We start from the raw sequence: 576,716 nt of genomic DNA, 5'->3' as shown, positions 1-576,716 counted from the left end.
AACGGTTGAGGACCAGCAGTATCCATAAGTTTCCGGTACCCCTTAGTGAAACGGAGGTGGCCTGATTTATTGGAAAGTGTAATTTTTCTCACAAATTTGTGCAAAATTTTGTAGGCTGGCCACCCCTCTCAATCAGCTGAGAAAGAAAGGGGAGAAATTTCACTGGGGTAACAGCCAGTAGGCCACTTTTGAAGTTTTGAAGAGAACTGTTAGTAATGTTCTGGTATTGAGAATCCCCGATTTTAACATGCCATTTACTGTACAGACCAATGTGTCAAACGTGGGCATTGCAGCCATTCTGTTACAAGAGCAGGCAGGCAAATGATGACCATTGACGTTTGCTTCAAGCGCACTTTCCAGTCCTGAACTGAATTACTTTGTCTATGAACTAGAGGTATTAGCCGTACTATTTGCTCATGAAAAATTCAAGTTCTACCTTGAAAATTAGCAGTTTTGGCTTGAAACTGATAATTAAGCATTAAGTTAGGTATTGGCATGCCCATGGAAGACAGATAGGGTAGCCCACTGGGCGATTAGGATTTAGGCTTTCCAATTTGTGAGTGACAATGTGCCTGCATTTTCTTGCGTTGTGTTTTGCATATGGAATTAGGAACATAAAGACAATGCCATATTACCCACAACTGTCTTTTGCAGAGTGGATTAATCACAATTTAAAGTCAGCATTGATCATCTATCATGCTGGCTCCCCAAGGAAGTGGAACCAGACTTTAAATTGGTTAACAACGACGTCGGTTGATTGTTGTCAAGGAGGTGTAGGATGCTCTGGTGCTGGCAGCTGCTGTGGACGGTGGCGTGCAGAAGTAGCAAGATATGGCCACAAAGTGGGCACTGTGTTCAGTCTTGGTATATTTGGACTTTTGGATGAGACAAGGGTGTGTGCATCCTTGTCATCCAGCAGGGCATCATTGTGGATACAGACTACTGATAACTTGATGAGCTGTACTTGGGAACTGTGTGGGCTTATAGCGACATGCTAATTTTGTTAAACATATTCAGGATGTTGACTGCAGCAGTTAAAATTTTTACCATTAACTTCAAATAGTAATTGTGGGGTGTGCTGATGGGTCAGGAACCTTTAGCTTAACCGTCAAGTATTTGAGTTCAACAGGGGAGAAGCTGTTATTACAATATTGTGGCCTCAGAAATTTTTCTCAAAGACTGTTTTTCTGAATTATCCAATAGTGTGAGAGGAAGTTGTGTGTGTGTGTGTGTGTGTGTGTCAAGTTTATTAAACTAATGTCACATCTCCCTGTGTTCAAGAAGCCTGCTTATTTACCTTCTGTGTGACTGCCGGATTTTTTGTGACAGCAGGTAACCTGAGACAGGCTTGACCATGCTGCGTGCCCAAGGGTAAAGGGTGCACTCGAAAGAAGCCTGTACTGGATGTAAAAAAGGAAAACCATTGCTGTTTGTAAACTGGATATGTTGGTCTCTGTAATCTTTTCTATAAGTTTGTAATAACTGATTTAGTTTTATTTTGTCATGAATTGCGAATTGTTGTTGGCCATTTTAAGAATCTCCTGATATGTTCTAGTTAATGAAATTTTATTGGCAACCAGTGTTGGTGAAGTTATCTATGTTCAAGAGTAACTTGTGTTGAACATTCTCTTGGGATAACAGTTGTTCCCTTGAAATTTAGCCCACTGCCAGATTTTATTGAAAGTTTTTTTTAATTGTTAACTGAATGCCTGTTTTTTATATATTTGCTTAAAATGATTTTTTTAATAATGCAAAGTGAATCCTTCTTAATTATTGGAATGATGAATTCCTTTAGAGTGATTGAGGCTGATGTAAAATTTAAGTAGAAATTAGGTGCCTTTGTGTTTGTAGTGAGTAAGTACCAATGAATGAAAAAAACCTGTCATTAAGGAATTTTTAATAAATCTAATTTTTGAAATTTTTGGCCCAGCACCTTTTGCTCAATGGAACCATATTTCCTGACCTTTATAAAAGAGTACCCATTTCAGAACACTGCCTCTACCAGCTTGTACCTCCAATTCAGCCATTATCCCCCCCCCCCCCCCTCACCCACCCACTCACCTAACCACCTGCTGGTCACCTTCCAGAAATTCCTTATATCCAACTTAGCCTCACCACCCTTCCCCAGGTCCCTTCCTCAGAACAACAATCTTTCATTAGAAGAGAGAATAGCTATACACAACCTCAAAACAAATCCTGACCTAATCACCTTAGCTGCAGACAAAGGCTCCACCACTGTTGTTATGAATCACAGTGACTACCTGGCAGAAGGTCTTCATAAATTATCTGACTCCTCCACTTGTAAACTCTGCCAAAGTGATCCCATCCCAGAAGTCCAACACAACCTCCAGTCCTTGCTTAACACCCCAGGCCCTTCCCAAAACCTCTCCCCTGAATCCATTTCTCTTCTGACCCCATATGACACCCTACACATCCACCTTCTACATCCTCACCAAAATCCACAAACCCAACAACCCTGGACACACCATTATGGCTGGTTATTGTGCCACCACTGAAAGAATTTCAGCCCTCGTTGACCAACACATCCAGCCAATTGCCTGTAATCTACTCTTCCATGTCAAAGACACCAACTACTTCCTTCACCAACTCTCCACCATCTCCACCCCTTCTGGATACCTACTCATCACTGTTGATACCACCTCCCAATACACCATCATACCTTATGCCCGGAGTCTTACCGCTACTGAACACTACCTTTCCCAACATCCTTCAGACTCACTACATTTCCCAACGTCCTTTAGACTCCAGACTCACTAGCTCATTCCTCCATACTTCTTACTAATTTTATCCTAACATGCAGCTATTTCTCCTTTGAAGGGAAGACAGAAAAACAAATCAGCGGCACAGGCATGGGCACACACATGGCACCTTCCTATGTCAACCTTTTTATGGGCCATCTACAGAAGACCATCGTAGTCTCCCAAAACACCAAACCCCTGGTCTGGTTCAGGTTCACTGATGATACCTTCATGGTCTGGACTCAGGGTCTTTGTTCCCTCACAACCTCAACACCTTCTCTCCCATACACTTCACGTGGTCCTTCTCTAGCCAGTGTGCCACCTTCTTAGATATTGACCAACTCCTCTCTGATGGCTCCATCCGCACCTCTATCCACATGAAACACACCAACCACACCAGCATTTTGACAGCTGTCATCCTTTTCACACCAAAAAATCCTTCCTGTACAGCCTGGCCAGCCAGAAACAGATCTCCCATGTCATTTCCCCTCACACCTCCAATCCTCCCACCACCACTTAGAACGAGCCACAAAGGAGTGTTCCTTTCATCACCCAGTACCATCCTGGACTGGAACAAATGAGCCCTGCCACGGCTTTGGTTACCTATCATAATGCCCTGAAATGAGGACATCCTACCCAAGATACTTCTCACCCCTCCTAAAGCGATATTCTGTCACCCACCCAACCTCCACATCATCCTAGTACATCCCTATACCATTACCAATCCCAAACCCTTGCCACAACAGTCATATCCTTATGGAAGGCCCAAGTGCAAGACCTGCCCCGTCCATCCACCCAGCATTTCATATTCCAGTCCTGTCACAGGTTTATCCTACCAGATCAAGGGCCAAGCCACCTGTGAGGGCAATCATGTCATTTACCAGCTCTGCTGCAGTCATTGCACAGCTTTTTATATTGATATGACTACCAAACAGCTGTCCACCAGGAGAACAGCCACCACCAAACTGTGGCAAAATGCAGAGTACACCACACTGTGGCACAACATGCAGCTGCATATAACATACTTGACGAAAATGGCTGCTTCACTACATGAGCCATTTGGATCCTTCCATCCACCACCAGCACAGATGGAAATTATTCTTATAACACTTTCTCTACTCTCGTAATTTTCCTGCTGCTAACCTACGATAACATACTGTCTCCACACCCTCCACCCAAAAGTTTCCATCCTCTCTGTCCTGTCATCTCCTCCTGAGTCTCATCTCTCACAGTGTTTATTTGATCTCTCTCCCCACAAGTACACTATTATCCCTTCACCTTCCCCACCCCCTCCAGATTGCTGCTTGCATCCCACGTGATAGTTTTATTCCGGACCAAGATGCTGGAGTTGGCAGTCATGTGTGCATGAGGTTTCCTTGCTTGTGTGTATGAACGGTTTGTGTTTCTATTTTTCTGATCAAGGCTGTCACCGAAAGCTTTATGTAAGAGTCTTTTAATTGTGTGTGTCTGCAACTTAACATGTCTTCTTTACAGTAAGCAGCTATCTGTCTTTTTCTACACTGTTAAAACTTCAACAACCAATTGTCTACCATTTCCTGCACTACTGTACTCATTTGCTGATTTGGAATGGTAATCATTGCCACATACAGTGCAAAATGATAGATAATAGAATGTAGTGGTTACCCAGTGGTACCTGGCTAAACAGACCTAAGGTGTCCATCCCAGTGATCTCAAATGGTCTGGTTGCCTCCGGTAACCTCTGAAGCGATGCTGCTTGATACTCATGGTACATAATTTCTCACATACTGATCCACATACTGTTTCTGCATCCTGCACGAATAATGTCTGGCTACTCTACAATCTGATGTCCTGAGTCTTCTGCTTCCAAATAGCATGTGGTCAATGTGCTTCTTTTAATACTTCCCCTTGTAATGCAGCAGGCACCAGAATGTGCAGCTCAAGTTTTATTGTTCTACACAACAAGACATCGTGAATGGCAAAGTGTGGCTTTGTTTTGAATAGCTTTCAGTCTGCATCAGCAATTTGTGCCTTCTGCCATTCCACAAGACTACAACCAAGTGCTCGTATTATGCCAATCTTCTTGCTCAGCCCATCTGTGTTACCATATCTCCTACCCGGTTTCTGAATCACTTCGAAGTTAATTCACTTAATTTGCGGATATTGCAATAGCACTGATACAGTTTTTGAAGAAAGATGTGAAGTTCCAGTGGATGGCTGAATGTCAAGCCACATTTGAGAAGAAACTTTCTGCAGATCAAAACTATGTGCCGGATTGAGACTCGAACTCAGGACCTTTGCCTTTTTGGATAAGTGCTCTTCCCAAGAATGATTCATGATCTGTCGCCGCAGCTTTACTTCTGCCAGTACCTCATCTCCTACTTTTAAACCTAACAACAATTCTAACATTGCATGGTCTAATAATACTTTGAATTTCTTAGTGTATAGGTAACACCTGAAATATGACACCATATATCAAACTCTGCATTTCCTTTTCCATGGTTCAGTAATTCTTCTGTCTTATTCAATTGCCTTGATGCATAACCCACTGAGTGTTCTCCACCCTGTACTTCTTGGATTAGAACACACACTAGCAAATGGTTGGAAGCTTCATGCAACAAAATAAATAATTCGGGACTGCTTATACAGGGATGAGTTGTTAGAGCTGCTTACAACTTCGCAAATATGCCCAGAATGAATTTTTAACTCTGCACTGAAGTGTGTGCTGATATGAATCTTCCTGGCCGTCAAAAGATCAAGATTCAAAATCAGAAACTTTGCTTTCTGTGGGCAAATGCTCTACCAACTTAGCTACCCGAGCACAACTCATGAGCCGTTCTCACAGCTTTACTTCTGCCAATTCCTCATGTCCTACCTTCCAAATCTTTTGAAGGGTAGGAGATGAGATACTGGCAGAAGTAAAGCTATGGAGCAGATCATGAATCATTCTTGGGTAGAGTGCTTATCCAAAAAGGCAAAGGTCCTGAGTTCGAGTCTCAGTCCGGCACACAGTTTTGATCTGCAGAAAGTTTCTTCTCAAATATGGCTTGACATTCCGCCATCCACTGGAACTTCACACCTTTCTTCAAAAACTGTATCAGTGCTCTTGCAATATCCGCAAATCATATCACAAATGTTCTATAGCAATCACCCAATTCTAAAAATGACTTTAGCTCTTTACTTGTCGGCAGTGGCATGAAACTAAGCACTGCATGTACCAATCTTGGATTGGTTTTTACACCGTACTGGTTGATCACATGTCCTAAGTATTTACTTCTGTTAACAGAAAATGGCAGTTCTCAGTACACAGTATCAAGTGTGCTGAATGCAACCTCTTAAAAACTTCTTTCAATCATTGTCCATGTTCTTTCATATCCTTCAACTACACATTAATGTCAACCAAGTATGTACTGAAGCAGCTATAAACATATTTACACTCCATCCAGAAATTGTTGAAATGTGGCCTGATGCATTCCTTAAACCACATGGAATTTGCCGATATTGGTAATGGCTGAAGGGACTGTAAATACATTCTTCGGCTGGTCCTCTGACACTACTTCCAACTGATGGTAGCCACACTGTAGGTCCATTGTGGAAAAGTATTTGCACTGGCCCAAGTTGCCCTGGGTTTCTGTAATATTTCGTATCAGACATGCATCCGTAACCATTCTAGCATTCAAATAGCGAAAAATCACGACAGAACCTATACTTCCTTGTGTCATCTGACAACTTTTTGGTTACAATAACAACCACTGCTCCCCACAGACTATTACTTTTTTCTATTATGCCATCATTCAATTACTGATTAATAAACTCTTTTGCTATTGGCTGTAAATGAGGGATTCATCCATAATCAATACCCTGTGCTCTGTTATGAGTTTAGTTGACAATGGACAATGAGGACTGAATAAATCTACAAATTCTACTAATAGCTTTTCCATCGTTATCCTGCGTTCTTTCAAATGCTCAATTTTTGCATGTAATGCAACTGTACTGGTGGTTCAGTGATGGCTGAGGACCATACTTGACATGTCTAAATGATTCTGATTCAGAACTTCCAAATTGGCAAGTAACAATCCTTTTGCCAAAATCACTTCATCAGCATTGAAATTATCCACATTGGTAGGAATCATGTGTTCCTCATCCCCTTCCCATATGCGTCCAATGCACCGTCATATAAAACATCGTGATGTATCTAATTTGTCACTATCCACCAATAGCTCTACCAAACACAAGATATTAGTCAGTTGATCTGTATCGATGCTCACACAAAGTAATTTCTCTGTGCCTTGTCTTCATTATGGGAAATGAATCTTAACAAATTTGTAGGCAGTTTAATTGGGTATGCCCTCATGACAGGAGAAGTTTGCAACAGTATGTCGCTGGTAGCAGTAACCCCCAGTCAGAACAATGTCCCATTGAAAAATAGTTTTTGCATAAAGTCTGTTTAAGATATCAAACCCCAAGATTGCTCATTAGCCTTCACCTACACAGACAAAACTTACATATTCTCATGTTACCCTGAAAAACATATAAGGTGGAGGTTGCAATTTCCTCTTACCCAAGAGGTACAGATTCGCCACGGACACTTAAGTGTCTGTGTCCAACAATAACTTACACTCTTAACCAATTATTGTGGCCAGGCAGTGGCTTGAAGGACTGACTGATCTGGCCTTGTGACTTTGCTATGTCACCACTATGAATGGATATTTTTCCAGAAAACCTGCACTATACTGTATAGTATAATGATGACAAGATCCTTTTGGGTAAAATATTCCAGGAGTAAAACAGTCCCCCAGTTAGATCACCGAGCAGGGAGAATTCATGAGAATGTAGTTGCCAATTAATACAAATTTGGCAATCTGTACATCAGAGTGTAGGATGTCCAACCCCTTAATTGGATACATGGTTATGGAAATGAATAAACTGGAAAAAAAAAAGTTTGTCCTTTAAGAAAATTCACAATGGCTTGTACAGCAGATTTTATTGTCTTGCCTAAATATCTTTCATTTTTAAAATAACCATTTTTTGGACAATGAAAGGTTAAAGTCATATGTAATGGGAATTGGTGAAGCATTGTGACAGGAAGAACATGTTTTGTGGACAAGTGAGGCAAGAAACCAAATAGAGGTAATACAAGAAGTGAATTTTGAAGCACCTCCTGAAGCTATGTTCTCAGGCCACATACACATGACACAACTGTCATTGTTCCATATGTGGATACCAAAGCCTGAAATAGAACACAACTTCAGTATGTATATTGGTTGTTGGAAAAGCTTTCTGCAAAAATCAAATAAAGGTAATGTAGGAGTAGGATAATACTGGAAATTCCTGGGTGGAGCAATTTGTAAAATAAGGGAAAAACGACCACTCACCTATAGCAGATTGATGCATGGAACACAGATACATATAACAGAAAACAGCATTCACACGAGCTTTCAAGCACTTGCTCATTTTCCAGCAAAAGTACATATACTTACACACAAAACCACACAGACACCAAAACACACACACTCATGGCCACTGCAAGACTAATTATTGACACTCTACTATTGAAAGCAGTTGCGTGAGCAGATGGAGATGGGCAAGGGATAGTGCAAAAGAGGCAGGTTTTTGGACAGATGACTTAATGGCTGTACAACAAGATGCAAAGAGTACAGAGATTACAGCACAAAGAAATGCACGAAGAGGGATGAGGAGAAAAACTGGAGGGGGGCAGAAAGGTAAAGACAAACAGTGAGGAAGGGTGGGGAGAGGGGTTCAAAAGAAGAGTGTGTGTGTGGGGGGGGGGGGGGGGGGGTTGGTGAGTGGGTGGTTGGGCCCACATGCATGCACACAAGTGCACACATGGGGTAGTGGTGGGAGAAGACAGTACACAAATTGGACAGAGAAGGAGTGGTGTGGACAGAAGAGGGAAGGGGAAAGGTAAGGTGAGGCAGTGGGAACAGGGGGGTTGCAAGAGTCCAGGATATGTTGGAGAGACAATTCCTGTCTGTGTAATTCAGGGAAACTTGTGTTGGAAGGGAGTATCCAAATGGCCCATGTACTGAAGCAGCTAGTAGTTAATAAACAAAAGACTGATACTTCTTTGTGTCATTCACCTTGCCACTGACTCCGAAAACTATAAGCAGCCACGGCTTGAGATGGATGTAGGCAAATATCCAATGATATTATATCCTGTCATTTGGATATCCATGTGTCATACACCTTACATGTACCAGTATGAGGCATCTTCAAACTTATATTAAATTTTCTTGTGAATATCATTACGTATGTAATCATTTTCTAACGTTCCTGCGTTGTGAGACTTGTCACCAAGATAATCAGTGTAATTTGGCATTTCATGATGAATGTCAGATGTTTGTTTACTGCTTTACTTTTTTATGTATTATGTCTGATGCCTTCAAACTACTCCCTTCATTCTCATTTTTATAAAGTCAATGTATTTCAGCTACAGATTTCATGGAACATACATATTTCTGAATCCTTCTCTTGCTACTATAACGATTCTTGTACAAAGGAAATCATTTTATGCTATCAATGACTTCATTTTCTAAATTGATAAACTTTGACTTTTGTTTGCCATGTTTTCCTCTTTGATGAATATGACGAAAAGATTTGACACTTCATTTTCTAATGTTTCTGCGTTGTGAGACTTAGCACCAGCATAATCAGTGGCATTTGGCATTTTGTGATGAATGTCAGATGTTTGTGTACTTCATACTCCTTTGGCAATAGATAAATACTTCCTAGATATCACAAAATACTTTGGCACAAACCTTTGCTGGAACACCATTTGTATTATACAATATTTTCTTTTCTTTTTGTTGTCAAAGGCTGCACTGTTTTTGTAGACTCTGTTACATGCTTTACCATGCACAACACCGCATATAAAAATTTTGAGATGATAGCTTCCTAGTTTATAAAATTCAGTAAAGAGTATATTGTTATCATTCACTGTAAGTGTGTGTATCCACTCCATTTAAGGTTAGCTTCCATAGACCACAGTACCAATGGAAATGCTACCCTGTTTCCTGACTGGAATAGTTTTTTTAGCTTTTTCAGCCACATAGTCTAGTACTATGTTTCTTTGTACTTTTGCCTTTCTTTCCGTCCAGTGGTCTGCATTTCTTGCATTGTTTCCTAGTTTTTTCACTGCTACAGGGCACAGAAAAATCTTCACTATCAGCCATGATACCAACACTAAAACATACGACTGCAAGCAAAAGCACACGTGCTATTGGCTACCAATAGCTGACGTAACATTATAGATTGGTTTAGCTCTCTGTTGCAAAGTGACATTGCGATTCAGAGATACTAAAAAATCTTTCTTTCGTACAGCAAGAGAATAAAAGTGGATAATAATTATTCATATATTGTGGGATAAGAAGTATATGAGAGTAATTATCCAAAGATGTCCATAACTTAGTTTTAAATAATTTGCAGATTGCATCCCTCTCACACTCTCGCGTACGGCTGACACTGCAGGAAGTGCAAAGTGGTAAAGCAGGAACGGCTAGAGAAGAAATGTGACTGCTAGCTACCAGGTAGTACAAGGACTAACCTACGATCATGGGAGAGGTGATCAGCTTATCACCAGTCCTTCCAGGTGTTACTGCCAGTAGTCTGATGATGCTACTGCTCTTTTATTCAATCAGTTCGTCGTTTGGTCTCACATGGGTTGAGTAGACACCATACCTCAGCCTACCTCAGAAAAAATCTGAGGAGGTACCGGGTATTGAACCTGGTTTTTCCCACACTGAAGGCGGTGACGCTAAACATTTGGCTACACAGGTTGCACATCAAGAAGAATATAGTAAACCTGAAGCGGGAACATGTGGGTTTTGCTGCTTACATGTCTGTCACGCAGTTGTTCAGGATGAAGGCTATGGTATAATAATAATAATAATGTTGTGTGACTAGGGCCTCCTGTCGGGTAGACCGTTTGCTGGGTGCAAGTCTTTCGATTTGACGCCACTTCAGCGACTTGCGCGTCGATGGGGATGAAATGATGATGATTAGGACAACACAACACCCACACCCTGAGCAGAGAAAATCTCCGACCCAGCCGGGAATCAAACCTGGGCCCTTAGGATTGACATTCTGTCACGCTGACCACTCAGCTACCGGAGGCGGACAAGGCTATGGTGATGCTGTGGTAATAGGAATTGATAAGTACACCTGTCGAAAATGCATTTATTCTGCCAAATGAGTAAATGAACAAGTGACAAAAATGAAATCAGATTGCAACATCCATTAACTGGCAATTGCAACAACTTTGCTTGTATAACAGTTCCACTCAAACACCAATCCTGGAGGGTGTATAGTCATTGGTGATGAGATCGTCGTTGAATCACTTGAGCCTGGGAGAGCAGTGGATGCATGTCTGGAACAAAATGAACCTTTTTCTTGCAATTGTGGAGTGTCTTGTATTTTGTGGATGCGTTGAAGCGAAGGCGGAAATGAACGGAAAGCACTAAACAAACTTCCATATGCATCTTTGGGCAGCTTGGGTTAAGCTCGATCCACATGGCTCGTGGATTGAGACTCAACAAATGCATCTGTACTGCACAGTGGCTCAGTTCACACTGCCATTGCTTTTCCTGCTGACCCACATCTGTGCATGCCATACGTTGCCACAGATTTCCCTATTGGCAGGTATGCACGCTGACGGATATATGATGCAGCTAACTTGGGCCGACCATGAGCAGCTCTGGTCCATTCACGCATTTTTATGATGTGGCTGCCACAGTCCTAATTTCAAAGGAAGCAAGTGATGACAGGTGTGAATATTATCAAATCATCAGTTTAATGAGTTATAATGTAATTGGATAGATAAAAAAAGAAATCCACTCACCAAGTGGTGGCAGGAGAATATGCATTAAGAAAAGTTTTAATTTATGCAAGCTTTTGGAGCCAGTGGCTCCTTCTTCCAGCAGGACGGTTGAAGGGAAAGGAAGAGAGGTGAAAGAAAAGGGGTAGAGTTCAGAAGTCACCTGGAACCCCAGGTCGGGGAAGATTTACTGTCCGCTAAGTGTGTGCTCTGATGCTTAATAGATGTTTTTAAATCCAAACAGTCAAATTATACGGTCAAGATTTTAATGAGTTAAATTTCCAGAACACTAATACGTTGTTCACTAAAGAATGAACCTAGGGGAAGATCTTTTTGGTTTTGTAGAAATGAGTGAAGCTGTAAAGCAATACAAATACTGCCACTATCTTAGAAGACAGATGGAAAAAGGCAAATGTATATTTATAGCTCTTGTGGATTTAGGGAAAGCTTTTAATAATGTCAACTGGAATGCATTCTTTGAAATTCTGGTGGCAACAGGTTAAAATACAAAGAGCAAAATGTTTTCTAAAACTTCTACAGAAACCAGACTGGAGTTAGAAGAGTCGAAGGATGTAAAAGGAAGGGAAGCAGTTGTTAAGAAGGGAGTGGAACAGGCCTATAGCCTCTGTCTGATGTTATTCAGTCTGTACATTGGGCAAGTGATAAAAAAAAATAATAATTTAGGAACTCAAATTAAAGTGCATGGAGAAGAAATAAAAACTTTAAGGTTTTTCAGAGACATTGCAATCCTGGCAAAGGACTTGTAATTTCAGTCTGGAATGTTGTCAGATAAAGTCAGACAGTACTGAAGGAGATAGATTAGGAAATGAGACATTAAAATTTGTAGATCAGTTTTGGTATTTGGGTTGCAAAATAACTGATGAGGGTAAAAGCACAAGGATATAAAATGTAGAATTGCAACAGGAAGAGAATTTTTCCTCAAAAATAGAAATCTGCTAACAATTAATATAAATTTATGTGCTACGAAGTATTTTCTGGAAGTTATCTGGAGTGTAAGCTTATACAGAAGGTAAATGTGGATGGAAACAGTGCAGACAAGAAGATAATAGGAGCTTTTGAAATGTGATGCTATAGAAGAATGCTGTTGACAGATAATGAAGAGATGCTGGATCAAATTAAGGAGAAAATAAATTTATGGCATAATGTGACTAAAGGAAGAGATCTGTTGATGGGAAATATCCTGAGGCATCAAAGAATAGTCAGTTTGATGGTGGAGGAGAGTGTATATGGTAAAACTAGCAAGGGGAGATCAAGGCTTGATTATAGTAACAGTTTCAAAGAGGATATAGGTTGCAATTTTCATGCAGAAATCAAGAGGTTTCAATATGACAGACTTGCAGGGAGAGGTGCAACAAATCACTCTTTGGACCAAAGATCACAACAACACTCATTTGATATCTACTACTGGCTGAAGGTGTCCTACACACTCAGTCAAATGTTACAGAGTTTAGAGATACATATTCATACTGCTGTTGTATATTTTAATGTCATCCATCCAACTTCCATTACATCCTCCTCTCATTTTTATCTGGAAAAGAACTTTCTTGATGAATCTGCAATCGATTTGCTCAACCACATGTCCCGTCAATCTTCACGTCCTTTCCCTGGCAGTATTAACGTTTTCACTGCGGCTGACAGCTACGTCTGACAATGCCATGTCCTGGGTACGGCTTACTGCCACAGCAGTTCAGCGCTGCCGTGCCCCAGGTGTTGCCAACTGCTGTAGAAGTTCTGAGATGTTTTCTTGCCTATTGTTTACCTTCCCTACAGCCAAACTGATCATCATCTAATACATCCTCAATTTTCTTTTCCATTCTACTGTATATTATTTTTGTCAGCAACTTGGATGCATGGCCTGTTAAGCTGGCTGTCAATAATTCTCACACTTGTCAGTTCTTGCAGTCTTTGGAACTGTGTGGATGATATTTTTGCAAAAGTCAGACAGTATATTGCCAGACTCATACATTCTACACACCAACATGAACAGTTATTTTGTTGCCACTTCTTCCAATGATTTTAGAAATTCTGATGGAATGTTATCTATCACTTCTGCCTTATTTGATCTTAAGTTGTCCAAAGCTCTTTTAAATTCTGATTCTAATACATCCTTATCTCTTCTCAATCGACTCCTGTTTCTGCTTCTACCACATCAGACAACTCTTTCCCCTCATACAGGCCTTCAGTGGGTTCTTTCTACCTATCTGCTCTCTCCTCCGCATTAAACAGTGGAATTCCCACTGCATTCTTAATGTTACCACCCTTGCTTTTAATTTCACTGAAAGTTGTTTAGACTTTCTTACATGGGTCAGTCAGTCCTTCCGACAATCATTTCTTTTTTGATTTCTTCACATTTTTCATGCAGCCATTTCTTCTTAGCTTCCCTAAACTTCCAATGAACACTATGTGATCAAAAGTATCCGGACACACCCAAAAACATACATTTTTCATATCAGGTGCATTGTGCTGCCACCTACTGCCAGGTACTCTATATCAGCGATCTCAGTAGTCATTATACATTGTGAGAGAGTAGAATGGGTCACTCCGCGGAACTCACAGACTTTGAACGTGGTCAGCTGATTGAGTGTCACTTGTGTCATATGTCTGTATGCGAGATTTCAACACTCTTAAACATCCGTAGAGGTCCACTCTTTCCGATGTGATATTAAAGCGGAAACATGAAGGGACACATACAGCACAAAAGCATACAAGCCGACCTTGTCTGTTGACTGACAGAGACCGCCAACAGTTGAAGAGGGTCGAAATGTGTAACACGCAGACATCTATCCAGACCATCACACAGGAATTCCAAACTGCATCAGGATTCACTGCAAGTACAGTTAGGAGGGAGGTGAGAAAATTTGTATTTCGTGGTCAAATGGCTGCTCATAAACCACACATCACACCGGTAAATCCTAAATGATGCCTCTCTTCCTGTAAGGAGAATAAACATTGAATGACTGAACAGTGGAAAAGCGTTGTGTGGTGTGATGAATCACGGTATACAATATGGTGATCCAATGGCAGGGTGTGGGTAAGGTGAACGTCATCTGCCAGTGTGTGGCCAACAGTAAAATTTGGAGGCAGAGGTGTTATGATGTGGTCATGTTTTTCAGGTAGGGGGCTAGCACCCCTTGTTGTTGTGCATGGCACTATCCCAGCACAGGTCTACATTGATGTTTTAAGCACCTTCTTGCTTCCCACTGTTGAAGAGCAATTCGGGGATGGCGATTGCATCTTTCAACACAATTGAGCACCTGTTCATAATGCATGGCCTGTGGTGGAGTGGTTACATGACAATAACATTCCTGTAATGGACTGGCCTGCACAGAGTCCTGACGTGAATTCTATAGAACACCTTTGGAATGCTGACTTAGTGCCAGGGCTCACCGACCAACATCGATGATACCTCTCCTCATTGCAGCACTCCATCAAGAATAGGCTGCCATATCCCAAGAAACCTTCCGGCACTTGACTGGATGTATGCCTGCGAGAGTGGAAACTTCATCAGGGCTAAGGGTGGGCCAACACCATACTAAATTCCAGCATTACTGATGGAGAGCGCTACGAATGTGTAAGTCATTTTCAACCGAGTGTCCGGATACTTTTGATAACATAATGTATTCCATTCCTCAGTGATTTGTATTTCTGTATTCCTGAAAGTCCCTGAACATGTAGAATCTAGAATGTAGTTTATTCGTCTCATAATGTACAGTGACAAATCCAAGATTTTTGTACTAGAGACATGTCAAATCACTTTTTAAAAAATAAGGTTATAATAATTAACATATTCAGGCAGGCATTTCTGAATTTTTAGACATGAATGATTTACAAGAACATATATAACACTTATGGTCATTTTGCAGCTTTCAATACAATTTATACAATATACTTACAACTTATGGTACAATACATAATCTTTATTGTTTCTTTTCTTTTCAAAATGCCAAAGTGTCCTGCATGAATTCTTCAATTGAATAATAACATTTTTCCACTAGAGTATTAAATAACTATCTTTTTAGTGGGTCAAACTCCATATTTAACAGATTTGTGTTATTTAATTTACTGTAAATTTTTAATCCCATGTACAATGGCGTTTGAGCGTAAAGTTTTAAATTATGAGAGGGAAGTTTGAAACTGTGTCTGTGATGAGTACTGTATTTGTGGTTGAAATGAAAATTGTCAAATGAGTTTAGATTGTTATATATGAAAATAAAAATTTCGTAGATGTACAGAGAAGGAATGGTTAGTATTTTTAATAATTTTTTAAATACTGGGCGATATGATGTTCTTTTTTGGACTAAACACGTTTCTTATGTTTCTCTTTTGCAGAGTAAGTAATCCCGGGCTGTTCATTGAGTTTCCCTAGAAAAATATTCTGTATCGAATTACAGTCTCAAAGTAGCTGTGGTAAACTATCTTCCTGGTGTCCACAAGAGTGGAACCAGATAAAACATTCATCACATAAGCTAGGCTGTTTAGTTTGTTTGCTAAGTAGTCTACATGTGCCTTCCAATTTAAATTTTTGTCAAAATTTAGACCTAGAAATTTTACATAACTTGCTTCAGTCATTTCCTGATCGCAGTGCACTATTTTTATGGGAGATGCTGATGTTGTTTTAGCACTGAACTGCACTAATTGTGTTTTTGTGTCATTGAGTTTTAATCCTTTATGCTGAAACCGTAATTCTAGGTTTCCCATTATATTTTCCACAGTAGGTGTGCTAAATTGTCATTTTCAATTAAAACTGAGGTGTAATCTGCAAATAAAATGGAGTGAACATCAATGCTTAAATGTAAATCATTTATGTACAGCAGAAAATGATAAGGCCCTAAAAATGGGCCCTGTGGGACCCCTGTACAAATCTTTTTCCAGTCCGAGAATGATTTTTTTCCATTTGAATTTAGAATAACGCTGTTTCCTTTCTGACAAATAAGATTTGAACCACTACAGTGCCCTGTCCACAATCCCATATCTCTCTAACTTGTGTAGAAGTAGTAAGTGATTGACCAAGTCAAAAACTTTGGTCAAATCACAAAAAATACCTGTGACCTTTTCACTCTTATCTAAAGCAGAGTTTATCGTTTCATTGAATTCCCTGATAACATTTATTGTATTTTTACCTTTTGAAATCCAAATTGATTTTTAACTATAATATCGTTTTCTAGAAGAAAGTTTTCAAGATGTTTTGCAACAATCCTTTCTATCACCTTAGCAAAAACTGGCAGCAGGGAAACAGGGCAGTTATTTCCCAAGTCATCTGGTGGGCCTTTCTTGAACAATAGTCTTATTTCAGCATATTTTAACACATCCAGGAAATAGTCTTCCTCAAATGACTGATTTATAATTTTAGCTAATGGATGAGAAATGATGTTATAAACAGCCTTGAGTAGAGTGGTTTGAATTTCGTCCCATCCAGCTTTCTTGTTTTTTAAAGACACTATAGCATCTTCTACATTTTTTGGGATAATTCTTTTGAATGTTTTAAGGCTTGCATTTTGTTTTATATTTACAAAGTTGACATCTACCTTGTCCTGGTGGACTGTGATATCTACTTTGGATTTTGCCACACTTATGAAGAAATCATTGAAACAGTTTGACATTTGAAAAGGATCTATAATTATATCATTTTTAATTTTTATTTGGACAAAATCTTGGCACTTGTTCTTTACTCCCAACTCAGATTTAATGACACCACAAATTGCCTTTGATTTATTTTCTTGTTTACTAATATACTGGTTGTTAGCCAATTTTTTGCTGCCTGTACAACCTTTTTGAAAGTATTCTTATATCACTTTACATACCCCACAAAGTTAGTATTTTTGTTATGTTTTAACTCATTGTGAAGCTGACTTTTCCTGGCAGTAGAAATTTTTATTCCTGGTGTAATCCAATTTATTTTATTGGCCTCTCTTTGTCGCCAGGCTTGAGGGGGAAAAAGTTTCGTTGAAAACATCTAGGAAACAGTTTAGGAATGTTTTGAAATTTTTTTCACTCGACACTCTATGATCTAGAGCCCAGTTTGTAGTTCTTAGTTTGTTACAAAATATATTTACATCCGCTTTGCTAAAGTTCCTTATAAAACATGTTTTCACATATTTTGGTTTCCCTATTTTTGGAAGCTCTATGAGCAGTGCTGAATGATCTGATATGCCTAAATCTGAACAGAATTTACTTCCATCCTCAAACTGATAATTTGTCAGAATATTGTCAATACATGTTTCAGAGTGGCTATTTCCTCTAGTATATTCAGTGAAATTTAAAGTGAAAGCATATTTCTGAATTAAGTCACAAAAATGTATAGTGTCATTATTATTTTTTAATACATTTACATTAAAGTCTGCTGCAATTACATTTTTTTTTTTTATTTCTGTCTTTCTGAAGTCCTTCTAATAAACACTGCAATTCGGATAAAAAGAATTTTGTTACAGCACTTCCAGGAATTCTATACAGAGATACAATTACAGCATTTAAATCAATTAGCTCCACAGCACAACGTTCAAAATTACCTTCCTCATCCAAACAATTGAACTCAGTTCTCTCTTTAAAATTTATTGAGTCATTTGGGATGATGTAGCAGCCCCCATGAGATCTGTTACCTCTACAAAAACTTCTGGCAACTGTAAAATGTTCAATTTTTTGTTTAGAAGCCCTATACTTTCATTTGTCAGCCAATGTTCATTTAAACACAATTTTTAAATTTGAACATTCTGAAAGTAAAACTTGAAGTTCATCAATTTTAGAGTAACTTGGGTTACAAAAATCTGAGGCTATACTATTTATATTCCAATGCATTAGAAAATGTTTATGCTCTTTTGAATGCTTTTAAGTAAATAATTTGTTGGAATATAATTATATTTTTTATTTTCAGTTCATCCTTTTTTTAACATCCCTTCCCTGTGAAGTTTGAAAGGTAGGAGATGAGGTACTGGTGAAATTAAAGCTGTGAGGACAGGTCGTGAGTCGTGCTTGGATAGCTCAGTTGGTAGAGCACTTGCCCACGAAAGGCAAAGGTCCTGAGTTTGAGTCTCAGTCCGGCACACAGTTTTAATCTGCCAGGAAGTTTCATCCCTTCCATACTTTGTCAGTTTCCCTGATTACTGATGATTTTGCAAACGTCCAAAAACATTTAACTCAGTCACTGAGCATAGCCTATTGAAATATACACCATCTATACCCAGACATTTGTTACTTGTGAATTTGTTTGGGTTTATAAATACCACACCAAGCTTATCACACTGGTCCTTAACTCCATTGTTTATTTTATCTATGTAAGTCATTCACTGATCTCCTGTGCAAAATACCACTTATTACTAGTCTTGAGTTAATATACAAAGATTTGGCAGTACGAATCAAGTTTCGAGATTCACTAATGATTTCGGCCTCACTGCTGTGTCAAACAGAGTGTGTCCCGACATGCATGAATACGCTCTCGACATTTGATTGCACTTGGACACCGTTTTGGTTAGTAGCAGTGTTTTTTAAATGGTTGTTTAGTAGATCGATCAGCTGAAGTATTTCTTATGTTACCCATGGTTTCTTTGCAGTTACTTTCTTTGTATATATGTTTTTCTTTCCAACTTCTGTGATTGCCCTGTTTAGAGATATCCATTCCTCTTTAACTGTACTGCCCACTGAGCTATTCCTTACTGTGGTATCTATAGCATTAGTGAACTTCAAGCATATGTCATCATTCCTTAGTACTTCTGTATCCCATCTCTTTGGGTACTGATTCTTCTTGACTACTCTCTTAAACTTCAGCCTACTCTTCATCACTACTACATTGTGATCTGAGTCTATATCTGCCCCTGGCTATCTGATTTCAGAATCTCTGTCTGACTATGATGTAATATAACTCAAATCTTCCCATATCTCCAGGCCTTTTCCAAGTACACCTCCTCCTCTTGTGATTCTTGTCCAGAGTATTCACTATTACCAGGTGAAATTTATTACAGAACTCAATTAGACTTTCTCCTCTCTCCTTCCCAATACCAAGCCCATATTCTCCCGTAACCCTTTCTTTAACTCCTTCCCCTACAACCACATTCCAGTCCTCCATGACTATTACACTGTCATCTGCCTTTATGTACTCCATTAGCCATTTGATATTCTCATATACATTCTCTACCTCTTCATCTTCAGTTTAGGATGTCAGCTTGTATACCTGAACTATCATTGTTGATTCTGATAAGAACAACCCTATCACTGAACTGTTTACTGTGGTACACTCTCTGCTCTACTTTCCATTTCATAATGAATCCTAATCCTGTTATACCATTTTCTGCTGCTGTTGAAATTACCCTATAGTCATGTGACCAGATATCCTTGTTTTCTTTCAATTTCACTTCAAAAAGTCTGCTAAACATGTAAGTCTTTGGTCGGAAGGCCTTCTTCTGAAATAGACAACATACACACACGCATTCATGCAAACACAGCTCACACACACATGATCACTGTCTCTGGCTGCTGGGCCAGACTGTGAGCAACTGCACATGATGGGGGAAGTAATATGTGTGGTGGGGGTAAGGAGGAGTCTGGGATGGGGAGGGGGAGGGAGATGAGAGTTGGGCTGGAGATGGTAAAGTGATGTTTGTGGGAGCATACAAGGATGAAATGGAGAGAGGGTAGGGCAGCTAGGTGCTATCAGGAGGCTAGATGAAGGGGTGGGGCACAGAAAAGGGGAGAGAAGTAAATACAGTGTGAGTGCATTGGTGGGACAGAGGGCTGTTTAGTGTTGGAGAGGGAACAGGAAAGGGGGTACATGGGTGAAAGACAATGATTAATGATGTTAAAGCCACGACACTTACAGGACTGTAGGATATATTGCAGGGAGAGTTCCTGCCTATGCAATTTGGAAAAGCTGGTGTTGGTAGGAAGCATCCAATTGGCACAGGCTGTGAAGCAGTCATTAAAATGAAGAACACTGTTTTGGGCTGCGTACTCAGCAACTGGATGTCCAGTTTTTCCTTGGCCACAGTTTGTTAGTGGCCATTCATGCAGACAAACAGCTTGTTGGTTGTAATGTCTCTGTAGAATGAAGCACGGTGGTTGCAGTTTAATTTGTAGATGACATGACTGATTTCACATGTAGCCCTATCTTTGACGGGATAAATGATGCTTGCGACAGGAGTGGAGTAAATGGTTGTTATCTTTTATAGAGGAGGGTAGGTTGCAGGTAATAGGCTGACAATGTCGGTCTATGAGAACAAGGATACCCTCGTTAGCGCACAGTAAACAGCCACAATGGGGCATCTTGGGTGGTTGGGTTTATGGGCTTTAGGAAGACTGTAGAAGGCAGGAGAGCATGGAGTGCCAAGAGTAAGGAGAGAAAGATACTCTTAGTAGAGTTCTGGGATGGGTGTAAGGATTTGGGGAGTGACTGGAGATTATGCTGAATTTTTGGAATAGGGTCACTGTGGCAGGGTTTGTAGGTGGACGAATCTGACAGCTGGTGGAGTCCTCTTCCTGCATCACTCTTGCATATTTTCACATGTTATTTTCCCTACCTTCCCATGACACACGAACTCTTTTACCTCATTCTACCGATCTCTCTCCATCCCCCACTCTTTCTCTTCTCTTATTCCACTTTGCATGCATTAGTCTGGTCTAGACACATGTGCTGTTACCCTTCTCCATACATATCCACCCACAGAGCTGCAACCAACATTACAATCTTTTTTATTTATTTTCATCTTTGGTCCTGTTGTGTTTTCACCCTTCCATATTGGGGTTAATCTTGTTTCCACATACTTCATCTGTTCAGTGCTTTATGTGATTTTTCACACATGTTTTGGTGTATTTTTGTGGATATTTTTGCACATATTTCTATGCTATTTACGTATTTTATGCATTTTTATCCTTCACCATGGATCCTTGCATCTTCCAGCTGTGTCAGTTGAGAAAAGTTTTCTTATCCCTAGCCAGAACCTAGTACCACAAACTGTTCCTGAATTGTTGCTTGGCACATGGCACCGCCCACATGGCCTTATCATCAAATTACCCATTTCCAGCTGCAACCTCTCCTTAAAATGACCTCCATCTGTTCAGGTTCTGCCAGTTCTTAACCCTCACCAAGGTAGCCCTGCAAAACCATGTCAATCAGGCCCAAACCTCCTTGCACCACCTCCTCTCCACTTGTAAAATTCTTCTACTGCTCAGTCCCAACTTCCTGGATCCCAGAAACTCTTGCCCTCCAAGAACAAGAGCAGCATGCACAATGCTACCTCAAAAACTCTCCAACCTGTTCACTTCCTACACCTGCCTTGGAGTGCCACTTTCCACCACCTCTACAACAGCCTCCAAACCTTCTACACATCCCCTCTTAGATGACAAACCATAGCTTGCAGGCCTACTACATTTACCTAAACAGACCTGAAACAGTCATGAACCTTTCCCCCAAAAGTCTTAGCCCCACACAAGTATCATTCCTTTCCAAAGGTCTTATTTTGCCCCATTCCAAAATTCAGTCTTGCTGAACTTGTTAAAGACCTTTCCTCCATCTACCAGTCCCTACAGTGGAAACACTTTTTATCCAACCAAACCAATCAGACTCAACCTAACACCAACATTGAACTCTGCCTCACTCAGTTCAGTCCTCCTTCCAACTGTGATTCATACCTACCGCCCTCAAATCACCCCCTGTTGACTTTCCAGAATTTCTTAACTTCGAACATTACCTCACCATCATTCCCCAAATCCCTCAACATGCAAGCTAATGCTACATCTGGAGCGAGAACTGCAAACTACTACCTAAAATCTGATCCTGACCTTATTATCCTACATGCTGACAAAGGCTCCACCTCTTTTGTTTTGAACTGCAAGGATTACTTGGCAGAAGAATTTCACCAGCTTTCAGATTCATCCACCTACAAATCCAGCCACAGTGACCCCATTCCAAAAATCCAGCAGGACCTCCAGTCTCTCTTCAAATCCATAGGGCCATCCCAAAACATTTCCCTAGTCAGTCTCTCTCTCTCTCTCTCTCTCTCTCTCTCTCTCTCTCTCTCTCTCTCTCTCTCTCTCTCCCCTCACCCCTACCATTCCCCACATTCCTGCCTTCTACACGCTTGCTAAAGTCCATACACCCAACCACCCAGGATGGCCCATTGTGCCTGGTTACTGTCTCCCCACTGAGAGAATCTGTGCCTTCTTAGAAGAACACCTTGAGCCTATTACCCGCAACCTACCCTCCTATGTAAAAGATAACAACCATTTCCTCTATGGGCTCTCCACAATTCTTGTTCCTTTACCACATGGTGCCCTGGTCGTCACTACTGATGCCACCTCCCTGTGCACTAAAATAAATAATGCCCATGTCCTAGCCACTTTTGAACACTACCTTTCCCAATGCCTTACAGATTCCAAACCTATAATCTCATTCCTGGTGATGAGGACCAACTACTACTCATGCACAATTACCTCCCCTTTTAAGGCATCACCTACAAATAAATCGAGGTTATGGCAATGAGCACCTGCGTGGTACCATTCTATGTCAACCTATTCAATGCCCACCCAGAATCCCAAACCACTCACCTGATGCAGAATTGTTGATGCCTCCTTCGTGATTTGTATTGAGGGTTCCAACACCATATCCGCATTCCTCCAGAACCTCAACACCTTCTCCCCCACTCGCTTAACCTGGTCCATCTCAACCAAACAAGCCATCTTCTTCATTATAGACCTCCACCTCAAAGATGGCTATATCAGCACATCCGTCCATATCAAACCTATCAACCACCAGCAATACCTCCACTTTGACAGTTGCCAACAATTCAATACCAGGAAATTCCTTGCACACAGCCTAGCCACCTGTGGCCACCACCTCTGTAGTGATGAACTGTCCCTCTTGAAATATATCAAGAGTCTCACTGAGGCTTTCACAGACTGTAATTACCCTTCCAACGTTGTGCAGAAACATATCTCCCGTGCTTTATCCCTCGAGTCACTCACCACCTCCCAGTCTCACCATCTAGCCAGAGTGGAGCATTCCACCATGACTCAATACCACCCAGGACTGCAGCAACCGAAATCACATTCTGTGCCAGGGTTTTGAGTAACTCTTGTCATGCCCTGAAATGAGGAATTTCCTACCCATTATCCTTACCATCTATCCCACCCACTCAACCTACACAATACCCTTGTCCATCTCTACAGAACCTCTGCTCCCTACCCCTTGTCTTATGGCTCGTATCTCTGTAACAGACCTAGAGGCAAGACCTGTTCCATATCCTCTCACCACCACCTATTCCACTCCTGTCTCAAGCCTCACTTATCCCATCAAAGGCAGGACTACCTGTGAAATCAGTCATGTGATCCACAAGCTATGCTGCAACCTCTGTGCTTAGTTCTACATAGGCATGACAGCCAACAAGTTGTCTGTCCGCATGGATGGCCACTAACAATCTGTGGCCAAGAAACAGCTGGATACTCAGTTGCTGAGCACACTGCCCAATACAATGTTCTTCATTTTAATGACTGCTTCACTGCCTGTGCCATCTGGATCCTTGCCCCTAGCCTCCTCCTTACCCCCACCACCCAGCTTGCTTCTCCCATCATGCACAGTTGCTTTCAGTCTGGCCCTGGCAGACAGAGACAGTGATCATGTGTGTGAGCTGCATTTGTGTTAATGTGCATGTGTATGTTGTCTATTTCAGAAGAAGGCCTTCTGTACAAAAGTTTAAGTGTTTCGTAGTCTTTTTGTTGTGCCTGTCAGGAACTCAACATCTCCGCTATATGGCAAGTAGCAATCTATCCTTTTCGTAATACTACCATTATTATGTCCTGGATATTCCATTGTTCCTTCTTGAAGCAGAAGAGTGAAGGCAGCACCATCCTGGAAGAGTTCTTGAATGTAGCTAAGAGAAATGCTCATGTTATCAAACAGTTCAGGTGAGGTAGAGGGAAAAAATTTGGTAACAAGAAAGTACAAGAATTTTCATTCAGAGTTTGATGAGAAGACTGTGCTGGGCTATCTGGTTGGGTATGTGAAAGACAGACATGGATTTAGGGTCAGGATTTCATCTCCTAGGAAGGTTGTATTTAGTCATGAAGTAAAATCTGTGCTCCAATGTTACTGAATTTGAAGTTTCTCATGATGAAACCATTAATAGAGTCAACCTAATCAGGCATCTGTTGAGAAAAAGGAATCAGAAAATGTGAGCCACAACAAGAAGACAGAGATCCAAGCAAAGTAGTAGTGTGGATATGATACCAAATTTCAGAGCAAGTCAAGTATTAAGTGAGAAACAAAGAAACAAATGTGAAATAAAGAAACTGGAATGGATGACCAGTGGAGATTATGGGTACATGGCTAGAACTCCTTTTATCAAATACAATGATGCAATTTGTATACTGAAGGTTTGCAGTCTAGCAATAAAAATCAGTGACTGGAGGCCATTCATGAAGAATTGAAGAGCCTGAAAGAGACTAATGGCTATTAGTTGATGGTTCAAGTGATGGGGAAAAAAAGGAGAGAGAGAGAGAGAGAGAGAGAGAGAGAGAGAGAGAGAGAGAGAGAGAGAAGAAGAAGAAGAAGAAGAAGAAGAAGATCATGTGGCATTGTTGGCCAGGAGGCCCCATCGAGGGAAGTTTGGCCACTGGGTGCAAGTCTTATTTCAGGCTATACCACACTGGATGAATTGCATGTTGGTGATGATGAGATAATGATAAGGTAACACAACACCCAGCCCACTGATGGCGAAAATCTCCAACCAAGCCAGGAATTGAACCTGGGCCCAACATATGGTAGGCAAGCACGTTAACACTCAGCCAAGCAGGTGGACAGTGGTACAAAGATTTTGCAGAACTGATGGGTCTGACGTAAGAAAACTGTAGAAAATGAAAAAGTTCGCTTTAAGGATCAACTTGTGGCAATGGCCTGAGATGTTCAACAACAAGTGTTGTTTCAACTCTCACTCATGTAGCTGAATCATGGGCCAGTCAATTTCAAAAGACCGTGGCAGTTTCCAGTGTGGAAGCAGAAATAATACCAGCAAATGAAGGAGCAAAGGAGATGGTTTTGCTGAAAAGCACACTGTATAAAGTGACTGAAACAAGTGAAAATCCTACACTCATTGACAATAAAGTACAGTGAAGTTGTCTAAAAATCCAATGTATCATCAAAAATTGAATCACATAGATGTCTGTCACTTCTACATCATGGAAAGATTTTTGAATGGGGAACTTGGATTAGAACACACTGACAGGACTAACCAGTTAGCTGATCTACTGACCAAGCCATGGGAAAGGGTCTGACTCAAGATTTTTCACAAGGGAACTGGAGTACAGAAGATTAGATCCACATTTTTCTTTGGATCAACTGTTAACAAAGAAAAGGAAAATTACAAATGTATGTCATATCTGTGTTTATCTTTTTTATGCTAGTGCAATGGAATTTTTGAACTGATAAAGCTTAAAGCTTTAGAAAGATATAACCACCATTTGACTGTATAACTAGTTTTATTCCACAATCTAGATTGTAGTCTTAGGCCATTATAAGTGTTACAAGTATTAAAAAACATTAGACAAGAGTAGAACACAAGTTATCATCAAAATATGAATCTTTGGATATACAAACCAATTTTGTCAAAAGTAAATGTAAGAACATTTGCGTAATAGACTAATTTACTGGAAATTAGCGCAACTTCTTCACTTGATATGGTTGTGGAATAAAATAGATGACCAAATCACAGATTTTAAACTTTGCTACACTGTGTCTGAGCAGCCACTCAGTGTAATGAAGTTTAAAATTTGTGATTTGGTCGTCTATTTTATCCCAGAACCATATAAAGTGAAGAGGTCACGCTAATTGCCAGTAAATTAGCATATTACACAAATGTTCTTGCATTTACTTTGGACAAAATTGGTTTATGCAACCGAAGGTATATATTTTGACAGTGACTTGTGTTCTACTCAAGTCTCATGATTTTTATACTTTTAACAATTGATAATGGCCTAAAGCCAAAATCTAGATTGTGGAATAAAATCAGTTGTACAGTCAAATGTTGCTTATGTTTTTCAGGAAGTTTTCTATGACTGTGGCTTCACACAAAGTAAAATGATTAAGGCTGAAAGAGTTTGGTACTATGTTCTTGTGTGTGGATATCTGGGGAACCAAGCTTTGTAAATATTTTGTAGTCCATTTTAAACTTTTTTAACACTCTCTCTGAGAGCAACAATGGAAATAAGGAACATAACAAAACAATTACAGAGTACTGGCTAATTTCATATGGTTGTGTTTTCACAAACATCAAACTTGTATTCACTCTTAAAGAGTGGCAGTTTGGTGTTTTAACTATACAAAATCATTTAATAATTTGTAATCAGCCTGTATTTCTAGGTTTTTTTTGAGGACTGTATAGAATAACACAACAAAGCACTTCCATTGCTCATTTTTATATCATAAAATTTAATAAATAATTTTTTTACATATGTATAGATAGGTATTAACACAACAAAGCACTTCCATTGCTCATTTTTATTTCATAAAATGTTGTAAATAAAAGCTTTACGTATGTATGGACATGTGGAGCAGCAAGAAGAGGAGAAAGCCAGAAACAATAGTAGTTTTATTTTGTTGTCACTACAGTGAGGAACAGCTTTTAAGGTGAAACAAATGAAACTTAATTTTTTCAGTGTCTGATCAATATGGCCTTGGTCGGAGTGTTATGTTTTATTATTTCCACCAGAGAGCAATAATGTGCATTTGTAATTAGAACAATAAAATATTGTGGTGTCACCGCCAGACACCACACTTGCTAGGTGGTAGCCTTTAAATCGGCCGCGGTCCGTTAGTATACGTCGGACCCGCGTGTCGCCACTGTCAGTGATTGCAGACCGAGCGCTGCCACACGGCAGGTCTAGAGACACTTCCTAGCACTCAACCCCAGTTGTACAGCCAACTTTGCTAGCGATGGTTCACTGACAAATTACGCTCTCATTTGCCGAGACGATATTTAGCGTAGCCTTCAGCTCCGTCATTTGCTACGACCTAGCAAGGCGCCATTATCAATTGCTATTTATCTTGTGATGCATGTACCGTCAGACCGATGTTCACCAATTATGGATTAAAGTTAAGTATTCCAGAAGTTACGTACTATTTTTGCTACTATAAAGACCTTGTCATTTTCTGGACCTCACGCCATCCTGCATGAGCTTAAACACGTGCCTTTCGGCTACCTCCTAGTGGCTTGGCTGTCTTGCCAAGTCACAACAAATATTAAATGTTAATTGACACCACAGATATGTGGAAAGTTTTGCAATATTAAACAATGGAAAATCAGTATGAAATAATGACAATATTATGAAAAGGATAGTTGCTACTCACTATATGGCGGAGATGCTGAGTTGCAGATAGGCACAACAGAAAGACTGATAAACAAAACTTTTGCTCATACAGGCCTTCATCAAACTTAGACAACATACACACAGTCATACAAATGCACTCACACACACATGACCACAGTGTCTGGCTGCCAAGGCCAGCGTGTGTGTGTGTGTGTGTGTGTGTGTGTGTGTGTGTGTTTGTGTGTGTGTTTGTGTGTGTGTTGTTTGGTTCTGATGAAGGCCTGTTTGGCCAAAAGCTTTGTTCGACAGTCTTTTTGTTGTGTCTGCCTGTGACTCAACATATCCGCTTTTGTAATATTAGCGAGTAACAGGAAATAATATTTTTAAGTACATAATTTCTGCCCAGAGCTGTATGTGCTGTAAAGTCTATTTTAACTATCAAGATAATTGACTGTAATTGTGAAAGAATAAATATAATAATAATAATAATAATAATAATTTAATATTAATTAACACTATAGTTAGTGCCTATTTTGGACTTAGTATTACATATTCATTTGCTTCTAGTATCAAAACATTTTTGTTCTATGTAGTTGAGTGATCTAACAAAGCAAACAGCACATTCTTATTGTTAAATCATATGAACTTTTCCAGTGATCTTTATGACATACACAATCAAAGTCATTCAAAAACTGCATAAAATGCTCATTAAGCTTCATTCTAAAATTCAATTTTTTTAAAACTGAGTGTTCATTCCTGTTTGTAAAAGCATAAAAATAACATAAAACTAATGGAACATTAAGAGCTGTGATTGGTTACACAAATTACTGGACTTACTGGGTAACAACAATGAAATAGGTCTATGGTAGGATGACCAAGAAAAGGAGAAATAAAGCTAACAATCTATAGATCAGAGTATGAAATGTCTGAAAGTTTGCCTGTTGTAAGGGAACTGTAAAATCTGAAAAAGATTGATGGGTTGAAATTGGATTTGTTGGACATTAATAAGAATAAATGAAAATACAAGCCAAGATTACTTGTCACATGATTACAGTGTTATAATCATAGCATCAGTGTATTATGTAACAGATGTCGATATCATTATAAATAGTAAAATAGTAAGACACTAGAGTTTTGTAACAGGATTCATATGGTTGAGGTGAACAAAAAATCCCAAAATCATGGTCAGGCTAAGTTTTATCAGTGAAATAATGGACTGCAAAGCATATTCTGGCATGAATATAGACACAGATGATCAATAGTGATGAATAGCTGAATAGCTGTGTAAGATGGAGTCGAATACAGGAAGTTTAGGGCAACACAAGACAAAATGAAAACTATATGAGGCAGTGGCCAATGACTTAGGAGAAACATCAAGTACAATTCAACAGAAGGTAAATGGAACATAACAGAGAAGGAAGTAGTTAAGGCAGCACAGGACACCATAGGTACTATTATGGCAGAGGCGCAGAAGCAATGAATAACAAATTGTATAATTTAGTTGCCAATGACTTAGGACAAACATCAAGTACAATTCAACAGAAGGTAAGTGGAATGTAATACAGAAGGAAGTAGTTAAGGCAGCACAGGACACCATAGGTACTATTATGGCAGAGGCACAGAAGCCATGAATAACAAAATATATAATTTGAATATAATGGAGGGAAACATTCCATGTGGGAAAAATATATCTAAACACAAAGATGATGTAACTTACCAAACGGTGGTTCCAGATTGTGTTGATTAGAATTTTGAGGTTTTGGGGGGAGTGGAGCTGGAAGTGGTAAGTTACATCATCATTGTTTTTAGATATAAAATATATAATTTAGTTTAGCAACAAAAGATGAATATCAGAAAACTCAGAGAGAGATAGGAAGCCAGAAGTACATGTTGCTTAGGAATGGAATTTACAAGACATATAAACAGGCTACATCAGAATCAAGGGGGGGAGGGGGGGGGGGAGGAGAGAGAGAGAGAGAGAGAGAGAGAGAGAGAGAGAGAGAGAGAGATATGTATATAAACTGAAAAAGATATAAATTTATAAATGTAGTAAAAATCTATATAACATATAGAAACATTTACTGTAACCTTAGAAAAGGAGCAGAGAAGCAAGCAGGGAACCTCACTTGAGTGTACATGAAAGAACAGATAATATTATTGAAAGGATAGATTGCTGCTCACTGTAAAGATGACATGCTGAGTTGCAGACAGACACAAGAAAAGGACTGCTATACAATGAGTTTTCTGCCAAAGCCTTCTTCAGAAATGAAAACACACACATAGACATGTATTCACACAAGTAACCACATCTCATGCACACATGACTGCTATCTCTGGCTGGTCTCATCAGAATGCAATGGTATCACATCGAATGAAAGCAGCAGTCCAGGGGTTGGGGTAGCAGGGTATGGGTGGAGTATAGCAGTCTGCTATGCCTGGCAGAGCATGCAGCAGCTAGATTGTGGCTGGACAAGCCTACAAAATGCAGCATTGAGAGGCTATGGAGGAGGAAGGGGTGAGGAATAGTGAGCGAAAAAGAAGAGGAACAGAGAGGGAGAAAAGGCCAGGCTGGGAGGGGTGGAGAATACATTGGCAGAGAGTAGAGCACAATGAGGGTCAGGGAACATGAAGTGGGAGGATGTGATAGGACAGGGGGTGGAAACTCTTGGTTGGAGGTTGGAGGGACAGCATATTACCACAGGATGAGACTGTGTTGCAAGGATAACTCACATCTGCATAGATCAGAAAAGTTGGTGTTGGAGGGAGGATACAGGTGGCCTGGATTGTGAAACAGCCATTGAAATCGAGCAAGCATGTTATGGCCTGCTGCATGTTGTGCCACAGTGTGATCAACCCTGCTCTTGGCCACAGTTTGGCAGTGGCCATTCATCCTAGTGGACAAATAGTTGGTAATTATACCAATATAAAAAGCTGTGCAATGACTGTAGCAGAGCTGGTATATGACATGGCTGCTTTCACAGGCACATCTTCATAATCTAGTCTCAGGGCCAAAACACTCTATCCTCATTCCTTCACAACCTCATTACTTTTTCTCCCATCTGCTTCACCTGGTCCTCCTCAACCTAGTGTGCCACCTTCCTGGACGTTGACCTCCTCCTCTCTGATGGGCTCATCCACACCTCTGTCTGTATTCGATCCACCACCAATAGTACCTACGTTTCAGTAGCTGCCATCCCTTTCACACAATAAAATCCATTCTATAAAGCCTGGCCACCCATGGACATCATATTTACATTGACAATAACTCCCTTGCTGAAAGTCTCACAAAGGCCTTCACAGACCTACACTAGCTCTGAGACCTAACCCGCAAACACATTTCTCATATCATATCTCCCCCCCCCCCCCCACCCCCCACCCCCTCCCTCTGATGGAGTATGATAAGCCGTTGACAGAACTGAAATAAGAAGTGCTGAGTGGGCAGATTGAGCAGGTCTTGCGCCTGGGTCTTCCACAGGGATTTGATCCCTGTGGCAAGGATTTGGGATTGGGAGTGGCTTAGGAATAAACTAGGATTGTGTGAAGGTTGGGGGCAAAGGAACAATGTTTCAGGAGGGGTGGGAAGGATCTTGGGTAGGATGTCCCTTATTTCAGTGCACAATGATATATAATCAAAGCCCTGATGAAGGATGTGGTTCAGTTGCTCTAGTCCAGGATGGTACGGGGGGGTGTCAAAGGGGGTGCTCAATTATAAATGGCTCTTAGGAATGGGATGGGGGGGGGGGGGGGCGGAAAATTGGGGGTTTGTGTGCATATGGCACAATAAATCCATTTGCGGACTATGTCTCATGGCTAGTGCCTGTCTGCAAGGGCCTTTGTGAGATCAGTAGCATACTGGCCAAGAAAGTTTGTTTCACTGCAAATAATCTGGCCCCAGGTGGCCAGGTTGTATGGGATAAATGTTTTGGTATGGAAGATACATCAAGGATACCAACCACCACTTTCTTCACCAACTCTCCACCATCCCCACCCCATAACTCCTGGATCCCTAATCATCACTGTTGCCACCACTTCCACGTACATCAACATCCCTCATACCCATGGTCTTGCTGCTAGTGAACACGAACTCTCCCAGTGTCCTTCAGACTCCGAACCCACCACCTTGTTCCTAATACGTCTTGCTAATTTTATCCTACTGCACAACTACTTCTCTGAAATGAATGTATACAAACACATCCCTAGCACAGCCATGGGTATCCACATGGCACCCTCCCATGCCAACAAGTTTATGGGCCATCTAGAGGAAACCTTCATAGCCTCCCACAACCACAAACTCCTGGTCTGGTTAAGGTTCACTGATGATATCTTCATAATCTAGTCTCAGGGCCAAAACACTCTAGCCTCATTCCTTCACAACCTCACTACTTTTTCTCCCATCTGCTTCACCTGGTCCTCCTCAACCTAGTGTGCCACCTTCCTGGACGTTGACCTCCTCCTCTCTGATGGGTTCATCCACACCTCTGTACGTATTCGATCCACCACCAATAGTACCTATGTTTCAGTGGCTGCCATCCCTTTCACACAAAAAAATCCATTCTATGAAGCCTGGCCACCCATGGACATCATATTTACATTGACAATAACTCCCTTGCTGAAAGTCTCACAAAGGCCTTCACAGGCCTACACTAGCTCTGAGACCTAACCCGCAAACACATTTCTCATATCATATCTCCACCCCCCCCCCCCCCCACCACCACCCCTCTATCTTCCCAACACCCCCAAGAGCCAGTTACAAAAGAATGCCCCCTTCATCACCCAATAACACCCCAGGCAGCAGCAACTGAACCACATCCTTTGTCAGATCTTTGAGTAACTATTATGATGCCCTCAAATGAGAGAGATTCTACCCAGGATGCTTTCCATAACTCCTAAAGTAGTGTTCCATCACCCACAAACCCTCCATAACACCCTAGTCAATACCATTGCCAGTACTAATCCCAACTCCTTGCCACAGCAATCAAATCACTGTGGCGTATGTAGGTGCAAGACCCGCTCAATCCATCCACCCAGCACTACCTATTCCCGTCCTGTCACAAGCTTATACTACTCAATCAGAGGGTGGGCCACCTGTGATAGCAGCCATGTCACATAACAGCTCCACTTCAATCATTGCACAGCTTTTTATATTGGTATGACAACCAACCAGTTGTCCAATTGGATGAATGGCCATCACCAAACTGTGACCAAGAGCAAATTGGACCACCCTATGGCACAACATGCAGCTGAACATAGCATGCTTGATTTCATTGGCCTTCACAACTCGGGTCATCTGTATCCTCCCCTCCGCCACCAGCTTTTGTGAACTTCACAGATGGGAGTTATTTTTACAACACATTCTCCTCTTCCAGATTCATTCCAGCCTCAACCTGTAGTAACCTTCTGTCAACACACCCTCCACCCCAGAGTTTCCACCACTTCTGTCATGTCATCTCCTCCCAATTCATGTCCCCTAACACTCATTGTGGTGTGCTTTCTGTCAATGCAACCACCAGTCTTTTTGATCCTCTCCTTCCCCAGCCTACTGACACTGCACCTGGCAGCTTTGTCTGGCCACCATTTGGCCCAGGGATGGGCACAAGAGCTGCCCACATGGTTGCCCGTGAGCAACGTGAGCCGCGAGGGCAATGCTGAGCAGCTGCGAGGGCACGTAGTGTGGGTAGCACAGCTGTGCGATGTGACTGGCTGCTTGGGTATGCACACTGCACGGAGGGCAACTGTGCTGCTGTGAGAGCACTTTGTGCACACCGCTGAGTATGGACAAGCTAATGTACGTAGTGCAGGTGGAACACACATATGTCCGAGGGGGTTTCATGCTTAGTGCCAATGCATTACACAACAATGGCCGATGATATTTTTTCTTGCATAGAATATATAATAGAGAAATACGAGCTATGTTGGGAAAAACTTTCATTGATTGCAACAGATGGGGCTCCTACAATGACTGGTCATAAGTCTGGTGTTGTAACATAATCAGTGCTTTCATCCAATGCTAATGAAAAGAAAACCAAATCTTTGATCCCATTTCTCAATTGAGCTTCAACATTGTGTGTCATTTCTTCAATGCCCCTGCAAACTGTCCTCAGTGAAAGAGTAACGGTTTCAAAAACAGAAAAGACTTACTGGGCCCAAAATTGTTGCTGCAACAACAAAACAGTCTTTCACAAATTCTCCATTGCCGAAGGCCCATGCTGTTTTAACTATTTTAAGAGCTACACGATAGTTTACTGTCATTGCTGCATCGTTGTGGATGATGAGGTTTTCATCCTGTAAATACACACAGGAGAAGGTAAAAGTGATGGAAAATGCACATTACATATTACACTCCTGGAAATGGAAAAAAGAACACATTGACACCGGTGTGTCAGACCCACCATACTTGCTCCGGACACTGCGAGAGGGCTGTACAAGCAATGATCACACGCACGGCACAGCGGACACACCAGGAACCGCGGTGTTGGCCGTCGAATGGCGCTAGCTGCGCAGCATTTGTGCACCGCCGCCGTCAGTGTCAGCCAGTTTGCCGTGGCATACGGAGCTCCATCGCAGTCTTTAACACTGGTAGCATGCCGCGACAGCGTGGACGTGAACCGTATGTGCAGTTGACGGACTTTGAGCGAGGGCGTATAGTGGGCATGCGGGAGGCCGGGTGGACGTACCGCCGAATTGCTCAACACGTGGGGCGTGAGGTCTCCACAGTACATCGATATTGTCGCCAATGGTCGGCGGAAGGTGCACGTGACCGTCGACCTGGGACCGGACCGCAGCGACGCACGGATGCACGCCAAGACTGTAGTATCCTACGCAGTGCCGTAGGGGACCGCACCGCCACTTCCCAGCAAATTAGGGACACTGTTGCTCCTGGGGTATCGGCGAGGACCATTCGCAACCGTCTCCATGAAACTGGGCTACGGTGCCGCACACCGTTAGGCCGTCTTCCGCTCACACCCCAACATCGTGCAGCCCGCCTCCAGTGGTGTCGCGACAGGCGTGAATGGAGGGACGAATGGTGACGTGTCGTCTTCAGCGATGAGAGTCGCTTCTGCCTTGGTGCCAATGATGGTCGTATGCGTGTTTGGCGCCGTGCAGGTGAGCGCCACAATCAGGACTGCATACGACCGAGGCACACAGGGCCAACACCCGGCATCATGGTGTGGGCAGCGATCTCCTACACTGGCCGTACACCACTGGTGATCGTCGAGGGGACACTGAATAGTGCACGGTACATCCAAACGGTCATCGAACCCATCGTTCTACTATTCCTAGGCCGGCAAGGGAACTTGCTGTTCCAACAGGACAATGCACGTCCGCATGTATCCCGTGCCACCCAACGTGCTCTAGAAGGTGTAAGTCAACTATCCTGGCCAGCAAGATCGCCGGATCTGTCCCCCATTGAGCATGTTTGGGACTGGATGAAGCGTCGTCTCACGCGGTCTGCACGTCCAACACGAACGCTGGTCCAACTGAGGCGGCAGGTGGAAATGGCATGGCAAGCCATTCCACAGGACTACATCCAGCATCTCTACGATCGTCTCCATGGGAGAATAGCAGCCTGCATTGCTGCGAAAGGTGGATATACACTGTACTAGTGCCGACATTGTGCATGCTCTGTTGCCTGTGTCTATGTGCCTGTGGTTCTGTCAGTGTGATCATGTGATGTATCTGACCCCAGGAATGTGTCAATAAAGTTTCCCCTTCCTGGGGCAATGAATTCACGGTGTTCTTATTTCAATTTCCAGGAGTAGTTTTGTAACAGTAATAATGTGAATCAATGTCATAATTATCTACATGTATACATATGTCTTTCTTCTTTTTCTGCTTCAGTTTGGTAAGTTTGGCTTTTCTTTCTTGATTATTCAAATTGACTATATCCTTCTCGTGAAGCAGTTGATGATGTTGCTTCACATTGTACTTCTTCTGTGAAGACAATGCTGCATTGCAAATCAAACACTGAGCTCCGCTTTGTGTTCCAATAAAATGTACTCTTCTTCCCACTGTGGATTAATGAGTATAGGTTCAAAGGACTTTTGTTTCAATGATTTTAACTCCTCCTCAGCCATTTTCCAACCACTAGTTCTGTTTTATCATGAACACTGAACACAATGTCTACACAGACAGTAGAAAAGACAGGAAGTAAACAGACCAAGTGGCTCCGTGCCATGCAATAACACGTGTGGCTAGGTGTGGTGGGGTTACTGCTGGTTGGCAGAGTGAGGGAGAGCTGCAGGCAGGCCTTGAGGGCATCTGCAAGTGTTCGCGCTCACAAAACAGTATTTGCCCAGCCCTGATCAAGACCCTGCATACTCCGTCAGGTTGTGCTGACTCCTCTCCCCTCCCCCACACCCTTCTATTCCTTCCCCTTCTTCACCCCCATCCTGATTGCTGCTCCTGTTCGATATGACACCTTTGCATTCTGGCTGGAGCTGTTGGAGATAATGGTCATTTGTGTGAGAGATGTGCTTGCTTGTGTGAGTGTGTATGTTTTCCTTTCTAAAGAAAGCTCAATGTATAACAGTCTTGTTGTTGTATCTGTCCACAGCTCAGTGTGTCTTTCTTACAGTGATTGGGAATTTATCCTCTTCATTAAGTTGATATTTCAACCTGGATTTCAACTGTTTGAAAGAACACGTATGAAGAGGAGTACATCTCAGATCCGTATGACTGGAAGAACTGCCTTAAAGGGTAAGAGAGGTGGAGACAGGTGAAGTATGAGAAATAGGCATTCAAGTAATGAATTCAGAGTTTGATGGAGCACTGTAACATCTGACCTAAACTGGTCTTGCATTTGTGAGGATAAGGTTCAAATCCCCAACCAACCATCTAGAACAGGGTCTTTTCTTTTCTTGGGCATACTTTTGTGAAGAATACTGCTTATTTCGATTCTGGATATGTCCAGTCTGATGTTGTGCTCTATCTCTAATGACCTCATCAACAGGAAGTAGATACTCCTCCTATGGAGATTACTAAGCTGGTATAAAAAACTAATGAAATAAATCACTTACCACTAGATCTCCAAATAGCATTATCATTGTAGAAGGTAAGAGGAGATAAAAGTGAAAACCACTGATTGATCAGTCTGATATGCAATGCTTATAAACTGCCAGAATAATACACTCAAACACAAGAAGAAAAATCAGAGAGATACTGAATGAAGATCAGTTTCATTACAGAGAAGGGTACAATACTAAAGAAGAGATTCTGCTTTATAATGGAACAAATTGTAAAGAAAAATCAGTGTACAAATCTAATAGATTTATCTCCATCAGTTCTGTTTGCAGATGATTTACCTGCATTAACTGGAAATGATGATACAGAAAATATTCCAAACACTACTGTGAACTCCCGGAATACCCTAGATAGCTGACTCCAGTTAGTGAGTGGAAAATGAACATCACAAAAATTCAAAACTAAACATTTGAAATGCCAGGAGGTTAAAATCAGTTGCAGAAATCAACTTATGGAAGAGGATGACATGGACAAATACCTAAGGTTAAATCTGTATGAGAATTTAAGCTGCAGTACACATGTTGATTGATAAATTAAGCTATTTTACATTGATACCAAGATCAGTACATGAGAAACACCTTATAATAAAGATTTTTAATCTGTCATTAGTATGATATAACATTCTGAGGATGTTCACAAAAACTGCATAAGAATATTGTTAGACACAGTATGGGTTAAATTGCATATCTTAACAGTCCCTCCCTATATTTTAAGTAATTATAATTATTCTACATGGAAAACTAATATAATCTGAAGAAAATAATCTTAGCCACACTTACAACACAAGATATGAAAGGTAATTTTATGTTTCCCACCCAAACTGAAATTTTATGCACAAACTCCACAGTATATGGGAATAAAAATTTATAATACACTATCAAGCCAGACTGTTTAAAAATAAGGTGACAGGTCATGCTCTAACAGAAATTCTATCACTCAGCAGAAAGTCAAGGATGAAAAACAATAATATGGAAAGGACAGATTGCTACTCATCAATAGAGGAGGTGTAAAGTAGCAGACAGGCACAAAGAAAAGGTACTAGAAACTTTTCAACTTTCAGACAAATCCCTTCTTCAGAAGCAGAACTTCCACACATTCAAACAACAATTACTCCAACTCACACACACTTGGGCATTGTCTCCATGCCCAACTGCGACTGTGTCTGATGTGAGCTGCAAGCTAGCTGGCGTGCATAGTGGGGTAAGGAGAAGGCATGGGGAAAGAAAGGGAGGGATAGCAGGGTAAGGGTGGGGGAAAATGCTAATGCTGCTGGTGGAGAGAGTGCAGCAGGGAGATGGTAAGGATAGGAAAGGACTGCTAAGTGCAGTATCAGAAAGCTGTGGTCTGGGATGGGTTCGGGATGTGTAAGTACAAGGAGGAGGTAGGGTGGGGCTGCAGTTATACTGGCAGTGAGGTGGAAGGCATGTGTGTACTGGAATGGGAGCAGGGACGGGAAAAGGCAGGTGGAGGACAGGGGTTAGAGAAGGCTGATGCCGAGTTGGTTACAAGAACAAAGGGTATATATTGCAGGAAGAGTTCCAATATGTGCAACTGGGTAAAGCTGGTATTGATGGAAAGCATTCAGATGGCACAGGTTGTGAGCAGTCACTAAAGTGAAGCACATCCATGTTGGATGGCATGTTCAGCAAGTGAGTGGTCCAGCTGTCTCTTGGCCAAAGTCTGGAGATGGTAATTCAAGCTGCCAGACACCTACATCACTACCTCTGTCCACATCAAAACTACTAACCATCTTTCCTCCACTTCAACAGCTGCCATCCATTCTACGGCAAGAAGTCCCTCCCATACAGCCTGGTTACCCACAATTGCCACATATGTAGTGTCAAGCTCCAAATATGCCAAGGGTCTCATTGAGGCCTTCACAGGGTGTAATTATCCTCCCAACAGTGTCCAGAGATAGATCTCCTGTGCCTTGTCTCACCAGACACCTACCATCCCCACAGACCCACAGTCTGGGCACAACGGAGCACTCCTCTTCGTACTTAGTACCATGCAGAAGTGGAATAGCTGAATCACATTCTGCGTCAGGGTTTTCATTATCTCCCATTCTACACTGAAACTTGAAATTCCCTGTTATCCCTCCCCTTCTCCAGTCCATACCCCTCCTTGCCCCCTCTCTCCTCCTCAGCTAGATTGCTGCTTATGTCAGATGCAGAGTTGGGTCTCAGCGTTTGGAGACAGTGGTCGTGCTTTTTGTGTGTGTGTGTGTGTGTGTGTGTGTGTGTGTGTGTGTGTGTGTGTGTGTGTGATCTCTTGGTCTCCCTCTACGATTTTTACCCTTCACGCTGCCCTCCAATACTAAATTGGTGATCCCTCGATGTCTCAGAACATGTCCTACCAACCGATCCCTTCTTCTAGTCAAGTTGTGCCACAAGCTCCTCTTCTCCCCAATTCTATTCAATACCTCCTCATTAGTTATGTGGTCTACCCATCTAATCTTCAGCATTCTTCTGTAGCACCACATTTCAAAAGCTTCTATTCTTTTATTGTCTAAACTATTTATCATCCACGTTTCACTTCCATACATGGCTACACTCCATACAAATACTTTCAGAAACGTCTTCCTGACACTTAAATCTACACTCGATGTTAACAAATTTTTCTTCTTCAGAAACGCTTTCCTTGCCATTGCCAGTCTACTTTTTATATCCTCTCTACTTCGACCATCATCAGTTATTTTGCTCCCCAAATAGCAAAACTCCTTTACTACTTTACGTGTCTCATTTTCTAATCTGATTCCCTCAGTATCACCCGACTTAATTCGACTACATTCCATTATCTTAGTTTTGCTTTTGTTGATCTTCATCTTATATCCTCCTTTCAAGACACCGTCCATTCCGTTCAAATGCTCTTCCAAGTCCTTTGCTGTCTCTGACAGAATTACAATGTCATCAGCGAACCTCAAAGTTTTTATTTCTTCTCCATGGATTTTAATTCCTACTCCAAACTTTTCTTCTGTTTCCTTTATTGCTTGCTCAATATACAGATTGAATAACATCGGGGATAGGCTACAACCCTGTCTCACTCCCTTCCCAACCACTGCTTCCCTTTCATGTCCCTCGACTCTTATAACTGCCATCTGCTTTCTGTACAAATTGTAAATAGCCTTTCGGTCCCTGTATTTTACCCCTGCCACCTTCGGAATTTGAAAGAGAGTATTCCAATCAATATTGTCAAAAGCTTTCTCTAAGTCTACAAATGCTAGAAACGTAGGTTTGCCTTTCCTCAATCTTTCTTCGAAGATAAGTCGTAGGGTCAGAATTGCCCCACATGTTCCAACATTTCTACGGAATCCAAACTGATCTTCCCTGTGGTTGGCTTCTATCAGTTTTTCCATTCGTCTGTAAAGAATTCGAATTAGTATTTTGCAGCTGTGACTTATTAAACTGATAGTTCGGTAATCTTCACATCTGTCAACACCTGCTTTCTTTGGGATTGGAATTATTATATTCTTCTTGAAGTCTGCAGGTATTTCGCCTGTCTCATACATCTTGCTCACCAGATGGTAGAGTTTTGTCAGGAGTGGCTCTCCCAAGGCTGTCAGTAGTTCTAATGGAATGTTTTCTACTCCAGGGGCCTTGTTTCGACTCAGGTCTTTCAGTGCTCTGTCAAACTCTTCACACAGTATCATAGCTCCCATTTCATCTTCATCTACATCCTCTTCCATTTCCATAATATTGTCGAATATTGTCGTCAAGTACATCGCCCTTGTATAGACCCTCTATATACTCCTTCCACCTTTCTGCTTTCCCTTCTTTGCTTAGAACTGGGTTTCCATCAAAGCTCTTGATATTCATGCAAGTGGTTCTCCTTTCTCCAAAGGTCTCTTTAATTTTCCTATACACAGTATCTATCTTACCCCTAGTGAGATAAGCCTCTGCATCCTTACATTTGTCCTCTAGCCATGCCTGCTTAGCCATTTTGCACTTCCTGTCGATCTCATTTTTGAGACGTTTGTATTCCTTTTTGCCTGCTTCATTTACTGCATTTTTATATTTTCTCCTTTCATCAATTAAATTCAGTATTTCTTCTGTTACCCATAGTTTTTTAATAGCCCTCGTCATTTTACCTATTTGATCCTCTGCTGCCTTCACTATTTCATCCCTCAAAGTTACCCATTCTTCTTCTACTGTATTTCTTTCCCCCATTCCTGTCAGTTATTCCCTTATGCTGTCCCTGAAACTCTGTACAACCTCTGGTTTAGTCAGTTTATCCAGGACCCATCTCCTTAAATTCCCACCTTTTTGCAATTTCTTCAGTTTTAGTCTACAGTTCATAACCAATAGATTGTGGTCAGAGTCCACATCTGCCCCTGGAAATGTCTTACAATTTAAAACCTGGTTCCTAAATCTCTATCTTATCATTATATAATCTATCTGATACCTTTTAGTATCTCCAGGGTTCTTCTATGTATACAACCTTCTTTCATGATTCTTGAACCAAGTGTTAGCTATGATTAATTTATGCTCTGGGCAAAATTCTACCAGACGGCTTCCTCTTTCATTTCTTAGCCCCAATCCATATTCACCTACTATGTTTCCTTCTCTCCCTTTTCCTATGCTTGAATTCCAGTCACCCATGACTATTAAATTTTCGTCTCCCTTCACTATTTGAATAATTTCTTTTATCTCCTCATACATTTAATCAATTTCTTCATCATCTGCAGAGCTAGTTGGCATATAAACTTGTACTACTGTAGTAGGCGTGGGCTTCGTGTCTATCTTGGCCACAATAATGCGTTTACTATGCTGTTTGTAGTAGCTTACCCTTACTCCTATTTTTTTATTCATTATTAAACCTACTCCTGCATTACCCCTATTTGATTTTGTATTTATAGCCCTGTATTCACCTGACCAAAATTCTTGTTCCTCCTGCCACCGAACTTCACTAATTCCCACTATATCTAACTTTAACCTATCCATTTCCCTTTTTAAATTTTCTAACCTACCTGCCCGATTAAGGGATCTGACATTCCACGCTCCGATCCGTAGAATGCCAGTTTTCATTCTCATGCTTTGCATATTATTGTATTATTTGGTAGATGGACTGAAAGATGATGAACTGATTATTTGACAGAACCACTTTACTTTTAGTAACTTTTTCTGTAACAGAACTGCATTATGATGTCTATTTGTGCTGTAGTTTTATTACAAAGTTTTGAAGTGTCTTTTGTACCAGTATCAATAATTTAGATATGTGCATTATAAAACTATTAATTCACATTTGTGGACCCAACAGAATCTTTAAAGTGAGGCGAAATAAAGTTACACAACTGTGAGAAGAATGTACATAAAGTACAGGAATAGTTCAATCTACAATCTGTATACAAATCAATTAGGAGTCACAAAGGAGCTCTGCTTTTGAACTTCAGCACATTTTTTGAACTTTTTGTGGTCATATCTGTCCGCTGCTCAATATTTCTAATACGTGGGGAGTGTTTTTTACTACTCATTAAATACTTTACACTTCTGCTCTAATGAAACAAAATTCTGTAGATTATAATGAAATCACAAATCTTAGTGCTTTCTTAGCAGCATTAAAATAAAAGGAATGCTATACCTGCCAAAGGATGCACATTTATAGCATCGGATATGTGGAAAAGGGATCCAGACAGAAAAGTATCATCTTCAGCTGAAACAGAAATTAAATTATTGGATTGTAAAATTATCATACAACTTCTGAAATGGAATGTACACACAACATATGATAACTTATAAACATAAAGGATATTTGTAAGTAGAACATATAAAAGATCAGTGCAAAGTATCTGTATTTCTACTCTTACATTTGTTGGTTGACAGTAGTGCTCACTGCATGCAAATTTTAGATAAACTGCATATCTGCCATTACCTCTAACCCTTTTGTAGAATAACTGTGTCATATTTTGCTACGGTGCCATAGCCACACAAATGAGTGAAAGTACATGTCCTGGAAGATTATGTTATCAGATAATATTTTGTAAAAGTATGTTAACTAACTGATGTGCAATCAACTCAATGAAAAAGATTTATAAGTACATGGCAGGCAGAACTAGGTTTAATAAATTTATCAACTAGCACCTCATTTTATTACCCACGTTACTGCACAGGAATTTTACAGATGGATTTTCATTAACTGTATGCCCATTGTTATGTATACATGGTGGAACCACTACAAGCCATTTGACAAAATCTGAACATTATCTGATGTAAAAAATGGTGTTTATGCTTTCTTCACCCTGCCTTTTTCATGACCTCCTTTGGCAGGTGTATGGGAGGGTGCGACATTGACGTGCGTACAAAAAAAAAAATGGCAAAGTGTCCCATAAGGCTCCTAGTTTGGCAACACCCTTGGTGATGGCCATGTAGCTTTGTTTGGCATTTAAACATGTCTCTGGACAGACACACTCACTCCCAGTGGGACAAGCAACCCTTTCGAGAACCCTCAGCTATATGGCACTAACCTGTGGCTCCAGTACCTGCTGGCTACATGCCAGATACCTGAGAGGTGCCAAAAGGTTGCCTACCTCATCATCATCTAGGAATGTTGAATGCATATGGCTGTACAGAGACATTTTTAAGGTGACCATTAGGGACATGAGGGTGGCATTGTGAGTGTTGCCAAACTGTGCTTTTTTACAGGAACCCTTTGCATTTTTTTATTCACATGTGTGCCAACATGGAGGTATGAAAATGCATAAACACCCTTTTCTGCTTTGTTTCACATTCAAATTTCATCATATGGTTTTGAACAGTCCCTGTAGTGTTTCAGAGCAAAAATTGTGGCCAAGCTACACTCCTTTACTCCAAAGAGTGGGAGGGTATGAGTAGTGCCAAAAGTTGTCAAGAACAATGTCCTTTGCACATTGCACTGCAAACTGTTATTTTTGACTGCAAATTGTGTGAAAATGAACACCCCAAGGGAACGGGTGATTTCATTCATGCCCTTTATGACACCTCCAGATGCCTTCCGTGTCAATCTGAGCAGTGGTGTGTCCAAAATGTTTCCCTCAGCTCGCATAAGAAAACTACATGATTTCAAAGCTGGGCATCCTGGTTCTGACCACTATCACACGGTCAGCAAGAGAAGGGATCAGATGGTATGACACGTCCATGGTGGTGTTGGGTGGAATATGGTGCAAATTTCACTTAATTAACCCCCAGTAACTTCACACAAACTACTAAGCTCTAGTCTTTTTAGCACATGTCAATGCCTTGTTACTCAAGTCGTCACTGATCTCAAGTGTGAAATCATAGGATCCCACACTTCTGAACTATTTTAGATCAAGGTTATGTAGACACCTTCGCGCCACATTTTGAACTTCTGTGTCACAATGGGAGAAAACGATGGGGTTTCAAAAAAGTGACCCTGTGATTTTATTGTGCAAAAAAAATGGTTCAAATGGCTCTGAGCACTATGGGACTCAACTGCTGAGGTCAATAGTCCCCTAGAACTTAGAACTAGTTAAACCTAAGGACATCACAAACATCCATGCCCGAGGCAGGATTCGAACCTGCGACCGTAGCGGTCTTTCGGTTCCAGACTGCAGCGCCTTTAACCGCACGGCCACTTCGGCCGGCTTTTATTGTGCAGAATATGTCATTAGGTCATAATGTAATATCTCAGGGAGGACCCTATAACATTTAGGGCTGTAGAGAAAATGTAGAAGAACTGTGGCCGAAGGATAGTTGACCATACACTAGATAGATATGTCTCTAGCAGAACAGTTTATCATTGGAGGGACCTTCCATAGTACACATTCACCATAAATACATTTTTAAAGAAAAAGACTAGTGCACAATAAATGTAAAATGAAGCACAGGTCTTTATGTAGGGTGTCCCATGAGGAATAGCCAATATTTGGCGATAAGACAGGTACAATCATTTGAAGCCAAAAACTTAATATTGGCATATGCCCTATTCTGAATGGTTTCTGAGACAGAACACATTTAATGTACATTTTAATTTATTTCTGTATTATTCAATACACTGTCAGGTTTATGCGGTGGATTCAAAAAGAAACTGAACTTTTCAAATAGCACACCAACCAGAAGAGAGAGTGCACTGCAGCTCCAGAGCACATCTAGCAGCAGATTTCCCTCATGTTGCTCAAACAATTAGCAAGTGAACCACAACAACTGAAGTAAACGCGTGTACAACCTGCTTATTGGATTAGTGCAATGAAGGAGCTTGAAGAACAATGTGTGTGGAGTAATTCTGCTACAAACCTGGCAAAACTTTCACAGAGACATTTCAAATGCTTAGCCAAGCATACAGGGAAGACTGTATGAGTCTCATGTATTGGTATGAGTGGATTAAACATTTTCAACAGGGCAGAATGTTGGTCTGTAATGAGTCCAAGTCTGCACATCTTTCCACATCAACAGATGATAGCCATGTGGATAGTGTTCATGCTGTGATTTGCAGAAAACATTGTTTAACTGTTTGGGAAGATGCTGAGAAGGTGGACATCAGCATAGCATCATGCCATCAAATTTTGAGTGAAAAACTTGAGATGCATTGTTTCAGGGCAAAATTCATACCACGTTTTGTAGTGACTAGAGAATTTCGGTGTAAATTCTAGAGACAATCGGCCTTCCACCACCTTGAACACCCGATATTTTAAAAGTAGGTAAGAGAGCGGAAACATATCTACTGGGCCACTGGTTTCTGTGTGCAGGTTGTAAGGTTGTAATGAGAAGACGATAAGCGGGGCAGTCGAACGACGCCGACAAGTGTTTGCCACAAGAGCCACAGATACAGTGTGAGAGGACACGGAGTGATTAAATGCTATTCTTTGCTGTGTTAGTGAATATGATTGTTGAAAAAAAAAAAAAAAAAAAAAAAAAAAAAAAAAAAAAAAAAAAAAAAAAAAAGAAGAAGAGAAAGAAAGAAAGAAAGAAAAATGACCTTTTGACTATAGACTTTTAACTTACTTCATGTCTTATCTCTGAACGAAGCAAGACACATGGGACGTCTATGAATTATTTGGTTGTTTTTGAATTGCTGGTGGTTAAAAGCTCGAAATACGAGTGAAATACGAGAAGACAGAAATATTTACATCTGAAATGCGAGAATGTTATTCTGCATAATCCAATACATCATTAACTGGTGAAAACATAAAGTTTGTATATTTACTCCACACGTTCTATTGTCAGAAACCATTGGAACATGGTGACTGACGAGATCAGGACTCGAAGAAAGAGGAATTTTCAAACGAAATCAAGATAAAAAAATGTTGTGAGTTGCCATAGCAGCAAACGGTAACAAGACGGAAATTGTTTCGCAGAGTTGGATTCTGCATAAACGGTAAAAAGGCATGAAAATTAATAAATACTATACAAGAAAGGACACAAGGAAAATCTCAAACAGTTTAAACTAAGAAGAGTTACGACGAGATCTATTCGACAACGAAGATCCAGTGTGGAGAGTAAGCAGCCCTCACTCACATTGTGGGGGCATGGACCCCGTAACCAGCAGCCTATGCCAACGACGCCAGCTGCTGCTCACCGGTGCTGACTACAAATCCGTTCACCAACACCAACGCTGAAACCAACCTTTGATGCTGCCGGCACCTGTGCTGTTGACCGGTGCTAATTCCACACCTGCTTACCGATGCAGCCTAAAACTCTAAGCTGGGCAAGTGAAAGACAATTAATTCAGTGTGAAGTTTAGGATGCTGTTCAATAATAGACTGCTAGTATAGTTATTATACTCAGAGGTGAATTTTTTAAAATGATAAATGGATCTAAAAATAAGAAAAATATGGATAATACTCAAAAAACTGGGGAAACATCAGAACCAGCCATGGCCATGACAGTGACAAAAGAAATGCCAGACTGGACTGAGGTAGCAAATTTAATTAAAGCACTAAGTCTTAAATTAGAGTCAGTGAATACTCAACTAAATGCTAGATTAGATGACCAAAGTGCAGCTGCAAATGCTGAAATTGCAACTTTAAGTGAAAAATTAGATGCACAAAGTGCAAATTCAGCTACTTTAAGAAAGAACTAAGTCTTAAGTTAGATTCGGTAAATACACAGTTAAATGATAGATTAGATGAACAGAAGGCAGATTCAGCTGCTATAAGAAAGGAACTAAGTGCTTCTTTAAGTGAAAAACTAGAAGCACAGGGTGAGGTTTTAAATGCTAAGTTCAGTGCCTTAAATGATAAAGTGGAGAGTTTGCAATTAGATTTAAAGAATGAATTAAGTAATTCCCTGACCATCCACGTAAACCAACTGTTCGCTGACTTTAGTCAGACCCAGAGTAACCAATTTCAGGACTTAGCTAAAAAACTAGAATTTGATATTGAAGATAAATGTAATAATGTAGAATCTGAATTCAGTGAAAAATTAGCATCATTTCAAAGTATATGTGATGTTACATTTGATGCGGTAAAGCAGAGATTACAACATCACACACAATAAATATAAACAGTATGGAGAAACAAGTAGAAGAGATGATAGACAGAAAAGTTGCCATGAGAGTATCCTCTGACAACATGTCTCCAATTTTATCTTCTGAACTTAGTAATACTAAGGGAAATGTAGAAGAACTGTGGAAAGAATTCAAACTGATGCAGGACAAAATAGATAATAGAGTGACTTCTCCCAACATAGTATTAACTAGTAAAGTAATGACAGATTTACAATGGGGACAAAATTCAGGGTTATCTAGACAGTTCCCTAAGTTTAAGCCAGATGAGGAAGTACATCCTACTCATTTTTTGAAAAGGTTCAATCAAGCCTTGCCCAAGACTTCGGAAGACTCAAAAAAGATTGAATTTGCAGTGGGGTACCTTTTAGCAGAAGCTTCAGAGTGGGGCAGAGTGAACATAGAGAATTTTTCATCTAGGGCAGACTTCCAGAAAAAGCTTACGGAGAAGTATTGGTCAGCAAGTGCCCAGGAAAAACTAATATCCAACTTTTGGGACCCAAAATATTATAACACTTTGTGGGGTATGATGCAAAAGTATTTCGACTGGCATTTAATGAGAGTGCAGTACTTAGATAAGTCCATGGAGCAAGAAGGGTTGGTGCAAGTTTTAATAAGACATTTACCCATTTGCATAAGGAAGGATATATTATGTAGCGGGTGGAAAACTGTAGAAGAATTATTGTCCTTTGTAGACGCACTTGATGCCTTAAACAAACACCACAATGGGAACATACATCAAAATGAAAATCAGAATTTCAGAAGAGGTAGTAATAACAGTAATAGCAATTTTAAGAAACATGAGGCCAACTTTAGCTATATTATACCAGTATAACCGGAATAAGGGTAATGAAGATTATCAGAAGAAGCATCCACTTTCGAATTTAGATCCAGTTACTTCACAAGAAATTGTACCCGGTAGTAGGAGTACAAAATGATAACGTAATACCCCGATTTGGTAACCAACCAGTGATCACCAATAATGAGGAAAACATAGAGTGATCTGGATCCAGAGCCGGGACCCAGGTCATTAAAATACATTAGGAGGCCTGGTTTATAATAGGTATGTTAATTTCATGCATAAAATACCGACCAAAGAATGGTTGTTACTGGAAGAACCAAGCTTAACCACCATTAATCCACAGCCAATAATGACAGGAAAAGTGGAGGATTTTGAAGTTAACATATTTATAGATTCCAGGAGTGAAGTGTTACTTATTTCTAGCTCTTTCTTTAACACATTACGAATGAAATATCACTTACCGATATTACCAGTAATGGGTGTGTACATAGTTGGTATTACTGGAACAAAGAGCAAAGCTGTAAAACATGAAACCCAGGTGAAGTGCAACATTGGGAATATCCCATTTTGTCAGACACTTTTAGTAGTAGAAAATATCAATAGGGATGTGTTATTTGGCCTAGACTGGCTATCAGTATTTGATATCATATTAAATTTTGAGCAGAATTTTCTTTATTTTGGAAAAGATGGCTACAAATACTGTGTAAAGTTTGTGACATACAGCTGTATTGGTATTAAACAACTGAGAGTTGTTGTCTGAGATTAACTGCTACAGCAAGATTGTCACCAGCAATTAATAATGTAAGTCACGTATCACACCATGCTGACATACAAAACAAAGTAAACAAATCTCCAATATTAAACAATGACCAAAAAATAGATTTATCTATAATTCTACTGGAATATGAAATGGTATTTTCTGATTGTCCGGGTAGTATTAGTGACTATGTATGTAGATTTAAAATCAAAGATAGTACTCCATTTTTCTGTAAGCCTTATCCAATACCAGTAAGTTTAAAAGAATCAGTTAAGGAAGCAATTGACAAAATGATTGACAATAGCATAATAGAACGTAGCTCTAGCATCACAAATAACCCCTTGGTAATAGTAAAAAAGGCTACAGGAAGTGTGTGGTTAGTACTAGATGTGCGTACTTTAAATAAGCATATAGAGACGGAACGAGACAGATCCATTAACATTGATGAATTATTGTCCAAATTTGAGAAAGCAAAGTAGTTTAGCATGATGGACCTCACTGATGGATATTGGCAAATTCGGTTACATACGGAATCAAAGAAATATACAGCATTTCTATTTGATGAGAAATCGTATCATTTTAATGTGTTACCATTCAGACTAAATATCTCAGTATCCGTGTTTATACATGCACTGGATGAGGCGTTGGGAAAGGAATTCTTAAAGAATTTAATAATATATGTAGATGATATAATAGTAATCTCATCTACCTGGGAGGAGCATTGCCTGACCTTCAGTAAAACTCTGAAAAGGTTTAAAGAAAAAGTTATTATGGTAAAATTGTCTAAATCACACTTTGCGAGACAAGAGCTTAAGTTTTTAGGGCATATTGTAGGAGTGCAAGGAATTAGAACCAGATCCGGAACATATAAAGGCCATTAAGGAGTGTCCACCCCCAAAAAACATGAGACAGTTGAAGGGATTTATTGGAATGGTCGCATACTACAGATGATATATATGAAGTCATGAGCTGAACGACCCAGCGTTTGAAAATATAAACAGGTCACTGGTCGAATCACCCATATTACACCATCTGGTTATGGGCGAGCCATTCAAAATTTCAACGGATGCATCCGACTATGGTATAGCAGCAGAACTTTTCCAAGGAGAGTGGGGTCTGGAAAGTACAAATCACAGATTTATAGCTTTTGCTAGCAGAGTCTTGACATACATGAATTAAACTATACAGTCACAGAAAAGAACTATTAGCTATAGTATGGGGTATACAAAATTCCAAACACTAGTTGGGGGTCAGAAATACACATATATATGGATCACCAAGCTCTATCCTTTTTAATGAGTAGTTGGTTATTACATAGTAGATTAATGTGGTGGATGTTGTTCCTACAGGAATATGACATTAAAAAACAGTATATAGAAGGTTCTGAAAATATCGTACCTGGCACTTTGTCTAGGTTACCTGTAGGCCACAAAGAGTTAAAACGTACAGAAGGGCCCGGTGTAATTTTTGTGATTAACTTTTTGACAGTAGAACGTCCACATAACAGGGAACAAGAAATGGCTCGAAGAATAACCGAAAACATCCATCATGATGACTACTTTACAGAAATATTTGCTATGTGTATTAGAAAGTCTTTACTTCCTAATCAAGCAGAGAAATGGAAGGTTATAGGGAATAATTTGTTTTGGAGAGACAGTATAACATCGCAACGTTGGTGCTTATGCATCCTGAAGTTAATGGAGGATGAGATTTTGTGGTATGTTCATACTGGATATGGACATTTTGGGATAAAAAAATGTTTTGCCCATATGAATAAGTTCTACTATTTTAATAAACTAGGACATAAGGTAGCATCTTTAATTAGGACTTGTGAAATCTGTCAGAATGTGAAAGAGAGTAACACTCGTATTAAATACAAAATGTATCCAATCACTCCTAAGACATTACACGATCTTACAGCAGTGGATTTCTTTGGAGTACTTTCAAAAGGAAAGGGAGGAGTATCATACATTTTTGTACTCATAGAGTGTTGGTCGAAGTATGTTAAGTAGTAGCCCATTAAGAAAAACAAATACACCAACCATGATACACTGTCTGCAACAATACTTTCTCAAGGTAGACAAACCAAAACGCTTTCTATCCGACCATGGGCCACAATTTGTCAGTAACAAATTTAAAGAATTTCTAGCATGGGAGGATATTTGTCAAGTATTAATATCCAACTATAACCCATTGTCAAATCCATGTGAATGAGTAACGAAAGAGATTGGGAAATTATGCCGCACTTTCTGACATGAAAGACATACATTATGGGCAATGAAGATCAAAGACATTGAACTTATTTTAAGTGAACTACCACATTTATCAACTGGATTTACACCTTTAGTAGTAATAGGCAAACCTTTTATAGCAGAACATCTTATTGAATGTTTCATTTGGCCTGAACAACCTACTGACGATTACCAACTTAAACAGGAAATAGTCTCAAAGAATCTAGTTGACAAAGCACAACAACGAGTAAGTAGACATAATGAGAAGGCTATCAAACCTCAGTACAAGGTCGATGACATAGTTCTCATAAAACAGCATCCTCAAAGCTCTGCCCTGAAGAAGGAGACACATAAATTTTTCCAAAAGTATGAAGGACCTTACCGAGTACAAGCGGTAATACGTCCCAAGGCCTTATTTTTAGTAAATCCTATAACAGGATCAGAAAAAGGAAAATACAATGTTAAGGATATAAATTTGTGTATCTCCCAGGGATGTTAACATTCTGTGTTAATGAGCGGAGTGACAACCGTCGGATCCCTAGTTGTTTTTGATGTTTCTTCTGCAATAAAATTTTCCTGCATCGAATTCCCCCAACTTCTTAAACTATCCCCCTACTTCTTATGTGCCTGCTAAGTCATCTTCACACTCCGCTCTAGTCAGCAGTGGTCTTGATTGTAATGTCGACAGCAGCCGACTCTGGAGGAGTGTGTCCACTAAGTATTTGGAAGAAGTCGTCCTCAGTTGTTAGAGGATCGTGCCTGATATGTACTTAAGTTGCCTTCATGCTCCGCTCTAGTCAGCAGTCGTCTTGATTGTATTTCTGACAGCAGCTGATGCTCTCCATGTATAGTTAGGTCTTATTTTTGCCTAGCCAGCCAGTCCCTCCTGCCATCCACGTATAGTTAGGTCTTATTTTTGCCTAAGCTATTCTTTGAAAGTAATCCCTTATCCAGTTGCTCTATGCAAACCTGGGTGCAGATTAATAAACTGCAAAGAATATTAGATTAATAGAAAATATGATACATAATTTTGTATGTAATGCAGAATGTTCTCCTACCTTTTATGAGATGTGATGTATAGGGGAGGGTTTATATTAGTTTTTGGAGGGGTCGGTAGTGTAAGTACAAACATGGCTAACACAGAACACACACCACACCTTCCAAACGACCCTCGCAAACAAGTGTGACTGATTCTTCACCATTTGCCGTTCCATAGGTGTTACTAAGATTTTTCTTCAGCGACCTCAAGGGTGAAGGTGAGAATGTCCGTTCTGTAGAAGACGATTAACACCATACCTCCTCTGGCCTTTCTCTCAAGTACTGGCGAGGTAGGGATCCTGGGGAAGAGGGGTGGGAAGGGTTTCTTGTCTATGGGGCTATATTCTTTCTCTTCTTTGATCTTAGCAACCATTTCTACTTTTTCCTTTCTTACTTCTCATTTTAGTACCTGTCTATCTTTCCCTCTTTATATATTCATGTACTTCTACCACAGAAGTCCTTCTCATTTTCCATGGTTTCCAATCAATTCAACTTATTTTAATAAGTAGGCTGAAGACTCAGGCTACACAAACACACTTATGCATACACACAAAAAATACAATTACGCAAACAATGATCTTACACATCAAAAAGAGAGAACCGTAAAGGGTTGTAGGGGAAAGGAATGTGTACATTGAGAAAGGATGACATTGAGAAAGGATGCACACACTGTCGTTTACTGTGATGGTTCTAGATCACACACATGGTTACATGGGGACATTTTAGGGAAATATGCACACACTGTCATTCACTATAATGGCTCTACATTGCCTAGGTACGAGGAAGAAACTATCGTGTATATATACAGGGTGGTCCATTGATACTGACTGGGCCAAATATCTCATGAAATAAGCATCAAACGAAAAAACTACAAAGAACAAAACTCATCTAGCTTGAAGGGGGAAACCAGATGGCGCTATGGTTGGCCCGCTAGATGGCACTGCCCTGGGTCAAATGGATATCAGCTGCATTTTTTAAATAGGAACCCCCATGTTTTTATTACATATTCATGTAGTACATAAAGAAATATGAATGTTTTAGTTGGACCACTTTTTTCGCTTTGTGATAGATGGTGCTGTAATCAAACGTATAAGTACGTGGTATCATGTAACATTCTGCCAGTGTGGAAGGTATTTGCTTCGTGATACATTACCTGTGTTAAAATGGACCATTTACCAGTTGCGGAAAAGGTCAATATTGTGTTGATGTATGGCTATTGTGATCAAAATGCCTAACGGGCGTGTGGTATGTATGCTGCTCGGTATACTGGACGACATCATCCAAGTGTCCGGACTGTTCGCCAGATAGTCACGTTACGTAAGGAAACAGGAAGCGTTCAGCCACATGTGAAACATCAACCATGACCTCCAACAAATGATGATGCCCAAGTAGGTGTTTTAGCTGCTGTCACAGCTAATCCGCACTTCAGTAGCGGACAAATTGCGTGAGAATTGGGAATCTGAAAAACGTCGGTGTTGAGAATGCTACATCAACATCGATTGCACCCGTACCATATTTCTATGTACCAGGAATTGCATGGTGACGACTTTGAACATCATGTACAGTTCTGCCACTGGGTACAAGAGAAGTTATGGGATGATGACAGATTTTTTTGCACGTGTTCTATTTAGCGACGAAGCGTCATTCACCAACAGCAGTAATGTAAACCGATAATATGCACTATTGGGAAACAGAAAATCCATGATGGCAGTGACAAGTGGAACATCAGCCACCTTGGCGGGTTAATGTATGGTGCGGCAATATGGGAGGAAGGATAATTCGCCCCCATTTTATCGATGGCAATCTAAATAGTGCAATGTATGCTGATTTCCTACATAATGTTCTACCGATGTTACTACAAGATGTTTCACTGCTTGAAAGAATGGCAATGTACTTCCAACATGATGGATGTCCGGCACATAGCTCATGTGCAGTTGAATTGGTAAAATTTCTTTCTGTGGCGAAAGTTGAAGGATATTTTCTGTCATGATCCACCAACAATGCCTGACAACATGCATCAGTCATTGTCAATGCATGTGCGAACATTACGGAAGGCGAACTACTCGCTGTTGAGAGGAATGTCGTTACACGTATTGCCAAATGCATTGAGGTTGGCGGACATCATTTTGAGCATTTATTGCATTAATGTGGTATTTACAGGTAATCACACTGTAACAGCATGTGTTCTCAGAAACGATAAGTTCACAAAGATACATTGGAACAACTGAAATAAAATGTTCAAACGTACATATGTTCTGTATTTTAATTTAAAAAAGCCCACCTGTTACCAACTGTTCGTCTAAAATTGTGAACCGTATGTTTGTGACTATTACAGTGCCATCTATCACAAAGCGAAAAAAGTGGTCCAACTAAAACATTCACATTTCTTTACGTACTACACGAATATGTAATAAAAAAAAGGGGGTTCCTATTTAAAAAAACGCTGTTGATATCCGTTTGACGTATGGCAGTTCCATCTAGCTGGCCAACCATAGCGCCATCTGTTTTCCCCCTTCAAGCTAGACAAGTTTCGTTCTTTGTAGTTTTTTCGTTTGATGCTTATTTCGTGAGATATTTCGCCCGGTTACAATCAATGGACCACCGTGTATATATAAGAATAGAACGATGATGATTCTATATCACATATATATAAACCTATGATAATTCTACATCAGGGATGCATGTGAAGGAAGTGTGAGTAATTAAGGAGAGCATAAGCCAAGGAGGAATTAATGCGTATAAGCCAAGGAGGAACTAATTGTGATAGTTATTCAGGAATGTCAGTCAAACATTTGTTCTGTTGATTTGAAGGATAGTGGGACAAGTATAGCATAAGTAAAGGTATGATATATTGAGTAGTGTATATAAATGTTGTGTCTATGGGAAGCATAGTGGAATAGTAGTGGAGGACTCTAGGGGATTAAGTGAAGTATTAGGAAGTGAGTGTTAAAGTGTGAAATAGATTTTATTTTCCAGAGGATATTTAATTATAGAGTACATAAAGATGTATACTTGGGAAATGAAACATGAGTCCTACTCAGGAAGGATAAGGTGGGCGCACCCAGCATTTATTGGATATAAAGGGCAGATGGGCAGACCTAAGAAAGGCTGACTTATACTGTGCGGACAAGGGGACCAAGAAGGGGATTGACCTGTACCATAGGAAAAAAGGAATGAAGAGGGGCATACCTACTGAAACAGTAGGAGTAGGTGCACTCATAGGGTCAACCCGTATGTAAGGTATAGGTACTGTTCCTACAGGGAAAAGGACAATATTGTGGCAGAAGTCACACATTTTGTGGGAATTATTCTGGTAAATTTGAATTCTATATTCCACTAGCATTATGGTTTTATTTTTATGAGTGTCAGAAAGAACAATTTCATTTGCCCAGAGTTCCTCTAGACTACAAGCTACTGCAGGTAATGAAACTATTATGTACTAAAGAAAAAATAGTACAGAGAATTAGAATGAAGAAAGAAATAATTAAGTGTCTATGGCACCTGGAGTCTGTGACTGGAAATCAAGAATGTTGTCTGCACAGTTCCCAGATATCTACATCTACATCTACATTTATACTCTGCAAGCGGTGTGTGGCGGCGGGCACTTTACATGCCACTGTCATTACCTCCCTTTCCTGTTCCAGTCGCGTATGGTTTGCGGGAAGAACGGCTGCCGGAAAGCCTCCGTGTGCACTTGAATCTCTCTAATTTTACATTCGTGATCTCCTCGGGAGGTATAAGCAGAGGGAAGCAATATATTCGATACCTCATCCAGAAACGCACCCTCTCGAAACCTGGCGAGCAAGCTACACCGCGATGCAGAGCGACTCTCTTGCAGAATCTGTCACTTGAGTTTGCTAAACATCTCCGTAATGCTATCACGCTTACCAAATAACCCTGTGATGAAACGCTCCGCTCTTCTTTGGATCTTCTCTGTCTCCTTCATCAACCCGACCTGGTACGGATCCCACACTGATGAGAAATACTCAAGTATAGGTCGAACGAATGTTTTGTAAGCCACCTCCTTTGTTGATGGACTACATTTTCTAAGCACTCTCCCAATGAATCTCAACCTGGTACATGCCTTACCAACAATTAATTTTATATGATCATTCCACTTCAAATCGTTCCGCACGCATACTCCCAGATATTTTACAGAAGTAACTGCTACCAGTGTTTGTTCCGCTATCATATAATCATACAATAAAGGATCCTTCTTTCTATGTATTCGTAATACATTACATTTGTCTATGTTAAGGGACAGTTGCCACTCCCTGCACCAAGTGCCTATCCGCTGCAGATCTTCCTGCATTTCGCTACAATTTTCTAATGCTGCAACTTCTCTGTATACTACAGCATCATCCGCGAAAAGCCGCATGGAACTTATGACACTATCTACTAGGTCATTTATATATATTGTTAAAAGCAATGGTCCCATAACACTCCCCTGTGGAACGCCAGAGGTTACTTTAACGTCTGTAGACGTCTCTCCATTGATAACAACATGCTGTGTTCTGTTTGCTAAAAACTCTTCAATCCAGCCACACAGCCGGTCTGATATTCCGTAGGTTCTTACTTATGTTTATCAGGCGACAGTGCGGAACTGTATCGAACGCCTTCCGGAAGTCAAGAAAAATAGCATCTACCTGGGAGCCTGTATCTAATATTTTCTGGGTCTCATGAACAAATAAAGCGAGTTGGGTCTCACACGATCGCTGTTTCCGGAATCCATGTTGATTCCTACATAGTAGATTCTGGGTTTCCAAAAACGACATAATACTCGAGCAAAAAACATGTTCTAAAATTCTACAAGAGATCGACGTAAGAGATATAGGTCTATAGTTTTGCGCATCTGCTCGACGACCCTTCTTGAAGACTGGGACTACCTGTGCTCTTTTCCAATCATTTGGAACCCTCCGTTCCTCTAGAGACTTGCGGTACACGGCTGTTAGAAGGGGGGCAAGTTCTTTCGCGTACTCTGTGTAGAATCGAATTGGTATCCCATCAGGTCCAGTGGACTTTCCTCTATTGAGTGATTCCAGTTGCTTTTCTATTCCTTGGACACTTATTTCGATGTCAGCCATTTTTTCGTTTGTGCGAGGATTTAGAGAAGGAACTGCAGTGCGGTCTTCCTCTGTGAAACAGCTTTGGAAAAAGGTGTTTAGTATTTCAGCTTTATGCGTGTCATCCTCTGTTTCAATGCCATCATCATCCCGGAGTGTCTGTATATGCTGTTTCGAGCCACTTACTGATTTAACATAAGACCAGAACTTCCTAGGATTTTCTGTCAAGTCGGTACATAGAATTTTGCTTTTGAGTTCACTGAATGCTTCACGCATAGCCCTCCTTACGCTAACTTTGACATTGTTTAGCTTCTGTTTGTCTGAGAGGTTTTGGCTCCGTTTAAACTTGCAGTGAAGCTCTCTTTGTTTTCGCAGTAGTTTCCTAACTTTGTTGTTGAACCATGATGGGTTTTTCCCGTCCCTCACAGTTTTACTCAGCACGTACCTGTCTAAAATGCATTTTACGATTGCCTTGAACTTTTTCCATAAACACTCAACATTGTCAATGTCGGAACAGAAATTTTCGTTTTGATCTGTTAGGTAGTCTGAAATCTGCCTTCTATTGCTCTTGCTAAACAGATAAACCTTCCTCCCTTTTTTTATATTTCTATTTACTTCCATATTGAGGGATGCTGCAACGGCCTTATGATCACTGATTCCCTGTTCTGTGCTTACAAGTCGAAAAGTTTGGGTCTGTTTGTTATCAGTAGGTCCAAGATGTTATCTCCACGAGTCGGTTCTCTGTTTGATTGCTTGAGGTAATTTTCGGATAGTGCACTCAGTATAATGTCACTCGATGCTCTGTCCCTCCCACCCATCCTAACCATCTGAGTGTCCCAGTCTATATCTGGTAAATTGAAATCTCCACCTAAGACTATAACATGCTGAGGAAATTTATGTGAAAAGTATTCCAGATTTTCTCTCAGTTGTTCTGCCACTAATGCTGCTGAGTCGGGAGGTCGGTAAAAGGAGCCAATTATTAACCTAGCTTGGTTGTTGAATGTAACCTCCACCCATAATAATTCACAGGAACTATCCACTTCTACTTCACTACAGGATAAACTACTACTAACAGCGACAAACATGCCAACTCTGGTTGCATGCACTCTATCATTTCTAAACACTGTTTGTGCCTTTGTATAAAAGTACTAGCTCCAACATTAGGTGAAATGCTCAGGTAGTTATTATCCAAACGAAAAAAGAAGAGCTAGATATTAAGTACATGATTACTAAAAGAAATATAATGTATACTGATTAAAATGTAAATTAGTGTTATGTGGGATATTAAAGTACATAATGAATATGAATAACGTATCGTGCGTTCGAGCTAAGGGGAGGGATGTGTAGTAACTCCAGAATTTCGGCTTAAATTCTAGACACTCGGCCTTCCACCGTCTTCAACACCCAATGTTTTAAAAGTAAGTAAGAGAGTGGAAACGCATCTACTGTGAGGTTGGAAGTTTGTAATAAGAAGATGATAAGCGGGACAGGCGAACAACACCAACAAGTGTTTGCCGCAAGAGAAATTATTTGGTTGTTAAAACCAGGCAATTGTGATTACATTTAATTGTATCTAATGGGTATCAGTGTAATTGACTTGCAAGAGTTTGTATGCTTATATGAAACTTGTGGAAATGAAAATACACCTGATCTGAACTGAAACTATTAGAGTACTGAGTTATTTCAAATGAGAGAGATATATTTTGGTTCCTCTAACCAGCATTATTTCTTTGGAGAAGAAGTTATGTAGATCGACGCAGCCGCATATACAGAGAAGAGGATCAGCTAAATGTTTCAAGTAAGTCAACTGTAGTAAAAGAAGTGCGAAGTTCGCAATCCAGTTTTGCACCACTTCTCTTGTCGCTGAAACCATTAGTTTGTTGACTGAAGATCAGAAACAGACCAGTGTTGAAATGTGTGAGGAACTGCTTGCAGTTGTTAATGACAATGAAAACTTTCTTAAGAACATCATAACAGGCAATGAGGCGTGGGTATATGACTATGATACTGAAATGAAGATGCTGTCATCACAGTGGGTGGGCAATGGGTGGTCACATTGTCCAAAACAGCACTCATAAGTCGGTCAAAGATCAGTGTGATGTTGGTTGTGTTTTTTGACTACAAAGGCATTATCCATCATGAATTTTTGTCACATGGTCAGATGGTAAACAAGGAAATCTACCAGGGAATCCTAGTATGCATGAGGGATGTGGTGCACAGGAAGAGGCCTGAACTGTGGGAAGCCAGAGTTGGAAGTTGCGTCATGATGATGCACCAGCTCACGCATTGCTCCTTGTCTGCAGCTATCTAGCAAAATATCAAATTCCTGTTGTGTCCCATCCACCATATTCTCTGGACGTAGCCCCAGCAGACTTTTTCCTGTTTCCCAAACTAAAAACATATTGAAAGGATGTCATTTCCAAACCATAGAGAGCTACAGGACCGTGCAATGAGAAACCTGTGTGTCTTACAATAAAATGTGTTCCAGGAGACATTCCAAAACTGGAAGAAACAATGGGAATGGTGTATTGCCAGTAGGGGGGACTATTTTGAAGGGGACAGTGTTGTACAATAAGCAAGTTCATTTTCTTTTTGAACACACTTCATATACATGTACAACTGTTAGTAAACATTACAACATGCATTGTACAAAGTAACAATAGAAAAATATTTATTTGTAATACATTCACATCTAAGCATGACTATACATGTCACATTGAAGCTGTTGTTCAAATGGTTCAAATGGCTCTGAGCACTATGGGACTCAACTGCTGAGGTCATTAGTCCCCTAGAACTTAGAACTAGTTAAACCTAACTAACCTAAGGACATCACAAACATCCATGCCCGAGGCAGGATTCGAACCTGTGACCATAGCGGCCTTGCGGTTCCAGACTGCAGCGCCTTTAACCACACGGCCACTTCGGCTGGCAGCTGTTGTATAGTTTACAATAAATGTTCAAATATCCCACTGTCAATTTCAGTGCATTTGTGCACTCTTGAGAGAACACATTGTGTTGCTTGTCTGAGTGCCTCAGCATGTTCCATAGTGAAAGCAGCAGCATCCATGATATGACCAAGCAGTTCATCTCACTTATTCTCATTTTTGTTACACTTCAAGGCTTCATCCAACCCCGTAAACAAAAAATCAAATGGTGTAAAGCCTGGCAATCTTGGTGGCCAGTTAACTGTACTTCCACAAACAATCCAGAAACTAGGATAAGTGCAGTTGAGATAATCCGTAACATGTCTGGTAAAATGTCAAGGGGCTCTGTCATGCTGGAAGTACATTGCAGTCCACATGGCTACAGGGACATCCTCAAGGTGTTCAACAAACGAATTTTCAAAAAATGCAAGTAACTCAGCTCCATCATTCACTCATCTAAAATGACTGGAACTGTCAACAGGTTACCAATCATGACACACCAAACACTGATAAAAAAAAGAACTTGGAAACTGGCTTCCACTGTAGTGTGTGAATTTTCTTATGACCACTGATGACTATTGTGTGTTGTTGATTCCATTCCATGCAAACATGACTTAGTCAGCAAATAGTATTAATGGAAGCAAATGATGATTCTTATTTAACCCATGACAATGTTCAAGTTGTGTGACATTACTTCCAATGTGACCATTGCAGACAGACTGTATGTGAAATGGGTATACATTTTATATATGCTTGTAAGACATCAATATGCCCCAACTGTCACTGTGTGCTGGCATGGGCATTACACTTCACCGTTTCAGCAATGTCTTGCTGTTCTTGCAGAGTTGTTGAACTACACATTCATAAGAAAAATGGAAACTTGGAAGAATATGTATTTAATTTCTGGTAAACATTCTATGATCAGAAATTCAACATGTTCAAAAATGTCAATGGTATTCTTTGGCAGCAGCAGAACACTAACACTGCAAAAGCCACAAACAAACACCATATCTGCATATTCTTCATTAGCGTAGACTTGTGGCACTGGAGTATATACAAAGACAGTTAACCGATGCCTTTTTTCTGATTCACTCTCAATCTCTTGACCTACACGACTCACATCACACTATGGACAACTGCACATTCGAGTAGGTAAGTCACATATGTGCATGCCACTGACCCAAAAACAAATGTTTGTTAAATGTGTTCTATCTAATAAACAATGTGGAGTAGTGCATATGTCCATAGGAAGTGTTTTGCTTCATGTGATCATTCCTGTCATATCCCTGGATACTGACCTTTCTTACGGGGACATCCTGTACAAAGACAGAGATGCTAAATGAAACATGTTTCACTGTCATGAGGGCACCGAGTAAACCCTTCAATGACTACTATTTGTGAATCACAAAGGAACTGAAATTAAGGAAAAAGCAGATACGTTTAACTCTGTTTGAAATCTTGTTTGTTTATTTGTTTTTGTGCCTTGAATATTATGTTGTACAATGTACAATGTTTCACTATCATGAGGGTACCGAGTAAACCCTCCAGTGACTACTATTCATGAATCACACAGGTACTGAAATTAAGGAAAAAGCAGGTATGTTGAACTACATTTGCAATCTTGTTGTTGTTGTGGTCTTCAGTCCTGAGACTGGTTTGATGCAGCTCTCCATGCTACTCTATCCTGTGCAAGCTTTTTCATCTCCCAGTACCTACTGCAACCTACATCCTTCTGAATCTGCTTAGTGTATTCATCTCTTGGTCTCCCTCTACGATTTTTACCCTCCACGCTGCCCTCCAATACTAAATTGGTGATCCCTTGATGCCTCAGAACATGTCCTACCAACCGATCCCTTCTTCTGGTCAAGTTGCGCCACAAACTTCTCTTCTCCCCAATCTTATTCAATACTTCCTCATTAGTTATGTGATCTACCCATCTAATCTTCAGCATTCTTCTGTAGCACCACATTTCGAAAGCTTCTATTCTCTTCTTGTCCAAACTATTTATCGTCCATGTTTCACTTCCATACATGGCTACACTCCATACAAATACTTTCAGAAATGACTTCCTGACACTTAAATCAATACTGGATGTTAACAAATTTCTCTTCTTCAGAAACGCTTTCCTTGCCATTGCCAGCCTACATTTTATATCCTCTCTACTTCGACCATCATCAGTTATTTTGCTCCCCAAATAGCAAAACTCCTTTACTACTTTAAGTGCCTCATTTCCTAATCTAATTCCCTCAGCATCACCCGATTTAATTAGACTACATTCCATTATCCTTGTTTTGCTTTTGTTGATGTTCATCTTATATCCTCCTTTCAAGACACTGTCCATTCCATTCAACTGCTCTTCCAAGTCCTTTGCTGTCTCTGACAGAATTACAATGTCATCGGCAAACCTCAAAGTTTTTATTTCTTCTCCATGAATTTTAATACCTACTCCGAATTTTTCTTTTGTTTCCTTTACTGCTTGCTCAATATACAGATTGAACAACATCGGGGAGAGGCTACAACTCTGTCTTACTCCCTTCCCAACCACTGCTTCCCTTTAATGTCCCTCGACTCTTATAACTGCCATCTGGTTTCTGTACAAATTGTAAATAGCCTTTCGCTCCCTGTATTTTACCCCTGCCACCTTTAGAATTAGAAAGAGAGTATTCCAGTCAACATTGTCAAAAGCTTTCTCTAAGTCTACAAATGCTAGAAACGTAGGTTTGCCTTTCCTTAATCTTTCTTCTAAGATAAGTCGTAAGGTCAGTATTGCCTCACGTGTTCCAGTGTTTCTACGGAATCCAAACTGATCTTCCCCGAGGTTGGCTTCTACTATTTCTACTATTTCTACTACTTCTACTATTTGCAATCTTATCTGTTTATTTATTTTGGTGCCAAGAATATTATGTTGTACAAAATAAAAAAAGATATGCTGTGCAATCTATGAAAAACACATACACAGAAATATGAAAATATGTAGCACAGATATGTATGTTTAGTTACAATAATAAGATATAATAATACAATATAACAGTACATCTCAACATGCATTGTGTAAGTTATTTGTCAGATTTGCATGCTATAATTTAGTAACACAGCAAACATTCAAAATAATTAGAATTGTAAGATTAACAATAAGTGAAATTAAGGTTCAAGTAGAGTTGATATGAATTGACTGTTGGATACTCATCAACTGAATAAAATGAATGTTTAATTCTCCCACTGATGCAAAGAAGAGTGGATATGGATATATGTCACTGGTGCTGAGAAACAGCTGAAATGTGACAATATTCCAAAGCCTGATGGAACCCCTACCAGATCTGACACAGAATCTGTGGCTAAGTTAGCTCAGATTTCAACCATCCCATAGATTCTTTGAAGACAGAGCTGTGCCCCAATACTGGAAAAAAGCAAAGATTACACTTCTCCACAAAAGGGTAACAGAAGTGATCCACAAAACTACCATCCAATATCTTTGACATCCATCTGTTGCAAGGACTCCAATACCCAGCCACAAGGGCGGAATGGGGTGGCGGTTGGAGCGCAGCAATCCCTAGTTCTCAAAGAAAGGACAAAATTGGTATAGTCAGCTGTTTTTCTTTCAAGAAAATGATTTAAAAGTCAACATTATGCAACAATATTATCAAAAGGATAGTTGATACTCATGGTATAGTGGAGGTGCTGAGTCACAGATAGGCACAACAAAAAGACTGTCAGAAAATGTGTTGTGTGTGTGTATTTTGGCTATTTTTGACAAAGGCATTGTTGGTCAAAAACTCATTTTGTGACAGTCTTTTTGTTATGCCTATCCACGACTCAGCATCTCCATTATATGGTGAGCAGCAACTATCCTTTTCATGACACTGTTACATTCCATCCTGGATTTTTCAATATTATACAGGTTTTTAACATGGTTGGAACTAGAATTTCTTATGGCTATTTACAAGTTGCCATTTGTCTTCCAAATTATTAGAAATATTCCACATTCACAGGTCTAGTTACACATTATGAGCTCAAATGTAATGAGGTATTCAAATTGAATGACTATCTCAGTGCAACCAACATGGATTCTGAAAACATCACTCATGCAAATCCCAACTCATATGACAATGTGAGAGGCATGCATCAAGGCAATCAGGTAGATGAAGTATTTCTTGACTTCAGAAAAGCAACTCTCCAGTACCACACAAATGTTTATTAGAAAAGTATAATAGTATGGGGCAAAAAGTGATATCTAAGTCTGTATTATGATTTTATTTCTATATCTTGCAATAAACACTAAGATCAAATCCAAATCTGTCACTGATATCCATTTTGGATCGCAGCTAATACCTAGTATCATGGGAGCTCCACTGCTTTTTGGGAGTGCTTGGATAGAAAGTACAGATGTAGAAGTAATTCAGGTGTCCTCAAGGAAGAGTGTTGGCCCACTTGCTGTTCATATTCTATATTAATAATCTAGCAGACAATATTAATAATAACCTTAGACTTTTTGCAGATAGTGCAATTATTTATGATGTACTACTGTCTGAAGTACTTCTCAAATATTTAGTCAAATCTTGATAAGATTTAAAAGTGGTGCAAAGACTGACAACTTCTTGCAAATGTTCGGAAACATAAAACTACGCACTTTACAAAATGCACAAACACAATATCCAATGATGGCAATATCAATGAGTCACAACTGGGACACATTAATTCATATATATAAGTTGGTGTTGAATGTGGCAATGTGAAATTGTTTCATTTAAGGTCAGGCCATGCTTAATACTGTATTTTTCCCCCTTTTCTGCTCTCTGTGCCACATGCATTGTATCTGAATGATCCAAATCATTATCAAAGTAGTATTTTTCAAAAACTTATCACTGAGTGCATAGTTTACAGGCTGCTGATAACAATATAAGTAGTTCATGTAGATCATTTTATTTAAAGAAATATCAAAATTAACAATTTGTAAAAACCACTTGCCTTTGAAATTTTAACCTTGGTACTAGTTATTTGTTTCATAACAATAATGGAAATTCCTGGAGGGAGCAATATGTAAAATAAGGGAAAGTCAACCGCTCACCTATAACAGATTGATGCTTGGAACACAGAAACATGTAACATAGAACAGCATACACCCTAGCTTTCGAGCATTAGCTCATTTTAAGTACACACATTCACACACCGAACAACACTGACACCCAAATACACACTTCTGTAGACATGGCAAGAATAATTATTGACACTCAATTATTGAAAACAGTTGCCTGAGTTAATGGAGCTGGGGAGGGAAGGACTCAAGGTGGGGGCAGTGGGAGAGACTCTAAGGCTGCCCCTCCCATTCACCCTCTTCACCTTTCTCTCTTTCTTCCCCCTAAGTTTTGTCCCCTCTCCTTCTTCCTGCATATCTCTTGCTGTACCATCTGCATTCCTGCCTTCCTCTAGTGCAGCGCAGAGGCATCTACCTGAAGACCTGCCTTTTTCCTGCTACCCCCTTCTTGTGCCCTCTCCTATCCCTCCCCACCTCCATCAGCTCCTTTCACTGATTGTGTACCAATAATTAATCTTGCCATGGCTATGGGAGTGTTCATTTGGGTGTCTGTGTGTTTGAATGTTTGTACTTTTGCATGACAAAGAGGTAGTCCACATAAGATAGTGTGAATGCTGTATTCTGTTATGTGTTTCTGTGCTCCATGCATCAATCTTCTGTTGGTGAGTGGTTGCCTTTCCCTTATTTTATGTGTTGTTTATTTTATGAAACGTCTATCTTATCTGACAGGCCTCTTCTTCTCTGAAAACAGTGTAATTAAAAAGTTATCTTTATTCAAAAGTGTTCGTTTCCATAATCTAATATATACATAATCCTTTCAAAAACCTAGTGCCACAGTACTGTAGCTCTGTTCTTTTTGTTTTCAAACCACAGAATTTTAGTAGAATAACACATTGATAAATGAAATATTTCAATTACAAAAGGTAATTTTTCAGAAAATTCTACATTGACTTTTCTAAATCCCGTGGATAAAAACACAAACTCAAAATTCTACTAAGAAAAATAGGTCATATCATTTTTGTCATTTGAAGAGTACCCATCTCATAGTTCAACAAAATAACTTTTTGCTCTAATGTATGTATGTATTAACCATCATTGTTGTTGCTTATGAAAATATATTGATCCTATATTGTCTCATACTGTAAAAACTGTATTACAGGCATCTTTAAAAAGGCAGTATGCAAACAGCAAATGTCACCAAACATCGGTGGAAGCCTACTTACAAAATTTCAAGAAGCAACATTAATTGATGACTCTAGACACTTTCTTAAGCCCATTATGTGTTATTTTCATAGGTAACATAAAGACAGTATTAGGGTAATCATTGCACACATAAAGGCATTTAGACACTTTTTCCACATGAGTGACTGGACTGGGAAAAAAATCCTAAAATGTGGTTATGCTATGTACCTCCACCATGCACTTTACTGTAGTTTGTAGAGTATGTGTTGTGACTCGCCGATCATTCAAAGCACTGCCGCACAATTACGCGTGTCCTCTACGTGCGGCGCTGTTTGCAGCTGTGCCACCTAAGCGGCCAGCCGAGCAGCGGCCGCTAGACTGGAACTCAGTGCTCATTCGAATGCTAACGTGTACACATGTCTTGCTTGTCAACTTACTCTGTTACTTATATGTGTTGTGTCGTTCTGAAATATATTTGTTAAACTTGACATTATAACAATTGGTGACGAGGATGGGATTTTTCCTTTTCACCGTTGACCCACAGGGTTCCATGGCTACTGTCGAGCAACTATTCCAAAATCTCCTTGAACAGCAAACGCTTCTAACGGCGGCGATGCGCGATTTTGTCGCGGCGTCAAATGCGGGGAATTTCTCGTCGTTGGCTGTACCTCCTTTTCCTCCTTACGACGAGACGGCGGAAGACTGGTCTGATTATGAAAAACGTCTTTGACAGCACTTCTTGGCATTTCATGTCACGGACGAACAACCACGTAAGTCTCTGTTCCTTTCCTGGATTTCACCTCAAATGTATCGGTTGTTGTCGCAATTGGCTCCTTTGAAGGATCCTGCATCTTTGTGCTTTGCTGAAATGTGCTCACTTCTGTCTGTCTATTTTCAAAAGCAAACGCATGTGGTAGCCTCTCGTGTTGCCTTTTATCATTGTCAAAAACAGCCACATCAATCCTATCGTGCTTGGGCTGCTGAACTTCACGGCCTCAGTTGAAAGTGTCAATTTGTTACTGATGTTCACAAAGAATCCTATGCCGATTCCATGGTACGGGATGCTATTATCCGGTCGGCGCCCAACAAAGAAGTTCGGCAACGTTCCCTTCAGTTGGCGAATCCGACTCTACATGAAGTTCTCTCCATTGCGCAGTCTTTTGAAATTTCTCGCGCCGCTGGGGCACAAATAGATGCGTGGGGTGATGTTGGGGAAATACAACCTCTGTGCGCTGTTGACGACGCGTGCGGCGCATCCCTGCCGGCCGACGTGGCCACAGTGCGCTCCCACGGGCAGCCTCGGCCTAGCCGTAAATAACCCGCTAAGAAACTGCAGCAAAACCCCCGGCAACTTCCTTCATGTCCGCGGTGTTTTACGAAACATTCACGCGAGTATTATCCCCAATGTTGGGCTGTGTGTCACAATTGCAAAAAGAAAGGTCATGTGTCTTCTGTTTGCAAATCCGACCGCATACATGATGTTCATGAACATGTCTGATTCTGTGTTGTCTGTCAATTGCACTTCTTCCCTTTCAGGGAAGTTATTCCTCACTGTCCAAATCCTTGGCCGAGATGTTCGCATGCAAGTGGATACTGGTTCTGCTGCCACTATAATTAATTCTCAGACGTATCTTCAGTTGGGTTCTCCACTCCTGTCACCTGTCACTCAGCAATTACGGACGTACATTAAACAGAAGATTTCTCACTTGGGACAGTTTAATGCTGAGGTATCTTACAAATCCGTCAACCACACAGTTCCCATATTTGTGGTCGACCAGAGCAATGCAGAAAATCTTTTTGGTTTCGATGCCTTTTGTGTTTTTGGGTTCTCCATAGATGACTCTGTCAATATTGTCTCTGATGCTATTCCTTATACTCAACTGGATTCCTTGTCGACAACATTTTCGTCCCTTTTTTCTCCTGGGTTAGGCCGTGCAAACGACTTTGAAGCTCATATCACGCTCAAACCCCCTGCTCGGCCTAAGTTTTTTCGGGCTTGGCCCATTCCTGTGGCCCTTCGTGACCGGGTAAAACGGGAGTTGGATTGTTTCACTACTTCAGGGGTCTTGCTTCCTGTCACTTCCAGTGAGTGGTCCTCTCCTGTTGTTGTCACTGCTAACCCAAATGATGATATTCGTCTCTGTGGCGATTTCAAAGCCACTGTAAATGCTCAATGCCTCATCGACATTTACCCTATGCCCCGTCCTGAAGAACTGTTCACTAAACTTGCTGGAGGCCAGTATTTTTCTAAAATTGACCTGTCAGAAGCTTATCATCAACTTCCTCTTGACACTGCTTCCCGGCAGTTTCTGGTCCTTAACACGCCTTTTGGCCTCTATCAATACCAACACTTGCCTTGCCATTCGGGGTTGCTAGCGCCCCTGCTCTCTTTCAGCGATTCTTGGAACAATTATTGCTCCCTGTCCCTGGGTGAATCAATTACATGGACGACATTGTTGTCATTGGCTCCACCACTGAAGAACATCTGCAAAATCTCCGCACACTTTTTCATGTCTTACAGACTGCCGGTCTTAAGTGTAATCTTCAGAAATCACAATTTTTTCAGGCATCTATCACGTACTTGGGTTTTCAACTCTCTCGGGATGGTATTCGTCCGCTTCAGCAAACTGTCGCTGCGATCGATGCCCCTCCTCGCCCTACATCTGTTAAGGAACTGCAGGCCTTCTTGGGGAAAATAGCATACTAGCACAAGTTTTTACCATCTGCCGCTTCGGTGGCTCAGCCGTTGCATCGCCTGTTGCATAAAAATGTGCCTGTTCACTGGTCCGCATCATGCGATGCGGCTTTCCAGCTTTCCAGAAATTGAAGACTATGCTGAAACAGGCCCCGTGCCTGGCTACTTATCGACCTGGCCAACGTCTTGTTCTTGCCACAGACGCCTCTCAATATGAGGTCGGTGCAGTCCTTGCGCACCGTTTTTCTGACGGTTCGGAACAACCCATTGCTTATGCCTCCAAAACGCTCACCGATGCCCAACAAAAGTATTCTCAAATTGAAAAAGAAGCTTTGGCCATTATTTAAGCTCTTCATAAGTTTGGTGTTTTTCTCTATGGCTCAAAATTTCATTTTGTTACGGATCACAAACCACTTGTTTCCTTGTTTCATCCATCAACGTCACTTCCCGACAAGGCTGCACACCACCTCCAGCATTGGGCTCTTTACCGTATTTACTTGAATCTAAGCCGCACTTTTTTTCCGGTGTTTGTAGTCCAAAAAACCGCCTGCGGCTTAAAATCGAGTGCAAAGTAAGCGGAAGTTCTGAAAAATGTTGGTAGGTGCCGCCGCAACTAACTTCTGTCGTCGAATATATGTAGCGCTACGCAGGCATGCTTTGCAGGCACAAAGACAAATACTGGCACCAAAACCTCTGTGTCAGTAAATAAATAAAAAAAAGGTGGAAGACGAGCTTTTTTTTCTCCGCCCCGAGTTTCAACCACTGCATTTTCATACATTATCCAACGAAGTAAATACAAATTCCGTATTGTTCCTCTTCGAACGTAGCAGCATTTCAATGTACTACAAAAATCCGACTGGCAAGACTGTTTGGGATATTTGTCAATATGGCCAACTCTGCTTTCTGAATTTTTTCCCAACTGTGAGAAGAAATGGTTGCTAATAGGAACTTTTATGAATTGTGAATCACATGCAGTATTCTCTTCACCATAAGAATAATACGAATATAAACATTTTGCCATGTATTCTTTCGTGTTTGCTGCTATCTCATTTAAATCCTGTCCGCCTAAAAAACTACGAAACTAGAGTGAGACAACAGCAGACGCGGAAGAATATACATACCATGTCATGTTTATATTCGTATTATTCTTATGCCTAATAGTGATACAGTCAAAAATGAAGCACGGCAATTGACTAGATTTTTAAATCTAAGATGACTCTAATTTCTGTGCACAATGTAATGTACTAAAGAGGCGTCTGCAAAGATTTTCAAACGGAAAAAATTTTCGCTAAATTCTCGTTCAGAACATCTTCTATCATACGCAGTCTATTATTTGATTCTTGTTGATCATTATCAAAGAAAGCAGCAGTGTAAGTAGCAACGAATAGCAGTCTCATGCCATTGTTTCGCTAATGAGACGATTCCTCTCTTTGTTTTTTTTTTAATTGTAAGCGGCGGTAGCGTGCACAAAAGCAAGCCATGCCGCGAGCGGCGACAGGCCGTAAACCCTCATTTTCAGAATGCAACAAACAATGCATGACACAGTACAGTAATGCATTTTCAGCTTTGAGTGACGGAAACACCTATAACAAAGAGAACTGCACTTGTCAGATCAAAGAAAAATAAGCAATCAATTCAAACCAGACGAAGCACGTGAAAAAGGAAGAGTACCCGTATAAATATGGACGGAGCGCCTGACGCATAACAACGGCTACCTGGTAAAGCTTAACTGCTAAGCTTACGACTCGAACCAAACTACTACAGCTGTATCGTCATTCACTCAACCTAAATTGTGTCTCATATTACAATGGACCAAGTTTGTTTCGATTTGGAAGTGCGGCTTAAAACTTTTCTCTCCCCTTGAATTTCGAGTCTCAGATTTCAGGTGCGGCTTAGATTCATGAAAATTTTTTTTCCTCGAATTCGAGTCTCATTTTTCAGGTGCGGCTTAGATTCGAGTGCGGCTTAAATTCGAGTAAATACGGTACTTGTCTCGTTTCAATTATGAGATTCATTTCCGGCCAACGGCTCAACATGCAAATGCTGATGCTCTGGCTCGCCTTCCCATGGGTCCTGATGAGGCATTCGATAGGGACGAACTTTTGTGTTTCCACCTGGATGTTGCCAAGCAGCGGGTTGTGGACGGGTTCCCCATCACTGGGGACAGGCTGGCGGCTGGTACGAGTTCTGACCCTACCCTCTCCCGGGTTTTATGCTGTATTCAGAAGGGTTGGCCAGATCGCCCATCCGCTAAGACTTCTGATCCGTTACGGAACTACTACGCTTTGCGCTACCGCCTCACGGCTAGGGATGGTGTTATCCGCCTCTCCACTGACAATGCTTCGCCGCGGGTTGTGGTACCTGCATCTTTGCGTGCTTCGGTCTTGCGCCTCCTTCATCAAGGGCACTGGGGTGTGTCTCGCACAAAATCTCTGGCGCGCCGTCATGTGTACTGGCTTGGCATTGACTCTGAAATAGCACACATGGTCGCTGCCTGGGGCTCAGGCTGCTGCCCCGAAGTCATCTTTGTCACCGTGGCCTTCGCCTGAGAAGCCCTGGGAGCGCATTCATGCTGACTTTGCGGGACCCTTTTTAGGTACTTATTGGCTCCTCGTAATTGACGGCTACTCTAACTTTCCTTTCATTGTCCGTTGCACGTCGCCTACCACCGCGGCAACCACCAGTGCTCTCGCCCGCATTTTTTCTTTGGAAGGCCTCCCATCTACTCTTGTTACTGATAATGGTCCGCAATTTGCCTCTTCCGAATTTGCGGATTTTTGTGCTCGTCACGGCGTTATGCATGTCACGGCCCCGCTGTTCCATCCACAATCCAACGGTGAGGCTGAACGACTGGTCTGCACATTTATGGCTCAGATGCGGAAACTTCTGACTTCTTCTGCTGCTGATGATGCACTTCTCCAGTTTCTGGCGTCTTACCGTTTCACCCCCATGGGCAACCACAGCCCGCCTGAGCTCTTACATGGCCGACAGCCCCGCACGCTACTTCATCTTCTGCAGCCTCCCACCTCACGGCCGCGGGTGCCTTCCCTTGGCCGGTTCACCACCAACGACCTAGTCTGGGTATGGGGTATGGCAGGCGGCCAAAATGGAGCCCGGGCCACATCTTAAGACACCGTGGCAGACACCTGTATGAAATCCAAATGGACACAGGTGTTGCAGTGTGTCATTCGGACCAGCTTCGGCCTCGTGTGCCAGCAACGCCTGTTTCGAATGCTGCTACACCACTTTTGGCCCTACCTGACACTCGGGATCTTGGCATCTCTCAATACTCACAACATAGCCCTCTCACAGTCATCGCGATGCCAGCACAAGAACGGACTCCACCAGGAGACGTGCCCATGCACGAACCGGATGACCATACTCTGTCAGAGCAAATCTACTCGCCTCCTCCTCCAAAGGACGCCGACACATCGCCCATGTCTCCTGTCATATCAACTGGACTTGCCGCAATGGGCAGATTGGTGCAGGGGGCCCCAGCAGATTCGACCCCTACGTCTCCTGTCATCTCGACCTGTTATCATCGGGGACACTTCCGTCCGTTCGGGAAGCCTCCTCCTCGAGACTTTACGGCGAGTCAAACAACGCCTATGGACGTTAGCCATCTCCAGGACACCTCCATCAAGAACAGTGCAACAATTTCAAAGGAGGGAAAAGTGTTGTGACTCGCTGATCATTCAAAACGCCGCCGCGCAATTACGCGTGTCCTCTACGTGCGGCACTGTCTGCCAGCCATGCAGCAGCTGCGCCACCTACGCGGCCAGCTGAGCAGCGGCCGCTAGACTGGGACTCAGTGCTCATTCGAATGCTAACATGTACACATGTCTTGCTTGTCAACTTACTCTGTGACTTATATGTGTTGTGTCATTCTGAAATATATTTGTTAAACTTGACATTATAACAGTATGTATATAGATATAGGTGTAGAGTGGTCACTTGCTTCTTTCAGTCTTTTGGGTGATACTACTTAGTTTCATATGTTTCATCAACATAGGTGCCTCATTGTCAGCTTCTGCATTTACTGCCCTCAAAAACAATAGGTGTAAAATTTAAGAACCTTCAACATCGCAGCCCATCAGCAATTGTTGGTTAATATAGTAAAAAACTAAAAAGCCGCCTCGATTGCAAAAAAAGCACCTAGTGTTAAGTGTTAACCCAGGTTTCGGCGTAGATAACTACACCTTCTTCAGAACAACAATAAAATCCACAAGTGCCTAAGAAGACCTTTGTCAATGATTAAAAGAACACCATAGCTATTCATATGTAAAATTTGTGTATTCTCCAGGTTGAGTAGAGTTCAAAGAAAGAACTGGTAGCATGTCGAACAGCTTAAGAGTGTGACAACTCATTACACTAACCTATAAAATGTTTGTGAGATGCAATGTGAAAATCCACATAACAACATGTGTGGTATAACAAATGCAAGATATAAAACTCTATGATTAGAACCATCATATGGTGTTAATAATATTATAAACACAACAGTTTGTATGAATGAATCTAGCTTGAATTTATGGACTCAGTCATGGTTAACAATAAAGTAACTCAAGCTTCCACTTGCCCGATTTCTCTACCAGACTGAAAATTTACAATTTACTGAAACAATACTATCCATGTAATGTTAATAAAACAGCTATGAATAAAATAATACAACAACTTCACTTACTCTGTGTTTCTAACAACATACTTCGTACTTTTTCTTCAGATTGCATCTGAAACAAAATTTTTCTTAAGAAACTGCTTGATGCTGCATATTCAAATCATAAGACTCAGGTAAATAATTTATTGGTATTTAAGAAAAGAAAAAATGAGCCAACTGTAAATAAAATTGAGAGGTCTGTCAAAATAAAGACTGGAATAAATTTATATTGTAATTAATGTGCAATTTTCATGTAAAATTCAAAATTTACTTCAGTTAAGAAGCAATGAAGAGAGAAGAAGTTAACAACTGAAAATGTTTCAACACTTTTACTGGCCAATTTCTCTGTATTAATGAGTGAAATCTTACTTTTGCGCACTGTGTTCCTGTCATTAGAGGGAATCTTCGTGCATTTGCTGTTATCATCTTGTTTATGTATCCCAATTTGCCATACAATCCATATTTCTGTTCATCAATAGGTCGCAAAGTACCATTTTTCATCATTGCTTTGTAGATCTGTAATCAATAATACTCAAAGGATGTAATTACAAAATGACTGAAATGAAACTGAAAAGTAACAACTGTGAGAAACTGAGAATGACACACAAATGCAACAAGGAAGAAATTTAATCTTCATACTTACACGTTAGATAATATATAATTGCAATCTACTAAACATGGTTCGTGGTTGCTTCATGTTACATATTCACCAGTCCTTTCAAGATCTTCAGATCAGGACAAATCAGTCAAGCCTACTAACAGTAAAATTCTAAATGGAAACTCAAACAAGAATGAAAAAAACGGGAAGTGGGCAAGATGTGTGAGTTGTAGTGTAATTGTCCCATTGAGTTGTATTTTATAGTATTTTTACTGGTCCTGTTGTCTACAAAAGCAGCTTATGCAGAAGATATTGGACAAGGCAACTTAAATGTATACAGGTGGAAGTGATTTCTATGCACACATATTTAAAATTACAAATAATACACTCCATACATTCATAAAGATAATATATGTTTTTTTTCAATATTATGAAAAGGAAAGTTGCTACTCACCATATAGCGGATATGCTGAGTTGCAGACAGGCACAACAAAAAAACTGTCACAAATAAAGCTTTCAGCCATTAAGGCCTTTGTCAACAATAGCGACAGACACACACGCACACACACACACACACACTCATGCAAATGAAACTCACACACACGACTGCAGTCTCAGGAAACTGGTTTTAGTTGCCTGAGACTGTAGAGAGAGAGAGAGAGAGAGAGAGAGAGAGAGAGAGAGAGAGAGAGAGAGAGTGTGTGTGTGTGTGTGTGTGTGTGTGTGTGTGTGTGTGTGTGTGTCAACTGTTGCTGACAAAGGCCTTAATGGCTGAAAGCTTTATTTGTGACAGTCTTTTTGTTGTACCTATCTGCGACTCCGGATGTCTGCTATATGGTGAGAGAATACACAAATTTGTTACATTCCATCCTGGATTTTCCAATGGGTGGTTTTTAAATTTACGAGCTTTCAGGATGTGTCTTTACAGTGATCTCAGTAGTAGAATGATATGAACTTATGGACAACACAACACCCAGTCCATGAGCAAAGAAAATCTCCAGTCCAGCGAGGAATAATGGAAATTTTGGATGGAATATATGTAAAATGTATCTCTTATTCTCTGTTCCTCTTGTGATGCAGCTGCTGACACATGTGTATTCCTGCTCTTGCCTCACCTGACCCCTCCTTGCCTTGTGACTTCCGTGGCCCCTCCCCACATCCATCAGCCCGGGCAATGGCTCTCTAATAATCCGTGAAGCCGTGGCCGCAGTAGTGTGCATTTGATGGTCTGTGAGGTTTTGTGTGTGAATAGGTGTGCTTCCTCCCAAAAGAAGAGCCATAGCTAAAATTACGGTGTCCTGTTATATATGGCTATGCACCACACCTCAGCCTGCTGGAAGGGAGTGGCTGACTTAACTATGTACAGTACACTTCATACATTTATATAATTTAGGGGTAAACAACACCACTCACCAAATAATTGCATCACACAGTGGTAATGACAAGAAGGTATGAACTTGGAAGGGGTGACAGGAAAGAGGAGGGGGAAACTGTTGGGTGATGGTAGAGTGTAGTGAGTTAGCAGAGATTGAAACTCTAAGGATTACAGAAGCAAGGATGTATTGCAAGTATAACTCCCATCTTCTGTAGTTCAGAAAAGCTGGTGCTGGGGAAAACAATCCTGATGGCATGGGTTGTGAAGCAGCCACTGAACTTGGGCATTTTGTGCACAACTGCATCTTCCACCACTGGATCGTCAACTTTGTTTTTGGCCACAATTTGGCAGTGACCACTTATCAGTGACCATTTATTTGCTGGACAGTTGGTTAGCGATCATGTCCACATAAAATACAAAGCACAAATTTAAGCAGGAATGCTATATGACATGGCTGCTTTCACGGGTTTTCTGCTTCTGATGGGATAGAACAAGCCTGTGACTGGACTGAAATAGTATGTGCTGATTTTCTAGGTCTTGCACTTTGGTCTTCCAGAGGGATGTGACCCCTGTGGCAAGGGGTTGGAAGTGGGAGTGGCCTGGCAATGGACCAGGAATTTCTTTAGGGAGAGGTTTGGGGAAAGAAGTAGAATTTGGAAAAGTCACCCAAAACCCCATGTTAGGGGAGACTTACTGGATGGTATGAGAAGGAAAGACTTTTTCTCCTTTCTGGTAAGTCTTCCCTGACCTGGGATTCTGGGTGCTTTCCAAACTCTACCCCTCTTCCTAAACCTCACCATTCCTTTTTCTTCGCCCATCTTCTTTCCCCTTCAACCATTCTGCCAGAAGAAAGAGCCATTGGGTCTGAAAGCTGGCATATGTAATACCTTTTATACATATGTCCTCCTGCCACTGCTTGGTGAGTAGATTTTTTAGTGCATGGATAGATATTTGGGGATGTAGATAAGTCTGTTACTGGTACCTTTCTTTTGCTCTTCCTTACCTGCATGCTGTGAGGGTGCATTATTTTTCTCAACTGACCAATATTGTTTTTGTTTTATGCATACTTATTGATTTAGTTCCTAGTGCTGTAATGGCCGCAACTATTTCTTGGTGTTTCAGTGGAAGGCTAGTAGCAAAGCAATGTAGAAGCCAGAGGCAGCTGGTGGCCACAGTAGGCTGGCATGCTGTTTGCAGCAGCAAGGCTGTTTGTGTCAGCAATCCTGGGCATGTCACAACTGCAGACCAGGCAGCTGCTGTCAACACACACTGCAGCACCCGATCATGTGCCGACAGGTGGCACAGCTGCTGCACCATGGCATCCATCTGTATCTACATGAGTCATAATAAAGAACTCGCCTTGTCACTATTATTTCAGTGAAGCCTCCAGTGGCAAGCATCTTTGCCTTGACCATTAACTGCTGCCCATCCTGGTCCAGTAAGTAGCCCACAACTCCCATGTCTACTTCAATGTGGATTTACATCTGCATTTACAGGTGCTAGCTGGGCTTTCATCAACAATCACTGCCTGGATACCAACACTAGTCATTGATCCACACTGTTGCACATGATTTTACAAAAGTAGGTGGTTGCAGAGCCAATGCATTTTCATCTGAGAGTATGGGATATACTGGGTGACAATGCTTTCCAGTCCCATTCTCTCCTCTGCTCCATACTGAATGTTGTTTGGAGCAATTCACACACATGGATGGAGCCATACACGAAGAATTTTCTTTGTCGACAGCCAAACCACATCTGCACTTTAGATCCCATTTTAGTGTGCCCAAAACGTCGACATTTACATGACAACATGGTTAACGTGTATAAGGCCAGCTTTCAGGTGAACAAAACTTTCAGCAGTGTACAGTACTTGGATGGTTTATTTATTTATTCTTTTTATAATGCTCTTGATCTGTCACATCTTCACTTTTCCATTTATGTTGTAATTCCTTGAAACACGGATGCATTATGTCCCTGTAGCTTGAGATGTAACACATTATTTTAGGGCAAATGATTGGTTATGCACTCAATCCTTTTAAACGGTGAAAGATAATCCTGATATTTAATAAACATTTTTTATTAGTAGTTAAGTTTCAGACAGCATATTGTTGGAGAAATGGTTTATCGTTATGCGCAAATAAGGCTAGATACATGGGCACAACTTATCTGCAAGGCAGGGCAACAAGTTTATCTTGTCCACCTGCTGTGGGCTACTTGTTCTTAGATGTCACAGCTTGGAGGTGTGTTCTAGCCATGGAAGAATGGCACTCATGATAACAATGGTGACATAGTAGAAGCAAGCAGAAAAGAAGTTACATAAACTGTCATTCGGTCTTACATCCTTGGTTGTTTTGTTTGCCGAAACATATTCTCATTGTACAAGATATCTGTTCCCAAATGTTTGTGATATGGATGTAATATACATATTTGATGACAATTAACTCAATGTATAAAGATATATAAACGGATTGGTGTTGAAAGAAGAAATATTGTTGGTCAATACATAAAATGAGGAGGATTTCTTTCAGCCTCTAACACTGAAAACACTGCAAATGAGATGAAGTCCACTAGCAAGAGCAGAAGCATGGTTATCTGGATTTTATTAGCTGGTCTGGATACTAGTTAATTTTATGAAATAGGTGACCATGAAGAACATATTACACAGTAAATGGGGTAAATCCAAAATTGATAAACTAATACTCCATTTTGGCTCAGTGCCATAAATGGAGTAATGAAACACACGTGTCGTCCACGTAACGGAAAAAGCCACATGGTATGGATAAACTCCTTGACTTCCTTACACATCTAAACTCCATACACCCAAACATCAAATTCACTATGGAGACTGAAACGGAGGGTAAATTACCTTTCCTTGACATCTTGGTCAAGAGAAGGGCTGACGGCACCCTAGGTCATGGGGTGTATCGGAAGACAATGCACACTGATCTGTATTTGCACGCAGACAGCTGCCACCACCCTTAACAAAAGAATGGGGTACTTAAAACTCTAGTACATAGGGTGCGCACTATCTCTGACATAGAGAGTGTACCCCAGGAATTGGAACATCTGAGAACTGTATTTCGAAAAAATGGGTACTCAGAGTGGCAGATTCAACGTGCTCTCCGCCCAACCACTACAGCACAACCTGTGGAGATGGATTAAATCACGAGGGAGGAGGTAGGCACTGCGTTAATTCCATATACAGGTGCACTCTCAGGGAAAATCGCCCGCATTTTGAAGAAACACCGGGTCGGAACTGTGTTTTGTCCTCCGAATAAAACTTGTGCACTGGTGGGGAGCGCCAAAGATGACCTCAGTTTGAGGAAGGCCGGCGTGTACCAGATTCCGTGTCAATGTGGCAAGTCGTATATCGGTCAGACGATGCATACCGTCGAGGATCGATGCCGTGAACACCAGAGGCACACTCGACTGATGTATCCGAGCAAGTCGGCGGTCGCTGAACATTGTTTGTCGGAAAATCACGCTATGGAGTATGAACGCACGAGGATTCTGGTACAGACGTCGAGATACTGGGAAAGCGTTGTTAGAGAGGCCATCGAAATTCGCACCAATGACGACCTCATAAACCGTGACTGTGGTTATAATGTTACCAATGCTTGGGAACCAGCGATTGGGTTAATCAAGAGTAAATCGAGCAAACGTATAGTTGTGACGACCACGGTGGACAGAGCCATCACACTGACGTCATCTCAGACGCCGTCGCAATCTGTCCCACCGCGTGACCGTGGTGCGGGACGCGGATGGCGGAGGGAGTGCGCCGCGGGCGGAGGGTATTTAAATTGGCTGCCGCCATGACCGAAGCCAGTTCCCCCTGAGCAGCCATAGCGTATGGATCTCCATACCAGCACGTTCACAGCTCAGTCTGTCAGTTCACCTGATGATGGCGACACGTATGATTGCCGAAATATTGTGCCCGCTGGACACTGTAGACCGGCAGTACACCCGTAGATATTTGGTTAATTAATTAACAGTTATTTTTGATTAGAACAAAGGACTCCAACCTGGAAGAAGCTTGGTCAGTCCATAAATCGGAAGAGAAATGACTTCAGTTCATACAATCTCTAACAGTCATCACTTGGCGACACACTCGAGTCAGCCAATGAGGTGCAAACAGTAATACTTGAAAACAACAAGCCCCTACACAACTAAATGAGCTCTATCTGTGGCAAAGGATTTGTTTTTCTATTATTTGTAACTCAATTTTGAGCAATTTAGCGATGATTTCAGTCTTCTTATTAGAAGTATACTGCATAATGCACTGTATTCCTGTGGTTAGACATAGCATGGAGGAAAATTTACAGGAAATATTTAAAAAAGAGTGCAAGAACTAATTAGACAGTCTACCACAGAGTTAAAAATGAATTATAAAATGAGCTTAAAACCTCTAGTGATGAATTAAAAATGAATTGAACAGTAACATTCTGGTCTGACCTGCCAGAGATAGTGGTCATGTGCACATGAGGTATGCTTCTTTGTATGGACGTGCGTGTGTTTTCTTTTATGAAGAAGGCTTTGGCCAAAAGTTAAATGTGGCTGTCTGCAACTCAGTGAAATCTGAATTGTGTTTTATTCATCTCATGACGTACACTGCAATTCATTTGATTTGCATACAGGAGATATGTGAAAAATTTATAATACTGTTACAATGATTTTTACACTAATAAGTAAAAGTACTAAAGAAATAATAACATTATAAGGCTATTTCTTGGAATATGTAATACGCTGTATCCAGATCAAATTTCTAGTTTGTCCAACGCGAATTCATCCACTGATCAATAACATTTCAGTGTCAGTCCCTGATATAGCTTTCTTTTAAGTGGGCCTAAATTCGTCTGCATTAACATGTTTTCTTTTAATTTATTACAAATTTTCATTTCTGTGTACTGAGGTCCCTGGGCATACAGTCTGACGTGGTAGGTGGGGAGCATAGAATTTTCTTTGTTTCTAGTATCACATGTATGGACAAAAGGGTTTCCCTCAAATAATTCATGTCTGGTGTACAAAAACTATAATAATCTCATAAATGTATAGGATTGGCAGAGTTAATATTTTAAGTTTTCCAAATAATGGATGACATGGTTCTTTATGATTTGCAGTGCACATATTTTGAATGATTTTTTTCTGTATTTTTTTTACAATCCGCACTATGTTCATCAGTTAAGCCAAGAAACAATACCATACCTAATAATTGATTCAAAGTAGCTTGTATATGCTACTTTTCATGTGTCCATGTCAGTTGCAGTTGATAATATTTGCACTGCAAATGCAAAGTTGCTCTGTTTGTTTGCTAGGTATTCAATGTGTGCCTGCCAGCTCATATCTTTATCTACATTTAAACCTAAGAATTTGACTGAGTCAACTTCTTCTATATCTTGGCTGTTGTGAACAATCTTACTCACATTTTGAGTGTTTGGTTTTGAATTGCATCATGTGAATCTTAGATACGTTTAGATTCAATCCATTTAGCTGAAACCAAGTTTCTAAGCTACTGTGGGTACTGATCACAGATTTGGGAACTTTTTCCAACTCCTGATCTTCAACCAAGACAGAGGCATCAGTGTCATCTTTATGGTGAGTAGCAATTAATCCTTTTCCTAATAGTGTTGAACTGTGCAATAAGACAGATAATAGTAATACTAAGACTTTGGAGTTACAGACAGCTATAACTACTATAAAATGGGAGTTACATAATGTAATAAATTAATTTGAGTGCTATGCCAAAGATCCAGTTGTATTGTGTATAGAAGTCTGTTTAAAATCCTTGATGTATTTTTGTTATTCAATTTAAAAAATAACTTATTGGGGCACTTACAGCTTCCTGAATGTCATCTTTCTTCTTCTGCCCACCTTCATGTAAGGATGCATTTCCTTATTATTTATGCCTATATAATAAATAACAGTAGCAATCAGATGCATTTAAAGGTTTATTTTATGGTAGTTAAATAGAGATCCTGTTACTAACAATATGCCCAGAATTTATCTCTGTTGCAATTTTTAATTACCCTGGGAAGTGATTATTTTGGTGATGTTTTGATTTACATGCAATTATATGCAGATTCGCATTCTATACAAGCTGAACCTTGCAGTCTAAATTTATTGTCATGAAGTCTGATCAATCTTTTTTGTGTAATGCAAACCATTTTGTCTCATTACGCTTCATATTATCACAGTCCACCATTACCAAGCTTATCTGCTCCCCCACAATTACTCTGAACCTGACCATTGTAAACTCAGTTAATGGAAGAATTTTGTTTTCACCATCAGGCACAAATTGAACCAAAATTGAAATTTTGGTGCCACATCTTTCTTTGCTACACTCCTGCTGTGGTCCTTTTGATGTATCCCAGCTACAAACAATTTATTTCCAGAGGAATTAAATAAATCCATTACTTTTCAATCACATTTCTTCCTTGATTTTAAATAGGATATATTATGTTGGCTGCTTGGTGACAGGATGCTAGCAAACACCAAGGAAGAAATCAATTGGAGTGAATAAATAGGAAAATTGTACAATTAAAAATCAGATAATTATAAAATTATTTTATAGTTGCAGAGTACATCACACTGTAAGAGAACACGCAAGTATTACATTGTCTATTTTTTCCTTCCCTGAACATAAAGTGATTTCATATGTAATCTGTAATCATTCAAAACAGGTTCTGCTTGGTGGATTCAGTTTTGAAAAAAATTGCAATAGTAGATAACTTTAACAATAGTGAGTATTTTAGTTATGCAAAATGGCTGACTTCCTGTTGTGAGCATGTGTAATGGGGCTTTGTTGTTTTATCCTAGTACTGAAGAACACTCTTGTTTGGCAAATTTAATCATGTCTGTGCTGATACTGAACTTGATTAAGTGATTCCACATATGTGATTTTAGTCATTTTGCATGTTATGGTGAAGACTAGTAAGTTATCTAAAATGGAACCTGAAACTTTACATGGAATAAAATTTAGTGCCAATGAGAGTGAATATGCTCAAGCTACTGTACATGATGCAGCCAATTCAGTTTGTGAAACTGAATCAGTGGATGAGAGCAAAGCAATTAATTCTACGGATAGGCCAACAAACACACATATACCAGATACAATTTTCTGCTCTAGATCACAGTTTAGCAGATATGATTGAAACTGTTTTTAAATGGTTGTCCTTAAAACAGGATGAAAAGTTTAATTGAAGGTCAGACCATGTGACATCTCAAATATCAACTCTGTGTAATGAAATGTCTACTAAAAGTGACATGTGAAGTTCGAGTAATGATATGTCAGCCGTAGATAATCAGTTATCAACAGAAATTTGTAATGACATTTCGACTAAACATGAAGAGTTGCGGAATGAAATTTCTTGTCAAATAATGAGCTTAAGAGCACAGTCTCAAGTTTAACTTAACAGCAAAATGCTATGAAGGCCGATATGACAAATTTGTCTTTACAATGCAGATTATTAATTACAGAAGTCATTGCACTGAAGGTCCTCCCCGACACAATGAAATCATTGTTTGATGAAAAATTATGGATCGTGGAGTATGTTCACAAGCTAGATTTAAAGGTAGAGAATTTCACTGCAGAGCATGTGCCTAAGATTAAACTCCAATTTGACACACAAGGAGAATGTTTTGAGAAAGACTATACTGAGTGGAATAGAAAGATTGAAGTCAGCATTGTTGCATTGTGTACAACAGATGGTTAATGAGATGTTATTGTAGGGAGAAACTTCAGGAGAACCATTAATATGGAGTTAAATCAAATTAACACTTACAGCACGGTGCCCGTACGCCATACGGGCGCGGACGCCCTGACGTTGGCGACGGCGTCCGTATACCGTACGGGCGAGCCTTTACTTGGCTCCATAAGTGCGTTTAGCGCGTCTCCGAAGCAGTTTCATCAACTAATGTGCATGTATTTCATTCTTCATCCGCAAGAGGCAAGCACTTATCAGCTATCTCATCCTGGGAGCGGCTGGGAGCACTGCAAAGGCGAAGTTACCTGCAGTTCATGAAAATATCGCGCAGCGAGTTGACGGAGTCAGAGATCTTAGATATTCTTTATGAAGATGCAGGATCTGAATTTGACGATTCTGACAAGGAGGATTCGTATTCTCCAGACGAAAGTACAAGTGATGATTCAGTTATGTATATGTCTCAATTGTGCCGACCGGAGTGGCCAAGCAGTTAAAGGCGCTACAGTCTGGAACCGCACGACCGCTACGGTCGCAGGTTCGAATCCTGCCTTGGGCATGGATGTGTGTGATGTCCTTAGGTTAGTTAGGTTTAAGTAGTTCTAAGATCTAGGGGACTTATGACAACAGCAGTTGAGTCCCATAGTGCTCAGAGCCATTTGAACCATTTTTTTTTGTCTCAATTGTTCATAAAGTGAAGATTCATTACCGCATTTTGTATTGTGAGTAATGTTCATTACTTCACTTGCATCTAGTACCTTTTAGTACCAATCTTAGCATTATTTTTTTTCTATGCAGACAGTGGTACAGACCATCAGTCACCATCTGTGGTACCTGATCGTGTGTGGCTCACTGAGCACAAAGAACAAGATTGGTCGGAACTAGACGATCAGCCAGTACTGCCGGATTTCCAGGAAGTAGTCGGCTTAATGTCGCATTTTTCAGATGCCACTGAGGAACTTTGATATTTAGTTATTTATTTGATGACGACATTATTCGGCTCATCAAAAGCGAAACGAATCGGTATGCTGGTAACGTTATTACGACAATGAAACGCAAAGGTAGACTGAAAATAAACTCTGTTTGGCATAAGTGGTCTGCAGTAAAATTGTAAGAGATTTACTTGTCTCTCAGTATTATTCTGCATATGTGCGTCGTCAAATTGCCAAAAATCAGTGATTATTGGTCAACAGACCCGTTTCCGCAGACAGGATTTGCGAGTAAATTGTTGAGTCGTGTTCGATTTTGTGCTTCATTGTCGATGTTACACTTGAATGACAATGGGACGTTCATTAGCAGAGGCGAAGAAAAGCACGACCCACTCCACAAAGAGAGGCTTTTGTTTGATTTCCTTGTGAATAAAATAAAATTAGTTTTCGTTCAGGCATGAATCTGACAATAGATGAGGCAATGTGACCCTTTCTTTGTAGAACAAGCTTCACAGTATACATGAAAAACAAACCTAATAAATATGGAATAAAATTGTATGCTCTCTGCGATTCACCAACTGGTTATATGCTAAACTGTGATGTATATACGGGTTCTGCAGGCAGTGTTGATAATAGTATCCAGGCCTTGTAAAAAGGTTGTGTTCACAGTACTTTGGCAAAGGACATTGCATATATATGTATAGGTACTACACCAGTCCATCTCTTTTGGACATGTTGTGAAAAAAAAACAAGCTCTTGGAGTGGGAACTATAATGAAAAACAGGAAAGATTTGCAACGAATATTCAGAACACTAAAATTAAAAAAAGATAGTTTTTCAAAGGAAACACCATCTCTTGACAGTGAAGTGGAAGTCAAAACGAGATGTTTTTTGTCTTTCCACAAAGCATAAGTCTACCAGCACTAGTATTCAAGTGAGGGCCAAAGGTGGAATAGCAGAAATTGTAAAGCCAGACGTTATTATTGATTACAATAAGAATAAAGCTGGAGTTGACACAGCAGATCAGTTCTCCAGCTATTACCCGTTTGCCTGAAAAACTTTGAAGTGGTGATAAAAGCTGTTTTTCCACTTGTTTATCGTGTCAACTGTCAACAGTTTTATTTTATATAAAGAGAACACTAGGAAGAATTTATCCCTAGTAGACATTATTCACAGAGTGGGGAAGAAATTGGCTGATAAGGGCGGAAATATTTTTCAGCAACAAGCCGCTTCGCCCTCACAAATTGAGAGGACATTTGCAAGGCGCTTTCCAGAGAAGGTCCCACCCACTGCAAACAAGGTGAATACCACTAGGTATTGCAAAGTATGTTCAGACAGGGGGAAGAAAGATATGGGTAAGCGCATCAGGAAGGAAAGCAGATGGTGGTGCAAGGACTGTGGCTTTGACCTTTGCGTCCCACAGTGTTTCCAGGATTTTCACACAAAGGCTAACTACATCTGAAGTATTAAAATACTCTAGTTTGCAGGTACCTGCACTTAGACAGTCCAGTAATATTTTGTTTTAAATTTAGATACAGTAATAATGGCATTACTCAAAAGAGAGATCATGTAAAACTTTTTTATCCACCATATTTTTGTGTTTTCTTTTTTTAGATTATAACACCCATTTGTATTTTATATTGTAAAATAAACTCACATTCTTGTAAAGCTCTTACTTTTTCCTTTTAAATGATGCAAGAACCATATTCCTATCATTTTTCTGTTCTTTGCAATCTAATTTCAAACATCCATTAAACATGCCAGTTCACAGCCAAGTGTCGGGTGTAAAGAGGGCAGTGATGAATGTGTTAAAACAACACTGGAAGTGACAATAAAACACTGCTTCACAAGTCATTGACATCCAACAAGAACTAATATCAGTTGAATAGGAAGTAACTACCTCCAACTGTCCCCCCACCCCTGTTGTTACAGTAGAAGATGATGATAATAGTCCTGGGGTATATGAGAGAAGATATGGCAATGATTTAACCCTCTATGGACGAGCTCAATGTATGTGTAATGCTTACAATACATTGCTGTATCTGCATATCAAGAAGCATTTTCTTGCAGTCACCTTGCAAAGCAGATTCATAACATTTCAGAGTAAAAGTATAGGAAGCTGTACTGTAATTCAAGAATTTCTTCAACTACTTGAACAGTGGAATCTTTGGAGTACTGTGTAGCATGGATATGTGTATTTCAGCTGTTGATTCTTATTATTACTGATCTTGAAACACTTAAGTTATCAACTTTAAATAAATATTACATGATGGAGATAATTTTAGTTATATCTCAATAAAAAAAAAATGATTATCATAACCATTAATCCTAGAATTTGTGAGCCTATTTTTTAAACATTACAAATTTGTCAATTAAGGAATTTGCAAGAAAACTGTTCTTTTTCTAGATAATGAATCCTGCAATATTTTATGGAAGGAATTGTGCGGCTCCAGAAGAGAATGACGACTCTTGCATGAGTGCCTCCTCTAGTGAAACCACTAAGTATGGTGAACATATTGGATAAGAAGGCCAAAGAAATGCTTGAAGTTGACTGTCCATCAATTATTCTTTTCTCCAACGCATTTATGGTAGTAATGGATCTTTTAGATTCACTAATTGTGTTATACAGAATCAACATCAGATCAAATAAGGACTACCATTAGCTATTTTTTTCACTTCCTTGATATGATGGTAGTAAATGCATGGCAACTGCACATTGGTGTACCCAAAAATTAGGTGAGGCCACTTTGTCAGTTTCAAGGTGAAATGGCTGATGGCCGGTGCAAAATGGACAAGGGCATAAGTGGGGGAAAGAGGAAAGACCTTCTTCAAGTGTAGATACTAAATATGCAAAGAAGAAGAAAATATGGCATGCATCAAAGCCAATTCCCCAAATCTTTGTTTATCAGGACAATGTTGGACATAGATCAGTTGTGTCTGAGGAGAGAAGTAGGTGCAAGATGCCAAACTGCAAAGGAAGTCCATCAGTTAGCAACCAGAAGTATAATGCTAATTTGTGCATTGACAACAAATTGAACTGTTTTCTGGACTTTCATGAATAACAAGAACTATGAAGGTCAACCCTCCCATGAACCATGGACCTTGCCGTTGGTGGGCAGGCTTGCGTGCCTCAGCGATACAGATAGCCGTACCGTAGGTGCAACCACAACGGAGGGGTATCTGTTGAGAGGCCAGACATATTTGTGGTTCCTGAAGAGGGGCAGCAGCCTTTTCAGTAGTTGCAGGGGCAACAGTCTGGATGATTGACTGATCTGGCTTTGTAACACTAACCAAAACGGCCTTGCTGTGCTGGTACTGCGAACGGTTGAAAGCAAGGGGAAACTACAGCCGTTATTTTTCCCGAGGGCATGCAGCTCTACTGTATGGTTAATGATGATGGCATCCTCTTGGGTAAAATATTCCGGAGGTAAAATAGTCCCCCATTCAGATCTCCGGGCGGGGACTACTCAAGAGGACGTCGTTATCATGAGAAAGAAAACTGGCGTTCTAGGGATCGGAGCGTGGAATGTCAGATCCCTTAATCGGGCAGGTAGGTTAGAAAATTTAAAAAGGGAAATGGATAGGTTAAAGTTAGATATAGTGGGAATTAGTGACGTTTGGTGGCAGGAGGAACAAGACTTTTGGTCAGGCGAATACAGGGTTATAAATACAAAGACAAATAGGGGTAATGCAGGAGTAGGTTTAATAATGAATAAAAAAATAGGAGTGCGGGTAAGCTACTACAAACAGCATAGTGAATGCATTCTTGTGGCCAAGATAGACGCGAAGCCCATGCCTACTACAGTAGTACAAGTTTATATGCCAACTAGCTCTGCAGATGATGAAGAAATTGAAGAAATGTATGATGAAATAAAAGAAATTATTCAGATAGTGAAGGGAGATGAAAATTTAATAGTGATGGGTGACTGGAATTCGGTAGTAGGAAAAGGGAGAGAAGGAAACGTAGTTGGTGAATATGGATTGCGGGTAAGAAATGAAAGAGGAAGCCGCCTGGTAGAATTTTGCACGGAGCACAACTAAATCATAGCTAACACTTGGTTCAAGAATCATAAAGAAGGTTGTCTACATGGAAGAAGCCGGGAGATACTGACAGGTTTCAGATAGATTATACAATGGTAAGACAGAGATTTAGGAACCAGGTTTTAAATTGTAAGACATTTCCAGGGGCAGATGTCGACTCTGACCACAATCTATTGGTTATGAACTGTGGATTAAAACTGAAGAAACTGCAAAAAGGTGGAATTTAAGGAGATGGGACCTGGATAAATTGAAAGAACCAGAGGTTGTACAGAGTTTCAGGGAGAGCATAAGGGAACAATTGACAGGAATGGGGGAAAGAAATACAGTAGAAGATGGATGGGTAGCTTTGAGGGATGAAGTAGTGAAGGCAGCAGAGGATCAAGTAGGTAAAAAGACAAGTGCTAGTAGAAATCCTTGGGTAACAGAAGAAATACTGAATTTAATTTACGAAAGGAGAAAATATAAAAATGCAGTAAATGAAGCAGGGAAAAAGGAATACAAACGTCTCAAAAATGAGATCGACAGGAAGTGCAAAATGGCTAAGCAGGGATGGTTAGAGGACAAATGTAAGGACGTAGAGGCTAATCTCACTAGGGGTAAGATAGATACTGCCTACAGGAAAATTAAAGAGACCTCTGGAGAAAAGAGAAGCACTTGTATGAATATCAAGAGCTCAGATGGAAACCCAGTTCTAAGCAAAGAAGGGAAAGCAGAAAGGTGGAAGGAGTATGTAGAGGGTCTATACAAGGGCGATGTATTTGAGGACAATATTATGGAAATGGAAGAGGATGTAGATGAAGATGAAATGGGAGATAAGATACTGCGTGAAGAGTGACAGAGCACTGAAAGACCTGGGTCGAAACAAGGCCCCGGGAGTAGATAACATTCCACTAGAACTACGGACAGCCTTGGGAGAGCCAGTCCTGACAAAACTCTACCATCTGGTGAGCAAGATGTATGAGACAGGCGAAATACCGTCAGACTTCAAGAAGAATATAATAATTCCAATCCCAAAGAAAGCAGGTGTTGAAAGATGTTAAAATTACCGAACTATCAGTTTAATAAGTCACGGCTGCAAAATACTAACACGAATTCTTTACAGACGAATGGAAAAACTAGTAGAAGCCGACCTCGGGGAAGATCAGTTTGGATTCTGTAGAAATATTGGAACACGTGAGGCAATACTGACCCTACGACTTATCTTGGAAGCTAGATTAAGGAAAGGCAAACCTACGTTTCTAGCATTTGTAGACTTAGAGAAAGCTTTTGACAATGTTGACTGGAATACTCTCTTTCAGATTCTGAAGGCGGCAGGGGTAAAATACAGGGAACGAAAGGCTATTTACAATTTGTACAGAAACCAAATGGCAGTTATAAGAGTTGAGGGGCATGAAAGCGAAGCAGTGGTTGGGAAGGGAGTGAGACAGGGTTGTAGCCTCTCCCCGATGTTACTCAATCTGTATATTGAGCAAGCAGTGAAGGAAACAAAAGAAAAATTCGGAGTAGATAATAAAATCCATGGAGAAGAAATAAAAACCTTGAGGTTCGCCGATGACATTGTAATTCTGTCAGAGACAGCAAAGGACTTGGAAGAGCAGTTGAACGGAATGGATAGTGTCTTGAAAGGGGGATATAAGATGACCATCAACAAAAGCAAAACAAGGATAATGGAATGTAGTTGGATTAAGTCGGGAGATGCTGAGGGTATTAGATTAGGAAATGAGACACTTAAAGTAGTAAAGGAGTTTTGCTATTTGGGGAGAAAAATAACTGATGATGGTCGAAGTAGAGAGGATATAAAATGTAGACTGGCAATGGCAAGGAAAGCGTTTCTGAAGAAGAGAAATTTGTTAACATAGAGTATTGATTTAAGTGTCAGGAAGTCATTTCTGAAAGTATTTGTATGGAGTGTAGCCATGTATGGAAGTGAAACATGGACAATAAATAGTTTGGACAAGAAGAGACTAGAAGCTTTCGAAATGTGGTGCTACAGAAGAATGCTCAAGATTAGATGGGTAGATCACATAACTAATGAGGAGGTATTGAATAGAACTGGGGAGAAGAGAAGTTTGTGGCACAACTTGACTAGAAGAAGGGATCGATTGGTAGGACATGTTCTGAGGCATCAAGGGATCACAAATTTAGCATTGGAGGGCAGCGTGGAGGGTAAAAATCGTAGACGGAGACCAAGAGATGAATACACCAAGCAGATTCAGAAGGATGTAGGTTGCAGTAGGTACTGGGAGATGAAGAAGTTTGCACAGGATAGAGTAGCATGGAGAGCTGCATCAAACCAGTCTCAGGACTGAAGACCACAACAACAACATGAAGGTCAAAAGCTTCAAATTCTTAAATATATACGAGGGTTGGAACTTAAATAGTGGCAACTATTTATTCACAACTGATACAAAAGAGTTACATGTTTGCACCTGTTACTATCCTTGAAAGTAGTCACCAGTGTTGTGTAGAACCCATTTTCATATTATTGTTACATTTCATCCTGGATTTTCCATTGTTTGACTTTTGGTGCACACACACACACACACACACACACACACACACACACACACACACACACACATGACCATAGTCTCTGGCTGCCAAAGCAGCACTGCCAACGATGGGGAATGCGTGGAATGCCATTGGCATTGCCATCAATCTGCGCCACCAGTTTTCAAAATGCTGTGAGGACATCCACCCTGTTAGCAAAGTGCCTCTTATGCACTGTTTTCTTCAGTTGTGCAGTGAGGTTGAACTCATGTGAATTGAGGTCTGGTGAGTGGGTGGGTGGGGAGGGATTTCCCGCCCCCACCACTGTACACAATTCTTGATGACATTTGCAGTGCGGGCTCTAGAGTCAGCATAGAGTATTACTGCATTATCCAGTAGTGCCAGACTTTTTCACTGAAGTGCATGTCACAGATGGTACAGAAGGAAGTTGTGGTAGTATTGATAGTTGATTGTCCCTAACAGGGTGTCACTCCAGAATACCATGGCTGCGTACATCAACTTCAACATGATCTTCATGGGTGATGGATTCTGTTGCATCTTGTGTCATTGTAGGGAACCCCAATAACACTATTCTGCTGTTTAGGTCTTCAATTCAGGTTTATACACTTGTGCTCAGGTTTCACCAGTCACAATAATGCAACTGAGAATGTCATTTCCTTCCCACCTAAACCACTCCAGATTAGAATGAAATTTTCACTCTAAAGGGGAGTGTGCGCTGATATGAAACTTCCTGGCAGATTAAAACTATGTACTGGACCAAGACTTGAAATCGGGACCTTTGCCTTTCGCGGGCAAGTGCTCTACTGACTGAACTACCCAAGCACGACTCACACCCTGTCCTCACAGCTTTAATTCCACCAGTACCTCATCTCCTACCTTCCAAATTTCACAGAAGCTCTTCTGCAAACCTTGCAGAACTAGCACTCCTGGAAGAAAGGATAATGCAGAGACATGGCTTAGCCACAGCCTGGGGGTTGTTTCTAGAATGAAATTTTCACTCTACAGTGGAGTGTGCACTGATATGAAACTTCCTGGCAGATTAAAACTACCTGCCGGACTGAGACTCAAACTCGGGACCTTTGCCTTTCGCGGGAAAGTGCTCAACTGACTGAGCTACCCAAGCACAGCTCACACCCCGTCCTCAAAGCTTTAATTCCACCAGTACCTCGTCTCCTACCTTCCAAACTTCACAGAAGCTCTTCTGCGAACCTTGCAGAACTAGCACTCCTGGAAGAAAGGATATTGTGGAGACATGGCTTAGCCACAGCCTGGGGGTTGTTTCTAGAATGAAATTTTCACTCTACAGCGGAGTGTGCACTGATATGAAACTTCCTGGCAGATTAAAACTATGTGCCGGACCGAGACTCGAACTCGGGACCTTGAATGAAAACTATAGAGAATGCATTTCTTTTCCTGTATTTTAGTGAACTTTGTATACTTACAATTCTGTCGATTGATAGATGGTGACGACAATGAAGTTTACCTCCTTTTCCAAAAACAAGAAAGTTCTATTCTTCACTTCCAGAAAATTTGTATACATAAATGTTTGGCAACTCTTAAACATACTTTACTCGGTTTTATCACTAAAATATCAGTTTTAATTAAATATAACAATACGTTCTGAGCGATGGCCTAGCAACACGTCCTCTTTCCACAAGATACAGATTAACAGTTCTATCTCTCTCTCTCTCTCTCTCTTTTTTTTTTAATAAAATCAATTTATATATATATATATATATATATATATATATATATAGAAAAATGTCTGCTTGTGTCTGTGTATGTGCGGATGGATATGTGTGTGTGTGCGAGTGTATACCCCTTCTTTCCCCCTAAGGTAAGTCTTTCCGCTCCCGGGATTGGAATGACTCCTTACCCTCTCCCTTAAAACCCACATCCTTTCGTCTTTCCCTCTCCTTCCCTCTTTCCTGATGAGGCAACAGTTTGTTGTGAAAGCTTGAATTTCATGTGTTTGTTTGTGTTTGTGTGTCTATCGACCTGCCAGCACTTTCGTTCGGTAAGTCACATCATCTGTGTTTATATATATATATATATATATATATATATATATATATATATATATATATATATATATATATATATATATAAGGAAACATTCCACGTGGGAAAAATTATATATAAAAACAGAGATGAGGTGACTTACCGAACAAAAGCGCTGGCAGGTCGATAGACACACAAACAAACACAAACACACACACAAAATTCAAGCTTTCGCAACAAACTGTTGCCTCATCAGGAAAGAGGGAAGGAGAGGGGAAGACGAAAGGAAGTGGGTTTTAAGGGAGAGGGTAAGGAGTCATTCCAATCCCGGGAGCGGAAAGACTTACCTTAGGGGGAAAAAAGGACAGGTATACACTCGCACACACGCACATATCCATCCACACATACAGACACAAGCAGACATATTTAAAGACAAAGAGTTTGGGCAGAGATGTCAGTAGAGGCAGAAGTGTAGAGGCAAAGAAGTTGTTGAAAGACAGGTGAGGTATGAGTGGCGGCAACTTGAAATTAGCGGAGATTGAGGCCTGGCGGATGACGAGAAGAGAGGATATACTGAAGGGCAAGTTCCCATCTCCGGAGTTCGGATAGGTTGGTGTTGGTGGGAAGTATCCAGATAACCCGGACGGTGTAACACTGTGCCAAGATGTGCTGGCTGTGCACCAAGGCATGTTTAGCCACAGGGTGATCCTCATTACCAACAAACACTGTCTGCCTGTGTCCATTCATGCGAATGGACAGTTTGTTGCTGGTCATTCCCACATAGAATGCATCACAGTGTAGGCAGGTCAGTTGGTAAATCACGTGGGTGCTTTCACACGTGGCTCTGCCTCTGATCGTGTACACCTTCTGGGTTACAGGACTGGAGTAGGTGGTGGTGGGAGGGTGCATGGGACAGGTTTTGCTTCGGGGGCGGTTACAAGGATAGGAGCCAGAGGGTAGGGAAGGTGGTTTGGGGATTTCATAGGGATGAACTAACAGGTTACGAAGGTTAGGTGGACGGCGGAAAGACACTCTTGGCGGAGTGGGGAGGATTTCATGAAGGATGGATCTCATTTCAGGGCAGGATTTGAGGAAGTCGTATCCCTGCTGGAGAGCCACATTCAGAGTCTGGTCCAGTCCCGGAAAGTATCCTGTCACAAGTGGGGCACTTTTGTGGTTCTTCTGTGGGGGATTCTGGGTTTGAGGGGACGAGGAAGTGGCTCTGGTTATTTGCTTCTGTACCAGGTCGGGAGGGTAGTTGCGGGATGCGAAAGCTGTTTTCAGGTTGTTGGTGTAATGATTCAGGGATTCCGGACTGGAGCAGATTCGTTTGCCACGAAGACCTAGGCTGTAGGGAAGGGACCGTTTGATGTGGAATGGGTGGCAGCTGTCATAATGGAGGTACTGTTGCTTGTTGGTGGGTTTGATGTGGACGGACGTGTGAAGTTGGCCATTGGACAGGTGGAGGTCAACGTCAAGGAAAGTGGCATGGGATTTGGAGTAGGACCAGGTGAAACTGATGGAACCAAAGGAGTTGAGGTTGGAGAGGAAATTCTGGAGTTCTTCTTCACTGTGAGTCCAGATCATGAAGATGTCATCAATAAATATGTACCAAACTTTGGGTTGGCAGGCTTGGGTAACCAAGAAGGCTTCCTCTAAGCGACCCATGAATAGGTTGGCGTACGAGGGGGCCATCCTGGTGCCCATGGCTGTTCCCTTTAATTGTTGGTATGTCTGGCCCTCAAAAGTGAAGAAGTTGTGGGTCAGGATGAAGCTGGCTAAGGTGATGAGGAAAGAGGTTTTAGGTAGGGTGGCAGGTGATCGGCGTGAAAGGAAATGCTCCATCGCAGCGAGGCCCTGGACGTGCGGAATATTTGTGTATAAGGACGTGGCATCAATGGTTACAAGGATGGTTTCCGGGGGTAACAGATTGGGTAAGGATTCCAGGCGTTCAAGGAAGTGGTTGGTGTCCTTGATGAAGGATGGGAGACTGCATGTAATGGGTTGAAGGTGTTGATCTACGTAGGCAGAGATACGTTCTGTGGGGGCTTGGTAACCAGCTACAATGGGGCGGCCGGGATGATTGGGTTTGTGGATTTTAGGAAGAAGGTAGAAGGTAGGGGTGCGGGGTGTCGGTGGGGTCAGGAGGTTGATGGAGTCAGGTGAAAGGTTTTGCAGGGGGCCTAAGGTTCTGAGGATTCCTTGAAGCTCCGCCTGGACATCGGGAATGGGGTTACCTTGGCAAACTTTGTATGTGGTGTTGTCTGAAAGCTGACGCAGTCCCTCAGCCACATACTCCCGACGATCAAGTACCACGGTCGTGGAACTCTTGTCTGCCGGAAGAATGACGATGGATCGGTCAGCCTTCAGATCACGGATAGCCTGGGCTTCAGCAGTGGTGATGTTGGGTGTAGGATTAAGGTTTTTTAAGAAGGATTGAGATGCAAGGCTGGAAGTCAGAAATTCCTGGAAGGTTTGGAGAGGGTGATTTTGAGGAAGAGGAGGTGGGTCCCGCTGTGACGGAGGACGGAACTGTTCCAGGCAGGGTTCAATTTGGATGGTGTCTTGAGGAGTCGGATCATTAGGAGTAGGATTAGGATCATTTTTCTTCGTGGCAAAGTGATACTTCCAGCAGAGAGTACGAGTGTAGGACAGTAAATCTTTGACGAGGGCTGTTTGGTTGAATCTGGGATTGGGGCTGAAGGTGAGGCCTTTGGATAGGACAGAGGTTTCGGATTGGGAGAGAGGTTTGGAGGAAAGGTTAACTACTGAATTAGGGTGTTGTGGTTCCAGATTGTGTTGATCGGAATTTTGAGGTTTTGGAGGGAGTGGAGCTGGAAGTGGGAGATTGGTAGATGGGAGAGATTGGGTTTGTGGATTTTAGGAAGAAGGTAGAAGGTAGGGGTGCGGGGTGTCGGTGGGGTCAGGAGGTTGATGGAGTCAGGTGAAAGGTTTTGCAGGGGGCCTAAGGTTCTGAGGATTCCTTGAAGCTCCGCCTGGACATCGGGAATGGGGTTACCTTGGCAAACTTTGTATGTGGTGTTGTCTGAAAGCTGACGCAGTCCCTCAGCCACATACTCCCGACGATCAAGTACCACGGTCGTGGAACCCTTGTCCGCCGGAAGAATGACGATGGATCGGTCAGCCTTCAGATCACGGATAGCCTGGGCTTCAGCAGTGGTGATGTTGGGTGTAGGATTAAGGTTTTTTAAGAAGGATTGAGATGCAAGGCTGGAAGTCAGAAATTCCTGGAAGGTTTGGAGAGGGTGATTTTGAGGAAGAGGAGGTGGGTCCCGCTGTGACGGAGGACGGAACTGTTCCAGGCAGGGTTCAATTTGGATGGTGTCTTGAGGAGTCGGATCATTAGGAGTAGGATTAGGATCATTTTTCTTCGTGGCAAAGTGATACTTCCAGCAGAGAGTACGAGTGTAGGACAGTAAATCTTTGACGAGGGCTGTTTGGTTGAATCTGGGAGTGGGGCTGAAGGTGAGGCCTTTGGATAGGACAGAGGTTTCGGATTGGGAGAGAGGTTTGGAGGAAAGGTTAACTACTGAATTAGGGTGTTGTGGTTCCAGATTGTGTTGATCGGAATTTTGAGGTTTTTTCGAAATTTTCCCGAATTTCTCTGTCCTTTAACGTGTTTTGGCGGCAACACAACCACCTAACCTTTATGCACATCGTTGTCTACCAACCCAAGTCCAACATAGCCCAGCTGTAACCAACACCTTTTCGCCTTTTTTCATTCCAGATCTCCAGTTTCTTTCCGGTTCACCTTTATCTCTCCCCATATATTTTCATTTCACCTCATGTTACACTTTCCACCTTCTAATACCATGTCACCCTCACAACACCCCCACAATGACCCCATTAAGTTTTATTTACATTCCCTCCGCAAACATGCCTTCGCCCTAGCCAGATTATGCTCGCATATTTTATTTTCTCAGGCTTGTCTGACATTTGGCATTACCCCCAAAGGCCTCACACTCAAAGTTCCCATCTCTGGCTGCAACCCTTCCTTCCATCAGTCCCTATACCAGTTCCAAACTGAACAATCCATTGCCCCACCCACCTAATCCTTCACCTACACATCAACTCAGCCAATGAACACACCCGTCAACTCCTATCCTTAATAAAAGTCCTTAATCTTTCCTCTCCCACATCCAGACCAGCTGTTCAGAGCATCCTCCTACAGGCCAACCGTAAATTAGAACAGCATGCCACCCTCCACCTCAAAAAACTATCCAATCTCCTGGTTTCCCACCTCCGGAAAGGCAACTCACTCACCCTTCACAACCTTTCCAGCAAACCTCAACCTCCTCTCATTGCACACAAACCCAGTCTCTCCCATCTACACAATCTCCCACTTCCAGCTGACGAAGAAATTTCTTCGTCAGACAATTGTTAGCCTCATTTTCATAATCTGCCACCACAATACCACTCCTTTTAATATACTACACGCAGTTTTTTCGAAATTTTCCCGAATTTCTCCGTCCTTTAACGTGTTTTGGCGGCAACACAACCACCTAACCTTTATGCACATCGTTGTCTACCAACCCAAGTCCAACATAGCCCAGCTGTAACCAACACCTTTTCGCCTTTTTTCATTCCAGATCTCCAGTTTCTTTCCAGTTCACCGTTATCTCTCCCCATATATTTTCATTTCACCTCATGTTACACTTTCCACCTTCTAATACCATGTCACCCTCACAACACCCCCACAATGACCCCATTAAGTTTTATTTACATTCCCTCCGCAAACATGCCTTCGCCCTAGCCAGATTACGCTGGCATATTTTATTTTCTCAGGCTTGTCTGACATTTGGCATTACCCCCAAAGGCTTCACACTCAAAGTTCCCATCTCTGGCTGCAACCCTTCCTTCCATCAGTCCCTATACCAGTTCCAAACTGAACAATCCATTGCCCCACCCACCTAATCCTTCACCTACACATCAACTCAGCCAATGAACACACCCGTCAACTCCTATCCTTAATAAAAGTCCTTAATCTTTCCTCTCCCACATCCAGACCGGCTGTTCAGAGCATCCTCCTACAGGCCAACCGTAAATTAGAACAGCATGCCACCCTCCACCTCAAAAAACTATCCTATCTCCTGGTTTCCCACCTCCGGAAAGTCAACTCACTCACCCTTCACAACCTTTCCAGCAAACCTCAACCTCCTCTCATTGCACACAAACCCAGTCTCTCCCATCTACCAATCTCCCACTTCCAGCTCCACTCCCTCCAAAACCTCAAAATTCCGATCAACACAATCTGGAACCACAACACCCTAATTCAGTAGTTAACCTTTCCTCCAAACCTCTCTCCCAATCCGAAACCTCTGTCCTATCCAAAGGCCTCACCTTCAGCCCCACTCCCAGATTCAACCAAACAGCCCTCGTCAAAGATTTACTGTCCTACACTCGTACTCTCTGCTGGAAGTATCACTTTGCCACGAAGAAAAATGATCCTAATCCTACTCCTAATGATCCGACTCCTCAAGACACCATCCAAATTGAACCCTGCCTGGAACAGTTCCGTCCTCCGTCACAGCGGGACCCACCTCCTCTTCCTCAAAATCACCCTCTCCAAACCTTCCAGGAATTTCTGACTTCCAGCCTTGCATCTCAATCCTTCTTAAAAAACCTTAATCCTACACCCAACATCACCACTGCTGAAGCCCAGGCTATCCGTGATCTGAAGGCTGACCGATCCATCGTCATTCTTCCGGCGGACAAGGGTTCCACGACCGTGGTACTTGATCGTCGGGAGTATGTGGCTGAGGGACTGCGTCAGCTTTCAGACAACACCACATACAAAGTTTGCCAAGGTAACCCCATTCCCGATGTCCAGGCGGAGCTTCAAGGAATCCTCAGAACCTTAGGCCCCCTGCAAAACCTTTCACCTGACTCCATCAACCTCCTGACCCCACCGACACCCCGCACCCCTACCTTCTACCTTCTTCCTAAAATCCACAAACCCAATCATCCCGGCCGCCCCATTGTAGCTGGTTACCAAGCCCCCACAGAACGTATCTCTGCCTACATAGATCAACACCTTCAACCCATTACATGCAGTCTCCCATCCTTCATCAAGGACACCAACCACTTCCTTGAACACCTGGAATCCTTACCCAATCTGTTACCCCCGGAAACCATCCTTGTAACCATTGATGCCACGTCCTTATACACAAATATTCCGCACGTCCAGGGCCTCGCTGCGATGGAGCATTTCCTTTCACGCCGATCACCTGCCACCCTACCTAAAACCTCTTTCCTCATCACCTTAGCCAGCTTCATCCCGACCCACAACTTCTTCACTTTTGAGGGCCAGACATACCAACAATTAAAGGGAACAGCCATGGGCACCAGGATGGCCCCCTCGTACGCCAACCTATTCATGGGTCGCTTAGAGGAAGCCTTCTTGGTTACCCAAGCCTGCCAACCCAAAGTTTGGTACATATTTATTGATGACATCTTCATGATCTGGACTCACAGTGAAGAAGAACTCCAGAATTTCCTCTCCAACCTCAACTCCTTTGGTTCCATCAGTTTCACCTGGTCCTACTCCAAATCCCATGCCACTTTCCTTGACGTTGACCTCCACCTGTCCAATGGCCAACTTCACACGTCCGTCCACATCAAACCCACCAACAAGCAACAGTACCTCCATTATGACAGCTGCCACCCATTCCACATCAAACGGTCCCTTCCCTACAGCCTAGGTCTTCGTGGCAAACGAATCTGCTCCAGTCCGGAATCCCTGAATCATTACACCAACAACCTGAAAACAGCTTTCGCATCCCGCAACTACCCTCCCGACCTGGTACAGAAGCAAATAACCAGAGCCACTTCCTCGTCCCCTCAAACCCAGAATCCCCCACAGAAGAACCACAAAAGTGCCCCACTTGTGACAGGATACTTTCCGGGACTGGACCAGACTCTGAATGTGGCTCTCCAGCAGGGATACGACTTCCTCAAATCCTGCCCTGAAATGAGATCCATCCTTCATGAAATCCTCCCCACTCCGCCAAGAGTGTCTTTCCGCCGTCCACCTAACCTTCGTAACCTGTTAGTTCATCCCTATGAAATCCCCAAACCACCTTCCCTACCCTCTGGCTCCTATCCTTGTAACCGCCCCCGAAGCAAAACCTGTCCCATGCACCCTCCCACCACCACCTACTCCAGTCCTGTAACCCGGAAGGTGTACACGATCAGAGGCAGAGCCACGTGTGAAAGCACCCATGTGATTTACCAACTGACCTGCCTACACTGTGATGCATTCTATGTGGGAATGACCAGCAACAAACTGTCCATTCGCATGAATGGACACAGGCAGACAGTGTTTGTTGGTAATGAGGATCACCCTGTGGCTAAACATGCCTTGGTGCACAGCCAGCACATCTTGGCACAGTGTTACACCGTCCGGGTTATCTGGATACTTCCCACCAACACCAACCTATCCGAACTCCGGAGATGGGAACTTGCCCTTCAGTATATCCTCTCTTCTCGTCATCCGCCAGGCCTCAATCTCCGCTAATTTCAAGTTGCCGCCACTCATACCTCACCTGTCTTTCAACAACTTCTTTGCCTCTACACTTCTGCCTCTACTGACATCTCTGCCCAAACTCTTTGTCTTTAAATATGTCTGCTTGTGTCTGTATGTGTGGATGGATATGTGCGTGTGTGCGAGTGTATACCTGTCCTTTTTTCCCCCTAAGGTAAGTCTTTCCGCTCCCGGGATTGGAATGACTCCTTACCCTCTCCCTTAAAACCCACTTCCTTTCGTCTTCCCCTCTCCTTCCCTCTTTCCTGATGAGGCAACAGTTTGTTGCGAAAGCTTGAATTTTGTGTGTGTGTTTGTGTTTGTTTGTGTGTCTATCGACCTGCCAGCGCTTTTGTTCAGTAAGTCACCTCATCTCTGTTTTTATATATATATATATATATATATATATATATATATATATATATATATATATATATATATATATATATATAAGCAGAAATATGTCTGCTTGTGTCTGTATGTGTGGATGGATATGTGCGTGTGTGCGAGTGTATACCTGTCCTTTTTTCCCCCTAAGGTAAGTCTTTCCGCTCCCGGGATTGGAATGACTCCTTACCCTCTCCTTTAAAACCCACTTCCTTTCGTCTTCCCCTCTCCTTCCCTCTTTCCTGATGAGGCAACAGTTTGTTGCGAAAGCTTGAATTTTGTGTGTTTGTTTGTGTGTCTATCAACCTGCCAGCGCTTTTGTTTTGTTCGGTAAGTCACCTCATCTTTGTTTTTATATATATATATATATATATATATATATATATATATATATATATAAGTCCATACTCAAAGAGTCACAACTACTATTGTTGCGGGGACTGTCCAGCTGTGCTTCACTTCACTTCAAGTACTTCTCGCATCAAATTTACATTTACAGTATTTACATACATTACTGAGCTTCACAGAATAAAATCAGACACAAATTAGTTAAAAAAAGGGGGCAGTGAGGCTCACATAACATTACATACTTTCTGTTAGTGCTTGAATCCCTGGTACTTTCCCAACAAAGCTATGATAATTTAAAGCTATTATGACACTATTTCCTACATCTACGTTCTTCCTGTGTTTGACCTGCACCCTTTGAGACTGAAGAACTTTTTGTATTTCCCCAAGATCGTTTAACCTAAAAAAACTCCCCAGTCCATGCCATGCAGCCCTCATTACCCATGTAGCTGCCTCCTGTGTGTAATGGACACCTGAGCTACTTAGCAGAACCCAAAACCCTACCACACTATGGCTCAAGTCAAGGAATCTGCAGCCTATACAGTCACAGAAACAAGAAAATGAAAATAACACCAATGCACATGGGGAATGACATAGTAATTGAGAAACAAATCAACAAACTAAACAAGATAGCTGGAGGCATTGGACTGGATCATCTACGAAAACAAAACCCACTAAGTATCACCCAGGACTGGAAAACAACAGAAGACATTATGCACAAGGCCAGAAAAATTTAAATACCTTGGAAAATATATTACAGGAAGGCACAGGAGCGGTGCACCTACCTGCCTAATATCGTGCAGGGCCCCCGTGAGCATGCAGAAGTGCCACAACATGACGTGGCATGGACTTGACTAATGTCTGAAGTAGTGCTGGAGGGAAATTTGACACCATGAATCCTGCAAGGTTGTCCATAAATCCATAAGAGTACAAGGGGTGGAGATATCTTCTGAACAGCACGTTGCAAGGCATCCCAGATGTGCTTAATAACATTCATGTCTGGGGAGTTTGGTGGCCAGCGGAATTGTTTAAACTCAGAAGGGTGTTCCTGGAGCCACTCTGTAGCAATTCTGGAAATTCTGGATGTGTGGGGTGGCGCTTTGTCCTGCTGGAACTGCCCAAGTCTCTTGGAATGCACAATGGACATGAATGGATGCATGTGATCAGACAGGATGCTTATGTACGTGTCACTTGTCAGAGTCATATCTAGATAAATAAATTAGAAGCAGTCTTCATTGCTTAACTTTTTTAATGGTGACCAGTTTCGATCTTTTTATCAGATCATCTTCGAACCATGAACGCTTGCTGGAGGCGGTGGCGCGTGGCAATCCTCTTGTTTATGGCTGGTGGTGTACTGCACCAGTAGGCAGTGCACCACCAGCCACAAACAAGAGAATTACCATGCGCCACCGCCTCCAGCAGACATTCATGCTCTGAAGATGATCTGATAAAAAGATGAAAACTGGTCACCACTAAAAAAGTTAAGCGATCAAGACTGCTTCTAATTTATTTATAATAATTACAGATCGCTGTTTTCCTATATAAGAACTATGTTGTTTCAAATGTCATATCTAGATGTATCAGGGGTCCCATACCACTCCAACTGCACACGTATCCTCCACCAGCTTGAACAATCTCCTGCTGACATGCACGGTCCATAGATTCATGAGGTTGTCTCCATACCCGTACACATCCATCAGCTCAATACAATTTGAAACAAGACTCGTCTGACCAGGCAACATGTTTCCAGTCATCAACAGTCCAATATTGGTGTTGACAGGCCCAGGCGAGACATAAAGCTTTGTGTCACGCAGTAATCAAGGGTACACAAGCGATCCTTTGGCCCTGAAAGCCCATATTGATGATGTTTCATTGAATGGTTCGCACACAGACACTTGGTGATGACCCAGCGTTGAAATCGGCAGTAATTTGCACTTCTGTCATGTTGAACGATTCTCTTTAGTCATCATTGGTCCCATTCTTGCAAGATCTTTTTCTTACTGCAGTGATGTTGGAGACTTTATGTTTTACCAGATTCTTAATATTCGCAGTACATTCATGAAATGGTTGTACAGGAAAATCCCCACTTCATTGCTATCTTGGAGATCCTGTGTCCCATTACTCATGCACCAACTATAACACAACATTCAAACTCACATAAATCTTGATAACCTGCCATTGTAGAAGTAGTAACTGATCTAACAACTGCACCAAACATGTTGCCGACTGCAGTGCCGTATTTATGCATCTACAAGATGCAAAGATTAGACACTACAGGGTAATGATGAAATATACTGTACTACATGCAACTGAGACAATAACACTAGGAAGAGAGTGTGCTGAACAACTAGGGAAAGAAGAAAAAAAATACAGAGGAAAATATTGGACCCTAAAAGTGTAGCTGCCCACCACTGTAGCTTGGTGGTCAGTATGTCTGGCTGCTATGCGCAGGACCCAGGTTCAATTCCCAGTACTGGATCCTTGTACCCCTTGTAGCATTAACCATCCAAAATAGCAGGCACAAGACCATTAATCCATTAATTGTTAGTTAAAGAAGTTAACCTTTCAAGTAATGGATTAACTTTTATGTTAATTTTAAATGTTAACAGATTTTTTAACTTCCATTATCTTTCTTTGAGTTTATTAATCATTAATTAGGTACCGACTGACAAACATGAAACTTCACTGCCTACAAAAATCATGTTCTGACAGGTTTGGGTCATGTAGGTGTGTGGCTATGCCAGGGTGTATGTGACTGATGTAAACAATCAAGTGTGCATGAGAATAACAAGGTGTTGGCTGTTTATTGTCATCTGTTTTCTGTGCTTGCATTAAGTACTACTTTCATTCAGTGCACTGACTGTGGGATAGAATTATAGCTCTACAACTGAAGAAAATCCATGGCTGCATTTAAGTGATTATGTTAAGTTTGTATCCAGATCTGCTGTATTTTGGTTCTCCTGTTATTCTCCTTTTATAATATAATAATTATAAAACTAAATGATTAAACTGTTTTTATTTTTATTTTTTTTTTATGTCCTATCTAAACTTCCCCAACCAAAACTTTTTTATTCAAGCAACAGTTTATACGTTTGGTTCATTTGCTCTTTTCACTACACCCACAACATAATGTTTACTATTACGAGTTAATGATTACCTTTAACTTATGATAAATCTCCAATAAAGTACCACTTGAACATTTAACGAAGTTAACTTTTTTGGTAGTGGAGTAACAATTAGTGAAGTTAACTTGTTAATTAACATTTCACAGCTACGCTGTTTAAGAAATTAAGAAGAATCAGTTTACAATAATATGTTTAGTTCTCTGTAAAATATGTCACCAGTCACAATGCAGCCCCACTATGAACAATGTCCATGGACACAGGATGAATTAGTTTCTGTTCATAAGTAGATGAAAATAGCCCTTGCTGCTGTCAAGTGACTGGAAGCAACTGTGAATGGGCGTGTTTGAAAGGCTATTAAAAGACATATACCAGGTATAGTGAAGGTACCTCAACTACGCTACTCTCCTGTGGATACTGTCACCCCTATATTTAGTACAGGATCTACCATGCCATGTCCATTTGACAGAAACTGGGGTCAATGGTAGGTTTTGGGACCCTGCACAGGGGAGCCAGGGACCAGGGAGAACGTGCTGTCTTCCACTGAAACTGAAGCTGAGTCAGTGAGGCAAACTTCACCTGTTGAGAAGCCTGCTGTATCTTGTGTCTGGGAGAGGTAAGGGCAAAAGGGTTGGGAGTCCCTTAATCATCAACAGTTCAAAAGGATGGCAAAAACAGTGCCCCTTAGAGAAATGACAGCAAGGGATTGGGAGAATAACTTTGTGCATTCAGTGTGTATTTTGGGAGCCTCACAGAAGATGATGAAGAGACTATTCTCACAGGTACCAAGGAAACAGGATGCAACCAACTGCAGACTGCAAAGCAGACCGGAACAAACAGTGCCTGTCATCTTGGCTCTGAAGTCATATTTGGATCACTGCTGTGACTGGCAAAGAACATATAGAAGACTTGCCTTGTTCATGGAATTTCAGTGAAGTACACGGAAGTGATTGTGGTTCCCTGGTTCTGAGCTGACAGGAAGGCATGAACAGAAAGTTCAAAGCTTCTGTGACAAGCTAGACTGTGACATCTTACACTTGTGACATAAGGCTGAGAGGCTGTTACCCAGCTAGCTGACTATCAGGTGATTCTCCATTAATGACACCTGAAGAAGACCTAAAATTATTTTTAAGATCTAAATAAATAGCTCCTCTTTCCCCAATACTGCTATTAAAATTGTAGAGATCAAGTGCCAACACTCCTAAAAATCAGCAGAGCTCACATAATTCTAGGCAAAAAGCTAATTACAACATGAAACTGACAGCAGTGAGATTTTGTACTGAGAAAAAAGAGGATGATGAGAAATGAGGTTGTCTATTAACTGCAGCAAGCAAGAAGCTCAAATCTGCCAAGATAGAAATTGAACCTGCAGCAAGATTATTGGGTAAAATACATTTAATATGTGTTTACACCTGTACAACTTTCCCTGCACTCTACGCATGTGTGGCCACTGCATGAAGAGGCAATGAAGTGCATGCCTCTGATATTTGCACATGAGCTAACATGTGCAGTCACAACAGTCATATGCCTGTCCTCGGTTCTCTCCATATGGTGCTTTGTTTTAGCGTGTTCTGCTGATAAAAGATTCAGTTTTTTGGACGCATCTGAATAAGCTTTGTGTTAGAATTTTGGTTGAGTGAACCAATACAAAACACATCAAATTTGAACAGTGTTATCATGTATTTCATTTTATATGTCTGGTTAATTCTGTGGATTATAAAGACAGAGCGAAGCTAAATAACTGCATACAGTTCCTCACAAATAATAACAACCTGGAAACAACAAAGACAGAGTGGAACAAACTAAAATGGCTTCATTTGTACTTCCAATGAAAGTATGTTGAAGAAGAGGGATGATTCTGTGGCCTTTGATGTGCCAAAGCTGTCCTGATTGCTTTACAAGCCACTTTCATTCATAAATAGTTTTTGTCAATGAGAGCAAATAAACAAGCAATGAAATCTCTAGCAGAAAAGTACACCCATAAAATCCTTTTTGATTTTGAAATGATAATGGAAACTGAACATCTGATGTCTGGTATTTCCTCATCAGCCACCAGCCAGTCCTTATACATTCCAAATCCATATATTGCAGGAACTGCTCCCCTCTATGCTTCACAAATTTCAGCTCCCATTGCATCTGGCTTATCCAAGGAATTGAATTCATCAGAGAATGAATGAAATGTCCAGATGTTTCAGATGCTTTCTAATGCTTTACGCTCATTGAGCTCACCATGTGAAGCAAAAATATTCATAATACAAACTGAAGGACATTATGAGAATGTTAATTTAGTTTTCTTCTGTTTAGAATTCATCATTATGGTTACATATTTTCTGCGATAAATAAAATACATGTAGTGGTATATTTTGACCAGTTGATTGTAAATGTTCAGAAACTAACAAATGTTTTGTACCTCACAGTAAACCTTGTATGTTATGTGGTCCTCGGTCTGTCTTTAGGCAGTGTTCACACTAGTTGCCACATCAACAACATTCAGAATGTTTAACACTTTTGGCAGATGGTGCAAGCCAATGGAGCTATGATTCAGCTTCTGCAATAAATGTATCAAATGTCTCCCATCTGTCTTTATCAGAATTGTCACTGCAAAAGTCTTTTTTTTTTTTTTTTTTTTTTTTTTTTTTTTTTTTTTTTTTTTTTTTTAAATAAAAAACAAACAACAAGGAGAAGTTCTTTCATATTTCATAATTGATGGGGAAAAATTACAAGTATTATAATGATACATACAGAGTTTCTTTCTCAGGTTTGTTATCAAAATAGACATATACATGGTAAATCTATACTTTTGTAGCAATAGGGAACTAAAGAGCCATGTTTTCTTACATCATTTTATTATTATTTCGTTTAAAATGGTGAAATCAAATGAGAATATCTCACAGACAGTTACAGAGAAGAACTTAAAACAAACTTTGCAAAGTGAGATTAGGTGATCCAGGTAAAAGTCCACCAAAACACAATTTCACTTGGCCTTGATTTTACCTCATGAATTTCTTAAAAGATATTTTCATTCCACAGTTCCTTGTCAACGGAAACAGAACCACTGGGCAAAATGGAATTATCTCAAGAACTTTCATTTTTCAAACTGTGTCACAAGATGGAGACCATTCTGAGAAGTCATTATTAGCTCCAGTTACTGAACTGTCATCACTGTCAACCACTGCATCATTAAAGAAGAAGAAAAAAACCCTTGCAGAAAAAGACTGACAAAGAGCTTTAGCGGCTCAAGAAGGAACATTAGCTTTGATGAATACACACCAAGTACTGTCCAAGGTAACTACACTTGTTACTCCTTGAAGAGTCTCAGGAGTGCAATAAATGTGCTTCTTCTTCAAAAGCAACTTAAAATACAAGAGCTTCTGTATAATGAACGGGATGCAGTGGGTTCTGTGAAATATTTCCCTTCAAAACAATGTGCACTAATTGATCTTACTTAATAATCACACACAATTTTTCTTCTGCTCTTATGCCTCTACAAAAATTTGTTGTTTTGAAATTTTTCTTGAATGTTCCACAGCAAGTACTCAAGTGTACTATGGCTCATTGTCTAATATGAATAACATTTATCAGAAAGTTTTTTAGTTCTTCTTGAAAGGAAAAAGAGTTCCTAAATGTAAGTCAATGTTCATGGTACAACTTCCTATTTCTTCTGTGCTTCAAAATTTGGTGAGCCACTGTACTGTCAAAACAATGCCAATAAAACAACAAAGGCATTTTTCCGCAAGATGGCTCTGACTGGCTGGCAGTGAACAACTGTTGGCTGCAACTGTGTATCTACAATTGTATATGTCATCTGTTGAAAAGTGGGAGTTCTGACCAGCCAGCCAATGAGGGAAAAAGAAAAATTCAACAACATGGAAACAAAAACATAGATACACACTTCTCATGATTTAAACTGGTTTGAACTGCTTGAGGACACAACACTACACAGGCACTGGTCGATAGTAATTCACTTACCGGGTCTGCAGTGTCCGAGGCTATGCTGAACCTACCGGTTATTGTTTTGGTTAAAATAGAAAAATTAAAATGAAGCACCTCAGAGACAGAGAGAAGAATTTAAAAATTTGCTAAGGTGAAATCCAATAATTCAAGGAAATGTCCATTAAAATGAAGTTCCACTTGGCCTTGGTTTCATCTTATGAACTTTCTAAATGAAATATTATTGGTAAGAGCTCTGTGTGCAGTTCTTTAAAAGTGGAGATGAGGCAATTGTCTACAACTTTTGATACTGCACTATGAAAAATAAAAATGAAAATGGCAAACAGGAAACTTTTGAGTACTGTACTAATCACTTTAGATGTAGAAACATCTATAAATGTAGTTATATATTTGGCATCTGTTGTCTTTTATCTCCACCTCAAAATCAATTAAGCAGAATGCCACTAGCTGTTATTATCATCACTGTGCAGCAAAGTCTAATCTCACATTAATTTTACACCTTTTCTAGGTTCATATGAGAAACGTACATTCCACTTAATTGTAAGACATGGACAAAAATTAATTGCTTGTCTTTTATGATGTAAGGTGAGGAGGGTACTGAAGGCTATAGCAGATGAGTTGCCATATTTGAGATTATGATAAAATTTGCAGATTCTTAATTGGCAGCTTAATTAATCAATGATGGGTGTCATTCAGCCCAGACAAATTAAGGCAACAAAAGTAAAGTATCAAACTTACGAATCTAATAGGTATAACGGCACAACAGACAACAGCAATATTGGATGTATCCCAAATTTAACATTCATTATCTGTTAAATTAATTAGTTTCAAAAAAATTTAAATTCATTACTGTAAAGTCTGGATAATGGTCTTTCTAATGAAGATTCAACTTGAGTGATTAAATCAGTTGAAATTCCCTATTCTCTACAGTAGTAAAATTTTCAATTATTTCTTTTTTTAATCAATATAGTTTCCAGAAAGACTAAATATACCATTGCAATTAGTGGATCAAAAGTTATCAAAAAGAATAATGAACCTGCTTGAAATATAGTGTGAATAGTATTTTGGCAGACTTAGGTACGTACTCATTATACACAACTTTAAATGGAAATTAAGAACAAAAATGTATTTTAAGAAGTCAGGATAGTAGCACATGGAGAGATTCTACCTTGCTATGTTTCAAGAGGTATTATGTTAAAATTCAACACAGTACGACAGTATTACAGTTAGAAACTGTGTGTTTGTCTTGAGGAAGTGTAACTCATGGCAAGAAAATACCCAAGCTATATTCATGCAGTGTTTCAGAATGAGAGCACTTGGAGACTTGTAACAAACTTTACATTTAATTTTAATCCTTTTTAAAACTTTTTATGCTGATACCTCCCACAAAATGATGGAAGGAAAAAGAACTGTCACTTATTACACTTTTTTGCTGTTCAGGCAATAAAACTGCCACAGCAGGCATGACATTTTAATTTATTACTTCTTTACTACTAACTATGCAGGAAAAACTAATTTTTGTGTAAAATGGAATGCAAATTACCTTGGCTGTAATCATTTAGTGTTTGATAATGAAAGCATCCGGTGGCTTCCAAAAACTTTAAACATAATGTTAAACCTTTTCTAAGTGTTTTTTGCTTACTTGCTTAATGTCAAATGTTTAACATATTAACTCATTTGTAAAGTAATCAGAACTTTGTAGTTGTTTTTTATATGGCAGCTGGGTTATTTACAGACTCATGGGTTTCCTGGTTAATTTATAATTGGATTCTTCTATCGATCACCAAACTCACTCCAAGATGTAACCGAAACCTTTAGAGAAAATCTCAACTTGCATGTACATATGCTCTCTTATCATATTATCACCAATGGAGTAGATTTTAATCATCCAACAACTGACTGGATTAATTAATTTTGTAAGTGGTCAGCATGACAGGACATCATGTAAAAAGTACAAAGTGTTTCCTCTGAAACCCACCCAGAACACATAGCTTGGAAGCCACTCATGATGGGTATATATTAGATCTAATGGTAACAAACAGATCTGACCTCTTTGAGGATGTCATAATTGAAACTCATAAATGTGAGCATGAGCCACTGGCAGGAACAAAGATAATCAAAGTGCAAAGGACACTTAAAATAAGTAGAAATATGTAGATGTTGCATAAACTAGATAGATAGACAGTAGTGTCAGCCATCAATGGGAAACTTGAAACATTTTGTTATGGCGAGGAGCACAAAGAATAACTGTGGCTAAAATTAAAAAAATAATCGACCAAGAACTGGATAGTTACATGCTTTGTATCACAGCTTGGGATATTAAATACTCTCCACGGTATAAAACATCTGTAAAGAAACTTCTAAAGAACAAGTGACTACTGCAAAGGGTAGGGCTATAGATAGAGAAATGCTGTCTGTCAAATCTGCAATGTGTATGAAGCCTTGCGTGATTACTGTGGCAGAGTGCTATCAAATGATCTCTCACAACAACCAAATAAGTTCTGGATATATACACAGCCTGTAAGTGGCACAAAGTGTTTCCAGACACCCATGGCTGGTACAAGAACTTATGCTGAAGCGGTGTTGAGAAATAGTTGAAACCATTAAAACTGAACAAAGCCTGATGGCAAATTGGGAAAGCCTGATGGCAAATTGGAATTCCTGTTACCAAGGAGGTGAAAGAGAGTACTACTTACATACCTCATACCTGCACAAGGAGGGGAGCAGATGTAATCCACAGAAGTGCCATCCAATATTTTCGATATGTATCTTAGAACATATTCCGAGTTCAAACATAATTGATGAGGTATCTGATACACAACGATCTCCTCCATGATGACCAGCATGGATTCCAAACACATCAGTTACATGAAATCCAGCTTTCACTTCTCTCATGTGACATACTGGAAGCCATGAATCATGGCAGTCACATAGATCCAGCATTTCACTACTTCTGAAAAGCATTGGACTCAGTACCAAATCAAAATTCAATAATTAAAGTACGAGCCTATGGTGTATTATGTGAAATTTGTGGCTGAAGTAAGGATTTCTCCATCAGTAGCATGCAATATGTTGTCTTGGATGGAGAGTCAACTACACATGTAGAAGTGATTTCAGGTGTGCTCCAGGGAAGTGTGTTGGAAACATTCCTGTTCATGTTGTACATTAATGAATTTGCAGACAATATTAATAATATTCTCAGACATTTTACAGATTTTGCAGTTATCCCTATAATGAAGTAGTGTCTGAAAAAGACTGCACAAATATCCAGTCATACCTTCTAGATTTACATCTACATACATACCCTGCAAATCACTGTGAAGTACATGCTGAGGGCAGTTACGGGTTCTTCCTATTCCAATTGCATATGAAGCACAGGAAGAATGACTGCTTAAATGCTTCTGAAATTCCTGCAGTTAATATAATTTTCTCTTCTCAGTCCCTACAGGCAGCTGAAGAATATCTCTAGATTATTCATTTAGTACCGGTTTTTGAAATATTTTGAGTATGCTTTCATTAAATAATTTTTATAAAGCTTCAAGAGTCTGGAATTAGGATTTTTCAATAATTCTGTATTTCTCTCCTGTGACTCCATCAAAACTGTGACCATTCATGCCCTCGCCCCTTCCTTTGCATATGTTCAGTATCCCCCATTAGTCCTGTATGGTATGGGTTCCACACATTTGAGCAGTATTTGAATATGGGACACACAAGTGATTTGTAAGAGTCTCCTTTGTAGACTGAGTACATTTTCCCAGTATATCATGAATGAACTGAAGTCTGCCACATGCCCTTACTAACGCTGGGCTTATGTGATCATTCCATTTCATATCATTACAATTTGATACTCTCAGTGATTTTTATGAGTTGACTGATTCTACTTGTAAATCACTGATACTGAAGCCATAGACTACTACATTTTTGGGAAGTGTATAACTTTATATTTCTATAACCTTAAAACAAGGTGCCCATTTTTGCATCACTTTGAAATATTATATATATCCGATTGAAAATTTCTGTAGATTTCTAAAGACAATACTTCTTTAATGATAACTGATCATCTGCAAAAAGTCTAAGGTTGTTATTAATATTGTCTGTCATGCTGTTAATATACAACATGAACAGCAACATTCCTGGTACACTTCCCTGGGATACACCTTAAGTTACTTCTACTTCTGCTGAAGATTCTCCACCCAAGATGACATGCTACATCCTCCATATGAAAAAATCTTCAATCCAGCCACCCTACATAATTGTACTTTTGTTAAGTCTTGGTGTGGTAGAAGTAAATGGTTTTTGAAGGTGAAAAAATACTGCATCCACCTGACAGCATTGATCCATCACTTTCAGAGTGGCACTTGAGATCACATAAGTTGGGTTTTGCATGATAGATGTTTTCAGAATTTATCTTGATTGGCATGGAGGAGGTTGTTCTGTTTGAGATAGTTTATTATGTCTGCTCTTAGAATATGTTCTATGGTTCTACAAAAGGTGGGACACATGGATGACAGTTCTGTGGCTAAATTCTGCTACTCTTCCTGTAGATGAGTGTGACCTAAGCTTTCTTCCAATTGCTTGTACAGATATTTGTTCAAGGGTTCTACAGTATATTTATGGTTAAAATTGGAGTTAAACCAGCTGAAAATTTTGTATGGAATTTGAGAGGCCCTGGTACCGTTACCAATTTTATCAATTTGTGGTGTTGATTTTGAAGACCACTGACACTAATATGTACATCAATAATCTTTGCTGTGGTGTGACAAGTCAACTCAGTTAGTACTCCTGTATCCATCTTAGTAAAGGAACATTTCATAATGGCATTCAGTATTTATGCTTTTATTTTTATACACCCAGTTTCAGTTCCTGTATCATTCATGAGTGTCTGGACATCAACTTTTTTAAAAAATTTCTGGAACATTCATAAATTCATGCCAATGGTGTGCTGGAGCTAAATGTGGTTGGCATCCCTGCACATGTCTGTGTTTAGTGTGTAACTGCTGGAAGTTTCATTGTTGGGTGTCTGTTAGTTATTGTTCAGTGCTGCGTTGAGTAGAATGTCTTGTTGCACAGTCTGCGAAGTTCAAGATGGCAGAGTTAGATGACTAATGCACCTGCATTAAATTTTGTGTGAAACTCCAAAAAACTTTTACAGAGCCACACCAAATGATGCAGGAAGCCTTCAGAGATGTGTGCTTCAGCCATACATGGTGTTAAGAATGGTTCACATGGTTTAAAAATGGCTGGAAGGAAGTAAAAAATCGCCCTCGTTCAGGACACCCTTTGACATCTACCAGCAATGCTCATGTCAGGAATGTCAATGAAATTGACTGACTGTCCAAGAGATTGCATAACAATGTAACATTTGAGTTGTATCGTGTCATAAAATCCTGACACAGCATCTTGGAATGCATTGTTGCCACCAAGTTCATCCCACGAATCATGAGTCAAGACCAGAAATATCTTCACCTCATAATGTGTGAAGATCTTTTGAATTGCACAAATGAGAACAAGATGTTCCTTAAGATAATCATAACTGGTGATGAGATGTGAGTCTACAGTTATGATGTTGAGATCAAGGTTCAATCTTTGCAATGGATTGGGAAAGGTTCTCCATACTCATCACATAAGATCAAATGTCAAAGTCATGCTGAGAGTTTTCTTTTGCATTGAAGATTAGTTCATCATGAATTCGTATCACAGCAAACATCATGAATTTGTGCCACAGCAAAGAACTGTTAATCAATGGTAATATTGGGACATGTTGTGATGTCTACCAAAAAATGTGAGAAGGAAATGGGCCTGAAATGTGGTGAGACAATTCATGCCTCTTGCATAACAATAATGCACCCGCACATTCATTCCTGATGATGCATGACTACTGCACAAAAAATAAAATCAGTGTGCTGCCTCATCCTCTGTACTCTCCAGGCCTGGCCCCTGCAGCCTTTTTTCCTTTACAAAGTTGAAAGCCCCACTGAAAGGACAAAGATCTGCAATGACAGATGAGACAATAGAGAATTAGCAGGTGGTGCTTTATGTAATTCAGCTCATCTTTCGCAGACTGATGTGTAGTGCATAGGCACATGTAACAGAACACAGTATTAAGAACTAACTTTCGAGCTCTGGCACTAATTCTGGCAGAAAGTAACTACATACACATATAAAACCACATACACAACCAAATGCAAGCTACTGCAGCTGTGGTGATATTACAGAGTAGTTGCATGGGCTGATGGACATGGGGTGAGGTAGAAAAGGACACATGAGGCAAGGGGGGCATAGTGGGATAGTGTGAGGCAGGAGTACAAAAGACAGATGATTCAGCAACTGCAAACCAAATGAAAGAAATTCTGAAGGAGTAGAGCTCATAAAAGATACAGAGGGAGGGGGATGGAAGGATGATGAGAGAAAGGTGAAGACAGTGCGAGGAAAATGAATGGGAGAAATGGGAAAGGGTGCAGGTGGAGTAGGGAGAGAGGGAGAGATAGACAGAGAGAGAGATAGAGAGAGAGAGAGAGAGAGAGAGAGAGAGAGAGAGAGAGAGAGAGAGATAGAGAGAGAGAGAGAGAGAGAGAGGAAGCCCACATGAGGTGGAGAGGAAGAGTGGTGGGAGGAGGCAATGCATGATCTGGATGGAGAAGGAGTAATGTGGAAAATGACAGAAGACAAAGGGGTATAGGTAAAGCGAGGAGTCATCGGTGTTGTGATGCACAGCTAGTTGGGCAACTGATTGGTAAAGTTTGTGGTTTGTCGTAGTTTGGTGGTGGCCATTCATCCAAGGAGACAATTACTTTCCTATATTACCCACGTAGAAAGCTGATATAAAATATATATGATATATAACATATATAGCATAGCTGATGAATAATATGGCTGCTTTCACAGATGGCCTTGCATTTTATTGGGCAGGAAATGCCTGTGACTGAACTGCAGTAGCAGTGGCAGGTGGGGGGGTTGTAGAGGACAGGTCTCGCTCCTAGGTCACCCACACAGGAATGACCCTTGGGGTGTAGGACTGGAAGCAGGATTGGAATAGGGATGAACAAGGGTATTCTGCACATTGTGTGGGCAGTGGAACACTATTTTGCGTGACGTGGGTGGCTGAGAGATAGTCGAAGCCCTGGAGTAGGATATGATTGAGCTTTTCAAGGCAAGGGTGATACGGGGTCAGAGGTCAGAAGCATGCTGATTGGCAGCTGGTTCATAGGTTTCCTTGTGTGACACAAGGATATGACAAGAGATTTGTTTATGGATGACCTGGATATGGTGTTGTCAGTCAATAAAGGCTTTAGCTTGGTTATTTACCTATTTCAACAAATTCTCCTTTCCACTGCAGGTGCTGTATCCCCAGGTTGTTATCCCTGTAAGGAAGAAATCATATGATGTGATCATATTTGTTAAGGTTATGGAGGAAAAAACAATGGTTGTCCTAGCCATGAGTTCAGATCATATAAATGTCAACAATGAAACAATTGTATCAAGCACACCAACCACCAATAGTATCTCCACTTAGACAGCTGTCACCTATTCCATGTCAGAAGGTCTCTTCCTTTCAGCCTCATAACCTGTGGATGTAGAATCTGAACTGGAAAGCAGTAACTCTCAAAATATGCCAACAACCTTACCAGAGTTTTCTTGACTAACAATACCCTATCCAGCTCATCCATAAACAAATCTCCTGTGTCATCTCCTTACCACCCATTTATCAGCTCTCCTCAGATCAGCCAGTATCATCCTGGCATTGGAAAAGCTCAACCACATCGTTTACCAGGTCTTTGACTACCTCTCTTCTTGCCCTGCAAAATGGGATATCCTACCCAAAATACTAACCACATCATCAAAAAATTTTTACACTGCCCACCCAACCTTCAGAATATCACTGTCCGTCCCTATTCCAATTATGGTCTCAATCCTGCATTGCATGGCTCATTCCCTTGTGGACAATCCACACGCAAGATTCACCCACACACACACACACCCAAAATCCTTCAACCATAATCCAGTCACAGGCATTTTGTACCCAACAAACTTAGGGCCACCTGTGAAAGAACCCATGTTATATATCAGCTATGCTTCAACTAATGTATAGCATTCTATGAATGACAACCGCCAAACTGCAGCAAACCACAAACTTGACCATTCAGTTGCCAAAACTGCTGTGCACCACAACACCAGTGACTGTAACAACTGCTCCACTACACATGCCATTTGGATACTCTCTTCTAAAATAACTTTCTGTGAGCTACACAAATGGGAGTTGATACTCCAGCATTTTCTGCATTCTCATACTTCTGTAGTGATGTAAAAAAACCTGGGCACTTATGTGCTGGGACAAATGCCTACAATAAATGCCTGCGCAAATGCTCAAAATTCATAAATGTCTGGGCATCTATGCATTTTAAAGATTGATTGATAAGTGGCGCTAATAAAAAAATTTAAGCTGATATTTTGTATTGGAAAAGGTGTTCTGCAACATTGCCTCTTTAGTGGTTGAGTAACCAAGTTGAAAAAGCTGCTTGTGAGTTAAGGGAGAGTTGTTAGGGGAAATAAATTGGACTGTAAACATAACTAAATTTTAATGAGGTCAATTGTTGGGGTAGCAGATAATAAAAAAAGAAAACAATGTTCAAATCTTGTCTCACCTGGAAACTTCAGTGAAATCCTATCTTTGAAACTTTTTTCAGCTGATATTTTATTGAACACTGCTTGTTAAATATGGCTGTGTTGTACTGTTTTGACAAATCTTACTGGATTTGCCATGAAATTTTGAATGTTTGGCAGCCTAAAATCTCTAAGCACAACTAGTTTAATAGGTGAGCTAGGCACCCAAGTGGAATACAGCTTTCCTGTTGGCAGCATTGTCATCTATCACCACAAGAAACTGTTCTGGTTCATGCTTCTCCAAAGCATTTGTGAAAAGCTGAGCAAGATACTCAGCATTGCAACTGTTACTTTTAGTCATTACAATCTCAACAAAAAATGATTCAGGCTTTGAAAATATGATGTTAGTAATGGATTCATTTTTGAGACTGCTCCAGCCATCACACTGCAGATGATATCTATAACACTTTAAATAACACAAACACGAGGTTAAGTTGCTTCTCACACAGCCACATAGACTTAATGGCTGTTAGATAGTCACACCAGTGTTGCCAATTCCAATTAACTAAATAACCAACAGAATTGCATGAATTACCTGAAATCACCAGCCATACACCCAAAATTTCATCTACTATTTGCAGTAATAGCAACAGCTCTAATATTTACTTAGAATAATTGGAATCAGAGTTAAAAAAAATATCCATAATGATTCTAATCAGGTGTCATATGCTAATTCCAATTCCACAATTTCAAGGATCACTGATTCTCTAGGAATCAACTAGTATCAGAATCAAATGATTCCAGCATCTTGGACATTAATTCTTTGTTATTACAATTTTTTTAATGTTTGTGTTCTCATTTTATCTTCACAGCACTACACATATACGGAAGTAGATAAAGAAAGAAGCAGAATAGAAATCTATTGTCTGTTTCAAATGTCACTACATCTGACAATGAAGCTTTTTTTTTTTTTTTTCACTGAAAACAGTTTAACATTTAAGAATACATTTATCATCAAGAAGCACATGCTAGCTATTTAATACATTCAGTAATTATTTTGTTATCAGTAACCATTTGTCAATAATATTCAGAGATTTGACACAGATTATAAAGTGTGTTACATTACAAAGTGATGACCTGAGAAAAATGTTTTTATATACTGGGTTATCACTACACAGCTGTTCAATGCTGTGTGTGTGTGTGTATGTGTGTGTGTGTGTGTGTGTGTGTGTGAGAGAGAGAGAGAGAGAGAGAGAGAGAGAGAGAGAGAGATCAAGAATGAAGAGTAAACTAGTAAAAAGAAAAAGGATGTTATAAAAGATAAGCACCTGTCAGCAACACGTGCCATTCCTTGGTACAGTAAAAAATATATATTGGTTCTCTCTTTCCTTTCATTCCTAGTAATGAAGGTAAAAACAATGAATAATATATGTAGGTTTCAATGTAAGCATTTACTAACTTTTAATATTGGGAGTATCTTCTCATTCCTCAATTTAAATGGTAAATTACACATTCTAGCAGCAAAACCTTTAAAAATTATTTTTTTGATAAACACTCAGTTTTTGGACATTTAAAACTGATTTGGATAAACTCCTAGGCAAATGCCCATTTATAAATGTCCTGCCCACTGGGCATTTGCCTGGCCCACATCACTACACTCCCCCTCAGCTAAACATCCACTAACCTGTTTCCCACTGTCTCACTTTACCTTTCATTTTTCTCTTCTGTTATTGTTCACATCACTCCTTTCCCATCCAAACTGTGCACTGCCATCTCTCATCACTCTTCCTACCCCCTATGTGGGGACTCTGTCTCTGTCAGTCTCTCTCTCTCTCTCTTTCCCCTCTCTCTTTACCCACCCCAACTGTCTCTCTCTCTCCTTCCTTCCCCTGTCTCCTCTCTGTCTCCTCCACCTTCATCTCTTTCATCTGTTTCTCGATATCTCTTGTATGCTCTACTCCTTCAGAATCCCTTTCATGTTGTATGCAGGCAGTGTGTCATCTGCCTTTCCTGCCCCTAACTCGCACTATCCTCTTACACTCTGGCCTTGTGTGTCCTTCTCTACTGTCTCCCACATTCATCGGCCCAGAAGTGGTAGTGTGAGTTTGGTTGTCTATGTGGTTGTGTGTACTTTCTGTCACAAGAAGTGCAACAGCTTGAAAACTGGTTGTTAATACTGTGTTCTGTTGTATGTGTCTGTATGCCACACATCAGTCTGCTGAAGGTGAAAGGTTGACTTCCCTTTACTTTATATATTGACCACTAAATAATTAACCTCAAATTAGCTTCACTGATAATATTTGATTTTTGGATCTATTACTTTACAACAATTACAAGCTGTTATTTGAAGATCTGAATCTGAGTGGCCAGGAATGTGTTTTGTGTAAAAAATGAAGGAAAAAGCCTGGTAAAATTTTCAGACTTTTTAAAAGTTATGTACGCTAACAAACTCTTTTAACAATGTCTGAAACAGTTATGAGAAGGAAAGTTGCAACTCACAGTATGGTGGAGATGCTGAGTTGCAGATAGGCACAGCAAAAATACTCTCACAATTAAAGCTTTCAGCCATTAAGGCCTTCATCAACACTACACACACACACACACACACACACACACACACACACACACACACACACACACACATACAACTGCAGCCTCAGGCAACTGAAACCACATTGGAGGGTAGTAAGAGTGATGAGAGATGGCAGTGCGGTTTCAGTTGCCTGAGACTGCAGTCGTCTGTGTGAGTTGCGTTTGAGCATGTGTGTGTGTGTGGAGGGGGGGGGGGGGGGCACGTATGTGTGCCTTGCGTTGAAGAAGGTCTTAATGGCTGAAAGCTTTAATTCTTTAATTGTGAGAATCTTTTTCTTGTGCCTATCCATGACTCAGCATCTCTGCTATATGGTGAGTGACAACTTTCCTTCTCATAATTGTTACATTCCATCCTGGAGTTGTTTGATTAATGTCTGAAACAGTGTTAATATGCAACAATACTGACAATAATAATTACTGTTGAATTGGGGACCTAAATGGAATATGATACAAGAGTTATAACATGCAAAAAACTAAGTATTGTAACACAGTGGTTGAATTCAAAAGAGATAGATTAATGTCATACTCATATAGTTTCAAATACTGACTAAGAAGAAACGGGCCAATGAACAGAAAAACTAGAAATATTACACAAATCAGAATATACAACTGTAGCTAACAATTTATTATGGACTATATTATCTGTAAAACTCTTAAGTGTCAGAAATTGTTTCAAAACCGTACACTTTTTCACGTAAATACACTAAAAAAATCACAAATTAGGTATCAATTTATGATAGAGCACAAATATTGCACTGCAGTTGCAAATGTTCAAAAATATACAATTTAGATAAAGCACATACAAGCCTTGACACAAACAATGAAAAATTATGAAAATATGACACAAATAGTAAAACATTATAACCTAGAATTTGGAGCAGACCCATAAAGGAAAATCTATAGGTTGGCTTATACATGTAAATAAACATGTGAAATGCACTGATTTTTTTTACTTAGCCAAATTTGAGACGCATTCTACATTAGAGAGCCAAACATGCAACTGAAGTGTCAGTTTATCATAGTCAAAATAACAAAAATCTTTTAAATAAACAAAAAAGCATTTCCTCCACCTGAGGCAACTAATAACGCAAGTCTTCATTAATTTTCAAAATAGTGCAAAGACTGACAACTTGCTTTAACTGTTCACAAGGAAAAAATTGTGCACTTCACAGAACCCAAAAATATAGTATCCACAACTAAAATATTGAAGAGTAATAACTGGAATCAGTCAATTAATACAAATATCAGGTTTTAACAATTTGTAGGGGGATATGAAATGGAATGATCATATAGGGTCAGTTGTAGGTAAAATAGGTGTCACGTTTTAGTTCATTGAGAGAATACTAGGAAAAAAACAGTCATTATACAGGACACTGCCTGGGAAATGCTCATGTGTCCCACCCTAGAATATTTTTCAACTGTTTGAAACCCATACTCAATAGGACTTGGGGTACTGTACATATACAATGAATAGCAGTACAAATAGTCACAGATGTGTTTGACCTATAGGAGAGCATCACAGAGATGCTGAAAAACCTGAAATGGCATGAACTTGATAACATATACCAACCATTCAATGAAAGCCTGCTTACAAAGTTTTCAAAAATCAGTAAAAAAGAAAAATATTTTTGCTTAAGAAAATTGTAAATCAAATAATTCAAAATATGGCTGGAAGACATTTACATTAAAAGTCATGACATTATCACTGAAGTTAAGTACAAATCATATTTGTATATCACAACATCTTACCTGTTCTGTAATTCCATAGCTGCGAATCAAAAAATCACGCTGGGCCATATTTGTAATTCGGTCTTTCTCTTCAGAGTCATCGATAATACCTGGCTCAAATGAGTTTAAAATGTACTTTTTGCCTTCAGACTTTCTGATCTGAAAAGATAATATATACATATATGTATAAAATTTCATTTACTAACAGCACTATGTTGCTCTTATGGCGTATAGTCAGTCCTTACACATTGTGAACAAGACAGGGTAAATTTTTCAGTGAGGAGGCAGACTTTCATTTCATGTGTGATAATTGAACTTAGGTATTAAATGAATGAAAAATCCTGGATACGTAATAAGGTAACAATAAACAAAACAGGAAAGGCAAGCACTCAACTGGATTGATGTGTAAAGCAGAGAAACATTTAACACCAGTGAAAAGTTACTAGCGGTAGCTCAAAGGCTATTTCTGTCTTTGTTTCTAAGTGGTACAAAAGGCGAGTAGTTGCCTTTCCTTCTATTTTTCAAAAAGATCATAAGGGTGGGGAAAATAAAAGTCACCTGGATGAGTGGATATGATTGAATGTGAATGTATGCATACAACCACACTCTGTGATGTGCCCACCACATGATCCATACTGGTTCAGAGCATAGTGCAGGCTGTGTCAGTACGAGTGGAGCAGTGGAAAGGGGACGACGGTACTCACAGTGGAGCAATGGGTGTTCACTGTGGAAAGTTATGTGACAGCAAAGTCATGGAAATGGTGTGGTCAGTTGTTCACTGAGAAGCTTAATGGTATCAAAGTGCCAGCAAAGAGTGCCATTCAACAATTAACCCAAAAATGGCATCAGGCAAGATCTATTTTGAATATATCAAGAAACATTCTGAAACATGCTCACACACCAGATGTGTGGCTGCAGTTCACCAGTAAATACTTTAAAGTCCCACCACATCAACCCAACACCTGTTGGGGTTTGGTGTGCAGTGTCTGCGCGCAACATTATTGGTCCCATCTTCTTTCATCACACACTGACTTTGGCATGTTACACTGCCAACATTTTGACATCATTTCTGAGAGCATTAATGGAAGAGGAAAAGACCTACAGTTCATTCCAACAGGATGGAGCAACTGCCCATACAGCCAGCTGAACATTGGAGCACACTTACACAATCTTCATGCCTGACAGAATTGTTACAGAGGTCAGTCTGGTCATTGTCCTAGCTGGCCACCCAGGTCACCTGATCTGTCAGTGTGCAATTACTTTGTGTGGTGAGCCCTCAAGTCTAAGGTGTATTGCAACAATCCTCTTAGTCTTCAAGAACTGCAGCAGAACATTTTGGATGAGATTGCACCAATTCCAGCATCCCGTTCAAATCCGCCTTCTGTAACCCTGGCCCAAAAGTGCCAAGAGAAGAATGGTGGTCACTTTTAGTATCTGCTATATTCAGCTTAGTACTGCATTTCCTTTCCTCTGCTGTGTTTCTTTGTACCCTGGAACTCTGTTCTCCAGGCCACTTTTATTTGCCCCATCCTGTAACTGTGGGGGAAATGGTGCAACTTGAAGAAACAATAGTTGCATATATTTTTTGAAAAGTTTATGCTTGCTTCTCACCATTACCAGTACCCAAGCAAAGAGTAAAATAACAATAAATTACACTTTATGACATTGCCTCCCATCAGCCATGGATCTTGTTGTGGTGGGATGTTTAATGTGCCTCAAATACTTGTACTGTAGATGAAGCCACATTGGAAAAGGTATCTATGGAGAGGCCAAACTAACAAATAGCTTCTGAATGGAACAGCAGCCTTTGGCAGTTACAAGGGCAACAGTCTGAATCATTGACTGTTCTGGTCTAGTTACATTATTAATCAATATGGAATTGCTATGGCTGAAAGCAAGGGGAAATTACAACAGATTCCATATCCTCAGACATGCAGCACTATTTATGGCTTAATGATGACTGCACTTGCTTGGATAAAATACACTGGAAGTAGAATAGTCTGTCATTTAGAACTATTTGTGGAACCACTCAGGATGATATTGCCATAAGGAAAAACAAAACTAGCTTCCTAAGGGTCAAACTGTGCAGTGTTAGATTCCTTAACTGGCTACATAGGTTAGAGAGTTGGAAAAGAGATATAGTGGGAATTAGTGTGTGCAGTGACACAGAGAACAAGACTTCTGGTCAAGTGGGTACATGATTACCAAGAAATAATCAGATAGGACTAATGGAGGAGTAGATCTGCTAATGAATATTAAAAATAAGAATGTGGGGATTACTGTGAACAGCATAGTGGACACATTATCATAACCAAGATAGAGAGAAAGCCAACACCCTATAGATCAGTAAAACTTTAAATGCCACAAAAATGGTCTGAATAAGCAACAAAATAGGGACCTCAATGGAAATTACACAGCTTTAAACCATTCATTATGTATATCCTGCACATAACATAGCAAATTTCAACAGCAATGCGGCACCTGCAAGTTTTTCAGTGTAATTGACTGTACAGAGGCATTTTCACAATTCTGATGGGCTTGGTGAATAGGCATAAGAAAACTGTCACAATGCCCTTTGATTTGTTTGAGTTTAAATCTATGCCCTTCAGTCTCAGAAATGCAGTGCAAATGTAGCAGCACTTCATGCACAAAGTGCTCTCAGAATTTTACCTGCTATATTGTGAGTAGCTAGAAATAAGAGCATGCATCAGAACACAGGAGAGAAATGGACAAAGCCACAAGGCAGAAAGTGGAAGAGAACACACCAAGTGGTAGTTGAGCTAAACGCAGCTGACTCACAGTGGAAAAGACATCGACTAGGACAAGCCCAAAGCAAACTGTGTGACAATGAGGTGCAAAGCAGAAATCTTTGCCACAATAATATCAGCAGGTCAAGAGCAAGGAGAGACACAATTCGAAACAGAGAGAAAAATCAAGCATCAAGTGAAGTCTACAGTATAGTGATGACAGTAACCAACAACATCAGATGCAAATACAGAACTGACTTACCATTCGCTGGCTGGTTGTATTAATACTGGCTGTGAGGAGCACTGTTGGTTGGCATATTCATGTGATGAGTTGGATAGTGCACTTGGTATGTGAGTGCAGCACTGCAGTGATAGTTAACCCTCTAATGGACATTTAAGTCCATTTACTCAAGCATACATTCAACTTCTGTGAATCCTGACACCAAACCATCAATTATTTTCTGTTACATGGATGACATTTTAGTGTTCTCTGAGACAGGACAACAAAATATACAACACTCATGAATGCTATTTCAATGTCTTAATGACCACAGCATTTTAACTAACAAATATATTACTACAAAAAAGGATGTGAACTTTTTTGGGTATGTGATCTTGAATGCAGACATTTCTCCCTGCTCTTAGAGGATGGAAGCTATTCAGCAGATGCTGTTGCCTCCTACATTCAGAGAACTATGCAGGTTCATAGGAATGCTTAACTATTAAAGGCAGCATTTGCCTCATTTGGCTATGGAACAACAGCCACTCAACAAATTGCTAAATGGAAAAAATACTGTTAACAGTAGAAAAATACCATGGACCTCAGAAGCTGAGATAACCTTTCACAAATTAAAACTGGCACTGTCTAAAGCTGCTTTACTGGCTCCCCTAGTGCTGATGGTAGATGCTAGACTGATGGCTGTCAGCATCATTTTGCAGCAATACATGACCTACCGATTGCAATCACTTGTGTTCTGCTCAAAAAATGTAAAATGTATCTGAGCAGCAACAGAAATGGAGCAGAATTGACAGAGAGCTACTTGCCGTCTACCTGGCTGTCAGGCATTTCAGATCTTTCATAGAAGGCCACAATTTCATGTTATTCATGGGCCACAAACTGCTAATGACTATTTTTCAGCTAGTAACGGAGCTCATATCACCCTGACAATGTACACAGGCTGAATTTATAACTCAATTTACAACTGACATACAACACACATTACACAAAGGCAATGTTGCACTGGACGGCCTTTTCCACAATTGTGCTAGTTTGAGTATTATTCATTTGTATGATATGATCATAAAGCAGGAAGATAATGCTTTTCTTCAACATGTCCTCGAAAATTGTGGGCCTCTGACTTTAAAACTTGACTGCTTGCCACTTCAGGGCACAATTGGTGTGACATAACTGGAGGAAGATGTCATTCATTCCTGAAATCTGGTGGCGTAAAATTTTTGATGTGTACCACAACCTCACTCATTGTGGTATCAGAGTCCCTACCAAGCTGGTAGCTAGGAAAGCAGCTTGGTCAGGCATACAGAGAGGTTGTTACGCCTAGGCACATGCATGCAGGAGTTGTCAATGCAGCAAAGTAGCCACGCATGTGTTTGTGACAGGTGAGTGCTATCTGCCAAGAGCAAATTTGCCCACATTCATGAAGACACTGTAGGACCATTGCTTAAATCTGATGGATACCACTATATGTTAACAATGGCTGACTGTTCTACGAAGTGCTGAATCAGTGACCAGGGTGTTAGTGTGGTCATGGTTTGCATGCTTTGGCATATCACAGACAAGTACAAAGACAACAGTTTGAAGGGAAGTTGCTTGAAGAATTGCTTCAGCTCTGTGGCAGCCTGCACATATGCACAACTAGCTACCATCCTGCTAGCAATGAGATGCTAGAGTGAATACATTGCACTTTAAAGGTGGCTTTAAGATCTGCATCTACATCAACATCTACCTAGATACTCTGCAAGTCAACAATAGGTGCACGACGGAGGACACCCTGTACAACTACTTGTCATTTTCTCTCTTGTTTCACTCACAAATAGAGTGAGGGAAAAATGACTGCCTGTACGCTTCCGTATGAGCCCTGATTTATCGTATCTTATATATGTGGTCCTTATGTGTGATGTATGTTTGCAGCAGTAGAATTGTTTGGCAGTCAGATTCAAGCACCGGTTCTCTAAATTTTCTCAATAGTGTTTGTAAAAAAGAATATCGCCTTCCCTCCAGGTATTCCCATTTCAGTTCCTGAAGCATCTCCGTAACACTTATGTATTGTTAAAACCTACTAGTAACAAATCTAGTAGCCCACTTCTGAATTGCTTCAGTGTCTTCCTTCAAACTAACCAGGTACAGATCCCAAACACTCGAGCAATTCTTAAGAATAGCTCGCACCAGCATCCTACATGCAGTCTCCTTTACAGGTGAACCACTCTTTCCTAAAATTCTCCCAATAAACCAAAGCCGACGATTCACCTTCCCTACCACAGTCCTCAGATGCTCATTCCAACTCATATCGCTTTTCAACATAGTGCCCAGATATTTAAACAATTTGACTGTGTCAAGCAGAACATTAGTAATATTGTATCCAAACATTAAAGGTTCGTTCTTCCTACTCATCCACATTGACTTACATTTTTCCACATTTAGGACTACCTGCCATTCATCACACCAACCATAAATTTTGTCTAAGTCATCTTGTATCTTCCTACAGTCACTCAACTTTGATAACTTACCACACACCACGGCATCATCAGCAAACAACCACAGATCACTGTGCAACCTGTCAGCCAAATCATTTATGTATATAGAGAACAAGAGTGGTCTTATCACACTTTCCTGGGGCACTCCTGATGATACCCTTGTCTCTTATGAACACTCACCATTGAGGACAACATACTGGGTTCTATTATTTAACAAGTCTTCAAGCCACTCAAATATCCATGAAGGTATTCCATATGCTTGTACCTTCATTAATAGGCTGCAATGGGACACCATGTCAAATGCTTTCTGGATATCCAGAAATATGGGATCAACCTGTTGCCCTTCATCCATCGTTCTCAGTATATCAAGTAAGAAAAGGGCAAGCTGAGTTTCGGATGAGCAATGCTTTCTAAAACCAGTTTATTATATTCAAACTGAGAATATGTTCAAGGATTCTGCAGCAAACAGAAATTAAGGATATTGGTCTGTAATTTTGCATGTCCATTCTTTTACCTTTCTTATATACCGGACTCATTTGTGCTTTTTTACAGTCAGTTTGGACTTTAAGCTGGGTGAGAGATTCATCATAAATGCAAGGTAGATAAGAGGCCAATATCATAAAGTCCTTTTTGTAAAACCAAACTGAGATTCCATCTGGACCCGGTGATTCATTTGTTTTCAGATTAATTTGTTTTCAAATCTTTCAGTTGTTTCTCTACACCAGGTATGCTTATTTCTATATTGTCTATACAGGAGTCTGTCTGAAGGTCAAATGATGGTATGTTTGTATGGTTCTCTTGTGTGAACGATTTCTTGAATGTGAAACTTAAAACTTCACCTTTTGTTTTGCTATCTTCGACTGCCACACCAGACTGATCAACAAGAGACTGGATGGAAGCCTTAAACCTGCTTAGCAATTTTACATATGACCACAATTTTCTTGGGTTCTCTGTCAAATCTTTTACTAAGGTATAACAGTGGTAGTTGTTGTATGCTTTGTGCATAGATATTTTCAAAGATGCATGAACCTCTACTAATCTTTGCTTGTCATCATTTTTGCATCCCCTTTTGAACCTAGAGTGCAACAGCTTCTGCTTCCTCAGCATCCACCGAATTTCGTTATTAAGCCATCATGGGTCTTTTCCATCCTTTCTCCACTTACTAGGCACATAGACCATGATTTACAACCTGCTTAAACTTTGCACACAATTCTTCTACATCCATCTTACTGGGACTAAGTGATGCCAATTCAATGTCTAAGTGAGATGTTAATAACTGCTTATCTGCTCTACCTAGCAGAAACACTCTCCTTTTACATCCTTTATCCACTTACTAGGCACCTAACTCTTCAGACTATGATTTACTACCTACTCAAACTTTACATGCACTATATAATGGTTTCATGTCTTGACACTAGCACTGCTGCATTTATGCAAGGCAATGAAACAAGATATACACTGTTCCCCACACAGATGCTATATGGGGAGAAGCTATGGGTGACCAATGACCTCATCACGCCTATATCACTGTCATCACAGTTATCAGCAGTTTCTACCAATTTTGTACAGCTTCTGAGTTGATGCATGGGAATTCTCAGGCTGCTCAGTCTGTTGCGGTATGGCAAATGGAAAGTTTTGATCCACAAGAAGTTGCAAAGCTGTCAATTTGTGTGGCTCAAAGACAATTCCATCTGGCTCCCACTCTCACCACCTATTCATGGCCCTTTAGGGTCATTTCTCGGTGAGGAAACACATTCATCATTGGCAACAATGACAAGCAGGAGAATATATGAACTGAAAGGCTGAACCCTGTGTATAGGGATGATGGAACACTTCTCACTTTCGGCACTCCACAACCACTGGATTCAGAGGCACTGGGACTGACAGCAAATACCTCTAAGCTCTCACACAGTGCACGTCCTCCAAAACCCTGCACCAGTTTTTACATGCTCTGGCAGGATAAAGAGCTTCGCTTTCCCACAGCTGAATGCAGCTCCTGGTTTTGTGCCGAGGGTACCTTGTCAAAATGCTAACTCAGTTCAGGAGATCATCGAGCATTCTTGCCAATGACAAGCTGCTTGCTTGATCGGTGTAAGAATATACATGGAGGTGATGGCAGGCAATGGAAAACTGTCTTCAGCACTACACTCTCACTGTGTACTGTTGATGCAAGCTGCTGAGAAAGGGCCCAACCATTTTCTGTCCATGTGGCCAACCACAACACAACTGGTTGCCTCTCCCAAAATTTTCTCTGTGAGGAAAGAGCAAAGTGAGATATGCTTTATTTCATGTCATCGCTTTGGTACAACATGGCCTTTGGCTCTTCTAATATGGTGGGGCTTATATGGCAACATTGATAGATGACGAATAGTATATTATCACCTGTCATGCTGAACCAATACATAGAACACTTTGAAGCAAAGGCCCCAGAATCAGCCGAGTTGAAACCAATGGGTTTCTATCAGTACGTGGATTACAAGTTTGTGGTGTTGCCACATGGAGCAGAAAAACTTTAATAGTTCCTAGAACATTTAAACTCTATCAACAGTACTATAAAATTCATAATGTGATTTGAAAAATAGGGGCATCAACCAAACTCAGCCATAAATAGCAGCATGAACCTAATAATAGTTCACAGTCTAGTTGGAGTCCAGGCAGCAAGTGCAAATAACAACAAATCACACAGCAGCTGAAGAAGATGGCTAGGTTAATCATCAAAATATGGTGCATAAAATGGAACAAGCACTCAGCAAAACATCTGGAAGCAAACCGTCAATCAATCACATTGCAAAAACATGAAATAGCCTTGTGATTAAAACACACATTAGGCTCTGAAACCTAAGTGGCCAGTCTAAATGAAAGATGGTCATTGAACAAAACATTTTGCACATGTGTTTTATTATGGTAATTTGTAAAAAATGCATCAAATAATATCTTGGGTTGTCGGGTGTGGTGCTCGATATCAGCATCATACTTGCACGGTATTTCAGTAATGCTGCTTGCAATCTCCATCAGGTGTAACCTGAGACTGTTCCTCGAGTGGACCTGGTCTAGTATTTATGTCTGTTGCCTATCCCCTCCACCGGTGATTGCAGACATTCTGTGCCCACTCACTGCGGTTTCTGGAACGCTGCCATTCCATTTTCCATCTGATGCAGTTCTGGGTGTTCACTCTGTGGTCCACACCCACCAGAACCGTTCCTAGGTGTTCCACCTTTGGTCTTGTGTGCACACCCACCAGAATCGCTCCTGGGTGTTCCACCTTCGGTCTTGTGCATTTGGAATTCCGTATGAGGTACAAGGCATCCCTCTGCAGGCCACTCTCAGTCACTGTGATCTGCTGGAGCATTGCTATACCATTTTAAGTCTGGCGTGGCTCTGGATGTTCCCTCCGTGGTCTGCGTCCATCGGACCCACTCCTGGATGTTCCATCTTTGATCTTTGGTTCACTGTACCTGGCACTCTGTCTGGTGATCATTTTCTATATCCATGCCTTCCGTTCTTCTATTGGTGGACTGCTGCAGTTGTCCTCATTGTTTCTTTAACAGTTCCAGAGCAGTATACCAGGCTTCACTTAGCTGGTACCCCATGTCATGGTTCATGAGATTGTCAGTTACTTTCATCCCAATTGGTTCCCTTATAACACTGTCCCAAAGTCTGGGTGTTTGTGCTATACTCTTGGTTTCATCATAATTCATGGCATGATCTAGTTATAGACACTGTTCAGCAATGGCTGACTTCATCTTCTGTCTTAATTGGGTGTGCCTCTGACTTTCTTTGCACATGATATCCACTGTTCCTGTCATCTGGCCAATGTAGGACATACCACATTGACAAGGTTTATTATAGATCCCTGGTTTCTATACCCCAGGTCATCTTTAACACTCCCCATCAGTCCCCGATCTTGGTGGATGGACAGAAAACACACTTAATATTGTGTTTTCAGAGGATCCTACTGATTCTGGCAGAAATAGAACCAGCATAGGGCAGATACATCACCTTCTTTGCTTTATCTTGCTCTGCCTCTGGAACCTGTGGTGTAGTGGCTGGTTGGAGTACCATCTCAATTTGTTTGGTCGTGTATCCACTTTTGCAGAACACAGATTTAAGATGCTCTGTTTCTGTCGGTAGACTCTCTTGGTCTGACAGAGCACATGTTGTGTGGACTAATGTCTTAAGTACCCCTTCTTCTGTGGAGGGTGGCAAGAGCTATTACCTGAGATAAAAGAGACTGACTATCTCATCAACTACAACATTAGGTAAGTAGAACTAAGTAGAGCCTGGGATCCTGCTCTGCAACTGTTCAAGGAGCAACGGGGACAGCTGCAGCACTCCACAAAAAGAAGAATGGAAGGCATGGATAAATAAAATGATCACTAGACAGAGTGTCAGGCATAGCACACCAAAGGTGAAATGTCCAGGAGTGGGTCCGATTGATGCTGTCCGCAGAGGGAACATCCGGAACCACAACGGACTGAAAACAGAATGGAAACATTCCAGCATATCACAGTGAGTAGGAACAGACAGCAGGGGTATGCCTGGTACCTCAGACAGAATTCCAAATGTAACAGACAGAAGATGGAACACCCAGGAGCAGGCCTTGTGGGCACAGACCACAGAGGGAATACCCAGAACTGCAGCAGATGGAAAATGGAATGGCAACGTTCCAGAAGACCACAGCAAGTGCCTGCAACCACCAGTGGAGGAGGAAGGCCACAGACATAAATATTGGATCAGATCAGTGCCTTTACATTTTGCGGCGTGCACTGCAGCTGTAGCGGATATAAGCTAAGTACTGACAAACTTATTTGTGCTCTGTAATACAGTTATTAAATTTAATAGATTTCAACGGTGTTGTGTGCCGTTTGTGGCAAAATAACGACTTAATAAACTTTTGTAATCGTTCGCTTGCTGTGTTTTATAGAGTTTTCAGCATGTTGAAGTCGTTAGTAAATTTCGTGCTTTAGTTTTCAACTGATGTTTATTATTCTTTCTAGTGAATATTTCAGTAAAATTTTCATTTAGTGTTTTAACTTCGCTTAGTGTTACAGTGGTCGTTTTAATTTTTTGGTTTTAGCTAATAATTTTGTGAAGTTTTGCTGGTATTGGTATCGGCTGTGTTGTAGTAGTATTAATACAAGTAGCTGCTTTCTTAGTAGGCAGAGGATTTTGAGACCATTATTGTTAGTTCTCAAATAGTTCTACTGGTGTAACTAACTTTGGTAACATAGACGTATAGTTTTTTTCAGTAACTGTAAAATTTTTACCATGAGTGAAAAGTGTGGGCTCTGTCGTAGGTTTGTGAGTAGTGGATTACGGTGTGGGATTTGTTCAAAGTATTTTCATTGGGGGGAATGCAGTGGGGAAGCCAGTGGTCATTTTAGGGAGATCCTCTCCTGGGAATGTAGAATTTGTAGTACAAACAAGTTAATAGAGGAGCAGGAGCGTAAGATCTGTGCCCTTCAGGTGCAGTTACAATGCGCAAAGGAGGAACTAGATAGGTTGAGGAGGGTGAAGGGTGGTGGGGAATGGGAACTGGCAGTTGGCAAGAAGGTAGCTAGGAAGAGGAGGTATTCAGACAGTTTTACTTTGCATACATGTAATAGATATGACCAACTGTCAGAGTTGAGTGGAGAGGAGCCTTGTGTAGCCATAGATGTAGGTAACTTGCAGAAGTCCTCAGCAATTAGGAGGCCTAGGTTAGTTGCAAAGTCTAGCAGGAAGAAGGTTCTGCTGCTAGGTAGTTCCCACGGTAGAGGTGTGGGCCAGCAGTTGCAGGAAGTGTTGGGGAGTGCGTACCACATCACCAGCATTGTGAAGCCTAGTGCAGGATTGGCTCAGGTGACTGAAAGCATAGGGGAGTTACGTAAGAATTTTATGAAAGAGGATCAGGTAGTAATAGTGGGTGGAACAGGGAGCAGTCTCGATAGGGACGGGGAATATGATGTCAGTGGTGACTTGTTTAAGATAGCTACTCAAACTGGTGGCACTAATGTGCATTTCGTGCAACTGTTTCAGCGTCATGACCGGCCTCACCTTAATGCGGCTGTTAGGCGCGTTAATGTGGGGCTGGGGAGAGTGCTGATGGCAGAGGGCATGGATCACATCTCAGTGGTGCCAGTTGGGTCTATCAGTAGATGGTGTTTCACTAGGCATGGCCTGCACCTCAATAGGTATGGGAAGGGGAGGCTGGCTAAGCTTATAGGTGACAGTGTAGTGGGTGGTGGTGGTGGTGGTGGTGGTGGTAGTGGAATCACTCATGGAAAAATTCCTGTAGTAGTTGGTGTTAGAGCTGCATCTTTTTTAGACTGAAGTCAGCTGATAGGTATACCTGCTTAAAGGAAGTGCCTCTAGCTAAGGGCTCACCTCCAGAGGATGTAATGTTTCCAAGTAGAGAAGGAATTAGCATGTTTCATCAAAATATAAGAGGTATTAGAGATAAAGTTAGTGAACTGCTAATAGATGTTAACTCCGAAATTATTGGTATATCAGAGCACCACTTAAATAATTTGATAATTCAGAGGCTTCCTTTACCAGGCTACAGATTAGCTGGCTGTTTCTCAAGGAGTTCCTTGCGGGGTGGGGGAGTGGCTCTGTATGTAAAAAACAGTATTTCATTTGAGTACATAGACGTATCACGACACTGCACTGAACAGATATTTGAAAGTTGTGCAACATTAGTTGAATTTAGTGAAACTAAACTTCTAATTGCTGTTCTTTATAGGTCCCCTAACTCCGACTTCAGAGCATTTTTGCTTAAGCTAGAGAGGGTTCTTGATTCACTTTGTAGGAAGTACCAGAAAGTAGTTATATGTGGTGACTTCAATATTAATTTTGTACATGATTGTGCAAGGAAAAGGATGTTGGTAGATCTCCTAAATTCATATGATCTGATGCAAACTGTGTTTTTTCCAACTAGGGTGTAGGGGAACAGTAGCACAGTCATAGACAATATTTTTATTCATTCTTCATTACTAGATGGGCATTCTGTTAGTAAAAGGGTCAATGGCCTTTCAGACCATGATGCACAAATTTTAACATTAAAAGGTTTTTGTACTCAAACCAATATCGTATTTAATTACAAACTACGTAGGAAAGTTAATCCAACAGCAATAGAGAGTTTTTCAAAATTTGTTAAGGAACAAGAGTGGCAAGATGTTTATAGTGCCGATAATATAGATGATAAATACAATGCTTTCCATAACACATTTCTCATGCTCTTTGAGAATTGCTTTCTATTAGAACATTCTAAACGGGGTATTAGCAGTAATGGACAGCCCGGTTGGCTGACTAGTGGGATAAAGATATCATGTAGAACAAAGCGGGAATTATATCAAAATGTTAGAAGTAGTCACAATCAAGCTACGGTAGCCCATTACAAACAGTACTGTAAGGTGCTTAAAAATGTTATTAGCAAGGCAAAAAGCATGTGGTATGCAAATAGAATAGCTAAAATTAAAGCCATATTGTCAGTTGTGAAGGAAGTGTCTGGTCAGCAGCACAAGGTTGATGATATAAAGTCAATTCGCAGTAATAATATTTCTGTTACTGATAAATCAGATATATGTACAGTTTAACAACCATTTTCTGAGCATTGCTGGTGAATTAAATAAAAATTTAGTTTCTACAGGAAATCGTATAAATTTCTTACCAAATGCCTTTCCGAGATTGATGTCTGAAATACTCCTCTGTGATACAGACAAGAGGGAGATTGAGTCAATAATTAAATCACTGAAAACTAAGGACTCTCATGGTTATGATGGAGTGTCTCGTAGAATATTAAAGTACTGTGCTGCACATGTTAGCCCTGTATTTAGCCATATCTGTAATTTTTCCTTTAGGAATGATCAGTTTCCTAAGCAATTAAAGTACTCAGTAGTAAAGCCGCTTTATAAAAAGGGAGAAAGGGATAATGTAGATAATTTTAGACCTATTTCTATGCCATCAGTGTTTGTAAAAGTTATCGAAAAGGCTGTGTATGTAAGGTTAATTGATCATTTTATATCACACGATTTGCTATCAAATGTACAGTTCGGCTTTAGAAGTCATTTGACAACTGAAAATGCTATATTCTCTTTTCTCTGTGAGGTACTGGATGGGCTACACAAAAAGTTTCAAGCGCTTGGCGTATTTTTTGATTTAACAAAGGCATTTGACTGTGTTGATCACTCAATATTGCTCCAGAAGTTGGATCATTACGGAATAAGGGGAGTAGCTCACAATTGGTTCACCTCTTACTTTAGCAACAGGCAGCAAAAGGTCATTATTCAAAATGTTGATAATGGCTGTGATGTGGGATCTGAGTGGGGTACTGTCAAGTGGGGGGTGCCCCAGGGATCAGTGTTGGGGCCACTCCTGTTCCTTATTTATATAAATGATATGCCCTCTAGTATTTTGGGTAACTCTAAAATATTTCTGTTTGCTGATGACACTAGCTCGGTAGTAAAGGATGTTGTGTGCAGCATTGACTCAGTTTCAAGTAGTGCAGTACATGACCTCAGTCCATGGCTTGTAGAAAATAAACTAACGTTGAATCACAGTACGACTCAGTTTTTACAGTTTCTAACACACAATTCAACAAAACCTGACGTTTTAATCTCACAGAATGGGCATATGATTAGTGAAACTGAACAGTTCAAATTCCTAGGTGTTTAGATAGATAGTAAGCTGTCATGGAAAGCCCACGTTCAGGATCTTGTGCAAAGACTTAATACCGCCATTTTCACTATTTGAACGGTATCAAAAGTGAGTGATACTTCGACACGTAAATTAGTCTACTTTGCTTATTTTCATTCACTTATGTCATATGGTATTATGTTTTGGGGTAACTCTTCCCATTCTAGAAGGATATTTTTGGCTCAGAAACGGGTGGTTCGGGCAATAAGTGGTGTGAGTTCACAACCTCTTGTCGACCTCTGTTCACGAGTCTGGGTATTTTGACATTGACCTCTCAATATGTATATTCCTTATTGTCATTTCTTGTTACCAATATTAGTTTATTTCCAACAATAAGCAGCTTTCACTCGGTTAATACTCGGCAGAAATCAAACCTCCATTTGGGTCGGAGTTCCTTAACTCTTGTGCAAAAAGGTGTGCAGTATACTGCTGCATCCATATTCAATAAGCTGCTACTCGAATTCAAAAATCTTAGAGGAATCCACACGCTTTCAAATCAAAACTGAAGAGTTTCCTCATGGGTCACTCCTTCTATTCTGTCGAGGAGTTCCTTGAAAAATTAAGCTGATTCTCATTGTATTGCTGATAGCGTTTGCTTAAACTTATGCACTGATTTTCATTCAGGTTCATGAACATTTACTTTTATCTGTTATTACTTTTATGTTGTAAGTTCATGTACTGACACGTTCCATGACCTTGGAGATTTGCTCCTCAATTTGGTCCTACAGAACTTGACATGTAAATAAAATAAATAAAATCCACTCGAGGAGCAGTCTCAGGTCACACCTGATGAAGGTTGTGAGCTGTGTTACCAAAATATCATGCAAGTATGATGATGATATCCAGCAGAATGCCAGACAACCCAAGATGTCATTAGATAGCCAGGAAAACCTGCTGAAGGGTAATAATGCATCAGATGTCCACAATCAACAGAGACTCCACAATGAAACTCATCAGAATTAGATCAGCTGGAAGAAGACTCTTTTCTTGCAAATAACTCTTTTTTTTGTGAATATGAATATGAGTCACACAATTTGATGGAATTTATGGATCATCTGAAGGATTGTTGATTAATTATTCATTCATCAAGATGGCCTGCTTGAAGTATCACTGATGGGTTTCTTTTTAACATTGTACTTCAGTCAGATTTTCCACAGATGACTGGTACGTAGCTTGGTGAGGGCCTGACTAACTTGATTCACATGTATAAACAACAATATACTTATTATTCAATTTTTAGAAAAGCCTTATTGTCATTTATTTGTGTGAAAAGCTTTCTCTCTCGCACATAACCCAACCTATTTATGGAATATTTTAAGGAGTAACCATACATGTCTGCAGAAACGTAACCTATATGTATCTGTAGTCATGTGGATAATAGCTTTGTTGATGACCCCATGACACTTGTAGATTATATCTATTCTTTTATCAGTTCAGGTCTCTTCATTTGAATATCATGAGGATAGTAGATTTTGTCCTGTTATTAATGTTTTAGCTGGAAAAAAATATGCTGACACATTGACGTACAGTGCATAATAACCTGCTTTCCATCATAACAGATCTCATTATCTCAGCACATGAGCATGTTATACATAATAGTGTGCAAAGTACATAGCTGGTTCTAGAAGTTGTGAAGTGCATTCACGCATCTAGCAGCTACACTCATGAGTCTAGCGGTGAACACAATGGCTTCATATTCTGCATCCTTGGAAAACATCTAAATATTTTTGAGTTGTTTTCCCAATAAAATGAAAAGAGATGCAGTAATGTGCATGACAATATTACGAAAAAGGTCAGTCAAAAAGAAAAACACAAATTTCAATTGTTTATTATGGACAAGCTATGAAACACAGAAACACATTGCAGATGTCACTGACTAGAGAAAGGTTCAAAGTTTTATGTTCCCAGAGACAGTAAGATAATGCCACACCTCAAGTTGGGAATGAGGCAGCACACTGTCCTGCATACAAATTAAATCACTGGAATCCTCATGAAGTTGGCAAAACAACAGTTTTGCAGCATGTACAGGTATGACATTCCTGTCACAGTTTCATCTACAAAACTGAAAGTCCCAGAAACTGTGTGAACAGAAATGGCACAAAACATATTTAGTTTTCATTGAGTCTCTCTCAAGTTCACAATGTCATCAGGATTTTGTGACCCCCAAATTCTTATGTCATGGTTATTTTTGTACTTGCAATTTATATGTAGGTCTACACATGTGCATATTCCTTTTTTTCACTGTTGATACATGAGACTGCTACCAAACGTATTTCTAGAAGCTAATTATCATAGAGATGTTTTGAAAAATGAACCCATCATAAATGGGTAATAATAGCAGTTTATAGTGTAGGTAAGGACTGTAATAAATTTGTTACTGTAGTTGTAGTATGCAAAGCCAGTTCTATAAATTCCTTATCAAAGCAAGAGCATTCATGTAGTCTACAATAACTTTATATCACAGAAATATTAAAAATGTGAAAACTCATATATCTCACAATCCCACTTCTCTTAGTATAAACAATTATCCTTATTCACACTGCAATTTACCATTGCTATTTTTATTATACAACCAAGTATCAAAATACTTTTAAAGAATAATACAAAGAAAGGTTGGTATGAATTTGATCAGTACTTAGATTTAAATGAAAATGTTAATTGTGGTACCTGGATGGGGGCAGGATGTTTCTTCTTTGGAGGAGGCTGTATTACTTTTATCTTGTTGCTGTCTTGAATTATGGGAGATTCTGGTTGCACATGATCACAGTCTCTTGGTTTTGCACCTGGTCGTCTTGCTGCTTCTTCCTTGGCTTTCAGCTTATTGAGAGAAAGAAAGAAAAAAGAGGATTATGCAGTCAGTCCTTTGATCACAGAAACCAATCCTGTTTACTAATAAATGCATACTGTATCTTGAAAATCCTATCAATTAAAAGAACCTCCCAAAACGTGAACTGAATCAACAGTTATAGCATACAATAACAAATATTATTTATTACTCTTATTCTGTATATGTTATTACTAAGAGGGATCTTGGTATTCTCTACATATGCGCAAATGCTTGAAAGGAAACATATTGGTCATTAATAACATGAACTATATTTCATTGAAGAATGCCCTTTACAAAGTAGGTAATATGTGGAAGTTTATCTCAGCTTTCTAAATATTTTATTCAATATTCTCATAAAAATCAAATAAGATTCAAATGTTGTTGAGAAGGAAGGCATGCATTTTGTAATGGTACGGAGAATTCATTATTAATATATGCATGACAATATTACAAAAAAGGTCAGTCAAAAAGAAAATCACAAATTTCAATTGTTTATTATGGACAAGCTATGAAACACAGAAACACATTGCAGATGTCACTGACTAGAGAAAGGTTCAAAGTTTTATGTTCCCAGAGACAGTAAGATAATGCCACACCTCAAGTTGTAAATGAGGCAGCACACTGTCCTGCATACAAATTAAATCACTGGAATCTTCATGAAGTTGGCAAAACAACAGTTTTGCAGCATGTACAGGTATGACATTCCTGTCACAGTTTCATCTACAAAACTGAAAGTCCCAGAAACTGTGTGAACAGAAATGGCACAAAACATATTTAGTTTTCATTGAGTCTCTTTCAAGTTCACAATGTCATCAGGATTTTGTGACCCCCAAATTCTTATGTCATGGCTATTTTTGTACTTGCAATTTATATGTAGGTCTACACATGTGCATATTCCTTTTTTTCACTGTTGATACATGAGACTGCTACCAAACGTATTTTTTTGTATTATAGAACAAATGCACATCAAAAATCAAGATGATTTTGGTTTGACTGAGGACAAAAGAAAGATGGACAATGAAAATAAAAATTAATCATAACTGAATTCATCTAGTGTACCATCATTATTGCAGATATTGGTAAGCAACAATAGTAACCCCCAGTGACTGACTAACTTAAAGTCTCTCACTCTCTCTCTCTCTCTCTCTCTCTCTCTCTCTCTCTCTCTATCTATCTATCTATCTCTCTCTCTATCTGTGTGTTTGTGTGTGTGTGTTTTTATCCTGTTGCTGTTTTGAAAAATAGGAGATTCTTGTTGCACATAATTACAGTCTCTTGGTTTTGTACTCCGTTGTATCGCTGCTTCTTCCTTGATTTTCAGCTCATTGAGAGAAAGAAGGAAGGTTGCAGACACTTCATGACACACACACACACACACACACACACACACACACACACACACACACACACACACACACACATAGCCTAGAGGTACGTCTTTTGTGAATGAATGTGTCAAAATGAATGGTTCACTAAGGCGAACAGGAGAACTGAGGACCGACTTCTAAAGAACAGTCATTCACCATCTACTTTGGTTGGTCTTGTTCTTTTTAAGGTATCACCCATTCCTCATTCCAGTTCCATCATTCCAGTTCAATATTGAATTTTCATCCATTTCATTTTTTGTTAATACTGCTCTTTACTTAGGCAATTACTAATTGTACAGCTATCAGTTAAAAAACTTACATCACCGTATATTGTGTCTTTGCCTCTTTTAATTTTCCACTCTTTTATACTATTAACTAACATGTAATAAGCTTATACTTTATCAAATTCAAATCTTCCATGTTATGTGCACCTGTAAAAAGGTGTAGCATACAAAGAATCTGCAGTTCACATCAAGCTATCATAAAGTACAGTCACTAAGTCAGTGCTTGTGACAGAAAACATAAACATCATGTGATTTTCAGTTCATGTTCCGCCATTAGAATAATATCATGTAATGTCAGGCCTCTGTGTGTCATTATGTAATTTTCAGTTCAGTGCACTCTACTAGTGAAATTGTGAACATAAGTTACTTCTCTGTCAGTCAGTGTCAAACTGCTAAAATGTGAAGCTGCTATGTCTGTAAAAACAATAATATTTTAGTTTGCCACTTCTGAAATTTTTGAATGTTTCTTAATTAGTGTAATTAGTGTCCTGCATATTACAAAGGGGGGTATTATATGCCAATAAATATGAGGCAAAAGAAAATCATCTAAACAACATTATGTGTTTTATATCTAAAAACACAGATGATGTGACTTACCGAACAAAAGTGCTGGCAGGTCGATAGACACACAAACAAACACAAACATACAGACGAAATTCAAGCTTTCGCAACAAACTGTTGCCTCATCAGGAAAGAGGGAAGGAGAGGGAAAGACGAAAGGATGTGGGTTTTAAGGGAGAGGGTAAGGAGTCATTCCAATCCCGGGAGCAGAAAGACTTACCTTAGGGGGAAAAAAGGACAGGTATACACTTGCACACACACACATATCCATCCACACATAGCTGTGTATGTGCGGATGGATATGTGTGTGTGTGTGTGTAAGTGTATACCTGTCCTTTTTTCCGCCTAAGGTAAGTCTTTCCGCTCCCGGGATTGGAATGACTCCTTACCCTCTCCCTTAAAACCCACATCCTTTCGTCTTTCCCTCTCCTTCCCTCTTTCCTGATGAGGCAACAGTTTGTTGCGAAAGCTTGAATTTCGTGTGTATGTTCGTGTTTGTTTGTGTGTCTATCGACCTGCCAGCACTTTCATTTGGTAAGTCACATCATCTGTGTTTTTAGATATATTTTTCCCATGTGGAATGTTTCCCTCTATTATATTCACATTATGTGTTTTCTTTAACAAATATCCACCAATTCCATTAATAGGAAGAGGATAATTCAAGAAGTCTGGTTATGACATTTCCAAGTTAGTTACGTGTGGTGCCCCAAGATATGGTCACCATTTTTGGAGAGAGTCAGCCAATGGGAAGTTCATTGGATGTAAACATAGTGGTATTAGTCTGTTACACACTTAGATTTTGGCCAAAGCTGTCTTCCATAAAGAAAGGCAAAACACACACATATTCATACAAGAAGGCAAATCTAATGCACATATAACTGCTATCTCAAGTCACTCTGACCATATTGTTGATATTCTATTTATTTTTATTTTTTAATTTATTTTATTATCCTTCTTTAGGCATTAAAAATGTAATTGATGTCATAATTTGTGTACATATACAGTTTACATAACTAACAGAAATGGTGTAATATATTGTAGATAATTATTGTCTAATAAGATACAAAAATTTGTCCTTGATGCTGCACAAGGTATTTGCATTATATTTACAAGTATAAGTTTAATCTAAGTGGAACTATATTAGTACCGGTACTTAAGATCATCTTTAGTGCACATTATAAACTCTTCTATTGTATAAAAAGCTTTTTTTCTAAGCTATGTCTTTGTGACACTTTTAAACTCATTCAGTGACACATTATGTGCCTCTATTGGCAACATGTTAAATAGTTTTACTCCCATGTACCTGTAACTATCTTGAGTTTTCTTTAGTCTAGCAACTGGGATGTCAATTTGCTGTTTATACGTGTGTCATGGTGATGGATAGATTGCCATAGTTTGTGACTTGTGTTGGTTTTCTTTTGTGTGTATCAGACAACTTAGTATAAAGAGGACTGCAACTGTTAGTATTTTTAGATTTTTGAAATATGGTCTACAAGACTCGTTATTTCTGACTCCATGGATGCATCTGACTGCCTTCTTTTGCCAAATGAAAACTTGTTTTGCTCCAGGTGAGTTTCCCCACAACAAAGTGGCATATGTTAAATGGGTGTGGAAAAAGGCATAGTATGCATTGTGTAATAACTTACCACTAACACATGACCTTAGTTTACCTAACAAATATGTCACACGTGCTAACTTTGTACAAATATAATCGGTATGACTCTTCCGTGTTAATTTTGAGTCAAGTTGGATCCCAAGTAGTTTAGCTGAGACACAATCAATCTTATCACTCTTAACACACAAGCTAAAGAGAATATTTACAGTTTTATCATGATTTATATGGAAGTCATTGAGTTGGAACCACTTGATGGCTGCTCTGAGATGAGCCTCACTTTGCTCGTTTAATTTTCCTAAATCTTTCCCTGCTGTAACAAAAGCTGTATCATCTGCATAGAGTGTGGATTTACATAACATGGTGCTGGGCAAGTCATTTACATATATTATAAAAAGTAAAGGTCCAAACACAGAGCCTTATGGTACACCCTGCATGATATCCAAGACATTTGACCTCATATTGTTAAAATGCACAATTTGTTTCCTGTCGCTCAGATAGGATCTGATCAGAGATAATTCTGAGCCTCTAATACCATAGCATTGCAGTTTTTCTAGTAGTATCCTGTGACTGACAGAGTCAAATGTCTTGCTGAGGTCCACAAGAGTGGCATTAACTGATAATCCTGGTTCGAATGATGACAATATATATGAAACAACATCTTCAACTGCTTTTGCCGTTGACAGGCCGGACTTGAAGCCATACTGAGAGTCACTAAGAATATTATGCACAGACAGATGTTGACTGATTTGGAGCTGTATGCAATATTCCACTAGTTTTGATATGATGGGTACAAGGGAGATTGGACGGTAATTATTAGGACAAGACTTGTCACCTTTCTTGTGCAGTGGAGTAACGAATGCCATTTTTAAGGATGAAGGGAAACAGCCACTGACAAACATCTGGTTCATAAGAGAACAGAGTGAATGTGCTATTACATCTGCTATTTTTTTTATTACAAAATTGGAGAGACCATAAATGTCTTCTGATTTTGAGTAACTTAATTTTGCTATTGCAGTTTTAATATCTGTTACTTTTACTTCTTTCCATTTAAACACAGGAACCATACCCTCAAAATTTTGTAGAAATGAATTTCTATTATTTGAGATATGGTTGTTGTCACATTTATGGATATGTTCATTTGCAGCACTGTTATTCGTACTCGCAGGATTAATGAAGAAGGTGTTGAAAGCATCTGGTGTGATACAAGCATCACATGAATTATTTTTGTTAACATCTTTATTTCTACCCAGATGAGTCTTGATGACAGTCCAGGCTGCTTTGCCTTTATTTTGGGACTTATTAATATAATCATCCTTTGTCTTGCACTTGCTTAACCTAATTTCTGCCTTGTATTTGTTCCTCAAACTTATGTAGTTTGCTTTTTCGGCTTCACTATTTTTTGATTTGTCAAAAGAAATCATTAACAGAATTCTGAGCCTTTGTAGGTCAGGTGTGAACCAGTTATGCACTGATGTGAGACCATGTTTCCTCATAGTTCCTTTATTTTTTCTCATTAGTTTAGGGCAGCAAGTTTTAAATGTATCTGACAATACACTAATGAATAATGTAAACGCTTTTTCAATATGATTACTTTCCAGCAGAAGGTAATTCCAATTTGTCATCTTTATTTGTGTTCTGTAGTTATCAATGTTCTCTTCATTCAAAAGCCTAATGTACTTAATTTTATTGGAGACAGATGCTGGCTCTTTTGTTATCAATTTTAACCAAATACCTTTATGGTCTGATAAAAAATGAGTATTGAATAGCCCTAGTTCATACCAATTTGTCTCAACATTTGTGATTACATTATCAAGGCAGGCAGACTGTCTTGTTGGGTTTTCATTAATGTAGTGCAGGTCATGTGATCTTAGCATATTCAGAAGATTAAGTTGTTTAGGTGTGTTCTGCCTTATATAAATATTTATATCACCAAAAGTTAAAATCCTATATTTAGGCCATTTATCGAGATGTAGTACCAGTTTCTGTAAGGCCTGTGCAAATACTTCAACATCATTATCAGGTGTGCGGTATACAGACACAATTATGAGTTTTAACATGGGCAGTAACATTGCTGCTATTTCCAGTACATTTTCTATACAGTAATCATTAACACCAAGGGCACTGTAATCCAAGTCTATACCACTACAACATATATAGAGGCTCCCCCATAGTTGTGTGTTGGTCTACAATAACCTGTTACTAAATCAAAGCCTGGGGGTACATATAACTGCAGTTGGTCTTAACTTAACCAGTGTTCATTAATAAATAATATAATATTCTTGTTCACTCCTAACAAAAAACTCAGGTCATCAGTTTTGTTTCTTAATGACCTGATATTTATATGTACCTACAAATAATAATTAGTCATCCTCACAAAAGGGTAGGTCTGGATTCCTCGGTAGCAGTATATCAGTTTGTTCACTTTGCTTGTACATTCTTCTGTCACTTGTTGATTGTCTACTTACGTCTCTGGCTAGTTTCTTGATCGTGTTGGATCCAGATGATGACGAGATGACTTCCCTGGTGCCATCCATAAAAAATCACTGCTCCTCTGTGGAACTTTTCTCACTTTAGAAGATGCACATACAGTAGCTTGTTTGTTTTCACTCATGTCTTGCATACTTGCTTCTCTCACTTTTACAGCTTGATTGCTTACACTCACTGGCTGAATGCTTACATTTAAATCATCTGCTCTTTGAATGTTCTTATTCACTGACTGAAAATTTCCTTTTAACTGACCCACTTGACCTGGAGATGACAACATGACATTTATATGTGTAGATGATGTGTTGACAGTTCCTGGAGACTTTCTTCTTTGCTGGGAAGTGAACCGGATAATGGTTTCACTCCTGTTTATATGTGTAGTTGGTGCACTGACAGTTTCTGGCGACTTTCTTCTCTGCTGAGAAGTGGACTGGATAACAGTGTCACTTCTGTTTATCATATGAACACCCTGTCCCAAAACTGGTGTCATCATATGACTGCAGTTTACTGAGGAGGTAGCTACCTTTGTCAATGTTGCCCTCCATGTGCACCTAGCAGAAATAGCGATAGTTTTGCATACTTTCTGTTTTCCTTTTGTGTTGAGATGCATCCCATGTTTTGTGTAGTCTTCTCTATGTAGAAGTTGGTTCAAGTCGATCACAGTGATGTTTGTACATGGAGATGCCAGGTCCATTATAATACAGTTAAGATTGTACACCACATAATGTGAAAATTACATGAAAATATTATTGGAAAATTTGATGAGTGTAGTAACTGGTCTAGGGCATGGTAAGCATAATTGTTTTCTAAATTTTACATGACATTTGACCAAAGGTCAAGTGATTTTAAGTTGGTATGAGCTTAGTCAAGTGTGGCTTGTATGCTGTGTCAGTATCTGATCACAAAATTCGGGAGTTGTTAAAATACAATGATACTGAAGTTTTAACTTCAGTAATTTTGTCTGGAATGATCCATGTCATGTTTCCTGTGATACTAGTTAGTGTACATGCCAGTGGATTTGGGTGTTGCAAATGATTAGGTGAAATTTATGAAGCACACTCTGAGGTAGTTGGTTGTCAGCCTTGAGGTTTTTTTTTTAAAAAAAGTACAGAGTCATTCTGTGGGGTAGTAACATTGTTGTATGTGAAGTAATTGCTTACCAAGCAATATTCTCAAAGATTTTCTGGTTCAGTGAATCACGCACAGGCAAACACAGTTTGGACCTGAGTTATTACAGACGGCATATTTTGCCTGTATATATTGTTAGTGATGTAACTGTTGGGACCACATTGCCCTAGTTGAATCATTTCAAAGTGGAAATTCCAACTGCTACCATTATTTGTGTAGTAAAAGTGATGAGTGACATTTGATTTAGGTTTTGCTTGTTGATACATGACACACCAACACCTGAGATGGTCTATGTTACAAAAATCTGAAATTTAAATTCTGATATAAAAAGTGGTGGTGGCACATAGGATTTATTTTGAGTTTTTTTCCCATCTTGCTCAGTGTGGGGGGCTACCCCACCCCCCGCCCCCTCCCGCCCCTCCCCTTCCCCAGCAATATTTGATCACTACAAAACAATTACATTTAAAAGAAAAGAAAATAAACTTTCATTAGTTAAAAATAAATTTTAGTCTCTGAGTAGCCGCATAGCCACAACATTCTGCAAGTAGTGAAAGCATGCTCAAATCAGTGATTAGATTTAGACAATTGGATCGAGAATGGTCAAACCAAAGAAGGTCAATTTCATAACAGGCTGGACCTGAAATATTACAATTAATTAAATCCTGGAGAAGACGAGAATATTTTGAAGGTTTACCAAAGGAATGAACTGATATACATCTAAAGATTATGCTAAACTTTTATTAGTTGTGGAACAAATAAGCAGAGATGATGCTTAAAGATGATTATCTATGTTGTCTTAATAACAATTTGTATCACTGGAATTGGATGCTAGACTATGTCCTTTTTGTATTAATAAGCTTAAATTAAATGAGATTCATTTAATGGAAGGTGTTCTTTAGTGCTGGGAGGTAGAATTACCAATTCAATCAAGCAAATGATTACTTATGCGTGTCATTGTTGATTGTACAGTTTTTCTACGAATTTGTGTTCGTCTGAAAGGCTGGATAGAATTCTATTGCATCTCTTCATGAGTAATTATCAATTTTATTTTATTTACATATTTTTTCCTCAATTTTCTCATGTACTGGGGTGGGATAGTACCTGAACATTTTAATAGGGTTAGTTATATGGACAATCATAGGCTGTCATTCGGGCACAGTGCAGACACCCCCCCCCCCCCTCCTTCCCCTCAGGGGTCTACTGGTAGATGCTGGTAGATGCTGAGGTTTTAGGTAGTACAAGTTGCTATTCGAGGTAGAAGCATGTCTCGCTTCCTTGATACTGTGCAGATGAAAGGTGGTTATGTAGGAACCTTGATTTATGGTAGTAGTGACAGAGGAAAGATCACATATTGTGCACCAACAAAAAGGTCACTATCAAAGTAAACTGTTCAATCAGGGCCAGTAGCATGGCGTCCATAATGACAATCTAATGAAACTGCCCTTAAAGACTGCACATGTGGAAACTGATCCCATTCTCATTGTCAGTCATGTGGTAACCAAGTAATACATGAAACCCATCAAAATTACACAAATATGGCTTTGTTCATAAACCTCTGAACAGTGGTGGAAATAAGCCTCTCATGACTCCACACATAACAAGACAAAAGAATCATACAGAAGATGCAAAATAAGCGATACACAGAACAGCTGATGTGAATGGTACAAACTAAAAGAATGTAGTGGGAGTGAGTCAGCCCTGCTCCATGCATATATAGGGGTGGGACGTCAGTAGATGGCATGGTGGAGACTGTATCATTGGCATGCTTCCTACAGGCACCCTCCAGTGGCTAACCTGTGCTGATGCAGTTGGTGATTGATTTACGTACACATGCGCAGCGACACTGCACTTGGTGCACTCACACTCACATGCACTAGTAGAAGGATACAGGATTTTTATATGGACTCATGGTTGTCAGGATTATGATGAAGCATTTAAGGCAAAATAGTAGGAAATAATACCGACTTCTAGTTAAATACTATGCAGTTGGTAACAAAAAACTAACAGAAGACATTAATGTGTCAATCAAAAAAATAAGATTTCACGAATCACATATATTAACAAAAGAGCAACAAAACTATTTATTTGATCTTTTATTTAAATATAAGATTGTGTTTTCTGACAAGCCAGGAGTGATCGGAGATTACATATGCAGCTTTAAGATAAAAGATCATGAATCATTCTTTTGCAGGCCATACCCAGTTCCAATAAGTTTAAGACCATCTGTGAACAAAGAAATAACTAAGATGGTAGAAAATAAGTTAAAAGACAGGAGTCTAAGCATTTATAATAACCCTTTATTAGCTCGATGGTTCTGATGGATGGGTATTGGCAGGTAAAATTGCATAATGACTCAAGAAAATATACTGTTTTTCTCCTTGATGGCAAATCTTATTAGTTTAAAGTATTATCTTTCACTTCACACATATTGGCCTCAGTGTTCATATGAGAACTAATTGTAGCTTTTGGTAAGGAACTGCTCGAAGAATTAAATATATATGTAAATGATATATTAGTAGTATCCAAGACTTGGGAAGAACACTTTACTATTAACTAAAATGCTTGACAAATTTTATAGAAAAGGCACCCATAATAAACTTTTCAAAATTACTAAATTGCCCGGAACCTAACTCAACCTTCGAACCCCGAGAACCGGCCAACGCACCGGAAACTCACCATCACCAACAAAAGAAGAAATCCTCCACTGCATAAAGAAACTGAAAAACAACAAGGCAGCCGGTGAAGATGGAATAACGGCAGAACTGCTGAAGAACCTAGGACCAAACTCGCTAAACGAAATCACACAAATCATACAGAACACCTGGACAACCGAAATCATACCTGACGACTGGAAGACCGCACTCATTCACCCGCTACACAAGAAAGGTGACAGGACAGACACAAACAATTATAGAGGAATTTCCCTGCTACCGGTCATCTACAAAATTCTATCAACCTGCCTTCTCACCAGAACGCAAGGACAACTGGAACCCGCCATCTCGGAATACCAAGCAGGTTTCAGACCCAACAGAGCCTGCCCCGAACAAATCTTCAACCTGAAATCAATCATAAAATCCCACATGACAAGCCCCAAAAAAATCATCTGCACTTTCGTCGACTTCAAAAAGGCTTACGACTCGATAGTCCGAAAGTCCCTCATCCAAATACTCAGAGAAAAAGGCCTAGACCAAAAGACCCGAAGACTAATCGAACAGACACTAACCAATACAAAATCCAAAGTCAAATTCATGGGCGAAATCTCGGACCCCTTTGAAATCCACACTGGCCTAACACAAGGAGATGGACTATCCCCGCTATTGTTCAACATCGTCCTGGACAAAGTAATGAGCGAATGGAAAGCTGAAGTCAGGAGACAAAACACCTGGAGACCAGTCACATTAGGAAGGAAAAGACTGGAAATCCCTTACCTAGCTTTCGCAGACGACCTAGCGATACTGACCTATGACCCAACATCAGCAAAAACACAGATCGAAATCCTGAAAGAATGCGCCGAGAAAGTCGGCCTACAAATCTCTTTTGAAAAAACGCAAGTCCTAACAAGAGAAGGCGACGACATCACAACCAAGTACGGCAAAATTAAAGGGGTCACACACTTCAGATACCTAGGCGAAATCATCGAACCGACCGGAACAGAGAAACTGGCTTACGAAGACAGACAACAGAAGACACGGAAATCACTAGGCATGGTACGAAACGTCTACAACAAACAATGCATTTCCAGAAACACCAAGATCAGACACTATAACACAGTGATCAAACCCGCCGTACTGTATGCCAGCGAAACACTAGCACTCAACAGGAAAATCAAAATTGAAGAAATCAAAAAAGAAGAACGCAAAATCATGAGGAAAATTTTAGGAGGAAGACCCACACCAGATGGCTACAGACTACAGAAGAACTCAACAGTAGAAGCATATTCGAACATCGAGAACAATATGAGAAAAAGGCGCCTTAAATTCTACGGACATTTAGATAGACTCCCTGAAACAAGACTCACCAAGAAAATTCTAGAACACATCAAGACACTTAAAGTCACGACACCCTGGATGGAAGGAGTCCGAAAAGACCTACAAGCAATTGGACCACAAACACCACAGACAGAAGCACCTTCCGAAAACACATAGACAATTGGGAAGTAAAGTCAGAAGCGCTAAAACAGCGGACCAAACAAGAATGGTCTGAGGAGAGAAAAAAAAGGCCCTCTCCAAGAGAATGAAGGAGTACTGGAAGGACAAGAAGAACAAGCCTTCAAAGTCATAAGCTTAACGATTTCCTTTTAGGGAAAATCCGCCAACAATAACAATAATAATAATAAACTTTCAAAATCGCACTTTGGACATTTCTGGAACACTGGTAGGAACAAAAGGAATTACACCAGATTGAGAAAGAATTAGAGCCCTCAAAGACTGCCCACAACCAAAAAATGCAAACAGTGTTATAATCTATTTTGAGTTTAGCTGGATTCTATCACTGCTACATAAATGACCAATCAATGAATGATCTAATGTTACCATCATTGTTAAGATAAAGAGCAAAGTAGATATTGGATGAAGGAGCACAAGAAGCATCTAATAATGTTAAAGAAGTGTTAGTCAATGCACCTATCTTGAAACACCCAGTGATGAATGAAGCTTTTAAGTTAGCAACCGATGCTTCTGAGTATGTTATTGCTCAGGAATTGTTTCAGCATTAGGAGATCATGGGACAGTATCTTTCACTAGCAGGAGTCTTAACAAGCAAACAAGCATGAGCTTAACTACACAGCAACAGAGAAGGAATTGTTGGCAACTGTATGGATCACAGAAAAGTTTCAAACACTCATCTGGGGACCTAGTACTGTAATACAGATGGACCACCAAGCCTTAGTCTTTATTATGGAAGGCAGTCTATTACACAATAGATTAATTCACTAGGCCTTATTGCTACAAAAATATCAAATAGAAATAAATTATATAAAAGATTCAGAGAATACAGTACCAGATGCATTCTCATAATTGCCATTAGGCATGAATGATTACATGTACTGGTGGACTAGGAGTTATCTTTCAATGAATTTTCTGATTATAAGCTATACTAATGATGAAGTGAGGAGACTAGCATTGCAAGTAAAACAGTAATAAAAACTGATGAATATTTTGGTAATAAACAAGAAAGATGTGAACAGACATCACTATTATTAGAAGCCAAGACTATGTGGACGATAGCTGAGAATGCACTGTTTGAGCAGTTACAAGCTGATAAAATGCAGTGGAGATTATGCATTCCACAAACTAGGGAGAGTTTCCTCATATTGTTTATACATAAATTATACACATTTGTACATCAAAACCCATGTGAATGAGTCATGAAAGAGACTGGAAGTATATGTGGGACATACTGGTCTGATAGACATACAATTTTGGTGCAGATGATCCTCGAGTTCCATGTAATCTAGAATGAGTACGACATATGTCTACAGGACTACCACTGCAGAAGTGATGAATAAAAATTTTGTCAGTGAGCCATTATTAAAACCATTTAAATGACCTACTTTAAGAAAGATGGACTCAAAATAAACTACATAAGACAGTAGATAATAATCTGCACAGACAGGTAGAATCATGAATAAGGAAATACAGTGAGGGAACAAAAAGGTCATAATTCCAGACAAATGACTTAATTCTAGTCAGCGAATTTTGTCAGAGTTCAAACTTAAAGAAGCAAATGAGTAAGTTTTTCCTAGGTATGGTGGACAGAGGGAATGCCACGTCCTAAAGCAGTGTTTTTGATGGATCCAAGAACTGGTCAAGAAAAAGGACTTTACAGTATTGATACATTAAAGAAATTCATAAACTCAGGAGAATCTGATCTTTGTAGTGGAACTGAATTCCCCACAATGGCTACTATGTGTTATAAAATGCAGCAGTAGCAATAAACAAATAACGAGTACACAATTGTTATACAGAGCAAAGGAATAAATCCTATAAGACATTAAGTTCAGCATCATGGTGATTACTCTTCAGGTAGGGGACCTTGGATTAGGGGTTGGGAAGGGAATCAGTCTTTGGGTCTATCATCTTTCTTTATTCGATCTTAACACACATATTCTTTTTCTTCCTCTTTTTTCTTCTCTGTTAGGAGTACCAACACTATTCTCCCTCTTTCCATGTGCATATGTTACTATTGTTGTAATGTTTCATGTATTCATATCACATAGTGGTGATTACACCTGTATATACAGGAGTAAGTCAGAGGTATATGGTATCACACTCATATTGCATGGACATGGACAGATGACATGGACAGTTAGAATTAATTCAATCATACTTAAAGGCTCATAACATTATCAGGGAGGGGGAGATGCAGAGTAGTACATGCGACTCTGGGAAGGATATTATGCAATCCTAACATGTAAATACAGGAGGTAAGGTACATAGGACAGGTGTATATGGCAACTAGTATTGCTTGGCTAATAAGAAGAATGTTGCACTATTATGTGATTCTGTGGGAAGTAGGAATATCACAGTGATCATGTATTAGTGAGGGTGGGGGGAGAATGGTGTATTATATAGCATGGAAAGGTCGTTGTGCTAAGGAGAAATTTCAACATTGGAAATAGGAGAACAAGACCACTTGGCCACCACTGAACAACTCTTCACAAGTGCAGAGTTTGTTACAGAAACCCACTGTGATATATCACTATGGCTTTTGGCTACATTTGATATGTCAAAGTCTGCTGAAAAAGTTTATCTTGTGGCTTGCAAAATCTGAAACATACACACAATTTGCAGCACTGCAGACAGGGAGGGATCAAACTGTCTTAAGGTCTCTGTGCAGATCCCCTATCTGCACCTCAGAGAATAACTACAGCATGTATTAAAATTCCCACATATGACTGATCACACACATGCGTGAATGTACATTTTCTACTCAACTCTGCAAATCTGCAATTCAAGATGCAACATTTACATTGTCTGAATTCTAGCCTCACTGCAACCACATGTATTTTGTTGGAAAAATTATCAGCTCAGATAAGAAAGAGAATATGTCAGATAATGGTAACATGGAGAGATCAAGTAATGGAGCTACCTTTTCAGCCAAGTGATATAACTATGGATTTTTACACAGCGTAAAGACCCACTGGTGGTCTGGACATCTGATATAAGTTGACTGAAAGTGCTGAAGTCATTCTTTATATACTTCCAATTGTTCTTGTATTAAAATTCCCACATATGATTGATCACACACACGTGTGAATGTACATTTTCTACTAACTCTAAATGGCTGAAATATGAGGGTTATACCAAAAGTAAGGTTCTCATATTTTTTACAAATAGAAAGCATTGTTTATTGTTATTAATTTATACATCGTTGAAAAGCTTACACTTTTGTCTATTTTTCAACATAGTCTCCATTTTTTTGACACACTTTTGAAGATGGTGCTCCAGCTTTTGTATTCCTAAGTCGAAGAAGTCTCCCGCCAACATGCTGATGAAGCATGTGACCTCTGCTTGGACTTTAATTGTAGCTCTTGAAGTGTTTGCCACCTAAGTGTTCCTTTAGCTTGGGGAAGAGTGATAATCGCTGGGGGCTAAGTCCGGGCTGTACGGAGGATGGGGCGTAACTGTCCACCCAAATTTCTTCAAAAGCTCCTGTGTTTGACAAGCAACATGGGGTCAAGCTTTGTTGTGAAGAACCACTACTCCTTCCTTCAGTTGTCCTGTCTGGTGATTCTGGATTGCTTGCCAGAGTTTGGTCAATGTTTCACAATATCTCTCTGAGTTTATTGTCATCCCAAGTTGCATGAAATCGATAAGTAGTACCCCCTTCCAATTCCAAAACACAGTCGCCATAACCTTTCCTGCCGACTGTGTTTGTTTGAATTTCTTTGGTGGTGATGAACCAGAGTGATGCCACTGAAAAGATTGTTGTTTTGTTTCGGGGGTGTAATGAAACATCCGTGTTTCACCTCCCATGATGATAGAGTCCAACAATTTCTCCTTGTTGCCTCCCCCCCTCACATTGTTGAAGAAATTTGTGAGCACAGTCAAGGGGTTGCTCCTGGTGTCCGTCTATCAGCATCCGAGGGACCCAGCGACCACACATCTTGCAATAACCCAGTGTTTCTGTTAAAGTTCTTTAGATTGTGCCATGGGAAGCTTCAGGAATGCATTCAACAAATTCACAGACAGTGACCCTCCGATCTTTTAACCACTCACTGTTGATCTTCTGGACAATCGCATCCAAAACTGGCGGTCTTCCACTCCGTTCTTCATCGTGAACTGCCATGCGACCCTCAGCAAAAGCCCCGTACCATTTGCAGATGTGCTTAACGGACATGCACTCTTCACCAAAAAAACTGAGTCAGTTGCCGATGAATCTCCACAGGGGGTAACTTCCTTGTATGGAGAAACCGGATTACTACTCGAACCTCGCACTTAGTGGGAGCGACGATCAACTCTTCCATCTCTGACAGCTACCAAGCCAACACTAAGCAACATAGCGAATCGTGGAGGGGTGGGCTCAGTTCCTGAGTGGGGGAACCACTGCACATGGCACTGTTGTCGGATTTGTTGATCTAACCAATACGGGCTCTGCGTCTGAAACTCAGCCATGGACTGACTGTGTCGGGACCAAAAATCGGGCCCTTACATATTATCACAATAATAGGCACTGAAACTACAACACATTGTTTGATGTTTAATTTACAGAAATTAAAATTAAAATTTAACCCATTAAATTAACTGAATACATTGAAAACTTTCTTCTTTTTAACAGTTTCCTCTACTACAAGAATTAAGCTGAATTATTTGTTAAAATCATGAAATTAACAAATATAGTTATGCAAGCAATACTTTTGATGAAAATGGATATTACTTTGGAATTAATTAAGAGCGGCTTTGCTAACATGTTTTCAAATAGAGCCAAATAGATCCTTTAAGAATACTATTAGTTGTTCCTCCAAATGTTTACATTATACTTGTTTATACATCAACAATAGAATTTAAATTATGAAACAATCACTGATATCATCCTATAATGAAGGTATTAATTAGGAATAGTCAAAATAAATTATAAAATCAATTACATACATAAAACTAAGCACAAAATTAGATCCGGTGTTATATTTTGTAAAATTGAGGGCCAACCTTTCTCTTATATGAAAACGGAGATTATACTCATGTAAGTTAATAGTAATTAGTCAAAGATGAGAAAATGAATTTTTAAGGAGGCGGATGGCAAAAGAAGAGGGGAAGTAAAAATATCCCAGCTTACTTCATCACAACACATTCTCACTAGCACAACTCACACATATGACCACCGAGGCTGGACTGCAAGCAACTGCGCGTAATGGGTAAAGCAATCTGGGTGGTGGGCATAAAGAGGAAGATGATGAGGGGAAAGGGAGGAATAGCAGAATAGGGGTGGGGGAAGGAAAAGTCCTGCTTGTGGGTGCATGCAGAGACATGGTGGGGACAGGGTAGGCAGCTAGGAACTATCACATAGTTACAGTGGGCAGGGTGGGGGGGGGGGGGGGGAGGGGATGAGATGAGGGGAGTGCACAAGGAAAAAAGCAGAAGAGGGAAAAAAAGATTAATGGGTGTGTTGGTGGAATAGAAAGTGTGTAGTACTGGAATGGGAGGAGGGAAGGTGATTGGTGGGAAAAAGACTGGGACTAAAGACAGCTGAGACCAGGGCATTACAGGAAAGTAGTATATATTAAATATTACAGAGAGAGTTCCCACATTCTCAATTTGGGAAAGTTGGTGTAGAAAGAAAGGATTCACATGGTGCAGGCTGTGACACAGTCATTGCAGTAAAGAACATTATGCTGGGCAGCATGCTCAGCAAATGGGTGGACCACCTATGTTTTGGCCAAAATTTGTCAGGGCCATACATGCAGACAGACATCTTGTTGGCTATCATGGTCACGTAGAACACAGCACAGTGTTGTAGATCACATGACTGCTTTCACAGGTAGCCCTGCCTTCGATGGGATAAGTGATGCTTGTGACTGGACTGGAGCATGTGGATATGGGACGATGTATGGGCAAGCACTGCATTCAGGTCTATTGCAGGGACATGAACATGAACAAGGGGTTGGGAGCAGAGGTGGAGTAAGGATGGACAAGGATACTGTGTAGGTTTGGTGGGTGGCAGAATACCACTGTGGGAGTGGTGGGAAGGATAGTGGGTAGAACAGTCCTCACTTCAGGGCATGACGAAAGGTAGTCAAAACCCTGGTGCTACAGCCCTGGGTGGGGTGAGGGTAATTTCAGCCTATGAAGGCCTCAGCAAGACCCTTGGAATATTTGGTGAGGGACTGCTTGTCACTACAGCTGTGACAACAGATGCGACTAGGCTGTATGGAAGGGGCTTCTTGGTATGAAATGGGTGATAGCTGTCAAAGCGGATATATTTCTGGTGGTTGAAATGTTTGACATGGATGGAGGTACTCATGTAGCCATCTTTGGGGTGGAGCTCAACATAAAGGAAAATGGCTTGTTTGGTTGAGAGGGACAACGTAAGTAAATGGGGAAGAAGGTGTTGATGTTTGGAGGAATATGGACTGGGTGACCTCAATGTCAGTCCAGATCAAGATGATGTCATGAGTGGATCTGGACCAGGTAAGGGGTTTTGGCTTCTGGGTGGTTGGGAAAGATTTCTCTAGTGGTGCATGAATAGGCTGACATAAGATGGCATCATGTGTTGCCTACTACTGTACTTTGGATTTGCCTGTAGGTGATGTGTTCAGAGGCGTAGTTATGTGTGAGGATATAGTTGGTATGGTGATCAGGTTGTAGGTGTGGAGTCTGTTGGATGTTGGGAAAGGTAGCACGTTGTGAACTGTAGTACTGACATAAGTTAATTGTATTTTCAGATTATGAGTGCCCCAATGAAAGTCACTCACACTGGTGTGAACATAACAAATAACATTATAATCTGAATAATAAACTCAAGTGAAATTAAGTTTAAATAAGATCTTGAGATTTTCAGGTAAGTGTTACATGCCAACAGATAAATGTACTGAAAATAAGATAAAAACTGACTGTTTGTGGGAGTAGACAAAAACATAAAAACTGGGAAGAATTCACTTGCTATGTCACAAAAGGAACTATATATTCTATTGTACACTATGCGAATTATACTGATAAGTGTTTTGCTGTAACACAGTGATGTGTGTAAAATACTCTTACAAACAGATCAGGGGTATGGCCACGGGAACCAGAATGGATCCTTCCTATGCTGACCCTTTCATGCGTGGCATGGAGGGGGCTTTCCTAGCATCCATAAGCCTTCAGCCCCTGGTTTGGTTAAGATACATTGATGGCATCTTTGCCATATGAATTCATGGTGAGGCTGACCTGTTAAAATTCCTGGAATCTCTAAATACCTTCTCCCAATTAAAATTTCACATGGTCCTACTCCAAATTCCATGCCTCTTTCCCTGATGTTGATCTCATCCACACTGAAGGCCAGCTACACACTTCTGTCCACATTAAACATACTAACAAACAGCAGTACTTACATTCTGACAGTTACTATCCTTTCCACGTCAAAAGTTCCCTCCCATACAGCCGTGGCATTCAAGGCAAATGTATTTGTTTGGATGCAGACTCCTTACAGCAGTACATCACCATTCTCACCTCAGCATAGACTCCTTACAGCAACACATCACCATTCTCACCTCAGAATTCACTGAACTAGTTACCCCACCAGCCAGGTTCAAAAGTAGATTTCTCAGGTCCTCACATCCAATCTTGGTACTGCTGATCCCTCCAAAAAACAACTTTGGAGCACACCACTTTTCACCAATTATTATCCTGGTCTTGAATGTATTAATCAGCTAACTCGACAAGGGCATGACTTCCTAAAATCATGACCTGAAATGAGATCCATTTTGCCCACCACGCGTAGAATATCTTTCCGTTGCCCTCCCAGTCTCTGCAATATCCTTGTCAGACCCTATGCTCCTTATGCACCCATCTCCCTACCGTATGGTTCCTTCCCCTGTGACCCTGCCCGCTGCAAGACTTGCCCTATGCACCCTCCTACTACTACCAATACCAGCTCTGTAACTGGCAAAACATATACTGTCAAAGGGAGAGCCAACTGTGAAATGATACATGTCTTATAACAGTTGTTATGTAAACACTGTTCGGCCTTTTACATCGGCATGACCACCACCAAGTGATCAGTTAGGATGAATGGGCGTAGACAGTTGGTGTATACCAGCAACACACAATAGCCTGTTGCAGAGCATGCTCAACAACATGACAGTTGTCACCTCAGTGTCTGTTTCACCACACATGCCATTTGGATTCTTCACCCAAACCTGTTTCTCATTACTCCACAGGTGGGAACTAGCACTATAACGTGGCCTTGATTCTTACCACCCACCTGACCTTAATTAACATTAATTTCTTCTGTCTCAGCATTCGTTCACAGTAACTACTCTTTTCTTCACTCCATTTTAATTTACTACACCTTTCATTTTCTGACCTGTCTATTTTTTGCCATTCCCCCTCCCACATCTGTTACATAAAATGCACTTAGCTTTTCACTCTTACTAACTGATGTTTTAGTAGTGAACTCTGTCTTTCATATTGACCTGTCTTCCATCTTTAAGCTCTCAAGTTTTCAAATCCCACCTAGTGTAGTCCCCAACAATCAGTTTTTCCTTCTCATACTGCCTGGTAAATCTCCCCTGACCCAGGGTTTCGCGTTGCTGCTCTGAACTGTAACCGTTTCCCGAAACCACTCTTCCTTCTCCTTCAACTCTGACCTTCAGAAGAAGGAGCCACTGGCTTCAAAAGCTTGTAAAATTAAACAGTTTTTTTTGTGTGTTCACCTGTCACCACTTGGTGAGTAGATGTTTTATCTATCCATTTGCATTATATTTGTTTCATTGTATTCTTTGACAAATCTTTTTTACAACAAATAAAATGATTTGAAGATTGCATGTACTAAGATGGTCATCATACTCCATCTCACACTCACATTACAATATAATAAGGGTGAAATGAAATTCAGTAACCAGAAAATAGCACTGGCAGAAATAGTGACACTATTAAATCATTAGCCACCAAATTAATGATTACTTCTCCACGGCAGCAGGAAAAGTTAAACCCAAAATCAACAAACAAATATAGATGCATGAGATTTACTTGTGCATCGACTGCATGCACTATCAACAGGCATTAAATTTAAAAAAAACATCCCAAGAAGATTATGGATTTCATCACATCACTAAAAAAATAGTAATTTTGGTTATCATGCTGTTTCTAGAATGATACTGAAATCTTGTGCTGAAATGATAGGGTTACCCTTAAGTTATCTACGTAACTGATAAATGATTTTGAGCATATTTCCTGACAGACTTAAATTTGCTTTAGTAACATCCACCTATAAAAGTGAAGAGAAGCAAACCACCTCTAATTACACACCTGTTTCGCTGTATCCAGTTTGATACGTTTTTGGAAAAGTGGTAGATACTCACTCATATATACACAGACAGAATATTGACTCATTTAACTGAGTGGAACTTGCTACCTGTCTCTCAGATTGCTCTTCATAAAGGATTCTCTGGAGAGTAAGTAATATCAGATGCTAGCAGAACTAAACAAGATAAAATATCCTTTTATCATATTCTGTGAAATTATGAAAGGCTTTCAGTGTGTACACCATAAAAGTCTACATTGAAAAGTAAAGTGTTACAGTATATGCATCACACCTATTGCATTAATGGCTTCTTATACTGGTAACAGAAACTGGAGCATCCCCTCGACAGGTCAGTTACAGGCATGACACCAAGCTCAGAATGAGGGAACATTACACTTGGGATCCCACAAGGATCAGTACTGGGTCAACTCCTGCTTTTAATTGACTACCATGGTTTTCCAATGAGTTTAAAAAGTGGTTCAAAATCTATAATAATGTTTGCTGATGACACAAACATACTGATCAAAGATATAAAACCATCCTTAACAGCTACAGTGTCAGCTGACTGCTGGACAGGCCTACAAGTGGTTCACAGCTAACATTTTAAGCTTTAATGACATAATGATTCATACTGTGTGATGCTCATCAAGCAATAATGAGATGCTAGTACCAGAAGTACACATTGATGGTCATACTTGAACTGAAACACACTGCATGAAATTCCTTGTGGGTCAGTTACATTGAACATTATCATATAGATAAACAAATCAAGAAACTGAGTGACTGCCTCTACAGCCAAATGGTTAACATTGCTGCCTTTGGTGGGGAAGGACCAGTGCCTGATTCCCAGTACCTCAGATTTTTCTGAGGTTGGGAGGTCTGGAATGGAGTCCACACAGACTTGTGACGCTAAATGAGGAGCTGCATCATCAGGACTTATCTACTTGCAATAATGGCTGGAGGGATTCGTGTCATACTGAGCAGATGCACCAAGATCATAGAGGACTCCTTGTACTGCCTTGAAGTTAGCGGTCAACCAGTTGGAACAGGACTAAGGCCAAATCTCTGAGTGGTGCTTAAATTTAAGTTCATATTCAAGTTTACATTTAGGAACAGAGTTCAGCATGTTTGGCCTTTAGAAACATCAATCAATATGTTGACCTGAAGACAAGTGTGTTCGCTTATTCTGCATGTTTTCACTCCCTTATATCTTATGGAATCATCTTCTGCAGCAGTGCACCAAAATTAATAAAGCATTTATTTGGAAAAAGTAGGCAGTAAGTTTACCATGTGAAGTAGCTAACAGTTCATTCACAGAAGCATTTTTAAAGATATTGGAATTCTGAGACTCACTTCTCAAAATAGCCTACTGGATTGGTGCATAAGTTCTTAGCATTTTCACGTACATTTAATATACACATCAGACACACATAACAGAGACTCTAGTCATCAATAAAAAATTCCCCTTCACTATTTACAATAGTCTGCCAAAGCTGGGGTAACTTTTCAACTCCACAACTTTAGAAATCAAGTGGTTTTGAGGTGAAGAACTTGTTGAGCCATGTTAGGAGCAAATTTTCATCTGGAAAGAAAGTTCCCTGAAGGTCATTCGATAGAGAGTGGGTAAGATGAAAATCTGAGGCCGCAAGATCAGGTGAATAAGGTTGGTGTGGAATGACTTCCCAACACTACTCCTTGGTAGTGTTTTTTGAAAGTCCAGCAGAGAGTGGATGGGCATTTTCGGGAAGTAGCATCACTTAACGCAGACTTCCTGGTCACTGTTCTTCTGCTGCATCAGCAAGATGTCTCAGATGTTGACAATAAATGTCAGCAGTCATCGCTAAACCTTGGGGAAGCAATTCCTAGGACACCACACCATCACTGCTCCATCAGATGCATAACATTATCTTTTGTGGATGTGTGCAGGTCTTTTTACGAAGAGTCGCTACTTTATTTGAGCTCAACCATTCCCTTCTTTTCCTTATTTTAGCATAAAACTACCACTTCCAGTCACCAGTAATGATACAGGATAGGAATTGTTGGTGTTATTCACGAGCCAATTGATGACGAGCAAGCAGAGATGCACACATGGCCACTCACTGATTTTTGTGATTTTGGTTTAGAGTATGCAGTAAACATACACCCGATTTTTGAACCTCTCCCAGTGCATGCAAATGTTGCACTTTGTTGGAATGATCACAGTTCATCACATTTGCCTGTTCTCGAGTATACTGATGTGGATTAATGTGCTTAAAACATCTTCATCAAACTCTAAAAGTCTTCCTAAATGTGGAGAGTCACTAATATCAAAGTGATCCTCCTTGCTGTGCTCTGTCCAATGCCATTATCTCCATACATGGCACAAATGTTTCTGGTTGCCTTCACTGCTGTCACCCCTTTATTGAACTCAAACAGAAGAACGTGTTGGAAATGTTTTGATTTCTCCAGTAGGCACTCCACTTTCTAGCATCCACAACTCCACTCATTATACCCAGTTAACAAAATGACAGTATGTAAACTCAAATAGCAACAGTGAATTACAAATAAAATTGAGAAATATACCCATAGCAACCAGAATACAAATGTGTAAAACCAAAATACTATGCATGTACCTGATATTCACACATATTGATTTTTGTTACCAAGAATCAATATTGGTTTCAGGTGGACTGTGATCTACACAATCACCATAGCAGACACAAAAAAGAATTTTATGTAGACTTTGCTTCTTGTCTTGTGTTCAGAATGGTGTCACGATCTCTAGTGGAAAGATATTCAACAAGCTCCTATCCAACAAAAAGCAGGAAATTAGGAACCCCTGCCAATTCATAAGAAAATGAAAAACATACCTCATAGCTACACTTTCTACAAATTATCTGAATATCCAGAATTGAAAAGTTCTGGCAGTTACATAGCGTACAGTCTAAAACTGCAAGACAGGTGGTAATATACTGTAAGTAGGACTAAGTATTTACAGATGCAGGTACATATTTCATTTGGAAACTAACGTCGCAATTAAATAAATATTGAGCTACTATTAGCAGATAAATAGCAGCTCTACAGGTATATCTGAGGGATCAGCTGCATTATTCAAAGCAGAAGTTTTCTTTTAAATTTAATTAATTGTTTGAATTTAAATAGCATGTGCATGAACAGCATTAAGCAATATAGCGATTGTTTGCAGAGTGACTTTTCACTCAGCAGCAGCATGGGTACTGATCTGAAATGTCCTAGCAGATTAAAATTGTGTGCCGAACTGGGACTAAAACCTGTGACCTTCATCTTACGCAGGCAAATGCTCTATAAACTGGGCCATCCAAACATGACTCATGACCTGTCCTCACAGCTTTGCTTCCACTAGTACCTCTAGTACCTTGCTCCTACTTTCCAGAGTTCAGAGAAGTTCGCCCATGTACCTAGTAGGACTTGTAGTTGGAGGAAAAGATACTGCAGAGATATGGCTTAGTCACAGCTTTGGGGATTGTTTCCACAATGTATTTTCAATCTGAAGTGGAATGTGTGCCGATCTGAAACTTCTTGACACATTAAAACTGTGTGCCGAAACAGAAGTCATAAGGAGGACCTTTGTCTTTCATGGGCAGATGCTTTACCAAATGACCTACACAAATCGGTGCACACTCTTCTGCAGAGTAAAAATTCATTCTGTAATTAATCCCCGAGGCTGTGGCTAAGCCATTTTTCTGTAAAATCCTTTCTTCTAGGAGTGGAAGTCCCATTAATTATGCAGGATAATTTTTGTGAGGTTGGGATAGTAGGAGAGAGATAATGGCAGAAGTAAAGCTCTGAGGGCAGGTCAGGAGTCATGCATGAAGAGCACAGCTGGCAGTGCACTTGCATCATCAAAGGCAAATGTCCCAGATCAGAGTCCCAATATGACACCCAGTTTTACTCTGCCAGGAACTTTCAGCAAAGTGAAAGTTTATTATTAGTAGAATATAGAGATTAAGTTTCTATGTTTTCCTCATATTCTGCTAATTTATACCTTGACTTGTTCCACATCCTTGAAGGTTCTCCTCCTTGAGGGAATCTACAGAACATGATGAATAAATGAATTTTGATGTAAAAAAGTCTAGGTGGTTGGTAAATTTTAAGATAATTTTTCTTTGGCATTGAAAATATAGAGAATACACATTCTGACATATGAAGGTGCAATATTCCAATATGAAATTTTTCAGCACTGTAACTTTCATAGCTTAAATGAGACCCAATTAAAAATCAATTTACAAAATACTATACTGTTTAATACATAGACTACATCTTTCAAAGGAGTTTGTTACTGGTTTAACAAGATTCAAATGGCATACTTAAGCAGCTATGCTGCTTAGTTTGATTATACACATTTGGTACCTCTATCTCCTCTCTCTGTTGGCGGGAACATTCTTCACGAGCTCTTGAAGCTGCTGTGTCTTGGAAAACAGAGCTCTGTGTCTGATTGAAGAACTGCTCATACTTTTCACTGTCATTGCATGGATATATTCTTCGGAAATTTCCTGTATGCTTTTCTTCCCATGCTGCCTGCTGCTTTGCAATCTTGTTTGCAATTGATGGCCCATTATGATGGTCATTACTGTAAATGTTACCAGCACACATTTACAAATGTACTTCACACATCAGTGATTAACAATATTTCTCAAAATATATGTTAATATTGAATATAAATGAAAGTTATTGTTACTATTGGTCTGAATTTCTAGTCATTCAAAGCATAGAGTATGGAAATTTTTGACAGAATTTACGTATTTTTAGGAGTAAAGGAGACCACTCACTGACACACACACACACACACACACACACACACACACACACACACACAATTGTGTCCTTATGTTGTACTGGCTGGACACACTGGACACTCAATAGTGGGACTGCACTTCAGCAGATGAACTAGGGTGAGGTGTGGATTGCGTTGAATAGAGTGGATAGAGAAAGAGAGAGAGAGAGAGAGAGAGAGAGAGAGAGATAGAGAGATAGAGAGAGGGGGTGGGTGGGTTGGGGGCAGGAAGAGGGGGGGGGGGGTTGGGTAGCTTGTGATAGAGGGAGAGAGGTTGGAAGCAGGAGGGGTTGGGTATCTTATGACTCAGAGGGAGGTAGCAGGTTTGATGGCAAGGAATGCAGGAGGGAGGCATGGCAGGTGTACAGGGTAGGCACATGATACATGGGTGCCAGAGCTGGTGAGGTGTGGTGCATGATAATATGACTTGGAGATGGAGATTGGGAGGGGATGACAGGACAGAGGAAGGTGAAACTGTTGGATATAGTGTGTAAGGACTATGGGTTAGTGGAGAATGAGGCCACGATACCCAGATCATATAATATTAGTTGGAGGAGACTTGAACCGACCAAATATAGACTGAGGCATCTATGGATTCATTGGAGGGGGTACAAGCAGACAGTCTTGTGAAGTTCATCTGAACACATATTTTGAAATCTATCTTCAGTAGCTAGTTCGACAGCCCACATGCAATGGAAATTTTTTAGATCTGGTAGCTATGACTGGTGGTCATGATGTCATCTTAGTGACTTTGCTTACTAAAGTTAATAGGTCATTCAGTAAGGCTAGGAGAGTATATCTCCTAGAAACAACAGGTACACAATTGTTAGTATGCCACTTAGACAATGAATTGCCATCATTTAGTTGCAGTACAATGGGTGTAGAGGAATTATGGGCAAAGTTTAAACCAATTGTAAATCATACTCTGAAGAATTATGTACCAAGTATGTGGATTAAGGATGGAAAAGGCTCACTGTGGTTTCATAACAAAATTTAAAAATTTTTGAGGATGCAAAAGCTGCTGCACACACTGTTCAACAGAGAATGCACAACTGATGACAAGCAAAAGTTAACAGAAATTCTTAATCTGTACAAAGATTAATGCACAAAGCTTACAATAACTACTACAATCATACCTTAGCATTCAATCTTGGAGAGAATATCAGAAAATTCGGGTCCTCTGCAGAATTGCTAAGTGGGTCTAAGGCTTCTATACAGTCATTTGTTGACAAGCCTGGTGTGGCTGTTCTAGGATGCCAGGGAAAGAGAGAGTAAATCAGAAAAGGGTCAAAAGAAGATAAGTCTATGGTCAGAGTTGTAGAAGGGATTTCGATCTTTTGGTCTTACTAGTTTAAATCGGCATTGAATAGAATATTCTGTACATCATTTGGTCCTAATAGTACAAGTAAACATATTGTTATCTATTTAGGGAAAAACAGTACAAGTCAACTTACATTACTAGTACTGCAGTGCAACATAGTACAAATCTTGTAGCACTCTTTGACCTGGTCATGGAAAATAATGCAGATGATGACTTAATCTCTTTGAAACAATGCATCCTACCATTACAGAATACCTATAATATATTGTTACCTGTCTGAGTACTACCTGAAGTCATAAACATTTCCCTGAAGTATGAAAAAAGACTTATTCACATTTAATAGTATAATGATGGGTGGTAGTTCTTTGAGTACTATTTGATGTTTTTAAACATTTGCTTAGAGCAGGGCAGCACAAACACGGAAAACCGCACGCGTGCAAAGCGAGGTGCAGCGAGTGCCTGCACAGTGCATCGGTTCAACTCGGCATACTTCACCTCAACTCGGCTTGCTAGGTGAGGCCCACGCTGTGCGCTGCCGAATGCACTGCAGACGGCTTACATTGGAATGCGTAAGCGCAAGACAATTACCGGAATAATGGAACCATCTGCTCCAAAAATAGGGAAAATTGCTGAAAGTCAATTTAAACCATAATGGGAACTCTCCTACTTTTTTGTGCGTTGTGACAATAAAGCCAAATGTCTAATTTGCGGTACACTAATTACGTGTGTCAGAAAATCATCCATTGAAAGGACTACAGCAAATTGCATTCAGAAAAGTATAGTGATATAACAGGGGATGCCAGAGAGAAAGAATTACAGAAGTTGCAAACTCTTGCAGAAGAGAAGTCTGTATCTACAAACGAGGTTTGTTGCAAGTACTTTAGCATGTATATTTTGGTTAAAGGTCATGTGAAATGAAATAACATTTGTTTAGATTTCTTAATTTTCGTTTTTGCATAAATTATTTCTAACATATCTTTTTTTTCCTCTAATTTAGGGTGAAGAAGATGAGGGGTGTTGCGAAAGGACTCTCAGAGCTAGTTACAAAGTTTTTCTACGTTTAGCAAGAGCTGGGAGGCCATTTATGGACGGGCCATTAATAAAAAACATTATGTTGGACGTAGTAGAGACAATGAATCCCACATTAGCTCCCGCGTACAGCAGAATACCACTTTCCAGAATGACAATACATCGGAGAATCAACGACATTGCTGAGAATTTGCATGAACAACTGGCAGCCAAAATTGAAAACTTCCTAGCGTACTCCATCGCACTTGATGAGTCCACGGATATTAACGACACGGCTCAGTTAGCAATATCTTTGCGTGGCATGGACGACGACCTACATGTAACGGAAGAGCTCCTGGATATGATTTCGTTGAAGGACACTGTTACAGGGGCGGATATTTTAGCAGCTGTTGAAATGGCAGCTGAAGGAATAGGATGCCCTTGGGAAAAGCTGTTATCCGTAACCACAGACGGGGCACCAGCAATGTGCGGTAAAGCGAAAGGGTTTATTGCCTACTGCGGAAAAAACTTAACATGCCGAATTTACCTTCCGTTCATTGTTTTGCACACCTAGAGGCTCTTTGTGCGAACGTTATTGGCCTTCAAGATGTGATGAAAGTAGTGGTGCATATCGTGAACTACATTCGTTCTCATGGATTCATTCATAATCAGTTCAAAGAATTTTTGATTTCCTTCGAAGAGGAGTATCCAGATATTCCCTACCATGCTGAGGTGCGCTGGCTGAGCAAAGGGAAAGTGATTTCCCGAATTTTTCGACTAAGCCACACTGTGGCTCAGTTTTTGGAGAGCAAAGGACGTCCAGGGCCACTTTTTCATGACCCTTAATGGGTAGCTGATTTAGGATTTTTAGAAGACATTATGGCTCTCCTAAATGATTTAAGTCTGAAACTCCAAAAAGAAAACAATCTCATCAACGATATGATCAGCAAAATAAACGCTTTCTAGTATAAACTGAAGCTCCTCAAAAACAACCTTTCAGAGAAAAATACGCAACACTTTCCTGAACTAGATAAGCTAGATATAAATTGTACCTTTATTAAAACAGCCTGATTTTTATAACTGCTCTAATCAAAACGGTACTATGTTTTTGTTTGACAGCATCTTTGCAGGAAGGAGCGCGCTTTGAAAAATACGTCGAGGTGCTACAACCCCATGAAAATGCGTTTAACGACCGATTGCAGGTAATGTGCCGGTATATGACATACAGCTAAATAAAGGAGATTGCGTTACATATGCAAGTGTAACATTACATTAAAACCAATAGTACACATTACATGTTTATTAAAATCTATCGTATTTTAGTACTTCAAAACAACGGCTTACATTACTTTCATTTATTAACATTGGCTTTGTTATTGTTTCAGGAAATTACCTACCTGCAGCCAATTCTCGATGTTTTAGTGAAACCTTTTTCGATGGATATTGAAAGTGCGCCTTCAGATTTACATTTCGAACTAATTGATTTGGAAAGCGATGTTCACCGAAAGGATGTGTTTTACAATATAAAAGGTTTGCTCCAATTCTACCAGAATTTGCCGAAGGAAGAATTTCCCAAGTAACACAGAGAAGCAGCGAAGATTATTTCTATGTTTGGTTCCACTTGTGTATGTGAAAGGCTTTTTTTCTGTTTTGTCTTGTACAAAAACTAGATTGCGTGTGAGTATTTCTAATTGTAATTTAAAAAATTTTCTCAGAATTGCTGTCAGCCAATCTCTTGTTCCAGATCTTAGTAGCATAATTGCAAATAAAATAAAGAGCACATAGGAAGATACATTTGTGTTGAAACCAAATTTAAAATTGTTACCATTACAGTTATTATACAAATCTCTTTTGTACTGGTACACCAAACTAAGCTCTCCACCTAGTGTACATTATTATTTGGCAATGACGAAGACAACAGGGTAAAAGCTTTGAAACAGGTCAAGACAGGCGGCGCGAGCGACACAAGGAAGTGAGAGGCAGCGCTGTTCCGCAAAGCCGAGGAGTGGGGGGTCTGCACCGTCGTAAACATAGCGCAGCTATCTTCTGCACTCTGCACTGTGCGATGCACCGGTGCATGCACCTTGTGCGGCCCTGGCTTAGAGTATGAAAACAGATTATTCTCAGTGTACAATATAGTCACATGTGCTGGTTTGATCACATAAATATGACAGAACAGTAGTAACAGAAAACTGTATAATTTTGAAGACATGTTTAGATCATTCAGAATAATAGAACATGCAAAGAAATCTTTAACACAGGACAAAAATGACGAAACAGGTAACAGATAAATGCTCTTGGTAATGTGCAGTAGTGAATACATGAAGAAGTATTATTATAATAGCTGTTTTGCAGGAAAAATTTCCTTTTATTTAAAGCTTGTTTCTATGTATTTCAGCTCTTAATGAAATAAGTGTGTGAAACACTGTAGTTAACGTGGAAAAAACAGGAATATGCATTCTCCTATGTGTTATCTAAGCTAACTGAGGAGAGGTTAGGAATAATCCAGGATGTTGAGGATGCAATATGCAATGACAGTGATCCTTTGTCAGACAGATCTGTTGATTGTGACACTGACGAAGTGTATGTACCGGAAGAGAGTGAATCAAGTGAGGATGAAGATACAAATGTGTTTAAGATTGTGACTGCTGGGTGACCTTCAAAGAGGAAGAAAATTGACAGTACTGCACAGAAAGTTGGCTATGTAACTGTTGAACCAGAAAAAAATGTCTGCACTAAATGCTGTGAAAACTATTCATTCTCAAAAAGCAAGAGCAGAACGAAAACAAAAGTGGAACACAGCACAAAAATATATAACAGTCAAAGGAAACAAACCTCTAAAAATGTGCAGTTTGAGATGTAAAGAAAAACTAGACAAAGATACTGATGAACAGAACACAGCTGGGGTACAAAGATTTAATGAATATTGGGCTCTTGGAGATCGAGACAAAAGAGTAAGCTATGGGGTCAGCTTCATTGACTCGAAAGCATCTCCAAAATAACGGAGAAGGACACAGGATCCCAACAAAGCAAAATGCCATATGATTACTGATTTGTTTCATTTCAGAATAAAATTTTGTGTTTGCAGAGGATGTTTCATGAATGAGGTCCAGATGTTCATTACACTTGCACTTACCAATCGGCATGCTAATGCATCTGGAAGTTTAAGCGATGACAACAGGGGAAAAGCGCCAACTGGTAACAAACACTCTCCTGAGAAACTAAAAGAAGTAAAAGACCACATTTCATCATTTTCTCATTATAAATCACACCAAACATGTTGAGAAAGTATTAGGGTTCTTCTCCCATTATATCTGAATTTGCAAACAATGTACAAGCTCTACTGTGACAGAAAGGATAGGCCACTTTTCAGACACATATACGAGAGTTCCATAAGATGAACCTTACATTTAAAGAGCCTAAAGTGAGTACGTGTCACAAATGTGATGTTTTACATGATAAAAAGAAATTTGCATTAGTGAAAGACAGTTCTATGGAAGAAATTAACAATGAGTTAGCTGCTCTTTACCCCGAGGGAGACAATGTATACCTTCAAAAGGACAAAGACAAAAAACATTCCTGCTCAGATAGTTTGGTGCTATGTTACATTTTCAACTTACAACAGTGTCTGCTGACTGCATTTTTGAATAATTCAGCTGTTTTTTTATAAACAGCCACTGTTGCCATAAAATCTGACCATGGATGAAACCAGTATGGGTAGCATAAATTGCTACATGTCGCATGAAGTAGAGGGTGCTCATGTTGGAAATTAGATTCCAATGTGTGTTTTCAAGGAGCTGATGTCAATTCCTTCAGAAGTGAAACAAACTACATTCTACTCAGGCACCTGCAGAGGGCACAATAAAAACTCTTATTTGGTTGCAGCGTTGTTGTTTGCCAAACAGTAAAATCCAAGTCTGAATATAGTTAATCATAAGTTCATGGTTAGCGGCCATAGTCACTGACAATGTGACATTGACCATGGTCTGATAAAAAAACAAAAGGAGATGTTGCAAGTCCCAGTGGCTCATCTGTGTGACTGGTATCAACTGGTGTGTTCAGTTGGCAAGAAAAGGAAATCTGCAGTTGCAGAACTGTCACATACCGACTTCTTGGTTTTTGCTGGTGTTCTCAAAGACACCTTACAACTTCAAAAGAAGGATACACAGGAAAATCAATTTACATGGCAGGATGTATAAACGGCTTTGTTTTATGAAAGAGTATGGTACAATGTTTTTTGGCTTTGTTTTATGAAAGAGTATGGTACAATGTTTTTTTTTTTAAAAGAAGGGTCTCAATGAGGGTGAACAGTTTCAATCAATAAGGTTGATTTATAGACGGAAGATAGGTGTTTGACTCCCGCCTGGAAAATGTTATCATGACACACTACCCATTTCCAAAGGAAAAAAGAAAGATCTTTTTGATCTCCACTCACTTGTTCTAGCTACATTCCATAACTTTTACAAAGATCTCAAAACAAATTAAGATCAGGACACCTACGCTTACATAGAAGAATTTCATGGTGACTGAACTGATGCTGCTAACCTGTCAGTCATTTAGCTGTGTATTTCTTTTGTTCTTTTTATTTTCATCACTTGAAATTATGTAAATGTTATTGTATTCACCAATCAGAATACTATAAGTCCAGTCCATAGTATGACAGTAACAGACTCTGTTACATAAAACCTCAAATACAATACTTTGAATATAATCAAACAATGGAAAATCCAGGATGGAATGTAACAACATTACAGAAAGGAAAGTTGCCACTCACAATAGAGCAAAGATGCTGAGTTGCAGATAGGCACAACAAAAAGACTGTCACAATATAAGCTATCAGCCAACAAGGCCTTTCTCAAAAGTAGATGACACACACACACACACACACACACACACACACACACACACACACACACACACACACACACACACACACACGCACACAAACACAAACACATATCACACACACATGACTGCAGCCTCTGGCAGCTGCTGGCTGTGTCGTCGAGTGACTGTAGGATGATCCAAGATGACTTAGACAAAATTTCCAGTTGGCATGATGAATAACAGCTAGCTCTAAATGTAGAAAAATGTAAGTTATTGCAGATGAGTACAAAAAACAAACCCATAATGCTCAAATACAGTATTAGTAGTGAGCTGCTTGATACAGCCATGTCAGTTAAAATATCTAACCGTAACACTGCAAAGCAATGTGAAATAGAATGCACATGTGAGTATTCTAGTAGGGAAGGTGAATGGTCAGCTTTGGTTTAGTGAGAGAATTTTAGGAAAGTATGGTTCAGCTGTAAAGGAGGCCACTTACAGGACACCAGTGCAACTCACTGTTGAGTACTGTTTGAGTAGGAGCTGCACCATGTCAGACTGAAGGAAGACATTTAAGCATTTTAGGTGTGGGCTGCTAGATTTGTTACCAGTGGGTCTGACAGCATTTAAGATGCTTCGGGAACTCATGGGAATCACTGGAGGGAAGGTGACATTCTTTTCGAGGAGCACTATCGGAAAAATTTGGAGGACTGAGATTTGAGGCTGACTGCAGAATGATCCTACTGCTGCCGATGTACATTTTGCGTAAGGACCATGAAGACAAGATTACAAACATTAAGGTTCTTATGGAGGCATATAGACAGGTGTTTTTCCCTGCTTTATTTGGACTGGAACAGAAAAGGAAATGATTAATAGTGGTACAGGGTAACACTCCACCACATATCTCACGATGGTTTGCAGAATATGTATGTAGATGTACATGTACATGTAGATTAAGAAAGCAAAAGAAGTGTTGCAAACACAGCTCCCACTTGCATAGTTCACATAATCTGGCACTGGAGGGAAGCACCCAGATGGTACAGGCTGTGAAGCAGCCACTGAAATCAAGCATTTTATGCTCAGCTACATGATGTGCCACTGGGTGGTCAACTTTGTTCTTGACCACAGTTTGATGGTGGCTATTCATTCTGATAAACACCTGGTTTGTTGTCATACCAACATAAATAGCTGTGCAGCAATTGTGGCAGAATAGGTATATGATATGGTTGCTTTCACAGGTGCTCTTGCCTCTCACAAGATAAGATTAGCCTGTGACAGGACTGGAGTAAGAAGTGCTGGGTGGGTGGACTGGGCAGGTCTTACACTTGGGTCTTCCACTGGGTCTTACTTAGGGATATGACCCGTGTGGCAAGAGAATGGGGGTGTGAATAACATAGGGATGGAGCAGGCTGTTGTGTAGGTTGGGTGGGTGAGGGAATACTGCTTTAGGATGGATGGAAAGGATCTTGGGTAGAATGACCCAATTTTTGGGCATGATGATTAGATAATTAAAGCTTTGGCAAAGGATACAGTCCAGTTATCCACTACAGGGTGATAATGGGTGATAACGAGGTGCCACTTTGTAGTCAGATGGTGGGACTCTGGGAGGTGGGAAATGCGAAGATATGGTATGGGAAATCTGTTTAAGAACTAGTTTTTGGGAGGTGTGTCTTTCTGTGAAGCTCTTTGTGAAACCTTCAGCACAGTGGGCAAGGGAATTCTTTTCCACAGGTAGTTAGGCCATATGGGAGCAATTTTTTGGCATGGAAGGGGTGACAGCTGTTAAAATGCAGGTAATGCTTAATATGAACAGAGGTGTGGATGAAACCATCAGTGAGGTGGTAGATAAGTCCTGGTAGTTGGCATGTTGGGTTGAAGAGGGCCAGATAAAGCAGATGGTAGAGAAGTGTTGAGGTTGTGGATATGATGTATTGGACCTGAGTCCACATCATGATGATATTATCAAAGAATCTGTACCATACACAGGATTTGGGGCTTAGGGATGCTTGGAGGATTTCCTCTAAGTGGTCCATAATAAGATTGGCATAGGAGGATACCCTGCAGGTGCCCATGGCTGTAGCATGGATTTGTGTATATACCTTCCCTGTAGGTGTGTGTGAGGATATACACTGGTGTCCATTGCATTGCATTTATTTTGCCATAAAACAGTATAAACAGGCGACAGTAAAGTAGAAACTGCAAAGAATACAGAACGTGATCAATTGTAACATGCATAATGGTAGACAAAAATGTTCTTCATTTTTCCAACTTAACGGATTTGCTCAAACATTCTGACAACTGGTTAATGTGTGGCCACCTCTGGCACAAATACTGGCCTGATAATGATGGGACATGCTGTGAATGATGTTATCAATCTCATGTTCAGGAAATAATGCCCATTCCTCCTGCAGAGCTGCTCAAAAGTATTGAGAGTGGTCGGTGGCTGCTGATGTGATGCAACCCGTCTTCCTAGTGCATCCCAGACATAGTCTATGGTATTCAAATCGGGAGAGTGAATGAGCCCTGCCATACATGCAATATCTTCTGTTTCCAATAAAACATCAGCTACCCAAGCTCTGTGAGGTCAAGTATCATTGTCCATCAGTACAAAGTCTGGGCCCACAGCACCTCACAAAACCACACATGAGATCCCAAGATCTCATGACATTATCTGGCAGCAGTTAAGTCTTGCTGATTCACTCATACAATTTCATGAAGAGGTGTTCGAATGGTCAACATAATCCCTGCCTACTCCATTAGAAATCCTTTTTGACATCAGTCTCTTTCCACAATGTTTGGTCCCCAAAATCATGTTCCACATGTCCTCCAGATGAAAATGAATTGAAAATCACTCTCCAGACCAAACCGTGACTCATCTGCGAAAAGGACATTGGCCCACTGTTCGACCATACAGGTGGCATGTTGATGGATCGACTCTAGACATCACCTTCTGTGAAGACATGCCACGGGTAAACAGAGAGCAGGTCTCCAACAATAAAGGCTACTCTGCTGGAGACACTATGCCTTGATACAACGTGTCCAGGGGATGTAGTGAGGTCAGATGCTAGCTACAGTGCTGTAGTAAGGCGGTACTGTTGTGTCCTTACAGCCAAATAATGGTCCACTGTTTCTGATGTCACATGTGGGCAGCCCTGTCCTGGTCTCTGGGCTAGAGTTTCAGTCTCTATAAACTGTTGCCGCATCTGAGATACAACAGAACGAATCACATTAAGCCATTGGGCGACATCAGTTTGCGGTTTTCTTCCTATGGCTTTCCACATCAAAGAGTCTGTAGGCATCTTCTCTTTGCCATACTGAACCATCTGTGACTGTGCCCACAGTGATGTGGATGCAGGACTACCTTGCAAAAAGTACCCTACTTGTTCCATAAAATTTCAGACATGCAGCCCATAAAATTCCATTCTTCTTCTTATATATCAGGTGTATATCATCCAGCCATCTTCAGAGTGAGCCAAAATACTAGAAGAAGAAGTGAAATTTATGTGGCTGCATGCCAAAAATTTTATGGAACAGTCATTGCACTGTGAAAATATGAAGATGCACTACCCCGCCTGATAGGAGCCCTGATCTCATTGCTGGCATGGTTGTCAGTTGATCGGAATGCCATCTTCAGTGCAGAACACAATTGTAATATCTGTTGACAGTTTGTACGATTATACCGTGAATTAGACACAGAATGGGGAAATAGCAGTTAGTTGCTTTAATTTTGGACACCAGTGTAGTTGATAAGATGTGTGAAGAATGAGGTAGCGGGTTTAGAGTCGCAAGGACATTGGGAGAGTTAGTGTTTGATAGTAGCAGGGCCATAGGCATGAAGAATGTTGGTGTATAGAGAGGTAGCATCTACAGTGATGATTAGGTTTTTTTGTTGAATTTCAAGGACAACAAAGTCACTAGAGAGAACAGAAAAATGGTCTACCTCAGGGAAGCATCTTGGCTCCACTTCTCTTCAACATTTAAACCAATGGCCAGCCATTGACCCCGGGCTCAAGGAGATTCTTATGTGCAGATGACCTAGCCCTTGCTATGCAGAGCTCACACGTTGAAACAGTGGAAAGAAACCTGACAACAGCACTTAGAACACTGTCAAGCTACTACAATCGGAACCAACTCATACCAAACCCTTCAAAGACACAGGTGTGCGCCTTTCATTTAAGGAACAGGGAAGCTAATCATGAGCTACATATTGAATGGTCAGGCATCCAACTCCAGCATCATCATGCCCCTAAATACTTGGGAGTCACTCTCGATAGAACTCTGACATTCAAAACTCACTGCAGGATCACTAAAATGAAAATCTCCACTCGAAACAACCTAATTTGCAAACTAGTGGGGACACAGTGGGGCTCACATCCACAAACTATTCGCTCTTCTGCAATGGCACTGTGCTTTTCTACTGCCAAATATACTCCCCCAGTCTGGTACAGGTCATCTCATGCCAGACACTGCTCTCAACGAAACGCCAACAAGGAGAGACTGAAAGTGGAACAGAGCAGTGCCCATCCATTGCACGGACATAATCCACCACAGCAATGGCTGAGCTCGCAAAAGACCTTCCTGAGGACACTGAGTAGCTCACCGTTTCACCAGAGAAGGCCAGGCTGGAGTTACGGAAGAAGTCGATGCCTCACTTGCACAGATGGATGCCTGAAGCTGAAGAACTACCACCTGGATATGATGAAAGCTGGCTGGCATGGGAATCTTTAAACAGATTACGATCAGGAGTTGGACGATCGAGAGACAACCTGAAGAGATGAGGCTTCATAACAGAAGACACGTCCTGCAACTGTGGACAAGGACAAACCACAAGCCACATGCTTCAGTGCCCTTTGCGCCCTACATCCTGCATGAAGAATGATCTCCTGAAAGCCACTCCAAGCGCTTTGGAGGTTGCAAAATACTGGGCACATGTAATATAAATACAATTTGTATCTATATTTACAATATTTCTTGATGTGTATGGCTTCTGTAAATTTGTATGTTTCTGACTCGAGAATATATCTATTACAGATACATATGGTAAAGGGGTGGTGATGGTGGAGAATTGGTGAAGGAAGTGATTAGTGTCTTTGATGTGAGAGGGCAGGATTTGGGATGTTGATTGGAGAAGTTGGTCAACAAGAGGGGAAATTCTTTCACATGAATTCCACTAATCTATGAAATATATGAGCCCAACATATTCCAAAATCCCTTGCATATGGATCATAAAGTGATGAAAAACCCAGGTGCAAGACCTGTCAGGTAAACCCACCAGGTACATCCTACTCCAGTCCCTACAAAGGCTTATCATATGCTATCAGAGGCAGGGTTGCGTGTAAAAGCAGTCATGTAATATACCACCTCTGCTGTAATTTTTGAATGGGATTTTATATGGGCATGACTGCCAGTCAGTTTGCCACCTGGATGGCCAAGAGCAGAGTTGACCATTCAATGACTGAACAAATTACTGATAACAATGTTCTCATATTTCAATGGCTGCTTCACAACCTGTGGATAGGGTGCCTTACCAAAACACCGTCTTCTCTGAATTACATAGACATGTACCATGCTTGCAAGACTCTACAGTCATATCTACCTTTCAACAGTCACACTCTTCCTCTGTTTCTCTACCATTTCCTTTCCACTTCTCTGTATTGCTGTGCTCTGTGCACTGCACAACTCCCATGCCTGTGGCAGAATGAGCTCTTTGGCGCATTTTCTTATTCTGTGCGTCTGTTATCTGTCCCTCTAGTTGCCAGCTGCCCTCCCTCAAACCTCCTTCTAATTCCCTGCCTTCTCCCTACCTGCCAAAGAAGGATTCATCCAAAAGCTGGCAATGACCTCAGTCTTGTTTATATGCCTATTGATGACTTACTCATTCGAGACATTCGTCACTTAAATAATTATAAGGATCTATGATTACTGAACCTAGTATATAACAATTCTTTCTAATATTATAATTTAACCTCTCCATATGATTTTCCACTTATTGACCTTCTATATACAGTATTATGTAAATAATAAGATGTCAAAGAACAAGATTTCCTTGTGTGGAGAACTGCATGTTGGCTTGGGTGGACAGTCAGTGGCAGAAGTAGAAGCAACTTCAGCTGTGTCATAGGGTAGTGTGTTGATATCCTTTCTGTACTTTTTCTATGTTAATGACCCTGAAGAAAATATTAACAGTGACCTTAGAAGTTTTTCTGATGATGCAGTTATTTCTGATAAAGCACTGCATGAAAAAGCTGAACAAGTATTCAGTCAGATTGGGATAAGATTTCAAAATGGTTTGAAGATTGGCAACTAGCTTTAAATGTTCAGAAATGTAAAATTTGGCACTTCACAAAATGAAATACTTAGTATCTTATTAGAGTCCTATCAATGAGTCACAGTTGGAAATGTCAACTCATACAGATATCTGGATGTAACCATTTGTAGAGATATGAAATGCAATGATCACATTGGCTCAGTGGTAGGTAAAGGAGGTGACAGATTGTAGTTCATTGGTGGAATATTAGGGAAATGCAATCAATCTACAAAGGAGATTGCACACAAAACATTCATATGACCTATCTTAGAATATTGTTTAAGTGTGTGAGACCTGTACCAAATAATACTAACAGGAGATACTGAATGTATAGAAAGAAGGGCAGCACGAATTGTCAAAGCTTTGTTCGATCATGGGAGAGCATCATGGAGAAGCTGAAAAAACTGAATTGGCAGACCCTTGAAAATAGATGCAAACTATCCCCTGAAAGTCTGCTTAGAAAGTTTCTAGAACCAATATGAAAACAAGACTAGACTAGTTATAGTGTACACAGAGGTGTTTAAGCAATCATTCTTCCCATGCTCCACACATAAATGGAACAGGAAAAGGCCCTAATAACGTAAAATGGAAAGTACACTCCGCCATGCATTCATAGTGGCTTGTGGAGTGTATGATTTCTTGTTTCACTGACAGTTCTTTCTCACTGCTGCTACAAAGCAAATTTGTCCCTACTCATATAAACACACCTTTGTTGTTCCCGTAGGAGCCACCTTGAGATTTTTTTTTTTTTTTTTTTTTAGTTTAAAATATTATTTTCAAGTTTATTCAAATGGTGAAACCTGATTCCAGGTTGGACAATATTTTTGACTTGTTCTTTAACAGTTTTCAGACAATGGAAAACACAGGATGGAATAATGACAATATTATGAAAAGGATAGATTGTTACTCACCATATAGCGGAGATGTTGAGTCGCAGACAGGCAAAACAACAACAACAACAACTAAATATATCAGCTTTCAGCCAGAAGGTTTCTTCCAAAACAGACAACATACATATACACATTCATGCAGAATGCAGCACATACACAAAGGACCACTGTCTCTGGCTGCTGGGGCCACACTCTTGAGCAGCAGCCAGAGATAGTGGTCATGTGGGTGAGCTGTGTTTGTGTGAATGTTGTTTATTTCAGTTATCAGTTTTGCTACTTTTTCACATTTCACTTTTCTTGTATGTTACCTTATCCACTGATATTTATTTCCTGGTTTTAGCAATTCCCCATTTCCTCATAGTATGCCTACAGTAGTGTTGTATTAAGTGGTATCCATCCAGTCATCTACACATTCCTAGTTATTCAATTAAATTATTCTCAATGGGAAACTGCTTGAATAGTGTAAACTGTAGTTTGTCAACATTTTGCATGTGAACAGTAATGTTATTTTCATTTACTGGACATTATATAGATGACTCCTGTAAAAAGTAAGGTAGCCATCACTCAGCCTGCACTTAATTTTTTAAAGCAACACAACCCATACTACAATCTAAGTGTATCTTTATGTTTATCTCACAGGAAAAATGACGCAGATTAAAATTAAACAAAATATAGTCAGAAAAAGATGTGAAAACTAGGGCACTGGCAGGAACACAGAGAGGTGTATACATCTCAAGCTTTAAGTGATGTGGGTTCCTTAATATGCTGCCTCCTACATACTTTATCTCTCATTCTATTACTGTTGTTTTCCTTGTCAATTTTCCTCTATCTGTGAGCTATAGACTCCTCTTGTGCTGTGGTTCAGCTTCTGCATTTCAAATCCTGCCTGCTGCATTTAACTGTTCATTATTCTGTTGTTTTACCTGCTATACCGACTTGGTCCAGCCCTTCATGTGACTTTCAAGTCAAGTTCAATACAATATATTTTACCTATATTCTTTTTCCCTTCTTTACACTAGAACTCCTACTTTGTTATTTCATGATTTTGTATTTCTAATGTTTTTCCTGTTGTCTGGTACTGCCTTTCAGGTCTATGTACGTGTAGATTAAAATTTTTTTATAAAAAATTAGTACGGTGTTTTCCATTCTTAAGTAGAAAAGATAAATTATTTGAATGCATAAGGCACGAAGGGTGCATTGTGTACAGTAGTATTAATGATACTTTCTGTGAAATTAATTAGTTTCAGCAACAATCAACCATTAATTAAGATCTGTGATAGGATGTGACTCTATTCAATTTTATACATAAGTTCCATCATGAGTCAGCTGCTTTTCAACCACTATGCTCTATGCTCAGAATGAACACAGCAGTCTATCCAATTATATTTCACAAATTAGTTTCCACATGCGATCAATTTAACTATTAGTAATGACAAAATGAAACACAAAGTTATGAAATAACACAGTGCTAGCTAAAGTGCAATCATCTAATACTTCAGGCCAAACAAATGTAAGTGTGTTGTTCAATCAATATGAAAAATAGTTAAATATCCAATTCTTATGGAATAAGGTGCCTCCATTATTGACTCTGCTGTCTGAAAACTATAGGCTGGGTCACCAGCAATCCATCTTGCACACTACCTGTTAAGAGAAGCACTGTACAAGAATTTATGGTTCAAATGGCTCTGAGCACCATGGGACTTAACTGCTGAGGTCATCAGTCCCCTAGAACTTAGAACTACTTAAACCTAACTAACCTAAGGACATCACACACATCCATGCCCGAGCCAGGATTCGAACATACGACCGCAGCGGTCGCGCAGTTCCAGACTGTAGCGCCTAGAACCGCTCGGCCACTCCGGCTGGCCAAGAATTTATCTAACATGATCAACACTTAAAAGTGGTCAACAGGTAAACATGGGAGTAAACAGTAAGGATAACATCTGAAAATCAGGACATTTGGAGATGCAATAGACGGAGTGGCATTTACAATTGACTATGAGTCGTCATGAATCTTTATAAGCAATCAAATCAGCAAACTGATTACCTCTCCAGAGTAATGTGTGCAACAGTTTGAACAATTAAGAAACTGACACAATATGTAAAAATAACAAGTAAAATTAAAAATATGTATATACAGAGAGGGAATATTTTTGATTTTGTCCAAATAATTTAAAAAAAAGAATGCAGTCACTTGCCCATACAGACAAGTAGGACACTGCAACAGAGACTGTGACAATGTAAGATAATCTACTTTAAAACTTACAATGTTTCTCTCAACTATTTTGTGGTAATCAAAAAGAAATGAAACTGACAGACAGAGATAGATGCATTATGGATAGGAAAAGTTACAGACACCGACAAACACAATACTGTTCACATCAAATTTAATGTTTGCACAGTCCAAAATAATTTGCATTTCAGTCTTTGCAATAATGTTTTGATTACCTTCAATCATAAGACTAATATTGTCCAAAAGAATTAATCTGTACTTCGAAGCATGACAGTTAGTTGATCTTGGATACACAAAGGCAGCAATGTAACTGATGGAATGTAATGGGGACTTGATATTGTCTAACAGAAGATACAGTAATGATATTCACAAAAAAATATAATAACTTAAAATTGCTCATCTTAACATTAATCCATATGTTGTAATGATCCTGCAGTTTCTGATAAGTCTGTTACTGTCATGTTTGCCTTCATTCATACTGTGACCATCTCACTAAAATTTAAATTATTGGTCAAGATGAACAGTATACCTTTGTACTTCAATTTTTGTTATTGACAAACAATTAACAATCTTTTTCTGCTAATAATCATCAAACAACAGTTCAAACTTTAAAGTAAAGATTTCATTTAAAAAAGTTACAAGTTCTGTCAATGCAAAGAGCCAAGCACTTGTATATGCAGTTAATGACAGAATGATAGTGGATAAACAAATTTGAACTTGGCACTATTTGAATTAAATTTCTTTTTCCTAATCCAATGAATAAATATTCAGAAACTAAGTTACTCACAAAAACACTAGCTTTCGAGTCAACTGCAAAAGTTATAGGTAAAATGTGAAGCATGTTGAGGGCCAAAATGAACAAAATCGCCACCAGCTTATAGATGTGCCAATAATAACTCAAGAATGAAAGTCTTATCTCTACAACCTCTGGAGAGAGGTCATGCAACAAAATTGCTATGGGTTCTGCCACATGTTGCAGTTCCCATTTAGTTCATAATTTACACATTGACAATGGAATGGCCTCCCACCATATGACAGATACTACTTCCACAGTGAAGAAGAAAAACATAAGAAAACATCAATACAGACTGATTATACAGGATCAGAGTGCAGTTCAGCCCATTATCTGAAAATTGGCTGTTGCAAAAATCCATGTGAAAACTGTGGCCATATCTTATTGAAAGTTTTTTTTACTACTTTAGATAATTTCACTGATTATGGATGTCAGAAAACATGGTAAACTGAACACTGGTTTAACCAGATGAGCTGTTCAAAAATTATCAGACCTTCCATTACATATCACTCAGGGCTCTAATTTGTCCCATTACGATTAACATTATTCTCCACTGCAGAAATAAAGGCTGCCTCATTTAAATGTATGGATCAGAACAAGAATACTTTCTGTTGGACACAATAGATGCAATAACGTGTAACTGCAGATAGTGCAAAGGTGCAGAGAACTGCAAATTCCAGTACTTACCAAGAAATGGCAAGATATGAAATGAACAACGGCCTAGAAAATTTGAGTATGAAACATAAGCCAGTTTTCAAACTGTGCTGTGGATTTCACAACTTAGACTCAGAAGAAGGCTTCCTTAACAAAAATTTATTTAAGTTTCAAACTTTATTAACTGTACAGATATTGTATGCAAATAAATTCAAAATTTCGAATTTTTCAATGATAATATGCCCTGAAACAGATTTTAAGTTTTTAAAAATGGATTAAAAACAGTCTTGACTGCATTAAAATATGGGATAGCTCTGAGAAATGAAATAGTGAAGGCCGCACAGCATCAAATAGATAAAAAAGTAAGGCTAGTAGAAATCCTTGGATAATACATGAGATATTGAATTTAATGATGAGTGAATAAAATATAAAAAGCATCAAATGAAGCAGGAACAAGGGAATGTCTAAAGAAGGACAGGAAGTACAAAAGGGCTAAGTAGGAACAGTTAGATGACAAATGTATGGATTCATACACATATTTCACTAGGGGAAAGATAGATACCACCTACAAGAAAATTAAAGAGGCATTTGGAGAAAAGATAAGCAGCTGTATGAATATCAAGAGCTCAGATGGAAAACTAATACAAAGCAAAGAAGGGAAAGCTGGGAGGTAGCAAGAGTATATTGAGTTTCTACACATATGAGATGAATTTGAAGACAAATATAGAAATGGAAGAGGATGTAGATGAAGATGAGATGGGAGATATGATACTGAGAGAAGAATTTGACAGAGCACTGAAAGCACTTAGTTGAAACAAGGCACTGAGGGTAGATGAAATTCTGTTAAAACTATTGACAGCCTTGGGAGGGCCAGCCATGACAAAACTCTGGCATCTGGGTGCAAGATGTATGAGACAGGTGAAATACTCTTAGACTTAAAGAAGAATGTAATACTTACAACTCCAAGGAAGGCAGGTGCTGATAGGTATGAATATTACTAAAGATCAGTTTAATAAGCCATGGTTGTAGAGCACTAACATGAATTCTTTACAGAAGAAAGGAAAAACTTGTAGAAGCCAACCTCAGGGAAGATCAGTTTGGATTCCAGACAAATGTAGGAACATGCAAGGCAATATTGACCCTGTTACTTATCTTGGACGATAGCATTTGTACTCTTAGAGAAAGCTTTCAACAATGTTCACTGGAATATTTTCTCTGCAGCTCTGAAGGTAGCAGGGGCAAAATACTGAGAGCAAAAGGCTATTTAATAGTTGTACAGAAACCAATCAGCAGTTATAAGAGTCAAGGGGTGTGAAAGGGAAGCAGTGGTTGAGAATGAAGCGAGACAAGGATGTAGCCTATTCCCAATGTTATTCAATCTGTACATTGAGCAAGCAGTAAAGGAAACAGAAGAAAAATTTGGAGTAGGAATTAGAGTTAAGGAGAAGAAATAAAAAGTTTGAGGTTTGCTGATGACACTGTACATCTGTCAGAGACAGCAAATGACTTGGAATAGCAGCTGAATGGAATGGAGAGTGTCTTGAAATGAGGATATAAGATGAAAATCAACAAAAGCAAAATAAGGATAATAGAATGTAGTCAAATAAAATCAGGTGATGCTGAGGGAATTAGATTAGGAAATGAGACAATTAAGTAGTAGATGACTATAATAACATTTTAAATATACAGTGAAAAATGTTGTTATAGTCATCTTCTGTTCACTTTCCATTACTATTTGTTCTTGTTGTTGGCACAGTTTTGTCTAAATTGATGATGGCGCCAATTCTAGGGATTTATCCAGGGTGATTCAGCTGCCTCTACTGATCCATTTTATGATACCTGTACTACATTTGTAACAGTGAACACCCTACTTAACGAGAGAAAAATACCTACATGCATATGCCACAATGGGAAAAGCACCATTGATATTGCATTAACAAGAGCAGACATAGAAGGAAGTATTCAACCAATATGGCATGACTCCATTACTCCTATACGAAAGCACATTCCAATGAAGATAAAAATAAATATCGTCACGTCACCGCCAGCAAGAAAGACCCACCAAATCACACAAAGAAAAATTGATATAGAAAAATTAACGAACCAGCAAGAACAATTAACACAAATAGAAACTTTCATAGAGGAAGGAGACCTTAAAAAAGCAACAGACCAAATAGAAGACCTCCTAAAAAATTCAGTGATACTAACAATCCCCAAAACAAGGACGGCCAAAAGATCGTTCGATGCTGAATGCTACAGCAAAAGGAACACTGTTCTAAGAACCCTCCACAGACTAAGAAACCAGCATGACAAGGAAACATACAAACTATATGCAGAAGAGAGGAGAATCTATAAAAAACTAATAGAAGAGAAGAAAAAAGAATACATAGAAAGAGAGGCAAAAAGAGAAGCGGACGAAGCAGAGAAAGATCCATACATAGCAGCAAGACCAAGAAAAATGGCTCATACACCAAATATAGACCTGAAGGAATGGGAAGACCACTTCAGTAAGATACTGAACAAACGAGGAATCAAAATACGCCCAAAGAAAGAGAAACAACATCAAACTAAGGAAAAAGACAATATATGGGAACCTCTAAATGAAGAAGACATGAAGGAAGTAACAAAAGTACTGAAGAACAAGAAAGCAGCAGGACCCGATAATATATATAATGAACATATAAAAGATGCAAAAGAGGCCCTCCAACACATATGGACCAAACTGTTTAACAAATGCCTGGAACTTGGAAGAATTCCGACACAATGGAGACACTCGACAATAAAAGTTCTCTACAAAGGTAGAGGAGACCCAATGGACCCAAACAAGTACAGAGGCATAGCCCTGGAAAATACTCAATTCAAGATGTTTTCAAAGATAATAACACAAAAAATCCGAGCCTCTGTGGACAGTCATCTCCCAGAACGACAAATGGGTTTCAGATCTGGAAGACCAACACTTACGGCAGTCAGGCTTCTTCTAAACAACATCGATGAAGCACTACAAAAGAAACAAATGTTCTACACAGTGTTCATAGACTTTTCCAAAGCCTTTGACCTATTGGAAAGAGATCTCATAGTCTGAAAACTGGAAAACACAATGGGAGAAGATAGCGTATGGGCAAGAATAATCAAGTCAATCCTCGAATACAACTTAATTACAATATCAGATAACCTCTCTTTTTCGAACCCCATTCTGCAATCAAACGGAGTCTTACAGGGTGACCCAATGAGCCCTTTGCTGTACATTCTTGCCACTGAAGAAGTACTCTGAAGTGGAGAAAATGAAGACGATGTGTACGTATATGCATACGCTGACGACATAACTGTAGGTTCAACAGATATACAGAAGCTGCAGAGAATCATTGAGAAAATAGACAGATGGTGCAGTGAACACAAACTACACATAAACATAACAAAGACAGAAATGGTAATTTTCAGAAAAGGAGGCAAAACACCCAAGAATGCAGAGATCAGCATCAGAGGACAAAAAATAAAAATCTCATCTGACTTTAAATACCTAGGAGTGACATTGCAACCAACAGCCAAATGCTTCACAAAACATACAACAGAACATGCAGCCCAAGCAATAATAGCTCATACCTCACCTGTCATTCAACAACATCATTGCCTCTGTACTTCCGCCTCGACTGACATCTCTGCCCGAACTCTTTGCCTTTACAAATGTCTGCTTGTGTCTGTGTACGTGCAGATGGATATGTGTGTGCGTGCGAGTGTATACCAGTCCTTTTTTCCCCCTAAGGTAAGTCTTTCCGCTTCCGGGATTGGAATAACTCCTTACCCTCTCCCTTAAAACCCACATCCTTCCGTCTTTCCCTCTCCTTCCCTCTTTCCTGATGAAGCAACCGTTGGTTGCAAAAGCTTGAATTTTGTGTGTATGTTTGTGTGTGTATCGACATGCCAGCACTTTCGTTTGGTAAGATACATCATCTTTGTTTTTAGATATATTTTTCCCATGTGGAATGTTTCCATCTATTATATTCATAACTCTTTTTTTTTTTTTTATAGAAATAGGTGATGTCAAAAGGTATTTTAAATCACGCATAGGTGAACATTCTCAGCTGTTTTACTAAAAGAATTTCATTTGATTTTGTATATGATGTATTATATTTCAGACAAAAATGTATAAAAAGAAATTAAATTCATAATATTATTTACGCATTCTAATGCTAATTATTAAATTTATTTCTGGACTCATTTATAAAATAATGATATAAATTAGTAAAGATTCTTCTTTTGTCAGGAAAGTTTGTAAACTCTTTTTGCTTTGTAAACTCTTTGGAATATTGTTAGTAAGCAGAATGTGAGTAGAAGTGGACATGCCTCTGATGGAAACAAGTATTAATTGGGCTATGTCAATAACAATGTAATTTGTGTTTGGAAGTGAAGATTGTTAAGTCAGTGTGATATAAAAGAATGGGATAAAATACAAGAAAATCATAAGAACAGATAGTACTTCATCAATTATTTAGTCTTCTGGAACCCATAACGTTCTAAAAAAATTTCAGCCTCAAGAATGTCCTCCTAGATGTGAGAACTGCAGCCAACAACAAGAGAAAATGAAGATAAGTAAAAAGTGCTTCTTTTGTATATCTTACACCTCTCAAAGCTTTCGAAACTTTTAGATACAGAGAAATTTTAATAGTGATGTGTGGGAGGGTAAGATTACAACATTGAAGTTCCAGAAGAATGGAGAAATGGAGGAACCCACCACGCAGGAGAGCCACCTATGGAAGAGTAACCCAAACTAACAGCAGGGGAACAAAATGCAACAGACTGACTCTGAACAAGACAAGAGACCAACGTGAAGAAACAACATAGATGACAACAAGGCACTACACAAAGCTGTCACCACAACAATTAAAACAAGACTCAGAGCAGTACAGAGAGAAATGTGAAATGCAGCCAGAGAGAATATCCCGGTGAAAAGCAAGACAGTTGTCAAACAGTCCTATTACAGTGAAGATAGATCAAAAAAGTATCAAATGAGAGCACTGAACTGACTGGTTGTGGGCTTGGGGGCTGCCTATATAGCTGTCATGTGGTATGGTATTGGCCACTGTACTCACTTGGCCAGAGAGTGGTGCTCTCACACACTTGCTGTGTGAGCACAGTGCAACATGGCTGTGGTGCCCTCTAATGGCTATTTAAGTCCATCTCCTCTGAAAGTCATTAAACGTCTGTGGCACCTGCTAGCAGAATAATGACGATGATGATAATAAAGAAGTAAATGAAATGTCATGTGGCTAGGGCCTCCAGTCAAGTAGACCGGTCGCCTGTAGCAAGTCTTTTTACTTGTTGTCACTTCAGTGACTTGCATGTTGATGAGGATGACATGATGATGAAGACAGCAGAACACCCAGTCCTCGAGCAGAGAAAATCTCCGAACCAACCGGGAATTAAACCTGGGCCCCTTGCATAGCATTCTACTGCACTGACCACTCAGCTATCAAGGTAGATGATAAAGTAGTGAGAAATATAATTAAACAATGGAAAATACAGGATGGAATAATGACTTATTATGACAAGGAAGTTACTACTCACCATATAGCAGAGATGCTGACTCACAGACAGACACAACAAAAAGAGTGTCAAACAAGGAAGCTTTCGGTCCAAAAGCCCTTCTTCAGAATTAGATAACATACACACACACTCAAGCAAACACAATTTAAAAACACATGACCACAGTCTCTGGCTCCTGACACCAGATCCGAGGAGCACAATACAATGGGAGAAGCAATCTGGGTGGTGGGGGTAAAGAAGAGGAGACACGATGTGAAGGGACAGCAGGGTACAAGTGGGGGATGGTAAATTTCTGCTTGTGAGAGGATACAGGAAGAAGTAGGGCAGCTAGATGCAGTCAGGAGGTTAGAAGGAGGGAGAGGAGGGGGGAGGGCAGTGGAGAAGGAGAGAAGTACACTATTGGCCTTTAAAATTGCTACACCAAGAAGAAATGCAGATGATAAACGGGTATTCATTGGACAAATATATTATACTAGAACTGACATATGATTACATTTTCATGCAATTTGGGTGCATAGATCTTGAGAAATCAGTACCCAGAACAACCACCTCTGGCTGTAATAATGGCCTTGATATGCCTGGGCATTGAGTCAAACAGAGCTTGGATGGCGTTTACAAGTACAGCTGCCCATGCAGCTTCAACACGATACCACAGTTCATCAAGAGTAGTGACTGGCGTATTGTGACAAGCCAGTTACTCGGCCACCATTGACCAGACGTTTTCAATTGGTGAGAGATCTGGAGAATGTGCTGTCCAGGGCAGCAGTCGAACATTTTCTATATCCAGAAAGGCTCGTACAGGACCTGCAACATGCGGTCATGGATTATCCTGCTGAGATGTAGTGTTTCGCAGGGAACGAATGAAGGGTAGAGCCACGGGTCATAACACATTTGAAATGTAACGTCCACTGTTCAAAGTGCCCTCAATGTGAACAAGAGGTGACCGAGACGTGTAACCAATGGCACCCCATACCATCGCGCCGGGTGATACACCAGTATGGCGATGACGAATACATGTTTCCAATGTGCGTTTACTGTGATGTCGCCAAACACAGATGCGACAATCATGATGCTGTAAACAGAACCTGGATTCATCCAAAAAAATGACGTTTTGCCATTCATGCACTCAGGTTCGTCATTGAGTACACCATCGCAGGAACTCCTGTCTGTGATGCAGTGTCAAGGGTAACCGCAACTATTGTCTCCGAGCTGATAGTCCATCCTGCTGCAAATGTCGTCGAACTGTTCATGCAGATGGTTGTTATATTGCAAACGTCCCCATCTGTTGACTCAGGGATTGAGACGTGGCTGCACGATCCATTACAGCCATGCAGATAAGATGCCTATCATCTTGACTGCTAGTGATACGAGGCTGTTGGGATCCAGCACGGCATTCCATATTACCATATTCTGCTAACAGTCATTGGATCTCGACCAATTCTAGCAGCAATGTCGCGACACGATAAACCGCAATCGCGATAGGCTACAATTCAACCTTTATCAAAGTCGGAAACGTGACGGTATGCATTTCTCCTCCTTACACGAGGCATCACAACAATGTTTCACCAGTCGACGCCGGTCAACTGCTGTTTGTGTATGAGAAATTGGTTGAAAACTCTCCTCATGTCAGCATGTTGTAGGTGTCACCACCGGCACCAACCTTGTGTGAATGCTCTGAAAAGCTAATCATTTGCATATCACAGCTTCTTCTTCCTGTCAGTTAAATTTTGCATCTGTAGCACGTCATCTTCGTCATGTAGCAATTTTAATGGCCAGTAGTGCAAAAAGACAGTGGGTGTGTTGATGGAACAGAGAGCTGTCTAGTGCTTGGTGGGGAACAAGAAAGGGGATAGTTGGGTAAAGAACAATGTCTAACGAAAGGTTAAGGCCAAACTGGTTACGGCAATGTACGATCTATCGTAGGGGGAGTTCACACCTCTGCTATTCAGAAAAGCTAGTGTTGGTGTGAAGGATCTGGATGGCACGGGATGTGAACCAGTCACTGAAATGAAGAATGTCATGTTGGGCAACATGGTGGGAGGATGTATGGGAAAGGTCTTGCATCTAGGTCTATTACAGGGATATGAGAAACAAGGCAAGAGATTGGAAGCAGGTATTGTGTAGAGACAGATGAGAATATTGTGAAGGTTTGGTGGGAAGTGGAATACCGCTGTGGGAGTGGTGGGAAGGATAGTGGGTATGACAGTCCATATTTCAGGGCATTATAAGAGGTAGTTGAAACACTGACAGAGAATGTGATTCAGTTGCTCCAGTGTTGGATGGTACTGAGTCACAAGAGGAATGCTCCTCTGTGGTTGGATGGTGGGACTGGGAGATGGTGGGTGGGTGGCTGGAGGGATAAGACCACAGGAAAACAGTTTTTGTACAAGGTTGGGAGGGTATTTATGGTCTGTGAAGGGCTCAGTGGGAACATTTGGTATATTTCGAAAGGGGCTGCTATTCAGTACTGTTGCGATAGCCAGGGGTGTCTAAGCTATATGGAAGAGACTTCTTGGTATGGACTGGGTGGTAGCTGCTGAAGTGGAGGGATTGCTGGTGGTAAGTAGGTTTGATATGGACAGAGACACTGTTGTAGCCATCTTTGAGATAGAGGTCAACTTCAAGGAAGGTAGCTTGCTGGGTTGAACAGGATCAAGTGAAGAAAATGGGGAAGAAGACGTTGAGGTTCTGGAGGAATCTGGATAGGGTGTCCTCACCCTTGATCCAGATCACAAAGATGTCATCAATAAATCTGAACCAGGTGATAGGTTTGGGATTATGCATGGTTAGATAAAACTCCTCAAGATGGCCCACGAATAGGTTGGTATAAGATGGTGTCATGTGGGTGCCCACGTATGTACCCTAGAATTGATATGTACATGAGACCTTCAAATGAGAAGTAATTGTGGGTGAGGATATAGTTGGTTATCGTGACTAGGAAAGAGGTTGTAGGTTTGGAATCCTTCAGGTCTTCAGAAAGGTAGTGTCCAATAGTAATAAGGTCATGAGCATTAGGTATGTTAGTTTAAAGGGAGGTGGCATCAATAGCGATGAGCAGGGCACGATATGGTAAAGGAACAGGAACTGCAGAGTGTTGGTGGAGGAAATGGTTGGTGTCTTTTATATAGGAGGGTAGGTTGTGGGTAAAAGGCTGAGGGTGCTGTTCTATGAGAGCAGAGATTCTCTCAGTAGGGGCACAGTGACCAGCCACAATGGGGTGTCCTAGGTGGTTGGATCTATGGGCTTTAGGAAGCCTGCAGAAAGTAGGAGTATGGGGAGGGTTATGGGTGGGGAGGAAGATAGACTCCGTGGAGAGGTACTGTGATGGGCCTAAGGATTTGAGGAGAGACTGGGGATCCTGCTGGGCTTCTGAAATGGGGTCACTGTGGCATGGTTTGTAGGTGTATGAATTTGACAGCTGGCAGAATCCTTTTGCCACATAACCCTTGCAGTTCAAAACAACAGTGGTGGAGCCTTTGCCAGCAGGGAAGATTATGAGGTTAGGATAAGTTTTTAGGTGGTGGATTGTAGATCTTTCTGCAGGTGTACGGTTAGTTAGCATGTGGAGGGATTTCGGGAATGATGGTGAGGCAAGGTTCGAATTTAAGAAATTCTGGGAAGTTAACAGCAGGTGATTTGGGGGCAGTGGGGGTGAAACATGGTTGGACGGAGGAGAGAACTGAGTGAGGCAGGGTTCACATTGTTGAGTCTGATTGGTAGGATGGGTGACAAAATAGTGTTTCTGCTATAGGGACCGGGAGACAGAGAGATGGTCTCTAACAAGTCTTGCTTGATTGAATTTGGATATGGGGCAGAAGGTGAGACCTTTGGAGACTTTTGGAGGAAAGATTCATGACTGCGTTTCAGTTCTGTTTGGATTCTAGATTCTGTATGAAGGTGGGGTAAATGTAGTAGGTCTGCAAGGCAGGGTTTGTCAGCTATGAGGGGATGTGTGGGAGGTTTGGAGGTTGTTGTAGAGATGGTGGATGTGGTAGTCCAAGATAGGAATAGAAAGTGAACCAGATGGAAAGTTTTTTGAGGTGACACTGGGCATGCTGCTGTAATTCCTGGAGGCCAAGAATTTCAATGTGTGGTGTGGGATCCAGGAGTTTGGAGCTGCATAGCAGGAGGAATTTATGGATGGAGAAGAGGTACTGCAAGGAAGTTTAGGTCTGATTGACATGGTTCTGCAGGATGATGGTGAGGGTTAAGCACTGGTGGAATCTGAACAGATGGAGGTCATTGAGGAAGGAGGGGCTGCAGCCACCGATTAGTATTTGATGATGAGGCCATTTGGGGGGATTTCATGAGTCAAGCCACAATGCAGTAAAAGTATGTGGGCTGAGTTCTGGCTAGGGATGGGGAAACTTTTCTGTATCAGATGGAAGGAGCAAGGATAGATGGTGGAGGATAAAAATTCAGAAATACATAAATAATATAGAAATAAGTGCAAAAAATTCACTAAAATATAACAAAATACACTCCTGGAAATTGAAATAAGAACACCGTGAATTCATTGTCCCAGGAAGGGGAAACTTTATTGACACATTCCTGGGGTGAGATACATCACATGATCACACTGACAGAACCACAGGCACATAGACACAGGCAACAGAGCATGCACAATGTCGGCACTAGTACAGTGTATATCCACCTTTCGCAGCAATGCAGGCTGCTATTCTCCCATGGAGACGATCGTAGAGATGCTGGATGTAGTCCTGTGGAACGGCTTGCCATGCCATTTCCACCTGGCGCCTCAGTTGGACCAGCGTTCGTGCTGGACGTGCAGACCGCGTGAGACGACGCTTCATCCAGTCCCAAACATGCTCAATGGGGGACAGATCCGGAGATCTTGCTGGCCAGGGTAGTTGACGTACACCTTCTAGAGCACGTTGGGTGGCACGGGATACATGCGGACGTGCATTGTCCTGTTGGAACAGCAAGTTCCCTTGCCGGTCTAGGAATGGTAGAACGATGGGTTTGATGACGGTTTGGATGTACCGTGCACTATTCAGTGTCCCCTCGACGATCACCAGTGGTGTACGGCCAGTGTAGGAGATCGCCAAACACGCATACGACCATCATTGGCACCAAGGCAGAAGCGACTCTCATCGCTGAAGACGACACGTCTCCATTCGTCCCTCCATTCATGCCTGTTGCGACACCACTGGAGGCGGGCTGCACGATGTTGGGGCGTGAGCGGAAGACGGCCTAACGGTGTGCGGGACCGTAGCCCAGCTTCATGGAGACGGTTGCGAATGGTCCTCGCCGATACCCCAGGAGCAACAGTGTCCCTAATTTGCTGGGAAGTGGCGGTGCAGTCCCCTACGGCACTGTGTAGGATCCTACGGTCTTGGCGTGCATCCGTGCATCGCTGCGGTCCGGTCCCAGGTCGACGGGCACGTGCACCTTCCGCCGACCACTGGCGACAACATCGATGTACTGTGGAGACCTCACGCCCCACGTGTTGAGCAATTCGGCGGTACGTCCACCCGGCCTCCCGCATGCCCACTATACGCCCTCACTCAAAGTCCGTCAACTGCACATACGGTTCACGTCCACGCTGTCGCGGCATGCTACCAGTGTTAAAGACTGCGATGGAGCTCCGTATGCCACGGCAAACTGGCTGACACTGACGGCGGCGGTGCACAAATGCTGCGCAGCTAGCGCCATTCGACGGCCAACACCGCGGTTCCTGGTGTGTCCGCTGTGCCGTGCGTGTGATCATTGCTTGTACAGCCCTCTCGCAGTGTCCGGAGCAAGTATGGTGGGTCTGACACACCGGTGTCAATGTGTTCTTTTTTCCAATTCCAGTAGTGTATTTGGGGAAAATCACGAAAAGGGCAAAACAGATGAAGTATGGAAAACCAAAATGAAATTTGAGGGGGGAGAATACCAGCAGTGAAACATGAAAAGCAAATGAAATTGACAAGAAGGGGGACAACAGATGTGACTAGATTGAGTGAACTTAGTATGTGGGAACTGGAATAAGAGAGGAGAAGGAGTTGGGGGGCAGGGGGTTCATAGGATGAAGTAAAAGTTCGTGTGGGACAGGAAGATATGGAAATAAGACATGAAAATACATGAGAGTGATAAAAGAAGAGTGATCAATTTGAAAGTCTAGGATTAATGCTATTAGCAGGAGTAATGTAGCAAATGAGATGTTGCACCAACAATCAGCTTGGTCTTGCAGCCATCTGTTTTCTGTGGCCGACATGGTTGTTACAGTCTGGCTCATAAATAAAGCACATAATGAAGTTTGGGAGATAACAAGTGAAACAGAAAAGTTTCCTTATCTCTAGCCAAAGGCCGGTCCCACATACTTTTACTGTGTTCTTCCTTGATTCATGGAATCTTCCCAAAGAGCCTCACCATCAAATTACACATCTCTAGCTGCAACCCCTCCTTCACCAGTGACCTCCATCTGTTTGATTCTCCCAGTCTTTAGCCCTCACCAACATATCCTGCAAAACTAGTCAATCAGGCCCAAACTACCTTGCAATACCTTCCCTCCACCAGCAAAATTTTTCTGCTATGCAATCCCAAATTCCTGGATCCCATATCACATATTGAAACTCTTACCCTCCCAGAATTAGAGCAGCATACACAACACCATCTCAAAAAACTCTCCACCCTGTTCACTTTCTACCCCCACATTGGGCTACCACTATCCACCATCTCTACAACAGCCTCCAAACCTCGTCCATATCCCCTCATACCTGACAAACCTTGCCTCGCAGACCTACTACATTTACCCTACCCTCAATAACTCCCACCCACTACTATACAGAATCCAGAATCTAAATAAACACCAAACACTGTCATGAACCTTTTCTCCAAATGTCTTTGTCCCAAAGAAGTATCTGCCCTTTCCTAAGGTCTCGCTTTTTTCCTCACTCAATTTAATTATGCAGGACTTGCTAAAGACCTTCTCTCCTTCTCCTGGTCCTACAGTGGAAACACTTTCTCATTACCAACCCCTATCAGTCAGACTCAACCTAAGACTAATCTTGAACTCTGCCTGAGCCAGTTCACTATACTGGTAGTTTCTGGAGCCCACTGAGAGAATCTCTGTTCTCTTAGACCAACACCTTCAGCCTATTACCTGCAACTCACCCTCCTATATAAAAGCACCCATCATTTCCTCCACTGACTCTCCACAGTTCCTGTTCCTTTACTACGTAGTATCCTACTCATCACTACTGATGCCACCTCCTTTTGCACTAACATTCCTAACGCCCATGGCATTACTGCTACTGAACACTGGATGCCCATTGGATTCCAAGCCTACAACCTCCTTCCTAGTTGCCATGAACACTATCCTCCTCCTTTGAAAGCATCACCTGCAAAGAAATCCGGGGTTCAGCTAGGAGCACACATATGGCATCATCCTATGCCAAACTATTCATGGGCCATCTAGAGGAATCCTTTCTAACATCCCATAATCCCAAACCCCTCACCTAGTTCAGATTCACCGATAACATATTTGTGATCTGGATCAAGGTTAAGGACACTCTATCCACATACTTCTAGAACTTTTAACACCTCCTTCCCCATTTGCTTCACCTGGCCCTCCGCAACCCAACAAGCCACCTTCAATGATGTTGCTTGATGTTGACTTTGACCTCAAATGTGACTACATCAATACCTCCATTGATATCAAATCTACCAACAACACCAGCAATACCTCAACTTTGACGGCTGACACCCATTCCGTATCAGGGAGTATCTTCCAGACAGTCTATCCATCCATGACCGTCACATCTGTAGTGACGAGCATTCTCTATTGAAATATACCAAAGGTCTCACTGAGCCCTTCTAAAAGAACTAAAACTAAATTCCATTTGAACAGGCCTTGGAAAACCTTACTGTACCGACCAGCTGCCATGTCATTCTCAGCCCACAGGCATAACTGGACATGGGTATGGAGAGGTATGTGGTCAGCACACCACTCTCCCAGCCGTATGTCAGTTTCTACATTGGAGGAGCTACTTCTCAATCAAGTAGCTCCTCAGTTTGCCTCACAAGGGCTGAGTGCACCCCGCTTGCCAACAGCATTCGGCAGACCGGATGGTCACCCATTCAAGTGCTAGCCCAGCCCAACAGCGCTTATCTTCACTGATCTGATGGGAACTGGTGTTAACACTGCAGCAAGGTCATTGGCACCACTGAGCCCTTCACAGGCTGTAATTACCCTCCAAATCTTGTAAAAAAACTGATTTTCCGTGCTTTATCTCTCTAGCCACTCACCACTCACTGAATGTAAACAATATCCTCATCCATCCCTACACAATGCCTGCACCCAACCCTTTGTTTCATTGCTCATATCCCCATAATCAAACTAGATGTAAGACCTGTCCCACGAATCCTTCCAGCACCACCTACTCCAGCCTAGTCACAAACATCTGCTATCCCATCAAAGGCAGGGCTACCTGTGAAATCAGTCATGTGATCTACAAGTTTAGCTGCAATCACTGTGCTGCACTCTACATGGGCATGACAACCAACAAGCTATCTGCATGAATGGCCATTGACAAATTGTGACCAAGAAAATGCTTGATCACCCAGTTGCTGAGCATGCTGCCCAACACAATGTTCTTCATTTCAATGAGTGCTTTATAGCCTGTGTCATCTGGATCCTTCCCACCAACACTAGCTTTTCTCAATTGCACAGATGGGAACTCTCCCTACATTGTATCATACACCGCTGTAACCCTCTTAGCCTCAACCTTTGTTAGTCATTGTCCTTTACCCACCTATCCCCTTCCTTGTTCCCATTCCGTCCCTTTCCTGTTGTCTCTCACCCGTCCCATGCCAGCCTCCTCCTTAACCTCACCCTCCACATTGTTTCTTCCACAATGAAGCGCTGCTCACAGCCTGGCCTCGGCAGCCATGTGTGTTAGAGTTGCATTTGCATGAGTGATGTGTGAGTGTATTTGGTCCAAAGCTTACTTTTTGACAGTCTTTCTGTTGAGCCTATCTGTGACTCAGAATCTCTGCTATATGATGAGTAGCAACTATCCTTTTCAGAATAAGAGAAACAAATGAAAGAGAATCTTGAAGTTTATGGAAAGGTTATTTATTTGCAAGATTTATAGAAGAAAAGTAATGTGGAAAGTAGGTAAAAATTGTGAGGAGTTGTAAAGAGCTACTTATTAAGCATATATTTAGATGCTTATTGAAGCTACAACTTCCGTTTAAAAATTTTGTTGTGATGTTTGGTAGTTAACATCTATTTACAGTAAATAATTGTTCAATGAAGTTATTTACTATAGAGTATACTTTAGTATTAGGTTAACTTTGTTTGAGCCACAGTGTCTTTCGTACCTTTCCTAGAAGCAGTAATTTTCTTATATTATGATGAATTTTTGCATTGATATTTACAATAAGATTTGTAAGAAATTTATGTATTTAAAACTGTTTATACATTGATTTTTTCTTAATAGGCTTTATATGCTCAGTAATGTGTAAGGAGTCAACATTAATTCCAATAATAACATAACATCAGATGTAGAGACCTGCATTCTGTATATCTTGACAAATTGAGTTGCAACTCACTTCAGCTTTCTATAAATTTCATCTACTGTTATAAAGGAAGTGCAAATTTAAGAATTTTTCTTTTTTCTAAACCATTAAAAATTTACATTTCACAAATTTCCAAGCTGGATGATGTAGAGCTAAAATTGGTTAGATTCAGATATTCCTATGTATGGAAAGAAATATTAATTAAACTTTACAAAGTAACAGAATTACCTATGCTGCTCTATGGTAGTGAATATTGGACCTTAACATCTAATCAATTACAACAAATCGAATCATCAATTCTTCCACTCTGTACTGATATATTCATTGTTGGACTATAAAAAAAAAAAAAATACAAACATTATGGAAGATCTAGATGTTGACCCAATTACAAACCTATAACAAAAATACCAAATGAACTGGAAAGACAATGTCCAATGTATGTCTAATGATAAATAACTAAAGTGGCAATGGAGTATAAACCAATCGGAAAGAGGAATGTTGAACATTCCTTAAAGAGATGGCGTGAACAATTCTGAGGCAGAACAGGCCAGAAGGCCTAATCCTTGAAGACAATAATGATGACATTTCACAAATTGTATTGTTGTTGTTGTTGTTGTGGTCTTCAGTCCTGAGCTGGTTTGATGCAGCTCTCCATGCTACTCTATCCTGTGCAAGCTTCTTCATCTCCCAGTACCTACTGCAACCTACATCCTTCTGAATCTGCTTAGTGTATTCATCTCTTGGTCTCCGTCTACGATTTTTACCCTCCACGCTGCCCTCCAATGCTAAATTTGTGATCCCTTGATGCCTCAAAACATGTCCTACCAACCGATCCCTTCTTCTAGTCAAGTTGTGCCACAAACTTCTCTTCTCCCCAATCCTATTCAATACCTCCTCATTAGTTATGTGATCTACCCACCTTATCTTCAGCATTCTTCTGTAGCACCACATTTCGAAAGCTTCTATTCTCTTCTTGTCCATACTAGTTATCGTCCATGTTTCACTTCCATACATGGCTACACTCCATACAAATACTTTCAGAAACGACTTCCTGACACTTAAATCTATACTCGATGTTAACAAATTTCTCTTCTTCAGAAACGATTTCCTTGCCATTGCCAGTCTACATTTTATATCCTCTCTACTTCGACCATCATCAGTTATTTTCCTCCCTAAATAGCAAAACTCCATTACTACTTTAAGTGTCTCATTTCCTAATCTAATTCCCCCAGCATCACCCGATTTAATTTGACTACATTCCATTATCCTCGTTTTGCTTTTGTTGATGTTCATCTTATATCCTCCTTTCAAGACACTGTCCATTCCGTTCAACTGCTCTTCCAAGTCCTTTGCTGTCTCTGACAGAATTACAATGTCATCGGCGAACCTCAAAGTTTTTACTTCTTCTCCATGAATTTTAATACCTACTCCGAATTTTTCTTTTGTTTCCTTTACTGCTTGCTCAATATACAGATTGAATAACATCGGGGAGAGGCTACAACCCTGTCTCACTCCTTTCCCAACCACTGCTTCCCTTTCATGCCCCTCGACTCTTATAACTGCCATCTGGTTTCTGTACAAATTGTAAATAGCCTTTCGCTCCCTGTATTTTACCCCTGCCACCTTTAGAATGTGAAAGAGAGTATTCCAGTCAACATTGTCAAAAGCTTTCTCTAAGTCTACAAATGCTAGAAACATAGGTTTGCCTTTCCTTAATCTTTCTTCTAAGATAAGTCGTAAGGTTAGTATTGCCTCACGTGTTCCAACATTTCTACAGAATCCAAACTGATCTTCCCCAAGGTCCGCTTCTAACAGTTTTTCCATTCGTCTGTAAAGAATTCACGTTAGTATTTTGCAGCTGTGACTTATTAAACTGATAGTTCGGTAATTTTCACATCTGTCAACACCTGCTTTCTTTGGGATTGGAATTATTATATTCTTCTTGAAGTCTGAGGGTATTTCACCTGTCTCATACATCTTGCTCACCAGATGGTAGAGTTTTGTCAGGACTGGCTCTCCCAAGGCCGTCAGTAGTTCTAATGGAATGTTGTATTGTATTGTATTGTATAATTTTGTATTTTTGTATAAATTGTATAATTTAATAAAATCAGATAAGATTTACAGGATCTTAAAACACACTCATTTTCAAAGAAGACTTTATATTTGGAAATAACAATTTTAAAATAGATTTTGTCCAAAGTTACACACTGTACAGTTTCATTAGAATTTTATTCACATTTCAAGCAGAGTCTAATAACATTCCACATAAAACAAATTGTTTTATATCTATATTTTTAACTTCATTACATTCACATCATGTTGACATATTTATCAATAAAAATACATATTCAAATTGTGGTTACACTCAAACAATATTAATTCAAAATTACTGTGCATCTTTTATATTGCTTGGATACCTTTTTTGCAATTTCTGTTGTTAAGATTATATTTTCAATTACTACTGTTATTTCTAGCTATGGCAACATTTAAAAATCACCCAGACATGAAATATAAGAATGAACTACTTTTGTTAACATTATGATTACTATCTCAAAGGTACACAGTATCGAAAACTGTTCCCACAACAAACCAAAGATAACTAAAATAACATTTTAAATATATAGATTTTAATTTTTGATGGTTCTAAACTCTGTGTTTTATTTCCACTCAAAGTAATAATGCTTAACAAAACTCACTAACTGCTACTGTATTCTGGTTGCTTACTTACTTGTATTTTACTCAATACTTTGAGTAGAAATAGTTTAGAACTGTCAAGAATGTAAGTCTGTATACTGAAAATGTTATTTTACTTATCTTTGGTTTGTTGTGCTTTATTACTCATCCACATAGCTGGCAAAATTTTGTCTGAGTATTTCAGTATACCAAGAACAAGAGAGAAATTAGTGCCCAAGGAGTGTACTGAACCTTGGTGTCAGTTTTGTACTTTAATGACCTGACAGACAGTATCAATAGTTAACTCGAATTTTTGTATGTGATCCAGTTGTCTATAATGAAGTAAGTACTATATGAAAAAACTATCCAGTCAGACCTTGATAAGATTTCAATGTTCTGCAAAAACTAGTAACTTGTATTAAATGTACAGAAATGTAATGCTGTGGCTTCACGATTTTTAAAGTTATGAAAAACAGAAAGGAGGTTAAGCTGCTATGAACAATGTAGTGAAAGCCTTACTGCCAAGATTGATACAAAGCCAACATTCACTTTAGTAGTACAAGTTTTCATAACATGTAACTACTCAGATGAGAAGAGACTGAAAGAATACATGAGGAGATTAAAGAAATTACTCAGAAAGTTAAGGGAGATGAAAATTTAATTGTGATGGGGAGCTGGAATCCAACAGCGGGGAATCGGGAGGAAATTTTTTAGGAGAACATGGACCAAAGGAAAGGAATGAAAAGGGGAACAGCCTGGAGGAATTTTGCATCAGGCATAATTCTAATTATTGCTAATACTTTATTGTGAAAAGGAAAGTTGCTGCTCCCCACAAAGCAGATGTGCTGATCGCAGATAGGCACAACAAAAAGACTGTCACAAATAATAGCTTTCGGCCAGTGAGGACTTCGTCAGAATTAGAAGTCAAACACACACACACTGCAGTGTGGCCTCAGTGGCCTGAGACTGTAGTCATGTGTGTGTGAGTTGCATTTGTGTGGGTGTGTATGTGTGTGTTTGCCGTCTAATTCTGACGAAGGCCTTACTGGCCGAAAGCTGTTATTTGCGACAGTCTTTTTGTTGTGCCTATCTGTGACTCAGCATCTCTGCTATATGGTGAGTAGCAACTTTCCTTTTCACTGTATTATTGCTAATACTTGGTTCATGAATCATGAAAGAGGATTGTAACACATGGGAGATATCAAGAGACACAAAAAGTTTCAAACAGATCACATAATAGACAAGACAGAGGTTATGAAGCCAGATTCTAAATTGCAAAACATTTTCTCATGCAGGTGTGCTTTTACCACAATTTAATGGTTATGAACTGCAGGTTAAAACTGAAGGTGGTGAAGACCTGGATAAATTGAAAGAAATAGACATTGTTGAAAGTTCCACAGCTGACAGAAACACAAGGAAAGAAATAAAATGAATGATACATGAAATAGTTAAGGCTGCAGAATATCAAATAGTCAAACAGACAAGGCAAGGTAGAAATAAATGGATAACAAAGGAGAATTTGAATTTGAAAAAAACAGCAGAAAATATAAGAAAGCAGTTAAATGAAGCATGTAAAAGAGAATACAGGTGTCTAAAAATGAGACTGACAGAAAGTTACAACACATGAGTGGTTAGATGAACAATGCAAGAATGTAGAAGCATGATGACTTTCAGAAAGATATATGCAGAGTACAGGAAAATTTAAGTGAGACCATTGGAGCAAAGAGAAGCACCTGAATGACTATTAAGAGTTCACATGGCAAGCCCATACTAACCAAAGAAGAGAAGGCCAAAGATGGAAGGAATACACAGATGGTCTATATAAGGAAAACAATCTTGTACACAATCTTACATAGAAGAGAAAATAAATGAAGATGAGATGGGAGATATGATACCGCAAAATGACAAAGCTCTGAAAGACCAAAGTCAAAAGAAGGCCCTGAACTGGACAACATTCAGAATTACTGAAATCCATGGGAGAGCCACATATAACAAAATTATTCCACCTGGCATGCAAAAAAGTTCCTGACAAGTGTGGACTGTATCTTTACAAATTAATTATATTTTTTGTGACACATCAAAACAAAGCAACAAAGTGCTCTGATATGCATGCCTATAATACAAGAAATAAAGACTGCTACTACAGACAAAGAACAAAATTAAAAACAACAGACCATAGTCCATGCATTAGTGGTCAAATATGGTACAACAGATTACCGAGCTTTATAAGGTGCCACAAAGGGAACTTATTCAAAGTGAAACTGAAATATTTCTTGATTGACAAGTGTTTATATTCTTTAAGTGAATATTAATATTAAACTAAAATAAATTATTGTATATATATATATATATATATATATATATATATATATATATATATATATATATATATATATATATATATATATATATATATAGTTGTGTAAAATCTGAATATTTGTAATAGGTACGATGTAACACCCAATATTGTGACTTATTAGGTACAATGGTACATTTGTATCATGTATATATAATCACATATGTATATATGACTGTACTAAACTTGTAAAAAAATGCTATAACGTTTGCAAAAGACACCAGTTGGTGTCTCCATGCAAAAAAATACAATAAATAAATAAATAATAAATAAATATAAATAGTTTTAAGAAGTCATAGTTACAAAATACTGCATGGGCTATTTACAGAACAACGGAAAAACAAATAGCAGCTGACCATGGGGAAGATCAGTTTGGGTTCCAGAGAAATGTTAAAACATGCTAGTCAATACTGGTTTATCTTAGAAGATAGACCGAAGAAAACCAAATCAATTTTTATAGAATTTGTAGATTCAGAGAAAGATTTTGACATGACTGGCGTACACTCTTTGAAATTCTGAAGGTAGCAGGGATAAAATAGAGGAAGTGAAAATTTATCTATGACCTCTACGTTCATTCATTCACATCATGTTCCATCAGTCCTGTGATGAAGGGGAGGCCTCAGGTATTTGAAATGAGTCAAGTAATACACTAACAGGCAGAAACAACCACAACTGGCTCCTTTTGCAAAATATTCTAACAATATAACTCGCAGCAATCTACTCAAACTGCTAAATATGCTAAAATACTTCTAGATTATATATGTATGTATGGAGAAAAGCATCTACATTGAAAAAGGAAGACGCCACTGCTCTTCTTTCTATATTACTCAGCTGTTGTTATTATTTAATACTTCATCCAAAGCATTTTAACTTTACACAGACTATTAGCTGTCCATATACAAGCAAAATCAGGATCTATCTGACACAAACATCAGATCATTTCTTCTGGATGGGCACATTCAGCATGACTGGTTTTGAGCATGGTCCATTTTCAAGTGCATGTGTAGCACATCTGCTATAGATATTGTACTCTTCAAAATAGATTACGTCTGTACCTAGTAGTGCTGAATAAACTATTACAGAATACAGTCTGGTGGAATAATGTATTTCCACAAATATTACAGTTAGGCAGAATTTACATTCCTAAGTCCAAGTAGTCATACATATTTTAGAAGTAGTGGCTAGTGAAATATTCTTTTACTCTGTGTTTAAAAATTTGGGAATTTTCAATTTCCCACTTGATGTAGTGGGATAGGGGCCAGGTTGTATCCTCTCACTAACGTTATTCATTGAAAAGGACATTAAAGTTCAAGGAGAAGAAATATAAGTTTCAATCTTTGTCAATGACATTATAGTTATGTCAAAAACAGTAGAGGATTTGGAAGAGAAGATGAATGGATGGATAGTGTCTTGAGATGAGGTTATAACATGAACATCAACAAAAGTAAACCAAGGGTAATGGAATGTAGTCAAATTACATCAGATGATGCTGATAGAATTATATTAGGAAATGAGATACACAAAGTAGTCAACAACTTTTGGTAGTCGGATGATGGTCACAGTAGAGGGTATATAAAATGGAGTCTGGTGATAGCAAGACAAGCATTTATTAAAAACTTGTTAACATAAAACACAAATATAAGTCACAAAGGTATTACAGACATTGACTGTAAGTGGGCATTGATTTACATGAATTGGAAAGTAGAAGCAGGATTTGAACCCAGGTCTCCTGCTTACTAGGCAGATGCTCTGACCACTAAACCATCCAGATACAGTAGTCATTGTAAATGCATGGACACCTCCCAACAGACCCAAATTCTCTTCACCAATTCCCATAAGAGTTTGAGCATCGTGTGTATCCACACTGAAGAGTTCATTGGGCATCCTCACCTTAATTATACATATCTGGAATACCACATATAATAAATTTAAGTCTTAGGAAGTCTTTTCTGAAGGTATTTGTTTGGAGTGTATATTGTATAGAAGTGAAACATGGACAATTAACAGTTTAGACACAAAGAAATAGAAGTTTTTCAAATGTCATGCTACAGAAGAATGCTGAAGATATGATGTTACCCACAGGTGCTTGCTAATCGCTACAGTCAAGTTTCCGTGTAGCCCATGCCAGTGAGTAAGGGCAGTGTGCAGCTGTTAACTGATCACATGGCTCAATCAAAAGAGGCTGGCTACACACCAATGCTCTAAATCCCTTGTTATTCCACATTGTGCAGAATTCATGTTATCTTGTGTAGGTAGAAAGACAAGTTAGCGAATGATAAACTGTCCACTGAGTTAGAATAGCTTTACATACATTTCTACCAGCACAAATTTCTGAATGGTGTCCTCATGCATATTAACAGATAGTTTTAGCAGTACTCCTGATTTTTTAGTAGAAATATTCAACAAAGCCCATGTGCTCTGCTGAGCAGGCTTATTTATAAATTCGGTCACATGACCACCACTGGAGTCAATGTAGCTGCTTTGTTTCTGCCTACCATCCAAGCTTTATAATACAATTTTCATTTATGTGTCCATCGATTTATTTTACAATACTATAAAATTTATATAATAATTTATATAATTTCAAGAAACTTTTTCAGTATTTCAATTTTAGCAAATACTTGTAACATCACAAAGAGAAGATGTGAACACAGAATAATTAATGAGGAGGTACTAAATCAAATTGGGGAAATAACAACTGTGTGGCACAGCTTGACTAAAAGATGGGCTCAGACAACAGGGCACATTCTGAGGCATCAGGGAGCTGTCAGTTTGGTAATAAAAAGTTACACAAAGATGATGAGGCTTGCGTGAAACAGACTAGTGTGTATAGCTCCATCAAACCAGTCCTCGAACCACAACAACAACAATAACAAATAATGAAATGGAATGATCACACAGTCAAAATTATACACATAGCGGATGACAGATTTGGGTTCACTGGCAGTATACTGGGAAAGAGCAGTTAGTCTACATAGGAGACTGCTTAGAAAACACTTGTATGCGCCACCTTAAAATACTGTATCTGCAACCCATGCCAAACAGGACTAGCTCGGATTACCAAAGAGGAGTATAAATGGTCACATGTTTCCTTGACCCATGGGGAAGTATCATGGAAGTGCTGAAAACCCTGAATTGACAAACATTTGTGGGTAGACACCAATTATCACACAAAAGCCTGCTTACAATGTGCCAAGAACCAGTGCCAAGTGAACAATTTAGGAATATGCTTCAGACTCCTCGGTATTACCCTTGCAGACACTGTGAAGATAGGATTAGACTAATTACAGCAAGCACAGTGGCATTTAAGCAGTCTTTTTCCACACTACATACACAGCTGTAACAGAGAAAAACCCTAACAAGTGGTACAATGTGAAGTATTCTCTGCCAAGCACTTAACACTGGTTTGCAGAGTATGTATGGTGATGCAGGTATACATGAGTACCAAGGCTTAGATTCTTCCTCTTATTTCTTCATTTTGTTTTCTAAACAGACATACAGTGAATTTGTTCCTGAATTATGCTAGACCTAAAGTATATACCTAAAGTATTTAATCTGGTTTATGAAATGGCTAAGCTGAAAGGAACAGAGAAACTCTCTACACTGCATCCATTTGTGCAACACTTTCCATACATTTCTTGTACTTACCTGTTCAAGAAGTTAAGCATTCTGACTACTGCTTCACAACATACTTATTTCCTTGTTAAGTTCGTCATAGGTAATCTACTATAGTTCAAAAGCTACAATTATGTAAATAATTACAATATCAGAAGAAAAACTGACTTTCATTATCCCAAAATAACCTTGTCTGTAGTACAAAAGCAGTGCACAATGCACAATGCACTGGATATGGAATGCTTGACAGACACCTAAGTTAAATTTGAAAACAAACTGAAAAATTTTCTCCTTGAGTTCCTTCTCTTCCATAGAAGAATTTCTATTTCTGTAAAGTTTAAAGGAAGATGGTAGGTAGCAATAACTAATTCAAATCTGCATTTTAAAAATTAAGAACAGACATACGTAATGAAGGAAGCTGCTTAAAAAAAAAAAAAAAAAAAAAAAATTCTCTCATGCGTAGCCAGTGCTGTTTTTGCATAGCATAGCAGAACTCACTAATCACATTACAGCATACGTTAAGTACATGGCCCAATATTCTAAAATTCAGTATGAGAGGAACTGTAGGAATGTACATCGGTGGGAATCCTGTATATGACTGAAAGAAAAATTGAGTCTTACTTTCCTTGCCAAGTCTAGCTTTACATGTATCTGAACCACTAACAAAATTTGCTGTATAGTCATGCTCAAATGGCAAAGCACATGTGAAATAAATTGTAAAATTTCAAGAAGAACTCAAAGGTTCTGCAAAATTGTGATTCATGCATTAAAGTACATGGATTTGGGTGACCGGTATGATATATTACTGATTAGAGAAGTAACAGCAACCAATAATTATCTAGGTTTTACATGCACTTTATTATGCTTGAAAGTTTTGCTATTTTCAAATTCTTAAATGGAAGGTTCATAGATTTGGTTTAACACTATCTATACTCTCTGTAGATGAATGTAAATATATTTAAAACAGACCTATTTTTAAGTGTATTTGAGGATTTTGAGTGTCTGATGTCTGAGTAATAGTAACCAGAAGATTTTATCAGAAGATTAATTGCGGTGTTCAGAAATCCATTATAATTAAAGCCATCCCTGGCTGCCTCATATGTATACAACAGTAGCTGTTTACACACCACAAAATGAATAAAAGAAGTTATCTGGCATTCCGGTTGAGATTACTATTAATATTTAAGTTTGTTATCAGCGCTAAAAGGTACCTCTGATCCTTATGAAGTATTCCTTGAAGGAGCCTTTCTCGAACACGTTTTCGGTCTTCCTCCATAACTTTCCTTTTGTCCATTTGACATAGGTTCAAAATATTAAATGTGTCCATTAGAAGATTTTCCTTTATGTCTCGATCAATCTGGGCATCAGTATGAAAACTTGGAGAATGATTTACCTATCATGAAAAAGAAAAAAAACTGTACAGTCTTCTGGAAATATTTAAGCTACAAATCAACACATTAGTTTGTGAGTATGTTCATTCATTCATCATGTTCTGCATATCCCATCATGAAGAAGACCCTCCAGGGATGTGAAATGAGTCAAGATATACAATAACGGTAACACAAGGATATCATATAAACTTATTCTGTAAACTGTATTAACAACACATAATCATTACACCACTCAGTGCTATTGAAACCTATGATAGTTAAATTTAACAAATGAAATTATGAAGAAAGTTGCTGTCTCCTTAGTTATACTAGATAGCTGCTGTTGATCTCCATTCTTAACTTAAAATTTATTTGATTTTAATGGGATCCTTCAAAGCAAATATTTACCTAAATCTGTAAATACTGAGTCCTATTTTTAGTACATTCCTACTACTTCACATGTAGCTTTAACAACAAGCATTGCTACTTTCTATGTAGCTAACATAATGTTCCAATCCTCAATCTAGATATTTAGATGATTTTGCAGAAAGAGTGCCTGATAACATATGTTTTTAATTTTCTTCTGAAACAGTAGTGATTCTCAATTTCTATCTTTATATCAGAACCTTATACCTGACTATACCTTATACCTCAACAATATAAACAGCCATACTACAGGTGCAACCACAATGGAGGGGGTCTTCGTAGAGAGGTCAGCCTGACCACTGGTTCCTGAAAATGGACATCAGCCCTTGCAGTAGTTAGAGAGGCAACGTTCTGGATGATTGAGTGATCTGGTTTATAACACTAGAAAACATGACCTTGGTACATTGGTACTGTAAATGGCTGAAAGCAAGTGGAAACTTGAGACTTTACAGTACAAACATCACTGTCTGGTTTGAAAATTTCCAAGAGTGATTTCAGTGTGGATAATTATATTATGAGTAGCTTGGGCAGACATTCCAAGCCCCACAAATAGTTACCAGGAAATTTCAAAGTGAACATTTCAGCATGTTAAAGACTTCTGACAGGAATGCTAGCTATAGTGCACTTGAGAGCATAAACTTACGCAGTGAGCTTGCAGTTTCAGTTAGAGAACTTTTGTAAGAGTTTTCTTCAGAGATACTACAGCACGAGACATTCTGGCATGTAAACAGGACTGAAGTATTTACAGTAGTGGTGGTATTATAGTGAACATGCTCTGGTATGTACCGAAAAGGGGTACAAAGCCACTTTGCAAAGAGGGCAAGTGGTGCTGCAGCAAAGCTTAGCCAGCCATAGGGAAGTCAAGATAACCTTTTGCCTGTCTCCTCAGAAATAGAGGGGGTCTTTTGTGACAAGAGACTGAGGTGGAACTTCCTCAAAAGCATATCTACAACATTTACTGCACACACCACAGGATACAAAACTAGGTTTCCTTATTTCTGAATTCCCACATCCTTACTTGATATTGAAAATGTACGGATAATTATCTCTTGGGTTAGCATAGAAAATTCATGTAGACATAATGTTTTATGAGAAGCAATTCATTTGATCTCTTAGTGACATGTGTTTGAGTGTAATTTTTTATGAAACTCTTTTTCTTGATTTTGGCCAATTGGTTCAAAAGCTGTGTTATTAAAGTGTAATATAATGCATGTTACCTGACATCAGGGTGTGAGACTACATATTTTGAGTTTACTTTTATTTCTGGGCAGCAAGTTGCTGTGTAATGCAAGTCTTGGGACTTAAGAGTATTTCATGAGCCCATTTCACAACTTTAAAGCTCTTATAGAAAGTGTCTTGAAACCTGTAGAGTTAACAGTTGGATTATTTATTCACAAATTGCAAGGGGCACATCTAGTTATGTCTTGTGAATTTGGCTGCCAGATAGCATTACTGAGAGAATTAGTGCTGGTATAACAGAGTTGTGTTCCAGTGAATACACTGTTGATTTTAAAAGTAATTCTTTGTGCCATTCTTTTATACTGCAGTTATCAAGTCTTTAAAGAATTTATGAAATAGTTTTTTTTTTAAATAAAAAAAAGGAAAGTTTTACAATGGTGTGTGGTCAGACTCTAGGCAACTGTTTGGCGAAAGTCATTTCAAGTAAATCTGATCACTCATTTATGTTCCTCTACAAGATATATATTTTTAAACAGAGTAGTACCTAGCAAATCACAGCTACTATTTCTGCTAAGGGCAGAACCGATCGCGGTCCTCTGGTTTGGAGACGAGTAGAAGGCTTAAACCAGAGGCTCAGATGATTCTGCGGAGATCTGGGGTGCAAATTTCTCAACCTCCACTATCGGGTGGAGAAATGTAGGGTCCCCCTGAATAGGTCAGGTGTGCACTACACCCCGGAAGTGGCTACAAGGGTGGCGGAGTACGTGTGGAGTGCACATGTGGGTTTTTTAGGTTAGAGAATTCCCTCCCTAGGCCCGACAAGACGCCTCCTGAGACGCGGCAAGGTAGGAGTAGGCAAAATGCAACAGGGAATAACAATATTAATCTTCTAATAGTAAACTGCTGGAGCGTCTACAGAAAGGTCCCAGAACTGTTCTCATTAATAAACGGTCACAATGCCCATATAGTATTAGGGACAGAAAGTTGGCTGAATCCAGACGTAAACAGTAATGAAATCCTTAACTCAGATTGGAATTTATACCACAGAGACAGGCTGGACAGTGAAGGGGGAGGCGTGTTTATAGCAATAAGAAGCGCAATACTATCGAAGGAAATTGACGGAGATCTGAAATGTGAAATAATTTGGGTGAAGGTCATGGTTAAAGCAGGGTCAGACATGGTAATTGGATGTCTCTACAGGCCCCCTGGCTCAGCAGCTGCTGTGGCGGAGCACCTGAAGGATAATTTGGAAAATATTTTGAGTAGATTTCCCCACCATGTTATAGTTCTGGGTGGAGATTTTAATTTGCTGGATATAGACTGGGAGACTCAAACGTTCATAACAGGTGGCAGGGACAAAGAATCCAGTGAAATTTTTTTAAGTGCGTTATCTGAAAACTACCTTGAGCAGTTAAACAGAGAACCGACTCGTGGCAATAACATATTAGACCTTCTGGTGACAAACAGACCCGAACTATTTGAAACAGTTAACGTTGAACAGGGAATCAGCGATCATAAAGTGGTTACTGCATCGATGATTTCAGCCGTAAATAGAAATATTAAAAAAGGTAGGAAGATTTTTCTATTTAGCAAAAGTGACAAAAAGCAGATTTCAGAGTACCTGACAGCTCAACACAAAGGTTTTGTCTCAAGTACAGACAGTGTTGAGGATCAGTGGACAAAGTTCAAAACCATCGTACAATATGCATTAGATGAGTATGTGCCAAGCAAGATCATAAGAGATGGAAAAGAGCCACCGTGGTACAACAACCGAGTTAGAAAACTGCTGCGGAAGCAAAGGGAACTTCACAGCAAACATAAACATAGCCAAAGCCTTGCAGACAAACAAAAATTACGCGAAGCGAAATGTAGTGTGAGGAGGGCTATGCGAGAGGCGTTCAATGAATTCTAAAGTAAAGTTCTATGTAATGACTTGGCAGAAAATCCTAAGAGATTTTGGTCTTATGTCAAAGCGGTAGGTGGATCAAAACAAAATGTCCAGACACTCTGTGACCAAAATGGTACTGAAAAAGAGGATGACAGACTAAAGGCCGAAATACTAAATGTCTTTTTCCAAAGCTGTTTCACTGTAGTTCCTTCTCTAGATTGTTGCACAGATGACAAAATGGTAGATATCGAAATAGACGACAGAGGGATAGAAAAACAATTAAAATCGCTCAAAAGAGGAAAGGCCGCTGGACCTGATGGGATACCAGTTTGATTTTACACAGAGTACACGAAGGAACTTGCCCCCCTTCTTGCAGCGCTGTACCATAGGTCTCTAGAAGAGCATAGCGTTCCAAAGGATTGGAAAAGGGCACAGGTCATCCCTGTTTTCAAGAAGGGACGTCGAACAGATGTGCAGAACTATAGACCTATATCTCTAACGTCGATCAGTTGTAGAATTTTGGAACACGTATTATGTTCGAGTATAATGACTTTTCTGGAGACTAGAAATCTACTCTGCAGGAATCAGCATGGGTTTCAAAAAAGACAGTCATGTGAAACCCAGCTCACGCTGTTCGTCCATGAGACTCAAGAGGTCCATAGACACGGGTTCACAGGTAGATGTCGTGTTTCTTGACTTCCGCAAGGTGTTCGATACAGTTCCCCACAGTCGTTTATTGAACAAAATAAGAGCATATGGACTATCAGACCAATTGTGTGATTGGATTGAAGAGTTCCTAGATAACAGAACACAGCATGTCATTCCCAATGGAGAGAAGTTTTCCGAAGTAAGAGTGATTTCAGGTGTGCCGCAGGGGAAAGTGTCGTAGGACCGTTGCTATTCACAATATACATAAATGACCTTGTGTATGACATCGGAAGTTCACTGAGGCTTTTTGCGGATGATGCTGTGGTGTATCGAGAGGTTGTAACAATGGAAAATTGTACTGAAATGCAGGAGGATCTGCAGCGAATTGACGCATGGTGCAGGGAATGGCAATTGAATCTCAATGTAGACAAGTGTAATGTGCTGTGAATACATAGAAAGATAGATCCCTTATCATTTAGCTACAAAATAGCAGGTCAGCAACTGGAAGCAGTTAATTCCATAAATTATTTGGGAGTAAGCATTAGGAGTGATTTAAAATGGAATGATCAAATAAAGTTGATCGTTGGTAAAGCAGATGCCAGACTGAGATTCATTGAAAGAATCCTAAGGAAATGCAATTCAAAAACAAAGGAAGTAGGTTACAGTACACTTGTTTGCCCACTGCTTGAATACTGCTCAGCAGTGTGGGATCCGTACCAGATAGGGTTGATAGAAGAGATAGAGAAGATCCAACGGAGAGCAGCGCGCTTCATTACAGGATCATTTAGTAATCGCGAAAGCGTTATGGAGATGATAGATAAACTCCAGTGGAAGACTCTGCAGGAGAGACGCTCAGTAGCTCGGTACGGGCTTTTGTTGAAGTTTCGAGAACATGCCTTCACCGAGGAGTCAAGCAGTATATTGCTCCCTCCTACGTATATCTCGCGAAGAGACCATGAGGATAAAATCAGAGAGATTAGAGCCCACACAGAAGCATACCAACAATCCTTCTTTCCACGAACAATACGAGACTGGAATAGAAGGGAGAACCGATAGAGGTACTCAAGGTACCCTCCGCCACACACTGTCAGGTGGCTTGCGGAGTATGGATGTAGATGTAGATGTAGATGTAGTTTGCTGTATGGCATAACGATGATGGTGCCCTCCCAGAAAACATAATCAGAATCCTTGATGGCATAATACAGTCCCAAAGAATCCAGCAAATGGCTCGAGTAGTGCAGGGAAACTTTATAAGTCCCCCTACATTCAATATCATTACCCATGACATGATCCAATCAGAAGAAGTGAGGATATGGCTGTATGCTGGTGACATGATCCTACTATCAGAAACAGGGGACCCCTGCAAGAAGCCATTAACAAACTGCAAGAATGGTCCCAGGAAAACACAGTTGTCATAAACAGGGATAAGGGAAAAGCAGTGAAATTATGGAAAGAAGAAACTCCCACAAACAATGATAAATTCACCTGCATGACAAAAGAACTGCAAATAGTTAAAAACTATAAATGCCCTGGAATTGCAATGCAGGTGACAGACCACACGTTTCACAAGCATATTGAACAGAGTAGTAAGAGCAATCAAGGTAACATTTGAGATAAAGAAATTGAATCTATTATCTGTAAGAATAGCCCTGAGACTAGTCAACATAAAGGCTGTGCTTACTGCATCATCCAGCACACAACTTATATGGAAATGTCACATATACTCAAACAACTAGAATGAGTGAAGCCAGCCTATCTGAAAATAATTATATGTATCTCAAAATACATGCAAAACAGAATAACCTACATCTTGGCTGACACAACCTTCATCATTGAAGACCGGGTAACACTCATAGCCTGATATAACCTCAGAAAGCACCAGGCTTCTGGAAGAGTCATAAAAAAGCAAGAGACATGCATCACAAACACATCAACAGCCCAACAATAACATATAATGAATGGAAGGAAGCCAGCTTCCAGTTGCACCACAGGTTAAAATATGCCCTTGTCAAGCCTCTCTACAAAAAAGGGCAAACCACAGATGACAATAATTTCTGGCCAGTATCCTTGCTCACAGCATTTTCAAAAATTGTCGAGAAAGTAATGTACTCAAGAGTAGTTAGCAGTCTCAGCAGTAATGGGATACTCAGTAAAACACAGTTCAGATTTCAAAAATGCTGTTCCACTGAGACAGCAAAATATAATTTCACTGCCCACATAATACAGTCTTTAAATAATAAAATGTCACCAATAAGAATTTTCTGTGACTTATCCACAGCATTTGATTGTGTGAACCATGACATTATGTTACAGAAATTACAATTATATGGTATAAATGGAACAGCATATGAGTGGTTTAAGTCATAACTACAGAACAGGAAGCAAAAAGTTCCTTTATATGGTATAACTGATTTAAGGAAGTTTCCCACTTAATCTAACTGGGGTGAAATTACATTAGTGTTTCCACACGGTTTGATCATGGGTCCCCTTCTGTTCTCGATATATGAGAATGACCTCCTTTCATATCCAAAACAAGAAGCTAAACTGACACTGTTTCCTGATAATACAAGCATCATAATTAATCCAGTAAAAGAAACTCCCATAGAAAATGATACAAATTATATCTTTGGAAAAGTTATTGATTGGTTTTCTACGAATGGGCTTGCTCTGAACTTTGAAAAAATACTGTACATCCAATTTTCTACTGCAAGGAGTACAGCTCCTTCAATAAATATAACACATCAACAGAAGTCAGTAGCCAAGGTAAAGCATAATAGGTTTTTGGGTGTACATATAAATGAGAATCTTAATTGGGAAATTCATAGTTTGGATCTCCTAAAGTGGCTAGGTTCAGCAACTTTTGCAATCCAAATAATTGCTAATTCTGAGGATATAGAAATTAGCAAGCTAACATACTTTGCATATTTCACTCTCTGATGTCATATGGAATAATATTTTGATGTAACACAACACTCACCCAAAAAGTATTTACTGCTAAAAAGAAAGTCACACATCTTGTAGGCATCTCTTTAAAGGGTTACAAATTCTTGCAACAGCCTCACAGTTCATTTACTCAGTAATGAAATCTGTGTTCAACAACATGGACCAGTTTAAAAACAACACTATCCTCTACTTAACCTACCTTGGGAAACAGAAAGGGGTAAAATATGCTGCTGTAAAACTTTCCGATAAATTATCAAATGAAATAAAATGTCTGACAGACAGCAGTAACAGGAGAAGTAAGGAAACCCCATGGTGGAACAACATATGTAAAGAGGCAGTACTTCGAAAGAACAAAGCCTTCAGAGAATGGTTCCAGACCCGAACAGAGGAAGCTAGGGTAAAATATAAGGAAAGCAAGAAAGCGGCACAGACCATAGTAAGGGCGGAGAAGAAGAAGTGGATGGAAAAATGGACAAGAATGTTACAAGAGGACAGTGAAGGGAACAAAAAAGTACTTTACACCATGATAAGAAATAAGAGGAATGACAGAAGCGAGTGCCTGAGGATCATGGATAATAATGGAAGAGCTGTGGAGGAAATGCATGAGCTCAAAAAGATTTGGAAGGAGTACTTTGAAGATCTGTTGAATGCCGCCAAGTGGGTAACTAACAGCGATGGAGAGCCTAAGGCAGCAGACGATTATAATAGTGGGGAAATTGATGATCTAACTTGGAATGAAGTGGAAGAAGCCATAAAGAGGATGAAAGGGGGCAAGGCACCAGGTTGGGACGAAGTAACAGTGGGTATGATACGAGCAGCAGGAGAAGTAGGAACCCAGTGGCTATACAGAGTGCTGAGGGTGGTGTGGAAGGAGAACAGAATTCCTGAGGATTGGAAGAAAGGAATTATAGTCCCGATCTTCAAGAAAGGGGATAAAAGGAGATGTGAGAACTACAGAGGAATCACCCTGCTATGCCACTGTGGAAAAATCTATGAAAAGATCCTGGAGAAGAGAATAAGAAGCAGTATTGAAAGTAGACTGCAAGAGGAGCAGTATGGTTTCAGACTGGGAAGATCAACAACGGACCTCATATTTGCGGTAAGGCAATTGCAGGAAAGGCACTATGAGTACGGGAAGGACTTAATCATGGCCTTTTTAGATATTGAGAAGGCGTATGACAGTATCTATAGGGACAAGCTCTGGGATGTGCTGAACGCAAAAGGGATAGATGAAGAGATAACACGAAAAGTCAGAAAAATGTATGAGGGAAGTGAGAGTTGTGTGAAAGTGGGGAGGGAACGTACTGCATGGTTCAAGCTGGAAAATGGGCTGCGACAGGGAAGTGCACTTTCGCCTTTATTGTTTATTATTGTTATGGATGAAATGCTACAGCAAGTATCAGATGCAATTGGAGATCATAAAATGAAAGCAGTGCTTTTTGCCGATGACCTGATGTTATGGGGAAATTGCGAGAAGGAGGTGCAAGAGCAGTTAGATGTATGGGAGGCAATGGCAGCACAATATGGAATGCATTTCTCTGCAAAGAAAAGTTAAATAATTGTCACAACAAGGAAGAAGAATAGGCCAAATGTGGATATAACTTGTGGAGGGGAAAAACTACAAGTGGTAGAGAACTTCAAGTACCTGGGAAGCATGATTGAAAGTAAGGGGGGAAATGCAATGGAAATAAATGAAAGGTGCAGAAAAGCAGGGCAGTTCTTCAAATGCATTAGGGGGCTTATTTGGAGCAAGGAGGTGCCACAGAAATCCAAGGGAATTATATACCGAACATACTTTGTCCCCATATTGGCATACGGAAGTGGGACATGGGTAATGCACAAAAGCGACAAAAGTAGAATACAAGCTAGTGAAATGAAGTTCCAGAGGAGCAGGTTGAGTGTAACAAGACGAGACAGATTGCGAAATGTGTATGTGAGGGAAAGACTAAAGGAGGAACCAGTACAGGACAGGATAGAAAAATCAAGACTGCAGTGGTATGGACACATGAAGAGAATGGATGAGGGAAGAATTCCAAAGAGGATGTTTGATCTGCAACTGGAGGGGAAGAGGCCCAGGGGAAGACCAAGAGATAGATGGGTGAAGGGAGTGAAGGAATGCGTGACAAGAAGAGGAGAGGACTGGACGAAGGTGGAAGAGGGGGAATGGTGGAAAGACAGAACACGATGGAGAGGCTTGTGTTCCCGACAGACCCAGCCAGTGGCTGGAAACTGTCCAATATGATGATGATGATGATGACAGCAGTAACAGTTTTAAAAATAAATTTAAATCATATTTTCTTGACAACTTCTTCTATACCACAGATGAATTCTTGAACAGGAATAAATAAATCTATATGTATGATATATGCATTTTGTGCCATTTAAGGGAATGGGGTAGGTAATAAAAATTTTAAGCTATTATTTTTTCTTCCCCCCCCCCCCCCCCCCCTCCATACACTTACACACACACACACACACACACATCATACCAGTCACCGTGGGATAGCCGATGGACTACGTCACTGAAATGCTGAATGTTGTGAGTCACAGGACCTTTCTTGCAAAGAAAGGACATTGTCACCATCTCCTTATACAAATGATGATAACTTTAGTTAAGTAATTAATGCCTTGTATACATGGTGTTTGACAAAATCTTAATAAATAATGATGAAGGCATCCTACTTGGCAAATTAATATGGGGCTAAAATAGTTTGCCATTTGGATCTGTGGGTGAGGACTACTGAGGCAGACGTTATAAGGAAATACAAAATCAGCATTCCACTGGGTGAAGCTTGCAAAGTTAGAGCCCTTAACCTGGTAGGTACGTTAAAGAATTCAAAATAGATAGGTTGAAGTCATACGTAGTGGAAGTTACAGAAGTGTGATAACAGGAGGAACAGGAATTCTGGTCAGATGAGTACAGATTTATAAATAAATAAATCACATAGGAATACTGCAGAACTAAGTAGTAATGAATAATGAGATATGAATGCATGGTGAAAACATTACAGTAACCAAAGCAGAAACAAAATCAGCACACACCATTGTAGTACATGTTTATGTACCAACTAGCTGCACACACAATGAACTTACAGAAAAATCTATTATGCAAATCAAAGGGAAATCATCTAGAAGAATTCTGCAAAGAGCACAAGTTAATCATAGCAGATACATGGTTTGAGACCGATGAAAGAAAGTTATGTATGTGGAAGAGATATGGAGACACTGTAATGTTTCAGGTAGATTATATAATGGTAAGACAGAGATTACAAATCCAGATTTTAAACTACAAAACATTTTCAAGGGTAAGCATAAAATTTTCACCATAATTTACTAGTTATGATATGCAGATGAAAACCAAAGAATTTGTATAAAGGTATGAAATTAAGGAAATTGGACCTGGGTAAACTGAAAGTACCAGAGGTCGATGAGAGTTTCACAGAGAACATTAGGCAATGATTGACAGGGACAGGAGAAAGAAATAGCAATGGGTATCTTAGACACATGAAATAGTGAAGGCAGCAGGGGTCAAATAATCAAAAGGACAAGGAACAGTAGAAATAAGTGGGTAACATAAGAGATTTTTAATTTAAATGATGAAAGAAGGAGAATATACACACATCAAAAAGACTTTTGCATCACCTCAGTTCCAAGAGTTCTGGAACCTGTACAGAAAATTGGAGTGGAGATGAACATAAACATCATTTCTGCCCTTTTTATCGATCATGAAAATCACATACTGCATGTTGTACCACCATACAAGACCACAGCAAGACCTTCAGAGGTGGTGGTCCAGTTTTCTGTACACACTGGTACCTCTAATACCCAGTAGCACATCCTCTTGCATTGATGCATGCTTATATTCATATCCACAAGTTCATCAAAGTACTGTTGGTCCAGACTGTCCTACTCCTCAACAGCGATTTGGCATAGATCCCTCAGAGTGGTTGCTGCGTCACGTCGTCCATAAACAGCCCTTTTCAATCTGTCCTAGGCATGTTCGATAGGGTTCATGTCTGAAGAACATGCTGACCACTCTAGTTGAGCGATGTCATTATCCTGAAGGAAATCATTCACAAGATGTGCATGATGGGAGTCCGAATTGTCATCCATGAAGGCAAATGCCTAGCCAATACGCTGCCAATATGGTTATACTATCGGTCGGAGGATGACATTCACGTATCATACAGCCATTACGGCACCTTCCATGACTACCAGCAGTGTACGTCATCTCCACATAGTGCCACCCCAAAATGGCAGGAAACTTCCACCTTGCTGCACTCACTGGACAGTGTATCTAAGGGATTCAGCCTGACCAGGTTGCCTCCAAAAACGTCTTCAACAATTGTCTGGTTGAAGGCATATGCGACACTCATCAGTGAAAAGAACGTGATGCCAATCCTGAGCGGTCCTTTTGGCATGTTGTTGGGGCCATCTGTATCACACTGCATGGTTTCGTGGTTGTAAAGATGGACCTTGCCATGGGCATCAGGAGTGAAGTTGCGCATCATGCAGCCTATTGCGCACAGTTTGAGTCGTAACATGATGTCTTGTGGCTGCACGAAAAGCATTATTCAACACAGTGGCATTGCTATGAGGGATCCTCCGAGCCATAATCCGTAGGTAGCAGTCATCCACTGCAGTAGCAGCCCTTGGGTGGCCTGAGCAAGGCATATCTCTGGCAGTTCCTATCTCTCTGTATCTCCTCTATGCCCAAACATCGCTTTGGTTCACTCCGAGACACCTGGACACTTTCCTTGTTGAGAGACCTTCCTGGCACAAAGTAACAATGCGGGTGCAATCCAACCACAGTATTGACCGTCTAGGCATGGTTGAACTACAGAAAACACGACCCATGTACCTCCTTCCTAGTAATAGTAGCAGTAGTAGCTTTATTCATCCGTAGATCTTTTTTTACAAGGATACAGGACAAGCATTTACAAGTTTACACCAATTTAAAATAAACTAATTCATATACACATATATTTACAGACTCCTAGTTAGACATAATCATTAGATTTACTCCTGGTATACAATACCCCTTTTTTTTTTTTTTACAAATAACTTATTAAGTAATGTAATGCCACACCGTTTATTCATATCCCACTATCAGTCACTGCACACACATTGTTTCATAACACTTCACTCACTACACACACACACACACACACACACACACACACACACACACACACGTGATCTCTGGGTCATTTTCTGTACTACAACTTCCCATTTTCTATCCCGAAAAACTGAGTCAGCATCCCTCCATAATGAGTGAGATGTTATGCTATGCATAGCTTGGTGGTAAGTATTTCTAGAAAGGAAAAAAGAAGGAAAAAACATAGTATGAAGGTGTTATGTGGAATGCTGGATGTTTTATAATCATTATTAATATCATTTATTTGTGCAACATTTTTTATCAAACTCCTACTCTGTTTTATCTAAGTAATCCTTTAATGTATAAAATGTATTGCATTACAGGTACTTTTTAGCTGCCTTTTTAAATAAGTGTATTTTTGCAATTTCTTTAATCTCTTTTGGTAATTTATTGTACAGTTTTATTCCTTGGTAGAAAATGTTGTTTTGAGTTTTATGTTTATTTTTTCTTGGTAAACGTAAGTTGAGTCTATCTCTTGTTGCACGGTCATGGACAGAGCTGTTCGTGCAGTAGTTACCAATGTTATTTTTGATGTGTATAACTGACTGGTAAATGTATTCACATGGAGCAGTTAAAATCCCCAGTGTTTTGAACAGATCTTTACAATGAGCTCAACTAGTATTTTGGGTTATTATTATTATGGCTCTGAGCTTGAAAATTGTATTCATATTTTGTGCATTTGTTCCCCAAAAATAATGCCATAGCTGACAATTGAGTATACATATGAATAATATGTAACTAAAAGACACTACATGTTACACACTGATGATAGGATTCTAAGGGCATAACATGCTGATGACATTCTGTTTGCAAGTACCTTGGTGTGTTCACACCATTTCAATTGAGAATCAATATTCATTCCTATAAATTTTGCATTTGTTACACAGTCTATCGAGGTACCATCTACATTTAATTTAACAGTCAATTTTCCTCTTAAAACTGAAATTCATGGCATTAGTTTTCTTTGTGTTCAATGTCACTTTATTGCTTATTGTAAACTTCCTTGACAGTTTCATTTGCTTTCTCTGCATGGAGTTCTCTTGTTTTCTCAGTGACTATAATATTGCTGTCACCAGTGAAGAGAATTTTTTCACCATGAGTAACACTACTGGGAAAGTCATTGATGAAAATCAGGAATAGTATTGGTCCTAATGTGCTACTTTGCACAACACCAATATAAATGTATTTTGGTGCTGATAAGTGTTTTACTAACTGTTTAGATCTATTTGAAATATGTGTTATCCCTACTCTTTGTACCCTATCTGCTAGGTGTGATTGAAACCAGTCATTAGCTACCCCTCTTATTCCTAACGCTTCTAATTTATTTAATAGGAGCTTGTGCTCGACTGTATCAAATGCCTAAGAAAGATCCAAAAATATGCCTGTGACACACTCATCTTTATTAAGAGCATCAAGTACAACTTTTGTGAATTCTACTATGGCTGACTCGGTATTTTTGCCACTTCGGAAACCAAACTGTGATTCGCTTAAAAGATTGTATTTATTCAGGTAATTCATTAATCTGTCTTTCACAACTGCTTCTATTATTTTTGAGAATGCTGACAGCAGGGAAACGGGCTGGTAATTCTCTATGGCTTCTGCATTACCTTTCTTAAGCAAAGGTACAACTCTTGCCTGTTTTAAAGTGCTGGAAATGCCATGATGTGAAGGATTCATTTATTGTATTTGTTAAGGGGCCTTGTATAATCCCTATGCATTGTTTCAGTACACACATTGGTACTTCGTCATTTGCTGCATTTTTACATTTTCTCCTTTCATCAATTAAATTCAGTAACCCTTGTACTATCCAAGGATTTCAATTAGGCCTTGTCTCTTTACCTATTTGATCCTCTGCTACTTTCTCTATTTTAACTCTCAAAGCTACCCATTCGCCTTCGACTGTATTTCTATCCCCTGTCCTAGACAAGCATTGTGTAATGCTCCCTCTGGAATTGTAAATAACCTCTGGTTTTTGCAACTTATCCAGGTTCCATCTCCTTAATTTCTTCCCTTTTTGCAAATTGCTTTAGTTTTAATCTATAGTTCATAACCAATCAATTGTTGTCAGAGTCCACATCTGCTGTTGGAAATGCCTTACATTTTAAAAACGATTGTGAAATCTCTGTATTACCATTATATAACCAGTGTAAAGCCTTTTGGTGTGTCCAGGTCTCTTCCTCATATACAACCTTCTTTCATGATTCCTAAACCAAGTATTAACTATGATTAAATTATGCTTGTTCAACATTCTACCAGGCAGCTTGCTCTTTTATTCCTTTTCCCCAGTTCATATTCACCTATAGTTTTTCCCTTTCTTCCTTTTCCTACAGTCAAATTCCGGTTCCAAGCCACAATTACATTTTTGTCTTCCTTAACTATCTGAATAATTTCTTTTCTCTCACCATACACTCCAATCGCTACATCATTTGTGGAGCTAGTTGGCATACTAACTTGAACTACTGTTGTTGGTGTTGGCTTTGTGTCTATCTTGGCTAAAATAATGTGTTCACTATGCTGTTCATAGTAGCTTACCCACACTCCTATTTTCTTATTTGTTATTAAACCTACTCCTGCATTGCCCCTATTTGATTTTGTATTTATAATCTTGTATTCATCTGACCAGAAGTCCTGTTCCTCCTGCAGTCAGACTTCACTGATTTCCACTATTTCTAACATCAATCTATCCATTTTGCTTTTTAAATTTTCAAATCTACCTGCGTGATTAAGCGATCGGACATTCCATGTTCCGAAATGTGGAATGTCAATTTTGTTTCTCCTGATGACGACATCCGCCAGAATAGTCCCCACTCGGTGATCTGAATGGGGGACTGTAGCCAAAAGCTAATGTGTAAGTAAGTGTCTTTTAGTTGTACCCATCTGCAACTTAGTGTCACCTTTAGAGTAAATGGCAATCTATCTTTTCCTTACAGTGTTGAAAAACCAATGAGAATACTGTCTTGTAACATGGGAAAAACAATACAGATTCAATGCAGAGCAAAAGAAGAAATACAGAGTCCACCAAAAATGTGTTTAAGGACTAAAAACTATTTATTACATATTTATTTCACATTTAAATACTGTTCACAGATGTAGTACTATCTTTAGTTAAGCATGTAGTTAGTTTAGACGTTTAAAATATCTGCAGTTGGTGGACAGAAACATAGTGGAATGCCGATCAGTCACTGCAGTTACATCAGTCATTGTTTCAATAGGGATCAGTGTACTTGCCACTGTAATTTCATGATTACGATTCTGCAATGTGTGCAGCTCATGTCAGTATACTTTATCTCCCACAGTTTCTCACAAGTAAAAGTTGTTAGGGGTTAGATAAGGAGACCGTGGGGGATTTCAATAGGTCCTCTTCACCCAATCAAATGTCCCTGCAGACTGTCATTCAGGAGAGCTCTTATGGTTAGGAGGTAGTGTGCTAGTGTCCTATAATGTTAGTAGAAGACCTCATCATCAGCTCCATAAGTGCACATACACCTCATAAACTTTATTCGAATAACATTTATAGGTACAATTTTCCAGTGACATCAAAGAAAAGGATCCTTTAAGCCCCTAGATGCTAGTCCACACCACACACAAATTGCTTATCCACATGAACGTGTGCCTTTTCTGGTGCCCAGGAGATGCAGTGATCCAGATTCCCTGTTCCATTAAGTTAAACTGAGCCTCATGAGACCACACTAACCTCTTCACAAATTGTTCATCTTCCGTTACCTTTTGCTTATACCATTCACAAAACCATATTCAGTGATCAGGATCATCATCTTACTTATCAATAACACAATTAATTGTGAAGTGGGTTGGGGTTTCTGTTTCAAATTCCCACCTCCAGTGACACTGCACTTCAATGGCATTATCAGATTGATAAAATACTCCAGAATGCATTTACGCTGCTTTTTATTTTCTCACTATCATGATGAAAGTACCAACATCTGTTGAGCAAAAGACTATACTGCAACATACTAAAATTCAAAGTAATTAACAATATCGAAAAATTCAAAGTAATTAACAATATCTATATTCCAAAACTGTCTGACAGAGAGCTTATACATTTTTTTTTTCGGTCAAAACCATTAAAGAATCCAAAACCACTTACCACCAGTAATTGATAGCATACCCACAGGATCTGTGCCCCTTCGCATTTGTAACTGTTGACAAGAATCTGGAATTTTTCTGACCTGCTATAACATCCAAAGAAATCCTTATTTTTAAAGCTCATGATAAAGTTGACTGATGAACTACTGTCCATTACAATAATCTGCTGGTTTTTTATAGTTTTGGAAAAAATAATATACAACAAATTAATGAAGTTTATAAAACAAAATGGAACATTATATGAGCTGTTGTGTATGCAGTGTGGAGTAGTAGTTAGTTTTGCTGACTAGTTCAGATACAGTCACTGGCAGCTACTTGTTATTTAACATTGATCTTATCCAGAAGGTTTTAAAAATTTCTTATGTTCATAACATTTGCATTCCGGATTATTTGATGTTTCTATGAACCACAGCACTTGCCCTTCACTAAAGTGTTGCCCTTCACTATTGTCAGATCCATGAACGATGGCAGTCTGTGTATGTCAAGGCACGGACAAGGATTGCATTGTTGATGATTCCAAGTGACAGCTGTGTTATGCGCATGTGCTTCCTTTCTGCATGAAGAACGCATACATCCTGAAAATTATGTCTCTCCCTTGCTTATGCAGAAAGTATCACTTGCCGCCAACATCAGCAATGATGACTCACAACAAATGCCGGTCTGACTCTGCTAGCATGCTTATAACACTGATTTGGCAGAGTGCTACACATAGTCACATTAGTTCCAATAGGTGGATCTCTGTCACATGGCTTTTCACGAAGTAGTGTCATGTTTATGCAGAAAGTCTGTTGCTGTTTACATCCAATAGCAATGTTTTGATCTGAGGTCTTGAAGGGAGGTTGGCAGCCCACCTTGCTTGTCTGTTGTGGGGGCACTCTAACTGATAAGAGGCCACTACGACATTTCTCCCCCTGGAAAAAGAATGCGCAGCACTACAAACGTCCTGGTCGACATATATAGGCTCATGGCCGCAGGGGCTGGAGGTGGCGATGCAGCAGGGGCAGCTAGTGGTGGAGGCAGCAGTGGAGGCGAAAGCGGAGGTCCTGTCACAGGGGAGCCAGCAACAGGTACTGGCAGCTCACCCAGGGTGCCGTGGTCCACCAGACGGGGACAGAGCTGGTTGAGATACCAGCAGGCGGAGGAACCATCGGCCCACCGGAGAGACACCATCGGCCAGCTGCAGAGCTTGGTGATGATGGCAGTTGCCCATTGCACTCATAAGATCCACACCCAGACCTTCTGCCCGACGCAGAAGGGTTGCACTGGAGTGCGGGCAGGAGGGTGAGAAGTCTCTGGAACAAGGACAGATATGGGAGAGTGGAATGGTCGACCATGAAGTATCTCCACTGGACTTTTACCAGCATGGAGGGCGGCGCGGTATGTATCCAAAAAAAGAAGCACGATCTCCTTCAGCAGGTGATGGCTCAGCAGCTTATCGAGCTGGGTCTTGAACATCCACACAAAACGTTCTGCCTCGTTGTTTGACGCAGGGTGAAACAGGGTGGTGTGGATGAGAGAAATTCCATTGGTCGCACAGAATTGCTTTGACTCGGTCGAAGTAAACTGTGGACCATTACCTGTAACGATTGTTTTGGGGGGTACCTTGACAGCAAAGAGGTGCCAGAGAATTTTGATAGTCTCAGCAGAAGTGGTGTTCATCATGCAGGGTACGTAAGGGTACCCAGACCCAGAGTTGAGCAAGATGAGCCACTGGGAGCCATGAAACGGCCCTGTGAAATCCAAGTGGAGACGTTCCCATGGAGCAGCTGCATCTGGCCACGAAAAAGACACGTCGGGATGCTGCCTGATGTGTTTGGCACATGGTGCAGGCTGACACAAGGGAGGCAGTGTCTTTATACAATCCGCGCCAGTAAAGGTGTCAGCAGGCCAGCTGTTTGGTGAGGATGATTCCCCAAAGGTTAGTACAGAAGATGTCGAGGACATGTTGGCGTAGTGCACGTAGTATGACCACCCGGGGAATGTTAGAATCATTATGCAAAAGGATGACGCCATTGTGGAAAAATAGACTATACCGATGATCCTAAAAATGCTTGACTTCCACATCGCGGACGCTACAACGGTTGGTCAGCCAACCTGCAGCGATTTGGTGGCAGAGAGCATGCAGTGTCGGATCCTGAGCAGTGACCCGCTGGACGGCATCGGCATCCAACGGAAGTGCATCCTGCACTGCATCGATGTTTGGTTCCACATGGAAAGAAACCAAGGGGGAAGTGTCAAACTCACAGTCTGCCCCGGCAGGCAGCCAGGAATGGAAATCAGTGTTTGCGTGTTGTTCAGAGGTGCGATAGACAATATCACAGTTGAACATCGCCGGGAAGAGCACCCAATACTGGAGGCGGTGCAATGTCCGTGTGGGCACTGCGGCACCCAGGTGAAACAAAGAAACCAAAGGTTTGTGGTCGGTCTGCAGAGAGAAATGATGACCATACACAAAATCGTAGAATTTTGTCAGGCTGAAAACCAGTGCCAAAGCTTCCATTTCAATTTGACTATATTTGGTTTGAGCATTGGTCAGTTTTTTGGATGTGAAAGCCACTGGTCACTCAACGCCTTTCACTACTTGTGAGAGGACTGCACCCAGGGCATAGTCCGATGCATCGGCAGCAACGATGAGGGGCAGGGAAAGGTTATAAGCGGCCAGACCAGGGAAGCGGGAGATAGCTGAATTGAGACGTATGAAAGCCTGCTCATAAGATGCTTACCAAACACAAAGCAAACCCTGGCACAACAACCTGGTCAGGGGTGACGAAATCTCAGTAGCGTGGGATATAAAACGTTGATAATAGTTAATTTGACCGAGTACTGATTGCAGTTGCTTCACGTTGGTGGGAGAAGGCAGATTTTGAATCACCTCAACATACTCCTAAGAGGAATGGGTACTGCAAGCATCAATTGTGAGCTAAAGATACCTGACCTCGTGTGCGAAAGCCACACTTTTCTTTCCGGCAATGCAGGTTAGCCTTGGAAAAAATCTGAAACAGCTTATCCGGCTTGTCCTTGAGGTCCACTGCAGACGAGTCACTGACAATGACATCATCCAGATAATGTGCCACACCAGGCACCTGACTCGTGAGGTTCCAAATAATGCTGGAAAATGGTGGGGGAACTGGCAATGCCAAATGTGAGGTGGCTGTACTGGAAAAGGTGACATGGGGTGTTGATGACTAGGATCTGCAGTGATTCCTCATCTAATGGCAGCTGCAAATAAGCATCGTGCAAATTAATTTTGGCAAAACAGGGGACAGGAACAGGGGAAGGAAGGGGAAGATGTAACTGGGCCATAAATACTACGGAGAGAGTTCTTCTGCAAATGGCTCACATTACAGGGAGAAAATTTAGAACCTCAAAGAGGGATCAGAAAGGAAGGATGAAAAAGAAGAGCCAAGGAGAACAAAATTGGGAGGGATACAGGAAACTAGATGGACAGCCAGTTCGACACAAGTAAGAACATTGAGAGAGGGGAAGGATGGGGCATAGGGGAAGGAGCGAGGACAGGGAGGGAGGGGCACAGGGAAGGAAGTTCAGCCCACAAAAAAAGAATGGGCCTCAATAGCTCATGGCCCCACATCTGCCATGCATGAACTCATAAAAGAACCATGAGCACTCTGGGTGGAAATCAGCTGATGAAAACTAACAAACAGTAGGCATCTAATACTATGTAATCAGAGGCCTAGCAAATGAATGGACCAATTCATTTTGTAGAAACTGCAAACAAAAAGCAAGCATAAAACATGTAGATGTACAATCCACCCAGAAGTACCGTCAATCACCTATGATGTACTTCAAGAGTCAGTAATGGGACCTCTTATGTTCCTGATTTATATCAATGATTTGGATGTGCATATTGGTTCACATAAATCAGTTCTGTTTGTTTATATATATATATATATATCCAGCATTTAGTGAATTCTGTTACAAGTTGGCTAAGTAGATAGTCACAGTAAGATTTTGAATTATCCTGTTGTCACCAACAACAATCAACTCATTGTAATTAGAGAGGCAACAAAATTTCTTGGTATCTGGAAACAAAATGACCTAAAATGGGACAAATATATTTAACACAGCATTTTCAAGATGAGTCTTGGCTGTTATCTGTTAAGGAACCTAAAAGGATGCATGGATGCCTAGTCAGCAATGTGTGCTTACTATGCTTATTTTAATGTGCATCTGAAGCACGATCTCATATTCTGGGAAAATCTCCCAGTAGCTCTGATGATCTTAGGAATTTTTACAAGGAGCTCGGTCAGTCAGTCATGTAATTATGAATACAGGAATGTATACTACAGAAAGATACTTGATATGTGGGAATAAAACTAACAAGTTGCCAAATGGTTTAAAATGTGCTCTAAATATCAGTGCATTTGAAAGATCTATTAAAGAATATCTACACCACCACTGATTCTATTTAGTAAGTGAATACATGAACTTCAGTACATGTAATTTGTAAACCTAAGTATAACCCTTTTTTCTGTATAGACTGGATTTAGGCCAAGACAAGTCTCATCTTGCACATTATGACTGTTGTGTACATAGTTCCGCGTAGTCAGCGCGTACACAACTTTCCCAATAGAGCGCACCCCGCTAAGCACAACAGCGCGGGTGCAGCGGTCGTCCGTCTCCGCACTACGAGATGGTGCTGTCTTAGAGATGGACCAAATTCTGCTTTCGCTGATCCGCGTATTAACATGTAACGCAGCCAATGAGATTGCTGCTAACGTAGAACCTTTTCTCCTCGCAGATCACTCGCACAGTGATGCCTGAACGCGCGAGGTATTATAACAAGTGTACAGACCTCCGATTAGTCAGTCTGCATCATTCTGCATTAGTCTGCATCATTCTGCATTAGTCTGCACCAGTCTGTACCAGTCTGCATTAGTCTGTACCAGTCTATAGTCAAGTTTCAGTCTGCGCCTAATAAGATTATCATATTTCCGTGCATAGCCGTGAAGAGAAATGAATAGACACTTTGTCAAGTATCAGAGATATGTGAGACTAAGATTAATGTACCAAGACCAAAGGAACTTCAGATTGTCAATTGTAAATAGCATCCAGAATAAAGTTAAGTAATTTTATGTTGTTATTATTTTAGTAAACGTGTGTGAAAATTAATCAAGTTCTGTTTAAAGTTGGTCACCGTCAATCTGCTACTCTAAGCGTGCAAGTGGCATTTCTATTGTCTGGCCTAACTGCAGAAGATAAACACGCCACCATAAGACCACGAGACATATTGCTGACACTCGCCTACTTCGCTAGAGTGACAAGTCAATTAATCTGATGGTGTGCATACCAAAGGTCTTACAGCACGCAAACCACAATGACCAACTGTTTAAATAAATAAATGTGCAGTACTGAATGTACTGTGTTTCTTCTAAGGAAGTTACAGGAGAGATGCATTTTCAGAAAAGGAGTCAATAAACCATTTTAAAAACATTACTCAAAGGTCCAGTTTCACTGTGTATGTGTTACTTTAATTATAAAACTCATGTCACTTGCACAAAGGACATTATAACAAAAGTACAATAAAGAGCAGTCATGTGTACATCAGACTGTATATTTAATTCACAACTGTGGTCCCGAAGTATTTGTAGAAGCTTATTTTCAGACAGATCTGTTAGATATATTCTGTATGGTGCTATAATGAAATTGTCTCTCTAAGATGTGTACTTTTACTATCACTGGATGTTTTAATCAAGAATAATCAATTACAGAAGCTTGATTTGATGACAAAAAAGTCATGTTACATCACTGAAATTGGTAGAAATACAATACAGAATTCCAAGCATCAGCACTTCTTTGCTATTCCTATGTAAACTCTTTTACTTTCATACTGATTACCATGTATAAGTCTGGTGAGTGCAGCAACAAACATACACCTTAAGCCAAAGTTATTTTACAAATAACTGTATTTCTGCAGTTGATAATGATGAACTAATTGACCTTAGACTTTTACTTTATACAAAACTGTTCCACCTGACTTGGACAATGCACACCTCCGGACTCTTTATTCATATACTATGTTTAGTGTACATTCCAACTGCTGCTCACAATAAAAGCTGCATAATAGTATTGTCTCTCGTCAGAAGTAGCAACAAAATAACAATTTAAATTATCTGCAGTAATGCTAATAACTAGAGTCACAATGGGGATCCTAATTTAATATAGTTTCTGTCATTATTTTGCCATGTGTCTGAAATAACCTAGGTAATTCACATCATATACTGACTTGTATTTGTTACAGACCCAGCTGCAGTCACAATCACTAGTAAAACGTCATCACAATACAAGCTGTATCTAAATAAAATTAACCACAAATATTTCTTTCATCATAGCAACTATCTTCACCATCAGAAGAAGAAATCAAACTGTCACATTATATTTTCTGGATCTTTTTATATTTGCAGTTCATATTCTATTTCCAGTATGGTGACTTACATTTAAAGTTTTTCATCGTTAATATCAGCATTTACCATAGTACTTTAAATATAAGTTTAAGTACTATAGTACTGCTAGTTTAATCTTTAGTGCTGTCAGCCAACATTATGCACAATCTTTAGTGCTGTCAGCCAATTTTAAATCATACTGAAAGTAAAGATGTACTTTATGTTACACCAATGTAAGGTCTCTGTATTATCTCAATTTGTATCTTTTATAGAGTATATTCTGATGATGCTCTTGTTCATTTCAATAGTGAAACTGGTAAATATAAAATATTAAGTATGACTTCTGGCTGGTTTAAAAAAATTAGTTTTAACGGTTGCTTCCCCCTGCAGACAGTGCCTGATCTTGCTGAAAAAAAAAAAAAAAGAAAAATGTTTTGGAGAACACAAAGTGATCCTGAAATATTATAAGAAGACCTATGAGAGAGTTTGCATGTGAGGAACAAGTGTGGAGCATTGAAATATCAAAATTGCATATATTAGGAAAAGTGACATATCTAACATCGGAGTCTGCTAAAAAGTAATACATAAATCACAATGGGTGTTGCCTGAGGAATGATCTGTAGCTCATGGCAGCTCGGCATCAATGATGCAAGGAGCTTTTTGGTAGTTCATCTAATTTTGTAAAGTAGGCTATATTCATGAACAGTCACATAGGATGTGGCTTGAATTGTTGTTCACATCTTCTAATGCAGATTTAGATGTGGTTAGATCACAAGAACAAAGCTCTTATATTGTGCTATTGTATCTCTCTCAAAGGTAATAGTAAATCAGTTCCTATCAGTGAACCAGACTGTGCCTTCAGACAGTGTTTCTCGTCTATGTTAAGAATTTGCAGACATTTTTGCACCGGACCTTGGTTGTGCTAAGAACTATAAAGCACATTTGGAACTGAAAGTAAACATGCAACCGAAATTTTTCAGAGCGTGCAATGCTCCACATGCATTGCATGATGAGGTCGCAAAAACATTACACGATTTGGAATGACAAGGTGTAATTGAATGTGTGCAGGCTTCTCTCCAGGCATCACCCTTAGTGATTTTGCCAAAACCTTCGGGAAAATTGAGACTTTGTGTGGACTTCAAGGCAACAGTGAATCCACAACTAGTGATTGCAAATTTTCCTTTACCCCGCCCGGAAGATCTTCTTGACAAACTATGCCCAGGCACATATTTTTCGAAGTTGGACCTAGCAGATGCGTACTTGCAAATACCAGTGGACGAAGAATCCCAGTGCGTTTTGGTGGTTTACACGCATCTTGGTTTGTATCAATTCAAACGACTGCCATTTGGGTGTGCATCTGCCCCTGCATTGTTTCAGCAATATCTACAAACTGTTTGTGCATCGGTCCCTACTGCAGCAAACTATCTGGACGATACTGTGATCTCCGGAAAGACGGAAGAAGAACATTTAGCCTTTCACCGGTTGAAATCGGAGCTCCTGTCCAATACTTGCCTTACATCATTCAATCCCCAGAAGCCCCTTTTGTTGATGGTGGATGCATCGAATATCAGGATCGGTGATGTGCTTGCGCACAAAGATGGCTCGCACGATCGCCCTATTGCCTTTTCGTCCAAATTGCTCTCGTCTGCACAAAGAAATTATTCACAGATCAAGAAAGAAGCATTGGCTCTCGTATTTGGTGTTACAAAGTTTCATGACTTCTTGTATGATCGTCACTTTACCATAATCACAGACCACAAACCTTTGACATCGCTTTTTCATCCAAACAAGCCTGTACCTCCACGTACAGCGCAGAAATTCATTTGCTGGTCTATTTTCCTCTTGCAGTACCGCTACGACATCTTGTATCTGTCCACTGCTAAGCTGTTGCTGAGGATAGGGCATTCAATTCCTCCGAACTTGCTTGCATGTTAAGTGGTTCAGAAACTGATGACGCAGTCGAATCGTTTCTGATTGATTTTCATCGTGTAGCTACAGCCACAACTGCCAACCCTGTCCTTGCTACCATTCTGCATTTTGTTGCTACGCAATGGCCCTTGTCAAAGTCACAAATCAGGGACCCGTTGGTTCGATGATTTTTTGCTCACAAGGAGAGACTTTTTGTTCACCGTGGTGTTTTGCTGTTGCGTTCTGATAACGATCAGTCCAGGGTCGTGGTCCCACGTTCATTACAGACCTCTGTCTTAAAGCTTCTCCACCCAGGACATTGGGGTATAGTGAGAACGAAACAACTTGCTCGTCAGCACTGTACTTGGTTCGGAATCGATGCCACAATTACGAATATGTGCTCTTCTTGCATGGTGTGTGCCGAACAACAATCAGCACCACTGTGGAAACTCTTTGCATTGCCAAAAGCCACTTTCCCTTGGCAGCGCTTACACATCAATTTTGCTGGTCCATTCTGCAATGCTCGATGGTTGCTTGTGATAGATTCATTCAGTAATTTTCCTTTTGTTGTCCGGATGTATTCCACAACCTCATCTGCCACCATCCAAGCATTATCTGCTATCTTGTGCATTGAAGGTCTTCCACAGACAATTGTTTCCGACAATGGCCCACAATTCATGTCCGCAGAATTTCAGTCATTTTGCAAGGCCAATGGTATTCAACATCGGACGTCCGCGCCGTTTTCGCCACAGTTAAACAGTGCCGCTGAACGATTGGTTGGGACTATCAAGTCACAGATGTTGAAGTTAAAAGAGTCGCATTCTTGGGAGGACATGTTATTGCTCTTTTTGTTCTCGTATTGCTCTCAGCCCCGATATGGTCGCTCGCTGGCTGTGTTGCTCCACGGTCGCGATCATTGAACCTTGATGTCTTTGCTACATCCGCCGCATCAGGTTCCCGTGCAGTGGCAGAGACCTGCTTTTGCACCAGGCGACGTTGTCTACTACCGCCGCTATCGAGGTTCATGGTGTTGGCTCGAAGGGCACATTCTTTGCTGCCTCGGACGAGCTATGTATCTGGTTTTGGGGGCCTCTGGTGAGGTGCGCCGGCATCTCAATCAGGTGCGCCTCTGTTGTCGCATGGGATCTGCCGTTCGCCATCTGCTTTCAGCAACGGTGCCGTCTGGTCAGCACCCCGGGGACCCATCTACTGGCTCGCGTCAGCCTCAGGTGTTACCGACGCTGCCTTCCATTTTGCCCCATGGCGCCACGCCGCCGCCTGTTCTCCTGCCGGCAATGCCCACAGTGGACGCATAGCTGCAGCTGCCGGGCGCCCCCTAGGGCCACATGCCGCCAATCACTCCCAGTTGTCCTCCGACATGGAACTCCTGCCCACTCCGGACCATATGTCGTCTTAGCCCATTGGGTGCCCCGGCCCAAGGGAAGCCGACCCTTAGGCCCCTCCTGTCTCTCTACGGGTGCATACACCGCATGTTGGAGTGCACCCTGGAGTAGGTTTTCAGGCATTCCCTAGCTCCCCGCAGTCCGAATGGCAGGGTGCGGATGGCACATCCTCGCATGTTGTTAGGCTCCCCACCTTGTCGCATACGTCAACATGGGGTCCTCCCCACGGCGTACAGAGGCCTTATACCACAACCATATGCCGATTTGTGGGGGAGGAATGTGGTGTCACTGCCAGACACCACACTTGCTAGGTGGTAGCCTTTAAATCGGCCGCGGTCCATTAGTATATGTCGGACCCGCATGTCGCCACAATCAGTGATTGCAGACCGAGCGCCGCCACACGGCAGGTCTAGTCTACAGAGACTCCCTGGCACTCGCCCCAGTTGTACAGCCGACTTTGCTAGCGATGGTTCACTATCTACATACACTCTCATTTGCAGAGACGACAGTTTAGCATAGCCTTCAGCTATGTCATTTGCTACGACTTAGCAAGGTGCCATATTCAATTACTATAATTACTACCTTCCAGAATGTATTCTGAACAGATAATATTGTGAATCATGTACTGTCAAGAGCAATGTTCATCATTAATGGATTAAAGTAAAGTATCAAACTAATTACGTCTGCTTTCTGAATTCTCATTCCTTGTCATGTTCCAGACCTCATGTCAGTATAGTTCTTCCCTCCTCATGCCAGCCTGCCTGAGCTAAAACGTGTGCATTTCGGCCTCCACTCTTAATACAGTGTTGGCTCTTCTGCTAACACAAAAAGTAGTTTTGTGGATCACTTCTACTATCCTTCTTGTACAAGGGTGTGACCCGCAATTTTTTTGCAAGAACCAGCCATTTTTGTTTGTTTGAGGGATCTATGACAGATTATAGTTAGAACAGGGGCTAACTCAGCTGCAAATTCAGTACTGAATCTGATAGGGATTCCATTGTGACCTAGAGTTTTGTTCAGTTTTGACGATTTCAGCTCTTTCTCAATGCCACCAACACTAACACTGATTTCACTCATCTTTTCAATGGCACGAAGATTAAATTGGGGCAATTCTCCTGTAAAGAAACATTTTAAAATTGAGTTAAGCGTTTCAGATTTTGCTTTGTTACTCTCAGTGTCAGCTCCTGTCTCATTTGTTAGGGTCTGGACACCACCTTTTGTGCCACTAACAACCTTCACATAGGACCAGAGTTTCTTTGGGTTCCCTGAAAGATCATTTGACAATATTCTGCTATTATAGTCACTGAAGGCATTACACATTGGTCTCTTGACAGTCAAACACGTTTTATTCAGCATCTCTGTACCTATAGCCTTATGCTTTGTTTTAGGCTTTTTATGCAGTAATCTCTGTTTCTTAAGAAGTTTCTTTGCAGTGACTGTATACCATGGAGGCTCCCTCCCCTTATGAACTGTTCTACTGGGTACATTCTTATCCAATGCATTATCAACTTTTCTTTTAAACTTGAGCCCTAGTTCCTCTACATGCTCCTGCCCTGTGCTGGAAGTATCAAATTCCTCACTGAAATATGACACTACTGAGTTTTTATGTAGTTCACAGAACATATATATCTTTTGGCTTGTTTTCATTGCCCTTTGTACTATGGTAATCATTGTTGTCACCGTCATGTCATGGTCACTGATACCAGTTCTGATGTGACATCCTTAAAGAGGTCAAGTCTATTTGTTGCCATTAGATCCAGTATATTTCCAACATGAGTCGGGTTCCTAACTATCTGTTCTAGTTCTAGATAGTTTTCAAAGAAAGCCTTTAAGAAGGCCTTTAGTAATGTTTCAAGGGATGTCTTATCACATCCACTATTAACAAAACTCTAATTATCCCAATTAATTGTTAGATGATTAAAGTCTCTGCCAATCATTAGAGTATGACTGAGGAACTTACGTATAAGTGAACTGAGGATTTCTCTAAAGTCAGGAGATGAGTCTGATGCACAATAGAAGGATCCAATTATCATTTTATGGCCTTACCTGACTCTAAGTCTTGCCCAAACAACCTCACATGCAGCTTCAATTTTTATGCCAGTCTATGACAACAAATACACCACCTCCACTTTCCATTTGCCTATTCTTTCAATATACACTGAAATTTTCCCCAAAAATTTCACTGTATCAATTTCAGGTTCCAAACAGCTTTCTGTACCTAGTATTATGTGAGCTTCACTGCTCTTCATGAACGCCTCAAACTCTGACAAATTATTGCAAATGCTTCAGCAGTTTACCATTAGTATTTTTTTTATCATACACTGATACTTATGAGTTTCCTACAGCTATCATTATCTGAATTGGATGTAGAGTCAGTTAATCTATTAAATCATTGTGTGCACCCCACACACAGTCGGCTATCTGAGTGTGTAGTGCACTCCTGATCCATTCAGGTGGATCCTACAGTTCTCAACCCTGTGACACAAGTCCAGGAAGTCGCAGCCCAATTTGCCACAGAAACTTTGAAGTCTGCGGTACAGTCCTTCCACTTGACTCAGAACCAAAGGCAATGATCAGTTCCTGGTACAATGCTGCAAACTGTGAGCTTTGTGAAAACTCAATGTGGAAATCTTTTCCTCAACCTTCTCGGCCAGTCGCTGGAATGACCCAAGTATGACCTTGGAGCCCAGATGACAGGCAATATTTATTCCAACATGCATAACAATCTGCAACTGGTTGCACCCTGTTACCTCAGCAGCTGCTGGAATAAGCCTCTTCAGCATATTGAATGAGACCCCCAGGCACACTTGCTTAGTGTACCTGGTGTCTTTTCCTGTCCCTTGCTGCCATTTCCCTAAGGGGCACCATCATTTGCCATACATTTGAACTGCCAATGATGGTGGTGCCATGTGGGTGCCCTCTACTGAACCCTCGATTTGTTTGTAGATAATGCGTTCAGAGAGAAAGTAACTGAGTGTGAGGATGTAGCTGGTCATGATGACCAGGAAGGATGTTGTAGGTTTGGAGTCAGTCAGGCATCAGGAAATGTAGTCGCCAACAGTGGCAAGGCCATGGGCTCTGAGGATGTTAAGAGGCAGGTGCATCATTAACATGTGGTAAAGGAACAGGAATTCAGAGAGTTTTTGGAGGAAATAGTTGTTGTCTTTTGTGTAAGAGGGCAGATTGTGGTTAATAGTTTGAAGGTGTTGGCCTATGGCAGCAGAGGTTCTCGCAGTGAGGGCACAGCAACCAGCCACAATTGGGTGGCCTGTGTGGTTGGGTTTATGGACTTTAGCAAGCGAGTAGAAGATAGGAGTGGTATGGGTGAGGAGAGTGAGAGACTCAGGGGGAGAGGTTCTGCAATGGGCCTAAGGATCTGAGGAGAGAATGGGATGGAGTCACTATGGCAGGATGTATCTGACAGCCAGGTAATTCCTGTGGTTCAAAACCAATGAGGTGAAGCCTTTGTTGGCAGGTAGGATTATAAGGTCGGGATCAGTTCTTAGTTGGTGGACAGTGGTTCTTTCTGTGGATGTAAGGTTAGTTTCCACGTTGAGAGGTTTGGGGAATGATGGTGAGGGGGGGAGGGGCAGGGGGGGGGGACATGGTGTATAACAGGTGGATGGTGGAGTGAACTGAGTCAGACAGGATTCAACATTGGCTTTGGGTTGCGTCTGATTGGTATGGTTGGTGGCAAAAAGTGTTTCCACTGTAGGGACCAGCAGATGGAGAGAAGGTTTTTAACAAGTCCATTATGATTGAATTTGGGAGTGGTTAAAAAGGTAAGGTCTTTGGAAATGACTAATACTTCTGCAAGACTAAGATTTTTGGAGGAACGCTTGATGACTGTGTTTTGGGTCCGTCTAGGTACTGGATCCTGTATGGTGGTGGGTGGGAGTTTCTGAGGTTGTGCTACATGTAGTAGATACACAAGACAAGGTTTGGCAGCCAAGAAGAGATGTGGGGGAGGTTAGCAGGCTTCTGCAGAGGTAGTTGATAGTGGTGATCCAAGATGGGAGAAGGTGGTCAACAGGTTGGATAGTTTCTTGAGGTGGTGGTGTGCACACAACTCTAGTTCCTGGACATTGTCAGAGATGAGATGGACGAATTTTGGATTGCTGAGCCAGAGAATTTTATGGATACAGAAGAGCTATTACAACAAGGTTTGGGCCTGATATGCATGGTTTTGCAGGAATACAATGGTGAGGGCTGCGGACTGGCAGCATTTGGTCAGGTAGTGGTTATTGTGGAAGGAGTAATCTGATGATAAGCCATTTGAGGGGATTTGCTGAGCTACGCAATAATGCAGGAACAGTAATTTGGACTGTGTTCCGGATAGGGGTACAGATATTTATCTGTATTGGTGCAGGTGGAAGGAGGAAGAACCAATAGTGGAGAGTTAAAAATATAAGGGAAAAATCTTGTAATAAATACACAATATATGTAAAATATGAGTGGGGAAAGTCACAAAAAGTGCAGAATGGATAAATGTGTAGGAGAAAGGTGAAACCTGAGGGAGTAGGGTCAATAGTGTAAGTTGAAAATGAACCAAAAATGTGAAAATGAGATCAAAGAGAAAAATAAATAAAAATATGGTAATAATGGGATGCAGCCCAGTGGGTGGCTATGTGTGAAGAGAAGGGAAAACAGATGTAAATGGATTAGGTGAGGTTAGTATGTGTGTGCTGAAATAAAATGGAGGGAAGAGGGGTGGTAATGTCAAAAAGGTCGAGGTTCAAGAAGTTCATGTAGCAAGCTTCGGGATTAAGTGTAACCTATTTGAAAGTCTAGGGTTAAATATACCAGCAGGAATAATGTGGAGCATGAAATACTGCACCAACAAGCAGCACAGTCATGTAGCCAGGTGTAGTCTGCAAACAGGACAGTTGGGAGGTGAAAGATAAAACACAGGAAACAACAGAATGAAGGAATGAAGGAGACCGACTCTGAGTAAAGTAGTGAATAGTAGCAAAGGAAAGCAGCACTGGGTTGTGGATGAAAGCAAAGCTGTTAGGCAAAATAAAACAACGGGAAGTCCAGGATGGAATAACAATAATATTATGAAATGTACAGAGTGCTACTCACCATATAAAGGGGACAAAATATCAAAAAGGCCGCTGTACATATAAGCATTTGGCCGAAAGGCCATCTAAGGAATTAGAAACACACACACACACACACACACACACACACACACACACACACACACACACACACACACGATACTAATCCCAATGATCTCACAGGAGAGAATCTGACAGGGGTGGTGGGGGTAAGGAGGAGGTTGGGGCAGGGAGGGGGCAGGATAGCAGAGCAGGGAAGTGAGAAGTTGTACTATTGCTTTTGGGAGCAGTGTGTGTGTGTGTGTGTGTGTGTGTGTGTGTGTGTGTGTGTGTGTGTGTGTGTGTGTGTGTTGGGGCTTATGGGTGCTCAACGTCGAGGTCATCAGCGCCCGTTTGGGTCATGGTGGGGACAGGGTACAGCTGCTATGTGCATTCAGAATGTCTTATTGTGAAGGGGAGGGGGACAGGAAAGGAGAGTAGTACAGAAGAGGAAAAAGACTGGTGGGTCTATTGGTGGAATAGAAGGCTGTGCAGTGCTAAAGTGGGAGCAAGCACAGGGATAGGTAGGTGAATGACAAGGACTAGCGAAGGTTGAGGCCAGGGAGGTTATGGGAACATAGGAATATTGCGGAGTGAATTACCATCCATGCACTTTATTCAAAAAAGCTGGTGTTAATAGGTAAGGCCACTCTGGCAGGTTGTGAAGCAGTCACTGAAGACAAGCACATTGCGTTGAGCAGCAGATTCACAAACTGAATGGTCTAACTGGCTCTTGGCCATAGTTTGTTGGTGGCCATTGATGCAAGCAGACAGCTCATGTAACAAACAGCAGCACAGTGGTTACAGCATAGTTCGTAGGTCATATGACTTCTTTCACAGGTAGACCTGCCTTTGATTGGATAGGAGATGCCTGTGACTGAATGGAAGTTTGTAATAGTGGGAGGATGTATGGAACAGGTCTTGCATGTAGGTCTACTGCAAGGATATGAGCCTTGAGGCAAAGGGATTGAGAGCAGGGGTGAAGTAGGGATGGACAAGGGCATTTCATAGGCTTGGTGGGTGGCGGAATACTACTGTGAGAGGGGTGGGATAGATATTGGGTAGGATATTCTTCATTTCAGGGAACAATGAGAAGTAACTGAAACCCTGGTGGAGAATGTGATTCAGTTGCTCCAGTCCGGGGTGGTACTGAGTCACAAAGGAAGTTAACCTTTGTGGCCAGACAGTGGATATGTGAGAGATGGTAGACAACTGGAGAGACAAGGCATGTTACATTTGTTTCTGTACAAGGTTGTGAAGGTAATTTCGGTTTGTAAAGGCCTCAGTGGGATCCCTAATATACTTGGAGAGTGCTTATCGCTACAGATGTGATGACTGTAGGTGACAAGCTGTATGGAAGGGACTTCTTGGTATGAAATGGGCAGCAGTTGTCAAAGTGGTGGTATTGGTTGTGGTTTACATGTTTTTTATGAGTGGAGGTACTTAGGTAACCAACATCGTGAAAGGCCATTTGTTGGGTTGAAGAGGACCAGGTGAAGTGAATGCAGGAGAAAGTGTTGAAATTCCGAAGAAATGCCGATAGGGTATCCTCAGTCTCAGTTCAGATCATAAAGACGACATCAGTGAATCTGAACCAAATGAGATGTTTGGATTTCTGCGTGATTGGGAAGGATTCCACTAGATGGTCCCTGAATAGGTTGACATTGGATGTTGCCATATGGTTGCCCATTACCATAAAATGCATTTGTTTGTAGGTGATGCCTTCAAAGAAGGAGTAATTGTGGGAGAGAATACAGTTGGTCATGGTGACCAGGAAGTGAAGGGTAGGTTTGGAATCAGTTTGGTGTTGGGGAAGGTTAGTCTCCAATAACAGCAAAACCATGGGCATTGGAGATGCTGGTGTAGAGGGTAGTCGCATCAACAGACACAAGCAGGATACTGTGAGGTAAAGGAAGAGGAACTGCAGAGATTCGGTGGATGAAATAGTTGGTGTCTTTTATATAGGACAGTAGGTCATGATTAATAGGTTGAAGGTGACTGATGATGATAGAAATTCTCTCAGTGGGGGCAAAGTAACCAGCCAGAATCAGGCATCCTGCGAGGTTCAGTTTACGTACTTTAGGAAGCATGTAGGAGGTAGGAGAGTGGTAAGGGTGAGGAGAATGATAGATATATGGGGACAGGTTCCGGGATGGGCCTAATGATTTCAGAAGGGACTGGAGATACTGTTGGATTTCTGAAATGGGGTCACTTGGCAGGGTTTTTGAGAGAACAAATCTGACAACTGGTGAAGTACCTCCACGAGGTAATCCCGTTGTTTATCACCACTGTGGTAGAGTGTTTGTTGGCATATCAGGATCAGTTTCAGGTGATTGATTGTGGTTCTTTCTGCATGTGTGAGGTTAGTTTTCATTGGTAGGTCTTTGGGGAATGATAGTGAGGTAGCAGTTGAGGTTAAGACATTCTGGAATGTTAACAGGGAGAGATTTTGAGGCGGTGAGGGTTGACCACAGCTGGATGGAAGAGTGAACTGAGTCAGGCAGAGTTCAGTATTGGTTTTGGTCTGAGTCTGATTGGCAGGGTTGATGGTGGTGAAAAGTATTTCCACCATAGGAGTGGGAGAAGAAGAGAAGGTCTTTAACAAGTTCAGCATGACTCACTCTGGGAGTGGAGCAAATGGTAAGGTCTTTGTAAAGGACTGATACTTCTGTGTGAGTGGTGCTGTTAGAAAAATCTTCATGACAGTGTTTTGGGTCTGTTTAGGTTCTGGACTCTGTACAGTGGTGGGAGGGAGATTCAGAGGGTGTGGTAAATGTAGTAGGTCTGCGAGGAAGTGTTTGTTGGCTATGAACAGATTTATTGAAGTTTTGGAGGGTCTTGTATAGGCAGTGTTGTACATGTTGTTCTAGTTCCTGGAGGGCAAGAGTTTCAGTGTGTGAAATGGGATGCAGAAGCAAGAGAGTTTAACACATGTGGGGAGGTACTGCAAGGAGGTTTAGTCCTGATACACATAGTTTTGCAGGACTAGGTTGGTGCAGGGCAGAACTTGAACAGATAGAGGTCACCGTGTGGGTAATTTGACTGCAGGCCATTTTGGGGATTACAGGAGGTAGGTAATAACATATGAACAGTGGGACTGTATTCTCCATGGGGGGAGGGCAACTTTGGCACCACAGAGATTACCTGGTGGAGCAACTCAGACAGCTGTCAGATGTCCACCTACAACCCCTGACACAGTGACCCATTCCAGAAATCTACAAGAATCTCCCCTAAAGCCCATAAATCCAATCACCCAGGACACCCAATTGTGGCTGGTTACTGCACCTCCAGTGAATGATCCTCTGCTTTAATGGACCAACAGCTTCAGCCTCTTTTGAAAGGATCACCTACAAACATATCCATCATAGAGCGACAAGCACCAAATGACATCATCCTATGCCAACCTATTCATGTGCCATCGACAGTAACTCATCCTAACCATACAGAATCCCAACAACTCACTTGGTTCAAAGTATTGATGATATCTTCATGGACTAGACTGAGGATGAAGACACCCTACCCACATTGTTCCAGAACATCAATACTTTCTCCCACATTCAGTTCACCTGGTCTTCCTCAACACAATAAGCCCGCTTTGTGGATGCTGATCTCCACCCTAAAGACAACTACATCGAAACCCATATAAAGTCTGTCAATCAGCAGCAATGCCTCCATTTTGACAGCTGCTACCCATGCCATACCATGTACTCCCTTCCATACAGCCTAGTTACCTGTAGTCATTGCATATGTAGTGGCAAGCAATCCCTCTCCAAATGTACCAGGGGTCTCACTGATGCCTTCACACATCGAATTACCCACCAACCTCATGCAGAAACAGAGTTGCTGTGCCTTGTCTCTCCAGTTACCAACCACCTCCCACATACCAGCATCTGCTCATACAGAATGGCTCCACTTGTGAATCAGCACCACCCAGCACTAAAGCAACTGAATCACATGCTCTGTCATGGTGTTTGACTACCTGTTATCATGTCCTGAAATGAGGTATATCCCACCAATTATCCTTCCCCACCCCTCATACAGTGGTAGACCGCCATCAACCGAAGCTACACAATGTCCTTGTTCATTCTCATCCCAAGCCTGCTCCCACAGCTTCTCATGGGTCATAATCCTGCAATAGAGCTACATGCAGGACCTGTCCCAAACATCCTCCCACCATCAGCTACTCCAGTCCAATCACAGGTGTCTCCTATCCCAACATAGGGAGGGCTATCTGTGAAAGCAGTCATATGATTTATGAACTAAGTTTCAAACACTGTGCTGATTTCTAAGCAAGCATGTCTGTCTGCATCAGTGGCCACCAAAAAACTGTGGCTAAGAACCAATATGACCACTCGGTTGCTGAAGATGCTGCCAAACACAATAAGCTTCTCTTCAATGACTGCTTCACAGCTGCACCGTATGAATTATTCCTACAGACATCAGCTTTTCTGATTAAATTGCATGGCTGGGAACTCTCACTGCTGGCCTAAATCTTTTCTAGCCCTTGTCATTGTGTGTGTGTGTGTGTTTTTTCTAATTCAGAAAGAAGCCTTTTGGCTAAAAATTTAAATATATAGCAGTTTTTCACTGTATCTGTCTACCACTTAGCATCTCCTCTATATTGTGAGTAGCATCTATCCCTTTTGTAATATTATCATTATTCAATCTTAGAATTCCCACTGTTTGATTGTAATGCTATGGTACAATATGTGAAAAATTTTGTGAGCTAATCAACCTAATTCCATATAATGAGCCACAACCTAATTCCACATAATGAGCCACAACCTAATTCCACATAATGTCCCACACCACTGCAAAGATAAGCATTTGGACATTCTAGAAACATATATTAAACTGTATAAAAGCTAATTGTCTACACAATAACTAACATCAACATTTCACGCCATTCCCATTCTTCACTGCATATTTCGTCAGAACATTCAGAACTTCGGCTACATGTTTTTGTTATCTTAATTTGTCTGTACAATAGGGCATACAGCTTTCTATAATTTGCAATAAGGTGCTCATGATTCTAAACAAAAGGATCCACATTGCACATAATAGTGACCACATATTTTCCTAAATTTCTGACCAGCAACTTTTTTACAAATCAGAATCACATCAGTTATTGTAGTTAACTTGAAATATTTAAATTCAACCTGGCCGTTTTCAAAGTATAAGTGTGAAATAACAGTTTATTCTTATGCTCTTCCAAAAGTAGTTGGACATTACTAAAAATTAAGAATTCATGGTCTCAGTGTTGATTAATAAGATCTATGACACTTTCTCAGTGTTGACTTGAGCCACAATTATGCATGTTTTGTAAGCAAAATTATGTGCACCAACAGCTGCAAAACTCCAGAACTCTAATGCTTCATAACTTTTGAGTGAATTATTTAAACTAAATTAAAGGACATTTTGAAAAGACAGAAATATAAGTGTGGAATGTTATTGTCATTGGAGTGAGGTATTGTTGGACATGGTGATACTCATTAGAATTAATAGAATTTTTACAGTGTATGCTATTCTAATAAATAACTACAAAGCAGTGCTTAATACAAATAGAGTAATTTTTATGTAAATGTGAAATCTGTTTTTGGTCCACAGTAGAACTGACACTTCCACTGCCTTGTTAATGTAAGGTATTGTACGGTCTAACCTGACATGTGCACTAGTTATTCTTCTTATATTTGGTAAATTGGTTATCCAGTCAACAAAGTCTGCAAAAGGTGAATAAAACTGTTAATCACTTCAACTAAAATTGCTGTGTAGTGTGCTTCATTGAGTGGAAAACTTTCAATAACCATTAAGATTTTTACAGCTTTATTATGTCTATGGACTGAAGATCGTTACTGAAAGGCCCACGATCCAAACTGTATCAGATTGGTTTAGCTACTTATGGTGCTGCTGTGTAAGGAATTGTTTCACCTTGGTGCAATTAGAACTTATGAACTCAGAAAAATGGAACATAGCAGTGAACTGTTTGTTGCATTATGAAATATTTATTTACAGTGGTGAAGTGACTATCAGAAAGTGAACAGTATTCCATGTGGCATAAGAGAAAAAAAATATGCTTAGACTTCAAACAGGAAAGAGCACAAACAATTTACTTGATAACGCCAATTTTGTTGTGTGAAATATGGACAGAAGGAGACACTTCAACCAATGGGAGGACAGAACTGTCTGAACCACTAGTGACGCCATTTTGGACAATGAGGAACCAGTAGGCCAGAGTTGCAGAATGTGCATATTACAGATTGGCAAGTACAAATGACTTTGTGTGGGAGGAGCAGTGAGCTGGCAACAGATTTCAACAATAGTAGACACTGGGGCAGAAAAATCCAATGCAATCAATGTTGGAATGAAAGTGTGCAGCTTGAAAAGAGAATAGTTGTCAAAATAAAGAGCTTGTTGCTAAATAGCCAGCAGCTCTTATGTACAAATTTTTGAAGTTAACAGAGAGGTAATTGGAGCTGACAGTAAAATTGACAGTTTTCAAAGTTGGTCACGTGTGAGTAGGACTCGCACAGTGAAGATTCCATACAAACTTAATTCTGTATATAGACAGCTCATTTACTCCGGGCATTGAGATGCTCGATCATTTTTGCCTGTTATCGACATTTATATTGGCAAGTTATCAGTCCCAGGGATTCCAAGATGTTTGAGAATGTTTTAATTTCAATAATGTAGATGTGACATAAAGTCATGCATGAGGGAGGCAACCAGTATTATAACAATCAGCAGTTCTGCATTTAGGATGACTTGTCACAAAAAAAGTCAAACATCAGACAGGGAATGACTTTATTGCTCATACGACACTTTTGGAATTTATCTATCACCAGATATCCAGGAACAACTGCTGCACATGTAGCAGTTGCTCTGGGATATCTGGTGATGCTAAATTTTGAAACAAATCATATGAGTAATAAAGTCATTCTTTGCCTGATGTTTGATTTTATGCATTTGGCCCAGTCAGCCTGAGTGCAGAACTACTGATTGTTTTAATTTCAACTTTGACATTGGATAACAAATGATAAAATATTTTTTTTCATGTGATTTAATTATGAATTAACAATTTCCGATTTTTTACTTTACTTGTACTGTGAAACCTTGGTCCTTGCCAAATTTCAAGATTCTAGGTTAATGGCAAGTACCCTACATGTTTGGATGAGTGAGTTTGCATGTATCAAAATGTATAATATGGATGGCTGTATCTTTTGGATGCACTGATTATACTGCTAAAGGCATACAGATCTTTTTTGATACATGTACACATCCTGGAGGAAAAGAGGTCTTAACAAATGGAAGAATAGACAGTCAGTTAAAAAATGACATTTTTTTTATTTTTATTGATTTATTTTTTGTGATATAATCACAGATTTATAGTTTTCAGATTTTTCCCTTCGATTTCACTGTGAAACCTTCCTTTTTGCCACATTCCACAAATCTAGGCCAGAGGGAAGTACCCTATAGGTTTTTATGAGTGCAGTTGTGAGTATCAAAATATGTAACATAAATGAGCATATCTTTTGAATGCAATGACTAAGAAGCTAATGTCTATTATACTGCCAAGGGACCACAGACCTCAGTACGTGACATAAATGTCAACTCGCCTGAGAAAAAGCATTTTTAACAGTCAGACAGACAGACACTGACCTGTGAATGTTAGATATCGTAGGTCTAACCTAATGTGTGTGCTCATTATTCTTTTGATATCTGATAGATTGGTCTTCAACTCAAAGAAGTCTGCTAAAGATGAGTAGAAGTGTTAATCTGTGAAACTAAAGTTGTTGAGTTGTGTGCTACATTGAGTGAGAACCTTTTTACAACTTGTTACAACTTCATTACTTCTACAGACTGAAGATTGTTACCGAGAGGCCTAACAGACAAACCACATCAGGTTAATTAAACTGCAAGCACTGTGTCAATGTGAGTGCAGACCAGGTAAGAAAGGTAGGATTTAACAGGTTGCAGCAGGACTGATCTGCACTGAGTGAACGTAGCCAGTAGGTAGACCTCTGGTATCACAACATTGTGCACGCCCGTTATTCCACCAGTTTAAGGTTGCAGTTAGTTCATGCCAGAAAGATATTGTATGTTGTTTTTGTCATTTCACATATACTTTAAAAAATCAATGAACAGATAATCATGGATATGGCGAATTAGGTTACATACTTATACCCTGTTTAACCAACAGGAAGCAGAATGTACTGCTGGAATTTGTGGACTACTAAATGGGAATAGTTACTTTATGTGTGGTGAGTTATTCCTCATTTATTCACTAGAGTTCTGTCCTTAAATCTCTTATTATTTTTGATATATGTTAATGAACTGCGCTCAAGATAGAAATTCAACTTCAAAGCACTTGGGTATTCACTTCACATGCAAACTTAGTCAGGAACAACAGATACCGCTGAGTGTTATGAGCTCATTCTCAGTGCTTTCGCCTTTCAGACTATGACAAAGAAGCCTATTTTGCTTACTTCCAGTCTGTAATGTTATATGGATGTACCCGCCAGATTAGCCGAGAGCGCTAATGCACTGCTTCCTGGACTTGGGCAGGTGCATCGGCCCCAAATCGAATCCACCCGGTGGATTACTGATGAAGGCTGGTGTGCCAGCCAGGCTGGATGTGGTTTTTAGGTGGTATTCCACATCCCACTAGGTGAATACCAGGTTGGTCCTCACGTCCTGCCCCAGTTCCACAACTCGCAGACATCCGAACATGTTCACATTCTTCCATGGATTACACTAGATGCAGACAGCTGGGGTATACTAACTCTGTCCTGGGGGGGGGGGGGGGGGGGGGGGGGGCACGGGGTGGCAACAGGAAGGGCGTCCAGCCACCCTGTAACATTAACCTTTCCAAATCCGACCCCAACCATGCCGACCTTATGAAACCGCAGGATAAAGGCACAAGAAACAGAAGCAAGAGAATGTTATATGGATGTTCTGTGGAAACACTATTTACTCAGAAACAGGTATAATTATTGATAAAAGTGTAATCAGGATCATACGCTGAGTATGTTCAAGAAATTCTTTCCATAAACCATTTGGGCAGCTGGGGATACAACTGTTTCAGTTCATTTCCTATACAGCTCAAATACCTAAAAATGAGAATCCCTTTTCACATATGACTTAAAATGCCTTCTACTGAATCAGTCTTGGTTAATGAGTTTGAAAATATGAGTTCAAAAGAATTCACATCACAAAAAGCTCATTTTTATGGATTGTGATCAAAACCACTGTGTGTGTGTGTGTGTGTGTGTGTGTGTGTGTGTGTGTGTGTGTGTGCATAAAAGAGCCTCTCCCAAGAGTTGTCAGGGGCACATTTTCTCTGGGGTTTCGGCTGATATCACCAATTTCTTTTTTGCAATGTGTAATTGGAGCCAGCCCGAGCATGTACTGCTCAGAACATCTTTCATACAAAACCCAGAGTTGATGAAAAGTGTTGGTTTGTTTCTTGTCACAGAAAAATGGTTTTTAAGTGGATTTTTATATGCCCATTTGACAGGGTAATCCCAAAGTAGTCTAGTATGATATTTGTTTTACTGATTTGTATTTACAGGGACAAAAACCATGAAGAATAACTAGTACTCCAGCAGCAACAGCACTTCGCTGGCCTGTGTTTACTGCTATTGCCATGTAGAAGTGCTTCTCTGTTTTTGATGAATTGCTGACTGTTCTTCATGTTTTACTGTCCCTATTAATACATTTAATGCATACTGATAAAACAAGCAAGACTAATCTGGGATCAGTCTATCAAACAGATATATAAAGTTATGATTTTCTTTTTTTTTTTTTTTTTTTTTTTTTTTTTTTTTTTTTTTTTTTTTTTTTTTTTTGAAAGGGAAACATACTAAAAGTTTGTATTCTCGCTGGACATCATATGTGAGACATGATGAGCAGTATTTGTTTGGGATAACTCCAGCAACATATTGCAAAGAACTTTATTCAAAATAACTGCCGAAACACCAAAGGAAAAGCACCTGACAGCCCATAGGAGTGACACCATGCATATAGATAGAACACATTTAATGTAAATTTGTTTTTGGGTTGGTGACTTGCTTGTACATGTCTTACCAACCCAATGTCTTTGATGCTTTACTCTCCTACCTCATTGGTTTTAACCTCTTTGCTTGGGTTGCCTTTCTGTCTTAAAATACCCTTTTGAAAGTGCAGTTGTCCATTGTGTGTTATGACTGAAGTAGTGCAAGGGACTGAGAGCATATCAGAGAGAAGCATCAGTTAATTGTTGCACACACTGGCTAAAATACCACATATCTACACTAATGAAGGGTGTGCACATATGGTGTATATTCATGGCTTCTGTAATGGTAGTTCTCCTGCTGCATTCGAATGATACTATCGATGTTTTCTGACATGTCAAATTCCTGATCGTAGATTGCTGACCAGAGTTTACAGCACAGTGCGTCAAACAGATTTTCTTCCGAGTTCTCATTTTTCTTTTGAAGGTGTAGTTCAACAATCTGTGCAGGAACAGTAACACATTGCTGAAATAGTGCAGCATAGTCCTACTACCAGCACAAGGCAACATTCTGCACATATCAATATCCCACAAACATATGGTGAACATTACATGTGGCAAAATTGTAATGTTTACTAACTGCTTTACATGTGGAAATCTGACAATATATTGAATGATACAGTAAATAAATAATAATGTAGAATTGTCCCTGTTATATACTTGAACATTGGCCATTCTCTCTCTCTCTCTCCCTCTGTGTGTCTCAATTATCACTGTTTTGTGTATGTCTTTAGTACACTTACATACTCAATTGCATTTTTGTCTGGTGGAGCATGCAGTGACTAGACTGCCAACAGGCACAGCATCAGGACACTGGGACAGGGAGGTGGAGAGGGGGTGGGAGGATAGGGGGCAAGGAGCAAAAAAAGAGTACCCTGCTACTTCTTCCCCTTTGCTGGAAATATCACTTTGCCATGAAGAAAAATGATCCTAATCCTACTCCTAATGATCCAACTCCCCATGACACTGTCCAAATTGAACCCTGCCTGGAACAGTTCCGTCCTCCGTCACAGTGGGACCCACCTCCTCTTCCTCAAAATCACCCTCTCCAAACCTTCCAGGAATTTCTGACTTCCAGCCTTGTCTCTCAATCCTTCTTAAAAAACCTTAATGCTACTCCCAACACCACCACTGCTGAAGCCCAGGCTATTTGTGATCTGAAGGCTGACCGATCCATTGTCATTCTTCTGGCGGACAAGGGTTCCACGACCGTGGTACTTGATCGACGGGAGTATGTGGCTGAGGTACTGTGTCAGCTTTCAGACAACACCACATACAAAGTTTGCCAAGGTAATCCCATTCCTGATGTCCAGGCGGAGCTTCAAGGAATCCTCAGAACCTTAGGCCCTCTACAAAACCTTTCACCTGACTCCATCAACCTCTTGACCCCACCGACACCCCTACCTTCTTCCTAAAATTCACAAACCCAATCAACCCGGCCGCCCCATTGTAGCTGGTTACCAAGCCCCCACAGAACGTATCTCTGCCTACGTAGATCAACACCTTCAACCCATTACATGCAGTCTCCCATCCTTCATCAAAACACCAACCACTTTCTCGAACGCCTGGAATCCTGGCCCAATCTGTTACCCCCGGAAACCATCCTTGTAACCATTGATGCCACTTCCTTATACACAAATATTCCGCATGTCCAGGGCCTCGCTGCGATGGAGCACTTCCTTTCACGCCAATCACCTGCCACCCTACCTAAAACCTCTTTCCTCATTACCTTAGCCAGCTTCATCCTGACCCACAACTTCTTCACTTTCGAAGGCCAGACATACCAACAATTAAAGGGAACAGCCATGGGTACCAGGATGGCCCCCTCGTATGCCAACCTATTCATGGGTCGCTTAGAGGAAGCCTTCGTGGTTACCCAGGCCTGCCGACCCAAAGTTTGGTACAGATTTATTGATGACATCTTCATGATCTGGACTCACAGTGAAGAAGAATTCCAGAATTTCCTCTCCAATCTCAACTCCTTTGGTTCCATCAGATTCACCTGGTCCTACTCCAAATCCCATGCCACTTTCCTTGACATTGACCTCCATCTGTCCAATGGCCAGCTTCACACGTCCGTCCACATCAAACCCACCAACAAGCAACAGTACTTCCATTATGACAGCTGCCACCCATTCCACATCAAACGGTCCCTTCCCTACAGCCTAGGTCTTTGTGGCAAACGAATCTGCTCCAGCCCAGAATCCCTGAACCATTACACCAACAACCTGAAAACAGCTTTCGCATCCCGCAACTACCCTCCCTACCTGGTACAGAAGCAAATAACCAGAGCCATTTCCTCATCCCCTCAAACCCAGAACCTCCCACAGAAGAACCACAAAAGTGCCCCACTTGTGACAGGATACTTTCCGGGACTGGATCAGACTCTGAATGTGTCTCTCCAGCAGGGATACGACTTCCTCAAATCCTGCCCTGAAATGAGATCCATCCTTCATGAAATCCTCCCCACTCCACCAAGAGTGTCTTTCCGCCACCCACCTAACCTTCGTAACCTCTTAGTTCATCCCTATGAAATCCCCAAACCACCTTCCCTACCCTCTGGCTCCTACCATTGTAACCGCCCCCCGGTGTAAAACCTGTCCCATGCACCCTCCCACCACCACCTACTCCAGTCCTGTAACCCAGAAGGTGTACACGATCAAAGGCAGAGCCATGTGTGAAAGCATCCACGTGATTTACCAACTGACCTGCCTACACTGTGAAGCTTTCTATATGGGAATGACCAGCAACAAACTGTCCATTCGCATGAATGGACACAGGCAGACAGTGTTTGTTTGTAATGAGGATCACTCTGTGGCTAAACATGCCTTGGTGCACGGCCGGCACATCTTGGCACAGTGTTACACCGTCCGGATTATCTGGATACTTCCCACTAACACCAACCTGTCAGAACTCCAGAGATGGGAACTTGCCCTTCAGTATATCCTCTCTTCTCGTTATCCGCCAGGCCTCAACGTCTGCTAATTTCTAGTTGCCGCCACTCATACCTCATCTGTATTTCAACAACATCTTTGCCTCTGTACTTCCGCCTCGACTGACATCTCTGCCCAAACTCTTTGCCTTTACAAATGTCTGCTTGTGTCTGTCTATGTGCGGATGGATATGTGTGTGTGTGTGTGCGAGTGTATACCTGTCCTTTTTTCCCCCTAATGTAAGTCTTTCCGCTTCCGGGATTGGAATGACTCCTTACCCTCTCCCTTAAAACCCACATCCTTTCGTCTTTCCCTCTCCTTCCCTCTTTCCTGATTAAGCAACTGTTGGTTGCGAAAGCTTGAATTTTGTGTGTATATTTGTGTTTGTTTGTGTGTCTATCAACATGCCAGCGCTTTCGTTTGGTAAGTCACATCATCTTTGTTTTTAGATAGAAATTTATGCAAAGTTTGACATTGTCTACATCCAGGACAAATAATCATTGTATGCACTCTTGCAATAAGTAACCAATAAATAAAGATAGTTAGGCCAGCTTGTCAACACTGCACACAAAGTTTAAATGTTGCAGTTTTGTTGGACAAACTAATCTCTGACATAAATGACTCTGACAAAGTCCACATCATTATGCCCCTGATTGTGGGAACGAACATCTCGGAAACAGTTAAGCTGGTCAGCTGTTCCCATGCTACTGCTATGGGCATATATGGAAAATGGCTGAAGGATGGTGAAATCAAGAAAAGGTAACAAGGTGCTGGATATGCATGCCTCATCACAAAATGTGGAGCCAGATGCTTCCTGTCCAGTGAAGCAGGATAGGCAGCAATCTGTGGCAAGTACAGTGCCGGTGTAGGCAAAAATATTTCAGAGCACACCTTACAGCACACATGGTTGAACATTTTAACATGGGGCTCCACAACCTCTAGCCATTCCCATGTTGACCCAATGATGTCATCAATTACAACTGCAGTGCATACAGAATCATTGAGATTGGACCATTGTTCCATGAACACGTGTCACCTCGTCAGATGAATCACATTTCTCATTACACCAGGCTGATGGCCATTTCTGGACACACTGTCATCCAGATGAATGGCTGCTTGAAACATGCAACACACGAAGGACACAGGATGGTGAGGGGCAGTATTATGCTATGTGAGACATTCACCTGGGCTTTTTTGGGACCAGTGACTGTAATCAGACATACACTGAGAACTGTGGAATATATGAACATTACTATAAACTACCTGCTTCCCTTCATGGATGATACCTTCCCTGACAGGGATGGCATCATCCAGCAGGATAACTGTCCATGTCACAACGTTAGAATCACGCTCTAGTGGCTTGAGCAGCACAATATTGAACTCGTGTTGATTCCCCTTACCTGAAACTGAGGAAAATGCCTGGATGATACTGGGCACTAGTTCCATGTTCACAAACTGCCAGTCTGAAATTTATAGGAATTGTATGACCTGTGCATAGACATCTGGTTCCACATACTCCCAGTAAACTACCAAGGACCTGTCAAATATATGCCATACAGAACTGTTTCTGTTCTGCATTCCAAAGGCAATTGTGCATGCTATTTAGCAGGTGGTCATACCGTTTTGGGTCATCAGTGTATTTTGTATGGTGGTGTGCTATACAGCAAATTTCTTAGCTACGTGAATGGTTTGTGTAACATAGTTCACCACACATTCTCAAGTTGTCTTAAACAGGACAACATTTTGTAGTGCAGGACATCTTTAATTTGAATCTTTAATCAGATTTCCTCTGTAGAAAATGTGTGGCACACACTGAAACCCAGAGAAGTCAACTGGCTGAGTTCAATAGTTTTTCTGCAGCAGTGCATGCTGAGAATGACTGTCTCGTACCTCACAACTTACACACAACTGTCGTTTACAAAATTCTTTGAAAGACTGACTTGGCCAACCATGCGGTACACCAGGTATGAGATAGTAACGACCATAGTCTAACATGTAACACATAAAGCTCAAAATATGCATAAAAAATGCTTAAAATATGCACAAAAAGAGTTGAAACATGCAAGATCAAATAATAAAAAAACATACTAGTTACTGTTATGAATATTCCACGTGGGAAAAATATATCTAAAAACAAAGATGATGTAACTTATCAAACGAAAGTGTTGGCATGTTGATAGACACACAAACAAACACAAACACACACAAAAATTCAAGCTTTCGCAACCAACGGTTGCTTCGTCAGGAAAGAGGGAAGGAGAGGGAAAGACGAAAGGATGTGGGTTTTGAGGGAGAGGGTAAGGAATCATTCCAATCCCGGGAGTGGAAAGACTTACCTTAGGGGGAAAAAAGGACGGGTATACACTTGCACACATGCACATATCCATCCGCACATGGATATGTGTGTGTGTGTGAGTGTATACCTGTCCTTTTTTCCCCCTAAGGTAAGTCTTTCTGCTCCCAAGATTGGAATGACTCCTTACCCTCTCCCTTAAAACCCACATCCTTTCGTCTTTCCCTCTCCTTCCCTCTTTCCTGACGAAGCAACCGTGGGTTGCGAAAGCTTGAATTTTGTGTGTGTGTTTGTGTTTGTTTGTGTGTCTATTAACATGCCAACGCTTTCGTTTGGTAAGTTACATCATCTTTGTTTTTAGATATACTAGTTACTGTGTTTGATACATCTCAAAGCTGCCCTTATGCATATCAACTGCAAGGAAGAGTGCCAGTCACAAGAAAAATCAGGACATTTAGAATGCTGATCTCACGATCTGTATACTTTTTGGTAGAGGTTAGTCAGGATCCTTTATGAGATAAGTTTTTAAAAAATTGCAAAAGGAAGATGAACACCATGTTTAAAATATTGCCCCTTCTTTGCTACTGTTGTCAGTAATAAGTGAATGCAATGTGATTTAGTTGCTGCAACACTATCAATATGCACAGGTCCAATTTTGAGATATATGGCATGAAGAAGGGCATGCACAAGATCTCCATAATATTTTATTTCGAAAACAACATACAATAAGGAATTTTTTGAACAACATTAATGTTTAATTAATATTATCATACTAAAGTATCATTTACAATTTATTTTACATTTTGCTACTATTGTCAACATAAATGATCAGGCGTCATTGCAATTGTTTGGAAGTAAGATTGTGTCTTTGATCACTCAAAACACTTTTATAAGCAGAAAAGGAATGTTCTACATCAACTGAGAACCACGCGGTATTTGAATTTGGGTGCTATGCTGGCACTTTTTTTGTTTCTGGAGAAAGTTCACCTGTTGTTGTTGTTATCGTTGTGGTCTTCAGTCCTGAGACTGGTTTGATGCAGCTCTCCATGCTACTAAAAGTTCACCTGTCTCATTAATAAACCATAAATTTGGGACATGGGCTCAAAGCTAGGGTTATTGTTCAAAATGTTTTCAAACTTTTCTGTAAATTTTCAAGGGAATACCTCTGGCAAGGACAGTTCACTAAACTAATTTCCAACTGAATAGATTCATTCAGTGTCAAACCTTGAGTGTCAAGCGTTTTAATATTTTTAATACTAGCAAGTATATGGGGAAAACTGCCAAAGCCTCTGTGCTACTGAAGTCTTGAAGTCCTGCCTCTGATGACCTCGAAATGTACATTGTAAAACGACACAGCTTCAACCCATGTACTCCAACTAGTTACCACAGGTTCGGGTGGTAAAGGCACACTTGGTAGTTTTTCTTTGTAGATCTTGATACGAGCAGGTGTCTTACGGAACACTTTCTTTGTGAATGAAATGAGGGGTTCAAAGCACAAATGGCGTAACTCCACTTTTAACTGAAAACGAGTTACAGAGATATTCGTTAAGAGAGAGATCTCCAATTCAGAGCGATGAGTACATATCTCTGAGGTTTGATCATCTGTGCATGGAATTCAGACCTGTGTTAATGCTTTAACTGTTTCCCACCTTTGTTCAGAGCACAACATACGTATGTCCATGCACATTAGTAGAAGATGGAATGTGAAGATACTCGTAGTGACCATATTATGGAGTGTTGTTCAGAGTATCCACCAGGTAGTGAGCAAAATGTTTCTTTGAATGATAATATGACAGGTAAACCACACCAATAATAATTAATAATATTCTATATGTACCCAAAATGAAAAAGATACTGTTTCTAGCATAACCTGTCAAAGGGTGCTGCATTTTACCACCTGAACAGAAGTGTAATTTATAACAATTACATATTGTGTATACTATGAACATACAATAACTGCATTGTAGCACAGAACACAGTATTTGATGTAACTTTATTTATCATAGTTTTAGATTACAAGGAAGTGCACAGGGGATGTAAAAGGATGTGAACTCTCAACACACAGAAATGGAACATCTGTAAGCATATCAGGAACAGCAGACAATCATATATATCTCATAGTGGAAAGAATGTTCCAGAAAAGATATTTGAGGACAAAGAGTGTAACTGCATGAGGGAACAAAATCCAAAAATGGAGGCAAGTAAGAGGAAAGAAGTTTTTGAAAATTTTTGGAATTAGCAGACTACTCCATACAGAATGTGTATATTTTTGGACTTGTTCAGTCAAACTTGGTACAAAGAAAATGCTTGAAGGATGGATCTTGTTCTCCAAAAGCAGTCACATACAAATACTTTCTTAGGGTAAGAAATAATAGTATACAGGTAAGCAAAAGTACTTCATAGGGACACTGCAAATAAATGAACAGAGATTATACAGGTGTATAGGAAAGGAGGAAGTGTTTGCTGTGACTGATTCACAAGGAAGAAAAACACCTGGAAATAAAACAGACGACAGCAGTGTTCAAGAAAATATCAAGTTGTTTCCATCTTACCAGAGCCATTATACCAGAAAGGATAATCCCGATTGACAATATCTCAGCCAAGATCTAACAGTGAGACAAATGTATGAACTCTATATTCAATTTTGTAGGAACACTGGCAATGAACCGGTGAAAGCAAAATATTAATATCATGTTTCCAGATCAAAATTTAATCTAAACCTCAAGCCTCCATCCAAAGATAATTGTAAAACGTGTGATCAACTACAGTTGAAGATAGCAACTGAGGACGGTGTACGAAAGAGATGTAGGCTAAAAAATGAGAAAGACAAACACCTAGCACAGGCTGAAGATGCAAGAGAGTCAATGAAATAAGACAGAAATGCAATATCTATTGACCTCTACATGTTTATATTTGATTTACAAAAGGCGCTGCTCTTTCCAAAACTGCAGACACCTGTTGCCTACTATAAGAGAAATTTATATGTGTATAATCTGGGATGCAATTCTTTAAAAGATGGAAATGGATACATATACATGTAGGATGAAACAGAAGGTGGTTGAGGTTCCCAAGATGTTGTGTCCCGTGTTGTGAAACACCTTAAGGGATACACAAAGACATACAAAGTAATAACTGCATAGAACTGTAATTGTAATTGTGTGTTTCCTTGATGAAATTAGTACAAGACCCAGGCACGAAAGTGGAAGTAATAAACCACAAATTTATGATACCTGGCCATAGCTACCTGCCTAATGATGCAGACATTGGTCTGATTGAATTGGCCGGTCACAGAAAACAATATATTTACTCAGCTGGTGATTGGGTAGATATTATCCAAGGGTGTAAAAAGAAAAAGCATTTCATTGTTCGCATAGTGAAGAATGAAAACTTGTGTCAACGAAGTAGCTACTAGATAGCACAGAGATCAGGAAAAGGGCTACTGGTGGGCATGTGTTAAATTGGCTGCAAGTCATATGGATGCAATCTGAATGGGCAGTGCCATTTTCCATGAGGTTTAAATCAAGTTTCCGCCAAACTGAAGAATTTCATGTGGTGGTTTTCTGTAAGCACACGTTAGGCAGACCTCTTCAAAGCCTTGCAGCAGGGACACAAGGGAATCTTTACAAGACCAGGCGGACTATGACAACAGACAAGAAGAAGGATATGCTTGATCTTCTAAAATTTATTCCTCCTATGTATCATGCATTCTTCAAGAACTTGCCTATGAAGGCGTCTACTCGATGTTTGGATTCCCAGGATCAGATTTTGGACAAGGAAAATTACGAACCTGTAATAGCACAATGTACTTGACATTACAGTGGATGATTGATAAAAGTGTTCAATGCACAAATTAAGTAACTCCTTTCTTTCTTGTTTAACACATCATTTTCAACACATTTCCTGCATGACGTTCTGTTTTGTTAATATATTTGGAGAGTCTTTAGTGCAAATTATTCTATATTTATCAATACATTTAAATTATTAACATTAATAACTGTTTATACACTTCTTAATGAAGGCTCCTCTTACTCAAAACTATTGTCGGTGGAGTTATGCCACTTGTGCTCTGAACCCCTCAAAGCAGTTTATTTACATTCACAGATGTGGATCATACTCCTTCAGCAGGGCAATGTTCTCTGTGAGCAAATAACATCACATGAATCACAGTGGGATAAAATACTTGGAGGGCTTTTCCTGCTCTGATCACATAGGAAGCTGAAAAACAAACACAAACACCTTTTCATCTGCAGAAGATTCTGGAAATATTTTTCTAATACCCACATTCAATCATAGAATGTTTTGTCTTTTCAAGTTCTTTGCTGACCACTAAATAGGAAGAGGAAGGCTCTTGTTTTACAGACACAATCAAATTTGCAATGTAATGCCCGTAAGTGTTGGTAATTTCATCAACTGATATCCAAATAACATTGTCCTTGATCTCATTGTTTATTTTTTCCATAAATTGTAGGTACACTACTGTCCATTAAAATTGCTACACCACGAAGATGACGTGCTACAAATGCGAAATTTAACCGACAGGAAGAAGATGCTGTGATATGCAAGTGATTAGCTTTTAAGAGCATTCACACAAGGTTGACACCGGTGGCGACACCTACAGCGTGCTGACATGAGGAAAGTTTCCAACCGGTTTCTCATACACAAACAGCAGTTGACCGGCGTTGCCTGGTGAAACGTTGTTGTGATGCCTCGTGTAAGGAGGAGAAATGCGTACTGTCACGTTTCCGAATTTGATAAAGGTCGGATTGTAGCCTATCGTGATTGCGGTTTATCGTATCGCGACATTGCTGCTCGTGTTGGTCGAGATCCAATGACTGTTAGCAGAATATGGAATTGGTGGGTTCAGGAGGGTAATACGGAATGCCGTGCTGGATCCCAATGGCCTCGTATCACTAGCAGTTGAGATGACAGGCATCTTATCCTCATGGCTGTAACGGATTGTGCAGCCACGTCTCGATCCCTGAGTCAACAGGTGGGGACATTTGCAAGACAACAACCATCTGCACGAACAGTTTGACGACGTTTGCAGCAGCATGGACTATCAGCTCGGAGACCATGGCTGCGGTTACCCTTGACGCTGCATCACAGACAGGAGCGCCCGCGATGGTGTACTCAACGATGAACCTGGGTGCACGAATGGCAAAACGTTATTTTTTCAGATGAATCAAGGTTCTGTTTACAGCATCATGATGGTCGAATCCGTGTTTGGCGTCACTGAGATGAATGCAAATTGGAAGAGTGTATTCATCATCGTCATACTGGCGTATCACCCGGCGTGATGGTATGGGGTGCCATTGGTTACACGTCTCGGTCACCTCATGTTCGCATTGATGGCACTTCGAACAGTTGACGTTACATTTCACATGTGTTATGACCCTAGGTTATACCCTGTGAAACCTTACATTTCAGCAGGATAATGCATGACCGCATGTTGCAGGTCCTGTACGGGCCTTTCTGGATAAAGAAAATGTTCAACTGCTGCCCTGTCCAGCACATTCTCCAGACCTCTCAACAACAGAAAACACAATATGCCAGTCACTACTCTTGATGAACTGTGGTATCGTGTTGAAGCTGCATGGGCAGCTGTACCTGTACACGCCATCCGAGCTCTGTTTGATTCAATGTCCAGGTGTATCAAGACCATTATTACGACCAGAGGTGGTTGTTCTGGGTACTGATATCTCAGGCTCTATTCACTCAAATTGCGTGAAAATGTAATCACATATCATTTCTAGTATAATATATTTGTCCAATGAATACATCTTTATCATCTGCATTTCTTCTTGGTGTAGCAATTTTAATGGCCAGTAGTGTAAATTGATGATATGTAACTTTTACACAAAATTGTATATTTTGATCTGGTATGTTTTGATTTAAGCAATATTTGCACAGGAAACCTTTGAGGATACGGTTTGTAAGCTTGTGAAGAACAATGTTACTAGCAATAAATGCTCCACATACATCCATGTGAATAGGATTGTTTTGGTTACCTTTGGAGGTTAAATCCCCACTACTCCCACTTGCCATTGTCAAAAGCTGTTGTTGTTGTGAGCCTTTCTTTTGCATTCCTGCGATATGAAGACTTGACTTGATATGCGGGTCTATTTGAAACCTTTTTTTTGCACAAAAGTTTTTCTCACAAACTCGACAATATAAAACATTTCCATTATATGTGAATGTTTCAGAATGGTCAGCTATCCACAAAGTGACATTTCTTTTTTTCATGTGGCATGGTGCACAACATGATACACACTACACATAAAGACGTTAAACTATGCACAAATGAAAAGAAAACTAAACTGAAACAATGGTTTTATGATTAACAATATGGTCAATTTAATTGTTGCTGATGTGTATGGCGTAACAGGGGAGGAGGTTCAGTGGACATGTGGGCAACAGGCACGTTGACAATGCCTGCCCGTTCCTGTTCAGTAAGCAGTTCACTAGCCAGTAGCCTCTCGGTTAATGATCACACACAGGTGTACATCACAGTCACTCTGTTAGACATCAAAATGAGATCAAGCTAGGGCCCATTCGTCTAGATTTTTAAAATATATGCATCATCAGTAGTTTTTAGTTAAAATATGCAATAACCAGTGAAAAGGAGCCAAATCTACAAATACCTATGCAACATGCAAATGCAGTTAATCTGGTCTCTAGTAATGACCATTATCTTCTAAAGTGCTGATTGTCTTTTTTACTAATAATTTTGACTGAGAAAGTGGAGAATTGGTTTTAAAATTCCACTGAAGACAAAGTCATTGTAGACTAATACGAGCTCAGATTAGATGAGAAGCAAATTAGCGAAGTTCTTTGAAAGTGATTTAAGAAAACCACAGAATATCAAACCATAGGAATTTGAACCTAGATCATATTGAATGTGAATCCAGTATCTTAATCACAACCTATCACCCCTCTGTTTCTGGGTAATTTTAATATTTTTGCCATGAGGAAAAAGGACTGTACCCAACAAGTAACTACAAGCAGTTATTAAATTATTACTGTCAACTATGTCTTGTTACTCAGTGTGATTAAATGTATGTACAAAGAAAATAATAATAGATTTAAGATGCCCTGCTGATTATCTGATGTGGTGAAATGGCGAAAAAGAGACTGTTGCTAATGAGATACAAGGCAATGACAGCATTACAGTCCAACTGCTTTTAGTTTCTTTATTTACAGTAAAAGTTTTAAATAGGGAACCTTTAAAATAACACTGATGTTAGGTATGAAAATTTCAAGTTACCTCAAGAATGTATGGTTTCATCCTGTAATCCAATAGTATATCAAAACCCAGAAGTTCAAAGCAAGCGTATGTGTAGTCATGACCCGGAAAACAAGCGTGATAACTGTGTTTTAGGACAGGATGAGCAGCAATTATCGTCTTTATGACGACCTCATCAATGTTCTGCCAAAGTTCTTGAACATTATACTCTTTTTTCTCCAACCATTTGTTTAAGGAAGATATCTTTCTGCAAAAATTAATGTAACAGTGTATCAGAGTGAATGACAGGAGCAGTGTAGCAAGTTATGATTGTGTTGTGACATATTAGTTTTTGTAATTGTTTTGAACAGTATGGCACTGATTCCGTTAACCTTTCTGAGGTGACAACTTATTATGAATACAGTAGTAGTTAACTATGCAATCACACTTCTGTAAACCAACCAGATGTGCTAATTTAGGAACTTACCTTTTGCTACCTGCCTCATCATCCACAACATAGGTACGACTGTACTTATTGACAGCATAGTTTGTCAGATGCATGAACACGTTGCTTGTATTACTAGGAGTTGGTTCTCGATACCGGCATGTTGCAAATCTGTATACCAAAATTTTTATTTCAAATACTGAGATGTTTTGACTTAAACACAATAATATGTTCAAATAAGAGAGAATTTAGGGATACAGGATGATAAATGTACATTCAAACATGCAATTTTATGTATTGTATAACATTAACACACTGATGAAGACATGCTGTTACTCCTGGAGGGTATTAGACACAAGATGGACTGTACATACATTTATGAGTCTCTGTGGTAATGCAGGAAATTCTGTATTGACCAGACTATGAGGTGCATTCAAAAAGAAACTAGACTTTTGATATAGCACACCAATCAGCAGAGGGAGCAAGCTGCAGTTACTGAGAACACATAGTGGCAGGGTTAGAAAACAAAGCAGCACTTGCTGCATTTCACTCTGACAATTACTGAGGAAGCTATATACCCACTAAACTGAGCTAGTGCAGAAGCTGATCAGTGGATTAGTGCCAAAGTGACAAAGAAAGACCTCAAAGAACAACACGTGTACACGAAATTTTGCTACAAACTTGTTAAAAACTTGCTTAGCCAAGCATATGGTGATGACTGTATGAGTCACCTGCAGTGTTATGAGTGGTTTAAGCATTTTCAACAGGGCATAATGTTGGTTGGTGACAATCCCATGCCTGGAAAACCTTCCACACCAACAGATGATTTGTAGAAATCGTCATTTAAAACTGTTCAAGGAGTTGCTGATGAATCCCAGAGTGCATAAAGATGCTATGTGCAGGAAAAAGCCTGACTTGTGGGAAAACCAAGCTTGGATGTTACATCATTTTAATGCACTGGCTCATGGGTCACTCCTTGTCCATGGCAATCTAGCAAAACATCACATTCCCACTGTGCGCCATCTACCATATTCCCTGAACCTAGCCTCAGGAGACTTTTTCCTGTTTCCCAAACTTTTAAACCATATTGAAAGGACATCAGTTCCAAACCACAGAGGAGATTCAGGGTAATGTAACAAGAGACCTGTGTCCCATCCCAGAAAATGCATTTCAGGAGGCTTTCCAAAAATGGAAGCAACTATGAGAATGATGTATTGCCTGTGGAGGGGATTATTTTGAGGGGGACAGTGCTTCAAATGTTGTACAGTAAAGGTGTTATAGCAAAAGTTTGGTTTCTTTTTGAACACACCTTTCATTACAGGTGAACAGTAGTGACATAGATTATTAAGGGCAACTAGAAAATCAACAGTTGTTGAACCTGTATAAATAAATGATACAGGATGGACTATGAAGATCCTCCTATTTCTTTGTCTTTCTGAAACAGTGTTGCTAACAGCTTATTCATAAAACTGGTAATGCAATTAACAATAATAATAATAATAATAAAGATTTTATTGTCTTTAGGCCATTACAGCAATTGACAACGTCAAATGAAGTTACAATTTATAATACATTGTGATAAGGTATTGACTACTGAAATATTTTAGCTTATATTACAATAAATGTACAGTGGGTCATCTGTTGGATTACTGCATTTTACAGTTGAAGAATTCATTGATATCATAGAACGGGTGGGCAATAATCCATTCATGCAGTCTTTCTTTGAATGTATGTTCAGGAAGATCCTATATAGCATGTGGCAGCTTATTAAATAGTTTGTGCCCTATGACTTCATAGCTATTTATTGATTTTGATAGTCTGTGGTAAGGCGTGTATATGTGTTTGATGCTTCTTGTGTTGTAACGTTTCACATCTTGTAGGTTCTTCTTCATAAAGATTAAGACATTGTATATATAGAGGTTTATTACTGTCATAATTTTTTGTTTAGTAAATAAGGGTTTTCAGTGAGCCTTATGTGAAGAATTTGTAATTATCCTAATGGCTTTCTTCTGCAATAATAGGATGTCACGTATATGAGTACAGTTACCCCACAGGATAATGCCATAGGATATTATACTTTGGAAAAATGCAAAATAAGATGATCTGATGTATGTTTCAGCTACACAATTTCTGAGTTGTCTTAATAAATAAATTACTCTATATAGCTTACAACTAATACAGTTTACATGTTGGCCCCAGGATAACTATTCGTCTAAATAAACTCCCAGGAATTTAACAGAACTAGGGTCATCAGATAGTGGCTTGTCTCTTAGAGTGAAGATTATCTGCTGAGTTTTGTTTTCATTTAGCAGGAAACCATTTTCTCTGAACCAATATGCTGCATGAGTGAGTGTATTTTCAGCACAGGTTTCAAGATCATTAAGATTGTTACTGCTATGAAGAAAAGTTGTATCATCTGCATACAATACAGTGGTGGATCTAATAAACGAGGGGAGGTCATTGATCATTATCAGAAACAGGAAGGGCCCCAGTACAAATCAAATTCAAATGGCTCGGAGCACTATGGGATTCAACTGCTGAGGTCATTAGTCCCCTAGAATTTAGAACTAGTTAAACCTAACTAACCTAAGGACATCACAAACATCCATGCCCAAGGCAGGATTCGAACCTGCAACCGTAGCGGTCTTGCGGTTCCAGACTGCAGCGCCTTTAACCGCACGGCCACTTCGGCCGGCCAGTACAAATCCCTGAGGCACACCTACTTTAACATTTTCTATGTTTGACATTTCCTTACCAACACAAACTATCTGTTTACGGTTGTTGAGATAAGCTTTTAATAGTCTGAGACTGTTTCCTTTGATGCCGTAGAATTCTAGTTTCTCTAGTAGTGGCGTGTGCTCAACACAGTCGAAGGCTTTGCTTAGGTCACAGAATGAGACCTGAGCAAAGCCTTTGTTCTCAAAAACTTTGAGGATGTAACTGACTACCGTGTTGATTGCATCAATGGTCGACAGATTCTTCCTAAACCCGTATTGTGTAGCATTAATTATTCCTAGATTCTTAAAGTGAGATGATAATTGTTGGTACATGATGCATTCTATTACCTTGGAGAATGTGGGTACTATTGAAATAGGCCTGTAACTAGATGGAGAGTCTTTATCTCCCTTTTTGTATACTGGGACGATCCTAGACAGTTTTAACTCATCAGGAAAATATCCCTCAAGTAAGCACTTGTTTATGCAATGGGTTAAAGGGTACAGAATGCAATCACACACTTTTTTTAGCAGGTTACATGATATGCCACATATATCTAAGCTATCAGATGATTTCAGTTGTTTTATGACCCCTTGTACATATCTAGGCGATAATTCGGGGAAGGTTAGCATACTTGTATTTAGTGACTGTCTACCCCAATATTGGGAGAGTAACTCTGATGGACTAATGTCTGGTTTGATAATTGCGTCTCCTATTTCTTTCACTGAATTAATAAAAAACTCATTGAGTGTTTGTGGTGGGATATTAATTTTGTCTTTTTTAGTATCTGTGGCAGCATTGTTAATTACTTTCCAAGTAGGCATAGTCTCAATAGCGTATACTATTATCTAGTGCTGATACCAAAGTGAAGCTCAGTCTCCATGCATTCAGTGTTTTGCATTTACAACCAGTGTACTAGCTGTGCCTTATCCAGCAGTAAAGATCACCACTTGAAGACCGACTAACTAATTTATTCATTTGTGGTACAATGTAGATTGTTTAAGGATGCCATCAGTGGTTGATAAAATGATTTTTATTGCATAACATACATATTTGCACTCATTTTTTGTAGTTCCTATATTTCACATTATATAGCATACACAGTTATCTCATGTATTGTTACATAATACATGTTCATGGAAGTAAAGTTAATATTACATGATCAATGGTATTATTTGGCTATCAGAGGCTATTTTAAACATTCATTTACAGTGTAATAACTGTTATTTAATATGTCTTTTTTTAAGACTTTGGCTAAAGGAACTGGTACCATTTACATCTTTAATTTCTTGTGGTCGTATGTGGGAGTTGTGCTTGCTTGAATATGTGTGTACTGTCTACTTTATATGAAGATCTTTTGGCAGAAGGTTCACATATTTAACAGTCTCTTTGTTGTGCCTGTCTGTGACTTTACATACCCTCTAATGATGAGTATCAGTCCATCCATTTCATAATACTGTCTTTATTCTATCCTAGATTTTCTATTGCTTTAAAATGATATATTTGAATTTTAGGTTTGTTTTTCCTGTTTAGATGTAAACAGTGACTCACTCTGATTCCATGCTAGTGTATTGAACTGTATGTGGCATATAGATGAAAATTATTCCTAATTTACATTACATTCCAAAAGATACATCCACATGGACAGTCAGAATTTTTAGCATACTGGATAGATGAACACAATGAGCCTTACTGCTGCTATTTGTCATTATTCGCATGGTCTTTTTCTGTACCTTGAAGTCAGTATGTTTTTTACTAGCACTTATTATCTAAAACATGATCACATAACAGAGGATTGAATGTATATATTGCAATGGAACTGATCAGTGCATCTCCTTTCCCATCATGTGTTAGAGAATCCGTTAAAAATTAGTACACAACATGAGCCAATGGAATTGAAATTGTAATTCTGTATTTAATATAAATCTGATGTTACAATAAAAATGATTGTATGCTTTTTAAATAGAAATAAAGCATAAAGCAATATCAGATTAATTATTTTATGAAAAATGTAACAATTTTTGAATTTTTGATGATTTGAAGTCAAGAATATTTAAAATTTGAATTATGATCATAGTCTACAATTATTCTGAAAGATGAATTAATAGATATCTGCTTTTCTCAATAATATATTAATAAAATGTGATCTTTGGTTATATTGATTATATCAATTGTGTACCCGTATCTTTGTATTAAAATCGTTATATCTCTGTTCTTGTCAAGATGCAACGTGTGTCAAGTTTTGGCACAAAAAAGATGCACTTGTGGGTTGTTCAAGTCATCAGTGTAGTAACGAGTGCATTGTGGTGTTCACCAGATATTGAATAAATGTATTTTAAAAGAGAACAGACAATCTTGAAAGATTTATTATTTCATTAATGTATGGAGACAGAAAACCTGAGAGCTCGTTGTGGCCACTGCAGACAGGAATCAACCAGTGAGACTGCTGTATCACAAATGAGAAGATAAGTTGATCACATTTTTAATAAAATTGCTCAAGATAATCAACTGCCCTGCCCACTCTCAGGTTTGTACTTAAAATAGCTGAACATTTTTTGATTCCAACATAAACACACTTGTTGCTTGGCATGGGACAATTGACACTAATAATAATTTTTGAAGATTTTCTAGATAGTTTAATGAGGGTCAGGAATCACCCAAAATACATTGCTTTGAGGCAATAAATATTACAGGCTGGAGTAAGGATTCAAAGAGCATAACAAGCTGTACATATTCTCTTTGCAAAAACCTTCACATCCTCTGTCCATTTAACCTGGCAATCTACAGTCATCCCCAATAATTTGGTCTCATTTACACATTCTAATACAGACTTGTTGACTTTTGGCCTGGGGCCACTGTGTTTTTTATTCAATCAGATGTTCATAAATTTTGTCTTCTTCACACTGACAGGTTTCGTGCCCTATGAGGTATTCAGGACATGGATCACTGGGCCACAAAATAAATAAATACATCAAAATAAATATATAAATTTAGTGTTACTCTCTTGTCTAGTGAATATTTATGGACATCTCTGATAGCATCATTACCTTGGTGGGACCTCACCATCAATGATGTAAAATATTAGAAAACAAGACTCTTTGGCAGCGAGTTTATCCTCATCCAGGGATAATATCTTTGACTTGCTCATTTCAATATGAACAGTTTTATGCATTTCTTTGTATGTCCATGTTCAGTAAAAAAAAGTGTGTGTTAGTTACATTTCCTGGCATTCCGCTTCTTCCTACGAGCATACCCAGCTGTAATTCCCACAGTGGTGACCCTGCAGCTACTGTAACATAAAATTGTAGTTTGTTGGACTATGTTCGATTTGACAATTGAGCCATCCCATGATTGCCACATTTATGAACAAGATGGACAAAACAGTGATCCCAACAGAGACTCGCATAATGTTTCCTACCACATGGATCAACCCATGTTACGTGTGAAACATAAAAGTGACATTCTATCATGTCATACCATCATCCACAACAATGATGAAATTATTCACAAACAATGCGTAATGACTTTTGACCTCCTCTGCATTTCTAATTATGAGTTTAATCTTTCCTCACACCAACAAGACAATATTCTTCCAAGTACTTCAGATTTATGCAGCATCACATTACATCATTTTACCAGTCCGTACATGTTGGGCATTATCAACTGAATCTGTCTGTAACCTCACGTGGGGCACAGCTGATTTTCTCACACGAGAAGATGCTCAGGTAGCCAACTACACCGTGTGTGGTCCTAGGGATCTTGCCCAGTGTTGATCTCAGAGCACTAACACCAGCACAGCTGGCAATGATCTTGCATGTGAGGGAAGTTATGGAACACAAATTAGTTGTGGTTGACAGACTTTTTGGTATCTTACAGCAATGACAATACATGGATGTCACAGACAACAATGACTGCTACCAGTACATTCCTGGTGCAACATGCTGTCAACAGCTATTAGCAGCTGATAGAATCTGAGTGTTTATGTACACAAATGAGAGTGACGTCACTACACTCCCTGCCTCCTCATGATGGCAGTGACCTTCAGACAGCCGTGATAGCCATTTCCACAGCTGAAAATAATATTCCTTGCACAGGAAAGCTGATGCAACTGTAGCTGCATTGGTTTCACGCTCATTTTGGCAAACGGGTACGCAACTGCTCCATGCCGTTGTAATGGATCTGGGAGATGTGTTATTTTCTACCGGATTTGTCGATACCAAATCTAATGAGGGAGGTTGTAAATGTTTTCTTATATTTTTGTCAGAATATTTTTTGTGAATTGTAATTGGCCTTATTTTAAGCTAATTTGCTTACATGTTCGAGAGTGACAGCATATTGATTAATATTAGTAGATGTGACAAATAATATCAAAGAGACTGGTTACAAGTGGAAGCTTGTGTGTTGTGTGAAATGTCTTTGACGCTGGAGTTGTCTTTAACCATAGTCAGTCGGCAGTGAACACTCGGTGTGTGACGGTGGAACAATGTACAGGTCCCCGTTATAATAATTTGCAAGTGACCAGCAAAAATGAGTTATTCTACTACTTTTTTATATAAACATCAAGAAGGAAGCACATTCGGAAAAATGGTATTTGAAGCACCAAAAATGAGGCAAACGCATTGTACCAGGACATTTCGCAGCCGACGAAAACAGCATTATGGAATCATACTTTCAGTAGATGACTGAAGCCAACACATAAAAGTCAAATATCATCCTATTAACATCCATGGAAAAGTGAGTACTGTCATGAAATATGCTAAACCATGCAACCACCCAAACATAAGACAAGGTCTGCAATAGTTTTTCTGGATCACTGCACTCATTTACATCACCTAGAGCTAAAAGAGGGCCAAACTAGTTTTACCCCATTTCTGAGAGACAGTAGTAGGCTGTACGTGTTAGACAACACGACAAATCAACACTTCCTGATCAACACTGGCTCAGAAGTGACACCATTCCCAGAGACGAACCATCAATGGAGCTTACGATACCTCCCATCCAACTACACAGCACAAATGATAGTCGTATCAAATTTTTCGAAACTGTCTTGCGCACTGTGGTCTTTGGTCTGCATCAGAAATTTCCATACGAATTTCCGGTCACTGATGTTCGAGATCTGATCTTGGTTGCAGATTTTCTCCATTGATTTCGTCTCTTTCCAGATCTAACATGAGTTATTCTCAGGCAAACTATCAGTGGAGAGCCAGTACCTTTTAACACTGGCAGTCTGCCATTACATCCACAGTCTGTTTGGAGTGGCCTATTCCAAGAGCACCTTCCTCCATCCCTACACAACACCTGCCTGTAACCGTTTAATGCTTTTCAGGTTCCTGACTTGGAAATACAAAAGGTGACAGGTGACAATGACTTAAGCAGAAGTGCCAAAGGAGATTCTCAAGCTACACAAGGAGAATCTAAAATTTCACACCAAAATATATTCATTACATGGTGAACTGGTTGCCATGCATTCTTACCTGTGGCGAATGGCATCACCATCTCCGAATACCGACACTGCCCCCCCCCCCCCCTCCCCCTGTTTCCCAGACCACATACGTGACATTTTATACAGTGAGCCGCTTGATTTTGACTCACTGGTACAATCAGCTATGACTACAGAGCTGCCAGCTCTATTCTGGAGAGTGAAACAACATATCATACGACTAGGAACATCAATGTCCCAACCCCATGGCTCACTATAATTTTCATGCACCAGGCTTTAGCAGACTGTGAGTATGTCATGTTATGGGATGATACGATCAGTGCAGCACTGCACTGTATTATGATCCACATCGGGTACTGAAACGGGAAGACAACATTTTTGATATTTTACTACATGGGATGCCAGTCGTTGTCTCAGTGCATTTACTCAAACTCACCAAGATTTTACGAGAAACAAGCAGCAGACCTGATGCAGGAAGTACTCGAACTGGTGATAACTCTCATGTCACTCTGGAGCATCAAACATTGAAAATACTGACACTGTATTCAAGGAAGCCTTGATGTGCAACCAATTCAAGCAAATGACATAAGCATGAAACTTATAGGTGACGTTTTCATGGTTGAAGGATAGCATAAGGAATGACAGGTTGTGACTGGTTTTATTTCCAGACAGTTCACTCACCACTACAAACTACCCAATGGCACTGAACCTGCAGCAATAACATCATGGCCAACTGTTTCCTAATGATTACAGCTCCTAGTAAATGACTGCTGTCAGGAAGCTCGCAGGCACACCTTCTCTTCTGTCACATCCAAAGAAAGCACCTTGCCCCCACAACTTAATAACCTCAAGACAGCCATCCTTTTCTTCTTGCCAAAAGTTGTGGCCCAGCTGTGTCCTACATTGCAGCCAGCCATGGCATGACTGGTCATGCGCAAGTGCTCGAAAATGATATCAGCAGCTGCGACATTCGGCGACCTCCATCCACCAGTGCTTCACACTGCACGGGAAGGGGAGAGAGGAGCTCTGTGAGGACCACACCATTGATGCTGCAAAATATTAGAAAAGAAGTCTCTTTTGCAGCAAGTATAGCTTCCTGCACCAACAATATCTTTGACTCGCTCAGTTCCTTGTGAAAAATTATATCGTGTGCCCATATTTCTTAGTCTGTGTGTGTTTAGTAATAAACTGTGTGTTAATTGCATTTAATGTTGTTCTGCTTCTTCCTGTGAGCATACTCATCTGGAATTCACAACAAGCTTTTGTTATCAACTGCATTGTTGTTTTATCTGTGATCAGCGTAGTGCTGTCATCAGCAAACAGTATTTTTTCTTAATTTTTGACACACAATGGGAAATCATTAATATAAATTAGTAAAAGGATCAATAAACTCCCCTGAGGTACATCTATATAAGTATATTTTGAGTCTAATAAGCATTTTACCAATAATCTTCTTGAAGTATGTGAAATTTGAACTTGTTGGACTCTGTTTTCTACATAACACTCAAACCACTTATTTACCACACCCCTTATTCCTAACACCTCTAGTGGTCAACAATGTCAAAAGTTTATGATCCATAGGACCTGCTGCATACTATGTCAGTAAGTTACATATTTATAACGAGTATCCAGACTCACTGCTGTGTGATGTTAACTTTTATTTTTTTCTTTCACTACAGATCTGTTTCAGCTAAATTGCCATTATCGAATGACGTATATATTGTCAAGATGGACTGACACATATGTAACATCACTAGTGACTGTATTTTGACTGTCTTTCTAACGGGTGGTTGTAACTAAACTATCCCTATTTAACACATTATAACATGGAAACTAATTACTGTATGAGGGCCAAACTTGGTAGCATTAATGTCAAGGACATGGGGAAGAGAAATAATGCAGAATCAATTCAATTGAAACACTTTTAATGTGGTGCTACAGTACATCATACCATTACATACCGGTACCATTACTGCTATAAAAGGGGTTCAATATGGCGCTCATCAGTATCCAGAAGAGTCTAAAAGCACAGGATTTCATTCTACACAGAAGAACGAAGCATGTCCTTTAGTATGCTGGCTATCTCTCTTGATATGCTGTGCTTCAGACCAGCACATGTGTAAATGTTCACCTGGTAAACCCTGTCATTCAGATAGCCCCACAACCACAAATCACAGTGAGTGAGATCAGGTGATTGTGCTGGCCAAGCATATGGAAATGATCGCGTCATGATTCAATCCTTTCAAAATGTGTTTCAGAAAAGCAGGGGAACTTCATGAGCGATGTGCAGTGGGGTCTCATCTTGCATGAAAACTGTTGAGTTCAATGAGTCTCTCTCCTGTAGGATGGGTATGACATGCTGGCGAAGCATATTGCAGTAACACTGGCCAGTCACACTACTCGTCTTTGGTTTTTGAGTGCCACCCTGTTAAAAAAAGAATTGGCCAATGATGAATGCAGCCATGAAGCCACACCATGAGGAGACATGTACACCATATAGAGAAACTTTATGCACAGTGAATGGAGGTGAAGATCCCCACACTCGGCAATTCTGTGTGTTCACCTCACCTGTCAGAGAAAAATGAGCTTCATCTGTCCATAGGATGGTCTAGGGTCAGTCCTCATCAACTTCAATCCTTGCAAGAAAGTGTAGAGTGAAGTAAACACCCTGCTGTGCATCCTGTGATGCTAGCTGCAGTATGATATGGATGTTGTATGGATACCATTGAGAATAGTTTGAAGCACCTTCCATAAAGTGGACCATGGGATGTTCAATTTTAATGATACAGCGTGTGCACTTCCTGATGATCGGGAATTGATGCAGCATTGTCTGCCATAGTAACAGCGATTTCATCAACAACCTATGGTGCAAACAGTCATCAGCCTCATACTGGAGTGACACCCAGTTCTCCAGTTGATTTGAACTTCTTCATCATGCTCTGCACAGCAGGTGGAGAAAGAGGACCCTTCCATAATCCTTTCAGCTCGTGATATTCTCTAAATGCAGCTGCAGCATTACTGTTGTTTTGATAATACAGCTTCACCAATAATACCAATCTCATGTTGACACATCAACAAGCGCACTGAAACTGGTTAGATGTGTGAGACTATGAACCACGATGACAGATCACTGCACCTGATGGCATAAATGGAACTGGACAGTGGTGCTGTAATGCATGGAAGTTATACTCTGGACATTAATGCTAACAAGTTTAATATTTGCATGGTTATTAGCTTTCATGTTTTAACATGTTAAATAAGGAAAGTTTAATTATAACCACCTGGTATGTTTGCTGGATAAGGTGCTAATTAATTTGTTATGACAGTGACTGTATTTTGACTGTCATTCTATATTCCTTGAATTAAGGTCGTAATTAATTTGTTATGACAGTAATTTGACAGTTTTTCAGCTACTGTCAAATTACTGTCATAAAAAAATTAGTTACCACTAGAGTTCAGCGAATATATAATGACAGTCAAAACACAGTTGCCAACAATCTTATATGTATGTCAGTAGTGAAAGGAAGAAAATAAAAATTAATACCACACAGCAGCGAATCTGAACACTCCTTATAAAAAAATTGTTAAAAGCCCTTGACAGATCTAACAAGCAGGCAACAGCATGGTGATCTTTGCCCATGTTTCAAGAACTTTCAAAAACTGTGCTATAGCAGACTGTGTACCACTCTTACACCTGAAACTGAATTGTTCATTGTAATAAAGGTTATATTTAGTCTAATTCATCCACCTATTTTCTATGATTTTTCCTATTATTTTAGGAATGAATGGCAATATCGAAATTGGTCCCAGTTTTCTACATTTGCTACCTCACCTGTTTTGACTATAGGTAATACTTAAGTTTGTTTCTGGTATTCGGGAAAGGAGCCAGATTTGAATGATAAATTAATTATTTTTGTTAATGGTGCTCTTTCTTTAAGGACACAAGTTGGAATTTGATCTAGATGTCCAAGAGAGGGTGCAATTGTAGACCAGCCATTGGCTGACCACATTCTATGAAACAATGATCATCTCGTCTCCCAGTGGCATAAATGTCTTAGTGCTTGTGGTGATTACTTTCAAATGCAACCATTCAGTGCTCCCATTGTGGTGGGTGCTCAGTTTTCATTTGACAGCTCCTTATAAGTATGTTACAGTTAATTTGTTATTCAAAGATGACAACTGCACAATGTCTGTACATTGCCTATTATCTTTAAGTAGTCGAATAGCAAATATTATTCACTGATGAAGTAAAGCTGACGTGTGCACTAACTGCCTCCATGTCATTATTGCATTCTGTTTTTTCTCCACTGTCTGATTTTACTCTCAAGCAAATAAGACTGTGGAGAAACCATAGGACGTAACTAAAAAAAAAAAAAAAAAAAAAAAAATAATAAAATGTAAGGCTGGCACATTTGCAATCTGTTGTATCTTTAACTGGTCTAAGTAACTGCCGATAACACTCTTAATAGAGATGGTGGCCCGAGGATCAGAGAGGCGTAGCACCCAGCAACCATGAGATTGAAGTGGGCACATCAAACGATGAATCAACATAGTCCCACATATGGTGATGCTGTGAGCACTAATGACATCACAGCCGGAAGCTAGTGCGGAAGGACGTAACAGCAGCGCCTGAGACTCTGCATTCTTACATTATGTATCTCTACTGGGAGGAAATTTGGTGAAAGTGTTTAATATCTGGGGATGCTGCACATCAAAAAGGCTAATTTATTGAGTTCACTAGCCTTCCTACTGGACTGCCATGACGAGAAGACTGTTCTACAATTGGCTATGGTACCCCATCACATCAGCATCACTGTCTCCATGAGCATATTTCATCATGCCAGTTCTGCATTTCTATGAGAAAGTATACACAACACTAGGCAACACCTGGCAATAAATGGGACATGCTCTTATGGCCTTGCATCTGCAACTATCAAGGATGCACACAGACTAGGACTGTGTTGATGCAGCTCCAGTTTCCCAGCAAATATAATCAAAGAAATGAACTATGGAGAAGCAGAAAGGGAAGTTCAGTCGAATTTAGCAAGAACACAGTGCAGACCACAGACCTTCAGACTGCAACACATCACCTTGATGGAGACAGATGTAGTATGAGTGCAGTGTCAACACGTATAAAGGATTTAACTTCACACCTTCCTATCGGTCATTCCTGTCTGAAATAACAAGTGGTGTTGAACAGGCAGCCCACACGGTTTACAGTGTAACAGTGGATGAAATACAGTGTGAAATGAACCACACTGTCATGAAAACAAAGCCACCACAACACCCAACATGACCAGAGCTGAGCACACTGACCTATGCACACTATTTAATGATGAAGGAATTATGGTCCTCCCTGCTGACAAGGGCAATGCAGCCATAATTATGGAATATGCAATGATATGAAGATCTGGTGCTACAGGACAAAGATACTTACCAGAAGCTCACACCAACCCACCATTGAGAATAATAAAGAGGGATGTCTGAACTTCTCAAGCGTTCTTCGGTGGAAGACAGTGTGGTCAAGATCTTCCCTCTCAGGTACCTACACCATCTACTGCTTATGTTTTTCCAAAGATCCACAAGGATGTTATGTCCTTCTGCCTCATCATATCCATCATTGGTTCACTGATATACAAGCTAGCGATGTATATGGCCAATCTCCTCACTCCACGTGTATGACAATATGAACATCATTTTAAAAACTCAGTGGAGTTAACTGTCTTTGACTTAGTGAGGGTGACATTATGGTCAATTTTAATTTGGTGGCCCTTTTTACAAATGTGCCTATCAAAAAGATTTTGGGACTAATAGTAAATCATTTGGTCGAGCTATATAGGCACACTCTTAAATCTTCTTATTTTCTGTATAACAGCCAGTATTATGATCAGATGGATGGCATCTGCAATCTACTAACGGTAGCTTTGTCAAGATACGATAACTGCATACAAGAAAGTGTTACTGCATCGCTTCAGCAAGACCTTGTGCTTGCAAATCATTACGTAAATAAGTTAGAGGAACTGATAAAGCAACGGAAATACGACGATTTAAAAACTAAGTGTAATGAAAACATACCGGCAGTTTTCGTTTCAAACAAAACTTCTGCTAGTAGTGAACGAAATCTTTCTAACGGTATGAAATTGTCAGTAAATAGAGTGCAAAGAAAAACGGGTAATAAAGACATGACAGGACGAAATGTGAACTCAAAAAGTAAGACAAATGAAAGTGAATCTAGATCATCTATGTGTTCCAACGAGAGAAATGTTTCTTCAAAGTGTACGTTAAAACCGACGGAACAAGGGCACCTGGAGAACAACAAATATCAAATCTGTGTATTAGGTGATAGTCATGCAAAGGGTGTGGCACAAATAATAAATGATCGGCAGTCCCAATTTAGAGTAACAGGCATTGTCAAACCTGGTGCTCCCCTTAATGAAATAGTAAATAATTGTGAAAACTTAGTTAAAACTGGAACATGCTGTGTGCTAATAGGCGGAGCAAATGACATATACAAAAATGAAAGCCAACTAGCGACAAGGGCACTTCAAACAACTCTAAAAAAGCTGTCAGATCTAAATTTAAAGGTTCTCGTTGTAAGTGTGCCACATAGACATGATCTAATTAAGGAATCATGTGTAGAAAAGGAAATAAAGTCAACAAATAATAAATTCAGGAAGATCTGCTGTGCTTTTAAGTGTGCAACTTTTGTGGATGCAAACAGCTCAGTGAGAAATCATTTCACGAGGCATGGACAGCACAGGAACTATTATGGAAAAAAGATGATGGGTGAAAAGATACTAGAAGAAATAAGCCGTATAACAGTAGAAAAGTTCCCTAAAATCCCACTCCAAATGAGGGCAGAAGCAGAAGAAATGAAAACCTTGACAAGAGCAACATTTGCTGAAGCACTAAAAACATCAACATCTGCTATAGTGAGTATTAAAATGTCATCAGCTGCCACAGCTAGTATAAACAATCAATCAGCATCATCCACTTCAAGTAGGAAAAGCAACAGAAACATGAAACCTGTGGTACAACAGGATTTTTGGTATCCAGCCATAATGAAAACTCCAAGATAACAGTGTTAAACGAAAGGAGAAATACCTTCGTTGCTCACTCCCCTGTTCTAAAGATTATGACTCTAAATGTGCAGTGCCTCAAGAACAAATATTGTGAACTTGAAATAGCAGTAAGTAACACCCAACCTGATGTCTTGTGTGTTACTGAACATTGGTGTAAGGACCAAGAAATTAGCAGTATTCATGTTAATCCATTTAAACTGGCAAATCATTATAGTAGGAAAATTGCAAAAGATGGTGGACTCGGTATTGACCTTAGACAAGAGTTAGAATTTAAAAAGAGATGTGAAGCAGAGAACTTAAGTACTGAAAAGTTTTTTTAAGCAGGTGCTGTCCAGCTATATGGCCTGATGAAAAAAGTCATAGTCATAACAGTGTATAGGTCACCATGTGGAAACATGGAAGTCTTTTTTGATAAATTAGAATTGTTGCTAAATACTTTTTACATTAAAGAAACTGTGATTATTCTTTGTGGTGATTTCATTATTAATCTTCTAGTTGAAAGTCAACAAAAAAGGCAATTTTTGGACATATTAAAGAGCTTCAACATGTCACCACACATAAACAATTAACTAAACTAACAAACACCTCCAATAGCCTCATAGATAAGATTTTCTCAAATATGTCAGCAACTGACATAGAGGTAACAAACATAGATTTAGGACTGTCTGACCACAATGCTCTCACCATTGAAATCCCTTTAAGGTCAAAGGAAGATACAGGTGTAAATAATATTTACAAAAGAAACTTCTCTGTGGACAGCTGTCATCAGTTCATAAGTATCTTAGAAAATGAAAATTGGTTACATGTTATGAAACAATCAAGTACAGATGAGGCATATATTGTATTTGTGTCGATTTATATGATGAACTTTGAGATGTGTTTTCCAAAGAAACTGACCAGAATTAAGTCTACTGGACACATAAAGTCAAGTTCTTGGATAGCTCTTGGCATTAAGAAATCATGTAAAAACATGAAAAAACTAAATTCAGAGTTGAGGGAGTGTATAGATACTGATTTTATAGAATATGTGAAAAGGTGTAGGAAAATATACCACAGAGTAATTGCAAATGCAAAGTTATTAAGTAATAATATGGAAATAAAGCAGTCCAGAAATAAAACTAAAATAGCATGGAGAATTGTGAGAAAAGAAACCGGGGTACCTATCAAAGACAAGGAAATTATTCTAAAAGATGAGGAGGATAAAATAGTAGATAAATATGCCAGGCCTAATTATATAAACAATTACTTTTTAAATGTAACCCAGACATTAAACAGGAATTTTGGGGAGCAGATTAAGATGGAAGCACCCAAGGCAGCCAGCAGTATGATGCCAGTTCCATAAAACGAAAAGGAAGTTTTAAAAGTGATTAAAAGTCTCAAGTCCAAGATGTCAGCTGGAGTAGATGAGGTGCCAATAATATTAGTAAAGAAAACAGCTAATCAAATAGCGAAACCATTGGCGCACATAGCAAACTTGTCAATGGCTGAGGGCGTGTTTCCACAAAAACTGAAAATTTCTAAAGTCATTCACCTGTTGAAAAAGGGTGATAAACTTAAAATAGAAAACTACAGACCTTTCTCACTTCTCCCAACTTTCTCGTTTTAGAGATACTAATGAAATATAGAGTCACACATCATCCTAATGTGCACAATCTGATAAACAGTAATCAGCATGGATTTCAAGCTGGGAGAAGTACCAAAACAGCTGTACTGGAGTACACAAAAGAAATAATCACTAAATTGGAAGAGGGAAAAAGTGTAGTCGGGATAAATCTAGATTTGTCAAAAGTCTTTGACACTGTTGACCACAATATACTTTTGCAAAAGCTTGAAGCTATAGGTATCAGAGGACCGGTAAAAAAGTGGTTTGAGTCTTATCTGGAAAAGAGGATGCAGGTGGTTGAAATTACAGCACCAAATATTAATCAAAAAATTAAACTAAGATCAGATACAAGGGAGGTCACAGTAGGAGTACCCCAAGGAAGTGTATTAGGCCCCTTGCTGTTTCTCATTTACATTAACGATATTCAGGTGTCAGAGAGAAAAGCTAGAATCATGTTATTTGCTGATGATACTAGTTTAATAGTTAGTGATATGAAGCAGTCATTGTACAGTACTGTGGACCATGTCCTACAAGATATACAAAAATAGTTTAGTGCTAACAAGCTAACACTGAATGCAAAAAAACTAATTATGTGCAATATGGAAAAATAAGTGAACATGACGACCTAAATCCCACCATGGAGGACAAACAACTTGAAAGGGTACAGTGTGCAAAATTCCTGGGTATGCACATTGATGAGAAGATCAACTGGAAGGACCATGTGGTGAGCTTAGCACTAAAACTAAATTCAGCATGTTTTGTACTTAGAATAATTTCAAGGGTTTGTAGTAATGACTGTACCAGATTAGTATATTTTGACCATTTTCAGTCCATTGCATCCTATGGGATAGTATTCTGGAGAAAAACAAATCGTCATCTAAATGAGATTTTCAAATTACAAAAACGTGCTATTCGGATAATGACCCACAGCCCACCTCAAACACATTGTAGGCCCCTATTTAAAGCATTGAAAATTTTAACAATTCGATCATTATACATTCTGAAATGTCTGTTGGTGATCAAAAGAAATCAGGACAAAATGAAAACCAATACAGACTTCCATAATTACAATACACGGCAATGTAAAGATCCCCACATACAAGCTGTAACAAGGACCCGAAGTCAGAAACATGTATGTAATCAAGCCATCAAACTTTTTAATGAACTACCAAAACATATCAAAGAGCTGGAAAATGAGGATAAATTTAAAACTTTTATAAAGAACCACATGCTTGACAAATGTTATTACAGCATAAGTGGATATATCTGCGCGACTGTATAACAATATATGTTTCAGTTAATGTGACAAATGAAATTACATCAGTGCATAAGAAATTATGTTATAAAAACACTTATTAGTTGTATATTGTATTAAACATAAGATAGATTAATATTAATTCTGCACAGATAAAAATTTTGTAAAGATATTATATAGTTGTTAAAATGTACCCTGACAAATCCTATATCACAAATGTGATCATTGGGATGATAATAAATAAATAAATAAATTGCAATGGAAAACCCATTAGCTCCAGCTGTTGCAAACCTGTTCAAGAAGAATTATGAGGATATTGCATTAAACACAGCACCATTAAAGTCTAATAGTTTCTTCTGATATGTTGATGACACTTTTGTTGTGGGCCCATGGACACGAGAAATATTAATGGTAACATCCGAGTCAGTGTGGAGGTTGAAAAAGATAGTGCATTGCCCTAACAGGGACTACAGAAAACATACTCACACTGATCTGTACTTGCATTCCATCAACTATATCACGAGGGACAGTAGAGCACTGTGTTACAAACATAGTTGCGTCATAGGAACTGAGCGACTGATGCAAGGTCTTCAGGAATAATGGCTACACTGATCAACAAATAAATGAAACGATGTCAAGCAAAGTTCACAATAAGCATACCAACAAGATGCAGGAAAAGAAACTTGTTCTTTTGACATTAGCCATGTATGGAAGTGAAACATGGACGATAAATAGTTTGGACAAGAAGAGAATAGAAACTTTCAAAATGTGGTGCTACAGAAGAATGCTGAAGATTAGATGGGTAGATCACATAACTAATGAGGAAGTATTGAATAGGATTGGGGAGAAGAGAAGTTTGTGGCACAACTTGACCAGAAGAAGGGATCGGTTGGTAGGACATGTTCTGAGGCATCAAGGGATCACCAATTTAGTATTGGAGGGCAGCGTGGAGGGTAAAAATCGTAGAGGGAGACCAAGAGATGAATACACTAAGCAGATTCAGAAGGATGTAGGTTGCAGTAGGTACTGGGAGATGAAAAAGCTTGCACAGGATAGAGTAGCATGGAGAGCTGCATCAAACCAGTCTCAGGACTGAAGACCACAACAACAAACAACAACATGGCTTTGTGTCAGGCTTGATATACTGCCTGCTAAAAAGGCACAACATAAAATCAAACTTCAGGCCTCTGACAAAAATCTGACAATTACTGAGACCAGTTAAAGATGCAGCAGGTCTCAGAACACCTGCATTCTGCAAGTTATCTTGCGAGTGAGGTCAGTCTTGTCACATAAACAGTATGCACTTTAGAACAGGAAAGTGCACGAGAGGTGTTATTACCTACTTTGCACCAGAAATCTGCTTTAGCTGAGCATGCTTTAAAAAATGGTCACCAAATTAAATTTGACGAAGCCTCTGTTATGGTTTGCCTCAACAACTCTTGAACTTTGTAATTAAAGAAGCAATTAAAACATGAATACCAATAATGTTCTTAATAGAGATAGTGGCCTGCAGTTCAGTCCAGTGTGGGACACAATGATTGCACCATGGAGTTGGGCATGTCGAATACTGAGTCAACGTATGCCTATATATGATGATGTCATGAGCACCAATGACATCACAGCAACAGTAAATAAATGACAGCAGCCCACTGGCAGTCATATCACTTGACAATGGCCAAGGAGTGCTTGGTCAAAAGCTAGTAGAATTTTAACCATATTGCGCCACTAGAAACCTGAGAACTTTTTATTCAAAAATAGGTGTGTGTGCGTGTGTGTGTGTGTGTTCGTGTGAACTGCAAGCAAATGGATAGGAACAATTGCACAAAAATAATTTCCAAAAGAAGAAAAATTGTCACCAAATAATGAAAATGTTACCCAACAGAATAAAAAATAGTACATACTGGTACGGTAGTCAACAAAATATAGAAAAATCCTCATCGAAGAAAGGAAAAAAGTGGCCCACTTAAGAAAAAAAGGTTCAGTAGTTACACAGTGAAGAATGGTCACTAAATAGACAATAAACGGTATCAAACAAAGGAAGGGGACAGCTAAAAAGACAGAAAAAGATTGTTATGTACAAAAACAAGGTCAATGAATATGAAGAAAATCACTAAAGATGTAAAAAAAACACCCAATGATGAAAGAAGGGAAACAACAGCTGCACATGGGCAAATTGGCTGCTGAAACAATGTGTGAAAACTAGACTGCAAAACTGAAAGAAGGGACAGTTGTTAACCATACATTAATATTGCTAAAAAACATATACGAATGCAAGGAAATGGAGGAAGATACTAGATACATGTAAAAGAAGAAGAAGACTAAGAAGAATGGATCATGATAAACAGTAGCTACAGAAAGCAAAGAAGATCATTTAACAAAGGAAGATGATCACTAAATACAGGAAAAACGTTTGCTAAACAAGGAAAAATTGTACCTGAATACAGAAAAGGGTTGCTAAACATGGAAAAATGATCTCTGAACTTGAAAAGATCATTGAAGAAATAGAAGGATTACCAAATGATGAAAAATATGGCCAGTTCACAGATAACACACAGACAGAAGACAAGAAAACGTGGTACCAAAAAGTTAGTTAATTGTCACTAGGGTAAATTCTACTGACAGAACTAATAAATATGACACACAACTGCTGGCCACTAAGGCCTACACTTAGCTTCAGGAGGCTTCATCTTTGTCTAACCCAGCCATGAGTCCAGTCTTTGGTTCTCAGTGGGGTGGGTCACAGTAAGTGCTCTCACCTCCACTCATAATGTGTGACCGATGTGTATGATATTAATTACAATAACCACAAAATACAGTAGAAGTCTGATATACTGCAGTCCAATAAACCAAGGACTCGAATATAACAATATATAAAGTATGTGTCCCAAAATAAAATATCATTTATGAACGATTTTTGCACACTCATAAGGTGAGATCCCAAGCAGTGCAATCGATTTTTTGAAACTATCCATATAGTGATGTAGATTAAGATCCCAGGTATCACACAATGCAGTCATTCACCCTGCTGGGCTCTCTTTTGCCAGTAACTGACAAATTATTCAGAATTTTGAGTGACAGTAGTATTAAAAAAGGTGCCTGATGTAGTCCGGCTGTGTGGTGTAATAAATAGCATAACAGCATCGCAGACAGGAATCATGTCAGGTCAACTAAATTTTTTAAAATTTTTAAATCTTTATCGAAATTACTTCGATCACTACTTTTATTCAATTAATCGGTTTAAATGTAATTTTTTATTTCTATTCCTTTGTCACATTGTTTTAATCAGTGAACTTCTTCACTTGTTTCATTTTTTCTTTATATTATTCTTTTTTCAATTGGAATTCTTGTGAATATGAATTTAATTATATTTATCTATAATAATATTCAATTATTTGAAAATTCGAATCTCTAAGTCAAAAAACAAAAGACAAAATAATCTATTTATATTTGTGCAACAGCGTGAAAAATTTATTTTTTTACAGATGTGCATTTTTTGCATGGTAATCATCATACAGAAACTTAAAACTAACCTTAATACCTATCATACTTTAGAAAAAATAACACAGATAAAAATTTAAATGAGCAACAGGGTTATAAGTGAAACAAAATACAAGCAAAATAAGAAACAGATATAATGATCACAATAATGTGGATAAAAAACAGGGTGACAAAACAAAAGAAATTAAATTAAAATTAATTCATAAAATTAATTAAAAACACATGAACATAGATCTCAAATGGAGAAAGAATGACACGAAGAAAAAAGACAGCAAGTGAAGTTGACACTATGTGACAAAGGAATGGAATTAAAATTTTTTATTTAAAGCTATTAATTGAATAAAAATGATAATCAAAGTCACTTCAACAAATATTTAAAAATAAAAATATTAACTGCACTGATGAGATCTGAACCCATAACCTATTCATTACACCAGACAACCAGACTGTGCAATGCAACTACTTAAATGCTACTGAGTGTCACACAAAATTCCATTTTTTTTCCCCCAATTACTCGCAAACGAGGGCCCACCAGGGTGAATAGCTCTGCAGTGTTTGATATCTGGGATTGTAGCTTACATCATCATATAGATAGTTTCAAAAAGTCAATCACACTGCTGGGGACCTCCCCTTGTCAGTATACTGTATAACCATGAAACAAATCGTATTATAACCTGCATGTAGCCTTTCTGTAGTATAATTTACTACTACGACCTCCAAGCTCTTTAAACAGTAATCAGAACAGATGGATGTAATTAAACTCAACTTTTAATTTGCCTTAACAACATATTAGGATTGTTGCTTGCCAGAAGCTTCGAATACACATCTCACGGTTAACACTGTGATGCAGTCAACAAGATATTTGGGAATAATCAAAATACGCACAACCATCATTTATTCATAATTATTCATTCATTGTCTAGCTTTCTGTGAGCTTGTTACGATGTCACAGAAATGGAAAGCATATTCTGTGAGTGATAAACTAAAAATTGTTGACTGTGAGAAGAATGGTGAAACTAAAGCAAGTTTAACACATGAGCGTCATGTACCTGAAGGAATCATCAGGGAATGAGTGAAAGAAGAGAATAAACTTAAAAGTTTTGTAAATACTGTTGAAAGTAATGTGGGGATGGGCAGAAAAAAGCCAAAACTAGGAAAAGACAGTGAACTTGACAAATGCCTTTATATGTGGGTGCCACTTTCTGGTCAATTACTAAAGCACAACCAGAAAATTTTCAATTTGATTTACATGGCAATAAAGATTTTCTAGTTTCTGAAGGATGGTTTTCAAGATGGAAATGTCGACACGGAATTCGCCAAACGACCACTGAAGGAGAAGCAAGGTAAATATGCATAACAATTTCCTAAAATTCTACACAAAATAATGGTAGATGAAAGTTTAAATGATCATCAAGTGTATAACTGTGATGAAATGGCACTTTATTATCGATTGCTTCCAACCAGAACTCTTGATACAACAAAATCTGGAAATAAGACAGGTTCGAATACGAATAAAGACAGAATAACCTTCCTCTTTGGCACAAATAAATCAAGCAGACATGACCTGAAATCTCTTTGTATAGATAAATGTAAAAGCCTGAGATGTTTCAAGCATGTAAACATCTCATCATTACAATTCCCTAAGAGGCATTCAATGACTGCTTGGATGACATGTGAAATTTTCACCAACTGGTTTCAAAAAGAGTTTGTTCTATCAGTGAAAAAGCACCTACGGTCACTTAAGATGAGAGAAGAAGCTCTACTAATCCTTGATAACTATCCAGCTCATCCACCTGCTTATGTGTTGTAATCAGAAGATGGGAAAAAAAACTTTATCTTTGCTAAAAAAACATGATGGTGTTAATTCAGCCTCTGGATCAGGGCATCATTCAAGCATTTGCCATGAACTGTTCACTTCAACAGAAAATTCATGTGAGGAAATGGAAATGTTCTTGAAATCTATCTTAAGAGTGTTGTGTATTCAGCAGGCCTGGTGTGGCAAGGCTTCAGTCTGACCACCATTAGGTTTTTGCTGGAACAAGTGTTCCACCGAAGAAAATGCAACATGTGAATGCTGTAGTGACACAGAGTTTAACAGCAATCTGTATGTGACATTGTATATTGGACACTTTTGGGTAGTTGTCAACAACGAAGAATCAATTTCGGAAAATAGATGACAAGCAAATTACTGACGCTGTTCAAAATGAGAGTAGTGGACCAGTCGTAGATGAGGATGATGAAGCTGAAGAAGAAAGTATAGGCGATGCTTCCAGTACATTTGAAATATTGGGTAATACAAATAAAGTGATTACGTGGATGGAGTGACAAAGTAAACAAAACCAAACTGGGTTGTTGCATGCAATGAGCATAAAACAATATGCACTAAAGAAACTGCATGAAATGACCTGCCAAAGAAAGTTAACTGACTTCTTTAAAGTAGTAGAACAATGATGCACTGTAGCCTGCAATCAGTGTTGAAATTGTCATACCATATTTGATAGTGAGCTTTATTTACAGTGCTGAAACTCGTGTTATTGTTTGGTCGGCGTTTGAGAGAAGTTTAATTTTTGAGAACATTTTTCTTGGAGAAAGCGGTTTTTTTACACTTAAAAAGAACATGAACAGTCACAACTGCAAGAAAGCCCCTTTTTATGGGGTCATTGGCTTTGGTCTATTTTAGACCATCTCCAGACCTCACACCATGCTGGTATACAGTGGCAGTGAATGGTGCAAGTGCTACGACTCCACAAACACTAATTGGAGCAGTTACTGTTTGTGGATTCGTAGTGCCCACTTTGTTCACTGCCACTGTCTACCAGCATGGTGTGAGGTCTGAAGATGGTCTAAAACAAACCACAACCAGTAACTTCATAAAAACGAAGTGACTGCTCATGTTCACGTTTGAGAGAAGCTTGCTTATTGCCATACCCTACTTGGTAAGTTTATGAAATGTTTTACTTCTAATGTTCATTAAAATTACATACAGTATGGTACAGTATGTATAATATCGCATTATGTGTTCTTCCTACCTTTCCATGCTTATTTTTCAGTACACGGCTCACTCTTGATATATCACGATTACATTATAATGCAGTAGTAAAGCATGTCTGGACAACAGAGTTATATCGAGCTTCCATTGTATATAAAAAGTTTTAGTGTAATAACTTGCTAACATCATTATATCGCATTAGCATACTGTCCAAAAAATAGAAATCTGTTAAGATAAAGTGTTTGAAAAACATCCCAGTATGTCTGAATATCAGATAAATGCATGTGTCATACATTTATTTTAAGCATTGTAGAAGCAGTACTCTCTCACGTCTTTCATAACTTCATAATTTAACAACAAGAAACTGAACCATGCACTCAAAATTATTAATATTTCACAAAGTACTGTTGTTGTTGTGGTCTTCAGTCCAGACACTGGTTTGATGCAGCTCTCCATGCTACTCTATCCTGTGCAAGCTGCTTCATCTCCCAGTACCTACTGCAACCTACATCCTTCTGAATCTGCTTAGTGTATTCTTCTCTTGGTCTCCCTCTACAATTTTTACCCTCCATGCTGCCCTCCAATGCTAAACTGGTGACCCCTTGATGCCTCAGAACATGACTTACCAACCAATCCCTTCTTCTAGTCAAGTTGTGCCACAAATTTCTTCCCCCAATTCTATTCAATATGTCCTCAACAGTTATGTGATCTACCCATCTACTCTTCAGCATTCTTCTGTAGTGCCAAATTTTGAAAGTTTCTATTCTCTTCTTGTCCAAACTATCTATCATCCATGTTTCACTTCCTTACATGGCTATACTCCATACAAATACTTTCAGAAACGACTTCCTGACACTTAAATCTATACTCGATGTTAACAAATTTCTCTTCTTCAGAAATGCTTTCCTCGCCATTGCCAGTCTACATTTTTTATCCTCTCCACTTTGACCATCATCAGTTATTTTGCTCCCCAAATAGCGAAACTCATTTACTACTTTCAGTGTCTCATTACCTAATCTAATTCCCTCAGCATCACCCGACTTAATTTGACTACATTCCATTATCCTCGTTTTACTTTTGTTGATGTTCATCTTATATCCTCCTTTTGAGACACTGTCCATTCCGTTAAACTGCTCTTCCAGGTCCTTTGTTGTCTTTGACATAATAACAATGTCATCGGCGAACCTCAAAGTTTTTATTTCTTCTCCCTGGATTTTAATTCCTACTCTGAATTTTTCTTTTGTTTCCTTTACTGCTTGCTCAATATACAGATTGAATAACATTAGGGATAGGCTACAACCCTGTCTCACTCCCTTCCCTACCACTGCTTCCTTTTCATGCCCCTCGACTCATAACTGCCATCTGGTTTCTGTACAAATTGTAAATAGCCTTTCACCCCCTGTTTTACCCCTGCCACCTTCAGAATTTGAAAGAGAGAATTCCAGTCAACATTGTCAAAAGATTTCTCTAAGTCTACAAATGCTAGGTAGGTTTGCCTTTCCTCACTCTATCTTCTAAGAGAAGTTGTAGGTTTAGTATTGCCTCATGTGTTCCAACATTTCTACGGAATCCAAACTGATTTTCCCCGAGGTCAGCGTCCACCAGTTTTTCCATTCATCTGTAAGGAACTCGTGTTAGCATTTTGCAGCCGTGACGTATTAAACTGATAGTAATTTTCACATCTGTCAACACCTGTTTTCTTTGGGATTGGAATTATTATATTCTTCTTGAAGTCTGAGGGTATTTCGCCTGTCTCATACATTTTGCTCAGCAGATGGTAGAGTTTTGTCAGGGCTGGCTCTCCCAACGCTGTTAGTACTTCTAACGGAATGTTGTCTACTCCCACGGCTTTGTTTCAACTTAGGTCTTTCAGTGCTCTGTCAAACACTTCACGCAGTATCATATCTCCCATTTCATCTTCATCTACGTCCTCTTCCATTTCCATAATACTGTCCTCAAGTACGTTACCCTTGTACAGACCCTCAATATACTCCTTCCAACTTTATGCTTTCCCTTCTTTGCTTAGAACTGGGTTTCCATCTGAGCTCTTGATATTCATACAAGTGGTTCTCTTTTCTCCAAAGGGCTCTTTAGTTTTCATGTAGGCAGAATCTATCTTACCCCTAGTGAGATATGCCTCTACATTGTTACATTTGTCCTCTAGCCATCCCTGCTTAGCCATTTTGCACTTCCTGTCAATCTCATTTTTGAGACGTTAGTATTCCTTTTTGCCTGCTTCATTTACTGCATTTTTATATTTTATCTTTTCAACAATTAAATCACTATGCCTGTGAAAACTGATATGCAAACTATAGTTAGAAAAGCATGTAGGTGTGGGTTTTCTATTTCTTTCAGTAGTTTCTACCTATGTTTCGGAAATCAGTTTTTCTGTTCTTTTTGTTCTCTTATTGGATGTTCATGAACTTTATGCCTTTCCTTCATTCAACATCCACTGGTTTTGTCAGCAGCTCATGGTCTTGGGGTAAATATTGCTGATCCTCAATCACGGGGCCCCAGGTTTGATTCCAAGCCAAGACGAAGATTTTCTCCGTTAGGACCTGGATGTGTGTGTTGTCCTCCTCATCATTCACTGACACACAAGTCACCAAAGTGGCATAAAATAAAAAGACTTGGACTTGGAAGCTGCATTACCCAAATGGGGCTCCTGGCCAAAAATGCCATATGAACATTTCATTACTGTGGTTTGCCGATTCTACCTGTGGAATCATGAAACATATCAGAATTGTTGTTGGCAACAGGTTGGTCAACCTGTAAATATGATCTTTACTTGGCTGGAATGTTATGAGTCAGGCTGCGAGTCCATTCACATGTTACACATGCAACTGAAAAGTAACCTTTGTTATATACTATAGGGGCATTGGAGTTGAGGGTCAACCTCCTACCCCCTTAAATAGCTCAGTTCCCCATTAATATGGATCAGCACACTAAACCCTAGGTCCATTGTGTTCTCATGCCTACCCGTTCTTTTGTATTAAGGCTTTCCTAATACGAAAACACAATCACATTGTCTCCCTGACTGATGACACGTAGATGACCAATGACAATGCACAGTCCATAGTGGCCACAGGCGCTGACTCCATGGGGCCTGAGGGAGTCGAGGCCCTCAAAAATACGTTTGGGGTGGGGGGTGGGGGGGGTGAGGGGGTGGGAGGGGCGGGGGGGGGGGGGGGAGGGGTGTGCCCCCCAAATAATTTAAGAAATTTATTAGTTATATTATACTCCGTAAAATCACAAAATTGTTGTAATTTTTTATTTCCCTTGTTTGAAGATAGTTACCTTTTAAAATACATTCAATAATGACTTAAAACAAATAATTATTACAGTAGTAAGCAAGTTAACTGAAAACGAGTGGTGTGAATCATGATAGTGTTACTGTGCTGGAGGCACACTTAGAATTTGTCCCGGTGCGCAAACCTTCGGGTAAAGTCTGACACCGGCAGGCCAGCACTGCAGCCACGGCGACATCAAAAGGACTGGAGCAGAAGCGCCTGGAACCCTCTGCCTCACATTGCGTTGACGCTTTGAGACATTACAACGCCGCTGCTAATTAAAGCCCACCCTGCTGTCACACTCATTCAGTGTGGATAGTTTCATTCAGTGCATGTTGCAGACATGTTTAGTGTTCAGACTTTAGTGTCTAGTGGACTATTTTATATGACTATATTTTACTCGTTTACTTTACTCTCTTAGTGTATTGTGAATTAAGTTTGCAATGGAAACATTTGTTACCAAAAAGGTGCGCATGGAAGTTGATGATACTGCAAGTCAACCTCCAACAATTATTGTGTCATCAATTGCTTTGTTGTCTTCAGGCGAGAACCGTTCACAGCCAAAATCTGAACAATCCAGTAAGGGAAGATCATTTCAGAACTCTTGGTTGATCAAATTTACATGCCTAAAATATGAAGCATCTATCAAAAAAGTTTTTGCAAAACCTGCAAAGAGGCAGATGCTAAAAACTTATTACGAGGGCAGTTCAATAAGTAATGCAACACATTTTTTTTCTCAGCCAATTTTCGTTGAAAAAACCGGAAATTTCTTGTGGAATATTTTCAAACATTCCCGCTTCGTCTCGTATAGTTTCATTGACTTCCGACAGGTGGCAGCGCTGTACGGAGCTGTTAAAATGGCGTCTGTAACGGATGTGCGTTGCAAACAACGGGCAGTGATCGAGTTTCTTTTGGCGGAAAACCAGGGCATCTCAGATATTCATAGGCACTTGCAGAATGTCTACGGTGATCTGGCAGTGGACAAAAGCACGGTGAGTCGTTGGGCAAAGCGTGTGTCATCATCGCCGCAAGGTCGAGCAAGACTGTCTGATCTCCCGCGTGCTGGCCGGCCGTGCACACCTGTGACTCCTGCAATGGCGGAGCATGCGAACACACTCGTTCAAGATGATCAACGGATCACCATCAAACAACTCAGTTCTCAACTTGACATCTCTGTTGGTAGTGCTGTCACAATTGTTCACCAGTTGGGATATTCAAAGGTTTGTTCCCGCTGGGTCCCTCGTTGTCTAACCGAACACCATAAAGAGCAAAGGAGAACCATCTGTGTGGAATTGCTTGCTCGTCATGTGGCTGAAGGTGACAATTTCTTGTCAAAGATTGTTACAGGCGATGAAACATGGGTTCATCACTTCGAACCTGAAACAAAACGGCAATCAATGGAGTGGCGCCACACCCACTCCCCTACCAAGAAAAAGTTTAAAGCCATACCCTCAGCCAGTAAAGTCATGGTTACAGTCTTCTGGGACGCTGAAGGGGTTATTCTGTTCGATGTCCTTCCCCATGGTCAAACGACCAACTCTGAAGTGTATTGTGCTACTCTTCAGAAATTGAAGAAACGACTTCAGCGTGTTCGTAGGCAAAAAAATCTGAACGAACTTCTCCTTCTTCATGACAACGCAAGACCTCACACAAGTCTTCGCACCCGAGAGGAGCTCACAAAACTTCAGTGGACTGTTCTTCCTCATGCACCCTACAGCCCCGATCTCGCACTGTCGGATTTCTGTATGTTTGGCCCAATGAAGGACGCAATCCGTGGGAGGCACTACGCGGATGATGAAGAAGTTATTGATGCAGTACGACGTTGGCTCTGACATCGACCAGTGGAATGGTACCGTGCAGGCATACAGGCCCTCATTTCAAGGTGGCGTATGGCCGTAGCATTGAATGGAGATTACGTTGAAAAATAGTGTTGTGTAGCTAAAAGATTGGGGAATAACCTGGTGTATTTCAATGCTGAATAAAACAACCCCTGTTTCAGAAAAAAAATGTGTTGCATTACTTATTGAACTGCCCTCGTACAATTTTCTTAAAAAAAAAAAGAAGATGCATTTACTTCCATAGGATTTTATAACTGGAAAAAGGCTTTGGAAAAATTCTGTCTTCATGAAAATATGTTTATGCATAAGGAAGGTGTACTGCAACTAAATTCTATCACTAACCAAAGTGTGGCCTCCCAACTGAATGAAAAGTTAGATAGTGATATGACGAAAAGACGTTTACCTCTTGAGACAATTTTTACTACCTTGCAATTCCTATGCTGACAAGGACTAGCCATTAGAGGGCGCAAAGATCTAAAATCAATTTTTTTTCAATTGTTGAAACTCTGAAAGAATGACATACCTGAGTTTAAAGATTGGTTAGGAGATTCGAGGTATAAGTGGACGTCCCGCGATATTCAAAACAAGATCGTTGATCTACTAAGAAAGTCCGTGTTGAGAAAGGTATTGGCTTCAATTTTTCTATTATGGTTGATGAAACAAGTGACTCTTCGATTCACAAACAAAAGTCATTTTGTATTCAAACTGTAGAAGATTCCTTAATCATCAACAAAGACTTTATTGGCTTATACGAGACCCCCAACACTGAATCAAAAACTCTATTTAGTAGTTCCATAAAAACACGGGAGAACTGCCGGATATCAGTAACGACCTGCCACGATATTTCAGCGCAGAGTCTTCTGGCCATCTTCAGGTGAGTGCCACTGTAGTACATCACACTCTGTTTAGTATTTTAAAAGACATTTTTGCTCATCGCGATTTGTCAATGGATAACTTAAGAGGACAGTGCTATGACGGTGCCTCGAATATGAGAAGTAAGTTCAAAGGACTAAAAAAGTTAGTTTTGGATATGCAAACAAAACCAAGTTGTGTGCACTGCACTGCTCACAGTTTAAACTTGGCAGTTGTAGACAGTTTATGCCATCTTGCCAGAGATAAGTCCCTGCTGTCGCACTATCCTCTGTGTCCTCAGTGGCCCAGATGAATAGAGCACACATTTTCAACTGTCCCCATTGACGTATATCAATGCCTGTATGCAGCTAGGGGTATTCATTTCATTGTAACTTTATTGAAACTTATTTCTTTTTATGCCTTTATTGCGATGCAAGGAACCCAGTAGAGGATCTCAATGAAAAAATTCAATGCCCTCATCTAAGTGTTGCAGATCTGGAATAAATATAAGAGGGCTTGATTCGTATATTGAATGGAAGCCATGATAGTTCTGAACACTTTTGGGAATTGTGTTTAAGAGAAAAACCTTCACAAGTCGATTATCCTTTGCTTCCTCGGAATCAAAGTATACCAAAAAAGTATGAAAACAGCAAAGCCAGCTCACCGCACACTTTCCAAACCCCAAAAGAATACTACAAAGCTGTTTACATTGAATTTGTGATACAGTGCAATCTTGCATTACTGAGTGGTTTGCTTCAACTGGACTCACACAGGTCATTGCAGTTGAACAAGAGTGCTTGCTTTTAGTAAACAGAGGTGAAACAAATTTGGAAAAATCAACTGAGTTTTTAAAAAATGACCTATAAATTGAGAGACTGCACTTACACTTGAATATGTTAGCTGATATCGCTAATGAAAAACAACAGGTCTTCAAAAACACGTGTGATGTAAGAAAGTACATTACACAAGAGCCTGCAGTTGGAGAAATGTTATGTGAAGTAGTGAAGTGCATTAAGCTTCTCCAAGTAGTTTCAATCACAACAGCAACAGCAGAACAGTCATTTAGCACCCTTAGACATCTGAAATTATATCTCTGATTAACAATGGGACAGAAGCAATTGAACAACTTGGCTGTTCTTCATGCCCACCGAGATGTTTTAAATGAATTGGATATCCGACCAGTCATCAACTACTTCATATGCAGTAATCCAGTCAGATGGTTGAGATTTGCACCTTTCTAGAGACACTAGTCCTAATAATGGCATTTAGAGCAATATTAAAAATCTTTATAAAATAGAGAATTATATGCACACATAATGTTAAATTTTCAGTTTCAAAATATTAGTACTAGTTTAGTACTCTATTACTATAGTACTGAATTAGTTATTTTCAAGTACTTAAATATTTTTAGGGAGTAAGACCCATTTAAAATCCGTTATTTACATACTTCTTGACTGAAAGTATTAGGCATACTGTATTAACTTAATTAACTGTATTAAAGCATTAACTTTGAGATACTGTTTGTATTTAATGAACCCTGAGCCTCATTCATATTAAGCTTAAATTAGCTATTTCACTTATTAATCAAAGTGCTATTACTGCGCGACAGCAAAATTTTGTTTTATTCTTTTAATGATAGTTTAGAATTTATTTAAACATAATTTCAGTCTTTTCAGAGCTATATATTCACTAAACATATGACTCTAAAATGCTTTAAGAAACTTTAAAACACACTATTTTTCACCCAAAATTTAGAAAATTTCCTGGGGCAAGGCCCCCACTATATGCCCCTCCCCCCCCCCCCCCCCCCCCCCCGCCAATATTTTTTATAAGTTGGCAACCCTGTTAATGGCCTATATTACTCATATGTTCCTTGGTACACAATTCTGTCAATAGTCCTGTGTTCCATTTCATCACGTTAATGCTACATTTATTTCCGTGCAGCTTGAAGCCTAGTTGCCATGTGCCTGTCCTCACTCCACATGCAAGAAGACACATGCTTGTTAGGTATATGCATCTTTCTCAACATGTGAACATGAGTGATTCAATTCACATGCTACTCCAGCAATCATGCTGTATCTGCAGGTTAAATACGCCCATGTGGCTGGCCATTGGGCAATGGGTTTGTTAAAAGCCAGGCAGGTGTGCTTGCAATGTGCACCAGTGAGACTGCAGCATAAACATGCCCTCCAAAGGCAGGCTGATGACCACATAACACTATTTATAAATTATACTGAGAGGAACAAGATTGTTGCTAGATGTCTGACTTTTATAATGAACAGTTCAAGAATACAAAAGTAAATACATCTATCTATCTTGAAAAATGAGCCGTTTGTGTGAGCTGCATTTGCTTGTGTGGTTGTGTGTGTGTGTGTGTGTGTGTGTGTCTTTACTGATGACTGTGGCTGTGTGTGTGTGTGTGTCTTTACTGATGACTGTGGCTGTGTGTGTGTGTGTGTGTCTTTACTGACGAAGGCTGTGGCTGTGGCTGTGTCTGTGTCTGTGTCTGTGTGTGTGTGTGTGTGTGTGTGTGTGTGTGTGTGTGTGTGTGTGTGTCAGTCTATTGTTGACGAAGGCCTTAATGGCCAAAAGCTATAACTTCTTTTTGTCCATCCTGGATTTTCCATTGTTTGATCAAAGTAAGTAAAACCTTGATTCACTGAGTGCAGCAGGGTGAGGGCCTTGTCATGAGCAGGGCCTGCATAATTGGTTACTCCTAGTTTGCATTTTAGGCAGCCTGAGATTTTTTAGCAGTGTTTTCCATCATATCATTTCCCAGAGTAAAACTGCAATTGATGCTATCCAACATATAGGACCCCTTTTCCTTTTCCCTTTTTTGTTAACGATATTTATGATACGATATGATGTTTACTACATCGGACCTTTGATATTGAAGGAAAATACCAAATACAGAAAGGCTATACCAATGGTAACAAGGTTAACTCTGACACTTTGAGTTCTTGCTACCGGGAACAGTTATGCCACTTTGAAGTTACAGTTCAAGGTACCTACTGTATAGAAATCTAGAAATCTAACACCATCCCCGAAATTTTCCTCGCTCTCGTGACATCCTGGTAAGCTATGTTAAGGTAAGTTGATGACAACCTGACATTTTGGAAGATGAAATGCTTAATTCAGGGTTGACATTTACAGTTAATAGAATGTGTGTGTGTGTTTATTATATTTTTTAATTTCTTTTATGTTTATCTTGAGTCTTCAAACTACAGAGAAGAGAGATTCAATCCTCCTCATATACCAGCCTTGTTGGGACTCAGAGGATTGATATTCTTCCGTGGAACGTAGACTGCGAACCTGTGCCTAGTAACACTTTCACCAGTTACACCATCATGGACTTCGACTTCATCATATTTCTTTCAGATCAGGAGAATTCTTTAGTGGTGTCTATCAGAATCAGCATCATGTTGAGCCTTTCTCTTATATGTGTTGTGCCAATAAAGCATTATTTATGTAATAGGTGGGGTGTAGCTTGGTGGCTCACTGGTAAAGTGCCAGACTACCTGTCCAAAGAGCTTGGGTTTGATCCCTGCTCAGTCCTAGGATTTTTATCACATAGCACTTTTTTCAGCTCTGGTAATGCTTACTGATGTGAAAAATGCTGAACTGTATTGTGGTTCAGGATCCATGTTAAAATGTTGTTCCTCCTGTAACTGAGTAAGTCAGTTCAAAGGCTGGAGGAAAGCAACAGCATACTATCTGCAACAGGACTCTGTCTAGTAAAGTACTGTGGTGTTCAAAACAAACTTCAGATTGATGACAGCCTTATTTTTTACCACCTGTCAATCAGGAATTATAGCACTGTAGAACATGAAAACATGGAATTTGAACAGTATTATTGTGTGTGTCTTATTTTTTTCTGGTTAATTCCATGAACAGTGTGAAACCAAATAATTGTCTACCATTCCTTATGAATTAGAATGATGTGGATACAACAAACACTAATCAGAACAAAATAAAAATCCTTCATTTGTAGTTCCGATGAATACATATTGTGGAAGAGCAGTGATTCTGGGGATCTTAATATGCAGAAACCATCTTGGTTCCCACTGAGCAGCTTTGATTCATAAATAGCTTGTGTCAATGACAGCAAGTAAAAGAACACTGAAAACTCGAGCAGAAATGCACATCCATAATGTATTTTGTATTTGCAAGTAGAATCAGAAATCCAACATCTAATGTCCAACATTTCTTCATTAGTCACCACCCAGTCCTGACAAGTTGCAGATCCATATATGGCAGAAATTGCTCACTTCTCTGCTTCACAAAGCTTCCCAAATTTCACAACACATCCAGCTTAGCCTGTGAATTGAATTCATCAGAACAACAACAAAAGTACAGGCATTTCAGACTCTTTTCTAATGCTTCAGTCTGTGAGCTCTTCAAATGACATCAAAATATGCATTCATAATGTAAATGAAGGACTTTACAAGAATATTGCTTTGACAATTGTTACCTTTATCTAAATATTAAGTTTGTTTAGAATCCAACATTATGATTACATGACATGTACTTCCAAATTCTTAACCTGTTCACTATAAATGTCAAGAATCTAGCAATGTTTTGTTCCTCAAAGTATGCATTGTAAGTACAGCCTGCCATTAGAGGGCACATTTATGCTGCAGCCTCACTGCTGCACATCACCAACACACCTGGCTTGCTGTTGTAAACAAAGCCACTGCCCACTGGCCAGCCACATGAGTATATTTTAACCTGCAGCGGCAGCATGATCGCTGTGGTTGCATATGTACTTCTCTCTAGGTGTGAAGTGAATCACTCACCCACACATGCTGGAAAGAGGCGTGTACCTACAAGTGTGTCTCTACTTGTGTGTGCAGCAAGCATAGGCACGCATTGATTAGACACAAGATGCATGGCGACTACACACAAGATGTACATGACTAAGTGTAGCTTAACAGTGAGTGGTGCACAAAAAATATTGCACCACCACTAAAGGTATATGTTGAATTTTAGCAAGTATTCTAACTTCAGCATTTGGATATGACTAATGTCTTTCATGCAGTAAGTCAAGTGTTGTGGTTGGAATAAAAATGAAGCTGATGGAAGAGAAGCAATTATCTCTATAGAAATTTGTAAGAAAAACTGAATGTTTTGAACAAATTGAAAACTCAACTTCTGTTAATGTCAGCACATCCAGAACTAATTCAGATACAAGTAAAATTAGAGTGAACATAGCAATTCACAGTACCAGTAACAACTGGAATATTGGACAATATGTAAAGTTCATAGAGGTGACTTCTGTAAAGAACAACTGTTGAAATCCATTAGGGTACCATCTGAAAACTATGCAATCCTGGCAATTTCCAACAGAAACCTTCATTTCCACAAACAGAGGTTCTTAGGAACACTCAGTTTGCGTATTCTGAACACACGCTAGCAGCATTTTGTGGATGTTGTCCTCTGGACACGGCTGGGAAAGGTGGAAATAAAAAAAGCCATACACTAACTGGAAGATAGTTCTAGGTTTTTTCAGGTCCTTCAAAGACAATGTATAACATAAAATGGTTCAAATCTACTCATATTGTTTCAAAGATAGCAGAAGGAAAGGAAAAATCTATTGTATACCAATTGAAAAGCGAGAAGGCGCATCAAGATGCTAACCATAGGACAGCACTTCTATCAAATGTGAAAGCTGTGATCCTACATGGCAAGCAGAAAGAGGCTCTTCATGGCAAACAAAAAATTAGCATCATATGACAGTGAGTTTAATAATCAAAATTTTGGACCTCTCCTGTAGTTCCAAGCTGAAGCTGATGATTTAGTTTTGCAAAAGCATCTTCAAAATGGTCCTAATAACACATAGTATATTAGTGCTGGCATTCAGAACTAGGTAACAGAAACATGTGGTGCTATTATAAAGTGCTTCACCATTCTTACTGATGAACCAAGAGACAGGGAAAGAAGTGACCAATTATCTTTATGTGCTCGGTATGTAGATTTAGAATTAAATATGATCCCTGATGACTTTCTGATGTATATATCTGCTACAGACTATAGAGAACGTGGGCTGGCAAACTTTATATTATTACATTAGAAATGAAGGAAAACCCAGGATAGAATGTAACAATACCAGAGAAGCAAAGTTGCTACTCACCATATAGCAGAGATGCTGAGTTGCACTAGGCACAAGATTCACATAATTATAGCTTTAGGCCTAGGCCTTTGTCAGCAGTAGACACACACACACACACACACACACACACACACACACACACACACACACTTGTCAGCTATGAAGGGGCATGGGGGAGGTTTGGAGGTTGTTGTAGAAGTGGTGGACAGTGGTACTCAGAGGTAGGAGTAGGAAGTGAGCAGGATGGAGAGCTATTTGAGGTGTCGTGAACATGTTGCTGTATTTCTTCCAGGGCAAGAGTTTCATTGTGTGTTATGGGTTCCAGGAATTTGGGATTACATAGCAGGAGAATTTTGCGGATGGAGAGAAGGTACTGCAAGGATGATTGGCTTTGGTTGATATGGTTTTGCAGGACTACGTTGGTGAGGGCTAAGGATTGGTGGAATTGGAACAGGTGGAGGTCATAGTGGAAGGAGGGGTGGCAACCAGAGATGGGTAATTTGATGGTAAGGCCATTAGGGGGGATTTCATGAGCCAAGCAACAATGCAGGAACAGTATGTGGGACTGGAATCTGGATATGGATAAGAAAACTTTTCTGTACTGATGCAGATGGCAGGAGCAAGGATCCATGGCGGTGCAAAAAATTACGTAAGAAAGTAAATTACATCCGAAAAATTATGCGTGAATAAATTTGTGCATGCATGTATGTGTGTCTACTGCTGACAAAGGCCTTAATGGCTGAAAGCTATAATTGTGTGAATCTTTTTGTTGTGTCTATCGTGACTCAGCATCTCCGCTATATGGTGAGTAGCAACTTTCCTTCTCTGGTATTGTTACATTAGAAACTAGTCAAGAGTTCACAGGGAATTTTTGGAGAGTCAGGGGTTTGACATAGCAGCGGCAATGAAGGGTCATTCTCATGACGCACAAGTTTTCACTAGAAAGGAATACCCAATGGTTGTTTATATACATTATGGTGCACACTTCTTACACTTAGCATTAGCTGATTTGTGTTCTCTGCAGGACATCATAAATTGTGTAGACATAGTACAATTCACTGGAAACTTCTTTAGGAGTTACGCTAAACATAGAGACATTCTGTCAAAGATTAATATGGGTGATCAGACACTCTGCACTTTTGACGATGTGTGAAACGTAGTGGATTTACTAACACAAGGTAATACTGCACTTTAAAGAAATGCTTTGAGTTATAGTGCCTTCCCTGCAACACATAATTGGGTGCTAACAAACAAATTGTTCAAGAAGCACATCAATTACTGTGTGCAGTCACTCATATCCAGTTCACTGTTTCTCTTGCACAACTAGAAAAAATTTCTTCTTAACCCTTTCTCTTAGCAGAATGCTTAATAGTGTTAACTGTGACCTTGTTGCAGCACAACTCAGCAATGTAACCAATGTCTTAGAAGAAATGGTACGGGATGGTGGTAAGGAATTCAAAAAACAGTGTAGCGAAGCCTCGAAACTTGCACAAGATGTTGAAGTAACTTTCACAGTACTGAGGTCTGTGACCACACTAAATATTGAGGCAATAGCCCTGATAGCAGTCTGGAGGAATATTACAAATGAAATGTAGCCTTATCATCCTTGCATCACGTACAATACCAGCTTGGGGACATATTCAGACCCATCCAAATTTAATTAAAACCCCTGGCAGTATAATTCCAAGGAAATGTGTAAACTGGAGGCCTAACATATACTAGAGTCTGTCAAACTTCATCAGTCAATGCTGCCAGAACCTTCATCTGCAGATTAAGAGTTTTCTGTTTGGAAAGAAAAAAGATTGAAAGGCAAACCAAGTTCAGGCCTAAAGAATATATTCATAATATTGACCTCTGCTCCAAGCCTAATCTCTCCAGTTTCTAGGGCAACAGCAGAAAGGGCACTGTCAAACATAAAATGTTTAAAAATCTATCTAACAAACAGTACAAATCAAAGTAGACTGCATGGTCTTGCTTACACCTCTGTGGATCACAACACTTCAGTTGTTCTAGAATCGAGAGGAAATAGTGAATTACTTTTCCAAACTGCCATGACTGATAAGCACTTGCTAAAGATAAAGTTCCAGCAGCTATACTGGATTTCATTATTTGCTTGATACTTTTAAACATTTGGGCTGAAAATAAATAGTGAAAATTATGTCCTTATTAAATGTAGACAGGACACTTGTGCCCCACCATCCCCATACCCTAGAAACAAAATCCTGAATATGCCAATCTGTGTTAGTTTTGTAAGTTCTACAAATTCTTTACTATTTTGAGACTCTCAGTTTTCATATTACTTTGTCCTCCAAATGGTAGCTGAGAAATCTGGTAATTAATTAAGGCCTATGTAAAAATATAAGCACTTCCAGAAAAAAAAGGGTGGGGGAGGGAGAGTCATCATCCCACATTCCCACACACCTCAATTTGGGTCCACACCTGTCTACTCTCCCCCTCACAACATGTAGGGGCCTCTGCCTTTGCCGGCCGTTGTGGCTGAGTGGTTCTAGGCACTTCAGTCTGGAACCGCACGACTGCTACAGTCACAGGTTCGAATCCTGCCTTGGGCATGGATGTGTGTGATGTCCTTAGGTTAGGGAGGTTTAAGTAGTTCTAAGTTCTAGGGGACTGATGACCAAGACCCATAGTGCTCAGAGCCATTTGAGCCATTTTTTGACCTGCCTTTTCTTTTTGAACTTACCCATTTTATCTCTCTTTCTTCTCCCTGAGAAATGAACTAATAGTTCTGAAAGCTAGGATAATGACATCACTTTTACTATGTGTTTGTCAGTTGGCAGTGCTAACATTTCACCTCCTGAAGTCATTTCTATCTCAAGTCTACAGGCTTATTAACTTTATTGGTGATTACTAGAGGCACCTGTTTTTCGCAAAGCGCAAAATTTTAAACATTTTGCTGAAAACGCGAAACTATTTACTTTTAAGCCAAATCGCAAAATAATTGACGAAACTTTGCAAAATCTTGTCATTTGAACTTAACTGCAGAAATTCGATTGGAGTTATGGTAATACAGTCTGGATATCGATTGTACACCATTTCGATATGTATAATATATCGAGTATTCCAAAGACGTTCTACAATGTTCTGGCGGTGTATTCAGTATTGCGTGTTGGAAATCATTGTGGATCGCCGGTGCATTGAGTGTGGTATTTTGTGTTGTGTTGTCGTGCTACAGATAATTAATATGGTAGTGACAGTTTTCGACCGAGAAAAGGAACTTTCGTCTGAAGGATTTTATGTTTTCGACAAAAGTAGGAAGATACTGGCTGTCTCTGAGCACTATGGGACTTAACATCTGAGGTCATCAGTCCCCTAGAACTACTTAAACCTAACTAACCTAAGGACATCACACACATCCATGCCCGAGACAGGATTTGAACCTGCGACCGTAGAAGTCGCGCGGTTCCAGACTGAAGCGCCTAAAAGCGCACGGCCACAACGGCCGGCTATGAAGATGCTTTATGTGCAAATACTGCAATGTGCGTATTGAGTGGCAGAGGAAGGACACGTGCTTGAAACACATTAATAACAGTTCTTCCCATAAGAAGAACAAGGAGAAGGCGCTAACAACTACTGGTATAAAAAGACAAGCTACGGTCACGGAAGTCACTGCAGGGGCAAAACGAGCGAAAAATGATAAAGAAGAATTCATTTTATCGACTACTCGAGCTTTCATTGAGGTTGACATTCCGATGGAAAAAGTTGATCATCCGAAGCTGAGAGAATGGATGAACAAATACATACCAGATTTCTGTAAAGCTGTAGTGGAGGCTTTGTGGATCCCAGTCAGTAATGTTGATAGTGAGAGATCATTTTCTAGATACTGCAACATAATGTCTGACAGTAGAACACCTCTGACTCCCAGTAATATGGAAGTCATGGTAGCCTTGTCTTTCTCGGACTGACTTGTGTGTTGTGTACATACACTAGGACAGGATAAATGTTTTCCAAACTTTCATGATTTATAATTTTTATGCTTTTTCAATTTATGTAAAATAAAAGATTTTTCGCTGCAAATGTGCCATAAATGTATTTCCTGTACCTTTTACTGCTGAAAAGTGGAAATAAAATTTAACGATGAAATGGAAAAAAAAACTAGCGAAAAATATACCAAAATAACTTTTTAAAAATGACGAAATCAGGCAAAAAGTTTCACCACAAACAGGTGCCTCTAGTGATTACTCTTGCACACGCTGTGTATCTTTAAGGCTCCCTTGGCTGTTGACTTACAATGGGATGCGTAGTTCCAGCTAAATGGAATACAAAATGGACAAGAGTTATGGAATCATTTTCTGAGGAAATTCAATGCATGGAGGCAGCATTTTCAGAATACTAAAGTGTGTTTTGTTCCTGAAATATCTGAAAAAAAATCTGTATATGTAAATGACAATATTATGAAAAGTGCAGCAGGCTGCTTCTCACCATATAGTAGAGATGCTGCATCGCAGACAAGCACAACAAAAAGACTGTTAAACGAATAGGCTTTTGGCCAAAAGGTCTTCTTAGATAACACACATACAGGCAGACGGACACACACACACACACACACACAAATGCAACTCACACATTCCTCTGGCTGCCAGGGCCAGACAGGATGTGAAAGACACTCTTGAAATTTTTTTGAACTTCGTGCTGGCAAGTTAGTTTGGGAAACTACTAACAAGGGCACTACCAACTATAGACGTTGAAAATGGCAGCAAACCAGGCAGGGACTTCACAAACAAATCAATCTTCACTGGTGAAGTAACTTTTCATCTTTCAGGAGAGGTCAACTGACATAACACATGCATATAGAGGGTGGATAATTAAAATACAACTGTCAAACATGTCTGGGATCTGAGAAAGTTAACATGTGTTGTGTCCAACTAAACAGTCCGTGGACCCTTCTTATCTGCTGAGAGAACTGTCACTGGTGTCCCCTATCTCAACATCCTACAATTGTGGCTCATGCCACAACATAAAACTGATAGCAGGAATTTCATCTTTCAATAAGATGGTGTCCCTCCACATTTTTACAATTGTGTGTGAGAGTATCTGAATGAGACATTGCGATGCTGCTGGATATGCCGTGTTGCTGCTGTTGTCGTGGCACTACTCGAACAGCCGTTGCAGTCATCAGGCTTGCTGGATAGTGTTTGTGTTCCACCTCTACTACAGAACCTTAAAGACTTGTAACACTGCATCACAGCAGCTGTTCTTATCATCATTTCTGATATGCTGGGTTGGGTATGGACAGAACTGGACTACTGAGTAGACATGTGTCATGTGACAAAGGGTGGACATGAAGAACATATATAAACATTGTAAAAACTTTGAGACTCTCTCTTTCACATACTGTACCACTTGTTACAGTGTTCTTTGCATTTATCTGTAAACATTTTCAAAAAATGTTCAAGAGCATTATAATTACTCTGTATAATGTAAAAAATGTACCATAACATGGGAAACAAGTGGCTAACCTTCACAAAAACCATCAGTTCTGGAGTGCAACTGTGACAGAAAAGTAGGCAATCAAACATATTCCTGAAGAACATGATGAACAAGTATATTTGAAGTTCCCTGTGGCTAATGCAACTTCAATCAATTACAATCAAATGATGGAAAATCCCTGAAATGAAGGAGATCATGTTTGGCAGTGTGCTGTTTCTTGGCCACAGTTTGTTGTGCCTATTCATGCGAACAGACAGCCTGTTGAATAAAATCTCTCGGTGTACATGCTGCGTCAATTCAGGATAAAACTCCAAGCTTTCGACCACTACCTCCATGGTCGTCATCAGGGCTATAACCGACTGTCGTAAACTAGCGAGGCTCCCACTTTTATATGCAAAGGACGACTTGTGGGATCCCGTCTGAGAATCCGATATGTGCTATCCTCAAGTAACAAAGCAACTTTCTTGTGGTAATCTGTAGCATTGAGGATTACCATGGCATTCCCATTGTCAACGGATTTTAGCGATACCCAAGACGCCTAAGTCAAACATCAACAGAGAGGAGAGACAAGGCCTGAAAATGTTGCAGTAGGATGAAGATCTAGTTGTTTTACCTGCTGACAAGGGGAATGCCTCAGTAATCCTCAGTGTTACAGATTACCACAAGAAAGTTGCTTCTGCAGATACTTCAACGTCACCGTTTTAATCTGGCCACATGGCATTGACGCACTGCAGCAGTTCGTTGAACATTTGAATGGTGTACACCCAAACATAAAATTTACAATGGAGGTAGAGAAGGAAGGGAAGTTACCTTTTTTAGATGTGTTGGTGGAGCGAAAACCGGATGGACGACCTGGCCATTCTGTGTACAGGAAGCCAATGCATACAGACTTATATTTGCATAGCCACAGCTTCCATCGTCCATCTCAGAAGAGAGCTATGCTGAATACTTAAGTACACAGAGCCAGGACTATTTCTGACAAGGACCACCTCGGCCCCGAGATTAACCATTTGACAACTGTGTTTAAGAGGAATGGTTATTCTTCTAGTGAAATTAAATCAGTATTGTCCAAGAAAGTAAGACACGATGCCGTCCATAAATAAGAAGGGGACCAACACATAGCGCAGCTTCTATTTTGCGGTGCTACAACAAGCAAGATAGGCAGAATCCTAAAGAGGCAAGGAATAAAACCAGTTTTCTGACCACCTAGGAAAATTGAGGAAATGTTGAGACCAGTCAAAGATAGTCTTGCCTTAAGGGTGCCAGGAATTTATAGTATTCCTTGTAAATGTGGGAAGAATTACGTGGGCTAGTCCATAAGAACCGTTGCATCGAACATCAGCGCCACCTGAAATACAGGTACTTGGAGAAATCAGCGGTGGCTGAGCATAACCTGCTTAACAAGCATAAGATTTTATTTGAAGAAACAAGAGTAATAGCCCGCACATTGAATTATTGGGACTCTATGATTCGAGAAGCAGTCAAAATTAGACTTAGCGATAATAACTTTAACAGAGACAATGGCTATGCACTTAGCAACACCTGGAAGAGTGCGCTGGATAAAGAACAATCGCAGAGGAAAACTTCCCACCCTTTACCTCCTGATTCAAGGGATGGCGCTGCAAGCAACGCGGGATAGAAACTACATCTATGGAAGTAGAGGGCACCACTTCACTACACACCATATCGCTGTTGCTGTGACGTATTCTAGCCAATCAGAAGCTTTCTTTGCATATAAAAGTGGGAGCCTCGCTAGTTTATGACAGTTGGTTATAGCCCTGATGACGACCATGGAGGTAGTGGTCGAAAGCTTGGAGTTTTATCCTGAATTGACGCGGCATGTACACCGAGAGATTTTTATTCAAGAAATACATCACGAAAGACTTCATAGCCAGACAGCCTGTTGGTTGTCGTGTCCACATAGAATGCAGCACAGTGGTTGCAGCTCAGCTTGTTGATCACATGACTGGTTTCAAAGGTAGCCTTACCTTTGATGAGATAGGTGATGTATGTGACCAGAGTGGTGTAGGTGGTGGTGGGAGGATGTATGGGACAAGTCTTTCATCTATGTCTATTACAGGAATACGAGCCATGAGGTAAGGGATTGGGAGCAGGGGTTGCGTAGGGATGGAAGAGTATATTGTGTAAGTTCAGTGGCAGGCAGAATACCACTGTGGGAGGGGTGGGAAAGAGAGTAGGCGGGACATTTCTCATTTCAGGGCAGGATGAGAGGTAGTCGAAATCCTGGCGGATAATGTAATTAAATTGCTCCAGTACTGAGTGGTACTGAGTTATTAAGGGAATGAAGTTTCTGATGGGCCATCTGGAGGAATCCTTCCTAACACCCAGAATCCTAAACCCCTCACCTGGTAAAGGTGACATCTTTGCTATCTGGATCAAGGGTCAGGACAGCTTATCAACATTCCTCCAGAACCTCAACAACTTCTTCCCCATTTGCTTCACCTGGTCCTACTGAACACAACAAGCCACCTTTCTAGATGTTGGCCTACACCTAAAGATGGCTTTATCAGTACCTCCACCCATATCAAACTTACTAACTACCCGCAATACCTTGCCTTCAACAGCTGCCACCCTTACATACAGCCTAGTCAACTGTGGTCGTTGCATATGCCGCGACGAGCAGTCCCTCATGAAATATACTGAGGGCCTCAATGAAGCCTTCACAGCCATAATTATCTTCCCAACCTTGTACAAAAACAAATCTCCCGTGCCTTCCCTTTCCAGCCTCCCACCACATCCCAAAGACCCTTTCCAGCCTCCCACCACAGCCCAAAGACAAACTGTGGGGCTACAGAGGAGCATATCCCTCGTAACTCAGTATCACCCAGAACTGTAGCAACTGAATTACATTCTCCACCAGGGTTTAAACTACCTCTCATTGTGCCCTGAAACGAGAAATGTCCTGATCATTATCCTTCCCACCCCTCCCACATGGGCATTCCGCCATCCCCTGAACCTACACAAAATACTAGTCCATCCCTAAACAAACCCTGCTTGCAACCCGTTACCTCATGGCTCATACCCCTGTGATAGACCTAGACACAAGACTTGTCCCGTATCTCCTCCCATCACCACCTACTCCACTCCAGTCACAAACATCACCTTTCCCATCAAAGGCAGGGCTATCTGTGAAACCGGTCATGTGATCTACAAGCTAAGCTGCAAGCAGTGCTCTATGTTGGCATGACAAACAACAAGCTGTCTGCCCGCATGAATGTCCACAGCCAAACTGTGGCCAAGAAACGAGTGGACCATCCTGCTGCTGAACACGCAGCCAAACATGAGATCCTTCATTTCAATGACTGCTACACAGACTGTACCATATGGATCATTCCCACCAACACCAGCTTTTCTGAATTGTACAGGTGGGAACTTTCCCATAACCCCCTGGCCTCAACATTTGTTACTCACTGTCCTCACCCATCCAGCCCCTTCCCATTTCCCACTCCAGCACCACACAGCCCTCATTCCACCAACCGACCCAGTCTTTTTACTTCTCTCCTTTTCAACTACTCCCCCTCCCCCCTCCCCTCTGTCTAACCTCTCGACTGCACACAGCTGCCCACTCTCTCTCCACCTCGTCACGGAGTGCTCCTCAGCAGCTCTTCACTGTCCTCCACCCCTACCCTACCATCCCTCCCCCTCCACCCCAGCCTCCTCCTAACCCTCACTCATTTGTCACTCCCATCAAGCAGTGGAGCTCCTGCTTGTAGAGTGGCTTCAGTTGACTCAGACTGCAGTCATGTGTGTGTAAGTCGTGTTTGCTTGAGAGAGAGAGAGAGAGAGAGAGAGAGTCTGTCATGTATGTCATGTATTTTTGACGAAGGCCTTACTGGCCAAAAGCTTTATTTGTGTCAGTCTTTTTGTTATGTCAATCTGCGAGTCAGCATCTCCGCTATATGGTGAGTTGCAACTCTATAAATTACATTTCAATTTAAACATATGTACGAGGGTTGTTTTTTAAGTAAGGGCCGTTCGTGCGTATAGTCCCATAGTTCGCGCGGACGCCGCAACAAGCCACTGCGCCACTTGCCGGTATCCTTCCCCTTCACACTGATGCAAGTTGCATCTCTGTAGCTGATGTGTACGCATCGCTGTGCTACTTTATAATGTTTACGATTATTGAATCGCCCGCCGCGTGTGAGATACGGTCAGTGATACGTTTTTTGACCGCGAGAAGCCTATCAGCTGCAGAAATTCATCGTCAGTTAACTGAAATTTATGGCTGGAATGAGTGAAGGTAAAGTGCGTCAATGGGTTAGAGAGTTTAAAAATGGCCGTCAAAACGTCCATGACGAAGAACGTTTAGGCCGGCCCTTTGTGATCACTGATGATTTGGTGGCTGCAGTCGAAACAAAGATTCGTGAGGACAGAGGATTCACAATTTCCACTCTTTGTTTGGAATTTCCACAAGTTTCAAGATCGGTTTTGTATAAAATTGTGTCTGAAAACCTAAACTTTAAGAAACTGTGCTCTCGGTGGGTACCCAGACTCCTCACAGAGGACCACAAAGGGAAGAGATTTGCCACTTCATTGGACTTTTTGATTCGTTATGAGGATGAAGGGGATGACATGTTGAGTCAAATTGTCACTGGAGATGAAACATGGGTATCCCATATCACTCCCGAAAGCAAGCGACAATCGATGGAATGGCAACACACAACCTCACCCGTCAAGGTCAAAGCCAAACAGACACCATCAAAGCGCAAGATTATGGCAACTGTGTTCTGGGACCGGCGCGGTGTTTTGCTAGTGCACTTTATGTCACGAGGAACGACAATCAACTCAGATGCCTACTGTGCAACTCTAAAGAAGCTCCGCAGAGCAATTCAAAACAAAAGGCGCGGCATGCTGACAAAAGGAGTTTTGCTCCTGCACGATAACGCTAGGCCTCACACCTCTCAAAAGACTCGGGATTTGATTGATTCTTTTGACTGGCAAGTTTTGGACCGTGCACCATACAGCCCCGACCTTGCTCCTAGCGATTTTCACCTTTTCCGGTACCTGAAACACCATCTTGGCGGGCAGCGCTTCAATGACGACGATGAAGTGAAAGCGGCCGTGAACTCTTGGCTGTCGGAGCAGGCGGCCGAATTCTTTGAAGAGGGAATTAAAAACTTAGTTATACGGTATGACAAGTGCTTAAATAAACAAGGCAACTATGTAGAAAAATAGGTAAAAGTGTGTAGAATCAGAAAATAAAAGTATTTTTGCAAAAGTATTTGTATCTTTTTTTAAAAACAAAAACGGCCCTTGCTTAAAAAAACAACCCTCGTATTTTATTTCATACCTGTACCCTGTACTTTGTTAAATTTTGCTGTGTTTAGACTTTTAGTCTAGTTTTTCTTATGTTTTATGGTAATTGCTTTGTTGTTGTTGTTGTTGTTGTTGTTGTTGTTGTGATCTTCAGTCCTGAGACTGGATTGATGCAGCTCTCCATGCTAATCTATCCTGTGCAAGCTCCTTCATCTCCCAGTACCTACTGCAACCTACATCCTTCTGAATCTGCTTAGTGTATTCATCTCTTGGTCTCCCTCTATGATTTTTACCCTCCACACTGCCCTCCAATGCTAAATTTGTGATCCCTTGATGCCTCACAATATGTCCTACCAACCGATCCCTTCTTCTAGTCAAGTTGCGCCACAAACTTCTCTTCTCCCCAATCCTATTCAATACCTCCTCATTAGTTACGTGATCTACCCACCTAATCTTCAACATTCTTCTGTAGCACCACATTTCGAAAGCTTCTATTCTCTTCTTGTCCAAACTATTTACTGTCCATGTTTCACTTCCATACATGGCTACAGTCCATTCAAATACTTTCAGAAACGACTTCCTGACACTTAAATCTATACTCAATGTTAACAAATTTCTCTTCTTCAGAAACGCTTTCCTTGCCATTGCCAGTCTACATTATATCCTCTCTACTTCGACCATCATCAGTTATTTTGCTCCCCAAATAGCAAAACTCCTTTACTACTTTAAGTCTCTCATTTCCTAATTTAATACCCTCAGCATCTCTCGACTTAGTTCGACTACATTCCATTATCCTCGTTTTCCTTTTGTTGATGTTCATCTTATATCCTCCTTTCAAGATACTGTCCATTCTGTTCAACTGCTCTTCCAAGTCCTTTTCTGTCTCTGACAGAATTACAATGTCATTGGCGAACCTCAAAGTTTTTATTTCTTCTCCCTGGATTTTAATATCTACTCCAAACTTTTCTTTTGTTTCCTTTACTGCTTGCTCAATATACAAATTGAATAACATCGGGGAGAGGCTACAACCCTGTCTCACTCCCTTCCCAACCACTGCTTCCCTTTCATGCCCCTCGACTCTTATAACTGCCATTTGGTTTCTGTACAAATTGTAAATAGCCTTTCACTCCCTGTATTTTACCCCTGCCACCTTTAGAATTTGAAAGAGAGTATTCCAGTCAACATTGTCAAAAGCTTTCTCTAAGTCTACAAATGCTAGAAACGTATGTTTGCCTTTCCTTAATCTTTCTTCTAAGATAAGTCACAAGGTCAGTATTGCCTCACATGTTCCAACATTTCTACAGAATCCAAACTGATCTTCCCCGAGGTCGGCTTCTACCATTTTTTCCATTCGTCTGTAAATAATTCGCGTTAGTATTTTGCAGCTGTGACTTATTAAACTGATAGTGCGGTAATTTTCACATCTGTCAACACCTGCTTTCTTTGGGATTGGAATTATTACATTCTTCTTGAAGTCTGAGGGTATTTCGCCTGTCTCATACATCTTACTCACCAGATGGCAGAGTTTTGTTAGGACTGGCTCTCCCAAGGCCGTCAGTAGTTCTAATGGAATGTTGTCTACTCCCAGGGCCTTGTTTCGACTCAGGTCTTTCAGTGCTCTGACAAACTCTTCACGCAGTATTGTATCTCCCATTTCATCTTCACCTACATCCTCTTCCATTTCCATAATATTGTCCTCAAGTACATCGCCCTTGTATAGACCCTCTATATACTCCTTCCACCTTTCTGCTTTCCCCTCTTTGCTTAGAACTGGGTTTCCATCTGAGCTCTTGATATTCATACAAGTGGCTCTCTTTTCTCCAAAGGTCTCTTTAATTTTCCTGTAGGCTGTATCTATCTTACCCCTAGTGAGATAAGACTCTACATCCTTACATTTGTCCTCTAGCCATGCCTCCTTAGCCATTTTGCACTACCTGTCGATCTCATTTTTGAGACGTTTGTATTCCTTTTTGACTGCTTCATTTACTGCATTTTTATATTTTCTCCTTTCATCAATTAAATTCAATATTTCTTCCGTTACCCAAGGATTTTTACTAGCCCTCGTCTTTTTACCTACTTGATCCTCTGCTGCCTTCACTACTTCATTCCTCAGAGCTACCCATTCGTCTTCTACTGTATTTCTTTCCCCCATTCCTGTCAATTGTTCCCTTATGCTGTCCATGAAACTCTGAAACGGTAAGACGCCAGAAACTGGAGAAGCGCATCATCAGCAGCAGAAGAAGTCAGAAGTTTCCGCATCTGAAACTTAACGTGCGGACCAGTCATCCAGCCTCACCATTGGATTGTGGATGGAATGGCGGGGCCGTGACATGCATAACGCTGTGACAAGCACAAAAATCCACAAATTCGGAAGAGGCAAATTGCGGACCATTATCAGTAACAAGAGTAGAGGGGAGGCCTTCCAAAGAAAAAATGCAGGCTAGAGCACTGGTGGTTGCTGCAGTGGTAGGCGACGTGCAACGGACAATGAAAGGAAAGTTAGAGTAGGCGTCAGTTACGGGGAGCCAAGAAGTACCTAAAAAGGGTCCCGCAAAGTCAGCATGAATGCGCTCCCAGGGCTTCTCAGGAGAAGGACACGGTGATAAAGATGACTTCGGGGCAGCGGCCTGTGATGCACAAGGGCCGCAGGCAGCGACCATGTGTGCTATTTCAGAGTCGACGCCGGGCCAGTACACATGACGGCACGCCAGAGATTTTGTGCGAGACACACCCCAGTGCCCTTGGTGAAGGAGGCGCAAGACCGAAGCACGCAAAGATGCAGGTACCACAACCTGCGGCGAAGCATTGTCAGTGGAGAGGAGGATAACACCATCCCTAGCCGTGAGGCGGTAGCGCAAAGTGTAGTAGTTCCGCAAGGGATCAGAAATCTTAGCGGACGGGCGATCTGGCCAACCCTTCTGAATACAGCGTAAAACCCGGGAGAGGGTAGGGTCAGAACTCGTAGCAGCCGCCAGCCTGTCCCCAGTGATGGGGAACCCGTCCACAACCCGCTGCTCGGCAACATCCAGGTGGAAACACAAAAGTTCGTCCCTATCGAATGCCTCATCAGGACCCATGCGAAGGCGAGACAGAGCATCAGCATTTGTATGTTGAGCCGTTGGCCGGAAATGAATCTCATAATTGAAACGAGACAAGTAAAAAGCCCAACGCTGGAGGCGGTGTGCAGCCTTGTCGGGAAGTGACGCTGATGGATGAAACAAGGAAACAAGTGGTTTGTGATCCGTAACAAGATGAAATTTTGATCCATAGAGAAAAACACCAAACTTATGAAGAGCATAAATAACGGCCAAAGCTTCTTTTTCAATTTGAGAATACTTTTGTTGGGCATCCATGAGCGTTTTGGAGGCATAAGGAATGGGTTGTTCCGAACCGTCAGAAAAACGGTGTGCAAGGACTGCACCGACCCCGTATTGAGAGGCGTCTGTGGCAAGAACAAGATGTTGGCCAGGTCGATAAGTAGCCAGGCACGGGGCCTGTTTCAGCATAGTCTTCAGTTTATGGAAAGCCGCATCGCATGACGCGGACCAGTGAAAAGGCACGTTTTTATGCAACACGCGATGCAACGGCTGAGCCACCGAAGCCGCAGACGGTAAAAACTTGTGATAGTATGCTATTTTCCCCAAGAAGGCCTGCAGTTCCTTAACAGATGTAGGGCGAGGAAGGGCATCGATTGCAGCGACAGTTTGCTGAAGCAGACGAATACCCTCCCGAGAGAGTTGAAACCCCAAGTACGTGATAGATGCCTGAAAAAACTGTGATTTCTGAAGATTACACTTAAGACCGGCAGTCTGTAAGACATGAAAAAGTGTGCGGAGATTTTGAAGATCTTCTTCAGTGGTGGAGCCAGTGACAACAATGTCGTCCATGTAATTTATACACCCAGGGACAGGAAGCAATAATTGTTCCAAGAATCACTGAAAGAGAGCAGGGGCGCTAGCAACCCCGAATGGCAATTGTTGGTATTGATAGAGGCCAAAAGGCATGTTAAGGACCAGAAACTGCCAGGAAGCAGCGTCGAGAGGAAGTTGATGATAAGCTTCTGACAGGTCAATTTTAGAAAAATACTGGCCTCCAGCAAGTTTAGTGAACAGTTCTTCAGGACGGGGCATAGGGTAAGTGTCGATGAGGCATTGAGCATTTACAGTGGCTTTGAAATCGCCACAGAGACGAATATCACCATTTGGCTTAGCAACGACAACGACAGGAGAGGACCACTCACTGGAAGTGACAGGAAGCAAGACCCCTGAAGTAGTGAGACGATCCAGCTCCCGTTTTACCTGATCACGAAGGGCCACAGGAATGGGCCGAGCCTGAAAAAACTTAGGCCCAGCAGTGGGTTTGAGCGTGATATGAGCTTCAAAGTTGTTTGCACGGCCTAACCCAGGAGAAAAAAGGGACGAAAATGTCGTCGACAAGGAATCCAGTTGAGCATAAGGAATAGCATCAGAGACAATATTGACAGAGTCATCTATGGAGAACCCAAAAACGCGAAAGGCATCGAAACCAAAAAGATTTTCTGCGTTGCTCTGGTCGACCACAAATATGGGAACAGTGCGAACGACGGATTTGTAAGATACCTCAGCCTTAAACCGTCCCAAGAGAGAAATCTTCTGTTTATTGTACGTCCGTAATTGCCAAGTGACAGGTGACAGGAGTGGAGAACCCAACTGAAGATACGTCTGAGAATTAATTATAGTGGCAGCAGAACTGGTATCCACTTGCATGCGAACATCTCGACCAAGGATTTGGACAGTGAGGAATAACTTCCCTGAAAGGGAAGAAGTGCAACTGACAGACAACACAGAATCAGAATCAGTGTCATGTTCATGAACATCATGTATGTGGTCGGATTTGCAAACGGAAGACACATGACCTTTCTTTTTGCAATTGTGACACATAGCCCAACGTTGGGGACAATCCTCGAGTGAATGTTTCGTAAAACACCGCGGACATGAAGGAAGTTGCCGGGGGTTTTGCTGCAGTTTCTTAGCGGGTTGTTTACAGCTAGGCCGAGGCTGTGCATGGGAGCGCACTGCGGCCACTTCGGCCGGCGGGGATGCGCCGCACGCGTCGTCAACAGCGCACAGAGGTTGTATTTACCCGACATCACCCCACACCTCTATTTGCGCCCCAGCGGCGCGAGAAATTTCAAAAGACTGCGCAAGGGAGAGAACTTCATCTAGAGTCAGATTCGCCAACTGAAGGGCACATTGCCAAACTTCTTTGTCGGGCTCCGACCGGATAATAGCATCCCATAACATGGAATCGACATAGGATTCTTTGTGAACGTCAGTAACAAACCGACACTTTTGACTGAGGCCGTGAAGTTCAGCAGCCCAAGCGCGATAGGATTGATGTGGCTGTTTTTGACAACGATAAAAGGCAACACGAGGGGCTACCACATGCGTTTGCTTTTGAAAATAGACAGACAGAAGTGAGCACATTTCAGCAAAGGACAAAGAGGCAGGATCCTTCAAAGGAGCCAACTGCAACAGCAACTGATACATTTGAGGTGAAATCCTGGAAAGGAACAGAGACTTACATGGTTGTTCGTCCGCGACATGAAATGCAAGAAGTGCTGTTGAAGACGTTTTTCATAATCAGACCAGTCTTCCGCCATCTCGTCGTAAGGAGGAAAAGGAGGGACAGCCAACGACGAGAAACGCCCCGCATTTGACGCCGTGACAAAATCGCAAATCGCCACTGTTAGAAGCATTTGCTGTTCAAGGAGATTTTGCAATAGTTGCTCGACAGTAGCCATGGAACCCTGTGGGTCAACGGTGAAAAGGAAAAATCCCATCCTCGTCGCCAACTGTTATAACGTCAAGTTTAACAAATATATTTCAGAACGACACAACACATATAAGTCACAGAGTAAGTTGACAAGCAAGACATGTGTACACGTTAGCATTCAAATGAGCACTGAGTCCCAGTCTAGCGGCCACTGCTCGGCTGGCCGCTTAGGTGGTGCAGCTGCTGCATGGCTGGCAGACAGCGCTGCACGTAGAGGACGCGCTAATTGCGCGGTGGCGCTTTGAATGATCGGCGAGTCACAACAATCTTTGATTATTATTTCCCCAAATCCTTGTACTGTTTTGTCAGATGAATGTCCCTATGTTTCAAAAATCTGTTATTATGATGACATCCTATAACTAGGGCCACATGTAAGTAGATAATTGCTTCTTTCTAGATTTGAATGGCCAGTTGGTCAGTTGTGTACATCAGTTGTGTACCTGACCTCTCCCTGCTACATGTAGTATTTGCAAATGTTCTGTAGGAGGTTAATTACACAGTGAAAAACACAGCTGAGTCACTGTAAGAGAGAAAACTGACCAGAAACATCTGCAGAAGCCAGTACAAAATAAAAGAAACAAAATAAAGGCATTAGGAAATATGATTAAGTAGAGTGAAGAAAGAAAAATATGATACAAAGTGAAAGGCACTGTACAAAGATAAATATGTGTAAAAGGCACTGACACCATACTGCAAAGAAAATGGTACACATTTGAGCAGATAGGTGTCTACAGGAGTTAATGTATACATGCACAGTTTATTAAATGGCAGTTTAATACATAAATAAAATTGCTGCAGTCTTCAAAATATGGTTAAATGTTAACATATAAGCTTACATATGAACATGTATTGGACAAATAATATGAATATCCTGATAAAACACTCAGTTTTCAGAATTTGTTCCATCTCTAATTAACCTCTTCCTCTGAAACAAAATTAATGGCTTTTTAAGGTCCTCTGGCATCTCTTAAAGAATTTGAACAGTTTTACTCTGAAGAATGATACTATTTTCCATTATTGCTTAGAACTGATATGAAAAATCCCACATTGATTCATAATGTTGTGACAATCAGTATAAAGAAATGTAAAAGCAGCACAAACGTCAAGCATAAACATACAATGGAATTGAAGATTTCGTGCACTCTGTAAGGTTTTAAAACAAAGTAAGCCACATTAATATACAATGTAAAATTACCCACTGGTTAAAATATTCATGTTTATCTCACGCAGATTTTGAAATGCCTCTTTACTCAGTTCCAGAATAATGTCTCTAACCAGTGACTCAAGAATTCATTCAGAAATTGAGCAGTCAGAAGTGTTTTGGGATGGAGACTACTCGAATGACTGGCTGCTTCCAGATGGAAAGATTTATCTACTTGGCTTCTACGTAAATCTTGAGCATTGTGCTTATGTCAGATCTTCCTGTTAACTAGAAAGTTCTTGTTTAATGGACACCAACTCATCCAGAACTCATCAATTAATAGATTGCATATCATCGTTAGATGTAAAGATTACGTTAGTAATTGACAGTATAGACTCATTTTACTGAACATCCAACAAAACGTTCATAATGTGATAATCAAGTGAGCATGAAGACTCATTTATTTCTGCTGCATAACACATTACTGTGATATCACACATCCTTCAAATGTTTCCTGTAGAAGGAATCCTGATAAGCAAATACTTTGCAGGTGCTTAGATCACTGATGTTATAATTCAGTGATTAATAACACAAACACACTGCTTTTAGTTTCATACACATCATAGAATTATTTATAGATATTTGTGATAGCATGTATAAATGACTATTATATATTATACTTCACAGTGGAATACCAACAACATAAATTAGGACAGACTGCTACTCACCACATGGAGGTGGTGCTGAATGGCAGCCATTCAGCACCTCCTCCATGTGGTGAGTAGCAGTCTGTCCTAATTCATATTATTGTGTTTCACTAAAATGCTCAAAACTATGGTGAGGAACTTCCACATATTACTAGATGACCTGCCAACTTAAGTTAAAAATATAAGGACAAATGTTCAATTTTTTCTTTTTGCTGGAGGGCTACTGAGTCAATGAATGGTTAAAAGAGCATAACCAAAGTGAAAAATATATATTTCTATGTCAGGTTTGGTAAGTGAATGCAGCAATTCCTCTTCAATGGGTCAAAATTATTGACATTAAATTCTAGAAAGGGGTAAAAGTATTGGGATGGAAGTGTTAGAATCTCTAAAATATTGAACAGCAGATGGCAGGAAGTTCAAGAACTGATGCAGAAGATCATTTTGATAAACTATTTTTGTGTAAAGAATTTTCATTGTAAATTTTATTTATTAAATCTAATGTTTGGAAGGTTGTTGTTGCTGTGGTCTTCAGTCCTGAGACTGGTTTGATGCAGCTCTCCATGCTACTCTATCCTGTTCAAGCTCCTTCATCTCCCAGTACCTACTGCAACCTACATCCTTCTGAATCTGCTTAATGTATTCATCTCTTGGTCTCCCTCTACGATTCTTACCCTCCACGCTGCCCTCCAACGCTAAATTTGTGATCCCTTGATGCCTCAGGATATGTCCTACCAACCGATCCCTTCTTCTAGTCAAGTTGTGCCACAAACTTCTCTTCTCCCCAATCCTATTCAATACCTCCTCATTAGTTACGTGATCTACCCACCTAATCTTCAGCATTCTTCTGTAGCACCACATTTCGAAAGCTTCTATTCTCTTCTTGTCTAAACTATTCATTGTCCATGTTTCACTTCCATACATGGCTACACTCCATTCAAATACTTTCAGAAACGACTTCCTGACAAATCTATACTCAATGTTAACAAATTTCTCTTCTTCAGAAACGCTTTCCTTGCCATTGCCAGTCTACATTTTATATCCTCTCTACTTCGACCATCATCAGTTATTTTCCTCCCCAAATAGCAAAACTCCTTTACTACTTTAAGTCTCTCATTTCCTAATCTAATTCCCACAGCATCACCCGACTTAATTCAACTACATTCCATTATCCTCGTTTTGCTTTTGTTGATGTTCATCTTATATGCTCCTTTCAAGACACAATCCATTCCGTTCAACTGCTCTTCCAAGTCCTTTGTTATCTCTGATAGAATTACAATGTCATCGGCGAACCTCAAAGTTTTTATTTCTTCTCCCTGGATTTTAATATCTACTCCAAATTTTTCTTTTGTTTCTTTTACTGCTTGCTCAATATACAGATTGAATAACATCGGGGAGAGGCTACAACCCTGTCTCACTCCCTTCCCAACCACTGCTTCCCCTTCGTGCACCTTGACTCTTATAACTGCCATCTGGTTTCTGTACAAATTGTAAATAGCCTTTCGCTCCCTGAATTTAGCCCTGCCACCTTTAGAATTTGAAAGAGAGTATTCCAGTCAACATTGTCAAAAGCTTTCTCTAAATCTACAAATGCTAGAAATGTAGGTTTGCCTTTTCTTAATCTATTTTCTAAGATAAGTCGTAGGGTCAGTATTGCCTCACGTATTCCAACATTTCTACGGAATCCAAACTGATCTTCCCCGAGGTCAGCTTCTATCAGTTTTTCCATTCGTTTGTAAATAATTCGCGTTAATATTTTGCAGCTGTGACTTATTAAATTGATAGTGCGGTAATTTTCACATCTGTCAACACCTGCTTTCTTTGGGATTGGAATTATTATATTCTTCTTGAAGTCTGAGGGTATTTCGCCTGTCTCATACATCTTACTCACCAGATGGCAGAGTTTTGTTAGGACTGGCTCTCCCAAGGCCGTCAGTAGTTCTAATGGAATGTTGTCTACTCCATGGGCCTTGTTTCGACTTAGATCTTTCACTGCTCTGTCAAATTCTTCACATATTATCATATCTCCCATTTCATCTTCATCTACATTCTCTTCCATTTCCATAATATTGTCCTCAAGTACATCACCCTTGTACAGACCCTCTATATACTCCTTCCACCTTTCTGTTTTCCCTTCTTTGCTTAGAACTGGGTTTCCATCTGAGCTCTTGATATTCATACAAGTGGCTCTCTTTTCTCCAAAGGTCTCTTTAATTTTCTTGTAGGCAGTATCTATCTTACCCCTAGTGAGATAAGACTCTACATCCTTACATTTGTCCTCTAGCGATGCCTCCTTAGCCATTTTGCACTTCCTGGCGATCTCATTTTTGAGATGTTTGTATTCCTTTTTGCCTGCTTCATTTACTGCATTTTTATATTTTCTCCTTTCATCAATTAAATTCAATATTTCTTCCGTTACCCAAGGATTTTTACTAGCCCTCGTCTTTTTACCTACTGGATCCTCTGCTGCCTTCACTACTTCATTCCTCAGAGCTACCCATTCTTCTTCTACTATATTTCTTTCCCCCATTCCTGTCAATTGCTCCCTTATGCTCTGCCTGAAACTCTCTACAACCTCTGGTTTGGTCAGTTTCTCCAGGTTCCATCTCCTTAAATTCCCACCTTTCTGCAATTTCTTCAGTTTTAATCTATAGTTCATAACCAAAAGATTGTGGTCAGAGTCCCATCTGCCCCTGGAAATGTCTTACAATTTAAAACCTGGTTCCTAAATCTCTGTCTTACCATTATATAATCTATCTGATACCTTTCAGTATCTCCAGGATTCTTCCATGTATACAACCTTCTTTAATGATTCTTGAACCAAGTGTTAGCTATGATTAAGTTATGCTCTGTGCAAAATTCTACCAGACGGCTTCCTCTTTCATTTCTTACCCCCTCCATATTCACCTACTATGTTCCCTTCTCTCCCTTTTCCTACTCTCGAATTCCAGTCACCCATGACTACTAAATTTTCGTCTCCCTTCACTACCTGAATAATTTCTTTTATCTCATCATACATTTCTTCAATTTCTTCGTCATCTGCAGAGCTAGTTGGCATATAAACTTGTACTACTGTAGTAGGCATGGGCTTCGTGTCTATCTTGGCCGCTATAATACGTTCACTATGCTGTTTGTAGTTCAAGAACTGATGCAGAAGATCGTTTTGATAAACTATTTTTGTATAAAGAATTTACATTGTAAATTTTATTTATTAAATCTAATGTTTATTTTCAGATTCATATCAATGAAAATAATCCATTTTTGAAAATATAATGAAATTGGATAAATAAAAAATCTACTCATCAAGTGGTGGCAGGAGAAAACACATAAATTCATATAAGTTTTGAAAATATAATTGGATAAATAAAACACAAACACATATATAGGTTAAGGAAATGAGCAAGCTTTCACAGCCTTCTCATCTCATCCAGTAAGTGTCACCTGACACGAGGTTCTGGATGCCTTTTCTGAGCTCTCCCAATTTCCTAAACCTCATCAGTCCATTTTCTTTATCCCTCTCCATTCCCCTTCAACCCTTCTAACAGAAGAAAGAGCCACTGTCTCTGATAGCTTGCACATTACCTTAACCTTTATACATGTTTTCTCCTGCCACCGCTTGGCAAATACATTTTTTATCCATCCAATTACACTGAGGTGACAAAAGTCATGGGATATTGATAGGCACATATACCAGTACATATGGCAGTAGTACCACATACACAATGTATAGAAGGAAAGTGCATTGGTGGAACTGTTATTTGCACCCAGGTGAGTCATGTGGAAAGGTTTCCAGCAAGATGATGGTCACATGATGGGAATTAACAGACCTTGAGTGCGGAATGGTAGGTGGAGCCACATGCATGGGACATCTATTTTGGAAATTGTTAGGGAATTCAATATTCTGCAATCCATAGTGTCAAGAGTGTGCAAGACTACCACATTTCAGACATTATCTCTCACTAATGGCCTTCATTTAATGACCGATAGTGGCAGTGTTTGCTTAGAGTTTTCAGTGCTAACAGACAAGCAACACTGTGTGAAATAGCCACAGAAATAAAATTGGGGATGTACAACAAATGAAACTGTAAGGACAGAGAGGCAAAATTTGGCATTAATGGGCTATCGAAGCAGATGACTGACATGAAGGCCTTTGCTAACAGCACGACATCAGCTGCAGCCCTTCTCCTTGCACTGCGTCCATATCAGATGGACCACAGACAACTGAAAAACTGTAGCCTGGCCACATGAGTCCTGATTTCCGATGGTAAGAGCTGATGGTAGTGTCTGAGTGTGATGCAGACCCCATCAAGCCATGGACCCAAATTGTCAATAAGGCATTATGGAAGTTGGTGGTGACTCCATAATGATGTAGGCTGTGTTTACATGGGATGGACTGTGTCCTCTGGATGTTCAGCTACTTGGAGACCATTTCCTACACTTCATGGGCATCATGTTCCAAACAACAATGGAATTTTTACAGATGTAAATGCACCATGTCACTGGGCCACTACAGTTCGTGACTGGTTTGAAGAACATTTTGGGCAATTTGATCAAAGGGTTTGGCCACACTGATCACCCGACATCCAGCTGAACATTTATGGGACATAACCGAGAGCTCAATCTGTGCACAAAATCCTGCCCCTCCAACACATTCTCAACTATGGACAGCTATGTAGGCAGCATGGCTCAATATTTCTCCAGGGGTCTTCCAAAGACCTGGTGAGTCAATGCTATGTTGATTTGCTACACTACACTGGGCAACAGGAGACCTGACATGATGTTTGGAGGTACCCCATGACTTTTGTCGCCTCAGTGAAAATTTTTAGATGAGATAATTTCTATTTTTGGCTGTTAAAACATTATTTGCAATAAAAAATGTTTTAACAGCCAAAAGCAGAAATGATTTCATTCACAGAGACTGTGGACCCAATTATCATCATACTTCAGTGTTCATTACTCATTCATATTTACATATACTGGAAACTCATATTCATTTATTGTTAACAGAGTTGCCTCATACAGTATAGATACAGAACTGTCACCTCACAACAGTCAGAGGAAAGTTACAAAAGAACACATTCACTTGGGCATAATGCTCACTGAGGAGCATAGGACTGACTGTGACTTTCTTATATAACATGTTGTGTAGTTAGAGTGAGTGGATAACTATGTTTTGTCCTTAATGGCCCTGTTTCAGTGAGATCATTATTTTATTCATCAAGGAGATTCTGTGACTCTGCAAACAGACCAATCCATACTGTTAATTTTGTACAAGTTCTGCATCACAGTTGCTGGCCTCTTGTAACTACCATCTGTCTAACATTATCAAGAATAATTCCTAACTTTGGACATGCCATCTCAAAAATAAATCTCAGTTATGCTCAATAAGTTATCTAGAGAGCACACTGATCATAAAACTGAAGTGACACCCTCAACTTGCAGCAAGTTGTTCACTCACTAAGCTATATGGACATCAGAACTATTGTCTGAAGGAAGGAAGGAATTGGCAATGGCAACAGAAAATGAAACTACAGGAGCCCTCACACACTCAATATTTCTTGTGCAATACTGAGTACTGCACAATAATATTAACCATCTGACAAGGGAATGGCCCAGTCTCACATGTTGAAACCCACCATGAAATTTTTTACATAGGGAGAATACAATGAAAGAAATGCTTAGGTGAACTGCAAGTATCTTTTTTTTTTTTTTTTTTTTAATTGTTGAAGTTACTAATTTTTTCCACAAGAAGAAGCGATTATGAGAATGGTTTGTACATGTGCATGATCAGCCATAACGGAGCCTAGTGCCACATTGCACAAATATCCATAGGTGGCATGTGTAAATGTGAAGCACATAAACCACACAAAAAAGTCACACATTATTAATTTTTTGAATAAGAAGCAGTTCATATTGACAGCTAAACTACTGCTGATGTGATCCTTACAAATGCGACTAGCAGAGGATAAGAAATCATGGCAATGTTTGATGTTACATTAAAGGCAACTTTCATCAACCAGGATTTATTGAAATGAAATATTTGTTAGTCATACATTATTTTATAACAATTCCTGCAGCACAGTTCTTCTGATAATTTTTGAACAATCTATATTTTACTGATAATGAAATAGTTTCTTTCTTTTATTTCCCATCTCATCACTGTAAAGTTAAGTGTCATTTGAATAAAGAAAACTAACATTTTTCTTACACCAGGAACACCTAAGGAAAGAAAAATTAATTCATCTAGACACTTCACAGTAATTGTTAGTTGTATTTAGACAGAACTTACATGTAGTAAGAAATGGCCCAGACTACTGCTGTATACCAGGCATGTTTAATGAAATTTGTAAAACTTGCCAATGAAAAATCCGTCCCGAGATGCTGGAGTTGGCGGTCGCATGTGTGAGAGGTGTGCTTGCGTGTGTGCGTGTGTGCGTGTGTGTGTGTGTGTGTGTGTGTGTGTGTGTGTGTGTGTGTGTGTGTGTGCGCGCGCGCGTGTGCAGACAAAGGCTGTGGCTGAAAGATACATGTGTGTGTCTTTTAATCGTGTCTTTCTGCAACCTGATATGTCTTTTTTACAGTAGGTAGGCATCTATCTATTCCTACATTGTTGATATTGATACCTAGTGTCTCCATTGTTTGATTTAAAAATACTTTTCATAGTTGAAAAAATTCTTTATCAAGAGGCTAAGTCACACTGATTGTTCTAGGTGGCATCTGAAATATGTCAATAGTCTTTTCATCCTTCTCCTCAAAGAGAGAGGTGTATTTATCTTCAGGGCATGTGTCCAACAAAAGCAATGGAAAAAGCAAGAAATCGTTGTGAAAGAAACATAAAAAATTATTCTTTGTCATTCTTCCAGATTCTGATATACTGATTATAATATATGTGCCACTAACCTGTGCTTTTTTAAATTTTTGGTCCTAATTTGGCTTGCAAACCCCACAGACAGTTATTAACTGTTGAAACATTTATCCACTCATTTTATCACTGCACTGCTGTATACTAATGTGCCATAGCATTAATTGATTGCACGAGAGACTATCTTCATCTTGAAATGATAAAGTGTGATTTACTCACAGATCTTTTATGAAACCTGACTGATTGGCTTTAAACAAAGCAGTGTGGGTATAACAGCAAGTTTTTTCTTCAAACCAACTATGAATTAATGGCATCTCCTCTACACATTTATTTAAAGTAAACTCCATAATTTTGTGAGTTTCTATACTGTATGGTTCCTTGAATCTGCTTAACCAGTTTAAAGAAGCTTTTGAACCAGCAATGTTCATTTTCTTCCACACGTTTACATGTTTCATTTTGATGCATATTTACTACTTTGTGAAAGCCTTTCTTCCACTTACACAGTTCACAGAGAGATTTTATGAAGCAAAACCAGGTTTTCACACTGCTTAACATTAAGTATTAAACACAATGTATATTAATTCAGTTCTATCTCCATTGATAACACTTACGATACCTTAAACATAAGTGGTAATTATTATGGATACTAAATGAGCAGCAAATGTAAGCGAAGAATAACTGCAGACAATTGTTTCAGAGAAGCTATAATCAGCAACTGAACTTCACTTTATAAATCACAGCCATGCCGGGTTGTGTTACCTGTTTACTGGCATACTGTCAATTAAGGATATGCCCCTGCCCTGTTGCACATGCGCAGCCTGCTACAGCTTTGATAGGGGTATACATTCCTCCAGCTGCATGGAGAGCTACAAATTTGGCAATTTTCAATGGAAAAAAAAAACTTACTGTGCATCTTAGCAGCTGCAAATATTCTGCAAATGGAAAGTGCTATTGATATGCAATTTTTACAGAATGGATTGTTAGCCAATAACTAGATTGTAGTAATACCTAGAAAGTGTGTTTTTAGAGCAAACATACACATTTTGAAATTGAACAACGCCAATTGACATTAAAAAACTAAAAGTGGGGTAAATTAGAATGTCAGTGGTGTTTGTCACAGGACTCCAGTGTGTAATTTACGACATATTGTACTTTGAAAAGCTCCACATTTGACGCTTGTTTGTGCTGTTCAACCCGCATAGCTGCTAGTTTCAATGTTGTCATGTTTGCTTACGGTGAGCTTGTGTGTCCCTTGAATGCACTGCGACTTGCCAATCAGTTGGTGTGTGACAGTCTAAATAGTATGTTATGAATGGACAATGGGATTTATTAATGCAGAAAAAGCAAATATGCTCATGGTGCATGGAGAGTGTAGAAAGAATGCAGTTCATTTTTTTACGGTTTATGCAGCAAGATATTCCAGTAAACGTCAACCATCTTGGCAATTATTTATCAACCTCTTCAACCATATGCATGAAAGTGGTAGTGTAATACCAACACAATATAACAGAATGAAATAAGTGATGACAGAAGAGGAGGAAATCAATGTTCTTGCTGCAGCTGCCATTAATCTGCATGTTAGCTCCCATGCAACCACATGGGGAAATTGTATGAGTCAGGCACGCGTCTTATGCATTCTCCATCGGCACAGGTTCCATCCCTACCATCTCTCTCTCTATCAGGAGCTGCATTGAAATGCTTATGAGGATCATGTTAACTTCTGTACATGGGCATTAAGACATGATGCTCCAGATGTATCATGTATCTTGGTAGTTGATGAAGCCATACTTATCAGTCATAGAATCATGAACAAGTAAATAGCGGAAACATATATTGTTGGTCTGCTGACAATTCGCCTTGGCTTTGTCAGGTGGCACATTAGCGTCCATGGAGCGTAAATGTGATGATGAAGAATCAGCTCATTGGCCGTATTTGATAGATGGAACAATGAACATACGCAAGTGTCCCAGCCTCCTAACAGACATCTTCCATGGATACTTGAAGACGTTTCTCTGTAGATTAGAAGGAACATGTGGACCAACACAATGGCTGTCCAGCCCATAGTCAGTGTGGGAACTTTTAAAAATAAGATATCTCATAAACGACTCAGATTAGAATCCTGTGACAAACATCACTGACATTATAATTTACCTTACTTTTAGTATGCTGATGTCAATAGGTATTGTTCCATTTAAAAACTGCATGCTTGCTCAAGAAATGCACTTTCTAAGTTTTATTAGAATTTGTGTACTGGCTAACAATGTGAGTCCCTGAGTACCAATCCATTCTGTGAAAACCACACATCAACAGCATTTTCCACTTCTGCAATATTTGTGGTCTAAATTTTATGTGATTCACGCTATATAAATTGAATGAGGGATACCAGAATATCAAAAATAGCTCTTCAATATAAATCTTTAATGAGTAGAAGAAATTAAATTATGGGCAGTCACTTTACGATGGAAATAAGATACAGCACCAAACTTTTCTCAGTAAAATTTTTGTCTGTTGCACAGGAGTCACTCTGTAGAACTTTCTGTTTAAAAGCAATCATCTTACATCACACTATAAATTAGTAATACACAGTGTGTTATGATTAATACCATGAACAATGAGAACACAGTATTTATGAAAGTAATAAAGAGTCAAGTAAATTTTAATAAAAATAATTTAGACAAGCACTGAAAAAAATAATACTTAGCTCTGCATACATCTAGCTTTTGCATGCTCAACAATCTGCAGAACCAATAGCTTCAAAATCTCTTGAAACATTATAAATGATGTATTAAAACTACAATGGAATATTCAAATTATTCAGAAATTTTACCTGACAAGGCCATCATTGTAAACATATACTCGAAGCGGATCACAAGATGTAATCAAAACATAGAGTCGGAGATCAAACTTGAATCCATCCACCAGAAATGGCTGAAAAGGTTACAATCAATATAGCAGACTAGACTATATTGTTCAATTGTAATATAAAATGCAATGAGCGGTATATTTTTAAGTTGACTTTTAGTCTATCTGAAGACAGATAACAAATCAAAGCATTGAGTTTGAAAATGGTCCAATACACAAATTACAAGACGTTTTAATGAATATGTAGTGAAAATTGACAAACTCTGGCAGACAGAAACTCAAATATGGACTTACTACTTACTGTGAACAGTCGCTTTAACAATTAGGTTGTCTGAGCACACCTCAAAGTCTGACTCAAACTTTCAGTGTCACTAATGTTTCAACCTATGAGTTCCAAACTCTAAATTAATTTGGGAATAGTAGCACTTTGGCAATGGAATCAGTGGACAAAGAGGGCTTACCCTGTCACAATGGAAATAAGTGAAATGAATTGAATGCACTGAAACAAAATGAATGGGTTGATGGCGAGGGGTAACAGATCACTTTGGCATAACGCATTGTGTTATCCTTTACCCTTTCAATCCAAATGATGTCTGCGACTTTTAAAAAGGAACTTACTTTCTTAGTTTATTCAGCTTTGCAACCCTTCTTCTGCATGTGGAATTTTTGATTTGTTTGAACACAAACTGTATGCTGGGGCATATGCAGCATATTTCCAAACTGGCGTGCTGTTATTATGGCATGTTGTGACACTTGCTACGACGAGCGATTATTCCATGCCGCTTATGTCCCACCTAAGATGTATATACGACCCACAGAATCCTCTGAGAGTTGGAAACTTTGTCATTGATGTCTCCAACTTTACAGGCTGGCACGGGCATTGTTACAGAAGAAATGGAGTCTGAAGCCACATACCTGGGCCACGGAATGTATGCAACTATTTTCAAATGCCAGAAGGCAAAGTTTAAATCTACAGCGACTGTAAAATACACACAAATGGACTGTTACAGACACATGATAGATCACAAAGGGGATTAAATATGAAAATCCAATGACGTGCAATAATGTAGTAGTGTTGTTCACCTGTGGATCACTTTTATAAGGATATTTGTACATGCCATAGTATTACAATTTGTTGTTGTTGTGGTCTTCAGTCCTGAGACTGGTTTGATGCAGCTCTCCATGCTACTCTATCCTGTGCAAGCTTCTTCATCTCCCAGTACCTACTGCAACCTACATCCTTCTGAATCTGCTTAGTGTATTGATCTCTTGGTCTCCCTCTACGATTTTTACCCTCCACGCTGCCCTCCAATGCTAAATTTGTGATCCCTTGATGCCTCAAAACATGTCCTACCAACCGATCCCTTCTTCTAGTCATGTTGTTCCACAAACTACTCTTCTCCCCAATCCTACTCAATACCTCCTCATTAGTTACGTGATCTACCCACCTTATCTTCAGCATTCTTCTGTAGCATTAATCATACAGTAAAGCTGCATGTCCTCGGGAAAAATTACGGCTGTAGTTTCCCCTTGCTTTCAGCCATTCGCAGTACCAGCACAGCAAGGCTGTTTTTTACAATTTAAGAACAACAAAAATAACATAATTCATATACACAAGCATTTATATACTAACAGATCTAGTTTGACAAAGAGGGACAGGTAGTCGGCTGTGGCCTTAAAGCAGCTACCTCATTTGGCTTATCTCTAGTGTACAGTACTGATTTGCAAACAAGTTATTTAGTTATGCAAAAGATCAGTTCTACAATGTTCATTCATTTCTCATTCCCAGACACTGCAAGTACTTCACACACACTGTTTCATAATGTATCACAACTTCCTATTTGCTAGCCTGAAAAGCTGAGTCAGCATCCCTCTATAACAAGTGACACACTGAGCTCAGAAAGAATGTAAGGTATTAGTACTATACATTGCATAACTCTGGGAGTATGGTTTTTTGAGAAACGAAAAGTAGAAGGAAAAAATATAATGTGAAAGCCTTATGTGAAATCATAGATATTTGTTATCATTATCATTATTTATCTATGTTATATTCTTTACACAACCCCTATTCTGAGTTATCTAAATAATCCAGCACTGTACAGAATGTGATACTTCACAGGTACTTCTTAACGGCTTTTTTAATTAAGCTTGTTTTAGTAATCTCTTTAATCTCTTTGGGGAATTTATTGTACAGTTTAGTCTAGATCTTCTAACAACTGATTGGTAAATGCATTCCCACTGTGTAGTTAAAGTCCTCACTGTTTTATACAAATCTTTACAATGAGCTTGACTACTATTCTAAATAATTATTCTTATAGACCTTTTTGCAGTTTGAAAACAATGTTCATATTCTCTGCATTTGTTCCTTAGAAAAGAATTTCAAAGCTGTGAACAGAGTGTACGTATGAATAGTATGTAACTAAAGGTCACTGGCTTTTACAGACTGATAACTGGATTTTAAGGCCACAACATGCTGATGACATTGCAAGTATCCTTGAGTATTCACACCTGTTCAACAGAGAAACCATGACTTTTGTTCTTTATGTTCAATGTCACTTTATTGCATATTGATCAATTGTAAGTTTCCTTGATGATTTCATTTGCTTTCTCTGCAAGAAGTTCTCTTATTTTCTCAGTAACTGTAATATTGTGGAATACGGATATGGATGGGGGATTTAAGGTTTTCCTGCTGATGAGACTGGTGACATGCTTGAGAAGCTGAACACTGGAAAGTTGTTTTGTGTGTTCATGGGGAAAAAAAAAAAAAGGTTCACTGATTAAGTTTCTTTTGAGAGTGCAGTACTAAAGTTGTTGTAATAGGAGATTAACAAATAGTTCTTCATGAAAATAAGAACTGTTTTTCTGCAAATTTTGGTGGCTTGTATGGGATCAATTGAATGAGTAATTTCACAGTTTTGTCACCTAATCTACGACACATATGACGAACTTTTCTGAATGCTGTTTTGTCTGCCATAATGTAGCAGTTCACATTTTAAAGATGGCTGGCAATGGCAGAGTGACACAAGGATTAATTTTAAATGTGATGAAAGGAGATGTAGCTCTACATAAGTTAGCTTTGGGACAGTTCTAGATGACAAAAGAAATCAGAAAAGCCTGAGAGAATTTTCTGGTTTTACTTGCGCAGAGATGTCAGTCAAGGCGGAAGTACAGAGGCAAAGATGTTATTGAATGACAGGTGAGGTATGAGCGGCAGCAACCTCACCTGTCATTCAATAACATCTTTGCCTCTGTACTTCCGCCTCGACTGACATCTCTGCCCACACTCTTTGCCTTTACATATGTCTGCTTGTGTCTGTATATGTGCGGATGGATGTGTGTGTGTGTGTGTGTGTGTGTGTGTGTGTGTGTGTGTGTGTGTGTGTGTGTGTGTGTGTGTGAGTGTATACCTGTCCCTTTTCCCCCACAAGGTAAGTCTTTCCATTCCCGGGATTGGAATGACTCCTTACCCTCTCCCTTAAAACCCACATTCTTTCGTCTTTCCCTCTCCTTCCCTCTTTCCTGAAGAGGCAACCGTGGGTTGCGAAAGCTTGAAATTTGTGTGAAGATGATGTAACTTCCCAAACGAAAGCATTGGTATGTTGATAGAGAGAATAACAAACACAAACACACACACAAAATTCAAGCTTTCGCAACACACGGTTGCTACATCAGGAAAGAGGGAAGGAGAGGGAAAGACGAAAGGATGTGGGTTTTAAGGGAGAGGGTAAGGAGTCATTCCAATGCCGGGAGTGGAAAGACTTACCTTAGGGGGAAAAAGGGACTGGTATACACTTGCACACACACACACACACACACACACATATCAATCCGCACATACACAGACACAAGCAGACATATGTAAAGGCAAAGAGTTTGGGCAGAGATGTCAGTCAAGGCGGAAGTACAGAGGGAATGCTTTCATTTGGTAAGTTATGTCATCTTTGTTTTTAGATATATTTTTCCCACGTGGAAAAATATATCAAAAAACAAAGATGATGTGACTTACCATACGAAAGTGCTGGCACGTCGATAGACACACAAACAAACACAATCATACACACAAAATTCTAGCTTTCACAACCAACGGTTGCTTCATCAGGAAAGAGGGAAGGAGAGGGAAAGACGACAGGATGTGGGTTTTAAGGGAGAGGGTAAGAAGTCATTCCAATCCTGGGAGCGGAAAGACCTACCTTAGAGGGAAAAAAGGACAGGTATACACTCGCACACACACCCATATCCAACCACACATACACAGACACAAGCAGACATTTGTAAAGACAAAGAGATTTGGCAGAGATGTCAGTTGAGGCAGAAGTGCAGAGGCAAAGATGTTGTTGAAAGACAGGTGAGGTATGAGCGGCGGCAACTTGAATTTAGCGGACGTTGAGGCCTGGCGGATAACGAGAAGAGAGGTTATACTGAAGAGCAAGTTCCCATCTCCGGAGTTCTGACAGGTTGGTGTTAGTGGGAAGTATCCAGATAACCCGGACGGTGTAACACTGTGCCAAGATGTGCTGGCCGTGCACCAAGGCATGTTTAGCCACAGGGTGATCCTCATTACCAACAAACACTGTCTGCCTGTGTCCATTCATGCGAATGGACAGTTTGTTGCTGGTCATTCCCACATAGAAAGCTTCACAGTGTAGGCAGGTCAGTTGGTAAATCACGTGGGTGCTTTCACACGTGGCTCTGCCTTTGATCGTGTATACCCTCCGGGTTACAGGACTGGAATAGGTGGCGGTGGGAGGGTGCATGGGACAGGTTTTACACTGGGGGCGGTTACAAGGGTATGAGCCAGAGGGTAGGGAAGGCAACTCACTCACCCTTCACAACCTTTCCAGCAAACCTCAACCTCCTCTCATTGCACACAAACCCAGTCTCTCCCACTTCCAGCTCCACACCCTCCAAAACCTCAAAATCCCAATCAACACAATCTGGAACAACAACACCCCAATTCAGTAGTTAACCTTTCCTCCAAACCTCTCTCCCAATCCGAAACCTCTGTCCTCTCCAAAGGCTTCACCTTCAGCCCCATTCCCAGATTCAACCAAACAGCCCTCGTCAAAGATTTACTGTCCTACACTCGTACTCTCTGCTGGAAATATCACTTTGCCACGAAGAAAAATGATCCTAATCCTACTCCTAATGATTCAACTCCCCAAGACACTATCCAAATTGAACCCTGACTGGAACAGTTCCGTCCTCCGTCACAGTGGGACCCACCTCCTCTTCCTCAAAATCACCCTCTCCAAACCTTTCAGGAATTTCTGACTTCCAGCCTTGCTTCTCAATCCTTCTTAAAAAACCTTAATCCTACTCCCAACATCACCACTGCTGATGCCCAAGCTTTCCGTGATCTGAAGGCTGACCGATACGTCATCATTCTTCCGGCGGACAAAGGTTGCATGACCGTGGTACTTGATCGTCCGGAGTATGTGGCTGAGGGACTGCGTCAGCTTTCAGACAACACCACATACAAAGTTTGCCAAGGTAATCCCATTCCTGATGTCCAGGCGGAGCTTCAAGGAATCCTCAGAACCTTAGGCCCCCTACAAAACCTTTCACTTGACTCCATCAACCTCCTGACCCCACCAACACCCCGCACCCCTACCTTCTACCTTCTTCCTAAAATTCACAAACCCAATCATCCCAGCCGCCCCATTGTAGCTGGTTACCAAGCCCCCACAGAACGTATCTCTGCATACGTAGATCAAAACCTTCAACCCATTACATGCAGTCTCCCATCCTTCATCAAAGACACCAACCACTTTCTCGAACGCCTGGAATCCTTACCCAATCTGTTACCCCCGGAAACCATCCTTGTAACCATTGATGCCACTTCCTTATACACAAATATTCCACACGTCCAGGGCCTCGCTGCGATGGAGCACTTCCTTTCTTGCCGATCACCTGCAACCGTACCTAAAACCTCTTTCCTCATTACCTTAGCCAGCTTCATCCTGACCCACAACTTCTTCACTTTTGAAGGCCAGAATACCAACAATTAAAGGGAACAGCCATGGGTACCAGGATGGGTCGCTTAGAGGAAGCCTTCTTGGTTACCCAGGCCTGCCAACCCAAAGTTTGGTACAGATTTATTGATGACATCTTCATGATCTGGACTCACAGTGAAGAACAACTCCAGAATTTCCTCTCCAACCTCAACTCCTTTGGTTCCATCAGATTCACCTGGTCCTACTCCAAATCCCATGCCACTTTCCTTGACGTTGACGTTGACCTCCATCTGTCCAATGGCCAGCTTCACACGTCCGTCCACATCAAACCCACCAACAAGCAACAGTACCTCCATTATGACAGCTGCCACCCATTCCACATCAAATGGTCCCTTCCCTACAGCCTAGGTCTTCGTGGCAAACGAATCTGCTCCATTTGTGTATAAGGTGAACCATTACACCAACAACCTGAAAACAGCTTTCGCATCCCGCAACTACCCTCCCGACCTGGTACAGAAGCAAATAACCAGAGCCACTTCCCCATCCCCTCAAACCCAGAACCTCCACACAGAAGAACCACAAAAGTGCCCCACTTGTAACAGGATACTTTCCGGGACTGGATCAGACTATGAATGTGGCTCTCCAGCAGGGATACGACTTCCTCAAATCCTGCCCTGAAATGAGATCCATCCTTCATGAAATCCTCCCCACTCCACCACGAGTGTTTTTCCGCCGTCCACCTAACCTTCGTAACCTCTTAGTTCATCCCTATGAAATCCCCAAACCACCTTCCCTACCCTCTGGCTCCTACCCTTGTAACCGCCCCTGGTGTAAAACCTGTACCATGCACCCTCCCACCACCACCTACTCCAGTCCTGTAACCCGGAGGGTGTACACGATCAAAGGCAGAGCCACGTGTGAAAGCACCCACGTGATTTACCAACTTACCTGCCTACAATGTGAAGCTTTCTATGTGGGAATGACCAGCAACAAACTGTCCATTTGCATGAATGGACACAGGCAGACAGTGTTTGTTGGTAATGAGGATCACCCTGTGGCTAAACATGCCTTGGTGCACGGCCAGCACATCTTGGCACAGTGTTACACCGTCCGGTTTATCTGGATACTTCCCACTAAAACCAACCTGTCAGAACTCCGGAGATGGGAACCTGCCCTTCAGTATATCCTCTCTTCTCGTTATCCGCCAGGCCTCAACGTCCGCTAATTTCAAGTTGCCGCCGCTCATACCTCACCTGTCTTTCAACAACATCTTTGCCTCTGTACTTCCGCCTTGACTGACATCTCTGCCCAAACTCTTTGCCTTTACATATGTCTGCTTGTGTCTGCATATGTGCGGATGGATAGGAAAGAGGGAAGGAGAGGGAAAGACGAAAGGATGTGGGTTTTAAGGGAGAGGGTAAGGAGTCATTCCAATCCCGGGAGCGGAAAGACTTACCTTATGGGGAAAAAAGGACGGGTATACACTCGCACACACTCACATATCCATCCACACATATACAGACACTAGCAGACATATTTAAAGACAAAGAGTTTGGGCAGAGATGTCAGTCAAGGCAGAAGTGCAGAGGCAAAGATGTTGTTGAATGACAGGTGAGGTATGAGTGGCGGCAACTTGAAATTAGCGGAGATTGAGGCCTGGTGGGTAAAGGGAAGAGAGGATATATTGAAGAGGAAGTTCCCATCTCCGGAGTTCAGATAGGCTGGTGTTGGTGGGAAGTATCCAGATAACCTGGACGGTGTAACACCGTGCCAAGATGTGCTGGCCGTGCACCAAGGCATGTTTAGCCACAGGGTGATCCTCATTACCAACAAACACTGTCTGCCTGTGTCCATTCATGCGAATGGACAGTTTGTTGCTGGTCATTCCCACATAGAAGGCATCACAATGTAGGCAGGTCAGTTGGTAAGAGTGTCCACCAAGAGTGTCTTTCCGCCGTCCACCTAACCTTCGTAACCTGTTAGTTCATGCCTATGGAATCCCCAAACCACCTTCCCTACCCTCTGGCTCCTATCCTTGTAACCGCCCCCAGTGTAAAACCTGTCCCATGCACCCTCCCACCACCACCTACTCCAGTCCTGTAACCCGGAAGGTGTACACAACCAAGGGCAGAGCCACGTGTGAAAGCACCCACGTGATTTACCAACTGAACTGCCTACACTGTGATGCATTCTATGTGGGAATGACCAGCAACAAACTGTCCATTTGCATGAATGGACACAGGCAGACAGTGTTTGTTGGTAATGAGGATCACCCTGTGGCTAAACATGCCTTGGTGCATGGCCAGCACATCTTGGCACAATGTTACACCGTCCGGGTTATCTGGATACTTCCCACCAACACCAGCCTATCTGAACTCCGGAGATGGGAACTTGCTCTTCAATATATCCTCTCTTCCCTTTACCCACTGGGCCTCAATCTCCACTAATTTCAAGTTGCCGCCACTCATACCTCACCTGTCATTCAACAACATCTTTGCCTCTGCACTTCTGCCTCAACTGACATCTCTGCCCAAACTCTTTGTCTTTAAATATGTCTGCTAGTGTCTGTATATGTGTGGATGGATATGTGTGTGTGTGCGAGTGTATACCCGTCCTTTTTTCCCCCTAAGGTAAGTCTTTCCACTCCCGGGTTTGGAATGACTCCTTACCCTCTCCCTTAAAACCTACATCCTTTCGTCTTTCCCTCTCCTTCCCTCTTTCCTGACGAAGCAACTGTTGGTTGCGAAAGCTAGAATTTTGTGTGTATGTTTGTGTTTGTTTGTGTGTCTATTGACCTGCCAGCACTTTCATTTGGTAAGTCACATCATGACAATTTTCTTCTGAAAGTTCAGTATTCAAGATACACTGCTTGAACTTACCAGAAAACTATCTCACAACTAAATACAAATTCAAAATAGCTACAATATGCTATTTTTCAAGTACTCATGGCAATATCATTTGCTAGTATTTGCTAGCAAATGCAAAACTATTTAATTTTTTTGATAAAAAGTCAATCTGCAGATGTCAGCTAGAGTTCTTGACCACATTTAATTCAAGGAATTTGATCACATCAACTTCTTCCATATGTTGATTATTTTGCTGCATTTTAAGTTCCACACATTTTGAATCTTCCATTTTCGAGTGTACCAAATGGGTTTTTAAGGTTCTGTTTCAACCCATTTAACTGAAGCCAGTTTTCTAGGATACTAAGTGAACCCACAATAGAGTTCAGAATTTTTTCAGCACTATCACCTTCAATTAAAATAGAAGTATTGTCTTTAAACAAAACTGATGAGTGTTGGGAAATTTACATTCATGGGTAACCTTGATGCACTCCTTATGCACTTTGAATATAGTTCACTAGATTTGAAAAGCCAGTTACCCTTAATTTTCTATTCTGCAGGTATGATGCAAGCCATTGCAGAGCATTACCCTTAATGTCATATTTATCAGATTTGTAAATAAACATGGCATTATTTATTAAATCAAAGCCTTCTGCCAGAATTTAGAAGATATCTGCAACTTTACTCCTCTGATTCAGTGCTTTACTTATATTTTAAAGAAAGATGTTCACTGCATCAAGTGTTTTTTTTTCTCTTGTTGGAATCCAAACAGATTACTTGGAAGAACACAACTGAAAAAAAAGAAAAGATCTAAGTCCAGATTACTGCTACTTTCTCCAGGACTTTTGATAGGATTGGAAGAACAATACAGATTGCTAGTTTCCTAAGACTTTCCTTGACTCTTTCTTGAACAGAGGTCTATCTTCTGCATACTGGTATGTCAATACATCAGAAAAGCACACCTATGCAAAAGATTGGTTGATTATTTGAATTAGTGGAGGTATTACATGATATACTGTTTTATTCACCGTAATGGGCATCCTTTCCCACACAGCATATTTTTAGTGTTATTGACAGTATAATGTTTTCCACTTCCTTATCAAAACATTTTTAAAATCTGTAAGATATTGAGCTTCTTGTTGAAGTCCAAAAATGTTTTACTTTATTATGATATTCTGCTACATCAATGTCTATCTTCACTACATTTTGAAGAATTAATTCAAACACTCTGATATTTACAAGTCTCATCTAGTTAATACTAGATATTTTGCAAGTACTAATTCTAGCACATAACTCTGATTTCACAATTGACCAAACAGCCATTGCCTTATTTTTATTTTTTTAAATGAAATTTTTGTTTGCCATTTATTTAGTTGCTTTCACAAATTTTTGAAATATAGCTTTATAACAACTAACATATTCAATAAAATGCCTAATTTTGTTATATTTTAGATCATCATGGAGTTGCCTTTTACTGGCACTAGAAGGTTTTGTATCTTGAGTTATTCATTTAAGACCACCAGTCATTCTGTTACATATCCAATCATTTTGTTACATATTGTTTTAAGTGAAAAGATTTCACTGAACACTCCATGAAAGTTGCTTAAAATTTCTGTGTTACTACTAGTTGAAATACAGTTGTCAAAAGGTCATTCAACCTCTTATTCTTAATGATTCTAACTTTTTTAGTAGAACCTTATGGTCAACAGTATCAAAAACATTAGAAAGATCTATGACACATTATTCTTTTCAAGAGCATCAAGCACCACTTTTGTGAATTCTGCTATGGCTGTTTCTGTACTTCTTCTTTGGAAACCAAACTGATTCACGCAGAAGGTTGCTTTTATTCAAATAATTCATTATTCTGTCTTTCATAATTGATTCTATGTTGTGACAATAGTCACTACATATTCATTATTTTGTGGATTTAGCACATCTAAATGGTTTGTTCTGATTTAATTTCATGTCAGTGCATCTTCAATTATTTCACACTCCATTCATTTCACTTTATTGCATTAAAAACTTTTCAAGATATGAAAAATTGTATCACAGATATAAATAACGCTATTTACTAGAAAGTAACATTACTTCAGCAGTACGATCATGGATTGCATTCCAGTTATGACGAAGATGTTAGTAGAAATTGAAGTGATCATTCCAACACTAACACTGAAAGACTTTGAGAATTATCAGAACAGTTAAATAGCGATGATCAGACAAGAACTGAAACAAGACTTTGCCTGCACAGAGATACAGCATATTACTGCTGAAGAGCCTTGCTCAACAACTTAATGTCTATCACTACATCATCAGAATGTGCTACATTATTCTTCATGTTGCACCATTTTAAACTGATGTAATACTGGGAATAACATCCCATACAAAATGAGCTGCAGGTTGTTTTATCTGTTGCTGACTTAGTTCACAACAATAAAACTGTGTTGTGCCACTTGTGACAATAACTAACCCTTATGAGGCACACATGATCTCTCTACACCTTTCCACCAACTATATTGCAAAATACTGTTGCTTATTGACAGATGATTATATAAGTATTTGAAGTATAATTTGAAATTTATTTTAGTCCTTCCTTGGGGAGGAGAAAGGGATAGGATGAGGAAGGTTAAAAGGGAAGTACAGGTCACTTCAACCCAAGGATGTGAGGACAAACATCTTGGTGTAAAACTAGATAGAACTTCATCTTTCAAACAACACTACCAAGATTTTAAGCAAAAAGTGAGTTCAAAAAACAATGTTATACAAAAACTAACCAGAAGCAGTTGGGTTACCCAGCCTCATGTTCCCTGCACAGCAGCCTCTCCACCCTGCTCGTCATCTGTAGGTTTGTAAAAATTCTACCCACATAAAACACTTCACTTTATATAATGTATTGGGACTAATGCTGGTTTACCTAAATGAATATATGCTTTATTTATCTTTGTTTATTTTTATCCATTAATGCACCTAAGCAGTTTGCAGCAAAGATTAAAATGCGGTATGTCCATAGCAATCAAGCCTTTGGAGATAGCAAGAAAAAGTGAAGAACAATGATTTTCTTATGTTTTGTAAAAACTTCAAGTGGATGTTTCATCAGTCTCGTACTGTCGTTGTTCCTGTTTGTGATAGAGAGATGATGTAAATTTCAGCTTAGTTCACTAATAATGTGAAATATATTAATTCTTATGATGTGGAATCAATGTCACTTCTTAGTTCTTTATTTTACCTGATCTGTCTATCTGTGTCACTGGTACCTGTAATACTTTGGAGAAGCAATAAATTTAAGCAGAGCAAGCTGGATGCCATAACACTGGCTTTAAAGAAGAAGAGGAGATACATAACTTCAAGACTCAAACAACTATCAGCTAATAATACAATCTTATATGTTACACATTTTTCATTTATACAGGGTGTTACAAAAAGGTACGGCCAAACTTTCAGGAAACATTCCTCACACACAAAGAAAGGAAATATGTTATGTGGACATGTGTCCGGAAACACTTACTTTCCATGTTAGAGCTCATTTTATTACTTCTCTTCAAATCACATTAATCATGGAATGGAAACACACAGCAACAGAACGTACCAGCATGACTTCAAACACTTTGTTACAGGAAATGTTCAAAATATCCTCCGTTAGCGAGGATACATGCATCCACTCTCCGTCGCATGGAATCCCTGATGCACTGATGCAGCCCTGGAGAATGGCATATTGTATCACACCCGTCCACAATACGAGCACAAAGAGTCTCTACATTTGGTACCGGGGTTGTGTAGACAAGAGCTTTCAAATGCCCCCATAAATGAAAGTCAAGAGGGTTGAGGTCAGGAGAGCGTGGAGGCCATGGAATTGGTCCGCCTCTACCAATCCATCGGTCACCGAATCTGTTGTTGAGAAGCGTACGAACACTTCGACTGAAATGTGCAGGAGTTCCATCGTGCATGAACCACATGTTGTGTCGTACTTGTAAAGGCACATGTTCTAGCAGCACAGGTAGAGTATCCCATATGAAATCATGATAACGTGCTCCATTGAGCATAGGTGCAAGAACATGGGGCCCAATCAAGACATCACCAACAATGCCTGCCCAAATGTTCACAGAAAATCTGTGTTGATGACGTGATTGCACAATTGCATGCAGATTCTCATCAGTCCACACATGTTGATTGTGAAAATTTACAATTTGATCACGTTGGAATGAAGCCTTATCCGTAAAGAGAACATTTGCACTGAAATGAGGATTGACACATTGTTGGGTGAACCATTCGCAGAAGTGTACCCGCTGAGGCCAATCAGCTGCTGATAGTGCCTGCACACGCTGTACATGGTATGGAAACAACTGGTTCTCCCATAGCACTCTCCATACAGTGACATGGTCAATGTTACCTTGTACAGCAGCAATTTCTCTGACGCTGACATTAGCATTATCGTCAACTGCACGAAGAATTGCCTTGTCCATTGCAGGTGTCCTCGTCGTTCTAGGTCTTACCAAGTCGCAAGTCACAGGCTGGAATGTTCCGTGCTTCCTAAGACACCAATCAATTGCTTCGAACGTCTTCCTGTTGGGACACCTTCGTTCTGTAAATCTGTCTTGATACAAACATACCGCACCACGGGTATTGCCGCGTGCTAATCCATACATCAAATGGGCATATGCCAAATCTGCATTTGTAAACATTGCACTGACTGCAAAACCACGTTAATGATGAACACTAACCTGTTGATGCTATGTACTGATGTGCTTGATGCTAGTACTGTAGAGCAATGAGTCGCAAGTCAACACAAGCACCGAAGTGCTTGCCCTTCCTTCAATTGGGCCAACTGGCGGTGAATCGAGGAAGTACAGTACATACTGACGAAACTAAAATGAGCTCTAACATGGAAATTAAGCGTTTCCGGACACATGTCCACATAACATCTTTTCTTTATTTGTGTGTGAGGAATGTTTCCTGAAAGTTTGGCTGTACCTTTTTGTAACACCCTGTATAAAAAACCATAAGCCTGGCTGTCTGGAATGTGCACTGCTGTGCGTAAATTAGCAAAGATACATGCTCCTGAGCGAACTCAAATTGTTGCACCTCTTGTGCAGCACCAGAAAATTTCCATTGTAATTACTGTTCTTAAAATTACTAATTAATTGGTAGAACTGGGGACCACTCCCCATACAGTGCCAGACAGATTAAACAGGTGCAATATTAAAACAATATAAATCATGTTTCGTAACATTCTATTGTACTAATTGTTTTTTATTTTTTTGTTTCATGATTGGAATAACACTGCTGAAAGGAAATCAAGGGCAAACACAACATGGTATGCATAAATTACAAATGGTTAACCGGAGGAATTGTACTGATAACATTTAAGAAGATCACCTATATGGCAGGAAAGAACTCTAACTAGATCCCATGACTGTGCTTGGTAATGCCTCAATCAAAAGTAGTCCATACCTTACTCTATCAGGCTATAAATCTGAAGCATTTTTTTAAACAATAGAGATAGGGATTAACATTATTTTGATTTTTTGGACACAAAAATTGTAAACAGCAACAATAATCTGCAATACTAGTATAGGATACATCATGTACTGATCAGGAAAATTCTCACAATCAATTTTAAGATTAAAATTCACAATTTTATTTCATATTTATAACTTTAAAAAATAGTTTTAAAAAATGGTACCAGTTAAAAAGGCTGTCAAACTAATGAAAATAGTGTAGTGATACAAAACGTCACTGCAATGGGTGCAACGGCAAATGACAGTGACACTGAAAACGTCAGTCATATTGACAGCAGCGAGGAACATTACACAAATTCAATTTATGCTGATGGCAATGTTATACTTCTTCATAATGCTACTATGCTCCTAGCAGATGAGACTGGTTTCCAAATCCCTCGCCGAGAAGCATTTTCTCACATGCAGCCAATAAAGACATGCTAGCGTGGAATCAGTAAATTTCAGTTTCTCCATGGCACGAGAATGTGTTTCAAATGTGACAGAACAAGACACGGCAGGTACATGAAATGCTGATGCATCATCAATGCGTTCAATACGGGACATGTATAAAGGCCTCATTGATCTAATGTAGAATTTATTTAAGAATTTTTCTATGCAACAAACCGAAAAACTTGATGAAAAATTTTGTGGTTTTAAGAATGATTTATCACAGAGGTTCAATAATTTAAGTCAAAGTCTACGCACTGATCTTTCTAATGATTTAATAAGCAAACTTGCAGATATGGGGAAGAAATTAAAGGTGGAGTTATTCACTGATTTGTCACAGGAGAGAAACGCGCGACCGCTACGGTCGCAGGTTCGAATCCTGCCTCAGGCATGGATGTGTGTGATGTCCTTAGTTTAGTTTGGTTTAAGTAGTTCTAAGTCTAGGGGACTGATGACCTCAGATGTTAAGTCCCATAGTGCTCAGAGCCATTTGTCTCAGGAGATAAACAATGTAGATCAAAAAGTGTCACCTATAAGTGAGGCACAAGGGGAAATGGCAGGTAAATTAATGATCATGAGTGACACGCAGGTTCAGATGTAAGAGAAATATAGATAGTACAACAGGTACTGTTAATGAGTTGCAATCTTTATGTAAAGATTTGCTGGAAGAAGTACAGGAGCTGTCAGTAAAATTGAATAATTTAGATTTAGGCACTAAGTCCATGAAGAAAGCACAAGAAAAAATTGAAAAGAAGATAAAGAATTTAGAGGACAGAGCCAAAGTGGGAATGATAAATGGATGACCCTCGCACATCAGGTTGCAGAGGAGCAAAAGGCTTAAAGGCAGCAGAAGAGAAGTTGCAGTGCAGTCTAACTAATGTTACTGATGTCAGAAGAGAGACACCAATAGCAAGCAATCAAGTTCGGTTGGGCAGGATAAATAGTGGTAAGAACCACATGTTACCAGCCCTTCAGACCAAGACGAAAGAAATTACAAAATACAACAGGCACTGCCACTGTCAATACTAGCAGAACAAACATATCCAGAGTATAATAATGTGCAACCGAACAATGCCATGGCGGCAACAGACAACACTACATGTTTGTCTACTTTATTAGCGGGTGAGTGTCTGCTCCTTCATAGGTAATTTCCGATTTTTTCAACACAGGGTAAGAGAACAAGTCCAGTAGTGTTTATCAGTGCTTTTCACAGTGGGTTACCCCACAACTAGACAGACCCACAGAAGATTCAGTTTGTCATATGGTACACACAAAGTAATTCTTTATTGTGACCAACAGATATGGCTGAGAGATGTCATACCTATGAGCAATTTGAATGGACTTTTTTGGACAAATATTGGTCCATAGCCATCCAGCAGAGGTTTTAAGCCATCATGATTCAGTAGTAAACAGGGGACACTGAGGAAGTATTTTGAAATATATTTAAACAAAACCAAGTATTGGACAAACCCAGTTTCCCATGTGGAAATATTGAAAATACTGAAAAGTCGCCTGCCTGCTCGTATCAGGGAAAATCTGATCACTACACCTGAAAATGATATAGGGTACATCTTATCTGTACTCGATTCAACTGACCTAATACATGAACAGGGACCATCACAATCACAGAACATTCATACGCAGCAGCTCTGCAAAATAGTCAACAGCAGAATGGCAATGGTAGCAATATCCAACATGGTTTGTATCTGTATGCCCCGTGCAACAACAGTAATACAAGAAATAATTATGGTAATTGGAGAAACTAAAAGTACAAATGAGGTTTCAAAAGAAATCACAAATAGAATTACAATAGAGTGGTTTATACCAAACAGAGGGGATGTGGCCAACAAATTCACAATGCACCCTCTGCAGGTGGCAATAACTGTACAATAACTCGCAGGAACCGACTGCACACAGACCATCTGGCAGTCCTCCACCTGGCAATTACAATCAATGGAATAACAATCATATATCCAGTGGTGTTCAAGGTAAAGAAGAATTTAATTCCAGGGCAATATAGGAAACGAACTGGTAAGGTCAAACCCACAACTGCAAGTAGCTAAAGTTACTCACAATGAAGATGCTAACCCCAACCAATCAGGAGAAAATTCAAACAGGTCGCACTAAGCTCCGATTCACAGACCAATAAAAGTGGTGTGGGTATGCAGTTTATTCGAAATTACTTTCTCAGCCATGACCAAGGGGTCGACATGAAAGAAGAACTGTGTCAGGAAGATTTAAACAATTTAGGTAAGGGTAATGAGGAGTCATTGGAAGCTGTAATTAATGCCTGGATATGTGATATGGATGTACCTGTGGTACTTGATATGGGTGCATTGACAAATGTAAATATCACAAGATCTGTTTAACGAGCAGCAAAGACTATGTCATGTACTAACTTTTCCAGAGCAGAATTGTTGTATGCTGACTGCAGAGGGGAGCTAGTCAAAAGCAGTTAAACTTCAGGCATTAATACCCAGTTTTTCTTTAAAGTATATTTTTATGGTCATGGAAAAATGTGTCATAAATTTAATTAAAACCGGCACAACTGAAAATACACTGATATCAGAGTACAATTCTCATATCCAAAGGCACTGTTTCTTGATACACAAAGGGGTGAGCAACTGCCTGAAGAAGACATGAATCCGGGGACTGTCTGAACCAGGGTAAGTGAATCTACCTGTTTTCAGAGGATCAGAAGGAGGTGTTACAAGAAGTAATACTTCAGTATTTAGAAGGTGCCCCAGGGTAATAAAGGGTTACAACTATGAAATGGATGTTTACCCACACGAAACATTCTGCTTTTCTTCATATCCAATTCCTTGGGCAGAAAGAGAAGCTGTGAGGAAAGAAATTGAAAGGATGATAAACTGGAAGATCATACAACCCTCCTAATCCCCATACTGTAGCCCTACTTTAGCTATCACCAAGCCCAACAGTAGCATCAGGCTTGTGCCTGACACCTAAAGTATAAACAAAATCATTGTTCCTGTCAGGACACACCCTGACAACCTTGAAGAACAATACTGAAATTTCACAATGTTAAATACCTCACAATAATTGATTTTAAAGTGTCATATGGGCAAATAGCATTACCTGAAGATTGCAGGAAGTACACAGCCTTTGTGTGTTGGGGCAGAAGCTATGAATTTTGTGGATTGCTTTTTGGCTTGAAATGTGAGTGCAAATGTTTTCATTTCCACACTGGACAAAGTTTAGAGGCCAGAATTCCTCAGGAGAGTCACTCTATATGTTGATGACATGTTAACAGCTACTCCCCCATGGGAAGAACATGTGAGGCTTTTGGCACAAGTATTATACCAATTTGCAAAATATGGGGTCACAGTTAATTTAACAAAGTTGGGAGTTTGGAAAAGAAAAGGTCCAATTCCTGGGTCATATTATCTCACCACAGGGTACACGACCTGATCCAGGAAAACTTGATGCATTCACACATTTCCCTCCACAACAGAATAAAAAACAACTCAAGGCATATTTGGGTTTGGGTTCTTTTTTTTTTAGGAAATTCATTCAAGATCAGTTAATGCATATTGACGCACTGCTCAATCTTTTGAGGAAAAACAATTCATGGATATGGACTGATTGATGTTGAGCAGACTTTGACAAAATAAGGAAAACCTTACTTTATGCAGACATACTACTCCATCCCAATGTGTCACAGGATTTTAGACCGAGTACAGATGCTTCGTCACAGGGGTAAGGAGCATGCTTATTTCACATCACTGAAGATGATGGGAGCTGACACATAAGATAATCAGTTTTGCAAGCCATACCCTTCCTGAATCCGAATGTTCATATAATGTGACAGAGCTCGAGGTTCTCAGGGTTACATGGGCATTTAAGAAATTGAGTACTACTTATGGGGCAAGCACAATTAAGTCTACTGTGAGCATCAAGCAGTTCCTTTTCTATTGATGTGCAAATTATTACATAGAAGGTTAGCCAAGTGGTGCACATACTTCACCAGTTCAGTTTTGAAATCATATACATCAAGGGTAAACAAAACATAATCGTAGACACCCTGTCATGGTAACCTCAAAGGTTCGATGAGTTCTTAGAATCCACAGAGTGGATTTCCGAAATTAATGTTCTGGATGGATGGATGGTTGGATATGTTGGTATGGGCGCACGACAGAAAGGTCTTCAGCACCCGCACAAAAACAGTTTGAGACAAGTGTCAGTAAAATCACTAAACAGGAGTATAAAACAACACATAAAATAAAGGTAACAAAAATTAGAAAACTGTGTATGTACTAGCACAGAAGCACAGAATGATATATCATGTCAATATTAAAACATTAACTAAACAGGAAGAAAGTGGTATAATGAGCTAAAACAATACAGCAGATGGATGTTGCTGGCTGACCACAAGAATAAAAAAGGAGGAGCCAGCCATTCTGCAACACACTAAAACCTCCAGCCTAAAAGTTTAGGCCAGAGTCCAGACACATCACAAAACTTTAAAACCTTAGGCACATTCATCTCATCATCAGCTAAAATGGAGGGCAGATCCCCACCAATATTTGCTTCTGGCCTTGCCTCACGGTATAAAATACACTCTGTTAAAATATGTCTTACAGAGATGTGCACACCACAAGCATCACAAAATGGGGGATCCTCTCAGACAGTGCCCAATGTGAAGACGTAAGAGGGTCACTTCATCTCCCCCCCCCCCCCCCAGAACCTCAAGGTGGGTAGCACACTGTGCCACATCTTGTTCCCTGCAGGCCTCCTTGGGAGCTTGATCAGGTTGTTCATTTTCCTGTATCCCTACATGACCTGGCACCCAGAAGAATGACATCTGATGGGCCACCTTCTCAACTGAATTCAGATTCTGTAACAGCTGTAAGGCACTGAGGGAATAAGAGAAAATGAGAAATCATTTGCCCCGAATATGTCGCATCTGCTCCAGCGCCTTCAGGACCAGGTGGAGCTTTGCTGAGAAAACGGTATACTCACCATGAAGACAAATCCTGGTGACATGGTTGGCAAACATGACAGAGCAGCCAAGGGAATTCCCTTATTTGGAGCTATCAGTGTACACTACTGTGAAATTATGACGCATATCTAGATGGTTAAAAAACAGAGATTGGAATGTAAAATCTGGAGTCCTGTCCTTCTTAAAATTGGTCAAGTCGAAAATAAGTCTGGGCCACCAGAGGAACCAAAGTTGGAAATCTTCTCCAACTGTGATCTAAAACATTAAGACTGACCACACCCATGTCTAAAGGCAATCCTGTGTGTGTGTTGCATAGGGCTGCCTGCTGTGAGCCATGAAAAAGCCTTTCCATTGGAGGCCGAGCAATGGTATAATATGGGGGTGTGTATGGTGTGGACAGTGTTTTATATGCCTGGCGCACCATAAGTAGGCGCCACCTGATGTGAAGTGATGGTTCACCAGCCTCTGCACAGAGGCTTGGTATGAGGCTCATTCTGAATGTCCCAATGGCCAAGCAAATCCCTTCATGGTGCACCATGTCCACAAGTCCACCATCTTTAAGTAAGAGGATCTCACAGACCCATACACCATGCACCCGTAATCTAGACGACATCATCACCCACAAATGCTCTGCACAACCGGAGCAGACAAGTCCTGTCTGCCTCCCCCCCCCCCCCCCTCTCCCACCATGTACTACGGCTAAGAGATTTAGAGATTTTAAAACACTTTGAGCCTTAAGGGACTGTTTTTTCGGGTCCTTAAGATGTGGCAAACACTTTAGCTTAGAGTCAAATATGAGGCCCAGAAACCTCAGTGTGTATTTAAAATTAAGAACAGAGTCCCTCATCCTCGACTCAGGAAAGTTTAAAATGGAATAAGAATGGTTAAGAAGAACACACACAGACACACACAGTCTTCTCATTTGAAAACTTAAAACCACTCTTCTGCACTCATTCATCCAAACACTGAAGAGTTAGTTGCAACTGATAACATGTTGTTGCAAGGCTTGAAGAAGAGAAAACCACAGAAAAGTCATCCACAAACAAAGAACACTGGACAAGACTTTTTATACTGACATAATGCTATTAACAGCTATGGCAAAGACAGTCACATTTAAAAGCTACCTTGAGCAGGTTCTCCTCCTCAAAGTGGTAAGACAGGATGTCACTGACACAGTATCAAAAATACAGTGGTGAGAGAAAGGACTGAATAAAAATGGGAAGACAACCACGAAAACCCCATTTGTGAAGCAGATTGAGGATAAGATGCCTCCGAGTAGTATCGTAGGCGTCCTTGATGGCAAAAAATATATCTCGAAGATGGTGCCAGTGCAGGAAAGCCTGTTGTATAACCGCCATCCGGAGGGCCAAGTTAGAAAATGTGGAGTGATACCTCATCAGCCCATACTGAAAGTGGCAAAGGAGTTGCCTGGATTCAAAGCTCCAGATAAGATGGCAGTTGCTCATTTGCTCAAAGGTCCTTAACTCACAGCTAGTGAGGGCAACATTATGGTAACTACTCAGGCATTAAGGTCTATCCCAGGTTCTAAAAGAGGAATTGAAACTGTTTCTTGCCATGAGTTGGGAAAGTGACCTGACACTGAAATGGCTTTAAAATGTGTGAGGAGGATGTCTTTGTTTCGACTCATGAGGTGCCACAGCATACTGTAATGGATTCTGTCGTGACCAGGGAATGTGTCATGAGCCACAGACAATGCAGAATCCAGTTCCCATATGGAAAATGGTCAGTTGTAATCTTCAGTGGTGGACTGAAAGACCAAACTGCTCCTCTCAGCAATGTTATACGGCACTGGAAACCTGCATCCTGAGTAGTTGTAGTAACTGTGGCAAAATAGGCTGACACAGTCTGAGCAATGTCTCATGGATTGGTTTGGAGAGTGTTGTTCCTCATTACAGTGGCCATGGGGCACCTCCCTGCTGATCTATGCCATCCACTGTATGGCCACCACATGACACCAATGGAACTGTGGTGAAGGTAAGTTCAGAGCCCCATTATTAGAGGTGAAGGAGGCTCCCTTTGCTGGCTTCCACCTTCCACATCTCATTTAGAAGACCCTTATTCGATTGAGTATGAATATTTCAATATGTACAACCAATCTGGTAAATTAGGATACCTGAAAGGACTGCCACAAACTGAACAACATCTCCTAGTCTACCAGAATCATAACACAACCTGTATCAACCAGGATTTTAAAGGCAAAGTTATATTTATAGCTACATACTGGCAAAATCCTTTTTTAAATATGTTTTTATTATTATTACCGAAGTATTACTACAATTATTATTGGTGCGTTATTACACTGAAGTACCAAAGAAATTGGTATAGGCATGCATATTCAAATAAAAATATGTGTAAACAGCCAAAATATGGTGCTGCAGTCAGGAGTGCCTATGTAAGAAAACAGGTGTCTGGTACAGTTGTTAGATTGGTTACTGCTGTTACAATGGCAAGTTATCAAGATTTAAGTGAGTTTGAACATGGTGTTATAGTTGGCACACGAGCGCTGGAACACAGCATCTCTGAGGCAGGGATGAAGAGGGGATATTCCCAAACGACCATTTCACAAGCATACCGTGACTATCAGAAATCTGGTGAAACATGAAATCTCCAACATTGCTGTAGCCCGAGAAAGATCCTACAAGAATGGGACCAACAACGACTGAACAGAATCATTCAATGTGACAGAAGTGCAACCATTCCACAAATTGCTGCAGATTTCAATGCTAAGCCATCAACCAGTGTCAGTGTATGAACTATTCAATGAAACGTCATCGATATGGGCTTGTGGAAGCAAAGGCCCACTCGTGTACCCTTGATCACTGCGTGACACAAAGCTTCACGCCTCACTTGGGCCCGTCAACACTGACATTGGACTGTTGATGACTGGAAACATGTTGCCTGGTCGGATGAGTCTCATTTCAAATTGTATCAAGCAGATGGATTCTTACGTGTATGGACCCTGCATGTCAGCAGGAGACTGTTCAAGCTGGTGGACGCTCTGTAATGGTGTGGGGCATGTGCAGTTGGAGTGATATGGGACCCCTGATATGTCTAGATATGACTGTGACAGGTGAAACATATGTAACCATCCTGTCTGATCACCTGCATTCATTCATGTCCATTGTTCTTTCCGACAGACTTGGGCAATTCCAGATGGACAATGCAACATCCCACACATCCATAACTGCTACAGAGTGGCTCCAGGAACACTCTTCTGACTTTATAAACACTTCCACTGGTCACCAAACTTCCCAGCCATGAACATTATTGAGCAAATCTGGGATTCCTTGCAAGGTGCTGTTCAGAAGAGATCTCCACCCCCTCATACTCTTACAGGTTTATGGACAGCCCTGCAGGATTCATGGTGTCAGTTCCCTCCAGCACTACTTCAGACATTAGTCAACCCCATGCCACATTGTGTTGTGGCACTTCTGCATGCTCGCAGGGAGCCTACATGATATTAGGCAGGTGCACCAATTTCTTTGGCTCTTCAGTGTATTACGTGTATGCTGATTTATTAGATTGGTGCATAAGTCTACATCGTGCTTCATCAGGTTGTCATCACTTCTTTGCAAGACTTCTTATCCCCCTCCCCACTCTCTCCAGTTTCGATTTTTTGGATTTTGATTGTTGTGAACAGGAACGTGTATGTTGCTAACAGCAAGACTTGGTCATTTTCAGGGCTAATAAGTATGAAGTGCCAAGTGCAGGAAAATGAACAATTCTGTCATATCTTACTCTACAAGTTTAATCAAAGATGTGTGGCAGAAGCCTTGAGAAAAATTTGTGTCTTGTATGGGAGGGAAGAATTTGTTGAGAGAATGACATGGAAATGATTTTCTCAGTTCTGAGGAGGAAAATTCAACTTGTATGGTTAATCTAAATCAGTTGGGTGATAAAAATCTTTGCTAAACAATGTGCAAATTGGCACAGATTAGGTAATGTGATCACTCAACCATTGTATGCCATTTGCATTCACTTTACGAAACTTGGTTACATGAGTACCACATGTGTTAAGCGACACCAACAAAAATCAGCAAATAACTACATGTTTATCTTTGCTGACCTGTTACCATTTGGCTTTACATAGGCACAAGCCATTCCTTGGAAACATTGTTACAGTTGATGAGACTGGTTTCTATATGTGGTCTTAAAGAAGAGGAAAGAATGCCTCAGCTCACTGAAAAAAGTAGCACCCTGTATGAAGGTTGTGAAAAAAAGTCAGAAACTTCACAAAGGGACACATTGGAAAAATAAATGTCAAGTACCGCCTTCCTGCAATACATTTCCAGAGTGACAGACAGAATCAGTTGTATGTTGCACAAACACGGCATAAAGACTATTTATAAACCAACAAAAAAATCAAGGAGTGTCTCTGATCAGCAGTGGTGAAAAGGGACCCACTTGCAATGTCAGGAATATATCACATACCATGAACCTGCAAAAAAGTTTATGTTGGGATCACTAGATGATCAATCAACACCAGGGTCACAGAAAATAAGCGGCACTGCATGTTGAGGCAGGTGGACAAATCAGCTGTGGCAGAGCACGCGCTGTGTGAGACCAACCACATAGTAAAATCTGCCGACATGGAAGTTCTTGCTGTAGAGAAGAGCTATCACACTTGTTTGTTCAGAGAAGCTATACATATCCATAAATATGAGAATAGCTTCAACAAGAAAAGATAGCCTCAAGGTGAAGACATCCTGGATTGCCATCCTGCAGCAAACGACTGTTGCAGGTAGCAAGGGAAGCACTACACGCGAAATGACCATGGAAAAGCCCTTGGATGTTAGCATACCAGGTACATATAATCTGCGGCTGTGAGCTCGACCCCTGTTCATCACTAGCAATGGAGGATGAAGCTTTGACAATGCCAGTGCCAATGTCAATCATCAAACAAATGTCAGCTGAAGAACCTGAGAGAGAAACCAACAGGCAGCTTGTCAAAAAGTGGCCATGAAAGCCTTAACAGTTTTGTAACATGGGCCATTTTTCAGTTGAGCTGTTAGTCAAGACTTTCTTTTCCTAAATGATATTGTATGAATCTTTTACAAGTGAAGATGTTCACAATATGGACTGGCCTGTGTGAGGCCTCCATCTGAATCTATAGAGCACATCTGGAATATACTGAAGAGACCATAGCAACCAACAAGTAGTCCTATAGATCTCTGCAAAATTAGAATCAACTGTTAAAGGAGCTACTGAAACACCTACTAAACAGCTGCCAAAGTACATGTGCCACTAGGAACAAGTGTATTCTCAATTTTTACATGGTTGGTTTTCTTTTTTTTTTTTTTTTTTTTTTTTTTTTTTGTAATTACATGTTTTTGTCATTGATGTATACCAAATGTCTTATGATTTAAGATATATTGGATTTTATATTTCTTTTGATATTTTGTTTAGGAAATATGTACCCTTTCCTTCTTTCCACTTGTATTGATATACATAATTCAATGATTGTTCTAGATGTATGAATTTGTAAAAAGTCAAAGAATATATAAGTATAAATTACATAGAACATGTAACAATGGAAAATACAGTTATTTACAAAAACAGTTGCAGAAAAAATTAAGAACGTAAAACTAGAAACAAAGTGAAAAAGAGACATCCTACAAGGATTGGCACTTTCAAACAATGGGAAAGTCAGAACGGAATAACAGTATGAATTAGGATAAATTTCTAATCATGACACAGAGGAGACGTTGAGTGCCAGACAGGCACATTTAAAAGTAGACTGTTTAAACACATCAGCTTTCAGACAAAGCCTATCATCAAACGACACGCAAATATACACACATTTATATACACATAAACCACACACCTCACCTCTCCAAGCACAACTGAGGTAAGTAGAGATGTCAGCTAGGATGTGTAGTGGGGATAGAGAAAAGGGGTGGAGCACAGAGTGGGAGGTGCATGGGTTGGGGTGGTTCTGCCTGTGAGAGTATGCAGAGATGTTGCAGGAACAGAATGGTGGGCTACTAGGTACTACATGCAGCATTGAGAGAGCTGTGCTGGGTGACAATCACTGAAGCAGAGAGAGGGCAAATGTTATGAAGGTGATCTCCCAAGTGTCCTTCCAATCTTTTGCATAGTTGTAGTCCACCACCTGCTCAAACAACGCAATCTCCTTGTCTGTTCCCATACCATCCTTTCTCCCAACCTCTTGCCCAAGGCTTATATCCTTACAAATGATCTAGATGAAAGACCTATTCCATACACCCTCACACTATCAACTAAACCACTCCTATCACAGGTACAGGCAACCCCTTCAAAGGCAGGGACATGTGAAAATAGCCACGTAGTCTACCAACTTAGCTGTAGACACAGTGTGGCATTCTATGTAGGCAGACTGTGACTACTAATAACCTGTCTGACTGCATAAATGGCACCTGTCAAACTATGGCCAAGAGACAGCTGAGCTGGACCACCCCACTTTCCAGGCATACCACACAACGAAGTATGATTGACTTCAATGACTGCTTCACAGCCCATGCCACCTGGATTCTTCCCACCACCACCAGCAGTTTTTCTGAATTACACAGGTGGGGACTTTCCCTGAAGCATATTCTTCACTCCTGTAAACCCTCTGGCCTCGACCATCATTCGTTACTGTCCACCATCTGCCTCTACTCTCTTCTCTGCTCCCACTCCAACCTCACACATTTTCTGTTTCCCCAGCAGCTCATCTGCATGTTCTCTACCATCTTTCTCTGCTTCCTTCTCCCCCCCCCCCCCCCCCCCCTCCCAACACAGCTCCCCTGATGGTGCATCTAGTAACCCACCATCCAGTCCTCGCCATGTCTCAGCAACTTACGTGGGCAGCACTACAGTATCTTCACCCATTCCTCACAGACTTTGTTCTGAAAGCTGATTTTTTTCAATAGCCTTTTAAATGTGCCTGCCTACCACTAAGTGCCTCATCCATAGATTACAGATTAGCACATACTGTTCAACAATTCATAACAAACAATAAAAATATAAGAATAACAACAATTCCATATGTCTCTGTTTAAAAAAATCTAATTAATGAAACTTTTATCAAATAAATAGGTATTTATTTTATTTTTAAATAATGTACTGTTATTGTGTAGATCTTTGATGCTACTTGGCAGTGAATTAACTAGTTTAATACTGGAATATTGTAAATTTTTATGTATCTCTGTGAGCTTTTTGGAAATGATAGTGGAGTTTAGTATTCCTTCTTGTATTATGATCACAGTACATATCACTGACATTATGGAGATTAGATTAGATAAGATTCAGTTTTCGTTCCATAGACCCAAAAACGAAATGATTATTGTGGATGTGGAAGCTGTCAGGAACTATAAGATAAAAAAACATAGATCATCTGAATATAACATTCACTTCCCTGAACATTTGTCAGGAGACAGTCAAGATATGTGAATATATTACAGTGAACTGGAACTGCTAATATTTACAGAATTAATACACTGTCACAATGACACATAATTATGCACTTCTAATAAATTACCTTAATAATACCTAATCTTGACTGTTGTGAGCAATGTCTGTTGAAACTGAAGGCTAACAGCATTTTTACTTAACCTGGTCTAACAGTCCCTGTTAAGATATTCATTCATGGAGCAGAAGGAGTTGCCTACCAAGAAGTCTTTCAAACTCTGTTTAAACTGTGTTTTATCTGAAACCAAGATTTTAATTGTTGCTGGCAATTTATTGAAAAATATGTGTTCCTGAATATTGAACCCCTTTTAAGGCCAAGGAAGGTGATTTTAGGTCTTTATGTAGACTGTTCTTATTCCTAGTATTGATAAGATGTATTGTGCTATTGATTGGAGATGGAGACATATTAACTGAAAAAATTTAATTAAGGAGTAAATATACTGAGGAGCAGTGGTTAGAATACCCAGTTCCTTGAACAGGTTTCTAAAGAATGTTCTTGAATTTACACCATAAATTAGCCTTTTTAAACACTTTTGCATTCTAAAACCTTTTGCTCGGTTTGACAAGTTACCCCAGAATATGACCCCATATGGTGGATAGGATTATCTGCCATGAAGCTCATTGGGGTACAAATATTGGGTTGGTGCATCAGTTGGTAGCACTTTCCCATAGATTTAATAAATACAACAGATACACATATGAGAGACTTTAGTCATCAATAACATATTCTCCATCACTATCAGTCTGCCACTGCTGGGATAACTTCTCATTTCTGTGACTGTAGAAATCGTGTGGGTCTGAAGTGAAGAACTTGTCAAGCCATGTTTGGAGTGCACTTTCATCTGGGAAGAAAGTTCCTTGAAGGTTGTTTGAAAGAGAGCAGAAAACGTGAAATATGAGGGTACAAGATCAAGTGAATAAAGTAATTGTGGAATTACTTCCAAACACAACTCCTGTATAGTGTTTTTTGTCAGTCCAGCAGAATCTGGGTGTGCATTATCAGGGAGCAGCATCACTTCAAGCAGTTTTCCTCATCGTTGTTCTTTGATTGCATCTGAAATATGTCTCAGTTGTTCACAGTAAATGTCATCAGTGATGGTTACACCTTGGGGAAGCAATTCATAGTACACCACACCATCACTGTTCCCATTATCTTTTGTAAACGTGCACAGGTCTTCATACACAGACTTCCTTCTTTAATTGGGCTCCATTATTTCTTTCTTTTCTTTATATTAGCATAAAGAACCATTTCTCATCACCAGTAACAATACAGGATAAGATTAGTTGTGTTTTTCATGAGCCAATTGATGACAAGCAAGCGAAGATGCACGTATGGTCACCTGCTGATTTTTGTGACTTTGGTTTACAGCAAGTGGCACACCTACAACCGATTTTTGAACCATTTGGAATGCAAAACTCACACAATGGTGGAATGATCACAGTTCATCATATCTGCCAGTTCTTGAGTACACTGACATGGACTATTGTGGATTAATAGGTTTAAACAATCTTAATTAAGCTCTGAAAGTCTTCCCGAATGTGGAGAGTCACTAATGTCAAAATAATCTTCCTTAAAATGAGAAAACCATTTTCTGGCTGTGCTCTGTCCAATGGCATTATCCCCACACATGGCACAACTGTTTCTGCCTGCCACTGTTGTTCTCACCCTTCTATTGAACTCAAACAGAAGAATATGTTGGAAATGTTCAGATTTCTCCACTGGCACTCCATTTTCTAGCATCCACAGCTTCACTCTCTATCTTAAAATGACAAAATGACAATATGAAAACTCAAACAGCAACAGGAATTACAAATAAAAAATAACAATTGATAAATACACCCACAGCAACATGCAAAACCAAAAAAGGTTATGAACTCATACACCAGCATAATATATTACAAAGTTTCTTAACAAGAGTACAACAGGATGTTCCTGGGGGAACCCTGCACCTAATTTGGATAATCTTTTTCTACAAAAAAACTTTCCTTTGAGATGCGTTTTGAACTGAAGGTAAGTTAATCAATATCTGTTATTAAGTTGCTCTGCATTCATGTCACAGCAGTCATGTATGAAACAAATTGAGATAAGTGTGTATGAGAATTCTAAAATGAAATAGCATATTTTGATGGTTGTCTGATGACATTAAATAAAAAAAGAAAACACTGCATGAACCATTTATACTGCAAACTTATTAAAATTGAGTGTAGATTATTAGATAATTTAAGAGGAGATTTGTGGTCAGCAAATGACATGTGATAAGTTGAAATATGAACTAATGACATTAGTATGTTCCAAGTGCCATACACAGACTGCGCATTTTTACATCAGAGTACACTACCATGTGTTAAGGGACATTAACACCAGATGAAGGGGGGGGAGCTTAGACTAATGTCTGAATTGTTTATTTTACGGTAATAGCAAAATATCTCTTCCAGTGTCACTGCTACCTTAACAGTGAAGTTAGAATGACCGCACGTTACTGGATGACCCATGGCAGAAAAATTAGCTTTTGGAACAGGGTTGAGATAAAAGAGAAGTGGATGAAGCAAATAGGACTATAAACGATTAAGAGGAAAAGTCACATGGTACCTATAACACGGAGGTCATATATGCCTTATTGTTGCTTGATTCAAAGCAACCATCATTGATTGATAAATATTTGCAACAAACTGATTGAAATAGTCTGGAGAGAATCCTTACCAGAAGCCAAAATTAAAAGCTGTTAAAAAGTAATCATTAAAATGTTGCTTGGCATTCTATCACTTTGCTTTTTTAAATATTTTTATGATAATGAAAAGCACTCCTCAAATTATATGATTGTATGCTACTACATTTAATCTGTAACATATCAATATGAGACATAAAGGGATCAAATTTTACATCCCACTGCAATATTCAGGATGTAGTTCTGCAGTTCAGTGGCAGAAACAAGATACTACACCTGGTGGAAAAAAGAATAAGAGCATTTTGGTCAATGCTTTCGTAAATTACCTGAATTCTGGGAGTGTAGATTGTTGCTAAAAAGCCATAAAATTCTTTACACAAATAGTTATTTTCTTTCTGGATTTGTATTAGTGTAAATTTACATAAATCTGTAATGAGAACTGATGGAACAATAGTGGAGAATAGTTGTGATAAAAGTAGCAGTCATTTTTACTCGATTTTGTGTAAGAGCATTAACACATACTGAGTAAGAAGTAAGTCCAGACATTTTTAATGTAAATCAAGAACAGTATATCATCACTGTTATAACAAAAAAAACTATAATTAAAATTCACAATAACAGGCTAAGTAATTTTCAAAAACTCATTTTATGTCACAGACGGTACCTGAATTATTAATTTTAGCAGCTGATTCAGCATTTGAAAACAATCTACTGGCACATATGGCACATTCTACTCACATTCACTGTTTAATCCCATTCCTGTAAACATTACTGTTTCTAATGTGAAAACATCAGAGATTCGGAATGTGTATGAATCAGATGCACCATAATACTGAGGGACAGATGGTGTCAGAGTGAAGAGTTAGGGATGGTGTAAAAGTACCACTGTTGATATCACAAGCACTAGAAGATTGTGACTTTACAAATTACTAACTGCAGTAATCTAGTAACACCTCTGCCAGTTACACCACTGCAACACCTACAAATTCATCTTGCCACGTATCTGCAGCAACAGTAGTCACCTCCCACTGAAGATACAAAATTATAGTTCATAGCTATTATTTAATATCACATTGAGAAAGTAATTAGCTGCAAGAACTGTAGTAAGACAACAAAACCACATCAACCAACTACAAAGTTAAAAATGTCCTAATGTATATCAGTAGTAAATTAAACAAGTACTTTAAAAATACAATAGGAATGAAATACAAAAAATTTATAAGAATCAAAACCAAAATTTTATATTTTATGCTCAGCTATTTACAACCAAATGAAAGGAATGAAAACAAACCTTCGATATGTAGATTTGACAGATTGCCCTGTCAAATAGTTTGACTTCTTTCAAACTTCTGGTTATAAATATTCCTCTTCCTTGACAACCAGATTCTGGTTTGCAAATGTAAGTCCGATTACGTCTTGAACGAGCATAGGATAACATGTCCGCTATGCTGCTTACACATGATATAGAGTATGTATAATTCATTTCAGACAATATAATGAGTTTTGAGTATAGTACTCTTCTACACAACACATTTTTTATAGAGGAAGAAAATCATTTATGTTTCAGATACTTTCAAAAAAATGGAAGAAATTATATTCAACTATATGTACACATCCATTAAACTCACACTAAACAGCATGCAAATAAAAATAGAAAAATTCTACTTACCAGACAATAGCAGACAAAGAAACAAAAGCTTGCAGAAGCAGAGTTTCTTTCACCCAGAAAATAAAAGGGCACACTCCCACGTAAGAGAGAAACAAGGGAGTTAGAAACAATAGGGACAATATGAAAATATGCAAGAAATGTGATTTTTCTGACTTTTTGCAAAATCTGTCAACTGTTGATCCACTATTAGATTTTCACAAAAGCTTAATCCATACAAAGAGCAAACAGGACACGAGCAGTTACAGCTGAGAATAACTCAAAATCTGTATGGCATCTCCCGTTTTAAAACTAACAATTATACAACAGTGAGGGGAAAAAAAATAAAACAAGGAAAAATGTTATGTGCTTCATAATAACCAGAGTGGCTACAGTGAATAGAAGCAATTCTTATGTTACATTTAATAACTGAAAGAAGATGTAAGAAACACCAGCACACCTTTTCAGCATCTGTAGACTCAGATTGGCATTCAACAATATTCTGCTATGGTAGTCACTGAAGCCATCATGCATTGCTCTCTTGACAGCCAAATGTGTTTCATTCAGCATTTCTCTATCTATAGCCATACACATTGGATTACACCTGTTGTGCAATAATCTCTTATTTCTTTAAAAGTTTCTTTAAGCAACTGTATATCATGGAGGTTCCCTCCCATTATGGACTGTTTACTGGATACATATCTATTTTATTTTACTGCAAGTTCCGTTGATCCTGATAGCAATGGAGTTCAGTGGTTCAAATGGCTCTGAGCACTATGGGACTTAACTGCTGAGGTCATCAGTCCCTTAGAACTACTTAAATATAACTAACCTAAGGACATCACACACATCCATGCCCGAGGCAGGATTCGAACCTGAGGCCGTAGCAGTCATACAGTTCCAGATTGCAGTGCATAGAACCGTTCAGCCACACCGGCCAGCTGCAATGGAGTTGCAAGGATATGGAATGAGTCAGTATTTTTACAATGTTAACAATACAGCAGCACCCAGTATGGTTAATTAATGACAAAACTCATTGTAACAACATGGCACACTAGAAGAAATAAAAACATATAACATACACCAGAATTAACACTTATGTGTACACATTCAGATTAACAATATCAAAGTAACTTCCTGGCAGATTAAAACTGTGTGCCCGACCGAGACTCGAACTTGGGACCTTTGCCTTTCGCGGGCAAATGCTCTACCATCTGAGCTACCGAAGCACGACTCATGTCCGGCCCTCACAGCTTTACTTCTGCCAGTATCTCATCTCCTACCTTTCAAACTTTACAGAAGCTCTCCTGCGAACCTTGTAGAACTAGCACTGCTGAAAGAAAGGATATTGCCGAGACATGGCTTAGCCACAGCCTGGGAATTGTTTCTAGAATGAAATTTTCACTCTACAGCGGAGTGTGCACTGATATGAAACTTCCTGGCAGATTTCATTTATGCTAACATTCATGGCTTACTCAGTTGTATAATAAAAACTTGCACCTATGTACTATAAAAAATCACTAATTGAATAGATTGACTTTTGTATTGGGTATTCCTTCAGTTTGCTTTTGAACTCTGGTGTTTCAGGGGCAAGACTTTTGATGACACTGGGTACAGAATTGTAAATTTTGATGCCTGTATAATTTATTCTTTCTGTACAAGTGTTACTATGAAAGTCCTATTTTGATCTTGGGTTGTGACCATGATATTCACTATTGGTTTTGAAGAGAGAGTGGTTTATATTAATGAAACATACAAGGGAGTATAAGTACTGAGATATCATTGTAAATATGCCTTGAGATGACTGGGTGTTTCTGGTGTCCTCATCATTTCATCATCATTCCTGAAAGTGGTGAGATTGGACTGAGCGAAGGTTGGAAATTTGTACGGGCGCTGATAATCGTGCAATTGAGTGCCCCAGAAACCAAACATCATGATCATCATCATCATCATTGTAAATACCTGTGGTTTCCTAAACAGATTACTGCACGAGTGCCTTGGCTGCACATCACTCATGATACGTATAGATCTCTTCTGAGCAATAAAAACTTTTTATGCCAAGGGCTGGTTACCACAAAAGATGATTCCGTACCAAAAGTGTGCGGAAATACCTGAAATAAGCAGCTCTTATGGCCTTCTTATGTGTGGTTGATGCAATTATGGATAAGGTAAATGTTCCAGAATGTAGCCTTTTTTCTAGATCTAGGATATGGTTGGACCAATTTAGCTTGCAGTCTCCATACACACCCAGGAACTTAGCTGAGTCGACGTGCTTTGTTTGTTGTCCATTGCATTCTATATTTATATCCCCTGGTTCTTTATGTGCCATGTGAAACTGTACATAATGAGTTTTTTTTTTTAATATTTAGCGAGAGTCCATTACAGTTACACCATTTCAGAACGTCATCAAATGCCTTGTTCGCAGATGTTTCCTGGTTGTTCCGTGTTGCTTTGTCAACTAGAAGAGAAGTATCAAAAGTGAATAGGGTGAACTTGCTCACTGATGTGGTGCAGTGTGGGAGGTCATTTATAGATATAAGAAACAGTAAGGGTCCCAGTACCGAGCCTTGAGGTACTCCAGTGTTGACTGTGTCCTACTTGGATAAAGCTGGAATTCCACTACTATCAGTAATTATTAACCTTTGTTTCCTATCTATAAGGTAAGATTTAATCCATGTTCCCATTATTCTACCTAATCCATAGTGGTCTGCTTTATTTAGCAGAACTTCGTGGTTGGCACAGTCAAAAGCTTTGGATAGGTCACATAGGATTCCAATTGGTGCCAATTTTCTGTTAAGAGATTTGAGAATTTGATTGCTGAAAGAGAAAATAGTATCATCAATTGATAGGCCTTGCTCGAAACCAAACTGGCATTGACTGAGAATGTTATGGCTGTTCAGGTGATTAACAATTCTCCGGTATACCAGTTTCTCGAGGACCTTTGAAAAACTTGTTAGCAGGGATATTGGGCAGTAGTTTGTTACATCTGTTTTTTCGCCTTTCTTGAAAGGCAAATCTAAGTGGAACAATACCTTGTTTTAGGGATTCATTAAGAATGTAACACAAGACTGCATTTATATAGGCACGACAGTACTTGAGTATCTTAGTTGAAATATTATCAGCCCCACAAGAGTTTTTTGACTTCATCTCTCTGTTTGTCTTATTGATCTCACTAATTGTTATGGGGGGTTATCTGACTCTGGCAAACTCTGGCATTGTCAGCTTTATGCATCATCCATTGAGCCTTCACAGCCAATTTTTTCTGCAGCTGCTAAAAAATGTTTATTGAAGATAATAGCAACTTCCTCAGTATTTTTTACAATATCTCCATTCTGAATTAATTCTATGTCAGTCATGCACTCTACTTTTTTACCACTCTCCCTTTTTATAATATGCTAGATGGTTTTTGATTTGAAACTTCCTGGCAGATTAAAACTGTGTGCCCGACCGAGACTCGAACTCGGGACCTTTGCCTTTCACGGGCAAGTGCTCTACCACTGAGCTACCGAAGCACGACTCACGCCCGGTACTCACAGCTTTACCTCTGCCAGTACCTCGTCTGCAGAGTGAAAATCTCATTCTGGAAACATCCCCCAGGCTGTGGCTAAGCCATTCCTCCGCAATATCCTTTCTTTCAGGAGTGCTAGTTCTGCAAGGTTTGCAGGAGAGCTTCTGTAAAGTTTGGAAGGTAGGAGACGAGGTACTGGCAGAGGTAAAGCTGTGAGTACCGGGCGTGAGTCGTGCTTCGGTAGCTCAGTGGTAGAGCACTTGCCCGCGAAAGGCAAAGGTCCCGAGTTCGAGTCTCGGTCGGGCACACAGTTTTAATCTGCCAGGAAGTTTCATATCAGCGCACACTCCGCTGCAGAGTGAAAATCTCATTCTGGAAACATCTCCCAGGCTGTGGCTAAGCCATGTCTCCGCAATATCCTTTCTTTCAGGAGTGCTAGTTCTGCAAGGTTCGCAGGAGAGCTTCTGTAAAGTTTGGAAGGTAGGAGACGAGGTACTGGCAGAGGTAAAGCTGTGAGTACCGGGCGTGAGTCGTGCTTCGGTAGCTCAGTGGTAGAGCACTTGCCCGCGAAAGGCAAAGGTCCCGAGTTCGAGTCTTGGTCGGGCACACAGTTTTAATCTGCCAGGAAGTTTCATATCAGCACACACTCCGCTGCAGAGTGAAAATCTCATTCTGGAAACATCCCCCAGGCTGTGGCTAAGCCATGTCTCCGCAATATCCTTTCTTTCAGGAGTGCTAGTTCTGCAAGGTTCGCAGGAGAGCTTCTGTAAAGTTTGGAAGGTAGGAGACGAGGTACTGGCAGAGGTAAAGCTGTGAGTACCGGGCGTGAGTCGTGCTTCGGTAGCTCAGTGGTAGAGCACTTGCCCGCGAAAGGCAAAGGTCCCGAGTTCGAGTCTCGGTCGGGCACACAGTTTTAATCTGCCAGGAAGTTTCATATCAGCGCACACTCCGCTGCAGAGTGAAAATCTCATTCTGGTTTTTGATTTGTTGTTTGATTTATTGATTTCAGATGTTGTGTACATAGTTTTGGATTTTTAATTACTCTTTTTAAAATATTACAGTACAATCTATAGTCCTCCTTTTTGATGGGATAACCTTTGGGATTCGTATAAATTTCTTTTTGTTCTATAGGAAATTCTGATCCCTTTAGTAATTCAGGGTTTCCGTTTTGAGACCTGAGGATTGTTTCTCAAGATTATTTTTGGAAATACAGTTTCAAATAATGACACAAACTCATTAGAGAACAGATTAAATTTTTGATTAATATTCCTCCAGTCAATCTGCTGTAAGAGAAGGTTGAATATTTCTAAGTTATCATTATTGACTGATCTGACAGTTTTAAAGGATTGTTTAGCTTTATCACACAATTTGATATCATTTACTGTAAGCAGCTGATCATTATGATCTGACAGACCATTAAGTATTTGACTTACAATAATACTGCTGCATCTGTATCTGTCCAGGAATATATTATCAATTAGGCTTGTACAAGTACTTCTAGTGGGAAAGTTAACTACTGTAGTTAGGTTAAATGATTCCATCAGGTGTTCTAATTCTCTTCTACTGCTGTTTGTAGTTGAGAAGTTAATATTAAAATCACCCATGATAATTAAATCCTTGTGTTTTGAATATATTTGGTTCAAAAGTTGTTGCATATGGTTTAGAAAGATACATATTTTCCCTGCAGGGGCCCTGTAAACTGCCAAAATTATAACTGACTTATTATTTGTAGTAATTTCAGTTCCACAGGCTTCAAAGTGAGAATCTACACTGTAAGTACTTCTGTCTAGGGATTTATATTTTACATTAGTTTTAACATAGATTGCAGTCCCTCCTTTCTCCTTTATGGATCTACAGGGTGATTCAAAAAGAATACCACAACTTTAGGAATTTAAAACTCTGCAACGACAAAAGGCAGAGCTAAGCACTATCTGTCGGCGAATTAAGGGAGCTATAAAGTTTCATTTAGTTATACATTTGTTCGCTTGAGGCGCTGTTGACTAGGCGTCAGCGTCAGTTGATGCTAAGATGGCGACCGCTCAACAGAAAGCTTTTTGTGTTATTGAGTACGGCAGAAGTGAATCGACGACAGTTGTTCAGCGTGCATTTCGAACGAAGTATGGTGTTAAACCTCCTGATAGGTGGTGTATTAAACGTTAGTATAAACAGTTTACAGAGAATGGGTGTTTGTGCAAAGGGAAAAGTTCTGGACGGCCGAGAACGAGTGATGAAAATGTAGCACGCATCCAGCAAGCATTTGTTCGCAGCCCAGGAAAATTGACTCGCAGAGCTATTCAATTACAATTACAATTCATATTTCAGCAGGATGGAGCGCCACCACATTGGCACTTATCTGTCCGTAACTACCTGAACGTCAACTACCCGAGGCGATGGATCGGCCGCCAGGCAGCCCGTGACAGAGCACTTCATCACTGGCCTCCAAGAAGCCCTGATCTTACCCCCTGCGATTTTTTCTTATGGGAGTATGTTAAGGATATGGTGTTTCGGCCACCTCTCCCAGCCACCATTGATGATTTGAAACGAGAAATAACAGCAACTATCCAAACTGTTACGCCTGATATGCTACAGAGAGTGTGGAACGAGTTGGAGTATCGGGTTGATATTGCTCGAGTGTCTGGAGGGGGCCATATTGAACATCTCTGAACTTGTTTTTGAGTGAAAAAAAACCTTTTAAATACTCTTTGTAATGATGTATAGCAGAAGGTTATATTATGTTTCTTTCATTAAATACACATTTTTAAAGTTGTGGGATTCTTTTTGAATCACCCTGTACAATAGCTGGCTGCCAATGAGTATCCATCAGTTTGAGGCATTGCAGTGCCACTTGTCACATGGTGTTATGTAAGACATATTACTTGTATATGGTTTACAGATCCAGCGTCAATAATGTCAAGATTTAGAAGCTCCAGTGTGTTTCTGAGACCACTGAAGTTTTGGTGGAACACACAGAGTTTACTGTTACTGGTATTTCTTGGTTCGTAGCAACACTATCCACTGCATGGTCAACTATTCTTTTAAACTTGAGGCATAGTTCTTCTACATGCTCCTGTTCTGTGCTGAAAGTTTCAAGTTCCTCATTGAGATACAACACTAGCAATTTTTTATCTAGTTTACTGAACATAAACATATTTTCCTGTTTCTGTTGTCCTCTGTACTTTGGTAATCACTGTTGTCATGATGTCATCATGGTCACAGGTACCAGTTTCGATGTGGAATCCTAAAAGAGGTCAGGTCTATCATTGCCATGAGATCCAATATATTTCTATCATGAGTGGGGTTCCTAACTATACGTTTTCAGAGAAGGCATTTAGTAATGTGTCACAGGATGTCTTATCACACCCACCACTAACAAAACAGTAATTTTCCCAATTAATTTTTGGATGATTAAAAGTCCCCACCAATGACTAGGGGATGACTGTGGAACTTACATACAAGTGAACTAAGGTTTTCTCTTAAGTTTTTGATTACATCGGGAGATTAGTCTGGTTTCTGAGTCGTGGTCACCTTTGTGCTCATACGGCAAAGACTACCAAATCCACCGGTTAGTCCCTCAACCTTTAGGGGTAAAACCCAATGGGACTCGGGGCAAGTAAGGCTAGCTACCTGCTACCCTGGTACTTTAAATATGATGCTGGCAACAATCAGAGCAAAATGCCTCGGACCTTTGGAGGTGACGGAGTCCCACCTTTAACTGACAAACCAGGGACTCCTAAGATACAACTTGGCAAACAAATGGTAATGAGATGGGGAGCTATTAATATCAATGGGGGCTACTCTGTGAAGAAGGTAGAGCTGGCAGAGGCTGCAAGTAAGATGGGGCTGGACGTTTTAGCTGTTAGTGACATTCGGGTAAGGGGTGAGAAAGAAGAGGAAGTGGGAGAATACAAGGTCTACCTGTCAGGAGTCAAAGCAGGAATAGCACAATGGGGTGTAGGGCTTTACATCAGGAAAGAAATGGAACCCAGCGTAGTTGCAATAAGGTATGTAAACGAATGACTGATGTGGATAGATTTGACAGTGTCTAGCAAGAAAATTAGGATGGTGTCAGTATATTCGCATTGTGAAGAGACAGATCAAGATAAGATGGATAGTTTTTGTGAGGCACTCAGTGATGTAGTTGTTAGAGTAAAGGACAAGGACAGTGTTCTGCTCATGGGTGATTTTAACGCCAGGATTGGAAATCAAACAGAAGGGTATGAAAAGGTTATGGGTAAATTTGGAGAGGATATGGAGGCCAACAGGAACGGGAAACAACTCTTGGATTTCTGTGCCAGTATGGGCTTAGTAATCACAAACTCCTTTTTTAAACATAAGAACATTCACCGGTATACTTGGGAAGGCAGGGGAACCAGATCTGTCATTGACTATATAATAACAGATCAGGAATTCAGGAAGGCTGTGAGGGACACACGTGTATTCAGGGGATTCTTTGATGACACTAATCATTATTTAATCTGCAGTGAAATTGGGATTGTGAGGCCGAAAGTGCAGGAGGTCAGGTCCATATGTAGGAGGATAAGAGTGGAGAAACTTCAGGATAAGGAAATGAGGCACAAGTACATAACAGCAATCTCAGAAAGTTAGTTGAATGTAGTCAATTACAGTCATTGGAAAAGGAATGGACAAGGTACAGGGACACAGTACTAGAAGTGGCTAAAGAATGTCTTGGAACAGTAATGTGTAAAAGTAGGATGAAGCAAACAGCTTGGTGGAATGACACAGTCAAGGCAGCCTGTAAAAGGAAAAAGAAGGCGTATCAAAAATGGCTACATACGAGAACTCAGGTAGACCGAGAAAGTTATGTTGAAGAAAGAAACAAAGCCAAACAGATAATTGCAGCATCCAAGAAGAAATCTTGGGAAGACTTTGGAAACAGGTTGGAGACTATGGGTCAAGCTGCTGGAAAACCATTCTGCAGGGTAATTAGCAGTCTTCGAAAGGGAGGTAAGAAGGAAATGACAAGTATTTTGGATAGGTCAGGAAAACTGCTGGTGAATCCTGTGGATGCCTTGGGCAGATGGAGGGAATATTTTGAAGAGTTGCTCAATGTAGGTGAAAACACAATCAGTAATGTTTCAGATTTCGAGGTAGAATGGGATAGGAATGATGATGGAAATCGGATCACATTTGAGGAAGTGGAGAAAATGGTCAATAGATTGCAGTGCAATAAAGCAGCTGGGGTGGATGAAATTAAGTCGGAACTCATCAAATACAGTGGAATGTCAGGTCTTAAATGGCTGCACAGGATAATTGAAATGGCCTGGGAGTCGGGACAGGTTCCATCAGACTGGAAAAAATCAGTAATCACACCAATCTTTAAACATGGGAACAGAAAAGATTGTAACAACTACAGAGGTATCTCTTTAATCAGCGTTGTGGGTAAAATCTTCTCAGGTATTGTTGAAAGGAATGTGCGAGTATTAGTTGAGGACCTATTGGATGAAAATCAGTGTGGGTTTAGGCCTCTTAGAGGTTGTCAGGACCAGATCTTTAGCTTACGGCAAATACTGGAGAAGTGTTATGAGTGGAACAGGGAATTGTATCTATACTTTATAGATCTAGAAAAGGCATATGACCGGGTTCCTAGGAGGAAGTTATTGTCTGTTCTACGAGATTATGGAATAGGAGGCAAACTTTTGCAAGCAATTAAAGGTCTTTACATGGATAGTCGGGCAGCAGTTAGGGTTGACGGTAAATTGAGTTCATGGTTCAGAGTAGTTCCAGGGGTAAGACAAGGTTGCAACCTGTCTCCACTGTTGTTCATATTATTTATGGATCATATGTTGAAAACAATAGACTGGCTGGGTGAGATTAAGATATGTGAACACAAAATAAGCAGTCTTGCATATGCGGATGACTTAGTTGTGATGGCAGATTCGATTGAAAATTTGCAAAGTAATATTTCAGAGCTAGATCAGAAATGTAAGGACTATGGTATGAACATTAGCATCTCCAAAACGAAAGTAATGTCAGTGGGAAAGAAATATAAACGGATTGAGTGCCAAATAGGAGGAACAAAGTTAGAACAGGTGGACGGTTTCAAGTACTTAGGATGCATATTCTTACAAGATGGCAACATAGTGAAAGAACTGGAAGCAAGGTGTAGCAAAGCTAATGCAGTGAGTGCTCAGCTACGATCTACTCTCTTCTGCAAGAAGGAAGTCAGTACCAAGACTAAGTTATCTGTGCACCGTTCAATCTTTCGACAACTTTGTTGTATGGGAGCGAAAGCTGGGTGGATTCAGGTTACCTTATCAACAAGGTTGAGGTTACGGATCTGAAAGTAGCTAGGATGATTGCAGGTACTAGTAGATGGGAACAATGGCAGGAGGGTGTCCACAATGAGGAAATCAAAGAAAAACTGGGAATGAACTCTATAGATGTAGCAGTCAGGGCGAACAGGCTTAGATGGTGGGGTCATGTTACACGCATGGGAGAAGTAAGGTTACCCAAGAGACTCATGGGTTCAGCAGTAGAGGGTAGGAGAGTCGGGGCAGACCAAGGAGAAGGTAACTGAATTCGGTTAAGAATGATTTTGAAGTAATAGGTTTAACATCAGAAGAGGCACCAATCTTAGCACTGAATAGGGGATCATGGAGGAATTTTATAAGGGGGCTATGCTCCAGACTGACCGCTGAAAGGCATAATCAGTCTTAAATGAAGATGATGATGATGATGAATATTTATGACATGCACAACTATAAATTTCACTGCTGTGTACTGAAGAACATTTCATGGGTTACTTCACTGAATAGATGTTCTGTCAAGCACTTAGACTTTTCCACAAAAAAGCCAATTACATGTGAAATTGCTCAAGAACTTACCTTACACTTTTTTAAGTGATAATTATAATGTCTGCCATTGTTATTGCATAATTTGTTGTTGTTGTTGTGGTCTTCCATCCAGAGACTGGTTTGATGCACCTCTCCATACTACTCTGTCCTGTGCAAGCTTCTTTATCTCTGAGTAACTATTGCACCCTACATCCTTCTATTTTTACCCTCGACACTGCCGTCCAGTACTAAATTGGTAATCACTTGGTGCCTCAGAACATGTCGTACCAAATGATCCCTTCTTCTGGTCAAGTTGTACTACAAATTCCTTTTCTCCCCAATTCCGTTCAGTACCTCCTCATTAGTTACATGATCTACACATCTAACCTTCAGTATTCTTCTGTGGCACTATATTTCGAAAGCTTCTATTCTCTTCTTGTCTAAACTATTTATCGTCCATGTTTCACATCCATACATGGCTACACTCCATACAAATACATTTAGAAAAGACTTCCTGGCACTTAAATCTATACTCAATGTTAACAAATTTCTCTTCTTCAGAAACGCTTTTCTTGCCATTGCCAGTATACATTTATCTCCTCTCTACTTCGGCCATTATCAGTTGTTTTGTTCCCCAAATAGCAAAACTCTTTTACTACTTTAAGTGTCTCATTTCCTAATCTAATTCCCTCAGCACCACCTGATTTAATTAGACTACATTTGATTATCCTCATTTTGCTTTTGTTGATGTTCATCTTATATCCTCCTTTGAAGACACTGTCCATTCCATTCAACTGCTCTTCCAGGTCCTTTGCTGTCTCTGACAGAATTACGACGTCATCAGCAATCCGTAAAGTTTTTATTTCTTCTCCATGGATTTTAATTTCTACTCCAAATTTTTCTTTTGTTTCCTTTACTGCTTGCTCAATATACAGATTGAATAACATTGAGAATAGGCTACAACCCTGTTTCACTCCCTTCCCAACCACTGCTTCCCTTTCATGCCCCTCGACTCTTTATAACTGTCATCTGGTTTCTGTAAAAATTGTAAACAGCCTTTTGTTCCCTGTATTTGGCCCCTGCCAGCCACCTTCAGAATTTGAAAGAGAGTGTAACCACTACGTAGCTCCATTCTATTAATGATAGACTCGTTCATATTCTTAATGTTCAACTTTATTGTGAAGCAATGAGCCAGACATTAACATAGAACATTTAAAACAAAACAAATGCAAAGCTAAGAGTAAATGATTATGTACACACTAGAGTCTTTGCCGCTGCCCCTGTATTGTGCACATGCAACTATTCGCCTGCGTGCTCCCACAAGAGTATTCCAGTCAACATTGTCAAAAGCTTTCTCTGAGTCTACAAATGGTAGAAACATTTTACCTTTCCTTAATCTATCTTCTAAGACAAGTCATAGGGTCAATAGTGCCTCATGTGTTCCAACATTTCTATGGAATCCGAACTGACCTTCCCCAAGGTCAACTTCTATCAGTTTTTCCATTTGTCTGCATAATCTGTTATCTATGAAAGAGCTAAAATAAATATGAAAAATTAACTTTGAAGCTTGAGTCTTTTTAGTATGTGATATTCTTTAAGATATATAAAAGACTAATGTGCCAGTATAATTTTAAGTAACAGCATAGATAGCTTGTCTTCAGGGCCCAAAATTGTTTGAAGTGGCTGGTCCTCAAAGTGTTAACTTTTGAGTGAGATTAAAATGCTCCATAATTTACAAAACTCAACAGACATTCTCACACATAACATAACTGATCCTGTGTAAAAGGAAATTCACTTTGAAAGTAGCCGGCCGCTGTGGTCGTGCGGTTCTAGGCGCTCCAGTCCGGAGCTGCGCTGCTGCTACGGTCGCAGTTTCAAATCCTGCCTCGGGCATGGATGTGTGTGATGTCCTTAGGTTAGTTAGGTTTAATTAGTTCTAAGTTCTAGGGGACTGATGACCACAGCAGTTGAGTCCCATAGTGCTCGGAGCCATTTGAACCATTTTGAACCATTTGAACTTTGAAAGTAATGCTTCTCAAACCACAATTTGCAATATTTTTCCATGACCTACTAGAAATGTAAACAGTTGTGACAGCATGCTCACAGACAGCAGTTTGTGCACTGTGGGTGGCCTATGCCATAGGTCACAGGTACTACATTGGCAAACACTGCCCCTGCCGTTCCAAGTGCAAAATTTGCCAGCAGATGGCAGCAGCAGCACTCCAAGAGGCCACAGTCAGCATGGACCTGCCTGCTTCCACTGGATCACATGCTCAAAAATATGTCTTACTCTAGCCTGATGCTTGAAGATATTTAGGTCAGCACGCAGCTGTGGCTAGTCACTTCTCCAAAGAGGAGCTCCGGCATCATGCCGCAATCTGTTGCTTGAAGTCAGGCTACTTGCTGGGATCTTCACCTCTGATGCTATGTGGAGTCCCCAGCAGTTGTCATAGAGCTATGCTAAGACTTGGCCTCTACAATATGGACCTCTGCGACTTTGATATTTTTGGATGAGGCAGTGTCTGTGTAAATAATGAGAATCAGTTCCTCATCAAACGGAACTTTGACTCTAGTAATTGTGATTCAGTTCCTCTGATGCTATACGGAGACCCCAGCAGTTGTCATAGAGCTACCCTGAGACTTGGCATCTACAGTATGGACCTCTGTGACTTTGATATTTTTAGATGAAGCAGTGTCTGTTTAATTAATGACAATCAGTTCCTCATCAACCAGAACTTTGACTCTACTAATTGTGATTCAGTTTTCTGTGGCTGACAGTCCACTGGACTTAGACATCTCACTCACTTCAAAGGAACTGACTTTACTGTGAACTATTTCTTGTGTTGTGTAAGAAAGATTGAAGTTTTACATTTGTTTCGATAAACTTTCTTATCATTGTATACCTAGGCTTTAGTTTCTCTGGACTCTCTGTGGACTCACTCTGCATGATTGTGGTTTGTTCTAGGTAGGTAGTGACTCTTCATGTATTTTCCAAATTTCTTGTGGACTAATGTTTGCTCTTGTGCAAACATGCCTACATCTACAGACATGAATACACAAGTCCCATTGTCTGTTGCAGCAGTCTCAGGAGCTGATGTTAGAGAAGATGGCTGCCATCACCACTACTGGAAATCACCACACATTTGTCTCACTTCGGCTGACTGGTAAAGGAACTCCAAATGGCACGTGCACCATTCTAGGCATTTGACAAAAATACAGAACCATGTGCCAAATGCACCATCTGCCTCAAAGAGCATTCATTCCCATGGGACCTCAGACGATGTCCAGGAACACAATTTTTTTTTAAATGCAAACACTGGAGGATAAATGTATTACCTCTTTCAGCAGCTCAATCCTGAAGTCGAACCTCATTCTTTGCCTTATGAATGTTTAAAATTGTGTTTGTTGGACTAGTCTGATGTCCAAGTGCACGTGGCAGCTGCCTGCAACAAGTTTTTTTAGCTACAGCTACCATAAACAAAACTAACATTTGTAAAGGGAGTGGATAGCTTGTTTGCAAGGCTCCTGTCGAGATTACATTTTCCAGTATTCTAATCCTCAGTGCAAACAGTCTCATGTGGAACTCCCAGTTAGAGATATGATCCTGGTCCACTCTGCAATCGAAGGACAACATAACGGTCTCTTAAAGCTCAATGACATCTCCTTAAGTACACACTTTCCCCTCATCTGGGCACTTGAACAGTCCATAAATTCCTTGGCAGCTCTGCAGGACTCATCACAGGTGTTTGCCACCTGACCAACCTGCTGGACCCTGACTCAGCACCATCCGCCAGGTCAGTTTGATTCACTGACCAAACCTTCCTGTAGCAAAGTTGCCGCAAGTGGATTCATGTAGAAATTTTGTAACACAGCAGTGCCAGCATTGCTGCTTTCGTAGGACAGAATGTACTGCCTGTGGTAAGAATGGACACAAGTTGAAGTGTTCCAATCCTAAATAAACATGAATGTCAATTGTGCCCAACTAGACTACAGGGATTTTGATTCAGACTATGTTGACTGTGTCTGCAGTCCTGATGTCCTCCATGTCCAGGCCATCCTCCCTACATCTCATAGGTTGGAATTGGCCTTTAGTGCTATTCCTGTAGTCTTTCATATTGATACTGAAGCTTCAAACACTATTGTTGATAGAGAGACATACTGCCACCTGGGGTTCCCTACACCACAACCTCTTTCTAAGCAGTTGAAAAGTTATAGTAAAATACCATTGAGGTAAAGGTCAACTCTCACATTCAGTGCCAAGCAGTCTCTCTCTCACCTTGAATCCTTGTGGTGTTACAAAAGGGTCGTGAACATTTTGGGTTTGGATCTGTTCAATGCTCTCGGTTTAGTAGTCCACAATTCAATGAAGCACATCCAGCCACTTGTCCCAAGTTTCTACCTGCAGGACTTTTGTTCAAATTACACTTCAATTTTCTCACATTTATGAACCAGTGTTACCAGCTTCAAAGCACGTCTCTTAGGTGATGCCTATGTCTTTTCAAGTGTACAAAATTCCTTTTGTTCTGTGTGAAATGCTTTGTCACAAGCTTCATCGCTTACAGCAAGAAGGAATTCTGACCACTATTGCACACATCCGGGGGACCATATCTATTCCAAAAGTGCAGAACATCATGGTGCACTTTGCTGGAGGCAAAGTTTCTGCATGAACTGAAACATACGACGCTTACTTGGAGCTTCCCTTGGATGAAGCTTCCGAAACCTTTCTGGTCAATAAATCATTTGGTCTTTTTCGATGCAATCACCTGCCCTTCAGCATCACCAGCACACTGGCCATATTCCAATGCTATTTGGAACATGGGACATCTAAGGGATGGCAAATTATATTGACAATATCAATGTCACTGGCGAAAAAGCACAGGATCCAGCCACCAATTTGGACTCCCCGTTCAGTGTGCTCCAGTAGGCTAATCTGAAATGCAACAAGGAAAAATGCTGCTTCTTCGTTCTGCAAGTGGACAATCTGGGACATGTTTTCAGCATATCAAGGATACATCCCACTACGCATCACATCGAGGCTACACAAAACCCATTGGCCCTCAGAGTTGCCAAACAACTCAAATTCATGTTAGGTCAACTGAACTATTACAGACTCATCTCCTGATGTAACCGAAAACTTCAGTTACTTCCCCAATCATACTGTAATCATTGGTGGAGACATTAGTCATCCAACAATTCATTGGGAAAATTACCTTCTGTTAGTGGTGGACATGGTAAGACATCCTCTGAAACAGTAATAAATGCCTTTTCTGAAAACTGCCTAGAACAAATAGTTACGAATCCCACACATGATGGAAACACATTGGATCTAATGGCGACATGCAGACCTGACCTCTTTGAGGATGTCCATATCAAAACTGGTATCAGTGACCATGACACAGTTGTGACAACGATGATTACCAAAGTACAAAGGACAACTAAACCAAGCAGAGAAATGTATATGTTCAATAAACTAGATAAAAAATCAGTAGTGTCATATCTTAATGAAGAACTTGAAACTTTCATCACAGGACAGGAGCATGTAGAGGAACTAATGCTCAAGTTTAAAAGAATAGCTGACCACACACTGGCTTGATATATACCCAGATAACAGTCCAAAATTAGAGGGAACCTCTATGGTATAAGTCACTGTAAAGAAACTTCTAAGAAAATAGAGGTTACTGCATAATAGGTGTAAAACAAAGCATTGGGCGACAGATAAAGAGATGTCAAATCAAACCTATTTGACTATCAAGAGATCAGTGTGTGACGCCTTCATTGACTGCCATAGCAGTGTGTGATACCTTCAATGGCTGCCATAGCAGAGTATTGTCAAATGATCTTTCACAGAACCCAAAGAAAATCTGGTTGTGTGTGAAGTCTGTTAATGGCACCAAAGTTAGTGACCAGCACCTAGCAAATGAGGCAGAAATTGTAATTGAGGGTAGCAAAGCAAAAGCTGAAATACTTAATTCCATAATCAAATGTTCTTTTACAAAGAAAAAATCCAGAGAATTGTCCCAATTGAATGTTTGCATCACTGAAAAGATGAATGAAATAAGTATTAGTGTTAGTGGTATTGAGAAACAGCTGAATTCATTAAAACTGAACATAGCTCCAGGCCTTGATGGAATCCCTGTCACATTCTATACTGAATCTGTGGCTGATTTAACCCCTTTTCTAACTATAATCTATTGCAGCTCCCTTCGACAAAAAACTATGCCCAGTTCTTGGAGAAAAGCACAGATCACACCCATTTACAAGGATGGTAGTAGAAATGATTCACAAAACTATGGTCCAATATCCTTGAAATTAATTTGTTACAGAACCTTAGAACATATTCTGAGCTCAAATGTAATCAGGTATTGTGAACAGATTGCCCTCCTCAATGCCAAACACCATGGATTCCGAAAACATTAATCTTGTGAAACTCAACTTGCACTTATCTCACATTCAGGCAGATACAATATTTCTTGATTTCCAGAAAGCATTTGATTCAATATCACATCTTCATTTATTGTCAAAAGTTTGATCATATGTGGTATCAACTGAAATTTGTGACCGGCTGAGGATTTTTTGATAGGAAAGACACAACATGTTATCCTGGATGGAGAGTCATTGTCGGGGTAGAAGTATCTTTGGGTGCATATCAGGGAAGTGTGTTGGGACCCTTGCTGTCCATGTTGTATATTAAGGACCTTGCAACAATATTGACAGTAACATCGGGCTTTTTGCAGGTGATGCAGTTATCTATAATGAAATACAATCTTGAAAGAAGCTGCACAAATATTCAGTCAGTTCTGGATAACATTTCAAAGTGGTGCAAAGATTGGCAACTTGCTTTAAATGTTCAGAAAAGTAACATAGTGCACTTCACAAAATGAAAAGATATAGTATCCTATAACTATAATATCAATAAGTCACAGCTGGAATCAGCCAACTCATACAGATGCCTGGAGGTAGCACTCTGTAGGGATATGAAATGGAACGATCACATAAGCTCAGTCATAGGTAATGCAAGTGGTAGACCTAGGTTTGTTGGTAGAATGCTGGAAAAGTGCAATCAGGTTAAAAAGGAGGCTGCTTACAAATCACTCATGTGACCCATTGCAGAATAATGCTCAAGTATGTGGGACCCGTACCAAACAGGACACAAAGGGACATTGAACGTATACAGAGAAGGCCAGCACGAATAGTCACAGGTTTGTTTAATTTGTGGGAGAGTGTCACAGAGATAACAAAGGAATTGAACTGGAAGACTCTTGAAGATAGACAGAAACTATCCGAGAAAGACTATTAACAAAATTTCAAGAACTGGCTTTGAATAGTGACTCTAGGAATATATGACAATCCCCTAAGTATTGCTCACATAGGGATTGTGACAATAAGATTAGAATGATTACTCCACACAGAGGCATTCAAACAATCATTCTTCCCACACTTCATATGTGAATGGAACAGGAAGAAACCCTAGTAACTAGTACAATGGGACATACCCTCTGCCATGCACCTCACGGTGGTTTGCAAAGCATAGGTGTAGATGTAGCACATTCGTACCTATTGTGCCAGCTGTCACTGTACCCACTGCATCATCTCCTTTGGAAGAAAGATGAGATACTCCAATGGTTACATTGCTTTTTGAGAGTTCAAACAGGCTGACCAACGTGCCTGATGGCATAGAACCCTTCCAAGTCCTTGACAGTCATGGCACATGCCTCTGACTACAGCTTGGAGGCTGTTCTTTCTCACACAGTCAATAAAGCTGAACTCCTAATTGTGTTTGTTCCCAAGATATTACTGCAGACACGGAAAAACTACTGTCTAATCAAAAAGCCAGCCTTAGTTATCATTTTTTGCACTGAAAAAACTTCACGACTTTGTGCGCTGATGGTGATTTATCATGTTAATGGCTCATAAGGCTTTTTTGCCATTGTTAAACCCTCATGTGATATGTGGTATGTGATTTATTCATCTCATTACGTACAATTTTCAAATCATTTGATTTGATGTACAGGAGACATGGCAAGGTTTACAAAAGAAACTTTTTTCACTTTTTTAAGAGAAACACAAAAGTTTATATCATATTTTACATTTATAAGTTACAGCTACACATGTACATAAAATAATACATGTAATACAATCCCTGTGTTCAGACTGTGAAGTTGTCCTCAATGAATTCATCGACAGAATAATAACACTTTTTCACCAGAAGAGTAAAGAGCAATCTTTCCAGTGAACCAAGCTCCTTCATAAATATATTACTGCCTTTTATTTTGTTGAAAATTTTTAACCACATGTACTCTGGCATTTGGGCATAAAGTTTTAAACGAAGTGTTGGAAGTTTGAAGCTATCTTTGTGGTGAGTGCTGTAGTTGTGGTCAAAATGGAAAGTGTCTAGTGTATGTTGATTTTTATGTAGGAACACCACCATCTCCCAGATGTAAAGTGAGGGGATATATGGTATTTTTAAATTTTTTTAACAGTGGTCGACAGGATTTCTATTTTTTTGCAACACACGTTTCTAATTACTTTCTTTTGTAATACTAGAAGCCTAGTGACATTTGCTGAATTTCCCCACAAGATTGTGCCATAACGAATAACTGACTCAAAGTAGCAGTGATAAACTATCTTTCTGGTATCCATGTTTGTGGCACCTGACAAAATACACATTGCAAATGCTAAGTTGTTCAGTTTATTTGCTAAGTAATCTACGTGTACCTTCCAATTTAAATTTTTGCCAAGATTTAGGCCTAAGAACTTCATGTGGATTGCTTCTGTGATATCCTGATCATTGCAAGCTACCTTTATTTCAGACCTTTCTACGGATTTAGCTTCAAATTGCATCATTTTGGTTTCAGTTACATTTAGTTTTAGTCTATTTTGATAGAACCAATATTCGAGTTTTTCTAAAGTATTTTTGGCTTTTTCTGTTATATTTTCAGATACCTCATTTTCAATTAGAACTGATGTATCATCAGAAAATAAGACTGAATGAACATCAATAGCAAGTGGTAGGTCATTTACGTAAAAAAGAAGCAGATAGGGACCCAATATCGAACCTTGTGGGACTCCTTGGAGAACTGTTTTCCAGTCTGAGGAATAATTGGTTCCATTTGAAGTTAAAATTACTCTTTGTTTCCTACCTGACAGTTAAGAGCTAAACCATTTTAAAGCAGTGGCCCTGATTCCATACATTGTAATTTGTGGAGGAGTAATGCATGGTTCACTGAATCGAAAGCTTTAGTTAGATCAAAGAATATTCCTGTGACCTATCTACCCTTATCTAACATGGAGCATATTTTTTGGATAAACTCATTTATAGCATTCACAGTGCTTTTACCCTGTTGGAATCCGAAATGGATTTTAAAAATTATATCATTTACAGTAAGAAATTTATTAATTTGTTTTGCTGCAATCTTTTCAAACACTTTAGAGAAGACCGGCAGGAGAGAGATAGGGCTGTAATTCCCCATATCTTCTGTCGATCCTTTCTTATTTCAACACATTTGGAAAGCATCCCTATTCAAAGGATTAATTTATAATAATTGACAGTGGATGAGAAATAATATCATACACACACTTGATTACAGATGTTGTTATTTCATCCCACCCATGTGAGGTTTTGTTTTTTAGAGGCAATATTTCTTTTTCCACATCCCTTTGGGTGATTTTTTCACATTGTTTAAAATATATGTTCTGGCTGTTTTCCAAATTTGTGATGCCCTGATAGAATGTCATATCCACATCTGATCTTACTACATTAAGGAAGAATTCATTGAAACAACATGACATCTGAAAAGGGTTTACTATAATTTTCAAAGTCTCATGAATTTTTACTTTGGCTCCTAATTCAGACTGAACAACTGACCACACTGCTTTTGTCTTATTTCTGTGTTCTCATATGAATTTATTATTTGCCATTTGTTTTAGTTGCCACTAAAACTTTCCTAAATACAGCTTTATACTGTATGGCATAAGTAACAAAAACCAGATTTCTGTTTGATTTTAACTCATTGTGGAGCTCTCTCTTTCTGGCACTAGAAATTTTTATTCCTGTTGTAATCCATTTGAGTTTACCATTTACTTTCTTTTACTTATATCTATGAGGAAATGATTCATTAAATACCTCTAAGAAACAATTTAAGAATTTGTCATAGTTTATCGAGCTTGAACTATTGTGGTCTACAGGCCAGCTTAACACTTAATTTACTGCAGAATAAATCCATTTTACTTTTACTGAGATCCCTTTTTATATACACTTCTGGAGGCTTTAGGTTATTTGGATGTCATCATACTTGGCAAACAGAAAACAAAGAGTACTTATTAACATCAACGGCAAGAAATTTCTCTCTGGCTGGAAAAACACTCATTAGGTGTTCCACAAGGCTCAATATTAGGGCCACTGCTTTTTCTATATTATATTAATGATATGCGAATGACTCAACAGCTGTAGTCTGTTGTAAAAATGAGGTAGACCTAATTCGTCATATTGAACAAACACTTGGGGAAGTGGAGGCATGGGTCAAAAACAATAACTTGACATTAAACTTTACAAAAACAGAAAGTGTTCATTTTACCACAAAACAATCTGCACAGTCTATAAGTGAAATAAGGTATATGGACAAAAAATTAGAGACTGCAAACTGTGTCAAATTCCTTGGCGTGTTAGTCAATAAAAACCTGTTATGGAGTCGCCATGTGGACAACATACTGGGTCGACTGAATAGCCTTGTACATATTATGAATATATTGTATAGTATTACTGATTTAGCTGTAAGAAAAACCGTATATAATGCATATTTTGTTTCAGTCATTAGGTATAGTATAATTTTCTGGGGGTCTGAAAAAACAAATTTACTTAGAGCTTTTAGACTACAAAAAAGAATCATCCGGGCAATGGTGGGAGCAAAACCAAAGCAACACTGCAAACCTTTATTTGTAAAACTGGATCTAATGAGCATTCCAAGCATATACATCTATGAAACTCTCACTTTCACGAAAAGAAACCCACAACTTTTTGAGGGCAACTTCTTCTTGCATCAATATGATACAAGACATAGAACGAGCTACATGTTACCTACCCACCATTTAAAATTATATGAAAAAGCCTCATACTATATGGGCATGAAATTTGTAAATAAAATATGGAAAGATATGGATGACCCAAATGTAAAAGGCACCAAAAGAGACCTGGAAAAATATCTGAAAGATAAATGTTACTATAGTGTAGAAGATTTCATGAATGGTAACAATGCATTATAATTGTAATTAAAATACCTCTTTGAAGATGTTACACAATGTATATTATTAGTTTATTGTATTTTTAGTATTGTTATATATAGTGTAAAAACTGACAAGTCACCTATGTCACAATCTTTGATTGTATAAGGCATGTTATGTGATAATAAAAATTGAATTGAATTGAATTTGCTTTTGGGAGCTCAATAAACAAGAGCTGAGTGATCTGAAATACCCAAGTCTAAGCAGTATTTGTGCTTATTTCCACTGTCAAATTTGTAGTTAGTAATAATATTATCAATGCAGGTCACTGATCTGCTGTTTTCCCTAGTGCCTTCAGAAAAATTTAGCTTGAAACCAGATTTCTGAATTAAGTCACAAAATTTTGTGGAATCATTGACATTTAAGTTGAAGTCTGCTGCTATAACAACTTTTTTCTTACTTTCTTTCTGGAGTTTTTCTCTAATTAACTACTCACCCGAAATCGATGAAACTGGCGTTACTTCTCGACGTAATCGCCCTTCAGACGTACACATTTTTCACAACGCTGACGCCATGATTCCATGGCAGCGGTGAAGGCTTCTTTAGGAGTCTGGAAAATCGCTGAGGCAATAGCAGCACGGCTGGTGAATGTGCGGCCACGGAGAGTGTCTTTCATTGTTGGAAAAAGCCAAAAGTCACTAGGAGCCAGGTCAGGTGAGTAGGGAGCATGAGGAATCACTTCAAAGTTGTTATCACGAAGAAACTGTTGCGTAACGTTAGCTCGATGTGCGGGTGCGTTGTCTTGGCGAAACAGCACATGCGCAGCACTTCCCAGATGTTTTTGTTGCAGTGCAGGAAGGAATTTGTTCTTCAAAACATTTTCATAGGATGCACCTGTTACCGTAGTGCCCTTTGGAATGCAATGGGTAAGGATTACGCCCTCACTGTCCCAGAACATGGACACCATCATTTTTTCAGCACTGGCGGTTACCCGAAATTTTTTTGGTGGTGGTGAATCTGTGTGCTTCCATTGAGCTGACTGGCGCTTTGTTTGTGGATTGAAAAACGGCATCCATGTCTCATCCATTGCCACAACCGCTGAAAAGAAAGTCCCATTCATGCTGTCATTGCGCGTCAACAATGCTTGGCAACATGCCACACGGGCAGCCATGTGGTCGTCCGTCAGCATTCGTGGCACCCACCTGGATGACACTTTTCGCATTTTCAGGTTGTCATGCAGGATTGTGTGCACAGAACCCACAGAAATGCCAACTCTGGAGGCGATCTGTTCAACAGTCATTCGGCGATCCCCCAAAACAATTCTCTCCACTTTCTTGATCATGTCGTCAGACCGGCTTGTGCGAGCCCGAGGTTGTTTCGGTTTGTTGTCACATGATGTTCTGCCTTCATTAAACTGTCGCACCCACGAATGCACTTTCGACTCATCCATAACTCCATCACCACATGTCTCCTTCAACTGTCGATGAATTTCAATTGGTTTCACACCATGCAAATTCAGAAAACGAATGATTGCACACAGTTCAAGTAAGGAAAACGTCGCCATTTTAAGTATTTAAAACAGTTCTCATTCTCGCCGCTGGCGGTAAAATTCCATCTGCCATACGGTGCTGCCATCTCTGGGACGTATTGACAATGAACGCGGCCTCATTTTAAAACAATGCGCATGTTTCTATCTCTTTCCAGTCCGGAAAAAAAAAATCGGAGGCCTTAGAACTTGAATGCGGCTCGTATTGCAGTGCATCTATAGATCATTTTTGTTTTTGGTTATTTCACGTGCATCATTTGTTGGCTACCTAAACTTTTTATTTTCCGTCTGAGTTTTTTCTTTGTCATCCATATTAGAATGAATTAGTTTCCTTTGCTTCTTAGGATTTTACATGATTATATTCTGACCAGGACCCTGTGACACCTGCAGAGATGGGCACTGTTCCTATTGGGGTATCACTATAACATCCATTATCAGTCCACAGCACAACATGCCTACAGGTATGTCCTGTCTTGTCTGCCAGAGAGACAAGACCACAAATTTGATGCAGCTCCTGAAGTCTGCTTTCATTACCCATTGATACTGCAGTCATTGCTTGCCGGTCGCCAGGAGACCCAGTCCTCCAAGAAGTCTTGTGACTGATGGAGAATGTTTAGCCAGTGGATCACAAGACTCTTGAACATCCGACATTCAGATCTAGTGATACCACCGACATGAGTTGCCTGCTCCCATTGGCCCCAGGAGATAGTGGCCACACCAGAGAGGTCAATCCACAAACACTCCAGCACTGCATCTTTACATTACTTCATGAACCTCATTGTGGTATGATCCTCATCAAATAGTTGGCCAACCAACACATCTTCTGGAGGGACGCTAACATGGGTGCAGCATGCATGATATGCCAAAGCAAGCAGACAATACCAACCTGTTGGTGTATTCTTTGGTCTGACATGGCATCCCCGTGGTCTCACAATCATCTACATATCGCAGGGCCATTTATGGACTACTCTTGATGGTTGTGATAGATGCTGGCAGAAGTTTTCCATATGTTTTACAAATGCAATCAATGTCATGAACACAAACTATCCAGGCCTCAGTTCACATCAGCAGAATTTCACTATTTTTGTGCAGATAACGGCAAAGCTTTGGTGCATGTGGAACCATTCCAATGGACTGGCAGAGAGGTTCATCTGCACTTTTGAAACCTAATTGGCGAAGTTACACCTACATCATGGTCTCAATGGTGCACTCACTTTATTTCTTGTCTCCTACTGCTCCTCTCCACAGGACAGATAAAGCCTGGCTGAAAAATTCCATGGCCTGGCATTTGCACTCAGTGCTATACCCACAGAATGCAGTTTGGGCACTAGTTTTTCCAGTGGACACCAACTCATGTCACACGCCTTTTGGGCAGAGCAATGATCGATGGCCTGATGGCTCCTGCTGCAGAAAGCATATCAACCACATGTGCACTTAAGTATGCCTGCTGCTAAGACAAAAGAATTCATACAACTTTCTGTTCCAGAGTTGGACCCAGGAGCATTAGCCATGACCTCTGGTGGTCACAGCTGCAGGACCTGCGGGCTACAGGACGCCAGACTTCTGGTGAACCGTATGTCCAATCCCATGGATGTCAACAGTAGTACTCCAGGATCTCTGCATCCTCAGGAGACTGACAGCGGCATCAACTTCTAAGATGCTGAGATGTGTCACCACCTCTCTTCCAAGGGGCGTGGGAGAGGAGGGGGGGGGGGGGGGGGGGGAGGAATGCTATGCTGAGGCTTACAGCTGTCCAGACTAACAGTGCCGCACCATGTGTGGCCTATGCCAAAAGTCACAGGGGCTACAACTGTGAACACCCCACTGCAGTTCCGAGAACACAACTCACCAGCAGGCCGCAATAGCAGAACACCATGAGGGTGCAGATAGTGTGTAGCTTCTCACTTCCACATGATCACTTGCTCTCACTGCATCCTGGTGCCTCAACAGTATTTATTCTGGTGGATGGCTATAACTGGTCAGTTCTCTACAGATGAGCTCTCTGGGCTTTATGCTGACTGCTGCTGTGGTTCCTCAATCAGAAGGTCTTCGGATGACCTGTCATCCAATGTTGGTCTACCTGCCTGGGATATTTGCCTCTAACAGTATGTGGAGCCGACAGCAGTCATCCTTGAGCTACATAGAGACTTGTCCTTACAGTGTCGCCTCTGGGACTTTGGAATTTTGGTACAATGCGGTGTCCGTGTAATTAGAGGCAATAAGTTCCTTGTGAACCAGTGCTTTGATACTAGTAGCTGTGATTCCGATTTCCTTCGCTGACAGCCCACCAGACTTATGCATGCCACTCACTTTCAAGACAGAGACTTAATCATGAATTATTTCTCGTGTTGTGCAATTATGCTCCGAAGGAGGATTGAAATTTTATGTTCATTTCAATAAACTTGATTCTGATTGTCTACATAGGCTTTATTTTCTCTGCATCCTGAACCTGGCTGGGTCAGTTCAACAACAGTGCCCCAGCTCTTTCTACACAGGGCGCAGTCACATACACTGCATAAAATCTTGCCTCATTCCCCATATCCTCCCGATATGGCATCCAATGACTTCTTCCTCTTTCCTCAGATGAAGGAAACACTATTTTAGCACGCATTTCCAGATTGAAGATGAGATGAACATTTCCCGAACACCAAATGCAGACTTCTACAACCAAAGTCTCTGCTAAGACATACATTGGTTGGTAAATTGTGTCACATTGAAGGATGTATATGTATAGAAGGAATGACATAACAGCCACCAAGTTTCATGGACACATCTTGACTTTTTCCAGATGAAAATTAAATCTTTATGATTACACTACTTCATATATCTTCCTCTCAAAGGAGAAGTAGTTACATGTAAGGATGCAGTTTATCATGTGTGGTGGGTTTGGTGCTGGTAGGACAGGTAATATTTGGTAGCAGCAAGGGCATGGACATGGGCAGATTTTGGTGCAGTGAGAGGTGGCATCAACAGTAATGAGTTGGAATTCAAGTGTTAATAGAGTGGGGGGTAATGAAGAAGCTAGCTGCAGATAACTGGTTGGAAATTTTGTACATAAGGAGCTGAGATTCTTGTATAGGAGCAGAGTAAACAGCTACTATGTGGCATAAAGGGTGGTTAGATTTAAGGATTTTGGGAAACATGTAGAATATGGACGTGCTGTGGGTAGTTGTGGGGAGGAGGAGGGAGATGGATTCAGAAGAGATATTCTGGGACGCATTTTGATAGATGTCATTCCTTCCACACTAAAATGACTCTCCCATGTAGCCTAGCCACCCATGGATGGCATATCTCCAGTGATGAGCAATAATTTGTCCTATATAACGAAGATCTTACTAAGTGTGCTTCAGTTGCCAGAGACTGCAGTCGTGTGTGTGAGTTGCATTTGCATGAGTGTGTGTGTGTGTCTGTTGCCTATTTTTGATGAAGGGCATGCTGGCTGAAAGCTTATCTGTGACAGTCTTTTCATCATGCCTGTCTGCAACTTAGTATCTCCACAATATGGTGAGTAGCAACTTTTCTTTTCATAATATTGTTACACTCCATCCTGGATTTTCCATTGTTTGATTTGATGTTACTAATGCCTTCACGTTAGTCAATACCTGCCAAACCTACTCTGGAAACAGATTTCCATTGTTGTACCTACAAATGCCCCTAATCCTCTGACCACGCCTGTCAACACACTGCAAAGGTGCACCCAGTATCCTACATGTCCAGAAATGAGGACCATCATATTTAAAGTCTTTCCCATTACCAGTCCCAAGCATCCTCCCAGTGCATCCCATTCCCAGGCATATAGTGTCCTAACACATGAAGGACCAACCTGTGCAAGCAATCATATCATTTACCTGCTCTGTTGTAAGTTGTTCACAGAATTTTATGTGAGCATGACCACCAACCAGTTTGTTACACAAATGAATGACCACTGTCAAATTGTGGCAGAGAGCAGAGTTGGTCATCCAGTGGTAAAATACATGGCTGAGAAAAGCATGCTTGATGTCAATCACTGTTCCATAACTCATCCCATCAGTTTCCCTTGCCCCCAGCACCAGTTTCTATGAATTACATACGCAGGAATTGTCCTTACATTGCAGCCTTTGATCCTGCAATCCCCTTCTCTCAATCTCTTTTAGCTCCTGCCCTACAGCTACCTTCAATCCTGAAACATGGCTCTAACTTTGTTAAGACCACACTTACATCCTCTTCTAGGCAGTCTCCCTCTTCATCTGTTCTCCTCTCAGTCCATTCTTCCACTTCATAATGTGCTGCACATGACTCCGCCTGCCTGCAACTACAATGAGTTCCCTAGTGCCACTGTGTGTCTGCTTCCACTCCCTCCATGCCATGAACCACCTTTCCTCAATCATCCCTCCTGCTCTCTGCGTCCATTGTCCCCTCACCCACTTGCTCTGACACAACCCCTCATGCAAGTCAAGCTGAAGTGTCAGCACAATGTAGTAGGCTGGGACAGTGCAGTCGTGCGAGTGCATGTACCTATGTGTATTCTGTTAGCTCTGAATAAGGATTAGTCTAAAGGTTAGCAGCATTCTTAGTGTTGTTTACATAACACTGCTAGACAGCTGTTGCAGTTGACTGCCTGATGATCATAACTGCCCCTGATTGCTGTAACCTGCTGCTTTAGCATTACGCATGTATCAAGCCTCAGCACATTGGTATGACTACTACTGAGAATTAGGACATGATTTCAGCATTTCAACAGAAGGATTAAGTTATACCTGGGGCACTGACAACACAACATGCCATGTTCAGTTACTGACAAATAGCACTCACTCAGTTAGCAAAGCGCATCGAGTCAGTGACCACAGTTGAATGGGCAGCTGCCGTGGGGTCTGGAGAAGCACTGTTGCTCAACAGCTCTCCACTGGTGCAGAAATGAGCACCATTCAGCTCCATTCAATGAGACTATTTGCTGTATGGTCCTGCATCTATCACTGATGGCCCTGATGGTTCACTCCAAGACACACTGCACTGTTCACAGCTGTGGCCAGCCAGCACACTGCCTGTCCTCTGGTCACGTACCTGGAGCATCACTGTATTATAAACAATGCTAATAAATCTATATGGATGTGACATAAGCTTTGGAGAATTTTTTCCTCTCTCCACTAGAGAAATGCACACTTTCAGTGATGTCGGAATGGTCACCCTGACAATACTTCACTTGATTCCCCACATTCCAATGGGGTCGATACTATCTAATGCTACCGACTTCATACATTTATGTGCTTATTGACAACTCAGTGCCCAAACCAAATGGTGAGTTGTTTCCTTTACTCCTTCCATTATTTAGCACTACGAAAAGAGATACACTGTTGACTATTAAAACTGAAACACCACGAAGGATATTAAAGACAGAGGTGTTACCTCTGGCAACTACAATGACAGTCACATGGGTGGACATCAAGTTGAACTGAGCTCAGAAGACAAATACAGCTACATCATTCCATGGTGCTTCAAATCTATGCCAGAGATCATCAACGATTGTGACTGGGCAAGTGGTGGTGTGCTGATCTCCAATAAACAGATTTTTTCAGTGGGTGCAAGACCTGGAGAACGTGGTAACAGCAGAACACCCTCTGTTTTGATATATGTCAAGAAAGCCTGGGAAACATGAACTATTGCATTGTTTTACTGAAATACAATCCCACAGAGACCTTGATAATATATCACACCCACTGGCCTTAACACATCATCAGAAATGTAATGGTTGCTGTCAAAATGATTGCCTACATGAACCAGAGCTGATCATGTTGTGTACTCAATGACACTCTATACCATCACATCATGTACTGGTTCTATAAGACAATGATGAATGCAATCAGGTGGCAATCATTCATCTCAGAGCCTCCAACACAAATATGTCCACAGTGATGGTGTACATTGAACTGGGACCTTCCAAATAGACAATGTGATGACAACACTGTGTCCAGTGGTGCCATTTATATGCACCACTGTTACCACACCTGTCTCTGCCACCACATGAAGGGAAAACACAACAGAGATCACCATGTTGGCAGTCCAAGGTGGACACGTCACTGCATTGTCTTGCCTTGCTGTAAACAAGTCCATTTTCTGACTCAAGGTCCATGATATGGCTGTACAATTCCACACAGATGAGTTAACACGAAAGCTGTTGTCTTGGTTGATAGTCATGTGTGGCTGTTGAGGTCCCGCTGCACAATACTGAGTATCACCCTCCTGATATTATCAATTCCATAACCCTGTGACAGTCATGAGATTCTGACAAATAAGACCAGTAATATTGTGCACGGATAAACTGTAGTCTCAATATTCCATGATTTTTCCACTCTCCAATTCAGACATGTTTTGGCAGACATTCCAATCTTCTAACACAAGGCATAACATGATCTACCGTATTTACTCGAATCAAAGCCGCACTTTTTTTCCGGTTTTTGTTCCAAAAAACCGCCTGCGGCTTAGAATCGAGTGCAAAGCAAGCGGGAGTTCTGAAAAATGTTGGTGGGTGCCGCCACAACTAACTTCTGCCGTCGAATATATGTAGCGCCACACAGGTATGCTTTGGTCAGTAAATAAATACAAAAAAAAAAAAAAAAAAAGTGGAAGACGAGCCTTTTTCCTCCGCCCAGAGTTTCGACCACTGCGTTTTGGTACATTATCCAACGAAGTAAATACAAATTCTGTATTGTTGATCTTCGAATGTAGCAGCATTTCAATGTACTACGAAAATCCGACTGGCAAGACTGTTTGGGGTGTTTGTCAATATGGCCAACTCTACGTTCTGAATTTTTTTATACCTGTGAGAAGAGATGGTTGCTAATAGGAGCTTTTATGAATTGTGAATCACATGTAGTATTCTCTTCGCCATAAGATTAATACGAATATAAACAGTTTGCCATGTATTGTTTCGTGTTTGCTACTATCTCATTTAAATCCTGTCTGCCTAATAAACTACGAAACTAGAGTGAGACAACAGCAAACGCGGAAGAATATACATATCATGTCATGTTTGTATTCGTATTATTCTTATGCCTGATAGTGATACAGTCAGAAATGAAGCACGGCAACTGACTAGATTTTTAAATCTAAGATGACTCTAATTTCTGTGCAGGATGTAATGAACTAAAGAGGCGCCTGCAAAGATTTTCAAACGGAGAAAAATTTTCGCTAAAATTTCGTTCAGAACATCATCTATCATACGCAGTCTATTATTTGGTTCTTGTTGATCATTATCAAAGAAAGAAGTAGTGTAAGTAACAACAAATGTTTCGCTAATGAGACGACTCCTCCTATTTTTTTTATTTGTAAGCGGCGGTAGCGCGCACAAAAGCAAGCCACGCCGCGAGCGGCGACAGGCCGTAAACACGCACTATCAGAATGCGACAAACAATGCATGACACAGTACAGTAATGCATTTTCAGCTTAGAGTGACGTAAACACCTATAACAAAGAGAACGGCACTTATCAGATCAAAGAAAAATAAGCAATCAATTCAAACCAGACGAAGCACGTGAAAAAGGAAGGATATCCGTATAAATACGGACGGAGTGCGTGACGCGTAGCAATGGCTCCCTGGTAAACCGTAACTGCTAAGCTTACGACTCGAACCAAACTACTGCAGCTGTATCGTCATTCATTCGACCTAAATTGTGTCTCATATTACAACTAGGCGAACTTTGTTTCGATTTGGAGGTGCGACCTAAAACTTTTCTCTCCCCTTGATTTTCGAGTCTCAAATTTCAGGTGCGGCTTAGATTCGGGAAAAATTTTTTTCCTTGATTTCGAGTCTCATTTTTCAGGTGCTGCTTAGATTCGAGTGCGGCTAGATTCGAGTAAATACGGTACTCAGAAACATCAAACACTATTTTGAGTGAGAAATACAGTGGATAATCTTTTCTTATACACAAAATGTGTGTGGTGTTATTCTTACCTACTTCACACAATTTGACTGAAAATGTTAATTATTTGCATATTCAAGCATGTAACACAGTTCATGCAAATTTCATGTTTGTTGCATGCTGCCTTCGTAGTTTTCCAATTTTAATGGCCAATAGTGTATTTATGTTGAAGAATCAGTCTTTGGACTTTTTGCATAAATTCATTCACTAAGGGAATACAGATACGCATGTATTATTTTTGAAGAGCTCCTAACTTTTGCACCTCATGAACTGTTCTACCTCTTCAATATCCCAATGTTGTCCTGTAAATCCTTGCCCAAAAATTGGCTCTTGATAGGAAGAAAGAGGAAGAAGGTACTGGAAGTTAGTTGGATGAATATGGAATATGGGGAAAAATTTCATATTCCAAAGCCAAATGCATCACTGTCAGCAGTGAAGTATTTGTTGACAGTTTGCTTTACAGCAAAGAAACTCCCTTGGAAAGTTTCTTGCAGAATTTTTGCGTGATGCCTCTCATAGCCACACCAGGATATCTTGATAGTGTTTTCTAACAACTGTCTTATCTTAATAAGCACGAACTATCAACATGATACCAGGGAAACCAGAGTAATCCTACAAAAATCACTTAACATGAACATCCCTGTGTTGTTTGTGCTTTTGCAGCTTCTTTGTAGTTCTCATGCTGAGTGCTGTTTGATCTTGGGCTTATACTCCTACACACAGTATTTAGGTGCTAAAGTAAGTACCGAGGCTGACAATGTTGCAACATTTTGGCTATCATTTCCTCTCCATGATACGTTTGCTAAGGCATTAGTTTCAAGGAAGAGAACTTAGATATTTCCTCAAGCTTGTGAACAATGCATATAATTGATGAATGGCTTACACGGGCCTTCTCAACCACTACTTGACAGCAATGTGATGACCTTCAAGCACCAGGGCCTTCAGTTGAGGCGAAATTGTCAATTTGTCATTAGTTTTATTTAGCGTATGGCATTTAGACACAATTGTTATTACAATCAATATGCAAAATTGTAATAATTTGGCATTACAGTTATTACAGTAGTTATACAGAATTATACAAAATTATACAAAATTACACATAATACACATGTTACAGTAGTTATACAAAGTTATAGTAGTTTGGAAGTAATTACAAACAAACATCTAATGAGTTAATATATGCAATTGATTCTGGAGTCGCCATCAGGAAATCTTCTGGAGTCCCATCATAGGCTGTCCTGGGGCAGTCTTGTCATTAGTAACCACATGTCTTACTTTTAGAAACTGTCTCTGTACTTGGTAATATGCTAATTATAAATTTTCCTTTGCTTTTTTTCTTCACAACAACTGAAATCCAGACATTAGTTGAGCTTCTATGTTCTCCAGAGGATTTTGTATTTTGTACAATGGTGCTATTCTACGAGGAAAACATCTGACAATATTCAATCAGGTCATTCCACAATGCTGTGTGTTAAGCTGCCCCAATAATATGAAACTTATGTCTGCACCTCATACTAGAATCAAACATAATCTAAAATCAAAGTAATTTTTGATGCTACCTTTACAGATCAGTAGTGTACAGAAAACAAAATTGAGGAGAACTGAATATTGAGGTCAGCAGGTTATTAAAAATTGAAAAAAAAAAAAACATGTAAATTATGAAAACGAGATGTACTTGACAGATTTGTCAGAGAAAGAAGGCTAGTAATAACCATCACCAGATGATAAAAAATTAGTTAAAGGCACACTAAAGGAAAAAAAAGTGAGAATATGAAGCATCATAAGCTGACGAAGAGATTCTATGCAAACAGATGAATAGTTTACACTGGTCTTTACCACACACCACAACTTAACATACTGATAACTAATTTCCTCTCCTGGTAAATACTACACACATTATTACTGACACTGTGATTGAGAACGTGTATTATATTAATTCATGTCACAGCAACTGGCAGAGACAATCACATTTTTTTTCTCCTAAAATGGATGTATGTGGTGTTCGAGACCTCCAAATATGCCTTTCAATTTTTGTTAGCTAAACAGGAAAGAAGCACATTGTTGTTTTACCGAGTGACGTGGCGCAGTGGTTAGACACTTGACTTGCATTCGGGAGGACGACGGTTCAATCCCGCGTCCGGCCATCCTGATTTAGGTTTTCCGTGATTTCCCTAAATCGCTCCAGGCAAATGCCGGGATGGTTCCTTTGAAAGGGCACGGCCGCCTTCCTTCCCCGTCCTTCCCTAATCCGAAGAGTGAGACCGATGACCTCGCTGTCTGGTCTCCTTCCCCAAAGAACCCAACCCCACATCGTTATTTGTGTAAGTAAATTATTCACAAATATAATGAGGAGCTGAAACAGACAAAGTTCTTGACTAACATATAATATAATTGCATGGCAGAAAGTGTCTGCCAACTGTCTGACTCTTCTGTCTACTAACCCTGAAACAGTGATCCAATCTCAGAAGTAACATTGAACCTCCAATCCACACTAAAGTCTTTATGTCCATTCCAAAACCCCTCCTCCCAATATTCTTACTCATCTCAACTATCTCATCTGAAACTTCCACCTTAGACATGCTTCCCATTATCCATAAACCTAACCCTCCTGGACAACCCAATACAGTAGGTTATTGTTCTCCAATTTAAAAAATATCGGCTCTTGTTGTCTGAAAACTTCAGATCTGTGTTCTGCAGCCTTACTTACCAGATCAAAGACACAAGCTACTTTGTCATATCTCAACCATTCCCACCCCTTTACCTCCTGCATCCCTGCTTGTCACTGTTGATGTCACTTTCATATATATCCCAACATCCACTATAACAATGTCTTTTCACTGTTGAACACTACCTTCCCAATAACCTATGAACTATAAACACACTTCATTCCTCATGTACGATAAAACTACATCCTTATCCACAATTACTTCTGTTTTAAGGGGAAGATATACAAACAAATCTGTGGCATGGCCACAGGTATCAACATCACAGCCTCTTTTGCTAACCAGTGTATGGGCCATCTAGAGGAAAACCTTTCCACCCAACCAAGATACAAAATATCTTGTGTGATTAATAATTACTGATATATTTGTGATCTGGACCAAAGAAAAGTTCACACTATCCTCATTCTTCCACAGCCTCAACACCTTCTGCTTCACCTGACCCTCCTCAGTTCAGCATGTGACCTTCCTAGACATTGACTTCCATCTCTCTGGCAGTGCCATAAAAACCTCTATCCATACTAAACCCACCAGCAACAATAGCTCCATTTTCATAGCCATAAAGTCTGGCCTCTTGTGGATGTCACATCTGTAGTGAAGAGCAACCCATTGCCCAGTTATGCTGAAAATCTTGCCAAGGCCTTCACAGACGGGCATTAGCCCACAAACATAGCCTACAAACAATTTTCCCCTGCCATATGTCCTTAATCTTCCAACCACAACATGAACATGTTACAAAAGTGCTCCAACTTCATCACCAAGTATCACCCCAGACTGGAACAACCCAACCATGTCCTTCCTCAAGATTTTGACTATTGATCATCACACCTGCAAAAGAACAACATTCTACATACAAAGCTTTCCATGTTTCCCAAAGTGCTATTCTACTGCCCACGAAGTCTACAAAACATCCTAGTGCATCTCACACTTACTTCCAGTCCTATGCACGTTTGTTGTATACCTATGGAAGGCCGTGGTGCAAGACCTGTTCTACGCACCCTCCCAGCACATCCTATTGTAATTCTGTCATTGCCATATCTTGTACAGAGGCAGGGCCACCTGTGAAAGCAGTCATATTGTATATATGTTCTATTTTAACTTTTGTTTTGCCTTTTGTATGGGCATAACCACCAATCAGTTGTCAGCCTCACTGAATGCTTATTGCCAAACTTTGGTCAAGAGGAGAGTCAACCATCCAGTAGTGGAACACACTGATGAGCACAACATGCTTGACTTCAGCAGTTGCTTCATACCCTGTGTCATGAGGATTCTTCCCTCCTCGTATTATCTTCTCTAAAATATGTAGACAAGAACTATCTTTCCAACATGTCCTTCAATGTTGAAATCCTCCTGTTCTCTAGTCCTTGCCCTGACACCATCTTCACCGCTGTCCCTCCTTCACTTGTTCTATACTCATGCCATTCTCTCTGTTGTCACCCTCTTCCCTTGTATTAAAAAAAAAAAAAAAAAAAAAAAAAAAAAAAAAAAAAAAAAAAAAAAAAAAAAAAGGGGGGGGGGGGGATAAAATTGCCGTGGGCGGAGCTTGTGTAGTAGGCATTTCTGCTGCCATGCGTGTATAGTGCAACTTATTGCCAGTTTAGTGCTGCCTGTGTTGTCAACCTGACTTGTTCTGTTCATCTGCAGTGATTGTTTCTGCTAGTGCTGTTTTGTTTTTATTTTGTTCTTTTATGAGGGTAAGGTTAAGTGAACAACACGCAGTTGTGAAATTGTGTTCTGTACTCAGTAAAAGTGTTGCTGAAACTGTTTTAATGTTGAAAACAGGTTATCAAGATGATGGTATGGGAAAAACTCAAGTGTACGTGTGGCTTGCTCAATTTAAAAATGGCAACATGATGATTGATGACAAATCTCATTCTGGACATCCATCAACTGCCCAAATCAACAACAATATTGAAAAATTTCGAGTGTTTGCACTCACAGACCATCGACAGAAGATTGATCAACTATCAGAGATATGTGGGTTACCTTGGACCTCGGTTCAGTGAATTGTGGCAGACAGGTTCTTCCACCAAGACAACGCATCTGCACACACAGCCATCTCTGTTAGACAGTTTTTTGGCTAAAAATGGCATGGTTCCACTGCCCCACGCAACTTTCTCACCTGACATGACTTTGTGCAACTTTTTCTTATTTCCACACATGAAAAGGAGTATTAAAGGACACAAATTTGAGAACACTGAAGACATTGAGAAAAAAATGGAGGAGCTGTCAGCCATTTCTAAAGCTGACAATAAAAAATGTTTCAAACAGTGGAAGCACTGGTGGGACAAATGTGTTAGCTGTAATGGAGAGTATTTTGAATGGAATAAGGATGTTTTGTAAACCTTTTTTTTAATTTTTTTAATGTTTTGTGTGTGTGTGGGGGGGGGGGGGGGGTCTCCCTCATATAGGTATCACGCATTTTTTTCTCAGTGTATATCTCATGGGTGTGGAGATTATCTCAATGGTGTATTGGCGACAAGCATTACCATATCCTCCCTTACTGAAATTGTGGGAGGGGCTCTTCAAACATGACAGACCCAGAGAACCAAGACAGGGTAGCGATGCTAAACGTACTAGCCATGGCAATTTGGATCACAAGCATGAAATGCCAAAATGACAGCATGACCATTGCACATGTTGCTGAGAAGATGAAAACATCAGTGAAAATACTCATGCACTCTTTGATGACCAGATGTATTGCTGAAAGTTGTCATTCCAATGAGTCTCTCATACAGAGACATCTGGTCATAAAGGAGGAAGGGTTACAGCTTCCCTGCACTTTCTGAAACATTATCACTGATGGGACATCATTAATGAGTGATTCTGCACTATAAATGAACAAATGCTGATGGCATGGAGCATTCATATCCTGTAAAAAGTGTTCAGAGTTTTCCTAATGGAAGCATCATTGCAGCTACTGTAAGGGAGTTACATAAGCTGAGTTTAAGTCCAATAATTATTGCAACATCATGGTGCAAAAACAAAAGGCACAGGGTACAGTTGCAAAAAACAAGATAAGTGAAGTTAAGGGAAAAACTGTCTTCTTGCACGAGAGTTCCACACATCACAAGATGCATAACGCACATGCTTTGCTGCACAGCTTTGTACTGGAGGTTGGCAGCATCCAGTGTGCAGTCCTGACTTGATACTGTGCTATTTTTTGTGTTTGGTGAGCTAAAAGGACATTTGGGTGACTAATGATTTGCCACCAATGGTCAGATACAAATAAATCCCCTACGCTGGTTCCACAAGTGTGGAACATGTTTCTGTGGTAAGGACACCGAAAGCTGAAAGATGTTTACAGCACCTGGCAGGTTATGTGTAGAAATATCCTCGTATGTTACTGCTGTACACTGGTCCACCAAAACATTATGACCACTGCCCACCAAAACGTTGTATGCCACTTGGTGGCATTGCAGGCATGTGACACGGTAACAATAGTATGTAAGTGGTAATGAAAACATGGCTGCAAACAGGGAAGTCCATTGAGATAAGTCTTTACTATGCTGAGCCAGTGAGCAAGTATCTCAAAAATGGTAAAGCTGGTCAAATGTCCATGCACTACTGCCTTGTCTATGGAAAGAAGTAGGACAGTGAAACTACCACTAGGCACTAAATGGTTGGACGTCCACGACTCTTCACAGAGTGTGAGGTTTGGAGGCTTATCTGCTCTGTAAAGTAGGACAGATGGTGTTCTGTGGTGTCTTTGCCAAAAAAGCACAAGGTGCATGCACAAGGGTTACAGAGCACACCATTCATTGTATATTGTTGAACAGGGAGCTCTGCAACAGACTGCTCCTATGTGTTCACATCTTGACCTAACAACGTTATCAATTACAATGGGCATGGGACCGCTGGGATTCAACTGTTGAACAATGGAAATGTGTCGGCTCTTCAAGTGAATCACACTTTTCCAATACTAGGTTGAGGGTCATTCCACAAATGCCATCAATGACGTGAACAGCAGCTCAAAATGTAGTGTGCCATAGACACAGGCTGGTGGGTGCAGTACTATACTATGGGAGACATTCTCCTGGACTAGTAGTAATCAAAGACACGCTGACAGCTGCGAACCATCTGCATCCCTTCATGCTTGATGTTTTCCCTGATGATTATGTCATCTTTCAGCAGTGCAATTGTCCATTTCTTGGAGACAGCTTCTTTCCTGTTTAGCTAGCAAAACTGAAAGGCATATTTGGAGGTCTCGAACACCACATACATCCATTTTAGGAGAAAAAAAATGTGATTGTCTCTGCCAGTTGCTGTGACATGAATCTCTTCGTCAGCTTATGATGCTTCATATTCTCACTTTTCTCCTTTTAGTGTGCCTTTAACTAATCTTTCATCATTTGGTGATTGTCATTAATAGCCTTCTTTCTCTGACAAATCTGTCAAGTACATCTTGTTTTCATACTTTACAATCAACTTCCATTATGTCACCATAACTAAAGCGCCAAGAACCCAAACAGCATGTTGCTAAGCAGGTTATTAAAATTGAGAAAATTAAAATTAGCATATTACCAAGTACAGAGAGTTTCTAAAAGTAAGACAAATTGACAATTTCACCTCAACTGAAGGCCCTGGAGCTTCTATGTTCTCCAGAGGATTTTGTATTTTGTACAATGGTGCTATTCTATGAGAAGCTCAACTAATGACTGGTTTTCAGTAGTTGTGAAGAAAAAAGCAAAGGAAAATTGATTGTGAGGAACAAGTGAGCATTTAAAGTTCTGTGTTAAGCTCAGGAAAAGCTCTAGTGAAATACTGACATTGATTAAGGAACCATATCCAGGTGAGGCACTTTCAAGAAGTCAGGTTTTCAAGTGGCACAAAAAGTTCCGTGAAGGCAGAAATTCAGTGCAAGATGATGTCAGAGTTGGTCACCTGTCCACAGCTCATAGCAATGCAAACATGGAAGGTGTAAGGCAGTTATTTCGCAAAGATCGTCATGTAACTTTGCGTGCAATATCAGAAGAATTAAATTTAAATTGGGATGTGTGTCACAAGATTTTATGTGAAGATTTATGGAAACATAAATTTAATGCAAAACTCATCCTCCACGCACTAACAGGCAAAAGGAAAGAGGAAAGACTAAGAATTTCTGCTTAACTACCGGTAGGACCAGACATGATCCCACATTTCTGACAAATATTACTGCTGGGGATGAAAGTTGATGCCACCAGTATGATCCTCACATGAAGAGTCAAAGGGCTGAATGGCAGTCATGGATCAACAGCCATGAAAAAAGTCAAATGACAACCTTTGAGAACAAAAACAATGTTGATTTCATTCTTTGATGCCAAAGGTATGAGTATGTTCATCCAGGTTAAACAGTGAACCAAACTCTTTACATCGAAGTCTCGAAACGTTTGTGACAAGTAATTTGATATCACTACCTTCATTTGTAGCATTCTCAGGACTGTTTCTTACTGCATGACTATACAAGATCCCATATTGCTTTATCTATTACTGAGTATCTGGCCAAACATTCAGTTATTGCCATCCCATATACGTCCAATTTACCCTATCTCTCATCTTGTGATTTTTCTTATTTCTGGGAGTCAAAAGGTGACTCAAAGGAAAGCTTCATCAAGATATCACAGACACCCAGCAGGCTGTGACAAATGAGCTTACAAGCATCACAGTTGAAAATTCCTTGCTTGCTTCCAAGATCTCCAGAAACATTGGCAACTGTGTATAGATAGCCAAGGGGCTACTTCAATAGGAGCTGGGATCAATACTTGGTAACTGCAACTTTCCCTTTTTAAAACAAACCTGTCCTGGAACATTTCTGAGAAAGGGAGTATTATGTCTTCAGCGTGTTTTTCATTACACTATAGCAATGCCTTTTCTTGTCTAATCTGACAGTTCAGTGTGTCTATATCAAACCATTAAAAGTGGTATCAACAAAAATAATCAGTTTATGATAATATAATTTAACTGAATAGATAAAAAGCCTAGCCACCAAGCGGCAGCAGGAGAACACATGGTTAAAAGTATCAAAGTTTGCAAGCTTTAAGAGCCAGTGACTCCTTCTTCTGGCAGAAGGTTTGCAACGGAAGTAAGAGGGGTGAAGGAATGGGACTGGTGAGGTTTAAGAAAAGGGGTAGAGTTCAGAAAAGTCACACAGAATCCCAGGGCAGGGGAGACTTACCGGATGAGTTAAGAGTGCAAGAATGATTGCTGGGGACTGCACTAGACGAGATTTGAAAACGTGACATCTTAAAGTTGGAAGATAGGAAATAAGCAAGACAGAGATTACTGCCAAAACCTCGTGCATGAGTTAATAAGAGTGGAAACCTAAGTGCATTGTATGTGACAAGAGGTGGGAGAGGGGTGGTCACAGGAGTAGGAGTCACAGGTTAGGGAAATAGATGCAGAAGGAGCATGGGTCTCACTAGTATATTGCAGTGAATGGGGGTGGCGGGGGTGGGCGTGGGGGGGTGGGGGGGGGGGGTGGCAGGGGGCCGATGAAAAGCTGTTCTAGGTTTGATGGGCGAAATAAAATTCTCTACAACATGACCTCAGAGCCTGTTTCACCACATGTGCCATCAGGATTCTTTCCCCAGACACGAGTTTCTTTGAATTCTGCATATGGGCACTGATGCTATGACATGACCCCGGTTCTCATTACCACCTGGTCTTAATTTATGCTAATTCTGTTAGGCTCTTCATTTCTTCACAGTAACTATTCCTTTCTTCACTCCCGTATAGCTTTTTATCTCTTTCATTTTCCGACCTGTCTATTTTTTGCCACCCTCTTCCACCTCTATCACATACAATGCAGTTAGCTTTCCACTCTTATTAACTCATGCACGATGTTTTCACAGTAATCTCTGTCTTGTGCATTACCCTAGCTTCCACCTTTAAGCTCTCAGGTTTTCAAATCTCATCCGGTGCAGTCCCAACAATCAGTCTTGCATTCTCATCTCGTCTGGTAAGTCTCTCCTGTCCTGGGATTCTGGGCAACTTTACTGCAGTAAACCTCAACAGTCCTTTACCTTCACCCCCTTCCTTCCCCTTCAATGCTTCTGCTAGAAGAAATAGCCACTGGCTCTGAAAGCTCATAAACTTTAATATCTTTATGTGTGGGTTCTCTTTCTGCCACTTAGTGGGTAAATTTTTTATCCAATTACATTAAATTAATTTTCCAATTACATTAATAGTGATAGTTATGTACACTGGCAGTGCGCTATTGGCTTACCACTGGTTTTATGTGCATCATATTGTAAATGTAATATGTGTCACATGCACTGATTATTCTTTGGTACAGAGTGTTGTGGGATATCCACATATGGAACTGTGGTGTTTTGTCTTTGTATCTATCCAGTACAAAAAAAGTGTGTAGAACATGTTGACACCATATAAAAAGTCTGTTGAAATATATGTCTATTGAATGGAAAAGGAATTGTCAAGAGCATTTTTTGGTACAGAGTATTGTGAGATATCCATGTATAGAATTGCGGGGTTTTGTCCTTGTATCTATCCAGTACAAAAAAAGTTATGTAGAACATGTTGATATGGCATAAAAAGTCTGTTGAAACATATGTTTATTGACCGGAAAGGAATTATCAAGAGAAAGGAGTCAAATGAAAGATCACTGTTGTGATTCAAATCAAATTATATTGGCTACTTATTATGTTAATCTGTCATCGAATTTTCATGGTGACGGTATAGGCTCAATAGGAATGCTGGATGCTGCAGACAAGTATGTTACAGTCAACAATATTTCACACCTGTGCTATGAGAGCTTTCAGCTTTAATATTCAGGTCCGCTTCGTACACAGCTGAGGACGATTAACATTTGCTCACAGGAGCTGCTAGCTTACCTGGACCTTCTGTTTAGACTTGTGAACTACATCATAAATTAAGTTAAAACACTTAACTTCAACATACAAACTCATTAATAATCAGAGTAACAAAAAAATATCCTGAGAGATAATACAAGATGGTGTCTTGTCCATTATGCTTCAAGTGTGACTTTTCTTCAAATCCTGAACAAAGTATTAATAGCTGTGAAAACTCAGTTAGTTGATATTTATATCTTTTAATGTCTACTGCTCTAGCTATAGCAATTTATTTCATTTTTTTCCATATCAGGTTATGTGAAAGTTGCCATGACCACATAAAGAGATTACAATACACTTGTAAACCCAAAACACTTTTCACGGGATTCTTTGTCTGCACTGAATGTTGTTCAGCTGGTATCTGTATGTCAAACCTCACTGTCCACATTGCCAAACCACGTTACAACAATCAGTTTTAATTTGGTTACAGAACTTTTAATCGTATGTTCAAATCTGTGAGGAAATGTCGTAATCAGTTTTGATCAATTTGTTATCACACTATCACCTATTTGAGAAAAATCATATTCCATGTCTTGACAACACTGTGTTAGCAGCTGTACAGCTACAGGTGCAGGTGCTTCCCACCGAGTCTGATAAGAGACAACACAAAACACCTGATTTAGCTTGATAAAGAAGTCATGTACAATATTTTTCAAGCAGCCAATTGTCGGACAACAAGATCGTCAAAACTGGCTACAAAATTTGTCATTTTAGTGCAACTCAAACTGTGGTAGGTGATAAGTTCCTATGGGACCAAACTGCTGAGCTCATTGGTTACAACTTAAACTGTGTTACAAGTAAAATTATAGTATGGAAACAATGTTACAGATCATCTTCAACATCTAAGCTTTACAACTTTTTCATTGACTGCAGTATTCTGTAAAAATGTCATTTTCTTCAATTAGCTATAATTAACAATATTCCAACATGCAAAACATAGTTTTAGATATTAAAATGCAGTCCTATAATTCAAATTTGGTATAAAAATTAAACCAGCCTTTTTCTATTTTCTAAATGGAAATATGAAGCACTCCTTTGGTACAAATTGTTGCTTAGAAGTAACAGTAAACTTGATTTTGGTAGTGATCTATGATCATGGAACAAATTTCTATATAGCTAAATTGATTCTGTTATTATTTTTTAACTTACTCCGCAGGAAGACTCCAAGTTTTGGGAAAGAAGTTGTAATCTTTTGGAAAAATTTTTAACATTCTGTTAAGATTACGAGCAAGCAGATCCTTACGGCAAATTTCAGACATTCCAGGAAAATGATTAATCTTCTGAAAAGAAAAGAAAGGAGAGATGTACAGAACGTCTCCAATATCTTCAGTTAATGCTGATATGTTGACAGCTATCACATGAAACCTGGAATCTCTTCATATCCTTTGCTCTTTCAATGGATACTGACAAATCAGTCCAATATACATTCCATGGTTCATTCTCCGAAACATCTCTCATGCCAAACTTTCTTGCGACTCGACGAACTACTTCATACTTGCAAGTAGATGTGCAAATTGTGAGTGCCCTATACAAATACAATGCATTACTATCTGTGATAGTTTTCATTAAAGTTAGAAAATTTTTGGATAAATGACAAGAACAGCAGAAATTGCACTAATCAATCATTTTTAATACATATCACCATTACATCTAAATGTGAAAGGCCCAAGGAAATTCTTGCTACTAAAAAGTTAAACATATGAGGTATACAAAAAATTAATTTGTCTTACATGAGCATACACAGACAGACTCTGAATCTCATATTTCTGAAATTGAACCCTCCTTTCCCATGAGGTAAAGAGAATGAACAAGAGAAGGAATATGTAACTCATAGGTAATCAATAAAATAAACAAATTACGGAGACTATTGAATTGAAAGAAATACAGTTTGAGACTAAATGAACAGATCCTCTGCTATTATCATTACAAAGTGTTTACTTTAGTATAATCACTTGTCATCTTACTGAATCAAGGTTTATCATCAAATTATGAAAAGGGTAGGCTGCTACTCACTATAAAGATGACATGCTGAGTTGCAGACAGGCTGGAATATCAGTCCAGTGCCCATGAGAGGTGCTTGCTTGTGTGAATGTCTGTGTTTTTTTTCTTTCCCTTCCCAAATAAGATTTTGGCCAAAAGCTTCATGTGTAACAGTCTTTTCCCTGTGCCTGTCTGTAACTCAAAGTGCCAACCTTTTCATAATATTGTTGATATTCCAACCTGGACTTTCCATTGTTTGAATTAAGGTTTAGAATTATATAGTCAAAGTATTATTCCCACAACTGCCCCAACTCCTTCATCCCCAAAGGTAAAATTATCTTCCACAGTTTCAACATTTACTGAGTAGTTACTTTACAGCTGGAAATGACTGCTCCTTGTTCAGCTCACAGAAGGGATGTATAATGTGGCTGAACCCTCAGAATAATTGGAGTGATTTACGAAAGAAAAGTTATTAAGAAATCGCTCAATCAGCTTTCTATCTGTACTGAAGGCAGTTATGCAGACATTCTGTAGGCCTCAATGCTGCTTCCAATCCGCATCAATTGACAATCTTTACCCAAAATTCTGAGAAAGACACTAAAAACAAGCACTGAAAGGCTAAATAAATTGTATTGTGTGATTCTTCTTAGCATCTAATGATTTGCTGCTAGTGTTATCCAGCTCTGTAATTCAGTCTTGTTTTAGTCTCATTTGATGGAAACAGCACCCCACTTGAACAATGGAAGATTTTTCACATAGATCAGATGCGTTACACATAGTCTTATTGGCCAATTTTTTTCTTCAGAAATCCATACACATTACAAAAATGGATGCACATATAAATGTAGTTATGTATGTATATATGTACACATGGATAAGGGTTGTCTGAAAAGTTCTTGGTACCACAAAGAGATTGCAGCACTACTCGCATGGTATTTCCCCTTACATTAGTACACATGTTAGTAGATGCCACGTAAAATTGCAAGTCATTTCACACAGCAGTTGACTGTAAGCAGCCATTTGCAGCAGTTATGGTGACCATGGTATTGAAAATGGAAAAAAATCTAGTATCAATCAGTGATTAAATTCTTCATAAAAGAAGGTTTAACAATGACCAAAATTCATCTGCTGTTTGTAAATATGTATAACAGCTCTTCATCTTCAATTTCCACCATGAAAAAATAGGCAACAGAGATCAAATGTGGCCATGAAAGTGAATATGAGCCATGTGAAGGACATACAAAAAGCGCAAGCACACTGGAAATCGACAAAGCGCATGATGCAATTCTGGAAGATCAGCGTATAAAGATGCATGAAAGTGCTAATGCTCTAGGGATATCAAAGGAATGTGTTGGTCACTTTTTGCACCAGGAATTGAACATGAGAAGCCTTTGTGCAAGATGGGTGCCGCAAATGCTCACTGTGATCACAAACACATTACCGTGACACTTTCCAAACAGTGCTTGGTGCATTTTAAGAAAACCAGAAGTTACTTTTTGCATCGATACGCAATAATAGCTGAGACCTAGATTCACTACTACACACCCAAATCCAAACAGCAGTCTATGCAGTGGATAGAAGCTGGTTCTTGAGCTCCAAAGAAGGCAACCATGGTGCAAATGGTAGGAAGATCATGCATCAGTGTTTTGACATGCGAAAGTAATTTTGTTTACTGCCTGTCTTGCAGAAGGTAGAACCATAACTGGAGAATACTACACTGAACTTCTAACAAAAGCTGGACACATGCGTTCATTAGGATAAGGCACATACCCACAAAAGTGTCTTGGCAATGAGGAAACTGAGGCATATGAACTATGAAGTGGTGGAAAAACCACCCTACCCCCAGATTTGGCTTTCTCAGACTTCCACCTATTCTCAAAACTGAAGAAATTCCTCACTGGTCTGCGCCTTTCATCCAATCAAGAAACTTGCGGCTGTAGATGGGTACTTTGCAGCACTTCCAGAAGAACACTACAGTGGGGCTTATGGCATTGAAACACTGCAGGATCAAGTGTACTGATACTAGAGGAGATTATGTTGAAAAATAAAACCTTCTTTAAGACCATAAAATTGTCATTTCCACTACCAGGCTGAGAACTTTTCATATCACCCTCCTATGTATATATGTTCCACATCTCCTCCTAACCCCCTCAACCTATTTCAACCAGACCTGGTACACATATCACTTACTGTGTGGAGAGATTCACTGTGGGGGTAAGAACCAGGTACCTATGAAATGGGCATGGGTGGGGGTGAAAAAGTAGTGTAGTTCATGGTGCATGAATTCGCAAGTTTAGTCATCCAGTATTTGAGAATGAGAGCACTCAGTGCCTTGCAACAAACTTTACACATAATTTAAAACCCTGACAAAAACTTTACTCACTGACAACCCCCACAAAATGATGAAAAGAAAAAGTTTATGGCTCAATGTATTTTTGCTATTTATGCAGTAAAACTGCAGCATCAGTCATTACATTTTAGTTTGTTATTTCATTACTACAGTTGTATTCACAACACATTATGCAGACATATACACATATACCACTAAATGCATTTGCAAAATTATATTTTTGTACAACATATAATTCAGGAGATATGAGGTCATAAATACTGAGATATGTGACAAACTGCCACATCATGCACAACATTTACATTTATTATGTCTGTACTACTGGCTCTATTTGCAACATGTTTCGTATATCGTATCCACATACGCTGCTGAATGTACCTACAAAATTATATCATTGTATAACACATACAAGGTGACAATTATTGAACTATATGGGGGGGGGGGGGGGGGGGGGAAAGAAAAAAAGAAAAAAAAAAACATAAATTAGTTACAAAGTACAGCATGCACACACTTCATTCAACATGTAAACATCACTACAGATATTTGGATTTAGGTTATGACATATTCAATATGCCTGCCATCATTGGCGATGATTTGGTGCAAATCAATAGCGAAATTCTGCATGATCCGCTGAACTGTTGGAACATCGATGCTGTCGATGACCACCTGAATGGCTGTTTTCAGCTCAGCAATGGTTTTGGGGTTACTGCTGTACACCTTGTCTTTAATACAGTCCCACAAAAAGGAATCATGTGCTCAGATATGGAGAATATGGTGGCCAATCAAGGCCCATGCCAGTGGCCTCTGGGTATCCCAGAGCCAGAATGTGGTCCCCAAAGTGCTCCTCCAGGACATCAAACTCTCTCCTGCATACTGCATGAACCACATCTTGTTGATATCAGGGTCACTTTGGATAAGGGGGCTGAAATCATCTTCCTAAACCTTCACATACTGTTCAGTAGTCACAAAGTCATCAAGGAATATTGCACTGGTTATTCTGTGACTGGACATTGCAAACCACACAATCACCCGCTGAGGGTGACGAGACTTCTCGATCGTGAAAAGTGCATTCTCAGTACCCCAAATGCACCAATTTTGCTTATTGATGAACCCATTCAAGTGAAAGTGGGCTTCGTCCCTAAACCAAACCATATTCATATCAAACTCCTGTTCATCAATTCTATGGACAATAGTATTGGCAAAATACAACCACTGTTCCATGGCCCTTGGGTTTAATGGCTAATAGGTTTGAATATTGTATGGGCAGAGATGCAGGTCTTCAACAGCAATTTGTCACAGTGTCTCATGGTGGATTCCCAACTGCTGTGCAGCTCATCTGATCAGTTTCCTGGGGCTGATTTGAAACACAGTGCATGTCTTCTTGATGTATTCAGGCATTTTCACCATTTTTGTATGACCGACATTTCCAACACTATCATCACAAACACTACCCGTTCTCACATACATGTCAATCAAATTCTTAATTATTACCACACTTGGACCGGTTGTCTTCAGCTTGAACTCGGTCGCAAACTTCCTTTGACCCACAGTTGGGCTGTTACTGCTTGCATAGAAGGCCTTCACAAGCATTATATGCTCAGACACGCTATACCATGACATTTTTCATGTGCAAATGCCAACAACAAGACCTGTGTGCATGCACATACTAATTCCCATCATGCCCCGCAGCCAACCGTGCTGTCTGAGCATCCTAATGCAAACTGTTCAGAAGTTATGATGATTTTATTTCATATAGTTTAATAATTGTCATCCTGGAGTTCATAAGGTACGACATGATAAACAGTGAGGTGCATGGAAAATAGCTACATCGCGCATCATGTATAAATTTATTTCTTCTTTGGTAAATCTCTATTCACAGCAAAATTCACACAAAGTATCCACATACCTACAAAAATATATCACTGTACGACCCATAGTTCAGGATATAGGATGTCATAAACACTGAAATATGTGAAAGGCTGCCACATCACACATGATGTTTCAATTTATTTCGTCTTTACTACTAACTCTATTAGCAACAAACTTCCCACTCAGTATAAAAATATGCCACTCAATGCACCTTCAAATTTATGTCATTGTATGACATACTGCTCAGCAGATATGACATCACAGAGATTAAACTGCATGAAATCGAAACAGCATGACAATATTCGTTACAGATACAGGACAAATATGTGTGCAAATACGAGTGACACATGTGACATACACATAACCTAGTAATGCCGCAGGTAAAAATATCCTCCTGAATCCCTGGACCAATTTTTACCAAACATGATACACATATTCAATTACTATTTGGAAAGAAATACAGACTATGGGGGAGGAAGAGCTGGACAGGCAGAGAAGGGGAAGGAGGATATGAACTCTGATATGAGGGAAGAGGAAATGGGTGCAGGGAGGGGGAGGGGGAAATGCACAGAGAAAGAGAAGAGGAGCAGATAAACAGAGAGAGGTGGGGGCTGGGGGGCCAGGTGGCCAGAGGAAGGAAAGAGGAGGTGATGGACAGACTGAAGGAGGAGGAGGAGATACAGAGAGTGAGGAGGAAATAGAGAGGCAGAGGAGGAGATACAGAGAGCAAGGAGGAAATAGAGAGGCACCAGGATATGGACTCAAGAGGAGTGTGAAGGAGATGAAAAGAGGGGGTGAAAGTAGATGGGCAGAGGGGGCAGGAGCTGATGAGCACAGAGAGTGTGGAGGAGCAAATGGCCAGAGAGGGGAAGTAGGAGATGGATGGAGTAGATGGTAGCAGATAGACAAAGAGAGTGAGGAGGAGCAGATGGGCAAATAGGTGGAGTTAGTAGCAGATGGACAGAGAGAAGGACAGAAGGAAATAAGACAGTGAAGGGTGGAGGAGGTGGACATAGAGAGAGAGAGGGGGGGGGGGGGGGAAGAAAATGGACAGAGAATGGAAGGAGGAGATAGACAGAGGGAAAAGAGAAGATAAAGGGAGTGAGGAGGAGACTGAGGGCCAGGAGGAGATGGATTCAAGAGGGGCATGGACGAGATAGAAGGAGGGGGAAGGAGCAGATGGACTGAAAAGGTGGTAGCAGAGAGACAGATTCTGGGGATGAGCAGATGGACAGAGAGATGGAGGGAGTAGCAAACAGACAGAGAGAAGGACAGAGGAAGATAGACAGCAATGGGTGGAGGAAGTGGACAGAGAGGGGAGCGGGGGGAGGAGGTGGACAGAGAGAAGGAAATAGGATGAGATGGGCTAATGGAACTGGAATAAATACATATCCAGACAAGGCCAGGTACTTAGATGCTTATCAATAAAATGTTTCATACTGTCTGCATCACACCAAGAAAAGCTTGATATTGTTTAGCAAAGTTCCATTTCATGTTGACTTCACACAAGTTTTGCAGTTACTGTTAAAATGCCATTATGCCACTTTTCCATGCAATCTTATTGCTGTTTGTATATTTAACACACAATGAAGAAGTATGAACAAATACAAGCAAAGCAGGAAAGAAATTAGCCACATAATGTAGTTATCTGTAGACTGCAGTCAGACAGGTTGTTGTTTCTTCTGTTAGTGAGAAGTGTTTGTAACTCTGTCATAATTATTGTTTTAAAACACTTTATACAGAATTGCCACCAATAAAAAGGCTAACTTACTTATGTCGTTTTTTCTTGGCCTTTGCTTTAGGGCTGAGCTTCCCTGTATCAGTGGAGCCTGGGCTCAATCTTTCAGTCTCATTTCTCTTTCCATCACTGCTTTTTAAATAATGAATGCATCTCTGAGCTGTAAAATACATATTAAACTAGAATTTTTATGTTATGAAGAAAAAAAAGAGGTCATTTTATTGAGGACAGACTGTGACTTTGAGCATACATAAAGAATTCTAACAAAATTATACATAGGAATGAAAAGAAGAATAATATGACTGAATTTGTAATATGATGCTGGCAAATAATGGGGGAAAACATTAAACTGGAAGCATCAAAGATCTGGGCAAAGTAATTCTGAGGATGACCTATTGTGAAGGTGAAACTGATAACCACAGAGTTGTATAAATCACCGTTTATTAAACAGACTTAAGACTAAGTACATACATCCACTCATTGTGTTAGGAAAGTGTCAGGCACCAAATACCTACAAACCATGAAGATTAATATAGGTCAACTTCCGAATTTTATTTTCTGCTTCAGAAAATATAAGTATAGCAGACAACACAGATCAACAACTTCTTCTTTCATCAAATGTCAGTTCTTCGCCTGTTATCCTCTTATTATATATTGCTACTGCTTAACTGCTTTTCTTGTCTCTCTGTCTGGTTTTCAGTTCACCTAATGATATTTTACCTACAGGTCAGCAGTTAATCATTATTCTGGCATTTTATTTTCTTCCATTTCCATGACAGGTTTCTCCATTTATTTCTACATTCTTTAAATTATTCATTTATATTTTTAACTCCCAATTCTTGTCTGGGTTCTCCTTATTTTGTGATGGCCTGTAACCAGCTGATCTTCTTTTTAATCAAATACAAAAAAAACTGTCTTCAGAGATTGTATAGGGTGACTGAGAGGGCAGTAAGCAGGTAAATTTAAGTGGAAGGAGGGTACTTATTCTTGGGATGTATCTACTTTCCAAAAGATGGAAGGAAAGAAGGCAGAAAACACACACACACACACACACACACACACACACACACACACACACAAACCTCACATTTAAAGGACTGTTGTCTACTCTGTTCTGGTGTAATGAAGGTAAGGCAGCAAGTATGTGTTAGTTTGCATAATGATTTTCCGTTGCTGATTTTGCAGCAGTTGTCTCATATCTGGGAGGGGTGATCTCATTATAGGACTTCACTGCAGAAAGTAAAAAATCTGTCAGAGTAGTCCACTGAAGCATTCAAGGCCTATGTGGTACTGGGTGATAAGGAGTGTGCTTCTGACACTATTAGAACAGGGAACTAAGGTGGTCAGATGTATAGTGGATGAGACAGCTTGGGAGATATATTTGTAGACAATGTCAGTCGGGTAGTTGCAAGGAGACGAAAGCCTGAGAGAAGTTAGTAGTATAGGTGTTGGGGGATTTGGTGCCATTTGAAATGAAATGGGTAGCAGATGCTGAAATCCTATTGCTTGTTGATTAGAGTAGAATATGAGCCACAATAAGATTCAGGTCAGTATCCAGGAAAGTGGTTTTGAATTTGGAGAAGAAATAGATGAATTTAAATTGGAACAAGGAGATGAAATGCTGCATTAAATGAAGGAGCTCTTCTTCACTATGAGCCCTGACCACAAAGATATTGTCAATGACTCTGTACCAAGCCAGAGAGCACACCCACTGGGAATTGAGAAATTCCTCTTTGATACAACACAGGAAAAGTTGGGCAAAGGATGACAACACTCTGGTTCCCTGAAGTGTTTGTAGGTTTGGCCCTCAATTGTGAAAAAGTAATGGGTGGGGATAAAGTTGTTCAGTGTGCTACTGAACAAGGATTTTATGATACTTTCATGTGAGCATTGGGAAGGGCAGTGCTCAATAGCTGTGTGTATGTGGGATGTTGGTGTAGAGTGAGGCAAAAAAGGAATGGATTTGACGTGCTCTAGGAAGGGGTTTGTGTCTATTATACACGATGGCATGCTCTTGACGATATTTTGAACGTACTGATCTAGTAAAGTTGACATATGTTCAGTTGTAACTCTGAAATCCATAGTGAATGACCAAGACAGCTGTCTTTCTGTATTTCACGCAGCAGGTAGAAGGTAGAGGTGTTCCAGTAAGGGGAGGGGGTTGAGAAGTTCTAAGGTAGCAGCAATAAACCTTTATTAGAGGAATGGGATTTCAGGATTTTGTACACCTTATGAGAACACTTTTCTTGGAGTAATTCTTACATCATAACATTTGAAAATGCCTCATAGTAAATCATTGAGGATCAGATTACCTTCCTCTATTTTATGGGAAATAAGTTTTAGAAGCTTTTTGTAGGGCAGATGAAATTCTGATTTTCACAGCAGTCCTGCAGAGAATATTAGTGATAAAAGCACATAGGTCTAGAATATGGAAAGGTGCTGGCTGTGCCATTTCACTGTCTCATGCATGGTTTGACTGATCTAAGTAACATCATAGAGGGTCATCTGCAAACATGCAACTATATGTTGTCGTGCCTTGATGTTCTCTGCTGTATTGTTGTCAGTCTTTTCCACATCACTTTGTAAATATTCTAGATCTAATGGCAAAAAATAAATCTGACCTCTTTGAGGACGTCCACATTGAAACTTGTATCAGTGATGATAAGGCAGAAGCAGCAACAATGATTACTGAAGTACAAATTACAACTAAAACAAGTAGAAAGACTTACATGTTCAGTAAACTCTATAAAGATACATCACATCATATCTCAATGAGGAACTCTTTAAACATTTAACTTTGGGCGGGAACATGTTAAGAACTGCCTCAAGCTTAGATGAGTAGCTGATCATACACTGGATGGATGATAGAACAGTTCATGATAAGAGACAGGCTCCACAATATACAGTCTCTGTAAAGAAACTTCTAAAGAGACAGTGACTATTGAAAAGAAGGTGTAAAACAAAGCACAGCACTATAGAAAGAAACATCATGGTGGCACAACATCTACTCCTCCACCACACAGCAGGTGAACTTGTATCTGGTCCACGAGGGGCATTGGTATCATCTGCAGCCAGTGCCCCTATATCCTAGACCCAGGGCCTGCACTATCTGGGTCTTCATAGGGGCCAGCAGATGATCTGCCCCTTCTGTGTTATCTTTGATTTTATCAGAAATTTCGGCCTGGCTATTTGTTGAACTTGGATGTTTTCGGGCTTGATTCTAATTATCTGTATTTTGACTGCCTGTATGCACCCATCTCTATAAGATACTGTGTTAACAAAAGTAGGTGTACAGAGATGCTAAACCAAACATGTTTGGCAGTCAAAAACAATATATGTGAAGCAGTCAATGATTTCTGTGAAGCCTCACTAAGCCCACGGAAATGCTGTTCATATTTAAAAACTGTCATTGGCACAAAAGTTAGTATCCAGAAAGTCATGTTTGACACAGAAACCAAAATTAGGGGCTAGCACAATGTAGGTGTACAGGTGTGTACATGCATTCATGTGTGTGTGTGTGTGTGTGTGTGTGTGTGTGTGTGTGTGTGTGTGTGTGTGCGCGTGTGTGTGCGCCCGTGCTCTAACTCAGTAAAGCATTCATTCAAAAGCTTGTAAAGTTTTCAGCCTTGTTTATGTGTCTGTCAATGCCTCATTTGGTGAGTTGTTACATTTACTGCTAAATTATAAAGCAGAGCTTCTGATAAAGGCGAAAATTACTGCAGTATGCTGTATTGTGTAAAAGAACTTCTTCCAGGAGGGGACTGAATCCACCAGGCAGATTAACAATGAGGGTCAGAGTGCTGGTCAGCCCTGATGTGGTTTTTTAGGCAGTTAGCTTCAAGTTGGTTGGTTTGATGTTTAAAGGGACCAAACTACGTGGTCATCGGTCCCTTGTTCCATTGAACTAAGTACATGGGATAAAATGGAAAACAAACAGTACACACCACAGGAATTCTAGATGGATGAAAAAAGCGACAACAGAAGACGAAAAGCATAGGCACGCAAGAAACAGGTAGAAGAGCTTAAAAAAGAAGAGCAGATGTCCTGGGCTGGCCGATCATGAGGATAAAAAGGACAGGCCAGCCATTCTGCAACACATTAAAATCTCTACCCTAAAGTACTAGGGTAGAAAGCACAAGGGGACAAAGGACAGGAACTAAAACTTAAACCAAAGAATAACAACCAGCATCATGGAGAAAACGTAAAACCAAGTTAGCCATGGAGGCATCGTCTCCTAAAATCGAAGGAAGTGAGTCGGAGAAATTAAAATTCTGTCTCAGAGCAGCTAGAAGTGGACAGTCCACCAAAATATGGACCACTGTCAAACAGGAACCGCAGCGACAACATGGTGGGTCCTCACGCCGGAGAAGATAACCATGCGTCAGCCAAGTGTGGCCGATGCGAAGGCAGCAGAGGACCACAGAGTCCCTGCGAGAAGCCCGCAGGGAAGAATCCCACTCATTTGTGCACCCCTTGATGGTGCAGAGTTTATTGGGTGTAACTAAGCTGCACCATTCAGCATCCCAAATCCTGAGAACTTTGCGGTGTAACACTGATCAGAGGTCACGTTTGGGTACACCAATCTCCAGAAGCGGCTTCTGAGTGGCCTGTTTGGCCAGCCTGCCAACAAGCTCATTATCCGGGATTCCAACATGCCCCGGGGTCCATACGTAGACCACTGAACGACCAGATCGTTCAAGGGCATAAACTGACTCCTGGACAGTTGCTACCAGAGGATGGTGTGGGTAACACTGATCAATGGCCTGTAAACCACTCAACGAATCACTGCAGACCAGGTAGGACACACTGGGGTAGGAACGAATAGGCTTCAGGTAAATGATTCAGACGCATTTCGAAAACTTTTGCTCACTTTCACATAAATATGGCTACGTACAGGCAGACAGGGTACAAATTTTTCATCGTGGTGGATTAATGTGGTGGTAACAAAAAATTCCATGCTAAATCTATTCATAGCCTTCCTGACCCTGCATCAATGTGAGACAAAGGCACAAGAAAGGGGGGGGGGGGGAGAAGAAGACCGTGATCTTATATAAACTATCTCCTGTAGTAGAGTTTTAATGGTTTGGTGTAAAAACAAAAAAACAATACTGACTGATTTCATCTGCTACAAATTTCATTTATTCACTCACTGTGTTTGGTAGAACCCATTAAAAAGAAGAATCATAAGTTATGTGGAACAGGTCAAGATATACATTAACATAAGATGAAAATATCATAGAAGATTAGTCTGCATACAGCATTAACGATAAACTATCACTATGCTGCTTAATGTTATTCATCTGGTTAGATCATGACAAATGACAGACTGATTAACTCCTAACCTCAGTGACATATGTAATCTGATGCTGAGTCATTAAATGTACATGGAAATGGGTGAAGATAAATTTTTCTAATTTAATGTGTTGCTAAAGAATGCTATATTTCTAAGTGTTTCAGTACCACTTCCAGCATCTTGGGATTATAATAAACAATTAACTATATATCGCATATAGAAACAGTGGAGTGGTGTTATACCAGTCAATGTACACATGAGGAATGTCACTTCAAAAGTGTGTACAGAAGTTGTCACTGTTATCAAGACGAAAGAAGTCATTTCATTGTCAAACTGAGCAAGCACCTCCAGACGTTCTTCCTCTGTTCAAGTGCAATGTAATATTTTCTGCACAGAGGGAAAAAAAGGTCAGGATATAATAAATACTTTCTGATGCCAATCCTGGTGAAAGTCAAAAATAAAGTAAAGTTGAAAGTAGCAAGACTAGATCACAACAGCAAAAAAACACACAACTCTCCAATAATGGAGCCCAGACTTTGATCAGCTACTGTGAAATACTGACATAAGTACAGTGACACATGTTAATACTTCTGCAGCACACATCTGCAGCATACATCTGCAGCACACTGATATATGAGAAGTGCATGTAAACACGCCCTTAGCAACAGAAGAGGTCAACAAAATGAAGCAAGTAAATCTGACCATGCCACTTGCAAATAGTACAACATGGCATATTAATAGATGCATAGCATAGATGCACAGCTAATAATGTAGGTCTATCTGTGACAACAAGACTACAGTAAATCTGTTTAACAAGTATACTGGTGAGGTAGAAGAATTACAATTGATAAGTCATAAGGACAAGAAAGAACAGATTCTGTGAACATCAAAGTTTTTGTTGGGGTTGTTAAATTAATACGACATTACGAGAGATCATTTGATTTTTGAAGATTTGACATTTCAGCACTTACCTTTAAACTTTTTGGCATCACTATACCCAAAATGTTGGTCTTCGCCTTCCTCTTCTTCTCCAGAACAGTAACCTTCTGGAAGTATACATTTTTGGTTTAAGCTAAATTTTGTGTCAGAGAAATCATCAACCAAGGATAGAGCTTCATCAACTGTCTTATTATCTTGAACAGTTACAGAGAAATTAACAGGTTTGGAGTCGTCTACACTGTCAGAATAGCTTTCACTTTCTGATGTGTTGGCAGATGATTTAAAAATTAGTGAATCTCTTCTACAGACACTGCCTATCATTGCAGTTTTGCATCCTGACAACTGAGACCTGTAACAGTACAGAGCAATAGGTAAACATAGTAATACAGTTTAATTTAAATACTACAAGCTGTTTGCTGACAAAAAACACACAATAATGACATATATATTGTTAGTGATTGATAAACATCTGTAAATGAATTGGTGCAGTCGAGGTTGCTTTTATGTTATGTTCTTGTACTTCATTATTGTCATATCAGAAAATGACTTTTATTATCTCATTTATGAGTGAATTTATATTGCTGATTTATTTACAAGAGACTCATCTAGTTGCATTGTTTCTGAATGATAAGTCATATAATTGAGACAGAGTATGTAGATCCATAATTATAAAAATTTATATTAATTTACAGCTTAGAGCATCTTCATGTTTTCCATGTTTTCACTGTGTGTTGACTGCTTCTTTAGATTTCAGGTCTGCAGCCACAGAAACTCCACTTATTAAACTGATATTTTAGCCACATCTTCCAAGTGAGCCAACAGGCTGAACCTACAGTACTAATACCCATCACTTAAAGTCAAAGGACCCATCACTGCACATGGGGCCACATGCATACAAGAACCAGAAATGTTATTTGGCAGCATAGAACATTGTATATTGTTGAGTTTGGGTGAGCACAGCCTCTACTGAAGACAGCAGCACTTTAGGATTCCTTCAAAGATGACTTGATGCTCCACAAATTTAGGATTTACAAGATCCTCTGCAGGTGTGGCCTTACATACATGTGCGATATGTGGAGACATACTGAAGACCAAAGATACACCTGGCTCTTACAGTCCAATAAATTGACTGTGGCAGAGTACTGTATTGACACTGGCAACTCTATGCTGTATAAACTTGAATTCTGTCATTGACTTTACAATTTTGGGTGTGGAAGAAGGACTTAACTGATGGAAGGTTTCAGCTTCGAGGGGAAAAAGAGAAAAAGAGAGAGAGAGAGAAACCTCACAAAGATGTTACTACAGTGCATTCCTACTGATGCATCAATATCCCATCATGGATTGTGTGTATAAGCACAGATTCAGTGCACACTAAGTTCTTTGGTACAGAGCAACATGTTTGGCTCTACTGTATCTGTGGCTGTATGCACAGTGGCATGCCCCTCTGACTTAGAATGATGGATGTGAGTACTGCCACTTCAGTCTGTTGATGTACTCTGAAGACAGTCAAAGGATATAAGGACAAAATACCAGTTCAAGAAATTAAGTTCCTGTGTCTGCATACCTGGAATTTAATGGATCAGCTTAAAGCATTTTCCCCACTTCCTTTCCCAAACCTAATGCTAGCATCACTCAACTTAAAAATGGCCAAAGGTCAAAAATGTACAAAGGTTCAACACATAAAGTAAAACTAACAGTTGCAGGCAGGACACAACCATTGAAAGACACATCATACTTCGGTACTACTAATGTTCCTTGTGAAATACACTTCACTTTGAGTAAAGTAAACATCACTGTCCCCCTCCCCATGGACCCTGCCATGGTGGGATGTTACTCAGTGATAAAGAGAGCTGTACTAATAGAGGCAACCACATTGGAGGGTATCTGTGAAAACATGCAGCAGCCCTTCCAGTAGTCGCAACAGCAATATGACTGATCTGGCCTTATAACATTAATGGATACAGTCACACTATGTCAGTACTGCAAACAGCTGAAAGCAAAGGGAAATTTTAGGTGTTATATTTCTTGTGAACATTATATGCCACTATACGATCATGCATCATCATGGGCAAAACATTCCGGAAGTAAAATAGTTCCCCATTCAGGTATCACTGCAGGCACTACTCTGAAGGCTGTTTTTATCAGGAATGACAAATCTGGAATTCTAAGGGTCAAAGTGTGGAATGTTACATCACTTAATCTGGTAAGTAGGTCCGAGAATTTAAAAAGAGAAATGATTGGGTTGATGTTACATATAGTGAGAACTGGTGAAGTGTATACAGAAAGACAGGACTTCTGGGTTGGTGATTGCAGGGTTAGCAATACCAAATAAATAGATGTAATTCAGGAGTAGGACTAGTGATGATTAAGATAATAAAAACATGGGTGAGTTACTATGAACAGCAAAATGAACACGTTATTGTAGCTCAGATATACACAAAATCAACACCCACCACAGTAGTACAAGTTTATGTACCTATTACCGTCTCAAATGATGAAGAGATTAAAAGAATGTAGGATGAGGTAAAATAAATTATGCACATGGTTAAGAAAGATGAAGGTTAATTGTGATGGCGGACTGGAATTCAATAGTAAGAAAAGGAGAGGAGGAAAAATAATAGGAGAACATACGCTGGGTAAAAGAAATGAAAGGGGAAGCTGTCTGGTAGAATTTTGCACAGGTCACTGCAAGTATCTGGTTTCAGATTCAGGCAAGAAGGTTGTATAAGAAGATACCTAAGAGAGACCAGCAGCTTTCAGACAGGTTTTATAATGAAAAACCAGATTTTAAACAGTAAAACATTTCCTGGGGCAGATGTCGACTATGGCCAGAAATTATTGGTTACAAACTGTACAAAACATAAGAAATTGTAGGAAGGTATGAAATTAAAGGTCTGCGACCAGGATAAATTAAAATGAAGCATTGGTTGTGGGAGTTTCAAAGAGGGTGATAGGGAACAGCTGACAACAATGGGAGGAATATAATAGAAGATGAATGGATAGATCCACAGAAATGTTTAGATAGTAAATGAGATATTGAACTAAACTGATGAAAGGTGACAACATAAAAATTGTACCAAATGAAGCAGAAAAAAGGGAATACAGACGTCTAAAAAAATCAGACTGACAGAAAGTGCACAGTGGTGAAGCAGGAATTGCAAGAGGAGACATTCAAAGGTGCTTAAACATGCATGAGTACGGGAAAACAAAAAAGAACTTTGAACAAGAGAGAAGCAGCTCACATGGAAACTCAGCACTCAACAAAAAAAGGGAGTGTTTAAAGGTGGGAGGAATATATAGAAGGGCCACTAAAAAAAAAGAAAAGGAAATAAATTTGAAAACTATATTATGGAAATGAAAGAGGAAGTAAAGGAAGATGAGGTGGGATACTAATATTCTGATTAAAATTTGACACAGCACTGAAAGACCTAAGACAAAACAAAGCAGCTGGTGTCTACCATATTTGCTCAGAATTTTTGAGATCCTTAGGAGAACATACAAAGCCAAAAATAGTCCACATTACCAAACAATATGTGAAATAAATCTTAGCTGCAAAACAGTGACACAAATTATTTACAGAAACATGGAAAGACAGGTGACCCTGGGGAGGATCAGTTTGGGTACCCAAGAAATGCAGGAACATACAAAGTAATACTGCCCCTATGATTTATCTCAGAAGTCAATGTGAAAAAAGTCAAATCTACATTTTTGGTAGATTTAGTGAAATACACACATTGAAATTCTAAATGTGGCTGGGATAAATACAGGGGTAACATACTATTAACAACTTGAACAAAAACCACACTGCAGTTATAAGATTTGAACAACATGAAAGAGAAGCATTAAGAAGGAGAGAGATAGGATTGAAGGAGAGAGATAGGATTGTTACCTATCCTCAGTGTTATTCAATCTGTATATTGTGCAAACAGTAAAGGAAACAAAGGAGAACTCTGGAAAGGAAGTCAAAGTTCAGCGAGAAGAAATAAAAAAATTTAGGTTCACTGATGATATTGTAATTCTGTCAGAGAAGGCCAGGGCATTGGAAGATAAACTGAATGAAATTGATAGTGTTTCAGAAAGAGGCTATTAACATGAACCCAACAAAAGGAATAAAATCAGGCAATGCTGAGGGAAGGAGATTAATAAATGAGACATTACAAGTAATACATGGATTTTGTTACTTGGGTAACAAAATAACAGATAATGGCCTAATTAGAAAGAAATTTGATAATAACAAGAAAAGCTCTTCTGAAAAAAAGAAATTTCTTAACAAGGTATTTATAAATGTTAGTGTTAAGAAGTCTTTCCAAAGAAGTTTATCTGGAGTGTAGCCTTGTACAGAAGAGAATATGAATGATAAACAGTTTAGACTGTGGTGTCACCACCAGACACCACACTTGCTAGGTGGTAGCCTTTAAATCGGCCACGGTCCGTTAGTATACGTCGGACCCATGTGTCGCCACTATCAGTGATTGTAGACCGAGGTCTAGAGAGACTTCCTAGCACTCGCCCCAGTTGTACAACCAACTTTGCTAGCGATGGTTCACTGACAAAATACGCTCTCATTTGCCGAGACGATAGTTAGCATAGCCTTCAGCTATGTCATTTGCCACGACCTAGCAAGGCGCCATTACCAGTTATTATTGATACTGTAAAACATGTACCGTCAAGAGTGACGTTCACAATTTACGGATTAAAGTTAAGTATTCCAACAGCTAGGTCCTGTTTTGCTAAAGTCTAATATCCTTGTCCTGTTCCAGACCTCACGCCAGCCTGCGTGAGCTAAAACGCGTGCCTTTCGGCTTCCTCTCATACCGGTGTTGGCTCTCCTGCCAACCCACAACATAGACAAGGCAGGAATAGAAGATTTTGTAATGTGGTATTACAGAAGAAAGCATAAAACAAGGGAAAGGCAACCACTCACCTATAGCAGCCCGATGTGTGGTGCATAGACACGCATAACAGAAAACTGTTCACTAGCTTTTGAACTCTGGCTCTTTTTCTTGTAGAAAGAACACACACTCATACACATGAGCATACAGACAGCCAAACACAAACTACCACAGTGACACTGATTACTGATTATCATTTACTTAGAGCAGTTGCCTTGGGCTGATGGACATGGGGAGGATGAAGCCCAAGGAAAGGAGGGAGTAGTGGGACAGAATGAGGCAGGAGCAGAAAGACAGCTACACAACAAGATGAAAGGAGTTCTGAGGGGACAGAGCAAATAAGAGATTTGGAAAGAAGGAGGTGGGGAAGAGTGAGAGGGAAAAGAGAGGAAGATAGAGACGGAGAGGGAGAAAGGGATGTGATTAAGGTGAGAGGGGTGGAAAATTGGAGAGAGAGAGAGAGAGAGAGAGAGAGAGAGAGAGAGAGAGAGAGAGAGAATAGAATGAGACAGAGAATGCCCACATTTGGGGGTGGGTGGGGAACAGGGCGGGGGGGGAGGGGGGGGGGAGGTGACGGGAGATGGTACTACATGATTAGGATACCGTATTTACTCGAATCTGAGCCGCACTCGAATCTAAGCCACACCTGAAAAATGGGCCTCGAAATCAAGGAAAAAAAAATTTCACGAATCTAAGCCGCACTGGAAATTTGAGACTCGAAATTCCAGGGGGGAGAAAAGTTTTAGGTCGCACCTCCAAATCGAAACCAAGTTGGTCTATTTTAATATGAAATACAATTTAGGTTGAATGAATGGCGATACAGCTACAGTAGTTTGGTTCGAGTCGTAAGCTTAGCAGTTAAGCTTTACCAGGTAGCCATTGCTATGCGTCAGGCGCTCCGTCCGTACCCTTCCTTTTTCACGTTCTTCGTCTGGTTTGAATTGATTGCTTATTTTTCTTTGATCTCATAAGTGCCGTTCTCCATGTTATAGGTGTTTACGCCAGTCAAAATGCATTTTGTGCGCGCTACCGCCGCTTACAATGGGGGGAGGAGAGGGGGGGGGGGGGGGGGAACCCGAAGAGAGAGAGAGAGGAATTGTCCCATTTGCGAAACAATGGCAATAGACTGCTATTTGTTGTTACTTACACTGCTGCTTTCTTTGATAATGATCAACAATAACTAAATAATAGACTGCGTATGATAGATGTTCTGAACGAGAGTTTAGCGAAAATTTTTCTTCGTCTGAAAATCTTTGCAGACGCCTCTTCAGTACATTACATTCTACACAGAAATTAGTCATCTTAGATTTAAAAATCTAGTCAATTGCCGTGCTTCATTTCTGACTGTATCACCATTAGGCATAAGAATAATACGAATATAAACATGACATGATATGTATATTCTTCTGCGTTTGCTGTTATCTCACTCTAGTTTCGTAGCTTATTAGGCAGACAGGATTTAAATGAGATAGCAGCAAACATGAAAGAATACATGGCAAAATGTTTATATTTGTATTATTCTTATGGTGAAGAGAATACTGCATGTGATTCACAATTCATAACCTCTTAGCAACCATCTCTTCTCACAGGTAGGAAAAAATTCAGAATGTAGAGTTGGCCATATTGGCAAAAACCCCAAACAGTCTTGTCAGTCGGATTTTCGTAGTACATTGAAATGCTGCTACATTCACAGATGAACAATACGGAATTTGTATTTACTTCGTTGGATAATGTATGAAAAAGCAGTGGTCGAAACAAAAGGCTCGTCTTCCACTTTTTATTTAAATTTATCTACTGACGCAGAGGTTTTGGCGCCTGTATTTATCTTTGTGTCTACAAAGCAAGCCTGTGTAGCGCTACGTATATTCGACGGCAGAAGTTAGTTGTGGCGGCACCTACCAACATTTTTCAGAACTTCCGCTTACTTTGCACTCGATTCTAAGCCGCAGGCGGTTTTTTGGATTACAAAAACCGGAAAAAAAGTGTGGCTTAGATTCGAGTAAATACGGCAGAGAGGAACTGGTATGAACAATGACAAAATGGAAATGGTAGATGAGGTAGTGGGAAACAAGTTAGTGGACGTTCAGCCCAGGGGGATTGCAAGAACGCAGGATATACTGGAGAAACAATTCCCACCTGCATAATCCAGAGAAACGTTTGCTGGAAGGGCAGGTCCAAATGGAGCACATTGTGAAGCAACTGTTAAAGGCACTGGTGTTTCGGCATGCAGTGTGTTTGGCAACTGAATGGTCAAGTTTGTGGTTTGCCACAGTTTCGTGGTGGCCTTTCATGTGAGTAAACAGTTGGTTATCTATCATGCCCACATAGAATGCTGTGTAGTAACTGCAGCATTTCTCTTATAACATTGATGTTATCACATATGACCCTGCCATTTATAATGATGATAAATGATTGTGACTGGACTGTAATAGGTTGTATGGGGACAGATCTTCCACCTGGGTCATCTACAAGCTCTCCTCTGATCAGCCATATCACTATGGCCTTGAAGAGCTCAACCACCCCCTTCACCATGGCTTCTACCACCTCTCGTCGTGCCCTGAGATGAGGGATATCCTTCCCAAAATTCTACTCACTTCAATTAAATTGGTGTTCTGTCGCCTAGACAACCTACAGAATATTCCTTTCCATCCTTACTCTAATCCTCCTCCCAATCCTGGACCATTCCCTTGTGAATGACCCAGCTGCAATACCTGTCCCCCTACAGCCTACTACAATCCAGTGAAAATCATGTCCTACACTGTAAATGACAGGGCTAGATGTGATAACGTTCATGTTATATACAAGGTATGTTGCAGTTGCTGTGCAGCATTCTATGTAGACATGACAGGTAACCAACTGTTTCCTCACATTAGTGACCAAAGACAAATTGTGGCAAACCACAAACTTGGCCATTTGGTTGCACATCAAAACAACAATGCCTTTAACAGTTGCTTCACAATGTGTGCCATTTGGATACTCCCTTCTGGTAGACTTTTCTCTGAACTAAGCAGGTGGGAACTGTTTCTTCAGCATATCCTATGTTTTCGCAATCCTCCAGACCTAAACCTCCACTAACTTGTTCTCCACTGATCCATCTTAGTTTCTCCCTTTTGTCATTGTCCACACCACTCCATCCTCATCCTTATTATATCCCCCCCCCCCCTTGCCAGCGTCCTCCACCCCCCACCCCCACCCCCTGCTCACTTTCCATCTTACTGTCTCTCTCACCTCCCTGTCTCCTTCTCCATCCTCCTCTCCTTTGCCAGCTTCTAAATCTCTTATATACTCTACACCCTCAGAGATCCTTCCATCTTGTTGTGCACTTGTGTATCATGTATCTTTTCTGTTCCTGCCTCATAATACCTCCTCCTTGCTTCGGGTTTCCTCCCCTATTTGTCTCTCCAAATCCATCAGCCTAGGCAACTGCCCTCAGCAATTGATAATCAGTAATCAGTGTCGCCACCATAGTGTGTGTTTAGGTCCCTGTGTGGTTGTGTGTCTGAATGGTGTGTACTTTCTACCAGAAAAGGTGCCAGATTGTGAAAGCTAGTGAACACCGCTTTCTGTTATGTGTGTCTACATGATACACGTCAGTCTCCTATAAGTGAGTGGTTAGCTTTCTATTATTTTACGAAACATTGAAGATCAAATGGGTATATTCATAACTAATGAGAAGCTAGTGAATTACATTGCGGAGAAAAGAAACTTACGGTCCACCTTGTTATTTCTTTCACTGTTGTGTTATTTATGAACTCCAGGATGAGAGGGACGCACATATTGTGAGGGTGTGGACAGACAATGATGAGAGGAAAGGTGGCTGAGAGAGTGAGAGCTCAGAAAAAAATACACTGATGAGCATTGTGCCTGCTTCAGCTGGGAGATGATGAGGACAGAGTAAGTAATAAAGATGAATTAAGAGGAAGTGAAATGAAACAAAGAGTGCAATGAAGAATAGGAGATGGGAAAATCAATGAAGGATGGGGGGGGGGGGGGGACAAAAATAAGAAAGTAGAAAGCAATACTTAAAAATGATTTAAGACATGAGAAACAGAAAAAAATATACAAAAAAATGGAAGAAAAGATTATGATATTGGTAAAAGATTGAGGGTATTGTATGTTAAAGGAAGTTAACTCAGCAGGTGTCAGAATGCATGGTTAAGTTGGACTGCAAGGTTCCGGCTCCTGGGTTTAGGAAAACTAGCATGGATGGAAGGATCCAAATGGCCCTTTTCGTGTAGCAGGCACTCGGATCTCTTGAGTTAAACTGTAGAGTATGTTCAGCAACCAAGCACTAGATATTTTCAGGGTGGACCATTCTTCTAAGCCCATTCATATTGTAACACAGAGATTTTCCAGAGACGTTCAGAGCATGTGCTGAAGTCTTGAATAGTCCAGCTCAGTCCAAGACAATGAGAGGGGGTAGAACAAAATTAAAACTGCAGTTACAATCACAGCTTCAGGTAGAGGATTATGCAATTACAAGTTTAATAGTAATAGATGATGATTTTTAATTCACTTAATTTTATGCATTAAAAGTTATTTTCTCAAGCCATCTGTAACACAGATAGCTTACCTGGGTACAGGACTATTAAATTTCTGAGTTTACTAACATTTAATTCATAAATTCATCAAAATGGTGTAGAACTGCAGAAGATTCAGTGGCTGTTGGTTTCAAAACCCATGCCAAGGTGATGACTGTGTGGATGGACACCAGTCTCTCCAATTGCCAGATGCCTGGCACCACCCCAGTAATGCCAACCTCTGCGTCGGCGGGCCGAACGGCTTCTCAGCTGCAAGTCTAAGTGGCTGTTGGCATTTCTGCCTTCACTCATGTTGGCTGCAGGGACCCTTTGCTGTTGGAGGAAGGATACAGTGTCTGAGGATCTGAGATTACAAAACTTCTGAGAGTTGTCCTCTCAGCCTCAATTTGTGGCAGCGATTGGTAGAGTCAGTTCGTGGCCATACATTGCAGGATTTATTTTGTGACCAGCAGTTGTGCCAGCAGTATATGCCATTTTGCACTGCAAGTGTTCACCCCCGCCCCCCACCCCTCCATGGAAGTAACCAGGCACCATTATGCTCAGTTCTTATCAAGTCTTTCACAGTAGAGTGTTCATAGCAAAGCCAACCATGTTTAAGATGTAAATATTCAGTTTGGATGATAAGAGATCAGCCTTCCAGTTTTATCAATGTTAATTCTGTAGTAACAGCAGTGCATGACGGGAGTGGCAACTAGCTTTTCTGAATTGTACAGGTGGGAAATCTCCCAGTAATATATCCTATGTTCCCATAACCCTCCTGGCTTCAACCTTCGTTAGTCATTGTCCTCACCCATCCATCCCTTTCCCTGTTCCCATTCCAGCACTACACAGCCCTCATTCCACCAAGCACCCATTCTTTTACTTCTCTTCTTTTCTGCTACCCCTCCCATCTCTACCCTACCCTCTGTCTAGCCTACCGTAACTTGTCATTCGAATCCTAGAATTCTCATTTGTTAAGCTGCATCAAAAACTCTCCCTAGTGACGTACAATGCAGTGCTTTGTGCAGACACTTTCTGGTATTCCTTGCTCAAATTATGGCCTATATTTGATAGCAGTACATTTCTTTTAGTGAGAAATGCGATCTTTGCCTGTGCTAATCTACATCTTATATTCATATTGCTGCATCCACCACACATTATTTTGCTTTCAAGGTAGGAGAATTCCTTCACTTCGTCTACTTTGTTTTCCTTAATTTTAATATTAAGTTTATCACTAAACCCATTTCTGGTATTCCTCATACCTTTTGTTTTTCTTTGTTTTACTCTTGATTCATATCCCATTTAATTAGACAGTTCATTCCATTCAACACTAGGGAAGAAAGACTTCATCCCTCTCTTACATCCTTTTAGAGAACAGTGTTCTTCATCTTCCATTCTTATCATTTCCTCTTGATTCTTGCACATTCTGTATATTACCCATCTTCCTCTAAATCTTATACTTATTTTTTTCTGATAATTTCAAATATCTTGCACCATTTTAAGTTGTCAAAGGATTTTTTTTAAAAAGTTGACAAATCATTTGAAAATGTCTTAATTTTTCTTAAGTCTTGCCTCCATTATCAAGTGCTTTATCAGAAATACTTTACTGATGCCTTTGTCCTTTCTAAAGTCTAACTGACTGTCATCTAACAAATTTACACTTTTTCCATTCTTGTGTATATTATTCATGTGACTAACTTGGAACCAGAAACTGTTGAGCTGACTGTGTAGTACTTTTTTCATTTATTGCTTTCTTAGGGACTGAGATGCCCCCAATCTCACAGATTATACAAACCAATTTGAATAGTTGTTTTGCTGTCAGCTCCCCAAATGAATTTAGAAGTTCTGAAGAAATACTATCTCTTTCTCCTGCCTGATTGCAAGACTTCCAAAGTTCTCTCAATCTCTGACTCTCATACTGGAACCCCTATGTCTTCCAACTCAATTCCTATTCTCATACAGATATTCAGTGCTTTCTTTCCATCCGTTTACCTCCTCCTCTACGTTTAACAGTAGAACCCCTTTTGCGCTGAAGGTTCTTTTGACTTTTCTATAAGATGACTCTGTTCTTCTGACAGCCATTCCCTTTTTGATTTTGTCACATTTTTCCTGCAGCCACTTTATAGTAGCCTCCTTTACCTCCAATTTATTTAAAGTGATTTATATTGTTGTATTCCAGTCTTTGCCTGAGAATTTTTGAACTTCCTTCTTTTGTCAATCAATTTAAATATTTCTTCTGTTACCCAATGATTCTTTGCAGTTCCTTCCATGTCCCTATATTTGTATGTCAAACTCCCTTTTCAGATCTGTCCATCCCTCTTCATCTGAACTGCCTACTGTGGTACACATTGTCACAGTATCTGCAATCTCAGAGAACTTTTAACGTATATTATTCTCCATTACTTCAGTATTCCACTTCTTTAGATATTGATTCTTCCTGTCAATTGTTTTAAACTTCAACTACTTCTCATTATTATTAAATTCTTATCTGTCCTGGCTATGTCTTACAAACAAGAGTATGATTTCAGAATTTCTGTCTTACCATGGCATAATCCAGTTAGTCTCTTCACATGTCTCCAGACCTTTTCAAAGAACATCTTCTCCTCTTATGATTCTTGAATAGTGCATTTGCTATTATTAGCTGAAATTTATTGTAGAACTCAATGAGCCTTCTCCTCTCTAATTTCCATATTTTCCCATAACTTTGTCTTCTATTCCTTCCCCTGCTACACTTTCCAGTCCTCCCACTATAAATAGATTTTCATTTCCTTTTACATACTATGTAAGTTACTCATTCAATGTCATATGTTTTCTCGATCTCTGCTTGTGATGGTGGCATGTACACCTGAACTAGTGTTGGTTTGTTGTTGATTCTAATGAGAATAATCTTATCAAACTATTCACAGTAACTCATTCTTTGCTCTACCTTCCTGCTCATAATGAATCCTACTCAAACTGTTATATCTTTTTTTTTTACTGCTGTTGATATTACCCTATATTCAACTGACCAGAAATCATTACCATTTTTTCCATTACCCATCACTAACTTTCACTATGTCTAGATTCAGCACCTGATTTTTTCTTTTCAGATTTTCTAACTCCCCTAGCAAATTCAGAATTCTCACATTCCACAATCTGATCCTTATATTATTACCCTTTTGTTACTTATTCAATCCATTTCTCATGATCCACATCTCACCCATGACAACCTTTCCAGAGACGTGAATGGGGTGCTAAACTGGACCCCTTTGTCAACAGAGATCATCATGACACTTTTTGTGCATATACATTGTGTGTCTTTAATGCAGTAGTTTCAACTGCCTTCTGCATCCTTATGTTGTTGATCAGTGCTGATTCTTCCTCCTTGTTTTTCACCCAAAGACCAAGTGTGTATCCTGATCTCTGTTTCCTCATCTGCCTCCTTTGTCTAGGCCAATGGCAGGATGAGAGTGACTCCTTTTACCAGTAGTATTCAGCTATCATTGTCGATGATTTTTATTAAAAATTTAAGCAGTGGCTGGACTCAAACTCAAGTACCAACGACATTTTGATTATTAGTCGAACACAAAAGCCCCAATCCACAGTTTAGCGGTGGTCACTCCTACATAACATGCTGTTCAGTGGCACATGTTTTTTGGTAAACAACAATTATCTCTTAAAGGATTAATTGTGAAACTCGACAGCTAACTTTTAATCAGAAATTTTGAATCATTCAACAGTTTTTCTTAATATTACAACAAAATAATGTCAACAATAGTAATTTTTGTATTATGGTTGGCATCTGTACTGCTAATGATAGCAAAAGTATAATGAGATTTCTTTCAAGCAGCTCATGATATGTTTATAGTAAAGATTCATGTAGAACTTCATTTTTACACACTAGTAGCATTTATACAGTTATCTATGAGTTTAAAGAGATATAAATTCTTGAATGAAGGAATAGCAAAAGGTGTCAAATGACACCTTTCAACTTTTGTTTCCATAATAACAAATTTTGTATTTAACACTTCTCCACCAAACTTTGTAACTTTTCCTCATTTCTTCTACTTTTGAGAATAATCAACTCCAATTTGCTAACATTTCTTGATTTCATTAAAATTTCACAAAGTACACATAGGACAGCAGCAGAGGTCAACTGACTCTTGGCGTAACTCCTCTTCAGAATGTCAGTGTTCTGATACTTGCATTGTATTTTGCTTTGCTCAACAACCACTTACTCAAATAAGAAAAAGCACATTGTTGGAAAGGTTTCCATGTTGAACATTCTAACATAACTTTTCAGTCATATTTTGTGGGTCACTGTTCTTACTCGCCTCACCAGAAGGTTTTTTTTCTTTTTTTTTCCCCCCAACCTGTAACATGTGATTTCAATTACATAGTTACATAGCTTCAGCATTATCTTACTAACGAAGAGATTTTACTAATTCTGGAACAATCAAAGTACTTAATAGAGTCAGATGGTGGTTATCTGCCAAAGTTAACTGGTAATGAAATTAGACACTGAAGAGGTGTTACCATCAACAGATGACCCCCCCCCCCCAAAAAAAAAATCTCAATTCTCACAACAATCTCTGGAGCCAACTGGCAAAATTGTGAAGATAGCAGCTAGAGATGAAGTGGAATGAGAGGTCGTTAACACACTGTCTCCTAGAAGAAGAGCAGCTTTGAATGTTCTGAAGAAGAAAGGAGGGTCACCTACAACAACACCTGCCACCAATTGGAAGTCTCTATCATGAGTGCCTTCCAACTTCTTTTTGATGAACCAATTCTGCGCGTCATAACAAAACATACAGAATCAAATGCTTGGAATGAAACAGAAAACACAAGTGGACCATATCATTGAGGAACTAGAGACAATTATTGATATCATGTACACAAAATGTGCTTGTTATACTAAAGGTGTTTCTTTGGCACATTGTGGAGGCCTAATTTTATTAGGGATAAAATGACAAGAGACAGATTCCGAGAACTTGTCAGATTCCACCACTTCGATGAGAAGTCATCCTGAGCTCAACACATTCCTGTTGACAAATTTGCTTTTACTTCTGGTATAGAGAACAAACAATGGAAAGTCCAGGATGAATTAACAACAATAATACGAAAAGGGTAGATTGCTACTCACCACATTTAAATGAGATATTGAGTCACAGACAGGCACCACAAAAAGACTACTATATATTTTAAATTTCAGCCAAAATACCTACTTCTGAGGTAAGAAGCACACACACTTTCAAACTAACACAACTCACACACATGACCATTGTCTCTGGCTGTGTGGCCAGAGTCAGCTGTGCCACAGTGGGCACAGACAGTGGTCATGTGTGTGTGTGTGTGTGTGTGTGTGTGTGTGTACTTCTTACTTCAGATGAAGGCCTCCTGGCCGAAAGTTAAAATATACAGTTGTCTTTTAGTTGTTCCTGTCTGTGACTCAATGTCTCTCCTATATACTGAGTAGCAACCTATCCTTGGAATATAGAACAAGTTCATGCAAAACCGTCTCCACTTTTACCAGGCAAAAATATTTAAATTGATGAACAGTTACTTCTGAGCAAAGTAAAATGCAGGGTTATGCCAAACAAATCTTACAAATACAGACTGAAGTTCTGGGTAACTGCACATGTCTCTTCCAAATAGTATGCAACACCTTCCTGTCGATTATTAAGGAGGAGGGCCGGACAGATACAGTGGAACTTCGATTTTACATTTTCTGTAATTCTACACCATAAATTTGAAACCCCTGTGATAAACCAATAAGATCAGTGCTAAAAATTCCCCGATTTTACATTTCTTCCTAGTAAGGTTTACCTCGATTCTATGTTCTTACTCAATGTCTCGCTTCACTTCATTCCATCTTCTTCCAGTTGACATTTGATGTGACTGAACAAGTTATAAGTGGATCAAAAGACAGATGGTTTGCACAATAGGTGGTGGCAGAATCAAGGGAATATTTTAGGTTGTTGTGGAGAGGGAAGATGTGAGAGAGGAAACGCTGGCTTAATTCATGATCGGTGTTGCCAGCAAAACTTGCAATATTTAACTTCACCATGCAATTATGATACAACTACTGCTAGGTTGCAGAGGTAATGGAAAAACAAGATAGAGGATACGAAGTGTTCCAGACCAAGCCAATATGTGATGAAGGGGCCCAGCAACCAACTTTTCTTGTGCCAGTTATAACTGTCTAACCTTTTTGCATGTAGTCCTGATGTACTGTATTGAGCAACAACATCAACTGTCAACCTTTTAAATTCAAACACTGAGTGTCGAAAAATATGCTCAGTCATAATCAAGGAAACATTGCCCATTTCTGACTAGTGCACTCTTATTGACTGGTGACTTGTTAAGTCACTCAGTAGCCAGTGCAGCCACCAAACCACACTAACACACATAAAACGAGCTCACCTTCTGGATGTGTGGAGAGGAGAAGCAGCCCTTCAGTGATGGGAGTGCAGGTAGGGGTGAAAGCATTTGACATAAATGTCACACAGGAATAGAACAACGGTTTTGCAATAGCACATTTTAAAGACTTTCGTGTTCAAATCTGACACGATACAGTTGGAACAGATACATACACTACTCATGTATATACTCTGCACCACACACCACACTCTATAGATAGTAAACACTGGCAGCAGTGATAGAGGGCTGAAGCGAAACTGTAGCATCTGAGCTTTCTTTCAAATTTACATTTTGAACAGTCTACAGAGATTTACTGAGCCAACTTCTAATAAGCTTGTAATGTCAATTAGAGAAGTGAACTCATTTTTTCATGTGTCTGTTTCTATACTGAAGCCTAAAATAACACTTTAATAGTGATGAGCATATGAAATGCAGCTCATAAGAAAAGTATTAAATAATAACAGCAATGGTGAGAAAGTAAGTCATTAAGCAGGTGTCCACCTTTATGCTTATGGTTTAACCAGTTAGCTGCTGTGATGTTTTTGGTTTAACTCAACATGTTCCTCAATTTTTGCTTTTTTTCTGAGTGAGCACAAAAGATGATCCCTCAAAAAGGCATGTTTTGAACGTATGATTTGTAGTTGTCACATGTCAGGAAACAGCTCGATTACTTTGTACCCAGAGACCAACTTCAATTTTTTGATGAGTTTTTACTTGCTGTTAAACATTTTCGATTTTTTAAGAACTGATGAAATTCATTATCATAAATTATTGTAAAAACATTGTATTGTACATTTAATTTTCTTCACTTAGATAGATTTTACACAAAGTACTGGAGAGGTTTGTGACTTTTAATCGTATAAGCCAATTATGTGTGTTTTTGCTTATATTTTGAGGGGTTTTAGCATTTTTCTCAATTCTGCATTTCCTCACTTTTGCGTTTTTTCCAGTGTTGGCCACACGAAAATGTAGAATAGTGGTATCAGCTATATGGAGAGTAAGTCGTTTGTCACTTCATGGAGTTATTTATAACCAATGAAGGAATATGACAATGGACAACTTCTTCAAATCCCTTCAGATTGCCAAAAAGCTTAACCAGAAGAAATCAACCTGGAACAATGACCAAGATTCACCAAGAAATCCCCAACTGCAAGAAGAAGAACAATTCTGAATTACATTCCACCATCATCTCGAAAAATACTGATACGCCAGAGTGCACACTGAAAGTGCATCAAGGGAAGAAGAATAAGAATGTAATTATTATCTTCGCACTACATCCTGAAGTAGCAGCGACCTTAGAAGGAAAGAAGAAACCAGAATGCCACAACGCATTGCATGGACACTTCAGATCAAACTGTTTGTAAACATTCAATTAGGACTGCTTGTGTGTATTTTACAATATTCTAGACATGGCGAGTGATTGTGGTTCATCTACGCTCAAATAACCAAAAACAGCCTGAAGAGGAAACCATTGATTATGTGGCTGGTAAATGAACATATAAACAGGAACCAGAGCAAAAGCAAGAACACCAATCAAATTAAGAAGCGACTATTGAATTAGAAAACTTGAAAAAAGAAACACACAAAGTCTCAAATTGGAATGTGCGAAGGAAACAAGACCAGCAACATCCATGAGAAACACAAAAAAGCCATCTGCAGGAAATGTGTACAAAAAATAACAATAATCTGCTTGAAGTGTGATTTCAATGTTTAAAAACAAATAAATGATGAAATGTGATTCTTCAGCTTCTCCAAGTGTACTCCTTGGTGAAGTAGCTCACAAGTGACAAACTGGATGTCAGTGTCCAATGGGCACAATATTACGGCAAGTGACCATGTTGCCATCATCAGCTGCAGTGATGAACTGACTACTTGGGGGTCAGCACTTTTATCTCTTTCCCCCCTCCCTCTGATCTGCCATTATAACTGCCATCCATGACTACCATCTCCTCCCCCACTCCTCCCACTGGCACACGGCTCAGTCCTTGCTTTCCACACACGTACTTTTCTTGGCACCTGCTCCCAAAGTAAGTTCATTGTGGGGTATCGCCTTCTTCTCCTCAATCAGACAACAGTAAGTTCCCAGGCCTTACTAAGGATGTAGCCACTACCACCGTTAATCAGTGTTTCCCTTACTCGAATCTCAATAGATTGTTTAATGACATAGTCTCAGAAGTTAGACATCTGTGTCTGAATCTTAATATGGTCATAGTCCATTCCATGTGGTTCCAATCAATAACATTCATGATTGCTGTCTTTTTAGGCTATGCAATCTTGTGTACCATTGGTGCTATTAAGGCATCCCACAAAATCCATGGAGTTGAGAATGTGACTTGAATGCTTCCTGACATATGGGCTAAGCAAATCCTTCAGGTACTTAGTGAGGGACTATGTCAGGGCACCATTGTGGTTAACAATGGGGAATACAGGCACCCAATTTTAGTAAACTTTCTGCAGTCCATACCAAGACAAAAGTTTAACTCTAAGGATACTGACATCCTCGTGAGCTTCAACATTATTTATCTTTTTACCACTTCAACATTAATTCTCTTTTTACCAGAATGGCTTTTCAAGAATCTTTAGAGCCTATTGGCTAAAAATTTGCCATAGAGATTACCAACCTTTTTTAGGCATGTCTTGACATCAACATACTTTCTTTTTGACAGTGGTCACTTTGAGCAGATGGAAGGTGTAGCCATGGGGAGTCTACTTCCATCAGTTGTTGCCAACATGTATACTGAAAATTTTGAGGAAGAAGCCCTGGAATCAGTTCAATGGAAACTTGCCTCTTTCTTGTACTACACAGACAATGCCTTTTGTCATATGACCATGCTGAAGACAGTTGAGTGACTTCCTTGTACATGACAATTCCATAGGCCAGAACATCAATTTTATCATTGAAGTCAAAGTGGTTGGAGTGCTTGCCTTTATGGATGTCCCGGTAAAAAGAAGAGTGGAGGATATGTTGGGCCACAGTGTGTATTGAAAGATGATGCACACTGACCCGTACCTATATACGGAAAGCTGCCACCACCCAGTGCAGAGGAATGGTGTGTTCAAAACATTCATACATCGGATTTGCACCCTCTCTGACAATGAAAGTCTCAATCAAGAAGCTGAACACCTGTGGGTGGTGTTCTGAAAGAAAAGCTACAAGGAGTGGCAGATTCAAAGAGCACTCTATCCTACACACACAGTACAACTTGTGGAAACAGAAGAGGAAAATCAGAATGATGTGGACATTGTATTCATTCCTTTTTGTGGCACATTATCCAGAAAGATAGGACGAATTTCTGGAAACACCAAGTGAAAATAGTCTACCACCAACCAGCTAAAACATTGGTACTACTTGAAAGTGTCAAAGACGACCACTGACTTTCGAAATCTGGGGTCTATCAGGAACTCTGTCAATGTGACAAGACTTATATAGGTCAGATGGTGTGCACTGTCAAAGATCATTGCTGAGAACACCAACAGCAGCGTAACAAGTCAGCAGTTGCAGGACATTATCAGTCAGAGATAAACAGAATGGATTATAACCATACTTCGGTTGTGACATAGACATTTAGTTTTTGGGACTGTCATTAAATAATATATCAAGTTTTGAGTGAGGGGACTGACCTATGAACTATTTCAAAATGATGAAATGTTAAGAAATTGTCACTTTTCTAGGTACAAATGCAACATTTTGTATCCAACACAGTTATTTAAAGGTATTAAAACTTCATGTTAAGGCTGCCACTGTAAGGCGTACAAGACAGAAATTAATGAAAAAGTAAAGGTCTTATTGTAACAATAATGTGGATCTTTAATATAAATGTCATCAGAGGTCAAACGACCCCTTTCCAATGTTCTTGAGGTATCACATTTTCTGGTGTTCTAGTGGTACTGTGTGACATCCACAAATTACAAATCAAAGCTAAAAGAGGTACTGGTATGTTCCTAAGGAACTAACTGTGCCTGCTAAAAGATAAGAGACTTTCAATTAGCCCACGGCAATACAGTGAGAAAATACAAGAATAGTTTTTTTATGCGAGAACTAAATATTGATGGACTTTACTCAACATACACATTCATGAGCACAACGGTTACAGAGTCCTTCATAGTAGTTCATAGCACTCCATTTTGCAATGATGATGGTGTTGATACCTTTTGGTACTGACTCCAGGACAACTTGAAAAACATTGAAAATTCTTGCTAATCATGGCCATTCAACTGCCCCAAAGACTCATAGAAATTGGCTGAGGTGTGCTAATCTCACTCAATGGAATTCCAAATGTAAACAGTGGGAATTAATTCAGAAGCCATCGACAGCACACTGGCACCATCATGTTAGTGTAGTATTCTTCAAACTTTATGATAGAAATCAGGGGCAATTTGTTGCTGCATTTCTTTCCTAGATGAAAGGAGCCTGCAATATGCTGAATGCACACCAATGGATGCACATGACCTCAGAATAGGTCTTTTATCATTTGATGATGAAACCAATGCTACATGTGTTACGAGCTCCATTTCATCTCATGCAATATTGCTCACATGAGTGCACTTCCACCAACTGTGCAAACAGTACTTTGCTAATAAATGAGGTACATTACTTCATTCAGTACTTGTATTACTCCACTGGTGTATACCATTCTGTACTGTGACCTTTGTACCATGACTATCAACACCTGTGTACTCTTCTTATTCATCAAGCAAACAGTGGAGGTGTTTTCATGTCCATGCTAAAATCTGTACCTACAATATGCAGTGAGTAGGTGCATATGTGTGGGGTGATGGATTCTGTATCCCACAGTAAGGAGGCAACTCTGGATTGTTTCTCTGTTTGTTGTTGTTCAACACTGAACTGGTGAGAGCACAGTCTCACACCATAGTCAGGCTGCAATGCTAGTACAGTGTTACTGTGTGCTCTAATGAACAATATGTTTCTGATCTGAGCTACTGTCTTTGAATATTGAGCAAACATCTTTGAATTATTGCTTCTTTGTATTTATTTCCAGGTTTCATAGATTGTATGTAACATACTTATATGTATTAATGTCAAAATTTCTGGGTAAATTACTTTAAAAATATGCCACACATAAATTTCAGCCAGAATTTGTTTCTCTTCACGAAAATGTAAAAGTCTCTTGTCTATGTCACACAATGAGTTTTCTTATTTAATACTTAGGATCTGAGATACTAAACAAAGTCTCAATGTTTAGTTTATAATACTATTTTGATGAGTGGATTTGAAAAAAGAAATTGGTGATGTTTATTTTTCTTCTTTTTTTCCTGAACTCTTCTTATTCTGAGATCACTGTTTGTTTCCAATGTGGCCTTTTTTCCTTCAACGTATCACATATGTATAATGACAACTACAGCTCTGGCCCATATGAGAAAGTTCATACAATAAAACAATAAAGAACATAGGTCTAGATCTATCATCATTCACAGGGACTTTTAAAAACTATCTGCTATATAAGAAGTACTATAGTGTATACAAATATTTTACAGAAATTTTTTCTTGAAGTAATGTAGAAGATACTTCTTCATCACAGTAATTCAAAAAAAGATCTATACAAGATGTAGAAATCTTAAAAACTGGTAGTGTTTGAAACTCTGTGCTTTAGTATTTATTACAGTAATATTAGTTACTCCAGTTTTTTCCTAGAAGATAATATAGCTGTCTAACAGGCTCGAGGGTGTTTGTGATGACTTCTTTGATGAAAGAAAAGTGGTTTAGAGTTGCCTAACTTCTTTCAGAGTGTAAAGACATAGAAAACTGAAGTATTGCCCAATGATGCTCAGCATTTGAAGTTATCTGACGCTGTAAAAATGCAATATTGAACACCACAGCAGACGGTTCAGTTGAAGAGGAAAGGCTGCACTAAAAAGGGCAACCACACAAGTTGGACAGACAAATATAGGTGCAAAAAACTGTGAAGAAACCTTTGGTAATAGAATAAGTAGGTACTTACTTGTCCAATGTAAAAAGGAAGCCCATCAAATGTTTAAGTAGAGACAAAAACATAGCAATACAAGTAACAAGGAATGCAATCAATAGAAAGTGCAGGGAAGCTGAAGCAAAACAGCTTCAGGGAAAATGTTAAACAACTGAAAAGGAACAGTTTCTGCAAGGACAGTTTCACCATACAGAAAAGTCAAAATAACTTTCAGTTAAATTAAAAACAAGGCTGACAACACCAAGAGTTCAAAAGGATTTCTACTGTTAAACAATCAGATGAGACAGATAGAGAGAGTGGAGAGATGGAAACAGTACACTGAAGGCCATTACGACATCAAGTAGTAGTTTGTTGAGATGATAGGAAAAGAAGTGGATGTCAATTTGGACAAGCTAGGGGATCCAATACTGAAATTAGAATTTCATAGAGCTTTGGAATAGTTGCAATCAAACAAGACAGAAATGATAAAAAGTGTTCCTTTGGAAATTCTAAAATCATGGGGGGGGGGGGGGGGAGGGGGGGGTGGGGAGGGGGGGGGGTGAGAACAAAAGAACTATTTAAGTTAATGTATAGGATTTATGAGACTGGAAACTTGCCATTGAACTTACAGAAGAATACCATCAACACAATGGCAAAGACAGCCAGGGCAGATAAATGTGAGAATTATCGCACAATTGGCATAGCAGCTCATGCTTTCAACATCTGACAAGAATAACATGCAGTAGAACGAAACAGAAAATTGAGAATCTGTTAGATGATGGGCTTAGCTTTAGGGAAGCTAAATGCATGAGAGATATAGTTCTGATGTTGCACTTGATAATGGTTGTACAGTTTATGAAAAACGGACACTTTCATATCATTTCGTGACTGGGAAAAAGTGCTTAACAACTTGAAATGGTACAAGATATTTGAAATTCTCAGAACAATAGGTTCAAACTACAGGAAAAGCAAAGTAATTTACAATATCTACAATTACCAAGAGGGAACAATATGACTGGAAGACCAAGAATGAAGTAATTGGATTAGAATGATGTAAGGCCTACTAATGTTCATGCTATACATCGAAGAAGCAAAGATGGAAATAAAAGAAAGGTTCAAGAGTGGAATTAAAATTCAGTGCGATAGCAAGTCAATGATAAGATTAGTTGACAACACTGTTACCCACACCGAAAGTGAAGAAAACTTGCAGTGCCTGCTGGATGGAACAAGCAGCCTAATGAGAACAGACTATGGGTTGGGAGTAAATCAAAGGAGATGAAAATCATGCTGAGTAGCAGAAATGAGTTCAGTGATACACAAACCAACACAACTGGAGACCACGAAATAGGTGAAATGAAGATATTAAGCTACTTTGGAAGCAAGATAACACAAGTTGTATGAACCAAGGGGGGCATGAAAAGCAGATTAGGGCAGGCAAAGAGGGTATTCTTGATGAGAAGAAGTCTATTATCAACAGCCATCAGGCTTAATTCGAGGAAGACATTTTTGAGAGTGTATGTTCGGAACACAGCATTGTATGGTTGAAAATCATGGACTTCAGGAAACTGGAAAAAAAGCAACTCAAAGCATTTGAGAAGTGGTGCAACAGAGGGTGTTGAAAATTAAATGGACTGATAACATAACTAAGGTGGTCCTCTGTATAATCAGTGAGAAAAGGCATATGAGTAACACAGAGACTAGAACAAAAGGCAGGATTTATTGATTAGTTTTTATTTTTATTTGGTTCTGTTAAATTACATTCTCTACAAAGATTTTACTGTAATGTAGAACAAATCAAAGAATGCAATATTACATCCATGGACAAAATAAGAAAAACAGTACTGCAGTCAATACACAAGTATGGCATAAATATTACACCTATAAATAGCATATATTATTACAAAGTAATTTACAACACAGTACATCTTTTACATAACTTACAGTTCAGAAATTAATTTAAATTATGTAAAGTATGATTCATGAGGAATTATTTCAGTTTCCTCTTGAACAATCATAATTGATTACCCATTTGTAGTAGAGTTTTATTAATTTCCTGCCCACTGATATGTATTTCTAGAGCTTGTAGCTTTTTATTTTCTGGCTGAAACTGCACTAGATTTGTCTTTGAAAGGTTTAATGATAGACTAAGTTATTTACTGAGGGTTTCATGCACCCGTCACAATACTGTACTCATATCGTCAGCAAACATTAGTATACTGCCTTGTTATTTATTGATGCCAGTAGGTCATTAATGTACATTAAGAAGATCAGTGATCCAATGACTGAGCCTTTTGGAATACCATACTCTGATATCATTGTTTCATCTGCATCTTGGGGCAACATTCTCTTTCCTTTTATGTGAGATTGTAGCAAAACTAATGGTTGGTCTTTATGTCATAATCTGGAAATTTCTGTTCTAGTGTGTTAAGTTTAACACAGTCAAAAGTTTTAGTAATATTATAAAAAATTCTCACAGGATCCTTTCTACTGTTCAGCTCACCTACAATCTCTTTTGTGAGCCAGAATATTGCTCTCTCTGTGAGTGACCTTTGCAAAACCCAAACTGGGAGAGTGTCAGTGAGCTATTTCGTGTTACATTTTCATAAAGCCAATTACAGACTATACTCTCAAACACTTTTGAAAGAACTGCGGCAAACAGATATGCCAACAGTTAGGTATTACATGTCTCTCAATTTTTATGTATATTGGCATCACTGTAGCATGTTTTAATCTATAAGAAAATACCCCAATTTTCATACATTGGCTACATAAACAGTACAATATACTGCTGATCAAGACACTATATAGTTCAGTGCCCTGTCTGATATTCTGCCATACCCACAACTAGTGTTTTTAGCAGTCTGATGATTTTTTATTATTTCATTAGATGTTGTGGATTGGAAGTGCAGTATTATCATTAGTTTATATGGGTAAGATTAAATAGTTTTACGGCTTCTGAGGGAGGCTAAGTGTTTTATGTTCCCACATTTTCAGTTACAGAGAGGAAAAATTTATTGAACTTAGATAATTGCAGTCTGTCTCATTACCCATGAACAGTGCTACCCTGAGTGTTCTAACTGAATGACAGGGCACAAGTTGAGACATCAGTAAATGACTTTCATTGTGCTATAGAGAGCTGTAAAAATGGGGGAACATGAGGGGAGGGTGGTAACTGACAGGTGAAGCCACTGTTGAGGTAAATAATGAAATACTAGAGATTCTGGGCCCACTTGCTAATATAGTCCGATTAAAAAATTATGGCAGTTCATTCAATTTGAGATAAGGATGGGAATAGCATTGTTGCTGGTTCCAAGCAAGTTGTGGTACATGCATATGAGTGTTTTGCAGGTAGAATGACAACTTACAACAAATGCAATAAAAATTCACTAGATACTCTGTACAATCATGTTTAATGCTCATGATGGCTACGACGTTCAAAGCTGAGATATCATAGCACTGAATACTGTTTGGCTGTCAGAGAATGCATGACACAGGTGCACAGAAGAAGCCTAAACTCGCAAAGCATCATTCATGACTCACACTATAACCAATCTGTGGCATTCAACAAGCAGCTACTGGAATGGTATGTCTATCTGTTTGGCAGGGAAGAATGCATGTCATAGTTGTAAAACATTTTTGTTCTATAGGGAAGGAGGGGGGAGGGGGGAAGAGGGCAGACTGGTTACACCCTTCAGTCTGTTCTTCATAAACTACAAGTGCATTTTATATTACCAGTAAATGTTTCTGCAACCATAAGCAATGCAGTCATGATCCATTTGGAAAAGCGCGGATGTCAAATGCTGTAACTGCTAATTGAAAATTTAGAATGTCGTGTGGAAGACAAAAGGGTTTTACATCCTGATAAAATTAAGCTAATTCCAAGAGAACAACAGTTCAGTTGCACAAGTTTTAGGGAAAGAATAAATTTCAAGGAAAAGTTACTGATGTTTTCTCTGAATATTTGAACTCATTTTCTCCTCAATATGTGTCCCACGCTTTAAAATTATGCTGTATCCCCCATTATCTGCAGGAGACAGTAATCATTTGTAAACGTTTCTAGGTTTCTAACTGAAGATGGCCAAAGTGGCGAGCGAAGTAAACTTTGTTCAGCTAACTGACTGGCACATGGAGAGGAGTGGAACAAAATGAAATTCATTGGATAATATGCAAATCAGGGCTACATACAGCAATGTTTTTTGTTAACACTCCCAGCTGCTGAACACCAAATAGCCTTCACACTTCTATCACGTCATAAATAGGAAGTCCAGTAATCAAGAAAAGGTTTGCAAACATTGCTGTGGCAATAAAAGGATGTCACGGGCCCGGAAACAATGTTCAACCATTTCTACATTTACTGATGTCTTACCTTGGAAGTTCAAAGAAACTTCGTTTTTCGTTGGCAGATTGAATTTTTAAGCAAAAAATAAGACATATATTACAGCTTCATCAAATGAAATAAAAATGATCTCCCCAAGAAATTATTCTCGGGAGTAGCTTCCCACCGTTTGCAGACATTACAATAGTGCCTACAATGCTGTTCAGAAAGAACTATACGCGAAGTGGAAATTTTTCATGATTGTTGCTCCAGGCTATAGGAACTTACAGCAAACCAAGGCTCCATATCAGAAAATAACAAGTACTTAGCACTGTTACAAGCTAACAATGTACCTGATCAATATATTAAGCAGTTCCATAGGAAACACGTATCGCCCTAGCTTGGAAGCGCTCTATTTCACTCCGATTACTGTGTGAACTGTCCTTTTGGATAAAACACTCGGAATTGCTGGTGATCATCAGTTACACACTATCATAGATTTTACTACAATTAGTACCGTACTATTTGGAAATTTGTTCGCTGAATAAAAAGTGCTGACGTGCAGGTAACCTCTGACGCCTCTTGTTATTTATTCTTTGGGGGGAAAACACCGGTTAGTAACCTATTATCAAGTGTCCGGCGCACCATGTTATATATTCTTTGGGAACAAAACCTTGCCGCAAATAAATCAGTGCTGACCTTTGATAAGGAAAGAAGCACAAACGTAACCGCTATATCATTTTATATGATCGAATGATCTAGCTGAAAATTAATAAAAAATTTAAATGTTGATCTCCAAGGGCAGTTGCAACGTCTCGCTATAGAGAGACGAGTTTTTATTGACTATTTTTGCGATAAGTGGCCACAACGGCAACTAATACCCTAAACTATGAAGTCTGCGCGGTCGTACCCAGATGTGGCGAGTTGGGGATGTCTCTGGCAAGGGCGCAGAAACTGACAGAAAACAAACAAGGCAGGCGGGTTGTGAACTAAAAGGGAGAGGAATGTGAGTTTTTCTACCTATCGTGTTCCCATCTTCTGCTTTCGAAAACAGGCCTTCTTCTTCACCCGCGACAGCAAATGCAAGATGGTATAGTGTTATTTCGCCCACGTAACATCATACAGAAAGGACTATTACTGAGCAGACATCCATCGCTAACATGATTTATGCAGTGTTGCCGACTTGGGGGTTTTTCCCCTAAATACACGGAAAGTAGCTGCCTTAGGGGAGAATTTAAGAGAGATAATTGGTTCAGGGGAAAATGCCGGGGAAGCGTAATTTGCGAGGAATCTTTAGGGACTTCTCGAAGGTAAATATCAATTAAAAATTTAGCTCTCGCTAGCAATAAAATATTTCGTTCTTGATTTTTAGTTGGCAGCCCTCCTTTACCACGGCTTGAATTGGAGATTACCTCGATTACGATTAGTCGGGGACTGCAGAAAGAGAGCATAGATTAGTGTTTACATGCGACACATCTTCCGAAAGACGAAAACCAAATTTCGGAAGCCGTCTTTCGCTGTCGTGTTAACTTGTTAAGGTCCGCTATTTCTCTTCAATTAGACGAGGCGTAAACAGCTTCAGTCTAATATTTCTGCTTATCCTTCACTATCCAAAAGCCACGCCGCCCATATTTACTGAAAATTTTTAAAAATAAGACTAAACCTAACAGTCCAGGCACTTTTCAAAACCGGTTACGTTCACGTTACGTTCACATGGGAGCGAAAATCGATTGCAGAATTGGAATTTCTGCAACCAGAAGCGAATTTCCAGAATCGATTTTGAAATGCTTATACGACCACCCAGAAGCGTTATTGGGAAGTCTGTTAACGAAATCCGTTTTTGGGAGGGCGACAGTAGCAGTTGATCAGTAAAAGGGAACGGTACAGTGAAGCTGTGGACTGAAGTTTGAAAACGTCTTAATTGTAAATGTGTATATATCTAGAGACAAAACGTATTTCCGGAGATACACAAAGACGTGGGAGTCACACCCTTGCTGAAAGGTACGTTTATCTCCTGTTTGATTTTATGTTCAAAGCTGAGCAGTGACGATGTTTATACAGCTTGTCCTGCAGCATATATGCTACGCGTTCCATCAAGTATGTAATACGGAAACTATTGCTTTTTTAGTAAACACTAAAGTGTAGAATATTAAAAATTAGTATTTTTTCACAATGGGCTTTTGGAACGAATGCGTGAATACGTCACTTGACATGCAGAGCTTTAATTCAAGGTTTTCTCGGTGAAAATAAATTCGATTATTGCTCTCTGTGTGTTTAATGTATGTTATAAAGGGAGATTATTATTAATTATTAGAGCCTTTTGCAAGTATTGCCATTCTACACTTAAAGCTCATAAAAAGGGCCAACTAGATCACGCAAAAAGTAAAAAGCACGAAGGAAAATGTAAAATGTAAAGCATAGCGAAATCTTGACAAAAAAATAGAGCCTCTAGAAATTTGCGACCACATTAAAAGGGCAGAATTAAAAGTTGATTCTCCATTAACAGTGTAAATCACCTAGGAGAACTGCTGCCAGTGTTAGGACATTCAACTACTTTGCAGGGTCGTAAAATACATAGCACAAAATATACCATGATCATTAAAAATGTAATCAGTGCTAGTCTGCAAGAGAATTTTATCCTAGAAATAGAAAAAATTTCGTATATTTTAATTACTGACGAAACCACACATGTAACGAATGAAAAACAGCTTCGCATTTTGTTTAGGTACAGTAACTGTCTGTTTTGAAGAAATCATTATAGCCACACTTTATTGCATTCAGTAATTAACGGCTTATTATGCTCACACCATTTATGATGACCTAAATTCAACATTGGAAAGCAAATGTTTTAAAGTGAAAAATTTGGTTGGAATTGTGTTCAGTGGTGTAGGGGTAGTGGTAGGAATCCATAGCTCTCTAACTGCTGTTCTGAAAGAAATAGTTCATGTTGTTGTTAAGTGCATTTGTCATTCTCTTCACCTTTGTCCAGAAAAATCTGCAGCAGTCTTCCCACATCAATTGGAATTTCTTATTAGAGAAACATATAGTTGGTTTTCTTAAATTCCTAAAGGAGTGGACCAATACAAACTGTTGTATGCAACTTAGACTGATAACTGCAGTCCTAAAAAAAAAAAAAAATCAAGGACTCCCTGGTACACTTTGGCTAGCTAGGTTTTCTGCTATTGATACAATTTTGAAGCAATGAGAAGAATTGAAATTGTTATTTTCTCTCGCTAAAAGCGGCGATAAATGTTACATGGCTGAACAACTTTACAATTTAATGGATTGTCCAGCATACAAAATGTTATTGATGTTTCTCAGAATTAATTTGCTTTTTCAGACTGAAATTACTGAGGTCGAGGAAGTCTTGGAGGACATCTTTCTTTCTTAAGATCTCTACGCAGAAAGGCCAGTGTACCCACTCAGAAAAACTAACGGAATGGACTCACAAATTTTCATTTGGACGATCATTCACGTGTGTTATTAGTTTCAGCATTAAGCCAGAAGAACGTTCCGATGACCATGAGAGATGCAAGAAGTTTTTAGTAGAATTTTATGGAGAATTTTAAAAAAAAATGATACTAGAAACACCTCGGAACTCTCATAAAGAAACCACACAGTCCTCTTGAGATGATCACCACAGTCTAATGTATTATAATTGTTTGGTGAAATTTATGCATTGAAGTGTTGCTGCTAACATAGTATTATTTCTTGCCGCTCAAACATGGTCAAGAGTTGTTTTGCATATGGATGCAGTAATTGATGGACGACAGGAAGTGGTATTCAACTCCACCTGTAAGTTACATATGCTTTAATATATGGTAAAGGAATCAGTGTCCGAGAAATTCAAATAGGGTACAGAGATAGCTAAAGTCTTTTCAGTCTCCTTACTCTCGTCCAGAAATTTTGAAGAAATGGGTGAACACTGTACCAATAGAATACTAAACTCCATTTAAACATAGCGTCATTTGCAGAGCTCGCTTTACAAGTATGACGTTGTACCAAGTTTATTCAGTGCTACAGGTCATTTTCAAGTGAAAAGGAATCGGAGACGGCAATTTGTTCGGAATACACCATCATTTCTGAGGTAAAACCATGTATATAACTAACAACAAGGATACACATTGCTGTTGATGTATCTTTCTATATTTGTAGCAGCTCGTAATTATTGCTGATGGATTCTTTCAATTTTGTTTCAGGAAATCATTGAGATCCAAACGTATGTTACGTGAATCTAATGGCAGACAAGAGAATTGTGATGCAAGTGTTCAGACTGATGTGTCTCATATAATTGTGGCCCATAGGTAAAAAGTGAGACGATTGCAGATGAAACTTAGGCGGCGTGAAAAAAAGGTGCAAACAATGGCAGTATTATTTGTTGTTGTTGTGGTCTTCAGTCCAGAGACTGTTTTGATGCAACTCGCCATACTACTCTATCCTGTGCAAGATTCTTCATCTCCAAGTAACTGCTGCAACATACACCCTTCTGAATCTGCTTAGTATATTCATCCCTTGGTCTCCCTCTAGGATTTTTACCCTTCTCGCTTCCCTCCAGTACTAAATTGGAGATCCCTTGATGCCTCAGAATGACTCTTACCAACCGATCCCATCTTCTAGTCAAGTTGTGGCACAAATTCCTCTTCTCCCTAATTCTATTCAATACCTCCTCATTAGTTACGTGACCAACCCATCTAATCTTCAGCATTCTTCTGTAGCACAACATTTCGAAAGCTTCTATTCTCTTCTTGTCCAAACTATTTATCGTCCATGTTACACTTCCATACATGGCTACATTCCATACAAATACTTTCAGAAAAGACTTCCTGGCACCTAAATCTATAATCGACGTTCACAAATTTCTCTTCTTCAGAAACGCTTTCCTTGCCATAGCCAGTCTACATTCTATATCCTCTCTACTTCCACCATCATCATTAGTTTGCTCCCCAAGTAGCAAAACTCATTTACTACTGTAAGTGTCTCATTTCCTAATCTATTTACCTCAGCATCGCCTGATTTGATTCGACAACATCCATTATCCTCGTTTTGCTTTTGTTGATATTCATCTTATCCTTTGAAGACACCGTCCATTCTGTTCAACTGCTCTTCTAGGTCCTTGCCAATATCATCGGCAAACCTCGAAGTTTGTATTTCTTCGCAATGGATTTTAATTTCTACTCCAAATTTTTCTTTTGTTTCCTTTACTGTTTGCTCAGTATACAGACTGAATAATATTTGGGATAGGCTACAACCCTGTCTCACTCCCTTCCCAAACACTGCCTCCCTTTCATGCCCCTCGACTCTTATATTTGCCATCTGGTTTCTGCACAAATTGTAAATAGCCTTTTGCTCCCTGTATTTGACCCCTGCCACCTTCAGAATTTGATAGAGAGTATTCCAGTCAACATTGTCAATAGCTTTCTCTAAGTCTACAAATGCTAGAAACGTAGGTTTGCCTCTCCTTAAACTATCTTCTAAGATAAGTCGTAGGGTCAGTGTAGCCTCGCATGTTCCAACATTTCTATGGAATCCATTCTGATCTTCCCCGAGGTCCGCTTCTACCAGTTTTTCCATTCGTCTGTAAAGAATTCGTGTTTGCGTTTTGCAGCTGTGACTTATTAAACTGATAGTTCGGTAATTTTCACACGTGTCAACACTTGCTTTCTTCGGGATTGGAATTATTATATTCTTCTTGAAGTCTGAGGGTATTTCGCCTGTCTCATACATCTTGCTCACCAGATGGTAAGTGTTGTCATGGCTGGCTCTCCCAAGACTATCAGTAGTTCTATGAAATATTGTCCACTACTGAGGTCTTTTTTTGACTTAGGTCTTTCAGTGCTCTGTCAAATTCTTCAAGCTGTATCATATCTCCCGTTTCATCTTCATCTACGTTCTCTTCCATTTCCATAATATTGTCCTCAAGTATATCGCCCTTGTATAGACCCTCTATATGCTCCTTCCACCTTTCTGCTTTTCCTTCTTTGATTTAGACTGGTTTTCCATCTATGCTCTTGATTATCTTATAGATAGTTCTCTTTTCTCCAAAGGTCTCTTTAATTTTCCTGTAGGCAGTATCTATCTTACCCCCAGTGATACATGCCTCTACATCCTTACGTTTATCCTCTAGCCATCCCTGCTTAGTATTTTGCGCTTCCTATCGATCTCATTTTTGAGATGTTTGTATTCCTTTTCGCCTGCTTCATTTACTGCTTTATTATATTTTCTCTTTTCATCAATTAAATTCAATATCTCTTCTGTTACCCAAGGATTTATACCAGCCTTCGTCTTTTTACCTGCTTGATCCTCTGCTGCCTTCACGATTTCATCTCTAAAAGCTACCCATTCTTCTTCTACTGTATTTCTTTCCATCATTGTTGTCAATCGTTCCATGATACTCTGTCTGAACTCTCTACAACCTTCTTTCAGTTTATCCTGGTCCCATCTCCTTAAATTTCCACCTTTGTGCAGTTCCTTCGGTTTTAATCTACTGGTCATAAGCATTCAATTGTGAAAACAGTCCACATCTGCCCCTGGAAATGTCTTACAATTTAAAATCTGGTTCCTAAATCTCTGTCTTACCATTATATAATCTGTCTGAAACTTTCCAGTGTCTCCAGGTGTCTTCCAGGTGTACAACCTTCTTTCATGATTTTTAAACCAAAACTTCACTAATTCCCACTATATCTAACTTTAACATATTCATGTCCGTTTTAAAATTTCCTAACGTACCTGCCCAATTAAGGCATCTGACATTCCACGCACTGTTATGTAGAACGCCAGTTTTCTTTCTCCTGATAACGATGTCCTCGCCCCGCCCGGAGATCCGAATCGGGGACTATTTCACCTCCGGAATATTTTACTCAAGAGGACGCTGTCATCATTTAACCATACAGTGAAGTTGCATGCCGTCGAAAAATATTACAGCTGTAGTTTCCCCTTGCTTTCAGCTGTTCGCAGTACCAGCGCAGCAAGGTCATTTTGGTTAATGTTACAATGCCAGATCAGTCAATCATCCAGACTGTTGCCCCTGCAACTACTGAGAAAGCTGCTGCCCCTCTGCAGGAACCACACGTCTGTCTAGCCTCTCAACAGATATCCCTCTGTCGTGGTTGCACCTACGGTATGGCTATCTGTATGGCTGAGGGACGCTAGCCTTCCCGCCAGTGGCAACGTCCATGGTTGATGGGGGGCAATATTAATTACAGTGCTGAAAAAAAGAAGCTGTCTAAATGACAATCTGGAAAATGCCCTTCAGGAACATTTTAGTAGCTTTCGTTTAGAGTTCATAGTTACCCAACTGAAAAACAGTGGTGCAATGTAGCAATCCAGGCGATACTTTGAACTAACCAAACAATTTGCCCTCACTCTGCATTTCTATTCCCCTATGGCTTATAGATTTGTATGCTCAATGTTTCTTTTGCCCCACCCCAGTAGTTTTCGTGGTTGGGTATCATCAGTAAATTGTGAACCTGGCTATCTACAAGAGGTTTTACACTACCTAAAACACAATACAAATGACAAATGATATCTTCAAGAGTGTGCACTTATTTTTAACATTAGAGAAATGAAGGGTAAAGTGTCTAGGTTGGTAAAACTGGCCACTGCTTATTTGACGTCTTCAACAGTGCTGCTTTCTACCAAGAAGTGACCAATCTAGGTGTAATCAACACCATTAGCTTTGTCAGTGACGTTGACAAAGGAAGCTTCCTCCGTTATCTTTCTGTGAAAAAGTTTAGGTTTTTCGATCGTTTGATGTAAGGTAAATCACTCACATTACTTTAGTTGCTTCAGTTTTATGTAGAGCAGTAAGTTTTACGATATCGCGGTCCACGCAATGCCTTTTGGCTTACAAATATAAGTCACTGTCGTTTCTTCGGTTGTACTGTTTCGCGCGTGAACCACTAATACAGACATGGCGTCCGATCGGGAAAATTGGTCATGCTAAACATCGGAGAGAGTGAATAAGGTGTCCACATTTCCCGACGAATAGCCACTATTTCCGACAGTTCATTTTCAGTCTATCTGTCCCAATGAGAATTAGCTTATTTCATATTTGATGCACAGTATAAGAGTTGCAATTAAAACATTAAAAATCGTTTTATATACAAAAACAATATCCGTTATTCTCCTCTTCTGCAAGGGTTTGCAAGAGCTTCAAGATGCCAAGAAAATACATCTGGAAAACAGATCAACAAACATGGGACCCTGTTGCAATGCAAAACGCAACTGAACCAGTAAAGAATGATTACATGCCACTATCAGCAGCAGCAAAACAAATCAATATGTCACGTACCGGTATTACACTGAAATGAAGAGTTCTGGGGAAAAGTAGAGATGCAATGGCAGTAAGAAGGTTATGGGCAGCTTAAGGGCAGTGTTCCGTGAAGAACAAGAGCAAGAAATTCTATGGAACTACAGTGTATGACCTGCGGCGATTAGTATTCCAGTTGACAGAGCGAAATAAAATGCCACATCATTTCAACAAAGTGTCTGAAATGACAGGTAAAGATTGGGTGGCAAGCTCTAGAGAATGGCATCCTAATATTAATCTGCGAGCCAGAATCTACCTTTATGGCTAGAGCACGAGCGTTTAACATGGTGAACGTAGACAAGTTTTTCGATATCCTTAAAATATTGCAAGATAAATGATTCCATCCTGCTCATCGTATTTATAACAGATGAAACTGGTCTTCTAACAGTGTAGTCCAAGAATAGCAAAGTGTTTGACTCAAAAAAAGACGACAAGTTCGAGCCACTACCTCAGCTGATAGAGGGTTACTGCAGACTTTTGTGGCGTGCATGTCTGCAGGAGGAAATTTCATTTCCCATTTTGTAATCTTCCCTAGTTGAAGAATGAAGGTTGAACTTAAAAATGGGCATCTGCCAGGAACCAAATTTGCATGCTAGCCTACTGGGTGGATGCAGAGTGAAAGTTTTTTTTAAGTCGAACATTTTTTAAAACATGTAAAACAGCTGCTCAATATCCAGTTCTATTAACCTCAGGCGGTCACCCTACCCATACCAAGAACATAGGTTTCATTGATAAGGCCAGAGAAAATCATACAACTGTTGTGTGCTTGCCTCCACAGTGCAACCATAAGCTCCAACCTTCGGATGTGGCAGTCACGTCTCCTTTTAAAATCTTCTACACACCAGTTTGTGAAAAATTTCTTTGCAGTAATCAAGGAAGAGTTATTACAGAGTTTCAAATAAGTACGCTCTTGGGTGAAGCGTTTCTTCGTACAGCATTTCTAATGACAGCAATCAATGACTTTAGAAAGTGCAGACTTTTTCCTCTAGACCAGGGCTTCACAACATAAGTGCTCGCGGAGCAAGCTGTGAGCACCAAGGCGCGAGCACGGAGCAGCGCGAGCACGCTACCCCCACTACCGGATCAGAGCGGAGAGTGGGGAGAGTAACGTGGGGCACACAACAGCTGCCGCCAGTCAATGTAAATACGCGGCCACCTGCAGGGATATCACTCACGAATTACTACTGCGACAAATGAAACAAATAAAGGAGAATGTACACGTGCCACATAATTTTAATAGCTTAGTGTATGCCTCTACATTCGTATTAATTTGTGAACTGTTACACAACAAAAGGTGTCACTGAAGTGTTGGCTTCTCGGTTATCGTAGTTTTTGCCCCTTACAATTGCGTCTATGCTCGGAGTAATTGTTCTTGTGCATTGTAGGCGCAGCGTGCAGTTTAAATTTCGATCAAACAATGCGTTTCTCAGGCGCGTCTTGTTACATTTCATTGCAGAGAACAGTTGTTCACAAACATACATGGAACCGAACATTGTTATTATTCTAGCCACCAGTTTGTGCAAACGAGTAAAGCTATCCTGTAGAATTACAAAATGTTTTTCTTGTTCTGAAATTTGTCTCTGTATTCTCTGTCACACTGCAGGTCAATAATTTCTAGCTGCAGCTCAGGACGAATCTCTTCAATATTCGCTGAATATGGAGAGGAGAACCGATCAAAATCACTGTCCAGTGCTGTCAGATCTTGAAAGCGTTCATCAAATTCTTCCTTAAGGGCAACTAAACTATGTGAATAACGTTCACAGTCTTTGTGAACATCTTGCATGGATGATAATTTAGGAGAATGAGCTAGATTTCCTGTTTCCAGCTGACTCACCCAAAGTGTCAATTTCCTTTTAAAAGCTCGTATTCGATCTATGAAATGAGTAATTAGCAGATCTTTACCTTGTAGTGAAATGTTCAAAGCATTCAGAGGGCTAATTAAATCTGCTAAGAACGCGAGATCACATTTCCATGAAGGCTCTTTCAATTCAGGAACACACATGTTATTTATTTCCATGAACATACTTATCTTATCTAATAGGCAAAAAAATCGATTTAATAGTTCGCCACGACTAAGCCAGCGGATCTCGCTGTAATAAGGCAGGCTACCATACTGGATTTCTACATCCTCAAGAAAGCTTTTAATTGCCTGTGTTGTAGCCCATGCTTCCTTATATAATTGGTTGTAAGAACAACAACACTCATCACATTTTTTAGTGATACTCTTTGCACATAAGTTTTCCTGGTGGATCACACAGTGAACGCCTCTTATTTCATTCGGCACAGTCAGTTTTTGCATTTTCTCCTTCAACAGCGCAACGAAACCTGAGTTTTTCCCTGTCATCGCTGGTGCACCGTTTTTAGACACTGAAACTAAAGAATCCCACGACAGTCCTATATTTTCAACACTTTCTTCAACACTACTTAAAATATCACCTCCGGTTGTAGTGTTCTTCATGGCTACCACATCGAGGAGCTCCACCCTCACCTGAAGATCTCTATTAACACCTCTAATAAATATGTGAAGCTGAGCTGTTCCAGTGATATCAACACTTTCGTCCAGAGCTAGAGAATATGCCATAAAATCTTTACAGATATTTGCAAGCTGGCTCTGGAAGTCGTCTGCCTTGTCCTGTATGCGACGCATAATGGTCATGCCATTAGATAATGGCACAATCCGAAACTGTTCAGCTTGAGATGGACACAAATGTTCCGCTGCAACTATCAAACATTCTTTTATTAAATCGCCATCAGTGAAGGGGCGCAGGGATTTTGCTAAAAGCAAAGCAATTTTGTAACTCACTCTGAGAGCTGCCTCAGTTGATTTTTTTTCGTCGTCCAGATCTTCTTCTGATAGCTTCCTTTTAAGTTTAATAACTTCCTGTGCACGATCTGGTCCATCACATTTTCCACTTCCATAGTCTTTCGCGTGGTACGATATATAATGTCGCTGCAAATTAAATTTCCTAAAAGAATTCAGCGTTTTGTGACATGCTAAACATTTTGCAACACCATCTTTTCCTGTAAATAGATACAATTCCTCCCAATGGGGGTTGAACTGTGAAGGCGTGGTTGGGGTTACACAACGGCGACTTGACATGATTCTTAACCAGCGAAGTGACTGTTAGAGCTGATCGTAGTACTTTAAATGTTACACAGTCGGCGCGAATTCAATAGGCACGCTGCGGCCATATTCAAACGTGCGCGCGCATTTCCCCTCCGTCCCATCCCTCCCTACTCCACGACCTTGCACCTGCTCGCGAGCACGTGCCTGAGCAGACGCGAGTGCTCGCGCTCAAAACCGGCCAGTTGTTAAGCCCTGCTCTAGACCCTAACATGTTTACCGATGCAGCTGTGATTACTGATATTCCTTTGGATAGAGACACTAATATTGTGCCTAGTTCAAATATTGGTTCTTCTCATTGCGAAACTGCTGAGTTTTCTGCAGGTGCTGGTCCCTCTGGAGCCAAATAGCTGTGTCTTCTTCAAATACACCAACTGGGTCATTTCTAGAACCAACTTATCAGCTGTCTTCAAGTGTAGGCTGCCTTCAGATTATAGGTGATAAGTGTTCTCCAAGGGAAGATTCCCCTCGTTGTCCGACCACTGAAGAATGTCCCTCTGAGCATCCAACAGGTGAGTTCTGCATAAACTCAAAGAATGTAAAACCTTTGCCTAAGAAACAAAGTGTGAATCAAAAAGAAAGTAGGACAAAAATATAAAGACTGTCATGATCACTTCAACTCCTTATACAAGTGTGTTGGCTGCAGCTAAAAAAAAAAAAAAAAAAAAAAAAAAAAAAAAAAAAAAAAAAAAAAAAAATTTAATGAAATAAAGGAAGTTCGAAGAACAACAAAGAGATAAGATTAGTATCCTACAATGTAAGGCAACACAAAATAAAGGTAAGAAGCAAAAAGCAGGACCAAATGCTAAGAGAGTTTCTGCTAAAACGAAACATTTTCGAGAAGAAATGGAAGGAAGAAAGTCCATTGTTGAGGAGAGTGACGCAGACTGCTTTTACCGCAGGGAAGCATTATCTAGATCTAAAGAAAATGAAGGATGGCTAAGATGTCGGAGTTGTAAAACACTGGACTTACGACCTGCACACTGTATGTGATGAGGCTGATGACAACTTCACCTGCGATATTTGTACATGACTTAACGTTGCTTCTGAGTGGATAAATTCGGAATGAACTAGACTGAAATAGTAACCCATAGGTAGCTTTTCATTTCTCTATTTACATCATTAGGAATAATTAATGCTTCTCATTTGTTCACCTTTTTGTGCCAACTATCTATTGCAACACGTTTCTTTCTCATTTATATTACTGTTCTCCTAATAATAATCAACAGTGAAATAAAAACTATAAGCTTATCCATTTTTTAAACTAAATAGTGTATTTGGGAATGGTGGCAAAGCACCGGCCACTTTACACCATTAAATAGGGAAAAGTGGTCATTTACATAAACATTTATATATCCTGTAAAATATGCTTTTATCTTAGCTATAAATATTTAGTGTGATACCTTATAGTATGTAGATTCGAGATGTATATGCCACAAGCTTCTGTTAATAGCCATGGTTTCATGAAAATTCAATTTCACTTAGAGCGGCTACTCTACCCCATCCTAGCCTATGTCAATTAGGAAGCAGCTTGTGTGGAACAGCAATAAAAAAATGTGTGCAGTCTAAGTTGTTTTGGGCAATATTGTGAATATAGATGCAGAAGAACTGGCTACTGAAACTTTAGTTTTTCAGATAGTATCCTACACTGAAAAGGTTAAGTGTCCAATTGCGTATATCCTCGTAAATAAACTGTAATGAGATGTAATGATTGAAACTGTGTGAGTTTGTGTACTAAAACTGTTTTCTATTGGTATTCTTGTGAGGTCAGTGACATGTGACGGTGCTACTGTCAACATTCAGACACTGAAGAGTCTTGGGTGTTCACTGAATCTGGGAAATATTCCCCCTACTTCAAGCATCGTGCCAATGACTTTAATGTTCATGAAATCCTTGCTCCATTCCATATGCTGAAATAGTTCGTAGTACTTCAGCTGAAAAGAAAATAATTAACTGTGAAGCTGTGGATGTGAAATGGGACTTTGTTTTGAAGTTACATTCTCTACAAGAGTGTGAATCTTTAAAATTCGCCAATTCACTTTTTGGCTCACATGTGAATTTCTATAATAATAAAATAAATCTCTCTTTAGCGGCCCCACAATGATCTCCAGTGTTGCTGATGCCACGGACTTTATAGAGAGTTCCCAGCATCCATATTTTCAGGACACCGCTATCACTGTAAATTCATCAAAATTATTGATAAACTGTTTGATGTGTGCAACTTTAGGAATGCTCATACTAAGGACTGTAAACAACCACTGAGAGCTGAAAATGTAAAGTATTACCCCAGATCACGCGATCTGGGGTATTACACTGAATTTCTTTGCCATACAGAAAGCTTCCTTCAAATATTATGGATTTATGGTGTGTGTGCATTATTATATCCACAAAAAACGTTTATGGTGGGATTTTTGACGTGCACCCATGGTATTAGAAGCCTCTCCCAGGAGCTTCTGTGGCGGGATACGGGACGTGTAAAGTATTTTTTAGCATAAAAACTCTCAAAAGATCATCTAGAACTCTTTTTTTTCTTGCATCACATCTGGGTTTAAAATAAAATATGGCGTTTCAGTCTTCGATCGCTATTCTTTATTTTCAAGTACCGGTTTCGGGCTAGCTGCCCATCTTCAGATCATATATTGTAGTTACAGAGTAACTTGTCCGTACAGAACACTCGGTTCGCTGTCGTAACTGTACGGACAAGTTACTCTGTAACTACAATATATGATCTGAAGATGGGCAGCTAGCCCGAAACCGGTACTTGAAAATAAAGAATAGCGATCGAAGACTGAAACGCCATATTTTATTTATTGAACGATCGCGGAATTCCTATTGAGACAATCATGTCTAGTTTTGATAAACATCTAGATTTGGTTGTGATCCCACCACATTACAGTTCATGTCCGATCTGAGAGCAATGTTGCTCGAGAACAATGTTACTGCAAGTGACAAGAGTAATGTAATTGACACTGAGAAAGTGAGGTCTTTCAGTGTTCATGGATCTATATATCATAAGATACAAAGTGATAAGTTGACTCATGATAGTGAAGATACTAGTTACTCTGAGGCTCTGGATTCAACACTACTCAGTGAATGCCAGGAGACTATTATTTCTTATATATCAGGATACGTTGTGAGATAGATTATTCAAATGTTAAGAAATACTGAGAGAAAAGAACTTATTACTGCTCCTTACATGTGCCCAGATGATCACACATACTGCAACTCCTGTGGCAGATCCAGCGGCCTTTATTATGAAGGCTGAGAGAAGTTGTTTGCTTCACCTATCTGCAGCAGTGTTTAAAATAGTGCGGCATACAGAAAAATGATTTCGTCCTGCTCTGGTGACGTTTACCTTAAACTCAAACCATTTTTATAATAGGCTTTTTTTGGTGAACAAGTCAATGTCTTTGAATATATCTGGCAAAGCGCATACATTAATCTCAGCCATTGACTGTGAAGACATACGTGAGTCACTATTAATAAAATGCATTGCTACTGTGTACCTTCAAATTACAATGTGGGCACACACAAAAAAAAAACAACAGCTGCTTCACATGATAACTATTCTGGCATGAGTCAAATGGGCAATTTAATTACATTTGCCAATGTGTAACATGTGAATAGATATTAAATGAAGCAAAACAATAAATAAAAGTTAAAATCTGATGATACTAATTTGACCACCTCCTCCATTTCACAAAATTCCATCTGTTAATGTAACAACTTGTTAAGTGATTCATATTACTTCTGAAGATTTTTACTATGTTAGCAGCTGAAATGAGCAACAAAGCAATGGTATAGCAGTTTTGCTGCCAAATGAGTTTTACAGAACATTTTTTCTCGTTAAGTGTAAAGGGAAAAGCACTTTGCATCATATGTGTTATTGTATGAAAGTTCACCAGATATCTGACGAGATAACCATAATAGGAAACTTTTCATGTCAATGTTTTGGTCATTTTGTGTCGCTGTATAGTTTCTTTATTAAGGAAATGAAATGCGAAAAGTGAAGGCAATAAATGTGTTGTGCAGAGGTAAGACTTTTGAGAAGTATAATTTGTGAGCCTCTTTAGCGGCAGTATGCAAATTACGTATGTAAACAGAGCAGAATAATTTGCGAAATTGATCTTGCAGAGAAGGGTTAACAGGTACTAGGCAGTGAACTCTAAACCAAAACATGTCATGTAATATACATAAATGGAAACATTTTTTCTGCATAGCAGAAGAATTTCACACATTGCCCCTGTTTAAGAAGGCCACTGTGAGGTCACACATCATGGGTTTGCTTCATGTAAGTAGTCTCTGCAGTTCACCATTGAGCTCACTGGTTGACACTTGGTTCAGTGGTTCATGGGAGCGCCAATAAATGGGTAATGCTTATACGGTCGCTCTCACCAGCCACTGCGCCGAGTGTCAACTTAGTTTGATGTACCGGCTGGATATAATTAAACTTTCCCTACTTAACACGTTATAACACGGGAACTAACTTGGTAGCGTTAATGTCAAGGACGTGGCGAAGAGAAATAATGCAGAATCAATTCAACTTAATGTGCTGCTACGATACACGGTACCAATACATACCATTACCATTATTGGTACAAAAGGGGCCCAGTATGGTGCCCATCAGTGTCCAGAAGAGTCTGAAAGCGCAGGATTGCATTCTGGACAGCAGAACGAAGCATGTCCGAACGCGTGCTGGCTACTTCTCTTGATACGCTGCGCATCAGATCAGCACGTGTAAACAGAGCACTGGTAAACCCTGCCCATCAGGTAGCTCCACAACCAGAAACCACAGAGAGTGAGATCAGATTGTCGTGCCGACCAAGCATTTGGAAACGATCGGCTGCTAATTCGATCGATTCCCAATGTGTTTTGGAGAAGCAGGTGAACTTCACGAGCGATAAGTTGTGGGGCACCATCTTGCATGAAAACTGTTGAGTTCAGTGTCTCTCTCTCCTATAGGGCGAGTATGATATGCTGGCGAAGCATATCGCAGTAACTCTGGCCAGTCACACTGCACATCTTTGATCCTTGAACGCCAATCTGTTCAAAAAACAATTGGCCAATGATGAAGGTAGCCGTGAAGCCACACCATACGGTGACACGTTCATTATACAGAGGAACTTCATGCACAGTGACTCGAGGTGAAGAGTCACACATTCGGGTATTCTGTGTGCTCACCACACCCGACAGAAAAAAATGAGCTTCGTGTGTCCATAGGATGGGCATGGCCAGCCCTCGTCAACTTCAATCCTTGCGAGAAAGTGGAGAGTGAAGTCAACACGTCGTTGTGCATCATGTGGTGCAATCTGCTGTATGATGTGGACCTTGTATGGATACCATTTGAGAATAGTTCGAAGCACTTTCCATACAATCCACCACCGGTTGTTCAACTGTCGTGACACAGCACACGCACTGCCTGATGACGATCGGGAATTGCGCGCAGCGTTGTCTACCATAGCAACACAGATTTCGTCAATCATCTGTGGCGCAACCGGTCGTCGGCCTCTTCCCGGAGCGACGTCTAGTTCCCCAGTTCATTCGAACTTCATCACGCTTCACACCGCAGGTGGAGAAAGAGGACCCTTCCGTAATCCTTTCACCCGGCGATATTCTCGAAGTGCAGCTGCAGCATTACTGTTGTTCTGTTAATAGAGCTATTCAAATAATGCCCTGCTCCTTTTGTCCAAGCTCATGTCGAGACATCAGCAAGTGCACTGCGACTGCTCAGGTGTGTGAGACAATCGTGATGACTGATCACGGCCCCTGGTGGTCATAGTTCGAACTGGACGGTGGCGCTGTGACACATGGAAATCATGCACCCCAGACTCTGGACATTAATGTTATCAAGTTTGGTACTCGTACGGTAATTACTCGTATTTTCCATGTTATAAATAGGGCAAGTTTATTTATAACCACCAGGCATAATACACAATTGCCCATGTTCAGCCATGGAGTTCTCGGGTGTTGTAGGATCTGAAACATCGATGAGAATATGGTATTTGATCAAAGGCTTCCGATTTTTTCCTACTTAGGACTGGAGCAAGACACGACAGTAGAGAAAGCAAACAAAAGAAAGTGGAGGGAATATGTAATTCGCCTGTCCTTCTGGCCAGTACTTTGGTTGCTGCCGAGTTTCGGTTGGCTGTTAGTCGTTGTGCCTATAGACAGTGGCATAGCATGGACATCTACCACCTGGGGCGAACCCTAATTTTGCCTTCACGCCATTTTCGAAATTGAGCAAAAAATAATAAGAGAATGCGTAGCAGTATTTGGTTGAATCTTATCAAAAGAAAACAGACACGTTGCCATTTATTTCTCCTGCATAAGTTTTTGAGTTTCTTTTACGCTTTCTGTTATGCTGAGCAAATCATTTTCGAAGATTATTTATATGACCTGTTTCTGTGAGTTGTCTGCAACAGCAAAGAAAAACTTCACATATTTAAGACAGTATAAGGAAATAAAACATAAACATTCATGCACTGAGAAGTAAATAATTTGTAGCATGTCATTTTTTAACCTGTAGGGAATGGGTATCATAGCAATTAATTATGCTATTCTCATTTAAGTTTGGGGAGTAGTTACACGTGTATTTAGTGTATAATAATTCCTCGACAGTGGGAGCTCCGTAGGCATTTCCACCGTCCATTAAATTATATGCATCCAGTCTGCTTATGGACAAGCACGCACCATCTGTCGGCTGACAACTAGCTGACAGGCCGAATTCAGTTGAACCAGGCTTCTTTAGGCTCATGAGAATTCCACCACTTGCAAGACATTATCTTGAGATATAAACCTCTCAAATTTTCGTAACTTTGGGGTGAAAATATTGGTAACGAATGGTTTTGCCAGGAAGCGATACCAAAGGGGAAAGTGCTAATAGCAGGGAGGATAGTACCAGTAGCAGAAGAGGGCAACGAGCCAGTGGGAGTGCGTACATGAGGGCGGAAGACATTCAGCCTGTTACCGCAGCACTTGTTGGCTGAAACATCTAAACTGACCGTCCTCCAGATTAGAGATTTATATGACGTAATAAGAACCCTGTGAAATCTGGAGTAGCCGGCCGTTGTGACCGAGCGGTTCTACGCGCTTCAGTCCGGAACTGCGCTGCTGCTACGGTCGCATGGTCGAATCCTGCCTCAGACATGGATGTGTGTGATTTCCTTAGGCTAATTAAGTTTAAGTAGTTCTAGGTCTAGGGGACTAATGACCTCAGATGTTAAGTCCCATAGTGCTAAGAGCCATTTGAACCATTTTCGAATCTGGAGTAACGGTGGACATCGCGCTGGGTATGGCGAAGAGGTGGCACACTTTTTTGGCAGCTGTGATTTTCGAGGGTGAGTGCTTATGTATTAGCTTAAGCATGTCCGTTATTTTTTTGTGGCAGCCATGTGTTAGGTTCTACAGCTAATAGTTAGTTGAAGAAGGCTTTCCAATTAGAGAATTAATTTGTCTATAGCCAGGGCTAAAAACAGTGGCATTCGTCTTCTGAATCAAAGTGTATTTTTAGACCCGTGAATAACAATTTAATTTCAGTTTACTTTAGCGATCGTGACGTAGACAAGATTACTTTGGGTAACGAAATAGAGTGCGTCTGATGTCACCTGGAGCACGGGGACGAGAGCAGCAGACGTTCTCACGGACGTGGCCAAAACAAGAGAAGGAACATCACAATTTCGTTACGTTTAGGATTCGACTCAAGTATCGTGACAAACAGAGAACAACGAATTCAAATAAAGCTACAATATTGACATCAACATTATGTGTATAAGTACCTAATGACGTTGTTGTACTATATGTAACATCATACTACTTTATAGAAACAATCTGTTAGGACCCGTCACACATGCCAGCGATATTGCTTGAAATCGATCGCCTTGCTCGACCCTCTCACACTCGAGCGATTTAGCAAGCTGTGTCAACCATTATTTCGAACGCTTGAAGTGCTGCCATGGGAAATAAACCGCTGTGTTCAGAGGGGTGACACTGATCTCCGTATGTTGACTCATATTTGCAAAAAGTAATAATAAACGGAATGAAATTTATTAAACTTGTTTTGGAATGCTTGTACAGGAACTTAAGGCTATCTTACAGATTACATTACGTTTTTCGTTGACCCAACTAAACTGACACGATCTCAGTAAAATTGCCCTGAAGATGTTTTCCTTTTTACACAAAAGTTTGACCCAAGAATGAATATTAACGCTTAACTTTGATTTTGTTGATGTATTCAAAAGTGGAAGCGTTTACGTAGCACAATGAAAAATTTAAGAGGAGGTTGAACATGTATTTATCTGAATACAATGGTATGTTCATACCTTCTAATTTCGTTGAAAAATCTGTAAGTGCTTTTATATGTTCCCTTCTAGAGAAGACATGTGATATGAGGATATGACATCTCACTTTGTAAACACCAGAATGTGTTGACAAATCATCTTGAAACACAGTATCAGGGTCAATGTGAAGCCTCGAAGTTCAAGGATGCACTAACTTACTTATACCGACTGTAAAATAAACCCAAAGAGCTGGAAGAAAAAAAAACTGCGATACTCTATCACTGTTTTACATGGATTCAAAATAAGAAGATCTTTCTTATATTGAAATTACATTCTGCGCGTTTTTTGCAGCTTAAGCTCTTTATTGGTGTGGTGACTGTTAATTGTTACCTCTTGTTCGAAGACCAAAGTAGTTAGATTTGTTAATTTTAAAGTGAACATTGTTGATCTTAAATAATTTTTTATCAGTTTAAGCTTAGGGAAGTTTCTTTCACAACTAACATTGCTTTTGTCATCTATAAGGAATATTCTGAGCGTTATAAAAGTATGTTAGGCAACCTTCTTCAAGATTGGACTCATAAATATTAAATAAACACAATGGGCCAGAGTGAATAGGGTTAAGTTGTTTATTACACTTTGCCGTAGGTGACATTCCTCATCATTGACACCCAGTATTATTGCAGGTCTTTGGTAGGCATGTTTTTCCGCCAAATTCTGGGGCTGTTGGAACCCTTCGCGAATATCGCCAGTTACTTTATATAATGAAGAAACATTTGTGATTTTAAATCGTCTTTGTGCGATAAGCCGGCTTCTCTACTTCAGTCGCCACAAACGTGTCTCTTCCTGATTCAGTTCGGAAGCTCAATAGAAATGCCAAGTTCTTCACACAAGCTTTAAGGGTAACGTACACTAAGGTGCAAAAGTCATGGGATAGCGATATTCTCATGCACAGATGGCGGTAGTATCGTCTACACAAGGTAAAAAGGACAGGGCATTGGCGAACTGTCATTTGTATTCAGGTGATTAATGTGACAAGTTTTCCGACGCGATTATGCCCGCACGACGGGAATAACAGACTTTGAACGCGGAATGGTAGTTGGAGCTAGACGCATGCAACATTCCATTTCGCAAGTCGTTAGGGAACCCAATATTCCGAGATTCACAGTGTCAAGAGTGTGCGAAGAATACCAAATTTCAGGACTTACCTTTCACCATGGGCAACGCAGTGGCCGACGGCCTTTACTTAACGAGTGAGAGCAGCGCCGTTTGCGTAGAGTTGTCAGTGCTAACAGGCAAGCAACACAACTGGAAATAACCACATGAATCAATGTGGAACGTACGCCGATTTCATCCTTTATAACAGTGGGGCGAAATTTGGCTTTCGTAGGCTCTGGCAGCAGACGACAGACGCGTGTGCCTTTGCTGACAGCACGGCATCACCTGCAGCACCTCTCTTGGTCTCGTGATCATATTGGTAGAACCCTAGACTGGAAAACCTTAGCCTGGTCAACTGCGTTCCGATTTCATTTGGTAAGAGCTGATGCTAGCGTTTGAGTGTGATGCAGACTCCACGTAGCCATGAATCCAAGTTGCCAACAAGGCAATGTGCAAGTTAGTGATGGCTCCAAAATGGTGTGGGTTGTGTTTACATCCTCCAACTGAACCGATCATTGACTAGAAATGGTTAAGTTCAGCTGTTTGGAGAGCATTTGCAGCCATTCATGGACTTCATTTTTAGGAATGACAATGCGCCATGTCAGCGAACCACAACTGTTCGCAACTGGTTTCAAGAACATTCTGGACAATTCGAGCCAATGATTTGGCCACACAGAGCGCACTACTTGAATCACGTCGAACATTTATGGGACAAAATCCAGAGGTCAGTTCGTGCACAAAATGCTGCACCAGTAACACATTTCTGCGTGGGCCTTCCATGCCATGTCGAGTTGCTGCACTATGCCGGGGAAAATAGGGTAGGTCATTAGGGGGAATCCTCTGACTTTGTCACCTCAGTGTAAAGGATTGGGTTGGGTTGGGTTGTTTGAAGGAAGAGACTAAACAGTGGATTAGGGCAGGAAGTCGGCCGTGCCCTTTAATAGGAACCATCCCAGCATTTGCCTGAAGCGATTTAGGGAAATCATGGAAAAGCTAAGTCAGGATGGCCGGACGCCGGTTGAACCGTCGTCCTCCCGAATGCGAGTCCAGTGTGCTACCACTGCGCCACCTCTCTCCGTCAGTGTAAAGGCTTGTCTACGAATTCCTTCAGTTTATCTCTCAACATCGCCTGTAACACGCTTGTTTACTGAACACACTGATGTACATTAAGTTTGTTTATTTGTAAATTATTTTAGGTATAATTCATTTCACGCACTACCGGCTGCCGGAGATCTAAAATACAAAACTTCTTTTTAAAGTTTTCGTGTCATGTCTAATGGACTGCATCTTGCTCTCCAACCTGTTTCCTGTACCTTCTTCAAACTCTTGCCTGTAATAGCAGTCAGTGTACATGAAAAAGAAAGCATAACCAAGTTCGAATGTGCTGAAGAAAATCAATGCATTCACCTCCATCGAAGCAAGCAGACTAGTTTCAAGAAGTTGTCTGGGGAGACTATAACTCCAGCATTAGGATTGATGTATTTTATTCGTTGCTGCACATCTGTCTCTCTTGTGACCATTGCAACAGCGTTATCGTAAGGTTGTTCTCTAAAGTTCATTACGTCAAGTCCATCAGCAATGGGTTTACTTAGTTTCAGCTCACTAATACCGTCTGCCGTTTCACTGAAATCTGTAAAAGATACCACTACTCGTGCATCCCGATTCTCAGTCATCATATATGATAATACTTGTTTGATCTTTATAGGAAGTACTCGGAGTACTGTCGAATATAACGGAATGATACTTGCCTTTTGAACATGACCTATGAGGGTTGCCAGAAAGTAATGAACCCCATTTTTTTCTTCGACAACTCTTTACTGAACACGAGAGAATGGTGTTTTATCCTAACACGCAATTTATCCAAATAATCTCCATCCCGTTCTGTGGCCTTCTTCCACTGTGAAACAAGGACGTGTGTGCCCTGGGCACCAATCCTTGTCCTGGTGGCGGAGCCAGTGCTTCTGTGTGGATCACCTCCTGATCGACCGCAAAATATCTTCCACGAATGGCATCCTTTAATGGCCCAAAGAAGTGGACGCCCGCTGCAGCATATCAGGCGTGACAGCTGTGGATGGCCTCCCCGACTGTTGCAGGCCATGGAGCTCCGCTGAACCACTTTGTGATGACTTCACCCTCCGTGCCCAGCGTCTACTTCTGTCGACAGCAGATGCTCCATAGACTTTGCACAAGCACTTGTGAATATTCCATACAGTTTCTTTCTCTGCAGTGAAAAATTCAATGACAGCACATTGCTAGTAACGGACGCCATTTTGAAACTGTCCTACAGCTACGCTATCTGTCGGAAATGACGGAAACTTGGCGCGCTCAATCAGGAGACTTCAAATGATACATTCATAACGTTTCGCATTCGTAGCATTGTTGCGGCCGAGAAAATTAAAGAGACCTTTGGAGAAAAGAAAACCACTTGTATGATTATCAAGAGCTCAGATGGAAACCCAGTTCTAAGCAAAGAGAAGGGAAAGCAGAAAGGTGGAAGGAGTATGTAGAGTGTCTATACAAGGGCGATGTACTTGAGGACAATATTATGGAAATGGAAGAGGATGTAGACGAAGATGAAATGGTAAATACGATACTGCGTTGAGAGTTTGACAGAGCACTAAAAGACCTGAGTCGAAACAAGGCCCTGGGAGTAGACAACATTCCATTAGAACTACTGACAGCCTTGGGAGAGCCAGTCCTGACAAAACTCTACCATCTGGTGGGCAAGATGTATGAGAGAGGCGAAATACCCTCAGACTTCAAGAAGAATATAATAATTCCAATCCCAAAGAAATCAGGTGTTGACAGATGTGAAAATTACTGAACTTTCAGTTTAATAAGTCACAGCTGCAAAATACTAACGCGAATTCTTTACAGACGAATGGAAAAACTGGTAGAAGCCGACCTCGGGGAATATCAGTTTGGATTCCGCAGAAATGTTGGAACACGTGAGGCAATACTGACCATACGACCTATCTTAGAAAATAGATTAAGGAAAGGCAACCTTACGTTTTTAGCATTTGTAGACTTAGAGAAAGCTTTCGACAATGTTGACTGGAGTACTCTCTTTCAAATTCTAAAGATGGCAGGGGTAAAATACAAGGAGCGAAAGGCTATTTACAATTTGTACAGAAACCAGATGGCAGTTATAAGAGTCGAGGGGCATGAAAGGGAAGCAGCGGTTGGGAAGGCAGTGAGACAGGGTTGTAGCCTGTCCCCGATGTTATTCAATCTGTATATTGAGCAAGCAGTAAAGGAAACAAAAGAAAAATTTGGAATAGGTATTAAAAACCATGGAGAAGAAATAAAAACTTTGAGGTTCGCCGATGACATTGTAATTCTGCCAGAGACGGCAAAGGACTTGGAAGACCAGTTGAACGGAATGGACAGTGTCTTGAAAGGAGGGTATAAGATGAACATCAACAAAACCAAAACGAGGATAATGGAATGTAGTCGGATTAAGTCGGGTGATGCTGAGGGAATTAGATTAGGAAATGAGACACTTAAAGTGGTAAAGGAGTTTTGCTATTTGGGGAGAAATAACTGATGATGGTCGAAGTAGAGAGGATGTAAACTGTAGACTGTCAATGGCAAGGAAAGCGTTTCTGAAGAAGAGAAATTTGTTAATATCTAGTATAGATTTAAGTGTCAGGAAGTCGTTTCTGAAAGTATTTGTAAGGAGTGTAGCCATGTATGGAAGTGAAACATGGACGATAAACAGTTTGGACAGGAAGAGAATAGAAGCTTTTGAAATGTGGTGCTACAGAAGAATGCTGAAGATTAGATGGGCAGATCACATAACTAATGAGGAGGTATTGAACAGAATTGGGGAGAAGAGGAGTTTGTGGCACAACTTGACAAGAAGAAGGGACCGGTTGGTAGGACATGTTCTGAGGCATCAAGGGATCACAAATTTAGCATTTGAGGACAGCGTGGAGGGTAAAATTCGTAGAGGGAGACCAAGAGATGAATATACTAAGCAGATTCAGAAGGATGTAGGTTGGAGTAAGTACTGGGAGATGAAGAAGCTTGCACAGGATAGAGTAGCATGGAGAGTTGCATCAAACCAGTCTCAGGACTGAAGACAACAACAACAACAACAACATCAAAGCTGTAAAGTCCTATTTGACTCGTCCTGTATTTAGGGTGGAAAGGTCGCTAAAGGCTGCGGTCACAGTGACACCGATATCGGTGGACTCCGCCATCGACCGACATCGGCCGATCTTTTCAAATCACTACGGTACGCCACTACGTGTCCGATCACAATGTGGTCGACATCACTGCCCAAAAGTACAGTCTGCAGATGACTACCGGTGAAATTCAAATCAATTTGTTTTCTTCCGTCTTATCGTCCCAAAACAGCGGTTTTTCAGTTTTTACACGAAAAGTAAACGTTTCAAATAATGCTCAGATGTGTGTGAAATCTTATGGGACTTAACAGATAAGTTCATCAGTCCCTAAGCTTACACACTACTTAACTTAAATTATCCTAAGGACAAACACACACACCCATGCCCGAGGGAGGACTCGAGTCTCCGCCGGGATCAGTCGCACAGTAAAAGTTTCAATGACCCCCAAACCTCGAGATGTCAGACACTCAGATCGGCACCAAACGTTGTATATCAACAGAGTATCAATCAAAACTCCGATTTAGCGCGTACTACGTGCTATCGTCCAGCAGAAATGCTGTAAACATTACACAATACGAAATTTGGACTGTGAGAAGTCAAAGAATGGGTTTGTGGCATGCAGAGCATGAAAAATATCATAATCGGGGTATGGTTCGGAATCAAAGGACTGAAATTGCAGTTTCATTGGAAACCACAAGCAGGCAGAAATCTTCATCGGGAATTTCAGGCGTAAATTATAACCTAAAAAATAAGATTGGTGGCGTGTCTTACGCTTTAAGTTACTGTAGTGGATCTTTTTTGGGCTGCTTAAGATAGGTATTAGCTGTCTACAGATCATTCTTAATGTTTACTTGAGTTTTATGCCAGGAAGATGGTGTTTCTGTTAGTACAGGAAGTGATTTGCAAATATGGTGTATACAGAGTCCACCAGGAAAATGTAAACACTCTTTTTCAGGCTCTGTCGAGATATCGATATTATCATTCGATCTGAGTTACGAGTGTGCTGTAGTATGATCTTTGGCTCAACAGATGTTAGTACTTTCATCTCCATATTTGGTGTAAAAAATGAAAAACCACTGTTTTGGGATTCGTGAGTGGTCTCCGTTATGCAGCCTTTTCAACTACTTAAACTTAACTAACCTAAAGACATCACACAACACCCAGTCATCACGAGGCAGAGAAAAGGGGGGGGGGGGGGAGAACGGTTCGTTAGTCTGACATCATAACTAGGTAATGAACTAATTTTATTTTCGTTCTTGTCCATAGTTACGGTGCTACTTCCTAAATAAGCAAGTCACTGGGCACATATGGAAAGTTTGCATTGAAGAATGTAGTCGCTGACCAGTTTAAGTTTGGTGGGTAGTAGGACATAGGTTGTTGTGCATGAAATATAGCTAACATAGCGAAATTTTTTTAACGGTGGAAGGACAGCGATACCTCTTTTCAGTCCAGAGCAAATAAATTGTATATTTTGACGTTTGACCATGACGAGCAACAACGCGCTACATTCGACATTATGGCCGCGCACTAGGCTGATTTTTAGCTCGTGTTTCTCCGTCGTATGTGGGTTTATGAAATCAGTTACGACCACATGTTCAGTTAATATTGCATTAAGTGTTATTTTCATTTTAAAACTAGTTATAGAGAATCGCAGTTCCAGCGGCAGAACTAGCAATATACCTTATCCGTAAATTTTTCTTGTCGGCACCAACAGTTTCAATCACGAAACATTCAATAACTATTTTCGTTCACGTATTGTCGAACAAATGGCGTGTGTTCCAGCGAGCAATGAATGAGAAATAGGATTTTAATACTGATATAACTAAAGTATTCTGCGTTCTGGATATTTAATGCATATCTATTTGCTTACCTATTTTATGCTTACATATTTGGGCTTTCTCGATGCAGGCAGTGTATATGAGGTAGAACACCATTTTACACATTTTGTAACAGCTTTTACACAATTACTTATGTTATCGTTGGAAAAAAAATCACCATTTCTTTTATTTTCCTGGACAAACAACATTGAATCTGTGCAGTTACAACGTTGTGTTGTTGAAACACTCGGCTATTTTGTGTTACTTATCGCAGAAATAGAAACGTTGTTTTGAGAAAGTACAACAACACAGGTGAAAACATATGTGGGAACAACAATATCGCTAACCAGCGAGAGCGATGAGGCAGAATCTCTCTAAATGACTAGTTTGGTCTGTGACTTTGTAGCGTATGGTCGTGTATATATTGTATATTGTGCTGTGCTTAATATAGGGGTTTTTGTATTCCTTATCTGCAATGTACTTTATTATCCTACACTGTTACGTACCTGAGTTCTACACGAGTCGCCTTGAGACACCTTCTGTGATCACGGAGGTGCTACAGGTTAGCGACACGCCTTACACTACCACTCCGTCCCTTATCTCTCAGTGTCATCCTCTCGGGCTTATTTTTCACGACTGCGATTAAGAACTGAATAGTGCACCGAATAAACACAGTCCCCGGGCCCCCGGTGAGTGGACACCCTCGCAGACTAAGCCTTGAGCATCTCCGTACAGCAAATTCCACAGTGGATGAACTTCTTCAGGCAGGCATTTTGCGTCCTTCGGACAGTTGCTGGACATCTGTGATCGGCTTCGTCCACAAGAAAATATGGTTCAGTCAGACTTAGCGATGATTATCGCACACTCAGTGCTCTCACCATCGTAGACAATTACCCTGCACCTATACCGCGGCCGGTGAAAGCTTGCCCTTCACGTAACTGGTTAACAAGTGAAGAACGAGAAGCGCGAGGCGCCAGGCGTGCTGCACGAACCAATCGCAGCGCAGTAATCGCCTTTTCTAACAGAGTTTTCCGTCCGTCTAGCGCTTTGTGACGGAAACCCCTACTTTTCAGCACACCTTTCGGTGAAGATTTCCCATCCCTCAAAAGTTCACTTTCTTTTAAAGACACTAGCAACTTTGCTACGCAGGGTACTCTTTCCCGCTTCCGGTCGTGACATGGAAGCTCCCCCGCTGCCCGCTTTGTTTTGTGTATACATAAACAACGTGCATTGTGTTTGGTATCTACCGTGTGCCTGCATTGTCCTATGCTTTAGAAAATATCGCAATGAGGCCTGGTAGACCACGTGGATCTACAAGGTTCCTCCTATAGTATAAGAAACAAATACATTACAAAGAAGTTAATACGGATAAAATTAAGCCATAAATGTAAATCTCTTCCTTTACTATCCAGGCAGCAGCTTCAACATATGTGCGAACAAATAATTCAAACAAAGCAATACCCTTTGTAGACGTGTGTGGCAAGCAAGGCAATCTCAATCGGGAAAAGATAATTTCTTCGTTTTAGCGGGTGGCATGCAGTAAGAATCAGAGATTTTTGTAAACAGGTTGCACAGGCCCTAAGAGGCTTTACAAAAGTGTCTCCCTTTTTATTTCTGTTCTATCTATATGACCGATGTGCTCCGAGTTTTGATCGACACTCTCGAATTAAGGAATAGCGTACATTATTCAACTTAAATACACTGATCAGCCAGAGCATTATAACCTTTGGTACGGATAACAGCGTTTAGTATGGAAGCAATGAGGCATCAGTAGGTCGCTGGAGGGAACTGGCGCTACATCTGCGCACACAAGTCACGTAATTTCCGTAAATTCCGGGTTGGGTGGGGGGGGGGGGGGGGGGGCGATGAGCTCTCGCGCCACGTTCACTCACATCCCAGATCGGGTTCAGAGCTGTGCGGTCAGCACATCAATTGGAATGAAATTACAATGAAATGAACACCCTTAGCTGCTTACAGGCGTTGACATACGACAACGGGGACAGATGAAAATGTGTGCCCCGACCGGGACTCGAACCCGGGATCTCCTGCTTACATGACAGACGCTCTATCAAAAAAATGGTTCAAATGGCTCTGAGCACTATGGGACTCAACTGCTGTGGTCATCAGTCCCCTAGAACTTAGAACTACTTAAACCTAACAAACCTAAGGACATCACACACATCCATGCCCGAGGCAGGATTCGAACCTGCGACCGTAGCAGCAGCGCGGCTCCGGACTGGAGCGCCTAGAACCGCACGGCCACCGCGGCCGGCACAGACGCTCTATCCATCTGAGCCACCGAGGGGACAGAGGATAGCGCGAGTGCAGGGATTTATCTCTGGCACGCCTCCCGCGAAACCCACATTCTCAACGTATTGTCCCACACTACATTCGTAGTGCCCCCGCCCATTATACTCATCACTCGCGGCGCGTTGCCGAGTCCCGAAGAGTTCGGGCACTGTTTGTGCATTCGAACATAAGAAGAAGATGGTCAAGTGGGCGGCGAGCCTTAACTATATATATATATATATATATACACTAAGATGGTATCTGTTCTTTCGGACATGTCCGAAAGAACAGATACCATCTTAGTATACAGGGTGAGTCACCTAACATTACCGCTGGATATATTTCGTAAACCACATCAAATACTGACGAACCTATTCCACAGACCGAACGTGAGGAGAGGGGCTAGTGTAATTGTTTAATACAAACCATAGAAAAATGCACGGAAGTATGTTTTTTAACACAAACCTACGTTTTTTTAAATGGAACCCCGTTAGTTTTGTTAGCACATCTGAACATATAAACAAATATGTAATCAGTGCCGTTTGTTGCATTGTAAAATGTTAATTACATCCGGAGATATTGTAACCTAAAGTTGACGCTTGAGTACCACGCCTCCGCTGTTTGATCGTGTGTATCGGAGAGCACCGAATTACGTAGGGATCCAAAGGGAACGGTGATGGACCTTAGGTACAGAAGATACTGGAACAGCACATTACGTCCACATGCTAACACCTTTTTATTGGTCTTTTTCACTGACGCACATGTGCATTACCATGAGGGGTGAGGTACACGGACACACGTGGTTTCCGTTTTCAATTACGGAGTGGAGTAGAGTGTGTCCCGACATGTCAGGCCAATAGATGTTCAATGTGGTGGCCATCATTTGCTGCACACAATTGCAATCTCTGGCGTAATGAATGTCGAACACGCAGCTGTACTTCTGGTGTAATGTCGCCGCAGGCTGCCACAATACGTTGTTTCATATCCTCTGGGGTTGTAGGCACATCACGGTACACATTCTCCTTTAACGTACCCCACAGAAAGAAGTCCAGAGGTGTAAGATCAGGAGAACGGGCTGGCCAATTTATGTGTCCTCCACGTCCTATGAAACGTCCGTCGAACATCCTGTCAAGGGTCAGCCTAGTGTTAATTGCGGAATGTGCAGGTGCACCATCATGCTGATACCACATACGTCGACGCGTTTCCAGTGGGACATTTTCGAGCAACGTTGGCAGATCATTCTGTAGAAACGCGATGTATGTTGCAGCTGTTTGGGCCCCTGCAATGAAGTAAGGACCAATGAGGTGGTCGCCAATGATTCCGCACCATACATTTACAGTCCACGGTCGCTGTCGCTCTACCTGTCTGAGCGAGCGAGGATTGTCCACGGACAATGCATGTTCCGTAGATTCACTGCCCCGTGGTTTGTGAAACCCGCTTCATCGGTAAACAGGTAGAACTGCAACGCATTCTCTGTTAATGCCCATTGACAGAATTGCACTCGATGATTAAAGTCATCACCATGTAATTGCTGATGTAGCGACACATGAAACGGGTGAAAGCGGTGACGATGCAGTATGCGCATGACACTACTTTGACTCAGTCCACCGGCTTTCGCAATGTCCCGTGTACTCATGTGTGGGTTCATGGCAATAGCAGCTAACACACCAACTGCACCCGCTTCTCCTGTGACGGCCTGTTACGGACCTGTTTGCGTGCTACGACCATACCTGTTGCATACAGTTGGCGGTAGATGTTTTGCAATGTGCGGCACGTTGGATGCTCTCTGTCCGGGTACCGTTCTGCATTAACCCTGCAGGCTTCAGCTGCATTTCGTCGACACTCGCCATAGATGAGTATCATCTCCGCCTTTTCAGAGTTCGAATACATCATGGTCACAGTTCCTACAACACTACGCTATCACAGACGTCTGGTAACACGGTGTACTACAGTTGGTCTGCGTGCGGAGACGAATGCAGAATAACAATAGCAGCAAGCGCTACATGCGGACACTGCGACAGCTAGACCAAACCACAACAGTGCACTACAGCCACACTCGTAAACACGCTCGTCATCGTAAACATGTCCCTGCAGATGCTGCTCGCCGACCGTGACCCGTGTTTGTTACAACACGCAACTGAACGTCGGAGGTTTCAAGCGTCAACTTTAGGTTACAATATCTCCGGATGTAATTAACATTTTACAATGCAACAAACGGCACTGATTACGTATTTGTTTATATGTTCAGATGTGCTAACAAAACTAACGTGGTTCCATTTAAAAAACGTAGGTTTGTGTTAAAAAACATACTTCCGTGCATTTTTGTATGGTTTGTATTAAACAATTGCACGAGCCCCTCTCCTCACGTTCGGTCTGTGGAATCGGTTCGTCAGTATTTGATGTGGTTTACGAAATATATCCAGCGGTAACGTTAGGTGACTCACCCTGTATATACATCAATTGTAACTTGTCACTGTCTTCCTCGAAGCACTCCATTACACTCCCGGCCTCGTGACATGGCGCATTATGTTGTTGAGAAATGCCACTGCCGTCGGGAAACACTGTCGTCATGAAAGGGAGTACGTGATCTGCAATCAGTGTATGATACCCCTTGGCCGTCATGGCGCTTGCACAAGCTACACTGGACCCATGGATTCCCACGTGAATGTTCCCCGGAGCATAATGAAGCCACCACCAGCTTGTCTCGGGTGCCGCAGTACAGGTGCCAGGAAGCGGTTTCCCATGGAAGACTACGGCTTTGCGCCCTCCCATTATCGTGATGAAGAAGGTATCGGAATTCATCAGACTGCGCCACCGTACACTGCCGATAGTCACGTGGGGATTTCAGTAATATTTGCCGACGTCGTGGTGTTGACATTGACACATGGATGGGTCGTCGGCTGCAGAGGCTCATTGTTAGGAGTGTTTGGTGCACTGTGTGTTGAGACACCAACCTCACGATGGCTGGACTTGGTTTCCCCTTAGTTTGTCCACGTGTTAAAGACAGTCACCATAGCAGCCATCGAAAACCCGCTAAGTCGTGCAGTTTTCGAAATACTCATGCAAAACTTCTGGGCCATCACAATCCTCCCTCGGTCTAACTCAGATCGCGCGCTTTCCCCATTTTACACACGTACAGCACGTTCCCTGGTACTACATGTACCGTGCATGTGCCTGACTATAGTTCAATTCTTTTACCTTGGCGGTTCTCGCATGCCCGCCCAGACGAGGGAGATTCCTGTGTTGCCAGTTGCACGCGCCAAGAGAATCAGCGCCATAGTATAGTTTCGCGAACTAGAGGGGAGCGCGCAGTTTATGAAGTAAAGCCACAACGGCCACATTAACCCTTTCGCTGCTACAGAGACGTGCTCCCCGCATTCCGCGCTGTGCGCGATTTTGTCATCAGTGCACTGCTCGCTTGTGCAGACACATAGTGTTCCCACTGCTTTGACACACTTCATCATTCGATTTCACAAAAACCATTTGGCCTAAAAATTTGAATTTTACACATCTTCTTGACTGATACCTTCCCCCCATAAATGACTTACTTTCGTTTCGATGTTCAACGCAGTTATTGTGCAGCATTAGATATAGTAAACTATTGCACGAAATTTTGAAGAGTTTGCAGAGGTAAAAGTCCATAGCGTATACTTTCTGTATGGTCGATTTTAGTTGTCAATAGAAATTTCAAAAAATTACATTCAAACGAATAAAATTCATGAAGTAAGACACTTCGATGTTGTTTTTAAATAAATAAAATATTAAGCACCAAACAAGGTTTGAACTCTAAACCTTTCGCCTGTTTATCAAATACTTTAACCATTACGCTAACGCAGCTCGTCATTCAACAGACTGGCCGGATAACTTTAACATGCCACGCAAAATACCGACAAATACTGTTAGTATGATTATGAATTACTCACGTTTCGTCGAAGTACAATAGGAAATAAGCAATTACTGCTGTTCTTTATTGCGAAAATGCGGTTAGTGAGAATGATACAAACTCCTTTCCTTGCTATCGCCTGAATTAGGAGGCTTATTGCTTGTTTGGTTTAATTAATTAATAGAATGTGAAGCAATTGGTATAAAGAATGCTTTTCCAAACTTTCTATAAAAGAAAGTCTGCTATCAACACATTGCTTTTGTTCAATTACTTTGTCTATGACTGAACGTTTCTAAAACTGAAGACACTCCTCTGTGCTCTGCACTGCAGTCGAGCTCTGGCAACATCGTTCTCTGTTCATTGGCTGACTGTATTTTGTGACGTCAGATGCGCAGAGCTAACCTAAACTCGGCCGCCGTCGTAGATGACGCGCACTTCAGCAGTTATTCCTCGCCAGGTGACGCTGCTATGGGCTGGACGGGTATATACCGATAGTAGGGCGGTGTCGTAATCTTCTGGCTAATCAGTGTAAGCGGTCAGGATGAAAGTGGACGTTGATGTACAGAATGTAAATGATTAACACAGTCAGTGTGGTATAATTTATTTCGTGTAATAGGTGTACAGTGTTGGCGGGAACAGTTTGTTGACAGCGGTGGGCGCGTGACGTCATATGACGACGGACACCAGGTCGAGCGGGCTGTGTCTGCAGGCGGGGTAGGCGGCTGCGCAGTCGGCCCCCGCCCTGCCGCGCTCCTCGGCCTCGGAGAACTCCAGCGGCAGGCCCTCCTCCGTCGACGTGGAAGGTCTGCGGCAGCAGGCACACACTGCTTTACTTCAACAAGGAGCAATAACAACGGAAGGCCAAGAACGAACCGCTCGAATTAAACAGGGTGCCATGCAAACGATGCAGTCTTTTCCTCGTACTGCTCAATCTGTACGACGTGTGATCGAAAAGTGCGGTGAATGAATTTTTTTAGCAGCAAGTCCTAACAGCCATTTGACGTATAATCTAGCAGTTTTCCTCCCCCCTCCACCACCCCACCGTCTACGACTTGCAATAAATATTTCGAATGTAAAGAGGACGAGGAGTGAACCTAACCTGGCTCTTCGAGGAACTTTTCTTTTCACAAGGAGTAAGGTTATGTTCGAGCTGAGAATATGTTCTGAATCATGCGACTGTAGATTCGTTCAAGAACTGAAAAAATGTCAGGTAAAAGCGCTGTAGTTTACACGTTGATATACAGGGTGTTACAAAAAGGTACGGCCAAACTTTCAGGAAACATTCCTCACACACAAAGAAAGGAAATATGTTATGTGGATATGTGTCCGGAAACGCTTACTTTCAATTTTATTACTTCTCTTCAAATCACATTAATCATGGATTGGAAACACACAGCAACAGAACGTACCAGCGTGACTTCAAACACTTTGTTACAGGAAATATTCAAAATGTCCTCCGTTAGCGAGGATACATGCATCCACCCTCCGTCGCTTGGAATCCCTGATGCGCTGATGCAGCCCTGGAGAATGGTGTATTGTATCACAGCCGTCCACAATACGAGCACGAAGAGTCTCTGCATTTGGTACCGGGGTTGCGTAGACAAGAGCTTTCAAATGCCCCCATAAATGAAAGTCAAGAGGGTTGAGGTCAGGAGAGCGTGGAGGCCATGGAATTGCTCCGCCTCTACCAATCCATCAGTCACCGAATCTGTTGTTGAGAAGCGTACGAACACTTCGACTGAAATGTGCAGGAGCTCCATCGTGCATGAACCACATGTTGTGTCGTACTTGTAAAGGCACATGTTCTAGCAGCACAGGTAGAGTATCCCGTATGAAATCATGATAACGTGCTCCATTGAGCGTAGGTGGAAGAACATGGGGCCCAATCAAGACATCACCAACAATGCCTGCCCAAACGTTCATAGAAAATCTGTGTTGATGACGTGATTGCACAATTGCGTGCGGATTCTCATCAGCCCACGCATGTTGATTGTGAAAATTTACAATTTGATCACGTTGGAATGAAGCCTCATCCGTAAAGAGAACATTTGCACTGAAATGCGGATTGACACGTTGTTGGATGAACCATTCGCAGAAGTGTACCCGTGGAGGCCAATCAGCTGCTGATAGTGCCTGCACACGCTGTACATGGTACGGAAACAACTGGTTCTCCCGTAGCACTCTCCATACAGTGACGTGGTCAACGTTACCTTGTACAGCAGCAACTTCTCTGACGCTGACATTAGTGTTATCGCCAACTGCACGAAGAATTGCCTCGTCCATTGCAGGTGTCCTCGTCGTTCTAGGTCTTCCCCAGTCGCAAGTCATAGGCTGGAATGTTCCGTGCTCCCTAAGACACCGATCAATTGCTTCGAACGTCTTCCTGTCGGGACACCTTCGTTCTGGAAATCTGTCTCGATACAAACGTACCGCGCCACGGCTATTGCCGCGTGCTAATCCATACATCAAATGGGCATCTGCCAACTCAGCATTTGTAAACATTGCACTGACTGCAAAACCACGTTCGTGATGAACACTAACCTGTTGATGCTATGTACTGATGTGCTTGATGCTAGTACTGTAGAGCAATAAGTCGCATGTCAACACAAGCACCAAAGTCAACATTACCTTCCTCCAATTGGGCCAACTGGCGGTGAATCGAGGATGTACAGTACATACTGACGAAACTAAAATCAGTTCTAACATGGAAATTAAGCGTTTCCGGGCACATGTCCACATAACATCTTTTCTTTATTTGTGTGTGAGGAATGTTTCCTGAAAGTTTGGCCGTACCTTTTTGTAACACCCTGTATAGCTACCCTTTTTCACCATAGTTCAATTCTTTTATCTTGGCGGCTCGCGCGTGCCCGCCCAGACGCGGGAGATTGCGGCGTTGCCAGTTACGCGCGCAAGAGAAGCAGCTCCATAGTATATTATAGTTCGCAAACCTACGTTTACGGGGGAGCGCGCAGTTTATGAAGTAAAGCCGCCACGGGCGCGTTAACCCTTTCGCTGCTACAGAGACGTGCTCCCCGCATTCCGCGCTGTGTGCGATTTTGTCATCACTGCACTGCTCGCCTGTGCAGACACATGGTGTTTGTGGTATACACCACTTCTAACAAACACCGAACAACGCGCTCCAGTACGCGGCCGCCAGATACATCGCTGGCCGCACTTCTCTGGGCGGCCCGCTGCTTCCATCGCTGGCCGTCTTCACACGCACGCTCCGTTACGTGGCCGAGAAATACATCGCTGGCCGCACTTCTCCGAGCGGCTCGTGGCTACCATCGCTGGCCGCCTTCGCGCGCGCGCGTTTGTCAGCACACAGCAATTGGCTACGCCAGGAAACATTGCGATTGGTTTTCCCCGGAAAACAGCGCCCCAGCCTACGGCTCCATTAACGAGCAAGCCTTTCATAAACCCGGCCGCCGCCGCAAACGACAGTTCTCATCGGGAAGTGCATTACGCCGTGTTCCAGCTGCTTGTGGATGACTCGCCGTACCACTCGAGGTTACCTGGCTGCTCGGCGGAAATCTAACGACTTCACTTGGAGATACTGAACTTCACTGGACTTGGGAATAATTACGGGACGTGCACCCCACTATGCACATTTGGACATTGGTGCAACCAAACTTTAATTATGCATTACTTCTGAGTGTGAGCCTGGGTAGACGCTTGCCTAACATAACTGTTAAAAAGTGATTTGTGATTTAATAAACCAGACTGACGAGGTTATTGTGTTATTCCTGGTTATAACAGTTATAACAGTGTTCCGGCTGCTTTGACACATTTATCATTCGATATCACAAAAACTATTTGGCCTAAAAATTTGATTTTTGCACATCTTCTTGACTGATACCTTCCCCCCATAAATGACTTACTTTTGTTTCCATGTTCAACGCAGTTATTGTGCAGTATTAAATGTAGTAAACCATTGCACGAAATTTTGGAGAGTTTGCAGAGGTAAAAGTCCACAGCGTATACTTTCCGTATGGTCGATTTTAGTTGCCACTAGAAATTTAAAAAAATTACATTCAAACGAATAAAATTCATGAAGTAAGACATTTCGATATTGTTTTTAAATAAAGAAAATATTAAGCACCGAATAGCCTTTTGCTTAGAATTCAAACACCTTAACCACTACGCTACCGCAGCTCGTCATTCAATTGAGTTCCTGGAGGACTTTAAAGAAGCACGCAAAATGCCGACAAACACTGCTGGTATGACTATGAATTACACACGTTTTGTCGAAGTACAATAGGAAATAAACAATTACCGCTGTTCATTACTGCGAAAAAGCGGTTAGCGAGAATGAATTTCCTTGCTATCGCCTGAATTAGGAGGCTTATTGCTTGTTTGGTTTAATTAATTAATAGATTGTGGAGCAATTGGTATAAAGAATGCTTTTTCCAAACTTTATTTTATAGAAAGTCTGCTATCAAGACATTGCTTTTGTTCAATTACTTTATTTATGACTGAACGTTTCTAAAACTGAAGACACTCGTCCGTGCTCTGCACTGCAGTCGAGCTCTGGCAACGTCGTTCTCTTTTCATTAGCCGACTGTGTTTTGTGACGTCAGATGCACAGAACGAACCTAAACTCGGCCGCCGTCGTAAATGACCCGCACTTTAATAGTATGTGTTGTCGGGAAATATAGAGTGGCCGTTATTAACTGCACTGTTAACAGTAACACAATATTATTTCCAGGCGTTACATTTTGTCTATCTAGCGCTTTTGTGTGGAATGAATAAACAGTACACTCACGTGAAGAAAATGTGCATAAGATCTCCGACGAGGCCGTTGTGCCTTAAAGGTGTCTCTGCAACTTCACAGACCGTCCTGAGAACGCATGCACGGCCCGTTAGACCTTCCCTGGAACAAAGCAGCAGAGTCTATATGAGTGCCTGAAAAGTCTAACCATGTCTTGAAACTGAAATACCATAATAACGTATAAGGCTCCCAAGTCGCTGTTCCATGCCACATGTCGTCAAGGAAAATAAAGTAACATGTAGTCGAGTTGCCTTTACACTAAAAATAAAGAAAAGTAGGGAGGACGATTGGGGTTGAACATCTCGTCGATGACTAGATGGAAGACGGAACAAAAGCGCGGGTAAGGCAAAGATGCGGCCGGAAATTGTTCTTGTTTTCTTGAAAGAAAACGGACGGTTATTCTCCTTAAAAGATTAGGAAAAATCGCTGAAAACCTATACCTTCTTGGCGGGACGGCATTTGAATCCTTGCTTTTCCCGAATGCCAATCCTGTGCCATTAGCCGTCCTCAAACAGGTTGCAGAGTATTCCGAAGCCTGAAAGACTGAGACAGTCATTGTTTTTCTTCGCGGAAAAGAACGTAGCAAGTGAGATGCAATATCGTATTCTACATCAGAAGCAAAACTTGGGAGACGCTATATTGTATTACACCGCTTACAGAGTAATTACAAAGTCCAAGAAACATTTCAAAAAATCGGCACACGCAAATGGCTAAGGAATACAGCATGTGGAAAACAAACCCTCAATAATGTCCACCGTCATACTACACACATCTAACTGGTAGTCCAATTCTGACTCTAGTCGACCCAGTTTATTACGAGTGAAGGTGAGAACAGCTGCTAAGTCTTCGGGGTCTTGTGGTAGAGGCACAACGTAGTCCCACAAGGAAAAATTGCAAGGTATTACGTCTGGCAACTGTGGCAGCCACTCGACATGGTTTAAGTGTTATTGCGGTAATCTCGTGTACAGTAGTGGAAATGAGCAGGGATGCCAACTTGCTGAAAGAGTAAATCCCTGCTATCGTTTAGTGTGGTACATGAGCCACAATTGTAACATGTCGAAATAAGTGATATCATTGACAATTCTCTCAGTCTAGAAGGAGGGTCTATGGACTGTATTGTTGGAAACGGCACAGAAGACGCGAAGTTTCTCACAATCCAGAACGTGCTCGACAGCTGCATTTGGATTATCTGTCCTCTATAGGTGTGTGTTGTGTCGGTTGGCCGTTTCTGAAAGATGGGGTGTGGTTTCGTCACTGAAAATTAATTAAGTGGTTAAGGGATATTGAGTGCTGCACTAGCTTGGTAGGCAGACTTTGTGGGGCTTCGCATCAGATCACTCACATTCAGTCCGCTTTGACGCACTCTGTCGGCCCGAACGTTTTGCGTCTCACAAACAATCATCCGTCTCCAATTACTTGTACAGCTTCACTATACTGCTGTAAACTGGTGAGGTATTGTGAAACGTGCCATGGAAAGGTCTTTGCACAGATACTATCGATTGGCAAATTCTTGCATACAAAATGTTTTTCCGCACGTACGGCCTGTGGCGCTACTGCCATCAGTTGAAAGTTCAAAAGAAAATTTTGTGAGTTTGTCTTTCACATATCGTACTATTTATTACTCCATATTTAGGCAGTTACCTACACGATTTAAAAAAAAAAAATGTTTCATGAATTGTATTGTAAAGCATCAGGGAAAGATTGAATCATAGCAGAAATTGTCAAATCAGCAGGTTCAAATACCATAAAACAGAAACACCAAAAGGATAATTGACAAACTGAAGTAGTTCCATAAGACTGGAGAAATGCGTTAATTAACTCGTTACACAAAAATGGAGAGAGATCAGATGTAAATAACTACAGGGGAATCTCACTAATATCAGCTACATACGAAGTTCTATCCCAGGGTCTCTTCGATAAAGCACAGAAACAACTTGAAATAAAAACTGAAAAATATCAGTCAGGACTCAGACCAGGCCGTTCCTGTCGAGAGCAAATGTTGAACCTACAGTTAACCCTAAGACATCAGAAAACGGTAGCAAACCTGTGAATTAAAAAAAAAAAAAAAAAAAAAAAAAAGCCCAAGACTCAGTTGACGGCGAATCACTCTTCCAAATATTACAAGAAAAAGGTCTAAATCTGAAATCAACTGCAATAATAATACGAGTACAAAATCCAAGACTAAAGTTCCGAGGAACTCTCAGATCCTTTCGAAATGAAAATGGGAGTCAAAGAAGGAGATGGTCTGTCTCCATTACTTTTACGTTGGTTCCTTGACAAAGTGATAGAAGAACGGCACAAACAGAATCAGTCCTCAAAATTGATCCGCCAAGCACTTGAGACAGAGGCAAGTTATCTATAAATTGTCTAGCATTTGCAAACGATTTATCAATATTAACTTGCGAATGATTATCTCATTCAGGCGTTCCTGCTCCGTAAACGGCGATTGCCCATCAATATGGTTTTTAAGGTCTGAAGATAACCATGTGATGATCGAAACCGATCACCCTGTAATAAACGTGCCTTTGGGATCTAGACTGTTTTATAATTAATTTTAAATATTCTCTTTTGATCGATGACTTTCTCCAACAATGTTTTTAAAATCAAAGGAAAAGTGGGTCTCTATAGCAGAAGACTTCGACGCTCGTGTCGTTTTCGAGCGCCAATTAGCTTGCGACTGGTACACGCGTCGACAACTTGCACCTTGGATGTGCGCTGAGCACAGGACTTGCCTCTCGAAGCGCTTCTCCAGCAGGCTGTAGGCCGAGCGTCGGTCTAGAGAGCGTTGTCTCCGCACCAGCGTGAAATCGTTCTCGAGCAGCTGCGTCAGGTTGCTCGGCAGAGCGTAATTGGCTTCAAAGTTGTACGAAAAGGACACGTCCCGACCCGGAAGGTCGATCGGCGTCGCAAGCGCGAGCAATATCTGAAACGGGAAGTAGAGACCAGAGTCCGTTAATAATAATAACGACGACTACACTAGCAATAACCAGAATAATAGCAGTAATAGCAGTAACAGGGTCCATCCTAGCCAAGGAAGGCCAAACGGCCGGCCGTTGTGGCCGAGCGGTTCTAGGCGCTTCAGTCCGGAACCACGCGGCTACTAGGGTCGCTGGTTCGAAACCTGCCTCGGGCATGGATGTGTGTGATGTCCTTAGGTTAGTTAGGTTTAAGTAGTTCTAAGTTCTAGGGGACGGATGCCCTCGGATGTTAAGTCCCATAGTGCTCAGAACCATTTGAAGGCCAAACGAGAAATGAGACGTGGTGACTGGGTGTTGTGTGATGTCCTTAGGTTAGTTAGGTTTAAGTAGTTCTAAGTTGTAGGGGACTGATGACCATAGGTGTTAAGTCCCATAGTGCTCAGAGCCTTTTTTTTTTTTTTTTTTTTGAGAAATGAGACTACAAGAAAAAACTAGTTCTGAGAACAGTGCACCTCAGTCCATAACAAGAAGCACAATAGCTGTTCATTTACGCATTTCACTTGATCGGACCCTACATTAATAGAGACCACATAAAAGCTCTACACTGATCAGACTGCCATCTACCAAGTATTTCCACCTTTGGCACGGATAACAGCGACGATACGTTGTAGCATGGCAGGAACGAGGCCTCGGCAAGTCTTTGGAGGGAACTGGTTCCGCATCAGTGCACACAAGTCACCTAATTCCCGTAAATTTCGGGGAGGGGGGGGGGGGGAGGGCTATGAGCTCTCACGCCGCGTTCCATCACATCCCAGGTGTACCCGATAGGGCTCATATCTGGCGAGGTAGGGGGCCAGAATATCAACTGGAACTCGCCACTGTGGTCCTCGAACCACTCCATTACACTCACGGTGCCTTATCTTATTGAGAAATGGCTCTGCCGTCGGGAAACATTTTCGTCATGAAGTGCTGTACGTGGTCTGAAACCAGTGTACGATACCCCTTGGCCGTCATGGTGCCTTGCACGAGCTGGACTCATGGATTCCCACGTGAACCACGTGAATGTTCTGCAGAGCATAATGGAGTGGCCGCCAGCTTGTCTCCGCCCCAGAGTACAGGTGTCAGGGAGCTGTTTCCCCTGGAAGACTATGGATTTGCGCCCGCCCACTGTCGTGATGAAGAAGGTATCGTAATTCCTCAGTCCATGCAACGTCCTGCCACTGTGCCAGCCGGCCGCTGGTGGCCGAGCGGTTCTGGCGCTACAGTCTGGAACCGCGCGACCGCTACGGTCGCAGGTTCGAATCCTGCCTCGGGCATGGATGTGTGTGTTGTCCTTAGGTTAGTTAGGTTTAAGTAGTTCTAAGCTCTAGGGGACTTATGACCTCAGCAGTTGAGTCCCATAGTGCTCAGAGCCATTTTTGAACCACTGTGCCAACGCCGATTGTCACGTGGCGATTTCAGTCTTACAAGGGGAGGCCGCCAATTGCGAAATTCAGATTCGAGTCATACTGCGCATAATAAAAGCTCATGGCCAGAGGTGTAATGTGGCAAAGCACCAAGATGCACTTCTCAGCCGTTGGCGAGAAAATCGACGGTTAAAAGAAACCGTTGCAGTGAAATACTCTGTACGATTAGTAATTCTCTACAGCGTCATGGCGCAGCGGTAAGCGCTCTGGTTCGTAATCCGAAGGTCGCCGGATGGAATCTCGCGCTATGCAACCTTCTTTTTTTTTTAGTATTTGTTTTTATAATTCATATATATATATATATATATATATATATATATATATATATATATATATAATTCCCGGCAATCAGTTGTAACAATTATGCATATAATAAGTTGTTGAAAGTCGTTTGTCGTGGAAAAACTGGCGACTTCGCACATCATTATGTTTTCCGCAAACAAAGTTGTATTTCACAAATGTTATTAATTGTCTTCATAATGTTAACCACGCATAGTTAACGGAAGACGTAGATACGATATTCCGAAACGAATACGTATAGCGTAAGTCAAACGTTCGAATTAGAATAGAGACCCCTCGAACACAAATTTGCTGTGGCAGGTATGAAATATAAACTCCGTTACTCGCTCGTTACACTTGAATGACAGATGTTGAATGGGCCGAAACGAGCCGTCGCATAACAGCGTAGTTGCCTGCTAACTTCGAAAGAAGGTAGATGCGGTCCCTAGCGCAACTTATAACATTGTCGAAAATCAGTGCGGACCGGAGAGCTTTGGTACACCCTGTTAAAAAAAACGGAAAAATGGAGGCGGTACAATTGGAGAGCGATCCGCCTTCACCAACATGCATAAGCAATTAATTAATACTTTATATATATATATATATTTGAATTACAAAAAACTAATAATTAAAAAAATGGCATGGCGCGAGATTCGATCCGGCGACCTTCGGATTACGAACCCGAGCACTTACCGCTGCGCCACGACGCTGTAGAAAATTGCTAATCGTCGAGAGTATTTCACCGCAACGGTTTCTTTTAACTGTCGATTTTCTCGACAACGGCTGAGAAGTGCATCTTGGTGCTTTGCCACATTACACCTCTAGCCATGAGCTTTTATTATGTGCAGTATGAACCGAATCTGAATTTCACAATTGGCGGCCTCCCCTTGTTAGTTGGGGATGTCGTGGTGTGAACATTGACACACGCATGGGTCGTCGGCTGCTGAGATCCATTGTTAACAGTATTCGGTGCACTGTGCGTTGAGATACACTTTTACTATGCCCAACGTTAAAGAGTGATCTTAGTTCTACCACAGTTCGCCGCCTGTCTTCTCTTACCAGTCTGCTCGGGCTACGACGTCCGATATCTGTAATGAAGGGTGGCCGCCCAATCCCACGACGTCCGGACGTGGTTTCACCTTGGTCTGGCCACATGTTGAAGACATTCACCACAGAACTCCTCGAACACCCGAAAAGCCGTGCAGTTTCCGAAATGCTCACGCTGAGCTTCCGGGTCATCACAGTCCGCTCTCGATCAAACGCAGACAGATCGCAGGCCTTCCCCATTCTACACACGGACAATACGCCCACTGATACTACATGCACCGCGCATGTGTCTGACTGGTAGTTACTCCTCGCCAGGTGACTCAGCTATCGCCTGGATGGGTTTATATCGATAGCAGGTCGGTGGTCATAATGTTTTGTCTGATCAGCGTATGCGTAAGGGAAATGTCCTGAATGAGTCACTGGCTGATTATAGCACAGCCCCCGCTAAAGACAGAAACTTGACATTTGGTGAAGATGTTGGTGTTATACTGTAGGCATCGTTTAAGAAGGGATTTTTCTTATATTCCACCCCATATTGAAAAGTTACTTGAAAATATGTCGATATTAAGACAATTTTGAAACTAGAACGTCAAAAAAAAATGGCTCTGAGCACTATGGGGCTTAACATCGGAGGCCATCAGTCCCCTGAACTTCGAACTACTTAAACCTAACTAACCTAAGGACATCACACACATCCACGCCCGAGACAGGATTCGAACCAGCGACCGTAGCAGTCGCGCGGTTCCGGACTGAAGCGGCTAGAAGCGCTTGGTCACCGCTGTCGGCTAGAACGACAGCATTATTGAAAATTCAACACTTAACGGGGTGAAATAGGGGATGAATAGATTTTTCAAAATATTTCATTAAAACGAAAGAAATTGGCGCAGACTGCAGATTCTATGCGAGTGAAGCAGCAGGAGCTTAAGCTTGTTAAGCGACATAGAGGCGGATGAAAAAAAAAAACCAACAAAATAGCACTTATCGGAAGTGAAATTCGTTGGCGAGATCCCGGACGCTTTGAAATCAAAACTGGCATCATAGAAGGTGATTGACCCTTCAATGCATTTTAAATGTGTCTTGGAAAAGGTCTTTCGAGAACGGAAGAAGACACTGAGCCAGAGCAGATGAGCAGCGGTTCAGACTAGGGCTCAAACCTGAAAGACGTATGCGTTGACAGTTTGGCCATTACGGACGACTTAGCCATTTTTGACAACTGCTGTATCGTGCGATCAGTATTCACGTTTATTGGTGTCATTTAGGCTCGACACATTGAAGGTAGCAGTTTCTATACGTTTTACTAGGAAAAGCGATACTGACAGTGAATTCTAACCTCACTTGTATACGTTTGACTAGCGCAACCTGATAGCGTTAACAGTTAAGCAAACGTAAAATACGTGGTAAACTAATGTTAAACTACAATATCTGAGTAAATCTGTTTTATGATACAACTTCTGAGCCCTTCTTACAGCCGTGTGGTCTAGGGCGTCTTTTCACGGTCCACGCGGCTCCTCCTGTCGGAGGTTCGAGTCCTCTATCGGGTTTGGGCCTGTGTGTATTGTCATTAGCGCACTACGCCGGCCGGTGTGGCCGTGCGGTTAAAGGCGCTTCAGTCTGGAACCGCGTGACCGCTACGGTCGCAGGTTCGAATCCTGCCTCTGGCATGGATGTGTGTGATGTCCTTAGGTTAGTTAGGTTTAATTAGTTCTAAGTTCTAGGCGACTGATGACCTCAGAAGTTAAGTCGCATAGTGCTCAGAGCCATTTGAACCATTTAGCGCACTACACAGAGGAAGCAGCTACATGGGTAGCACAGTACTTGTGGCGTGCACATGGGGTTTTTGTAGATTAGGTTCCTCCTCACGGGAAACAAACCGTTGGCAGTTCATGACACTAATGTGGGTGTGCCAACTGTAAAAGTTGTTAGTTCGCCTAAACAGGTCATTCCAGAGGATTTACATATGCTACATCTCATGTTAGTAAACCGTCGGAGTGTCTGTAGCAAGATCCCTGAGTTACTCTCAGAAATATGCAGTAGTAATGCCTATGTTATATTAGGTACCGAAAGCTGGTTGAAACCGGACATAAATAGCAGTGAAATTTTGAACTCGGATTGGACAATGTTTAGTTAAAAGCTGTTTAAACGCAGTTGAGATCGATACTGGGTCGTATTGTGAAACAGTCTGGATAAAGCTGTCAATCAGACAAGGAGTGACCATTGTATTAGGATGTTTTTATAGACCACCAGCATCCGCAACAAACGTTGCAGAACTTTTCAGGGAAAGTCTTGAGTATATAGGAAATAAATATCCCAGTTATCAAATGGTTCAAATGGCTCTGAGCACTATGGGACTTAACTTCTGAGGACATCAGTCCCCTAGAACTTAGAACTACTTAAACCTAACTAACCTAAGGACATCACACACATCCATGCCCGAGGCAGGATTCGAACCTGCGACCGTAGCGGTCGCGCAGTTCCAGACTGTAGCGCCTAGAACCGCTCGGCCACTCTATCCCAATTATCCATTAGTTATAGGTGGAGACTTCAATCGTGCCTCCATTGACTGGAAAATTACACGTTTATCACAGCAGGCAGAAGCAAAGACTCGTGTTAGTTATTCTAAGAGTGCTCTCAACATACAGCATTGAGGAACTGGTTAGAAAACCAGCTCGAGATGGGAACATATTAGATATTTTGGCAACAAACAGTCCTAATCTTTTTGAGGAAGTTAATCTACAACAAGGTATTAGCGACCATAATGTCGTTGTGGCTTCTATGTCAGTGAAAGTTGCAATAAAACCAAAGAAACAGCGTAGAGTTTTCTTGTTTGGGAAAGCAGATGAAAATGTCATTAATGAATATCTTCATAGTTAGCTTCAAGCATTCACTGCGGGACTCAAAGATAATGATCATCTTTGGTCGGAATTTAAAGGTATTGTCCACCACGTGCTAGAGAAATATGAGCCTAGCAAAAATATGTGGGAGAGAAAAGATCCACCTTGTTTCAACTAACATATTACAGAGTTGCTGAGAAAGCAGAGAATTTTGCACAGTCGCTTTAAACTTAGTCACTGCCCCGCTGACAATCAGAAATTATGCGAAATGAAAGTAGCTTTTCAAAAGCTCAATGAAAGATTCTTTAAACGAATTTGAAAGTAATATTTTATCTGCAGATTCTAAAAATAACCCCAAAAAATTTTGGTCGTACGTAAAATCTACTAATTGAACACCTTCTCTTGTTGACAGTACGGGTAATGTAAAGGATGATGATAAACAGAAGGCTGAACTTCTAAACCTAGCTTTCAAAAACTCGTTTACGGTAAAGGATTGCAGCACCATTCCCCCTTTCAATTGTCGAACAAACGCAAGGACGGCTGGCAGTGTTTAGTGCATCTGGGATTGTAAAACAGTTAAGATCCTTAGGCGCCAGGATGGCATCTGGCCCAGACGGTATCCCCGTAAGATTATATATCGACTATTCTAAATATAGCACCATTTTTATACATATGGTGTGCTACGAATTTTTCTGTTCACATTTCTTTGAAATCCACGGCTCGGCCTAGTTTTTGTCTTGCGCATCCTATTCCTGTCACCCTGAAAGAGCAAGTGAAAGCAGAATTGGACAGACTTCAATCACTAGGGGCGGTGCAACCTGTTGCGGCTAGTGAATGGTGATCTCCACTAGTTGTGGTTGGGAAACCATCGGGGAAACTTCGCCTCGGTGGCAACTTTAGAACTACTGTCAACGCGCAGTCGATCGTGGATACGTGCCCTCTCCCACGCCAGGAGGAACTGCTGATGAAAATATCGACACGTCAGTACTTTCCTGAAATCAATTTGGCGGAAGCGTATCTACAGGTTCCTGTGGACGAGTCTCGGCGAGTTCTGGTTTTGAATATTCCTTTCGGTCTCTATCAATATTTGCGCCTTCCTTTTGATGTGGCTAGCGGCCCCTGCTATTTTCCAACGATTTTTAGAGCAGTTAACTATGCCTGTCCTAGATTGCATTAATTATTTGGCTAACATTGTTGTCAGAGGCTCCTCCACGGCTGATCACTTGAAATATTTGAGCACTTTGTTTTCTGTTTTACGGTGTAACTTTGCAAAACTCAGTTTTTCAACCTTCTATTGTTTACTGGGGGTTCGAGGTCTTGAAGGGTGCGGTTCTCCCTCTGCCAGGTCAAATGGCTCTAAGCACTAAGGGACTTAACATCTGAGGTCATCAGTCCCCTAGACTTAGAACTACTTAAAACTAAATAACCTAACGACATCACACACATCCATGCCGGAGGCAGGATTCGAACCTGCGACCGTAGCAGCAGTGCGGTTCCGGACTGAAGCTCCTAGAACCACTCGGCCACAGCGGCCGGCTCTGGCAGGTCACATTTCTGCTGTTACGTCCATGCGTTGCCCATCTTCCACGACGAGTTTCAGGCCGTTCTAGGGAAGATAGCCTACTATGATAAATTCCTTCCAGGGGCGGTCACATAGTCCCATCCGTTGCATGTCTTGTTGCACAAGAATGTACCTTTTTGCTGGAGTCCGGGTTGTGAACGTGCTTTTCAAAGGTTGAAATCCAAACTACACTTGGCCCTTTGTTTATCTACTTTCTCTCCGGATCAGCACATAGTTTTGGCGACTGACGCCTCACAATACGGCCTTGGCGCTGTCCTAGCCCACTAATGTGCCAGTGGCTCAGAACGATCTGTTGCTTTCGCCTCTAAATCTCTCACTCCGTCCCAGCTCCGCTACTGCTAGGTGTAAAATGAGGCTTTTGCCGTAGTTTTTGCTCCCAAGAAATTTCATGTTTTTTGTATGGCGCCAAGTGAACGTGCTTTTCAAAGGTTGAAATCCAAACTACACTCGGCCCTTTGTTTATCTACTTTCTCTCCGGATCAGCACATAGTTTTGGCGACTGACGCCTCACAATACGGCCTTGGCGCTGTCCTAGCCCACTAATGTGCCAGTGGCTCAGAACGATCTGTTGCTTTCGCCTCTAAATCTCTCACTCCGTCCCAGCTCCGCTACTGCTAGGTGGAAAATGAGGCTTTTGCCGTAGTTTTTGCTCCCAAGAAATTTCATGTTTTTTGTATGGCGCCAAGTTTCACCTTATTACTGACCGTAAACTCTTGGTTTCCTTGTTTAACCCTCACACTTCCTTGCCTGACACACTGCTTTGAAAGCTGGGCGCTGCTCTTGTCTCGCTAGAGTTTCGAAATCCATTTGGATCTATATCTAAATATGTCAAAGTGGACATCTCTTCCCGCCTTCCTTTGGGTCCTGATCCCGACTTTGATGGTGAAGAATTGCTTCGCTTCCATCTTGACAATGAAACGCAGGCCGCCGTCAAGGGTTTCCCAATTACGAGCTCGCGCGTAGCAGCTGTTGTTGCCGTCTAACTGGTTCTCCGCCAGGTGGTTCGATTTGTTCAACAGGGCTGGCCCGATAAACCGTCGGGTCAGGCATCGGACCCCCTGTGCAACTATATTTCCTTACGCTATCGCATTTAGATCGTTCGTTCTGCCTGATCAGTGTGTATGCAAAAAAAAAGCAAGACCAATCATGCACTTAGCTTCTTAATGCACATAACTTCATTCTTGATATAACGTATTTGTTGCAAGTAACACGAGGTAAAACCGATTTTAGCCAGTCAACTGTTTTTTCGCTCAGTCAGTTTTTTCAGTCGAATGGAATAACCTAATGAAACTAGTAACTGCGGCTACGTCAGCTATATGAATGTTTTTCACTCACTTTCCATGTCTGATTGGTTTCATTCGATGTGAGAGAGAACCGAATGACCAAGTCTGTCTCGGTTATGTCTAGCCGGCCGCGGTGGTCTAGCGGTTCTAGGCGCTCAGTCCGGAACAGCGCGACTGCTACGGTCGCAGGTTCGAATCCTACCTCGGGCATGGATGTGTGTGATGTTCTTAGGTTAGTTAGGTTTAAGTAGTTCTAAGTTCTAGGGGACTGATGCCCACAGATGTTAAGTCCCATAGTGCTCAGAGCCATTTGAACCATTTTTTTGGTTATGTCTATAGCATGAATGTTTTCACTCGGTCTCCGGGTTTGAGTGGTTTCACTTCCATACTCTTCCGGTCTTTTCGGATGTACGTGAACCATGACAAGATTTGCCAACTTTTTTAGAGACTAATAAATGTATCTTATTTAAAAAAGAATTGAATAAAAAGTACATTTAGAAACAAAGTATTTTTTATAATTTATGTACTCGTCTGTATTTGCTTATAACGCATTTTTCTTTCGCCATACGGAGTTTTGGTTGACTTTAAGAGGCTAATAAGCAGTGATCCATTATAAATTTATGTTTGAATAAATGAACAATTGCTTTTTTTATTTAAATTTATTGAATATGCATCTCTCTCTTTCCGCTGGTTTGCACCCATCACCGATAATTCTATTCGGTAAATGTGAGATGGCGTGAACAGAAAGCATTATAAGGTACAGTTTTTTGATTGTTCGGTGACTTAATCACTTGCTTTTTAAACGTATAGTGTCTTTCCTCGGAAGTGTTTATCGCGAGAAACATATAATTATTAGTTAATTTTCTTTAATTACTGTAGTTTCAGAATGCGAGTCGTCCTTGCAGATACTATATATCGCACTGAATTTACCTTAAGTATCCATTTTAATCCAGTCATATGATTTTTTGCATTCGCACAGTACTGAGCGTTTCGGCATTTTAATCCAGACACGGACTTCATTGTTACGTAAACACCTATTCACAAACACCGACAGGAAACTGAGTTAAAGGCTGCTTAGTGGCAGACAATAAAAGGCAAATATCGAAACGACAATAACACTGACGACAGGCGGTAACCAAAGTGCAGTCAACAATAATGAATTAACAGCACCGAAACAGTTGAATGTTCCCGCTCAGAAACTGCATGCGCCATGGATCAGACGACTTCAATTATTGTTGATACCAGCGGTCCAGAGCGGTGCGGACGTGGCTACAGGCTGTTTACAGGTTTACAGTGAAACTGAAGTACCACTGTGTGAATGTGAATAGTTCACGGTAAATGATGACAGCCAAAACGGTTGCAGGATAAAGATTTATTAAAATTCTTGACCACGGTTTCGGTATATCTAAATATACCTTCATCAGGACACTGCCATTTCCCTCCCTGTTCTTTACATGTGGTGAAATGATTTTTGACAGAAAACGATTTTGTAACACCACTGGTCTGTCATGAGACTACTAAAAAAACTCCCAAGTCTTAAAAATAATAGGTCTTCCTCACCGTGTTAAAAGAAAAGAAGGAGAGGAAGGAGTACGGCACTACAGTTATTGGCAGTGGCGAGTGTTGTCTATAGTTTTCCTACAGTGTTGAAGAACTGAGTATTTTCACTACTGAGATCTGCATATTACACTATAAAAATAACTTCTATGACAGTTCTGGCATAAATGGCCACGTAACAAAAGGAACGGGAGATTTTATCAGCTGTGCTTTTTCCACAGTTTGAAGCAAACCTATTAGAAACCATCACATACACGTCTTTATTATTTTCTCCTTTGATGGTTCTTTGCTTGGTCCAACACCAAATAAAACTTGCCATCACTTCGGAAATGCCTATGAATTTAATAATAATAACAATAAAATGTTTTGATATAATGATTCATTAATCAAAATGAAATATAAACTGCTGGAAAAAATGCAGAACCCTGAAGGACTGTGTTCAGTGCCAGCAGGGTACATAGTACGTGCATACTGGTGGATTGCACTGTTAGTGATTCATTTGTCAGAGCAGTCATCGGCGATCAGATTTCGTCTAGGAGGCCTGGGTGTGCAGCCTTTGTTTCGACTCTGCAGGCAGTAAGTGAGACGAGCTTAGAGGTCAACAGTGCTTGCAACGTTCGTTCTAGGGTACAACCGTGCCCCACTAACGAATACGTACTCCTCTTGAACAGCTCCAACCATTTGAGCGGGGGTCGCATTGTGGGTCTGCGGCAAGCTGGATGGACGTACCGATAGATTGCTGCATACGTTTAGCACGATGTATTAGTGATGTGTCGCTGCTTTCAGCAGTGGTCTGTGGATCATTCCCACACCTGTGGATCAGCTTGTGGACGTCCGATTAGGTCAGACGCACGGCAAGATCAAAATACGGTGCGAGCGGCTGTGGCTGACCGAACGTCATCCAGGGACACATTAAGCACTTGCTGGGTCAGCAGGGACCATTGGGACCTCTCTGCTTGCAGGAGGATTAAGATCACGTGTGGCTCTTTCCAGGTTACCATAGACACCACGACATCGCCGATCAGGGCTACTCTGGTGTCTTGGAAGAATAGACTGGAAGGTGGAATGGCTTGCTGTTGTCTTCAGTGATGAGAGTGCGCTCTCTTTCTATACGAATGAGGGATGTAGGGCGCGGTGGGCCATTAGTTACAACTCTTGGTCACATTAGATGTTTCTGCAGGGTAAAGTAACTGGCGTCTGCTATATTGCACAGTCTGTTATCCTCGTGCTAGTGTCATTTCTTCGACAGTAAGGTGATGTGCATTTTAGGAGAACAGTGCGGGTCTACGTACGACTGATGCGACCGATATGTGTGGGACGTGATGAAGCGGTAACTTACTCGTTCTCCAGGGCCCGCAAGAAGTATTGCCGAACTGCAACGGAAGACGCAAGATCCCTGGGACGATCAGTTGCGGCTTGCCATTCAGCACCTGAAGCACCGTTTACATGCGACAATGCACGCCTGTGTTGCCACCAGATCGGGGTGAACTGTGTATTAACCAACTTTTCGGATAGAATATACTGTGTGTTTGATTGGTCAACTTTTCTAATCATATATTTCTGAAATGACGAACTACCTGTTACCTCGCTTGTCAATAAAATGACATTGTGCTTGAGAATGTTGCATTTTTCCGGCAGCGTTTAGAATGTTTTAATATAATAATAATAACGAACTCCGCCTAAGCCGGTCCCAAGCCCGGTTGTAAAAGGAGGAGGGGGAGGAGTAACACCTCGTAAAAAAACCTTGGTTCACCTGGCCCGGGTGATAGTACCTTGTGAGGGTCCCTTGCCAGGGATACGGCGAAGACCTCAACGGTAGTGAAGACGGAGATGAAGATCATCGGTACGGCGGAACTGGCGGAAGAGGCAAGCATTATCAACAAGATAAAGCATATTGAAAAGCCCAGACACGTCTGTGTGGCAACCACCGGTACTCTGGCCAGCGTCTGTTCACCATGTGAGGTGCGGCTGAACACCAAGCTCCAGGAACTAACAATCCCTGGTTCTAACTACCCAGCATTAGCTGGAACTTAATTACAAGCAGTATGATTCGTACAAGTAAAATTAATATTACCCCAGGTGGCCAATCCACTCGCCCTGTGGCGACAACCAAGCTATCGGATTCTGGGGAGCTTGGGCTCGTACGACAGAGAAAGTCGGAGTTCTCTAGTAAACGTCCACGAAAGTCCCATACATTTATTGGCACTTTTAACATTCAGACACTAATTCAGACAGGCAAACTTCATAATCTTACAACAGAACTCAACAAACAGAAAATTCAAATCCTTGCTCTCCAAGAGACCAGATTCACTGATTCAGAAACAATAGACTACAACAATTACCGTATCTTTAAAAGTAAAACAGACAAGAAAATTGGCAAAGGAGCTGCAATATTTGGCATGGCTTTTATTGTAAATAAGGACACCCTTGACTCTGTTATAGACATGAATCAAATCAGTAACAGACTAATGACCATGCGAATCAAGCACACCAACAAAATATATACATTTATTAATGTTCATGCACCTACCAACATTGCCAACAAAAAAGAACCGGAGAAGACAGAAAAATTTTGGGAAAAACTCGAAACTGAAATGTCCAAAATTCCAAAGGAGGATGTAAAAATTCTTCTAGGGGATTTCAACGCGCAAATTGGCAAAGAGAGGAAATATAAAAAAACAGTCGGTAATTACCCTGCACACAAATTCACAAACAAGAACGGCATGAGACTCATCGAGTTATGTCAGCAAAACAACCTAAAAATCGTGACAACATCACTTCGAAAAGACCCCAAGAAACAAAAAACATGGAGATCACCAAACCTTCAGCTTGGTGAATTTCAAATAGACCATGTTGCGATCTCTTATGACTTCCAGAAAGAAATACACGACGTTCAAGTCCGCAGAGGGGCAAATATAGATTCTGACCACTACCTTACCAGAGTTAAAATTAAATTCACTCCAAAAAGGAAACGCCAAAGGAAATCACCACTAATTCCCAAATTTGACTTGAAAAATATCAAGGAATCAGAAATTACAGAAGCATGGGATAAACAACCAACAAACAACTGGAAAGATTTCCGAACGAAAATTATACAGAAAGCAAGAGATTTGATTCCGTTAAAGAAAATATCCAAGCATCCATGGTGGAATTCGAATTGTGATAACGCATTAGAAGAGAGACAACAAGCCTTTTTAAATTACAATTGTGACAAATCAGAAACCACACAACAAACATTTTTCAAAGTGAGAAAACAAACAGCTAAAATACTTAGACAAACTAAAAGAAAATACCTTAATGAACAGCTAAACACAATTGAAGAAAACTTTAAGAACCACAACACTCAAGATTTTTATAAAATATTCGCAAATCAAATCAAAGGATACACTCCACAAAATCTCTGCTTCCGGAAACAGAATGGAAAATTGGCACTAACTAACAAAGAAAATTGCCAAGAACTAGCTAAATATTTCTCACAACTCCTAAATTGCCCACAACCAAGTACAAGATTCCCCAGATTACAACCAGAACACACGAATGAGACTTCACTACCACCATCTCAAGAAGAAATTTATAGTCACATTAGAAAACTCAAAAATAATAAATCATCGGGAGAAGATGGAATTGTAGCTGAACTACTGAAAAACCTTGGTCCAAATTCGTTAAAAGAGATCACTAGCATCATCAAAGAAATTTGGCAGACAGAAAATATCCCAGAGGAGTGGAAGTGTGCACTAATTCACCCATTGCACAAAAAGGGAGAGAGATCAGACGTAAACAACTACAGAGGCATTTCACTTTTACCAGTTACCTACAAAATTCTATCTGCATGTCTCCTAAAGAGGGCACAAGAACAACTAGAACATACAATTTCAGACTACCAAGCAGGCTTTCGTCCTAATAGATCATGCCCGGAACAGATATTCAACCTTAAAACTATTTTAAAGATTAAAGCAATCAGGTCAAAACCAATAATCTGCACATTCGTTGATTTCAAAAAGGCATACGATTCCATAGACAGACAGTCTCTATGTCACATTCTCGAAGAACGAGGCCTAGACACTAAAACCCGAAAACTAATTGAACAAACACTAACAGAAACCAAATCAAAAATTAAATTCAGAGGGGAAATTTCGGAACCATTCTCAATTAAAACAGGAGTAAGACAAGGAGATGGGATCTCACCACTATTATTCAATATAGTTTTGGACAAAGTTATGAAAGAGTGGGAAGTAACACTAAGGAAACAAAGCTTTTGGAAGCCAATTGAACTAGGAAGAGGTAAAGGAAAATTGAACATCCCTTATTTAGCGTTTGCAGATGACTTGGCAATTATAACTGACAGTGAAGAAACAGCAGTAAAACAAATTGAGACACTTAAAGAATGTGCTGAGAAGGTTGGCCTGCAAATCTCCTTTGAGAAGACAGAATTCATCTGCTCAAAATTAGATATTTCGAAACTAAAAACAAAGTATGGTGAAATAACTAGAGTCAAGCACTTTAAGTATCTCGGTGAAGTTATTGAACCAACAGGACTTGAGAAAATAGCACAAAAAAACCGATTACAGAAAATCAAGAAAGTATTCGGACTTATTCAAAATATATATAACAAGAAATGTCTATCAAAAGGCACTAAAATCAGACACTACAACACAGTCATCAAACCAACAGTCACATATGCAAGTGAAACACTCTCCCTGAATAGAAAATTAGATTTACACGAAATTAAGAAAGTAGAGAGAAAAATTATTAGAAAAATCCTAGGACCACGATACACACAAGATGGATACAGGCTGCAGACTACCGAGACAACCGAAAAAATATCAAACATCGAGGCAGATATCAGGAAGAGGCGGATGAAGTTTTATGGACATATAGACAGATTACCTGGAAACAGGTTAACTAAACGTCTATTGGACTATATGACATCACTTAAGGCAACAATACCCTGGGTAACTGAAGTTAAGAAGGATTTGAAAAAGGCAAAAATTGACATAACAAACACATCAGACCGGGATACATTCAGAAGAAAAATCGACAAGTGGAAGTTTACTCCAGAGACGGAATCTAAACCTTTCCGACCAAAGTGGACCGAAGAAAGGAAGAAGGCCTTTGGGGAGGCAATGAAGAAATACTGGGGAAATAAGAAGAACATTAAGAAATGTTAATCACCTGCTTATCGTTCTCCCATGGGGACATTCGCTAATAATAATAATAATAATAATAACGATAATAATAATTCGTTCATCAGTGTTTAACATATATCGCCAGTGCAATGTCCTAGGGATTGCAATTCACACAAATATACCTTTTGAAATCACTTTTCCAAAAATGTGGGGAGCCCATTATGCAATTAATATGTGAACTACAATATCAACAACTTCTGCCAACATTGAGAAAGCTATAATTCATACATTATAAACCCGAAGTTTGCACTCACGATTATCCACAGGGATGATCACACGTCTGCAGATTATGGCTAAGGGGACGGGTAAATGTAGGAGATGCTGTTTCTTTTAGTCTGTTAATCGTTTCCGCCTACGTTAAGCAAGTCATTGTTTTTGTTGCATTGTCTTACGAGAAGGTCTTTCTCATTCTTCTCTTACTCAGGTTTCTGTGATCGACCGACTCTTAACTGTGGTATCACGAATCGTGATGGATTTTGTGTTGACAGCAGGTGCAGTCAATCTTTAAATGTGTGCTCCTACCTGACTGGAATGATATCGATCAAGACACAAGCCAGTCCACGTGGGCGGCCCTTCACGCAAGCAGTTAAAAAAGGTGGCTTGTAGTTTCTAGAATTCATCAGCTTTGCCGAGATTGTTAGTTCCCATTCTACTTTATATCCAAAAGTTACCTGCGATGTTTCCAAATTGTTAGGTATGTGAAAATAAAACGCTTTTACTAATTTGTTTGAGTGGATTAGCTTGTGGAAGATACAAACACACACACACACACACACACACACACACACACACACACACACACACAGGGAGAGAGAGAGAAGCAATCACAAACGGATGCAGAGAGAGTAGAGAGACTATGCACTAGAACCGTAGCTGCCTCGTTAGCCAACAGAGATGTTATTCCATCTGGAAGCGTAAAACACTGAGACGAAGGCCGCTCTTACCCCCATGCTGCTGGCATCGACGAAGAGCACTTTCCTGCGCTGCCTGGACAGCAGTCGCTCCCACTCGGCCGAGCTCTGACTGAAGAAGGAGCCCAGAAGCAGGCACCACCTGTCGGCAGAGGCGGTGGTCCAATATACTCGACCTTCAGCCCTGCCAGCATAGCGTGTGTTCAGTACTGCACGGCCTCCGACGAACTTATTTCGTCTGTCCGAATGCTGCTATTTGATGCTGAATAAGAAAGACCTCTGCGACTTACTTCAATATTGGCAACAGCGATGCTTCCACCGCAGGCTGTCTATATTGGAGGTTTCATGATGGCCTCAGTCCCCGCCTTCTATTTATGAACGTTAGCACATTTGCGAGATAGCATTTTTAAAGTACCTTGATCACAAAGTTGGGAATGCGCCTTTTTCCGGCTTTTCAACATGTCGCTTCTATGGGCTGACTATAAACACGTGATGATGCAAATATAGCTCCCGAAGCCGGTCATGTCTCTGAATAAAGATTTTTAACAGTCGCAGCGATCCTTTTTATTCAGTATGTAATATTTCTACTGTGGGTACTCTACATAGAAAGTTGAGCTATTTGAGTAATCCAAAATAGCGTTTACCTGCGGGTGTCAGAATAAGCCTTTTCGCATACCTTAGCTGGCAGTCATAATTTAAAAGCATCGACTCTTCACAAAACATCTTCGGTTGCGTCACCGCCGACACTTAACAATTATTAAAGGTACTGAACATCCGCCTTTGGAAGCTACTAAAATGCCTCTTTGTAATTACCATAAGCCTTTCGTTATAGTGATTAAAAACATTGTCACCGATCGCAGTTTTGATTTGCTTCTGCATCAAAAAACAGTTCGTTACAAAAGATGTATGAGCGTGATTTTTTCGTTGCGTCATAATTGCCTGGTTTTCTCTAACGCCGCAAGGTATCACCTCCTTGTACATTTTGCGGGGACTGGCACTGATGTTTTCAGTCTACTTCCATGTCGCCTTGCAGCTCTACGCATTGTCGTGACTTAAAACATGACAAAACATTGCATCGCTAATATTTATTTACGTTCCACTGGATAAAAGCATTCTACGTCTGTGCCTTGCCAATTTAATTGCTATTTCTGGTATTCATTTTATCCGTGGTTTGTCATATGTGTACTTTATCGTTTAAATTTACTCATGTGTATTTATTTAAATGCACTATGGGCAAAAATATAGGACGAAAGCAACTTTCTCGTGATGTGCCACTGACTGTCACATAACATAGCGCGATGAAACTTGGAATACATTGAGAAAACTGCAATAGTATAGCACAGAAGGTAAGTGAACGAAATATTCGATGAGGCGAACATAAATGACACTGTTATGTAAAGGCAATAATTACACTGAAACGATCGGGATTTATGATGGCCCACTGGACATTAAAGAAACATTTACATCCTTATCTACATACATACTCCGCAAGCAACGGTATGGTGCGGGCATGGTTCTTAATAGGCTGTGTATTTACCACGGACGGCAATGCATGCTCTGCAAATCGTTACCACGCTGCCCACCAGGCTTTTAGCGAGTTGTTGTGGTTGGCCGTTCCATTCCTGTAACAACGCTGTCGACAACTGCACAAGCTCCTCTACCTGCGCTCTTGGATGTGGTCGGGCATTGTCATCGATACAAATGAAGTCAGGGCCGAATGAACATCTGACAAAACGCACATGGGGAAAGAGTCCAGTACCACAATAACGTTGATCAGTGAGTGTAACGTGCTTAGAGATCTGGAAGTCAGTGTACCCACGCAACATTATGTCTCACTACACGATAACACTTACACTGTCAAAACGATCATGTTCGACAATGCTTCTGATTGCATTACCTGTTCCCACCACTCGCCACTGACGGCCCGGAATCACTCCTCAGACTGAATCTGCCGTCATGCGAGAAGAACATGCGACTCCACTCACCGTTGGCCCAGTTCTCATGCTATTGGCGCCATCGCAAACGATTCCACCGATGCGCCTGTGTAAGAGGAACACAACTTACTGGTCGTCGGTCTGAACGACCACAAATATGCAGTCGCCGTGCCACTGTGGAGCGTGAGATTGCATGTGTTCCAGTTCTGTTAAATGCGGCTGCAACTGCACCCGTTGTTCGACGTGGGTTCCTTCTCGCCTGCTGCACAATGTAGCGGCCATCTGCTGATGTAGTTGACCGTGGTGTACCACTTCCTCTCCTAAGGGCAACAGTGCCTGTGATTCGGAACGGTCTCGATGCACGTGAAAAAATTATGTGAGCAATACCAAACTCCTCGGCTACAACCACCTCAGTTACTTTTTCTTCGAATTTCCTAATAATTCTTCCCCGTGTGGCGTCATCCAAAAGATGTCTCCAGGCCACGTTGTAAGAAAGAACACAGCATCGTAGCTGCACGCTGGTTGACGGACACTGTCTTTTTCCGTTCCTTCAACTGCCTCCTGTTGCGGAGCGAGCCCAATTTGGCACTACAGTCACGTTCACCTCTCGTCACGTGACGTCCCACCCACTTTGCACGACAAGGAGACCTCTGGCAACATGCTCACGCACTTTCATTCATTTCCAAGCGACTAGTTATGTTACTTTGTCTGTCTCCTTCTTAAATTTCGTAGAGCAGTGTGTATAAATAAATACACATTTACTGCTTTAATTGTAACACCACGTCACACGGTGAGAATTCACGACTCAAGCTAGAAACTTATCTCGCCACTAAATCGAAAAGCTATCAAATTTACGTTACCTGCTTGAAAAATTTTCTCGCAAATAAACAACTGTTAACAATGATATTCAAAAATCTGTCTTCGCAGTTACTAAAAATTATTATTATACAATATTAACATAAGCGTTTTGTTTTCTCGATTTGCATATTCCACATCAGGAAAATGTTTAGTGCTGCAAACCATAATGAAAGGGCTAAAAACATTTGCCAGACTGAAAAACGTGCTAGGGGGTGAGCTCAAACCAAACAAAACTGATACTATAAGAAAAAATAACGCTCGTGTATCTTTTGTCAAACATTGTTTTTAGATTTAGAAGAAAATCAGATTTCTAGAAACAAATCAAAATTTATACGTTTCATGCCAGATCACTGACGATGTTTCAGATTCATAGAACGAAATACGAGTTTTTTACTAGTTGAAAACGCTGATTTTAAATTTGTTTGTAAACTATTGTCATGATGAAATTTCTTAAACAGTTGAAGTAAATGTGATAAGTTTCCGATTTGGTGTGGTGATAGGATATAAGATGTACATCAACAAAAGCGAAACGAGGATAATGGGATGTAGTCGAATTAAGTCGGGCGATGCTGAGGGCATTAGATTAGGAAATGAGACACTTAAAGGAGTAGAGGGGTTTTGCTGTTTGGGAAGCAAAATAACTGATGATGGTCGAAGCAGAGAGGAAATAAAATGTAGACTGATAATGGCAAGGAAAGCGTTTCTGAAGAAAAGAAATCTGTTAACATCGAGTATAGATTTAAGTGACAGGAAGTCGTCTCTGAAAGTATTTGTATGGAGTGTAGCCATGCATGGAAGTGAAACATGGACGATAAATAGTTTGGACAAGAAGGGAATAGAAGCTTTCGAAATGTGGTGCTACAGAAGAATGCTGAAGATTAGATGGGTAGATCACGTAACTAATGAGGGTGTATTGACTAGAATTGTGGAGAAGAGAAATTTGTGGCACAACTTGAAGAAGGGATCGGTTGATAGGACATGTTCTTAGGCATCAAGGGATCACCAATTTAGTATTGGAGGGCAGCTTGGAGGGTAAACATTGTAGAGGGAGACCAAGAGATGAATATACTAAGCAGATTCAGAAGGATGTAGGTTACAATAGGTACTGGGAGATGAAGAAACTTGCACAGGATAGAGTAGCATGGAGAGCTGCATCAAACCAGTCTCTGGACTGAAGACAACAACAACGATAATCTTCTAGCTTTACCCGTAAGTTATCAGTGAGCCAGGTGGATTAATATGTAAGTAATTGCTGTGTATTTATTTGTATATTTAAATAAATATACATGAACAACAGTAAACCAACAATGACTCTAATCCTCGTTAACTTAAATTGCAAAATTTTCGGGAAAGCAAAATACTATGATTTAGTAAGCCTAAATATTCACTAACTCTTACTTTCTGAAGTAATTATATGTGGCTCACCAGTTCGAGGAATTCCAATTTTGTGGAGTAACAGTGCTAAAGGGACTTGTACAACACACGTGTTGAATCCACGAGCCACATTTTCGCCCAACAGTCTGACGCAACCAGGAGTCTATTGCAACTTTCCAGCAGTTTTCCGCATTTTTTGGAAGTTTTCCAGATTTTTCTCATGTTTATTTTTAATACATATGTTCAATTAAAATACTATAAACACAGAAGGATTCTAATTCGATACATAAACAAATGCTATGAAACAATTTTTATTTTTTCAAGTTTCCAGATTCGTCTCCCATGTTTATTTTAAATACACATATTCAATTAAAATACGATAAACACAGAATGTTTCTAATTTAGTATAAAATCAAGTACCATGAAACAGTTTCTATCTCTTCCACTACAGTCTACAATACAGATTAACGCTTCGGGCGATTAACAACGCAAAAGCTTCCATAAACGCTCATCAGAAACTGCATTGCCGAAAAAGGATGGAACTGCAGTGAAGAAAACGAGGGCTGAAACAGGAAAGAGAGGAGGATTGGACTGTGACGTGCCATCAATTGCGTGATCATTAAAGTCGGCGGTGACTCGCTTGCTCGTGAATGCGAACAGAAATCGGCCGTGACCTCATTTTAGGAACCATCCGCTGTTCACCCACTGCTTCTAAAACCGCTTTTACCGATCAGAAGTTCAGTTATTTAACATATACACAACTTTGTCGGTACATAAAAAATGAGCAGGAGTAGGCAGTCTGATGCGAAGCCTACACAGTTCTAACAGAATGGCGGAGAAAAGAAATTTGATTCAAGATTGCCAAACGTAACGCTGAGAAAAGGTGGATAACATTACCTAAGAATGTTTATTTTAAATTCGTGTCAGAAAAATCAATATAAAGATAAAATTACCTAAGAGAGTTACATCGCATGACCCTAAAAATACGTTAGAAATGCATTCAAGTTCTTTACTACGAACTAATGATGGATGCGGGCCGCTATATTAATGGTTTTTAGAAGAAAGAAAAGCGAGAAGTAGCAGGTCGATATGGAAGAAGAAAGTGTTCGAGTAATACTATGAAGAGCTCAGAATTATATGAACATGGTAGTCAAAGACAAATTTTCATTTACTGAAATCAGTGGGAAATATTTATTTGATCTAATGTCAGAAAATGTGAAACACAACACTTGTCATCTCATTTTCAGAAAAGTATTACATTTACATTCCAGTGTGGCACTAGCAGTTATACGAGTATGTCGATACTATCGGACAGAAGTAGTGATAAGAAGATTAAAGAAAAATTAGGATACTGAAATATAGTTAAAACTGTGCGCTGGACCTGAGCTTCAACCTAAGACGTCGCGAGTCGTACTTGCATAGCTCAGTCAGCAGAGCAGTTGCTACTGGATGGCCAAGGTCCCAGGTTCAAGTCTCGGTTCGACACACAGTTTTAATCTTCCACGAAGTTTCAAATCACCGCACACTCAGCTGAATATCAGAAGATCTGTATGCTATTTGTGATTCTCGAAAAATCCTTGTATTATACAGGGTGGTCCAGTGGTAGTGACCGGGCCAAATATCTCACGAAATATGCATCAAATGAAAAACTACAAAGAACGAAACTTCCCCTTCAAGCTAGACAAGTTTCGTTCTTTTTAGTTTTTTCGTTTGACGCTTATTTCGTGAGATATAGTGTCGGAAGGTCCATGCGGCTTTTCGCGGATGATGCTGTACTATACAGAGAAGTTGCAGCATTAGAAAATTGCAGCGAATGCAGGAAGATCTGCAGCGGATAGGCACTTGGTGCAGGGAGTGGAAACTGACCCTCAATATAGACAAATGTAATGTATTGCGAATACATAGAAAGAAGGATCCTTTATTATATGATTATATGATAGCGGAACAAACACTGGTAGCAGTTACTTCTGTAAAATATCTGGGAGTATGCGTACGGAACGATCTGAAGTGGAATGATCATATAAAATTAATTGTTCGTAAGGGGGGGGGGGGGTGCCAGGTTGAGATTCATTGGGAGAGTTCTTAGAAAATGTAGTCCATCAACAAAGGAGGTGGCTTACAAAACACTCGTTCGACCTATACTTGAGTATTGCTCATCAGTGTGGGATCCGTACCAGGTTGGGTTGACAGAGGAGATAGAGAAGATCCAAAGAAGAGCGGCGCGTTTCGTCACAGGGTTATTTGGTAAGCGTGATAGCGTTACGGAGATGTTTAGCGAACTCAAGTGGCAGACTCTGCAAGAGAGGTGCTCTGCATCTCGGTGTAGCTTGCTGTCCAGGTTTCGAGAGGGTGCGTTTCTGGATGAGGTATCGAACATATTGCTTCCCCCGACTTATACCTCCCGAGAAGATCACGAATGTAAAATTAGAGAGATTCGAGCGCGCACGGAGTCTTTCCGGCAGTCGTTCTTCCCACGAACCATACGCGACTGGAACAGGAAAGGGAGGTAATGACAGTGGCACGTAAAGTGCCCTCCGCCACACACCGTTGGGTGGCTTGCGGAGTATAAATGTAGATGTAGATATTTGGCCCGGTCACGGTCAATGGACCACCCTGTATAAGATGCAGTAAATCGTTCGAAATTCTAAGACGACCAGGGGTAAAGTGTATGAACATTCGACAAATGTACATTCCTAATCAATCTCAGTGAAAAAACTAAATGTGAAAATGCTCTGTTCGTGTATAAGCTGATATGAAGACAGCATTAATTGTCCTTTCTTTGGCAGCGATGTGAACAATGATTATATCTACCCAACGGATTGTGGGTTTTCCTACAGTTTGTTTTCCTTCCACATCTCTTTCCAAACTTATTCCGGCTGTCGTTGAAGCTCTAGCCTCTTTACATGCCCGTACTACCGTAGTCTGAACGTGCTGATTCGGTCTAAAAGGGCTGTGTTACATGTCAAAGAAGTAAATTTCTTAATAGGGATGAAGGTGAAAGAGGAGCAAATACCAATGGTAAGATTCGCAAATGAATTGGTCGGAAGTAAGGTAGATAGAAGAATTGTCGAATGGAATGGACAGTATACTTAGCACAACGTAAGAGTAGAGGATAAAGAACAATAACCATGGCTTAATATCGAAATTGAGGCAGACACAGTAGTTGAAGTAAAACAATTCTCCTGGATGGGAATAAATTATGCAGTATAGTCAAAAAAAGAATTATATGACAAGTAGGTTAGTGTAAGCGAATATTATTTTCTTCAACGAAAGAGAACTACTAGTATCAAATATGGAACTGAGACAAAGGACAAAGTTCTTTACACAAAATCTCAGTTTGCTAATACGTATGCTCCTCTATCGCATTGCCGTTATCGGAAGAAACTTTAATCATTCAACGATCAATTGGGATAACTGCAGTTTTGTAGATGGTGGTCGTGACAAGATATAATTCGAAATAAAAATTAATGCCTGCTCTGAAAACTACCTGAGACAGTTAGTTCGGAGACCTACTGACAATGGAAACATACTGAATCTAATGGCAACATACAGATGTGATCTGCTAACGATGTCCACGTTGAAACTGATAACAATGACTATTAGGAAGTAGTGTTGACCAAAGTAGAAAGGGGAACTAAAACAAATAGGAAGACAAACTCGTAAGTTCGGTAAACTAGTTAAAGAGGTAATAAGTCACATTGAGGAACTAGAAACATTTCGCTTTACAAGAGGAACAAGGAAAGAAATTTAGGGTTTAGCGTCCCGTCGACATGGAGGTCATTAGAGAAGAATTTAGCTCTGGACAAGAACGTGTAGAGCAACGGTGGCTGAAGTTTCGAAGAATAGTTGACCAAGCACTGTATACATATGTACATAGCAGAATAGTATGATGCATGGTATACAGTTTCTGTAAAAGAGCTTCTAAAGAAACAGCAGCTACAACACAATATGTGTAAAACAAGGATTACAGGTGTCGACAGAGAAATGCTAAATGAAACGTGTTTGGGTGTAAAAGGCTTTTGGTGACTACCTAACAATATTATCGAAAGACCTCTCACAAAACTAAGACAAATTCTAGTCATATGTTACGGCTGTCAGTGGCACCAACGTCTGTGTTCAGATAGTCACGGATGAGACAGGAACAGAAACTGAGTTTATCAAAGCAAAAGCAGAAATGCTGACTCCATTTTTAAATGTTATATATGAGTGATATAAAAATTGTAGTGTCAGTGGCGTTGAGAAACGCATGTACTCTCTAAAACTGAACCAAACTACAGAGCTGGATGAAATCCCTGTCAGACTCTATACAGAATTTGCTGCTGAGTACCATAAATACGAAAGATTCCCGGAAAAAAAACCACTGTGCCCAATCATTAGAAGAAAGCACAGTTCACACGCGTCTACAAGAAGGATGGGAGAAGTGATCTAAAACACTACCGTCCAATATCTTTAACATCCACGTGTCGTAGAATCTTTGGACATATCCTGAGCTCTAACTTAACGAACAAAATGACCTTCTCCGTGCCACCCAGTATAGATTCAGAATATATTGGTCATGCGAAACCAAACCAGCGGTTTTCTAACACGACACTCTGAAAGCCATGCATCCAATCAGTTATACAGATGTAATATTTCTTGATTTCCGAAATGCATTTGGCTCAGTACCACCCTCACAATTATTATCGGAAGTATGACTTTATGCGACATCAACTGGACGGGGGGATTTCTTGGATGGTGATTTACGGACAGCAATAGGCGTGCCACAAGGAAGTGTGTTGTTCATGCTATATATTAATGAGCTTGCAGACAATATTAGAAGTAATTTTAGATTATTCACAAGTAATAGTGTTATCTACGCTGAAGTACTGTCTTAAAAAAATTCCATAAATATTTAATGAGATACTGATAAGATTTCTAAGTGGTGCAAAGATTGGAAACTTCCTTTAAATGTTTACTTGCGTATAGTTGTGCCCTTCAGAAACTGTAGTATCGCATGGCTATAATGTCAGTGATTCACAATTACATAAATACATAGGTGTAACAATTAATAGAGATATGAAATAGAACCATCACTTAGACTCAGTCGTAGGTACTGTTAGTGGAAAAATTCGGTTCAGTGATAAGATTCTAAGAAAGTGCAATCACTCTACGAAGGAGACTGCTTGCAAAACACTTCTGACAAATGCTAGAATATTTTTCAAGTGAATGGGATTCGCACCAAATCGGACTAACACGGGAATCTGAAAGTTTACGAAGAAGGAGCGCACGAATGGTCACACTGCAGAGTGTCGCGGGGATGCTGAAGAAACTGAACTGGCAGACGCTTGAAGATAGAAGCTAAATATTCAGAGAAGGCCTCCTTACAAAATCCTGGAGAATTACAGTGGTGTGTAAATTAATTGGGACAAGGCCATTAAACTTTAACTGTACACGTTTATTACTATATGTGTAATAGAGTTGGTAGCTTACTGAATATTAATAACTAATGTGCTCTCCTTTTGCTTTAATGAGCTGTTGAACACGTTGTGACATAGGTTAGACCAGGTTAGAGCAAATGTTTCGTAGTTCATCGTCTTGAAACCACACTTTTCTCTCGTTTACTAATAGGCGTTCTTTTGTTGAACAGCCCATTTTTCCAAGACGTCTTTTCACAATACTCCACGAATTCTCGATGGGATTCAAGTCTGTTGAATTAGCAGGCCACTGACGGACGTTATAATGTTGTCTCCTTCCAGAAACGTCCTGACTGTTTTCGAATTGTGACACGGGACCACATAGTGTTGAAACGTTCCTCCACCACTTGCAAAGGTCTGTAAGAATGTCACAATCCTGCGCATAAAGATTTCCAATTTATCTGCTTGAATTCATCATGCTATTAACTAGAACTAGTGCCCAAGTGCTACTTGCAGTGAAAAACTCCTAAAACATTTTTTTAAGAGGGGGAAGGGAAGGGTCAAGTTGTTCAGTTCTCACTACATCAAGGGTGTTTCGCCTGACAATAAAATATTACTTATCACTGAAAATTACAGTTTCCAGTCACTGGATGTCGGATATTTATATATTTCGGACTATGCGAACGCTTCTTAACGTTTCGTACCTGATTAGGTTAAAACGGAACCCTTATAGGATCGTTTTGTTGTCTGTCTTTCTGTCCGACTGTTAAAAACCCTTTTTCTCAGAGACGGGTTGATATATCACATTGAAATTTATGTCACATGTTAAGGTCAATAGGCCCTTGGCGTTGTAATAAATGTAAGCTTCTAAGTCAACCCAACAAAAAGATACGGCCACTTAGATAACATATTTTGATACTCGTAAACTCACTTATCGTAAGGTATGGGATGCTTCCTGTTGGCCTAGAATCACGAAATTTGGCAAGAAACAAAGTTTCAGAGTAGAGTTAAAGGAAAAAATCCTAAAACTGTAACTCTGTAATTATATCACACAAAAAACTTTTCTGTCATTTGTTATGAAACTGCCTATCTGTCCGTCTATTAAGACCCCTTTTTTTCCAGGAACGGGTAGATGTGTCAAGTTGAAGTTTATGCCACATACTAAGGTCCCATGACGGTATAATAAACGTTAGGTTTCAAGTCAATGTAATCAAACGTTACGGCTACATACTCTGATACTCGCAAACTCACTCATCAAAGCCTATAGGATACTTCCCGTTGACCTAGAATCATGAAATTTGGTGGGAAGCAAGGTTTCACCAAGTAAAGAAGAAGTTCGAGGACGGGTAATTTGTAGCTATATCTCGCGAAAACAGTATTTCCTTTCTCATTGTGTTATCCGACATCAAACTTGAAATTAAAACAATTAGTAGTTCTGCATTCAGGCTAACTAGGTCGCAAGTCAAACATTAGAGAAAGAATTACTATATAGCTCATATGACGAGTTTCGGAATTTGTCCATCATCAGATATGCAAGAGCGATTACTACACGTAGATATGGCGTTTCAAGTTGTATGTGAAACAAACATTCGCAGACTGTATCTTTATTCCTCTCACAATCAAGAAGCCTATGGCTTACCCTTGAAGAGTCAGTTTCAAACCCAGTACTCGATAAATCTCTGTAACGGTCTTAACTTGTCTTGTGAGCATGAATTCTACTGTTCTAAGTAGGATTTGGCAATTCTAGGGGGATTTTTCATTTTCGTTCACATCTCCCTTTTCTCTTTGAGACAATGAGGCAGTATCACTGTAGGCCGTATTAAGTTTTGAAACACTGCCGGTATATTTTCTCACATCTAGAACAGAGGCAAAGTCTCTTACAGCCGTGGATGTGTGTTCATGAAGTGCAACTATTTTTGTCCACTTCTTAAGTTAGATGATTATAATGATCACTTTAATAGTAATACAATGTTTCCTGTCGAGACGACAAAAGTAACACACGCTGTTGCTACACATACAAGCTCTCAGCTGAACTGGAGGGGACCTACAATTGTTGTTCATAGTCAAGGCAACAATAGTCCGCCAGGAGTCCATCAAGTTGGTTGCAACTAACCACCTTTAATTCCTTACAAAATGAGGTTGTCCCAGTTAATCTGCACACTACTGTAGCTTTAAGAGAAGAATCTAGTGGTATACTAAAACCCGGAAGGATTGCGAAGACAACATTAGACACATTGCAGCGCGGACAGAAGGGTTTCAGGAATTATTCTTTCTGCACTCCATACGCGAGTGGAACGAGATGCAGCCCTAACAACTGGTATAACTACTGTATAACTACTGTATAACTAACAAGTAACTACTGTCATGCACTTCACAGTGGTTTGTAGAATATGGATGTAGGTGCAGAGTTCTTATAAATACCTGAATGGACCATGTATGTGAGTCGAAACTGTCACACACCGTCTTCCTTTTTTTAGAATGATGCGAAAAAGGAATTCACTCAAATATAAAAATAGCTGAATACTGTGCTACCAGTCCGTTTTAGCTTCCAGTTAACACTGCATTAACTCCAAAACCTCAGTTCTGTCACATTTGATATGCAGATGGAAAACGAGTCTTTCTTAATTTAGGTACACTGACGGAAAAGAACCACAACACCAAAAAATAATTAATGTAGATTAATTAAATTTCGGAAATACATATGTCTAGGTAACATATTTAAGTGCTTAACATTGCAGGATCACAGATTAATGTAAGTACGAGATACGCCATTGCAAATGTGAAAGGATGGTACATTAATAACCGGTGTACACGCCAGAATGTTGAATGCAAGAATGAAGACGTGCATCATTGTGTTGTACTGGTGCCGGATATCAGTTTATGGGATGAAGTTCCACGCCCGTTGCATTTGGTTGGTCAGTACAAGACGGTTAACGCTGTTTGTGGATGACGATGGACTTTTCGTCCGATGGTGTCCCATATGTGCTCGATTGGAGACAGATCTGATGAGCGAGCAGGCCAAAGCAACATGTCGACACTCTGTAGAGCATGTTGGGTTACAAGAGTGGTATGTGGGAGAGCGTTATCCTGTTGGAAAACACTTCCTGGAATGCTGATCATAAATGGCAGCACAACAGTCCGAATCACCAAGCGGACGTACAAATTTGCAATCAGCGTGTTTGGGATAGCCACGAGAGTGTTCCTGCTGTCGTACGAAATCACACCCCAGGCCATAACTCTAGGCGTAGGTACAGTATGTGTACCACACAAACAGGCTGGTTGCAGTCTCTCAAGTGGCCTCCGTTTAACCAACACACGGTCATCACTGGCACTGAGCGAGAATCAGCTTTCATCAAGAAACAAAGCAGCACTCCACTTTGCCCTCCAATGGGCTCTCGCTTGATACCTATGAAGTCGCAAATGGCTGTGGTTTGGGATCAGTGGAATGCACGCTATATGGCGTCTGGCTCGGAGCTGTCCTTGAGAAACCGATTTGTAACAGTTCATTGTATCACTGTGGTGTCAACTGCTGCACACTTTGTTGCCACAGGTGCAGTATGATGTACCAGAGGCCTACGCCAAACACGATGGTCTTCCCTTTCGGTAGTGCCACATGGCCGGCCGGAGCCCGGTCTTTTTGCGACCGTACAATGCCGTGACCACCGCTGCCAGAAATCATGTACAGTGGCTACATGCCTTGCGATATTGCAGAAGGAACATACAGCTCCTCGTAGCCCTGTTACACGACCTCACCCAATCTCAGTGAGGTGTTGATAACGGCGACTTTGTCACCTTAAAGCCATTCTTGACTAACGTCATCTCAGCTCAACGATAACTAACGCTCATGACCGTTACAACACGTATTTAAAGCAAATCTGATTTGCACCCTCTCATTGACTGTCGCGACATTTGAACAGACATCATCTTTCAGATGTAGTAATACGGCTACCAACTTTCGTTTTGTCGCACAACTCCTTCTTGGTGATGCAACTTTTTTGCGTCAGTGTGTTATGAACTACCGTAACACTTAATAGGTACTGCGCGAAATGGCACAGTGGTTAAGATACTGCACTCCCAGCCTGGAGGACAGAGATTCAAATCCATGAGAATTTAGGTTTCTCGTGCTTTCCCTACGTCATTTAAGACAGATAACTGGATGGTTCCTTGAAAGGGACAAAGTCGAATCTTTTACCTTGTCTGCCTCGGTCCGAGCCTTGACTACGCCTCTAATGATCTCATAATCGAAGTGATGTTAAATTCTGTCTCGTCTCCTCCTCCTCCTGCAGGTAATAAACTTTGTCAGTAGCCTATTGTGTCTTAGAACGTAGCTGCAGAGTTATCTCACTGAGGAAAAACATTGTCGTTAAAAAGAAGTCAAGAAGAATACACAGAATTCAGTTTGACAATAGCATTTAAAACGAATTTATGCACGACTGTATTTTGTTACCCGTGAGTATCCTGGAAGTTTTTAATACTGCACTAAACCTAACAGCAAGAATGAGACTCTAATGTAGACGCATACAGAGATCTTTACTTTAAGCCGTATGCAGACTACTACTGTACATAGCGACGAGTTACTCACGCGACACAGGTTCGTACTTCCATCGTGGCTGAGACTCTCCTTCTGATTCGTGCTGTGGCGGTGTCGAGCCGGAGCGCGCGTTCTGTGCGTGATGCCTTCGTTACCACCGCCTCCAGGGGTAGCGGGATTCAGAGCATCCAACGGTGCTGTCTCTTCGACTGTAAATTGGCCGCCAAACGGTCCCCGTTCTTGTTATCCCAGTGCTAATACCGGCTGCGTTATATCGACTACAGTCTCTTCAGTTTGACAAACGGTAACTGAGAATACGTCGGAAGCGAAGATTTTCGTTACCACATGCTTTTTTTTAATACCGTTGCTTCTCGATGGACAAAAGTTCTGAATCTCTTCTATTCTTGATCATTTACTTCGCAGACAATTCGTGAATCTTAAAAGAAGTTCATTGTTTCATTACAGATCAAAGACTGATTCTGTTAATATGTTAATATCCCGGCGGAGGTTCGAGTCCTCCTTCGGGCGTGGGTGTGTGTGTTTGTCCTTAGGATAATTTAGACTAAGTAGTGTGTAAGCTTAGGGACTGATGACCTTAGCAGTTAAGTCCCATAAGATTTCACACACATTTGAAATTTTTTGAATATGTTAATACCGTTGGATGTTAGGTCCGCCAGTTATGCAAAACATCGTTTTTCTCAGTACCCCAAAATGTTTCGGCACCACTGTGCCATCATCAGTGGGTTTTAGTCTTTATTATTCTGCAATGTGAACATTTCTGTTAAATGATTATAAAGTTATGTGCATTTTTAGTTCAAACAACAGATCGTTTCTTTTTGTAAACACCTTTACATTTGGTGTGCATGAATTTTCTGGATCACTTGTGTGTTAATTACTATAGGTAGCTTGTCATCTGCAACCAAACGATGTTGATGAGAAACTTTTTTGCTGGGAGTTCACCTATCTTCTAGAATGTAATTTAGTTTGTTGCGATGTTTTCGCGCCTATATTCGTTTTTACTTACGTTTTCGTATGTCAAGCACTTCCATTCTCCGCATCCTGCTGAGGTGTTGTGATGCACACGTAGCTATAACAAATATTTTCCACAAATAACGTAGTAAAACACTTTTCACTACGCCAGAAGTGAAGTGAAAAGTGTTTTATGGAATGGAAGTGCTTGCCACAGGAAAACGTAATTAAAAACTAATATAGGCGCGAAAACATCGCGACAGACTAAATTACATTCTAGAAGATAAGTTAACTCACAGCTCTGTTGTTTGAACTAAAAATGCACGTAATTTTGTAATCATTTAACAAAAATGAAACTTCCTGGCAGATTAAAACTGTGTGCCGGACCGAGACTCGAACTCGGGACCTTTGCCTTTCGCGGGCAAGTGCTCTACCAACTAAGCTACCCAAGCACGACTCGCGCCCCGTCCTCACAGCTTTACTTCTGCCAGTACCTCGTCTCCTACTTTCCAAACTTTACAGAAGCTCTCCTGCGAATCTTGCAGAACTAGCACTCCTGAAAGAAAGGATATTTAACAAAAATGTTCACATTGCAGAATAAATAAAAACGAAAACCCACTGATGATGGCACAGTGGTGCCGAATTATGATTGGGTACTGAGAAAAACGGTGTTTTGCATAACTGGCGGACCTCACATCCAACAATTTTAAGTGCTAACACGGCCAATACAAGGAGCTGCAAATCAAAATGATGAATGTTAATACCTTCTCCAATATCAGATGTCATTCATCTTGGATAAGAGATTGCGAGTATTCTAATCATTTCTGATACGTATTAAAACAGACTTCTCGAGAAGTGCCTCCTCTGTCTTCGTTAGAAGGACATAGGACACCTGTGAAATATTCAGTGTTTTTCGTATTTCTTCCATTTATAATGCATATGGTAGCAGCAGGTATGCAAATAGAATGAAAATGATACATCCCGAATTTTTCTGAATTATAGGCCATGCGTCCCTCGATGACACTCGAACAGCAATATGGAGTGTACTCCAAGCTTGCGTTTTGAAATGTAAGCATGAATCGGTACGTCCTTGGGCACCCCACGTTCTTTGTTGACAACAGACTTTTCACTCAGTTTCCATTATTCGCGAAACATAGGAAATCGATGTTATCACGCTATTTCAAGATCTGGTCTGGCTAAAAATGCATCATGAAGATGTTACAAGGTGTGATAGCAGGATAGTGCTGAAAATGATCTTTTATGGGCTATCGTACCTCAATCGGTTGAGACCGAACCCTTATAGGGTCACCTTGTTGTCTGTCTGTTTGTCTGTTGTTTGCCTGTTTGTCCGACTGTTAAGACAACCTTCTTCTTAAGAATGGGCAGACGTATCTAGCTGCAATTTTTTGTCTGTTGTTTGCCTGTTTGTCCAACTGTTAAGACAACCTTCTTCTCAAGAATGGGCAGACGTATCTAGCTGCAATTTATGTTAAATTCTAAGGTCTGCGGTCTCTTGGCGATGTAAATAGTTTAAGGGAATCAAAAGATACTGCCACATATGTCAGATATTTTGACACTGAGAAACGCGCTCACCAGCACCTATAGATGAACTAGATGTCTTTACACATGTGCTAAGTCTGCTGGTGTCCGTATGGGACGCCGCGCAGCTCGGACATGTTATACATTCGCTCCGCCGTAGCGTCTGCAAGGCACGAATAGTGCGGAAATGCACCCTCTGTTTCCTATTCCACAAGTCGATAAGAAATGTTCGACCAGGTTCATTAAAAGTGCAGGACTGGACCATGGAAGATACCGAATCACATCAGATCAAGTCCGCACAGCTTACTACGACACGAAACTCTACCGTTTTTTCATGGAGCTCTTGAACCCTGTGTTGCTGGAAAGGATACTGCTCAAACACGGAAGGAAAACTGAATCCCGTCACAGAAACAACTCTGTGAGAACTGTAATAACATTAAATGCTGATACAGAGTACAAAAACGTACGTGTGTTTAATCTGCCCCCTGAGGTACAGAATTGTTGTTTATAAGAGGTTTTAACCAGTTATGGGGAACTGAAATGCATCCGTAACGAACGTTGGTCTGGCCAACATAAATTGCAGTGCTTTAGCGGCCTCAGATCGATTGAAATGTGTATCTTATAGAATGTTTCGTCTTATCTTATAGTTTGTGGGTACAGGATGTATATTACTTACAGTGGACAGATAGGAACTGTTTCATCTGCCATGACTGTGGCGATCAAAAAACGAATTGCGACATCGGCCCAGACCCACCGACATTTCCATCTGACGAAAAGTTCATGACTGGCGGATGAGGCATATTGAGCCGAATGCCAATCTAGTACGGAAGGAAAAAAGAAGGCTCCAAAAACGTCAGTACAGTGATTCAAGAAAAAGAACACCAGTCTAAAACTGGGAAAGAGAGCACGATCTTTAAGTCAGCGTTACTTAGCTTCGTTGTGGCTATGACTCAAGCTTATGATATAGTCTCTCAATATTCATAGAATTAAATTTGAACTAAAAATTGCATCTCTACAACAGTTCATCAATGAGTCAGACGCTGATACATTTATGTTACAGCAAGTTAGCTTTTTCTATTTATCAGTACCTGGTTTTAAAACAATATCGAAAGTAACACCTGAAGAAAAAAATGGTGCAAATGGCTCTGAGCACTATGAGACTTAACAGCTGAGGTCATCAGTCCCCTAGAACTTAGAACTACTTAAACCTAACTAACCTATGGACATCGCACACATCCATGGCCGAGGCAGGATTCGAACCTGCGACCGTAGCGGTCGCGCGGTTCCAGACTGTAGCACCTAGAACCCCTCGTCCACTCCGGCCGGCACACCCGAAGAAAGCAGGTATCTTATTAAGAGAAGGCGTTTCAGTATGCAACATCAAGACTTTAGACTCAAGTCGACAGTAGGTTGTATTACACTGGTGGAAAAAAATTAGTATACCATTTTAGAGGTTTCCAGTTCACTCAAGATTTATTGTTGCAACAGTGAATGTGGAGTACATGAAATCGTTACATTTACAGATCAATAGCACAAATGGTTGAGGTACCAATGCTCAAACACCCGCTGGCCGATGTGGCCGAGCGGTTCTAGGTGCTTCAGTCTGGAACCGCGCTGCTGCTCCGATCGCAGGTTCGAATCCTGCCTCGGACATGGATGTGTGTGATGTCCTTAGGATAGTTAGTTTTAAGTAGTCCTAAGTCTAGGGGACTGATGACCTCAGATGTTAAGTTCCGTAGTGCTTGGAGCCATTTGAAGCATCTGAACCCAAACACCCAGACTGGTACGTGGTGCAGCCTTCACGGACGGCAATGCAGGCGCTGACTCTAGCATCCAGTCGATCATAAAGATGGCGAACAATGTCCTGCTACACGTGATGCCATGCCTGCTTGATCTGTTCAGGAATTTCTGTAAGAGTTGTTGGCTGACGAGCCGACGAGTCACTTCTCGTCCCATCATATCTGACACGTGGTCGATTGGAGACAAATCCGGAGATCGTGCTGGGCAGGGAAGTCGCTGCACGTCTTCCAGAGCACGTTGAGTTTCACGGGCAGTATGTGGGCGAGCATGGGGAACAACACATCACCTTCCTGTTGCAAGAACGGCAAAAGAACAGGTGTAACAACATTCTGCCCATACCGAGCGTTCCTTAGCCTCCCCTCCAGAAAATGCTTATCACGCCTCACACCATAACGCCTGGGGCGGGCCCACTGTGTCTTGAACGAATGCTCACCAGATCTACGTCATAGGCGTAAACCACCATCACTCGCGTGCAAGCAGAATCTGCTTTCATCGCTGAAGACCACGGCGCGCCACACAATCTTCCAAGTGGTCCTCTGACGGTACAGTCGAGTCGTGCACGTCGAAGTTGTGGCGTATGAGGAAAGTGGGCCAGAGGTCTGTGTGCCCATAGTTCCACTGCTAATAACCAGTTCGCAACAGTTCGTGTTGACATACCTGGTCTCACAAGCTCTCTTATACGTGTTGTGGCAGCTGTACAGTTTGACGCTGCTACCCTACAATAATACAATCTTGGCGGATTGGCTGTGCTGCGTGGTTGTCCAGAACCTTGTCTACGGTGTGAGATTGTTCACGTGACCACTCATACCGGCATCGTTGCACAACTGATGCAGCACCTCCAATTTGTGTGGCAGTTCTGGAAGAACCATACCGAAACTCGGATGGCCACTATTTGACCCCTTTCGAGCTCGCTCATTAAACTGTAGGAAGGACGAGTGCGTCTCTGTGGCTTGGATGTCTGTTTTTTTCACATGTTTGCACCACAGGAGCCATCTGCCTGTTAGCATTCCCTATTAAAGGGTGCACACAGATGACGCTCTGGTAGCTAAAACGCTCTGGTAACTATGCTACTACATTGTCTGAAAAAGATTGAATAACCTACGAACGGATAACGTTCTACGAGTCGGGACGTGGAATGTCAGAAGCTTGAACGTGGTAGGGAAACTAGAAAAACTGAAAAGGGAAATGCAAAGGCTCAATCTAAATATAGTAGGGGTCAGTGAAGTGAAGTGGAAGGAAGACAAGGATTTCTGGTCAGATGAGTATCGGGTAATATCAACAGCAGCAGAAAATGGCATAACAGGTGTAGGATTCGTTATGAATAGGAAGGTAGGGCAGAGGGTGTGTTACTGTGAACAGTTCAGTGACCGGGTTGTTCTAATCAGAATCTACAGCAGACCAACACCGGCAACGATAGTTCAGGTATACATGCCGACGTCGCAATCTGAAGATGAACAAATAGAGAAAGTGTATGAGGATATTGAAAGGGTAATGCAGTATGTAAAGGGGGACGAAAATCTAATAGTCATGGGCGACTGGAATGCAGTTGTAGGGGAAGGAGTAGAAGAAAAGGTTACAGGAGAATATGGGCTTGGGACAAGGAATGAAAGAGGAGAAAGACGAGTTCTGTAACAAGTTTCAGCTAGTAATAGCGAATACCCTGTTCAAGAATCACAAGAGTAGGAGGTATACTTGGAAAAGGCCGGGAGATACGGGAAGATTTCAATTAGATTACATCATGGTCAGACAGAGATTCCAAAATCAGATACTGGATTGTAAGGCGTAGCCAGGAGCAGATATAGACTCAGATCACAATATAGTAGTGATGAAGAGTAGGCTGAAGTCCAAGACATTAGTCAGGAAGAATCAACACGCAAAGAAGTGGGATACGGAAGTACTAAGGAATGACGATATACGTTTGAAGTTCTCTAACGCTATAGATACAGCAATAAGGAATAGCGCAGTAGGCAGTACAGTTGAAGAGGAATGGACATCTCTAAAAAGGGCCATCACAGAAGTTGGGAAGGAAAACATAGGTACAAAGAAGGTAGCTGCGAAGAAACCATGGGTAACAGAAGAAATACTTCAGTTGATTGATGAAAGGAGGATGTACAAACATGTTCCGGGAAAATCAGGAATACAGCAATACAAGTCGCTGAGGAATGAAATAAATATGAAGTGCAGGAAAGCTAAGACGAAATGGCTGCAGGAAAAATGTGAAGACATCGAAAAAGATATGATTGTCGGAAGGACAGACTCAGCATACAGGAAAGTCAAAACAACCTTTGGTGACATTAAAAGCAACGGTGGTAACATTAAGAGTGCAACGGGAATTCCACTGTTAAATGCCGAGGAGAGAGCAGATAGATGGAAAGAATACATTGAAAGCTTCTATGAGGGTGAAGATTTGTCTGATGTGATAGAAGAAGAAACAGGAGTCGATTTAGAAGAGATAGGGGATCCAGTATTAGAATCGGAATTTAAAAGAGCTTTGGAGGACTTACGGTCAAATAAGGCAGAAGGGATAGATAACATTCCATCAGAATTTCTAAAAGCATTGGGGGAAGTGGCAACAAAACGACAATTCACGTTGGTGTGTAGAATATATGAGTCTGGCGATATACCATCTGACTTTCGGAAAAGCATCATCCACACAATTCCGCAGAAGGCAAGAGCTGACAAGTGCGAGAATTATTGCACAATCAGCTTAACAGCTCATGCATCGAAGTCTACTAATGTCAAATACCGGCCTTAATTTGAGGAAGAAATTTCTGAGGATGTACGTCTGGAGTACAGCATTGTATGGTAGTGAAACATGGACTGTGGGAAAACCGGAACAGAAGAGAATCGAAGCATTTGAGATGTGGTGCTATAGACGAATGTTGAAAATTAGGTGGACTGATAAGGTAAGGAATGAGGAGGTTCTACGCAGAATCGGAGAGGAAAGGAATATGTGGAAAACACTGATAAGGAGAAGGGACAGGATGATAGGACATCTGCTAAGACATGAGGGAATGACTTCCATGGTACTAGAGGAAGCTGTAGAGGGCAAAAACTGTAGAGGAAGGCAGAGATTGGAATACGTCAAGCAAATAAGGTTGGAAGTGCTACTCTGACATGAAGAGGTTAGCACAGGAAAGGAATTCGTGGCGGGCCGCATCATACCAGTCAGTAGACTGATGACCAAAAAAAAAAAGAAACATTGTCTGTTGACAGACAACGTTGGTATTCCCCAGGTGGCATATGTCGTTATCGGATCAAAATCGACGTCGTCTTCCCAGGCGAGCTCACATTTTTTAGCGGCAGTGTATTTATTTCACCTTAATTAACCGATTACTTAACGCGGAAGCTCTGGAAGGCCTGTAAACTGTAACGGTTCTTGAGGACTTCCAGACCCACGATCTGTTGCCTCCCTTACTTGAAGAACTACGGCTACAGAAGAACCGGTACCAGAAGTATAGCAACGGTCTCGCAACCCAGCTTACCGACGATGGGTACATCGCCTGGAAAGGCAGCTTCGACGGCGACTACTTGAATGGCGAATAGAAATGTGGGAGTGTAAGATGTCCTCCTTCCTCCTGCAAACCAGAGAAGAATGGCGGTTAGTGAAAAACTTGAGGGCCAACCCCACGCCCAAACGATCGCTCCAGACACCTCAGGGACTAACAGAAGACCCACTCACTAAAGCGGAAACATTCGCGACGGCGTTAGAGCGACAAATGACGCTTCTGAGATAGCCTCTGAACAGAGCTCAGAGAGGCCACGATCGGATCACCACCACTACCGACCGGTTCTGTCACCGGCTAACTACACATAGCAAAATTAGAACCATACTCCGGAAGCTAAATGGGAACAAGGCACCTGGTGTTGACAAGATCAGCAACTTACACCTGAAGAATATGCCACTTAAACCATTGGTGCTCTTGACAAGAATTTATAATGGCTGCCTTTTGACAAAGTACTTCCCCGCTGCGTGGAAGATAGCTATGGTAATTTCTATTCCCAAATCACAGAAAGACGTTATCCTGGTAACCGACCGATTAGTCTTCTAAGTGGTCTGGAGAAAACCTTCGAGAGAGTCATCCAGGCCCGCATGTTGGAACAGCTGGTGGCAAACGGCACAATCAGGGCAGACCAGTATGGCTTCCAACCATCCGCGGAGCTGCAACTCCTTCGTCTGGCGGAACATGTTACCAGAAATTCCAGTGTGTGTAGAGTCACTGCAGCGGTCTTCTTAGATATTGGGAGATTCTATGATAAGGTATGGGGGGACACCTAATTCGGGAACTGGATGAACTGACGTCGATACCCAACTGTTATGAGAATCTTATAGCTAGTTTGTTTTTGACAGACAGCCGGCCGCGGTGGTCTCGCGGTTCTAGGCGCGCAGTCCGGAACCGTGCGACTGCTACCGTCGCAGGTTCGAATCCTGACTCGGGCATGGATGTGTGTGATGTCCTTAGGTTAGTTAGGTTTAAGTAGTTCTAAGTTCTAGGGGACTGATGACCACAGCAGTTGAGTCCCATAGTGCTCAGAGCCATTTTTTGACAGACAGAAAGATGATTGTTACAATAGAGGGCCAATCGTCTAATACCCTACTTGCATGGGCGGGGCTGCCTCAAGGATCCGTTTTATCCCAACTACTATTTAATCTCTATGTCAATGACATGCTAAATGTCACAGGGGTACAAATTGCGCAGTTTGTCGATGATACGGCCTTTCTCACCAGCGGCAGACGTATTCATGCCAACATTCGACGCCTTCAATGTCAACTGGATGCCACAGCCGATTGGTATAAGACCAATAAAGTGCAACTAAATCCCGCCAAGACGACAGCCACCTATTTCAGCAAGAAACGGCCTTCGATGCCTACCAACTTGAGACTGCATGGGCGGGATAGCCCCTGGGGGACAACGTTGAATTACCTGGGGGTCACTTTAGATAAACACTTCTTTCTCCACAGACGTATTGACTCTCTCAGGAGCAAAGCTTTTGATATGGCCAAGAAACTTCTCCCTTTTTTCACGAGTATTGATCTCAGTACCACAGAAAATCTTCGAATATATGAGGCAATGGGTCTCCCTGAGATACTGTATGGCAGCTCGGTCTGAGGTCTTGCCAATTCAGCATAAATTGACCGTCAACAAGTTTTACAAAATATCGTACTCGGATGGGTACTTCAAGCCCGCTATACTCGCACCGTTCAGTTGCACAATGCCCTCCATATCGATACAGAACTTGAAGCAGTTCGCAAGCGGACGACGACCATGCAGAGCAAGTAGACACTTTGCGTACGTAACTCGGTGCATCATATACGAACTCTGGACAGGACAATAAACCCCTACCATGGCATCAGTATAAGGCACTACGTTTCTTGGTACTACGACATCCTAACCCATTCCGCGAACTGGCGGCATCATACGGAGCGATACATGGGCTTTAAGAAGTTGACTTCGAACGTTTATTCATAATAAAGTAAACCCAAATACGTACTTACCTCCCACCATGACGTCTGGGTCGCCGTTGACGATGACACTTCGATTAACGGCGTTAAAAAAGACCTAAGCAAAGTAGCCATGGAGTACAAAACTGCTATCCCATCGAGCAATTTCGGTGGCTTTGGGTTTTTCACTTAATAAATTTCAAGCTTTTCGAATGAGTTCATATTACGGTATTTTTCCACGCTGTGGAGAACACGAATGTTATCCATAATGCTCCCTATAGAATGACTAGTTTCTCGTAAATGCAATCCCAAAGTAGTTTTTTTACGCGGTTGTGAAAGTTCCTTAAACCTAACATCAAAAGAGCGGCCAGTTTGGCCGATATAATATTCATCGCTGTTGTAACAATCAATCTTCTATACTTCAGAGCCATCCAATTAGTCGTACGCCCTTTGTAGTTAATGTTTTACTCACAATTTGATGGTATTGTTAACCTGAAAGCCACATCTCACATTAGATTTTCTGAAACATTTATCTATGTGCTGGGACATTTTGCCGTTAAGTTTCATTGGAATGGTTTTCATTCGTTCTTTACTGATTCTATTTTCTCGATGGGTTTGCTTCTGCCTGCTGTTTATTATAGGTTTCTATTGGTCTACTGTAAGGGCGCGTGACATCATTGACAGAAAAACCATTAGCTATAGCAATTTGCTTTAAAATGCTGAGTTCCTTACTTTTTTCGCTTTCTGCCAAAGGCAGAGTAACGAGCCGGTGAATCATTGAGGTGAAATAGGCTTTTTTATATCGTGGAGGGTGGCATGAACTGACACTAATGATACTATCTTACACGTAGGTTTCCTGAAAATCTAAAATGTATGCTAGTTGTCAACTTTCTTGATAGTAAGGTCAAAGTAGTTAATGGAGTTCTCCTTTTCTACTTCCTTTTCTACTTGGTTGCATACTGCCTATCGCTTGAGCAAATGCGTTAACGTCACTGGTGTCACCCTCTCTATCAGTAATAAAAGGTCGTTAACATATCATGTATAATAAATCGTTTTCTCTTTTAGCCGTGGAAACTTGGAGAGAAATTTAGATTCTAAATCGTTCACAAAAAATATCTGCTAAAGTACCAGCTAGGCTGTTACCTATCCCAAGGGGTACTTTGTCACTGAAGATAAAAAAATTGTAAGCTAAAACAAAATCTAGAAATTCAGTTAGTTCTGTACACTCTGTAATAATCATCCTGTTATGGGATGGCAGGAGTACTTCTTTGTTTCTTTATTTTTTTTTTATTTTGCTGTGGTGCGTACTTGAATTGAGGTTATTTAATGTCCTGCAGGTGCAACTCCATCGTCTGCCAGGATGGATCGGGGCGCTATATTCGTACCATCGCTGAGGAAAGATTGTGCCTACTGTCGCTAATTGATGAGTTGTGAGGTAGCGCGTCGATCTTATCAAATAGTTTTCGGGTCTTTTCCCGCACAGGTACTTTTCGTGAAGGGCACTGTGGAGTTCCTTTGCTCTTCCAGTGTACTCTGAGGATTCGTCGAAGATACTTGCTCTTTATGTCTTCGAGCTTCTTTGAACTGGTGTCACGAGCTGTGTCAATCACTCCGGCTTTCTTCTTCTCTGTGACGTGATGGGTGTAGTTTCGTGCCCAAGTAAACGCCTAGGTACTTCACCACGGGTGACCGAAGACTAGGTTGGTTTCTATGTGGAGCCTCGTGCTGATGACCGATCGGCGTCTTGTGAAAGTAATGACCACTGTTTTATCCGGGTTCATGATAATCTTGCGTAGTTGTGCCCATGGCTCCGTGAGATCCAGTTGGCGTTGCAGTCTCGCTGTCCTTAATTTTCCGTCTCTTGTTAAAATCGTTGTATCGTTAGCATAATGGTTAGCTGATACATGTGGAACTGCAGGAATGTCGTTGATATAGTGCTGGCGTGGATACAAATCCCCGTGGGATACGGGCATGGACCGGTTTCTTGGCAGAGTTCTTGTCGTCGATGCGCACATTTCCTATTTTGAAGGAAGTTATCAAGTAGTTTTACGTAGTATTCGTTTATTCGGTGTTTGGGTTCAGCACGGCAGTTAAGCTCTCATCCCATATTTTATAGGAAGCTTTCTCGAGGTTCAAGAACACTCCAACTGTCGAATAACAATCATTAAAGTTGTTTTGTATGGTTTCGATAATCCGGAGAAGTTGAAGTTCGCCGAAGAGTTTGTTTTGGAATCCTGCGCGGCATTGCAAACTCGACTGTGCCAACATAACCTGTTTTTTATTTATATTTTTTGTCGCCCTATAGAATAAAGTCCCACCGTGTACGACGATCCACACTTCCTGGTGTCAAGAAGGGATGTGTGTTCATTTTATTCATTTGTTAAACTTTTGTGGTGGTCCACAAGATACCTCCAGCTAGTGTAGTAGTTCATATTTATATTGTAATGTTCGTATATGATTTACTGAGTCTCTCAATTTGTCTACTTTATTACATAATTTCGTCGACCGCTTGCTGATCGCACCATTTATTATGTCCATGTGAAGTTCGTTATGTAAGTCAGCTATACGGGTGTAACGGCTGGCACCAAGTACCCATCGAAATATCATATTTTGTACTACTTGGAGGCGATTTACCTGTGTCTGGCTTACCATATCCCAAACAGAGGTGCCGTACAGCTTTTTTGAAATGCCTATGGCCTTCTACAGTCGTAATTTGGCTGTGGTGCTTAGGTCCGAGCTTTAAAGAAAGGGGAAACGTCTCCCAACTATTCTAGTGGCTTTGTTTCTAAGCTGTGCTATTTGCACTCTAACGACTCTTGGCATATAGTTGGCATAAATGTTGAATGATAGGGGTGAGGGAACCGATCCTTGGCAGACCTGCTCTTGTTGTACGGGCGTCGGGTGATTGATCTTCGATTGTTAAGAGCATTTTTCTGTCTGCCAGGTAATTAGCAATGAGTTTGACGTAATAAGTTGTTGTTTTCTTGTTGGCGTTTGTGCTTCCGGTTTCCGGAGGAGATGTTCTCTCCAAACTTGTCGCATGCTTTTTCTGTGTCTAGAAAAATTGCAACAGCGGCAATGGTTATGTTAAGGTTCTTTGTAACATTTTCTGCTAGTCGTAATAATTGCAGCTCCGCTGACAATTTCCGCTGGAAACCATATCGTTCTGGCAGAATTGTAGCATCGTCTCGTGGTCGAAGCATTACGTTGTTGGGAGGCATAATGTTGCAGTGGCGTAATGACCTCCACATCAAATGGTTCAAATGGCTCTGAGCACTATGGGACTTATCATCTGGTGTCATCAGTCCCCTAGACTTAGAACTACTTAAACCTAACTAACCTAAGGACATAACACACATCCATGCCCAAGGCAGGATTCGAACCTGCGACCGTAGCGGTCGCGCGGTTCCAGACTGAAGCGCCTAGAACCGCTCGGTCACAACGGCCGGCGAATCACGTATCCACTGACCTCAGTCACGTGTCGACTATGTGCATGTTTAATGAGCTGGAACACTCCCCCCCCCCCCCCCCCCCACCCATGAACCACGGACCTTGCCGTCGGTGGGGAGGCTTGCGTGCCTCAGCGATACAGATAGCCGTACCGTAGGTGCAACCTCAACGGAGGAGTATCTGTTGAGAGGCCAGACAAACGTGTGGCTCCTGAAGATGGGCAGCAGCCTTTTCAGTAGTTGCAAGGGCAACAGTCTGGATGATTGACTGATCTGGCCTTGTAACACTAACCAAAACGGCCTTGCTGTGCTGGTGCTGCGAACGGTTGAAAGCAAGGGGAAACTACAGCCGTAATTTTTCCCGAGGGCATGCAGCTTTACTGTATGGTTAATGATGATGGCGTCCTCTTGGGTAAAATATTCCGGAGGTAAAATAGTCCCCCATTCGGATCTTCTGGCGGGGACTGCTCAAGAGGACGTCGTTATCAGGAGAAAGAAAACTGGCGTTCTACGGATCGGAGCGTGGAATGTCAGATCCCTTAATCGGGCAGGTAGGTTAGAAAATTTAAAAAGGGAAATGGATAGGTTAAAGTTAGATGTAGTGGGAATTAGTGAAGTTCGGTGGGTGGAGGAACAAGGCTTTTGGTCAGGTGAATACAGGATTATAAATACAAAATAAAATAAGGGTAATGCAGGAGTAGGTTTAATAATGAATAAAAAAATAGGAGTGCGGGTAAGCTACTGCAAACAGCATAGTGAACGCATTATTGTGGCCAAGATAGACACGAAGCCCACGCCTGCTACATTAGTACAAGCTTATATGCCAACTAGCTCTGCAGATGACGAAGAAATTGAAGAAATGTATGATGAAATAAAAGAAATTATTCAGATAGTGAAGGGAGACGAAAATTTAATAGTCATGGGTGACTGGAATTCGGTAGTAGGAAAAGGGAGAGAAGGAAACGTAGTAGGTGAATATGGATTGGGGGTAAGAAATGAAAGAGGAAGCCGTCTGGTAGAGTTTTGCACAGAGCATAACTTAATCATAGCTAACACTGGTTCAAAAATCATAAAATAAGGTTGTATACATGGAAGAGGCCTGGAGATACTGACAGGTTTCAGATAGATTATATAATGGTAAGACAGAGATTTAGGAACTACTTTTTAAATTGTAAGACATTTCCAGGGGCAGATGTGGACTCTGACCACAATCTATTGGTTATGAACTGTAGATTAAAACTGAAGAAACTGCAAAAAGGTGGGAATTTAAGGAGATGGGACCTGGATAAACTGACTAAACCAGAGGGTGTACAGATATTCAGGAAGAGCAAAAGGGAACAATTGTCACGAATGGAGGAAAAAAATACAGTAGAAGAAGAATGGGTAGCTTTGAGGGATGAGGTAGTGAAGGCAGCAGAGGATCAAGTAGGTAAAAAGACGAGGGCTAGTAGAAATCCTTGGGTAACAGAAGAAATATTGAATTTAATTGATGAAAGGAGAAAATATAAAAATGCAGTAAATGAAGCTGGCAAAAAGGAATACAAACGTATCAAAAATGAGATCGACAGGAAGTGCAAAACGGCTAAGCAGGGATGGCTAGAGGACAAATGTAAGGACGTAGAGGCTTATCTCACTAGGGGTAAGATAGATACTGCCTCCAGGAAAATTAAAGAGACCTTTGGAGAAAAGAGAACCACTTGTATGAATATCAAGAACTCAGATGGAAACCCACTGCTAAACAAAGAAGGGAAAGCAGAAAGGTGGAAGGAGTGTATAGAGGGTCTATACAAGGGCGATGTATTTGAGGACAATATTATGGAAATGGAAGAGGATGTAGATGAAGATGAAATGGGAGATATGATACTGCGTGAAGAGTTTGACAGAGCACTGAAAGACCTGAGTCGAAACAAGGCCCCGGGAGTAGAGAACATTCCATTAGAACTGCTGACGGTCTTGGGAGAGCCAGTCCTGACAAAACTCTTCTATCTGGAGAGCAAGATGTATGAGACAGGCGAAATAAGAAGAATATAATAATTCCAATCCCAAAGAAATCAGGTGTTGACAGATGTGAAAATTACCGAACTATCAGTTTAATAAGTCACAGCTGCAAAATACTAACGCGAATTCTTTACAGACGAATGGAAAAACTGGTAGAAGCCGATCTCGGGGAATATCAGTTTGGATTCCGCAGAAATGTTGGAACACGTGAGGCAATACTAACCCTACGACCTATCTTAGAAAATAGATTAAGGAAAGGCAAACCTACATTCCTAGCATTTGTAGACTTAGAGAAAGCTTTCGACAATGTTGACTGGAATACTCTCTTTCAAATTCTAGAGATGGCAGGGGTAAAATACAAGGAGCGAAAGGCTATTTACAATTTGTACAGAAACGAGATGGCAGTTATAAGAGTCGAGGGTCATGAAAGGGAAGCAGCGGTTGGGAAGGCAGTGTGACAGGGTTGTAGCCTGTCCCCGATGTTATTCAATCTGTATATTGAGCAAGCAGTAAAGGAAACAAAAGAAAAATTCGGAGTAGGTATTAAAATCCATGGAGAAGAAATAAAAACTTTGAGGTTCGCCGATGACATTGTAATTCCGTCAGAGACAGCAAAGGACTTGGAAGAGCAGTTGAACGGAATGAACAGTGTCTTGAAAGGAGGATATAAGATGAACATCAACAAAAGCAAAACGAGGATAATGGAATGTAGTCGAATTAAGTCGGGTGATGCTGTGGGTATTAGATTAGGAAATGAGACACTTAAAGTAGTAAAGGAGTTTTGCTATTTGGGGAGAAAATAACTGATGATGGTCGATGTAGAGAGGATATAAAATGTAGACTGGCAATGGCAAGGAAAGCGTTTCTAAAGAAGAGAAATTTGTTAACATCGAGTATAGATTTAAGTGTCAGGAAGTCGTTTCTGAAAGTATTTGTATGGAGTGTAGCCTTGTATGGAAGTGAAACATGGATGATAAATAGTTTGGACAAGAAGAGAATAGAAGCTTTCGAAATGTGGAGCGACAGTAGAATGCTGAAGATTTGATTGGTAGATCGTATAACTAATGAGGAAGTATTGAATAGAATTGGGGAGAAGAAGAGTTTGTGGCACAACTTGACTAGAAGGAGGGACCGGTTGGTAGGACATGTTCTGAGGCATCAAGGGATCACAAATTTAGCATTGGAGGGCAGCGTGGAGGGTAAAAATCGTAGAGGGAGACCAAGAGATGAATACACCAAGCAAATTCAGAAGGATGTAGGTTGCAGTAGGTACTGGGAGATGAAGAAGCTTACACAGGATAGAGTAGCATGGGGAGCTGCATCAAACCAGTCTCAGGACTGAACACCACAACAACAACAACAACAATATTCTGGACACGCGGATGTGTTGATGAAACACAGTACCATAGAATCGTAGCGTCAAAATAATTTTAATACCCCCAGAAGCATATATTTTTTTAAAAGTCCCAGGATGGTGTGGATCATTGACAGAAAACAGTCATGCACTTAAAATTGGTTCCGTGGCCACGCTGGCGTGGAGGAAGACCTTTTCTGAGGATGTGGACCAATGCAGACACTTAAGAATGGAGAAAGACTAGTTGTCGGCATCTGGGACTATGTGGAGACAGAACACCTAGATGTGGAGATATCCCACCTAGGGAATAAAACTAACAGAGACACGTTGTCCAGCCGTCGACGCCGTTTGGTTTTGGATCGTTTTTGAAAATTGGCGCGGAAGGTAGCCACCATCTTTGCTACAGCGTGTTGTGACATCCATTAATTTGGAGTCAACTGTACACGAAAGCATGTCTGTAGGAGCCCGGCCGTGTTGCTAGGCCGTGCACACCTGCCCTGTAATCGCTGAGATTACGTCTGAAGGCGAGGCTGAACGAAACTTTTAATCATCTCTTGTATTTTACCTTTTCAAATAATCCCGTGGAGACCAGGCAACTGATTCAGACAAACCCGTATTGTACAGACAAACCTGCATTGTTGACTGGTCTTGTCCCAGTGTGTAAGGCCTACCTCGCAATTCATTTGTGTTTGTTGTTGAACTTATACAGAGACAAACCCACATTGTTGACTGGTCTTGTCACAGTGTGTAACGCCTGCCTCGCATTTCATTTGTGTTAATTGTTGAACGTATACACGTATTAACTTACTTTCTGCTCCTCTGTCACTTGTTTGTAACGTCCTGTAGTATCACTTCCTAACCTGAATTTTCGATTTCGCCTGCGAGAACGCCGCATTGTAAATAATATTGTTGGCTTGTTAGCGTTCCGTGGTTTTAACACACTTGTGTATTCCGTGACTTTACTAACGTTTTTTTTTTCTCTGATAGTAGACTTGTCTACAGAAAGACGTATTTTAAAAGGGAGGTGTACTTCTATTGTTAAAAAGGAAACAACAGCCACCATTGCTGAGAGATATAAGAAAATATTAATTTTTGTCAGTATACGCTCTTGTAAGAAGATGAATCTCGTAATAGTTGAGCACTGAGAAGAACGTTTTATGAAATGATAATTGTCATCTTGAAAGGTAAAATTTTTCTTGTTTTTGAAGTGAATATTATGCCCATCTTTCCTCTCCTAGTAATTACGATACAAAGTGCAATCAAGCAGAAGACATTTTGAATGCTAGGTAGTTTAATATCACGGTCTTTTGGAGTGAACAGATTCTCTTTTGTGAAAAGCGAAAATTTGTGGAACTTGCCCTACCAGCACAGACTATCATAGTTGTTCGGAATCGTATCCATCTCACCTGCTCTTCAATAACAGCGTTAAGAGTTTGTCAGAGCTACATTACGACACAGATCCTGAAAAGCTGTTTCTGCTACTAAGAAGAACTTTAACCTTGCGTGCACTCGATTGCATTGTGGAGACGCCACGGATTGCTACAAAGTTAATAATGAACCCTTTTTCAGCCAAGAAGACAGTAATTAAGATCCACAGCACTAAATATTTTATTGTTATGTTTATTTTTAATGAAAAGGACAGATTTATTTAAATCATTTAATACTAGGAAGGAAAGAGGACCTGGAAAGAGTAGGGAATAGTAGTAACAACTAATTTTGCAGCGGAAAGTTTCGAGGATATTTGTCTGTTTGTTCTTCTTGCTCAAATCAGGAATATTTAATAATATTTCTAGTGGCCAAGGGCGGGTCATTAGAATCCTTATTTGTTTGTAGCCTCCCTCTCCCTGGTCCCTTATTCTGCAACATTTTCTGACTGAAACATATGCTGCAGGTGCTATTAATCAAACAATGAAACATGCACAATGTAGTGTCACAAATATTACAAATCATCAAGGTATTGAAAAATATGAATTTATATGCAAATTAAACGAAACTCATTCTAGTCCTTGTAATCTATCATTTAAATTAGCACCAGGTGTTGTCACATGATTGGAAATACTTCCAACTTACGTGTTAGAAACACTCCTGAGAATTAACAGAAATTAGTTTTTTATATAAATAAGTTGGTCAATTTCGTGACATGTCAAGCTATAAAAATGAAACCGAATAGGTGACAAAAAACCATATTATGTTGCAGAGAGTAGATGGTTATTCACTCAGCATGTGAATAAAAACTCTGTATTGCAGATACCAGGGGCAACTGCACACTATTGCCCCTTACAGATGCCTATGGCTACATTGTTGTTAAATCGCTACAAATTTAACTCTTAGGCACTCCAAAGTCTTAAGAATTGTAAGTGTCCAAAAATTTGGTAATAACTGTCTTGTTTAAGTCATGTTTCTTTTATTTCAAGTTTTAGTGATCTCAAACACCTTAGCTCAGCTGTGTAGATGGCGAGAGAAGTCGACTTAAGTTGTTATTGCTAAGTTGAGCTTCAACTTCAGTGGAGTGTGAGGAGAACAGAAAACTGAAAGGAGACGTTGTCCTCATGTTGAGAAGGGATGAAGAGGAGGAATGTACTATGTCTGCTATACAATGATGTCACTTTAGACATACATGGACACAGATTATCATCAGCTGTTGCATAAATTACACATGGCAGTAATGAAGTTAAATGACAGTGTACTATAGAGTTTTTCAAGTTCAAACACATTCATTATGCTATTTACTTTTCAGTTGACACACCAAGTTTGCCACTTACTATAGTGCTACAACTGTTAGATCGACACACTTGCCAGCAGCCATAAACATAAGACAGTCAAGATGAAATGTACTGACATGTTCCAGTAACAACCAACAGAACTTAGTATCACAACTCATAAACATTGTGTCTCTTTCACTACTACTGAACTTTGCAATCTAACAGTTACTATAAGTGTTCAACAGGCAATATTTAATCTCACAGTCATTACAACTAACAATGGCCATGTTTTAACGTGAGTGACCTTAAAGATACCAGAAAGAAAAATTCTTCATGGGTCTGGGGCAGCATCTGGACCACCTCGTCCCTCACCAGCCATATCTATGCCCCTGCTAATAATTTTGAGGTACTTGATGATTAAATAAATAAAATGTATACAAGTATCTCGTTTCAATAATTACTTCCTTCAAATAAATGATAAGAAGTGTTTGGGTTTATTTGTTTTCAGCTTTTCAATTCCATTTTTTTCTAGTTATATCTAACCATTCCTTCATGCAATACATTTGTTTTAAATATTTATAAATTTGCAGATATAATTACAGGTGTTTTATTTAAAGCAAAATCGCCTCCAAATTTAACTTTAATATTCGTAATATCAACACTAAATATAGTATTTATAGTTTTGAGTGACCCAAGATCAAAATTAGTATCATCCACTACAACCAATCTTTTATTTCCACATTCCATAGGTCCAAAACTGAAATTCATATTATTTTTATTACACCAACCAGTACTAACTGAAAAACTTGCAATCATTCTAACAAATGTCGATTTATAAGACATAGGTTCTCTAACTATTTTTATAGTATTTTTTTATCATTTTATTTATTTAATGTATCATAAAAATGGTAATGAATCCATGTATTGCATGCTAATCACTATGAATTTGATAACACCGTAATTCTTTAACAATATATATTGACGTTTCAATATTATAATAATAGAAATCTAAATCACAAGAGTATACTTCAAACTATGCATGTTTTACAAATCTTCAATATTTAAAGAAGATAAATGTATTTGAGCATATTCTAAAGGATTTTTAAAACATTGTCTACTCCTAGTACAGACATAAACATCTGACCTGTAATATTTAGTATTTTTAATTTCATTTAATGGATATGTTACATTATTTCCAAAGATTTCAATTAAGTCATGAAAGAAGAATTTTTTTGCTATCATTGCTGGAATTCTTTGAACTTTGGCCAAGTAATGTCAGTTGCTCACCATGAAATTGCAAATTGGTTGTCAGAGAATCCTGTTTCTCTACATCCAAAATTGGTCTTAGTTACCTCTTTTACATGTTGTAACATTGGTTTCGAACTGAATTGTCCAATTTTTGAGTTTTTTTATGAGAAGGTGGGATGTAAAAGTGTTCGAAAACGACCTGTTGGCATATATTTTCTGTGTGACAGTTGACTTGGGATACTTTTGAAATATGAAGTGCAATTTGTCTCTTATTTGCTCTATCCTTTATGTCACCGAGGTCGGGAGAATGAACACTGCAGCGAGCCAGTTTCTTTGTCAACATGGTTTGGGACCTAAGATAAGCCATACTGTTGAATACCCCAGATAAATTTAATGAAAGAGCAGAGAATAAAGAAATAAGTGTGCAATATGTGTCACATGTGAATATATTCAACATCTTTTCCCACGCCATGACCTGAGTTCAACCATAGATGGTACAGGTATTACTTACTATAGGGGAAGGTAAATAAATAACCTTCTTTGGATCGAGGTGGGAGTAATAGATAGGCTATGGAGAGAGAAGGGGAGGGTCGGGAAATAGGTGGGCAGAGTGATGGGGATGAGGAGATAGACAGAGTGGGGGGAGAGGACGGACAAAGAAAGTGAGGAGGACGAGGAGGACAGAGAGAGGGGTAGGAGGAAATGGAAGGATAGAGAGGGGAGGAGGCTATGGAGCTGGCATGAGGGCACTGACAGAGTGGTGAGGAAGAGGACAGTGAGAGAGGGAGGAGGAAGTTGACGGATGCAGGGGAGAGATGGAGACGGAGATGGAGTTAGGAGAAGATGAACAGAGAGAGGGTGGAGGAGGAGGAGGTGGAGAGAGGCTGGCCGGAGTGGCCGTGCGGTTCTAGGCGCTACAGTCTGGAACGGAGCGACCGCTGCGGTCGCAGGTTCGAATCCTGCCTCGGGCATGGATGTGTGTGATGTCCTTAGGTTAGTTAGGTTTAATTGGTTCTAAGTTCTAGGCGACTGATGACCTCAGAAGTTAAGTCGTATAGTGCTCAGAGCCATTTGAACCATTTGAGGTGGGGAGAGAGGAGGCAGGAGGAGATATACAGGAGAGACGAGGAGATGGAACGAAAGGGGCAGTGGGAGAGGGATAGAGAGAACGGCAGGAAGGACAGAGAAAGAGAGGGGGAGGAGCAGATGGATGGGTAGGGAGGGGTAGAGAATATGGACAGTGAAGGGGGCGATGAGGATATTGGCAGACAAAACCGAGAGGATGGATGGACAGAGAGAGGGGGGAGGAAGAGAAGAACAGTGAGAGGGGCAGGAGAAGAAGTAGATGGGAGAGGAGGAGATGGGAAGGGACAGAGAAGATGGACAGAGAGAGGATGGAATAGGTGATGGACTAGTGGAGGACTGGAATAAATAATTATCCGTGCAAGACCGGATGTCTTATCTAGAATACTATAATTACGTACATCAATACATTTCGATACATGTAAGATACCTACAGCAAACTCACCTCGAAGAACTGCGATTGTGGCTTTCTGAAGTATCAATGTCGTGACAGTTAGAGCAGTACACCAAATTATAAAGATGTCTACAACCAACCAACATCTGTGATGTTCGTACGTGCTAGTGCGATCAGCTTGTGTGTTTGTGAATGAATGAAAACATTTTTCAGTTGTAGTGATCAGACATTCTGCGTAATGGAAAAAAAAACAACAATTGTCAGTGTTTTAAGTTGCGCGTAACTGTTTGGTGTTCCGTTAGTCGGTTGTACGCCCAGTCAGTGTTGAATCTTATAATGACTGAAAGTTATTTTTCAGAACCAACATTTTGCCGTCAGTTTTGTTGCCTGGATATCCGTCAGAAAACGAGAGGTTATCTCGCTGCTTCGCGCGCTCAAATGCCCCCGCATGACGACATCACCAGGATTTTTTCTAACTTAACGGGCTGGGTAGACGGCAAACAGCTCTGTGCAGTGCTGACAAGATGACGCGCTTTAGTGCTGGGGACTCGTAAATTTCTATATAGCATTGCAGACTTTTTGTTGACGTCCCGCAGTGATATGTAGAGGTATTTATCGTCGCGGTATCGGTCTCAGAATACCGCCACATACGTGCCACAGTACAGGCGCCATATAGCTTCTGCGCCCTCGCCAGTTCTCAGTATATCGCCGCTCGCCCGTTGCGACCCCCTGTGGTGCTTACCCTTTAATACCACAGCACAAAAATTTTCTGCATGCTCACAGTAAGCTTGTCTAATAGAGCCAGGCGCAGTAGCGGCCACCATCCTTATGTGCCACCGACTCACAGGACACAATTTCCCGATATTTTGGGCGGTCCGAGTATCAGTAGACAAAGTTAGGGTTATACATTTAGTACAATAATTTTCAAAAATAAAAAAAAAGAAATAAAAACTGGTGTTAGGATGTGTTGTTGTTGTGGTCTTCAGTCCTGAGACTGGTTTGATGCAGCTCTCCATGCTACTCTATCCTGTGCAAGCTTCTTCATCTCCCAGTACCTACCGCAACCTACATCCTTCTGAATCTGCTTAGTGTATTGATCTCTTGGTCTCCCTCTACGATTTTTACCCTCCACGCTGCCCTCCAATGCTAAATTTGTGATCCCTTGATGCCTCAAAACATGTCCTATCAACCGATCCCTTCTTCTAGTCAAGTTGTGCCATAAACTTCTCTTCTCCCCAATCCTATTCAATACCTCCTCATTAGTTACGTGATCTACCCACCTTATCTTCAGCATTCCTCTGTAGCACCACATTTCGAAAGCTTCTATTCTCTTCTTGTCCAAACTGGTTATCGTCCATGTTTCACTTCCATACATGGCTACACTCCATACAAATACTTTCAGAAACGACTTCCTAAATCTATACTCTATGTTAACAAATTTCTCTTCTTCAGAAACGATTTCCTTGCCATTGTCAGTCTACATTTTATATCTTCTCTACTTCGACCATCATCAGTTATTTTACTCCCTAAATAGCAAAACTCCTTTACTACTTTAAGTGTCTCATTTCCTAATCTAATCCCCTCAGCATCACCCGATTTAATTTGACTACATTCCATTATCCTCGTTTTGCTTTTGTTGATGTTCATCTTATATCCTCCTTTCAAGACACTGTCCATTCCGTTCAACTGCTCTTCCAAGTCATTTGCTGTCTCTGACAGAATTACAATGTCATCGGCGAACCTCAAAGTTTTTACTTCTTCTCCATGAATTTTAATACCTACTCCGAATTTTTCCTTTGTTTCCTTTACTGCTTGCTCAATATACAGATTGAATAACATCGGGGAGAGGCTACAACCCTGTCTCACTCCTTTCCCAACCACTACTTCCCTTTCATGGCCCTCGACTCTTATAACTGCCATCTGGTTTCTGTACAAATTGTAAATAGCCTTTCTCTCCTTGTATTTTACCCCTGCCACCTTCAGAATTTGAAAGAGAGTATTCCAGTTAACGTTGTCAAAAGCTTTCTCTAAGTCTACAAATGCTAGAAACGTAGGTTTGCCTTTTCTTAATCTTTCTTCTAAGATAAGTCGTAAGGTTAGTATTGCCTCACGTGTTCCAATATTTCTACGGAATCCAAACTGATCTTCCCCGAGGTCTGCTTCTACCAGTTTTTCCATTCGCCTGTAAAGAATTCGCGTTAGTATTTTGCAGCTGTGATTTATTAAACTGATAATTCGGTAATTTTCACATCTGTCAACACCTGCTTTCTTTGGGATTGGAATTATTATATTCTTCTTGAAGTCTGAGGGTATTTCGCCTGTCTCATACATCTTGCTCACCAGATGGTAGAGTTTTGTCAGGACTGGCTCTCCCAAGGCCATCAGTAGTTCTAATGGAATGTTGTCTACTCCCGGGGCCTTGTTTCGACTCAGGTCTTTCAGTGCTCTGTCAAACTCTTCACGCAGTATCTTATCTCCCATTTCATCTTCATCTACATCCTCTTCCATTTCCATAATATTGTCCTCGAGTACATCGCCCTTGTATAAACCCTCTATATACTCCTTCCACCTTTCTGCCTTCCCTTCTTTGCTTAGAACTGGGTTGCCATCTGAGCTCTTGATATTCATACAAGTGGTTCTCTTCTCTCCAAAGGTCTCTTTAATTTTCCTGTAGGCAGTATCTATCTTACCCCTAGTGAGACAAGCCTCTACATCCTTACATTTGTCCCCTAGCCATCCCTGCTTAGCCATTTTGCGCTTCCTGTCGATCTCATTTTTGAGACGTTTGTATTCCTTTTTGCCTGCTTCATTTACTGGATTTTTATATTTTCTCCTTTCATCAATTAAATTCAATAATTCTTCTGTTACCCAAGGATTTCTACTAGCCCTCGTCTTTTTACCTACTTGATCCTCTGCTGCCTTCACTACTTCATCCCTCAGAGCTACCCATTCTTCTTCTACTGTATTTCTTTCCCCCATTCCTGTCAATTGTTCCCTTATGCTCTCCCTGAAACTCTCTACAACCTCTGGTTCTTTCAGTTTATCCAGGTCCCATCTCCTTAAATTCCCACCTTTTTGCAGTTTCTTCAGTTTCAATCTGCAGTTCATAACCAATACATTGTGGTCAGAAACCACATCTGCCCCTGGAAATGTCTTACAATTTAAAACCTGGTTCCTAAATCTCTGTCTTACTATTATATAATCTATCTGATACCTTTTAGTATCTCCAGGATTCTTCCAGGTATACAACCTTCTTTTATGATTCTTGAACCAAGTGTTAGCTATGATTAAATTATGCTCTGTGCAAAATTCTACAAGGCAGCTTCCTCTTTCATTTCTTCCCCCCAATTCATATTCACCTACTATGTTTCCTTCTCTCCCTTTTCCTACTGACGAATTCCAGTCACCCATGACTATTAAATTTTCGTCTCCCTTCACTACCTGAATAATTTCTTTTATCTCGTCATACATTTCATCAATTTCTTCATCATCTGCAGAGCTAGTTGGCATATAAACTTGTACTACTGTAGTAGGCATGGGCTTTGTGTCTATCTTGGCCACAATAATGCGTTCACTATGTTGTTTGTAGTAGCTTACCCGCATTCCTATTTTCCTATTCATTATTAAACCTACTCCTGCATTACCCCTATTTGATTTTGTATTTATAACCCTGTAATCACCTGACCAAAAGTCTTGTTCCTCCTGCCACCGAACTTCACTAATTCCCACTATATCTAACTTTAACCTATCCATTTCCCTTTTTAAATTTTCTAACCTACCTGCCCGATTAAGGGATCTGACATTCCACGCTCCGATCCGTAGAATGCCAGTTTTCTTTCTCCTGATAGCGACGTCCTCTTGAGTAGTCCCCGCCCGGACCTCCGAATGGGGGACTATTTTACCTCCGGAATATTTTACCCAAGAGGACGCCATCATCATTTAATCATACAGTAAAGCTGCATGTCCTCGGGAAAAATTACGGCTGTAGTTTCCCCTTGCTTTCAGCCGTTCGCAGTACCAGCACAGCAAGGCCGTTTTGGTTAATGTTACAAGGCGAGATCAGTCAATCATCCAGACTGTTGCCCCTGCAACTACTGAAAAGGCTGCTGCCCCTCTTCAGGAACCACATGTTTGTCTGGCCTCTCAACAGATACCCCTCCGTTGTGGTTGCACCTACGGTACGGCCATCTGTATCGCTGAGGCATAGGATAGGGGACAGTTTAACTGAATTTAAAAAAATTGTGAATACTCCGGTATTTGAAGATTAAAAAACCACAAAAATGAACCGACAATTCTGGGAAGGAAAACAATGTAATTAAGATAAACTACCCGCCTTTTGCAGACGGTTTCGCAGTTCTTTCAGACAATCTGGTAAGAGCAGTTAGTGAAATAAATCTTCTGCAAAAATAAGCGAATAGAACTGGTCTAAAAACTTCAGCTTATACAACAAAATTCGTGAGAAATATAAAAATAGACTGAAATACACAGACACACCAGCAGGTAAAATAAAGTCGTGCGCCAATGATAAAATTTTTGATGCCAATTAGCGTGCTTCTACAGTATGGCGTGATTTTCCAAAAAACTAAAAATAAAAAAATAAAAATAAAAAAAAGGTTGGTGTACTCCAGGTATCCAAGAAAAATATAGGAAAGTAGTGGCTATGAAATGGTTCTCTGAACAAAGAAATACGATTTCGAGGTCTCTGTGTGTTTTGAAGGAAGTAAACCGCACGACTGCAAGATATTTAATAATAACGACGTGCTGTGCCCTGTATTCCCTTCAATGCCCAAAAATTCATGTTATTATAATCATCAAGATGAGCTTTGGAACTCTTGTTAGAGTTTTTATTTGCTTTTAATGAAATAAATATGGATCTTACCTTTTGCATAAATGAAATGTTTTCGTTTCAATTTTCACTTAACCTATGTTCGACTTTTCTGCAGATTTCGCTGTAGTTCAGTTAAGTTTGGTTTAAATCTTGCAGTGCAAATGATGTTACTCTTGTCAGATGAGAGCAGCGTTACTTTGTGATAATCGCCTCCGTTTATGAGGTGTCCGATACACTGTGGCACTGAGAGTAAGAAAGTACACGCCTACGACTTTCATGGATTAGGATTAGAATACTCTAAGCATAATACAGACCTTTGAGATGATAGTGCCATCTAGTGTCAACACCAATAAGAGAACAATTCGCGTACAACAAAAGAAATTAAAGTAACTAATAATGGTTGAAAATTTTTGTAGTCACTTTATGTTATTTGCACCAGTGTGTGTAACTCTTGACCTGAATAATACTCTTACAGAAATAAAACACCCAACGTCGAAAAATAATTAATATACAGTAATTAAATTTCTGGAAACTTTTGTCTAGGTAACATATTTAAATGGTTAATATTGGAAGATCACAGGTCAGTGAAGCGCGAGATAAGCTATTGCAAATTGGAAATGCTGGTCCCTTAACAACCGGTATAATCGCGAAAATGTCTATGCAAGCGTGCAAACTTGCATGCGGTGTGTTGTACAGGTGCCCGGTGTCAGTTTGTGGGATGGATGTCCATGCCTATTGCACTTGGTCGGTCAATACAGGGACGGTTTATGTTGTCTATGGATGACGCTGGAATTATCGTCCGATGATGTTCCATATTTGCTCGATTGGAGACAAATCTGATGATAGAGCAGTCCAAAGCAACATGTCGACACTCTGAAGCGCATGTTGGGTTACAAAAGCGCTATGTCGGCAAGCGTTATCCTGTTGGAAAACACCCCCTGGAATGCTGTTTATCAATGGTAGCACAACAGATCGAATCACCCTAGTGGCGTACAAATTTGTAGTTAGGGTGCGTTGCATAGCCACGAGATTGCTCCTGCTGTCATATGAAATCGCCCCGTAGACTATAACTCCCGGTATAGTCCAAGATGCTAATTCAGGCGGGTGTAAAATGAATGTGCGCAACGGAAAATAATAAACGCTAAAATGAAGATTTGGCCCTGTCTGACTACCCCCTGAAGCAGATCTTAGGATCTCTTAATTCTATAAATTACAATTTAAACATAAATGAATGATGAAGGCAACTAATCCTACTAAACGATAAACATTGTTCCCGCTTATATATTTATTGTAGATTAAAACAGCCTTTATTTTACAAAGTTTACATTTCCTAAGTAAAATTACTAATCAATTGTCCAACTCTGCCCCTTATTATGAGTGCGTGGTCTAATATCAATAACGCGAAATGACTGACATCATCTACGTACCAAACACTAGAAGACACTACTTTCAAAGATGATCTACGATGGTGTGGAACCTCAGTGGAAATAAACTAACGTGATCACTGCTGCTTAGCTTTTAAAGCCCTAATAAGCGGAAGCAATTTGCGATGTCACCGTATGTACTGAATCTGGTGCGTCAGCGTGCTGGTTCTCGTACACGTCTGCGTCGATGGAAGAACTCCAGCCACAAATAAACTCTTTAAAATACAAGGACGGCAGAAGACGATCCTCCGACTAATACATTCTAATACTTTCTTCTCTGTGTGTTCTACAGACGAGAAACGCGATCTCCCAGCCACAAGGACGGAGTTCTATTAACGTCTCAACGTAAAGTATATGCAGAAGAAGTGCTCTCAATCACTGAATGCTGTTTACTCAATGACGACTTCCAACCCGGAGGCGAAGTTCAGAATCGTATAAGTTCGCAACAGTACAGTGCCTAACTGTTCTAACTATAAACTCTCATGAGAGCGAAGACAGCAAGCAACTCCGTCTGCACCAACAAAAGCTGATGTTGAGCGACCGTCACACACGGGCACTCACAACAAAAGACTGCGTCTCTCCAGTGCTGGCTTCCCAGCAAGGCTTGGGTCCCCACTCTCGTAATTCCGAAAACGAATCATATTCCCGAAACCACGGAGTATTCTCCCTCTCTACAGATTATTCCGAACGCCGACCAACTATATTTTAATCTTTTGTCGTCCAGCGCGGAAAGTTTGCGAGGAAAAACGCATACTCGTACAATGGTGCGCTTCTGAGTAAAAGTCCTTGGAAATAACCCAGCTTGCGTGGTTTCAGAGGTGCTGCTTCTTCGTTCCTCTCACCTGCATCCCAGATTTTCAGCGTTTCCGAATCCTTCTGGTTCGGCTACAACACCGACCGGTCGCGACTCTATTGTGCTCCAGCGCTTAGGTGCCAAGACGTTAAAACACGTATGTTGTGTGGCGGCGATGGCGAGGCATTGCAGAGTCTCTGACCAGAGAGCCATTTATCGTGGCTAGTCTGCGCTTGACCGCGCGAGAGTTGCGAGCGGTACTCTGTCAGTAGTAGTCGTGCAGTACAGTTGCGAGCAGTAGTCAGTGGGCAGTCTGTCAGTAGCAGTAGGGCAGTGCAGTATGTCGGTAGTAGCAGCCCAGTGCAGTTGTGTGTGAGGAGTCGGCAGGCGTCGACATGGCACTCTGGTCAAGATTCAGGATGAGGTATATTATTTTTAAATGCGCTCAGCTAATAATATAAATTAACTGTAACTAATTTGTGCAACAATCGCCCCAATAATAATTTTGGTTTTCAAAGCAATTTTTAACAAAGAATCCTTTTATAAAAAAAAATATTCCCTTGATATTCCTTAAAGAAAAGTTTCCCTTACATTCAAAATTTTTGCAATCAATTTCCTCCAAGCTATGGCAAAAATAAATAAGAGCAGATGCAGCTTTACTAAGGTAAGAATTTCAGTTTAATTAATGAACAGGGCCTAAGATCGACATTTCGATCTAATTGAGTTATCATTATCACTGAGATTTTCTTATCACTGAATTGACTTTCATTTTGTGGGGAGCTTACACTAAGGGACAGATTGCTAATTTTATTTAATTGTCATTGTCATTAAATTTATTTGCTGGGAAGTTACATTAGGTTGTATTCTAGTTAACATTCAATTATTGTATTTTTAAAATTCTGTGGGGAGGTTACACTTAGCGACACCCAGTCCAGGATCGAATTTCGTTGAGAATCTTTTGAAAAACAGTCAGATATCTGCTCTTATTTGCTTAGATATAATTAGGATTTGGCGCAACGCTCTTACTAATCTTGTGACTTTCTTTCTACAGGTCAACGGAAATTCGTTGCTCAGTTGTATTTGTGTTTGTTGCTTTTTGCATCTGTGCTTATTTCTTTTGTGAACAATTGTGACTATTGTAAAAATGCCGCGAAAGACTGTGAATAGTGTATCGCGAGGTATTGTGAACGAAATTACCGACTTAAACAACTTTACTGATAGTACTTGTGAAACGCAGTGTAATGATGACAATCCTGCGTTCACTGACACTCAGTGTATTCCAACCACTAATGATGACTTTTGTCTTAATGATGAACAAACGAACTCGGTTATGTCCTCTGTTGATTTGACGACAATCGATGACGCGGGACGCTCTATTGTAATGAGCGCTGCCCAGCCTAACACAACCGGTTTACTAAATTTACGTGATGAACACACAAATTTGTCTAATGAAAATGAACAGGATGCACAAAATACGACGGATCTATTTAATTCCGAAATAGTGACTGACAGTGTACGTTTGACTGACAAATCTTTTTGCAAATTACAGAATGACCAAATGGTCACACAGAACGTGACAATTGCATGTACTCCATCACAGAGCACTGAGAATGCAGCAGCTACTTTTGGTTTGGATCAATTTATGGCAGTAATGCTACAGTTTAAGAACGAATTTAGTGTAAATTCCAAACAACAGAGTGAAGATCTCAAACAACTTAGTGAACAGAACAAACAGCTTAATGAAAAATTAGACAACAATTCCAGACAGTTAAATGGAAAATTAGACAACAATTCCCGACAGTTAAATGATAAATTAGACATCAGTTCCAAACAGCTAAATGAAAAATTAGACGACAATTCCAGACAGCTTAGTGAACAAATTAGAGCCGTTGCCGCGCAGTGCCATGACACTAAGGAACAGTTGCGCGTGGAAATTGAGGCTTGTTCAAGAAAAAGTAGCGAAGAAATTAAATCTGTTGCTCAAGAATTAATGGAAATGCAAACAGCCGCAACAGAAACACTTAGAGCGGAAATTAGTACAGTCGCTAAACAATGCTCTGAAAGAGCTACACAATTACGCGACGAGTTTAAAGCAATGACAGCAGAACTTTCGCGCACAATGGATGAAAAGATTGACGCGAAATTCGAACAACAGAACACTCAAATTAACGAACGTCTTAGTCTTCACATACAAAACAGTGATACGCGTTTCCGCAAATTTATTCAGGATCAAAATAAAGTCAAACGTCAAGTCATGGAAACAATCAGTGCTCAGGGACAAGAAGACAAACGTAAAATGTTTGCGAAGGCAAAAACGTATGTAGACAATAATATTGCCACAGTGTCCGACGAAATTAATACCATCAAACAGTCGAACACAGAATTACGTGACGAAATTTCGGATCTTAAATCGAAAACAGACACATACACAACCGATTTTCAAACAGTGACCGACAGACTCGAACAATTAGAACTAACACATGATTCAGATGTCGTCAAAGTTGACGTTAAAAAACTGAACGAAACTACACGTAAATTGCAAAAACAGATTAATGCCTCTGACACTAAGTCTGATGAGCAGGTAAAAATACTGACTGAAAAATATGATGAATTGGCCAGTCGTATTGATGTTATAGAAAGTAGTAATGACAAAAAATCAGACGATACTTCACCGGTTTCATTTAATCGAACACCTGAATTTCAAAATCTACAGCAGACAATTAATGAGATCGATTCAGCTAACAACACGTTACGTAGAAAGTTATCGAGTTTACAACAAGAAGTAACAGAGATGAAAAGTATTTCAGTTAATAACACATCACAGCAGACGCCACTTTACGAACATTTGTCAGACTTACGCAGTGCGTATAATTTGAGCAATTTACAGCAACTACGCGACGTAAAATCCGAAAAGCCACGCGACTTAAAATCTGAAAAGCTACGCAACTTGAAATCCGAAATGACACAGACGAACAGATTCACACACAAACCTGAACGTGTTATCAAATTCAGTGACGAGAACGTTGATTATAAGCAATTTGCATTTGTAAGAAAATGTAAGGAATTTAATAATGGCAGAACACAGATACACGATTTGCACTGTATACGACAATTTATTTTTGTACTTTCACCGCTATTACCTGTAATGGAGAAACTAGCTTTGAACCTGAGGCGACAATTTGCTATTGTATTTTCATCAGCATTACCTATTATGCAGAGACTGGAATTAGCAAGAATACAGCGATTTACTTTTGGAATTTTACTGCTATTGCTTGCAACGCAAAAGCTAAAATTTATTTGCAGTGCGTAAAAGACCTCAGGGGATTCATTACGCTTTAATGAATATGTACCGTAGCGTGCATAGGGCCCCGAGCTGTAGTAGTGCTGTTTCATCTTTAGTTTTCTGCACTGCTGCCTTCTCTTCTACTATCCTTTATATCTATCAAAACAGCTCTTTAACTATTGCTCTATGTAGAATTAAGAAACGTTGTAATGAAAACCCGATAAGACAAATTTTTACGGAATGTGACAATTTTCATTAGGCACTCCAGAACTACCACGAGAATTTTAATAACAGATAAAATAGTAATCATCAGTATGTATAAAATTTTGAGCAATCGGAACCACATTTTTGTAACAATAGATGTTTTTCACTACAATAGCATGAAAGTCAGCCGCTTAGCATACCTAACCAACAATGGAATGCACAAGGTCAACCAGGCTTTAATGTTCCGCCGCGTGCACGTATAGTCTCTGATCCAACAAATAGTAACGCACGGCAGCAAGGAAATAACTACGTACAGAAAACTCAGTATTTCAATTCCTATCGCAATGCACCGTATAGGAATGACTATTACGACAGACGTAAAAATAATGAGCACAATTATCAGCGTACATTTAATAACAGCTATCTTATCAGCAGCAAGAACATTAGCAACTACAAATAATCATGAATGAACCAGGCAATAGGTGTCATCTATAGCGTAACACGTCAGTAAGAAATAACAGAGCAGTTCAAATAGTCGAAATGCCACAACATCCTCCCGTAAATAATAGCACGTACGACAGAATTTGACCAGACACAGTACAGGTTGCATATTCCTGTAACGTAAGCAATAATTTAGACACGCAGAATCTTGTTCACGAAAATGTTATTAATTTTGACGCCATCCGACACACGTTTGCATTAAGGACAGAATCACGACGTACGTAGACGACATTCTTATCGCAGAAGCTAACTGTTCTGAACACAATATGATTCTTGAACAACTGTTACAAACTTTTCGTGCACAAGGACTTACAGTTAATCTTAGTAAATCGCACTTTGGCAAAACTTCCATAACATTTCTTGGACACGTAATTTCAGCAGAAGGCATTGCGCCAGATCCGGAAAAACTTCCAGCTCTACGTGACATTACTATTCCTACGACAAAAAAAAACAATTACGCAGTTTTTTTGGGCTTAATTAACTTTTTTCGTAAATTTATTCATCACTCTGCTTTAGACACACCCAGATTATGCCAATTAATAGGTAAAACCACTATTTGATCTTGGGATAAGCAAGCACATTCTGAATTTGTGAACCTGAAACATGCTTTGTTGAATGCACCACTTTTATCGCACCCAGACCTTACCAGAAATTTTTCCATTGCCACTGACAGTTCCAACACCGCTTTAGGCGTACATATTTTCCAGGAAATTGAAGAAGATGGTTCAATAGTAATTAAAAACATCGCATTTGCAAGTCGCATTTTGTCACCTGCTGAACGAAATTATTCCGTTACAGAACTGGAAACATTATGTGTTGTATGGGCTTTCACGAGATTTAGGCACTTTCTTTATGGCAGACATACCACCATCTACACAGACCACAGAGCGATACAATTTTTACTTTCGGCTAAATTCACACAAGATAGATTAAGTAGATGGAAACTTTATTTACAGGAATTTAATTTTACAACTGTCCACATTCCCGGCACACAAAATGTTATAGCAGACGCACTATCGCGTTCTCTGAGCAACAATCAGCAAGACGTAGCAACCAACTTCTGCAAAGCAAATTTCAGTGTCATGTACATTCAACAAGTTGCATTTGAAAATTTTATTTCAACGTCATTACAGGACATAGCACAAGAACAAAATAAAGACAACGTGTGGAAAGAAATGAAACACCTTTGGCAAGATAGGAATAATGTTACGATTAGAAACCATTACACTGTACGCAATGACATTCTGTTTCGCCGCTCTCATCCTGACAGCAACAACTGGTTATTATGCATTCCTGACGAACTGGTTAACAAATTAATCTGGTACACTCATTTAAGTTACGCACATTACGGAGCAAGAAAATGTTTTCTTATACTGAGGCAGAACTGTTATTTTACCAACATGGAGAAACGTATACGACGAGTTTTAGCGTCTTGTAAAATTTGCCAGAAAGCTAAGTCAGACACCACTTCACATATTCCTCCTTTATATCCCATTGTACCGGTTAAATTAAGACATATGGCCGCAGTAGACATTTTTGGTCCAATTCCGAGAACTAACAGAGGTTTCTGCTGCATATTTGTCGCTGTTGAGCTCACTTCAAAATTTGTTACTTTCACTCCGTTACGCAAAGCTACTGCTAAAGCCGTTTCGAGAGCATTTGTAAAACATTTTCTATTTCATGTAGGGCATGTGATGAAAGTAATTTCCGATAATGGATCACAATTTCGTTCTGCTATATGGACACGTATGTTACGAGCTAGAAACATTTCTCCTATTTATATATCCAAGTACCATGCTTCTTCGAACCCCTGTGAACGATTAATGAAAGAAATTGGTAAACTGTGTAGAATATACTGCCACAAAAGACACATTAATTGGGATAAACACATATTCTCATTCCAAGATGTAATTAATTCCATTCCAAATGAATCCACTATGCTATCTCCGTCTGTTATACTGAAAAACGTTGAACCACCAAACAAAATTAAAGAATTAGTAAACTTCCCTACTTGTCGTCGACTAAGACACCACGAAATAATTGACATTGCGCTGAACAACATCAAACGTGCCGCAGAGCGCCGGAGAAGACAGCAAAAACAAGTTTGTAGACGCCGAGACTTTCACATTGGACAGAAGATATTAGTACGTACACACTATTTATCCAGCAAATTAAAAGGTAAGTGCAGTAAATTTGAACTTCTATACGCAGGACCATATCGGATTCGCAGCATTCCTCATCCCAATGTGGTACACGTCGAAACTTTGAGAACCAGAAAATCGAAAGGCAACCACCATTGGTCAAATATTAAACCCTTTATTGAATGAAGACACTGTATGATTCAACACACTATGATGCCATTTACTAATGCAATTATATTCACATGACTAATTATTGATGATTATCGTATTTTTCTTGGCAAGTGCCCGGCAAGGTAAGGTTAGCAGGTCGCTTTTCTTGTCGTTACACATCAGACCGTGCATATTTTTCCAGATGAACTTACATATTTTATGAATAATTATGCAATTCTATAAATATTAAACCCTTTATTGAATGAAGACACTGTATGATTCAACACACTATGATGCCATTTACTAATGCAATTATATTCACATGACTAATTATTGATGATTATCGTATTTTTCTTGGCAAGTGCCCGGCAAGGTAAGGTTAGCAGGTCGCTTTTCTTGTCGTTACACATCAGACCGTGCATATTTTTCCAGATGAACTTACGTATTTTATGAATAATTATGCAATTCTATGTAATGACGTATTAATTTTATCAAATTCTCTCTCCATTAAAGTCTTTAATTCTCGCCTCTATTAACTAGACTACATACAAGCTGAACACAACGAACGTCACATTTTGTCTTTTTATGTACGATTGTTTTCATGTGTTTATATGTGTTTATATGCACTGTGAAATAGTTAAGGTATAACACACCAGTTGATTTTGACATTCTTTTTGCCCTATGACATCTCAAGATCGTGACTGTTTTACGTTTTTGCTACTGCATTGTATTATTCTGTGTACATTTTTTGCATCTGAACACTGTCAATGTCTTTGGCATATTACGTTTTCTGTCATGTTATGCTGTACGGTTAATTATGTCACCATAAACCAGTCATTATTTAGTGGGTATATGATTTAAATGCAAGACATTAATCTTTGTTCATCAATTTCAGGAAGAAATGATGCGTGTAAGAAATAAATTCAACAGAAATGGAAATTTCACCTTCAGAATAAACGAAAGAAGATGCAATAACTTTATGAGGAAGAGTAAATGGATCAGGATTAACAAGCATTAACAAGAATATACTATACTCATCGTAGAATAGCAGTCTTAACTAATTTTTCTTTCAGAATACAAGGTGATTGATGCAGGCTGTCAGACAGAACTACACATCTTAGTTTTAGTGATGAAATATGCTAGAGATAAGGAATAGTTGTGTAATGAGTAATGAAGTGATTTTTTGCAGAGGATAATGAATGCTGATGAATAATGATGAAGAATATGCTGCTATGAATAATGAAGTTTTTCTTTACAGGTGATGATGATAATGGAGTTTTTGATGATATGGATAATGAAGTTTTCTTTGCAGATGAGGATAATGTTGAAGTTATATTTAGGCTATGTAGTTATTTAAGTATTTGTTGCAGTTCGTTTTGACAGCAAGTGTTATACTGCACAGTATAATGACTGAAGATTTTGGAAAGGACAGCTATGGAACATATTTTTATACACATTTCACTACCTGTTAATTCGAAGTTCACTACTTTTCAGCATAAAATGCATTTCTCTTTTCAGCTTGATAATCCATTTTTATATATTTTTTGCAGGAGAAATTATTTATGAGATTAATGTGCTATAAGCAGTTGTTCATTAAATCCATGATTGTGATTACATATACTCTACTTGTTTCATAATCTTGCCACAGCTGACTTATGATGGATGACGTTACACATTTTCATTTATACCAACAAACTAGAAACAAATTTTTTTCTTCTTGCTTTCCCTTATAATTACCCAAAGCAATGCATTGCTAACAAAAAAATGTATTACCAGTCCCAAATAATGTTACTAGTTTAAGAGAATTCTGAATAATACTGATCAGCTCTGAATAGTATGTCACTTCAGTAATGACTTCTTAATGATATAAAAAAAAATATATATATATAAAATAATGCTTTGTAACTGGCTAATAACTGCCACTGTTTATTGTAATGAGACTACTTATAATGCCCATGATTATTAATGCTATGACTGTAATTAACTGATTTTTAATCATGACTTCTTAATGGTGTGTATCACCAGTTTCAAATAATGCTACTCATTTAAGAAAGTTCTGAATAATACTGAATGATGAATAATGTTTTATACTATTCAATACTTACTGGCCACTGAGTGCCAATAATTAATCTAAATAAATGAATTATGACCTTTCATGTTTTGGTAACTGGCCAATGAGCGCCAATAATTAATGCAACTAAATGAATTACGTTAATAATTATGCCATTAATTAGCTCCTGTTTTCAATTATGACTTTTCATGTTCTATAACTGGCCACTGAGTGCCAATAATTAATGTCACTAAAAGAATTATGTTATTAATTATGCCATTAATTAGCTCCTGTTTTCAATGATGTTTTTTCATGTTTTGGTACCTGGCCAATGAGTGCCAATAATTTGTATAACTCAATGTATTATGTTAATGCTAGGCCAATAATTGACTCTTCTTTTTTTTTTTCAATGAAGACTTCTGATGAACATTATTCTGTCATACTAAATATGCTTTGTACCTGGCCAAGGACTGCCACTGTTTATTGTAATACGATTAGCCATGATGCCAATAATTTAATTTTATGAACATTATTCTGTAATACTACATACTTGGTACAGAAATGTTCAATAACTGGGCTATGAATGCCGCAAACTACTACTGTAATTCTCAATGAAGCCTATTATGTGACTTAATGTCCTTCACCTTATGAGCTAACTACCCTGAATTACTGCAATATCCATTTGTCCTGTCCATCCTCATGATCATGGAGCACTATATTTGGTTTTTGCACTAATTCTACGTTGGTGTGCCTTGTAAGAGCGTGGTGTTGACACGACATGCTGTCCACCACCATGAGCGATGGAGACGTTATTATGGTCCCACTGTTTGGTGTAGCTGATGTACTGCTAAAATGATAACATGAAATATTACTACGACAGTTCAGTGTCTTGGCTACGCTGATAAATTTTGATGGGAAAAGAACTTCAAATTGTGTCACTTGGTGTTGTACTTCTGTGGAAAGATATGGACTTTCAGAACAGCTGTGTGCAATCTAAAGTGCTACAACCATGATGCAATCCTTCCCTTTCCTATCCTAATAGTGAAAATCATTTTTTTTGCTAACATCATTTATGTTCATGGGCTATACATTTTTTCGATTTGCTGAACTCCAGTGCGAGTACACTTATGTCACTTGTCGACATGATTTTTTTGCCATTATGTTTATTTGTTGCGAAAATGCTAAAGACATTTTTTCGATTTGTTCTGAAGTACAGTATATGTGCACTCTTGTCTTTTATATTGTATATAGATTTTTATTTTGATGATATGTTCTGAACTTCAGTGCATGTGCACTTATGTTATGTGTTAATATGTTTTCTACTGAACTTCAGCGCCTGTGCACTTTTCTCATTTTTCAATATGATTTGTACTCATTCTGTATGTTCAATACTTCAGTGCATATGCTCTTATGTCATTTGTTACTCATTGTATATACATTTCGTCATTTGCTGATATGTTCTCAACTGCAGTGCATGTGCACTCATGTCACTTGTCAACATGATTTTTTGCCATTCTGTTTATTTGTTCTGAAAATGCTAAAGAATTTTTTCAGTACGTGTGCACTTTGTTACTTGTCAAATAATTTGTATATACATTTTTCTGATTTGCTACTATGTTTTGTACTCATATCTTGCCTTTGTCTGAAATGTTTTGTACTCGGTGCATGTGCACAACATTTAATTCATGTATCTAAATATTCTGTAAATTGTACAAGTTGATTAATTGAAGAAAAAATTTTGCCGCGCTTGGCAAGTCCAAATGACTCACCATCGCCCCCCCCCCCCCCCCCCCCAGTAGAGGGTTATGAAACACGTATGTTGTGTGGCGGCGATGGCGAGGCATTGCAGAGTCTCTGACCAGAGAGCCATTTATCGTGGCTAGTCTGCGCTTGACCGCGCGAGAGTTGCGAGCGGTACTCTGTCAGTAGTAGTCGTGCAGTACAGTTGCGAGCAGTAGTCAGTGGGCAGTCTGTCAGTAGCAGTAGGGCAGAGCAGTCTGTCGGTAGTAGCAGCCCAGTGCAGTTGTGTGTGAGGAGTGGGCAGGCGTCGACATGGCACTCTGGTCAAGATTCAGGATGAGGTATATTATTTTTAAATGCGCTCAGCTAATAATGTAAATTAACTGTAACTAATTTGTGCAACAATCGCCCCAATAATAATTTTGGTTTTCAAAGCAATTTTTAACAAAGAATCCTTTTATAAAAAAAATATTCCCTTGATATTCCTTAAAGAAAAGTTTCCCTTACATTCAAAATTTTTGCAATCAATTTCCTCCAAGCTATGGCAAAAATAAATAAGAGCAGATGCAGCTTTACTAAGGTAAGAATTTCAGTTTAATTAATGAACAGGGCCTAAGATCGACATTTCGATCTAATTGAGTTATCATTATCACTGAGATTTTCTTATCACTGAATTGACTTTCATTTTGTGGGGAGCTTACACTAAGGGACAGATTGCTAATTTTATTTAATTGTCATTGTCATTAAATTTATTTGCTGGGAGGTTACATTAGGTTGTATTCTAGTTAACATTCAATTATTGTATTTTTAAAATTCTGTGGGGAGGTTACAACGTCTGTCTTGCTGTTTCCTGTGTTTAAGCAAGACCAACACACCTGTGTAGGCCTTCCACCAAGGGCTTCAGTTCCGCCAGCTGTTTCATTTCCACTGGCGTTCCAACCTCTACTAGTCTAGGCAATCATTCATTATGCCATTTTTATAATAAAGACACTTTGTCACCTTTCATGCAACAACCGTTAACAGTTATTTACAAGACGTACATGACAATGTCAGTCTCCTTTATATATTCATACATACGATGTACAGCCTATCACGTGATACCTAATTGTGTTTGTAGATCACGACAAAGTTGTGGATGAGTGCTTGTAAGGTGCGAAATTATAGCCACCTTACAATAGGTCTAGTGTGTCTAGCACACAGACAGGATGTTGGTTGCAGATCCTCAACTGGCCTCTTTCTAACCAACAGATGGCCATCACTGGCATCAAGGCAGAACCAGCTTTCATCAGAAAACACAAGAGACCTCCATGCTGTTCTCCAGTGAGCTCAGGGTTGACACCACTGAAGTCACAAATGTTGTTTGGGGACAGTGGGTGTCTCGCTCGGAGCTGTTCTAGAAGTAACCGGTTTGTAACAGTTCGTTGTGTCCATATTACTATTGCTGATCCAGTACGATGCGCCAGAGCCATACACTGAGAACGATGGTCTTCGCTCTCTGTAGGGACACGTGGCAGTCTGCATCCCAGTCTTTTTGGAATCATACATCACCGTGACCAGCAATCATGTACAGTGGGTACGTTCCTGCCAAATCCTTCTGTAATATCACAGAAGAAACTTCCAAACTTTCCTAGTCCTGTTACACGACCTCGTTCAATCTCAGTGGCGTGTCGATAATGGAGCCTTTGTCGTCTTAAAGTCATTCTGGGCTAACATCAACTCAGCACGTCCAATCTCAAAGGAAAGTAACACTCACGATGGCTACAGCGTGTACTTAAACCAAACTTGATTTGCACCCTCATAGGGCGCTACTAGCGCCACTCTTGTTGCGACTTGCGAGAAATTTGAACTGATATCATCTTTACTGTATGGTTAAATGATGATGGCGTCCTCTTGGGTAAAATATTCCGGAGGTAAAATAGTCCCCCATTCGGATCTCCGTGCGGGGACTACTCAAGAGGACGTCGTTATCAGGAGAAACAAAACTCGCGTTCTGCGGATCGGAGCGTAGAATGTCAGTTCCCTTCATCGGGCAGGTAGGTTAGACAACTTAAAAAGGGAAATGGATAGGTTAAAGTTAGATGTAGTGGGAATTAGTGAAGTTCGATGGCAGGAGGATCAAGGCTTTTGGTCAGGTGAATACAGGGTTATAAATACAAAATAAAATAGGGGTAATGCAGGAGTAGGTTTAATAATGAATAAAAAAAATGGGAGTGCGGGTAAGCTACTACAAACAGCATAGTGAACGCATTATTGTGGCCAAGATAGACACGAAGCCCGCACGTACTACAATAGTACAAGTTTATATGCCAACTAGCTCTGCAGATGATGAAGAAATTGATGAAATGTATGATGAGATAAAAGAAATTATTCAGATAGTGAAGGGGGCCGAAAATTTAATAGTCATGGGTGACTGGAATTCGAGAGTAGGAAAAGCGAGAGAAGGAAACATAGTAGGTGAATATGGATTGGGGGAAAGAAATGAAAGAGGAAGCCGTTTGGTAGAATTTTGCACAGAGCATAACCCCAATCATAGCTAACACTGGGTTGAAGAATCATAAAAGAAGGTTGTATACATGGAAGAATCCTGGAAATACTAGAAGGTATCAGATAGATTATATAATGGTAAGACAGAGATTTAGGAACCAGGTATTAAACTGTAAGACATTTCCAGGGGCAGATGTGGACTCTGACCACTATCTATTGGTTATGAGCTGTAGATTAAAACTGAAGAAACTGCGAAAAGGTGTGAATTTAAGGAGAAGGGATCTAGACAAACTGATTAAACCAGAGATTGTACAGAGTTTCAGGGAGAGCATAAGGGAACAATTGTCACAAATGGGGGAAAGAAATACAGTAGAAGAAGAATGGGTAGCTCTGAGGGATGAGGTAGTGAAGGCAGCAGAGGATCAAGTAGGTAAAAAGACGAGGGCTAGTAGAAATCCTTGGCAACAGAAGAAATATTGAATTTAATTGATGAAAGGAGAAAATATAAAAATGCAGTAAATGAAGCAGGCAAAAATGAGATCGACAGGAAGTGCAAAGTGGCTAAGCAGGGATGGCTAGAGGACAAATGTAGGGATGTAGAGGCTTATCTCACTAGGGGTAAGATAGATACTGCCTACAGGAAAATTAAAGAGACCTTTGGAGAAAAGAGAACCACTTGTATGAATATCAAGAGCTCAGATGGAAACCCAGTTCTAAGCAAAGAGAAGGGAAAGCAGAAAGGTGGAAGGAGTATATAGAGGGTCTATACAAGGGCGATGTACTTGAAGACAATATTATGGAAATGGAAGAGGATTTAGATGAAATGCGACATATGATACCGCGTGAAAAGTTTGACAGAGCACTGAAAGACCTGAGTCGAAACAAGGCCCCCGTAGTACACAACGTTCCATTAGAACTACTGACAGCCTTGGGAGAGCCAGTCCTGACCAAACTCTACCATCTGGTGAGCAAGATGTATGAGAGAGGCGAAATACCCTCAGACTTCAAGAAGAATATAATAATTCCAATCCCAAAGAAAGCAGGTGTTGACAGATGTGAAAATTACCGAACAATCAGTTTAATAAGCCACAGCTGCAAAATACTAACGCGAATTCTTTACAGACGAATGGAAAAACTAGTAGAAGCCAACTTTGGGGAAGATCAGTTTGGATTCCGTAGAAATATTGGAACACGTGAGGCAATACTGACCTTACGACTTATCTTAGAAGAAAGATTAAGGAAAGGCAAACCTACATTTCCAGCATTTGTAGACTTAGAGAAGGCTTTTGACAATGTTGACTTTAATACTCTCTTTCATATTCTGAAGGTGGCAGGGGTAAAATATAGGGAGCGAAAGGCTATTTACAATTTGTACAGAAACCAGATGGCAGTTATAAGAGTCGAGGGACATCAAAGGGAAGCAGCGGTTGGGAAGGGAGTGAGACAGGGTTGTAGCCTGATTATTCAATCTGTATATTGAGCAAGCAGTAAAGGAAACAAAAGAAAAATTCGGAGTAGGTATTAAAATCCATGGAGAAGAAATAAAAACTTTGAGGTTTGTCGATGACATTGTAATTCTGTCAGAGACAGCAAAGGACTTGGAAGAGCAGTTGAATGGAATTGACAGTGTCTTGAAAGGAGGATATAAGATGAACATCAACAAAAGCAAAACGAAGATAATGGAATGTAGTCGAATTAAATCGGGTGATTCTGAGGGAATTAGATTAGGAAATGAGACACTTAAAGTAGTAAAGGAGTTTTGCTATTTGGGGAGCAAAATAACTGATGAGGGTCGAGGTAGAGAGGATATTTTAGACTGGCAATGGCAAGAAAAGCGTTTTAAATTTGTTAACATCGAGTATAGATTTAAGTGTCAGGACGTCGTTTCTGAAAGTATTTGTATGGAGTCTAGCCTTGTACGGAAGTGAAACATGGACGATAAATAGTTTGGACAAGAAGAGAATAGAAGCTTTCGAAATGTGGTGCTACAGAAGAATGCTGAAGATTAGGTGGGTAGATCACATAACTAATGAGGAGGTATTGAATAGAATTGGGGAGAAGAGGAGTTTGTGGCACAACTTGACAAGAAGAAGGGATCGGGTTGGTAGGACATGTTCTGAGGCATCAAGGGATCACCAATTTAGCATTGGAGGACAGTGTGGAGGGTAAAAATCGTAGAGGGAGACCAAGAGATGAATAGACTAAGCAGATTCAGAAGGACATAAAACAAACTATCCACATCGAGGCTAAGCCGTGCACGGCTCGTGTTCATGCCGTTTATTATTTGCCATCTTCTATTACTGTACTGCCACCTCGTTTTCTTATTATACTTTTTAAGTCTGGTGTCATTAATCGATTGAAATGATCGTACGGCAGTGTCGGCCGGGAGACCCCACGCGGGGTGTTCGGCCGCCGAAATTGCCATTCCTTTTTAGCTGACGCCACTTCGGCGACTTGCCAGTCAATGATGATTAAATACGCACAACACCTAGGCATCTTGAGGCATAGAAAATCCCTGACCCCGCCGGGAATCGAACCCCGTGCGCGGGAAGCGTGAACGCTAACACAAGACCACGAGCCACGGACACTGCCTTCATGCCTTACTTGCCATGGGCGGCAGCAGCAGCGCGTATCGATAAGTGCACTATCGTACCATCTCTGGAGCGACTGACGGTATTTCCGGGTCGTCGTGTGTCTGGCAGTTAGTTGGAGACGGACTAGCAGTACAGTCGGGACGCAGCAGCAGTGAAGTCGGAGACGGAGCGCCGGTGAGGCGCGGACAGCCAGTGCTCGCCGACCACTGGCGACACACATGAACTGTCTGACGGAAGGAGACTGGAGCGGGACGACCGTTGCTTGGTCGTTCGGTTGGTCGTCTCATCGGCCGATGTACATTTGATCCTTTCACCGTTTCCTGGCCTGGGCAGTCGGTCGGTTGGCGCAGAGCAGCAAGGAAGTCTCCGTCGCGTGGATTCTGGCTGGGGCTGCTGGCGGTGTGCACGCGCTGTTGGAGTGTGAGGTGCTGCTTGCGTGTGCCACGAAGTTCGTTGCCCACCGGTCTTGGACATGAAAGTTGAGTCCTCACTTAACCTACTATCGAGCCTCAACTGTTTACATTTCTTCGTTTGTTCCTGGTTGTCGATTTTGGGACATTCCCGAGAAGTACAACGTATGTGTATTTAAGTCGGCTAAGATTCCAGCTGTTTTCGTGTGGAGTTTAACTTAATTTATTCCCTGTTATTGAAGTTGACCAGCGGTATCTTCTGCCTTGTGGCCGTTGACGTTTCGGTTACCTGCCCTGGTCGTTGACGTAATTTTCGGCAGTGTATTTTCCTCGTGGTGTAGTTACTGTCCAACGCATGTGTAGCTGGACAGCTGAGATGTTGTGGGCTCCAATATTCTGTGTGTCGTTGTATTGAAATTGTGTGGTCGTTGCTGGTTGTGTGGAGCGGAACTGATCTTCTTGATTGGTCGGCCGGCTGCCTGTTGGTTGGGTTGCCGTCAGATTAAGAAGTCGTTGGACAGGCTGCCTGTCTCACCTAAACGACACTTGGAAACTTCTTAAATTAATGTTCGTGTCTTGCCCTTAAGGCATGGGGTTGTTATTCTTTTATATGGGGCCTTCAGCTGAATTTTACATGAGATGTTTTAAGATAAGGCCTTCTGCCTTTTAAATTGAAACCCTTTTTCTATCCGTTAAACATTTTTTGTAGGTATGTGGCCTTCAGCCGAGTATTAATATCTCTTAAGTTAATGTTCTTTTCTTGCCCTTAATGCATGAGATTGTTATTCTTTATAGGGGCCTTCAGCCGAATCTTGTATGAAATATTTTAAGATACGGCCTTCTGTCTTTTAAAATTGAAACTCTTCTTTCTAGGGTTTAAGCCATTAAATTGTTTGCTTATGTGCGGCCTTCAGTCGAGTTTTAATATCTCTTAAATTAACGTTCTTGTCTTGTCCTTAAGGCATAAGATTGTTATGTTTTTGTACGGGGTCTTCAGCTGAATTTTGCATGAAATAATTTAAGATAAGGCCTTCTGCCTTTTGATTGAAACTCTTCTTATTGCTTAATATGCGGCCTCCAGCCAAGTTCCATTAAAATTAAATTGCTAAGGCCTTCAGCCTGTTTAGATTCAAGATTTAAAAAATATTTTTTGGCTGAAACCTCCAGAAGAACCTTGAATTTCAGTTTCTTGCTTAGGCCTTGCGTCTTGGAGTGTGGCTTTCAGCCGATCTAATCAAGGATGTCGATTAAAATTTTGAGTGTTTTGCATCATTCTTGTAATATTGTGTGTTGATAAATAAGGTTTGTATGTTGAGTACAACTGAGAGCAACTTATTTTGGCCCCTTTCCACAATCTAATACTCTCTGTCCTGCTAGCCCAGGCATTGCAGAGGCTAGCCGTTTAGTTGTTAGTGTTGTTCGAGTTTAATGCTGTTACCTATTACGCCGCACTGAATTAGCCAATCAGATCGTAGTGCACACCGCATTCAAGCAGTCTGCCAGAGGCGGTGTCACCCCAACGTGTCCTTCAATTGGTTTGCTGAAACTTGAATTTGCGTGCGCGACGACCTAATTGGCTGACTGCAGTGCTGAAAACTCGGACACGGCGCAACGTATCGAGTTCTTAACAGTTATTTCTCAGCACATCCTGCCCTGAAATACTATTACAACCTTGTAAGACTGTGTGTGGCCACCTAGTATAAGAAGCAAGAACAGCGCCAGATGTTGAATGATTACTGTGAAGGACATGGGGATGTCGCTTACTAGTCTGAGATATCGGTATCAGCAGATGACGGAGTTTGGAATGCGCCCCATTGTGGGTCTCTGTTTTGTTAGCTGATCGAATCGTGCTGTTCGCTCTTTTGTGGGGCACTTTTCTCAACAGCTCGTTGCAAGGCATCCCAGATATGCTTCATATCTGGGGAGTTTGGTGCCAAGCGGAAGTGTTTAAACTCAGAAGAGTGTTTCTGGAGCCACTCTGTAGCAATTCTTGACATGTAGCGTGTCGCATTGTCCTGCTAGAAATTGCCCAAGTCCGTCGGAATGCACAGTGAACTTGAATGGATGCAGGTGATCAGACAGGATGCTTATGTATGTGTCACCTGTCAGAGTCGTATCTAGACGTATCAGGGGTCCCGTATCACTCCAACTGCACACACTCCACACCATTACAGAGCGTCCACCAACTTGAACAGTCATTCAGAGTCCATGGATTCAAGAGGTTGTCTTCATAACCGTACAGGTCCATCCGCTTCATACGATTTGAAACGAGACTCGTCCGACCAGGCAACATATTTCCAACCATCAACAGTCCAAGAGCTGTGTTGACTGGCCCAGGCGAGTCGCAAGCTTTGTGTCGTGCAGTCATCAAGGGTACACGAGTGGACCTCCGGCTCCGAAAGCCCATATCGATGATGTTTCGTTGAATGGTTCGATAGCTGACGCTTATTGATGGCCCAGCATTGAAATCCGTGGCAATTTGCGGAAGAGTTGAATTTCAGTCACGTTGAACGATTCTCTTCAGTCGTCGTTGGTCCCGTTCTTGCAGGATCTTCTTGCGGCTGCAGCGATGTCGAAAATTTCATGTTTTATCGGATTCCTGATATTCACGGCATACTCGTGAAACGGTAGTACGGAAAATGCCCTCTCCATCGCTACCTCGGAGATTCTGTGTTACATTTCTCGTGCGCCGATTATAACACCACGTTCAAACTCATTAAATTTTGAAAACTTGCCATTATAGCAGCAGTAACCGATCTAACAACTGCGCCGGACACTTGCCTTATATGGGCGTTGCCGACCGCAGCGCCGTATTCTGCCTGTTTACATATATCTGTATTTGAATACGCATGCCTATACTAGTGGCTTTGGCACTTCAGTGTATAAGCTACGTAAGCTGCCATTTCATCATCTGAACGGAAGGACAGACTCAGCATACAGGAAAGTCAAAACAACCTTTGGTGACATTAAAAGCAACGGTGGTAACATTAAGAGTGCAACGGGAATTCCACTGTTAAATGCCGAGGAGAGAGCAGATAGATGGAAAGAATACATTGAAAGCTTCTATGAGGGTGAAGATTTGTCTGGTGTGATAGAAGAAGAAACAGGAGTCGATTTAGAAGAGATAGGGGATCCAGTATTAGAATCGGAATTTAAAAGAGCTTTGGAGGACTTACGGTCAAATAAGGCATAAGGGATAGATAACATTCCATCAGAATTTCTAAAAGCATTGGGGGAAGTGGCAACAAAACGACTATTCACGTTGGTGTGTAGAATATATGAGTCTGGCGACATACCATCTGACTTTCGGAAAAGCATCATCCACACAATTCCGAAGACGGCAAGAGCTGACAAGTGCGAGAATTATCGCACAATCAGCTTAACGGCTCATGCATCGAAGCTGCTTACAAGAATAATATACAGAAGAATGGAAAAGAAAATTGAGAATGCGCTAGGTGACGATCAGTTTGGCTTTAGGAAAAGTAAAAGGACGAGAGAGGCAATTCTGACGTTACGGCTAATAATGTAAGCAAGGCTAAAGAAAAATCAAGACACTTTCATAGGATTTGTCGACCTGGAAAAAGCGTTCGACAATATAAAATGGTGCAAGCTGTTCGAGATTCTGAAAAAAGTAGGGGTAAGCTATAGGGAGAGACGGGTCATATACAATATGTACAACAACCAAGAGGGAATAATAGGAGTGGACGATCAAGAACGAAGTGCTCGTATTAAGAAGGGTGTAAGCCAAGGCTGTAGTCTTTCGCCCCTACTCTCCAATCTGTACATCGAGGAAGCAATGATGGAAATACACTCCTGGAAATGGAAAAAAGAACACATTGACACCAGTGTGTCAGACCCACCATACTTGCTCCGGACACTGCGAGAGGGCTGTACAAGCAATGATCACACGCACGGCACAGCGGACACACCAGGAACCGCAGTGTTGGCCGTCGAATGGCGCTAGCTGCGCAGCATTTGTGCACCGCCGCCGTCAGTGTCAGCCAGTTTGCCATAGCATACGGAGCTCCATCGCAGTCTTTAACACTGGTAGCATGCCGCGACAGCGTGGACGTGAACCGTATGTGCAGTTGACGGACTTTGAGCGAGGGCGTATAGTGGGCGTGCGGCAGGCCGGGTGGACGTACCGCCGAATTGCTCAACACGTGGGGCGTGAGGTCTCCACAGTACATCGATGTTGTCGCCAGTGGTCGGCGAAAGGTGCACGTGCCCGTCGACCTGGGACCGGACCGCAGCAACGCACGGATGCACGCCAAGACCGTAGGATCCTACGCAGTGCCGTAGGGGACCGCACCGCCACTTCCCAGCAAATTAGGGACACTGTTGCTCCTGGGGTATCGGCGAGGACCATTCGCAACCGTCTCCATGAAGCTGGGCTACGGTCCCGCACACCGTTAGGCCGTCTTCCGCTCACGCCCCAACATCGTGCAGCCCGCCTCCAGTGGTGTCGCGACAGGCGTGAATGGAGAGACGAATGGAGACGTGTCGTCTTCAGCGATGAGAGTCGCTTCTGCCTTGGTGCCAATGATGGTCGTATGCGTGTTTGGCGCCGTGCAGGTGAGCGCCACAATCAGGACTGCATACGACCGAGGCACACAGGGCCAACACCCGGCATCATGGTGTGGGGAACGATCTCCTACACTGGCCGTACACCACTGGTGATCGTCGAGGGGACACTGAATAGTGCACGGTACATCCAAACCGTCATCGAACCCATCGTTCTACCATTCCTAGACCGGCAAGGGAACTTGCTGTTCCAACAGGACAATGCACGTCCGCATGTACCCCGTGCCACCCAACGTGCTCTAGAAGGTGTAAGTCAACTACCCTGGCCAGCAAGATCTCCGGATCTGTCCCCCATTGAGCATGTTTGGGACTGGATGAAGCGTCGTCTCACGCGGTCTGCACGTCCAGCACGAACGCTGGTCCAACTGAGGCGCCAGGTGGAAATGGCATGGCAAGGCGTTCCACAGGACTACATCCAGCATCTCTACGATAGTCTCCATTGGAGAATAGCAGCCTGCATTGCTGCGAAAGGTGGATATACACTGTACTAGTGCCGACATTGTGCATGCTCTGTTGCCTGTGTCTATGTGCCTGTGGTTCTGTCAGTGTGATCATGTGATGTATCTGACCCCAGGAATGTGTCAATAAAGTTTCCCCTTCCTGGAACAATGAATTCACGGTGTTCTTATTTCAATTTCCAGGAGTGTAAAAGAAAGGTTCAGGAGTGGAATTAAAATACAAGGTGAAAGGATATCAATGATACGATTCGCTGATGACATTGCTATCCTGAGTGAAAGTGAAGAAGAATTGAATGATCTGCTGAAGGGAATGAACAGTCTAATGAGTACACAGTATGGTTTGAGAGTAAATCGGAGAAAGACGAAGGTAATGAGAAGTAGTAGATATGAGGACAGCGAGAAACTTAACATCAGGATTGATGGTCACGAAGTCAATGAAGTTAAGGAATTCTGCTACCTAGGCAGTAAAATAACCAATGACGGACGGAGCAAGGAGGACATCAAAAGCAGACTCGCTATGACAAAAAAGGCATTTCTGGCCAAGAGAAGTCTACTAATATCAAATACCGGCCTTAATTTGAGGAAGAAATTTCTGAGGATGTACGTCTGGAGTACATCATTGTATGGTAGTGAAACATGGACTGTGGGAAAACCGGAACAGAAGAGAATCGAAGCATTTGAGATGTGGTGCTATAGACGAATGTTGAAAATTAGGTGGACTGATAAGGTAAGGAATGAGGAGGTTCTACGCAGAATCGGAGAGGAAAGGAATATGTGGAAATCACTGATAAGGAGAAGGGACAGGATGATAGGACATCTGCTAAGACATGAGGGAATGACTTCCATGGTACTAGAGGGAGCTGTAGAGGGCAAAAACTGTAGAGGAAGACAGAGATTGGAATACGTCAAGCAAATAATTGAGGACGTAGGTTGCAAGTGCTACTCTGAGATGAAGAGGTTAGCACAGGAAAGGAATTCGTGGCGGGCCGCATCAAACCAGAAAGTAGACTGATGAAAAAAAAAAAAAGCTGCCATTAAAAACCTAAGACAGACGGCTATGTTTGGAGGGTGCTGTGACCTGGAAGCGTGGACTCCTGATGAGTGGCGTTGCGTTATGTGAGCGACCTGGCGAGAGGTCCCATTCTTCGAATGTTTTGGAGAGGAACCGCAGTCGTGGGTGGAACGCCATCGGGTGTGACGTCAGGTCAGTGCCAGTAATAACTGAGGGAAGTCTGACGAGAAGACGGTACGTCACGGCCATCCTAGGAGCTCGTGCGCTACCTTTCAGGTGACAGTATACACTAGTGTAATTTTCTGACAGGACAATAACTGTACGATAACCATATTGTCACTTCTGTCAATATAAGTAGTACATTTTACTATATTGGGGTATAGTGATTTATTTGTTGAACAAGGGAGTTTGGAGGAAAAATGGAACGGTCTGTGGTAAGACCAAATTTGATGGATGTGGAAGTATTATTAGAGCAACTTTTAAAGAACTTTTTCTGAAATTCGACGGCATACTGTCTTTGGGCATCTTATTCTGAAAAGGAAAAGAGAAAAATAATATACAAGTTTACTATTGTTGTATGATCTTCACTATCCACGCTACTTCATCTCTGCAGCTCTCGTCACCACAGCATAACTGCTGCGTGAACACTAAGTTATATACACGTTACATAAATAGCTCTGGACAACTCAAGCAAACTGTTACATTAATGTAGTGTTTCAAAATAGCCTTGATTTATGTCTCTTCGGCGCTAGTGAACTGTATGAAACATAAATTTATTTTGATTTTTCTTAAAAAGAAAAAAGAGCGTACCTACTGGAGGTATTTAAGTTACCTTTGGCCTCGACACATACTGAATAGTCTTGCTACGAACAGTTAGGAATGAGGCCGGGTGTTGTGTTGTCGGTGCTAATTTCACAGCTACGCCAGTGCCACGTAATTACTGAAAGATACAACGGAGGGCAGATGGCACAATACGGAAATTGTAGCTAATTGCCAATAAAGTATCAGCTGCCTCTCTCGTGTATGAATACATTGCAGTGGATGCTATTGCAGAGAGGAATTTGTCGCGAAACTTTTTACTGTGCGACAGCCTGGTAATCTGTAACACCAAGGCACATCCACGGCCGATGCAACTACACTTTTGCTCGTTCCCTTGAGAATTCTGTTCTAGAAGCGTGTAGTGAATGATATCCACGACCCCGAATGTCTGTTGGTCATACACGTGCCATATTGAATCACGTTCTGTGTTGGCAGTGAAGTAATTTTCATTAATAACTCCGTTATACAATAGTGTGTCCTTTCACTTACAAGCAAATTGTGATACAATACTTTCCTTTTAATGAAACACCCGATACTGTCTTCTGCTGAGGATACAACAATTCATACTACACCGTCTTGCTGCACCATTTTTCATGTTGCAAGTAATCTTTTATTCCACAATCTAGATCACTGATGCAGTAGATAATGAGAGTTTCCTGTGTGGATGACTCTCTTCAGATTTGAAGAAAATAATTGACACTTGGATTACCATTCCGTCTTAGTACGCCTGTGAATAAAATTTCGAGGCGTAACAGGTTTCTTCAGATCTGGAGATCACAGTAATTAACAAAATCGCGGCATTAGCTGTTAATTAATATATAAGCTTTTACCACAGATACTGATCATGGTATGTGTCTTTCTTTTACCAAATATTGATAAAACTATTGGAAATAAACCTTTTGTCAAAAAAATATATGTAGAGAGTGTTATACTGCCTATTTTTCCTCCTGTCATATGTCAGACACTGAGCAAAAAACTGAAGATAAATACTGACGTACAAAGAAAAATCCATAGATTTTCGTTTTCTTGAGTCGTTAAAATTTATATGACTTCCTGAACGTTTCGATATATTATTTATTGTAGAGAAAAAGTTTGATGTTAGCCTTATTACAGTTTTCTTATGTTGCTACTATGACAAATTGCCTCTTCATAAGATGCATCGACAACTTGGCTCAGCACATTTTTGAAGCAACTGTTTATAGAAGGCTGTGGTTTCTGATTGTTTTGCAGAGGACAGACTGTTGTATAATCTTCTTGAGGTCCTTTGTTGGCCGATCAGTGCACCATGGTTTGCGAAAGTGATTCCTTACAGCATCTTCTGCTTGTTCAGAAGTGTGTTTATATTGGCACGAAGACAGATAAATCAACTTTTTTGTGGTGCTATTAGAGCCTTTAGTAATAAAAGCAGTCACAGACTGAGAATATTTGAAAATCCAGGAGAAAATATAAAGAAACATGCATCGAAAGGACTTCAATATATTCACACCAGAACAGTAGAAAATATTTGTCTATCGGCTTCTTATATAACAACAATGTTTAGAAAATAAAGAAGCGGGAGTTGTAATTCAATAGCATCTGCGTCTCGCAACACAGCACGGTGCAGGATATTTCGATGAAGGTAAAAAAATGAAAAACAAGGTTTGGTGTCACACTGACGACGAGTTTGTTAGAAACAAAGCAGAAGTTCGTACTTTTATCGCCATAAACGCCACATGGATTTATTTTGTATAATTTAGAATATTCCAATTTGCACTAAAAGCATATTGATTTGTGAAAATATACAAATTGCTGTATTAATGAAAAACTCTTGATTGTAAATCAACACGGTGACAAGGGTATAGTTAATACTCGTACATGGTAGAAGCTTTATATGTTACTAACATCAGAAATCTTACATTGGCAAGGCATAGCCAAGGTTATTACATAAATGTGACACTCAAATAGAATGGAGGTTTGTAATCATTAGTATTATAATTATAGACGCTCGTAAGAGGGGGCACTAGGCCCTTCCTATCATCTGGGGGTACTGGATTCGTATTTATTACAAAATTCTCGCGCATTTCAAGCAATGATTGTGTGCTATTCTACTGAATCACAGATGTTCAATGCCAAGTGCGATAGGGAATACTGTGGTGTGTTTTAAGTTTATTTCTGCTTACCCATTTTGAAAATAGGCAGTTTTTCCTGACTATTTTTTTTGCTATCCAACAGGATTTTCTCCGTTGTCCAGATTTTTTAAAATATGTCAGATGTTTCATTTTCAATGACTAACTAAACTTAATGGTAAATAAATAAAGATATTTATTGTGAATAAGTCGTTAAGTACCACAGATTTAGACATAAGAAATACGTAGTTTCAGATCATTGCATCAAAATTGTGGTACTGATATTCACTGTTATATTCTAAAAATATGCATTTCGTTAACAAAGTAATATACATAAGAAATGTTGAGTGAGTACCCATCAGTACTTTGAAATTCACTATGTTTTTGTGAGTCCTGATAAATTTTGTTGTTAGGGAACTACACGTTCTCAAACCATCGTATTAACTTATACAAAATAATGGGATTTTCAGAATCGTGCACCTCTTACATTAACCCCTGTGGACGTCCATGACTATTATCTTATTTAGCTGCTGTCACAGTGTACCAAAGTCAGTCCCACACTCTTGATGGAAAGAACGTATGGCTGTCTGAATTCACAGCTTACTCAGTAACGGTATACACTGCGTTATCCATAAGCGCCTCCTGGGTTTTAGAAGACGATTGAACGAAATTACAAGACATACAGAAAAATGAGGCATATAAGCTGGGTAGAGCATCTATCCAAGTTTCGATTCGTAACATGCACCGTGTAAGTTGCACTAAGGGGTAAGGCATGTCACAGTATGAAGACAAATGATCCGCTCTGTATTGACGCATCGATGTCCGCGCCTGCAAATAGGCAACTTAGTAAACAAATTTCCAAAGCGGGCTGCGTTGCGCCTTCCCACAGCAGTAACTTCAATAAACTGGATGCGCGCGTTGACGTTTGCTGCATCACAAACGGTGCTAATATTTCGCAGCTGTGTAATGTGAATTTAAAACTTACAGAGATGCCCTGTCCAGTTCTATGTGTCTGGTTTCTGTATGCAATGCGATTTTCACGCAGTCATATTCTGAAGCCCAATAGGCACTTATATCTGAAAGCAAACGTTCTCATTTAGTTAACACAACACCTTATTTTGGACTGTAGGTGGGTAAATAGGCCACATGATGCAAAATTTGTGCAGTGCGTCTGATAATTCTCCGAATCTCTTTTGACTTTGTACAACTGGGGAAACAAATAGCTGTTTTATTGGTATCCAATCACATAATAGCAGTTGAACTTCAAGTACCACGATCATCAATGTTTGACCACATTAAAAAGGTTTTAAAATTAAGGATTTAAGCCTGTCTTCGTGAATAAATTAACTGCCAGTGACATGGGGCAGCGATTTGCAGCCTGTTGTGCTTTGTGGGTGCAATTTGTAAATGACCGTGTGTCCTTCAAGAGCATTGTTTTTTGATGAAAGTGCGATTATCTCAACTCACGCTTCAGGAATATGGTTTCCTGGTCGAAGGAAAAATCCCCATCATGTGCAAGAGTTGGAAAGGGACTCACTTCACGTTATGATATAGGCTGGGATATCATCGCTATTGCTGTTCTTTTTTTTTCTTTTTTCGAAGGTTATACGTATGCAGACTGTGGGAAAACCGGAACAGAAGAGAATCGAAGCATTTGAGATGTGGTGCTATAGACGAATGTTGAAAATTAGGTGGACTGATAAGGTAAGGAATTAGGAGGTTCTACGCGGAATCGGAGAGGATAGGAATATGTGGAAAACACTGATAAAGAGAAGGATGATAGGACATCTGCTAAGACATGAGGGAATGACTTCCATGGTACTAGAGGGAGCTGTAGAGGGCAAAAACTGTAGAGGAAGACAGAGATTGGAATACGTCAAGCAAATAATTGAGGACGTAGGTTGCAAGTGCTACTCTGAGATGAAGAGGTTAGCACAGGAAAGGAATTCGTGGCGGGCCGCATCAAACCAGTCAGTAGACTGATGACCAAAAAAAAAAAAAAACGTATGCAGATTCTTATTTGGATATTTCGGAAACGTGGTTAATACCACGTGATCAAAAGGTCAGTATAAATTTGAAAACTGAATAAATCACGGAATAATGTAGACAGAGAGGTACAAATTGACACGCATGCTTGGAATGACATGGGGTTTTTTAGAATAAAAAAATACAAAAGTTCAAAAAATATCCGACAGTTGGCGCTTCATCTGATCAGAATAGCAATAATTAGCATAACAAAGTAAGACAAAGCAAAGACGATGTTCTTTACAGGAAATGCTCAATATGTTTACCATCATTCCTCAACAATAGCTGCAGACGAGGAATAATGTTGTGAACAGCACTGAAAAGCATGTCAGGAGTTATGGTGAGGCATTGGCCTCCGAGCTTGTCTTTCAGCATGCCTAGAGGTGTCGGTCGATTACGACACGCTTGCGACTTCAGGTAACCCCAAAGCCAATAATCGCATGGACTGTGGTCTGGGGACCTGGGAGGCTAAGCATGACGAAAGTGGCGGCTGAGCACACGATCATCACCAAACGACGCGCTTCTGTCGGACATTTTGTGAACTTTTTTTTTGTTCTAATAAACCCCATGTCATTCCAAGCATGTGTGTCAATTTTTACCTCTCTATCTACATTATTCCTTGGTTTATTAAGTTTTCAAATTTATACTGACTTTTTGATCACCCGGTACCTCAACTGTTTTGGGCTTGGTTTAGAAATACCTGGATATGAATATGCGCCCGTTACATCAGAGAACTTACTGTGGGAAATGATCAAGTCCCATATGGCTCAATGTCAGTACAACACTAATAAAAATTGAGCAGAAGTGTTGAGGAAGGCTTTCCAAGCATAAGCGCTAAGACACCCCGCGAGATGTTAATCAGCACATGGACGCACACACACGGATGTCTTTGTAAGGCACGGTAGTCCACAGACAAATCCACTTGGTAGATTGCTTTTACTAGCAGGAATACCAACGGACAACACAATATTATTAATGTGTGCTTCCAGAGTTTCAGAAGATGACTGCAGGAAAACTACAAGACACAGGGGAAAATGACACATACCAATGGATTGAGCTTGTCTTAAAGTTTAGATTCGTAATACGTGGCGTGCTGTAGCTGCAGAACGCACCACAAGAGGACAGGTGTGTCAGAACATGACGGATAACCGAGTGATGCGTGCATTTTGCGTCGCGGAGTTCGCTAAATGTGAAGCAACTGAGACCGTCAAAAACGAATTCGTACCAAATGTGAGGTTAAAAGCTACAATAGGCAACGCAGTCCGTGCTTGGCACAACACATTCAGTGAGAGTAGCTGATAATGTGATGCGAAAAAAAGGGGCAAGTGGGACTGCCAGCGGAGCAAGGTGCAGGGTGTGCGGGAACAATTCGCTAGAAGCCCCAAGAAATGGTATTACGAATAAAAACACGGAGAGAAGCTCTATCCAATGACAAGCGTCGTTTCTGTAAGTGTCGTAGGTTTCGCGCAGTCGTCTTCTGAAACACTGCTGGTACTTTATGAAAGGGGATACGGGGACTTCTCGGGCATACTGTACGTTCTTCTCATTGTTTCCCGAAGTCGCAGCTGTTGGGCTGTTTCCGTAAGACTGCGCTCACTTAAGTGCTATATTTTAACTGCTTCTTGTTCCTGTAAGAGGCAGCTGTACGGATTGTAGCTGCGGCAGATACGCAGCAGTGATCGCCGCGTGCCGCCGCTGCTCACAGAGAGCCGAGGTCGACCGAGACGAGATCTAGCGGCGAGTGTGGGCAGCTCGGGAAGCGCGCGCCACAGCCCCCCCGCCGGCCTGCCTCCTCCGCCTCCAGGTACGCCGCCGGCAGCTCCGCGTCTGCAGATGTCGACGGCCTGCGCCAGGAAGCCACACCGCTTATGAGTGTTGCTCGGTCGCAATCGGTGACAAACAATAGTGCGGCCGCCACTTTATTTATTTATTGTTCCGTCGGACCAAATTAAGGAGAAGTCTCCATGGTCATGGAACGAGTCAATACATGAAATTATAACACGATTGTAGAAACAGATAAAATGAAATATAAAAAAAACATATTCAGGCGACAAGTCGTAAGTTTAAATGAAGAAAATCAACAATGTAACACTGGAATTTGCTTAATTTTTTAGCTCTTCCAGGAGCTCCTCGACAGAATAGAAGGAATGAGTCATGAGGAAACTCTTCAGTTTAGACTTAAAAGAGTTTGGGCTACTGCTAAGATTTTTGAGTTCTTGTGGTAGCTTATTGAAAAGTGGATGCAGCGGAATACTGCACTCCTTTCTGCACAAGAGTCAAGGAAGTGCATTCCACATGCAGATTGGATTTCTGCCTAGTATTAACTGAGTGAAAGCTGCTAACTCTTGGGAATAGACTAATACTGCTAACAACAAACGACATTAAAGAAAATATATACTGTGAGGGCAATGTCAGAATTCCCAGACTATTGAATAGGGGTCGACAAGAGGTTCTCGAACTTACACCACGTATAGCTCGAACAGCCCGTTTTTGAGCCAAAAATACCCTTTTTGAATCAGAAGAATTACCCCAAAAAATAACACCATACGACATAAGAGTATGAAAATATGCGAAGTAGACTACTTTTCGTGTTGAAGTATCACTTATTTCAGACACTGTTCTAATGGTAAATAAAGCAGCATTTAGTTTCTGAACAAGATCCTGGACATGGGCTTTCCACAACAACTTACTATCTATCTGAACGCCTAGGAACTTGAACTGTTCCGTCTCGCTTATAATATGCCCATTATGTCTGATCAAAATATACGTTCTTTTTGAATTGTGAGTTAGAAACTGTAAAAACTGAGTCTTACTGTGATTTAGCATCAAATTATTTTCCACAAGCCACAAACTTATTTCATGAACTACATTATTTGATACCATTTCAATATTACACACAAGATCCTTCACTACCAAGCTGGTGTCATCAGCAAACAGAAACAATATAAACAATAAAAACTGTAGTACTAGAAGGCCTATCATTTATATAAATAAGAAACAGCAGTGGCCCCAGCACCAACCCTTGGGGAACGCCCCACTTAACAGTGCCCCACTGGGACTGAACATGACTACCACTCTCAATATTGCGGAGAATTACCTTCCGCTTTCTGTTCTTAAAGTAAGAGGCTAACCAATTGTAAGCTACTCCCCTTACTCCATAATGATCCAACTTCTGCAGTAATAATTTGTGCTCAACACAGTCAAAAGCCTTCGTTAAATCAAAGAAAACACTTAGCGTTCGCAACCTTTTATATAATTCGTCCGAAACCTCACAGACAAAAGAGAAGATAGCATTTTCAGTTGTTAAACCATTTCTAAAACCAAACTGAACATTTGACAGCAAATTATGTGAATTTAAATACTCCAGTAACCTTCTATATACAACCTTCTCGATAACCTTAGCAAACACCGATGGCATAGAAATAGGTCTAAAATTGTCAACATTACCCCTGTCTCCCTTTTTATAAGCTGGCTTCACTACCGAGTACTACCGAGTACTGAAAGACTTTTACTAATCTTTGATTGCTACTTTACAGTTGCTTACTACAACAGTAAATGGAACACCAGAGCTGGCACTTGAACTGTTCCTGACAATCGTTCATAAAAAGCTGAGAGACCGTGAGAGACTGAAACTACACTGATGACTCCAAACATTATGACCCTGCCCAAAGCGAGACTGGATGCCACATGTTGGCACTGTGGCCACACGACAAGGAAGGAAAGTACGCTGCCTGTCAAAAAAAGTCAAGTGCCCAGAGGGGAAGAAGAAAACAAAATGAAATGTCACGGGTTGAGAAAGCATGTGATGTTATTTCAGTGAAAACAATACCGAGGCAAATTTATAAAGCATGGCACTATGCGCCCCCTTATCAGACATTGCTTCTCTCTGTCCTGGGTGCATACTCTGATACGGTTGGGAAGCACATCATAAAGCCGTTACGTCCTCTCCTGAGCCAAGCTACCTCGCAACCATTGTAACTGGTCCTCGGTATCGTGTATATTATAGCTCAGAAACAGTGTTGACGAGATAACTGGTCCCACACATGTTCTCTTCGAGAGAAACTTGGCAATCTTACTGGTCACGGGAGTATCTCAACACGACGGAGAGACACGTGTCATGTGTGGACGAGAACTGTCCTGTTAAGAAATGGCGCCACGTTACTGTCGCATGAGATGTAACAAATCAGGTGGCAGGATGTTCGTGATGGACACTTGTGCCGTCAGAGATCCGTCAGTCTGTACCAGCCCTGACTTCTAGTCGTTCCCAACTGTTTCTTATCTCATGACGCCAGGAATAATATCACTGTTCCTCTCCAAAACACTTGAAGAGTCGGATCTATTCCCAGGTCACCATCTTACGCGCCGTTGATGGTCGTCCGAGGCAGTGCAGATATGCAGTTCATCCTGAACCCAACGCGGCGCCATTCGCAGCTACGCTTCCCAGACATGGCAGCAGTTCAACCGCAGCAGGCTTACAAAAAGTCTATGTGTATAATTCCCTAGTCCAGTTGCTTCTAGTCTCTGACCAATGTCGTAGGATGACGCGGAATGTCGCATGGAATCCATTACTTGTTATCCGATGACAGGTGGAGATGTGGAAGGGTTACACTATGCTTCATGGACAATTCAGTGATCCTCTCTTATGGTGATCAGACGTGGTCCCTGTTTCGAGCAGGAATCTACAGATACTAGTCTTTGAATGCCGGCCCCTATTTTGACCGCAACCGAGGTTGGAATCTTCCTACAAGTCGGTCAGGTGGCCTGAATCTGGTAGCCCAATAAAATAACAGTTTGGAATTTAGACGGCTGAAAGGTGTTTGATTTGACATTCTGTACTGAACAGCCGAGTTCCGCGACCATCTTTGAAAAGATGGACATACTGAAACACACCATGAAGCTGGTGGTCATAATACTTGATCTCATCAGTGGATTTTTGTGCAAGTGCTGCTCCACAGGTCACATGTATTTGAAAAAGCCAATAGCTGCTGATAATTTTTTTATTTTCTGTTCTCTGCTCACCTTCAGGTATTAATGTTATTGAAAACAACGTGGTGTTGTGCACTAACGAACACAAAATGGGGCGCTTACAGGAAAGGAAGGAAAGCTATAGGGACCATATGAGCATAGATTTGTAATAAATCCCAAACCAGTAATGCTTTGAGTTAAACAAACTTTTTAAAATAATACTTATGACTGTCTATTGTGTGGATTGTAAACATAACTTATGTCCGCAAGCGTAAGCTGTTTACACACATCCGGAGATATTAAAGTGTTATACACAACTTTAAGCCATAGGGACGCTGGAGCTCTGTCAGTAGGCTAGCACCTGCTCTGAATTTTCGTTTGCCGAAGTCGGATCTCATAATTTAGATTAGACAAAGAGACCACATTTTAATGTAACGTAGTCTGCTACATTTTTGACAAATTCTCTTAATTACAACTTTCTGTTATATTTACTGAGACAGATTCTGTAAAATATTTTTGCTTTATTTTCCCTCAACATTAGGAAGTGAAATCAAGTCCTCACATCTTGCATACTGTTAAGTGTTTGTCGTATAATACGCTTATCAAATTTACGTTAGTATATCACAATTTTACAGTATATTAACGTGTTACAGTTCTCAATGTGCTATGCGTTGCAGTGGGTACATGTGAATGCACAGAACGACAAATTCACTGATTTTATACGAAAAATTATATACTCTGCCTCGTATGCGATACACAATTGAGAGTTATACTATGGAGCGAAGATTCCAGTGGATAAATGTTCTAGAGATGTCATCGCGTCACTGTGTGGCAGCTTAAGGTAACTTCTGTTGACGTAAACGAAAATGAATGAATCAAACGTAACAGGATGACTCACAAGGAACTCCGAGTGTGCCAGTTCACAAAAGGCCAGTGATATTTATGGCATTTGATGCCCCACATATTGCCTACCATGCAACCACAGGACTGGCTGCTAATGACAACACGGGCTCGACTGTAGATATCCAATTGTGAGCACACCATGAGGCTACGGAGAGTGGTTGAACTGCTTAGTCGACAAGTAACTCACAACAGTGGTACAATCATAGAAGTGTTTTAGCAGAACACAGGTAACGATAAAAAAAGCAAACATTACATTACATCTACAACAACAGTTACGAATTTGACATTTCGTCAGAGTGCAACCCAAGGAATTTCACACAGTGAGAAAGAAGTAGCAGATGAATTATTAGCGTTTACTGAAGATGAGTCAGTGGAATGCGTGGTGTCGACTGTGCAGACAATGTACATGTAGAGTACAATGATGACGATAAGTGCGTAACAGGTGAAAGTGATATTGAAACAGTTGTCGAGCCACGCAGTTCATCATCCTTGTCAGACAGGAAGCCACAAATCCGGTCCCCAGTAAAACGCGGTAAAGCAAAATCGTTGTTCAGGGAGCGGGTACTAAACATAATGAAGCACGTGGAAGATCAGCCGTAGCATGGTAAAAAAACAACTATGAAAAAACTGCGTAGAGCTCCGTAGCAGTATGACCGTTTAGCGCATAATAAAAACCGTATTCAGGAGAGGACGAGGCACACCTATTACAAAAACCGGTGTTTGCGCTTTTCAAGGATGTTCGATACAATTTACAGGACGTGCATGATAGTGACCTACGACGTTCTGCACATCAAACTGCGCGCGACACAGGTTACAGTCATTTCAAGAAAAGCGCTGGATGGTTGAATAGCTTCCAACAGTATTGCAGAATTGGAAGACGTAAGGTAACGAAATTTCAAACAAAGGGTCAACTTGACGATGCACAGAAAACTGCTGAATCGTCCCGAAAATTTGGAGATAAACAAACTTATCCCATCGTTCAGTAATGAGCAATCGGGTTTTGAATAGAAATTTCTAAGTCCTGGTACGATGGGAAAAGGATGAACTTGCAATACTTCGGGAAACCAGAAAGCTCACCCTGTAGATGTCAACAACGCTTCTACCGAGTCAAGAATACTTTTCTTTCGAGCTACTATGTCTCAAATGTGTAATAGTAACTGCGTAAACAATAATTACTACCGAACGTCTGCAACGCAAAAAGAAACGAAAATCGTAGTATTGACACCGTCCTTTAACTTTTACCCGAAATGTATGTGTTATTGCAAATATCTGCACTTATATCTGCGGCTATTGGCATCGGACCCGCCAGGTTAGCCGAGAGCGCTAATGCGCTGCTTCCTGGACTTGGGTAGGCGCCCCGGCCCCGGATCGAATCCGCCTGTCGGATTAATGACGAGGGTCGGTGTGCCAGCCATCCAGGATTTGGTTTTTAGGCGGTTTTCCTCATCCCACTAGGTGAATACCGGGCTGGTCCCAACGTCCCGCCTCCGTTACACGACTCACAGACATTTGAAATACGTTCGCACTCTTTCATGGTTTACAGTAGACGCAGGCAGCTGGGGTACACTGATTCTGTCCTGGGGGTACAGGGTGGCGGCAGGAAGGGCATCCGACCACCCCTTCAATTAACCATGCCGACCCTGTGAAAACTGCAGGACAAAGGAGCAAGCAAAAGAAGAGAATACCTGCTGCTATTGGCATCCCATAGACCTATAGATATAGACAAGATGCAGGACGTCCGTACGTCGGGCGCATTTCCTGTCAGCTGTCTATCAGAGATACTCACGTGAATATAATGTGTAGAAGATCGCCGACCAAACCGTTGTGTCGAACCGACGTTGTTGCCACTTCACATATAGTTCGCTGTAGGCAATCACGTCCCTCGAAACCATACCTAGGGCATAAATATTATTCATTACATAAATGACGTTATTATCCATTTAAATGAAGAATGGTTAGCACTTTTAAATGGAAACCAACTAATGGATCGAAACAACTCACCGAAGAAAGATAGGAAAGAGAGCTTTTGGTATTGTGTCGACATCGAGTTCGTTAGACATGAGTGGGGAGCTCAGATTGAAAAATGCCACCCAGTAGTGTAAGGAGCATGGCAATCTCCAGATGTATTTTACGGAAAATGCATAAAATCTGAGAAAGGTTAGTTGGATTCAGACTTCCCTCTTCCCGAAGTGTAGTTTAGTGTCATAATTAATTCATAACCTCGCTCGGTCAAGCTACTGAAAGAACAAAGCAACCACGAAATTTATTCTCCTTTAGGAACAACTGTCGGTTCACATTTAAACCGAGAATATAAGTATTTTCTGTGTCATATCTGTCACTTGAATCTACATTATCGAAGCCGGGCAGAATTTCTAAGACTACTCATCCCAGTAATGGCTGCAAAAATCTTAATGAGTTGAGAATTAACAAACCTGTCGCTATATTTGGAACATTGTTTTACCAATATTCTGTGAAACAGCTTTGTGATGATAGCTCATTCGGGAGGAAGAAGTTTGAGTATTGGCTACTTCTCGTAGCTACATAGCAATTGCGGCAAACCTTAGTATTTTCTTCATTAAGTTCAAATGCCGGACTTCAATTATGAAGAAACGTTAAGTGGATGGTTAAGTATATTTGCATCAGATTTTAATCACGTTTGATGAAACTCCAGACCCATTTTTATAAGCTGTTACGTAAATTAGGAACGATATGATAGGATAATAGTACTAAGTGATACAGTACATCCTTTCTCTAACATTTTAGGTTTTACTTTCGTCAAAAGCTTCTGAACTTCGCAGCCATTTCGAGCGAGGATTCCATGTTGTATGCGAGGACAGATATTGGTCTGGCTACCATCGGTATTACTTGTTTCGTAGTCTCCTTCAAACAGAATAAAAGAATTTACTACATTGTCACTTTCCATACCAAGTTTTCAACACCGTGTATCCTAATCATATGCATGTCTAACAATGCAGAGATAATAGGAGTGTGGAGTTTAGCATAGAGCTAGTGACTTAACTATTTTAAAGGTATGTATTCGATGAACGGATATACATCTCTGTCTACAACTGCATCCGCCTCTACTTGCACGTCCCGGAAACCACTGTACGATTTACGGCAGAGGGTCCTTTCTGTGGCGCTGTCACTTTCGCCATCACTCCCTGTTCCAGTGGTGAAACGTGGACTGGAATAACTACTATTACAATCTCTCTAAATGTACCTTCATGATCTTTTCACGAGATATATGTAGGAGGGCGAAATGCATTGGTTGACTCTTCGAGGACACCCGTGATGCGCTACGCCTCTCATGTAGCGTCTGCCACCGCAATTTGGTGAGCATCTGCGTGACGGGCTAACTAGACGATCACGTGACTCAAAGCTCTTCCCTCCTTTATAAATACTAATTGGTATGGATACCAGACTAAAATTAAAGTATCTGCAAGTTACCCCCTTACTGGACGTGGATTACACTTGCTTGATGATTCTTCCGATAGATCTTAGTCCGGCATCTGCTTTCACTGCGATTAGTATAGAGTATGGAGCGGTCCGTCCCCATAACATCTGACCGTACGTATATTCCCAGATAAGTACTGTCTGTTGCTGCTTTCAGTGGCTATTCAGCAGTGATGTACTCATACAATAAAAAGTCTGTCCAGCTATTTAAGCACAACACTTTTGTTCACGTTTAGGGTCAGACGTCAATCCCTGCACCAAGCGTCGATCCTTTGCGGGTCTTTACTACGATTTTCTAGCTTTGCAACTTCTGTGTACACAACTGCACCATCAGCGAACGAGCACATAGATCTTAAGACATTACCCAGGAGATCATTGACATGTACAGGGTATTCCAGGAGGAAAGGTCAATATTCAGGAATATGACAGGAATGATCATTCAAAGCAAAAAAAAGTCTAGCAAAGATGGGCTCTAAGACGTGTGTGCCGTAAGCCCTTCACCTTCAGTATCGTGAAACAAATCTCTTTTACTGCAAGCGCTTTTCTTTCCTTGTTTTGGGAGGAGGTACTATGGACCAAAACAAGAAAAAAAATTCTAGCAAACATGGATTCCGTAAACTGCATACCTCAAGAGCCATGAGCACTTGTGCAGTAGAAGAGAGGTGTTTCACAGTAGCGAAGATGAACATGTGCTCACAGCTCTAAGATATGCAATTTACAGCCCGTGTTTACTGGACATTTTTTTCATGTTTTGTTACCTACGGCCGTCTCTCAAAATATGGAAAGCAAACAACTTGCAGTGGAAGATATTTGTTTTTCTGTATCGAAGATGAAGATTCGCTCATGGCTGTTAAGGTATGCATTTTACAGCCCATGTGTACTAGACATTTTTGCTTCGGACGATCGTTCTTGCCATACTCCTGAAGAGTGACGATTCTTCCAGAGACGCTCTGCGAGTAGTTACGGTCGTATAAAATCCCTTTTGGTACACTTGAAGCTATTTTCGCGTCTTAATTTTTCTCTTCCCTAGGAATGATATCTCTGTTCTATTTTTTGGTCTCTTCAATCAAATGACAAAGCTGATAATCAAAATTAGCACGTTCATATTTTGTTCATTAGATGAGAAAACGTAATGGAATGTAACACCTTCGGAAGTCAAGGAAAACAGCATCAACTTCGGCGCCGGAATCTGCTATCTTCTGGGTCTTGTGGGCGAACAGAGAGAACAGAGTTCCACAACAATACATGTTGATTCCTACAGAGTTTTCGGGCTCCTCAAATGTCATAAAATATGTTTCAAAATTTTACAAGAGATTGGCGTCAGCGATATATAACTGCATGCATCTTTTCGACAACCCTTGTTGACAACGGAAATGAACTATGCATTTTTCCAGGCACTTGAAACGCTTCGTTCCTCCAGACACCCACATTAAATTGGTGCTGGAAGAGGGGCAACATCTTTTTCATACTCGGTGTAGACTCGTGTAGTTATCGCATTACGTACAGTCGCGTATTCCTCTGTTGAGCGACTTTAGTTGAATTTATATCCAGCGGTCATTTGTCACAATATCTGCTGTTTTGTTGTTAGTGCGAGGAGGAGCCGTGTTACGATCTCCTGCTGTGGTATTACTCTATCATTCTCCGCCACAGCGGCTGTGTGATCAGTGAGTGACTGGATAGATTGTTTTGATCCTCATACTTGCATACCGTAAGACCAAAATGACTTAGGATTATGTGTAAAATCGGTTGACACTAATCTACTTTCCTTAGGGTCTTTCTGCATTCGTTCGTGCAGTCCTTTTTCGTTTCCGAGCAGCTGTTGAACCACGTCAGATGTTTTCCATCTCTCACAACCTTCTTCAGCAGACACCTATCCAAAGCCTATTATACAACACTCTTGAACTTGGTTCACTTACACTTAGTATTTACAAAGTTGAGAGCTGAATCTATC

General features: G+C 40.4%; 2 protein-coding genes and 1 non-coding gene across 3 annotated transcripts; all 3 read right to left on the bottom strand.

The window, feature by feature from the left end:
* Window positions 1-137,892: 137,892 nt before the first annotated feature.
* On the bottom strand, window positions 137,893-461,493 carry LOC126413236 (tubulin polyglutamylase ttll6-like). The gene is made up of 12 exons (XM_050083135.1): window positions 461,228-461,493; window positions 412,940-413,256; window positions 406,709-406,835; window positions 400,104-400,263; window positions 399,888-400,018; window positions 356,858-357,014; window positions 325,721-325,821; window positions 261,019-261,147; window positions 260,574-260,799; window positions 206,717-206,898; window positions 163,342-163,561; window positions 137,893-138,081 (listed from the first exon to the last, which is right to left on the bottom strand). The coding sequence occupies exons 1-12, from the start codon at window positions 461,491-461,493 to the stop codon at window positions 137,893-137,895; spliced, it is 2,205 nt and encodes a 734-aa protein (XP_049939092.1).
* Window positions 360,651-360,724, bottom strand: Trnas-uga (transfer RNA serine (anticodon UGA)). Its single transcript has one exon. It is a non-coding gene; the product is annotated as a tRNA-Ser (tRNA).
* Window positions 461,494-472,605: 11,112 nt separating the features above from the next.
* LOC126413235 (uncharacterized) lies at window positions 472,606-497,783 on the bottom strand. Its single transcript, XM_050083134.1, has 5 exons — window positions 497,668-497,783; window positions 495,804-495,912; window positions 479,443-479,633; window positions 476,705-476,812; window positions 472,606-472,744 (listed from the first exon to the last, which is right to left on the bottom strand). The coding sequence occupies exons 1-5, from the start codon at window positions 497,739-497,741 to the stop codon at window positions 472,606-472,608; spliced, it is 621 nt and encodes a 206-aa protein (XP_049939091.1). The 5' UTR covers window positions 497,742-497,783.
* Window positions 497,784-576,716: the final 78,933 nt, after the last annotated feature.

The sequence above is a fragment of the Schistocerca serialis genome, chromosome 7 (genome assembly GCF_023864345.2).
Source record: "Schistocerca serialis cubense isolate TAMUIC-IGC-003099 chromosome 7, iqSchSeri2.2, whole genome shotgun sequence".
NCBI classification, from domain to species: domain Eukaryota; kingdom Metazoa; phylum Arthropoda; class Insecta; order Orthoptera; family Acrididae; genus Schistocerca; species Schistocerca serialis.
Note: the sequence above shows the minus strand (reverse complement) of the source record. Positions and strands in the feature narration are given on the sequence as shown.

Excerpts from the sequence above, each read along its gene's own strand:
- LOC126413235 (XM_050083134.1), bottom strand. The coding sequence starts at position 497,741 with ATGTTCTTCTCGCATGACGGCAGATTCAGTCTGAGGAGTGATTCCGGG. Across the intron at positions 495,913-497,667 it reads GTGGCGAGTGGTGGGAACAG|GTGGTGCCTGCTTCTGGGCT; the intron begins GTAATGCAATCA and ends CTCTGCCGACAG. Across the intron at positions 479,634-495,803 it reads TCGATGCCAGCAGCATGGGG|ATATTGCTCGCGCTTGCGAC; the intron begins GTAAGAGCGGCC and ends TTCCCGTTTCAG.
- LOC126413236 (XM_050083135.1), bottom strand. The coding sequence starts at position 461,493 with ATGACTGAGAATCGGGATGCACGAGTAGTGGTATCTTTTACAGATTTC. Across the intron at positions 406,836-412,939 it reads TGATGCCAAAAAGTTTAAAG|CTCAGAGATGCATTCATTAT; the intron begins GTAAGTGCTGAA and ends TGTATTTTACAG. Across the intron at positions 400,264-406,708 it reads GCCAAGAAAAAACGACATAA|GGCACTCACAATTTGCACAT; the intron begins GTAAGTTAGCCT and ends GTATTTGTATAG.